Consider the following 576,716-nt stretch of genomic DNA (forward strand, 5'->3'; position numbering starts at 1 on the left):
CCTGACTGATCAGGGAAGAATATGACTGTTCCTGTGCTCAACAGACCACACAGTCTAGTGGAAGGGAAAAGGGACTTTACAACAAAGACACTAGGGTAGAGGTATAAATGCAGTTGAGTGCTGGCACAGCAATAAGTCTCTGGAGGGGTTAAGAAAAGTTTCCCAGGGGAGGTGACCTTTGAGCTAGGTTCATAACAAGAATATGATTTTGAGAGGCAAGGAGGTTTAAGGACAATTCAGTCAGGGGAGCAGGGAAGTCACAGGGTTTTGGACATATTTGCTGTCCTTTGGTACATGTTTTTCAGCTGAAAAAATTCATATCCTCAAGAAGACAGGAAAAGGAAAAATTCAATTCCATTCTGACCATCTTGTACCTATTCTGATTTTGATATCTTCTTTCTCTCAACAGTGAAACCAAGTATGCTACTTGATAAAATAACTTCTATATTTGTGTAACATTTTGTAATTAATTACATGCTTCACTACTCCTTGCAACAATCCTGTCGGTGATGCGGATAATGATTTGTGGTTATAATTTACCACCTTCATTGAGAGCTTGGGTTTTGATGTCCATGAGGCCTCAAATTCTTGTTAAGTTTGGACCAGTTACTTAACTTCTCCGAGACTCAGTTTCCTCATCTCTTTGCCTCTCACATGAATGTAACGTCACACTTTGCTTGGGTGATCGTATCTCCCTAGTGTATCCGCCACCCCATTTGACTGTTAGGAAATCCAACCTTCTGCCAATTTGGGGAACAATCGAGAAGAGAGATTAAGGGTACAGACTCTGGAGTTCAATTGCTGGGTTCAAATGTCAGTTCAGTTCCTTTATACATAGGTGAGGGCCCCTGCTCTTTGGAAGGTAACTTCTTGTCATTTTGGGACCAAGTTTTCCTCGTGTCTCTACTCCTCTTCCCTGGACTACATGACTCCAAACTTGGGAAGAGACTCCTTCCATAATTCATTGTAGCATTGGCTAAGCATTTTTATAACATTAAAAAGACCAATAAAGGCTTGGGATTAACTGAAAGGAAACTAAACTGGATGCTAGCTCCAGTTGCCATTAGAATCCACCATCCTTAGACTCCCGAGAGGTCCTCCACTGCCATCCTTCTTCTGACCCCCCAGTCCATTGCTATGTTGAAGGGGTCAACTTACTGTTCCCCAGTGGAAGGGCCCCTGTGCTGACTGTGTACACAAGATGCCAACTCACTGATGGCTGGTAGGGGAGGGGAGGTTGCTTGTTTCTTACTCTAGGATTATACCCTCTATCAGAGGTTCCCTTCCCACCCAGAAATTCACCCTTCCTAGGGTGATTAACAAAGGACATTTTTTTTAAAAGTTCAGTTTTATTGAGATATATTCACATACCATGCAGCCATCCATGGTATACAATCGACTGTTCATAGTACCTTCACATAGTTGCACATTCATCACCCCAAGCTATTTTTGAACATTTTCCTTACATCAGAAAGAGTAAGAACAACAATAAAACTAAAAGTAATACAGAACACCTAAATATTACCCCCATCCCAACCTATTTTTCATTTAGCTTTTGTCTTCATTTTTCTACTCATTCATCCATATACTGGATAAAGGGAGTGCAATCCACAAGGCTTTCACAATCACACTGTTACCTCTTGTAAGCTACATTGCTATACAATTGTCTTCAAGAGTCAAGCTACTGGGTTGGAGTTTGATACTTTCAGGTACTTACTTCTAGCTATTCCAATACCTTAAAACCTAAAAAGCGTTGTCTATATAGTGCATAAGAGTGCCCACCAGAGTGACCTTTCAACTCCATTTGGAATCTCTCAGCCACTGAAACGTTATTTTGTTTCATTTCACATCCCTCTTTTGGTCAAGAAAATGTTCTCAATCTCATGATGCTGGGTCCAGATTCATCCCCGGGAGTCATATCTTGCATTGCCAGGGAGATTTAAACCCCTGGGAGTCAGGTTCCATGTAGGGGGGAGGGCAGTGATTTCACCTGCCAAGTCGGGTTAGCTAGAGAGAGAGGCCCACATCTGAGCAACAAAGAGGCACTCAGGGAGACTCTTGGAACAGAGGACATTTTAATTCCTTTCAGGCAGGAAACCTTCACTTCTACAGAGTCCAACAAAGTCATACTGGACTCTTGGCAAGCTAAAATACAGGCTAACCTTCGAACTGATATTTTAAGTGTTCAATGTTTAGTTAGTGTGGACAAAACACACACACACACACACACACACACACAGACAACATTTCTATTAATATTATTTCTATTAATAAACACTTCTATTAATCAAAATACTAAATATGTTTTCAAATTTGAAAGGGGAAATTAATACATGGATTAAATATAAAATAACATTTTATTTGACATTATAGGCCAGAAACAATTTTTTTTCACTCAGAGTTGATGTCTGTTTTGTCAGAAGCAAGAACAATGTCCACTTCACCAGTCTTAAAAGGAATTGTACAACATGATCTTACATTTTCTATTTATTTTATTGGTGGTTAAGTATCCTTTAGAGATTGGTGATCCAATAGCCCAGTCTCTTAAATATACTATTAAATATATTCAGTAATATATCCAATAACCCTATAGTATTAAATTCACCCTCCTGGATGTGGCCCTGACCTTTGGTTTACAGAATATATCTGAAAAAAATTTGCCTGAGAGTATGTTTTTCAAAGTCTGGTATTGGTCAGAGGGGGAGACACCTAAAGAGATGACAACCCACTCCAATACAGGTGTCAGGGTTGCTGGCAAAACCATGACTCACATGGGCTTTGATGGACAGACGTTTCACTCACCTAGAGAGGAGACAGAGCAAGGTCAGCTTCATGAATGGGCGTCGGCTCCCCCATGCCAGCAGGTCACAGTCCACAGCTGATGCAGGGAGATGTTCTATGCACAGCACCCCTCTCTAGTTCATGTGCTGCCTTAGTGGGAGGACCCTGCTCCCTTTCTGCCAGGGACCGATATACCATGAGGGTGTGAGCTGGATGTCCTCAAACATGCCCACCAGAATCAGACTGTCTCCAGTGAATGCTTACACATGCCCAGGACAATAGGGCTAGGAAAGTACTGGCAGTCCCCATATGGTCTCAGAGTTTGTGTTTTATGCTGCCATCCTGGCACACCTGGTCCTGAGTACAGGATATATTTGTGGGTCCCAGAGAAAGGCAGTAGCCTGAGCTAGGACTGCACCCTAGCAGCTCTGGCTTATTCAGTTTTGAGAATGGTTCTGCTTGGGACATTAAACATCCAATCCTGACTAGTCTTCAGTAAGGACAGGAGCCTCAGCTCCTGAGACCTTCTCATGAATTGAAGACACCGTCTCCATATCTGCCTTGCACTCTGCTAGGTCTCTTGTAGGAAAGCTCCATGAGAACACACACACATACCCGTCTTTCCATAATAAGCACTAATTTTTCAGGGATGGTTTAGACTAAGTCTGTATTAGGAAAAGAGATTTTCTGCAAAGAAAAAAATTCTTCCCAACACAATTACATCCTTTTATATGAATCCTTTTGAGAAGCCTAGCCTCTCTGGAGTTCATTCCCTCCTCTCCCCTAGAGAGGGACTGCTGTCCTGAGTTTTGATCATCATTCCCTTTCCTTTCTTTACAATTTATCCTTAACAAAGCTACCCTGACACACAGCATATCACCTATCTTGAATTTCATTTAAACAGGATTGAGCTAGAGGTATTCCTCTGGGGTTTGCTTCCTTACTCAACATTGGTATTTTGTTTGATTTAAACAATACTGAAAACCCTTCTGTTTTCAGCGCATCTCTTGAGTTTTCCTTTATGATCCAACATGAAAACCTTTTTTCTTTTAATAGTTCAATTTAATGCAATAAAAACTTTGCTTGTACCTGGTTTGTCATTATTTTATGCCATGTTTTCTGTTTTACTAGCTTTTAAAAAATCTTTGAATTTGGGTTTCTTGTCTTTTTTCCACTCCTTTGGGGAAATAAATTTCTTCTATAATCTTTTTCAAAAATTATATCTTTTCATTGTAGTTACTTTTATAGTCACTACTCTATAATACACCCTTAGACCTTTATTTCAATAGACAGTATATATTACATATGATGGATAATGAAAATGATGTGCATTATCTTCCTTCCCTCCCTCTGTTTTTTCCTCTACCACCCAATTTTAATCAATTACATTAATTTGCTTAGTATTTGCCTTTGTCTATTAAATAGGAGCATACTTCTATTACTTGGTTTGCTAGCTTTAAATAATATCCTTTGGTTCTTAGTTAATGTAGATGAGAAATCAGTATTCTTTATTTTTTACTGTCTTTCCCTATTCTTATCCATATTTTTAATATTCAAACAGTATATATGTAAATATACATAAATAGAGACACCCACACACCCACATTTAATTTACCTCTGTTTCATCACCCTAATGCCTACATTTGTTTTAGTCTTAGCTGCACAGGTGAACATAGTACATTCTCACTACCACCACCAGTTCTTTTTCCATAGTTTCAACATTGGTCCTGTAGTAGATTTCCTCTAAATCTATAAGATTGCCTGAACTATTATTGTATGCTAAAGACAGTTTGCCATCTTTATATTTGAATAACAATTTAGCTGGGTATAAAATCTTTGAGTTACACTATTGTTTCCTTACAGGTTTTGTCGGGGTTGCTCTTATGATATTGAATGATACTTTGGAGAAGTCTGTATTCAACCTTATCTTTTTCATCTCATACATAACCTAATCATTTTGCCTCATTATTCAAAGGAGGTTTACATTTTCAAAAGTTATTAATATATGAGGATATGCCTTCCAATCAATAATTCTGAGTAAATTTCCTCTGACATATAGTGCATATTTTCAAATAATAGATTTAAGTAATTTTATATTGTAGAAATTTTTTCTTCAAATATATTTAAATGTTCATTCTGTTGAATTATTTTAGTTTTATGCTTCAGTTCAGGGACTCTAATGCTTATATTTTATCTCTTATGCTTGTCTTTTATAGCAGCATTTTATATTTAATTCTTTTTAATGTTTTCCTTATTTTCATTTTATTTTGTCACCTTAATAATTTCCACATTTTTTGTACCCTACTGCATTTTGGCATTTTGTGATCTGGCCAATGTTGCCTTTATTTTTGTGACTTTTCTCTGCCTTTCTCTTGAGCAATGCTAGCTGTTTTCTTATTTCCCCCTGAATTATTTCCCTGAATTACTGTATTTTTGCTTTTGTGGTTGTGCTTTACAGGGTTTTTATACTATTAAATTATTTTGGAAAATCAAGATAAATGTTTGGTCACAATTTACATGTGCTTCATGATATCACTTTTTTAAAAAAATTAACACTTATTCAGAATTTACTGTGTGTCAGGCACTATTAGAGGTGTTTTATAAATATTAGTTCATTTAATTCTCATGACAATCCCATTAAGTAGGTGTTACCTTGATCCCATTTTACAAACTGAGGCAAGTGAGGCACAAAGATGTGAATTCACATTCTCCAGAGATTTGTGACCAGGCAGTCTGCTTCCAGAATCCATTGCAATAATGACTCTGCTATACTCCTTAATGGGTGAGTATACTTTGTTATTTATTTTTTATTGTTTATTTCCTCTTTTTCTCCTGCTGGTAAGTCTTTCTCAATCCCTTTCTTTTTGTCTTTATTTACTCCTCATTCAATGAGGTGCATTTTTCTGGACCAACTATTTGCAGCCAGATATGGGGGAGGATCCAGAATTGTGTTCCAGGCTAGCTGCGAGTTTTGCATCTCAGTTCATGCAGCCACTACTTTCCCCCAGCCAATGGCTGTAGGCAGTCTGGTGAGTTTTCACAGTGCAAAGATGCTCTCGAACCCCGTTGTCACAAGACAGACTGTTTCCTGTCCGTGACTGTTGTGTGTGGAATTCTTTATTTTGATCTCCTACCTCTGTGCCTCAGAATCAAAGCAGGTCTGAGGTTGTTTCCATTGCCAGGCAAAGTACCCCGATCACCTTGTTGCAAACAAGGATCTAGATTTAACAAGCAGACTGCACCGCTCATTTCTGAAAGTTGTAATGTTGCTCTCTTTCTAGTATCTGCTGCAGCTCCACATATCCTGGCTGTTGCTACAGAATTTACTCTGGCATTTTCTCCCTGCTTCCTCCCACATGGCCCCTGCTCTTTCCTTCTCAGTCTCCACTGCTTTTGGCAGTCCTTGCACCAATTTTGGGCTCTGGGGATCTTAGCCTTCTCCTAATTTTGCTGAAAATGGAGCTTGCATTTTTGTTTTCCATTCTTCTTGTTGCTTTTGGATGTTCTCCAGCAGAGGAAGGAGGATGTGCTAACTGCGTGGACCGTGTTCAGAACACAAGTGCCCCCTTTACATTTTTATACCTCCTTTTTCTTTTCACAGTCAAAGACTCTGAAATAAGTTACTAGACCTCTGACAAGGATGGCTAATAAAATGATATAAACTTTTATATGAATGAGCTGTCATTACCTAGAGAAGGGGAGAGAGAATTAACACTGCTGGACTCATTTGATTAGGCTTACACAGCCAGACTCTATTGAAATCACTTTTTACCCTATTCTCATTAATGAATGTTACTAGTATGCTGTTTACTTCCTCTACTGGATTACAAATGAATGCAATTAAAATTCTGAACCAAAAAACCAAACTCCCTTGGCCTGATTTAATGCATACCTAAAGTGCCCATTTTCATACACTGTCATTTTTATACCTATTCAAAATATGCAATGATATAAAAGAAAAATATTGCTCAGGTTAAAGATTCTGTTGTTGTTACTGAATTATTGAAGGAAAAGTATGGTTCTCCTATGTTATTTTAATAAAATATGCAGCAAAACAGAAAGTGCTAAAACAAACTGTATACCTGGTTAATAATCAGCTAAAGAAACTTTTACTTAAAATTATTCCATTCTCAAGACATTCCAGAACATTGATTTTTTTACTATATTAATCCTAAGATTAAAAATCAAGTCCATTTTTTACCCTAAACCTTAAAACTATCCTAAGAAAAGCACAGTTCAGGGTAATGATAGTTTCAGAAACTCTCTTAAAACACTCAAATTGCAAAAAGAGAAAAAGAGAAATGTATGAACTTCATGTTCTCCTGACTATTGGACTGAAGCCTCCATTCCAATTTCCAGGTAAAAATATTACCCACTTCAGTGTCAGAACATTATTTAAAAATTTTATATTAGTTCCTTCCCATGTTTAATCCCATTTGATTTACATATGTAGGTTCTAATATTCCATTTCCCTTTTCATTAAATAGTGACTTAAGCAAGTAAAAGAATTTGTAGCAGGAAAGAGCTGATTTTAATGATGCTAAATGAAATTGATATTTAAGTTAAAATACAGCCTTCTTCATCTCTCAATCCCCATAATTCCTCTCATGCCTTAATTATGACTTGCCAGGCCTATAATTTGGCCACTTTAGTTGCTTCTCTGAAAAAAGTTTAAAAAGTGAATCATTTGTTTTTAATCCTTAGCAGTGAGATTTTTTTTTCCTCTCAATTTTCTCACCTTTTAATTTTCAATACAAATGATGAATCATTAAGTCACTGGGATTTTTTCTAAGCATGTTTGGCAGCCTCTTCAACTTTCTTGCCTATAAAAATATCTAATTTTGGAATTTTTATTACAGGAAGAAATCATTTATTGCCTGAATAAAATATGTGTTAGTGGAACAGATTTAGTGAAGAACTTCTATATGATGTAAGTTGAGAAAAGTTTATGTTGTTATATTCTGTCATTTTCTTTGCATAACATCATTTTGTCTTATTTTATCGTGGTGTTTACTGCAAATGCTCATTTAAACATATATCTAAATTTTTTTTTAAATGAAGTAAAATAATTCCCTTTATAATTAGTTTCAAAATTCCATGTTATATGATTGTCAGATAATGGTAGAACATTGTAAGTTTTGTTTTAATTTGAAAGCTTGAGTTTTGGTTTGATATGTTAGTAGGTACCCAATATTAAAGGAATCAATGAATGAGTGAGTGAATGAATGAATGACTTTTAGAACATGGGAAAAATAGGGTGACCAACTTATCTGGGTCTACCTGGGATTGCCCCACTTTTAAAACTAAAAGTCTGATATTCTGGGAAATCCCTCAGTCCCAGCCAAACCTGGATGGTTGATCACTGTAGAAAGTGTAAGTATATCTTGCATACCTTTTGACTTATTCAGAACAACTAAATAAAGTACTACTGGAACAAAGCCACCTCTATTCATTTATGGATTGTCTCTGGCTGCTTCCATACTACAAGGACTGAATTGAGTAGTTGCAACAGACTTATGGCCCACAAAGCCAAAAATATTCACCAGCTTGCCCTTTACAGAAAAAGTTTCTGTGCTTTTACATTCCAAATTGTAATTTATAAATTTACACAATTAAAAGAGCATTATTTTAGAAAATTATCTTTGACAATGTGTAATTAAACTTGATCAAAGATATGTTATGGTTCTTGGATAAAATAAAATGTTTTGACATCTTATGACCATTCATTATATACCAGATATTCTGCTAAGTTTTAGAAATAAATATAAGAATAAATTAGACATTATTTATATCCTTGGGGAAATTATTCAATTGTCAGAGAAATAAGCAGGTAATGATGGAAAAATATAAATAAAATGTAAATAAATGCAAATTTAATTAGGTTAAATATTTTAGTTTAGGTGGGAAAATGTTTTAAGATAGTGATTATTTTTAAAATTTTACCTGTAACTTTCTTTTCCATTAAAGGTTGTCCTGTATTCATGACCTCAATGTAAAGATGGAGCATAAGGTAGAAAAAAGCAGGAGTCATGGTTCCTTCTTAATTTCTTGCAAGCACATTGAGTCTTACGCCTGCCACTTCAACACTGCAATTGCTATACCATCAGAGACAGGTTTCCTTCAACATTCTCATGTGGTTTTAGATTAGTGCTAGCATGGTAGAAAAAGAGTAAGTAGGGAAAAGTTTGGATTTGAAACAAACTTGAAGAAAATGATGCCTGGGATCAGAGTTATTAAGATCTTAGAAGACTTTTTTAGTAAAAAAAGGAGAGAGAGACCAAGTTGATCCAGATTGGGGTAATAAGAAATGAGAAAATCCTTAAGTAAGGATAATAGGGGCTTATTAAAATCTTATATGACATTGTTGGAAGCCTGGGTTCAGCTATGCCTGAATTCCACTGGTGGACAATTCAGCAATGTGAACCATTAGATCCCAAGCTTCTATCACATGTGATTGATAAAATCTCAACTAATAAATAGTGCTTCTTGAAAATTTCCCCTGAAATAGCAGAGGAAAATAAATCTGTGAATTTTTTCTTGTTCTTCATAGTATCTCTATGGTGTAGTTTTTCAAAAGAAAAAAAAAAAAAACACAACAAAACCTTACATGTGGCCTGTACTGGCCTTTGTGTTCTATACACCTCATTACGTATAAATTATACAACATTTTGCAGCTGATACTCTTATCCCATCTAACAATTGAGGACCCTAATGCTCAGTGAGATTAAGTTGCTTAAGATCACAGAACTGTAGTGTAAAAGGCCAGTATTAAAATCTAGGTCAAGTTTAATGACAAATCTTAATTATTATCCTGCTTCTCCATAATACCATGGACGAGAAAGGAAATGGGGGGAGGGGGGCAGTGACAACAGAATCAAGACGGGCTAATAGATGTGTCAGGTTCATCTGAAGGAAATGGAATATAGGGTTAAGTACAAGGGTAACAATAGCAAGAAGAATAATCTCTACAATATGAGTATCTAATATACCTCAGATGCTGTGAACTAGAGAAGTAAAAAGGGAAAACTGGAAGCCCTGGAAGGATCTACTAAGCTAAGCAAGTAATATGACCTTGTGCAGGAAATTAACTTCTGCTTATATAGGGTCCTGACATTCCAGTAAACGTTGGTTGGGCCACTGAACTGACTTGATATTTTGAGCCACAGAAAACAGTTTAGTGGAATGGGTAACAGAAGAGAACTGGAGAAAGTGGGGCATGAAATAAAGGGCATCCTTTATTTATTTATTTAAATCACCCTTCTCCCTTCCCTCCCCAGCCCAGGTGGTAGCAAAGGAGCGTTAGTTCCCGAGAACCTGGCTAGGAGAACTTTTTGTTCCTTTTCACTGCTATTTCCACCATAAATTAGTCTTCTATCTTTAAATCCGTGACTCACTGACCAAAGATAAGCGATAGCAATTAGCAGGTATGTTTTAAATATAGAAATATATATATAATATATGATTTTTTTAAAATTACCTTGAAAATAAATTTATTACCTAAGGATGGTACACAGTCTTTGAAGGACTCGTCCAAGATCATTTAATATATTAATATATTAAGCACACACATATATATATATACTCTGTTGTTCATTGTTTTTTTAGAAAAAAATATAGCTTGTTAATAATCCAGAATTGATGAAGACTACATAATTCAATGTCTAGAGAACATACTTTCTATTTTCTGAAAGAGGAAGGGATGAGCAGAATAAATGTTTTGTTTACCCAATTCACAACACTGAACATTAGTATAGTGCCCGAGAGTTTAAAAAACCCTTTTACCCATTAGTTCTCCAAACAACCCTTAAGGTAGTTGGAATCATACTTCTTTTAAAGAAAAGGAAATCAAGACCCATGAAACTAAGGGACCTACATGAGGTCATATTGCCAGTACAGGCTGGAGTTGCAACTTGCAGCTAGGTTTCTGAACCAAATTCCATTCCTTTTGTATCCCATCATCACTTCACTTCCCTTGATACCATGTAAGGTTTGCATGTATTGAACTTCTAAAGAAACAAAAAAACAAGATGAAGTAAAGGATAGGAGAACTGAAAAACACAATCTATTCTAAATATTAGTTGTCTATTTCTGAAGGCAAATCCAGGGCAGATGACAATTCAGGCCCTCACTCAGGGCCGCCTTTGTCCACTGATAGGCAGTTGGGGCAGTGACACGCGGAGGCCGCCTGCTGAGAACTGGGCCTAAAAGAGACCAGGGGTGGAATACATGCAATTAACCCTTAACCCCTCCTCATTCACCCTCTTGGTGGAGCACATTCGGCTAGCTCTCTTCCCTTCTACGTGCCCATCTCCATATGCTCTCGGAGCGTAGCTGTCCTCGGGAGGGGTGGTGGGGACGGGGGCGGTAAGCATGGACATGCACATTGCCAGCTTTTTGAAACAAGTTAGGAGGTAAACTGTTTTTCTTTCTCTTTCTTTTCTGGTTGACAGTCAAGGAGATCTCTGGTTTGTGAGAGTAAACTCGGTTCCGTTTTCAGCAGCAAATGACTGGCTCTCTTAGGAAATACAAACGGACCAATACTTGGAGTCGAAGACGGCTGGAGAAGTATGGAAAATCTGAGGCAGAAAACGTGGGCCTGGCTGGTGGAAAGCGTTTCAGTGGGTCTAATGATTTTGGGAAAACCTCTGCAAGGCTGGAACATTTTGCCACACATAAGTGGTTATTTCCTTAGCCTCTTCTGGATTCACTGAGAGCTCTGTGTAGCTGACCAGAGAAGGAAGAGAACTGAAACACAGTCCCAGTTTGGGTTTGTCAGGAGAGATATTTCAATTTAGGTTTTTCGAATGTGTTCCATGTAACAAAGCCTGTATTTCTTTTTCATTTCAAATGAAATCTGCCCCATTCTGGTTCATTTAACTCTTGGAAACATAGTTGTGTACGTTCAGAAAGCCCTTTGAGCCCTTTGAGGGAGTACTGTAAAGGCTTTCACCACTGCCCCCCTTCTGTAGAAGCAGGAAATAGAGTTCTGCCAAACACAAATGAGCTCAGACTCCAAAAGGCGAAGTTTCAAAACCCAAAATGCTACAGAATTTAAAAGACAGCACACCCTGAACCAATGATATATGGGGGACTAAGAAACTATAGAAAGTCATTGCTATATATTTAAAATTTGCTATTTCAGAAATGCTAATATGGGCATAACATAGATTTTTGTTAGTGAGTTAGACTACCTTTCCCTCCTTTTGATGGTGGCTTCACAACCTCCCAGAAAGCCCACAGAGGCCTCTGTTTCTACAGATGTCTGTATTCTGTTTTGGAAGAGAAAGACTTCTCTTTGATTCCCATGTCATAGTTGGTCTAAAATAATGCTGACTGCTTGAAAAATGGCATTGGCTGTGCTGAAAGAAAATAGAAGTTGGTTCATTAAAAGCTACTGCTAGCCCTCAAAGAGTTAATGGAATCAGTTCCAGAAGAGTTAGGCAACCACTGAAATAGGATAATAAATGTGACACTCTCAGACTATCAGTAGCAAATATTTGAGCTTATCAAATAACGGAGGAAGTAGTTTAGTTACAAATAAACCAATCTCTCATAAAACAAGTTTCACACAGGGTCATTTCATTAAGCTGGAGACAGCTAGAGGCCACTCGTAGGCAGAACTCCCACTTTGTGTACACTGCGTAACAGCTCCTCATGATTAATGGACAGCCAGCAGGGAGGCTGCATCCTGCAGTTCTGCTGAGAAATGGAGCTGGGCTCCATATCAGCAGAACAGCCATAAACAGCATCTCAGGATTATGGCAAGGAAGTGACTCATCCTCTGGGAACATAGCTGGATTTGTGCTCTTTCTCCCTCACCACCCGCCTTCTTTCTCTTGCTTGCTCTCCCTTTTTTTCCCTGTAGAGCAGAGACCGTCGTGTCCTAGAAACTATAGTAGATGTCACTGCTTGGCACTTGCTGTGCAAAGAGAGGACAAGTATGTGGGCGTGAGGGGGAGGTGGAGTGATATTCTTAAAGTAACCGCGACTGTGTTAGCTAGGGGCTCGACTGAGGCTGTTTTCCTACAGTCTTTGAAATTAGTTTGGTGAAGGCATCTAATTTGGATTCAAGAAAAGGCACAAAAACTGTTTCAGGGTAGAAAAAAAAATTAGACCTCCTTGTTTCAAAGCAAAATTCTCATTGAGATTAAGAAGAGATAAAAAATACCCTGGCCCGATCAGATTAATTTAGCAAGTAAAAAAGAAAAGGATAGAAAGAGAGCTGCAGGACTCTTGGTATTCTTTTCTAAGGAAAGAGAAATGTGTATATATATTTCTGTATTGTGATTCAATAGAAAGTTTAAAGATTTGTTAAAAATAAAGCAGGTAAATTATGTAAAACATGGAAGTAGACATATAAAGCTGAAAAAAATCCAGCCATACCACCATTCAAAGGCAACCATTATGAATCCTTATTTTCTTCCTACATTTTTAAAAATAGATTGTTGAGAACTTAACTATACGTAAAATTTTGTTTCTTACTGTTTTCAGTCAGCATTTTAGCAAAGGCATAGCTATGTTATTCAGTCTTTTCTTGCACATAATATTAATGTTGCAAAATACCAATTTTGAAATTGTAATAACATAGATTTTAATTTTAATTAGCACATTCCAGTTTTTGGAATAGGTATATGCTCATGCTAAAAGTAAAATTTGACTGAATTTTTTAACATGTATTTATAAAAAAAGTATACTTAATCTGTTTCTAAAAAATCGAAGGGAAAATTCTATGCTATTATTCTCATGGTTAACTCGTTAAATTTTATATTTAAAATAAATATTCTGGCAATTGAATTTTCCACAGAACTAGGAGAGTTTCAGACCTGATCCCTAACCTTATAATGTGCTTAACCCTACTAATGCTCTTTCCCAATACACGGGCCATTATTGACTCATTACCTTTAGGTATCAAGATGAATAAAAAGTGATGGTGTGGCATTTGCATTCACCCACTTTAAAATTTTTCAACTTACAGTACCTACTCTTAGATGCATTTTGTTTATGTGATGCATCTGGAAGTACTTTTGATGACCATTATCTTTTTTGGGTTCAAGAACTGGAAACATTTTCTTCCAAATAGCCCCGGAGCTGTCATACAATCTGAACAGTGACTCCACTGTGTCTCACCAACTATGCCTTTGCCTCTCTCTTATTTAATGTGGAATAAAAGTTATGTTATGAATGTTTGCATAGAAATATGGCACTGAATTAATTTAAAATATTAAACTTGCCTTCAGGTTTCAGGCAGGTCCTTTTCTTGGTCTGAGAACAATGCACACTAAGGGTTAAAGCCCTCTGGTGACCCAGTCCTTGGGGGCGGGGGCCTGTGGAGACTTCACAGCCTGCTTGCAAAGCATTGGATTCAGCTTGTTTCCAAACAGATGTCCTTTCAATTGACTTTATTTTTGATTCCTATGATGCTCATATTAAAGGACATTAAATAGTTTTCTTTTAGAATAAACTCCAGGCTTTCCTATATATTTTTTTCTTGCCCCCAAGTAGAGATAAATTAGAAGGATTTTGTGGTTTTCAAAGCTATTTCTTTTTGCCGAATCCAAATGTTAATAGGCTTCCATTCATTTATGTACTTAGTCAGGATTTTTTGAGAAAGCAAATGCTGAAGAGTGAAGCATATTGTACTTGCAAAGTACTAAATTTTACTTTCATGTCTGTTGGAGGTTTTTTTTTTTTATGTTATAATGGTAGCTCTAAAGTATGAGGAAGTCTGTGAAAAGAACAAACAATCTGGATTATGGATTTAAAGAAATAATAAAATAATCTACCTTTTTTTCTTCAAAACATTTGCAGATACTAAAAAATGTATGTTGAGTAACCATTACATGAAGATGGAAGTAAACGAACACTTATCAGGCACATACAGTATACTTCATGTACACTTGAATATTTAATGTAATTTAATTTCAGTCTTAAAACAATCCTTTGGGGTAAGTATTGTTATCGTAATTTCACCAACTAATAAACCAACCTTGTACAGTTAGTGGTCTTTTTTTTTTTCCTGTTAGTGGTCTTGAATGCCAAGAACCTCAAATTTGATCAATTAAAAAAGGAGTTGTATTCACTTTATAACAGACAAAGATGTATCTTGAAATACATCATACAATATTGGAACATAAGATTAAAATCAGAGGGAGGAATTCCAAAACGTGTTATAAAGGCAAAATTGTCTAAAGATACAATATTGTTTCTCTTTGTTGAGATTCAAAATTGGAATTTTTCATAGTCACCAGGAACTAAAGAAATAGTCTATGGTAGAGTGAACAGAGAAACCCAAAGTGTAAGTGTGGATTGGGCTTTTAGTACCATAATCTGAGGCTCCCATCAACCCTCTTATTTCTCTTATCCCAATGAGCTAATACTTACTTTCCAGCGTCCCCAATTACTGTTTTCACTCCTTGTTTGGTCACTTGACCAAATCCTATTTCTACATGACCAAACCCTTTTTCTGTTATTGGAGCAGAGGATATGAAGAGTCCTGGAAGGGGACTGTTAGCCAGAGCTAAAAGAAGTAAAATGTGGAGGCAAAAGAATGTGGTGTGAATCGTAACAACGGCTAGTATTTATTGAAGTCTTATTCTGGGTCCAACTTTGTGCCAAGTACCTCACCTGTCATTCTCACAGCAATGTTGTGTGGTGGGTGTCCTATTATTCTTATTTCTAGTTGAAGAGACTGAAGTGCAGAGAGGTTAAAAAATCTTTCCAAAGATAACCTCTAGGAAGTGCTAGAATCATTATTTAAACTCAGATCTCTCTGACTTGGAAACTTTTGCTTCTTATGGTACCTCACTGGGATAAGAGAAATAAGAGGGTTGATGGGAGCCTCAGATTATGGTACTAAAAACCCAATCTACCCTTCTTCCTTGGGTTTCTTTGCTCATACTACCATAGATTATTTCCTTAGTTCCTGGTGATTATGAAAAATTGTAATTTTGAATCTCAACGTAGAGAAACAATATTGTATCTTTAGACAATTTTGCCTTTAGAATTTCTTTTGCAATTCCTTCCTCTGTTTTTAATCTTATGTTTCAGTATTGTATTGTATGGTCAATCCTCCTATAATTTCAGGGGTAGTGATTTTCTGGTGCTCTCATTTATCAGAATTCAGTGGCAGATTTTGGCAAATAAAAAATAAAAAGGACCCAAATGCATCATGTCTTAAGGTTAATAAGGAGACTAAAATTAATCAAGTGGTTATATATTCCTTTTTCTCTAGGTCTTGAGAATGGGCCAAGACTTTTTTCATTTTTGGTGTTATGAGAAAGCAGCACTATAGACTAGCATTTTCTCAGATCCCTTTGGTCTCTGTGTTTCTATGTTCTGTGTTGACTACCTCTTCAAGCTAGATGTTCCACAAAGCATAACTGGAAGAGTTACTTAAAGGAATAGAAGTGCCTGATGACAGTTAACATACAATTCTCCATAGAATCTTATTGCTCCTAAGGTTCCTGATGAGAGCTACCTTAAAAGTAGCAGAGGATATACTGAGAAGAGAGTCAGCTGGCTATTAGAGAATAGCATACTCTCATTGGTTTGGTTCAATTGGCCTTCTCAACTCTCAGTATATCCTGAGATGGACTGGTAGCCTTACTATGTACTCTAAATGACAAGCCACACACTCTGGGGTTTGTCAGGAGTCAGTAATAGTTCTGTGGTGCTTCATATTGGATTTGATTGTGTCATGCTTACACTTGATATAAATTATGCATCAACTACAATAGCTAATTATTGAATACCTTGTTTCTTTCTAGAATTAATATTGACTAAACAATTATGCTTCCTTCAGTTCTTGAGTTTGACAGACTCAACTTCAGTAAATGTACATGTTTTGTAACAAGAATAATATTTTGTAAATATTAAACTAATTAATTTAAATTATTCCCCTTAAAATCAAGTTTCTTTTGCATCTTTTCAAGGCTAAGCCATGATCTCCCACTTTAGGGTGAAATTAGACAGGAACCTAATCTTGCAGCAAAACAATGGCTTGAAAGACAGGCTCTGTACAGAGCTGGGTGAGGATTTGCTAAATTTCTTTGGCTTACCCTACTTCATCTAATTCCCCCATACAGCACTCCTCTCTGCAGCATGCACACACACCAGTCTTAACATTTCAACAACAATGCCAGGAAATTTCCATTATGAATTCATCCAAATTTGTAGAGACAAATATCCAGTTTTACTGCTAAGGCTTAGCCTGGAGGATGGCATTTGGAAGGAGGGAAATATGCAAAGGGAAAAAGCCTTCTTTACATCCCAGGTGATGACGGAATGGGAAGTTGAGGAAGCATGAGCCCTTAAAATTATATTTGCCCTACCTAATGTTTTGGTTTTAAATAGTATCCCATCCTAACTGTTGAAAAGGTACATTTGATAACAGTTAATAGGCAAGAGATGAGCTTACCTGCTGCCTACTTCACATGGTATTAAAATAAAAGTGCAAAGAAAGGATAAACACACATGAGAAGACATAGAAACTTATAACAATGTGTTCATCTACCATTTATAGAATTGCTTTTAAGTTCTGAGAGTTTAGATTCTCTGTGGGAGCGCTTCAGATAGGCTTTAGCAGGTAGTGACAGATTTTAGGAGTATTCTGGGGTTCACTCAAACCCCCAGCCTTCCAGAGGAAACTCATAAGATTAGAACCCCAAGGTGAATAACTGAAACAGCTTTAATTACCTAGGTAATTGCCAAAATGAATCCCAGTTCGCAACCCCAAAAGAATGTCTAAACCTGTTGACCTAGCAGTGGTGCACACAGGCTAGAATCATTAGTTCTCAATCCTGGCTTTACGTTAGAACCAACTGGCAAGCTTTGAAAGACCCCTGAGTCCAAGCCCAAACTGAGAACAATTAAATCAGAATACCCAGGGAGTGGAGCCCTGGCACTAGTATTTTTAAAAAGCTCCCCAGGTAATTATAATATGCAGTCAAGGTTGAGAATGACTTGGCTGGCTGCAAATTGCTATTATCCAACAGTGGCAAGCAATTTTCATTCATTGGCCTCATGCCTGAGCCAGCTACATTTAATTTTATTTCTTATCACCAAGGAAGATGACATTATTTTAATCACAGGAGGATATTTCATCTACAGAAGGGTATGCTATTCATTTAGTTCATATTTAGAGGAGTATGACAAGAACACAAATTGAGACCTTCTTTCTACATCAGAAAATAAACATTATTCTTAGCACACACATATGAAAGGTAGACCAAACTGGAGTTTCTTAACCTTGGCACTATTGACAAGTTGGGTCAGATAATTCTCTCTAAGTGGTGGGGTGGGGGTGGGGGGCACTATCCTATAGATTGTAAGATGTACGGCATCCCTGACCTCAACTCACTAGATGCCAGTGTGTAGATGCCTCCTCCCAGCTGAGCGACTCCAGACAATAGAACAACAACATAGTGATCCAGTCAATTGCTTAAAAGGAGAGGTAGGGAAAGGTGAAAGCAGGCAAACACTAATCCTAAGGCTTAATCCATTACAGTCAAAATCGCTGTCAAGATAAGTAAAATTTCCAGTCTAGCCATCCTTGACAGCTATTTCCTCCTGTGAATCTTTACTCTTTCATTGTGACTGTCACTAGTTTTAAGGAATGCAATTGTCTGTAACTCAAGAAAGTGAAGTGTCAAATTGGGAGTTGTTTAGAACTCCTGGCATGGTCTGGAAAGAAGACATAAGATGTGATGAAATTAACAGGAGCTTTGGGGTCTCATAATTTCACACGACTCCTCTCTCTCCCTCTCTCTTTCTTTCTCTTTCTTTTTCTCCACCTGCCCCCCCCCCCTTTTAGATGACAAGCCTGTGCATAATTAACCAGTCTTTAGTCAATTTTGTGATACTACAAAACATCCATTTAGGAGATTAAGCTCCTTTTATTGGTTAAGCTCAGTTTATGTGAAATGTACCAGAAAGGTAATAGAAAATTCAAGATAAGAATTTTATGTGAATATATTATATGTGAACATGAATAATCCCTTTTCAATACAGATTTTGGGCTAAGAAAATATGGATATTAAAATTCCAAATTGAAAATATAACTGCCTACATTGAAAATGGGCGGCTATTTAAAAAATATTCTCTAGAGTAGCTGCAATGTAATATCATAAGGAAGCATAGATGGGTTAGGGGGAACTTGAAAAGGCCAACTGGTCCAAACTTAGTTCAAGCAAGACCCAAATACAACCACAGTTGTATGATCCATGATTCTCATTGCTATTTTCAAAATTGCTCTTTAATTTAGGGGGTTTATGGGATGTTGACTAGTGGCTGAAAACTCAACCAAGTTTTGTAGACATGTGAAAGGAAGAAGCCATTAGTGTATAATTTAGTTTTGCATATCCCAAAGCTTTAAGGATTATATATATATATAAAACACAAAACTGCCTTTTTCTAGCATCCTGGAGAAATCTCCAGGGTTCTTATAAGACTCGCAACAAAAAACTGTCCCCCCTTGATGGGACAGTTTGGATTTACTTCCTGAGCCTTGTGCCAACATTTCTTCTTCCTCTCCTCTCTTCTAATGATATCAGAACACTCTCATTTCCTCTCTATGTATGCCCATCTCTTTCCAGCTCCATAAAGAAGATGAATATCTATTCAAGCTCTTGATAAGTTATGAGACCCATGGGCTGGTTTACTTGGTGCTTTATGTGTTTGGCAAAGGAGAATGGTCTAAGATTCTCTTAGGGAAAGGGGGTATATGACCTCCCTTTTTGTCCTGGCCCATAGAGACCCTGGGTTTGGGCAAGTATGTCCTTGTAAACGTGTTTTATTACTTTCTAAATCCAATATGGTGACATATTTTTCATGGTTAGACATTTTTTAGCTTATAGATATATTACTTATTGCTGTTAAAATGCATTGTGTGTTTCTTTGTAATATTAGCCTAGAACTTTACCAGAAAACCATAAAATTATTGATTACAATGAAACAATATCTAAGCAAAGAGATTAGTCTTCATATAATTTTTAATTTCTCTAAAATTAAATTCTTTCTATATGTTTACGCTTAGAAGGATGCTTGGATCTGTTTTTCATATCTTTTATTTTTCTCTTTTTTAGTGAAAAACTTCAGTGAATTAAATGAATACATCTTAAGGCAGTTTGGATTTTCCACATATAACAGTTTCCAAACCCTCAGTTAAAAGCAGTCAGTCTCATATGCGAGAAAGTAACTCCAAATGCCAAACATTCAAACCTAATTGACTAATCAGATAAACCATAGTAAGATCCTTGACGTTCCAGGAATATGTCTGGAAACTGTCTCAATTACCAAATTCCCGAATACTGAGATGTTTGGGCAGGCTTCTTCCTGGATTTCTGCTGAATCACATTTTCATTCACCATAACATGTTTACTATGTCAATCCTCACATCACAAATGTAGCCTCATGTCTAGCGTTCACCAAATTGTATCTCTGAGTTGATGGTCATTTCTACCATGAAAAAAAAAGGTTTCATTGTAATGAGCACTGGAGGACCAAAGAGCTGCTTTGAGGTGGAGGCAGAGGAGGCTGACTACGTCAGTCACTGCAGCGTGCCAGCCTCCCATGTGACATGATTCAGATGGGCCTTGGCAAAGTCTAAGTCGGGTAGATGTCAGAACTTCAATTTTGGTTGCAAATAGTGGAATTCATTATTATTAACACTGCAAATATAAAGGATTTTCTATTGTAAAATTGTGTGTTTGTCTTCTCCCTCCCTTCTTCCCTCCTTCCCTCCCTCCCACCATTCTTTCCTTCCCATCTTGAAGATGGACTTTGGAACCAAGATGCCTGATTTGAAACCCATTTACCAGCTGTTTTTAATCTGGGGCAAATGATTTAACTTCCTTGAAACTGAGTTTGTTCATCTGTAAATCAGAGACAATAACAGTATCTATCTCTCATAGGGTTGTGGTGGGGATTAGAGTTAATATATATAAAGTCCCTATAACGGTGCCTACCACCTAGGAAGTGCTCATTGAAAAGAACAAAGGAGTTCCCATGGTGTATTGGGTGCTTCTCTAGGCACTGGGAAAGCACAAGTAGCCTCTGAGATGTGGGACAGTCTCTGTGCTTAGTCAACTGAACCCTTACTTTATATTACCCAAATTCTATCACCTCTACTGAAGACTGACTAGCACTTCTGAATTTCAGCCTCAATTTTCCAGGAGAGAGAATATGATGGGTCTCCACTTGGGTTGGGTCTTCAGCACAAATCTGAGCCTCTGTGGCCATAGGGTCAAGTCCCCTTAGTACATATGTGGCTACAGGGATCCACCCTTTGTAGGGGTAGTTCTCAGGAAAGGGGAAGTGTGAGTTGAGTGGACCCCTCAAAAAGCAGCTGCTCTCTAATCTAGGAAAGACAATTTCTGATAGTATGAGTTTCTTGTCTTCGAAGCTGGTGAAGATCAGGGCTCTTTGGCCTTTAGTTAAGCCTAATCTTAAATCCGTAGGTCACCACCTTCAAGCTACATACTGAAGAGAATCACAATGGCACAGAGGACTTCTAACGAATATATCATCAAGTCATTGCTGAGGCCCTAGCTTAGCTGTTCAATACAGGGCACTGATTGGATATTATTTAAATGTGCATTGGATTAAATTAATGATTAAAATGATATATATTTCACATATATTTTAAACATAATATATAGGGATTTAAAAATGTTCACATGCTTTAATCCCTGATGCCATAAATGCTCTGAGCTAAGTTGTGGCATAGATTCCATAGCAAGAACTACATTCTGGGTTTTCTTGTCTTCCTGCTTAAAATTGTTCTTATAACTTTTCATTCATAGTAAAATAAAAGCCTACATGTCTTTATTATTTTGGGACCTATGTCTACTATCCAGTTCATTAAACTATAGTTAGGAAGCCTTTCCTCAAATAGAATGAAACTTTAGTCAAGCGACAAATAAAGAAAAATGACATTAATTTAGGTAGAAATTTAAGCTAAAATAGATGAAAGGAGTAACTTCTAAATTCTCATAAATGATCATACTTCTTTGAAGACGTTTTTTTCTTCAGACCATAATTGATACTGTCTCCTTGGAAATAATCCTAAGAGAGTAGTTGGGTTACTGGAAACCATGTGGTTTAAACTTAAATTATAGTAATATGTTGCTTCTTTCTATTAATGCCAGTCTTTCTGGTAAACAAAATTTGCATACCTTTCTATCATGCCATAGGTGGTGTTCTGGTTCGCTAATGCTGCCATTACACAAAATACCAGAAATGGACCGGCTTTTATAAAGGGGGTTTATTTGGTTACAAAATTACAGTCTTAAGGCCATAAAGTGTCCAAGGTAAGGCATCAACAATAGATACCTTCACTGGAGAAAGGCCATTGACATCCAGAAAACCTCTGTTAGCTGGGCAGGAACATGGATGGCATCTGCTTGTTCCCAGGTTGCATTTCAAATTGGTGTTCTCCAAAATGTCAGCAAGAGATTTCAACAGCCATCTTCAAAATGTCTCTCTTGGCTGTAGCAGTGAGTTCCTTCTATTTGTTAGCTCTTTTATATGGCTCCAGTGATTTAATCAAGACCTACCCCCAATGGGTGGGGTAACACCTCCATGGAAATTATCCAATAAAAGGTCTTGCCCACAGTTGATTGAGTCACATCTCCATAGAAACAATCAATAGGTTCCAACCTAATCAACACAATATGTCTGCCCCCACAAGATTGCCCCAAAGATCATGGTATTTTGGGGGACATAATATATCCAAACTGGCACAGGTAGAATCCCCTGGAGTGATGCTCCAAGTCAGAACCATGAGATGAGAAGGACCAGGAATTAAAGCCGATTTTTTATCAGACATGTAAAATAGTAATAGTGTACAGAATAGTATCACCAGCAATTCAAAAACTGGACTGTAGAAATCTGGATCTTTCTGTGTAGGTCACAAAATTTCTTAAATTGCTTATCTATGTAAAAATTGAAGGCCCCACTTTATTATGTATAAAGTAAGTTAATGAGAATAATGTATTTTTTAAAAAGCTTTGCTTTTAGGAGTATGATACATATGGTCATTTAACCCTCAGTTTAAGAATTACTTTGTAGATCAATGCCAGTTGTTCTCAAACTGTCTCCTCTCAAATCACAGGGTGTTCTGAGTTGCTCTTTTTTCAACTAGCAGAAATAGTAAAATAAAAATAGCCCCAATATTGAATTTTATTCCCATAAAATTTTCCTTGCTGCCACTTGACATTAGTAAATTTAGTATAAGCCAATTTATATTTTAATAAAATGGATCAGTATTTCATGTTCCTGTGAGAACTCTAGGCATTCTAGCCTCCTGCTACTTGAGCAAGTTAAAGACCCTCTGCAGCAACTTAGAGTAAGTCCACAAATACATCACTTGGGCACCCTGGAACCCACCATTACTAGGATGTGCTGTTCTAGGGAAAGATGCTCAATCCCTTTCCATATGAGAGTCTGGAAATATTATCTGTGTTTGGATGTTACTGTGAACTGCACCCTAAGAACTTGAAACTTGAATTATGGGCAATAAAATTGCTGTTGGATAATTAATATTCAAATCTCTAAGTATTGAATAGAGATAGCAGAATGGACTCTGATGCCAACACTCTGACTAAATGTATCCAATACCACTAAAGAATTACAAGCAGTAACTACAACAGAGTGATGGTGAGTGACAGATGTATACACAATAGATAGTTGTTGAGGCAAATGTTTCTAAGCTCAGCTGGGTAGGGGTGTTTGCCTTTTATTCCCCATCATACTTCCTACCTTGAGAACAGTCCCTGGCACATATGAGGTGCTTATTAAATATTTTTTGCAGTGAATGTCCAGAGAAGAGGAATTCTGAGCCAGTGGATCACAGTTATAATTGTAGCACTAGCTAAATAACCATTCTAGTAGAGATGGATGCATCCGGCTGGAGTCAAATATTCCTCTCTTCTTACAAATCCCATTGTTCTGAACCATGATAACCAAGCAACCTTCTGATTAAAATATACTTCCTTAGATCTGGAAAGAGGGAGCATTGCTGGCCATGCAGACATGAACAGTCCAATCCACACCAGGGCTACATTTCTCAGCACAAAGAAATACATTGACTTTTTGATTTTACTCGTTGATTTCTTGGGCTAGGTGAATGTAACTATGCCCCCAAGAGAGGCAAGCCAGCATCCAGAGCCCACAAGGGTCTGTGGGGAATTCATAAAGCTCCCACGGTGAGGTCTCAGGGAGAAAGCCAGTTTTTCTTTCACATGACAACCCAACACTACTGTTGCCCATTGCTTAGAACAGGACTAACAGGAATTCAGTTGAAGTTAACAAGCTTCCTAACCTCCTGTTAATTACAGTATGTGAGGCATTGTCCTAGAGGTCTTGGGGATAAGTGAAAATGACTTGGTACTCAAGGGATTCACAAAGAAGTAAGGGAAATCTGAATTGACTTCACTACTCAAAAGAATGTGATAGATTATACCAGAGAGAGAGAAACCATATGGGAGCACTGAGGGAGACAAACTGGTACAGGAAAGACGTGCAGACGCAGAGAACTCAATGCACGTTTCCAAGGCTCTGTCAGCAGAGGAACCTTACCAGCTGGGAAGCAGGGGAGATGACTTTCAACCAAGTTCATGGATGACTTGGGATACTCAAGTAGGAGGAAGGGAGAAAGGCATTAAGTACCCTACCATCTCTCTGACGTCTGTGTTAACTTTGCTATTAATAAAAAGCTTCCTTAATTTTTGTCTACCTGGAGGTCAATATGGTTGTAAGCAAAGAGATTTGCCCTTCTGGTCATGTTTTAGGATGGACTCAGTCTTTGTAATGTGATGTCCCTTTGGTCAAAGACCAGACTGGTTAGCAAAGAAATCATGATGTTAATTTAAGTTTATTAAATGTGAGTTCCTCTATTTTCCGGAAGTTAAATTACCCATAACTATCTGATAATGGAAGCATTATTTATGGTGAACAATCTTATTTATTAGCATATGCTTACTTCATGATGTAGTGTTGTGCATATATTCTAATTGAGTATGCATGGCTGAACCAGAAATTTGGAGTTTAAGTGCTCCTATTTTTTTACTGGCAAAGCATATGTTCAAAGTTATTGTTTTCTGTGAAGCATGTTTTATTTTATGCTAGAATTTAGATGTAATTTTTTCACTGATCTAGTACTATTTCTTTTTTTTTTTTTTTTTTGGTGTGAAAACTGGGAAATGGAGGTGATGCCTTTACAAAATGTAGTAGGGGAGCAGTGATTGGCTAAGCCTAGCCCCAATACTTGGGAGCATTCACTAATTCTTGAATTATGCTTAAGAGTTTGAAATTGAAATGGCAAGGATGATGATATATATTCATTACATAAATGTTTGGTGGCAGGACTGTCTGCCGTACATTTATTCAGAAACTAAATGGAGATAAATCCACATTTAATGTCCAAACCTCTTGGTACATTTCCTTTATGTTGCTCTGCCTGCCCCAACCACACGAACTAAATGCTGTGTAAACAAAGAAATCCTAAAATCCCTTTCTTCTGATTATTTTTCTCAATTTGTTCATCAAATGAGATTTTGCTCTTCCCATCCTCTTGACTAGTGAGTGAACTTGAAGCTTGTTCTTCCATTTCCTTACTTTGTTATCTAGTCTTGAAGCCCATTTCTCCAGTTATCATCTTGGTATCTTTGGCAATAATTCTGCTGTTTCCTTCCTATCCAATCTGGCTCTAGGAAACATCTTCTCTGTTTGCCATGCTGCAAAGAAATGACTAACAAATACACATGCTTTCAATATTTTTAAGTTATGTTAACAAGAGCTAGGCAGCTTCTTAAGCTTATCAGGTTTTGAGCCTTCCAGCTTCTGATGCAATTTAGAAAAGTCAATTTGAAAACATAAGTGGAGTTTACCCATTAATAGCCAAGTAAATTATTTCTATATTGAGAACATTGGACTTCTAAAATTGGGACCAATATTAAAATTTTTAAAAAAATTTCTTTTATTGGAGTTTTAACTGTATAAAAATAGGATTTGAAATACTGGCAATTACATTTTTAAAACCATAAATAATAAAGTACATGTCATTTTTTAGTCACTTTCTACTTTTGTCTGTTATTATGACAAAGCACAGGAAGGAACTGACAAAAAAGCTGGAATCATTATGATGATGATAATAAGGATTTAGACTCACGTAGAAACCTAAAACCTCATGAGTTATTCGTGCTTATTTGACATGCTGGCTTTGACTGAAACATTTTGACCGTGTTAAGGGATTTTTTTAAAACCCTCCATCAAAAAAAAATCAGGCAAATGTCTAAGAATGCCAAACCTCTAAGACAACCTCTTGCTTTTCTGAACTTCCCCAATACTTCATACGTAACTTTGTTATGATACTCATCACTGTATTCCTTGTGCCAACAGTCATTTGTGTCTTCTTAGTTCCCCTAAGAGCCTGTAATTCCTTGCGGGTGAGATATACCTATCTAATTCATCTAGAGTGGCCCTCATAACAAGTAAAACAGAAGTTAAGAAATGTTTATGTAAAGAATAAATTAATTAATGAGAATAACAGATCATGATATTTTCAGACCAGCATTTCAGAATTAATATTTTAAATTCCATACTGACACACACAAATTTTGGTAATATGTGAGGCTCAAAAATAGTAATGTGAATTCCTGAATAGCGGAAGGATAGCAGACGACTTCAAAGTCACAGGCAGGCCATTTGTTTTATCTGGGATCAAGCACCCGCATGGATAAAAGGCAAAGAAAGTCATACTCCCTGAAAAAAAATATGTTTTCTTAAAATAGAGGGTTGCTATCTAAAGCTGCTTTAATTCCTTGGGTTCAGACTTCTGATACCACTCTCCTTGAAGTTTAATCATCTCAAATCCCATAATAATAATTCAGGGAATGTTAAATTGCCATAGAAAACATAGAGTATGACAGAGTCATGAGCTGAACATTAAGAAGATTTGACCTGGTTATAAAACTCATTCATGGACTCACTGTAGTTAGAACCATTGGGAACCACCCAACTCTGCTTAAAGGCTTTAACGGGATATAGGGAGAGATGCTTTCACATAAAGCTGTTGTAAATTTGCAATGGACAACTTTAATACCTAAGTTACTTAAACTAAAGCAAGGCTTTCCATACATATAAGTTTGATGTTGTGTTGTGTTTGTTTGTTTGTGTTAAGAAAAGAGAGATATAAAAGGAAAATATAGAAATTTTTCTATACATGCTTTACTTGGGAAAAGAGATTTGCAATACTTGTGAATAGTGGGAATAACACTTAACCAATGAAATTCTTCCAGAGGCTCTCATTATGCTGACTTTGTCTCTCTTTTCTACTTCAGATTTGGCAGTTCTAGCAAGGATTGTGGTTTTCATGGGGGGAAAAAGTTTCTTTTTTCTTCTTAAATATACATGTAGCTATAAATCTAAAATTTTAGAATTTCAAAATGTGATTAAAATTTTGTAGGATTTTGGTTTAATTTATTTTGAAAAGCCTCATCATTCTTTTGATGGTAGCTTACAGATCCAATCCTGTTCCCATATGCTTTCTGCTATTTTAAAAGAAACAGTACACAGTTGCCTCAGAGAAGCACCATGTGTTTCCAAGGAGTGAATCTGAAAACCATCCATCTGGTCATGCTGGCATCTTTCTGAATTCTGTGTGATTAAAAGAAATGTATTCAACATTTTGCATCTCTTTAGCTAGATGAGGTAGACACTAAGGTAAAAGAGATCTTTTTTCATTTCTAGTTATTGAATACTATGTCTCTTTCTTTCAGCCTGCAACAAACACCTTACACACCCCCCACGTGGATGGTGCCTAATCGTCCATCAAGACCCAGGTCAGAGGTTGCTTCCTCAGTGAATTCCTGTGTGAAACTAGCTCAATATTTGTAGTATAATGCTATTCATACTGGTGTTTAAATACTTATTTTCTCTGATTAAATCTATTTCTTTAAAGGTCTTCTCTCCTATAATCAGTGAGCTCCTAAAGTGGAAGGCAGAGGAACTTCAATGTGATTCAACTCAATCAAATATTATTACAGTATTCCAGATACTAGTCTAGGAGTTGAGATACAGTCCTGAACAAGTGGACAAAATTATTGTCCTCAAGAGCTTACAGTCTAGCTGGGAAGGAAGAAATTGAACAAATAATTACACTTAAAGGTGAGGCCCAATGAGGAATAACTACATTTAAAAACCCATACAGACAAAAATAAAGTTGAAAGTTCAAAATCTTTTTAATATTGCTTTTATTAATACCTTTTGTCTTACATTGCATAAATATTCAGATTAATTACATAAATTGATGATATCATTGGAGGAGTGAATAATACACATTTCCTGTGAAGGTAAAGATATTCATGGAATTATGTTCCAGGCATAGTGCTAATACTAATATAATATATACTGTATATAATATAATATGAAATATATAATATGTATATATTATTTTATGGTGTGTTTGTAAGCTCTTTATAACCAAGTTGTTTTATTTTTTAAAAAAAATATTTACTTAAGCTAAATTAATCCTAAATAGTATGGTTTCTTTTTTTCAGATTGTTTGAGAAGCAAGTAAATTAGATTGAGTCATTATAGTTTCAAATATATGATATTAAGATATGTCTGTATGTCTGCAGATTTATCAAATAAGACTAACAACTTTATGCATAAAACATTAAGGGCAGGGTGACTTCCTATATTTTGACCACATCAACACACATAACCAGGCCAACTGTTAAGAAGAGCAAGTCAGTAAAAAAACCAGTCCATGAGATTTTGGGTTGAATTACTTATCACAGAAGTGGGTTCACTCATGAAATAACCTGTTTCCGGCCTAAATGGGAATCCCTTGGTCATGGCCCCTAAGGTTTTGATCCCCTTGAGGGCCAAATTCCTCAAGGGCAATTACCACACCTATTTCCTGTCACTACTGTGTCTTAGCTGGAACTCCACACCAAGGAAACTTGGTAAAGGTTGAATAAATCACCCCTAACCCTCTTGTCATGTTATTCAATTGCAATAAATTGAGTTAATACATACCCTTTTACCCATCCAGATATCCCTTGCTATCTGAACTCTCTCTTGTAATGGGAGCTTTTTTGTTATCCAAACACTGGAACTGAATGGAAGCTTTCACTTTAGATGGAGAGTACTGAAGAATATGGATTTCAGGTACTCTGTGGAGAGCTGCTGGTCGGTGCCCGCTTGGTAGAGAGAAATTGTCCACTTTTCAGCAGGGATGGAGAAAAAGGGGTGTTGTTGCAAGATTAATATGAGGGCTGTTTAAAAGATGTGTTGAGAGACAGAGAAAAGAGAGATTAGAATACCAGCTAAGAGTGCAACAGTCTCGAAAAAGTTAATTTCTTGTCAAAAGGGAATTTTTACTTTTTAAATGCCTTGTTTTAATGTTATAAATAAATTTGAAATCCAAATTATTGTTCAACAATATTGAGTATATTTGCTACTCTATCCTCTTTGGAGAAAATGCTGCTAAAAGATGCCTGATTTCTGAGTTAGTGTAATGAAGAAGGAGAAAAAAAACTTGAAAATCTTTCCCTTTATCATGTCTGGGCTGAGGGCAGACGACTCACTGTGTGAATTCAAGTTAAATCACTTAACCTTTTTCTATTATTCAACCCATCTGGGAAGCTGAATACAAGCACTTCACTATGAAACAGATGGTGCTCCAAAGCCAAATTTTCCCAGATTAAAAATGAAGAAAAAAGTGTTGTAAGCACTAAAAGAACCAAATGTGGAAAAAAGACTAAGGATTAAAAGGAAAAGAGCTACAAAGTGGATCAACCCTCTTCCTCTGTAAAAATAAATGTAATACTTAAAAAATAAGTCCTGTGAGATGATTTGGAGACAAACTAAGTAAAATGTTTCATAAGCACAATATGTGTAAAGGTGGTTATGAATAATGGTATTTAGACTAAGTAAAATTCTCTTTCTTTGGTACAGGACTATGTATTCATTTACTTATGTGTGCAAAAAAACAAGAAAAGGTTACTTTAAGGTACTTTTATGTAATCTGCTTGACAACCATGTAATTCAATACTAATAAAACCACTTTTTGAGAAAATATATGGGATCCATCAGATAATTAATCTGAAGTATAGCTCTGATGAAATTTAACACTAGTTGATAAATAAAAATTTCCAACATGTCTAGAATACTCATGTTTCCTAATCTACTCGTGGAAAAGTATATATATTGCTTGGAAGAAAGGCAAGTTATTATCTCTTGCCAACTTTGGATAATTTTAATTTTATTGTATATAAAAGTGTATTAAGTTCAAATGTATTTATATGTCAATATTTACATCTCATATTTTATGGAAGAATGTCCTGTTGCAGCTAAGCAATGATAATTTGATGTGAAAAGTAGAGTAGTAAGAATCTATACCTTATTTCCTGACTGGCTGTGATAATCCTGTGGAACTTAGTTTACTATTTAAAAGACATAGTTTGTTGATGATGCTGAATGTAAAACCCAAGAAAGTCACACTGTGGACTACCAGGCACCACATTATTTGGGTCCAGGGACAGCCTCCAAGGGAGGGCTCCACAGTGGTGGAAGCAAATGGTGTCTTGCTAACCCAATCAACCTTTCTTTGATTAATTCTCAAAATCCTATTTATAAAATAAAAGCAAACAAAGCATATACTTTCATTTTCTTGAAAGTATCACTTTTTCATTGAAGTTGATTCATACTCTTATTACTGAGAAATACAGATTAGGCATAGCTAAATGATTAAGAAGCAGTGAAAATTGAAAGGCAAACACTACCTTTTTTAAGAAAGCAGAGTTTCATACGTCTTGCATTCTAATTTCCTATTGAGAAAAGATAAAGGCATTGACTGTAATTATGTGGCTTTTAATGTCCACAGTAATGAATGCCCAGGTAAAGATGAATCTCCATTTTAAACAGCCCTTATTCAAGGTAGAAAATGATCCTTGGGAATGTTCACATAAATAAACCTAATGAGACAATTCAGTCTCTTGAGACTTGTTCTCAAGAGAGAACCAATCTGTTGATCCTGCCATTATTCTTTTCTGTTGATATTTCATATATATTTATACTTATTCCCACACATACACACACACATATTCAAGCTACAGTCCCACTATTCTTTTCCCTTAATAGTGAAAATAGTGAAAGGAGACTTGAAAATTTTAAAAAATAAAAGATGATAAACCATTGAGGTGAAGAATTAAAACTCCCAAATAAAATTGAATCTGTGATTTAGTTTAATTTGGAAGAAAAGGAGCTTGAGCCCTAGACATTGCAAATTGGCTTTTCCGTCATTATCTCTAGAGTACTTTCACATAGTCTTCCTTCTAATCTAAATACTGAATATAAACTACATAATGGTTAGTACTAAGTTTTCTCCTCTTCCTTTCCCTAAACTAATCCTGAAAGATGGCAGGGTATTTAGTTTCCATTTGTAGTAATCCCTTTTCTGGTCTTCTGGGTTAAGAATCATTTCCAATCCATCACCATAACCAGGAGCAAATCAAAGTTCATGACTAACAATGGATAAGTAGTTAGCCTCACTTAAAAAGAGTATATTTACATTTATAAATTGATGACACATAATGGAATATGCAGAGCATAAGCCTTTTATAAACACTTTCAAATTCATTTCCCTTCTCTCCAGAAATCTAGCATAAAAGCATCTTTGTTTCTGTATCTATGATTAATATTAAAAATGACTAATGCAGGCTTATGGAGCCCTTGGTATCATTTCTCTCTGATATATACAAGTCACACATATTATTTCCTTTCCTTGCTGCACAGCAAGAACTGCAACCAAAAATGGATGTAGCTCGAACACTTCACAAAACCCTAAATGGTGGCTTCAAGTTTTATGTGCTCTGTTGCGGTCGCAGTTGATTTGTCTGAGGTGGGGGGGGCGGCCGGTTGCTGAACCCTCAGCTCTCGGCATTGCTCAGAGGGTACCGGCGGCGGGGGCTCTTTCCCGGAGGCGAGGGCGAGGCGGGGGACTGGGCCCTAGTCCCCGGCGGAGGCGTGCAAGGAGGGCGGCGAGAAGGAGCAGGCGGGACACGGTTCTTTGAGGGAGGATGAAACCAAGAGAGCTTTATTAGGGGAGAACACCAGCTTATATTGGGCGCTTAGGGGGCGGGGTAGCTGTAGAGGTCAAAGGCTTGGATTGGTTCAGAGAGGGCACGGAGGTTGATAGACAAGGGGCGGGAGTAGTTCCGGTGACTGTGCATGCGCACTGGCGGTGGGGGAGTTGCTCTGGCAACGGGGAGTGTCCAGGCAAGATAAGGGGGTGGGGAAAAGGCGGTTCCCTCCGGCAAGCCTCCCCTAACAGTGGTATTTTGGGTGAGGAAATGGGGCCTGCCTCCGGCCTCACTTTCCCAGGCCTGGGGGGCAGTGGAGGGCGCTGTCGCCCGTGCCCACCACCCTCCCCAGGGGCTGATCAGGTCCCCCAGCCCAGGCCCGCCAAGTCAAAGCACGTAATCAGTGTCCCGCATTTCCCCCTTCTTTTCAAATTAAAGGAAGAAGCTTACCGGAGAGGTCCGCTAAGGGATGAGGGAAGGGGAAGGTTGGGGAGGGGAAAAAGGGTTGACGGTGGCTCAGCGAGGCTGGAGCTCGGCGTTGGTGTGGCGCCCGGGCGCTCGACAGGGGCCTTGCTGCTAGCGGGATGGGCGAAGGTGGGAGGTTTAAAGTTGAAGGTTCAGAGAAGCTGGAGCTTGAGGTTGGTATGAGGTTCAGGCAATTGAGAAGGGCCTCGCGGTCGGCGGGTTGACCGGTGGCGGTGAGGTTGCGGAGGGTTGGTTGTCATCTTGGAGTAGGGAGCGTCAGAGGTGGCGAGTCGCTGGTACTGGATTTGCACGAACGAGGAAAAAATAGCATCTGTTTGTTTCCTTACAAGTTGAGCAATTCTACGGATAATACAGGGTCCTAAAGTGAGAGCTAGAATGATCATTAGTAAGGGGCCGAGGAGAGGGAGGAGGTAAGGGAGGAGGGGGGCAAAGATGTGGGACCAATAACTGGTGGCTTCACGGTCTCTTCTACGTTGTTCTAGTCCCTCTCGGACCTTCTTTAGGCTGTCCTCGGCGAGACCTGTGGAATTGGCATATACACAGCACTCTTCTCCTAGGGCGGCGCAGAGGCCTCCTTCTTTGAGGAGGAGAAGGTCGAGACCTCGGCGGTTTTGGAGCACTACCTCAGAGAGGGAATTGACAGAATTTTTAAGATGGGAAATAGCGTCTTGTAGGTGACGAATGTCCTCGTCAACAGCCGCCCGGAGGTGAGTTAGGGCGGAGCTTTGACTGGCTAATGCAGCGATTCCGGTGCCAGCGCCTGCAAGACCTAGGAGGGAGGCAATTGTGAGGGCGGTGATGGGCTCTCGCTTTTGCAGAAGGGCGGGATCTGTAGTTCTTTCTAGGCGGAGGAAGAAGTTTTCCTCGCTGTGGTATAAGACCCTAGGAATAAGGACAATTAGGAGGTAAGTTTCATTAGTGGTATTGAGGGTTTGCACATTAAGGCAGGGGGTAAGTCCTGTAGAGGAGCACAGCTACTGTGAGGAGTTATGGGGAATAAGAAACTTGGCAGAGCTGCTGGGAGAGGAGTAGCTGGCACAAGCTGTGAGGCTGGGAGAGTTGCTTGAGCGAGGACGGATGCACTTTCCTGTAAAGGAGACTGAATGAAAGGTTAGGGGGACGGCAGAGGTATTCCAATTGCATTCCGAAGGGCTGTTCTCTGTGTTTTCTGAAAAGGAGAGGTTGGAGGCAATTGGTTCATATAGGGGGAAGGAGGTGGAGAGGCAAAGCCAACAAGAAGAGGTAAGATTGGGGCTGGAGAAATTCACCGAGGTGAAGGCTGCTTGGATAAGGCCGAGGAGGGGAGAGGAGTAACGAGAGGGGGGCAGAAACGGTTGGGGTTGTGGTGTTGGCGATGCGTTGTTTGCAGCTGAGGTGCAGCTGGTTGGAGCTGAGGTGCGGCTGGAGGGCTGTGGAAAAAGGGGGTTTACTCGGACTGGGGTCCAGGCCCAGGTGTACTGTTGTCATCTGGTGCACCAGGTTGCGAAGACGACGGCGTTCTCGTCTCGTTAGATGCGTGGTTGCTGGTGGCGGGCCGGATTGCCCTTCCTGGGATCCAGATTGGTTGTGCTGCATCATCTGGGAAAACACAAGCAAACCCACGCCCCTGGGAGAGGAGTGGGGAGGGACCCTTCCAGGCATTATTCTCTGGGTCCTTCCAGTAAACCATCGGGGCCTGGGTGGGCCTATACGAGGGCCCCCAATGTTTATGTAGGGGCGAAAGCCCTTCTTTATTGAATGTGAGTAGATTAAGGTGAATAAGGGCTGCTATAACAAGGTCCCCTGGAGTTGTCTGGGGGAGCATTGCCCTTTTTTTTTCAATTTGTGTTTTTAAGCGGCAATGGACTGCTTCCACAATGGCTTGCCCCTGTGGATTATAGGGGATGCCGAAATGATGGGTGATGTTATATAACTGAAGAAAGGCCGCAAAGGAGGCACTGCGATAGGCAGGCCCATTGTCCGTTTTTAGGTCCCAGGGGACTCCCATGAAGAGAATTCCTTGTCTTAGGGCCTTGATACAGTGTTTGGCCGTTTCCCCGGCAAGGGGGACTGCATAACACATGGCCGAGAAGGTGTTAATTATTACATGCACATATTTGAGACGTCCAAAGGACGGAACGTGAGTTACGTCCATTTGCCATCTAGAATGGGGTTTTAGGCCTCGTGGGTTGACTCCCTGAGGTTGCAGGGGGCCAAGCGGCACAAAGGGCGCACAAGTTGCACAATTGCGGACAAGATGTTTACAGGTATCTAGGGGGAGGCCACATAGATGATGTAACGAGGTAGCCGAAAAATGAAACCTGGAATGCAATAACTTGGCCTGGTTAACAGCGTCCCCCGGAGGGGCTGCCGTGTGGGTTAGCATAGCTTAGGTAGTCTGAGCTGAGACCGCTTGGTCTACTATACGATTGCCATTAGCCAAGGGCCCCGGAAGGCGTGAATGACTACGAATGTGGCTAATGAACCAAGGATCCTGTCGATGCTCCAGGATGCTTCTGAGGTTAGAAAGTGCTTTATCAATGGCCGAGTCTCCCGGGAAAAAGGTGGAAAACGCGAGGACTTGGCAGACCTGATACGTGTAGAGGCTGTCTGTGAAAATGTTTACTGGGTGGTTACAGTGGGTGTTTAGCGCGTATGACACTGCCAAGATTTCCCCCACTTGGACTGAGTGAAGGTTGACATAACTGAATAGGCGGGGTTCCAGGTGGTCCTGGGAATAAGAGAGGAAGGCGAAACGGGTCTTGGAGGCGTCAGTGAAGACGGTGGTGGCACCCGGGATGGGTGCAGAGGAGGGGAAAGGATGGAAGGGGCTGCGGAAGGGAAGCTTGGCGAGCCCCTGTAACAGTCGATGGCTAGGATAATGGCAGCTGAATTCCCCCTGAAATCCTTCTAAGAGGATTTGCATGTCCGGGTTATCACGTATAAGCAGGCGGGTTTGGCCTGCGTCCAGGGGCCAAACAATTTTTTCCGGCGGCTCTCCGAATACATGAACAGCCAGGGTGACTAGATCTGAAGCTAGGCTGATCCAGAGCCGCACTGCGGGGCAAATTTTCCTAAGCCGGCTTTTAGCAGGGTGCACTCAAAGTAGAGGGCCTGGCATGGGAGTGGCGGTAGGGGCAGCGCTGTTCTAAGGGTTGCCTTGAGGTGTAGAAGGCAGCCAGGGGTTGTTAGTCGGCGGGGTGGGAGGAGCGGCGGCAGCTGCCGGTAGCGGCTCCGAGGGGGAGCTTGTCGAAGGGGGAGGCGGAAGTGGGAGGCCCCAAGCGTCGCAAGATGGCGGCGCAGTAGGCGTGGCTAAGACACAAGATGGTGGACCAGCCCCGCCCTGTGAAAGGGCGGGGTCCAAGGCACAAGATGGCGGACTAGCTCCGCCCTGTGAAAGGGCGGGGCCTAAGGCATAAGATGGCGGACTAGCTCCGCCCTTGAAAGGGCGGGGCCTAAGGCATAAGATGGTGGACTAACTCCGCCCTGTGAAAGGGCGGGGCCTAAGGCATAAGATGGCGGACTAGCTCCGCCCTGTGAAAGGGCGGGGCCTAAGGCATAAGATGGCGGACTAGCTCCGCCCTGTGAAAGGGTGGGGTAAAGCGCATGCGGTTTCCGGCCCGGCTTAGGGCTGACGTCATCACTAGAGCACTTCCTCCCCTCAGTAGAAGAAGAAGGAGGAAGTTCGCCATTTTGGAGCAGTCTGGGGGGGCGGTTGCAAAGAGGCACACGGCGCCAAACAAAGAAACAAAAACACAAAGGACTACAGCAAGGTAATGGAGGGGAAGAGGGAGAGTGTCTGGAGGAAGAGTGTCAGGAGGAATGAGGGACATAGGAAGAGAGGACGAAAGGTAGTCGGGGGCAAAGCCGGGTTAATACAGGAAAGGAGGAGCGGCCCGGGCGCGGAGCGGCGAGGGAGAGGCGGCTCCAGACGTGGAGCGGCGAGGGAGAGGCGGCTCCGCGGGGCGGCGAGGGAGAGGCGGCCCTTACCTTGCAGGCGAGGAGAAGGGGAGTTGGAGAGGCGTCCGGGCGAGCGAGTGGCGTCACTGGACCGCTGCGTGGAGAGGACTTCCAAGTGCAGGTGCCCCACGTTGGGCGCCAGTTGCGGTCGCAGTTGATTTGTCTGAGGTGGGGGGGGCGGCCGGTTGCTGAACCCTCGGCTCTCGGCATTGCTCAGAGGGTACCGGCGGCGGGGGCTCTTTCCCGGAGGCGAGGGCGAGGCGGGGGACTGGGCCCTAGTCCCCGGCGGAGGCGTGCAAGGAGGGCGGCGAGAAGGAGCAGGCGGGACACGGTTCTTTGAGGGAGGATGAAACCAAGAGAGAGAGAGCTTTATTAGGCGAGAACACAAGCTTATATTGGGCGATTAGAGGGCGGGGTAGCTATAGAGGTCGAAGGCTTGGATTGGTTCGGAGAGGGGGCGGAGGTTGATAGACAAGGGGCGGGAGTTATTCTGGTAACTGCGCATGCTCACTAGAGGTGGGGGAGTTGCTCTGGCAACGAGGAGTGTCCGAGCAGGACAAGGGGGTGGGGAAAAGGCGGTTCCCTCCGGCAAGCCCCTCCCAACAGTAGTATTTTGGGTGAGGAAATGGGGCCTGCCTCCGGCCTCACTTTCCCAGGCCTGGGGGGCTGTGGAGGGCGCTGTCGCCCGTGCCCACCACCCTCCCCAGGGGCTGATCAGGTCCCCCAGCCCAGGCCCGCCAAGTCAAAGCACGTAATCAGTGTCCCGCACTCTGTAGTTGCATGAACCTTATAACTCTCACTAGTTGGAAAAGATTTCCATATAAGTAATGGGATTTGGAAGGAAGGTGTGAAACATATATGTTTAAGTTAGAATCCTCTAGATTAATTTTTAAGCTCAAATTTTAGTTCAGCTCCACTTTAATACAATGTCATTTAACTTATGCTATTTTAGAATAGATAACCAAACTTATGGCCAATCACGTAGGTTGAGGGTTCTAGCAAACAACAAAGAATGTACCTTTATTATTATTCAGACAACTGCTTGAAGAAAGGGAAAAGAAAGTAACAATTGTGTGTGTGTGTGTGTGTGTGTGTGTGTGTGTATGTGTGACTTTTATTTTATAGGCACTGTATGAATAGCTTTTATTTTATTATCGCATTCAATCTTCCAAATCCCCTCTATAGTAGATATTATTATACCTGTTTTACTGATGAAAAAATTAAGGTACAAGAAGTTTAAATTATTTACCCAAACTGGTCATTATAGATCCAAAGCCCATATTCTTTGCATTATATCATGTCAACACCGCCAGTTTGAGAAACATAAAATAATCACTCATTAGTATGTTAAATAATTTGAAGACAAGTATTTTGTTATTTCAATATACAGAAGTTCCTACTGTTCTGATAACTTCAGCAGTCTGTTCAATTTCACATAAGTTGTTGGGGACAGTTAGGATTTGCTAGGAGTAGTGCTCACAGATTCTGAGTTTCCACTCAAGAGCATAGAAGAAGAAATAGTAGAAGTTTCATTGACTTTTTTTTTTAATACCACTGAAATAAAATGAAACTTCTATTTTGTTGATATGTTTATATATGTACTGATAATAATTTAAATCTCCAATATTATTTTTAAGTCACTGCCGTGACTTTGCAACTTTGTACTTAAATTTATTGTCTTATTTACTGTGTATAGACTTCCTACAGCAGAACTCTTTTGGCTTTAGCTTTTTTTTTTTTTTTTTTTTTACCTTTACTTCTCTTGAAGTTTGCTTTTACCACAAAATTAATAGAACTTTGACTTATCTTGAAAATTGCATTATTATTTTCTTGTTTTGGTTATTATGGCTCTCATATGTAATAATTCTCAACATCTAGGCTAGTCAAATGAACAAATATTGAATTATACAAGATGTTAACAGTCTAATCTGAACTAGACTTCTTTGCCAGCCGACCACAGCCAAGGCCACATAAAAGGATAAGAAGCTGGCTGTTTATTTCAATTTTTGAATAAAAGCATCTCTGATGGCCCCCTTTCCTATAACAATTTAAACAATATGCAAATGATTCATGGATTAATCATGTTTTTAATCAATCTCATCTAGGGTTCCTAATTTAGACCCTGGAGATAGCATAAAACAAGAGTCTATAGACAGGCAATCTGCAAAATTTCTCAATTCTCCATTGACCCCTTGGAGTTTCATATTGCACATCCATTTAGTATTGGCTTTGGGAAGATCTGCAGTAAAGAAGCTATTACCATTTTTGTGTATGGAACTCTTCTTTGGTTTAGCATTTATTCACATTCTATGAGACTACTTGCTTTTCAGAACAGACATTGGAAAATTTTGATACAATCTTTTGCAAGTGGAAAGATACTTGCAAGCTGTAATGTTTAAAGTAGCTGAAGTACTCGTTAGTTAATTTAGTAGATCAACAAAAGGAGAAGGAATAGGATATTTACAGAATATATGATTAAAAGGGACAGAATATTTTGAAAATCCATACCCTTTTGACTTTTAGTTCATTAATCTAGTTAAACTTCTCTTTGTAGAGAAAACTAATAATAGCATTTAACTGTCTTTTCTAATAGTACTTGAATAGCTATTTTTGTTTTTGTTTTTAAATGAAGTAATACTGTGCTTTCAGACCAAGAAGACTCCCCCTGGACATTACCACTCTCTGCTCCGAGCCTGCCAAACTCTTTGGAAAAGTTTCCAAAGACTCCTTTGCATTTGGTCCTTGAGAATCAGATCATCAAGATGAATAGCAAGGTGAACCTCATTTTCTATTGCCCCCAGAAATTAGCCACAAGTCTTCCAAAAGGGAGTCTGTTACAAATAAACAAGTCTTTAAGGTTTTGATGGTCTTAAATTTCCATGATACTGTATTCATTTTCACTTGCAAATATGGAGGGCTGTGATCCAATCTCCTTTCCTTTAACCTCTCAACTAAAGCACTGTGTTCATATCTGGGAACAGGAAATTGTGTTCATTGAAGAGAGCTCATTTCTTTGTCTACATAGAGTTCCAAAAATAATATTAACAATCCATCTGTTTTTCACTACACACCTATTAGAATGACTAAAAAAAAAAAAATGTAGATGCTGGCTAGGATGTGGAGAAACTGGATCTGACATAAATTGCTGGTGGGAAAGTAAAATGGTACAGCCACTCTGGAATTTTGGCAGTTCCTTATAAAATTAAACATACATTTACCATACAACCCAATAATCACATTCCTGGGGAGTTATTCTAGAGAAATGAAAGTTTATGTTCAGGCAAAGACCTGTACACGATATTCTAGAAGTTTTAATTGTAATAGCCGAAAACTGGAAACGACCCAAGTGCTCTTCAATAGATGAAGAATAGCAAGCTATATAATCCATACCATGGCATAACTACTTAGCAATAAAAAGGAACAATTTGTTGATATCTGCAGCAACCAGAATGAATCTCAAGGTGATTATGCTGAATTCTAAAAAATCCAATATCAAAAAGTTACATGCTGTGTGATTTCATTTATATAACAGTCTCAAAATGAAAACTTATGGGAATGGAGAACAGATCAGGGGTTTCCAGGTGCTGGGGAGAAGAGGGTGTGACTATCAAAGGTAGCACAAGGCATTTCCTTTGTGGTGATGGAATAGTTCTGTCTCCCGATTATGATGGTGGTTACATAGATCTATATATGTAATAAAATTTCACAGAGCTATAAGCACACATATACAAAAAATATGAGTACATGCAAAAACTGGGGAAATTCAAGTAAGAACTGTATCTATTCAATTGTATGGTGTTTCCATTGTGGAAGCTAAGCAATGGGTACACACTCTGTAGTGTTTTTGCAACTTATTGGGGTTTTATAATTATTTCAAAATTAAAAGTTTAAAAACAAAACTTAAAATATTTCATCCATAATTAGAAGGCATGTTTCTTGAGCCATTTATGCAAATTCACCTCTGTAAAGGAAATGATCTGACCAATCTGAAGTTCTGTTCCTGCCTGAGAACTCCTGGCCATTTTGCCTTAAATGAAATTCCCTACTGTGAGACTCCAAGGTGAGACTTTCATGTTAAATGTTTTTGGTTATCAAAAACTAGGTTAGGCCTCACTGAGCACAAATGAAGATAATTTTCAACTGTAGAGTTACAAAAGAGATACTATTTAAGCATACTCCTAGAGCACTGGAATTTAACATGGAGATGAGAATTTAAATGCAGTTTCATGGACAACACTCCTTTAAACTACAAGAGAATTTACTAATGTTTTCCTTGGCATGAATGCATAAGGGAAATCAAAATAGGAGATATTCATGTAAAATGGAAAATGATCTGATCAAGTGATTACATGATTCAAAAGCAATCTGTGGAATTCTGTGAAAATTCTTGAACTTCTCAAAAATGATTTGAAGGCATAAAAATACAATGCTGATAAAAACAATGGTCAGGTCATGTCTAGGATATGTAATGAAACTCAGCAGATATCTTGAATGACCCTTAGTCACCTACATATTTACAAAGTTGACTTTGGACATAATTTCTTTATGTAGAGTTATAGATTATTGACTGAGTAGTGAAAAAACACATACATTGCTTAAAATCATTTTTTTTCATGATCCAAACCATGACTAGATCTACAGTTAGAAATGTTTCTCACTTTGTTTTGCCTTATTCATCCCCAAGTCATCCTCTGTGATCTATACAATGTCTCTGCTTTGCTTTTGGCACTTATTTCTAATAACCTGTTGGAAATCTTCACCTGAATGTCGTCAATATGTCAGTGCTGAGTTCTTTATTTGCTCTTCTAAATTTGTTTCTCTTTCTGGCATCTCAATCTTGTTTCATGGTATAACCACCTACACCCAATTCCCAAGCAGGAATACCCTTCTTTATCTAACTCTTCGTTCCATCATCAAATGGGATCAACTCTCTCACAAACATTTTCTCAGACTCAGCCTCTACTCACCACTGTAACTGTCATCACCATTTGGGCATGTCATTTCTCTTGTAATAAAACCTCCATGGGTTCCTTGTGATGCTGAATTAAGTTTCTATTGATGCCAGTAAAAATGACCACAAAATTAGTGGCTTAAAACAACACAAATTATTATCTTATAGCTCTAAAGGTCAGAAGTCCAACACAGGTCTCACTGGGCTAAAATCAATGGGTCAGCAGGACTGCATTGCTTTCTGGATAGTTTAGGGGAGAATGGTTTCCTAATCATTCCGGTTGTTGACAGAATTCCATTCCTTGCGGCTTTAGGACTAAAGTCCCCATTTTCTTGATGGTGTTGGCCAGATGTTCTCAGCATCTAGAAGCTGTCCACATTTCTTGGCTCCTGGATCCTGTCTTAGTTTGTCAGGCTGCTATGGCAAAAACCACATAATGGGTTGCCTTAAACAACAGGAACTAATTGGCTTATGGTTTTGAGGCTAAAAGAAGTCCACAATCAGGATATCAGCAAGGTTTGCTTTCTTCCCAAAGACTGTAGGTTCTGGTGATGGCTGCCAGAAATCCTTGGGGTTCCTTGGCTTGAATTTCTGGTCCCATTACATGGCAATGCCCTCTCCTTTTCTAGCTCTCTTGACTTCTGGTCCTCTTTAGAAGGCCTCCAGTAATCTAGATGAAGACCCACCCTCATTCGGTTGGGCACACCTTAACTACAAACAGCATCTTCAAGAGGTCCTACTAACAATGCGTTTGCACACATAGGAAAGCAAATGAGCATTAAGAACATGTCTAAACTGGGACACATAATTTAATTCACCAGTTTCTTCTTCCATCCTGAGATCTTTCTCATGTTGCATCTCTCCGACACTTCCATTTTTGCATCTCTCTCTAACCCAGCTGGGAAAGGGTCTCCACTTCTAAGGACTCAGGTGATTAGAGTGGACCCATCTGGACTATCTAGGATAATCTCCCCATCTCAAGGGCTTTAATCTTAATCACATCTGCCATGTCCCTTTTATCAGGTAAGGTAACATATTCACAGGTCTTAGGGATTAGGACATGGACATTTGGGGTTGGGTGCGGGGGAAGGGTCATTAGTCTGCCTTGCACAGGTGTGTTGGAGTTTTAGGGAAGCCAGTGAGCAAACTCCTTTCCTTCAAATTCAGGACCCCATAGAGAGAGAGAGAGCACAGAAGTCACACACACAGAAGTGCATAGAAATATCAACCTTATTATTCATAAAGCTGATTGAGGAATCTAACTTTAGATCCATGGAAAATGGTCTTTCAAATACTTTGCTACTGAATTAGACAGTCTTTCCCACCCTGTCACTGGCTAGTAGAGACAGAACGTGCTCCTGTGAGCTTACCTGGTAGAGAAGCAGAGAAGTGTGTTTGAGCTGCACATGCTCAGTTTCTTCCCCAAATTCATCTTCCCATGGGCTTCTCTTCCTTTCCTGGGGAGGAGTATAGAAGAAGTAGACAAGAAGGCATGGAAGTTCCTTTCCATGGAAACATAATAAAAAAAAAAACTGAAAGTGTCTCTCATTACAGTCTACATACTGAATCCACACTTCAAATACTGTATCTTTCAGAGTCATGCCCCAACGCACTTTTCAGATCTTGTCTCCTGCCACTGCCTTAGTTGAATACTTTATTCCAGCAACGCAGATCTTCTCACTGAACCTTAAGATAGCAATTCCTTGCATAAGTCTCTGCTTTCCTACTTCAATCTCCTCTACTTAGATCATCTTTCCCGTCTTTGTGGGTCAAGTATCACTCATCCTTTAAGAACAACTTCATGTGTTTCCTCTCAGGAAAGCTCTGTGATGTCACCACACTCCCTTCTCTCCAAGTCCACAGCTTTCTCATGCTGTATGTTCAATGTCTCACACACTGTTTGGATCTGGGGCACTGAGGGATCTCATAAGACGTTTTTCAGTTCATGAATAGGTATCTGTTCACATTTTTTGTCTTCGTCTTGAGGAGAGGGATTATTAACTTATTCATCTTTTTAGCCCCAGCACCATCTCCATGCCTGATATATAAAATGTTCCCTGGGTGGCTTGAAGCTGTATGTACCCCAGAAAGATGTCCTTAAATTTAATCCATTCCTGTGGGTGTGGATCCTTGTAAGTAAGACCTTTTGACGAGGCTATTTCAGTTAAGGTGTGACCCACCTCATTCAGGTTGGGTTTTAATTCTCTTACTGGGGTCCTTTATAAGCAGAATAAATACAGAGAGAGAGAGAGAGAGAGAGAGAGAGAGAGAGAGAGAGAGAGAGAGAGAGAGAAAGAGAGAGAAGGCCATGGAAGCAAGAAGCTGAAAACAATGAAACCTGGAAGAGAAGGGAGAGACCATGAGATACCTCCATGTGCATTGACATGCGGCAGAGGAGCCAAGATAGCTGGCAACCAGTCTTCAGGAAGAAAGCATTGCCTAGGTGATGCCTGGATTTGGATATCTTCTTGGCCTCAAACTAGAAGCAATAAATTCCCATTGCTTAATCTGACCCATTTCATGGTATCTGCTTTAAGACAGCCTAAGAAACTAAAATATCCCCCCAAAACTTTTCCTAAAAGAATGAGTAAATTAATGATTGAATTCATTCTATCAAAAGCTGATTGCATTATTGGAGATGTCCATGTAATTATTCTAGGAATCTTTGGTCTGTTAGTCCCTAGTCTTTAAAGGGAACTTTTGATACATAAATCCAGTGTTCTCATTGTGGCCTATGAGGTCCTAAGTAGTCCAGCCTCAGGACGCCTCTTTGACTTGATTATGAAACATACTTTCTTGGCTCTTTCCTCTGTTTTGTTTTTATTTTATAGAAGGTACAACTACATACTTAATAATATACTATGTTATGTTACATCTCATTACGTTATGTTTTGTTATGTTCTATGTTGTTACATATTGGTTTTTTTCCTTTCTGCCCAACTATACTACAAACCCCATAAAAACAGGGACTTTGTTTTATTCAATAGCTCAAAGATTGCCTGCCACATAATAGGTATTAAATGAATAAGTTTTCAATGAATAAAGTAGTGTGGAATGAGAGAACAAGTTGGACTTTGGGATCAGAGAGGACAGGGTTAAAGTTGTAGGTGTCCAATTATTTAGCTATTTGGTTTCAAGCAAATCATGTAATATCTAATAATATCCCTATCTTGCACAGCTGGTGAAATGTTGGTAATAGTGTATGTAAAATATTTAGCACATAAATATTTTTTATATATTTATGGCGGCTATAATTACACCACTTGCTTTTATATGTAAAATATTTAGCACATAAATATTTTTTATATATTTATGGCGGCTATAATTACACCACTTGCTTTTATAGTTACATGCTTTATATAAAAATTATTATTAACAGATCACTTTTCTTAGTGCTGGTTGAGTATATTTTTGTACACCTCTTAACAGGGAATGAATTGAAATACTAAGGTGCATACCCCATAGTTAGCAGCAGAGTCAAGTATCTTTAATGGAGTATCATTATGTCCACCATTTATAACTCTTTGAAAGGATTTTAAACATTCCTAAGCAAGAAATATTTCAAAGTCATTGATAAAGCTTTCCAAAGTTAGTGCTAACCATTCAACTCCAGAATGTTCTGCCAGGGTGGCAGTTATAAGACACCAATGGCCTTTGCAATGCCAGAATGTCTTTGTGTGCATATACCATAAGCTAATTCATTAAAAACAAAACAAAACACCAAAAGCACAATCTTTCCATTTCAAATTCTCTTTTGTTGCATCTGTATCTCTACTAGGTTTTACAGTACATTCAGTAGAATTTCAAGTAGATGAAGGCATCTTTGAAAAAGACACATTTATGAAGAGATCTGAGTGAAGTGAGAGAGGAAAAGAATTTCAGGTTTAGGGTTAGTTGTTATTATTAGAGAAGAGGCAAATGGATGGGTATAGGATACAGCGATGACAGTATCTACTGAAGGGCTGGATATTGGGTCAAAACAGAAAAACCCTAAGGCTTAAGTAAATGGATAGATAATAGTTTCATTGAATCAGATGTAGAAAACGAGAAGAGTTGATTTTTGAAGGACTGATACATCAAAAATGTGTTTTGCTTATAAATGATAATTTTAAAATATATGTTAAATATCCAAAAGGAAAGCAGCAAACTTTTAAATAGAAAACCAACTGCATCTTCCCCACCTGTGATGACTTCATTTTCTAAAGATAGTCAAACTTTGGCTTATGCACCTGATCCTCTGACCCCATAGGGAGAGAAATTAGGCCCCTTCTTTGAGAGCTGACTTTTAGAGACGTCTTGCTCCAGGTTGTATGAAGATGAAGGGCAAAGCCACAGCATAAGCTTGGGGAATCCTCCTTAAGAGTCAATTTCACCCAAAGTTTAAGGGAAAAACAGTATTTTTATAGAAACACAAATACAGATCTGTTATGCAGTAGAGTGAAATACTTGCATGGATTTTAAAGATGACATAAACCCAGTCTAGATTACAATACAAAGATACTGTAGGGAGACAAATTTTGCATAAATCAAAGATAAGATTTTTAAATTTTGAAATGTAGAAAGTGAAAGTTGTTGAACCTAACTTTTAATTTTGCAACTCAGAAAAAAACTAGATGAGGTATGAAAAAATTCCGTAAGCTAAAAACTAAGAACTTGTATAGCAAACTAAATCAATATTGATGCATCATTAGGATTCAGGCTTAAACCTAATTTCTTTTCACTTAGACTTTTTATGTGTACAATTTCCTGGTCAATTACTTCATTTTCTCTTTACTTTTCATATTTCTCTAATTGTAATTCAGAGATCATTTGCATTCTGTTCCTTAAGTTTTGGTAAATACCTGTTAATTAATTAGCCAACCAGTTAATTTCATAGGAGGAAATGTGAACCAGGCTTATTTTTTTTCTTTTGGTATCCTAGACAAATGAAGTTGATCATGTTTAATTGCTTAATTTTTTTTTTAAGATTTGATCATCTGCAGCCTAGAAACTAAATATATGAGGGTGGGGACTGTTTGGATTACAATCAAGTAAATTCTCTGGACAAATGTCACTGCCTGTTCTTAGTTCTGATTCTACTGTACCAGGCTTCCTGGCATCAGCTTAGGTAATCTATTATTCAGATAGATTTGCATCGCCAATTTGCTATTTAAACAGGAAAGAAATAATTATATATTTGTCCCCTTAAGAAGAAAAGCCTGAAGGACAGATATGGTCAAAGTAGCAATGCTTAAGTTATTGAGGTTGAAGTAAGTTGGGGGAGAACAATATAATTTGGTTCCAAGAGGATTAATACATGACTAAAATGACTCCACAGTAACCTTATTAGACTGTTCAATGATAATTTTTCTATTGTAAGTGCATTGCATTTTTATTCACAACTGTTAAGAAAAGAAAATAATTATAGTCTCACATTTTAACAAAAGATTTTAAGATGATAGCATAGTTTACTCAAAATAGCACTTGAGAGGTCTGTTATAATGCCATTGTCACTTTCAGAGCAGATGCCATGTCATATGCCAAATGCCAAGGCCACAGAAAAATATTTTTAGCTTGATAAAAATATGTGACATTTAAGGAAGAAATGGTGGTGTCTTGATTCATTTGCTAATTGAGTACTTCATTTTTTTATATAAAATTGCTTGAAGGTTATAGAATGTAAAAAAAGATGCAGTCCTTGCTCCCCCCATGAAATTTATATTTTTACTCAATTAAAATAAACTTTTTTATGGTTATAATACATGGAAGGAAAAAAGGGAGAGTCAGGTAGATCAAATATAGTTAGTCTCAGCAGGGAGGGACTCCAATATTGGTCTTAATGTGGTGAAAGATGATAGCCTGGGCCAGACCCTGAGGGGGGAAAAATAATGCCTTGAATATAATGGATTTGCTTTATAGAGTTTAGAAACAGGAAAAAATGTAGGATGTAGAAGAAATGTATAAAAATCTCAGAAGAGGTTAGACAGAGGTTTGGAAGGGATGAAATTCTTTTAGCAATATTTTAAAGGATAAAATTAGACATTTTCAGAGCTTAAATTTTGGACATAGACAACAAAACCAATTGTTTTAAAATTTAAAAGGTCTTGGAAAATCCATCAAATATGGACATTGAAGCCATAGGTAGTGAGGTTATATGCATTTAGTACTCAAGCAGGTAGGACTGCAATAATTGTTAAATTAAATACACTCTAATTTAAATGCTGCAAGTTGTTTCCTGTGTTCTAAAATAGAGACTTAAATTTAACTTTGGAACATATTTTCCCTTTGTTTGGAAGTGAACATTTTAGATTTCTATATAGATAGGAGAAAGAGGGAAAGGAAGAGAGAGGGAGAGAGGGGAAGAGAAAGAAAGAGAGAGAGAGAACAAGGAACTACTCAAGTTCTTAGGGAAGAGCTAGATGCAAGTAACTAAACCAAACAAAAACATTACAAACAGAATGGCTGCAGGTTCAGTGTAGCCTTGTAAATTTGGTGTGTTGTTTAGTAAATGTAAGTCTCTGCAAATCTTATTTCTGATGGAGACACATCTTTTCCTAACAGTGAATCTAGACTACTTTTGCATGCATATTGTGTCTTGCCTTTGGGTGGGATGTGGAAGTTCTCTTGCCTAAGCAGCTGCTTGCAGATGATGGGTGAAAAGAATCTGAAGTCTGTAAGAAATACATATGGCCACATGCTAGAGGAGGAAGATGGAGATTTCTGCAGCCCACCGTGGTAGAGCTAAGGATGTCCCACATATAGAGATATTTGAGACAAATAACCTGGCATTTGATGGACATACTGATACTAAACAATCATATTCTGATGTCTTCTTCTTTTTTTTTTAATCATCATTTTATTGAGATATATTCACATACCACGCAGTCATACAAAACAAATCGTACTTTCGATTGTTTACAGTACCATTACATAGTTGTACATTCATCACCTAAATCAATCCCTGACACCTTCATTAGCACATACACAAAAATAACAAGAATAATAATTAGAGTGAAAAAGAGCAATTGAAGTAAAAAAGAACACGGGGTACCTTTGTCTGTTTGTTTCCTTGCCCTATTTTTCTACTCATCCATCCATAAACTAGACAAAGTGGAGTGTGGTCCTTAAGGCTTTCCCAATCCCATTGTCACCCCTCATAAGCTACATTTTTATACAACTGTCTTCGAGATTCATGGGTTCTGGGTTGTAGTTTGATAGTTTCAGGTATCCACCACCAGCTACCCCAATTCTTTAGAACCTAAAAAGAGTTGTCTAAAGTGTGCATAAGAGTGCCCTCCAGAATGACCTCTCGGCTCCTTTTGGAATCTCTCTGCCACTGAAGCATATTTCATTTCCTTTCACATCCCCCTTTTGGTCAAGAAGGTGTTCTCCGTCCCACGATGCCGGGTCTACATTCCTCCCCGGGAGTCATATTCTACGTTGCCAGGGAGATTCACTCCCCTGGATGTCTGATCCCACGTAGGGGGGAGGGCAGTGATTTCACCTTTCAAGTTGGCTTAGCCAGAGAGAGAGGGCCACATCTGAGCAACAAAGAGGCATTCCGGAGGAGACTCTTAGGCACAAATATAGGGAGGCCTAGCCTCTCCTTTGCAGCAACCGTCTTCCCAAGGGTAAAACTTATGGTAGAGGGCTCAACCCATCAAACCACCAGTCCCCTATGTCTGTGGTCATGTTAGCAACCATGGAGGTGGGTTAGGCGAATACCCCTGCACTCTCCACAGGCTCCTCAAGGAGGCACTACATCGTTTTTTTTTCCTTGTTTTTCTTTCTTTTTTTTTTTTTTTTAACTTTCCCTTCTTTTTTAAATCAACTGTATGAAAAAAAAAGTTAAAAAGAAAACAAACATACAATAAAAGAACATTTCAAAGAGACCATAACAAGGGAGTAAGAAAAGACAACTAACCTAAGATAACTGCTTAACTTCCAACATGTTCCTACTTTACCCCAAGAAAGTTACATAATATAGCAACATTTCTGTGAACTTGTTCCTACTATATCCATCAGAATTTAACAGACCATAGTCATTTCTGGGCATCCCCAGAACGTTAAATAGCTTATCTGTTCTTCTTGGATTATTGTTCCCCCTTCCTTAATTGCTCTCTACTGCTAGTTCCCCTACATTCTACATTATAAACCATTTGTTTTACATTTTTCAAAGTTCACATTAGTGGTAGCATATAATATTTCTCTTTTTGTGCCTGGCTTATTTCGCTCAGCATTATGTCTTCAAGGTTCATCCATGTTGTCATATGTTTCACGAGATCGTTCCTTCTTACTGCCGCGTAGTATTCCATCGTGTGTATATACCACATTTTATTTATCCACTCATCTGTTGAAGGACATTTGGGTTGTTTCCATCTCTTGGCAATTGTGAATAATGCTGCTATGAACATTGGCGTGAAGATATCTGTTTGTGTCACTGCTTTCCGATCTTCCGGGTATATACCGAGAAGTGCAATCGCTGGATCGAATGGTAGCTCTATATCTAGTTTTCTAAGGAACTGCCAGACTGACTTCCAGAGTGGCTGAACCATTATACAGTCCCACCAACAATGAATAAGAGTTCCAATTTCTCCACATCCCCTCCAGCATTTGTAGTTTCCTGTTTGTTTAATGGCAGCCATTCTAACCGGTGTTAGATGGTATCTCATTATGGTCTTAATTTGCATCTCTCTAATAGCTAGTGAAGCTGAACATTTTTTCATGTGTTTCTTGGCCATTTGTATTTCCTCTTCAGAGAACTGTCTTTTCATATCTTTTGCCCATTTTATAATTGGGCTGTCTGTACTATTGTCATTGAGTTGTAGGATTTCTTTGTATATGCAAGATATCAGTCTTTTGTCAGATACATGGTTTCCAAAAATTTTTTCCCATTGAGTTGGCTGCCTCTTTACCTTTTTGAGAAATTCCTTTGAGGTGCAGAAACTTCTAAGCTTGAGGAGTTCCCATTTATCTATTTTCTCTTTTGTTGCTTGTGCTTTGGGTGTAAAGTCTAGGAAGTGGCCGCCTAATACAAGGTCTTGAAGATGTTTTCCTACATTATCTTCTAGGAGTTTTATGGTACTTTCTTTTATATTGAGATCTTTGGTCCATTTTGAGTTAATTTTTGTGTAGGGGGTGAGGTAGGGGTCCTCTTTCATTCTTTTGGATATGGATATCCAACTCTCCCAGCCCCATTTGTTGAAAAGACCATTATGACTCAGTTCAGTGACTTTGGGGGCCTTATCAAAGATCAGTCGGCCATAGATCTGAGGGTCTATCTCTGAATTCTCAATTCGATTCCATTGATCTATATGTCTATCTTTGTGCCAGTACCATGCTGTTTTGGCAACTGTGGCTTTATAATAAGCTTCAAAGTCAGGGAGTGTAAATCCTCCCACTTCATTTTTCTTTTTTAGAGTGTCTTTAGCAATTCGAGGCATCGTCCCTTTCCAAATAAATTTGATAACTAGCTTTTCCAAGTCTGCAAAGTAGGTTGTTGGAATTTTGATTGGGATTGCATTGAATCTGTAGATGAGTTTGGGTAGAATTGACATCTTAATGACATTTAGCCTTCCTATCCATGAACATGGAATATTTTTCCATCTTTTAAGGTCCCCTTCTATTTCTTTTAGTAGAGTTATGTAGTTTTCTTTGTATAGGTCTTTTACATCTTTGGTTAAGTTTATTCCTAGGTACTTGATTTTTTTAGTTGCTATTGAAAATGGTATCTTTTTCTTGAGTGTCTCTTCAGTTTGTTCATTTCTAGCATATAGAGACATTACTGACTTATGTGCATTAATCTTGTATCCCGCTACTTTGCTAAATTTGTTTATTAGCTCTAGTAGCTGTATCGTTGATTTCTCAGGGTTTTCTAGATATAAGATCATATCATCTGCAAACAATGACAGTTTTACTTCTTTTCCAATTTGGATGCCTTTTATTTCTTTGTCTTGCCGGATTGCCCTGGCTAGCACTTCCAGCACAATGTTGAATAACAGTGGTGACAGCGGGCATCCTTGTCTTGTTCCTGATCTTAGAGGGAAGGCTTTCAGTCTCTCACCATTGAGTACTATGCTGGCTGTGGGTTTTTCATATATGCTCTTTATCATGTTGAGGAAGTTTCCTTCAATTCCTACCTTTTGAAGTGTTTTTATGAAAAAGGGATGTTGGATTTTGTCAAATGCTTTTTCAGCATCTATTGAGATGATCAATTGATTTTTCCCTTTCGAGTTTTTAATGTGTTGTAATACATTGATTGTTTTTCTTATGTTGAACCATCCTTGCATGCCTGGAATGAACCCCACTTGGTCATAGTGTATGATTTTTTTAATGTGTCTTTGGATTCGATTTGCAAGTATTTTGTTGAGGATTTTTGCATCTATATTCATTAGGGAGATTGGCCGGTAGTTTTCCTTTTTTGTAGCATCTTTGCCTGGTTTTGGTATTAGATTGATGTTGGCTTCATAAAATGAGTTAGGTAGTGTTCCCTTTTCTTCAATGTTTTGAAAGAGTTTGAATAAGATTGGTGTCAGTTCTTTCTGGAAAGTTTGGTAGAATTCCCCTGTGAAGCCATCTGGCCCTGGGCATTTATTTGTGGGAAGATTTTTGATGACTGATTGGATCTCTTTGCTTGTGATGGGTTGGTTGAGGTCTTCTATTTCTTCTCTGGTCAGTCTAGGTTGTTCATATGTTTCCAGGAAATTGTCCGTTTCTTCTACGTTGTCCAGTTTGTTGCCATACAGTTGTTCATAATATCCTCTTATAATTTTTTTAATTTCTTCAGGATCTGCAGTTATGTCACCTTTTTCATTCATTATTTTGTTTCTATGGGTCTTCTCTCTTTTTGATTTTGTCAGTCTAGCTAGGGGCTTGTCAATCTTGTTGATCTTCTCAAAGAACCAACTTTTGGTGATATTTATCCCCTCTATTGTTTTTTTGTTCTCTATGTCATTTATTTCTGCTTTAATCCTTGTTATTTCTTTTCTTGTATTTGGTTTAGGATTGGTTTGCTGTTCATTTTCTAGCTTCTTCAGTTGATCCATTAGTTCTTTGATTTTGGCTCTTTCTTCCTTTTTAATATATGCGTTTAGTGCTATAAATTTCCCCCTTAGCATTGCTTTTGCTGCATCCCATAGGTTTTGGTATGTTGTGTTGTCATTTTCATTCGTCTCTATATATTTAGCAATTTCTCTTGCTATTTATTCTTTAACCCACTGATTGTTTAGGAGTGTGTTGTTTAACCTCCAGGTATTTGGGAATTTTCTAAGTCTCTGATGGTTATTGACTTCTAATTGTATTCCATTGTGGTCAGAGAATCTGCTTTGAATAATTTCAATCTTTTTAAATTTATTGAGGCTTGTTTTATGTCCCAGCATATGATCTATTCTGGAGAAAGTTCCATGAGCACTAGAAAAGTATGTGTATCCTGGTGATTTGGGATGTAATATCCTGTGTATGTCTGTTAAATCTAATTCATTTATCAGATTGTTTAGGTTTTCAATTTCCTTATTGGTCTTCTGTCTGGTTGATCTATCTATAGGAGAGAGTGATGTGTTGAAGTCTCCCACAATTATTGTGGAAACATCAATTGCTTCCTTTAGTTTTGCCAGTGTTTCTCTCATGTATTTTGTGGCACCTTGGTTGGGTGCATAGACATTTACGATTGTTATTTCTTCTTGCTGAATTGCCCCTTTTATTAGTACGTAGTGGCCTTCTTTGTCTCTCAAAACATCCCTGCATTTGAAGTCTATTTTATCTGAGATTAATATTGCTACACCTGCTTTCTTTTGGCTGTAGCTTGCATGAAATATTTTTTTCCATCCTTTCACTTTCAGTTTCTTTGTGTCCCTGTGTCTAAGATGAGTCTCTTGTATGCAACATATTGATGGTTCATTTTTTTTGATCCATTCTGCGAATCTATATCTTTTAATTGGAGAGTTTAATCCATTTACATTCAACGTTATAACCGTGAAGGCATTCCTTGAATCAGCCATCTTATCCTTTGGTTTATGTTTGCCATATTTTTCCCTCTCTCTATTAATATCCTTTATTGTACCCATACCGAATCTCTTTAGTACTGAACCTTTCTCCAAGTCTCTCTGTCCTGTCTTTGTTTCTCTGTCTGTAGGGCTCCCTTTAGTATCTCCAGTAGGGCAGGTCTCTTGTTAGCAAATTCTCTCAGCATTTGTTTGTCTGTGAAAAATTTAAGCTCTCCCTCAAATTTGAAGGAGAGCTTTGCTGGATAAAGTATTCTTGGATGGAAATTTTTCTCGCTCAGAATTTTAAATATATCGTGCCACTGCCTTCTTGCCTCCATGGTGGCTGCTGAGTAGTCACTACTTAGTCTTATGCTGTTTCCTTTGTATGTGGTGAATTGCTTTTCTCTTGCTTCTTTCAGAACTTGCTCCTTCTCTTCTGTGTTTGACAGTGTGATCAGTAAATGTCTCGGAGTGGGTTTATTTGGATTTATTCTACTTGGAGTTCACTGAGCATTTATGATTTCTGTATTTATGTTGTTTAGAAGATTTGGGAAGTTTTCCCCAACAATTTCTTTGAATACTCTTCCTAGACCTTTACCCTTTTCTTCCCCTTCTGGGACACCAATGAGTCTTATATTTGGATGTTTCATATTATCTATCATATCCCTGAGGTCCATTTTGATTTTTTCAATTTTTTTCCCCATTCTTTCTTTTATGCTTTCATTTTCCATTCTGTCATCTTCCAGGTCACTGATTCATTGTTCAACTTCCTCTAGTCTTGTACTATGAGTGTCCAGAGTCTTTTTAATTTGGTCAACAGTTTCTTTAATTTCCATAAGATCATCCATTTTTTTATTTAGTCTTGCAATGTCTTCTTTATGCTCTTCTAGAGTCTTCTTGATTTCCTTCATATCCCGTACTATGGTCTCATTGTTCATCTTTAGTTCTTTGAGTAGCTGCTCTAGGTGCTGTGTCTCTTCTGGTCTTTTGATTTGGGTGCTTGGGCTTGGGTTATCCATATCGTCTGGTTTTTTCATATGCTTTATAATTTTCTGTTGTTTTTGGCCTCGTGGCATTTGCTGAACTTGATAGGGTTCTTTTAGGGTTTGTAGACCTATTGAAGTCTTTATCTCTAATTTATCAGATCTACAGCTTCGTGGATTACACTTTCTCTAACTAACCAGCAGGTGGCTTCCACGAGCCACCTGTTCTCCACAAGCCAGTTGTCCCCTGCTTAGCCTTTTTGGTGAGTGGGGGAGTGAGTCTTGTGGGGTCCAATTGGTGTACCAAGCTTGCGTGTGTAGTTGGTGTTGCCTGCCCTGTATGTGGGGCATGTTTCTGGGCAGTCGGGGAGGGGGGGTGGCCCTAACAATCAAATCTCCCTGGTGATCCTAGATTTTTAAAGCTGCTGCAATAGTCTAATCCTTCAGTTCAGTCCTGCCACAGTTTGTCTCTGCCACTGGCCCACAAGTCCTTGGTATTGGCGTATGGCTCCTGAGACTTGCAAGTGAGCCCTTCTTCCAGGCTGTGCACCCCGGGTCCTCTGTTGAGGGATGACTGTGCTATGTCACAGGTGAGTGCCGTCCCCCCAGGGCAGTTCTGGGCTGCTGGGCTGTGTAGGGAGGCTCCCAGTCTGCTCAAATGATGGCTGAATGGGGCTTTGTTAATTCACACTGCTCCACCTTCCCAGCTCTGGGACAATCAGCTGAGGTTGCAGGGAAGGCTAATGCCCACGCCCAGTTTTGTGGTGTGTGCCTGTTGTTTGAAGCACTTCCGTCACACTGGGTGTCTGGGGCAGCTCTGGTCTATGGGGCTGGCAATGGGCAGGAGTGTTTCCTGTCCACCAGGATGGTGGCTGTGAGCAGACACCCCCTTTTCTTGGGAAGTTGTGGTGTTTAGTGAATTTTCTCAGCCACTGGATTATTGCCTTTTGTCTTAGAGCTCTCTTAGTTCTGCTCTTGACTTGACGTGCCCAAATTGAAAGTCTTTGTAGCTTTCTGTATTGGGCTTCTTAGAGTAATTGTTTTAGAAAAAGAAAAAAGGATTAAAAAAAAAAAAAAAAAAAAAAAAAAGGGCCCTCCTCAGAGATCTAATGGGTTATTGAAATGCTAATAGACAAAGCAACCAGGGCCATTAAGGAAAGGTCCACAGGGCAGAGAGATCAGCTTTTCTTCGGGATTTGCATATGCGCCTCAAGGCCTGAGCTCCGCCCTTCCCCTTTCTGTGTTCACCAGAACTCCAAAAATCCTCTGCTTTTATTTTGGAGTTTTTCGTGTTGTTTTTTTTTTTTCTATGCCTGTCTCCTCTCTGCTGGGCTGGCTGCTCTCAGATTCTCTGGTGTCTGGTCTCAGTCTATCTATGGTTGGAGTTTGGATCAGTAGAATGAGTTTCCGATAAGGGCTGCCACTGCAGTTCTCCCTTCTCCTTCCCAGAGCTAACAGCCCCTCCTCCCACAGGACTGAGCCTGGCAGGGAGGGGCGTGGGTCACCTGGCCGCAAAAACTTACAGATTTCGCTGATCTCAGCAGTTCGACATTTTCATGAGTGTTGTATGAAGTATGCCCAAAGACAGATTGCTCTGTGGTGTCCAGTCCACGCAGTTCCTGGCTTTCTACCTACTTTCCTGGAGGAGTAACTAAAACATACAGCTCACCAGTCTGCCATCTTGCCCCGCCTCTCTGATGTCTTCTTAGAGCATTAACAACCCTAGGCATGGAGCGGGGTGTGTCTCTGTGGCAGGCAGAATAATGGCTCCGCAAAGGCAGCAACATCCTCATCCACAGAACTTGTGAATATGATGAAATTCCAGATGAAATTAAAGTTGCTAGTCAGCTGACCCTAAAATAGAAAGATTCTCCTGGATTATCTGGGTGGGCTTAATGTAATCACAAGGGTCCTTCAAATGTGGAAGAGGGAGGCAGAAGAGTCAGAGACAGAGACGTGACAATGGAAGCAGTGCCAGAGTGCCAGTGGATGCTGTGGTGGCTTGGAGCTGTTATGCACCCCAGAAAAGGCCATGTTCTTTTAATCTATTCTTGTAGGTGCAGACCTATTGTGGGTAGGACCTTTTGATTAGGTTGTTTCCATGGAGATGTGACTCACCCAATTCAGGGTGGGTCTTAATCCTTTACTGAAGCTCTTTATGAGATGATAAAAGGCACACACACCACAGGAGAAAGAAAGAGCAGAGAGGGAAGCCCCTGGAGAAGCAAGAAAGGACCCACAGAAACTGAGAGAACCAGACCTGCAAGCAACAAAACCCAGAGAGAAGGACCAGCAGACACCGGCCATGTGCCTTCCCATGTGACAGATGCCGGCAGCCTTTCTTCAGAGAAGGTATTGTCCCACTGATGCCTTAATTTGGACATTTTCATGGCCTAAGAACTGTGAATTGTAACTCAATAAGTCCCCATTGAAAAGCAAACCCATTTCTGAGATATTGCATTTCGGCAGCTTTAGCAAACTGGAACAGATTCAATGTGAGAAAAACTCAACAGGCCATTGCTGGCTTTGAGGATGGAAGGGGGCCATCACCAGGGAATGCAGGCAGCCTCTGGAAGCTGGGATAGGCAAGGGAACAGATTCTCTGTTAGAGTCTCCAGTGGGAATACAGACCTGCCGACACCTTGGTTCTAGCCCAGGAGTTCCTTTTTGGATTCATGACCTCCAAAACTGTAAGAAAATAAATTTGTGCTTAAGCCACTAAGTCTGTGGTGACTTGTTACAACAGCAGGAGGAAATAAATACAGTCTCAGTTGCAGGGGATGTGCCCAAGATCAATCGTCCTGGAAAAGAGCCAATCATGGGACAGGAAGAGAGGGCTTGGGGGCAAGACTGAGACTGCAGATTTCTCCTCTCCTTGTGTGTTAGAGCTCTTGTCCTAGATTTCATAGCATGGAGACGATCGTAGCACTCTCCGTGATGGAGAATAAACCAGCCCTTGTGGCATGGTGCCAAGCCCAGAGTGAGGCAGGGATGGGGACTGACAAGAGACCTCAAGACATGGTCACAGACTTGTGAAGGTCCTCTTCTTATCTTGGAAGCTTTAAGAGAGTGTCATTAATCATGGCAGATTAGTCTTTGCTGTTCAGTGAGAAATTAAGCATGCTCTATAACGAGAAAGCACTATTTTTTGGCTCTTCCCCCAGGAAGAGAGTGGTGACAGCTGTGGCAGTCATCAGCAGAAAAGAACAAGTCTAGCAAAGCACTGATGTCACAAGAGGAGGTAGAGTATATGCAGCAGTGTAGAAGTATGACAGGGAGTATGGACAGAAGGGCACAAGGTATTCCTGGACATTTTTTTGATGTTCTAGAGAAAGAGCTGAGGTTAGTACATGACAGGCTTCCTCTGGGGATCAGCCTCAAGTTATCATAATTTGCATATTAATAGCAAACACAAGCTTTCTGACAATGAATAGAAATATGAAAGGAAAATATTAAATAGGCTTAACAGAGCTCTGAAATAAGATGGACAACATGGGCCAGAAACAGAACAAGCAGGGACAGAGAAACACATGAATAAATTAATGCCAAGCAATGCAGCCACAAAATCAACTTTCTGAAAATAATTATTAACTGTCAGGCTTATCCAGGCCCTTAGCTGACAATAACAACCCTTTAAACCCTCAAAAACAGATCCAGACATAGATGCATATATGTGATTTGATATATGGCAGACATGATGCTAATAGTCATTGGGAACTTTTAAATAAATGATGCTGGGATAATATTTTCATATATGGAAAATATATATATATTAAAACACTTTCACACCATATAGAAATTCAATTCCAAATGACTTTAACATATGTGAAAAGCTAAAATTTAAATCTTTTAGATGAAAATTTTGGGTTAGGGAAAGATTTCTTTGAACATTCACAGAAGTGCAAAGATTATGGGAAAATATTAATAATTTTCCTACTGTTTGTGATGGCTAATTTCATGCATCAACTTGGAACTTGGCTAGCTATGGTGCCTACTTGTTTAGTCAAACAAGTACTGGCCTGATTGTTACTGGGAGGGTATTTCATAGATGATGTTCTATCATTAAGTTAGTTGGTTGCCTTTACAGCGGATTCTGTCTACTATTATAAGGAGATTGCCCGCAGCAGCGAGGGGAGTCTCCTCATCCAATCAGTTGGAGATCGTAAAGCAAGTTCTGAGGTTTTCAGAAGGTCAGAAAGAAGAATTTCTGTCTCTTCTTCAGCAAGCCAGCTTCTCCTGGGAATACAATTTCACCTTCATTGGAGTTTCCAGCTTGCAGCTTGTACTACAGAGGTCATGCACACCAGATTTCAGAATCACCTTTTTCAAAGTTTCTGGCTTGTAACCTGCCCAATGGAATTTGGATTTGCCAATCCCCATGACTGTGTGTGCCAATTCCTATAATAAATCTCTTCATATTATATATATATATATATATATATACACACACTCACACACACACACACATGCACATCCTATAGGTTTTGTTTCTTTGGACAACCCTGACTAATACTCTGTTGAAATAAAAAAAAATATATTTTGAACTGTAAAAGAAACTATGAGCAAAGTGGAAAAACAATAACAGAGAAAAAAAATAGTTGCAAGCATATAAATGATGAAGGATTCATGTATTCGCTAGTTAAAGAATACATAAAAACACCTGCACATGAATGACCATAAAATGGATAATGTTTTGAATAGGTGTCATATAAATGAAAACTTGGATGCTTAAAATATGTGTAATATAATTCTCAAAGACATTAGTCAGGCCAGTGCAAATAAAAATAATGTAAAGATACTTTAAAATGTTTATAATTTACAGATACTTTAAAATCTCCCAGTCTCAAATATTGGAAAGAATATTTGGAAATGTTAATTTTCAAAAGTTGCTGCTTGAAATGGAAATTGTTACAATTACTTTGGAAAAAAATTGATAATATTTGACAAAGAATTCCCAAATTCCACTTATAGGAAAAGAATCCCTCCCAGAAATTCTCTGACAGGTGCAAAACAGACATGTATAAAAATTTTTGCAAAAAATTTTCACAAAAAATTATAAATTACCTAAAACACTGTCAGTAGAAGAATGGCTTAAATAATTTGTGCTTTATTTATACAATACAATATTATAAAAGTCAGAATGCATGAATTAAAAGTTAGTCATCATATTTTTTTTTCTAGAACTCAGGTCTCAGTGGGATATATATATATAGTATGAATCTATTTATATAAAATTTTAAAGCTTGAAAAATTGTGCATATTGTTTTTAATGATATATGTACATAGTAAAAAACAAAAACATAAATTAGAGTTCTGAATGATAGTCTACAGCAAATATTTTAAAATGTCAAGATTTGTTAGAGCTAGGCTGTCTTTGTTTGCCAGGGCTGCTATAACAAATACTACAGACAGGTTGGTTTAAACAACAGGAATTTATCGTCTCACTGTTTTGGATGCTAGAAGTCCAAAATCAAGGTTTTGGCAGGCCATGCTTCTTCCAAAATCTGTAGCCTTCTGGTGGTGGTTTGTCAGCAATCCATGACTCAATGTTTGCCACTGTCACAAGGCCATCTGTTTCCTCCCACTCCTATTTCCAAATTCCTTTATCTATGAGGACTCCAGTCATATTGGATTATGGTCCACCTTGATTCAGTTTGGCCTCATCTTAAGAGGATCTTCAAAGATTCTGTTTACAACTGGGTCCACATCCACAGGATCTGGGGTTAGGACATGAACATGTCTCCGTGGGGGACATGGTTCAATCTGTAACACTGTGTGGTGAGTTTACAAGTACTTGGATATTAATTTTTATAGTTCTTTCCTTATATTTCATAATTTAAAAATGTAACAGTGAAAGCAAAATAAAGGTGACCTTGCTTTGGTTCATAGGGTAGTAGATTTTAGATACATGAGATATGAAGATTTGAGCTATCGCCAATGCATGAGCTAGAAGAGTGATTGGAGAGAGCGTTATCTCTTAAACAGGGCAGCTCAGTGTTGGTTACTCATACTATAAAGAACACTAAGAAGCTACACACATGAAAGATCAACCAGTCATGGATTGCTGACAAACCACCACCAGAAGGCTACAGATTTTCTAGTTAAATGGGTATGGATTTTGAAAAGTTCTTGAGCAAACGCAAGCTCGTTAAAATCATAAACTGAATAAATATAATCTCCTATGAATCAGCACTGAGAGTTTGGCAAGTAAGAGTGAAATCTATTGTAGCTTCAAGCTTCAGGAGTTTTGAAGAAAAGCTTCTATTTCAGTTTCCATGTTCTAATCCATTGTAAGCAAACATTTAAAAAGCCTTTGCAAAAAGTTTTAATGCCAGAATATTAAGGGGACTAATTAAAATAAGGTTTAACTCCATATGGGCCAATATATTAAAATGTAATCATGAAATCTATCTGAGTTACTTTTTTTTTTATTTTATGCTTTCTGAAATTAACTATTTAAAAGTGTATATTTTCTTCATGCTTCAACTTTTGATTGCCTAATAGAAATAAAAATTTCTTCCAGAAATACCATCTGAATAATAATTCAAAGTTTCCAGGTAAATAAATTGTACTATTTGGTCATTCATTGATTTTAACATTTAACATGGCATTTTTACAAATTAAAGTTATTTATCAACGAAATTTTAAATTTTATTTTTTTTTTTTTTTTTTTTTTTTTTTTTTTTTTTTATAATAGTACTTCTGTCTTAATCTTATGTGAAACTTTGGGTATAGAAGAAATTTTAAATTAAATTTTGTAAGTGAAACATTTGAATGTACTGGGATGACATTTAAGTCCCATACCATCTTAGTCAACAAAATAAAGAAATGTTGGTGAACTGAATCTCTCAACTGATTGAAAGTTAATGAATTCCTGCTATCTACCTAGAATTTTTTTAATAATAAAATATTTATAACATAACTAAGAATATCAGCCAGTTAGAGTGCCATCTGTTACGTCCAATTTGTAAAGCCTGGAGAGTTATTCAATTCGTCTGCCAATCAGCTAGATGCCTGATTAATAAAAATTTTAAAAAAGTTTCCACACTTTCTGTTTGTTTAGTCATTAATGTCACACTCTCAGGCTTTTAATTCTATTGGGCATAAATTAACAACAAACTGCAGGCAGATATTATGGTAAGAACAGTCATAGAAGTTAGGGGAGAAGGAAGGGCTCAGAGGGCTGTTGAGGATGGCTCACCAAAGAACCAGGGGGAAGAACCAAAAGCTGCAAGGAAGGTTCCATGTAAGGCCACAAAGGAAGGGCCTCTGTAGGTACTGGAGGGAGAAATGTTTGTTGTGGAATGAACCTCATGCTCACAGTTTCCACCGCAAACATTGTGTAACAAAGCGGGATTATTCTTGAGTCAATATTAGAAAACCTTCATGATTCACCCTTAGAACTGAAGATAGCTGTTGGTAGCCAACACAGCTTCTATGAGGAATAATGGCCTCATCTGGCTTTACCATCTCCACCCTGTCCCTCCCAATAAACCCTTCCCTCTCTATTTAAAAGACAAAATGTTATCATTGGCAGAATTATTGATGACCAAAAGAAAAAAAAGGAGTACAACTCACAGGAAAGTCCAAACAGACCGATCGCTCATTCAGCCCAGCAGCAACACAGACTGAAAGGATTTGAAGATGGCCCAAAGGCAAGGAGAGAGAATGGAGAAGACTACTCTGCTCTCCTACTCCAAGGATCTCAAATATACAGAAAAGTACAGAATATAACAGGCACATAGATCAAACGGATATCATACTTTGCCTTTTGTAAGTCAAATTAATCTCTTTTTAAAAATACAGAATATGATTGAGCTCAAGTCCCACCCTTAATCCTTCATCCCATTAATTTCCAAGATTCTAACCCTGGTTTATACCCTAATCATATGTGAGAATTTTTAGTTTTCTCTTTATATACTTTAATTACATATTAGAATCAGTAAATGAAATAACAATGATCTGAAAAAAGAAACATAGATTTTGTTCGTTTGTTTAACTTGTCTAAAAGAATGAGGAGCAAGAGGGTAGGAATGAGTTAGAAAGAAAACTAAGTTGGAGCACTGACACTCCAATGAGCGGTTTCTAGGTGTGATTTAAAATCTGTCCATCTTAGATGCCTGATGAAATGTCTACACTTTAGATTTTAGCTCTTTACGAACTATGTTAGGGCCTCCAAATTAAGAGAGAGAGACAGAGAGAGAAAGGTATCTTTTTGTTGATGTTGTTTGTTTTTTTTCTGAGGAAGGAGATATTCAGAAAAAAACTTTTAAATGTCCAGGCTTTCAAAAGCCAAAATATTTAGATACAAGTTTGAAATTTAGTTAAGCTGTTCATTAAAATAACTGCCAACTATGGGAAACTGGAAGGTTCCCTTTCTGATATCAGTGTAAACCTTATGGCACCACAAGAAGCAATGCTAGTAAGTCCAAGTTGTTCAGAATGTTCTGAGTTTATACTACAGTATCATTCAGTCCAATTCAGGCTCAAGTCCCGGGGCCACCAGCCCACTTAACCCCAGGGAGAGAAGAATAGAGAAAAAAGGACAGAAGCCACCTTCTAGAAAAAGTATCTGCACTGCAAAGGACCAATGCCAACAGCCGTAGAGGCAGGTAGCTATGAGGCAAATCCCTCCCTATCACTACCTTATGAGAGACTTCATTTGACAATCTCATTGAAATATATTATGATGAATAAATAACTGAATAAACTGAACCAAAATATCTCCCTGTGGGACTAAAGTTAGTTAGGCACAGTACTTGGAAGTGATATGAAATTATTCATGTTCTTAGGAGGATGAAAAACATGAACAAAAATTATAAACTTGAATTAATGAACAGAGAGATTTGCATTTCACATCACAGCCTAAGATATATTTCTTAATCACTATAAAAGTTGCTATCCCAAGTGATAGAATTTGGACATGGCTTATTTAGTGCTCTTTTTTTGGGCCATGAAAATCTGTTTATAGAGATTTTCTTGAACACTTTAGCTGTTATCTATCACCTTCAGGTTTCTCAATTTATGGTCACCTAACCATCTCTACAAATTAGTTACAGTCCACATACAACTTTTTTGATGTATGCTTTAGTAACAGTGTCATGAGTCTAGAAAATTTGCAGTCTCCATGACTATTACTTCTGCCTCAAATGTGCAGCATAAAAATTCTGCCTGAGTTTCAGGCCTGCTTGCCTGCCCTACAAATTTCAGACTTGCCAGTCCCACAATTGCATGAACCAATTCCTTAAAATAAATATTATTTATTAGAAGACTTCCCCTGATAGCTAGATGTAAATTTTAACACTAAATTCTAGTTCTTCTTGCAATCCTTAAATTATGAGTAGATGGAATAAATGGAAAAAAAAAAAAAAAAAAAAAAAACAACCCAGACCTAATATCAACCCTGTTTTACTTCATCACTGATAGGCAATATAACCACTCTTACATATTGGTTCTTGCTTAATTACTGCCTGCCTTGTAGTTTTCTGTTTTTAAACGAGGATCAGAGTTACTTCCAAAATAATTTACAACACATAAATAAACAATAAGTAATGATAATATTAATGATAATATGAAATACTACATTATATTGTGGTTTTTTTTACAGACTGGTATAGAAAGCAAAAATGCAGTATGAATCTTATTATTTAAAAAGTCATTTGTAAAAGAAGACGTTCTTAAGAATGGCTAATATATTTGACGTCTCATTACTGAGCATTTATTGCATGTTGGAGATATCACACTGAGCGAGAGAGTTTTACCTCCAAGAAGCTTAAACTCTGGTAGTGAAAGCACACGTTTAGCCATCTCATTGCAATGGAATCACCTAATGGCCATCAGTTTACTTGATTTAGGAGTCTAGGGCACAGGTTGGCAAACTTTACCTGTAAAGTTTATCTGTAAAAGATCAAAGAGTAAATATTTTTGGTTTTCCGTGCCACATAGGGTATTATAACTACTCAACTCTATTATTATAACATGAAGGTAGCCATAGGCAATATGTGAACAAATGGCATGTTCCAATAAAACTTTATTTTACTGTGGCTAGATTCAAGAGATCATCCTCATGAAGTTAGGGAGCTATGCATGGGGTAGAGCATAGTGGGACTTTAAGGCCAAGTTAAGAATTTTCACAGATTTACCATGAGTGCCACATAAGCTATGGAAATGTTTTAATAGCAGAGATAATAGTCTGTTTCTTTAAAAAATCACTCTGAATGCAGTGTACAAAGGTACTTTGAGAAAATAGTACAATTGTTCATGATAATTATTTGCAGAATTTTCACTATAATAAAAAATTACTTAGCTAACTAAAGGGCCATTAAAAGTGCCTTGAAATAGATATTTCTGGACAGTATATTAGGGGCCTGACTCTGAAATATGAATCCATACTGCATTTCATTAATATAAAAAATAATGTATGCCCTAGGAGAATTTGAGTTCATCTATGGAGATTGTCACACTCTGTGATCAGTTTTCATAGGAAGTGGGTAATGTGAACTATTGTATATTGGTACAAGTATAACAGAAAAGTATTGTTTTTTAACTTAAGAAAGAGAATACATCATGCCAAATGCAAAGTGTTTTGTCTGTTGAGTATTTTGACTGCTCACATCATGCATATTTGGTAATTGAAGCTGGGGGAAGCAGAACCACTCTGGGTAAGAGAGAAAATGAATTTAGAATTCACAGGAAAGTGGGTAGAGGATGAGAATTGAGGTGGTTGACCTTAACTTAATTTGGCCTTAAAGTCCCCTTATGCTCTACCCCATGCATAGCTCCCTAACTTCATGAGGATGATCTCTTGAATCTAGCCACAGTAAAATAAAGTTTTATTGCAACATGCCATTTGTTCACATATTGCCTATGGCTACCTTCATGGTATAACAACAGAGTTGAGTAGTTGCAAGCAAGAAGGAGAAAGGCTGGAACTTGGAATAAAGAGTGAGATGTTCAAGCTAACTTTACCTGCCTCTCTGAGGGAAGAGACGCCCCAAATGACATCTGGATTCACAGACAAGAGACAGAATGAAAATGTGCTGCTGCTGCTGCTTTCCAGCCCTCACTGTCTAACCGGTTCTCGGGCTCATAGGAGGAGCAGGAGTACCCAGACTGTATGTATATACTCAGGAGATGCTTGAATTTGTGACGAAACCTCTCAGAGGCTTCGTGAGAAGGAGGAGCAGCAAAATAGTAAAATATAAACCTGTTCCCTTCCACTGAGCTAAGAAGGCAAGGAAAGGGGAATTGGAATTAACTGAGGATCTCAATGAGGGTGCCCTATTTAAAATGTTTTCCACAATAACTAAATTCAGAAGAGTCAAAAACAAGAAACCGACGATCACTTGTTTAGAATTCTTTGATGTTAGCATGCTGGAAAATTTTCTACAGATCCTAGTGTTGGATGAAGTCATTTAGAACACTCAGTCCTATCGCTCTATTGATATGGATACCTTTTTTGAGTTTAAAGCTGCTTGCCTTTCCTTTGACTCAATGAACAGAAAGGCAGGTAGGATTGAGCTGGGTGCAAGTGGACTCATATAACTCAGTTTACAGTTACAAGTAAAAGATGGAAAACATCGATTCTTCATTAACATATTTCATAATGAAGTTTTACTTCCATCCATATTAACTTGAGTTCACATATGAATCACTCCTGTATAACCAAATATACTCTACATCATAGATATATGCTTATAAATTGTTGTCTTTTTATCATCATTGATTGTGAACATCTTTAAAAAGAAATCTCAGTGAAATCACATGTAAATTTCCCATGTGAGCATAACTTGGAAAAGTCAGTGGTCACAATGGTGTATATAGCTCAAAGTGAGGTCCTGAAGAAAAGGAATATATGTCATTCATCTTTGTAAGCCCAAAAGCTAGCAAAGAATCTGACACATTACAGGTGTTCAACTGAATGATTATTATTTCATTAAATTGAAAGTTGCTTTTTTCAAATTTATCTTAATTTACTATACAAAATGGAAAGGGGAAAAAGGTTTTGTTCAAGGAACGATTACTTTAATTTTCTGTCAGTGTTGGATTTCCCCAGCTTACATGAAATATAAGAAATATAGATACAACATTCTGTGTATACTCTAAAGTGGAGGCTAATGGGGCTGGAAGAGATTTCTGTTTTTATAGCAATGGAGCAAAGATTTCTTTGGCAGAGTCCACCCTGGTTTTTCCTAGTTTTCACACTCTCCTTTCTAAGCCTAACTTCTTCGAGTATATATGTTTGTGTAGAGGTATGTCTGTGCTTATGTATTTATGCACATTAACAAAAGATGCACAAGAGCACATGTACACACACACACACAATGCTCTGTGTTTGGTGAAGGGATGGGCATCTTTTCTCTGCTTAAAGCAAATTTGTGAATTCACAACCACCTTCTACAAATGTATTATCGAGTGTCTAGTAGGAAGCCTCTGAGTCTCAGAACATTTATCTGACTCCCAAGTCTATGCTCTCAATTACCATGATCCACTGTCTTAACCCAATCAATTAAATCCAATCAGATGTAGCGAACTGAATGGAGGTTTATACACTGATATCCTTGCCAAATTTTAAGAGTAACCATATGCTTATGATGTGTGAGTTTCCCATGGGAAACAACTTCAGCCCACTCCATTGTTATAAAAGGGCAAATGACGCATTCCATCCTCGAGTCCATGAGACCCCTGGCCCTATCCTTTGCACATTGTCTGTTCCCAGGCCATCTCTAGTTTGACATCCCCTCTTAGCTCTCCACTAGAGTAGCTTAATTTTATGTGACATCTCCCATGGGGGTAGCAATGAGGCAGGTAAAAAGTGGAGCAAACAAATAATGTTACAGCATGGCATAGTCAGTAGAGGATAGAGAAACTGATTCTTCTTGAGGGACTCAGATGCCATTTCACAGAAAAGAGATATGCAGCAGAATCTTGAAATGGAGGGTTTTCCATAGGGATAAGGAAGGAAGAGAACACTCCAGGTCACAGGAACAGCGTGGCTAAAGGTCCTCCAAGACCAGCTCTTGGGATTGCCATCTCCTCAAATCAGTTAGACTTTACTTGGCTACCAGATATACGCTCAAGTGGAAAGGGGCAGCAAATAGAAGGGACCAAGGGGAACTGGGAGTCACAATTAATAAATCTTAGGTAGAACTGTGAATAGGGAATTCTATTTTCTATTTCCTCCTCATGTTCTCTTTGCTTTCCTTCTTCCAATCTTTATGCACTGTCTTTGCCCATGTGATTTCCTGTCTCCTTGTGATTTCCTGTCTTCTCAGGGTCTTTGCCACTATGAGCCAACTAAGCATGCCCTGTTCCACATTCCAGACAAATTTCTTTCCCATTCTCAGCCTCCCAAGGATCTGCTGACTTTTGGGTTGCCTGAAAAACCTTTTAGTTTGGACATTCATCTAAAGGTTATTTATTGGGCACCTGTTATTTGCAAGACACTTTACTAGGCAATGGAGAACTCTCTTACCTGATGTTCACTGAGGAGTAATGGAAAAAATTGCATGAAGATAGCTCACACTTTGTTGAAGCCAAAAGCAGCTCATGGTATATAACAGGGAGAACACTCTATTTCTTAAATCACACAACATATGTGACCACCTACTCTCGCCTACCAGGGGGACTAGCCAACTCTTTATATATGCTGTGCATAACTATCACTTTACTCCACTCGCCCAAAGGCCCGTGAAAGCAGCAAATCATTTCTGTCTTCTCTTGCTACTTTGGAAAAGCAGTCCATATCAGTGCAGGGTAAATGAGATCACACATGTGTGTTTATTAGCAATGTCAAATAAATAGTTCTAGTTGTTCTTAAACTGCATCAGTATAATTTTTGGTGACATTGCAAAAGTCACTTCATTTCCTTTGCATATTGATTTGTATCTAAGTGAACATAGTATCATAATATCTGCAGCTATCAATAGGGTAGCACACAAAATATTTTGACACGCAAGTCAAAAGGAAATCCTCAATTTTAGAGCAACTAGGAGGTGACTCTGTATCTAAGAGAAAACATTAATATTTCCCAAAGAAATGACTGATTAATCTGAATTCTGATTTTTAAAAAGGTTTACTGGTTGTGTTCTGGCACATTTGAAAATAAGTTATAGTTTTTACTATTAGACTGCTGCCAAAACACATGTAATTTAGATGTTTTAGAAAAGAAACAAGTTTTTTTTTTAACTGACGTGGAAAATAAAGCAGATCAATAACATTCCATTTTAATCAGTATCAAATTTGTTCATTGTGTATGCAATTATAATCTGGCAATTATATAAATGTAATTATAATCTGGCAAAAACAGAGAGCATCGTGTGTTTGGCCTTGAGATCAATACTTGAGAGGAGATGAGGTGAAAGTTTTTCCTAGTAATCAAACCAATACTGTGTGCTTATAATACTAGTATAGCTGCAGTCACTAAGGTGTTAATTGTTATCAAGGTTTGAATCCACATTAGTAAATAAATAAACTCCCCCCTCTGCTTATAAGGAAGCCATCCAAAGCCAGGGGGAGAGAGTCGAGTTCCTAATTTATAAGTCGGCCACTGGGGAAAATATAAAGAGCCAAGTTAATCCAGTCATTCATGCAGCTGCCATTTCCCCATGCTGATCTTTCTGGAAAGATAAATTACTCCAGGACTACTCGGAATGACTACCAGTAAGTTCTATTATATTGTCAGACCTAGGGAAAAAAATGTTTCACTGGGATTTCAGACATGAGATTGAAGAAACGGTTATGGTGAATTGGCATTCCTAATTAATTACAATGATTTATGTGGCACACTGAAAAATGCAAAGTGAAAAAATGTTCTGGTGGTAAAATAGATTCACGTTCAAGATAAATGGAATCAAAGCATAAGAACAGGCTTCATTAGTGAGTATTCTAAAGGAGCCATCTAGTCTTCATTGCTGGCAACATCCCTAACCAGTAGATAGAGATTTACCAGAATATTGTTGACCACAATAATTAAATTCTACAACAAAATTGGCAGACTGGACGTCATGCTGGTGACCACAAGACAACTAAGAAGATGCAATTGATTTTGCTTTGAATTCCCCAAAGCAAGAGTTTGCTCTGTGCTTTAAAAATTCCTCATTAAAATAACTTTTCATTCTATTTTCATTGTCCCGTTTGCTCCTGTTGCTTTCCCTTCACTTCCCCTGCTCCTCTTTCCAATTCTGACCCACTCTGGTCTCCTGGCATTGTTCTGACGTTTGCCTGGCAGAACATAAAACAAGAAATATGTTCAATTTGAGTGGTTTCCTGCAATGTTATTCTATCAAACTGGCAATTTCCGAAAGGATTTGGAACAAGCATACAATGCCTCAGACACCGGGGAGGTCCGACGGTGACTGCCAGGGCGGCCATGCTTCTAGCAAGTCCTAATATCTGAGCATATAAAAACATCCCTTTTTCTCAGGTTTATTTTTTATGCATAATTTCAAGCAGACTTCAGAGACCTTCTAAGTGACTGGAGAGCACTATATTTAGCACCTTAAAACTCAAAACCGGTTAGGGTATTTTGGTATGCCTGCTGCATAGAGACACAATTTTATTTCCAGCAGTCACATATGGTATTGAAATGTTAATCAAGATGTTTAATTTACAGCTAATGGACCAACGGCCTCACATAAGGACCAGATGCAAAATTCGTTACAATGGCCTTGGTGCATTCCCTGCATAGTCATTTCTTCCACCTACCCCCATTCCAAACTCGAATCTGACATTTCCAAGATGGTGGAGGCTTTGGAAATAATATGATTTGATTGTGGTTTGGCTTGAATTCAAATTAAAGGGTCTGAATTTGATCAAATTGGACATCTAATGCCTCAGGCAGGAACAGTGCACGCCAGTGTCAGTGGTGGCAGGATGTACTGTAGCTCCAACAGGGTTCATGATACTTCACTTCAAGTCCCTAAAACCATAACGGATTAGTGTGGCGTGTCAAATGTTCTTTCAGCTCTTGGAGGGCTGAAATCATCTGATCTAGCAACATGGACTTCCGTTGGCTAATTCATTTGCCTTCTCCTGTGTGTGTCAACAATCAAATACCTTACCCTCATGCCTTTGCAAAGACAGCGAGTGCAAGGAGTAGTTGTGGCATGTCTGTAAAGCTGCTCCATATTCTGCTGCAGTGATTGCGTTCATCCTTCCATTTCATGTCAAATTTTGGCACTCGGTTAAAAGATATTTCCAATGTGCTTGCCTGGGGTTTTGTTTGTTTTGCTTTAAAGAAAGAGAGATGAATCTATGGATTCTTGCTCAGAAGGATGTTTGAATAAACAAGTGCTTAAAGTTCTATCTTTGATAAAAACCTATCTTGTTTTATTTTCCTAGCATAGACTGTCTCATATCATGAAATTATAAAAATGGAAAGGGCTTCTGAAACGACCTTTGGGCTTCATGCAGTGTTACAACCTGGCTCTTTGGCAAAACATCCTGGCAGCAGGCAGTGTCCTAAATAATGCATTGTAAACAGTGGTAAACCCTCAGCTCTGGAAGGACTCCCATATGCCTGTCTTCTCCCAAACTTCTGAAGCTCCTCTGGCTAGTAGAGCAGAGGAAAAGATACTTACTTTCTAGACCCTGTGCTTTACGAGATCAACTCCAATCTTCCTCTTCTATATGACTCCAAGTCCATCATCCTCAGATTTAAGAGGAAGTCTCTGAACAAAGTGTGGTTTGTGGGATTAAAGCCCTAGACGTGGACTTGGTTTCTGGGGTCTTGCTTTGTGACTCTCCATGACTTAATACAGGGACAGTGACTGGATTCCTATGTCTGAAACTGAAAAATTATTGAGTAAAACATTAAGTCAAAATGCAGGAGAGAATTTCAACTGAAGTTATTTCATAAATTTTTCATGTAATAGTGACACTTTCTTTTGTCTTTGTGATAATTTTATAGCAATCATTTCATCGTATACATGTTAATCAAAAGGCAGGGGAGGGAGGGGATGATTTGATGATATTTAAGATATCTTCCAGTCTGCTGTTCCATAAGTGATTCCTCTCCCCAGCCTGATGTCTTTGGGAAAATCAAGGAAAGCAAATTTAAGATGATTAGGAGCTGAGCTTTCTCTTTGGCATGGCATGAGTTTGCTTCAAACCTGGAAATAGGCAATCTCAGAATCTGATAATGGGAAAGGAAAGTTTTGTGTATTTGATTTTTCCCAAAGGAGTGGATTTTCATGTATCAATTACCATGTAAGAATTCATCTCTATACTAGAGGATTTTGGTTGTCAAGTATACAGTTGCTAACTTTTCTGTATGTCCTAAAATCTCTTGCTTTTGAAGCATATCTCATTGCTGCTTTTAGTAACTAACCACCCAACTTCACTCAGCAGTGTTCGATTTGCCTTGGTTGCTATGAGAACCTCCATTAAGGATAAGATTATTTCCTAGTTGAAGAAAAAAGACAAAAATCAGAACTCTTTTGCTACAACATACCATTTCTTGAGCAAAGTTATATTCTGTGCTGCCTCTACCTTCCTGCATAGATTTAAAAATGAGAAGTGACTTAAAGGATGGTCTGGTTTTGGTCCAATGAGGACAGCTGATAAGCCAGACTAGAAACTACACTTTGGAGTTTAAATAACATCATAACATCTTAATGGGACATAGAGGCTCAAGGTCTGTCATTTTACTAGCCCTCTAAATTGTGTGCTGTCCCAGTTATAATAACCCTGGTTTGTGTTTTGTGCATCTTAAATTCATCCCCAAACTAATAATAATAAAAAAGCATGCTTTTATTAAAACAATATTGGAGTTGTCTTTCTTACCCTTTCATATGTTTAATTTTTTCAGAGTCTCTGAGTTTGTTTGGTTTTAGTAAAAATTGTTTTGTTTCAGTTTTCAGAATAAATACAAGAAATATTATGTGCACAATTCTGCAGTATGAAATGATTCACATTTCTAAAAAATCATTTTCAGCAAAGATTTAAAACAGAACATTTGTAACTAAGAATTTTCAGAGGAAGTATTTTTCAAATATTGGAATCATTTCATATATATACATGTATAATTATGTTTATGTATGTGTGTGTATTGTTTTCAGAGGAAAACTTGGCTCAATTCTTCTAATCAAGATCTCAAATCAATAAACTTAGGAAACTGGGATTATAATTGTGACTTTCACAAACTTGCTCTTTTATCTAAAGAAATTAAAAAAAAAATTTTTGTTTTTGAGGAGGTTTGTTTTAAAATTGAGTGCATGTAGTTCAATGATTAAAGCTTTTTATATCAGATAAAATTTCTCAACTTACCATAAAAGGCTAGCAAAAAAATGAAAGAAAGAATGAGTAATATTTGCTGACTCCTATACACTTTCCAATGTCCATGATACATTGGCAAGTGATATACATTCGGTGACCCTGACTATATTATAGATATTTTGTCAACAAAGCCCTCAATTAGATTATATTGCTTAGCAGTTTATAGTTCACAAGCATCAATTATGATTAAGCTACTAATGTTGAAAAATGATGTCTGAATAGAGCTAAAGATCATTAGTCAATGTGCAAGATGTCATTTCTTTTAAATTTTCATTATGATGAGAGCTGTTCTGTCTCAGAATTGCCATCTTACCTTCTCATTCATGTACAATATTTAGTGCTTGTGCAATCTTTGCCAATTAACCTTTGCCTTGGAATCAAATTTCAGTTGTAAGACTTCACTATGAATCTTTCTAGAAAGAAATAAAATGTGAGTGCATAGTCATACAGGAGAAAGCAGAAAAGGGATTAAGAAATGAATCCCAATGTGATTAAAAATGAAAAGCATATGTAGACATAGTAATTGTTGAATAATACAGCCTTATGGAATGCCAGGTCAGAAGGTTTAAGAATCATTTATGCCTCCTATTATTAGCCCAGCTTCATTCATTTAGGCAAAAGCATTTATCAAATACCTACTATTTGCTAAGTACAAAGCTAGACACTGTGGATACACGGATGAGTAAGTCTCAGGGACTTTACAAGTGCAGTAATAGAGCTACATAGTAGCTAAAAGAGTGACATTAAAGGCAAAAGAGAAGCAGGTGAGCACAGCATTTGAGAGTGTGGACTCTTGGTAAAAATCTCAGCACCGTCACTTATTTGCTATGCTCCCTAATAGCTCTCTGCTTCATCTGCAACCGGGGGATTATCATATCCACGCTCACCTCCCAGGGTAGTTGTGGTGAGGAAATAAGTTATATTTATAAAGTATTTAGAATAGGACACATAGTAAGCAGGATGCAAGTGCTTGTTAAACATATAAAGTCCTGTGGCTTGGGAAAATGATTGGAGAACAAACTATTTTGAGGTAGGTGGTTCATTTTCATGTTGGAGTTTCCTAGATATTCATTCCATTATTGCTGGAAACCTACACAAAAACAAGAATTCTTCCATTTAGCCCAGAAATCCCACGTGCAGTATTTCCAGATGGGGTTTCATTGATGAAAGTCAGATTGCTTTAAGTTTCATAACTATATAAATGCTCCTTCTGTGAGCAACTTAGGCCCTAATTTTAAAAATAGACACGGAAGGGAAGAAAATGTTAATGCTTATATAAATGTGTGTAGGAAATGGACTATGCCTACACTCCAGAGAACTAGCTGCTAAGGAATTACTGCAAAATCAGATCAGATCTTCTAAGGTGAGCTACTGCTGCAGGTATATAAAAAGATAACACCTCCCCACCCCCAAGAGTGGTTAATTCTCCCAACCCCCAAATGGTATCTGTGCTCATCAAAGCAATGAGACTAAATGAGAAATTCTGAGGACTGGGCAAAGACCTTCTCCAGACTCATATCTTCTTCATAATGTATCCTGGTCACAAGTGCATCTCTTGGTTCCTTAGGCTCTCTGTGGCTATTAGAGAATTTCTCTCCAGGGAAGCAGTAGTATTAGAAGAAAATGAGGATCTTTTAGAATTGAAGAGTAATACTTAATTCCCCTGCATCTAGTTTCCCAATATGATTTTCATGTTTTCATCAGAAGTTTAGAAGAAAGGAAGTCATTTAATCTTTCCTTCAGTTATATGGAAATTTGGTATTTCCATTGCTTAACACATAAAACAGTCCATCATAACCTACCCAATAAATGTCAAACATGATTGAATATCATACAAGGCCCACCCTCCAGAATGTAAACAGTCCATCCACCTCTAGACATCGCCTTCCATCACTCCTTGAAACACATAAAAACGGGCCACAAATTCTTTTACCACTGCCCGCTTAAAGCTAGAATCTATGTGCCCTCCCCTGAAACTGGACTGGTTTGTGGATCCTTCAACCAACAGAGTATGGTGGAAGTCTCACTGTGCTGGTTTCCAAGTCCAGGTCTTATGAGACTAGCAATACTTCCTCTCTCTTGGGAACTCTCATTCTAGGGGAAACTAACTGCTGTGTAAAACAAACAAACAAACAATATGCTGAGACCAGCATTCTGTGAGCTAGCCATGTGGAGAGGCCATGTGGAGAGAGTGATGCTTGGCATGTCCCCAATGTTCCAGCACCCCAGCCCAGAACCAGACTGTGAGTAAAGAACTCTTCAGATGAAACCAACCCCAGCTGCCAACTTACTGCAATTTCATGAGACTCCAGAGAGGAATGACCCAGTTGAACCCACTAATACCCAGAATTCTGATAATATATTGTTGTTTTAAGCTACTTATTTTGGGGGTAGTTTCTCACAAAGCAATAAATAACCAAAACTTTCCCCTGAACATCCCTGTGTTCTGCATCTATTCCAAATTCTTTGCAACTGTTTGTAAACAGCTTTCCTGTCTACTCCTGCCTCTGCTTAAAGACTGCCGGCTCCCAACTTCAAGTCATAGTATAATCATTACACCCTTAAAATTTTCCTTTACCAATTGTTCCTAAGTGCAAACCCAGATGGAATTAATTAATTAAACAAACACAGGTAGCACTTTATTCTAATATTTAATCCTTTTACTATTTTCATTTTACAGATGTGGAAACTGTGGCACAGAAAGGTTAAGTAATGTGGCCAAGATCAAACAGCCATATATATTCTGAATATTAAACCCTTATCAGATATATGGTTTCCAAATTCTGTACATTGTCTTTTCACTTTCTTGAGACAAACAATTCATTTAATAAATGGGCAAAGGACTTGAATAGACATTTCTCTGAAGAAGATATACTAATGGCCAATAAGCACATGAAAAGATATTCAACATGATTAGCCATTAGTGAAATAAAAATCAAAATTACAATGATGTACAACTTTACACCCACTAGGATGGCTGTTATTAAAAAAAAAGTGTCCATAAGGAAGTGGAGAAACAAGAACCATCTGGTGTTGGTGGGAAGGTAAAATGGTGCAGCCACTGTGAAAAACAGTTTGGCTATTCTTCAGAAAGTTCCGTATAAGTTTATCAAATGATGCAGTAAACTCACTTCTAGATATTACTCCAAAGAGTTGAAAACACAGATCTAAATTGAAATTTGTATACCCATATTCATAGCAGCATTAATCACCATTGCCAAAAGGTAGAAGCAACCCAAATGTCCATCAATGGATGGATGAATAAACAAAATGTGGTACATACATACAATGGAATATTATTCACCCATAAAAAGGAATGAGGTTCAGATACATGCTACAACATAGAATAACCTTGAAGACACTAAGTTGAGTGAAATAAGGCAGACAAAAAAGACAAATATTGTATGATCTCTCACTTATAAAATAACTTGAATATGCAAATTTGTAGAGAGAGAAAGTAGATTACAGGGTTCCAGTGGTGACGAATGGAGAGTTAAAGCTTAATGAGCATAGATTCCCTGTTTAGGGTGATGGAAAAATTTTGGTAACAGATGATGTTGATGATAGCACAACATTGTGAATGTAATTAACACCACTGAATTGTATTCTTGAAAGTGGTTAAAATGGGAAATATTATACTGTATATATAGTAAGTGAAAGAGCCATGATTCAAACTCAGAGAGTCTGATTCCAGATTTTGTACCCATAACCACCAAGTGTGCTTTTTCCTGGGGCAAACTCACACCCCCACCCCTTATAGAGCATCTCATGGCTGCTTGTTCCCTTCAATCAGATCTCTGCTCAAACGTAAGTTCCTTGGAGAATTATTCGCTCAACATCTAAGTCAAGTTACACTCCTCTCCCACACCCCCATCTCCGCCCTGCCAGGTCAAATTCTATTTAACTGTTTCATTTTCTGTGCAGTATGTATCATGGTGCAAATGATCTTTTATTTTTTCTTTTTTTCTGAGCAGAGATTTTGTCTTTTTATTCACCACTGTATCATTAGAATCTAGAATATTGCCTGATGCATAGTAGGGCTTTATAAATATTTCCTGAATAAAGTAATAAATGTATCTTTCTGTTTCCTGCATGCTTAGTGTGGGCACAGATGGAATCCACCCAGATTCATCATTGTCAATTCTTTGCTTCACAACCACTCACCAGTGTTACTGAGACAATGTAATATTAGTTTAACTCATATCAGTGTAACTTGGTCCCTTTTGTTTATTTATTGGTGCCTGGGAATATCTGAGTTCCTAAAAACATCCTGCAGCTAAGGAAAAGCATTGTTTCCTGATAACTTACTGCTTCCGATAACTTTCTCAGAGAAAAGGCGATCAAGTTCCATACAGACTGAACCGCGTTAAACGTTATGTTAATGCTAGTGTGATATCTCTGGGCATTGCAGGCACAGTTAAGATATAGGTTAGGAAAAAGATTCTTGGCAAGCTTTTTTTTTTTTAATTTTTCCTAAAAAATTAATCACCTTTCCCTCTCTTTTTCTACCATCGTTCCTACCTCATTCCTTTCATCAACTCCCTACACATTCACTCCTCTCCCCTTCTATTCTATCTCTCCTTTTTTTACTACCATATTTTATAAAATATTTGAGGCATGTCATCATATACCTTTGTTCTTCTCTTGCCAGTGATCTTATCTCTAAATTTCCTGCCATCTTCTCTATCCTTCCTAACATTGCCTTAGGTAAGGCCTTTATCTTACATTAACTACACTTTTAGTAACCTTATAATTCTATCTTTAGTTTCCCCCTTTTCTAATCCCACAACTCTACTGTCACCAAAGCAATGTTTCCACAGCACAGAGCTGATCTCATTACATTCTAGAACCAGGGATTTGCACTCCCGCATAGTGTTTGCTCAGTGTATAATTGCTTCATGAATAAATGATGTTTATTAGATATAAATTATGTCTTTGAATTGTTTAACAACACAAATAGTTGTTCATTTGGCTTGGAGGCTTTCTCACTGGGAACTATAAAGTATGAAGCATTTCATTTATTAACTAGTACGTACTTGAGGAAGGATTTACCCTGACCTATCTGTGTAAGAATCTTAACCCTATCTATCCAATCCGATATCTGTTTCAAACTAATGTTTTGCATAATTTATACACAGGTCTCCTATCAGAAGTGTTTGAGTGCTGTTTGTTCATTTATTTATTTGTTTTGCTCTTCCTGATCAATGGCATTGCCTCACTCTTAATTTTTGGCATCATAATCACCTTTCTACCAGGGGAAAAAAGTATACTTTGAGGACATGGTAAATATCCTACAATTTTACGTGCGCGGAATATACTGTCCCCATGAATACTTAGAGTTAGTCCCAAAATGTTTGTAGTAACCATTCATAAAATGTCTGCTGAAACTGCCTCCATGATTCAATGCAGATTGTTTCCCAGTTTGTTTCTTAACTTTTTCTTTTGAACTAATTTTAGACCTAGTACAAGAGTTGCAGATGTAGTACCAGAGTTCCCTTATATCCATCACTTCACATCTTCTAATGTTAGGATCTTACATGATTATAGTTTAATTTCCCAGAATGAGATATCAATATAAGTACAATATTATTAACTAATCTACATATCTTATTTGAATCATCAATTTCCATGAATGTCCATTTTCTGTTCCAGGATCCAACACAGACTCCCACATTGCATTTGATCATTTTTCCTAAGGCTCCTCCAGTCTACAGTAGTTCCTCCATCTTTCCTTGTCTTATGTGACCTTCACTCTTTTGAAGAATTTATTTTTATAGAATGTCTCTAGATTTGGATTTGTCTAATGTTTTCTCATGTTTGGCCAGAGCTTATGCATTTTTGGCACAATATTTTTAAAGATTACTTTGCATCCTTTTCAGAGCTTCACGTCAAGGGGTTCATGAAGCTGATATGCAGTGAGGTTTACCTTGATTGCTTGTTAATGTTGATGTCTGCCAGATTTCTGCACGATAAAGTTATTATCTTCTCCACCTTTAGATCAACCTGAAAGCCAGAGAGGTTTGGCTGAAAGGGAATGGGTTTGAGGTTGAGCTGACCTGGATGCCCGTCCCTGCTCCGTCACCTCCTGTCTGTGATAAATTAGAATACATACGTATAAATCTCACTCTAGGCCTTGGCTTCTTTAATTGTGAAATGGGGAGTCTACATATACCCTGCTCATGAGGAAAGTAAGAATCTTAGTTCACAATCTCATGTGTAGGAAAAAAATTCCCAATTCTTTTTATTTTTTCTTTAAATCTGTGTAAATCTGCAAATGCCCCAGGGTGCCACATGGCTTCCAAGCAAGGGGACAGCTGTATGTATCACTGTTTCACACCGATTGCCTCTAAAGTTCGTGCTCTCCTGGCCTAATAGTTCCCCTCAGGTCTGGGTGTCTCTGGGGAGGCAGGAAGCTTCTAGGCCCGGGAGAAGTTGTCCTCTCTGAGGGCTTTCATTTCTCTGGGGCCTGGTGTGAAGGTGGTGGGGAGAGCCCCATGTCTGGGGACCCAATAAGATTTCTAGGAAACAATTCTCTCTCTCCCTTTTTTAGCTTTCCCATCAAAGGGAAATGTTTGTCTCTCTCCTCACACTCCCAGATATGTGAAATAATCATTGGGGTTAGGCTTTCACCAAAGATTTTAGTTTCTACTCTATAAATATCCCTGAGGTAAAGAATGCAAAGGGCCTTGCTACCTTGGCTTATGTAGACAAAACCCCTACCAATTAATAGCTCTAAAAAAGATCTTGATGCAATATCCTGTTATATGACTGTGCAAGTACTTTGGCTGAGACTAGACCCTCATAATGTTGGAAAATACATACATATGTGGCTAGAAATAGGGAAAACTAATTTTAAAGTTGAAGCAGTGTTTTTGTTTTGTTTTGTTTCTATAGAGGTAGATTCTTACATTTACTTTGGGGACCAAATTTCTACTTTATTTTAGAAAAAGTATCTGCATAAGCCTTTGTTTATGTAAATGTAATGCTGCAACTTTATTCTGGAATTATTAGATTTATGACAATGAGGATCCGATATTGCTCTGCTTCATATGAAAAGTTGCCTTCCCAGTGGACAAAGCTCAATCCCCAGAGATCTAAATTTACTTCAGGAAAACACATATTGTCTAAATATGGATTTACCATACACTGACTCTGAAAGGTATTGGTGGTTTCTGGCAGCTTTGTGTTTTTATTCTCATTTAGAGGAGACTGAGAGCAGAGTCTCAGAAGACTGCAGGAGTTCACAGAGACCTGATCTTCACCATATACTCATCAGGGGGACCCAGAAACAAATTGCTGAAGTTGAGTAACACACATTATGCATAAAATGTACCAATGACAGACAACATGTTTTGAGGGGTTTAAACACCAGAAGATACTGCTAAGGATGGCTTTCCCTTAAAAGGAATAAATAGTTTTATTGTGAAACATTCCAGAAGATACCTATCTTGAGGGAAAATGTTGATTTGAGAGGCAGGTTCTGAATTGGTGTAAAGGCAGAAATGTCCTTTCCTTCCTCCGGGTTTGAGGGATAGACATGCCTCACCAGGGGACTTGGATTGGAGTAAGAGAGACACGTTCATTCGAGGCACTACCGTTAGAAGAGGTGGTGGGATAAGCTCATCCCAGCAACATGGTGGCAGGACCACGTCTAGGCAGAAGGCATCCAGCAGGGGGCGACTGTGGAAACACTTGACCTATGGACCCTGAGAACAGTATATGATGACTGGTTTAAAGATCCTTTTATTATCCTTAAGATTTTACTAAGTTATGATCAGGTCTCAGATATCCCTGTGGGGGTCTGAGTCAATAGTCTATGCACTAATTAGAGATGAGCTGGTATAGGGAAGGGCAGTGGCAGACTGAGGGAAGCCGGGCTCAAGATGGCAGGAAGGTCTTGTCACCTTCAGTGGAAAAGACGTTTGAATGAGGGTTAGTTAACAATCAATGCAGATTTGGGGAATATGCAGGCCTTCCCAAGCCAGAAATATTTGGGAATTAGAAAAAAGGAAACCTTTCAAAAAACTTCCAAGATTCATATGCATTGAGGCTCAACTACTCTGATCTGATGATTGAAGTGTGACCTCACAGACTAGTGAAATGGGGCATGATTAGGTAAGAGATAATAAGTATTAAATTTACATTTACAGAAAAACAAAGGAAAGCTTTGAAACTAAACATTAAGTTTCCTTTCCTGAGTTCCTAATAAAAAAGAAAATCTGGGGAAAATAGATGAAAGCCTTAAAATATTCACAATGGAGTGGCTTATTTATGAGCTGATGTTAAATTTGCATCTCACAGATCAAGGGTAACTTGGAAATGAATGGTCACGGAATGTGGAGATATAACTTTCCCAGGCCACTGTAAACTAGATGATTATAGCCAAGTACATGAATGATGCTTAAAATTACTTTAGAGTACTCTCATGTTAAAGGTTAAATGGTAAAATAAGAAAAACTGAGTGGTGTAGTCTTAATCTGAGAAAGGGTGTCTAAAGGGCTTCCATTTAAATTCTGCCCTCTGGCCTAAAGTAAATCAACCTCTGGCACATTTGCAGTTACAGAGAGAGGTTTTATAGGTATTCATAAAGCAAATAACAGTGGAGAAATCAGGCACTTCCTAGTGATTAAAGAATAGATGAGAAAAGCCAATGGCCCAAAGGCACATTTTTTAATTGAAGGCTTCCTAGCTGTGTCTCTGCCTTTTTTGGAACTTTCTTTTAAAATATGATATGAAGATAATAACTTTGATAAACTGAAGGCAAAATTTTGACATACCCTCCCAGTGCTAACTGCTACTATTTCTTGTGTTCATTCTCTAGAGCAAGCACTATAAGCATTTTATAGGCATTTTCTCATTTAATCCCCTAGATTGTATTGTCATCCCCATTTTACAGTAAGGACACTGTTCACAGATTAAATAAATCAGTGGAAGTCACACACAATTTGTAGATGTCAGAGCCTTGTTTGGAACCCAGGTTTTCGAACTGTAACAACACTTCACCTTTCATTTGTTCCTTCTCCTTTTCCTCTTTCTTCTCTTCTTTCACAGTTTACTCAAGATAAATTTTTTGAGCTCTAGGTCAAGGTCAAACTGACACAGTTTCAGCAGGAAGTGTTATTGTACCTCAAGGAGCCCCTGGGACGTGACTAATCTAGTTGGCAATCCATTAATTCATTAAAAACCCAACATTTAAATAGGATTTGTTTCCGTGTGGTGTTTGACACTGGGGACCCTGGGAATACAGAGAATAGAGCCCAGTTCTGTTTTAGGGTACTCTCAGCCTTGAAGAGGCAATGATAGCTAAATAAATAATTGCCTTTCTGAATTACTAGTAATTACTGGTGAGCACAAGGTATAGAAGTGGAATAAACTCTGCCTTTACAATGATTCAGAAAAATCTTCAAGGTCCTAAATATAAATAACAAGCATGAACTAATCTATAATATAAAACTCACACTTTCATGGATAAAACAATTTCTTAACAAAATTCTTCTTATGTGCTATTCATTCCGTTCACACTCTCTCCTTTAGCAACTACAGGGAATACTCAGAGAACGTATATAAAATGTCAGATGCACCTCACTATGTGGACGTGGAGATTTTTCTTTTTTTGCACTCTGCAAAAAATTAAAAACACAAAAAGCGAAAGACTATACCCATAGCCATTGTACCTGTGGCTATGGTTGCTCTCTTTCTGATACTGATATCACAGCTCCTCTAAAAGTTTTGCATCTGTGTGTCTGAGCTGCCAGTATGAAGTTAGGATTATTTGAAAGAGACCTTCCTTGTCAGAACAGGGCCCTGATTGCGAGGCCCCGATCAGCAGGAAATTGATCTCTTGCGTCTGTCACAGAAGTATGAAGCTGGGCGAGGTACAGTGTAGTGTTACGGTGCAGGTGCAGTGCTGAGGTGACGTGCTGATGGCAAATACCACGAGGGAGCCCTATTCCTTTTCACAGTCGAAGACAGAAACATTGCAGTGACAGGGAGGACAACTGGCATGCCTCACATTCCTCAGTGCTGAAAACAATAAAAGGTCGGGGAATGAGAGAAAAACCAATTCCTGCGAAGAGATGTCAGCAGTAAATTTAATGCAGGTGCAACATTCTCCAAACAAAGGACATTTTGTTTCTGCCCTCTGTGGCTCCAAGAAAACTTGCCCCTGCCTCCTCCCTGCTATGTGTTTTTCTTTTTATCAGTGTAAGGGAGATTAAAATGTTGATACCCTTCCTTGGCAAAAGTATTTTTAATGTTCTGAGTACAATTGTTGAAGAAGTTTTAACTTCCACCAAAGCTTGGCTTCACTGGGCGTAACAGAGCTTTCTCTGCCCTAAAATTCAATTAGTTTGATAAGCTTTGCATTTTCCTGATTGCATCTGTGAGAGTTTGTTTTTTTAACAGTTTGCTCTCTCTTATATCTATAATAAAGAATATAAAAATAAGAAAATAAATTTTAAAATAAATTTTATAAATTACAAAATAATATTCACTGTTGGTTAAATCAGAAAAAGACAGGTGCAAGTCATCTGCCCTACTTGTACTTTATTTATATTATTACAAGTAGAGTGATTACAGAGGAATCAAAGGGTATATCTTTTGGATTGGTCTTATTTAAGTGATTACAACTGAGTAAAGGTTGAGACTTGACCATCCTAAGGAAAAAATAAACAAACAAAATAAATAACATTCTTCCAAAAACCTTTTCTTTAGAGAGAATCCTATATGTTAGAATCAAATAACTACAAAAGTGTCAATTCCTTCCAACTGTTTTCATCATTCACTTACTCATTCAGTCTCGCATCACACGTGCTTATTGAAGACCTACTGGGTAACAGTCATTGCTCTATAACGGTTAAGAGAACGGAGACTTTACCCTTTATTATGTGATTCAGTGCTGGGTAAACAGAGGCAAGCTTCTGGTACAGAAGGGCTTTAGGAAAGAGAAATATTGAATATTAAATTGAACGGTGTCTTTTTGGTTGAGCCCCAGTCAAAAGCATGGACACTGCAGATGCAGATGGGATTGAGAAGTCATGGCAAGGAAGAAACAAGATCTCTAGTTTCTAGCAGAAGTATAAGGCATCCAAAAATTCATAGCTATATTAGATAAATTGTAAGGTAGACTAGAAGATACCCCTAAGGATGGCTTTCCCTTAAAAGGAATGAATAGTTTTATTGTAAAACATTCCAGAACACACTATCTAGAGGGAAAATGTTGATTTGGTTAAACCGTTGTAACAGAATTTCAATTACATGCAGCTGGTGACAAACCATTTGATTAAACTGTCACCACATTGTGTACAGACTATGTTAGGAAAAATGGGAAGACAATTCAAAAGGTGGAATCTGCTTCTTCTTTTCTCCTTCAGCCAAGTCCTACAAAAGACAAATGAGTTCAGACTAGAATTAAGACTGTTAGCAAGTAAAGATGGATTAGAAAAATAACTTAGTTGAGAGACACGCTTCCTGCGTATGACCTGGGAAAGGAAAGTGAGTCAAACTCTCATGGTTTGAGCCTTGGAGAGTTGGACAAGCAAAGTTCTTTTCTATCCCAAACAGATGATAGCTTGGAAGGAGTATCTTTAAATTGGTACTGTGGGCCTTTCTCAAACTCCTTCTATAAAAATTCTCTGCCAAATCAAGGATCAATAACAGAAAAAAATATCAGATTAAACCTTCATATTCCCATTCAATATTGTTTCTAATTACACCAAGCACTGACCACTATGAGTTTAGGAAAATTGGCAGCTCACGAAAGCCAGTAGATAAAAGCCTTTAAAGCATAAAACTATGTCCACACAGGATCCTAGGCTGTGGTTACTCAGGGAATTGACTGAAGAAATAGCCTGGAAGCCTCCTGAGTTTTGAGGGGCCTGTATTGTCACACACATGTGCCCACTCACACACAAACACAATCTCAGGACAGGACAACATCAGTCTGTGACTATTCAATGCCCAAAAGCAATCTTTGGACTCTGAACTGGCACCATGAGTAAATGCAACTCTGAAGATATGCCCCTATCCCAATACTCAACTAAGAAGTGATGACAGAGGATAACAGAGCTGAGAAATCTTCCAAGGGGGTACAATGAGGGCTGCCAGATTGGCCAGTGAAGAGTTTGTAGGAACACTTGTTAGCAGGATTGGATATTTGCCCTGGGCCATTGACTCCATTTTTCTAAATGGTAATATTTATTGCATAGCAGCAAATGCTATTCCTCCTCCACCATGGCATATTAGATGTTTCACAAGTGACTAACTTAGATTTCTGGTCAATAAGATGCTATATCTGGTGAAACTTGCATAGTCCTAGAGACTCAATAATTGACCTGGAAAAGGAGGGTTGAGAATTTAGGTTATCATATCCTTTTGGAGAAGATCAGTGCTTCTATATTTGACGGTGTTTCTCAAAAGGAGCAATATTGGGATTCTAGGCGGGATAATATTTGTTTTTCAGGAGAGTTCTACATGTTACAAAACAATTAACATTCCTGACTTCTAGACACTGAATGCTAGTAGCCATTGTGACAACTAGAAATGTTTCCACACATTTTACAATATCTGCTAATGCGTAGAATACTGGAATGAATTGTGCATATGGATGTTGGGGAGCCAAAGAAGTGGACTGTGGCAGATATAACTATTTGTCTATCCAATATACATTTGTCTCTTCTTTCTTACACAAGAACCACATACTTGTTTGGTGAATCAATGTGCCTAGACAAAATACTAACTTTCTCAGATTCTCCTGCACCTAGCTGAATCCTGAAAGAGCTATGCAGAATTCACTAGATGGAGCTTGCAGAACTTTAAGAAATGGGACAGACTCTGCTGGGGTAAAGCTTTTGTCCTCCCCCCCCCCACCCACCTTCATCCAGCCTGGAATTGGATGCAGTGTGGCAAGTTCCTAGGGGTTGAAGGCTATCCAGTAAGCTTGGCAGAACAGAAAAAAGAAGAGCCTGGGTCCCCTATGGAACCCTTGGCTGTTGTATCAGCCTGGTCTACCCATCTCTAGACTTCTACAAAAGCAAAATGAGCCACTTACTTGTTTAAGTAATTGTTTTCCAGTTTCTGTTACTTACAGCCAAACTCAGTTCTAACTGATACAAAGTTAGAGTAGCTATCAGTGCTCTAATTCCATAACAGTTTCATAAATTAGGCAAGGGGGGAAGAGGAGAGGAAAAGGAGAGCAATAAAGTAAGCTTCAACTGTGTACTTTTGAAAAAAGAGCCTGAATTCTATCCCCACAACAGGCTGAATTCCAGGAAGGAACTCAGGAAACCCATGATAAATGTGAAGATTCAAGTGAAGAGGGAAGCTCTTGCTGTATTTCTCTTGCACCCAAAGGAATCAGAGATTCCTTCGCCAATGCCATGTGCGTAATTTACAGAAATGTTCAATCTAAACATAACAAGGAAAAAATGGGGGCCATTAACATTATGAACTTTTACTCCAGTTCAAGATAAAAATACATCCTGTGACATGATTAGAAGACATTTCTCACCGTAGCAGGTGTACTTTGCAGTTGTCCAAATGAATTGGCTGAGACCTGCCAAATATGAATAGTTCATTGTAGGCCCGGGCACTACTGAAGCACTAAATCCTAAGAAAAACAAGTATGAATGAAATCAACTTTCTCCTTTTCCAGATGAAGAAAATATATAATTTAAAGAGGCAATTTGCCAGAGAACCACATGGAAAATATAAGGTGAGGTCAATTAGTAGCGTCACATGCCTGGTATCTCACTCTGAAAATGTCCCAGTAAGAGTTCAGTGAAACTGGGACCACATACTGAAAACCTGGTCACAACAGCTGTTCTCTGAGCCCCTTATGTAGAAAGGAAAGAAAATAAGTTTTAATTAACTTGTATTAATTGGTTTAGCCGATCTGGAAACAGAGTAAGGGCTCTGCTCTAATTTTGTTTTTTGGCTCATGTCCACTTGTCCTTGACATGAGAATAAAGGAATGAGGCAATAAAATGCCTACAAATGCCCTGGTAGAGACTTTTAAACTGTCCAAGGTTAAAGAGCGATGCTGTCTCTGAGACAAACTTAAAATTCTATTGCCAACTTGGAGAAGTTAGAAGTGCAAGTAAGTGAAGAAGGGTGTGATTAAAAACCCTGTTTCCTTAAAGCGCTGCAAAGCTGCAAAGAAAAGGCAGGCATTCTTCCCATAATAGTGAGTACTTGTTATAGAGAAAAGGAGAAGGTTTTGAAAGCATCAGGGTATAATGACCTTATTTCAGGCCACTTGGCGTAAGTTTTCGTATATAAGGTAATTGGGATTTGTAAATGAGTGTAGCTTAAGAGTTTGATGTTACTGTGCGCAAAAGTCACTTTTATTACACTTAAATCCATGTTCCATGCCTGTGCTGCATGGTTTTTATCAGTATTATTTAAAAGTCACATAATAAGTTAAAAAACATAATGCTAATATAACCCACATTGTTTTGCTTCTATCTTCCTATAAGCTGAAAGTTTGAACATAATCACAATCATCAGAAATCATTTTTTAAATGGCAACTTCCTGTACACACAGAAGACATTCTACAATGAATAGCTTGAATTTTGCTCTCTAGCAAACATGCAGTTAAAGCTGGTTATGGAAAAATACATATGGGACAACTAGCCATTGGAAAAAAATGTTAACAGATTAATTTATAAGCATATTTGTTGTAATGAGATTGTATCTCTGACTTTCGGTTTTAATCCAAGATTTTGCTGTGCCATGAGAGTGCCTGGTTTTTAATCTGTGGCTGCACATCCTTCACACACTACTGTATGGTAATGCATTTTTCCCATCGTGTGACGACTACTGAAAGGAAACAGTCTAAACGCCGGTGACTCAGGCAGTCATAGTGTGCCTTTCCCATCTGTCTTGTGTATTAGAATGAATTGTATCTTCACTTGAAAATTGTGTTTCTGGAAAAAGCTGTATTAGCTCTTTCTTTTCTGCTGAAAGGTCCACGTGGACATGATTCGGGAATTGTGACCAAATGACGGTACGAGACTTGGTTCTCCATGGGTGGTGGCATCAGGTGAGACTCAGCCCCAAGGTGGTTGCAGGTGTTGAGATCCCAAGAAGGGACCAACGCTCAGCTGGGCAGATGGACCAACTTTTCAGAGGTGAGAGGAAGGAGGAGGAGGATTAATGTTGAGGAAAAGGAGTCCCCACACCCCCATCCCTCTTCCCCTGGCTGGGTCCACTCAACCACTCATCTGAGTTCTTCTCTCTCCTCCCTGAGCCCTCAGCTGACCCAGTCACAGCCATACATACACACATAGCTTTTAAAATCTCAAAATGCCTGGTTTTGGAAAATTCTGGCATATGAAGTCATACAAACGTACTCAACAGGATGTGATTTATTAACCCTTTCCCCAAACTGTGATTGCTTCTCTCCTTCTGGCAGGGCTGGTTAATTGAGGGTTCAGAGGTCAAGGGTGAACAATTCCTTGGCCCCTCCACCAGAGTCCACAGTTCCCTGAAGCCTCAGGTGATTCCCCAGGGGCAGCACCCAGAGGTAAGGGTGGGAAGTCACTCCTCGCTGAGAGGCTCCCTGTTCTCAGATAACATCAGGTGGTCAGCGTTAGAGCCCTTTAACTCCACAACCTCTTATGGGACTCTAAAGAGTCTTATAACATCTCATTTTGATTTGGCACAACATCTCATTTTCCTCCTTTCTGAGGGAGTTAATCCTTCAGGATGTTGAGGATCTCGCCCCCAAACATATTTATGGCAATGACCCATAAAGGCAGGTTTCTAACACCAAGATGGTACTCTGTCTTTCAGGTCATTCAATCTTCTAGGAGAGCAGAAGGATAAATGCCCAAGTACTCAGCTATTCATTATGAGTCCATACCCCTGTGAGCTTGTGCAAATATCCTAAGCTATGCAATAATGATGCTGAAATGCTGTCCCTTTCTCTCTTGCCTGGGGTCTTTGGTCAGTTTCTAAGGGTAATTGCACAGGAGACTTTCCCAAAGTCCACATCTGCTATAGTAAGGTTGGAGAAGGACCAGGGACAAGCCAGCTTTGCAAGGGAGTAGAAGGGGACATGATAAAAGGTCTGAGCCCAGCCCATAGACTGAGGCTAAGAATTTGCAGTTCTAGTCATAATGTTGGGTGCTGCTGCACAGAGACTCAAGGCTCTTCTTTCATCTCTCATCGGGACAGGAAGTGGGGGAACTGCAGAACTGGACTCTAGTCCCAGAGAGGCCAAGCATATACACTCCGAATTCTCCCACCCATTCCAGGGAGGAGAATAATGCCAATCTGTGAGTGTGTCTTCCCTTGGACTCTGCATGAGAGGATGAAGGGCAGATATTTGGTTCCATTTCTTCTTAATTCCCCATGCCCAGATAAACTTGTTTCCATTCTTTGTAGAGGCCTGTCGTAAGGCCTGCTCTGTTTGGAAGGTGCCTGTTTTGGGGGACTTGTGTGGGAGTGAACCAGAAGAATGAAACAGATCCTCTGTAAAATCCTCTTCCTAGTCTGGAAGTCAAGTAGCAACCATCTTTATGCAGAAATAGAACCTTATGACAAAGACAAAAGAAACAACTTTCAAACAAATCTGCTAATGTAAGCTAGCTGATATTGAAAGCAAAACTTAAAGAAAATCCTGTTCATCATTTAGAAATTTTATTATGGTCACCTAATAACAGTTATAATTGTAGACTATTTATTATATAGTAAATATTGATAGCACTAAATAGTAACAATAATGGAACATGGGAAAAATGGTATCCAGAGATGAATGCCCTTTAATATTTATATTTCTAAATATGAAAGAATAAAAAATAAAATTAATTAAGCACTAAACTCACAAACTTAGAAAAAGGACAACTATGTAAACTAAGGCAAACAGTACAAAAATGTATGTAAGGTAAATAAACTTTTTCTTCCTATTAAGCTGAGCTCTTTCTCTCTGAAGCTCCTAACCACTGCTTTAAGAAACATTAATATAGATGATATTAACTTGAAAATTGCAGATAATCCCAGACTTGTGTATGCGTTTTCTTAGAATCATTAACAGCCTTCTTTCGAATATGTGCCCGCCTTTAAGAGAGGTTCTCAGTCATCTTGGCTATTCAATGCCAAGATACTCAATAAAATTTTATTAAATGGATGTTTGAATAAATAAATTCTAATGTCAAACATTTTAAAAATGATTTATATTCTTGAGAGGATTTGACACATAAAGCTCTTATCAATTTTAAATAGGATCTCTCATTTTTAATTTTTTAATACAGAGAAATCTCAAAATCTAAATGTTTAAAGCGTATTTATCATAGCCTCAGAACAACCCCATTGTGCTTTTCCTTATATCTAGCCTTGACTAATTCTCACATGTACTGCAATATGAATAATGTCTCCATGCAATTCATGTAAGACACACAAAATAGGTAGCATTATTTTTGTTTCAATGACAGATTTTGAGGTTAAGGTGACTCATGAACAGCTGAGCAGCCAGTCAGTAGAAGAAACCAAAATAGAATGGAAACGCCTCCCTTCCCACCCCAACGCTCAAGCCTCCAGCTCACCCTCCTTCCTGAGATGCAAGCGTGACTCGCCAGTGAGTGAACCGGCAGGGCCTTGCTCTAAGTTAGTGAGCTGCTGAGGGGCTGGCATGCTGTGGGCTCCCTGTCATCAGTGAGCACAACTCACTCTCAATATGCCTGATAAAAATGGAAGAGAAGGAAAGGTTAGAAAAGGGAGCCCTTTTAATTCAGAGATCATTTCATTTAGATGAGGAGGTATCATTTGGTTTTAAGCGAGTCATTTTCAAAAATCACCTTCCAAATCGCCTGAACTAAATTTTACATCCAGCAAATGTCACCTTAAAACACAAGCTACTTTGTGTAGTAGATGAGCACATCTTAGGCTGTTTAACTCCCTTTGAGGGGAAAAATATTTTATTAAACAGGTTTCTCTGATTCTCTACCTACATATCAGTAGTAAGTCATGCTTCCATAGCAGGCTGTATATTCAGTTTTTAAAAAAAATAATCAATAATAAAACATAGCAGGTATCAGTCTTTGACTTGCACTCAAATTATTCTTGGGAATTCTTAAGCAGCTTAACAGTATACTTGGAATACTTAAGCTTAATGGTAATTTTTTTTTTTTAAAGCAGAGGGGTATCTGGTTTATTTTATTGTTGACAATTGGCAGCTTATTATCCTGAAGATAATCGCATAGCAACACATTGACGTTACAGACTTTTGAGGTTGACAATTAATGTTAATTTTTAAATGCATTTAAAAAATATTGTCAACCTTTGTCTACAAACCAAAAGGTCTTGAATGGATAAATTAATTACATCTGTAATATGTTTGACAAAGTTAAGATGCACCTTTCCTTCCACCATCCAATTCAAATAATAATGTTCTCCAATGCAAATACTAGTTTCCGGTACGTGAAATCATTCCGTTGCCTACACCGCTATAACCGGAGGCATGCAAGTCTATTTTACTTACTGAGGCAGCTTTCATAATTCCAGTAGGCTGAGTTCTAAGAGAAAAATTTACAACTATTTTCCTCTCCATTATGTTCTTTGCCACAGTACTATAGTTTACAGCAGCACACATCACACAGACATGGGAAAAGGATCGTCATGAAAACTTTTGTGAATTCACAAAAAAATTTCTATGACTGTTCCTGCTCACTAACGTTCACATTGCTAATTAATCACCTCACGCATTATCCATCCTACCTTTTAAATTTTCTCTACTGCATTATCAGTGTCTGTTGCTATCTTTATTATCATTAATTTCACTAGTTCCTGAATTTCAACCTGTTTTATGATCCCCAAGTCCGACCATCCTACCTCCTTTTGAAGAACAAACATGAATACAAAGCAGTGAAGCCACTGGGAGTTTTTCTGATACAAGGAAAGGAGCCTGTGAATGAGAAAAACTTCCCAAACAGAATGTAAGCCAGACCTGTTAAGCTCCCACTAGGACAGTAAAGAATGGCCTGGGTCTGATAGAAGGACTTCAGCCAAAACAGAAGGTTCTTGTGGTGAGACGGCTGATACGGTCAGGCTGGAAAACCCTCTCCACACCTTCCTGTGGGCACCTGAATTCCACAGACTTGCAGATGGCAAGAGTCACTGAATACGATTCCTTAGAGCTTTCTGTGCTAGTCAGAGGCCTTGCACATGGCGTGTGGCTCAGTACGTGATGATTTCAGTTCCTTGAGCAAACTCAGATAAAAAACGTGGAAAAAAAATGCTTCTCTGCTTATCCTGGACAACATCCCATGAAAGTGAGGCAGTACAGTTAAGCAGGTTTCTAGGGAGTGTCAGTAAAACATATTACTCCAGTGGAATCCAGGAGGCAGGAGGTTTGATGGCCTCTAGCCACTTATCACTGTATATTTGATGTGCAAAGAGGAGTAGCTCTGAAAACACACATTTCCTTATATTCTTGACTAATCCAAAGGAAAAAATATATTTGGCCAAAGGCCCATTTTGATGTCCCTATAGCCACAAAGTGTTTGCCAATAATTTACATCTGTCTGGGGACTAAAAGCACAGTGTAGATCCTGGGAAATTTTAATAATGATATATATTTTTTTAATTTTTATTTTAAAATAATTTCAAACATATAGGACAGTTGCAAATACAATACAAATCCCCTACAGGAACTCCAACACCCCCACCCCCACCCCCAGATATCCGTATCTACAAATTTTACATTTTGTTACCTTTGTAGTACCTTTCTTTCTTTTTCCTTCCTTCCTTCCCTCCTTCCTTCCTTCTTTCCTTCCTTCCTTCCTTCCCTCCTTCCCCCCTTCCTTCCCTCCTTCCCCTCATCCTCTCTCCGTCCCCCCTCTCTCTTTCTTTCAACTATATCTATTATCTTTCTACCAATTTTCTATTTACCCATTTGTCATCTTCTGAACATTTGTGACCATGTTGCATATATCATACTCCTTGAACTCATGACACTTCCATGTATATTTCCTACGATCAAGGGTATTCACTTATGTCATTAACTTAACTGCAGTTAATTCAAGAAAATTAATATGGATATAAAGCTTAAATTTTATGGTTCAATTTTTCATTATGCCCCCTTTGAGCTTTTCTCCTCCATTCTTAGATTCCACTCCAGTATCATATATTGCATTGACTGTCATTAACTCTTAACTATTTTTTTAAATTAACTATAACAAAAACAATTTTTTTTAAAAAAAGATATACAATAAAAAACATTTCAAACAAACCATAACAAGGGAGTAAGAAAAGGATAACTAACCTAAAATAACTACTTTACTTCCAACATGTTCCTACTCTACCCCTAGAAAATAACCTAATATAGCAACATTTCTGTGAACTTGTTCCTATCCTACCCATCAGAAATTAACAAATCATAGTCATTCCTGGGCATTCCCAGAAAGTTAAATTTACCCATGATAGCTTATCTGTTCTTATTGGGTTATTGTTCCCCCTTCATTAATTGCTCTCTATCACTAGTTCCCCTACATTCTACACTATAAACCATTTATTTTAGGAGTGTGTTGTTTAACCTCCAGGTGTTTGTGAATTTCCTAAGTTTCTGATGGTTATTGACTTCTAATTATATTCCATTGTGGTCAGAGAACATGCTTTGAATAATTTCAATTTTTTAATTTCTTGAGGCTTGTTTTATGTCCCAGCATATGGTCTATTCTGGAGAAAGTTCCGTGACCACTAGAGAAGATTCTGTATCCTGGTGATTTGGGATGTGATGTTCTATATATGTCTGTTAAATCAAATTCGTTTATCAGATTGTTTAGGTTTTCAATTTCCTTATTGGTCTTCTGTCTGTTTGATCTATCCATAGGAGAGAGTGATGTGTTGAAGTCTCCCACAATTATTGTGGAGCCATCCATTATTTCCTTTAGTTTTGCCAGTGTTTGTCTCGTGTATTTTGTGGCATCATGATTGGGTGCATAAACATTTATGATTGTTATTTCTTCTTGTTGAACTGCCCCTTTTATTAGTATGTAGTGGCCTTCTTTGTCTCTCCTAACATCTTTGCATTTAAAGTCTATTTTATCTGAGTTTAATACTGCTACTCCTGCTTTCTTTTGGCAGTAGCTTGCATGAAATATTTTTTCCATCCTTTCACTTTCAATTTCTTTTGTGTCCCTGTGTCTAAGATGAGTCTCTTGTCTGCAACATACTGATGGTTCATATTTTTTGATCCATTCTGCCAATCTATATCTTTTAATTTGGGAGTTTAATCCATTTACATTCAACATTATTACTGTGAAGGCATTTCTTGAATCAGCCATCCTATCCTTTGGTTTATGTTTGTCAGACATATTTTTCCCCTTTCTCTCTTAATGTCCTTTATTGAACCAATATTGAATCTCTTTAGTACTGAACCTTTCCCCATATCTCACTCTCCTTTCTTTGTTTCTCTGTCGGTAGGGCTCCCTTTAGTATCTGAAGTAGGGCAGGTCTTTTATTAGCAAAATCTCTCAGGATTTGTTTGTTTGTGAAAAACTTGAGCTCTCCCACAAATTTGAAGGAGAGCTTTGCTGGATAAAGTATTCTTGGTTGGAAATTTTTCTCTCTCAGAATTTTAAATATGTTATGCCATTGCTTTCTCGCCTCCATGGTGGCCGCTGAGTAGTCACTACTTAGTCTTATGTTGTTCCCTTTGTATGTGGTGAATTTCTTTCCTCTTGCTGCTTTCAGAACTTGCTCCTTCTCTTCAGTATTTGAGAGTCTGATCAGAATATGTCTTGGAGTGGGTTTATTTGGATTTATTCTATTTGGAGTTTGCTGGGCATTTATGCTTTGTGTATTTATATTGTGTAGAAGGTTTGGGAAGTTTTCCCCAACAATTTCTTTGAATACACTTTCCAGACCTTTACCCTTCTCTTCCCCTTCTGGGACACCAATGGGTCTTATATTTGGACATTTTATTTTATCTATCATATCCCTGAGATCCATTTTGATTTTTTTCCCCAATGTTTCTTTTGTTCTTTCATTTTCCATTCTGTGTCCTCAAGGTCGCTGATTCATTGTTCAGCTTCCACTAGTCTCATACTATGAGTATCCAGAATCTTTTTAATTTGGTCAACAGTTCCTTTTATTTCCATAAGATCATCTATTTTTTTTATTTGCTCTTGCAATTTCTTCTTTATGCACTTCTAGGATCTTCTTCATGTCCTTTATATCCTGTGTCATGGTCTCATTGTTTGTCTTTAGTTCTTTGATTAATTGCTCCAAGTTCTGTGTCTCCTCTGATCTTCTGATTTGGGTGTTTGGGTTTGGGTTATCCATATTGTCTGGTTTTATCATATGCTTTAAAATTTTCTGTTGTTTTTGGCCTCTTGGCGTTTGCTTTACTTGATAGGGTTCTTTTAGGATATGTAGGACTACTCAAAGATGAATCTCTAATTTGTCAGATCTACAGCTTTGTGGCATACACTTTCTCTAACTAACCAGCAGATGTTGTCCACGAGTCACCCAAGTCACCATTCCCCTCAAGTCAGTTCTCCCCAACTTTGACTTTGTGGTAGCGTGGGGGTCTGGTTCTTGTGGGGTCCAATTGGTGCACCAAGTTTGGGTGTGTTGTTGGTGCTGTCCACCCTGAATGTGGGGCATGTGTCTGAGCAGTTAGGGAGGGAGGGCAGCTTTAATATTCAAACCTCCCTGGTGTTCCTGGAGATTTAAGGCTGTTGCAAGAGTCTAAACCTTCATTTCAGTCTCACCACAGATTGTCTCCTACACTGACCCACAAGTCCTTGGTATTGGCGTATGGTCCCTGGGATTTCTGAGTGGGTCCCTTTTCCAAGCCATGCCCTTCTAGGGCCTCTGCTGAGGGAAGCTTGTGCTACATCACAAGTACGTGCCATCCCTCAAGGGAAGTTCTGGGCTGCCGGGCTGTGCAGGTGCGTTCCCAGCCTGCTGTAAGGATGGCTGTATGGGGCATGCCAATTTCCCCCTTTTCACACAGCTCCACCTTCCCAGCTCCAGGACAATTGGCTGTGGGTGTGTGAAAGGCTATTGTCCACACCCGACACTGTGGCATGTGTGCGTGCCACTGGAAACACCCCTGTCACACTGGGTTTCTTGGCGCAGCTCTGGGCTGTGGCCCTGATGCCAGGCAGGAGTGTTCCCAGCCCACTGGGAAGATGGCTGTAAGGGCCGTGGTTTTTTTCCCCTTTTGGCTCACCTCTGCCTTCCTCGCTCCAAGACAATTAGCAGTGGGTGTGCAAAAAGGCTATCTATCTTCTGTGCCAGATATTGAGGCATTTGCACAGCCTGTTCCTGCCGTACTTCACTGTGCAGTTCTCACTGCCATATCTGCAGCCACTTTGGGGTTTTTTTTTTAAAAAAGAACTAGTCCACCTCCAAACACCAACCCTCAGTTTCCCCACTCCTCAGTGTGGCTGCTGGATATTCAGCAGCTTACTCACTTGTTTCAGAATGCAGACTCCCGATTTCACCAAGTGCATGGTCCCTGTGGATTTAGCAGACCTTGTCCAGTTGGTGCATCACTGGAACTGGTGTTCTGGCTTTTATCTAGTATTTTTCATGGAGGTATTTTTTTGCCCTGTCTCTCCTATCCGCCATCTTAGGTTCTCCAATGACGATATTTTAATGATGATTAAGGTGTGGCTTCATGAAGTCAGCTATATTTGGAGTAACTCCATTGAAGGAAATTGGCTCTTGGGGCAATTCTTTTGTTTCATATTGTGGCCTCCGCAGCTTTACCTAACCTAAAATTTTGCCAATCGAATACAGCACCAACTGGGAACTCTCACTCCTGGCCATCTAAAGTGGGGTGGGATGGGCTGGGGTCTAGATTTGGTTAATGGTTAAACAGTCAAAAGAGTAGCAATATTAGATTGATGCTGAGCTTCAGAAGGAGACGTTCTTTGGGAAGATAAAGCTGTCACTGATCAGTCTCTAGAAATTCTTACCCTGGCAACCATGATCTGCTGAGAAGATCATGGAAGAGATTCAGACTATCCAGGGAACACCCTGATTTTATATGCCAAATACTTTCTATTATTTGGCTTATAAAATTTCTATTATCTTGTCTTTCATAAGACTTGCGAAGGAATACATGACCCAAACCTGTTAAAACCTAGCATCTATAATCTTCTTATTTCATTTTTACCTTTTGCTGTTTGATTTCCTTCTTTACCAATTTCTTTTTCAAAGATGTGCCATTGCTTCACCTGTTCAGTTCAGCCTATTCCAACAAATGCTCATTTGAGCATTCATTTATGCATTCAGAAAATATTTATTGAAGACCTATTGTGGTGCGGGTCCTGTTCCTGAGGAAAGAATAATAAAAAGAAAAAAAATCAATTACCTCAAGAAGTTAGTAGTCTAGTGAGGGAATATGGTCAAAAACTCAAAAACAAATAGATAAACCAGACAATTTCTAAGAAGATAATTTCTGATAGTGATAAATGAATAAAATAAACAGGCTAATGGATTAGAAAGTAACTGGAGGCTCCTTTCCATATGATGGTCAATATAGGCTTCGTGGAAGAGAAATCACTTGAGTTAACACTTGAAAGATGAGATATCTCTAGCTTAAGGGAATCTAAGGGTAACTAATCCCAAGCAGAGTAAACACCAAGATCAAAAGTCTAGAGGAAAAGAAAAACTCGGTGCATTTGAAGAAACACAAAGACCAACATGGCTGGAACATAATAGGTGACAGGCAAAGGTCCTAGAAAAAGGCAAGAGCCCTTTTGGAGGTCAGATCTTCTCAAATGCCATAGTCCATGAGAAAGAGTGAAGATATTTTTCAAAATACAGTGAGAAGCTACTGAAGTGTTTTAATCAGGGGAGTGATATGATTCAATCTGTGGTTTTGTAAGATAGCCTTGTTTTCTGTATGGAAATAGATTACAGGATCAAGAGAGACCAGAAAAACCACTGTGGAGGTGATTGGAGTAATCGAGGATGATAGATCTATAAAAAGGATTGTGACAGGGAAAAGAAAGGAATCAAATGGATTCCACATATATTTCTTAGGTGGAACTTCAGAGCTTGCTTATAGTTTAGATATGAGGCAGGAAGGAAAGGCAGGGATAAGGATTTTAGACTGGGTACTTAGTGGGATGGTAATGTCACTTTCTCCGATGGGGAGAAATGGAGCAAACAGCTTTGCAGGGATTAGCAGGGGACAGAACCAGTAATTCAAGATGGTAAGGCAGTTACTTGGATATACAATCATGGTGTTCTGGTGCTCAGGGTTGGCACTGATGGGAGAGTTTCAGTTTGGCAAGTCATCAGCCTACCCACGGTCTTTACATCCATGCACCTGGGTACCATCCCCTATGGAGAGAGGAGGGGTAAAAGGACCAAGGGCAGAGCATGTAGAAGTCAAGTAGATAAGAAGAAATTGCCAACATCCTTTCTTGAAACACAGGAAGCTGTTTACATTGCAATAAGTGACTGCTTTGTGCCAGACATTTAAAGATAAATATACCCACCTCTGCCCTTCAGAAACTTTCTATCCAATGGTAGAAATAGAAACATAAACAGAGAATTTCACTATAAGATGTTAAGTACTTCTTTTTTGATTAGGGAATGGTCTGGCTTTAATCCTCATGAATCGTTTTAGTGTATATATTTTTTACAAAACAGTTCTGATCTTATCCCTGCCCTTCATTTATTCACAAATACTTATTAGAGTTTAATCCGGTCCAGGCACTGTTCTAATTTCAAGAAATACAATGGTGAAAAAAACAGGCATGATTATTATCCTCATGATATAGTGGGAAAAATAGATATTTAATGCATGATTGTAGAAATAATGTAAATTATTATTGAGATGAGAGAGATAAGAGATGAGTACAAAGTTTTCTATGGGCATATACCAGGGGAACCTGGCCTTGTCTAGCCTAGTCTGACTAGGAAGCAGCATTTTAAGCAAAGCTTTGAAAGACAATGAAATGAGTGAAATCATAAAATTCAGAGAATAATCAGGGGCACAGCATAGGTGAAGGCACTGAGCTGAGGAGGAATTTGACATGATAAAGGCACACATAGATGGCAGCATGATCAGGAAGCAGTGCAAAAGGGGGAGCTGGGCTGGAAAGACGCTGCTAGTCTTGGGGGCCATGCCAGTAATTGTGGTTTTCCTGAAGAGCAAGAAGAAGCTACTGAAGGAATTTAAACAGTGAAGACCTAGTCAGGTTTGTACAATAGAAACATCACTGCTGCTCTTTGGTATAGACTGCTGGAAAGTATTAAAATGGCTTGGTGATATCCTGGGCAAAGAGGTTTAAATTTCATCAAGGCTTTCAAGCCTATGGGCTCCATCTATTTTTCCAGCCCAATGTCTGTCTACTCCATAAGTCCATTACATAGGGGGATGAGATCATTGTCATTTCCCAAACATACTTCTTGTTTTTTGGGGCTACATGTATTATTCATTTTGCTTCCTTTGTTTGGAAAGATCCCTGCCCTCAGTTTTGTTATTTTTAGTTCTCATCCACTATCTTGAAAGCCATTTCTTTCATGAAGCCCTTATTGGTTCTAATTAGTAATAAAATGTTCCCCTCTTTGTGTCCAAGTCTTATTTAAGAAACTGGGACAAAAATGCCTCAAAGGCCTTCCCAGGGTTTTAGCATACCAGGAGCTGGATAAGAAAGGGCGTCTCTCTGGAGATCCTGAAACAACGTATTCAAAGGGAGGAGAGGAAATGTACCAATGATGGAAGGAAAAATAGGTCAGACTCTGAGAAGCAGTAAGGGATTCCCAGAATCCATTGGTTAGGATTAAGTTACTCTGTGAGTAACAGAAAAAAAAAAAAAAAAAAAAAAAGAAAGAAAGAAGAAAAGAAAAAAAATAACAGTATTTTAAGCAAATAGACATTTTCCCCCCTCTTTCTTATTAAAAATCCAGAAGTAAGTAGTATAGGGACCCAGGATCCTTCTATCACTTTTCTCATCCACCCCCAATTTGCAACTTCAACCAGATGGCTAAGATGGCTGAAGAAGGCTCTTCAGCTCTTGTCAGCATAGCTGAATTAGAACCAGAAGGAAGGAAGAAGAGGATGAAGAAAGGCGTGCTCTTTCCCTTTAAGAGCATGTCCATGAACTTGTAAAACCGCACTTCTGCTATCATAAAGTGCCACAGCCTAGTCATAGGGTTATACATAGCTGTAAATGGAAACTGTAAGGGAGCTAGGTGCTCAGCTAAAAATTGAGGGTTCTATTGCTAAGGAAGATGAGGAGAACATATATTTGTAGAGACAAACCCATCTCTACCACAAGATCTGTGCTGGTTTGGATGTATTATATCCCCTCAAAGGCCATGTTCTTTGATGCAATCTTGTGGGGACAGACATATTAGTGTTGATTAGGCTGGAACCTATTGATTGAGTGTTTCCATGGAGATGTGACTCAATCAACTGTGGACAAGACCTTTGATTGGATAATTTCCATGGAGGTGTTACCCCACCCATTCAGGGTGGGTCTGAGCTAAATCACTGGAGTCATTTAAAAACACTGGCACAGACTCAGATGCTGGTTGGCTTAGCTCAGAGATGCTTGGAGTTGTGAAACCCTGACATTGGCTGCAGCCAAGAGGGACATTTTGGAGACTGCTGCTGAAAGCAGACTTTTCGAGCCCAGAGTTTGCCTAGGAGAAACTAAGAGAACACTCCCAGATGCCTAGAGAGGAATGTCCTGGGAGAAAGCCATTTTGAAACCAGAACCCTGGAGCAAGCAGACAACAGCCACATGCCTTCCAAGCTAACAGAGGTTTTTCAGACATCATTGGCCATCCTTCAGTGAAGGTACCCTATTGTTAATGCCTTTGTTTGGACACTTTTATCACAAAACGGCAGCATTAGCAAACTGGAACAAGATCCAAAAGAATGTCATAAGACTATTAACAAGAAAGAATTCCAAGGATCAGGACCTGAGGACTTCAGAAACCATTTGGGAGTTGAATGACTACTTCAGGATGTTGACCATAAATGGGAAACATAAATGGAAAATACCTGGTAAGTGTTGGGTTTACAGGTGAGGATCAGGCTTGCTAGCTTTATAGGGCAAGGTTGAGTGGGACTCTGAAATACCATAGCCCTAGATAGTGCTTTCTTGGCACTTATCACTTCTTCACAGAATAATCCCCATAATTACACTGGAAGCTCACCTTTGAACCTCTGCATGCCTAACAGAATGCTTCACTCACATTAGACAACTGAGTATTGAATTGTTTAATTCAAATTTGTAGTTCTATGGGAATTTCATCTGGGGCTACATAACATTGTGGTTGCTATGACAAATACACACAATAGGTTGGCTTAATCAACAGGAATTATTGCCTCATGGTTTTGGAGACTAGAAGGCTTGCTTCCTAGGGTCAGTAGCTTTCTGGTGCTGGCTGCCAGCAGTCCTTGGGGTGCCTTGGCTTCTTCTCTGGTCCCATCACATGGTGATGCCCTCTCCTTTTCAAGTTCCTATGACTTCTGGTTCTTCTTACAAGGCCTCCAGTAATCTGGATTAAGACCCACCCTCAGTCAGATGGGCCACACCTTAACTAAAAATAACATCTTCAAGAAATCCTATTGACAATGGGTTCACACCCACAAGAATGCAGTTTAAGATTAAGAACATGTCCATATTGGGGTGCATAATTAAATCTACCACGAATCCTATATGAGTAACACAATGGACAAATCCCAGGTGAGGTTTCATTTGGAGGTAGGCAAATCCATAGGGACAGAAAGTAGATTGGTGGTTGCTTAGGGCTGGGGGTGGGTTACAGAATGGGGAGTGATTACTAATGGATACAAGGTTTCTTTTGGGGGTACTGAAAATGTTCTAAATTTGTAGTGATGTGTGCACAACTCTCTGAATATACTAAAAACTCCTGAATTGCCCACTTTAAAAGGGTGAATTATATGATATGTGAACTATATCTCATTAAAACTGATATTTAAAATATGGGAAATATCAAGGGACTTGCTCAGGGTAGTTTGTATGATGTATTTTTGTTTTATCCTTAAGAGTTCTTAAAAACCTTATATTAAAAATTTTCAATTAATTTTTTTCTTTTTTAGAAAAGTTGTAGGTTTACAAAACAATCATGCATATTAAAAAGCTTTTATAATCACATAAGAACTAGTATGGCCCAGAGTCCTGAACTCTACTAAGTTCCCCTCTAAGCTGTTTTCTCTTGAATCATGTACTGTGCTCAGTCAGGATAAATAAAAAAAATAAAAAAATAAAAAAATTAAGGGAAAGTAAGGCTTTGGGTCATTTTGCCTTCTGTGATGATTAGGGTCGTGTGTCAATTTGGCCAGTTTTTGGTGTCCAGATGTTTGGTCAAGCAAGCATAGGCCTGATTGTTACTGTGAGGACATTTTGTAGACTTAAATCATCAATAAGTTGATTGCATTTACAGTCAATTATATCTACAATCAACTGAGGAGACAGCCTTCGGCACTGAGAGACCAATCAATTGAAGGCTTTAAGAGAAGTGATGATTTCAGCAGTCAGAAGAGAGAATGTCCATGTCTACTTCAACTAGCCAACTTCTCCTGGGGAATTCATCTAAAACCTTTATTGGAGTTCCCAGCTTGCAACCTGCCCTATGGAATTTGACTTGTGCATCCCCACAGTCATGTAAGACAATTTTTATGAAATCTCACAATATTTACAGAAATACCTTGTTGGTTCTGTTTCCCTACAGAACCCTGACTAATACACCTTCAAATCCCAGGAAGATTCATTCCTGGAACTTTTCGAGCAGGATTTTAAGTTGGTGTCCTAGGGGGTGTATGGGTGACCACAGACTGGAACCCTCCTAAAATTGTATGCCAGTTTTTGTGAATGTGCGCTAAGTTGATTTATTCTGGGAGGAGTGGGTCCAAGCTTTTATCATAGACTCAGGGTAATCTATCATACACCTCCTAAATGGAAGCCTTGGAAGTATAAAATGCAAAATTTTAAAAATGTGTATCCCCATTCCTACTTTATACCCATTTTGTTTCACTGGTTGGGAACGAGTAGAGGAGAGAGTGCAAGAAGGCAAAAGAAAAAAAAAGATAAAAGAGAAAGAAAACACTAATTCCCAATTTCTGAAAGGAGGAAGCAATATTTCCTAAGGCACAATCTAAATTAGACTCAGTGGAGCAGGAAGGGCTGATAGAATATACTTGTTCTCTCTCCTCTTCCTGTCATCATTTTAGAAGAGGGTATGGTTTACACGGATAAGCATCAACTCTGATGAAGCAAATGAAAGGAATGAGAAAGCCATACTTCATCTAAACACTGCAAATCAATGCTAGCCCTGCTTGCCCTCTCACTGAAGAAGGCTGCCGCATGAATGATTCATGGTGAACCATCAACTCAGTACAGTCACTCTGCGAGAACACCAAGGGTTTGCTTACACATAATTACTCAGAACTGAGTAGGAGGAAATCCCTGTCTCGGATCATGGGAGATAATGGAATTCCAACTAAGGATGCCTTGGCAAAGTAGAAGTACTTTCCCTTGGACCTTTGAAATCTTTAATGAGTTGAATCATGTCAAGTAACAAAATAAACAAGGATGAGAAACATCAGTTGGGTTTGGTCCAAAGTCTAGCATGCTTAACATTGGTCTTCCCCCATCATTGCTTAAACATTATACAGTTTTCTGTCAGCCAAGCCTGTGGTTTTATTTAATTTTTTTTTTCTTAAATCAGATTTCAAAAGCCAGGCACTAGCTGATGGTAATTAGTAGGCATCAGATGGAGTTTATTCTTGCCGTCCTTCCCAAGCATGCATAATTTTTGTGGAGAGAAAAGAAAATCCAATTATCCCTAAATCCAGCCAGTGTGGTTCATCTGCTCTTGTGTTAAATCTTTAGAAATGGTTCTTTACAATTGAAAGGAAGACATATGGTACTTGAGAACAGCGTCTTGTAAACTTGTTTATAATATTAAGAGAAACACCCCAGTTTCATGACCATTACATTTCACTTTATGAAAATATGACACAAGAAATGTCCATCTTATGAAACATGTACATAGAGGCTTATTCATGTCATAAGGAATTTATTGGTGATTTAATTTCTATGCTCCTTTCTTACATTTTAAGGATTCCCTTAAAAACGCTTGATTTGAAACTTTCCAGGAACACTTATATACATATACTACAGATGTTATTGTATTAACATCAGATAACAGTGTTGGAGGACTCAAATACTTCAAATTAGGATTTCTACTCATAGCCTTGCACATCTTGTGTCTATGACAAAAGATTCAATAAACTAGATTATCTCTCTGTTTAAAATTACTCCTTGAAATGTTGATTAATTTTGGAAGCCTCATAGATCTCAGTTCATAAGGGTGCTTTAGTATTACAAAATTATTAAATAAAATTCTGGTAATAAAATATATTCGTTATAGTTTGGACAAACATTTTTAAAGTCATATTTATCTTTACAGAATAATTATGACATTAAATGTGGTCCACACCAAAGCTGCTTTTGTCATTTTCTGCCCAAGAAAGTTTTTGTATTGCAAGTAAGAACCGGGAAAAGAAGCTGATTGAAAAAATTCAGGTTCACATTTTTAAATGTGCCTACTTCAAATCCTCCTGATAAGAGCACTGTTCAATAACATTTTGTGTTTATAACTAATGATTATCACCCACTTTGTTTCTGAATAGACATGCTGCTGTCTTCTGATGATTCATGTCACAGATTAGCAGGTCAACTCCCAAGATGGGAAGATCCTCTTTGGCTCCAGGGAACTGTCTAATAAACGTGTACCAAGATATTGATAATTGCAGACTTTTCCAGTCATAAAAACCTTTTTTTCATGTCTGGATAAGCTTGATCATACTCCATTTCTACTAATGGACTCATAACAAACTCTTGACACTAAACAAAATTAAGTCCAAATTCTTCAGTATAGCTCTCCAGGCCCCCATTGTGGGACTTCATTGGGTTTCCCCTGCAAGTCAAAACTTACCTTCTTTTCCAGTCAAGGCAGTCTTCTGGCATTCATGCTAATTTTCCTCTAAGATGCCAGACTGCTCCCACACTTAGCACCCATTCATTTTTCAGTCCATCATTCAATGAAAAATATATTGTATAAGGTACAGCACTGGGGCATCATGGACAGAAGGGTGAATATGGTACAGTCTCCATCTTTGAGGAACTCTAAATTCAGGGTAGAACATGGACAAGTAAACAAATAAATAAAGTAAAGCAATGTAATAAGGGCATTTGAGATTTAATTAAGGGAGATATTTATTTAAGGGAATGACATAAACAGAAGAGGTAATAGTTGATTTGAGTCTTGAAGGATCTTAGGAATTTTCCGTGAGGATTTGGATTTGGTAAGTTCATTGAGGTACATTGTAGCCTTCAAAAATATTAGCTGAATGAAAGATCTAACTAAGTGCTAAGCTTAGTTATTTGTTTCTTTGTTTTTGACACTATTTTCTTCTCTAAGTCTTACAACCTGCTTATAAAGTAGGCAACACCATTAGTGCTTTACTGATAAAATGTAGGCACAAAGGAAGCTTACCCAGTAAGTAGAAGATTTGAAAACGTGTCCATTTGAAAACGCGATGGTCTTTGTTCTTTCTATCCTGCCTTCCCATCTCCCTCGCTGGTCTTTTGAATTTCCTGACTGCTCCCATCAGTGCCCTCAGAGCAGATATGCAGCAACTATTATTTATGATCAAGGGAGCACATAACTTTGATGCCAATTTTCAATGCAGTTTTTTCAGTCACTCCAATGGTCTCTACACTGGACCTTTTTCCCTCTTAAGTTTGGTGCCTTGTCATTTCCTTGTCTTTATACTTCCTGGAAAAGGACCACACTGTTCACATGAAAATAAGGACATGTAATCTTTAAGCAGCCAATATGCCCATGTTGAATCTCACCCCTGAGCCATAGTCAGAGGACTGTTAGGAGGAAGAAGAAGAAAAGACCTTTATAGGATCCTCTTAGAAGCCACTTCTCATTTAGGTGAATGCTAAAATTATTTTGCAAGTTTTATCTATAGTCCTAGCACATGAGGCCTTTTGGTTGCCTTTCAGAGGTACAGGGCCACAGCAGGAATCCTAATTTTCATGACTGTGGTAATGCATCTTCCAGAATTATTTTCTTCCAGAAGGAGATGAAAAACTTTTACTCACTCTCAAGTTTTCCCAGGACTTTATACTTAAGCATTTGCCAGACAGTCTCTAGGCAAATAGCGGGAGCGTTTGGGGAGAAGTGTTCTCTGTCAGGTTCTTGCTTCCCTTTCAAAGATATTCCTAGTCAAAGAAATCACTAGAACACTAAATTTGCCCTTTGTGCCAGAGATAAGGATGGACATTCCTGGGTGGGCTGGTGTGTTTCACATAATGTGTTCCACAAATGACTCAGGCAAGAGTAAGCTGTGTAGAATTCTGATGCAGAGGAATGGGTATTTGCAAATAGAGATTACGCCGGATCTGAAATCTGTTTAAGCATGAGTATGCTGGTGCTGGCTCAGGCTGAGTAGTGAGTCTTGTATAGTCCAAGGAAAAGTCAGGCAGTAGGAGTGGGGCCCCTGAGTGCAAATTGCCAACACAGATGGCAAAATACAGGCAGGTGAGTTAATTTTTCTGGGCCTCAGTTTCTGATCTGTAAAACAGAGAAATTAATGACTGTTTTTGCAAATTTTACAGTAGTAGTTAGAAAAGTCATATACAAAATCAAGCTGACAATTACTTATCGAATGTTTGACGAAGGAAGATAGACAGAGATACTTACAGTCTTTGCAGAAGGGGCCTGAAGGAAAAAGATATTGTTTCAACACATGTTTAGTGTCTGGTGCTAGGGATATGATAGTAAACAAATGTGGCCCTAGGCATGAGGGCTCACATGGTAATTTAGGAGAGAGACACTAAATAACTGATTGCACATTTAAATATGCAATTAAAATTGTGCACATTTAATTATACAATTAAAATAGTGATAAGTGCCACATAAAAGAATTATGGTATTAAAAGAACATATAATCTGTTCAGAGCAAGACCTCGTCTGGTCTCAAGGGAGCCTTTTCCACAGAAGTGACATTTCAGTTGAATTATTTATAGATGAAAGTTGAAGGGGAAAGTATCAATGATGTGGGAGATGCTTCTAGGAGAGGAGGTGCTATATGTAAAAACTATGAGTCAGGAAGCAAGCACATGCCACGGACAAAAATTGCAAGCAGGCCTTTAGGACAGAACAAAAAAGCATGAGGGTAAGGAGTAGTGGTAGTAGACAAGGTGAAGAGATAGGTGGGAGCCAGCTCCTGCAGGGCCTTGTAAGCCAAGGTAAAGATTGGTGATGCTTACCTGAATAAAAACAGGTTCTAGTGAGAATAATATGATCAGATTTTTTAAAAAATCATGTTGACTGCAAAGTAGAGAATGAATTACTGGGATATAAGAATGCACAGGGGGATATGAGAAAGGATATTTTGAAAACCGAGGCTCTCAGTGCCTTCCTGCAGTGTAACAGGAATCTAGGACCCCCATTCCGATGCCCTACTTAGGCCTGACCTCTTGAATAGACTCTGAAATATTTGTCCTCCTATGCCCCTGTAGCAGACTTAACTTTACTATATCCTATTCTTTCTGCATCTCTTCATAGTAGAAGAGAAAATGTGACTATTTCTTTATATGTTGATTGCTGATAAGCACATGCTAACCTTCCCAAGTAATAGTGTTGTAACTATCTTTTCTGATCATCAAATATCTACTGAGGAAATACAATCTTATTGTGGTGGCAAGTTAAAGATTATATAGATATATAGATAGAAGATAGGTGAAAGAGAGAAAAAGAAAGAGGAAGGAAGGAAGGAAGGAGAAGAAAGAAAGAAAGAAAGAAAGAAAGAAAGAAAGAAAGAAAGAGAAATAGATGGATAATAACAATTAATATGCTTTTAGCTGTAAGAAACAGAAATTCCACTTAAGAAGTCCTGAGGCTGGGTGGCTCCAGGTTGGTTAATTTGTTGGTTCATTATCATTGTAAGTGCTTGAGAACCACTGCTGCATATATACATAAATCTTGTATTGAACCATTCAATTTTTTGGAAAACTTCTTTTTTTTTTTTTTTTTCCATTCTGCTGTCCTCAGCATTTGGCAAGCTCTCTTCACGGTTATAGACTGGATACAGCACACTCTGACAATCACACTATATCTGTCCAGAACCAGAAAAAGGGATTATCTCTTCCAGGTATTTCTTAAGAGATAAGAAACTTTTCTCGAAAGCCCCCCAGTAGCCTTCTTTCATGTCTCATAATGGCCAGGATTTGGTCACATACTTCTTACTAAGCCATGCACAGGGGAATGGAATTGCTATTAATTTAAATTATTGCCTGAATTATCTTTTTTTAAATTCATTTTTATTGAGATATATTCACATACCATGCAGTCATACAAAGTGTACATTCAGTTGTTCACAGTACCATTATATAGTTGTGCATTCATCACCAAAATTAATTTTTGAACATTTTCATTACCACACACATAAAAATTATAAGAATAAAAATTAAAGTGGAAAAGAACACTGGGTTCCCTTTTTTTTTTTCCCCCCATTTTTCTACTCGTCCATCCATACACTGGACAAAGGGGAGTGTGGTCCATATGGCTTTCCCAATCACATTGTCACCCCTCATAAGCTACATTTTTATACAATCGTCTTCAAGATTCATGGGTTCTGGGTTGTAGTTTGATAGTTTCAGGTATTTACTGCTAGCTATTTCAATTCATTAGAACCTAAAAAGGGTTGTCTATATTGTGTGTAAGAGTGCCCACCAGAGTGACCTCTTGGCTCCTTTTGGAATCTCTCAGCTACTGAAACTTATTTCCTTTCATGTCCCCCTTTTGGTCAAGAAGATGTTCTCCATCCCATGATGCCAGGTCTAGATTTCTCTCCAATAGTCATATTCCACGTTGCCAGGGAGATTCACTGCCCTGGGTGTCAGATCCCACGTAGGGGGGAGGGCAGTGATTTCACCTGCCAAGTTGGCTTAGCTAGAGAGAGAGGGCCACATCTGAGCAACAAAGAAACATTCAAGAGGAGGCTCTTAGGCACAGTTATAAGCAGGCCTAGCCTCTCCTTTACAGCAACAGTCTTCCCAAGGGCAAGTCCTGTGGTAGAGGGCTCAGCCCATCCAACCACCAGTCCCCTATGTCTGTGAGCACATCAGCAACCATAGAGGTGGGGAAACCCAACACCCCTGCATTCTCCACCAGCTCCTTCCTCAAGGAGGGGTCTGCATATTTTTTCCATTTTTTTTTAATTAACTTTTTAAAAATTAACTATATCAAAAATAAAATAAAATAAAATAAAATAAAACCATACAGTAAAAAAAATTTCAAACAAACCATAACATAACAAGGGAGTAAAAAAAGACGACTAACCTAAAATAACTACTTTACTTCCAACATGTTCCTACTCTACCCCAAGAAAATAACCTAATATAGCAACATTTCTGTGAACTTGTTCCTACCATACCCATCAGAAATTAACAAACCATAGTCATTTCTGGGCATACCCAGAGCAATAAATTTACTCACAATAGCTTATCTGTTCTTACTGGGTTATCATTCCCCCCCCCCCCATTAATTGCTCCCTATTGCTAGTTCCCATACATTCTACATTATAAAACATATATTTTACATTTTTCAATGTTCACATTAGTGGTAGCATATATTTCTCTTTTTGTGCCTGGCTTATTTCGTTCAGCATTATGTCTTCAAGATTCATCCATGTTGTCATATGTTTCATGACATCATTCCTTCTTACTACAACATGGTATTCAATCGTGTGTATATACCACATTTTATTTATCCACTCATCTGTTGAAGGTCATTTGGGTTCTTTCCATCTCTTGGCAATTGTGAATAATGCTGCTATGAACATTGGCGTGCAGATATCTGTTAGTGTCACTACTTTCAGATCTTCTGGGTATATACCGAGAAGTACAGTTGCTGGATTGAAGGGTAACTCTGTATTTAGTTTTCGAAGGAAGTGCCAGACTGACTTCCAGAGTGGCTGAACCATTATACAGTCCCACCAACAATGAATAAGAGCTCCAATTTCTCTACATCCTCTCCAGCATTTGTAGTTTCCTGTTTGTTTAATGGCAGCCATTCTAATTGGTGTGAGATGGTATCTCATTGTGGTCTTAATTTGCATCTGTCTAATAGCTAGTGAAGCTGAACATTTTTTCATGTGCTTCTTGGCCATTTGTATTTCCTCTTCAGAGAACTGTCTTTTCATATCTTTTGCCCATTTTATAATTGGTTTGTTCGTACTATTGTCATTGAGTTGTAAGATTTCTTTATATATGCAAGATGTCAGTCTTTTGTCAGATACATGGTTTCCAAAATTTTTTTCCCATTGAGTTGGCTGCCTCTTTACCTTTTTGACAAATTCCTTTGAGGTACAGAAACTTCTAAGCTTGAGGAGTTCCCATTTATCTATTTTTTCTTTTGTTGCTTGCGCTTTGGGTGCAAGGTCTAGGAAGTGGCTGCCTAATACAAGGTCTTGAAGATGTTTTCCTACATTATCTTCTAGGAGTTTTATGATACTGTCTTTTATATTGAGGTCTTTGATCCACTTTGAGTTAATTTTTGTGTGGGGTGTAAGGTAGGGGCTGAATTATCTTAAACTTATCAAGAATCTCATACTGGAACTGGACTGAGAGCAGGCTTTCCTGAAACAAGGGACGTCAGTGAGTCCTTGAGTAGAATTAGAATCTGTTATTAAGGAACAAGGTAGAATGGCTGATAGATGGCTGAGGTGTCAACAGTGTCTACCTCCCATTTAAAAATTAAAGGTAAGTAACAGAACATTTGAGCCCATGAATGATATAAACAGTAACTACTCAGCATACTTTGTCTTCAGCCATGTGGCATCAACATCATCTGGGAATTTTAGGTATATAAATTCAATGACCCTGCTCAGAACCTATGGAATCAGAATGTCTAGAGGTGGGGCCCAGAAACCTGTTTTAAAAACTTCACTAGGTGATTGTGTAGTTCACTGAAGTTTGAGAAGCACTGCTCTAGAGTTAGACAACATACAGAACCATGTGGTTGATGTTGAGCAAGAAGCTGAAGATATATGGAGGGGTGTGGAGAGAGATCAGACTAATTAAAACAGAGGCCATGTGTCATGCAAATAAGGAAGTCATTTTGCAAGGAAGCCATTTATGATCATCTAAATCACATTACTTCTTTATCAGTAGATTCTATCCTGGCTGCCAGAATAAGACAAATGAAAAAAAGATAAGAAGGTATCCTGCAAAAACTATTAAGAGGAAGGCATAAAAAATAATTCACTTGGAACAGTGCCCAAGCCTAAACGAGTTTGGGTAAATTTAGAATTTTTAAAATAGCTAGTGAATTCTGGAACATTAATATGGAAATGGAGACACGGAGTTGCTGGGAAAGGCATGCTATTTTACAGATCCAGAATCATAATTGTAGGTTCTTTCTCTAGACATTCTCAGGATACTGATCAAAAAAGGAACACTTGATACAGCTGCAAAAATCCAGCAAATAAACATATATGGAGATATATATTCTAAATGGGGAATTCTTTTGTGGAACTAAATCATGGGGGAAGGGATAAAAATTCTCTTGTATTTTCTTTATTTATATGGGTACCTATGGAAGCCACATACCTGCTCCAGATGTTGCTCAAAGGAACATTTAAGCTTGGCTTATAACAGGGTTAAATATTTTAAATATGCAGAGTAGGAAGTAACGGCTCATAGTCCATGAAGATGATCCTAAGCAAATCATGTGGAAAAGAAAATCCATGGATTTCTGCTTCTTTGGCACATCCCAATAAGTGGCAGGAAATAGTGTGGATAATATTAGAATGGATTCTGCCTGGGAGCAAGGAATGGGAAGAAAGCCCCATGGTGGCCCACTGAATCTAACCACAAAGGACCTGTTTTAGAAAAGACAAAAAGGGAAAGACAAGGTTTCCAAGGGGACTGGAGAAAGAGGTGTTAATACTCATGAGGCAAAAGAGAAAAACTAGCCAGGCTGCAAGCAGTAAGAATAAAAGAGAGAAAGGTTCAGGAAATGCCAAACTTCTTACCAACGAAAAGGAACTAGCATCGTATGTGCAAGCAGAACTGCTCAGCTGACTTGAGAAGGAGGAAAGCAAAGGGAAGCCCCAAGAGAGAAGGGAGTAAGTGACCTCTGCTACCAGCCCCGAGCAGAAAGGACATCAACGGAGAGTTCCCTGAGAGCCAGCATAAATAACAAAGGGGAAGAGGAGGAGGCTTGATTTCTAAACAAGAATAGCCTTGAATCTGAGGGCAGACTGAGGAAGATATTAATGATCAGAGCATTATTAAAAGCCAAAAAAATCTATATAAGAATGGACCTTATAGACCAAAAAACTGTAGAAGAGAAAAGGAAAAACATGATAGTCCAACAGAGAAATGAATTCGGTAAATTTCTGCTTCTACAGATGTGCATAAAATAATGCTTACACTTTCATCTGTGCTAAAATTATTCTTCTTGGTACCTGCCACACCCTTCTCCAGAAATACATACTTACCTTTTCTCTACCAACCCAGAGCCCCCTGTAGGTCTACAACCCAACTCAGAACTTCTTTCATCTCCTCCAAAAGATGTCTTGGGCAGCCTCAATCTTATGTGAAATATACTATACAAACTTAGTTGCATATTTTAAAGTTTTATTTTTGTTTCTTCTTAAGCAGGGGTTCTCAAATTTTAGCATATATCAGAATCACCTGGAGGGCTTGTTAAACACTGATTGCTGGGTCCTACTTCCAGGGGTTCTGATTCAGTGGGTCTACAGAGGGCCCTGAGAATTTACATTCCGAACACGTTAGAAAGCTGTTTGGGGAACACACATTAAGAACCCTTATTATTTAAGATTTTTAAAGGTTAAACATTTGTTTAAAATCTGTTTTGTGTTTTCCACTTTTCCCCTGATATCCCTACTCTTCTGCTTGCCCCATCCACCATGCCACAGGAGTATAAATTGCTCCACAATCAAGGAATCCTGTTATTACTGGTGAAGGAAGACAGAATAACACCGGTCAGTTAACTCTCACACTGAGCACCCGGTACACTTATAACATTAGAAGACCAGAGAAGAAAGTCTACAGGTGTGATGCTTCCTTTTTGTTTACCAAAGAGAGGAATGAGAGCTTCCTGAAATGCAAGCTAGGAGAGGAGAGGTATTACACTAGGAAACAAGTAAGCAAAGAAACACAATCCATAGCTGAAGTTAGTTTGTTGATAGATTTAGAGAATATCATGCTACCCTAACAGAGTACATTGGAAGCATGATGTCCTGGAAATAAAATTGACTAATGATATAGAAGAATTGGAAGAAAGCATTCTTGTTTAAAGAAGGATGATCAATTTTATCAGAAATAGATGAAACTGAACTAACTGAAAATATGGTATGGCTAGGATATGATATTAGTGTCATTTCTCTTATGCTATGATCTGAAGTTTATCATTTGAAAGAAAAAAATAGTAGTAGTTCAAGAACTTTACATGGGAAGGTTTGTATCGCAGAGTAACAATTTCGAGAGATATACACATTATTTTGTAAAAGAAATGTATTTAATTCCAAATAAAAGATTAATATAAATTTTTGGAAAATTTGGAAAGCTTAACTAAAATGTTAAAATATTCACCCATAATCTCACTGTATAATCATACAAATATTAATATTTTATGTATTTTTCAGATTTTTTCTAAGCACTTCTTTGATATGATTTTGGTATATAATTTATACATATAATTTTATATAGTGCTTCTTTTACTAACTATTTTATCACAAGTATTTTTCATTTATTCCAGTTATCACACACCCTACATTAGCATATATAATGGCTATATACATATTCATAGAGTAGATGTCCCCATATTTACTTAAATGTTCTTTTATTGTTGAACACTTTGCTTCTTTTTCTTTTCTATTATAAGTAGTACTACAGTGAGAACTTCTGTACACAAAATTATTCTGTGTTCAAGATTGTTTTCTTTGGATAGACTCCAAGACTTAGAATTACCAGTCCCAGGCTTGGAAATTTAAGACCCTTTCTATATATTGTCAAATTGTTTTCCAAAAAGTTGTAACATTTCTCTCTCCCACTAGCAATACACTATATCCAGTACTGAGTATCCTAAAAATTTTAATCTATGCCAATATGATATATAAAAAACTGTATCTTGCTTCTGTTTTAATTTGCATTTTGTTGTTTTCTAATGAACTGAACATTTTTCATGTTCATTAACGTTATATTTTTTCCTTGTATGTATTTCTTGCTGACATTCAATTCAATTAGCTTTCAATTCAGATTTTATATTGATTAGCAAAAGACAGTAAATTTTTGAGACTCAACAAAAGAAAATGAAATCCGATAACATATAAAACATTTTAGTTGTTGTTGAACCAAGTGTTACATACAGGACAAAATCCTAGCATCAAATTTTCATCTTTGGAGCTCAGATCTCAGTACTGTGTTCAAGTAATATAATTTCAAAGTAAAACGTTTGTCACGTTAGGATAGCTATATGCAAGTCCACCAAATAGATTCTTTTCCAGGGTAAGCACAACTCCAAAAATGTGGCAGGTTTAAAGACTGTCACCCTCAAAAGGAAGAAATGTGCTCAGCATCAAAATGGTTTACGTTCTTTCTTGATGCGACCAACATACAAGTAGGAAGAGGAACTAATTATTCAATGGCAAACTTCTACAGAACTGCCCCAGCACTTCCCAAACTATTTGCTGGCCACTTGAATGAACACATCTGCCAATCCACTGCTTACTAAACATTGCCTACAAGAACACATGTTAGTTGATCTTTGCAGGTTTTTAAATCTCCTTTGCCTGGGGAAATGTGATTAAGAAGGTGTCAAAAAGGCCAACCCAGCACCTGGATATGAGCTATATCTGGAAAGGTCTTTTTTCAAGGTTCATCCTTTGTAGAAAATACTTGGTCTTAGTCAACATGGCAATTGATCTCCCTGGTTATTGACAAAGGTCATAAATCTACACTCATTATTCTTTCTCCGTCAACAGCCTTTGACACTTCTATTTGACCAGTCATAGACTAGTCATGGGGAGATACAAGGTAAGTGACTTTTCCTCAAAGTTCAGAAACTCAAGATGCCTCAGAAATGGAATTCTTCACAATTTACCACTTTTGCTATTTTTCCTCAAGAAGTATGACATGGTCAATGCTACAGTACATGTCTATATTTAGTGGTGGTGTTTTTTTTCTGTCCAAAAAGATACCACAGTGATGTCCTAGGTGATATCCTCTGATTAATTTATATTAGAAAAAAATTAAGTATCTTAGGAGAACACACTTTTTTTTGACTCCTCTATTTACTTGAGCTCATCATGACTAAATCATTTTAATTTTACCATTTCAATTTCCAAAATGAGTAACAACGTTTTAGCCAAAAGAGATATGCATACTTTATCCATGTTTTGAGGTTTAACAGGAAATATCTATTAAAACATCTAAATATAAAGATCTTATGAAATAAAATCTTTTCTTATTTCCCATCTTTTACCTCTCCTTTCAAAGAACAGTCTTAGTGTTTTCAAACAGCAGCATTTACCTAATTATTATACATTTATTATGTCTCTAATTCTTTTCAGTGCTTCATTTGAGGTTGTTAAGGAAAAACAGATTCCCCATTTCTTAATTACCTTCTGATAAAAATGTCTTTGATATAGGAAATTTAAATACAGAAATATAGAAAAGATAAAAAATGCATAATATTATCAGCAGTTAATTTGTTGTATTCGCCATCAGTTTTTTCTGTGTACATATACAATCACTTAGTATGTGGTTTTGACTATTGCTTATTTTCATTTAAGGATATATTTTTCAGTGTCATTGAATCATCATTGCAAACATTTTTTAGTGGCAAAATTGTATTTCATCATGAGGCTATCATGATTTATTTCACAGTTTAATCTTGTTGGAATATATGGGTTACTCAGAAATTTGCCTATTTTAAATCACAATGTGATGAACATACTTGTGTGTAAATCTTTGTGTATACCCCTGATTATTTCCTTAATGTAAAGTGCTGCAAAGTAAGGGGAATGTTTTCTTAAGACAACTTTTGTTACCTTAACATTTATGACTTTTTGTTCTCAGGCAGCCAGCTTTCCAGGTGTCCTAGTTCTCCTATTCCACACTCACTTCAAATCACTCTATTAGACGAAATCCATTTCTACTTCATCTAAGGAGGAGAATACACTTTTAAACAACTAATCAGGAACAACTTTAATGTCCACGCTTTTGAAATCTATTTTGTCTGCATCAATAATCCTATTATTAATTATATTTATATAAGAAATTCCTTGTATTAATTATATTGTCATTCCTTAGAAAATTGAGAGCTGTTACTCTCAATTTAAGTATCTGTGTTTGATGTGGAAGAGTTTGTATGTAGCTCCTAGCATTTCTGTCTTTTTTCCTGTATGTCAAGTAGAAGGTGGTTGAAGATGAAAAGTTAAAATATAAATTCCTGCTTTCCCTCCTCTCCTTGGCCCACCTCTTCTGTGGCTCATTTGCTCCCTGTTCCTTGTCTCCAACGAATCTTACTGGCTTTGGTTTCCAAAAGCTGAAGCCCAAGGGCTATTTTGTTCCCCAGGGACATTTGGCAGGTCTGGAGACAATTTTCCATTGTCACAACTGGGAGTGCTACTGGCATCTCATGGGTAGAAGCCAGGGATGCTGCTAAGCATCCTAAAGTGCACAGGCCAGAACCCCCGCCCCACCCCCAACAACAAATTATCTGGTCCAAAGTGTCAATAGTGCCAAGTTTGAGAAACCCAGTGCTTGAGCAACAATGAGTATTCTGTACAAAGACAAAACATGTGGAAGAAAAGTCTTAAGACAGTTGACCTCTCTCTTACCACAGTTTAGGAAATTATTGATTGAGATGGGAAGGAAGAAAGGATGGTTGAAAAAAAAACAAGTCAAACAGAAATAAGCTGTAGGATCCCAGAGAGGTGTGTATTCCCTCCACCCCCATTCCCCAGTTCACAGGTTGGTGTCTCAGGAAGAAGCAAGACTCCAGATAAGGAAGAGCTGTGTGTTTGTGTAAAGGGGTAGCCATAGAGAAATGAGGACAATTCCTATGCCTTGGCACAGAAGCACCAGCAGAAAATGTGGGTGCCCCAAGTCTGGCCTAGTAGAGAGCCTCGTCTGCAGGGAACTTGTGGATGGGAGCAGAAGGCACCTCGGAGGCTCAGAAGGACTGAGGATCAGATGAGATGATGGACAGCCCAGGAAAGGCTTGTGTACCTAGGCACCTGTCTAATGCCCCTGGAACATAGCTACAGCCCTACCCTGGAAAAGGGAGGAGCCCAAACTCACTGCTCTGCTAAGTAAAGGAGGCTGAGAACAAAATGAAGTTGAGATTTTTAAAAAAATAAATGTCTGTCTTTCACACCAGAGATTATGGTCTGAGGTACATGCATACTGCAAGTAGAACTTCTGTTCTGAATTACCCAATTAGGGTGTAAATAGATTTATACCTATCTATCTCAAATAATTCAATTAAAAGCAATCGCCTTTTCAGTTTGTCATATTGAATTTTAACAGGTATAACTAAACTTCAGCATGATATTGGTGTTTGATTTTGTGATCCTCATTCCTTCCATTACTAAAAGTGCTTTTTATGTTTCACTCTGCATTTGCATATCACACTCACTGATATAATTGAAGACAGTAGGGTGGTGGTTAAAACCCTGGTTAATTTAGTATAAACTATCTTGTAACTCATTTCAAATATTGAACTGCTGTAATCTTAGGGAGAGCTTAGTATTTAAAATATCACTATCTGTCCTGACAAGTATAGTTTTTGGGTATTTGATCTTGCTAGTCTTGACACAAAAAAGAAAGAAAGAAATGCAAGATTATGTAACACCCTATCACAGATACCTCTGTTAACTATGGCCAGTATTATCTTTCAAGGGTGTCATAGTTCTATTGATTTGAGTCCCTACCCAGAAACCTAGGAAATTTACCCAACTATTCATTAAGAATTCTGGACACTATTATCAAAGGAAAAGGACATATATTGGCAGAGGATGCACAACCATCTGCTTCTAGCCCTGGCAAAAATCCAATGTTCGTGCACAAACCCTGAGCCAGAGGAAGGCTTTGTTCCCATATGGCATCTACTACAATGTCCCCTTTGGGTGTAAGCTTCCCCCATGCATGGTTGGGGGTAGGTCTCTTCAAACGCTTCAGAAGCCGATCTGTTTGTTTTCTCCAAACCATTTGGTATCCTTATCTCTCCTTGGAGACTAGATATTAAGAAGAGAACCCAGGAATTCTCCTCCTTCCTCAGTGAAGACAAGTACTTATTAGACAATTCTTGTTATACTCGCTGATACCTTAGTTTACCAGAGTTGCTATGACAAATACCACACGATGTTTGTTGGCTTAAACAATAAGAATATATTGCCTCATGGTTCTGAGTCTGTGTGATGTCCATAATCAAGATCCTGGCAAGGCTTACTTTCTCTCCAAAGTCTGCAGCAATCCGGTGCTGGCTTGCCACAGTCCTTGGGTTCCTCATCTCACCTCTCTGCCTCCCATCACATGGCAATCTCCCTCCTTGTGTCTGGTCTTCTGGTTTCCGCTGACTTCCAACTTCTGGCTCTTCCCTGTGGCTTTCTCTGACTGACTGTATCTGAATTTCTTCTGCTTATAAAGGACTCCAGTAATACAGATCAAAGCCTGCCCTGATTCAGTTGGCCAATCTTAATTAAAAGGAACATCTTCAAAAGAGTCTATATTCATATGAGTTCACACCTATAGGAACAGTGATTAAAATTAGGAACATGCCTTTTGTTGGGGTACAAAATTCAAACTTACTACACTTGCCAAGACAACACGTTAACTTGGGGGTAACTGACACTGACACCCACCCTAGTTTCCTTCCAATAACTTTACATCAGGATTGGGTATCCTTCCCCAGGGCGTTGCAGCATAGGGTTGACTCTTCATTTACATTAATAAAGCCTCCATTTACTTCCTTCAGGCACTGGGATATATTAGACAAACTAAACAAATAAAAACACTACCCTGAGTTATAAAGACACTTCTCGGAGTCCAGAAACAACAAGTTCAATCAGAGATCAAAGCTACATAAAAGCATTTCTAATCTACAAATCAATCTCCTCTCTGCCGATTATACTTTGCCTTCCTACACAGTCTGGAATTACTGGAAGTGTGCCATCTTTTCTTCCCCTCTTGGGTTATAACAAAGTTGCTTTACTGTTTATTCTGGAACCTCCTTCCCTTCTTTGACATCTTGAAGGGAAAGAGTTTAAGGTGATTCCTGATCTGCATAGAACTTTATCTGGCATTAGCTTCAGCCCTTAACCAAAATCTTTTACTCCGTTGGGAGTCGTCATTATTTTACACAAGTGGTATCATTGGAAAAGGTCATTCAGTGAAGAAAGGAAAATTAGAAAGGAATTAAATGGACTCTCAGGAGAAATGTTAAGGCATGGAGGAGCAGACAATAAGAGCAGAGGCTTCAAATTGTCTTTATATTTTTGAAAAGTTATAGGTCAGATACTTATGTTATCCTTCTTCTGTGAAGGCAATACTGGGGGAAAAAGCCAAAATTTATCAGAAAAAAAACACTATCATGTGTAAAGATTGTTGACATGATGATATAATGAAAGGAACACAATTTTAACATAACACATGTAAGTTAGAATCCCTGATTCATCAATATTATTAGGTAGTTGATCTTGGATGAGTAATTTACTTAAAATTTCTCAAGCAAAATAGGAAATAGTAATACCAGAGCTTGTGTGGCTTAAATGAGATGAGCATATTAATGAACTTAACACAAACATTGGCATGTAGTAAAATCTCAGGTATGTTGGTTTTCAATCCCTCCTTCCTGATCTTTGGTTGACTTAAAAGATTAATGAATTTCTGAATTTTTGAACCAGAGTTTTTGCATTCATCTTTGTCTGACCATAGTTTCAGCCATGAAAAATAATTTAGATGCTTGAAAATGGGTAAAAAAAGCATCCAGTCATCTGTGACTAGCTAAGTACTATTTCTCAAACTTAAACCCCACCACAAAGGATAATACGTTTAGCACTTCTCATAGTAATGTCATCCTACAAACTACCTTGTATTGCTCACTCAGCTCCTCTCACACATGCTTGAACTCTGCTACTTGCCACAGACCCAACGCATAAAGCCTTCTTCACCTTTCTCAAATATGCATTGCTAAAACCTTTCCTCACTTCTATCTTCCACTCTACTTTCCTTTCTCACTTTTTTCCTTTTTTTTCCCTTTATCTCTTCAACTACCAAGTATCCTACTTTTTAAACCACTTTTAAAAGGAATATCTCATGTCTCATGGTTCACACCTTATATAGAAATAAAATTCTCATGGTAACTGAAAGTCATACAAGAAAAAAAATTCACACAAACTACAATTTTGTATGAAACAAACTTTTGTTCAGAATGGATTGTTATAAAACTTATACTTGACCTTTTAAACACTGTCTTCTGTTAGTTGCATCAAAATTTATTTTTATTATACCCTTCCCTAGTTCCTCAATAGGCTTGTCTCATCCTGACAGCTATAACCCATATTAGTTTCCAATATGTGAATTTTTAAAATGTGGCAACACTCTACAACATCCTTGTTATTACATTGTATTAATACATTATTGCATTGTGTTATCAAAGAGTATTTCCTGTAAGGTTGTCTCATTATATGTTTAAAGAAGCAGTCTTATAGAGATTACATAATTTGCTACAAGTGAACCTCGAATCTAAACCAGAAATAAAGCCCATGCTAATAAATAGAGTGGACAGATGACATTGAGACAGTCCCTAATTAACAGAAGATCTTGTAGAGTTAGAGTTTTTAAGCCACCCAGTGTCTTTTACTTATTGCCTCTGGGATCTTCCCATCCCCCTTTCTCATGTTTCAGAATGGCCCTTGTAAAACCGTTTGAAACAAAGCCATGAGGTGGGAAGACAGTAATCTTCATTTGATCTTTGCCACTGAGCCTGCTCCCATTGTCTGGCAGAGAACTCGTCACTGCAGGTGACTGGGAAAGGCTCAGAGGCCTGTCTTATCTTCTGCCAAAGCTGCCCTTTGCAGCCTTTACTTTGAGCTGCTTTAGTCTGGGTTACAAAAGCAATTAGCTTTTTCTACCCCCTAAGACCTTAATTTCTGTCTGTTTAGGGTAGAGGTAAGGAATACAGACTTTGGAACCAGATCACCTAGTTTAAAACAGGTTCTGAGCTTATTAGCTGGGCAATTAGCAAGTTAGTTCCTCATCATGCCTCATCTATAAAATGGAGCTAAAATAGTATCTACTTCATTCTGTTGCTTGAAACTTAAGTTACGTAAAATATATAAAGCACTAGAATGGTGACTTGCACATAGTAAACACTATATATGTGTAGTTGTTATTAATTTAATAATGTAAGATTGTGAGACTTTTGATCAACTTGTATTTTGGGATGCAGGATGCTACCAGACTGATTAGCTCACCCCTGAGTTCACCTCTGCAACATCCTTAATCTTTCCTACAATTTTCCCTAATGTTATGACCATAACCTGTGGTCTGTTTTCCAAGATATCACAGGTAATAGTTTCATCAAATGTTTTGCCACAGCATAACAAGAGTTTTCATCTTGATTGTCTTCCATTCTCTGAGTCCCCAGCACCCATGTATTACAGCTTCCGTCATGGCCAGCACCCCACTTTCATGCATCAAATTCTGTATTCCTTAGGGTATGCATTTGTCTGCTCACAGAGAGATCCTAAATTCCAGCAGCATAAACAAGAAGCATCTTCATTTCTTTTTGCATAAGAGTCTAGATTCAGGTGGTTCGTGCAGGGCATAGTGATTCTACACTCGGATCTGGGACACAGATTGCCTCCAGTTTTCCAAGTCACCATCATTAGGTTACTTCCTCATGCTTACAGTTCAAGATGAATAGCCAGTCATCACACTCACCTCCAAGCAGCAGAAAGGAGGGAGGGGAAAAGGAGGATATGTTCCAGAAGTTGAACATTCATGTTCACTTGTCAGAGGGTCATGCCTAGCAAGGGTGTTTGGGAAATGTGGTCTTTACTCCAATGGCTATGTGCCAAACCAAAAATCAGGCTTCCTGTTGTCATAGAAGAGAGTGAGGGCAGACTTATGGGGACAACCAGAAGCCTTTGCCTTCTTCACTGAAAGTAGTCGTTTCTCTAGCATAATACAGAATATCTGGTAAAAGTTGCATAACATGTGACCTATACAAGCTCTATCTCTTCACTCCCTTCTGTAAGCAAGTACAAAACCAGTGGGTGCATATGTATTCAATAAAAAATAAAATAAAACCCAATAGTTTATATCAAATGACACTTCTATCTTGGAATAGTTTATGGTTTTCCTTTAAGATATAATTGCATTTGCTAAAATTAGATGTAACTTGAATTTGTATTTCTTTTGAATAAAGAACAAAATGCTTGCTTGTTCATGTAACTTAGGATTGATATAGGCTCATTTTATTTATAGAAATAAAATACCTAGCTTAATCCATATGTGATTCCCAAAGCAGCATATATCAAAATTTTATTTTTGGAATGTTTAATAACCAAAATACCTCAGTAAAAAGGAAAACAGTTTTTCCTATTATTTTTGAAAATATAAACTGTGAAAGAGCTAAAATCTCTCATTTTTATTTTTTTTTTGTTGTTGTTGTTGTTTTTCAATACTCTTCATGAAGCAAAGGGAGAAATGAATAAGCAGAAACTAATATATGGGGTTTTTTAGTGCCTGAAAACTTTGGTCTTTTAAAAAAATTATCAATGAGCTGAAGAAGAATAAGCAACACATAAATGTTTTTTATTTGTATCTCCATCTGACCAATGTAGCTGTATCTGTGCCTAGAGTTTTTTTTGTTTTTGTTTGTTTTTTTTTTTGTTGGTTGGTTGGTTTTGTTTGGTTTTGTTTTGGGTGATGCTCAGCATTTTGTGTCCTGATAGGAATTTTAATGAACGTAAAACAAAAGCCCTGGTGCCAGGCTGAGCCCGGCAGATGAATCAGGTAGGCGTCTGTATTCCCAGCACTGATTACTGACAATTTTCTTGTGCCATTGTGGCCTGAATGTCGGTCAATCAGCTGTGTTGCCAGAGAGGCATATTTTTTAAAGATCCTGGCACTTAAAAAATATGGGTACATTTCAGGGATAGAACAAAAACAAAATTTGCAAGATCACTAAGCATGTCTGAGGACAAACATTCTGCACAGTGAGCTCCCCATTTCAGATGCAATGTGAAGCGCAAGTGGGAGCGAGTCTCAGAAAGCATCTGCTCTGGACAGAACTCTTACACACATCACTTGACAGACAGTGCCTCCCTGCAGCCATGAGGAATTAACCATTTCCTTTTGCAGTCAGTATAGTTCATAAATAGAGTAATGGCTAATTTAATTTTTCCCCCTGACCTTTAGAATATGAATGTGGGTAACAGGTATTCAGAATTTGTTGATGTAACCCATTTTACAACAGAAAGAGGAACTCCTCTAAGTCCTGACATGGAGAAAAGAGATATGTCCCATTTGGAATGGTTAACACTTATTTACGGCCTTAAGTACTTGTATTTCATCTTGTCCAGAAAGGATTCAGAGCAACTTGCTCCAAGTTTTAGTTTAACTCACAACCTTTATCCCCCATCTGAAGGCTACTTAGTTACCCGAATAAATTTCTCAAGGTCTCTATTTTGCAAAGTCTAAAACTGGGGTGGAACCTCCTCAGCCTCTGATTTAAAATTCCTTGAAAGATCTGGATTCTCCATGTCAAGTTCCTTAACATGGCGTGCAAGCCCTCTGTATCCTCACCTCTTCCTGCCACTAAAGTTTCATGCTTTGCCTGGTAGCATATGACTTGGCCAAAACCAATTTAACTAATATCTATATTGTACCTGTATCGATATCGATATTGATATCGATATCGATACAGATATATATTTAAGAAACATTTAATGGACAGAAATTAGGTCCACATGATAATGTTGTTTAAATGATGACCAAAAAGGTTTCTTGAGGCATTGGCAATTGTGCACTATTTTGTTACACTTTTTATGTTTAAGTGTTTTCATCCATTTTTAGACCCATTAGTACTTTTTAATGTATAATTCATTTTCAGTTTGTTTTGCACTGCTCTATAGCATAAACTTGGAAAAACGTAAATGTCCATCAAATGGTGGTTTGCTTAAATTAATTATAGTAGGTTATAATGTAGTGCAGCTGGCATGATCTCATTTTACAAAAAAAAAGTAAGAATATACAGAAAGCATATAAAAGCATTTAGAAAACATTCAGCAAGATATTAATAGTGCTTACCTTTGAATGGGTGGGATTATGGTGCTCTTTGTGTTTGTTTTATTGTTGTTATACTGTTTTATTTTCCTGCAGTAATAATTCATTTCTTTTTTAATAAGAACAGAGTAATAGAAGAAACTAATGATGAAAGTAACTAGCTTTTAATAAGTGAGGGCTTACTGTGTGCAGATGTCATGCTAAATTTTAGTTTAAAAATGAATTAATGTATCATCAGGGGCCCAAGCATTTCCCTGTGGAAGCCACTCCCTCCCTTCTATATGAGAAGGGTAGACATGTCCTTCTGTCTGCAGAGAGAGAGTAACCAAAACTCAAAGTGAATAAGAATATCAGTGACCCAGTGTGGTGATGGACCCCATTTTCCTGCAGTTGTGACAGACAGGACATCTCTACCATAGGGTTGCTGTATTCATTTTCTATGGCCACCATAACATATTACCAGAACCATGATGGCATAAAACAATGCAAGTATATTATTTCATGATTCTGCAGATTAGAAGCCACAGGTCTCACCGGGCTAAAGTCAGTATGTGGACAGGGCTGCATTCCTGCTGAAGATCCTAAGGAAGAAACCATTCCTTGCCTTTCTCAGCTTCCAGAGGCTGCCCACATTCCTGTAATCTTCATTCCTTCAGCTTCAGAGCCAGGTCAAGTCCTTCTCATATTGCATCACTCTTGCCTCTCTCTTCCATTTTTAAGGACCCTTATGATTTTATTGGGCCTACCCGGATAATCCAGGAAAATCTCCCTATTTTAAGGTCAGCTGATTAGCAAACTTAATTCCATCTACAACTTTAATTCCCCTTTGCCACGTAAAGTAACATGTTCACAGGTTCTGGGGATTAGAACTTGGACATCATTGGAGGGTGCTGGAGGCATTATTCTGCCTACCACAGACGACTGAGCAGAGAATACCGTAAAAGGCAAGTGATTGATAACAGAGAGGAGGGATGAGTGAGAGTCAAGATGGTACTACTGATGGTCCACCTGCAGACAGAGACCTCAGAGGGACGTCAGACAACAGGGCAGGGGGGTAGCTGCCGACAGTGGTGAAAGCAGGAGCCAGAAAAGAGGACTCCCGGGCAGTGGGCAGAATATCTGTGGTCATATAAGAGCACCTCCTGTATAACCCATCTCACCTCCCACAGGATTCCTAGGGAGAGTTAGAAAGGGGCTAATATCCCACCTCTTAGCATTTGGCTGTAAGCCAATGGATCTAAGGACACAGTGGAAATTGATCTTATCCAGATCATAAATATTGGTGAATTCTGGGCTACATTTTTGGTTCCACATATAGAACCATTTAGATTCTGCATCAGTCAAGAAGGTAGAGATGGGGAGAATCAACATGTGGAGTTCTTGAAATGAAATCAAATTTATCCTCATTGGCTGATAAAACACAGATGTCATTCTTTAATAAATATATTCAGGGTTGAATAACATATGGTTTAAAGTAGCTTCTCAGTAACTGCTTGCTAAATGAACAAAGGAATTAAGGATCTAATCCAAGGTGGCATTTGGCATAGTGGACTGATTGCTTTTGCATGGGTTTAAAAAAAAAAAAAAAAATTGTGAACTTACAGTTCTATAAAGACCAAAGTATATTTCCTCTCTTTGTTTAATATTCTCTGGGACACACATTCCTTCAAAAATTATTGTTTATTGTATAAGTTTGTTTTCTAATGTATTTATAATCACATACTGATTGACCAGTAGGTGGAAGAATTTTTTTTTTTGAAAACCAGGGTTTTTATTGAGTACTAGATCTATAAAATGAATTTGATAAAATCAGTTATACACACAAAAAATTGTAAAACAATGGTTGATTTTATGGCTTCATATAGATATGTACATTTAATGTGATTGCAGACCTTAATTAAAAGATGAACTGCAATGATATAAATGCATCTGCCATGTGATATTAAACATATAGCCATTTCTCAAAGATAATGCTCTTAATTGAACATTAAAGGATGGATTATAGATATGTGTGGAAGACATGTTTTATCATTTACTTGTGGATAACAAGAAAAGGCAATTCATCTTTCTTCAGAGGCTGAGATGTCTAATAACCTTTAGTTCCAGGCTATTGTTCTTTCTGATTCAGGTCTTTCCCCTGCATATCCCCACTGCTAAATCTTCTCCATGTGAATTGATAGAGCCCTTAGCAGAAAGAAAGTAGTGCAAATAGCTGAATACAGCTATTCTATTTTCAGACATATAAGCAGTCATTTTCTCTGAAGTATTGCACATGGATTAACATGATAGCAGCAACATCTGTAAATAAAAATTTGTAGGATTCAAATCACAGTTCAGAGAGGTACTTTTTTTAGTAACACCTTCCTTGGCTCATATGGAATATTTATTTCCTTTCAGTTCCTATCACATGCTCAGAGTTCAAGGAAAAAAACTGCTGATTGAGATTACTTTACACAAACAAAATGCAATCTGCCTACAGCTCATGATCATACAAGTTGTGTCTGACTTCAAAGAGTACTTTGCTTTACCAGTTGCCAAATTTTATAAGTAACTCCTGATAGTCAAAAACTGGACCAGTGATAAAAATCCCAAATAGGGAGGCAGCTTCTTGGGCTCATTATACAATCTTGACCAACCCACCTTTCTACAAGTATGTTAGCAATCACTTGCTTCTTTTTCTATCTCATAAAAATGTTGAGAAAAGAGATTACAAAGAAAATAGTTGCTTGTAATTACAGCAAAATGTTAAAGTCAATATTATTTGGGAAGGAGGCACAGTTACGTGTTTTCAGGAGCCTAAATTTGCCTTTCCAGCTTTGAAAGAAGCCAGTTTTTCTACATTTAAGTTTAACTGTATTGCCTTAATTTAACTAAAACCATCAAGAATGCCTAATAGCCAGCTTTCAGGAATCTGCTTTGAGAGAATTCTAATCAATGTATCAAATATTTCTATATAAAATGAATGATCCTTAGAATAATTTGTGGTCTAAAGAATTTTGAATATTGCTTTTATTAATATTTTACCTACCATTTTTATGTTAATAAAATCCATGTATTTGCTTAACAGATTCATTTGGGGCCCACTTGTGGTAGAATTTAGGAACCTAAGGATAAATATGCTACCATTCCCACCCACTGCTGTCTGTCTAAAGTGGCGGTAACCACAAGCGGTATTTAAAGAATGTCAGGGTAGGAAGAGTGACAGAGCATGCACAGTGGGTGAAATGGAGGTTAACCCAGGATGTGCACCTGGGCATAATCATCGAAGCCACAATGCAGGTAAAACAGGGCGTCACTGGCAGCAGGGCAGTGGGCTCATGGGAGAGGGTCTGAGTTGAGGTCTAGGTAGGGTGGGAGGCACAGGGGAATGAAGGAGGTGGGTCAGTGATGCTTCAGAGGCAAAATATCATCAAGAGCAGACCCAGGTTGTTTGAAATCCTATGTCTGCCCCTAACTGTGTAATCTAGGCCAAATCTCCTTCTCAGTGTCTGTTTCTTTTAAAATAGGGGCATGAATAATAATTCCTCTTAGATTTAGTGTAAGAAAAATGATGATATAATACATGCACAAGGCTTACAACAGTGCCCAACTAAGCCAGTCTTCAGAGACAATTGGCTGTCTTTTAAAAACATGGTTAATACAAGAGGAAAAGGAAGAAGAGGAGGGAGGAGTAGAGAAGAAAGGAAAGATGAGGATGGGGAAGGAGGAGGGGAAGACAGTCTAGAAAGCCTGGTGGTTGGAATCCAGGAGATATGCCTCTGAAGGGCTCAGGCTAAGCTACAGGGCTGTGGGTTCTGGGCACAGCTTCAGATTTTAGGGAAAAGTGAGCTAGGGAGGAAAGACAGTGCACCAAGCCTCAAATGGAGACTAAGAGGGAAACCAAGGACACTGAGTCCATTTAAAGCTTTAAAGTAAATCAAGCCACAAGATCCAGGGAGATCTGTGACACGGGGAACAACCAGGCTGTGGAATCCCAGGCAGAGGACAGGCATCATCACAGGGAATTCAGGAAGCAATGCAAGAATGCAGGGGTGCCTCCTTCATGCAGGAGAGGAATGTTCTGGGGGACTGTTGATGTTTAAATATTTTGTATCTTTTGTGCCCAGTTTGGTTTGAGAATCTGGGTGAGACCCACTTTATAGTGGGAGGCAATTACTGGGAAACTGGGGGAAATCACAGTCCTGGGAAAATAAGAGCAGACACTCTAAGAGCTCACAATAGAATGTGCAAAGGATGTACATGTAAGTGAAAAATATATACAGTGGCATGAGCTATTCACCAAGTGCTTTGGGTCTTAGAAGAGAGTGTGGTTAGTTCTTGCCTGGGTGGAGACAGAAAAGGCTTGGAAGAGGACAAAACTTTGGAGACAGATTTTAGAAGATAAATTCACCAGGGGACAAGCAGAGGGAAGGGCATTCTGAGCAGAGGAATAGAATGAGCAAAGGCATACAGGTGTGAACGTGGATGGCATCTGTGGAACACCTGATACTGTAGTTGGAACATGAAACGCATGTGTGTCACTCCTGGGAAGAAAAAGAAGAAAGGAGATGAGAATGGACAGGGAGTCATGGTCGTTTTGCAAAGAGTCCTTATGTTTCATATGTATTTCTTTTTTTATATATGTTAAAGTATCCACATAGTTTAATATTTTCTACATTAATACTAGAAAATTGAAATTAGCATGTATATTCACTTTAGTCTTAGTGAATATATTTTAGCAACTATGTGTTTACATATCTTTTTAATTTTGTTCAACCCATGTTCTTACATTTCTATAAAGTCTAAACACAATTATCTTTCTAACTAATCTTTGCAATAACACAGAGCTCTCTCATTAGGAAAAAAATATCAGATATCAAAAAAATATATGTATTTAGTTCAATCTTCTCATCTTGTTACTGAGACACTGCCTTGTTTTGCAGGCCTTTTTCCTCCAAAACTTTACACTGATTGTTCTGGTTTGCAAAAGCTGCCAAAATGCAAAATACCAGAAATGGATTGGCTTTTATGATGGGGGTCTATTAGTTCATAAATTTACAGTTCTAAGGCCATGCAAATGTTCAAATTAAGTCATTAAGAGGTAGATACCTTCTCTGAGGAAAAGTCTGATGGTGTCCGAAATACCTGTCAGTTGGGAAGGCACGTAGCTGGCGTCTGCTAGTCCTTTGGTCCTGGGTTGCATTGCTTGCAGCTTCTGACTCCAATGATCTCCTCTTTAAGCATCTGGGGGTCCTCTCTTGACTTCTCTGGGGCAAACTCTGGGCTTCATCTCTTAGCTTAGCTTCTCCAAATGTCTTTCCATCTTCATCTCCAAAATGTCTTTAGGTGTTTTCTAAGTGTTTCTGCTGTCTTCAAAATGTCTCTGCTTTTTATCCTCTCATAGAATATTCCAGTAAACTAATTAAGACCCACCTTAAGTAGGTGGAGTCACACCTCCTCAGAAATAATCTAATCAAAAGGGTCCCACCCACAATGGGTCTGCCCCCACAAGATTGGATTAAAAGAACATGGCTTTTCTGGGGGATATAAGAGATCCAAACCAGCACATTCCACCCTCTGGACCCCTAAAAAAACATGTTCTTTCCATATGCAAAATACATTAATTCCATCACAATATCACAAAAGCCATAAATCATTTCAGTACACTCAGTACAGACTCTTGACACTATTTGAATTCTCTTAGCCACTGAAATCTTATTTTGTTGCCTTTCTTTTCCCCCTTTTGATCAAAAAGGCATTCTCAATCTCTCAATGCCGGGGTCAGGCTCATTCCTGGAGTCTGTGTCCCACATCACCAGAGAGACTCATTCTTCTGGGGGGTCCAGTCCCACATTGGGGGAGGGTGATGAATTTATTTGTGGAGTTGGGCTTAGAGAGACAATGTCCACATTTGAGCAACAAAAGAGGTTCTCTGGAGGTGACCCCTAGTCATAACTATAGGCAGGCTTAGCCTCCCCTCTACACCCGTAAGTTTCACAAGAGTAAGCCTCAAGATCAAGGGCTTGACTTATAAAGTAGGGGGTTCCTAAGTTCACATAGCATAAGTTACATCCATGATAATCCATCCATATCTCACATTATCATCACTTAGTTGTGCAGTCCTCATCACTCTCCATTTTAAACAAATCTCATGATCCAAAACACCTCATAACTCTTTTCAGTCCTTAACTATTTGTCCCTCATATTTGTGTGGTACTAGTAAGGTATTCCTATTAATTATAGTACCTACTACACAATAGGTAGATTTTTCCCATATACCACTCTGTTGTCAACTCTCTGTACTTGTGTCATACTTTAGAAGTATATCATGCAAGCACCTATCCATATTTGTAATGCTGATCTGTGGGATACATATCTTTAAACAACCCCTTTCAATCCTATTCACCTTCAATTCAGCTCTGATACTTATAATACCATTAACAATCATCAGCCCTATCCATTCTCATGTCTTTGAATTCACCATCATTAACATATATGAATAGATTAGATTATCATACCCCCTCCACGAGCTTCTATCTGTCATGAGGTCTCCAGTATTCTACATTATAAGACATTGATTTTTTTTTTTTTTTTTTTTTTACTTTTTATTTTGAAATAAACTCAAACTTACAGGACAGTTGCAAAAATAATACAAACCCCATACACAGAATTCCAGTCTACTCCAACGCCCCTCCACCAATACCCAGACCAACCAACTTTAATATTTTGTCACTTTACCATTTCTTTCTTTCCCTCCCTCCCTCCCTATCTATCATCCATCATCTATTGCTCTGTCTTCTGAACATATGAGAGAAAGTTGCACATATTCTTGAACAAATAATATAATTCACATATACATTTCCTATGAACAAGACTATTCATTTATGTAATCACATTAAGTGCAGTTAAGAGGTTCAAGAAATTTAACATTGATGTAGAGCTTACATTCTATATTTCATTTTTTTCTTATGTCCCAATTGTGTCCTTTTGAGCCTTTCCTCCTCTATTCTTAGATCTCATCCAGGATCATCTATGGCATTTAATTGTCATTATCTATTTAGACTGTCTTTTTTTTTCAACTGTGGAAACATATATACAGCATAAATCTTTCCATTCCAACCCCTCCCAAGCATTCCATTTAGTGGGATTAATCACATTCACTATGTTGCAATGCCATCAACTACCCACCATCCATTACTAGAAGTTTCCCTTCACCCCAAACAGAAAACCTACACTCATTTCTTATTAACTCCCCATTGCCCCTTCCTCCACTTCTCATAACCCATACTCTACTTTTCATCTCTGTGATCATATTCTCTGATACTTTCTTTGTGTTTACTGTGGGGCTTAATTTTAACATCCTAAATCTATAACAATCCTGTTTCCTTGATACCAACTTAACTTCAATAGGACACATAAACTATGTTCCTATACTCCTGCATTCCCCCACCTTTATGTAGTTCTTGTCAAAAATTACATATTTTACATTGAGCCCAAAACTACTGATTTATCATTATACTTTATGTATTTTAGATCCTGTAGGAAGTAAGTAGTGGAGTTACAAATCAAAAATACAATAGTATTTGGTATTTATATTTACCAGGTTATCTTTCCTGGATATCTTTATTTCTTCATGTGGTTTCACTCAATTGTTTGGTGTCCCTTCCTTTCAGCCTGCACAAGTCCCTTCAGCATTTCTTATAGGACTGATCTACTGGTGATGAAGTCCCTCAGCTTTTGATTATTTGGGAATGTTTTCATCTCCCCTCATTTTTAACCTCCAAGTGTTTGTGAATTTTCTAAGTCTCTGATGGTTATTGACTTTTAATTGTACTCCATTGTGGTCAGAGAATGTGCTTTGAATAATTTCAAATTTTTTTTTTTTAATTTATTGAGTCTTGTTTTATGTCCCAGCAAATGGTCTATTCTGGAGAAAGTTTTGTGATCACTAGAGAAGAATGTGTATCCTGGTGATTTGGGATGTAATGTTGTATATATGTCTGTTAAATCCAATTCATTTATCAGATTGTTTAGGTTATCAATTTCCTTATTGGTCTTCTGTCTGGTTGATCTATCTACAGGAGAGAGTGATGTGTTGAAGTCTCCCACAATTATTGTTGAACCATCCATTGCTTCCTTAAGTTTTGCCAGTGTTTGTCTAATGTACTTTGTGGCACCATGGTTGGGTGCATAAACATTTATGATTGCTATTTCTTCTTGTTGAATTGCCCCTTTTATTATGAGTCCTTTTGTGTCTGACTCATTTCACTCAGCATTATGTCTTCAGGGTTCATCCATATTGCCATATGTTTCAGGACCTTGTTCCTTCTTACTACTGCATAGTATTCCATCATATGTTTATACCACATTTTATTTATTCACTCATCTGATGAAGACACTTGGATTGTTTCCATCTCTTGGCAATTGTGAACAATGCTGCTATGAACATCAGTGTACAAATGTCTGTTTGTTTCACTGTTTTCAGATCTTCTGGGTATATACCAAGAAGTGGAATTGCCAGATCATAGGGTAGTTTGATATCGAGTTTCCTAAGAAACCACCAAACTGTCTTCCACAGCAGCTGTACCATTATGCATTCCCACCAGCAATGAATAAGAGTTCCAATTTCTCTACATCCTCTCCAGCATTTATTATTTCCCGTTTGTTTAATGGCAGCCATTCTTATTGGTGTGAGATGGTATCTCATTGTGGTTTTTATTTGCATTTCCCTAATAGCTATTGAAGATGAACATTTTTTTCATGTGTTTTTTAGCCATTTGTATTTCCTCTTTGGAAAAACACCTTTTCATATCTTTTGCCTATTTTATAATTGGGCTGTTTGTACTATTGTTGTTGAGTTGTAGGATTTCTTTATATCTGCAGGATATTAGTCTCTTATCATATATATGGTTTCCAAATTTCAGTACAATATTAAGGACAAAGTCTTATCAAAATCAATTACAGGCATGGTTTGTCCTAAGGCAAAATTCCCCTCTGTCTGTGGACCTGTGAAACTAAGAACAAGTTATCTGCTTCCAATATACTAAGGAGAGACAATCAGGATTAACATGCCTATTGCCATAGGGAGAAATTGAAAGGAAGACAGGGGTCACTGGATAAAAAGAGCTCTGAAAACCTACAGAGCATATTTCATTAGATTTCAAAGACTGAGAGTCATTTATAGAAATGACATTTTATCCTCAGAGCTTGAGACAGTGCAGTTACAACCTTTCCAAAGGCTTATGCAGTGGTCTTGCTTTCTCCAAACACTGGGGTGATTGCCCCAACATATCTAAGTATTGGGGAGATCACCTTGTTCTCAGCTCCACCCTCCTGAAGCATTGGAGTGGCACTCAGATTCTCTGCCATATCTGGCACATGGTCAACCCCTTCAGAAAATTGGGGTGGTGGTCAAGCTCTCCCAAATCCCTGGGGAATGTGTTCTACCCTCCCAGAGGCCTAGAGCACCAACAATTTCTGAACAACGGAGTGGCCAAGCTTCCCTCAATTCCCCAAGCATCTGAGAACTCTTAGGTAGCAGCACTCTTAAACTCCAGGGCACTCTTAAACTCTCTGTATCCATGTGTATGGGTAGGTCTGCTCTCCTGGCCCAAGGTTTCTTGACTCCAGACCTTAGCTTCCATGGTTCTGCCTTTGAAGTCATCTTTCCTTCAATTTGTCCCTTTTCTGTCCCTGTTAATCCAGACTGGCACTTGTTCTGTTCATACAAATCTTGCAAAAAAATCTGTCAGTTTCCCATGCAGCATACAGGAATCCCAACCATCAGACAATAGGACTTTCCACAAATCCTTTCTAGATAACTCCATTTCCAATCCTGGCTTGTACTGAAATGGCTGACTGGTTCCATATTTGGTTAAATCCTCACATGGGGCACTATTTTCTGATGTCTCCCTTTCTGGAAGCCCAGAATTTTCCAGACCATTAATTTTGGGTTACTCTGCACCCAAGAGTTTGGTTCTCAGCTTATCTCTTTCCTCTCACATTTTACCATAAGCTCCAAGGAGAAGCCAGGCTGCATTTTCCACATTTAGTTTGGAAATCTCTTCAGCTAAGTATCCCAGCACATCACTTTCAAATTCTGCCTTCCATCTGACAACAGGACTCAATTTTGCCAAATTCTCTGCCACTTTAAAACAAAGATTGCCTTCCTTCCAGTTTGCAATAATGTATGCATCATTTCCGCTCAAGACCTCATCAGATGTATCTTTAGAGTCTCTATTTCTACCAACAGTCTCTTCAAAGCAGTCTAGACCTTTTCTATCAAGCTCCTCACAATTCTTCCCAAATATTCCCCTTATCCATTTAAAAAGCCATTCCAACATGTGTGATATTTGCAAACTCAGCAGCACCCCACTTCTCTGGTACCAAAATCTTTTCTGGTTTGCTAAAGCTACCAGAAATGCTAAATAACAGAAATGGACTGACTTTTACAATGGGGGTTTATTAGCTCACAAATTTACAGTTCTAAGGCAACAAAAGTATCCAAACTAAGGCATCAATGAGGATACCTTCACTGAAGAAAGGCCAATGGTGTCCAGAACACCTCTGTTAGTTGAGAAGGCACATGGCTAGCATCTGCTTGTTCTTTGCTCCTGGGTTGCATTGCTTGCAGCTTCTTACTCCAGTAGTTTTCTCTTTAAGTACTGTGGGTTCTCACTTAGGTTCTCCAGGGCAGACTCTGGGTTTCATCTCTTAGCTTAGCATCTCCAAATGTCTTTCTATCTGCATCTCCAAGCATCTCATGTGTATTTCTAAATCAGGTTTTTAAAAATAAATTGTTTGGTGTGCAATGGGTCACAATTATTATATGTATTAATTTATATATCAATTTACTATTTACAGAGTACTTCCCCATCCTATTTTACAACAGCACAGGAAGACAGGTTTTGTCATCCCTGATTTGAAAATGAGGACAAAGTCTGAAAGGATGTTAAGTTGCATGCCCAGAGTTGCTGTACTTTGGCTGAAACCAGCTGACTTGGTATTCATTCATATTCAGCAAACATGTACTGAGTTCCTACTCTACTGCAAGGCACTCTGCTAGATGCTGGAAACACAAAGATAATGCTCAAATGAATTCACAGAAAGGGAGAAAAAACTAATGTATAAACAGTGACTTGTAATACAATGAAGTAAAAACTACTAGTGGGATGTCCATGAAGATGTTACTTGGAATACGTTCAGAGGAACATAGGAAGCTACCCAGAACAGGTTGTCACCTGAATTACATCTAGAATGATGCATAGCTGTTTGGGGGGTGGCAAAGAGGAAGGCCGTGCCAGGCATGGGAACTGCACATGGAAAGCCACTGAAACAGGAGAGAGCATTACGTGAGGTCAAACTGCAAGAAGTTCATGGAGGACAGTCGTGGGTTGCAGAGGAAAGCCATAGGAGCCAGATCTAAAACGTTTTTGTATGTTGTGCTCAGGAGTTTGAATTTTCACATTGTAAGTGGATAGGATTCACTGGAGACTATTAATTGTGTGAATGATCAGATCAGATTTGTTATTCAGAAAGCACACTCTGGCAGCAGTTTGGTGGATGGAATGGAAAGTGGTTACCCTGGAGACAGGGAGACCCATTTGGAAGCTATGACAATAATCCAGGAGAGAGAAAATGAGGATAGTGGTTGGAGGAATGGGCAGAGTCAGATATTTTGGAAGTGGAACATATAGTTAGGAGACACTTTTTGGATATGAGTTCTGAACAAGAGGAAGAATCAAGGGTGACGGTCAGGCTTGTGTCTTGGACATCTGGGTGGATAGCAAACCATTAATCAAGATGTGGAATACTGAAGGAGTAGCAGGTTTAGGGGAGAATATTATGAGTGCCTAAGGGATGAGTTGAATTTGAGGTGTCTCTGGGACTTCTAGGTGGAGATATTTGTGTGGTTAATGAAATATGTTTAGAACTCAGAAGAGAGATTGTGACTAAAGAGCAAGAGTTAGGAATCTTCATCAAATAATTTGTTGTTGAAGTTTTGGGAATCTCTGAGATTAAAAATCTTGGTCTTAGTACCATTACTTCCAGCCCACTCACTTGCACCATTTCTGAAGTAAGTCCCAGCCCTAACTTTGTTCCAAAGCACAAATTAGCATAGCAACGTAATAAACAATGTCTGGGTAGTGTCCCAGACTTCTGAAAAGAAAGATGTACAGCTGCCATAAGGCCCAGAATTAATGAAAAGTCCTAGAAATAATAGTACTTTTCTCTAGTTGCTTTTGACCCTCAAACTTCTCTTTAGCAACAAGACCAAAGAGTACAGAAACTGCTGAAAAGACCTTCTGGTAAACAGAGCAGCAAAGAGTTTGTTTTAATACTTGTTCTAAACCATACATGTAGTTGTCTTTTGAAACTGCAAGTTCACATACTTGACCTGAATTCCTTTTCTTTTTCTGGAAAATCAATTTTTATTTTGATTTATAGCAAATAATTTCTTTAGATAAATATCCCATGAGAATGAGTTTCCTCTCATTAGGTTTTTACCAGTAAGATGACAAGAATTGAATGATATCTAGTACATATCTGTTGCATTTTAATTAGAAGATAGTTCTTAGAGGAAAAATATTTTTATTTGCTGGAGAAAAACATTAACAATATAAATTTAAAAACAAACAAACAAAAAAGAACATTTTCTCTCTGGTTGGGTAAAGGGGAACATAATGTTAAACCACAGCATTATTATCTTTATTGCTTGGCATTATGTCCCAGCTTCCTAATTTGTGTCCCAGTGAAAAGAGTAGGGGGCTTATCTGCCACAACATATGTTTTGTCACCAGCAGTAATATTAGACTTATCTGTAGTGTTTAAGAAAAAGGAAGGAAACTGTGGCAGGTATTTTACGTAAGTTTTCTTTGCAGTTCTTGCAATAATTCTATTCCTGGAATTCGATGAATTAATAAATTTCAGGCTACTGAACAATAATAGTAAAACTAGTAAAACAGTACCTAGAACATGATAAGTGCTCAATAAGTGTTAGATATTATTATTACTAATTAGATATATCTCCATTTTTTTTAATCTGAGAAAACCCAAAGTCAGGGAGTTCAAATATTTATGCAAAGCGATAGTCAGTAAGAGATGAGCCCAGGTTTTGAACCCAGTTTTGCCTGCCTCACAATCTTATGCTCTTTCCATTATTCTATACTGCCCCTTGGTGACAAGGAAATTTAGTCTCTATTGAAAACAATATTCTTTTACAATATATTCTCATGGAAAGAGTACTGGACTAGGTATAAAAAATTCTGACTTCTATCCTTTGACAGCTGATTCCAATTAATCCTTCACTTTGCCTGTGCATTAATTTCCTCATTTGGAAAATAAAGGTGCTATTGCCTACTCTTTTTTTGACAATTTGCTATTCAAATATTCAATATGGTATACCATATTACAGTTTCCCTGTTATAGCTTTCATATGCATTATCTCATTTGGTCCTCACAATAGAGCTAAGATGGTCTAATGAAAAGCACACTGAATCTCCCGTTTCCCCAACTTGGAGACATTACCTAAGTTAATGAAATTCCTTGAGTCTCAGTTTTCTTATTTATAAAACTAGAAGGATGAATTAAACATTCTCCCTTGATTCTTTTTATCAGTGCTATAATGTGGGGTTGTGTGGCAATTATTCCTAGGACCCAGGTCTTTGACACCCAGTAGAAATTACTTTGCACTCTATCGAGTTACACATTTATTCAGATGGGCCAAAAACACATTAATGATGCTTGATGTGAATGAGAATCTGACTCATCAGATGAGTGCTTTTGCCTTTGGGTAGCCTGATAAGCTTCAAAGCAATTAGCATCTGTAATTGTGAAGCTGAGAAATGAGTGACAATTGGTGACCTGCCAAAAGGAAACAATTGGCACCAGGCTTCATGATTTGCCATTCGTCAGCAAGCTTCACTTTAAGCCAGCAATGTCCATCCTGCCTGCACCTGAACTGCCCTCTTGAAAAAAGTGAAGTGTCATCTTTCTCTCGAATTGTCAGTCATGGCTATGATATCAGTTATCATATGCTATTCCAGAAGGCAATTGTGATCTCTGGTTTCAAGTTGTTGGCATCCCATCTGGAGAAACTGGAGTTTGATTTTAAGGAACTAGCAGTTTCTCTCATAGCTGGAATGAACATAAGGATCCTTTAGTCACCTGAAATATCACTGAGTATTGCATAAGTGTCATGCAATATTTCACCTGGGTGAAAGTCACAACTCAGGTTTCACAAAAGCAGAGCCTCAACTATCAAAGATGTCAGGATCTTGAAGACTATCTAGTTTAACCACTTATTTTACAAATGAAAAAATGTGCCATTATTTCTGTGGTCAGAGGAAGAAGCAATTGGAGCTAGAATCTTCATTAGTAATTTTGCTTTAAGGAAATCTAAAAGGCAACAGATACTTGATGAACTTCAACTATACAAGAGGCACCACGCATTTTCTAATATCCCCCCTATTAACTCCAAACTATTCTGCCTCTGCTTCATATGCAAGAATCCCAACCCTTAAAAATGCTGGAAACCAATAGAGAGGTAATAAAATGCAGCAGCCCTTCCTTTCTCTTTTGGTTCCAACCACATCTTGGTCAGGTGCCATTATCCACTGGCTCCTCTGAACCATTTGTCACACTGTCATCACTGATCTTCCCAAAGCCCCATTTCCCTTCCAAAAACAGTCCAACAGAGTAACTCAAGGCTGTCCATGTTTTTCCCATAATGTTTTTCCCTCTTCCCAACCTTGACAATTCATCTTTTTCAGTTGCACTGCATCACTATTACCATTTTGGGTTTTGGCATGGATAGTGAGAAGAACGCAAGGGCTTTTGAAGAAATTAGTGGGCTCTTTATTGGATCTGGTTTAAATAGAGAACAATACAATTATTTTAGAGATCAAAATGGTTGAATCATTGGAGTTATGTGTTGGAGGCTTCTCTCTTTGCCATGCCCATCCTCGGCCATAAAATTTCTCCATCCAGCTGCACTTAAACAAGCAGCCCTGGGCGCACACTGCTCCCACTGTGGTCCTCCTTTCACGGCTCCAACTAGATGGAAGTGTAAGAGGAAGGAGAGTGGTTATAGCTGGATCAGGGAGCCAGTCTTCCCAAATGAAGAAGAAGAAGAAAGTGGCTCCAGCATCAGTTCCTAAGAAAGACCTAAAGTTGATTAGTGTGACTAGGAAAACACGATTTTCCTGAGTGGCCTGTCAAACAAGACTCATCACTCTGTAGTCTCAATATAAATAGCCAGAACTTAAATGCCTTTTCCAGACCCAAGATGAGCTGGTGGAATTGCCCATGTCTACCTCCTTCCACCATCTTTGGGATGGAAGATTTTTTTTGTGACTTTTCTCTTTCAAGGCTTGCCTTGATGTTCTGCTCAACCTGAATTCACCTGGGTGAAAGCATGGGTTAGGAGAAGGCACTCAGAGGGTCAGTGTCCTGAGTTCATTGCCTGCCAGCAAGGGCTACAAAGGCAAAAAGGATCAGGAAAGAGTCATCTGATACCATTTAAGAGGCAGAATTTACCCCAGCCTGGGCAGAAAGAGAAAATACGAATATTCTGCTTCTCAGTGAGAGCATAAGACATTGGAACAAAAAGTCTTATTTTCTGGTTAAAGAATTAAATGACTTAATGGATTGAAGAAATGATCACAAATGGATCCTAGATCCAAATGACCACATCATAATTCACTAATTTGTATATGATAGGTAAATCACCTGTTTCATGATTGAAACTGATTCCCAAAAGTAACATTAAAGTACTGAAAATTTATACAGATTATTCTTTCTAAGGTAAGATGATGCTACCAATTCACTAACAACAGTTAGAAATGTTTTTTAGCAGTGAGAAAAGACTTGCAACATACCTAATGAGAATTCATTGAAAGTACTGACTTATATGGCTATGAAGCTGATGACACCTCACTGACTTTACTCTCATTAGTAATAATTCCCAGCCATTTTCCCTGCCACAACAATTCAAATACTGACACAGTCAAAAGAAAAACAAAGGTTTTATGAAGCCCAAAAATGATTAGTAGTTGAGGCATTCCCCCCAAATTTTTTGCCATTACTCATTTTCAAAAAAATTCACAATTGTGTAAGTGATGAAATCAGAAATTTAAAGAACACACACACTCAAATGTGTTACAAAGAAAGGAAAATGGTACAACTAATCAAATGTTTAAATTAAATATTTTCAAAAATTAATATTGGTATTTCTAGATTGCCATTTTCTGGCTAATAATAAGCAGAATGAATATGTACCATTGAAATGTAAACAGAGATGAAATTTTGTTGTAAAATTTTTACATGGGAGGAACTTCTGTTTCTGGCTATGAGGGAGTGGTTTGTATCAGACTAACCTTCTGTCATAAAAAATTGTGAAGTCTTTTTTTAAATAAATAAACTAACAAACAAAAACTTGTTTGGAGGTTATCAGAAAGCAACCAATGCAGCCCGGATTTGAGTATCTAGAGGGAAGGGAGAGACTTTGTCTCAGAACAGGAGACAAAACAGAAAACAGTGGCATAGAATCTGTAGCAGTCTCCCAACATTGTAAAGATAAAAATGTAAATTTTAATTGTGGAAATTAAAAAGTTTTTGGAATTGGATGATGTTAATGTGATATAGAAAGAGCAGTGCTTAAAGGGAAAATTTAGTCTTGAATACATGTACAAGAAGAGAAAAAAGGGGCTAAAAATCAATTATATAAGCCTTCAACTCAAAATCTGGAAAAGAGAATAAATTAAACACAAATAGGAATGAAGAAAATATTTTTTGAAAGAGTACTTAATGAAATAGAAAATAAATATTCAATAGGAAAAACAAAAAAGCCAAAAGTTAGTTCTTTGAAAATGCAATTATAATTGATAAATCCCCAGCAAAACTGATCAAGAAAAACAAGGAAGGAAAACATTAGGAACAAATTATTGATCTTAAGAATAAAAAGAGAACATCACTACAAGCATTAAAATACAGTAAGAGTTGGTTGGTATTGGGGATTGAATCACGTCCCCCACAGAAGACATGTTCAGGTCTCACCCCTGATCCTATGGGTGTGAAATGATTTGTAAATAGAACCTTTGAAGATGTCATTACTTAAGGTGTGTCCAAACTGAATGAGGGTGGGCATTCATCCAGTCTAAAGTCTTTATGAGCAAAAGAAATGGACACTGAAAGAGAAAGCCATATGAGAAACAAGAAGCTGGAAGTCAGCATAACCCAGAAGAGAAAGGAGAGGATATTGCCCCTAGAATGGCACAGTCCTTAGGGAGAATGCATTGCCTTGTTGAATCCTCAATTTGGGGCTTCTCCTATCCTCAACACTGTGAGCCCATAAATTCCTGTTGTTAAGCCAAACCATTGCATGGTATTTGTCTTAGCAGCTGGGAAACTAAGACAATTATGAAAAGTTTTATGTCAATTCATTTGATAAATAAGATGAAATGAAGCAATTCTTTGAAAAAAACACTTCTTATTCAACTGATAAAGAACCAGGAAATCTGAAGGGTGCTACTATCTGTTAAAGAGGTTGACTTCAAAATTAAAATCCTTCCCACAAAGAAAACTGTGGGCCCAGTTGCTTCAACAGAGAATTTTTCTAGATACTTTAGGAAGAAATATTTCAATCCTGCCTAGATTTCTTTAGAGCCTAGATAAATGGGAAATACTTCCTAACACACTTATGAGGACATCATAATCAGATGACACCAATATCCGATGAAGACACAAAAAAGGGAAAATTATATATTAGTTTTTCTGATGAAGAGACACACAAATCCTAAATAAAATATTAGCAAATTGAATCCAAAATGGAAAAAGGATAATAGAATCCTAAAAAGGGTTTAATCTGGGAAAGCAGAGTTGATTTATCTTTTAAAAATCAATCACTTAATTCACTACATTAACAGAATAAAGGAAAAAATTGCATATAGCCATTTCAATAAATGCAAAATAAGAAAAGAAAAGAAAAAACCAAACCATTCTATAAAATGTTACAACTATTCATGATTGCAACAAAACCCTCTTAGCAAAACAAAAATAGAAGGAAATTTCCTTGATATGATAGAGTATCCTCAAAGAAAATTTATGGCAAACATGATATTATTTGATGAAATACTAGAAAATTTTGTCCTGAGATCAAGAATGAGAGAATAGCCCCATCACCACTTCCATTCAACATTGACCTGGAAGTCCTGCTAGTACAGTAAGGCAAGGAAAAGAAATAAAATATATAAGGACTAGATAGGGGACATGAATGTGTACATAAAATCCAAAAGATAAACTATTAGAATCAGTAAGTGAATTCATCAGAGTCAGTGGATGCAAAGGCAATGTACAAAAACCAATTGTATTTCTATGAAATACCAACAAACAATTAGAAAAGGAGATTAAAAATCAATATAATGTTATTTTTAATAACATAAAAACTTCCTAGGATTCTATCTAACAAGAATTGCATGAGAGAAAAAACTATAAAACATTGCGGAAAGAAAGGAAGAGAGCTAAATCAATATAGGGCATACTGTGTTGATGAAATAGATGACTCGATATTGTATGAAAGTATTTTTTTCCCAAATTGGTCTATAAGTTCCATGTACTCCTAATCAAAATCCTAACAGGTAATTTGGGGGAATTTTGAGAAACTGATTTAAATCAATGTTGAAATGTAAAATGTCAAGAATAGCCATGATAACCTTGAAGAAGAACAAAATTGGAAGACCTATAATACCAGATACTAAGACTTACTTATAGCTATTTTAATTAAAATAGTTTATTATTGAGGACAAGATAGACAATAAATTTATTGTACAAATGTAGCCCAGAAACAAACCACACATATACAATCATTTCATTTATGACAAAGGTGTCCTCACAACACAATGGAAAGGATGCTCCTGCAGCCCCATCCCCAACAAATGGTGCTGTGTGAATTTCATACCCTTAAAGGGAGAAACAATGAACTTTCAACCCCACCTCACTGTCTCATCTCATATACCAAAATTAATTCAAGATGGAACATAGATCTCAATATGAAAGTAAAATAATGCTCTTTCTAGAAAATATGAGAATATATTTATGAGCTTAGATAAGCAAAGATTTTTTAAACAACACAAAAACATATCCATAAGAAAATGATAGATAAATTAGATTTTATTAATTTAAGAACTCTCAGATCATTGATGCTAGCTCTTTTCATGTTTTAAAAGAAGGTAGAAGTCTAGGTTTTATTTAAAATATGCAACTTTAAAAATTGACAACTATTTCAAAATTTCAAAACCAATATATGGGTAAATTAAACATGTCCAGTTAAAAAAAATCTTGTGTTATAAAGAAAATTTTAAGTATTAATTATTCAAAGACCCTCAATAGAGATTCAAGAGACAAAGACATGATTATCATTCAGTTAACCCTGTTTCAAATGATGCGTTAGTAGGCAAAGAATTAAGTCTGTTCCACAGAAAGCATTTTAAAATTGAAAAATGGTTTAAAAGGGAAAAGTTAATCAAAATGCCTGTGAACATCTGGCTTCCCTCTTTTTAGTTAGGCTTTTCTGAAATGTATTTTTGACAGCATGAACTCATTTAGATGCAATCTCAAAGTGGAACTAAGTAAGCACTGGGAGACTAGCAGGTAAAAAGTGAGTATATGAAACATGCACAGAGATTCTATCTCAGTCAGAGAACTAAAGCCACAAGAATGCATTCAGTATTTATAATGGAAGTTAGCCTTAGAGCTGTAGCGCACATTATTACCTGCAGTCAATATGCCATGTTATCAAAGCGTGTGTGTGTTGCAGGGTGGGGGATGAGCAAGGGGGTTCTATTTCTGATACAACAGAATAAGAACAATACCCTGCCCACCAAAAGCTGTGAGCACTGAACCAAGCACAAGGTCCTTCTTAGTCCAGGTCACACACCCATGAAGCCAGTCTTGTCGGCAGGCAAAATCTGCACAGCCCAGACCAAAGAGAGATTCATTAGCCTTCCAAGGGTGCCAAGCAAACATCAGGCTTTTCTTTCACACTTGCCTACAGAGAAACTTATACTGTCAGCAACCTTGCCTGTGACCACAGAAAACTACAATGTGAAGATCTAGGGTCTGGTGTGCTTTTCATATGAAGTTAAACAGAGGATACTATCCTCACACTGAGTCTTCACTGTGCTTTTACCTCTGAAAATGACAGCTTGCTGATTCAGGGCTGCGATGTTCAGAAGGCATTCCCATTTCTGTTTCCAGTCTTGTGCTCGTTAGACTGCCCAGAAAGAAAGCATTGTGTGATGATTTTTTTCATGCCCCAGTAAGCTTTCAAACTGGGCCAATCAGAAAGGACACATGTGGACATAATACCTAGCATGCTTTAATTCCATCAATTAATATGGGGGGGAGACTGACTTTTTAGAATATTTAATACAAAGAACAAAAGAATGCCATTGCATGAAAAATGTAAGAACCAGTTTCAACTGTGTGCTATTCCATCCTCCTTTATCTAGCCACTTTATCTGCATGGATTTCTTCCAGGAGATAAACCTTTCAATCAGATGGATTTTTTTTTTTTTTCATGTGTGAGTTGCAGTCAGTGTTCTGTCAGGCTGCGTATCAAAACTGCCAGTGAATTTTCCTCTCTTGATTCACTAAACTGTAAAAGGGCTTGCAGAACAAGAGAACTTAGATGTTTTATTCATTCTAGGCACTGAGAAAATGTAAAAATAATTTTTTTTCCTGTTAACCATAAAATACTCATCTTCCAATATGTTCCCCTCAAACATATGAAAAAGCCCAGGTCTTTGTTTTATTTAAGGACATAAAACATAGATTCAAAGTTAAATTTCAAGATATAGTGGGCTATCCCTCACCATATAAGAAATGCATTTCCAAAATCAATATCTACTCCTATTTAGATTTCTTGGAAGGGAAGATTGAAATTGAATATGAGAAAATATGACGTATGAGCAGTCAAAAAGGGATATTTATATCTTTTGTACTACATCCTGTGAAATAATAATGAAGCCGAGGGATTGACGATAGCCATCACTTGCTTTTTTGTGCTAGGGAACCACCGTCTCAGATCTTAGAAACCACTAAGGAAGAGAAACTGCTGCAGGCGGAAGCAGAGAAACCTATGAATAATTTAGGGGTAATGTGTTACAGGAGGAGTTTTATCAAAATGTGTACAAAGTAAAGAGTTAGTGCTACATAATATAAAATTAATACTCCTCTGGTTGGGGTTTTAGGGAGAACATAAACAGATGCATCAGCAAACTCTTTATATTTTGGATTATTCTCTCTCTTATCACTCCCCTCTCCCCATTTTTAATTTTTCCTTGAAATCCTTTCAACACTGGATTTTTGGTTTATTGTTTTCCTACACACTTTTCTTCCATGCCATTTGATAAGACTGGAATATAAAAGCCACACTCTACTGCTTAGGGACCCTCTGTCACACTGTGAGTGTCATTATTTTCCATTCCTGCACCTTTAACTGTTCCTCTTCCTTTGTGCAGATGTTCTTAGTCTCTCACCTGGAATATTTTAATGGTCTTGATTGCCCAGGCTCCAGCCTTTTCCTCCTCTGATCTGTCATGCAGATAACATCTAGGGTTCTCTTTTGGAATACACATTCAATCATGTCCTTCTCCTGGCCTGCAGGATAAAGTCTTGGCTCTGATTTTGATTTAAAGGAAGTTAGCAGAGTCCAGGGGGCCAAGAGAGAGAAGGTGAAGCTTGGCCAAGGTAATATATGTTTAATTCCCCACCTGACCCCCAGCATACCAAAGGCTAACCTCAGTGCTCATCAATAATGAAAATTAAATTTGATTGTCTTGCCTTAGAATTAGAGACCCTTGACTACGTAACTGCAGGCTCTGGAGAGAGTTCTGAATTTCTGGGCTATACCTGGCTGACCACCATCTTTGTTCCATTCAAGAGAACACACTTCCCAGGAAAAAAAAGATTTTGAGATGAGCCAAGGACACAGGTAGAGTTTTAACTGGGCAAAAACCAGGGTGGTCCTTGGGGGAAGGAGATAAAGCAGGTTGTTTGGACTAGCTCAAGGTCCAGGTATAAAGCTAAGAGGTGAAAGAAGACCAAGGATTCACCTGCAGTCCCCACAGATGAGCAGGTTCGAGATTTCATTGGGATTTGCAGTCAAAGTCCACACTAACCAATTGTACATCTGAATGAAATGCTCCGTGTGTGTATACCACTGGGAATCAAGCACATATTCTGCTTTATGAATTTGGAAATTCAGAATCCAGACAAATCTCTTTCCATCAAAGCCCATTAGCTAAGACCGTATATACCACATCAGTCCATCATAGGAATTTGAATTGTTTTTCCCTAATGACATTGAATGAATTTGGGGAGCAATAAAAAGTTACAACCCAAAAGGAGAAATCACACTACTCACAACTACGTTTCATAATGTGGTTTTTAAAAAAATTTTTGAAATCACATGTTTAATATAGTACTCACATTAAGACTGGGCAGAAGGATATTGAATCCCTGAAAGATCTTAACAAATTATGTAAACATCACTTTATTTGCAGTGCAGAGCCAAATATTTCCTATTAATGAAAGATTTCTTTACCAAATTCCCATAATAAAGCTGTTTATGGTATTTTCTAAATGAACTGAGCCGTATCAGTACTCAATGCAACACTGTCGCCTTGTAGCCTTGGGAGATTTTTCATATTCCACAAGGGATTTCATTTAAAAACTGGACTTTCAACAATTATGTCTTTCTTAATATTTTAACAACTTCACAGACCTCTTGGGGTGCAGTATTACAGTGTAGCCTCTTCAAGCTTTGCAAAAATTTATGTAAAAACTATCAGAACTATTCTCAGAACCAGATAAATCTTTCCTGGGAGAAATATGGATCATGTGATCATACAAAACACAATTTTTTCAGTATCATGTTAGTATTTCTATAAACCAATGACTTTTGTTTACTTTCTTTCAAAGGAAGAAATTTAAGATGAAAATGGAAAAAGAAAATACAACCTGTGGTCCTTGGTAGCAATATAATAGCTGACAAGCAGAGGACTTCATAACCACAGGGATACACATTTTGACATGATACTCTTTCTGACTCCATCAGAATGTGAACTCTGATTCAATACATGCACAGATACTGTTTTCCCTGGTGCTCCTTGGCGAGACTTCACAAGGAACTTGTTTTCGTCATTTCAGTCACTGAAAAATGAACAAAAAGCTAATGCAGTTGAGGCAGCAGAGCTCACAGGTGTGACAAATGGATAAAATGTTCTTTTGCTAGAATTTTTTTTTAACTTTTAAAATGTTTTTGACATCCTTGTATGAGTGCACGCTTGCACTACTGCCATGAAACCCAGCTCCAACTTGTTGCTTCTGGAGCTCCTTTAATCTTTCCCTCCCTCTTTCTGGCATCAGCATGTTTTCCATGACTGCAGTTTGAGCTTTTAAAAATGAAGGTGCTGACATCTGCCGTAGTTTCAGGGCCTCCTTGACGACTCAATATTTTAGGAAAGCAAGATTGCCAAACTCCCTTGACCACAGAAGTCACAAGATGGATTTAGGATTTAAAAGTAGTTTGAAGCTACCATGAAGGGACTTGGTCCAATCACAGTTCCCTTTCAAAGCTATTTACTAAGATCCTATTTAGGCAGCGTTTGGTATCCTAAAGATGCATAACAAAGGCTGTTGAGAACAAAATGCACAATGGCTTTATGGCTATGATTTGAATAGCTAATTCTGTTGGGTTTAAGACTCAGTAAAGGCAGATGATTCAAGAAGAATAAAGGTCCAGTCAGCACCAATATGAAAATAAAATGTAAATAACTAAAATATATGTAGAAAAAGGACAAGATGTGGGGCATATCTGGGTGTCTCCCTTCACTAGACTGAAATAACAGGTCAAGATCCTCATGTGTCCTGTGTGCAATAGGGCTCCAAACATTTCTGGAAGATATGATGAGGAGTATTCATGGAACTGATAATCACTGGGATGCCTGAGAACATGAGGACTACTGAGATTAATAACCTTGAACAGAAAGGAGAGGTGAGGTCATCTTCCCACAGATGCCCCAGCCTGCCAGGAACTCAATTTGAGTTAGGAAAAGTCAAGGTTCATGGATTCTTCCCTGGCACATGATGGCATGGCACTTTGCAAATACACCCTGATCCAGACTCTAGGAAACATGCCCCAAATGATTTTATGTAACGATTTAGAAATTGAAAGGATAAAGTAGCTTTCAGGGTAGGAGGACTCAGGAAAGAACTGTGTTCACTTCATGACAAAGCTATGGGTGAAGAGGGGTGTTGGGCCCTGAATGGAGGGACTGCGTGGGAGTAGAGCAGTGACGATGACCTCAAGGTCACTGTATCTGTGACACTCTTGTGCTTCACTAGCGGTGTGGAGCCCACTCAAGAGCTACATGAAGAAGCCTTCTCTGAGTGTGGATAAAGAGAGCCCTGGGGACAAATGTCTCTGCTCTGGGTCTAGGGGCCATTGGACAATAGGTTATTGGCAGATGGGAACTTGGGGACTGAGTGGCTTTGGAAGAGGGATCAATGTGGAGAAGGCATAAGTAACTACATCTAAGGGTGAAAGTAATCCCACTGCCTCTGGGGTCCAACTGGCACAAATAGAAATTTGCTTCACTTGAGAACCAAAATAAGGAAGTTAGGCAAAAGAGAAGTATTATGATGGGTGGAAATGTTTAACACCCTAAAACCACATAATTGAAAGTTTTAAAACATGGTTTCCTAAGAAAAATCAATAAATGCAAAAAAAAAAAAAAAAAATGTAGGTTTCCCTAGCTAGAATAACAACCCGAATTTAACCTTGGTTATAGTTTATAAATATCCAGTATTATTTTCAAAGGCTCTTTTCCATGAGGGTTTCCATTTTTTAAGTTTCATCCCATTTGACAGATTGAACAATTGGGACATTGAACAATTGGTTCTAGATGTACTTTTAGATGACTGTCTTGGCATTTCAAATCCATTACTGAACTCACCATTTTCTCCCTAGAAAATCTTCCTTTTGTATGTTCTGTATTGCAGAAGCTGTCACTACTATCAACCCGAATGGCCCAAGCCAGCAAACCAGAGGTCATTCTCAATTTCTGTTTCTTCTTCTGTCCATTTATTTATTCATTTAGTTATTCAATCCTTTCTTCACTCAACAAATATTTTTGAGTTTCACATATACGCAGGGGTAATCCTGTACCTTTGGCACCTTCTACACCAAGTCTATTTTCAAGAACTATTGATTTAGCCTTATAAACATTGCTTCAATCTATCTACATCATCCCTTCTTCTCTCCCCCTACCTTAGCTTAGACTGGGATTTCTCAACATGGGCATGACTGACATATTGGACCATGTGATTCTTTTCTGTGGGGGGCTATGTAGTGTGTATTATAGGATGTTTAGTACCATCCCTGAACTCTACCAACTGGGTGCCAGTATCACTCCCCTAGATTTGTCCCACCAACCCATTGAGAATCAATGGTTAGGCCATCATCTCACTATTGAATTACTGAAACAAATTCTTCATTAATATCTTTTCTTTCTGTCTTCCTTTCCAATTTGTCATACCCAACTTATAGGCACCTGCATTTACTTAGCCACTTCTAAGCATGTTCCCAACTCATCCTCACATCCTACTATGAGCTATGTTATTAAACTATTTTACAAATGAAGAAGCAGAGGCTCAATAGACTGATTTTCCCACAGTCACAGAATAAATAGGGGCCCAGATTTAAAGAAAGACCTGATTGAATAATTAAAAAACAAAAACAAACAAACAAACAAACAAAAAAACGGTGCTTTAAATCAATAAGCAGTACTTTCCAGAGTCCATATTCTAAAATTAAGAATGAAATATGTTCTTCTCAGTTTAAGTTCATTTGCTGGCACCGCCAGCATGGACCCTGGTAACTTCCCCACCTCCATTTCTTACTCCCATTCCCACTTCCTGCAATACACTGTTGTCCCACTGCCCTTTGTGCATTGCCTCAAGCATCAGTGCTCTTCCTGGTCAATGGGACTTTCCTCATGCTCCTCACCTGCTTGAAAGCCTTCTCTTCATTCTTTTCTTGTCTAACTCCATCTGTTCTTTAGGACTTAGTTCTGGCACTCTTTCCAATAAGCCTTCTCTGGCACCCTAAGTCTGTGTTAGGGATACCATCTCTGCCTTTCCATAGCATTCTGCACAAATTGTTACCATGGCCCTCATCACACTGTAATCACTGTTATGTGTCTTCCCTATTGGCCCCATTTATCAGGGGCTCCACCATTTAACTATTTGGGTAGTCTTGCGCAAGTCATGGAATCACTCCATGCCTCAGTTTCTCTGCCTGCAAAAAGGGGATAATAACAATAGCTGCTTCATTTGGTTATTGCAAGGATTAACAAGTTGTATTGAGTGTATAGAAGAATTCCTGTTAGGTGTGAATGCTATAGACACATTGGTTATTCTTATTTAAATTCTGAAAATCTAACACACTCCTGGCACATGCTGGAAACTCAAATTGCATTGGTTAAATGAATGAATAAATCTACTATAACTTCCACAGGAATTCTTCAGTTGAGGTTTAACTCTACTGGGGTATAATCAGCTTTAATTGTGCTACCACATAAATGAGACAGAACTAATTAGCTCAGGCAAGGGTCACCACTGAATTAGATGTGCATTTGCAGCAGATGATCTTTCCTTATGCCCCACGGTGAGTTCAGGCAGAGCCAAGAATCAAATGTTCTGCCTTGAACTGCTGCATTTGATACTCCAGATCCAAAGAAGACACTTTCTAGAACTACTGCTTCCAAGAGGAATCTACAGCAGTTCTAGATGTCCTCACTTTCAGTCTTTCTACTTCTTTCACTCTTTATCCTCCGTTTCCTGGTAGCTATTTGTCTTTCTCTTTGTAATTTTTCATTTCTTCCCTCTCCTTTCTTTGTGAGTAGACCTTTCTATAGTTCCCCTGAGAGGTTCAGAATCTCTAAGTACTGGTCAGAACAAAGTATATATTTTTTAAAATCTGATAATTATTATTCAACAACTTACTGGCCCAAACTCAAAGAAAACTGTGAGAATTTCCCATATACAAAAATATCAAGCTACTCACCAAATTACTTGGATAAAAAATTGGCTTGGGAGCACTAACTAACTCAGCCACAACAGAAAAATTTTCTGATGTTTTCTATTTATCTTCCTACAAAAATGTTCTACATTTCTTATTGAAAAACAATTGTATAATATTTTGACAGTCAGTATTGTTTTTCATCATTTATTAAAGTCCCCAGTGGAAATAGCACAGACAAGTTTTAAGGAAAGATATTGTTTAAACACAAATCGAAGTCCTTGACTCTTACATGGATCCATTTCTTCCTACAATGTTTTATTGACTTGTTTGATCCACTGGAAAAAAATTACATTGTCCTGTATTAAAAAAACTTCTTATGAAAACAGAACTGTACACTAAAGAGAAGGATTATGATTTCCTTGGAAATAATAATTCTGAATTTTCAGACTTTGGTATAATTGAATTCTTCTTAACCTGACATTAACATAGTTTGGGGCATTATACTATATAATTTCTTATTTATTAAGTATTCTTCAAAGAATTTCCATAGAAAAATTATTTATTATTTATGCAAATTCTTGCAAGCTTGAAGTTAGATAAAATACATTTTTTCCTTCATAATTAAGAATGGCCTTGGCTTGAGTTAGAGAAGTACAAAAGTATACTGGCTATAATGATTTTACAAGTAATTATTCTTTTGTCAAATAAGAGAGTGTTGGACCCTTATGGGAACTACTTAGGCCCTTTCTGAATTAAAAAGCAGCTTGAATTTAGTTAGTAGTTTAGTATCATAAAACTTATTTTTTTTCCTGCTGTCATAAACCCAAGAAGTTGAGTTAAAAGGACATTATCTATAAAATGTGTGTGTGTACATATACACACATACATATATATGCATATATATACTTACACATTTTCTTGAATTGAAAACAACTTTTATTTTGTTTCTGTGTTTATTTGTAAAGAATCCTTGACATATTCTGAGTAGTGGCTTTTGTTATTATTGTGTCCCTTTAAAGCACTAATATGATAACTACAGCTGTATACCAGCTGCTGTTTGTGATTGAGGATCAAGCCATTATGGCAGTTACTATTGTTATTAATGTTAATTTTATTCAGTAAAGAAATTAGAAGTACAAGGGGGAACTGGACCTCAATGATGAGAATATAAAAGCCTTTGTCTTTACCTAGCTTCACAAGCCTTGGGTAAACATATCTCAGGATCTGTTCATTCTTCCAACAAATATTGACTCAGCACTGCTGTGTGCTAGGCATCATACTAGGCATTGAGAATAAAAAGAATAAGACAGGCTCTTTTCCTGTCCTAACAGAACTTGCAATTTATCAGGAAAAGTAATTACACAAATAGACTGTGATATGGGCTGTCTGTTCTAGGGGGATGTGATGGTTAATTTCATGTGTCAACTTGGCTAGGTTATGGTGCCCAGTTGTTTGGTCAAGCAAGCACTTGCCTGATTGTTACCATGAGGGTATTTCAGAGATGTCATTTAAATCGTTAGTCAGCTGACTGCGACTATGGCTGATTACATCTACAATCAACAAAGGAGATTGCCTTCAGCAATAAAAGCAATCACCTCATCCAATCAGTTGGAGGCCTAAAAGCAAGAACTGAAGATTTCAGCAGTCAGAAGAATTTCTTCAGCCAGCCACTTCTTATGGGGAATTTAACGTTAACTTTCATCAGAGTTTCTAATTTACGGCTTCCTATGGAATTCAGCCTGCCAATCCCCACAGTCACATGAGCCAATTCCTATAATAAATCTCTTAATAGTTACACATATACATCCTGTCAGTTCCATTTCTCTGGAGAACCCTGGCTAATACATGGGATATCAGGGAAAGTTTCTCAGTGGACATGACTGACTTTTGAGCTGAAGTCTGAAAGATAAACAAGACTTGGATTGGTAAAGTTTGAACTGACCGAGAGAGAGAGACGGAGCCAGTAAAGGGGACAGGATATGTGAAGATCCAGACACAAGAGGCAGCATGAGGCCTTAAAGGAAATGAAAAAAGCTTGTATGTCAACAATCAGAATCATGTGGGGACAGGCTGGACATGAGGTAGGAAATAGAGAGAGAAGACAGTTTGTGAAGGACCTGGGAAGCCACGCTGAGGTTTTTTTTTTTGTGTTGTTTTGTTTTTTAATGGTCAAAAAACTTATATTTAGAATTTGCCAACTGGACTCAGTTTAGATCCCAATTTTGTTGCCAACATCCAAAGCACTATAGTCAGGAGGCAGTTGACCATATGTCCTATTCTCTCCATCAAGCCCGATCAGGATGTTGACCTTGGCCACATCAGTCATAGGGCTTCTTCACACTCTATTTGATCTGGTGCTTGTTGGCCTTGGCATCCACAATGAATACAAGTGTGTTATTTTCAATCTTCTTCATGGCTGACTCATTGGTCAGGGGGTGCTTGATGATGGCATAGTGGTCAAGTTTGTTTCTCCTGGGGGCACTCTTCTCAGGATATTTCGGCTGTCTTATGCGATGCAGCATCTTGAGCCACCGGAATGTGAGTGAAGTGCAGATCTTTTTTTTGTGACTGTGGATGCCTTTCAATGCCTTTGCTTTGAATTTGGTTTGGGGAGGGGCAGGGCCTTCCTTCTTCAGTTTTGGTGCCATCTTCATGAAAAGTGAGTTTTGACTTTTGTCCAAGTATATTGGGAAAATTTAGAAATGTTTTGAAATGGGAAATGGCAGAGAGTTGACAGTTATAGGGTTTAAAATGGAGGCAGGGATCCATGTTATGAGGTATTATTAGTGGTATAGATGAAAGATGATGATGGCATGGGTTGAGGTGGTGGCAGTAATGAGATGAACAGAACTGAAACATAATCCTTTTATTCACTAGGTATTGACCTAGTGATTTATTAAGCAATGAGAAATAGTCACCCATGGCCCCCATGGTTCTGGCTTGAGTAATAGTTCTACCATTCAGGGCATAGAAAACACTGGAGGAGATACAACATTGGGAAGACAATGAGTTCTCTTTTTGAAATGTTGAGTTTGAGGTACTTAAATGCCTCTAAGTAAAGCCACCCTTTCTCTTTCATCATGGGCACAGAAAAAGGCTACATGTCTCTGTATGCTTTGCAACTGGATGCTGCTATATGACTGAAATTTGGCCAATGAAATGTGAGAAGAAAAATGCCCACCCAAATTATGGACCTGGCCCACAAAACCTCCCACAATCTCTGTTCCATGGTCTTTGCCCACACTTTTTTCTTTTTCCAAAGATTGGAGATGGCAGAGCGTCTGTCAGCCTGAGTTACCGAATGCCTGAGGAGGAGACATTGTGCTGACGTGTTTGCCCATCCAATACTGTTACAGGAGCAATATGGCTTTACTATGATTGAGGAATTCTATATTGGGGAGTGGGGGATGAATTTGTTATAGCAATGAGGTTACCATAAATAATTCAGGAGCCTTAGAATTCAGAATGAAGATAAATAAGGAATAACAACCTGAAGGCTCAGATGAGATTTTCCAGGCAGAGTTGTATTGCTGCTGTCACCAGTTATCACAGACTTAGTGGCTTCAAACAACACCAAGATATTGTCTTACAGTTCTGCAGGTCAGAAGCTTGAAATGGGTCTTATAGTTTCAAGGTGTCAGCAAAGCTGTGTTCCTTCTGGAGGCTCTAGGGGAGAATTTGTTTCCTTGCCTTTTCAAGCTTCTAGAGGCTGCTCTCATCACTCCAATGTCTGCTTCCATCAATCTTTCACTGACTTTCCTGCCTCCCTCTTTCCCTTATGAGAGTCCTTGTGATTACATTGGGCTCACCTAGATAATTCAGGATAATATTCCCATCTCAAGAGCTTAAGTGAAGCATATCTGCAAAGTCCCTTTTGCCATGTAAGGTAATAAATTCACAGGTACCAGTGATTAGGATGTGGACATCTTTGGTGGGGTTGGGGATACTATTCTGCCTTCACAGGAAAAGCTTCTGAGACAATACCTTGAGTGGCACTGATTTAAAAGGTCTGGGTTGAGGAAGAAGAGATGACAAGATAACCATGAATCAACATATAAAGACATGGGGAAAAACCAGGAGAATGAAGTGACATGGAAAATATTGAAAGAAAGTATTTTAAGGAGGAAGGAGAAATCAGTTGTGTTTCTATCAGTGAGAGATCAAGTAAGATAAGGGCTTACAAATGTTCTTTGAACTTAGTCACAAGCAAGGCATTAGTGACCCTTTAAATACGGGTTTGAGAGAAGCAGTAAGAATGAAGGGGTGGGGTGAATCATGGTTGGGAGAGGGTTTCCTGGAGATAATTAAGACAAATTCTTTCAAGAAGATTGGCTCTCAAGGGGAAAAGAGAACTAAAGACAGAACAGGGGATGATTGGAGGTTGAAGGTAAGAGGGCTTTTTTTTGGTTTTGATTTATTCCAAAATACATATGTATATTTAAATATGCCAGTAGAGAGGGAGAGATTAAATTTAAAGAGCTAGACTAATCAGATTTAAGACCTTGAGGAAAAGGGAAAGGAAGTTTTTTCATTTTAGCGGGTGTGTGGGGTGAGTTTTATATATGAAAATTGAGAGAATTACTGTTTAATTACTTCTTTTCTCTGTGAGACAGAAGACAAGTTCAGGGACTGAAGTAAGTGGAGCAGGGTGGGGGATGGTTTGGACTATTGACAGGCATAGGTAATGTGTGAAATATGTCAAACCATGGGAGTACGTTAATGTGTTGACCAGGAAAGTTACAACAGTTTTGTCAGATTGCCATGAGTGCCCAGCCAAGATTAGAGACCTGAGTATATAATGAGCCTTTCCTGAATTCTATATGATTTTTCTCTTCAAATGTCAGCAAGCTGGATGCAAAAGCAGAGAAGATGGCAATTGGATTAACTAAGATTTATAGGTTTTTCTCTTAGCAGGTGTGATGGGAAGAGAATAGGGAAAGAGGTTTTAGAGAACTGGTTAGCAGTGGGATGAATGATGGCATGGGAAGGGAGCTAAGTGAAGATGAGAGGGACAAGGAACTCTATAAGGATGCTAAGTAAGTGAAAGAAGTGGTATATTGGGAACAATAGAGTGAGAGAGAGGGATGGTCAGGAGCACTTGTTTAAGGAGTTTAATGCTTTGAGAAGTGGCCTGACGTGGCTGTGATAAAGTCCAGGGTGTGGCCGTGGAGTGGATCCCTGAAGTGGGGGAAGGTCCTTGGAGGTGAGGCAAGCAAGGAGCCATGTGGCCTGCTTGTCAGATAGTGTCTCACCCACAATGATGTCAGGCCTGAGGGTGGAGAGCAAGACTGTAGTCCAGGTGCCAAGATCTTCCGATAAACTCGCCCCAACCGTATAATAAATAAATAGGTAGGAAGAGAAGCCACAAAATTTACCTGCCAAGGCAAAATGCATTTAGAAAATTAACTGAATAATTCAACTGAAAATTCTTCTTTTGGCTTTTAAGGGAAAGATTTGCCTGTATTAGCTTAAACATATTCACCTGACAATATATAATGTCCTGAAATTATTTTTTTCTGTCCGAATAGTTTCACAACTTGCAGGCCATCTCTGGCTCCATCTTGCCTTTGGGACTAAAGGGATAGATTAACATTGGACCTCCCACCAAGGGAAGAGCACAAGAGAATGCCAGCAACTTTATTCTCTTGTTGAATTGGTCAAAACACAAAGGGCTGTGGTGGATGGGTGAATGTGCAATGACACTAACGTACACGGCCACCAACTCTGCATTTTGCCCTCTGAACTACAAAGATGCTGCTTGCCCACACCAGCTACCTGGTCCCATGATTCAGCCCTGTCATAAAAGAGCAGTTTTTAAAACAGTTATAATACTTTGTACTGTTTACTGTACTTTGTAATACAAGATATGCTGGCGCCTTCCTTGCCCTCCAGGAGCTAACAATTATGTACTATTTTTTTACCTGCCTAGAATTGTAGATTAAGCCATTTAGTTTAAATTTCTACTCCATATGAGCAGAGTTCAAGTAAACGAGAAGTGCATTTAAGTGATAATAAACAGGAGGATTCTTAAGAAAGGGCCCATCAAAAATATCACTGTCTTTCTTCTTCCTATTCCGGAAATTAGAACGTTTCCTTACTGAGCACCTCCCATGTACCCAGAGCTGAAGAAAACACACCAAAAGGCATACACATGCTGTGTGCTCACCGAGGAAGCTTACAGTCTTGTTTGGAACATATGTTCATATCCAGAGAACATAAGAGTTTTTCAACTATCAAAATCTTCTTAAATAAACAAATGACATGTATTATAAGGATGATAGGCTCTGCTCACTCAAAAGTGGGTAAAATATGGCTCCTGTTCTTTAACAGATTGCACTTGGTGGGGGGGGATTGCGGGCAGGAATCAGTCATGTACAGAGATAAACTACACTGCCATATTCAGAGAGGATAGGAGCAGTTAGGAAAGTCTTCCCAGAGCAAGTAACCTTGGAACTGGAATTGCAGAAATTTGCTAGAGGAGAAGGTGAGAGATGGGACCTCCAGATTCTGAGCCTTCTCCAAAGCATTTTCTCTAACTAACCTCACTCTAAATGGGTCTTTTGTTCAATAATCTAATATTTGTTTAATATGTTTGGAACCAAGAAAGCAGAAACCTCAGAGATTCTATGATTCATAGATTCAATAGCAGACCCTGAAATCCAGAATAAAAAGAAAGTTTACTAGAACTCACACAAAAGGGAACAATCTGGGACTAGACAAATCAAAAAATTCTGTGGAATAAATGATGGCACAGGCTAACCAGTGTTGGGACAACATCTGTAGGGGAAGAGAATAAAAAAATATAACAAAGGCTAATTTAGCATTTTCTCTAATGGTTATGACGATGCAACTTTTTATTGTGCTTTGGGTTCTGCTGTAGGTCATCTAATGCCATAGAAATTAAATTAGGCATAACTTGGTTAAAGTGAGTTTTATTGTCCTGTTTCTTTGCACAAATATTTTGTGCTTGCTTTTGATATTTTTAAAGTTGCAACTGAGTCATTCACCTTGGGTGGAGACCCCAGGCCCACAGTGAGCAATTGTTTATTGGGAGGGACCGGAAAGGCAGAGTCATGCTCCACGGTGAAACCTCTGCTGCTTCAGAGGCTGACAACCAGGATTTTACTTTTTTCAGTCTGTAGGACAAAGTGAGAACCAGATGTACCAGAACTTAAACAAAAGATTCTCTAATGATCCAAATTTCTCAAAATGGAGAAATCCAAACCTAGCCTCTTGCAAACCAGCAATAACCTTATCGTCAAAACTGATGAGACTCAACAGATGTTGTGGATAAATGAGAGTATTTTTGAAGGGGCCAGATATTCACCTTTTGGATTCTTAGAGAATGGTACCTACTAATTTGACCAGTAATCTGTGTCAAAGGAAATGAACACTGGATCTAAGATGTTAAATTTATCTGAAGATAGTTTGAAGCTGGAACACTCTTGAACTGATTGACCAAATTTCTTCTTGGAAAAGTCAATATTGCTTTAAAAGTACCATCATTAGTATTATTATAATACACTACTTAAACAAATACCAGTCTCAGATTAGATATGTATTTTCAAGAGAAAATGCATCCATTCAACCAACCCTGGATGTCAGGAATCAGGTAGATAGAAAATGGATAGAAAAAACAGAGCTAGGACACAGCTCTCTACACAGTGACAATGGCCTTGGAGAGAGAGAAGCAAGTCAGAGCACCATTCTCTTAATTAAAAGTTAAAATGCCCCCAAGACTGGCATTAGGGAGCTATCTATCCCTCATTGTTTAGACCATTATATTTATGCTACATTATTAAAATAATAACTGATATTTCAGTACACACTGTGTGTCAAACACTGTTCTAAAAACTTCACATATATTACAGATTGGAAAACTGAGATACAAGGAGATTAAGCAATGTGTCCAAGGCCACACAGCTAGGAAATGCCAGAGTCAGGATTCTAACCCAGACTTGGATCCAGACCCCACACCCAGAGGTTATACTGTCTTCCCACACAGAAACAGACCACAGTCGGCTGGGCTGGCTCATGCTCCGTGTGGTTTTGGTCAGTTCGCGGTGCTTTTCTGAGCATCAAACCATGAATGCAACAAGTCATTTTGAATTGTTATTATCTTTTGTTTATTTTGTCTTGGTTAACTTTTCAAGTACCTTCTCATATCCTTTTGCAGAAGAAATGGTATAAAGTTTGCAACCAGCTTTCTGGGGAAGGCATTGAGGGCTCTAGAGATACTCAGTGATTCAGCACCGAGTAGACAGTCAGTAAATGCTTTAATGAATAAGTGACTGATTTAATGAACCAGTCAATTCTACTGAAGAGGTAGCTATGGATTTAATTACATCCTTATCTCACCATATGCCTATATCTTCCCTGAGTCATAACCATACCACCTTTTATAATATAATGCTATCTCAAGCTACTTCTGTTCAAACAACTTCAGTCAAGTTTATTTGCTGCATTTGCCATGTTTTTCTTCCTTCATGGCTTCACTCATGTTATTAACTCTACTTGGAATGCCCTCCTTTGCCAAAGCTGCAAGTTCAAATCCTATTCATGGTCAAGGTCATGAATTGTGCTCAAACACAATTTATCTCTACTAGAGAAAAGGAATCTATCCTGGCTCTGATTTGCTTCATCACTGTCACTCTGTCACTCTATGCTGTAGTTGTGTCTGTATGTACCTTATCTCCTGACATTAAGTTGCTTGGGAGGGAGATGACATTTCTCCTTTATTTTCTCTGTCCCTTAAGTGGTATAAAGTGGCATCCAAAAAAGTTGTGGGTTTGAGTGGTGAGAATGTATGAATAAACCCTGCCTTTCACATATAATAATATTCATCAATTTTTGATTTATAATTAATCTTTTATCAGCAGAATATCTCAGTGATTAGCTAACTATCTGGTAGGGTCTTCCAAATTGCTTTCTCACATTTTGTTTTTCCTGTGTTCATAATTGTATGTGATTTTTTGTGAATCACATACTACAATTAGGAATCACAGCTACAATGAGGAAATCAGTTTAATTTATTGTAAATAAGATCAATTGTTGCCTTATCATCTTACAAAAATTGGGATTATTGAGAAAAAGAAATATGTAAGTGTATATTAAAATTTACATTTAGTACAAGATTTGTTTTTCAAATAAAATTATGCATCCAATGCAAGAGCCTAAAATCATGTTTATGGTGATTCTTTTATCAGAAAGAAGACATAGAGTTGCATGTAGATCTTTAAATTTGTGAATTTAGTTCACATGGATGTCATATGTCAAGGAATTAGAAAAGCAACAAATTATCTTGGTAGTCAAAGAAACAATAAGAAAATAATTATGGATATGATACTTAAATGTCTTTGTCAAAATAGGTTCACATTATCCCATATTCTATTTTGCAATTACCATACTTATAATACTATATTCACATTTGAGAATGCAATTGAGTAATACATAGCATTTAATTTTTCTAACAATAGATTATTGTGGTCCTCCATATTATGATCTATTGCTTATTATTTTTAAAACTGCATTTAAAAATAGAAATGTTAATATACAATGCTTATAAATACATGACCTATAACACACAGTCCCAGAGTGGACAGCCCAACAGTTTTCAATCCTTTGAGTTGGTCTATGGTAAGTTCGTTTTAAAAAATCCTCATTTTTGGGGTCTCTGAAATTCCTGGAAACCACTTTCTGTCACCTAAAGAGCTGCATTTCTCATCCTAACCATTCTGGTTTCTCAAATCTTCTCTGTGCCACTTTTTGCCATAGAACACTATGCAACTGGTCCCATCCAACACTCCCAACACACACACATACACACACACACACACACACCCATGTGCACACACAGGTACAACATCCCCCCATGCACAAGACACGGAGCACACTGACAGCTCTGACTTCCTCCATACTGTGAATCTGCCTGCACAATTTTCTTCCTTTCTCTTCTCTGTGATGGAACGTTGGGGAATGGTGTAGAAGAAGGAAGAAGACTATGAACACAGACGTTATCAATTTTTTTTCCCGTCACATTTATCTCAACTAAAGAATAATATTAATAATTGCCCTCTGTAATACTATGTGTTAAACTTATGTCAATAGGGTCTGTGAATAGTACTCATTTTTCCTGCTGGGTGTAAGGAATAAATAATTTTTTTAAAAGTCCTCATGAACTATTTTTTAAATAAACTTTATTGTTTAGAACAGTTTTGGATTTACAGAAAAATTGTGAAGACACTACAGAGTTCCCATGTCCTAAATACCCAGTGTCCCCTGTTATTAACATCTTATATTACACTTGTTATAATTAATGAACCAATATTGAAATTATTATTAACTAAAGTCCATCCTTTACTTGGGTTTCCTTAGTTTTTACCCAATGTCCTTTTTCTCTTCCAAGATCTCATCCAGATTACCATATTGTAGTTAGCTGTTAAGTTTCCTTAGGCTTCTCTTGGCTGTGGCAATTTCTCAGACTTTCTTTTTGATGACCTTGATGGTTTTGAAGATTACTGCAGGTATTCTGTAAAATGTTCCTCATTTGGGATTTGTCTGACGTTTTTGTCTCGATTAAACTGGGGTTATGGTTTTTGGGGAGGCAGGCCACAGAAGGAAAGTGACATTTTCATTACATCATATCAAGTTCACATGCTATCAACATGACTTATGAATTGACATGATTGATATTGACCTTCATCCCTAGTTAAGGTAGTATTTGTCAGCTTTCTCCACTGCAAAGTTACTCTCTCCTTCCTCCTGCCAGCAGACGAACATTTTAGACCAGATTTTCTTAAGTACAAACCTGGATCACATTGCAGGTTTTCTTATCAGGTCTGAGAATAGTTGATACTATGAAAAAAGAAAAACAATGGCTAAAATGTTTAATAACAAGGAATTGGCAATATTTTCCCAATTAATCATGTTTGTTTTTCAAAATTTTCTGGGCATACCAGTAATTTGGTTACATCTTTTAGATCTGATGTCTGATTTGTATTTCAGAATATGTGAGTAAGCTCAAGTGATTTAATTAATATTTCCTAGCCAATTCATACCTAAAATTATTTGATTAGAAAAAAATCAAACTTCATTTGTAACAAAGCCAAGGGAATATATTTTAACATATACAGACATTCACATATAAAGTGCACATAAAGAAAAGGAGAAAGAAACCACGTAAACATTAATGGAAGATCTCTGGTCATAACAAACCAGATAAAAATTGTTTTTCCTAAAATAAGCCATTACCATAAACAGTACTTATGTCAGGAATCATCAAACTAAAATGAAATTAAATTGAAAAGATAACAGTATCACTGAACCAATATCATGAAGGTATGAAGAAACAACTCCAAAACTTTCCTCACACAATTCTATTAACATCTTTAACACGCCTTAATTTTATTTTCTTTTTTTCTTTTTAAAATCTCATCTCTGAGAAGACGTTTTAAATGATCATATTTTACAATAGATTTAAAAAGTGTTGGTGCCTTCATTCAGACTCTCAAACGTTCAAATTTTTGTCTGAATTAAAACTGAAACAAGGTTTTAGAGTCTCTCTTATTTTATTTTCTACTAAGTTTTAAGTAGTAAAATAACAACAGCAAAACTCTTATGCTGGTGTGAAACCACAGTAGGATTAAGAAGTTGCTTAGACAGGCAGGTTCCCAGAGCTCCATCCTGAAAGGTCAATAAACTTACTGGAATAAATCAGAAATATGATGCCAGTTAATTCAGATTTCCTCATTCAGTTTCTTACATAACCATAGAAATGGAAAGTACCTTGAGTGGAAATAGATTTTAAAAAGAAGTTCTTACCATCCACCCCCTATAAAGAGCATCACAAACCCTTCAGTTAACCGGCATAGAGTCATGGGAAGTTAGCAGTCTTGGGGGAATTTCTGAAAGCAAATCATGGAAATCAAGGGCATTTTACTAGGACGGATTTATTTATTTGATTACCTAAATTTAGAAGAGCTACAATGCCTCCTAAGAAGTTGTATGATATGGGAAATAACATTTAACACAAATAAGTTATGTATTTCTTATTTTGTTTCATTTGTAAGATTTGTGACCTATTAAATAAGACTCACGCACATGATATAAGATTCAATGACACCAGATGGTGGACGGGAAGAAGTCTCCATTCTCACCTGTCCTCCAATCACCCTCCCACTCCTGAAAGAGAATCAGTTTATTGCATAAACCTCAGGAAATAATCCATGCAGTTCCAATGTTACTGACAGAAATATTTTTTCCACACAAATGGTACCATGTTTATATGTTGTTCTGCAACTTGTATTTTTTCACTTACTATATCTTGGAGATCTTTCCTTACCATGAGTATGGAATTGTGCAAATTTTTAATGGCTCACATAGTCTAGCACTGTGCAGTTGAACCATAATTATTATATAAACCCCCATTGATGGACATTTTCGTTGTTTATAAACTCTGGCTATTATAACTGATGCTCCAACTAAAATCGTTGTGCATGTGCCTTGTCACATATGTTCCAGAATAACTGTGGGAAAATCCCTGTCACATGTAATTTTCATTATTTGAAAAACAGATCTCTTCAGAACTCAATTAACTATTGCATGAATATTTATAGAATATCAGTTTGAAGGGGAGAGTGAGCAGTAAGCCTACGGAGGGCCTCCACATGCTCCGAATGCAATCTGCAGATTTCAGTATTCTCTCTAGTATGGTTCCACATTTTCTAAAACACAAATCAGATCCCTGTTGAGAAAGAAAGGAATTTTTTTGAGATTCATGAATTTATTTATATGAAGATTTTATAACTATAAAAAGTAAGTCCTATTTTCTCTTTTTAAAAAATTTTTTATTCTAGTAACATTTATATAACCCCAAAAGTCCTATTGTCTTACATGTTTAAAACATGATCAATTTCTTGAAATTGAAACTCTAACAGAAATTCCAAGGCTAAAGTTTACCACACACATAGACATGAAAATGCGTAAGATCAATGACCGTACTTGATGTGCTGAGGTGTGAGAAAGCGTGACCCATTCCATCCAGCAGGTTTAGGAGGACTGAGAGACAGTGTCAGATAGCAATGGCCTCTATTTACTATTGATCAGTAGGCTTCTGTCAATAGTAAGGTAAGAAAACTTCCTGCCAAAGGGGATGAAATGCTGTTTGGGAAGAATCAACGCCTTTTTCATTGACCATGGACTCTCAGTTCATATTCTTAAAGGACCAACAAGGGAAGAGACACGTGAAACCTGAGAAGATACCCCACACCTAGAGCAAAACTTGCAAGTAAAACCCTTGGCAGTCAAATAGAATAATTTAGGAAATGATATTTGTTGTATCATGGGGATCCAAGTACTAATTCAGGGAGACCTTGGGGAAGAAAAAATTCTGTTGAGTGTTCTACATAATACCCTGGGTTTCTAAAGAAGTCCCAATTTCAGGTACTTTTATTCTTCTTAATCAAGACAGTCTCTAAAGGATATTATTAAATAAGAAATAGTTGTTAAGCTATTAAGCTTTGTGAAAAAATCTGTTTAGAAATCATGAAAAGAGCCTACCCTTATATATAATACTACTTCTGCCCCAGTTTATTCAGATAATCTCTAGTTTCTGGAAGAATTAGCAATTTTGTAGTTACGACAAGGGACATTTTCGGAGATGGAAATAATCACAGTGGTCTTTTTCACCTTCAGTGTAATCAGGCACCATTGAATATCTAGCAGCCACTGTCAGAAGCAGCTTCTGCCAGCACATTCTAAAGTATTCATGAATAACTATTTATCCTGATTTCTGAATTGTCAGAGTAAGAAAAGCACAGCTGCTTTCAATGGAAAAAAAAATAGATTGAAAAGAGAAGAGGCAAAGAGCATTCCTATTGTTTGTGAAAGCCTCTTCCTCTTTGGGCTCCCTTAGTCCACAAGTTATCAGGAAATAAAACCCTTAACCTAATATTTCTGCACATCTATTTACAGCTACTTCTGCCCTGCACATACTTGAAAATCAAGAAATCTTCTTTTCTAACTCATCAGTATAATAAAATGTTTATTGTGCAATGTGCAGGATATTGTAAGATTTTTTTTTTAGGAAATGCATAGAAACCTTAGACAACTCTTGTCACTGATAGTCACAAATATCTTTTCTTTTTTCAGTCTGGTGGTTTTAAAACCCAAGCCGCTAGATCTGCAAATATCTCAGGTGAGTTCAGTGGGCTAAATGCCATATATGGATTATCTCATTTAATTTCAAACCAACCCTATGAGACAGGTGTTTTAGTGCAGATCCTTCAAAATGCACAGCAAAGCTGACAAAATAGTATAGGAAGTATCAGTGGGCTCAAGGCTAGCAAGCACATCAAAAAAGGAGGTGAGCTGAGGTTGAAGATACAGTGAACAGTAAGGTTTTTTGCTTTTTTTTTTTTGTGGTACACCTATACAACGGAATATTATTCAGCCATAAAAAAGAATTAAATGCTGATAGATGCTACAGTGGATGAACCTTAAAGACATCATGCCAAGTGAAACAATCCAGACACAAAAGGATAACTATTGTGTAATTCCACTTATATGAAGTAACTTCAGGGGCTGGGAGAAAGGGAAAGGGGAGTTAATACATAAGGGGTTCCAGGTTTCTCTTTGGAGTAATAGAAAAGTTTTGGTAACGGCTGTGGCTGGTGATTGTAGTACAACATGGTGAATGTGATCAATCCCACTGAAATGTATGCGTAGGGATGGTTGAAATAGGAAATTTTTTAATATTGTACATATATATTTCCACAATTTAAAAAAAGAGAGAGACTATAGAGACAATGACAATTAAATGCAATACACAATCCTGGACTGGACCTAATAATGGAGGAGAAAATGCCCAGAAGGATATTACTGAGACAAGTGAAAATATTGGAATATAGACTGTATGCTTAATATCAATGTTAAATTTCTTGAACTTGACTATATTCAATGTGGTTATGTAAGTGGATGTCCTAATTTCTTCAGAAATATACTAACTCCTTAAGTGTTCAAGGAGAATGATGTATGCAACCTGCTATCAAATGTTTAGAAAACAGAAAGATAGAATGATGTAACAAATGTAGCAAAATATTTAAAGTTAGTAAAGCTGGGTATCTGGTTAGGGAGGACCCTGGAGTTCTCTGAATTGCTGTTGTAATTTTTTTGCAACATTCCTGTAAGTTTAAATTATTTCCAAATAAAAAGTTATAGAAAACTGTGAAAGAGGAAGAAGGGAATGGAGGAATATCTGCTTGTTAATGGTCAGGTCAGCCCATGTGATGTCCCACTATCCTCAGAAGAGGGGAATTAGAGAAGACAATGATTCAGGAGGGTGGAATTGTCTAAAGGCTTAGCTTGGAGCCTCCCCCCACCCCCACCCAATCCTAATGGAGGGAGACACTAAATATAATTAAGACATGTAGCATACTGAATAGTGGTAAGTGCAATGGAGAAACATTCAGCAAGGAAGGGCTTTAGGGATGATTGGGCTAGGTTGCAATTTTAAGTAGGCTGGTCAGGGAAGGTCTTGCTGAGCAGATGGCATTTGAGTAAAGAACTGGAAGAAGTGCTAGAGAGAGCCCTGCAGATCTGCAGGCAGAAGACACAGCAAGTGTAAAGATCTTGGGGTGGGAGCAAGGACAAGGAGGCCAGTGTGCTGGAACAGTGGTCTACACCAGTGTTTCTCAACTAGGTAATGTCCTCCAACCCCTCCCTGAGACATCTGGCAATGTCTGGAGACAATTTTGGTAATCACTACCTGGGAGGGATGGAGAGGGTTGTGCTACTGGTATCTAGTGGGTAGAGGCCAGGGAAGCTGCTAAACATCCTACCAATGCACAGGACAAAGAAATTATCCCCACAACAAAGAATTACCCAACCCCAAATGTTGATAATATTGCAGTTGAGGAAGTTTCAGGAGATGATGTCAGAGACAAGAGTGTGGGAATGGGGGCATGGGGGAGGGGAGAGAGATCACCAAGAGCCTTGTAAACATATGAAAGACTTTGGCTTTTACTCTCAGTCAGATGAGAAGCCAAGGGTCATTGGTTTAAGCCTAATTCCAGTGGTAACTGGCAGGATTTTGCCAGGCCACACTCAAGGAGGGAAATCCCAGGCGGTCCTTGACGTGATTCCAGGCTCTGGCTCCCTCTGGCTTCTTCAGGGTGACCACACCTCAGGGGCTCTCTCTTCCAGAGTTGAGCTCAGTCTTCTTTGAGCTCTCAGGGTTCGGCAGCCTCTGCCTTGCTGCTCTTACCAGAAGAGTTCTCAGCCTTCCCTTCCTTTCTGCTGTGAGCTCCCAGGAGGTGGTGATGCTGGCTTCTTCCCCTCTGTATTGTCCCAAAGCAGCACTAGTAGGCTCAATGAATTTAAGTGGAGCTGGTTGATAAGCATTCAGATTCCAGACTTTTTTGCTTAAACAAGTCTTGAGTTTGGTTTCAGTCACTAGCTATCAAGAATCCAGTCATTCCTAGAACTCATGCCTTGTACCGTGATATATGATGTGCCTTTTTGGGTTTGTGAGCTTCTGTCTTCTCCAATACATGGCAAACTCTTTCTGAGCAGGAGTTGTGCAATATTTCATTGCTGCTGGTCCTTTGGGTCAAGCCCCTCACTCAAAGTCTGCAGGGGGAGTGGTGGTTAGTGACATCAACAGTAAGGTTTTTAAATCTCTAAGTTCAAGAGGTTTGGGATTTCAAGATAAATTGAAGTATAGAAGACATGGCCTTGGGTCTATGAAACATGGAAGTTAAAAATAAGTTAGAACTAAGAGCCCCCTCTACACAAGTTAGGATCGGAAGGTCAACATCATCAGTAAAAGGGTGGATTTGAAAAATCCTCCTAAAAGCAAATAAAATTGCACGGTAAGAACTTGGTCATAGCTGAAAATCTGGGTAAGAAAAAAATCTCCGAGAATTTTTAACCAAAAGTGTGCTCTCATCTCACTACCTGGGAGGGATGGGGAGGGTTGTGCTACTGGTATCTAGTGGGTAGAGGCCAGGGAAGCTGCTAAAAATCCTACCTCAACTTAAAATTGTACTGAAATGTAAGGGTGCCTAGCAAAGAAAAAAGGAACTCTTTAGAGAGAGACATACACTCTTCCCTAGGCTTTAAGTAATTGTCAGTTATAGAGTCCAAAGAAAGATGAGCTCACAATCCACAATTATAAAACACCAGCTCAATCAAACCAATTTGAGAGGGTCAGCAAAAACAATCAAAAACAGAATAATGCCCTGTTTAATTAGGATATTAGATATTGGAATTAAAGTTATGGAATATTTGATAATTCCAAAATATAATGAATGTTCATAATGTTTAAAGAAATAAAATAATAAATTGAAAACTAATGAAGTAAAATAGTTACAATTAAAACCTTCAGGGATATTTTTCTTCCAGAAAAGAAAATTTTATCATTTAAATTAAAATACATTGAATAGGTTTTTAAAAAATATATCAGAAATCAATGAAGAGAGAATAAATGAACCTGAAGGTGTATCTAAAGAAATTGCATAGATTTTAGCACAGTGAGACAAAAAAAAATGGACAATATAAAATCTAAAAGAACTTGAGCCAAATGAAGGATAACATGAGACATTCTGATATATCATTAAAGTTCCAGAAGAAAAAAAGAAAAAAAAAAAATGGGGTAAGGAGAGGCAATACTTAACCCAATAATGGCTGAGAATTATCCAGAATTAATGAAAACTATAAATTTTCATGTTTTTTAATCCCAATAGAATGAAAACAAGGTAAATAAAAAGAAATCCACTGTACACACTCTGTGGTGAAATTGCAGAACATCAAACACAGAGAGCAGAGATTAAAAGCAGCCAGAAAACACAGACACACACACACACACACACACACACACACACACACACACACACACACAACTTAGAAAGAAGCAACAGTTGAATGAAAGGAGACCTAAAGAAAAATGAAAACCCAAAAAATTGAAAAATATTTTTAAAGTGATGAGAAAAAGTACCAGTCAATCTGGATTTTTCTATCCAGCAAAACTATCACTTAAGAATAAAGGTGAAGGGAGGTTCCAAGATGGAGGCATAGAGAGGAGTGGAAGCTAAGTAGTCCCCCTGGAACAACTGGAAAAAAAAACAGAAACAGCTAGTAAATAATCCAGAATAACTGCAGGGGGACAAACATGACTGTCCACTCATCATACACTAACCTGAATTAGGAGGATTGCCCAAGATCACAGCATAAAATCTGTAAGTAAGAACTGTAGATCCAAATCAGGAGACCCCTCCCCCACAGCCCGAGGTACAAAGTCTCATGGTGCCAGAGAGAAGCTTTCTCCCAGCAAGCGAATATAGCTCAGCTGAGCTCTGACTGGGTTTTTAATTAGCGAGTGTGAACTGCTCACTACGAGGTACGAATCCCCAACAAGTAGACAGAGGCTTTGGGTGACGAGTGACCTTGGAGAGCCAGAGGGTCACCTCAGACTAGCTCTGTTCCTTTTTTGACTCAGTGGAGAAAGCCTCAGCCATTTTCAGTTCCCAGTTCTGTGACCCCAACAGGGGTGTGGCACAGGCAGAGAGAGACCATTGAAATGCTAATGACCCCCCATGGCGTCTATCTTTTCTAAGAGGAAAGGGGTGGGGCCCAGCTCTACTACCTGCCTTTCATTCAGAACTTACACCAGTCAAGAATTGTAGGCTAATCTTTGCATCAGGCTGGGAGCACCCCTGCACGGCCCGGGGCTTCCCTTGAGGGACGACACGCACTAGTGACGTAGCACAGCCTTCCCTCAGCAGAGGCCCTGGAAGATCACAGCTGAGAAGGGGGGCCTGCTCAGAAAACCTAGGGATTCTACATCAATGCCGGTGGTTTGTGGGTCAGTGACAGAGAAAATCTGGGGCAAAACTGAAATGAAGGCAAAGACTGTTGCGACAGCCTTCAATCTCCGGGAACACCTGGGAAGTTTGAATATTAAAGCTGCCCTGCCTGCCTAACCACCCAGACACACACCCCACGTTCAGGGCAGACAGCTCCAACAACAAAACCAAACTGAGTTCACCAACTGAACCCCACAAAAATCATTTCCCCACACACCACAGAGACAGAGTTGGGGAGAACTGACTTGATGGGTATAGGTGACTTGCACTCGCCATGTGCTGGTTAGTTGGAGAAAGTGTACACCACCAACTTGTATTTCTGAAAAATTAGATTAGTATTTTTTTTTACAACTTGAAAGAACCCTATCAAGCAAAGCAAATGCCAAGAGGCCAAAAACAACAGAAAATCTTAATGCATATGATAAAACCAGACGATATGGAGAGCCTGATCCAAAACACCCAAATCAAAATATCAGAAGAGACACAGTACTTGGCACAATTAATCAAACAATTAAAATTGAGGAATGAAAAAATGGCACAGGATATAAAAGACATGAAGAATACCATGGAGCAGGATAAAAGGGACATAAAGAAGACCCTAGAAGAACATAAAGAAGAAATTGCAAGATTAAATAAAAAAATAGAAGATCTTATGAAAATAAAAAAAATTGTTGGCCAAATTAAAAAGACTCTGGATACTCATAATACAAGATTAGAGGAAGTTGAACAACGACTCAGTGTCCTAGAGGTCCACAGAACAGAAAATGAAAGAACAAAAGAAAGAAAGGAGAAAAAAATCGAAAAAATCAAAAAGCATCTCAGGGATATGACAGATAAAATAAAACTTCCAAATTTAAGACTTATTGGTGCCCCTGAAGGGGAAGAGAAGGGTAAAGGTCTAGAAAGAGTATTCAAAGAAATTGTTGGGGAAAACTTCCCCAACCTTCTACACAATATAAATACACAAAGCATAAATGCCCAGCGAACTCCAAATAGAATAAATCCAAATAAACCCACTCCGAGACATATTCTGATCACACTGTCAAACACGGAAGAGAAGGAGCAAGTTCTGAAAGCAGCAAGAGAAAAACAATTCACCACATACAAAGGAAACAACATAAGACTAAGTTGTGACTACTCAGTGGCCACCATGGAGGCGAGAAGGCAGCAGCATGACATATTTAAAATTCTGAGAGAGAAAAATTTCCAACCAAGAATACTTTATCCAGCAAAACTCTCCTTCAAATTTGAGGGAGAGCTTAAATTTTTCACAGACAAACAAATGCTGAGAGAGTTTCCCAATAAAAGACCTGCCCTACTTCAGACACTAAAGGGAGCCCTACCAATAGAGAAACAAAGAAAGGAGAAAGAGATATAAGAGAATTTTAACAGACATATATAGAACTTTACATCTCAAATTACCAGGACACTCATTTTTCTCTAGTGATCATGGATCTTTCTCCAGAATGGACCATAAGCTGGGACATAAAACAAGCCTCAAGAAATTAAAAAAAAGAACAATTGAACATATTCAAAGCACAATCTCTGACCACAATGTAATACAAATAGAAGTCGATAATTTTTGAATTGTAACTCCACTATTTACTTCCTACATGATATAAAATACACAAACTCTAATGACAAATCAGTGGTTTTGAACTCAATGTAAAATATGTAATTTTTGACAAGAACTATATAAAGGTGGGGGAATGGAGGAGTATAGGAACATAGTTTATGTGTCCTATTGAAATTAAGTTGGTATCAAAGAAAAACAAGATTGTTACGGATTTAAGAGTTTAATTTTAAGCCCCACAGTAAACACAAAGAAATTATCAGAGAATATGACCATAGAGATGAAAAGTAGAGTATGGGTAAGAAATGGGGGAAGGGGCAATGGGGAGTTAAGAAAAGAGTGTAGGGTTGCTGTTTGAGGTGAAGGGAAATTTCTAGTAATGGATGGTGAGAAGGTGACAGCATTACAACATTCTAAATGTGATTAATCCCACTAATGAAATGCTAGGGAGGGGATGGAATGGGAAGATTTAGGCTGTCTATATGTTTCCACAATTGAGGGAAAAAAAAAAAAAAGGACAGTCTAAATAAATGACAATTGAATGCCAAGGATGACCCTGGATAGGATCTGAGGATGGAGGACAGGAGGCTCAAAGAGACACAGTTGAGACATAAGGAAAAGGAAATATAGAATGTAAGCTTTGTATCATTGTTGATCTCTTGTACTTCTTAGCTGCGCTTAATGGGATTGCATAAAAGAATGTTCTTGTTCATGGGAATTGTATATGTGAATTATAGTGTTTGTTCAAGGATGTGTGCAGCTAGCTCTCATATGTTCAGAAGACAGAGCAATAAATGATGGGTGATAGATAGGGAGAGAGGCAGGGAGGGAGGGAGGGAAAGAAATAGCGGTGTGACAACATGTTAAAGTTAGTGGTTGGGAGTATCGGGGTAGGGGTCATGGAATGCTGGAGTTCTGCGTATGGGGTTTGTATTGTTTTTGCAAATGTTCCTATAACTTTGAATTTATTTCAAAATAAAATGTAAAAAAAAAGAATAAAGGTGAAATAAAGACAATTCAGCCCAAACACCAAGAGTATAAAGAAACTTCCTAGAAGATGTACTTTATGAAGAAAATTGTTCAAGTGCATGTTAAAGTTTTAAGGGTAACTACTAAGAAAATAGAATATATACTACTAGGAATGAATGGAAAGAAAAAAATGCAATGATAAATAAGTAGGATAACTTAAATATATCAGTAATGAGGAAAAAAATTTTAATGGTCTAAACTATTCAGCTAAAAGAGAGATTGCATTAACAACAACAACACCAGAACTAAACGATTAAAAGTAAAATTACTATTTTAAAAAAGATATGCCAGGAAAATCTCTAACGATGAGTAAAAATGGCAAGGGTATTACAAATATCAGACAAAGTAAATGTTAAGGCAAAAAACATTATTAATCACAAAGAATCAGAGAATGCAACAATTCTTAAATCAGAGGTACCTAATAAACAGCCTCTAAAAAGAAAATGAAAAAAATTAGCAAATCTACCTTCAGAGTGGGAAAATTGTAATATGCTTTTCTCAGTAACTGATCAACGGAGTCAATAAAATTTGAGACTATTGGTGGCCTATGCACTCATTATCAACCATCATCTTCTTACTGACTAATTGAATGCCAACTTTATCACAAGTGGCAAAGGACCCAGCTAAAAATTGACATTTCTCAGCCTTCTGATACCTTTGGGTGGAAATGAAATGTAAGCAGAAGTCTTCTCACTCCTGTTTTTCCTGGTTAGAACTCCAGAAGCCAATCATGGGGTGTGTTTCGGTTTGCTAAAGCTGCTGGAATGCAATACACCAGAAATGGGTTGGTTTTTTCAATGGGGATTTATTAAGTTACAAGCTACAATTCCAAGGCCACTAAAATGTCCAACTTAAGGCCTCAAAAGGTAGATACCTTCTCTGAGGAAACACCAATGGCATCCAGGGTTTCCTCTGTCACATGGGAAGGCACATGGTGATGCCTGCTGGTCTCTCTCTCCAGGGTTCTGGCTTCAAAATGGCCCCTTCTCTCCAAAAAGGCTCTGGGCATTTCTCTCTCAGCTTCCCTGAGCTTGTTCCAAGATTCCTCTGCCTTTTATCCTCTCGTAGAGGACTCCAGCAAGGGAATTAAGACCCAACTTGAATGGGCAGGGTCATATCTTCATGGAAACAACCTAATCAAAAGGTCCTCCCACAACAGGTCTGCCCCCACAAGATTGGATTAAAACAACGTAAGATTTTCTGGGGTACACAACAGATTCAAATCAGCACAGGGTGTTTTTGAGGATAGAAGATATGATCCTGGACTGGTACATAGAGAGACTAAGCCTAGATTTCTGATAATATTTTGGAGTTGCCACACTTGTCTTGGACTATCTATCTCCAGTTCCTGTGTGCATGTGGGACAGAGGCAGGGAGAGGGGGAGAGGGGGAGAGGGAAAGAGGGGGAGAGGGAGAGAGGGAGAGAAGGAGGGAGGGAGGAGGGGGAAAGAGAGAGAACTTTTTTGGGCAGGAAAGAGAAGGAAAAGACTGCTATACATAGCCAAATGAATTTCTCAGTGATACATCTTTAAAATATTTGAAAGATATACTAAGCTTATCTAGTAGATGTATGTAGAACTCTGTACCCAACAAATCAAGAATAAACATTCTTAAGCACACAATGAATGTTTATGAAAATAGACTATGTGCCAGGCCATAAAGTGAATGTCAACAATCAACTAAGAATAGATATCAGAATAAGATTAATTTAAATACAACAAAAAAAGATAACTAAAAACAGCAATGCGTTTGGAAATTAAAGAACATATTTTTCAATAATACATAGGCCCAGGGGAAAAAAAAGGAAATTCAAAGATACTTTAAGCAATGCTGAAAGTATTACACACCAAACTATTTAGCTATTGACATCATGTTGCTAAGAACATTTTTATAAATGCTCTTTGGGTTCATGTGCAATTTTTTCTAAGGTTCATACCTAAGGACTGGAATTTCTGGGACATAGGACATTTTCATGTTCAATTTTAAAGATAATGTTCAATTATTTTTTAAGCTCAATGTACCAGTTTACACTCCCATCTCCATCGTTATAATGCAGCATTATTTTTAATAGCTATTCTCCACATTTCGGCATAATAATTATTTATGATAGAGTAAGTCCCCAAATTTCATATTCTAAACACTCCTACATAAAATATTCTTATATTTCAACTTTTTTGTTCTAGTCTAGTTTTTTCTTAATATAATTTCCCAAAATTGGAACATCAGAACAACATATGCACATTTAAAATTTTGTTATGTATTGCCTTATTGCCCTTCAGAAAAATCTATGCGGGGGTCCATTTTTCTATGTGTTTGCCATACTTGCCAACATAATGTAGTATCAACTTTTTGTATCTTTGCAATCTTACATTTGAAAAATAATATCTCATTTTTGTTTGGGCATCTTTTTATTAGTTTATTGTTCATTTGCATTTTGCTTTTGGGATTTACAATTTAGATTATGAATAATTTGAATTGGCCTAAGAATATTTAGGATAATTACGTAGAAAATGCTGAAACCTGTCACTATTTTTTATAATTTACCCCTATATTTATATACACATTTAGCAGTCATTTTGAGGTCATCAATACTGTAAGTAGCTAATTTGTATTAAGCTTTTTTCATTCCATACCCTCACCTAAGGACTTCACATACCTGATTTATTCATTCATTTACCTTTTCGTTCAACAGTTATTTACTATGTTTCAGGTAGTTATTAGTTATGCAACAGTGAGTGAAACAAAGTCCCCACTCTCCTATAGCTTAGTGGGGTGACAAACAATAAGCAGCCAGTCAAACAAATAATTACGATATATGGAGTGCAGAAAAAAAAAGATTTGTGTGCTAAAATAGAGAATAACTTAGGGGGTAAAGGGAAGCATGTTTAAATAGAAGGGTCAAAGTAAACTTCACTGAGGAGGAGGTATTGATCCAGAGCCCTAAGGGATAAGAAGGAGCAAATATCTGGGGAGGGAAGGAACTCTCCTTCAGAGGGAAGAACATATGCACAGACCTCACTAAGGAATGGGAGAAACTGGAGGGAAGTCACTGAGATTGGAGTGTAACAAGTGAAGTAAAAGGGATATGCAGTCAAGAAGAAGTAGGAAGAAACCAGGCCACACATGGCCACACTGGCCAAGGAGACGAGGCTGCTTTGCTCCTTATGCTGGGAGAAGCTCAGCTGCCTGGAAATGGTCCTTGACATTCTGCCAATGATCCAAATCTTCCATGAATTTAGCACTTCTTTCTATTATTCTCTTATTATTCCACTATTCTTAAATTGTGAGATTAAATTAAATTATATTCTTCAAAAAGTATACTATTAGCATATTTTTCATAGATTTGAAATAGTTGAAAAACATGATAGATTTGAACAGCCAGAAAAAAATGTATTTAGTATCTTCTATCAGCCTCACACTCTATTAAGTGCTGAAGCGAAAACTTGAATCAAGCATTCAAAATATTCATTCAGTGCTCTTTCTATGTCATCAAGAAAAAAGATCTATTTCTGGGACCCACTTGCAACATTCCACTATTTCATTTAACATGAGATTTTCCAGTGCATTTCTTATATGACTTGGATTTACTGAAACGCTTGTAGAAATTCTCCCACTAGGTAAAACATTTACGTGCAATAGGACAGCATTGCTTGCGTCCTGCTCATCTTGATTACTCTGTCATCTTGCTGCATCTGCTGCATCTGCTTTTAGATGCTCATAGGGTTATAGTAAATCAGATCTCCCTGGGAGTGTCCCTCTGTTCCTATTTGATCCACACACAAAAACCACGAGCCTTTGGCTAAGTATTATTGTCCCCATTTTATAGAAGAGGTGCAAGTCAACCTCACTGAGCTTCAGATGTTTCAGCTATGAAATGGAAGCAATAATATTTACCCTGCCAACCTCTCATACTTACTGAGAGAGTCAAATAAGATAGTGGATGGGAGAATGCCTGAAAAACTAGGAAACATCATAAAAGGTGAGCTACTATTTTATTATCATAAAAGGAGCCACAAATAGATGTGCAAAAAATGTACGCATTATCCATATCAGATCTCATCTTTCTCTGAGCCCCAATTGTAATGGACTTGGAGGTAAGAGAAGACCTAAACCTTCCAATTCAAAGGTACTGATTGTCTTCCAGTTTAAAACATTCTCCTGTAGGTTAATTCAGCCTATTTTTGGCAAAGATTCAAAGTAAAATTGAAATTCTCCATCAGTATGATTTCACCTGAGTCAGATTCCTCCTCCCTCCCTCCCTACCCCCCTGCCCATTTCTAGATAACATGTGGGTACAAGAGGAAACTTATATATCCTTATGGCAGGGTCTCCTGGTGTTAAACCAGCCCTGTGCTTCTCTGCAGGCTCCCGCTGACCCTTGGCTGAGGTAAACTCATTTTCCCTATTTCCATGTTGGCCTCGCTCCTCGGTGCAACTGCTTCTGAAGTTCCCCAGCTGATATAATGCTAGTTGCCCATCTTAGTCCTGCCATGGTCTGGCAGTTCACACCCTGAACCTCAGCTTGACCTCAGTGAGAAGATGGGAGGAGAACAAAGGACCTGTGAATAACAAAGGAGGAGAACAAAGGAACTGTGCTGCTGCTGCTGCTTCCTCTTCTTTCTCTTTCGCTCTCTCTCAAATCTCTCTATTGTCCCTCTTGCCAGAACTATTGTGAGCTTCTTTGCATGATATTTTCTTTCTCCCTGGGTGATTACAGTAGTAAATCTGTTAATCAATAAAGGGAACCCTATCCGTAGGTATTATCCCCATTACAACCTTTTACATCTCTGCCCTTACAATGGTATAAGGCCCTCAAGAGCCAGAGATCTCCTATTGTTTGTTATAGCAACAACACATAGCCAAATGCTTTGCCTATAATTGACACTCACTGAAAGTTTGCTGGATGAATCAATGATGGAATCCTCCATCAATAGGTGAAGAAACTGAAATCCTCAGAATTGCTTTCCTCAAGTCAAACACTCAAAGTGTATGGTAATGAATTCAGCCTCCAAAAGGAGGGCTGTTTTCTATTTGTGTGTGTCCTGCAGGAGTAACTTCTGAATCTTTGGAATTTCCCATGACAGGAGTGTCTTTTACAGTGGGCCCAGGACCACACCTAATGTTTCATATATTAATAAGATGACCAGGAGAGGCCAGTCATACCCATAGAGTCATACCAGAAAGACCAACCCTGTGATTAGGGGTTTGGGGCTTTGAGCCACATCATATCAGTCAGAACTCCCAACCTCTGGGAGGGGAGGGGAGCTGGAGATTTGAGTTCAACCACACGGGCACTGATTCCACCAATCATACCTACATATAAACTAAGGACTCTCAAATCTTGGGCAAGCTTCCATGGTAGATAAGATACATGGCTGTGCTGGGACACATCCTGACTCCACGTGAAGAGGATTTGGAAGCCTGCACTTGGACCCTCCCGGATGTCACCGTATATGCTGCTTCTTTTGGCTTCTTATTTGTATCCTTTTACTATAATAAAACTACATAATTGTAAGTATAGTGCTTTCAGTGAGTTCTGTGAGTCATTCTAGGAAATTATCAAACCTGAAGGGATGGTGGGAATGCCCGAATTAGCAGCCAATTGGTCAGAAGCGCGGGTGGCCCTGGGGACCCCAGACTTGCAACCAGTGCCTGAAGGACATCTTGTAGAGGATTACCCTTCACCTGTGGAGTCTGGCCTCACTCCAGGTAATTAGACTCAGAATTGAATTGAGTTCCTGTAGAATTTGCAGTTGGTGTCAGAAGCTTTTGAAGTTTTTGCAGTCTTTATAAAAGGCTTAGCTGGGACCAAGGCAGGTGCTCTTTTCAACATAAAATGCTGCTTTTTACCTAGTCTTCCTCAAATGTCTGGCAATCAAGGGTCTAGAATAGAAGATCTAAACACTAGAAAGGGATGTAGGAAGTAATAAATCAAAAGCTCCCCACCAAAGAAGAACCAAATGTCATAAAAGACATCCAAAGGCAAGTATTTGAAATAAAAATACTGTTCTTTCTCTCTTTGCCCATGGAACATTAAATCAGCATTAATCTGTACTTCCCCAAATCTCTGAATGGGTATCTTATAAAATGCTATGCTTCTGCCATGATCACCTCTTTGTGCTATGGGGAAGTGTTACAGCAGAATCTCATATAGACATTTTTCCCCATAGATAAATATAAAATGAGGGTGATCTCCTCCTGATAATAGTATATGAAAGAGTTAACAGAAATGATCATACTTAGAGTAGGATTCTCCCACTTAACAGATTTAAAATTCATTTATCAAAAATAGTCACTGTCCTTCTCTCCTAAAAGTTCAATTACATTCAGAAATGGTATTGGAGAAATGGCTAACTGCTACACACAGAGTAGTAACAAAAAAGATTTCAAGTTGCAACACACTGACATTCAAATACAGCATTTTGATAAAAACATTGATAAAGACATTTGGGCATAGGGTTTATGAATTTGAAAGGATATTTTCTAAAGAACAATAGTAGCACTATTCTCAGGAAGCATACCGTAGAAGGAGGTGGGATTTTTAGGTCTATTTATGTTTCCGGAGGAGATTTAAGCAACCATGCTTTCATGCAGCACATGCCACAGCAGACCAAAGCATCAAGTAGAAAACTAGTGGGGCAACTTTATACCAATAATTATTGTCCTTTGGAATAATGCAACGTTCAAACAGAAGGAAGTCCCTTCCATCTCCTTAGCTTCTGCTTTCCACCTCTTCACCTCCACACTAAGTGGACACTGAGATGAGATGACATGTGGCTGCTGAGGTTTTCTGGGCTCTAATCTCCTAAAGCAGTCAAGCACATGAGCACTAAGTAGCAAGGACTCATACACAATTACATCATTCTGAAGCATTAAAATTTGTCACTAGAATTGTTTTCCTCTGCAGATAATGTAACACAGCTACAGATAGTAAGATATCGTGTATGTGCATGTGTGTCCTATGGGGGAAAAAAAAACACTTGTAAAATTCTTCTTAGAAACTAAAAATGCATCCGTGAATAGGTCTTTATGTTGGATATTTATGGGAATTTTGGTTTGTTTTCTGATTCTGTTTCAACTTTTAAGGAGCACCATTAATGTGATTAATTAGCAAGAATTTATTGACTTGAAAAATCTCGACAGCTAAACATATATGATTTTTTTTTAAATGTATTTTTTCAGGTGAAACTATAAACTGGAGGCCTAATTAAGACCTGCTGTTTCCTGAAATTTTGTGTGCACAGCCCTGGGAAGGAAAGTGGCACGGAGCTTTACTTGAAGGGGTATATGTAATCTTAAGAGAAAATCCCAGTGTTCTATTCACTTCTTTCAAACATAGTCCTCACTTAAGAATCACACTGGATTTATGTCAATGGTAGATGTGAGAGCCCATTCTGGAGAGAAACTTAGGGAAAACTCACATCAGAACAAACATCATGACTTTAAGTTGTCAACTGTGCTCTAGCCATTATTTCCAACTTTATGCTGAAACACTGTGATGGATCATGTAATTTTAGTCTTTTGACACTTTCTTAAACATTCCCTTGCCATTACTTTGCTAAGGATGAAAGTCTCTCTTTCTAATAAGAGAAAGTTAACCAGCTTGGAAAATAAATAAAAATAATAATACATGACTGTTCAATGTTGAAAAAAAAAACTGACTTCTGAAGAGGTTGCGAAAGGTCTATTTGAATTATCTGTCCAGTGCCTACTTCACCTGCTTCATCAGAAAAATCTATTTCCCTTTCCTGACATTGCCTTTTCACTAAATAGTTCCAGTGTAGTTTTAAATTTAAACTGCAAGGAAAAAAGAAATCTACGTATTTGTAAAATCTGTCAAAGTTTGATTCATTTACCACTGCATTCATATGAGTTATCCCCAAATGTCATGATCTGATGGTGATCAACTTCTGAAGTCAGAACTGCTTCAAAATAATGAGGAAAGGCTTTTTACTCATTTGAAAGATGCTTTCTTCTAATGCCTCGGGTAGGAAATATGAACTACTTACAACTTGAAAATGTAAAACGATCTCATAGTTGTCATTCAGCTAGACATTTTGAACTGATATTTTTGCAAACTTATTAAATTTTAAGGAGTGGGGGGAAGTCAGAAGGCTTTTTAAATTTTACATTTTGCAACAGCCTTATTGTTAAAATAAATGTGCCCAGTTTGCAAACCTGAACCAAGGAACAGTTACTGCCTTTAGATAATGCACTAAATGTCAGGTCACGGGAGATCACCTAGCACTTTATAGAACCAGTGCATAAATATGTCACCTGTAAGTTTGACAGAGCCAGACACCTACAGATAATACTCAACACAAAAGCTCTCTTTACACTTTATGGGTAGAGCCGAATTATGTGCCTTCCTAAATGTGGAGGCCAATAGAAGCGCCTCCTCCCCTTTATGGTGCTGTACGGTGCATTTGTCCAATAGCTCATTGCCCTAGAAAACGTCTTGGGCATTTATCATAGACATTCTCCTGCCTCTTCTATGACCTGGAGATAGAAGCGTTCATGGTTGCCTCTACTGGAGACAATCTGCCTTCTCTGGCTCCTTCTTGCTACATTCCTGCCTATTCCCAGGCCAGGCGGCTAAGCCCCTGCTTGGAAACTCAAAGCTCCAGGCCACGTAAGGGCAGAGCTACCACATCAGAGCTGCTCCTGGCACCAAGGAAAATTACTTGTCCTGAGAGGCAGACACAGCCTGGGCAGTGTCCAGACTATCAATCCCTCTCTTCTCTATTATCAAAGGCCCTATTGTAGAAACACAAATCATTCAGAAATGGCATGTACAATGTCTGATCACTTTATAGCTACTGGGCACCCCCCGGGGACGGCCCCAAACTGGACAGTCTGTGACTATTCACTGGAGCATTGCAGAAGAGAAGAATATTCCACTTGTATGCTAGCTCTTTACACCATGGCCAACACATACTTATCCTTTGAACATGCAGACTGTTGCAACCTCAATAGAGATGAGAATATTTTTATCTTTGAGTATCAAGATAGCAGAGAGAACATAGGCTTGGATTCACAAGGACCTAGCTTGGAATTTTGCCTCTAGAATTTATCAATTGTGTGACCTTGGGAAGGTTACTAAATCTCTCTGGGATTCTGTTTCCTTGTTTGCAAAATGGAAACAAGAATATCTGCCTCATAAATGCTGTGAAGAACATCACCTAGTATGTAAAAATGGCACCTAGTAGGCACTCACCAATCTTAGTCCCTTTCCTCATCTCCAGAATTTTAAATACTTGTCAAGACATTTTACAGACGCTCTCCAATTTGATCCTTACAAAAAATCCTACTGGTATGTATTTTAATCTCAGGGACCGAATTGTAGGTCTTTGGAATTCTTTTTTGTTTCCTTTTTGGAAATTCTATTGAAAAGATACACTCGCTTTCTCCAATTACCCTAGCTCTGTTCTTTGGCAAGTTTTACAAAGTACCTGAAGTAATAAAAAGGGTTAATTTTATTCCAGTGTTCCAGATGTCTTCAGCACCTTGACTTTAGTAATACACTAAGAACAGTAAGTCTTTTTAATGCAAGTGAAAGGTATGCATTGTACTTAAATCTGGAACATTTTCCCCCTGAAGAAACACTGCCGCTGAGACTGCCATCCCGCCATTTTCGTCAGGGTGAGATATGTTTTTGCTCCGGTTTACCCTTTTTCAGCACATTTTCAACCAACTGCAGTTGGTATCCAAGCAGTTAAAACTACATCAGCACTAATAGCTATGAGCTCATCTTGTATAAAGACATTTTTAGTTAAACACCACAATCTTGGGGAAAAAAAAAAAAAGTTAGTGTGCTTAACCAGGCTGTCTTGGAATAGCTCACAATATGACGCATACTACAGGAAATAGAGTGGTATGAAGCACCTACAAAATATTTTTCAAACAAGTCATTGACGCTGTAAGCCCCATGCCTCAGCTTTAGGAAGTCACTTATTAAGAATCAACACCAGCCGTGCCAAGCTAAGCTTTTGCTCTTGGTGATTTTCCAATTGAATATTCAGGGCCCTGTCTCAGTCTTGTTTTCAGGGAAGTACATGCCTGGAATGTTAGCAAGCTATTTGCTGGAAAAAATGCCCACAACAGGCCCAATGTTGATCACATTAATGCGTTTGAGTGGGTATAGAGTGCAAATGATTGAAAATGCTTCCAGATCCCCGTTGCAGGGGACAAAGCAGGCTCTGTTCTCCGATCTGATGGTCATTTTTTCTCCAGCGGAGGATGTGGCGCAGGAAGAGGGAAGAGTGCCAAGCCCTGTCTAATGGTTCCAAACAGGGCCTGGGCCTAGCTCTTTGGATGCTGATGAGTGGGAAATGAAACACAGATGGGTCAGATGGGTGAGGAGAGGGGGATTACAGGTCAGGCCAAAGAGTTGGAATAAATTAAGTGCTTATGAGGGACAGAATGGCACATTGTTTAAGTGAATGGACAGGGAAAAACCACGCCAGCATTGTTAGGTCCAGTGAGCAGGACCAGCGTCCCTCTTCCCTGGTCAACACAAGCCACAGAGATCTGCCTCACTGAGACGGCAGCGGGCGAAACTGCGGCCAATTGATGCCTGAGACGTTCTTCTACACCCCAAACAAGCCACTTTTATTTTATTACACAGGAGATGTAATTTATTGGAGGAAATGTTTGGGTTCATGTGTCAGATCACAGGGAGCCAGATTTGGGGTTCCCTAGAGATCTCCGAGGAGAAGGTGAGTAACCACAAATGAATACAGCAGGGAAATAAAGTGACAAAAGAAATGTTTCATTGTGCCTCAAGTATTGGACTAATTTCCCCCTTTTTAGCCTTTTAAACCTCTACTCACAAATCAAAAAGGAGCTCAACTTGGAAAACTCAGCAGAAGGATGCAGTGCCCAATAACAAAAAAGAAGTGAAGCCCGATATTCTTCCTTAGATTTAAATGTCTTCATAATGTAGCGAAAGACAGTGAGAATGATTTGGGAGGAATATTAGAAAATAAACAAAACAGTCAAAGAACTAAAAAATGAAGCACAGATTACCATGCTGAATCTGTCCATTTTGAGTTCCAGGTGTCTTAGCAGAGCCATGAAATCCCCAAAACGTATACAAGCCTGATAATTTAATATTAGGTAATCATAGGACAGGCTGGAAAAATTGCATTTCTTGAAGGCACAGATCAATAGAATGTTGAGGGCAGAACATGTTACATAAAGATACCGAAGTTGCAGTTGCCTACAGACTTAGAAAGTTCTAAAGCCTGGCGGGTTGTTTCTTTATTTAGTATGACAGAAATTATTCTCAGAAGATTATTCTCATTACAGCCATGTTTCCTTTTTTATGGATTTGACCTTTACAGACTATCCCACTGGCAAAGCTGGAGAGAGGTGCCATCGCCGTCAGGAGGATGGCACTAAGAGATTCTCAGTGTAACCATGCACTGCAACTCCTGAGAGCAGAGGGAGATTATTCAAAACAAACTGCCTGCAAAGTCTGGATTTATATCATTAAAAAGCCTGTGAATTTCAACGTTGCTATTTTAGTTAGTTGGTTCAGTTAATGATACTGATTACATGTACATGTCAATACTTGTTTTCCATGCTTTAAAAGGCCACTCCAAAACTAATCAGCTATATTACTTATAATTTTCCCCTAGTCTTCTCCCCTCCCAAACTTTTGTTATGCCTATGTTCTGAGTCTTGGAAAGGACTAGTTCCTAAAGCGCATTTAAAAGTACCATGACACAGGCATCAGTATTAATAGACAGAGGGAGAAAAAGTGATTGAAGAGAAATTTCTAGCTCATGCTAAGCAAAACATAAAACTTATTCATGGAAAGGAGAATAGGCCCATAAGAAACTAATATCTGGTGTCAAATATTTGATGCTTCATTTCTAATAAAATGGAACACTTTATTCAGTCTCCTTTTCTCTGGCCAATAAAAAAATATGACAGTGGGAAATGTTTCTGGAAGAATCTGAAGGCAGATGTTATTTTGATAATGCCCAAACGACTACATATCATACAATTGGAGACTATTCTTTTCAGAAATGAATATATGTACGGCTAGGGCTCCCAGGACACTGCCATTTCATCTGGTAGGCACCTCCCCTGGGATGTCTGAAGATGGGCAGTGAAGTGGGGAGGCCACCATAGAGCTCTCAATTAGACTTTCTGGAATTAGATGCTGAATGTAATCGAGAGGGAAAGAGCAGCTTAGAGGGCCCTCGCGTGCCTCTGGGGATACCTAGGCCACCTGGCTTCCTGCCAGAGGTTAGTAATAGTTGGAAAATATGCTTTCCAGGCTAGAAACAGAGACAGCCATAAAGCCTAACGCAGGACAGAAACTTCCACAACCAACACCCTTGAGGTGGAACAGTAGGGCAGTGATGGTGAGGCCACTGTCACTCAGCCAGTGCCACCCAACTGCAGCCATGCCTGGCTATGCACTCAGACACCAGGCCTGGGTGCCTGTTCTGAGGGACATGGTCCATGGGCTTACCAGGTTGGAGAAAATACTAGAAAAGCACAGATTCTCTAAATCAATGGAATGAATCCAAGATCTATACATCCCTACAATTATTCTGCAGTTAGCATGTTACAGTAAACAACAATTACGCAAAACTGTGTGGGATTTCTATTTATGCAGGTGACCTATAAAAGGAGATTTTGGAGGGGGAAGGGAAGATACACACTTGGATTCTGGATATGTCTGATTTGAGGCCCTGCAAAATTCAGGTAGAGCTGTCCCTTTGGCCTCTAAACACATGATCTGGAGAATAGGACTGAAAACTAATTCTTTTGATCCCCAGCATACTACTATTGTGCTACATTACACAACTTTCTTGAAACAAAGTACAGGTCTAGAAGCCTTTTACCTAACCTGGGCAGTCTCCTAGGAGTAAGTCGACAATCTCCAAGCCCTCATTAAATCAGTTTCATATTTCTGTCTTTAAAAGCTGATATGCAAACAGAAATGTGAGGACTTGGGGTCTCACTGCCGGAGTTTTCTTTCCCACCTTCAGAAATAAGGGAGGAAGTATTGGCTGACTATCTGGCCAGCACGTGCTTTAGGCTGTTTTCGAATTGTGGGGACAGATTTATGCTCCTCTAGCACCCTTTTCCACTTGACGCTCTTATAAACAGAGGCAGATATTCACAAGGCAGCTGACTAGGGCAGGATGTATCCTGTGGCCATGCAACACAGCAAAGCGCCTAGTACTATAAAGAGGTTGTTTCAAGACCCATGCGGCCATGACGCTCATCAGAGGCCAGTGCAGAGATATGGCTCGTCTTCAGTGTGGACCCCAACATTACTATCTTTATAAAGGTTCTTTGGGAATAAGTACAAGGCAAATGCCATCATTCAGAAGATAAAAAGTCATGCTCAGGTGGTACATAATAGAGTTTAAATTCAAACAAAGTCTTCTGCAAACCTGCAATAATATAACACACAGACCATTGAATCTCCATAGAGTCACTTTACAACACTTTGGTGTTTGCTGTGTGCTCAATTAAAATCCTACTCTGGTGGGGAAAGCCAGATTTCCAAATGGTGACTTTATTGGTTCAGTAAAATGTAAGAAATTCTGCTTATGGAAAACCTCATTACCTAAAACTAATAAATAAGAGTTTACCCTGCAGTCTGGTTCCTCTTTATATGACAGAATTAAATATCACTCTGGAACAACTCAGTTCACTTTTTTTCACTTGTTAATTGAGCTTAATAGTTTAGTAATTCCCTTTCTGTTCTAAGATTGTGAACTCTTCATTCATTCTGCCAACACTTGTATTCTGTTGCTTTTAACTTTAGAGAGCATATATTACTAAAGACGTTTAACAGAATACAGAGCAGGAGAGGGGAAGAAATGGAACCTTTTACTTAAGCTTAATGACTTAAGCTCAGCCCCACCTTTGGGGACAGGTGTCAAGTTGCACTGCGCAGTAAGAAGGATCTTTCAGCATAGCCTCAAGTACATTGTTCAGATGAGGAAAAATTTCATTATCAACTACATGTCACAGCAGATTTCCACTTCTGTTTAACATTTAAATTGCAAAAAGCCAAGATTGTGCATGTACTGGACCAAATCTTTCAATCAATTTCATCCTCTGGCACAAACTTTCCTTTGGCAGTCTATTACTGTACAAAATTTGTTTCTTTATTCTTAGGACAACACATATTATGTCAGCCTCTTTTTAAAGCAGAAATTTGTTAAAAGTAGCTTTGGCTGAATATGGATGTGTTATGACCCTCGCTATAAAGTGAAAAGCCCACAGGACAATACCCGAGTTTGTCGAGATACTTTTGCTCCTCTTCAGTTTTCCCTCTAACTCATCAATAAATGCCCCTACTGCAGCCTTGTTCTAGCCATTTAAGTCATACCACAACCACCCTAGATTCTCTACCAACGGCAATCAGCCAACCCTTAGTGCATACATCTTAAAGACTAGCATTTGGGGCTTGAGTCTGCCTAAGTTGTAGAACCTTTGAAATATAGCATGTGGTTTCATTTTATTCTACCCTCTGTCCCATTGTTTGGGCTATATTGAATGAAATTATCCATAGCAAAAGAAGTTAGGGAAAAGAGGATTTGTTTAGACAGGCAGGAACATTCAAACTAGTTCAATGTATACAGACAAAAGTAAATAATTTGGATATAAATTGGATGTTACAAAAGACGAAGCAGCAGCAGCTGCCACCTGGATGTAATTGGATAATGCCAAATTAAATAATCACTGCCTTTGTATATTTCAAGTGTTTTTACATGTATGAAAGTATGAATTACTTCAGACCTACGCTGCAAGAATGTAGAACAATGAAAATACCTAGACATTGCTAGCAGAAACCTAAATTGGTGCAACCACTTTGGAAAACCATTTGGCATTATTCACTTCAACATCTTCTATCTCCTTATCCTAAATTAATTTACTTCATATTATTTATCGCTACTTGCAGTTATTTCATTTATGTATATAATTATATGCTACCTTTTTACTATATATTTACTTATATATATTGTTTCCTCCTCTAGAATATAAGTTCCAGGATGGTGGAGGCTTTTTCTTATTTACTCTGTGTCTCTAGAACTTTGAATAATTCCTGTCAAATAATGGGCTTTTTTAGTAGGCTTTAAAGTCAGCTTTATTGGGGCATAATTTACCTACAGTATAATTAACCCTTTTTGAGGTCCTGTTCTATAAATTTTGACAAATGCATACAGTTGTGTAACCACCATAGTCGAGATGTAAAACATTCCCATCACCCCAAAAAGCTTCCTCCTGCCCTTTCTCCCCACCTCCAACTTTTAGCAACCACTGTTGCATTTCTGTACCTATAGTTTTGCCTTTCCTGAAAGGCATACAGAGGATGTAATAATACAGCATGTAGCCTTTTGTGTCTTGTGTCTGACTTCTTTCACTCAACATAAGAGTATGTCTTTCTTAAACAGGCTGTAACGCATGTTAAAATCCAATGTGATGTGGTTTCCATAAAATTAACTATAATTCATTTCCTAGGGGATGTTGCTTATCATTTGAAAAACCTCCCTCAGGAATCTGCACTTTGGAGTTGGCCACTGGCAAATTTTCTAAATTTGCACCAGAGGATTTGCTAATTAACATAAAGGATGATAGCAAGTGTTTTTCATTTGTGAGATAAGAACGTATTAAGAAAAGGCAGTTGACTAGAAAATTAATACAGGTACAAATGCCCATGGATGCAATCCAACACTAACTGAATGGTGCTTGAGTCCAGAGTTCTGACTGGGTTTGCTGATAAAGGATTTTATCCCTGACCCAACTGGAAGTTGGGTTGTTCCTGTACTGAGAACATTGCTGCGTCTATCTTAGAGTGAACCTGTCATGCAAGATGCTTACCTCTGTCTAAACAGACACAGAGAAAGAAAGTCCCCAAGCTTAAAGAAGGAGGTTGTAATGCTGATGTTGTGCCTACTTTCTAATAAATGTATATGTCACTCAATTTGGTCTGAGATTTGCTGTCTTTGTAGAAATACTACCTGGTAACAAGGTTTAGGAGAGAGAATGGGGAGTTCCTTTCTCTCTCTAATGGGACTGTCTGAAATTCACAGAAAAGAAGCTGACAACTGTGAATGGCCAGATTGATTCAAGTCAGTTCATGTCAAAATCTTCAATGAATATTTATTGAATGAATGAAGAACCAGATTTCTTGTTTTATAAAAGGGATTCACTCATTGCCCTACCACTACTCATAGGTTTTACTCTCCAGCCATTTATATCTTAATATCAAGTGGATCAATTTTAGGGCCTTTTATTGCATAATTTCCCCCAGTTGTGAATCTTCCTACTATATGATTTGGCATCTTGAATTTTACCTGACTTTATAACAGACACTTGACTTATTATCATACATTCTCCTGAAAACACAATTCAAAATGCCTACATAAAATTCCATCATGTAAACCATAAATTATTTTTCCATTTCTCTATTGTTGAACACTTGTATTATTCCTAGATAACTTATGCAGTTTGGTTCTATTAATGATTTCTTTGTCTAGTTTATGTAGATGGCTAGTGCTGGTACATAGGAAAGTTGATAAATATTATGTTTATCTTATGTCAAGTCACTTTCCTAAACTTTTCTAATAACTATAGTTTCTACTAATAATAGTTATTCAGCTGATTTCCTTTTTGTTTGAAGTGGTGTACAAATAATATATTAGGAATAATCTACAAACAATAAAAATAGTCTTTTTCTTTCCTCCCCCAAAATACAATTTTATCTGTTTCACACTCAAGCATTAGACAGTACTTCAAAAACAATGTTAAGTGATAACATTTACCATTTATGGAGCACTAATTATGTACCAGGCCCTGTCACAAATGCTGAATAAACATTAAAAATACTTTTCCATTTAATATATTATTTTATGTATAATATCACTGTTTCCTAGATATTTTGCTGATCACTTGGTTAAGATAGTGTTTTCCAAGTTTCCTCACTACAAAACTAATTTTTCCCCCTTTTCCATACACTATTCACTAAGCAAATTACTAAGTCTAGTGCACACTCAAGTTGGGAGAGGGGAATTAAGCTCTATCTCTTGGAGTGGTGAGTATCTACATATATTATTTAGAATTCTTCTGTGAGAAAGATTTGTCATTTTTCATATATTGATTTATTCAAACATTGATTTATGTCAATATGGATTCATAGTTATTTATTTTATACTTTGGGTTACAGTCCAACACTATGCTATTTATTTTACTGTTCAAGTTCCTCCAGTTTTGGCCAGCTGGCTCTTTCAGTTTTGGCCAGCTGATTGTGTTCCTTTGACATGACCCCACTGTTTGGTGTTGCTGTTGTTTAAGTGTGTTTGGTGTTGTTGTTAAGTGTGTTTTGGGGGCACTTTCTTACTCTCTGGTAAGATGTTCCAGGTTTACCTTGCTGCTCAGTCCTAGAAATAGCCATTTCTCTAAAGATCCCTGATTCCTTTCATGGGACATTAGTATTTAGAAACCCAAAGCTGGGCACCAAGTGTTGTATCTGTTTTTGCTTAAGGAGTTTTGTTTTATTTTAAGGCACGTTTTTATATTGTATGAGACCTCTGTAGAAGATAGGGGTTTGGATGGGAAATAATGGAAGATTAAGTTGGAGTCAGGACAGGTAAGAACAACTTTGTAGAAAGCCTGAAATGTAAGCTTAAGAATTTGGAATTGATTGTATATGCATGGAAATGTCATTGGAGATTTTTGGGTCAGTAAGCAGTATTTTTACAATCAGTGTTTCAGCAAGACTATCTGGAACTTGTATACGGAATTATTTTTCAGGAAACAAAGACCAAAGACAAAGAGACCAGTTACAGTGAAAGCTACTGCAAAAATCCAGATGGCATATGATAGGGAGGCCCATTAATATATCTAGATATTCTCTAGGAGATTATTTTACATATCAAGAAATTGTTAAAATGAATTTAGAATAAAAATAAACTGAGATGATGATGGGTACTGTATAGGTTGAAAATAATCAGAATATTCCTCAAAATTTCTGTGGCATCAGTGAGTCCACTGAATAAGATAAATTTAGCCATAGGGATGGGCAGATATTTGTATTGAGGGGGTGCCATCTGAAGAGAGAATTAAGATAAATATTTTTAATAGCTTCAAATGAAACAATTTTTGCTTGACTTCTTTCTAAAAGCTAATGATATTCATTCTTGCACAGTAGCCATTCCTTAGCTTTAAGCGAAAATAAAGTTTGACTTCATTTATTAAATCTTGGCTAGCTATGAGCACTGAAACGGCCATGTAAACAATCACGGTGGTAATTTAATTCAACTTTTAAAATAATTGGTAAGAGAATAAACTGACAACTTAGCAAAGCATGTTGGGAGGTGAACAAACCTTTTGACACCATATTCATTTTCTTTGATAAACTCAGTGAGGATAAATTTGTGAGGATGAAAAAGCTTTTCAAATTGGTTGATTTAACAACCTCTGTCCTAGCAGAGAAAAATCTTTTCAGTCTGATGAGGCTGAAGCAATCTAAATGGAAATATTGGTTCCCACAGATTTCTTTCAGCTTTGATGATAAAACCTTCTGTCTATTTCCTTTTGATCTGGTTTAAAAAGGACGCTGGGAGAGGCTATAGCCAGGCTCCTTCATTGACCAGCTGCTGATACAGCTGTGGCTTGTTAAGGGCACAGGGCAAGGAAAAGGGCCACATGCTTCCTGTTTTATCACCGTCTTAACATTATATTGCTGAGAAAAGTGATATCCACACAGATGCAGAAATATGGTAAGTTCTGGAGTCCAAATGGATTGTAAAAACAAGGCTCCACCTATGTATTTCAAGAAACTATTATGATGTAAGAGCTTATCAATTGAACTTTTCTTCCATCTTGGCAATTGGAAACAAAGATCTGCTTTTAGATAGTTTGCTTGTCTGAGACTGATGGGGAGAGAATTGTAATTCTCTGGAGAAACACATTTTATGGTCTCAAGTATCCAGATGGGTTTGCATCCTAGATCCTATCTCAGAGGCTTGAGGAGTACTGCAGAAGGCCTCCAGCTGATACAGGGAGTTCTTAACTGTGACTCGCACTGCTTTCCATTAAGGAAATGAGAAGCAACTCACTTTTTACAAGGTGTTAACTAAGCTTGGCTGAGCAGCCCAACTGAAAAATCAAACATGCCCAAACACTTCATGTTTATAAAAACAAACTCCATTAACATGCCGGGCTTCCCTTTTCATAAAATTGCAGATGATTTACTGCACATCTTAGTGCAGTCCAATTTTCCTGTAAAATGCATGTTCTGTATTATGTTTGGCACATTTTAGGTGATCAATGTGTAACTGCTGAATTGAAATTAGAATTGATTTGTTTTTCATGAAAATCATAATGTAAGATTTCACAGAACCTGTGACTACCCAACTGGCATAAAATAGAATATTTATACAAGCTGTAAGAACTGGTATGTACTTCTAAAAGGAAGTAAAGCTTTTTTTTTTTTAATAGCACAGTGTTCATTCTTCTAAAATCATACTTAAAAGGAAGAAGAGCAAATTCTCTAACTTGCTCTGTCAAGTTGGTCCTTATGAAAACAGTTCTCCCCAGAGTAATTTATATGTCTCCAATCCCATATATACTTGATTATTTAAATTGTTGCAAAACCCAATTGTAGGATTTTCCTAAAATTCTTAAAATATTTCCAGGATAATGCCTAATGTTTCTCTTCATTCACTTAAAAAATTAAATATGTAAAAATTACATAAAGAATATACCACAATCATCTCAGTACCCATCCACAGGAAAAAAAAAGTAATAGAATTGAAGTCCTCTGTTTACCTATCCCGTACTACATTACCTATCCTTTCTCCTCAGAGGTAACTATTTATCCCAATTTTTCCAACTCTAAACTCAGATTTGCTCATTGACCTGTGTCCTGGGAACAGGGAAGAGTTGTAATAGTTCATAGTGAAATTTTTCCCTTGTAAGTTTTGCAAACCATGGACTCTAAATAGGGTTGTGATGATTTCACGTACTCTTCAGAAAACACTGATTTTCTTAACCCTGTTGTAGAGCTATAACCTTATTAAAATGTTGGTCAAGAAAACTAACATAGTAGAGGCCTCTAAACCCACACTTCTTTCACTGCACTAGACAATTTAGTCCTGGTGTTCACAAGCAGGTCTCTGGAGTTCTCCATGCACAGTCCACTGCAGCTTTCTGCCCTTCTCTAACACTTAGCATGTGTTCTAAAGAAGAGAAAAATTTTTAGTTTAAAAATGACATCCTCAATTTCCCAGTCACTTCTCTAGAACTTTGGTCTGCTCAAAGGCACGGTGTATACACCCAGGACTGGGGCAAGATTATCCATTAATTGGGGACAAATTTCCATTTAAATTTCTTTTTATCTTAAGCAAAGAAAAGGGAATTAAATGTGACTAATTTTAATATAAAGTTTAATACACATACATGTATAGTTTATGAATATATATCCATATATTTGAGCATGAAGATGCATGCTCAAAGCCATTTTGTTGCTTTTGTCTTTTTCTTTAAACTGAAAAGTGTATTCAATCTAGAAAGTTTGGAGGTCACAGCTCTAAACAATTCATGTTTACTAACCATGTAAAAATAGCTTCAGAACATATTTGTGTGTAGACTTTAATCACATTTAGGTAATATTTATGTACTAATATACACAACAGATTAAAATAAATTTTCCTTTTGTCCATGTAGTTAAAATGGTATAGTTCCTTGAACTTTTAGTTAAGCTAAGGGAATGAAACTAAACATTGATGATTCATTACCTATGTGCTCTAAGTCTTACATTAGGCTGAAAATGGTTTTACCCTCATGGGTAAAACCGCATGGAAGGGCTAATTGTACAATTCCTCTCCAATCCTAAAAGTGTTGTTTTGGTTTTGGTTTTGGGGTTTTATTTTTTGTTCGTTTTGTTGTTGTTTGTCTTTTATGGAAGCAGAGATTAAAATATCTGGAAGAGACTTTCAGTTAAGAATGGTCGAAACTAAAATTGTAGAATAGTTATTTATTCTTTGAATATTTCTTGAGCACCTGCTATGATACACTGAAGATATAAAGGTTAATAAATATGTATTTAGTGTTTGCTTTTTTTTCAAGTGCCAGGGATTGAGGAATAAGTAATGAGCAAAGTAACAAATAGAGTGGTTCTTGTCTTCATGGAGTTTACCAGATACTGGAAAAAATAGAAAAATGAAAATAAAATGGAGAAAGTGCTTTTGGCAAGGTGTGAACAAAGCCTTGTAGACTTTGTCTCTTCCATGCCCACCTGACTCCCCCCTTCTTTCTGATTTCCCCTTTTATGGCCACCGCATGAAAAGTAGATCTTTAATCTTTTTCCCTATTTGCCCATATCTTGGGGTCACTAATTATTCTCATTCAACTGACCTTGACCTCCCATCTCAGCCTCCTCTGTATCATCTGGTCAGTTTCATTTAGGTGACAACAGATTATAATGAGTATAATTTGATTGAGTAATCCTGGACCTTCTGAAGTTCTTCCCTGGAAATACAATGCTGTAAGCCAATGGAAGTGAGATACACACAGAATGTCCTTAAAAGGGGAGGCCAGGAGCAGGAGGTGGGGGCACCAGAACAGGCTAGAAGTGGAGGATTTTTATGAAGCAGGCTTTTGAGGGAGGCATAAATCATTTCACATTGACCAGCTAACTGCACTTTGAAAGTTGAATGTAGGAAACCCCTTGAGTCTCTCTACTATTGGACATTTCGTTTCATTTGATTGATTCTTAAACTGTTCAAAGTAATAATCATCTTAAATTCATGTGTTTGGATCTCTTAGATTGGGATCCTCTTTGAGAGCCACAGAGACTTCCTTTGGATTCATTGAAGCATGCTCTCTTTCCTTACAGCACAAGTCTCTATACTACATGAGCACTTATTTATTCCAGAAACATTTATTGGATACTACCTCAAACTAGGCACGATAATAGTGATGTGGATTATACAAAGAAGTAAGCACAAAGCATGGCATGCCATTTTAACCAGGAAAATGAAGATTATGTTATCTCCCTCTTACAAACACATGAAAATGTGAGCATTTGGTACTTTAAAAAATGAATTCTAGACATTGCTTTCAGTGGCACATTATGCAGCACTAACAAATATAGAGTGTCAGGATAATATTATCATGTCTCCATTTCCACATCATCAGTCATAGGCTTATCTGTATTACACAGTCTCCATTTCAAAGCATTTGGGAGAAACTATAGTAGGCAGTGATTTAGGAAGATATGAGGATAGTTGCACATTTCCTAACAAGTCGAGTATGTATTTTGTGGGAATGATGAGGATGATGATGGTGATGATAATGATAAGGTCCCCAGCTGTCTGTTGAAGTCCCTTTCTGGGAAACAGCTGGAAATTCATTTTCTAAAGATCACATCTGGCTTGATTTGCCAGCACTCAAATCCCATTGATCTGGTTCTGTTCTAGCCCTCTGTACTCACAGTTCAAAGAGCAGGGAGGCCTGTAAAGAAATTACTGCCATATTGCTCAATCGGCCACAGTGAGCGATATATACAATTATAATTAGGAACACATTAAAGGAAGCAGCTCGGTGGAGATAAGCTGCTTGACTGCATACACTTTTTGATGAGGGCTTAGCGCCAATCTGAGAAGAAAAAGATTAAATGTTTGTTACCAGTCTTTTTGAACTTGTGGCAGAACATGTGGTAAAGAATTTTGATTCAAATTAAAAGCATCCTAGGATAAAAATAACCCTGTTCTCCCAGGCCTTTCCAAGTGAAACCACTTGGGGACTGATTTATTGCATTGCCCTTAACCTCTTTCCACCAGCCTGATTAACGTAAGCATTTCTGAATCCCATGTAAGCCCGGACAGGTATTTGTCTTGTTACACATCTGTGGAACAAATGGCAATACAAATTATACACTCAACAGATGTAAGTTTTCAAAGGCCAGGCAAATTTAATTTGACTGTGCATGTAAATGAAAAGTTCATTGAGCTCTGAGGTCAGTGATGTGGGTTGCAGGTAGAAAGGGTTGTTGCGTCAAACATCACCAAAAGCCCAGCAATTCAGAAATCCTCAAAAGGGAGCTTCCTGAGCCAGGCAGAGAAAATATAGGCTGTTGCTGCAACACGGAAGAAACAGACTTAGAGGAAGTCTGCAAAAGAAAATGACTGCTTTGGCCATCATCGTTAAGAGAGCCTTGAAACAGTAATTGGGAAGAAAAAAAGGCAAGAGAACCATATCAAATATTTTAAGCATCCACTTCAAAGGAAAGCACAGTTTGGTAGCTTCTTCTGGAAAAGGGGAATAGGAAGTTTGTTCCAGATTCAGGCTCTTACTTCCTTTGTGACCTTGGGAAACTTTCTTAACCTCTCGTAGCCTGTGTATCTTTCTGTAGATTTGGGATATTAGTGTTTATCCACTTCACAGGGGTCTAAGGACTAACATCCTCCTGAAGTGATGATGGCCTATTTAAAATGACCCTAAATAGTGTACATTTGACGAGTATGGAAAGTTTGTAGGCACATGACATTATCTGCCAAAGGAATCTGGCAAGTTTTTAGGCACATGACATTATCTGCCAAAGGAATACTTTAGTTCAAGATTTTTTTTGTTTTGATTATATCATGTGTTATTTTAATTTCTATAAACTGTGAAATTTCTAAATGCTATTTGAAGAAAAAACAGTTACAATATTTTCTCACACTCTCTCACCCAGTTTTCCCCAGGACACACACACACACACACACACACATATACACACACACACATAAACAATTTTCCCTACTTCTTTTCCCATTCCACATTTTGAGAACTTTTCCTCTACATAATTTCTCCTCTCATAAAGAGGATGTTGTCAACAGAAGTTGTCCTAAGCTTCTGAAAGCAGTAAAAACCAATATTTAAAACCACAAGTAAATATTGTAATATTTTTAGTTATCAAAGTTTGTCAAGATACACCCATTCTATTATCTAGAGTAGTATTTTCCAAGTTTCCAGGGATTTGGATAGAGGTTTTATGTAAAAAGCTCTTTGGTCATATAATTTTGGCACATATTTGGTTAAACCAAGTAATATGACTCTCTTTCAACCAATAATGTACATTGCAAAATTCTAAGAGGGGGCAAAGTAAGAAACATTTTCTAACTTTTTTATACCCCTTTACCATTGAATTCTGTCATGTCTGTTGTTCTGAAGAACACAATTTGGGAAATGCTAATCTAAAGGATTTTGCTATATTGGTTCTGCCTTTTGAAAGAAGTGAAAATGGACCCTCTTAAGGGAAATCACTTCTAGGTCATCAGGATAAAAATTTGTTCTAATGGGATATTGTGAAGTTGTCCGCATTCACGGTAATATATTTTGCAGATTCCTCTCTCTCTCTCTCTCTATGTGTGTGTGTGTGTGTGTGTGTGTGTGTGTGTGTGTGTGACAAACAGAAAGAAAGAAACGCTGAGAATGAGAAAATACTTGCCTTTAGAAAGACGATTAAGACAAATGGACAAAGTATTCCTTTTTGCTTTCACTTCCATCAGGAAGAAAATGTTGCTATGCCTTCTTGGTTTTGTTTTATTTATTTTGATTCTTTCCTATAGGAATAATAATAATAAATTTGGAGAAGCCTAGCTCTTGCTATTGTAAGTCTTTAGTAATTACTGGAGGTTCAAACAAACTGAACTCCTCCTTTGTGATAGATTTATGAATAAATATTTTATGTTTAAATGATCCTCATTGCTCCTTGTAATTCAAGTAAGTCGAGAAGCTTGCTGCTTTATAGCCATTAGCCAGGGAAAGGTGGATTCACGACTCCACAGCAATGTGAAAACAACTCACTGCCTCACTCCTGAATGTCAAAGTTAAAAGGGGGCAAGGGGCATCTTTCAGGTAAAAGTGGTATAAACAAAAATGAAAATCCATTAACAGCTTTTACAGCTGATAGCTAGGCAACCACCATGCCCTTCCTGTGAATACCTTTACATCATAATTTTCCGGGTCTGCCTTCCCCATTAAACACTGACTTTCTAGAGGTCAGAGATTGTATCTTATTCCTTTCCCTTTTCTTAGATATTCCATAGTGTCTGATCATAGTAGGCACCTTTCAAACATTTATTGAATTGAGATGACATCAAATAATTTGGATCAAGAATATCTGCAAAACTGTATTTTCTGATACTTAGACTACTGACATTGAATCTTATAATTCCAGATTTCCCTAGGTATATCTGGCCATAACATATAGCTCACTTTTTGGCTGAAAAAATCAGTTAACACAAAAGCAGAAATGTCTTTTAATAGTTATTCTGGGTCATAGAAACCTTCCTCAAAAGTATTGTTAACCTATATGATTCATTTTTTCAACCAAAATGAGGAATGTACAGATATCCTGGATAAATGTAACCATGTTAGTTAGAACCTACTGAGGAAAATTTGAATATTGATTGTTCTGTCAGAAAGTTATTCTTCAGCACTCTGTGGAGAATGTGACAACCTTGTCTTTCATGTTATTACTCAAGACTTTGATGAAAATTTTACATACATGGCTGAGGGAAGAATTCAGTAGCACAAAAATAGAGAATTTCACTTAACTAATCAACAGCTTTGGAATGTATGCTTTTTATCTGCAGAGTTATGCTTTCATTCAGCCTGCCTTTCTTTAAAATGCAAAAGGATATCCTAAGACTCTGACAAATACTTTGTTGACCAAGATATATTTTTATTTTATCATAGTTATAAATATACTGTTACCAGGACATCAGTGTTAGAAGTGACACCCACCTACCACACAACAGAGCTAACAGAGCTAAAACAGTCATGAATGGTGACATATGAATATTCTTATGAATAGAATACAAAGAACAATGTATGTCTAACAGCACCCAGCATCGAACTGCACCTCTTCATGCCTCTGTCTTCACCGACATTAATATGATTACTCTCATGATGTTCATATCCATGCAAAAGTAGCCAATAACTTAGCTTCCTCACACTATCTTGCCTTTGAGCTGTTTGTGATGTGAATCCTATTGTTACATTCTTGCGTTTTGCCTTCCTTTTCTCTGAAATGCCAGGTACTTGCCACCAAATGCCTTTAATTTATGGATATTGGATTCTGAGAGTGGCCCTTTGGGGTGTTTCATTATTTATTACAATATATACTAGAAATTCCAGGAGTTACCGTCAGACAGATTGCAGTGCCATACTATGAATTAATTGATACATTTCCCATCAGCTTTAAGAAATTAGGGGAAAAAGCACATCAGAGGATTAAATGAAAGAATCTAGTATGTATCAGAATTTAGTAGAGACAGAAGCAGTAATTTAATTGATTGGTAACAGAGGAGATTATTTAAATGTTAGTACCTATACAGTGGAAGAAAATCAACCTGGGCCCCCAGCTTGCAGCACTTAATCCATATGTACTAAAAACAAGAGTAAATAATAGATTGGTAAGAATATTGAAAAAGTTCTAGAAGACCTCATTGCAATTTTAACCAAAAAGGAAACCAAGAAATTATAAAAGTAAAGGTAAACACATTGCACCGTATAAAAGCTAAATTGACCCCCTTTCAATATGAAAAAGTTAGGGTGCTCACTGTCTAGACACCCCTGAAGATGGAGAAAGAGATTAAGTGAGAGGAAGGAGTAGCAACAAACAAGATAAGATTTAACAAAGGTCTATGAATACTGAAACTTTATAGAAATAAATAAATAGATAGATACAGATATAGATAGGTAGATGTTGGGGTGTTGGAATAGCTGGAAGGAGGTATTTTTTTTTTTTTTACAGGACATGGAGGAACTGTAACCTATAACATCCTTTGAAATTTGCTCTATAGCTATTCATTGAATTTTGCTTTGGAAGTCTTCACCTTTCTGTAAATACCCTATATTGCATAATAAGGAAGAACTGAAACTGTGGAACTGTAACCCATAACAATTTTTGAAATTACCTACATAACAGCTTGTTGAGCTGTACATCAAAAGTTAACACTTTTCTGTATGCATGTTATATTTTACAATAATGGAAACAGCTGAAATTGTGGAACTGTGACCCATGATATTCTTTGAAATTTGCTCTCTAGCTACTTGTTAAATTGTACTTTGAAAGTTATCACTGTTATGAATACATGTTAAAGTTCACAATAAAAAAATGCATTAAAATAAACTAAATTGTCCAAAGATTTCAGAGCCAATGGGCCAACATAGAATAAGAAAAAAATATTTGTAACACACAGACACACACAAATAGACAAGGAGCTAATATATAATGTGCATTACAATATAGATAGATATAGATTAGACAGGTAGATAACATAGATAGATGATAGATATTACAAATCAACAAAGAAAAGTAAAACAGCTATTGAGTTACAGGCGTAGAATATTTGTAGGCAGATCACAGAAGAGCAATCCAAATGACTAACAGTAGTATGAAAGATGCTCAATTTCACTAACAGTCAGAGATGGAGAATTTAAAGAAATGACAATTTGCCCTTATACTAACAAAAAAGAAAAAAAAAATACTTCTTGTAGATTTGGATAAAAGGAAATGGTTTGATTTGTTGTTGGTGGAAATGTGAAGCATTGCAATCTCTTATGGAAAGCAATGTGGCAAAATCTATTAAATTAAAAATACTCTTCAATCCAAAAATCCCACTTTTTCCATCCTATAGAAATGAAAACATTTGTGTTCTGCGTAAGTATTATATAATAAAATTTCATGCCATATTGGCTGATTATAATTCATGTAGAATTGTTTGAAATAGCAAAAAGAAAACTGAGTGGAAACAAATGAAGGCCTACAGAGACATGAATGTTGAATACATATGGCATTTCTTTACCATGGAATATCATCAGTCATCAGAGGTAAGAAAATAAGGCTATACCATTTGGTGTGGAAGAAGGATTTCCATACATACTAGTAAAGGAGCAAGCAAGTTACAAAAAAGTTTTATGATATAATCTTGAATTTAAAAAACCAATACTGAAAATGATCCCTATTGTGCATATGTATATACATTTATATGCAAAAGTATGTATATTAGTGTATATTTTTGTTTGCAATGACATAAACACAGTAAGACATATAAAAGATGAATAAATATATTGTTATTATGAGTTACTGGAGGCAAGAGGAATGTGAGAAGAGTGAAAGGGGACCACAAAGTAAAGCATGTTAAATAAAAAAATCAGGAAATAGGACTATATTAAAAACCTCTAGCTTATATACATATGTATGCATTTATATGAGCACATATCTGCTACATTATTATGTAAATTAATACATGTATATTTCAAGAAATTTTTAGACGAAATTAATAAAAGGGACTAAAAGATATTATGTGAACAAATCAAAATTCAATTTTTAACAAGCTGAAACTAGTAAAACTACAAATTCAATCAATTAAATAATTTCTGATGCTAATCGTACCTATAATGTCAGCTCTCAGAATTACAATGCTTCAGTTACTAATTGAGTTTTATTGTCTCATATAAAACTCATAACAATCCTGCCTCTGATTAACTGTGGATATGAACAACAAATACCAAGAATCATTGTCATTGTATAGAGCTTGCATACAATTTTGTAAATTCCATTTAAGAAATGCATATGCTTTCGGGCTGGAGTTTTAAAGACATCTATTAAGTGAAAGGGTTAAATCAGAAACTTTTATTCAAAATTCCTCTCCATTTTACAAGGCTACCTATCTAAATGATATGAAAAGCAAACTTAGAAGTGAAACACTTAGAGGCAAGAGGCTGTGCCTGAGAATTTTAGTATTCCACCCTTGAAGCTGTGGGTACTAACGTTCTTTCAAAAAGACCCAACTGAGCTGGGAATAAAGAATCACAGCCTCTAATCTCAGCTTTGCTGAGAACTTGCAATGTGACTTCAAGGAAATCACTTGACCCTTCTGAGCTTCTGATTCCCCCTAGCTAATAATCCTGGCCTTATCTCCCTTATTGTTTCAAAAATAAAATGAGATGGATGATTTATGTGAAAGCACTTTGAATAGTAAAATGTGCTATATTATTATTCAAACAAGGCATTATCCTCTCAAACCCACTTAGAAGGGGATTGTAAATGAAATACTGCATATTAATGTGATCCTTGTCTTCAGAGAACTTGGATTCTCTGGGCACTATTACAGTCTCAGCTATTTTTCAGTACAGCATAAATTATGTGCTCCAAACAAGTCTTCAATACCCTTCGGAAGCCTGAGTGCCTGCTCAGTGCCCCCAACATAGGTACCACTGAAGAGAAAGGAAGAACACTTAAGAGAACAGTGAACAGGCTTTGGCTGCCAAGTCTGAGCCTGGAGCTGCAGTTTCTCATGTGCACGGGTGTTGAGAATAAAGGAAACGTGTCTAAAAACCCAAGTCTAGGCAGGCATTTCCATACCCTCTTTTTTTTCTTTTTTTTTTTTTCTTTTTTTACCAAGTTACTATAATAGGTGCATGTTCATGCAGAAGTGTGAATATACACAAACATGACATTATAAAAAAGGATAGCTTTGCCAGGTTACACCCCAATTCACAAAATGGCATCAGTTTCACAAATCTTATTTGCTATTGTAATTGGGTCTTTTGTGCATTTTGGACTCTAGAGGCATTTATTTCCCCATGCTGTAGTATTGTAGGTATTCACACTATTTTGTTTTTTTTAACAACTGTTTATGTAGTTTGCTTCTCAGAAATAATTCTTTCCCTACTTAAAAATCGCAGAAATGGCTGAGTAGTTTGTTACTGTTGCTGTTGTCATTGATAAAACATTAGAACTCTGGAATGAGGAAAGACGTGGAAAAGTTTGGTGACAGATTTTCTCAAGCTAGGGATCCTGACTCAATCCAGGAATTCTTACTGGCTTTTTTATTAGAATCACAGAATGTTTTCATTACCTGTGAGCGTTCAGAGAAGTGAGATCTAGAACAAGAGCCTGTGTGTCTCCTTGTGCCCCTTGGATTTTTTTTCCCCTAAGTCCACAAAGGTGATAGCAGTGCTGTCTCCTGGGGACACAGTAAAAAGGCTTCCTACCAGTAGTCAAAACCTTGGGGCCCTCATTCTTCATTCACCATGGGCCCTGACAGCTTTTATCACTGCTGGGAAAGAATTTTTCTCTATTCAATGTAGCCTAGTGGTTAAAGCTCAATGGAATTGGCCTCCCAGCTTATGTGACTTGGGCCAAGTATCTTAACCTCTCTGAACCTATTTCTTCATTTGACAAATGAGTATAATAGTTTCTAACTGAACGAGCAGTGGTGAGGATTGAACGAGACAGTACATGGAGAACGCTTAGGAGAGTGCCAGGTATATAATAAGCACTCAATCAACGGCAGCTGGTAGTTGTGGTGGAACGAAAGCCACAGCAGTCATCGTTACTGCCACCGTAGGAATACAGCACTGTTACAGAGGAGTCTAAGCCCATTAAAAAAGAAAGAAAAATTCTATTCTCCGAACTTACAAGGAGGCAAACTATACATGTCAATTAGTAAGAGAGTAACTATGCAGATAGTTTTCCTGTCCGTAAATCACAAGTAAAGCTGCATAAAACTTGTACAAGGAAATCAGAAAGAGGGAGTCTCCAATCTCTTGGGTGACTCCTGATAAGCTCCACAGCAGAGCAAGAAAGGAAGCATAAATGTAAAACTCTTAGTACATTTGTAGCATTTGTAGATGTAGCTTAAGATGTTCGTGACATTACAAAACACTGTAGATCCATCCATATGTCTAGAATTATAGGTTGGATGAAATAGTCTCCCTACCCGTAGTGTGACTTGCTGAGGCACAATAGTGCCTTGAATGTTTCTGGAGTTTCCTTGAAACATCAAACTTGCTCTATATGCTTCTTGTGGGCACAGCTGGGGATGGGGGCAGCACTGATTTATAGCATTTGCCATTTCCGTGGTGCAAATATTTCCACTGTGGCCAATTTCAAGCTACCAGCTAGACTTCACTGAATATAGAACTGTGAAAAGAAGACACATAATCACCTCTCGAATTGGCTCGCCTCTTGAACTGGTCATGGCCTGGGCCATTGCACCACTGTAGAAGGGGACCTAGCACTGATGGGTGGATGTTACCAAGATCTCTAGTCACTTCCACTCCAAAATCATCTAATTCTATTACTCTCTTGAGTTTGAATTATTTCCATTCCCTTATTTTTTCCCCCACTGATCTTACTTTCTTATCCCCAAGTCGCCCCTGTTGCTCTGTTATGAATTATGGGCAACCGCATCCTTCTGACTGAAGATAATGAAAGAAGGATGTGAAGAAATCGGCAATATAGGGGAATATGAAGTACCGGATTTCTCATAATACTGTTATGAAATATGCTTATTTTACTCGAGATTCACTGTATTATGTGTCCAAAAAGCAAGTTACTGATGTTCAAGTTCAGGCCCTTACAACTGCACGTAGAGACTATTTTCAACACATATTAATATGGTATATCAAATTTCTCTCTCTCTACCCAATTCAGTGTACACACTGCTGCAGAATATATCTTCCTGAAGAAATAATGCTTGCATCACATTTTCTACTAAAAAATTCTAGTGGTTTTCCCATCCCTTCAGAAAGAAGTCCAAGCTCTTAGCCTTCAGCCTTTTGGTCACCTCCTGCCCTCCACTTGAGGCACCTTGATTTCCTTTCTCTCCTGACCTCTTCACCCAGACCTACCTGCCATCTCTTGCTGCTCATGACCCCCATCTTCCTTTATGTAGAGAATGTCCTTCACTTTGTCTTCAACTGCTAAACTCGTGCTCTTTCTTCAGTTCTCACTTCAAATTCCACTCTTGCTGTGACTATTCTAACCACTCTATGTGATTTGATCTTCCTTCTCCAGAATTTATTCAGTTGTCTTGTCCATACCTCCGAAATTATTTGTGTTATACACAGCTTGGTGTTATATTTATTTGTTCACTTAATCTCCCTAAATGGATTGTCAGCATGAAGATCACCAGGACCCCATCCTTGACTATTCTGCCAGACTTCTCCAATGGAACTTTCTATCATAATAAAATGCTCAACATCTATGCTATCCAATATGGCAGCCACTAACCATGTGTGGCTATTGAGCAGTTGAAATGTGGCCAGTGAAACTAAGGAAATGAACTTTAATTTTATTGATTTCAGATAGTTACAATTTAAATTTAAATAGTGACAAATGACTGGTAGTTATGTATTGGATGGCACAACCAGGCCTTCCGTAGCACATAGCAAGGGTCTTCCACTTTGCCACTGTTCAACAACTAATTGTCAAAGGAATCAATAAAATCCCCTTATAAGTTACCAGACAGCTCCCAAACTGCCTGCTAGCTCATTCCTATTTCTAACGATCCCTCCTTATATTGTATAGCCACTACCTATTTTGCCTTCCTAATCCACCAAAACCCTCCTGGTGTCCTTGTTGATAACAGCCACAAGTATAGTCTGCTTCAAGGAGACTCTCAGAGGTGAGTTCTGAGCATTGCAGGACTGGAACACTTGAGAGCAAATTGTTCCTGTCCACAGGCTCATCTCTGTTTCCAAGTGCTAGTGTGCCAATACCTGCATGCATGTTTTAAAGGGTATACTTGGATTTTCTATAAATTGCCCTACCACTTTGGGTCATCTCTGCCATGCTATCTAAATACAGTAAAAGTCTACATATCAGTTCCTCATAATTGTAATTGGTTAATTCCTGGAAATAATACAAATTAGTTTAATTTGCAGCAAATAAGTTCATGTATTTTGTGCATTCAGCTCACAGATGGGACAACAGTTCGTTTGCAACTTAAGGAGTCTAAAATAATGTAAACACTCTGTTTCCTCAATGTTAAAGGAAAACTTGAAAATTCTTTCTCTCAAATGACTTGAAAAAATATTCTATTTCATTGAGAAATAGCTTAGAATAGAATTTTAAGGTGGAATGGACTTTAGACATCAATGAGCCCAACCCACTCACTTTGTACTTAAACATAATCATGGTCACCTGGAATTGTTTTCAGAGGGCTATCAGTAAATCTTTGCCTACAGCAAAGAAAACTATATATAGCCTGTATATAGCTATATACATATATAGGTATATATATAAAGATAACCTATATTATAGCTTTTTTTGCAGAGTTTTCCATTAACTAACAGAATCCTAGCTTATAGAATTATTAAAATGTCCTTTATTTAAAATGAAGAAATTAAATTAGACCAGTTAACTTTATGAAAATAAAAAGTGAAATGCTATTTTCATTCTTCCCCCTCTAGTAATATTTGGAATCAAGTAATGTAATAACATCTGGTCTCATACAAGAAATTCAATGTCTATAAGAAAAGGAAACATTTACTTATTTGCCCTATGTTTCACTAAGCTTTGCAGATGTCACTTTCCATGAATAATTCACCCCAGAATCTGGCCCAACTCCTTAGTAGCTTCTGTTTCTCAGAAAACATTTAGAACTGAATCACACTGTGATCTAGTGCACGCGCACACACATGTACACGCACACAAAAGAACTTACAGTCTAATGTAATTAAATATTTTATGGTAAAACATAAGTCATGGGAGATATTTTTAAGAAGTTTGCATTATCCAGTAAATACTCTTTGTAAAATTTAAAAAACACTTCTAAACAACTAGCCATTTTTGTACTTTGTTATCCATTCCCATAAAATGTTTGACCTCCAATCACACTAAATTATGGGATGTGTTGTTACACAATGATTATATTGTTCCTCCTAAAAATTCTAAATTTCATTATCAAAATGAATACAAACTTGCCTTCAAGATAACAATTCTAAAATGTGTTCACTACAATTTTTCTAGCAGTAAATATATTTTAGATTATAAAGAGAAACATTTCTGATAGCCAGATTAATAATAAAACATGCTTAAATGAATGCAATTTTGTTACCCTTGGACTCACATGAAATTGAAACTAAGCCAAAACATTTTCTGAGGTAGAGGTCATGTAGCATTTTATTTCATAGATAAGAATAATATGTATAAAGTTAACATGTATAAAGTTAATAATATGTATAAAGTTATTCTTACTGGTGAAGAATTTATTAGATTGCTCTGCCTATAAAATGTCTCTGTCCATCCAGCTTTGTTTTCCCTACTAGCATTCTTATAAAAACCCGCTCCTACAGAAAGTACAATGGTCCCCTTCAGCTCAGCTTGCATTTATCTCAGATAACAAATGAGTGGTATCTTTTATCCTAGGATGTTAGTGTACTAGGTATATTTTTGTTGTTTTAAATATTAGGTTTAGCCTTCAGGAAATCAACTGGGTCCGAGACATACAAATATTTCCTATTTGAGAAATGCCTGCAGTGGTATAAATCACTAGACCAATGAGCCAAAGGCCATTTAGGGTTCATATGTTGACCAGAAACTCTTCTAGCCTGGGACACTCACTCTTCCAAACAACACGTTTACAGTCTTGGAACATTTCTTTACTTGTAAGCACTCAGTATGTGATCTGTCCATATTTTAAAGAAATTAGCTTTCAATATATTCAAGACAACAGATTTCAGAGTTGTTTAACATGTTACAACACTACTGAGACACTCCGAAGGGAGAAGGTTGGATCTCTGCAGACATAGTCACTGCTGAGCCTAAGATGCAAAGCCAGGCCCAGGGAATAATTCATTAAATAATTCTATAGTCCAATAAGATCCATTCTTTTCCATGTTAAAAAGAAAAAGAAAAAATTTCTAAAAGCACAAAAGACCATTTGGATATAAAGGAAAGAGAATCCTGCTGAATGAAGCCAAATGCTTTTTTCACTATAAAGAAAAAAGTTATATTCTAGCACCTCATAAAACTGAAAGAAATATCAAAGTCATTATAACTTACATAGAATAGAAAAATTAAATGTTAAAAATATGCCAAAAATATTATTGTTATTAAATCAAAACCAAAGCACCTATAAATAGTAAATATATGATGCCATCTTTTGAAAAACATATATATATGCCAAATTGGTAATAGCGATAATCTTCAGATAGTATATTGATTATATTTTAATCTACATGTACTTTGAGTTTTTCGATAAGTGGGTATTAATTTTCAAGTTTGAAATAGTTTAAATTAAAAAAAGAATAAATATTGACCAGAGATATAACAGAATATTCTGTAGTAATATCAACACCAACAATAACAAAATCATGACAGCCAACATAGTGATAACTACATTCTAGGCACTCTTCCAAGCTATTTTTTAAAAATAATTTTTCATTTAATGCTTACAGATTTCTGGGACACCCACTTAACACTTGTTGGTGTGCACATCCTGTTTTGCAGAGTTGCCGTATACATGTGTATGATCAAGCTCTCTCTTGATTTCTGCTGATGGAGGCTTTGGGGCCAGAAGAGAAAGAGAAGATTTACTTTAATCACTCAGACCTTGCCTTTGCCTCTTAGAAGTCTGGAAGTAGGCAGTAGAGGGCTACTATGACAGCTCCTGTCTTATCAGTGACTACATGCTCTCCTTCCAGCTTTGCATGCCACCATCCCTAAAGGATGCTCATAGCTTCATGCTTACAAGTTGGCTGCTATCTATTGTGTATAATGGGAAGATGAGAACTGAACTATATTTGTGGATCCATCACTTAAGTGCAGGATGCCACAAATATCTCTTCATTCCTACAAATTGAAAATTTTTTTTAGTTTTGAATGCTTTGTTTATAAATATTTTCTAAATAAAATTTGACTACCTACAACAGATATTAAATTTAGTATGTCTTTCAATCCCTTCCCCATGTTTATTGGAGTGGTTTGGGAAACTACTTTGATTTTGCTTGCTCAATTCCTTTATCTGTTTATTGAATGTAGTACCAACTACTTAATTGACATGTTTAATATAAGTTTCAGAATTGTCTGTAAAATATCTTTTGCTCATTATGAAGTTATTGAAGATATTGGCTTTTTTGCAATATGTTTGATATTTTTCAAGCATCCCTTTATATTTAGCACATTCATGAAAATATGGGGCAGGAAGAGTGGAAACAAGTCCAATTTGGTTCATTATTTAGATCTTTTAACTTATGTTGTGGCTAAGAAGGTTAAAGATATTGATGCAAATCACAGTTGAAATATCTATGATTTTTAATTGTTATATTTTATTTTTTATGCAGTGTGAACATATGTAATTTGATAATTAAAATAATATTTTAAATACAAAAAAAAAAAAAAAAAGTAGCTCCTAGAGCTGGAATATCACTGCCTCATTTCAGGCAGAGGATGAACAAAGAGGTCCACTTATTTGAGGGGAGGGAGTACTCAGAATGTTTGTAATCTGAGGATAGTAAAAGCATTATGTCAATTAGCATTATGGGTCTTGCATTTAACATGTTAATAATCTGTGAACAGATGTTAGAAAAATTACCCTCTGCTTATTCCAATTATGTTTACTTTGTCAGAAAAATAATGCTCTAGAGTCCCGTTCAATATGCACAATTGGTTGAATATTTCATATTCACACAGTCATTCCACAGTGTCAAATTTGATGAAAATGTCCCATATTTGAAGGTGAGGTTTTCAATCAAATGTGATTCATTTCTCTTGAGTTGGTTTCACTGATGAGTCATCATACCTCCCCCAGAGACCTGACAGTGATGGTAAAAAAGATTTTTTTCTCTGCTGCCTATCTGTTGAAAGGTTACTTAGCAATTCACTTCATTCATTCATCTATTGAGCAGGTACTATGCACCAGACATAGAACTTGGGATTGATGCATGAAAAGATACAGCCATAAATACCACAATATCCCTGCTCTTAAGGTCATATACCCTCAGTATTAGCAGTATACATGGGCGAGATATTGGGAGAAAGGAAGATACAGAAACAACTAAGTACAATACGGTGTGATGTGCTAATAGAGCAAAAATACAAAATACCAGTGTAAAAGGGAGGAAGAAAAAGCCTTTCTTCTGTAAAACACTTTCTCCTGAGCCTACTGAAAGTATAATATAAATACTAATGAAGATCACAACACTATAGCTCCTATGGGTGAATCAAATAAATACATACACATTAATCATAAAATTTAATAGAATTCACTTAAGTTTTCAAGTGATCCACTAATCATTGGGAGAGGAGACCTTTAAAACCTCATTAAGGTTTTAGTTACTCCTTCAGGAAAGTAGGTAGAAAGCCAGGAACTGCGTGGACTGGACACCACAGAGCAATCTGACTTTGGGCATACTTCATACAACACTCATGAAAACGTGGAACTGCTGAGATCAGCGAAATCTGTAAGTTTTTGTGGCCAGGGGACCCGCGCCCCTCCCTGCCAGGCTCAGTCCTGTGGGAGGAGGGGCTGTCAGCTCCGGGAAGGAGAAGGGAGAACTGCAGTGGCAGCCCTTATCAGAAACTCATTCTACTGATCCAAACTCCAACCATAGATAGACTGAGACCAGACACCAGAGACTCTGAGAGCAGCCAGCCCAGCAGAGAGGAGACAGGCATAGAAAAAAACAACACGAAAAACTCCAAAATAAAAGCGGAGGATTTTTGGAGTTCTGGTGAACATAGAAAGGGGAAGGGCAGAGCTCAGGCCCTGAGGCTCATATGCAAATCCTGAAGAAAAGCTGATCTCTCTGCCCTGTGGACCTTTCCTTAATGGCCCTAATTGCTTTCTCTCTTAGCATTTCAATAGCCCATTACATCTCTGAGGAGGGCCCTTTTTTTCTTTCTTTTTTTTTTTTTTAATCCTTTTTTCTTTTTGTAAAACAATTACTCTAAGAAGCCCAATACAGAAAGCTTCAAAGACTTGCAATTTGGGCAGGTCAAGACAAGAGCAGAACTAAGAGAGCTCTGAGACAAAAGGCAATAATCCAGTGGCTGAGAAAATTCACTAAACACCACAACTTCCCAAGAAAAGGGGGGTGTCCGCTCACAGCCATCATCCTGGTGGACAGGAAACACTCCTGCCCATCGCCAGCCCAATAGCCCAGAGCTGCCCCAGACAACCCAGTGTGACGGAAGTGCTTCAAATAACAGGCACACACCACAAAACTGGGAGTGGACATTAGCCTTCCCTGGAACCTCAGCTGATTGTCCCAGAGTTGGGAAGGTGGAGCAGTGTGAATTAACAAAGCCCCATTCAGCCATCATTTCAGCAGACTGGGAGCCTCCCTACACAGCCCAGCAGACCAGAACTGCCCTGGGGGGACAGCACTCACCTGTGACATAGCACAGTTATCCCTCAACAGAGGACCAGGGGTGCACAGCCTGGAAGAGGGGCCCACTTGCAAGTCTCAGGAGCCATATGCCAATACCAAGGACTTGTGGGTCAGTGGCAGAGACAAACTGTGGCAGGACTGAACTGAAGGATTAGACTATTGCAGCAGCTTCAAAACTCTAGGATCACCAGGGAGATTTGATTGTTAGAGCCACCTCCCCCTCCCTGACTGCCCAGAAACACGCCCCATATACAGGGCAGGCAACACCAACTACACACGCAAGCTTGGTACACCAATTGGACCCCACAAGACTCACTCCCCCACTCACCAAAAAGGCTAAGCAGGAGAGAACTGGCTTGTGGAGAACAGGTGGCTTGTGGATGCCACCTGCTGGTTAGTTAGAGAAAGTGTACTCCACGAAGCTGTAGATCTGATAAATTAGAGATAAGGACTTCAATTGGTCTACACATCCTAAAAGAACCCTATCAAGTTCAGCAAATGCCAAGAGGCCAAAAACAACAGAAAATTATAAAGCATATGAAAAAACCAGACGATATGGATAACACAAGCCCAAGCACCCAAATCAAAAGACCAGAAGAGACACAGCACCTAGAGCAGCTACTCAAAGAACTAAAGATGAACAATGAGACCATAGTACGGGATACAAGGATATCAAGAAGACCCTAGAAGAGCATAAAGAAGACATTGCAAGACTAAATAAAAAAATGGATGATCTTATGGAAATTAAAGAAACTGTTGACCAAATTAAAAAGATTCTGGACACTCATAGTACAAGACTAGAGGAAGTTGAACAACGAATCAGTGACCTGGAAGATGACAGAATGGAAAATGAAAGCATAAAAGAAAGAATGGGGAAAAAAGTTGAAAAAATCGAAATGGACCTCAGGGATATGATCGATGATATGAAACGTCCGAATATAAGACTCATTGGTGTTCCAGAAGGGGAAGAAAAGGGTAAAGGTCTAGGAAGAGTATTCAAAGAAATTGTTGGGGAAAACTTCCAAAATCTTCTAAACAACATAAATAAACAAATCATAAATGCTCAGCGAACTCCAAATAGAATAAATACAAATAAACCCACTCCAAGACATATTCTGATCACACTGTCAAACACAGAAGAGAAGGAGCAAGTGCTGAAAGCAGCAAGAGAAAAGCAATTCACCACATACAAAGGAAACAGCATAACACTAAGTAGTGACTACTCAGCAGCCACCATGGAGGCAAGAAGGCAGTGGCACGATATATTTAAAATTCTGAGTGAGAAAAATTTCCAGCCAAGAATACTTTATCCAGCAAAGCTCTCCTTCAAATTTGAGGGAGAGCTTAAATTTTTCACAGATAAACAAATGCTGAGAGAATTTGCTAACAAGAGACCTGCCCTACTGGAGATACTAAAGGGAGTCCTACAGACAGAGAAACAAAGAAAGGACAGAGAGACTTGGAGAAAGGTTCAGTACTAAAGAGATTCGGTATGGGTACAATAAAGGATATTAATAGAGAGAGGGGAAAAATATGACAAACATAAACCAAAGGATAAGATGGCTGATTCAAGAAATGTCTTCATGGTTATAATGTTGAATGTAAATGGATTAAACTCCCCAATTAAAAGATATAGATTCACAGAATGGATCAAAAAAAATGAACCATCAATATGTTGCATACAAGAGACTAATCTTAGACACAGGGACACAAAGAAACTGAAAGTGAAAGGATGGAAAAAAATATTTCATGCAAGCTACAGCCAAAAGAAAGCAGGTGTAGCAATATTAATCTCAGATAAAATAGACTTCAAATGCAGGGATGTTTTGAGAGACAAAGAAGGCCACTACATACTAATAAAAGAGGCAATTCAACAAGAAGAAATAACAATCGCAAATGTCTATGCACCCAATCAAGGTGACACAAAATACATGAGAGAAACACTGGCAAAACTAAAGGAAGCAATTGATGTTTCCACAATAATCGTGGGAGACTTCAACACATCACTCTCTCCTATAGATAGATCAACCAGACAGAAGACCAATAAGGAAATTGAAAACCTAAACAATCTGATAAATGAAATAGATTTAACAGACATATACAGGACATTACATCCCAAATCACCAGGATACACATACTTTTCTAGTGCTCACGGAACTTTCTCCAGAATAGATCATATGCTGGGACGTAAAACAAGCTTCAATAAATTTAAAAAGATTGAAATTATTCAAAGCACATTCTCTGACCACAATGGAATACAATTAGAAGTCAATAACCATCAGAGACTTAGAAAATTCACAAATACCTGGAGGTTAAACAACACACTCATAAACAATCAGTGGGTTAAAGAAGAAATAGCAAGAGAAATTGCTAAATATATAGAGACGAATGAAAATGAGAACACAGCATACCAAAACCTATGGGATGCAGCAAAAGCAGTGCTAAGGGGGAAATTTATAGCACTAAATGCATATATTAAAAAAGAAGAAAGAGCCAAAATCAAAGAACTAATAGATCAACTGAAGAAGCTAGAAAATGAACAGCAAACCAATCCTAAACCAAGTAGAAGAAAAGAAATAACAAGAATTAAAGCAGAAATAAATGACATAGAGAAAAAAAAAAACAATAGAGAGGATAAATATCACCAAAAGTTGGTTCTTTGAGAAGATCAGCAAGATTGACAAGCCCCTAGCTAGACTGACAAAATCAAAAAGAGAGAAGACCCATATAAACAAAATAATGAATGAAAAAGGTGACATAACCGCAGATCCTGAAGAAATTAAAAAAATTATAAGAGGATATTATGAACAACTGTATGGCAACAAACTGGATAATATAGAAGAAATGGACAATTTCCTGGAAACATATGAACAACCTAGACTGACCAGAGAAGAAATAGAAGACCTCAATCAACCCATCACAAGCAAAGAGATCCAATCAGTCATCAATAATCTTCCCACAAATAAATGCCCAGGCCAGATGGCTTCACAGGGGAATTTTACCAAACTTTCCAGAAAGAACTGACACCAATCTTACTCAAACTCTTTCAAAACATTGAAGAAAATGGAACACTACCTAACTCATTTTATGAAGCTAACATCAATCTAATACCAGAACCAGGCAAAGATGCTACCAAAAAGGAAAACTACCGGCCAATCTCCCTAATGAATATAGATGCAAAAATCCTCAACAAAATACTTGCAAATCGAATCCAAAGACACATTAAAAAAATCATACACCATGACCAAGTAGAATTCATTCCAGGCATGCAAGGATGTTTCAACATAAGAAAATCAATCAATGTATTACAACACATTAACAAGTCAAAAGGGAAAAATCAAATGATCATCTCAATAGATGCTGAAAAAGCATTTGACAAAATCCAACATCCCTTTTTGATAAAAACACTTCAAAAGGTAGGAATTGAAGGAAACTTCCTCAACATGATGAAGAGCATATATGAAAAACCCACAGCCAGCATAGTACTCAATGGTGAGAGACTGAAAGCCTTCCCTCTAAGATCAGGAACAAGACAAGGATGCCCGCTGTCACCACTGTTATTCAACATTGTGCTGGAAGTGCTAGCCAAGGCAATCCAGCAAGACAAAGAAATAAAAGGCATCCAAATTGGAAAAGAAGAAGTGAAACTGTCATTGTTTGCAGATGATATGATCTTATATGTAGAAAACCCTGAGAAATCGACGATACAGCTACTAGAGCTAATAAACAAATTTAGCAAAGTAGCGGGATACAAGATTAATGCACATAAGTCAGTAATGTTTCTATATGCTAGAAATGAACAAACTGAAGAGACACTCAAGAAAAAGATACCATTTTCAATAGCAACTAAAAAAATCAAGTACCTAGGAATAAACTTAACCAAAGATGTAAAAGACCTATACAAAGAAAACTACATAACTCTACTAAAAGAAATAGAAGGGGACCTTAAAAGATGGAAAAATATTCCATGTTCATGGATAGGAAGATTAAATGTCATTAAGATGTCAATTCTACCCAAACTCATCTACAGATTCAATGCAATCCCAATCAAAATTCCAACAACCTACTTTGCAGACTTGGAAAAACTAGTTATCAAATTTATTTGGAAAGGGAAGATGCCTCGAATTGCTAAAGACACTCTAAAAAAGAAAAATGAAGTGGGAGGACTTACCCTCCCTGACTTTGAAGCTTATTATAAAGCCACAGTTGCCAAAACAGCATGGTACTGGCACAAAGGTAGACAGATAAATCAATGGAATCGAATTGAGAATTCGGAGATAGACCCTCAGATCTATGGCTGCCTGATCTTTGATAAGGCCCCCAAAGTCACTGAACTGAGTCATAATGGTCTTTTCAACAAATGGGGCTGGGAGAGTTGGATATCCATATCCAAAAGAATGAAAGAGGACCCCTACCTCACCCCCTACACAAAAATTAACTCAAAATGGATGAAAGATCGCAATATAATAGAAAGTACCATAAAACTCCTAGAAGATAATGTAGGAAAACATCTTCAAGACCTTGTATTAGGTGGCCACTTCCTAGACTTTACACCCAAAGCACAAGCAACAAAAGAAAAAATAGATAAATGGGAACTCCTCAAGCTTAGAAGTTTCTGCACCTCAAAGGAATTTCTCAAAAAGGTAAAGAGGCAGCCAACTCAATGGGAAAAAATTTTTGGAAACCATGTATCTGACAAAAGACTGATATCTTGCATATACAAAGAAATCCTACAACTCAATGACAATAGTACAGACAGCCCAATTAGAAAATGGGCAAAAGATATGAAGAGACTGTTCTCTGAAGAGGAAATACAAATGGCCAAGAAACACATGAAAAAATGTTCAGCTTCACTAGCTATTAGAGAGATGCAAATTAAGACCACAATGAGATACCATCTAACACCGGTTAGAATGGCTGCCATTAAACAAACAGGAAACTACAAATGCTGGAGGGTATGTGGAGAAATTGGAACTCTTATTCATTGTTGGTGGGAATGTATAATGGTTCAGCCACTCTGGAAGTCAGTCTGGCAGTTCCTTAGAAAACTAGATATAGAGTTACCATTCGATCCAGCGATAGCACTTCTCAGTATATACCCGGAAGATCGGAAAGCAGTGACACGAACAGATATCTACAAGCCAATGTTCATAGCAGCATTATTCACAATTGCCAAGAGATGGAAACAACCCAAATGTCCTTCAACAGATGAGTGGATAAATAAAATGTGCTATATACACACGATGGAATACTACGCGGCAGTAAGAAGGAACGATCTCGTGAAACATATGACAACATGGATGAACCTTGAAGACATAATGCTGAACGAAATAAGCCAGGCACAAAAAGAGAAATATTATATGCTACCACTAATGTGAACTTTGAAAAATGTAAAACAAATGGTTTATAATGTAGAATGTAGGGGAACTAGCAATAGAGAGCAATTAAAGAAGGGGGAACAATAATCCAAGAAGAACAGATAAGCTATTTAACGTTCTGGGGATGCCCAGGAATGACTATGGTCTGTTAATTTCTGATGGATATAGTAGGAAGAAGTTCACAGAAATGTTGCTATATTATGTAACTTTCTTGGGGTAAAGCAGGAACATGCTGGAAGTTAAGCAGTTATCTTAGTTTAGTTGTCTTTTTCTTACTCCCTTGTTATGGTCTCTTTGAAATGTTCTTTTATTGTATGTTTGTTTTCTTTTTAACTTTTTTTTTCATACAGTTGATTTAAAAAAGAAGGGAAAGATAAAAAAAAAAGAAAAACAAGGAAAAAAGATGTAGTGCCCCCTTGAGGAGCCTGTGGAGAATGCAGGGGTATTCGCCTACCCCACCTCCATGGTTGCTAACATGACCACAGACATAGGGGACTGGTGGTTTGATGGGTTGAGCCCTCTACCATAGGTTTTACCCTTGGGAAGACGGTTGCTGCAAAGGAGAGGCTAGGCCTCCCTATGGTTGTGCCTAAGAGCCTCTTCCCGAATGCCTCTTTGTTGCTCAGATGTGGCCCTGTCTCTCTGGCTAAGCCAACTTGAAAGGTGAAATCACTGCCCTCCCCCCTACGTGGGATCAGACACCCAAGGGAGTGAATCTCCCTGGCAACGTGGAATATGACTCCCGGGGAGGAATGTAGACCCGGCATCGTGGGACGGAGAACATCTTCTTGACCAAAAGGGGGATGTGAAAGGAAATGAAATAAGCTTCAGTGGCAGAGAGATTCCAAAAGGACCTGAGAGGTCACTCTGGTGGACACTCTTACGCACACTTTAGACAACCCTTTTTAGGTTCTAAAGAATTGGGGTAGCTGGTGCTGGATACCTTAAACTATCAAACTACAACCCAGAACCCATGAATCTCGAAGACAGTTGTACAAAAATGTAGCTTATGAGGGGTGACAATGGGATTGGGAAAGCCATAAGGACCACACTCCACTTTGTCTAGTTTATGGATGGATGAGTAGAAAAATAGGGGAAGGAAACAAACAGACAAAGGTACCCAGTGTTCTTTTTTACTTCAATTGCTCTTTTTCACTCTAATTATTATTCTTGTTATTTTTGTGTGTGTGCTAATGAAGGTGTCAGGGATTGATTTAGGTGATGAATCTACAACTATGTAATGGTACTGTGAACAATCGAAAGTACGATTTGTTTTGTATGACTGCGTGGTATGTGAATATATCTCAATAAAATGAAGATAAAAAAAAAAAAAAACCTCATTAATACAATTCTACCAGCAGATATAATGGGAATAGCCAAGATATTAAACCAATGTATTTCCACACTAGATAAGCCTTTCCTCTATGCTTTCCACAATGAATTAAACCATCATCAAAAGACTCTCTCAAGCTTCTGAAAAGTCTATGAGAGGGAATTGTAGGAATAGAGGGAGTAGTATTCATAGGACAAAAGTCATTTTTACATTTATACTCATACTTGGCACTTAAACGCTGGTCCCTTTAGTTCTGAAACAGGGCAATCCTCACTTGGCTGACAACTTGGACAGATCATAGAAGGACACAGAAGCTCCTCAGTCTTTAGATCTGATGGCAATAAAGCTTCTTGTTGCTCCTATACCTTGCCCTACAAAAGTTAATAACCAATGCACTGTCACTATAAGGCTTCTGTAATTCTCCCTAAAGTATGTTTGTTCAAACACTAATGCTGTAAGATGTTTATTACAAGGGGACTCTGAGACAGTCTTGTGCTAGTTAATGTTTACCAAGCCTGGCCACCCCAGATTATAGAGTTTTTCCCCTAGTTAGACAGCTAAGTCATGAAATTTATTGAACTAGACATAGACTAGGAAAGCTTTCAGGCAGGCAGAAGGTAGAATGGGATGCTACCTCTTTAAACCTGATTGAGTGCAAAAAGAAGCAAGGAGGTAGTAGGCAATGGGACAAATCCAGAAACATTTAAGTATCTGATCCCCACCACCCTTAACATCTTGAGAAATCTAAGAACGCTGGAGCTAGTGACCTACTGTCTCTGGCTTAACTAGAGGGAGGCTACGAGCCTGCAGGAGACACTCTACATTTATCTCTTGGTCAGAGACAATGTGCCACCAGCCCCAGGAGAGATGTCTGGTGATAAATATCCTGAAGTATAAGTTCCAGCTTTCTACTATCTGTGTGGGGCATGCCTGGGTCTTGTAAACTCCAAGGAGGGCACACAAAAGTGTGGAGAGGGCTGGCAGAAGTGTGGTTTGGAAGCAAGAGCAGCAGAGCATGGAGACTAAAGACTGCAGACAAATGGCTGGGCCCACAACTGTCAGGTGTGAATGTCAGGATGATCTCTTTAAAGGCCACATAGAGCCAGCTCCATGTCAGTGGGCCCCAGCAGACTAGTACAGACCAATTTACTGATCACCGAACTCAAGAACAGTACACAGAACGAGGATCTGCATTCAAACAAGCCCACTTTTCTACCGCCACAAGATTTCATGAGCCCCTCCTCCCCTCAACCTGACCACCAGTCATATGATAGCACCTTTAGAAGAGCACAGAAGGAGTTAGGACATCTGAAAGTCTGAACATTTACCCTAAAGAGACTGAATCATCCAAATAAATTTTCTAAACCGGAAGAGACAGAACAGCAGTTAATTAGCAAGATTAAAGCACCTCACCCCACGACCCTATGCACTAACAAGCAGAGTTAACAAGCTCAGGAGAAAAATTAAATCATTATCCAAAGATTCTCCCAAGCTTCTGAAAAGCCTATGAGAGGGTATTACAGGGAGCAGTATTCAAGGGGTAAATGTCATTTATCCTATTACACTAATACCTGGCACTCAAAAGCTGGTCCCCTTGGTTCTGAAGCAAAGTGATCCTCACTCCATTGACAACTTGGACAGATAATGAAAGAACACAGGAGCTCCTAAGTCAGTCGATCTGATATCAGTGTAGGTCTTATTTTAATCAGCTCTTTGCTGCTCCTATGCATGCTTCTCCCTGCAAAGTAGGTAGCCAGTGATGAGGACTATACATAAATACCTCTCCCTAGCTCAGTTTCCCCCTTGTTATTACTCCTAGACTTAGAATCCCCCAATTATTACAAGGTGGATAATAAGAAAAAGTACAATCCTTTCAAACACTAGGTAGGCTGTTTTGGCAGAGTGGAAAGAATCTGAGCTAGGAGACAGAAGACTTCAGCTGCTGATTCTATTTTGTCACCAACTTTCCAAGTTTCTACACAATGTGTATTATTCAGCAGAAAAAAATGTCAAATAAGTTTGGAAATACTAGGTTAAACAAAATTAAGCAGACTTTTTAACTGCAGAACTACCTCTAATAAAATTAGTGTGCTGAATGAAATTCCAAAAGAGCTAAGTATACAGTTTTCCAAATGTATTTTAGTGGTGTGCTGGATCTGGCTCACACCAGCTCACAAGAGAGTGTGTACATCTCTTTCCAACTTAGAATTCAGTGATATCACCATGGTAGTTTGAAATCAACCATGTGAGAGTACTTACACCATGGAAATTGTCAAACACTACAAACAGGGCTGCTTTTTTACTTTTCCCCTGGAATGTCAATACTTAAACATTTACCAGCATACCACTGTCTAAGGATTCCCTTGTTGATAAAACTTTTGCAGCACTACTGTTTTAGTATTCTATTGCTGCTCTAACAAATTATCACATTCTTGGTGGCTTAAAACAACACAAATTTATTATCTTGCAGTTCTATAGAAGTATATCACAGGTCTCACTGGGCTAAAATCAAGATGTCACCATTCTTTTTTGGAGGTCCTATAGAAGAATCTGTTTCCTTGATTTTTCCAGCTTCTAGAGCTACCCACATTCCTTGGCTCGTGGCCCCTCCTTCCATCTTCAAAGCCAACAACAGCAGGTTGAGTCTTATCACAGTGTATTCACTCCTACCTTCTCTTCTGCCCTCCTCTGCTCCTTTTAAGGACCCTTAGGAGTACATTGTGCCCACCTGGAAAATCCAGGATAATTCCCCTATTTCAAGATCAGGTGATTAGCAACTTTAACTCCACTGGAAACTCTAACTATCCTTTGCCATATAAGGTAACATATTTAAGGATTTGGGGGTTCGGACATGGACATCTTTAAGAGAGCCATTATTCTGCCTAGCACAATTAGTGTTCCAGGGACATATTTTGGGAAATGTTGCAAGAGCCCTTTAATGGAAAGTGCATTGGGCTACTGACTTTCTGATTTATCTTGTGTAAATTATTTGCCCTTTTAGAGTCTTGATGAATCGCTCTATGAAATGAGAATAATGATGCTTTCTTTACTTTGAGAAGCTGTTTGGTTTGATCAATTAAGATAATAGAAGTGACAATCCTTAAACAAGAGATGAGGTTGTCTACATATATATTATCATTAATAATCATTAACATAGCACAAGCTCTTGTTTAAGGTCAAAATAATCCCCATAGTTCATAAGTCAGTCATTTGCTAACTGCTTGTTCTCAAAATGTGGGGATGGCTCTGGCCCATTTCCTGAAGGAGAGCATGAGTGAATAAAGGATGAAGGTGCATGTTCAGGTGTGGATCCCCAAGTCACTCTAAATCTTCCCTGGAGCCTGGATCTAGATTAAACTTCCAAGAGTCCTTTGCATTCGTGAAAAACCTGTAAAAATTCAAGGTCTTCCAGGTCGTTTAGAACTGGATCTGTGCAAACTCCCCTTAGGTGTCCACGCTTTCCTTTCTCTCCCACCTCAGCTTTATCTACCGCAATCTTAAGCCATAATACAGACAAGTAAGCTGACTTGGGATAATGAATGGGAAAGGTTTTAATAACTGCTCCCTTTTAGATATAACCTGAACTCATATCCTTTCCAGAGGGAGTCATAGGACCAGATACTCTTAATCTTAAGTTTGATTGCTGAGTTGGTCTTTCTGCATCTCAAATAAATGACTCCATTACTTATTGAAATGTAATTTTTACTTTTTGCTGTCTGTATATTTGTTACTTTATCTTCTTTTTCCTGTATGTGCTGAGGTTATATAACTTAGAATTGGAATTCTAATTCAGCAATTTGTGGATCTTTTCTTTACCCAATCATTCCTGCCATTCTTATTAAATATATTCTTATTAAATATATTGTTTTCTATACTATCCACCACCCTTGACAAAGAGTAGATGCCAAGCTGGAAAAGAGATTATTAAGGGATGGATTTTTAAATGAATAATAGATTTTACATGGACAATAAATCTTAATAAACTCTATGTTGATTTGACTGTGCTGAATTTCAAAGTGTTTTACTCTGCCTTATAAGGAAAAACGAGGTGTCTCTGGATGTTTTTGGCAAAGACAAGTAGCTGTGAGTTGTCAGTTATCAGCATCTGATAAACCTGACACTACTCCAGGTTGGTTATATAATCCACCAACCCCTGGTCTCGGAGATGGTTCCGCCTTTGGAATTGATGCCATGTTATGCTGGCATCAACAAAACCTGCCAAGCAAGAGCGTGATCTGAGCAGAACTAAGATTTGTAGAGCAGGATCACTTTCTGTTTTGTTTTGACTTGATGTGACGATTTTGAGTGTCATATTTCGAGCCTTAAGTGTTGGGGCTTTTCTGATAACCCTGTCAGGACCCAACTAACCTGTCCTTTCTGGGCTTTTTTCCAAGGACCCAGCAGGGGATTGGTGGTAGCAGAAGCATCTTGGCAAAAAAAGTCTTAGACCAGCCTTGGCCAGCTAATGGAGTTCCTGTGGACTAGACCTGCCCATGAACCACGATGACATGTGAGTTTTCATAAGCTTGCATCAGAAATGTCCAACATTCATGTGCAGCGGGAGAAGCAAGACATGAAACCTAAAACTGTTTCCACAGGAAATGAGAGAAGAAAATGTTAAAAATGAGAATGTGTTAAATAGGGAGTGGGAGAAATAGTTATGAACTCTGGATAGGGCCTTTTTATTTCAGATGCTTCCTTCTAGAGGAAAAAAATAACATCCACTGAGACTTTTCTACTTTTTCTAACAAATTTGGCTTAGGATCTCATCTCATTCAACAAGGATTGGTGTACCTAATAATGCTCTATTGCATAACTAGCATAATATGACTTCTCAATAAAAGCAGCTGTGCAGGCTTCTAAATGAATAGCTTTTTTTTTTTTTTTAATAGGAAGGCTTCAGCTTTAAAAGCAGATTTAAGACTATTCAACTATTAAGACTATTCAAGATAAGAGCAGGTCTGAGGAGCTCAGAAAACAGAGAAGCTTAAGAAAGAAAGGACTGGTCATGAGGTTCAAAGGACTAGGTCCACTCAAGATAATTCAGTTCCATTAAAATTGTACCTGGTGCATTCTGGATTCAAGCATTGTTCTAGACTTTGCAGAAGACACCAACGCTAATGAAGCATAGGCCTTGCTTTGATGAAATTTATAATCTTGGTATCTAGAAGAGGGCAAGGATTGGTGAGAGGGAAGAAATACTTCCAGGCAGTTAAAATTAGACCCAAAGGCTCAATTTGGCTAAAAAAGCACATGTCTCTTCAAGTGAACTTAAAATTATCTCAACCTCTCTGGAACCTGGAGACACCTCTGGATCACCTTCTGTGGTGGTTAACTTCATGTGTCAACTTGGTGAGGTTATGGTGTCCAGATGTTTGGTCAAGAAAGCACTAGCCTGTTTATTACTGTGAGGGTATTCTGTGAATGTAAATTATAAGTCAGTTGATGGCATCTATGACTGATTACATCTACAATCAACAGAGGAGGTTGCCTTCAGCCATGAGAGGAGTCTCCTCATCCAGTCAGTTGCAATCCATAAATGAAGAACTGAGGATTTCAGCAGTCAGAAAGAATTTCTACCTCTACTTTAGCTAGCTAGCTTCTCCTGGGGAATTCACTGTCACCTTCATCGGAGTTCCTAACTTGTGGCCTGCCCTACAGAATTTAGACTTGACAATCTCCACAGTTGCAAGAGCCAATAACAACACTCTTAATATTTGCATATATATCCAGTTGGTTCTTTTTCTCTAGAGAACCCTGACTGATACACTTTCCTCCTGTGCATTCTGTACCTTTTCACCATGGTGTCTGATTCTTACTCTTAAGGTTTGCCTTCATCTCTGACTGTTCCTTGTTAACATTGCCTGGCCCCAATCATCCATGCAATTCTATGTTAGCTGCCTGTTAAGAAAAGCTGTATCAAAAAAAAGAGAAAGGCTGTACCTAGTTATATGTTTACATGCTCTATGTAGTTTTATGTTTCTGCAAGGGCCATAAAGTTTTGAATTGTTTCATCTCTTTATCTATCTCTCATATAAGAGGATAAATTCACTTAAGGATAGGAACTATATTCCCCTTTCTTGGAAGTTCCCACACCTCCTCAGAAAGCATTTAGAGATTTAGGGATTCGTAAACCTCTTATTCTAACTTGAATCAACATTTGTCACAGAATTAGAAGACTGAGTCCTTTTCCATCCTCTGTATCTTAATTTACTCTGTTCTCAAGCAGGGACAACAATTCTGTGAGAGAATCTCTGGGAAGCCTTCAAGGAACACAGTCAGCCTCACTTAGCAAATTGGGGGTATAGTCTGAGGAAATAGAACCAACCAAGTCAAATCCTCTCCAAAATCTCAATGACCGTGGAAGGAAATAATCCCAAAAGGGTTTTAAGAAGACGTTAGTCCCAGAATAGATTAGCTGATATGAGTTAGTAAGGGCAAATATGACACATATAATCAGTCAGCACTCAGCAAAAGCTAGCCCTTCAGTGAAGCCTTCACCACACATACAGTTAGAAGAACTTCATGCACACAGAAATAGAGACCTCAAGAAATGAAGGAATAACCAAGCTGAGTCTTGTCCACAATACTTGCTTATAGCTGTTTCAGAAGAAAGCCATTCCTTGTCTGGCTATTTTAAAGCATGGCCAGAACTCTTTAACATTCCTACCATGAAGAGATGAGGTCTATTTTTCTTTCCTTGAATCTGGGTGGCCTTGTGACAGTGTTAACAAATAGTGCATAGCAGAAGTGATAACTCTGTGATTTCCAAGGCTTTGTCACAAAAGGCCATGTGGCTTCCAGGGTCTTTGCTGGAAAGCACATTGGTGAGATCCAAACTGCCATGTCAAAAGTTCAGCTACCTAAAGGCCCCCATGCTGTGAATAAGCTCAAGCCACATGGACAGACCATGTGTAAGAGTCCTGGGGGATAGAACCATCTGAGCCCAGCCCTTGTGTCATCCCAGCCTATGTGCCAGGCATGAGAGTAAAGAAGCCTCCAGATAATTCTGGCTTCTAGCAGTTTGATTCACCCCCAGTTATTCACATCCTCCTAGCTGAGGCCTAAGACGTGGTGAAGAAGAAACAAGCCATCTCTGCTATGCCCTGTCTGAATTCCTCACCAATGAAATTCATCAGCATAAGAAAAATTTTTTTCCATTCTTCCTTTCTATTTCTTTTTTGGGGGCAGGTTAAAATAGGGGATCCTCATGGTGGATTGAATTATGTACCCCAACAAACACATGTTCTTAATTTTAATTCACATCCCTGTGACTGTGAACCCATTATAAATAGGGCTTCTTAAAGATGTTATTTTTAGTTAGGTTTTGCCCATCTGAATCACGGTGTATCTTAACCTCTATTACTGAAGGCCTTATAAAAAAAAGAAACCAGAAGCCAGAATCAGAGAAGGCCACAGGGAGAAGCAGGAAGACAGCAAAACCCAGAAGAGCAGAGCTACAAGCCAAGGAACCCCAAGATTTGCCAGCAGCCAGCACCAGAATGTATAGACTCCAGGAGAAAGCAAGCCTTGCTGATACCTTGATTTGGGGCTGCTTCTAGCCTCAAAACTGTGAGCCAAAAATTTCTTGTTGTCTAAGCCAACCCATTATGTGATATTTGTCAAAGAAGCCTGTGGCAAACTAAGACAGTAAGTAAGATTATTGTCATTTCATAAACTATCAAGTTTCTCCCATTTTCATGATTCAGTGGCAAATATTAAATTATCTGTATCATCAAAAGGAGGAGCATCTAGTTTATGGTTTCTGAATAGGAAGGAAGTCTATGCATTTTGCTAAGCCACAAAAAATGTTTGTCTCTGCTCGGCAAGTATATACTACTTGTTTCTTCTTTAGCACAAAAGGAGTACACAGAGAAGCTCTATTTTTGGAAAACTGAGGAAGAGCTAAGCATCGTCACTTCCAGCTGGTATGGTCTGAAGCAAGATGAAGTGATAACTCAAGCTGGATTGGCCATATTCAAGAGATCAGATGTTACATTTCCTTCCCTCGAACAAATAAAGAAGGGAAACAAGCAGAAAGGTATTTATTACTGGTTTGAAAAAAACATTTAAGCTGCACTATTATATTAGCAAGGAGTGATGCCACTTAGGGAAAAAGTTCTTTTTTACCTGAAGATACCTGGGCTAGAGATTCTCAGAATATTCATAATTTTCAAAAATGGAAAGAACCATATTTAGAATAGGAATAGAGGAAAGACTAAAATAGGAAGAAGGCACAGCAAGTTTTATTAAGAAAAGATATCCAACTAAATCAGGTTAACTATTCTGTGAATGTGTCCAAAGTGCATTATATTTATTACCAGATGTGCATTGTCTCATTGAATTTCACTGAATAAACACTGAGCTTCTGTTTATGTAGCATAAGTGTGTCAAGCAAAACAAAACAAAACACTCCTTCCAGGTGGTAGTATTAGGGTTCTCCAGAAAAACAGAACTGACGATATATATCTGTAAATGCGCATACATTTATATATAACTATGTGTATGTATATGCAAATATGTATATATGTACATTTTATGAGATTTATTATAGGAATTGGCTCATGCAACTGTGGTGATTGGCAATTCCAAATTCTGTCATGCAGAAGAAGCTGCAAATTGGAAACTATGATGAAGGTGACAATGAACTCCCCAGGAGAAGCAGGCTGGCTAAAGTAGTGGTAGAAGTTCTTTCTCGCTGCTGAAATCCTCAGTTCTCCTTTACAGTCTCCAACTGATTAGATGAGGAGATTTTTCTCATGGCTGAAGGCAATCTCATCTTGATTGTAGATGTAATTAGCCATAGATGCCACCAACTGACTTATGATTTACATCCATAAGATACCCTCACAATAACAATCAGACCAGTGGTTGCTTGAACAAACAACTGGACACCATTACCTAGTCAAGTTGACAAGTGAAATTAACCATCACACAGGCTGCAGGCCAAAATGCAAACATGTCTCAATATGAATAAAGATGATTTTTATTACTGAAGTTAATTAATATTTTCACTAAATAGCAATGACTTCATTATTTTTCTATTTGTATTAACTGCATTTCAGACACCTGAATTTCTCACACTTGGGATCCCCAGTCTTTTGAATTTGGCATGATCAAACCAATTAGTCAGAGGACTTTAAGAATCCATTTAAGATCACCTTAGCATTAATATATTTGGAATTATTGACTGTGGGCACAATTTGTTAAGCTTTAGTTGCGCTAGAGACAAAGTCTAGTTATTCATGTGGATTTGGCTTCTACTCAGACCCAATTCTGGGATTCCAACTAAATGTCTTTGTTAGAGAAAATAATTTTAAATCTGATGCAAATATTTAATAAAGAAAAAAATGTTGGATACTTCACCAATTTTTCCAGCAAAAAAGAGAGCATACATAGAGAAAGATTATACTCAGGAGCTAATGAAGCTACAGATCCCTTAAGATGTCTAGATTGCTCTAGGGTCTCACTCTGAGATGGGCCCCAGACCTTCCCAAAACCTAGAAGAGCTGACATAAATCCCTCTCAGCAATAAGGAAGACAGTTGGAGAAGTATGGACAAATGTGTCAAAACTGTCACTGTTCCTGGAAAAATTTTAAAAATGCTGAGCAATGTGATGAAAAACAGAACACTTATTACCAAGAAGAACCATTCTTCATCTCTCCTTCGCATTTTGCTCTGTGGTAGACAAAATCAAAGAGTTGTAAAGTGAAACATCTTCAGGAATTTACTTGGAATCCAGCAAGTTAGCCAACATGTTCCCTATAAATGCTGGAGAGAGCAGCAGAAGATGGCCACAGATTCCATCTTTCTGATTCTAAGTATATTGCCAATTTGCCTAGGTATCATCTCCTCTGGGAAACATCTCTTAGAAATTTAAAGTTCCTGGCATTGTAAAGCCAGCCTAGTGAGTAAAGTGTGACTGTGCTCCTGACAACTCTATCCAACAAATATTTAGTTTTTCCATGAAATTTTGTGCTGGCCATCAGCCAGACTACCCTCTTCCGGTAATGGAACATGCTTGCCCTGATGAATCACAGATACTGTGCAATTAACCATAGCTGTCCTAAGGAACCAATTCCCTACAAACTAATTGGTGAGCCAAAATTCAAATAGCACTGGGTGAGGGTGAAAGAATACAATGCAAAATTTTTCAATAATACTGCTATAGAGCAAATTGAGTTGCAAAATATTAATTCTTCTGTTTAAATGCTGTTATTAAATACTTATTTTTCCTTCCACTTTTATTTTCAGTTCAAAATTTGTTTGAAATCAACATATAGGGCTAACTACTATCAATTTGCCTTGTTCCTAAATTCACACAATCTTAAAAATGGTGCTCATTGTTATTAAGGAATATATTTGTAATTATGCTCTTGAAATTTTAATCTCCTAAATCAGTACTTTTACAGTTGTTTTCTTATAGTCATTTGAATGATCATTGATCTATCAAACTATTTCAGTTCCAGTACGGTGCACCTGGCAATGAAAATGAAATGTGGCTTCATTCACAGAGCCTGAATTATTTTGTTGGGCTATTTGCCCTGGTTTCAGAAATACCATGCTCAGTATATTTAAATTATTCCCTTTTCTCTCAAGAGGATAAAACCTTGATTGAAATTACTTCCTCCTTTTTATAATCAGTTACAAAAGAGAAATAGATGAATTAAGCACTAGGATCAAATTAATGCTGAACGTAGCAGGTCATAATCACTTCTCAAATTCAGTAGTGTTAGTCATAGGAAAAGAGACAAGAATGCACACAGAGAAGAATCAGCTAAGGACACATAATAGGATAACTGGACCATGATTTAATTGCTTAAGGGCCACCTAGGAACCTTGATTTAAAACATTAACCTCTTGATGTAACAAATCTACAGTACTTCTTCATTCCTCTCCCCACTAAGTTCCCACAGGCTTTGGGGGCCTTGTGGTTGCCTTGGTCACTGAAGGTTTTCTCCTTTTACTCAAATTTCCTCCTCCCCCAACTCCTCAGCCTCCTGCTTTAGAAACAGGACCTTTTGCTCAGCAGACCAGTTCCTATTTTTTCCCTCTTTTCTCTTGCCTCCAGCAGCACAGAGTTTATGAGCCCAGTGTCACACAAGGATGCTCAGGAGAGCTACCTGAAATGCAGACAAGGAGTCAAAGGCCACTGGCTTAGAATTTTTCTGGGGAACCTGGTTAGGAAATGGTGGCCACATATTACAAATATCTGACTAGTATTTGCTTCCTTCCTCAAATGTCCTGAAGGTTTACTTCTTAGTCCTCCTGTCAAAAATAGGAGGAAGAGAGGCTAGTGTAATGGGCATGTCAGGAACTTAGATTCCCTGCAGAGGCCAGCTCCTTTGGGAAACTTTATTCTCACTCTCTTTCTACTGCCTTTTCTGTCTATTTTCTGTGTGTGTGTGTGTGTGTGTGTGTGTGTGTGTGTGTGTGTGTGTGTGTTTCTTTTCCTGGCCTCCTCCACTAAATTGAAAATTTCTGAAGAGCTACAACTGGGTCTCCCATTCCTCTTATAACCACACTGGAGCCAAATTTTCTGTGATTCTAATTCTCCAGGAAAGTATTACACCATCCACCCCTCCCCTTCCAACTCATAACCAAACACCTTGTCCTCACTGTCCCCGAGGCTGAAATTAACTCGTAGAGCTTTATTTTGTTAGGCCAGTAATTCTCCAGTAGGAGGAAGATGACACACTCCCTTTTTTTTTTTTTTTTTTTTTTTTTTTTAACCACAGAGAATTCCTTTTCCCTGGTGGATGAATCAGAATATTTTGGGGGAGGATAATGATTTAAACTGACCAAGAGGCTCTTATTCCCTTCCCTTTTCCTGCCATTTACATCACTCTCTTCCACTATAAACACACCAATGCTATGTTGAGAATTACTCCTTTAAACTAGGCTGTGATTAGCAAGAAAAGGTTAACTCACTGTTAATGGATTTTGCTTCTTTCCTTCTTATTAAACCTCTTGCACTTTCCTGAATAGAAGATTCATGTTTGAAAATGCAAATGTGATTAATGATTCTGCTTCATGTTCATACCCTTTAGGCTCCTCTGCTGTTGAGCCTCTACATGCTCCCTGCCATATAAATTTACTACCCTTTCTGTTCAGGTATGTACTCTCACCTCTTGGTGTTTCAAGCATGAGACCCTTCTGCCTGGATTGCACAGCCTGGAATTGCCCTTCACGGTTAATATCCTCTCACACTTCAAGATTCAACTCGAGAGCACCTTTCTCCAGGAAAATTTTTTGAAACCTTGAAGGCAGAGCTAAATGCCCATCTAAGGTTCACCCATATCACCCCTTGCAAATCTCTCATAGCATTTGTTTTCACACTGTATTGTAATCACTGTTTTTCTTGCCCATATTCTCCACTAAATTATTAGTTTTTTTTGAGTATAGGGGCTCTGTGGTGTTTAATTGTGTATCCCCAGTACTTAGTACTGGGCTCACAGGAGTGGATGTTCACTAAATGTCAGCTTATTGAATAAAGTGCATGTCTTTAACTGAATGCATGCTTTCATTAAATAAAATGGAAATAAATTAGACTTTTACAGTTTGAAGGTGACTTGGCTATCATCAGATACATCTCAAACTAATTATATATATTTAATATATATATATATTTACATCATTACCAACTAATGCAAAGCAAATGTTCAGAAGATTTTTTTTTTTTTTTTTTAACAGCAAGATGTTACAAAGGGAATATTCTAAAATCAAAGGTGTCCTTTGTGGGTTAGGCTGAGAGGGAATGACACCACAGCCCCTGGAGGTGTTTCAACAGACATCACTTGGAGATGTCCATGCCACAGCCTACATATGGTAAGGGAAGATTACCAATGATTTGGGTAGTATGAAGAATCTGGAAATAATCATGCACACAGAGGCAAGTAGCAAATTCTACATACATCTATTACACATTTCACATTTATTTCAAAAAATGTTTTCAGATGGAATGCTTATATATCAAAGCAACCAGTATCAAGTTAAATCTCTGCCAGTAATAGATTTTAATAGTTGCCCCTAATACATCTGGATGATCATCTGCATTAATTACAAAGATGATAGGTAAAAACCCAGGAGAACTGGCTACACGACATGTGAAATGAGGCAGTCACCACCAACCCTTCAGTGATTTGCAGACACCCACCCCCATCAACCTTCCCATAGTTCCCCACACTAACCTCTGTGGGAAGAATTTATTATACTGGAATGTCTGTTCTAATTTCTTTTCCATCTTCCTCTACTCTCCTACACCATGAAAGCTGAGTCTGCCTGTTGCTCACCGCTGCACCCCAGCCCCTAGGTTAGTCCTGGCCACCACAGCAGCTTTATGATTTCCCTGGGCTTTAGGCACTTCTGCCTTTGTGGACCCTTTCCTCCATAAAAAATTAAAATTATACTTTATGACTGTGTTGGTATAAAGATGAATAGATTAATATTATATTTTAAAATTTTTCTTGGACCTAAAAATTCATTTTTTTTTCTTATGATTGTAAAGAAATTAAAAAATTTTGGGGGTCCCTCAAAGTATGGTTGACCCTAGTGCCTAATGGAAATAAGCCGGCCCTGCTGGGCTCAGGAAAAGCAATCAGTAACTGTTTGATGAATGGATGGATGAGGGGTAGGGGAGGAAAGAGAAAGAAAATTACCAGCCTGTACTAAAATATATAAGAAACCCATACACATACAATCAATCTAATCCCTGCCCCATACCCAACACACATACATTCCAGTTATCACTGATGTCATTAGATACAAGGAAGTAGGACCTCTGCCACATTTCAGAGCCCCCTACCCTTTGAAGTGCCTTCCTCAATATTTTCTTGTTTGAAGTCCAATTCTTGTTCCATTAGAACCATTGGGATGGGGTGCCCCAAGCACTGACCAGAACCCACAGTGTTGGGAAGGAGGCCAGTTTCCAGTTCCTCCCCTTTGAGGCACTCTTCAACCCTCTAATACCCCCTCAGTGCCCACCCCAACATCCCTCCAACCCTGCTACCCCCACCGTGCCCCCACCCTATCCACCCACCCCTGGCGTCCCAGCCCAAGTAGGATTGACCAGAAGCTGCTGGAATAGCTCAAGGACTTGCACATTACAGTGTTCCTGAGGCTCTGTGGCTGCAAAAAGTTCCCAGGAGGGTGAACTGTCGGGGGAATAGATCATACTGATTGACCCATGCAGTAGTTCTTTCAGGGGACTGTGGGAGAGTGCATTCCCAGAATAGCTTAGTGCTACTGGTGCGCTGATTTGGATAGACTTGAGCAGGCCAGCAAATGACAAGTTCAGGTTTAAGCCAACCCCTGGGATTGAGCATATGTGTGGGCCTTATGGATGTGTTGACTGGTGTAATCTTTGGTCTACAGCACCCGAGGGTGGTGGTCACACAGGCATCTGTTTCCTGTGCACCGCCTTCCCATCACCCCATGTGAGCACCCAGGAAGTTCACCTCCCCTCGCTTTGCAACCCCAAGTCCCATGACAGGCAGTCCTCCCTGGGAGCTGCACCTAACTCCTCTGAGGACTGTGTTGCTCCTCAATGCCAAGGGGCCCTTCCCTTGTTCATGTGGTGACTGGTGATGGTGCGTTGATCCTAAGCCATGATGGATGAGAAACAGACATTCCTTAAAGGAATCCCTTTTCCATTCTACCCAGGACCCCTTGCATTTCCTCCTGGCAGGTGATACATGTGGAAGGCAGGGTTGCTCAACATTTAAAGAGATCATGATCTAGGAATGTGGTGATTATGTCCTAGAATTTCAAGAGAAGTCATGGTTGGAAGATGTATCTAGTCTATGTTTAAGCTATAAAATTCCATACAGTAAATTAGACACTACCAGAAGACAAACTGTATACATTTTCCTATGTACTCTGAATATGACTTGCATGTGAGGTTCATCATCAGTGAAGCCCTTTGAGGGACTCATTGGAAGCCAGAATTTGTACGCAGTGGGATGGGCAGGGGGATATGTGGTACAGTGTGGTGAGTGATGATGTAACCCATATCAAAAAACAATACCTTTAGAATAAATGGTATTGGAGACTATCAGAAGGTCAATATGTTAATAAAAATAGTTTCAGAAGAGCCATGGCATTGTGAGTTATAGCAGAATTGCTGCCTTATTCTCATGGTAGGACTTATGACATCTGACGATAAAGAATATGAAGAGATGGTGCCTAGGTCTGGACAGAAAATGATGCTACTTGAACACTGCAAAGAACCTTCACACAAACTGATTGAACAATAAACAAATATGTAAATATCTCTTCTCTACTGATTATGCCATATCATCATCCATAAAGCACTATACCTTATGTGTTAATTTGAAGCTGTCATGTACCCCAGAAAAGGCCACATTCTTTTAATCCATTCCTGTGGGGGAAGACCTATTGTAGGTGGGAACTTTTGATTGGTTATTTCAATTGAGATGTGACCCACCCCATTCAAGGTGTGTCTTAATCCTTTTACTGAAGCCTTTTAAGAGAGATGAAATTAAGAGAAGCCCCAGAGAAGCTGAGAGACAAGGACACACCCACAGAGGCTCAGGGAGGAAGCCACTGAAGCCAGAAGCAGAAAGCAACAAAAATTGGGAGCAAAGGACCAGCAGACATCACCATGTACCTTCCCATGTGACAGAGGTGTGCCAGATGCCAGCAGCCCATCTTCAGATAAGGTAACCTCTTATTGATACCATTTTCATGGCCTTAGAACTGTAAATTTGTAAGCTAACAAATCCCCATTGTAGAAGCCAATATTTCTGCTATATTGCATTCCAGAAGTTTTAACAAACTGAAACACCTTACATGAGCTCATGAATTTTATATACACACAGACCCTTAAAAAATAAAATATTTGCCCAGGCTGAGCACCCTCTAGGAGCATCCTTGATTGAGGATAAACAGTTGAGCATGTCTTTCCCTCTTTCTTTATAATATATTCCTGCAAGGGTGCCTTTGATGCAATTTTTACCTTGATATCATACAAATTTCAGAGTGGGCCAGGTAATTAACACATCAGAGGTGAATCCCACAATCACACACACACTACTAGAGACAGTCTGTGTCAACCTTCATGCCTTTGCAGTTTACCATTTTATGGAAATTGAGAGAACTATCCAAAAATAATAGCAGCACTTTGAAGAAGTGTGGTGAAATGCAAGTTCTACTGGAACGGTCTAAAATTTGTACCCTCACAGTAAAGAAAAACATGTTCTTTTTCATTTGAAGAAATTCAGACATCCCCTCAGTTGCATTATTTTCAAAGAATCTTTTGCGGGATGGGCCTCTTTGATATCTTACTGTTAAATGAAGCAAGCAGAAAAATAGGAGGTAGAGAATTTTCAAATAAATAAGCAATCACCATGTTCTTCATAAGTGCTTACATAAAACCCTGATAAAATGCAACCATTTCTGATGCTTTCATCCCATTATTTCATTCTTAGTTAAAAGAGCATTAGACCTGAAACTATCAAACTACAACCCAGAACCCTTGAATCTCGAAGACAATTGTATAAAAATGTAGCTTATGAGGGGTGACAATGGGATTGGGAAAGCCAAAAGGACCACACTCCCCTTTGTCTAGTTATGGAGGGATGAGTAGAAAAATATGGGAAGGAAACAAACAAACAAACAAACAGACAAAGGTACCCAGTGTTCTTTCTTACTTTAATTGCTCTTTTTCACTTTAATTATTATTCTTGTTATTTGTGTGTGTGTGCTAATGAAGGTGTCAGGGATTGATTTAGGTGACGAATGTACAATTATGTAATGGTACTGTGAACAATTGAATGTACGATTTGTTTTGTATGACTGCATGGTATGTGAATATATCTCAATAAAATGAAGATTTAAAAAAAAAAGAGCATTAGAGAGGTGTGGCAAGATGGCAGCATAGAGAGGTGTGTAATTTAGTTAGTCCTCTAGAGTAACTAGTAAATAGCCAGGAACAACTAGTAAATAGTCTGGAACAATTGCTGGGGGACAACTGTGACTGTCCACACATCGTACACCAGGCTGGAGTGGATGGAATGGCTGAGATTGCAGCATAAAAGCTGTAAGTAAAAACTGCAGAACCACACTGGGAGCCCCCTCTCCCCATGGCAGGCTGAGCTGCAAAACCTTGCTGTGGGAGAAAGCAGCAGCTCCTGTTGAGAGCAAGCAAATATAGCTCAACCTAACTCCAACTGGGGTTTTAATTAATAAATGTGGACTGCTAAATACAAACTACAAACACAGACAGACCCCTAACAAGCAGCAAAGTACCCTGAGGTCACTCCCAGTGGAGAGGAGGTGAGGCTGATGGAAAAAAAATACAGAGACTGTTGGAGACAGCTGGCTTAGAATACTGGAAAAAGCCTGTATCCCAAGAAAAGGAGCACAGAAGACCAGGCACCATCTCTGGCTGACAGGCAAAAGTGGGGGAATGGGGACTGGCTCTGAAAAGGGGCTTTCTTTCCCCTTTTTTTCTCTCTCAATCTGGGTGGCTCAGTAGAGAAAGCCTCAGGCATTTTTAGATCTCAGCACTCAGACCCAGGCAGGGGTGGAGACAAAGGAGTAATTCAAGTGCATAAGATAACTCCATAGGGGTGTATCTTCCCTAAGAGGAGGGAGGTGGGGCCAAGCTCAAGTGCCTGCCCTCCTTTCATAACTCAGGCCCTAGGGCCTGGGGGAAAAGAATCAAACCAGAAACAACTTAAGCTGAGAATTAAAGGGGCCACACCTCTTTACACCAGTGAGGAGCGACAGACTGACAGGCACCACCTGCTGGGCAGGTTAGGAAAAGCACAGCAGCTAGAGACCTCACAGGAAAGTCTGTCAATCTTCTAAGACACAACCTCAGGGAAACCTGATACTGAATATAGCCCCCTTCTGAGACCCGAGCCCATTCCGATCTGGGAAAATCTGATTGGGGAAATCAAGGAAACTGGATGCCTATACAACAGAAAGCTACATATCACACTAGGAAAAAATGAAGATATGGCCCAGTCAAAAGAACAAACTTACACTTCAACTGTCATACAGAATTGGGCAAATACAAGGAAGAACTCAAAAGTTTGAAAAAACAACTGGCAGAACCTATGGAAATGAAAAGCACAACACAAGAGATGAAAAAACACAATGGAGATTTACAACAGCAGATTTCAAGAGACAGGAATTGGGGAACAAGATACCTGAAATTCTACACACAAGAGAACAGATAGGGAAAAGAAAGGAAAAATATGAGCAACATCTCAGAGAACTCAATGATAACATGAAGTGCATGAATGTATGTGTCATGGGTGCCCCAGAAGGAAAAGAGAAGGGAAAAGGGGCAGAAGCAATAATGGAGGAAACAATCCTGAAAATTTCCCATCTCTTATGAAAGACTTAAAATTTACATATCCAAGAAGTGCAGCATACCCCAAAGAGAATAGATCCGAATAGACCTATGCCAAGGCACTTAATAATCAGATTATCAAATGTCAAAGACAAAGAGAGAATTGTGAAAGCAGCAAAAGAAATGTGGTCCGTCACATACAAGTGAAGCTTGATAAGACCATGTGCGGATTTCTCAAGAGAAACCCTGGAGGCAAGAAAGCAGTGGTGTGATATATTTAAGATATTGAAAGAGAAAAACTGCCAACCAAGAATCCTATATCCGGCAAAACTGTCCTTCAAATATGAGGGGGAGTTTAAAATATTCTATGACAAACAGACAATGACAGAGTTTATGAACAAGGTACCTGCTCTACAGGAAATACTAAAGAGAACACTACAGACAGATAGGAAAAGACAGGAGTGAGAGGTTTGGAGCACAATTTTGGGTGATGGTAGAACAATAATGTAAGTACACTGAACAAAGATGACTGTGAGTATGGTTGAAAGAGGAAGGTTAGGGAAATGTGGGACACCAGAAGGAAAGAGGAAGACAGAGACTAGGACTGTCTAACTTAGTGAAACCTAGAGTGGTCAACAATTGTTATAAAATGTACAAATATGTTTTTACATGAGAGAGAACAAAGAATGTCAACCTTGCAAGCTGTTAAAAAGGGGTAGTATTGGGGAAAAATACATTGTATTGTTTCCTTTAATGTAACCAAGGCAATATATCAAAGATAAATGCCTATAAGAAGGTGACATAATAAGGGAGGGATATGGGATTCATGGCATTGGTGATCTTGTCTGACTCTTTTATTACACTTTATTTTAATTTTATCTTTTCTTTTGTTGCTTTTTAGCTGTCATTTTTTCTCTTTCTTCTCTTCTTCTTTGTCTCTCTGCCTTTTTTGACTCTTCCTCTTTGTTTGTGAAAGAAATGGAAATGTCCTTATATAGATAGTGGTGGTGGTGGTGAATGCATAATTACGTATTTATACAGGGAACTATTATTTACTTAGGATGGAATGTAAGGTGCATGAACAAAACCATCTTAAAAAAATGGGTTGATGGATGAACCTTGAGGACATTATATTGAGTGCAATAAGTCAGACACAAAAAGACAAGTATTGTGTGATATCATTGATATTAAGTAATTATTATATTTAAACTCATACACATGAAATATTTCAGGATATAGAATGAGGCTAAAGAATGGGGCGCAGTTGCTTATAATGAGCAGAATGTTTATCTAGGTTGAACTTAAGCATTTGGAAATAGACAGAGATGATGGTGGCACATTATTAACAGTGTTGAAAAGTGTGTGAATGCAGTGGAAAGGGGAAGCTTAGAATCACGTATTTCACCAGAAGGAAAGTTGGAGATTAAAAGATAGGAATGTATAAAACAGTGAATCTTGTGGTGAACAATGTCTGTGATTAACTGTACAAATATTAGAAATCTCTTTCATGAGCTAGAAAAAATGTATGACACTATAATGAGAAGTTAATAATAGAGGGATATATAAGGAAAAAAATGTACCTATGGCAAACTATGTACTACAGTAAGTAATATTTTAACATTCTTTCATCAATAGTAACAAATGTACTACACCAAAACTATGAGTCAATAATGGAGGGGGTGGTTAGGAGTATGGGAGGATTTGAGTTTTCTTTTTTATTTTTATTTCTTTTCTGGAGTAATGAAAATGTTCTAAAATTGAAAAAAAAAATTTAATTGTGGTGATGAATGGTACCATGAACAACTGATTATACCCTTTGGATGATTGCATGGTGTGTGAAAAATCTCAATAAAATTGAATTTTAAAAAAAAACGTTAGATCAACCAAGACAATATCAGGAACACAGCTTTTGAAAATGAGGTTCGCCCCTGCTGAGAAGAGTCAGAACAAATAAAGAAAATATATATTGATGTTTATTAAATTCCATTTGATGATTTTAGGTAAGACAAACAATGCAATAAGGAATAGTAAGGGGGAAATGAGCCCTTAGTTAATAAGCAAATTCCAGAAGCACCTGAAAATGTCTTCAGAACAGTGCAGATCTGCTGTGATGTTTGACAGGTATTTAGCCAGATGAGAGAGTACATGCTGTCTCACATTTCTGATCATAAACCCAGTTGATTATTCCAAATAAAATGTATATTAATTTTCATCCTTGAGATTCCACTAGATTTAACTACCCTTAAAATATAGAGAAAGGAAAGCTAAGTCATTTTTCCATCACTTGTGAATAATTAGGATCGATAAAATCAAATACCCACCAAGAATGATATCTGAACTGCAAATAGTGTATCAGGTTAAGTACTTATTTAAATAAGAGAAAGGATGTGAAGAAATGAGAAGCTGGACTTGTTTCTAATATTGGGTTTAAATAGAGAATCACAGGTTTCTGCAAGAATGAAATGGGTGGAGTATTTGGATGAGAAAGCAAGAGTGTGGAAATAATGGGCAAAATCTTCATACCAATTTACCAAAGAAACAGATAAGGGTAAAAAATACTTTAGGGATTATCCAGTGAAACTGTCTGTGGTAGGCAAAATAATTCCTTACCCCACCCTTCAAAGATAGCAAAGATCTAATGAATATGTAACTTTACATGGCAAAAAGGGCTTTACAAATATGATTATGGTAAGAATCTTGAGATGGGAAGATTATTCTGGATCATCCAGGTGGGCCCAATGTGATCACAGGGTCCTCATAAGAGGGAGGCAGGAGTGCCAGGGTAGGAGAGAGATGTCAAGTTGCTATGCTCCTGGCTTTGAAGATGGAGGGTGGGGGGAGCTATAAGCTAAAGAATGTAGATAGCCTCTGAACACTAAAAAGGGCAAGGGAACAGATTCTCCCCAAGAGCCTCCAAAAGGAATGACACTTTGATTTTGACCTAGTTCACACATCTTAAGCCTTTGTCCTGCAGGGATTTCTTACAGCGGTAGTAAGAAACGAATATACTATCACTCTTGCTATCTAGAGAGTAAAGTAACTTACCCAAGACAACATAGGTGGTAAATTATAGAATAGAGACTACACCTAGGAATTTGAAGGGCCAATTCATATATACCTTTTCCTTCCAGGTTTTGATCTAATGGGCAAATAGAAAGAACATTTGTTTAAGGATCAAAACCAGTCAAGTTAGACTAGAGAGCAAATCTTGAGTTTGAGGCACAAGTAGGCTCCCCAGTCCTTCTCCCCTGAACTGATCATAGCCAAAGCAGCTGAATAATTATAGGTGCATTCCCTGTGTCCATCCTCTTTACAGGATGGAGCTTCTCCAGGGAGGCTCAGGAGGGAGGAGAATGCCTGCTGCCCCTGCAGGCAGGAGCTCCCAAGAGTGCAAATGAGTTATAGGTCATGCCTGATCAGTGATATTCAACATATTAAACCCACCCAAATGGGAAACATGGATGTCTCCACCATGGAGAAAACATGAGACAGAAGTAGCTTCTTCCCAAGTGCCTCACTGAGAAGGCAGGATGTTGGAGTTGTTGCTCTTTTAATGGCCATAGGACTTGGCAAGAAGAACAATGGTGCCCTCCTCAATCTGACTCCAATCCAGTTTGGTCTTCACTAGGTCGCCTGCCCCTCTCACAGCTCAGCTCATAAGAGAAATCTGTATGCAGTAAAAAAATCTCAGGATGAAGATATATTTGTGTTTTTTTTTGTTTTTTCTTTACTTTTTTTCTTCTCTCTACTTTTTTTTTTTTACAGAAGGGATATTTGTAGTAAACTATAAACCACTGCTTTAAAATGATTAATGAAGAATTGGAGATGACATGATGAAAATAAACATAAATGCAAGAATGGATCTACTAAAATATGAATGTGTTTTTACTCCACAGAAATTTCCTGTCTCCCCACTACACTATTAGCTGCTACTTCCAAATGGCAGTGATTTTATCTTTACCTCACCAGCACTTAGCACAGTGCCTGGCCAATAGTGAGCCTGCTGATAATAATGGAGGGAGCTAATGATGTAATTGGGCCTATTAGTATTTTTAACTATATTAACTTATTTAATTCTTGCTAAAACCCTAAAAGTAAAGATTAGTATGATCACCCTTACTTTACAAATTAGGAAACTGAAGCCCAGATGGATTTAGGAACATGATGAAGGCAATGTTACAGAGCTGGGATTCCAGGGCAGGAATCTGGTCTCAAAAGTTTGAGCTGTTAACTGCCATGTGCTAGTTCTTTGTATTTTAGGCATATTTAACTCAGGATCTACAAAAAAACTAGATCCTGAGTTAAAAGAAAAGTACTGAGTGACTACTCACAGGTAGGATGAAAATCACAAAGAGAATTGAAAAATTCTCTATTCAGTCTTCCTCGTTTTCTTTCAAAGAAACCTGTTATAACAACACAGTTTTATATTTGGGAAATAAATTCCTCAACTAACATGTGCTTCAAGATAAAATTTCAGAAGTTACTTTATACATGCAATTTTAAAAACATTCAGTTTAAAATGTCAGTAGGTTTCTGTTTTTTTGTTTTTCTAAATCTTTACATCCATATGATTTCAAAGGATTTCCCCACATAGGCAAATTCTAGGTATATGCAAACCTCTGCCATATGAGCGAGCAACTAGAAATTTATGTTTAATTGCAAGATCAGGCATCTAATAAATGAGCCAAATACCTCATCTTAATCAGTCTGGGCTATGAGAGCAGGTTTCTTTCCTCTGTGATTCTTATTAAGGAAATTGTCTATCTTAATTTTTCATCCTTTTTTTCATTCTATGGAAAACATTGCCCTTCTTCTGGGCTATAGAAAAATTATTTTAACATGAAATTCATAGGTTCATCCCACGGATGGAGTATTGTTGCCCAACCTTATGTCAGTGATACCATCTGCCCATGTGGACGTGCACGATTAAAAGGCAGCCCTATCCAAATCATCATGGTATTTGCTATAATGATGCCACTGAGGACATGTTTTATCCATGAAATTACCACCACTTTTAGAACCCTGAACAAAATTCTTTCTGAGTCTACAATTAAGAACATTTCTGCTTCTCTCAAACTGTTTATTTGTTTATCTCTTATATACTGCCTGGACCGTATTTCCTTTTTAAAGGGAAGAAAAGCCTTAAGTCAGAAAAGTGAGGCTGTGAGGTCAGAACTTCACTTAATTAACCAGTAGGGAGGAAAGGAAATGAGGGGGGCTCTTTCTTTTCATCTTTAAAATAAAAATAGACAGCTTTGTCACATAGAACACTTTACCTAAGAAAAATGACATGTCATTATATAGCATGAACCCCCCAAAATAACCCAGCCACACTTCCCAAAGTAAGATGGCTAATGGAAGTACAGCAACTCCTTCATGGATCCATTATATAAATTTTCTTCAAAAACCAAAAGAGGATATAGACTCTTTGGAGTTGGAATGTTCTAGTCTCCATGAAGCCAGCACTCAATAGCAAGAAAATCACACAAAGCTGGCCAGAGTGAATGGATTCTGAATGATTGCCGTTTTCCTTAAAGAGCTGGGATGATGAAGTTTAATAAACTCAGAACACAAACTTAAGTCTATTCCAGAGAAACTATATCAATCTCTTTGATGATTGGGAACACCAAGATTCAAACCCATCTAAGAAGGTAAGGCCAGAAGGGTCCTACCTTGGAAAATAAACAAACAAGGTTTGAACTAAAGTCATTAAATAAGAGAATTCACAGATCTTGATTCAAGCTAGTTTTCTTTACTTCTGGTTCCAGTTTATTTGTGAGGCAAGGAGAGAGTGACCATCTAAGTGCTCGTATTCAGTAAGTCAAGCATTCAAAAAGAAATAGGAAGACTTCCAGGGAAGATGGCAGAGTAGGGAGCTCCAGGACTCAGTTCTTATACCCAAACAACTATTAAACAGGAAGGAACTGTCTGAAACAACTATTTCGAAAGCCAAAAGGGCAGAAGAACACTGCACAGAATCCAGGGAAGACAGGGAGGAAGAGAATGACAAAGTATGATCAAGTACAATAAAGAACTGTTAACTGCTCTCTCCATGTGGTAGCTACTAGCACCTATCCCCCACCCTTACAGCAGACCACCGTGGGGTCCAGTCCCTGGCTAGCTTTGACAGAAAGGGACATAACAATCCTCTATCCCAGGAACTGGGGTAGGCATGGCCAGTCACTAATCATGGCTTTTGATTAGCAAATGCAGATCATTGGGTCGCAGGTCCAAGGGAAGCTATTGTTTCAACCCTTCCTGGACAGGGGCAGAGGCAGTTGATATTTAAAGACACCACTTCCTCAGGACTGCAGAGGACAGTTAGCTGAAGAGCTGCATTTGCTGGGCAGGCCAGGAACACTCAGCTCTGGGGAGCCATCAGAGATTTTGGTGCCCTTCCTGATCTTCTCCCCAGGGCAATTTGGAGCCAGCCTGTGCCTGTGCCCCCTTCTTGGGTGCCTTATGCTGCTTTAGCTGGGAAAAGCCTATTTGGAAAAGTCCTCTCAGGGGTGATCTTCCTCACAGAATTTGTGTGTCCACCCACCCCCACCCCCCCCCCACCCCCCCCCCACCCCCACCCCCCCCCACCCCCCCCACCCCCGGCGAAATCAGCATGAGATAACAAAAGGAATGTAAAAAGCTACAGAGGCAGACAGTCTGGGAAAACTGCCTGCTGGCTTATAATACCTGGGAGAGGGAGGTCTGTCTCCTGGGAAGCAGTGGAGATACCCAAACTCCTGTAAACACGGGAACTCTAAAACAAATAACAAGCAAAAACCCAGGGTAAGACAGAGGCCCAGAAAGACAAGGAAAAGCATGCACACTGTATTTGCTTTGGGCAGAACTTCCTAATAGAAGGACTGAAGCTCAAGAAAATATCTGTCTTATCACCAGCTAATTACAAAACCCAGATACAGACATCCCAGGAAGTAAACACTAGAATTAACATTTTAAAATATTAAAATGTACAGTGTGCAACAAAAGAATACAAGGCAAACAAAGAAACAGAAAATGATGGCCCATCCAAGGAAGAGGATAAAAATACAGAAAACATCAACAAGGAAGATGAGACTGTGGACATACAGAACAAAGCCTTTAAAAAATTGATGTAAAAAATGCTCAAGGAGATGAAGGAGAGCACAGAAAAAGAACTGAAGGATATCAGGAAAACATTGAATGAACAATATGAAATAAAGACCTGCAATAAAGGTAACCATTTGGGTAATTATAAATGCTAGCATTACTGTTTGGTATGTAACTCAACTTCTTACTTCCTACAGGTGATAAAAAACAAATGCATAAAAAGTAATGATAAATCTATGTTTTTGGACATGGAATGTACAAAGATACAAGTGATAACAAGTACAAAAAAAAAGAAAGGGAGAGAGACATATAGGAAAAGTATATACATGCTATTGAAGTTAAGTTGGTATCAAGTTAATTTGATTATTATATATTTAGGCTGTTAAATTTTAACCCCATGGTAACCACAAGGAAAATAGATGAAAAATATAATCAGATAGAAGTGAGAAGGCACTCAATACAGTACAACACACACATACACACACACACACACAAAAACAAATAAATATAAAAGTAGGCTTAATGGAAGTGAAGAACAAAAAAGGTATAAGACTTACAAAGACTAAATAGAAAAATGGCAGAAGAAAAGTTCCTGCATTATCAGTAGTGACTTTAAATTTAAGCGGATTAAACTCTCCAGTCAAAAGGCAGAGATTGGCAGAACGGATAAAAAAGCATGACCCAACTACATGCTGTCTTCAAGAGACTCCCTTATAGTCAAAGGTGTAAGTAGGTTGAGGGTTAAAGGGTGGAAATAAACATACCATGCCAGTATCTACCAAAAGAGAGCTGGTTGTAGCTATATTTATATTGGATAAATATAAAAGTAGGCTTAATGCAAAGATGCTCATTATATACTGATAAAAGGGACAATTCAACAGGAAGATATAACAATTATAAATATATATGCACCTAACATCAGAGCTCCAAAATATATGAAGCAAATGCTGAGATTTAAAGGAAGAATTTGGTGGTTCTATATTAGTAGTAGGAGACTTTAACATGCTACTTTAAGTGATGGATAGAACATCTAGTCAGAAGACCAATAGGAAGTAAAGGGCTTGAATGACACACCAAACCAACTAGAACTAATAGACGTATATAGAACCACTGCACCCAATGAAAATAGAATACAAATTCTTCTCAAGTATACAATGATCATTCTCCAGAATATACCACATGTTGGGTCACAAAACAAGTCTCAATAAATTAAAGAATATTGAAATCATACAATGCATCTTCTCTGACCACAACAGAATGAGCTAGAAATGAGTAACAGAGAAAGAAATAGAAAATTCACAAATATGTGGAAATTAAATGACATAATCTTAAACTACCAATGGGTTAAAGAGGAAATCAGAATTGAAATTAGGAAATATCTTGATGTGAATGAAAAGGAAAATACAACATAACAAAACTTATGGGATGCAGTAAAAGCAGTTTTGAGAGGGAAATTTATAGCTATAAACATATTTAAAAAGAAGAAAAACTTCAAGTCAGAGGCTTACTTTCAAAACTGGAAGAACTAGAAAAAGAAGAGCAAACTAAACCCAAAGTGAGCTGAAGAAAGAAAAGGCATCAGAGCAGAGATAAATGGAATAGAAAAAAAAAAAAAAGACAGAGTCAACAAAACCAAAAGTTGGTCCTTTGAAAAGATCAATAAAATTGACAAGCCTTTAGGTAGACTGACAAAGAAAAAAAGAGAGAGGATAAATAACAAAAATTAGAAATGAAAAGAGGGACATTATTACCAACCCTGCTGAAATAAAAAGGACTATAAAGGGATACTATGAATAACCTTATGCCAATAAATTACATAACCTAGATGAAATGGACAAATTCTTAGAAACACATAACTTACACTGACTCAAAAAGAAATAAGAGATCTCAACAAACTTATTATTAGTAAGGAGATTGACTCTATAATCAAAAATATTCCTACAAAGAAAAGCCCAGGAGCAGATGGCTTTACAGGGAAATTCTACCAAACATTCCAAGAAGACTTAACTCCAATTCTGCTCAAACTCTTCCAAAAAATTGAAGAGAAGAGGACATTCCCTAACTCATTCTATGAGGCCATTATCACCCTCATACCAAAGCTGGATAAAGATACCACAAGAAAAGAAAACTACAGACAAATATTTCTTATGAATATATGCAAAAATCTTCAACAAAATACTAGACAAAAGAAGTATACATCAGGATCAAGTGGGATTTATCCCTTATATGCAAGGTTGATTTACAGAAGAAAATAAATTAATGTAATATAAACATTAATGGAATGAAGGAAAAAAGCACATGATCATCTCAATTGATGCAGGAAATGCATTTGACAAAATACAGCACATTTTCTTGATAAAAACACTTAGAATGCAAGGAATAGAAGGAAACTTCCTCTATTAGGACATACATGAAAAGTCCACAGATAACATCTGACTAAATGGTAAAAGACTGAAAGCTTTCCCTCTAAGATCAGGAAGAAGACAGGGATGCCCACTGTTATTCAACATTGTAATGGAAGTTCTTGCCAGAGTGATTAGATAAGAAAAAGAAAGAAAATTCATCCAAATTGGAAAGGAAGAAGTAAAACTTTCCCTATATGCAGATGATATGATCCCAATGTATAGAAATTCCTGAAAAATCCACAGCAAAGCTCTTAGAGCTAATAATTGAATTCAGCAAAGTGGTGGGGTACAAGCTCAATATCCCCAAAACATCAGTAGTGTTTCTATACACAAGCAATGAACAATCAGAAGAAGAAATCAAGAGAAAAATTCCACTCACAATAGCAACTAAAAGAATTCAATATCTAAAAATAAATCTAACCAAGGATATAAAGGACTTGTAGACAGAAAACTACAAAACATTGCTAAAAGAAATCAAAGAAGACCTAAGTAAATGGATAGATATTCTGTGTTCAAGACCACTCAATTGGGAAAGAATAATCTGTTCAACAAATGGTGCCAGGAAAACTGGATTTCCATTCACAAAAAAAGAGGAGGACCACTACCTCACACCATATTTAAAAATCAACTCAAAATGGATCAAAGACCTTAAGATAAGAGCTAGAACTATCAAACTCTAGAAGAAAACATAGGGAAGCATCTTCAGGATCTTCTGTTAGGCAATGGTTTCTTAGATTTTACACCCAATGCACAAACATTAAAAGAAAAAATAGATAAATGGGGCCTCATCAAAAATAAAAAAAAATTGTGCCTCAAAGGACTTTATCATGAAAGTAAAATGACCTACACAATGGGAGAAAATATTTGGAAACCACATGTCCAGAATATATAAAGAAATCTTTCAACTTAACAAAAAGATAACCTAATTTAAAAATGAGAAAAGATTTGAAAAGACATCTCTCCGAAGAAGATATATAAATCGCCAGAAAGCACATGAAAAGATGTTCAACATCATTAGCCATTAAGGCAATGCTAATCAAAACTACAATGAGATACTATTTCATACCCATTAGAACAGCTACTATTAAAAAAAAAAAAAAACAGAAAACTACAAGTATTGGAGAGGATGTGGAGAAATAGGAACACACATTCATTGCTGGTGGCAACATCAAATGGTGCAGCTGCTATGGAAGACAGTCTGGTTGTTCCTCAGAAGCTTAGTATAGAACTACCATATGAACTGGCAATCCCACTGCTAGATATATACCCCAAAGAATTGAAAACAGGGACTCAGACAGATATTTTCACACTGATGTTCATAGCAGCATTACTCACAATAGTCAAATGATGGAAGCAACCTGTCCCAGTTTGCTAATGCTGCCATTATGCAAAATACCAGAAATGGATTGGCTTTTATAAAGGTGATTTATTCGGTTACAAATTTACAGTCCTTAAGGCCATAAAAGTGTCCAAACTAAGACATCAACAAGAGGATACCTGAAGAATGGCCGATGGTGTCTGGAACAACTCAGTCAGCTGGGAAGGCATGTGCCTGGCATCTGCTGGTCCTTTGCTCCTGGGTTGTGTTTCAAAATGGCATTCTCCAAAATGTCTCTGGATTTCTCCAAAATGTCTCTGGGTTTGTCCAAACAACCTTCTTTCTGCATGTCTAAGCATCAGCAAGCATCTCTTGGGGCATTTTGTTCTCTTTGCTCTCTGTGTGAGTTCTCTTTAAAGGACTCCAGCGATTAACTAAGACCCACGCTGAATGGGTGGGGCCCAAACCTCCATGGAAATAATTCATTCAGAGGTTCCATCCTAATCAAAAACTAATCAGTCTGCCCCCACAAAACTGCATTAAAGACTATGGCTTTTTGGGGGACATAATATATCCAAACCAGCACACAACCTAAGTTGTCCATCAATATAGTATAGTTGTAAAAATGTGCTGTCTTCTATTGTAACAAACGATCCCCACTAAATGCAGGGTGCTGGTGGTAGTGGGGTGTGTAGGAATCCTGTATTTTATACATGATTGTTTTGTAAACCCTCAACTTCTCTAATAAAAAAAGAAAAAAGGAAACAAAAAGGGGGTTCACGAGAAAGTCCACAGAAAAATTTCTATGAAAAGACAAGCCGTTATCTCTTGCCCCCATACAACCTTAGCTGCAGAAAGTAATATGTGGAAGAGAATAATAGTAATAGTTAAATTTTTGAATACTTACTTATTGCTAGGCAATATTATCATTAGTTTACAAACACATTTAATCTTCATAGATAGTGCTATTATCACTCGTTGGTAGATGAAGGAATTAAGGCACAGAGAGTGAAGTACCAGGTCCAAGGCTCTCTTGAGGCCCTATCAAAGACTGTGCTAAGGAGCTAAAATGTTATTCTTCCAAAATATGAGGTATTTATTTCCCATTAAATATGGAGACCTCAGGCCTTCTAAAAATTTCTCTTTAAAAATTCAGTGAATCCAGCAGTAAATCACAAACACCATTAACTGAGAATAGCAGAAAAACAAAGACCATCCCCGCTCTCTAGGAGCCCAATAATGGGGGGTAAAGTGAGAAGATTCAGAAGAGAAGGCGCTTAGAAGCAGTGCCTCATCCTCCACCTTTCCTCTTGCTGCTGTTTTTGAAAATCATCAGCCTCATTTGAAGCATGTTTCAGAATCCTTCATTTTAAAACAAGAAAAACTACAAATGAACAAGCCCTGCGTTCCTATGTGGTGTTCCCCATAGGATCACACTAGGCACAAAACAAGGCTGGACTTTCTTGTGAAACAAGGTCCTCGCTTCCAAGTTCCTGCAGTCTTAAAATGCAGAATAAAACATAAACCTATCAACTACTCCATGGATCAAAGAAAAAAAAAATCAATATCCTGTTTTCCTGACCCACAGAACTACTAATTGCCTTTAAGTGGGCAATATATTTCAGTGAAGTAAGATGAGCTAATTACCTTCCTTCCCTTTCAGAAGCCTATGATAATACAAGAATGGGAAGGGGGAAGGGGCCTCTCCTTTTATTGGTTTGGATAGAGTATAAGATACATATTCCCTTGCTTATTACAAGAAATGAGGAAGGCAACCACTGAAAAACAAAGACATAAAAAAAAAATTTTTTAATGGGAAAAGACCCAGGAACTCTGGAAATAACAGAATTGAAAATTGTCAGAAAACATGTCCACGGATCCCTGCCAGACTTTGTCTTCCCCAGTCAATAAAGCTAACTCTAAAAGAGTGTTTGTTCTGTGCCAGGCACCACTGTAAACATTTAACATGTATCATCTCATTTAAGCAACTGAATTAGGTGAGTAGATTAATGTCTCCTGCTGCAGGTGAGGAAACAGAAGCATGGAGACTGTAAGTAGCTGATACAAGGTCAGGTATCTTTTAATAGATGCAATCAGTATTTAAATATTCATGGTTTGAGGTCAGAGCTCAAACACTGACCCCCTTGTAAGCAACTGTCTGGTGATCTGCTTTGGTTCTCTGCTTAAGTCTCATGTCTTTTAATGAATATTGATGGCAAGCAGTCCAGGTAGACCTTTACAGGTAATACTGAATACGCAGAGCTTGCGCATGCTCCCTCTGAGTAGGTGTGAAGGGAATTAAGCTGGAGAATCGACCGGAAATCCTACCAGATGGTATGATGTTGTTCCAACAACATTGACAGATCCCTTGTGTATAGAGAGACAGGAGTGGGAGGACAGTGAGGGTGCATGTGTGTGCGAGATGATAGAAGGAAAAATGATGGGAAAGGGAAAAAGGTAGTACTGATGCTTTTATAGTAGCTTCTAGAAGGTTATGAGCCATATTTCAGAGGTATCCTATTATATGCATTGTTTGTGATTCTTACAGTATAATAAAATTATGAGATGAAAGGCACTCTCACATCTGATTGGTGACGTTAAAACTAAAGTTACAGCAAGTTAGGCAATTTTTAAAAATTATTCAGCTGTTTAAATCTCAGAGTCAAGAAGAGAAATAAGGTTTCCTAATTTAGAATTTATTGCTCTTTCCATAACCCTGTGCTGCAATGTCTAACAAACAATATTTTTTGTTCAATGAGTTTTGATCATCAGCATCTAAACTTAAATTTAAATGAGCGATAGGCAACAATTGTTTCTCCTCTACCCGTGTGAAGTTGCTAATTACCTGCTGTCAGTGAAAACAACCCTTGCAGGCAGCTGAAGAAATGGATTGGAAATAGGGTTTGAAGGCACATAAAAACACAGGTGTTGCTTTGTTCAATTAAAGTCTAACAAGAAACTTAGTGGGCTAAAAAGGTGGGAGGTGGAAAAAGGAAAAGGAAAAAAAAAATGATGTCATCCTCTTCTGGAACTGCGTGAGAAGGGAATAAAAGCAAGAGAATAGCTTAAAGCACTTCCTAATAGGGAATTTAGAAAGCTTGAGATTTGCAGGACAAAATTTTGTTCACAAAACAGATCACATTTCAGAAAAATAATTCATGAAAGGGTTTTCCCTCCTCTTAAAGAGGTGAATAAGTCATGGTGATTAAATTAAAGGAAAGATTGGACTGAGACAGGCAGCAAATTATAAAGTGATGTTGAAGTGCTTGTTTTGTTTTTATTTTGAAGGGGTAGGGGTAAGTTCTATTTAATTCGTTAAAGGCTGATATTCTTATGCAGTGTGCTGTCAGGCACTTTATCAGCACTAGAAATCTTTTTTTTTTAATTTGTTTTTAATAATGATTATTTACTTTTCAGAAGTCTTATAAGTAACAACCAATGTTCCAAAATTGAATTATATCATGTACCTTGACTTGAAAACTGTCTGATTCTTCTCTTATTCCAGAAATTCAGTTTAAAACAGAAAAACAGCAATATTTATTGTGATTGCCTGTTTTGCATGCCACATGACAAGGAATTCACAGACTTGTGAAGAACGTATTAAAAAGACATGGAGAGAAGCCTTACTTAAAATTCAGGAAGTCCTTTGTCCCCCTTCCCATCTCCATCATCTTTAAATCCGGGTACATTTGTAGTAGGAATTTGTTCTGTGAAACCCTGCGGCAACATTTCTCTTCATTTCCATGACAACAGCTCCCTATCAACTTCTGAAGGAACTTGTCTGTATTGTAAACAAACCTCTCTTGGCAATCGGCCTGTTTTCTTTCTCTATCTCATCTTCCATCAGCTCAAAGGCTTTGCTTCAAAAAGAAATAGGTTGCAGGTGTGTACTTTTTCTTTCCTCACCCCACCCTCTTTGTTTCTGAAAGAGGTCGATCTTGGAGATTAAAATTCCCTCAACTAGTGACTTGAACAATCTCACAGAGCAAGACCGAGTACCTGTGCGTACCTGTGAACCAATACTTGGAGCGAATCAACATATAGCATGTTTGGTTCCAAACCAGTGGTCCAGTCAGAAAACAGATTAAACTTCCCAAGTTCCCTGGGATGGGAGAGCAGACTAACACATTTTATGAAGTAAATTCTAACTACAGAAAAATCCAAAAACTCTTTAGTGCCAGTCAAAAGCAAATCAGAAACATTTTTTTTCCAGATCTTTCATTAATGACTTAAGTTCCCATTATAGAAATAATTTAGTGGCAGAAACAGAACCTTGCTGAAAATCCAGGTGAGAAAGTATGCTTTTATTTATCCATGAAACAAAAAATGTTGCTCTTACATGTGTTAACCTGGGTTTGGATGACCTCAAACTGGTGTACAATTTTCAACCTCAGGGCATGGAATGTAGGTCTGTTATGTGTCCAATATGATAAATATGGTATGTTTATAGGTTGATTTACCTGTACTGTAAGTCTGTCTCAAGTCAATGTCCCAGCTATTAGACCAAATGACTACTAGAGCAAACTCAATTGCCTGGCATTATTCCAGATATCAAAAAAGTCAAGGAAAACGGGGGAAAATGACAAATTTCTCTCAACAAAACACTAAATTTAAAGAGAGATAACTGGAAGGAGAGCGTTTGGCTAGAGTTGTAGAGGGTTTGAATCAGGCTCTTAGGTCTCCATCAAAGGTGTTGTTTTATTTGCTTGTTTTGTTTTAAATTTTCCTTAGAGTTCATGAGGAGGGATCACCTCACTGATAATATCAGAATAAATGTCTATGATATCCCTAGAAAACTCCAGGTTTGGGAAGCCCAAGGGGCTTTTGAACAATACAGACACAAATAATAATAAAACTGGTTTTTGAATAATACAAACCACAACAAAAAGTTATGTTGAGTTTCCAGTGTTATTTTTTTGTTGCTACTCTTAAAATATTATCTATGAATAAGAATAGAATGCTTTTCATTTTAAAATAATTTCATGTATAATATTCTATCATACAATCTATCTACATAATTACATAAATTTATATTCACACTATAAGGTTTCAGAGATGCTACTTTACTGTGGGAAAAATCACATTATCCAGGGCATACAATCTGTCTCTGATACATAAGAACTATGTCCTTAAACAAGTTACTTAGACTCTCTAAATCCACTTTATGTGCAAGTTTCTTGTGCACAAAATGAGAACAGTACTTGCTTCTCAGCACATGATTAAAGTCTCCACTATTATTTTTTAAAAGCAAATTATAAGTGGAATAATTATCTGCAAAGATATTGTACTCTAAGCAGCATTACAAATAATCTCCAGCAAAGGAAATTGGTTGACTTAATATATATATCATTCCATTCCTGACCACCACTTATTCTCCCACAGTTCCCTAGAGCAGTTTGCTGTAAGAACACAAATGCTGCTACTTTGAACCCACATTGGCTTTGTCATTACACCAAATGAGGTAGAGAATTGAGTCCAAATTCTAAATGAAATTTAGGTTTTGATATATTTAAGGTGGTCCAGTCAGAAAACAGATTAAACTTCTCAAGGAAATAGGAGATGGGGATGGAGTTAAATTATGTCAAGGTGAAAAGAATCAGGATCATTTTGGTGGACCAGGAGGTCCACCATTTGAAAATCATTTTTAAATTTGCTCCAGTAATTCTAAAGAAGGGATCTTCCCACAACCACGAGAGAACTGATAATGACCTGGTCAGCTCTTAGCAAATGGGTAGAAAGATGACTTGTCTCTGGAAAGCTCCACCTCCCTCATCAGCTGATCTTTCCTCCTCTTAGGTGCCCTGCTTACCTGCCAATAATTCCCAACAGTCACCTGTCCTGCCTGCTTCTCACCTGATTTTCTACCAATGCCGGCTAAACTTACAGCTGATTTAGGCATTGAGAGAAAGTGTCTTACGTAAGTTATCTCCCTGGTTTTTAAAGCTAGCCTGAAAACCCTATAAGATGCCTATATCTACACTCTTTGGGCACTTTCTCACATGTATTCATGTATTCATTCATCAAAAAAAAAATTGTATTACCAGACACTGAGTTAAATTCTGAGAATGTCATGGGGAACAAGGGCATAATCTCTGTCCTCATTAGTTTCCTGGGTAGTGGAAGATATGGATTTTAATCAAATAATCACACAAATGAATTTTAATGGAAGAATTTGAATTCCAAAATGCATTTAGCATTTGGAAACAATTTCAAGGAAGACCTCCTAAAGGAAGTGAGGCTCAAGCTAAAATTTGAAGAAGATACAGTAATTAACCAGAGCAATGGTCACATATAAGGTATTTATTGTCTATTTCTGCTTACTAGGATTTAAGCCCCACCAAAACAGACTATGATGTCTCATTTGCCACATTATCCTTAGAATCCAAAACTGTGCCTGGCACAAAATCAATATTCAACAAATATTTATTAAATGCATGAACTGAAATGAGTTGAACTAAATGGAGAGGAATAGACAGAGCATTTCAGACAGGCTTGTGCACAGGCCTTTAGGTGGAAGAATCATGGAAAATAAGAGATTGAAAACGGCAGCAAAACTCAGAAAACTGACTGTGGATTTGGGGAGATGTACTGTTAAAGAAGTGTTTTAAATTCCTCCACTCTGAGGGCAGTGGGAGAAAGTCCACTTCCTTCTCCCCTTTCCTCACTTATTTTTTACTGAGCCTTGGAGATTCCAGGGCTACCTGGACTGTAATGGCTTTCAAAGAAATGACCTGTGGGTGAACTGACCACCGTCCTCTCTCTGTAACCTACTACATCACCTATGAAAAGTGTGAACAGTTATTGTTCTCATATCAAAGTGAAAGCTGGTCTAGTACACCCATGGGGCAACTAGCAGGGGCTAAGGAGAAAAATCTCTCCTCTTCCATTTCTCTCTTTCTCTCCCCCCAACCCCAGTCCCTCATTCCCCTGGTGACCAGGCAGGGAATGCTTTACTCTGAAAAATCTTTGGTGCACATGAGTAAAATATAAGAGGAGAGATGAAAACAGAGCATACACTGGCTTTGAGTTTCGCCAGTCAATATTCACTGAGTACCCCATGTATGCGAAGCTCTCCCCTGGTCCCCAACTTTGGGGAGGCCTTCTCCATTCTAACAGACATCCACTTAATTGGGGAAATAGAAACAATATCCTCACAAGACGTTACAAACATTAGCAAGATCTGAACTCTTGGCAAAATGAATTCCACGTGACAACGTATGTAAGTTCAGAGTACCTGAGTTAAATCAGGAGAAGTTTCCTGAAGGAATGAGATTTTTTAGTTTGATTTTGAAATGGAGGAGGGATCTGGATTATGAGAGAGGAATACAGAGAGGGAATTCCTGTAGGGAAATATTTTTCTTTGCATGATGTAAACGTCTTCAAAACCTAGGATCATTTTGAGAAAAACCAATTACCTCTGAAGCAAAATGCTGTTACAGCCACCATAGATCAGTGGAAAGTACAGTCAACAAGTACAGCCCAAAAGAATGTTTTCCTTTATTCCTTTTCAAGGTCAAATGAGAATTCTTTCTCTGGTATCCCAAAGAAACATGAACACGTTCATCTAAAAGACAGGCAATGGGTTCAATAATAAAAGGCCACATTAAAAAAACCACATAGCAGCACATTTCTTCATATATGAAAATCTCTGACCTAAACCAGAAATTATTAATTTCAATATTATCCTTTATGTCATCTTTCCTCTGCTATATGAAACAATTCAGTATCGTGGCATATTATTAACTGTTTCTTTTAGCACATGAACCGTAAAATTTTTAAACATATTCCATAAAACTAAAATGTAAAGTTCCGTGTTAGGCATTTCCTACCTAACTTAGCCTGACTGTAAGTTTGTGCTGCAAGTATTTTCACCTCTTTTTGGAGCAACACCTGCTGGTGTCCCTTTCACTGGCTCAGATAGTATTTCATTGCTAAGAGGCCTTTGAAAAGGCCACAGATAACAAACACTCTTTGGTCCTTCCCATTTCAATAGAATAACCTGAAACTTCTTATCATGAGGGCCCAGGCAGATCATGATATTGGGGAGGGGTTGGGGGTTCCCAGGTCCTAGTTCCATGTATAATTTGATTTCTTTTAAACAAAGAATGTGTTAAATTAAACCCAAATTCCTGCCAAAAACAATTTCTTAAGGAGCACCAATGACCTGCCCTAGGTCCTGCCATTTTCCTCATTTCAAAACTTGGCACTCTGTTTAATCACATCTTTTGTCTATAAATGTGTGACATGTACAGAAGAGGACTGGCTAGACATCAAGGCATCGCGGGCCTTGAAGGGTGGGAAACTGCAGTGAAGTTATATAAATCGCACATCTGCAGATCTCCTGACGAAGAGCCTCTTTAAACAGTCCCTGAACAAGTTCACTAGTCCACTAATCAATTCCGTATTTGGGCATGAGGGAGCACCCACCTGTGGTCAAAGAGGAAATGAAATGAGCTGCCTGCACACACCTGGATTAATTTAGACATTTGCAAAAGAACTTTTAGGAGAAAGTCATTTGGCAAGCTAAAGGAGCTTTGATTTTCAGATGTAAATAAGTTAAAAATAAGCATGTGGGTGTGTGTCTCTTACCAGTCGTGATTTGCATGAACTAGTGCTAAGAAAACTATCTGCATTAGGAACTGTGACTTGAGATGCACATGGTGCCCTGTGCACTGAAATCCCTTATTCTTTGTTGCATTAGTGTGATTGAATGAATGAATGAATGAACAGATGAATATCCTTGCACTTTCTATTCTGAGCTTAGGAATTCGACAGCCCTGTTCTGAGATTGGCTCGGATAAATGAACACACAGAGGCCTAACCCATAGTCCTCTCCTTGCTGAGTACACATGTAATCTGTCATGGTCTATTATATTTTTGGCAGAGTCAGTGCCTCTCTGACTGGCCTGTGGCAAGTCAATTAACTTCTCTTTACTTCTATTTCCATTTATGTATGATGGAAATGAAACTACAAACTGATGAACATCTTCCTTAGAGCTAGTGTGAAGTGAAGGCAGGTACCATCAGACAGAACAATGTAAAACAATAAAATCAGGTAATAATATTTACAGTTCTACTGCATGTTTTTGCCAAGTGTGTGAAAAGAGTGGTGTGGTGAATGTCATCTATCTACATGTTTCAAAAGGACAATTGCACCATGATAGTTTTTCAAAATCCTTATTGTGAATTTACAAAGAACAAGAATGGACGTCAATGATGTGTATGGTCATATCCTGATAAAGTTACAGTGATCTGAGTCTGAACCCTGAAATCAGGGCAAACTTTGTGACTTGAAACTGCAGAATATTTCCAGAAAGGCAAAAAATTATCTACCTGTATTATTGAAAAAGGGAACTCACTGACAGATGTGTTGGGAAAATTATTAATGAGCAACTTTAATTATGGGCTATATTCTATTTACACATCTGCTCTGAAAGAAACGTTATTTTTAAAGTGAGCTCTGTTGTCACAAGTACATTTGAATTTCACAAATCTTGTGCTTCAATGAATCAATTAGTCAGCAAGAATTTAGTGAACTCTACTATGCATAGTATGTGCCTGGCACTATCAACAAAAGAAACTGAAAGATCAGGATTTCTTCTTCATTATTGTATTATCTACAAAGTTGGGTATAAATGGTAATACTTTGAATTAAGCAAACAAACATAGCATAACCCTGAACTTATATAACTCTGGGCAAAACACTTCGGCACATTTTACCCTTGGAGCCACTCTGGGAGGCAGGCACAGGATTCTTTATTGCCCTACTGTAGATGCGGCAACCGAGGATTCCAAAGCTTAAAGAACACTCAGAAAGTAGTAAGGTAGGACTTGATACCCAATCACAGATTTCTAGACTGGTACTCCTTTCAGGACAAGTAAACTAGGAGTCAGATGACCTGAGTACTAATTGTTATTGTACCACTAGCCTGCTAGGTGGTATTAAGCAAGTTCCTCAACCTCTTTGATTTCATTTTTCTCCTCTCTCAAATGAGATGGCTGGGACCCATCTCCTCAAATGTGGTCTTTTGGTAGCCTGCATTCTCTGCTGGCAAATGCAGGAATTGCACATGCGGTTAGCTAAGTAGCCTTCGCTGTCATTTCTTAACCCAGGGGCACTTTTTACCTTCATAGAACTCAGTTCTCAGTTCTTAGAGGCAGTCACCTACTTTCTTGAATGCTCACTATGCAAAGGATGTGTCTGCAAAGCCATCCTCAATGAACATAGAGTAAAAAATCATTTCCTCAAATCCCTCAGCCTACAACATATGAACTAAGGTCCATACTGGTTCTATCTGTAGATAGTATTCTCTCTTGTCTGCCCTATCCCTCACTGTATATAGCTCTTCAGTCATTGAAAAGTGCTTTTTCCATCTCTTGTCTCATTCGACATCGCTAGAATAAAATACAGACCTTACCAGGCACCAGACAGAGGCTCAGTCTAAGCCACACAATCTCTCCCTAAACTAACAAGGCCCTGCACCCACTCCTATTGTTAGCCTACAAGGGTGCAGCAGAGATAAGACAGGGTGGGAACCTGAGCCAGTGACAGCCAATCAGAAGGGCTTTTGTCTGTGAATCTGACCAGGGGTGATTCATCAGCAACCAATCCCAGAGGCTTTCAATGAGAGAACAAGAAGTCCTCTATTGCCCCAAAGGCTGTGCTGGGTTTATTCCCTTGTGCAAGTTTAACTGTCAAGAGCTTTGTCGGATTTCCCACAAAACAAAGCTCAAGGGAGAAGAATCAAAAAGACAAGCTAAGTGTATTGCTTCTATGTCTCCACAAGTTACAGAAAGATTAGAGACAAGTGTTTGTATAATCCAGGATAACCTGTCCCTAAAAAAAAATACCTCAATAACCTCATTTATTTAAAATGTCAACAAAATAATTGTAAAAAATAAAATAAAATCATTGAGAGAATGATCTCAGCATTCCAATCACAGATAAAGCTTCATTTGCTTGTCACTTCTTTTGGACACTCTCTGCTTCCTACTAAACCAGGGCCATTCACTTGGCCATTCCAAAGAATTTTTAAAAATATAAAATCAAGCAAGTCCTTCTCCCCCCCCCCTTTTTTTATTTTATTGCCATGAAATATGGTGGTATTATACACTTATAAATTTTAGACTCCCCAAACACCCCATCCATAATTTGTACCAGGAACTACAAAGTGTGAAGAAAACCACAGTCAAATGATACGAGTAGTGAAATATATTCCACAGAGTGACAGACAGTGGGGCCAAGACTTCTCCTCCCAGGAAAAGGTCTCTTACTACCTGTGCTCTGACAGAGACTTCCAAGGTTAGAAGAAGTAATATAAAATAAGGGAAACAAAGAAACAGAACAAAACCAAAACCAATGCCAACAACAAAATAACAGTCCTTTACAATAAGCTAACTTAACTATATTCAGGGTCTGACTACTTTCTCTAGATGTCCCCCTTTTAATTATTTAATTATTTTTACCCTTAGAGACAAAGTGTTAGAGCCAAAGAGCCTTGGATAGATGATTAGGAGATTTAAGTTCTAGGTGCAGCTCCAAGCTCAGACATTGCTTCTATATGTCCTCAGACCAGTCAGTTTTCATTTATTGAATCACTCATCATTCAATGATTACTTATTAAATGTGTAATATTTTCCAAGTGATGTGCTAGGTGCTTAAACTGGGTAATTGGGTGGTGCATTTTTTTTTTTAACCTTAAATAAAACACAGTTCTCAGAGACGGTAACTCATATTTCTTGAATGCTCGCTCTGAAAGCCTGCCATGTTCAAGACTTCTTTCGAAGAAAGTGATCCAGGCAGTTCCATACATAAGGATTTCAGTGACTGGTACTCTATGACCCTACTACCATGGTCAAATCTCTTTGGATCAGGAATTGACAACTGACACAAACATGGCCATCCATTGGCCTTGCAGCAGCTTATAAGATGACTGAAATGATCAAAATTCTTCTCTATATTGGATAATAACCAATGGATCCTTTCTCTTGGAGAGCTTAAATGTTTACTATACAAAGAGGGAGCAGGCAGTAAAGTGGAGAAGAAGCCAAGAGAAGCAAGAGCTTAATGGCCAAATGCAAAACCCATGAGGCAATAGAAGCCATGCTTAAGTATAAACTGTGAGCAGAGTGAAGACAGGGGAGTGAATAGCAAAAGTAGGAACTTTGGTGAAGAATAACAAAAACTGGCTAACAAAGGGACTGGATTCATTAATTCAGTCAATACATGTTTGTTGGGTATCTTCTTTGTGCAAGCAAAACAAAATCTAATGAAAGAGCCATATATTAATCAAGTAATCACACAAATCATGTTAAGTGCTTGGTAGTGCTTGTAACTCACAGGAAGTTGCAAGAGGAAATGGGGGAGAAAGGGAAACCTGACTCAAGCTGGGGTTGGGGCTCAGCGAAGACTTCCTGGGGTGGTGACATTGGAAGGGAGATCTAAAAAAAAAAAAAAAAAAAAAAAAATTGCATAAGAATGTGGCATGTAGCGGGCAAAAGTTAATTGGGAAGAATCTTGATATTATGGAGACATTGGAAGAATAAGGGGCAGAGGAAAGCAAGATGAATCTGGAAAGTTGGATAGACTTACAAAGCCCTTTTAATGCTTTGGGTCTTCATCCAAAGGGCAGTAGGAATTTATCGAAGGATTCTAATAGGGAGAAACAGGCTGAGATGTACATTTTACAGTGACAACTGTGACTTTCAGGTAGGAATGATGAAAAAGGCCTATAGTAGAGAGACTAGTTTGAAAGCTTCTGCTGGTGTCCCAGGGGAAATGGTGACAGCTTGGGCCAGGGGAGTGGATGGGATCCTAAACATACAGGACCTCAGGATACGGAAACATCTTATTCCTCCATATCCATAGTAGGCAGCACAGTTCTGGCACCCAATATATACTCAGTAAATGGTTATTGAATGAATGGAGATAAATTCTAAGGAATCAATGGTCAGTAATAATTTAATGAATTTCCTCTCCCAGAGTAAATCCACCCAAACAAGGACATGTCTAATGATGGAGTTTCAGGAACTGTGTTTCTCTCTTAAAGGAGAAATTTTGGGACACGGGGAGCTTTTAGCGCTCTATTATCACCATATTACATATTCCTCTACCCAAGAGGCAATGATGGACAGTGGTTCAGGCCGCAGGTTCTAAAGTGCAACTGCCCAAGTTCGTCAAACAGATCCCCCAATTACTCACTGTTACAATAGGCAAGCTGTTTAAATTTGTCTCCATTTCTTCATTTGTACAATGGTAATATTAAAAGTATCAATACCTGCCTCACAGGGTTACTGTGAGGATTAAACAAGATGATGTATGCTAACCATTTGTCACAAGACTTAACACATAGGAAACATTTGATACACATCACTATTATTCTCACCTAGACTGTGAGCTTCTAAAAGAAAAGTACTTTAGTATTACAAGACAGGACCTGTGGTGTATTAAGTGCTCAATAAATTTATGCTGTTGAATTTGCATTGCCACCCAGCCTGTTCACCTTAAATTTGAGGATTTCATTTTCAGCTTCTTTAAAAAAGAGCCACTTTTTTTTTTTTTTTTCACCCAGGTCTCTTAACAATTCTTTATATCCTGAAAGAGAACATTCTTCTCACCCTGTAATTATCAGCCTTTCCATCACCTTTCTCTCTTCCCGTTCCAAACAAAATTATTCAGTCTGCTTACCTTTTCCCTCACAAATCCTGCCATTTCAAAGTTAATTGCTTCTACTTCCATTACACACCTGCCTTGCTTTATATTGTCTATTAACTTTGCTTCCTCGTAAGTAGATTGTGTCATTCCACTTGTCCCCTTTCCCTTCTTATTAGTGAACTTTCTAGCCTTGGCATCAGTTGAGAGCTATCCTTCAACCCAAGCTTCTTAAAATTCTTTGCTGATTAGGTGATTGCTTTTGGCATCCTCCTTGCCAATTCACCTTTGTTTGGTGACTCTTGTCTCTGGAAACTTCCCTTGTCTTCCAGAGTGCAGGTGGGAATTATTCTTCCAAACAATTTTTTTTAACTGCTCTTTCTTTTGAACTGATTTTATTTTCTCTTCCCTTTGAATATCTGGTAATATGCATCTTCCAGCTAGACCTGCACACTGCCCAGAAAAAAAGCATGAAAAAGTAGAGAAAAGCCATACCTCCAGGCACTCTTCCAAAAGGAATCAAATCAAAGCCCACCCATCTCCATTCCTCTGGGTACCTCTGAACATTGGCTGGTTTCCTTCAGGAAGATTATTTCTGCCTTTTCCAATTTTTTTTTTTTTTTTTTGCTCCACTGGCATTCTTTGCCTTCCATATCTAAATACTATATTGGTTGATTATTCTTTACATTGATTGTATCCTTAACATTGATTCCATCTACTTTTTCTGGCCCTAGTTTCATGGCTAATTTAAATTATTCATCTTCCTACCTACTCCCCACACTCTTTTGTTTTCCTTTACACAATCTTTGGGTATTCATCTTCCTACCTACTCCCCACACTCTTTTGTTTTCCTTTACACAATCTTTGGGTATTGGTTTGTTTGAAGGGTGTTTTTATGCAGAAGCTCTCTTTTGTTTTGTTTTGTTGTTAACTCTTACACTTCTCCAGGTATGCAACTGTGGAGGGTTGCATTTCCAGTACTCTGTGTTTTGTTTGACTAAATTTCTGCCTTTGATCCTAAGTGATCATTTGTATCCAATCATGTTCAACTTTGTCTCCCTGATTCACAACTGATCCAGTAGAAAAGAAGAGCTACTTGATTGATAATCAGAGTCTTAGGGTGAGGGGAACCCAAGATGTGACCTGGAGCCCAACATCTGTGTCTTCCTGACTGCATTTAGACACTTGGAGTGATGTTCAGTTTATTGCTCTATGAGGTGACACATTCTGCTCTTGGACAGTGCCATGTCCTGAAAAGTACTTCTTAATCATAAGCTAAAATCCACCTCCATGTAGTTTCAATACATGTATACTACTTTTGATTTCTGAGATTCCATTCAATAAAATGAAACTCCATTTTCCATTAAGTATTTTTAGCTATTTGAAGATAGGAGCCCTAAACCCTTCACTACTACATATTTCCAGGCTGATTATCCCAAATTCTTTCAATCTTTAACTAAGTGTATTGGCCTCTATCTCCCTTACATGCTCTACATGCTCCTATAGAGTTCTTACATATCAATATCCCCTCTCATCCAAATGGCCTGGAAACAAGTACAGTGTCCCCCAAGGGTATCATCAGCTCAGAGCATGGTGCATGCAAGGATGACCATTTTTGTCATGGACACTATAATTATATCAATTAGCTAAAATTGCACTAATTTTTAGACAGCCTTACTTTATAGTGACTCATAATATTTGTTGGTTTTTCTTAATTACTCCTAAATCAGGTATACTCTATCCTAGAATTCTGCAGTTAATTTTTGTAGGCTAAATGTAAACTTTGTACTGGGACTTATTAAAATGCATTTTGTAAGACTCAGGCCATCTTTTCACCTTGTCAAGTTATTTTTAAATCTCAGCTCTAGTATTCAACTTACAGCCTCACTGTAAATTTGGTTACCACTTCTCCTATATCATAATACAAATCCTTAGCAGAAAAATGTTGACAGAGTTGGGGCCAGAAAAACAAACTGAGAGCTCCACTTGAAATTGGTATTGATGAAACAACCAACACTTTTTAGGTCCATCACTGTCCAGGAGCTATAACTCTCCATAACACACAATACTTCCCATGTTTCTTCAGATATAATGAAAAGGTAGTTTCCATATCACGATAATGATACAGCCAAAATGTATTGTGAGTCTATTATATTTTTCTCAGAGGTTTGCATGCATTAGCTCATTTAATCTTTGTAATAACTCTGTTCCCATTTAGATGTAAAATAACTGGGACACAAAGCAATTAAGACACTTGGTCAGACAGAGCTAAGTGGTGGCATGGGGATTTGGATTTAACTCTTAAAGACTCCAGAACTTGAACTCCTAACCCCTCCCGACATTCCCTCACCGAGATTTTGTTAGATGACTTACAGAAATACAAATATTTATAAATCTCCTGATTAACCAATTTGGTGACTTCCAAAAGAAGAAATGCAGCTAATTTAATGTGGATTATAAATGAACTAAGCTGGCTCTTAATGATCACAACTTCCCCGTCTAAGTCCTCACAAATCTTCAGTAAATCAGAGCTGGCACTTGCCGGGAGTAGATACCAAGTTTGCATCTCCATGGCCTCGGGATGCACAGTTGTTCCATTTTATAGGACTAGCATATATTCCACATGACATGTGCAGCCCATGGTGTCTTATATCTACAAGTTCCTTGGCTACCCTTAGAAATAATAGATAAAGTTCAATGTGTTGTCTATTTTTTAATTAGTCTACCTTTCTTGAGCCTCTCTTCTCTCTTAACCTTGACAGCTGTGACCCTCAGCTGAGAATCTCCCAGATTTAAAGAAAACAATCGAGAACAAAGAGAAGTTCAGTGTTTCTAGTTTCTCACTTTCTTTAGAAAACATTATATCTTCTCCCCCTGGTGGGTTTTTCTCTATTGTGTTCTGGGGATTATAGTGGAGAATGACAGTATAGCAGAATATGCACCTCCCTGCTGGAAATACAGTTCAAGAAAAGACTTTATCAAGGCATGCAGCATGCCAGGGTGTTTCGGGGACAGAATGTAGTTCTATAGGGTCCCTCTGTGCACAATCACTGTAGGAGAAAACAATGTTGTATGCAGCCCAGTTACTCTGACACAGTTCACGCCAAACCGTTTGACCAGAAAAGAAGTGGCCAAGGCAATCAGAACAAATCAGCAGTGAAACAGAGCCCCAGGGAGTCAGGCAGACTGAGGGCTCACAGTCACTGGCAGAGGAAAGAATGGGAGTTAAAGAATGAACGAAATATGAGAAGATAAAGAATGGAGAAACGGGAAGAAGAAATGGGGAGAAAGAGATCCCTGTAGGCTGGGGTAATTAGCATGGGTCATGGGTATCTTTTAACAGTCAGCTAGCTTACCTTTCCAGCATCAACTTCCAGCATGTCCCTCCCATGACCCCAGTGCACACCCACACCAAACTGTTGCCCCTAGCTGAGCATCCTGAGCAGCACAGCATGACATCATGGCCTTTGTTCTCTATTAAAGAAGATAAGGCATGTAGCGTACTTGGTGCCATGCCTATAACATAGTGTTGTGTGACCTTTATTATTTTTTTTCCTCTCTCTCTCTGTGGTTCAGTGACACTCAACAGAAGAAAAGAAATCATTTAGATTTTAGATAGACCGGCTCTCAGGGCCTTGCAGAAAATGGCTGGGATGTGAAAAACCAAGATCGAACTTGGAATGAACTTGAGTACATAAACCAAACTAAATCAGACTGCCTGGCTGAAGCTCCTCAATATTTATCTCATGTTTAGTATCTCTACCCCCAAAAATGTGCCTATATGAGCCATTGCTATAAACACAATTAAGTTCTTTTTAAAGCCCACATATTTGAACCACAATGTAGTGTTCATTGTAGATGCAGGGACCCCTTCTATTGCCACATCTATCTCCAACACATTTCCAAAGAAAATTCACAAAGAGGTATTAGATTTTTAAAGCTAACTCTTTTGGAAAAGAACTAGGTAGGGGAATTCAGCAATACAAGTTGTACAGTGGGTTTGCCGTCTTGAATGTTGTCAGTCATCTGGGAGAATGTGTAGCTCACAATTTAGAGGAAAGTATTGAGAAGAGGGTTACTCACATATTGCTACTAAAGCAACAGAAGTCGTTTTTGTCTCTGGATATTTCAGGACAATTTGAACCCAAAAGATAAAAAGAGGGGGAATGTTTTCCCTGGCTGCCTCTCTCGTGGCTTTCTGCATCCTGGCCTGGTGGACAGAATCACGCCACAATCTTTTTGAGATGGAGAACATGGGAATAGCCCTTTTTCAGATTGTGCTTGCAATCTATAAATTCCAGCCAAGCCAGATTTCATTCTCTCTCCAAAACCGTTGCTGGGCACTAACATCAAAAGAATTGTGCTCTGTAGACTTTTAAAGAAATCAATTACAAACCTCTTTTAACAGCTAAACAAGTGCGACTGCAAGAAATATTTTGTGCAGAACTTACATAAAGACCCACAGTTGTTTCACATGGTGTCTACAGGTCAGCCTTCTTTATGCGCAAAGGTAGAATATGATGAATGAAATGCAAGTTTTCACAATACCCAGCATTTTTCTCATGCTGCCTCTGTGAAGGATTGTGAATGCTAAAGACCAGCTATGGGGACCAGCAGCCAAAACAGAATTCAGGGCCATTCTCACTGACAACATTGTGGAGTTACTGAGGGAACAGCAAGATGAAGCTTTCAGCTTTTTTGGGTGTCTAGGAGAAAATATTTAGAAGTAGATTGTGCTTGGGGAAAGTTTTGCTAGCTTGAAAATCAAGAAAGAGTCATGGTGCAATTAAGCTGAAGGAAAGAAATTGCATCCGAGATTCCTAAAGGGTGAAGCCAAAATTTCAAATCCACTTGTCAAAGAGGGAAACTGCTTTAGAAATGAGGGTCTGTGAGGAATTGTGTTATGTACAGGATTGTCCCATATTCTTTAATTCATCAAGTTCCTACCAACTACAGGTGCCTGGAAAATTTGGCCAAACAAATAAAAGTTATTGGCTATAGCAGGCAGGATTCCACATATAGGAATTCCAGGTTATGTGTAATATTAGACCATATTAGTAGATAAGTAAGGCAGTCCCTAGATCCACTGTAGGAAACTTGCCCTTGTCTAAAGAGTGAGTGGGAAAGATAACACCCCTTGCATGGGAGCAAAGGACTCATGCCTTCTCAGTCCTCTCCACATGGTAAGGCACTCATATACAGAGAAATTATAATAGCCAAATTTCCCCTGAGGTCCCCATCCAGAAAAACTAGGGAGTGTCTCATACCAAATGTGTCTAAAGTTGACTCATCAACTTTCCCACCAATCCTGTTCCTTTTCTTGGGCCTTCTATCTTGGTAAAGAAATCCACTCCACTTATCCACATCAGAGACCTCTTTCTCCCTTACTCATCACATCCAGTTCTCAACAAGTCCTACTCATTCTAATTCCTGAATATCCCTTGGACTCTCTATACTTTTCCTTATCATTGCCACTACCCAGTTTAAATCAAGATCTTCTTTACCCAAAGCTGAAGAAATGGTGTTTTAGCTGGACTCTCTGCCTTTTCTCGTGACCATTCCCCACCAGCACCCCTAATTCATGTTTCCTTCCTATAGCCTCTGTGATTCTGAGAGGGTTTGACCATGAGAAAAGAATCCCTTACTGCCTGTAGTGTAGGCAGGGGTGGGAGGACCTCAAAAGCCAAAACCAGCTATTGACTCTCAACATTGCTAAATCATAATTCCAATCAAAATAAGTCATGGCATCTCACCCAGGTCCAAGACCCAAGTCTATTCTCACACTCAGAGCAGCTCAAATGAAAGAAAAACTAGGTAGCTGTGGGAAATGTCCCTCTATTACCAACACACAGTTTGTTTTAGTTTCCTGTGCTGCTCAAACAAGTACATGAAGTGGGTGAAGTTAAACAATGGGTCAAGTTAAACAATGGGAATTTGAGGCCTGGAAAATATCCAAATCAAGGCATCATCAACGCGATGTTTTTTTCCCTGAAGACTGGCACTCTGGGGCCGACTGCTGGTGATCCTTGGTCCTTAGCTCTCTGTCACATGGCAATGCACATGGCAGCCTCCCCTGGCCTCTCCATTCTCTTTCAGATTCCATTGAATTTCAGCTTCTTACTTCCTGTGGTTCCCTGAATTTCACTCTGCTTAGAAAGGACTCCAGTAATAACATTAAGATCCATCCTGATTGAAATGGTCACACCTTAAAAGAAGTAAACCTCATCAAAAGATCCTACTTACAATAGGTTCATGCTCACAGGAATGGGTTAAATTTAAGAGCATGTTTTTCTGGGAAACATACAGCTTCAAATCACCACACATTTTTACTGTGAAACATGTTCCTGCCCTTTACCCAGCCAAAAAGGTAATCCTTAAAATTGTGGCATCTTTTGGATACTGCTTCTGAAATCACACCAAGACATGAGGTCCCAGAATTCAACTGGTCATGTGTCCATAGGACAGACTAGAGGTTCCTTGGGTCTTGTTAAAGTTTTGATCTCCTTTGTTCTTACAGTGGATATAGTGAGATTTGGGCCAATCCTATAGAACTTCCCCCATTTCTCAGTGTATGGATGCAATGGATATCCTCAATAACTCTCAGAATCTCCACATTGGGCCATTGGCCCTTGAGGTAATGGCCCAGTGAAATTAATTGATTCAACTTCTCCCTACCCAAAGAATACACCTCGTAACACCACATCCTTGGAGAATTAAGAGATCAGTGCAATTAAAAAGCCTCAATGGGCAAGCATCACATTTTCATTGAATTCCCCAGTTTGGCCAATGAAAAAGGCTGTAACTTGGCTCAGAGGGGAAGCTGTGTTACATGCAGACACTAGGTAGAAGGAGATTGCTGTGGAATGGAAGTCTTTTTAAAGGAGTTCCTGGAAGATTGTGGAGGATAAGAATAACCTTAAGTGGGCATTTTATTCTCCACTTTGCCTTGAAGAACAGGTCCAAGGGCAGGAGCTCCTTTGGTTCCTGGAAGTGGCTATTGATCTGGTCTTGTGGTCAAGAACTTGAAGAGGATTATTGAGGGTTGGTGATAAGATGTGAATTGACATCTCAGAATTGGCCTAGGCCTGAAAATATGGCTTATCATGGAAATGCTCTCCAGAACACAGCCCTGGAAGAAAGTGTGGCTAGAGGAGGCTAGCCAGATATTAAAGGTCTGACCATTTTTGCCCTCCAAGATGACCATTCTGTGGTCATTTTTCCACTTTCTCAATGTGGACAGGATAGTCCATTTTGTGAATATCAGATATCCTTCCTCAAGCATTTCAGTAGTTTCTCAATGATATTATGAAGAAAGCCATGGTGGGTTGAGACACTTGTATATCACGTCACCAAAGCTGACTTGGTTGCTTCTACAGTCATGTTCCTGATTTGACATGAGCAAAATGACTTAGCTACCATGCTGGATTTTGAGAAAACCAGCCAGAAACTAGCCAGAGGCAGGGCCATTTGCATGAACCCCCAAATTGAAGTGTGCAGCAATCTGTCCTGTTGAAAGAGAGACTTATTCTGATATTTTTTCCTTGCCTTACATTCTTCTGTCAGCGTCATTATCCATGTAGTTACTAACCACCCTGGAGTAGTGTGACATAGTCCTTACCAACAAGATGGAAGCAGAAATCTGTTGGGATTTGGGGTCTAGTTTTTGCTCTCCAGATACCATCCTCTTCCTCTCTCCTACAGCCTCCTTGTTAGCTGGAATGAAGACATGATGCCTGGAAGGCAGCAGATATCTCATTAACTATGAGGCAACATTCTTGAAGATGAAGGCCTAAATCTTGACAGTGCTGGACAAGAAACATAGAAACATTTCCCAAAGTCTTTAAGTTCTAGACCATCTACCACCAGACTCCTGCTGTATGAGCCAAGTAAAACCCCTTTGCATTTAAGCCACTGTTGCTTGCAGCCAAATGCATTCTAAGCAGCTTGACTGTTCAGAGGATTTGCCTTTGAAAATGTTAGAATGGTACCAGTTAAGAGACAGCCCTATGAAACTGGGTACTATTTTGTGAGACTTATTGTCTACTCTGGACCAAAGATGATACCTGCTGCTCTTTATCCCCTAGGTAGAATGCATGGGTCTGTGAACCACCAGTCAAGTTGAGAGCATCACCTCTGACTATTTTACTAAATGACTCATTCTCAATATCATTGCCACCTTTGTTTTTCACTCTGAACTCTGCTGCTCTAGAGATATTATTAATCCAGTGAGAAATTCTTTCACCAAGGAAAATTAATAACTTCAGTAAATTGAAAACTGAAACCAACACTTGGTCATTTCTAGTTGCTCATGCCTCTAGGAAAACAGACCTAAACCCCAGCAGACTGCCTGGTGAATCTGTTTGTACTGCAGGGCCTAATGATAAAGGGAAACAGAAGACCACTGGCACCCAAGCAGGGAGGATCACCAAGGGCTCAGACCCATGAAGAATTGAGACCTAGAGATAAGGAGCTTTGACCAACTGAGGTGTGGGCAAAAGGCAAAGGGAACCTGGAATCAATGATGGAAGAGAGAAGTCATATGAAAGATTATAGTTGGAGACAGAAATGAGAACTAAAGCCTCTGAATTTCTTTTTTTCCATGTTATGTGGTTGCAAGGCATTTTTTTCTTTTTACTTTTTCTCTTTACTCCTCCTTTACTCTTACAGTGGAGGTATATAGAGAATATCAGTGTATATACAGAATAGCAGTGGCTACATTTAACTGTTCTTCTGCAGTTTGAAAAATACAGACTCATAATAGAAATAAATGAAGAATGAAATACTACCTTTGCCTAAGAGAGCATCTGATCAAGTTAGAGAGATTAAACCAACACAAGAATAAAGAACAAAACAGTAGAAATACACTAGAGTACAGCAAGGACTCTGGTGAAATCATTGCTCCCAGAAAGAAGAGCTTACGGAGGGGTCTAGAAGGGACTGTAGGCAGATGCAACAACCTGAACTTGATGGGGGGATCATATTTGCATGGCAAGAATGAAGCAGAAGAGCAAAAGTTGGGGGAAGTTGCCAGAAGACGGTATATACAGGAGAGAGTGAGGAGAGAAGCAACAGGGGTTGTGTGTGAGAACCCAACTTTGGGTTGGTACTTTTCCACCTGGAGACAGACTAAATTCTAAGAATCTTTTCTTAGAATATTCCTATCCTTTCTCTGTCCAAGAAGCATGTGTGCAAAGTCATCAAGTTGTCTGAAACATCCTTTTAATATACTTTAAAACACATTCTTTTCTTTTCTGCATTTTAATACCTCATAATCTATTTTAAAGTCCTCTAGATTCCTGAAGAAAATCTCTTGCACTCTCAGCTGCTAATACTCTCTCATGGGGAGGAGGTTTTATTCAAACTTGATAAAAATGCAAAAGAGCAAACAATAATGCGTGTCCTTGTATCCAAAGTTCTTAAAGCATTTTGAAAATATTAATTATATCTCAAAATAGCTATTATACGATTGTACCATTGTTTCTTTCTTTAACCAATGAGAATAAAGCATAGGAAGATGTAACTATTGACTCAAGCAGGTGAAGTCCCAAGATCCAGACCAAAAACCACTCCATTGCTCTATAAACCAGGGCAGATAAAGAAAAAGCTAAGGATATAGATCTGGTATATAAAAAGAGGCAGATACTAAGATTCTTTTCTCCCTTTTAGAACATAAAAGATCCATTTAATATTCAGCATTTCTTCATCTATGAAATAGGTATAATACCTTCAGCATGAAGACAAGAAGAAGTGATGACTGGGGGACATGTGTACATCATTTAGACATCTTGAGGGAAGGCAGAAAAAAGAATCTTTCCTATTTTCCCAAACGATTTTTATTTTGCTGACAAGCACTTTTACAAACAAGACAAATTTTGGCAAGATATATTTTTCCCCAATGAAAAGGAAATAAGCTGCCTAGAAATACAAATTGTCTCTTTTACTATGACTTCTATCTATAATTTAAAAGCAGCTCACACCCTCTAATTTCCAGGAGTAATGATAGGAGTATTAAAGCCCCAACTCCTCTATGAAAAGGCTTTCTTTGCATCCATAATTCCCAAGCATTTTAATCTGTGTTTGTTTACAGAGCTGTCTAGAATTTTCAGAACAGAGTTTCACAGTTGGCAATAGGCAGCAGGGTAGATGCACTTTAACCTAAAGCAGCATTTCTTCCCAGCAATGACAGTGTTAAATTATGAGTAAATGCAGTCGTTTTTAAAATAAAGAACTCTGCAAAAGTGACCAGTTAACAAAGGGCATTCAAATCCCTTCATGCCTTGGCTAATTCACCTGCCCCCTTTTTTGACCTAAAATAAGCCATCTAATCCAAAACATGAGACTTTTTTCCCCTGGGCTGATGAAGCTACAATTTGTCACTCAGGTCGTTTAGTGCCACCTATTCCCATAAGTCACTCTAATGTAGTGCAAAGTCATGGTTATGACATTTAGGGTTTCTGGGTAACCAATTTTAATGAGGAATAATTTCTCCTGTTCAGCTAATACCTGTTGGTGTAGAAAGGTAATCCAAATGTCATTGCTCCATCTCTTTATTGTGGAAAAAGAATAATGGGCAACATCTGCTTTGAATATGTTCCTGGGGAAAAGGGCTTGAGGTCTCTCCTCTAATCACAGAATGATCTGTGAGAGCTGAGAGAGTATTCAGAGGCCCACATCCCTTCAATACGCACCTTGTCGCTAGAAAAAGCCAGGAAGCTCTGGGAATAAAAGATTGCCCCATCATACCGGCATACATGCATACCTACTTCTGCTCAGAAAGGAGAAAACCATCCAGAGTAGGAAACAGCACACAATAAATTTGTTTATTGCCGCTCTTTAATTAACAGTGTCTATAAGAGGAGCTTTTATGGATGTGTTTTGTTCCTTTCAGCCTTAGCTTTGTTAACAGAGCTGGTGGGAAGCCCTGCAGGACACTCATAAATGGACAAATTTACAATCTAGCCTCTGTAAAGTGCCCCAAGCAACATCTCATCCAAGTTGCCTTTGTGCTCTGCTCACCAGGGGGTCTGGGGTCAGCTGACAACGTCCTCACAGCACACGCACATCAGCCTGCCTCCAACCGGCATCAGCCTTTTTCCATTTATCAGAAGGCTGAAGGCTTGTTTTGATTTCTTGGCTTCCTGTTTTGCTGAGATGTCTGGTTATTTATTTTTTTTCTCTTTGTGGAAGCATATGCCCAGACTTTTCTAGATTCAGAAACAGAAAAATAAACTTTTTTAGAAAATGAAGGAACACAATGTGATCCCCTCTGGGCTCTTAACATCTGCTTTTTCCTGTTGTGTTTTTAATTTGGCCATTCCCCTGTACAAATTTGCAGTGGACCAATGTTTAAAGTAAATAAATAAAAACCAGGCCTTCTCTTAAATGCTAAGTTGCCTACTGTAATATTCAATTCTTTTTAGGAAAAAAAAATATATATGCAAGGAGTAGAAAGCCAAACTTTCTTATGTCTGTATAAAAGCAGGAAAGCAATCCATTGTTTAAGCTGATAAAGAATTATCAAGAACAAAATTTGAGAAGAGCTTTGTTTTCTCTTCTTTACTTTGGGTCCATCATTCATTGAAGGCCTAATTTAGTTAGGATTATCTAGGTTAGATTGACATAAAAAGAAAAAAAAAAATCTAAATCTCAATGGCTTGAAGCAGTAAGTCTACTTATTTATTTGTTTATTTATTTTCCTTTCATCACAGTTTGTTGTGGTTCCAGTGATTTTCCTGGGTGGCTCCCAAGATACTGAGATAACTTTCTTATCCCTGTACTTTTAAGGAAGTCCCTACAAAACCCAGCATAGGATGTTGGTTTAGGGAACAGTTCTCACTGCCACTGGGTCCATACTGAATCTTGGGGAGGGGTAGTTAAACAAAAAACTTTCTTTTTAAAGCCATCAATAGAAAATCTTTTGTAAACACTAAATTTCAAAAGTAAATGGGGGTGGGGGATGTGTGGAAGAGGGGTTACTAATAGTCTCATAAAAATTCTGTACATTCATATGCAAGTGAATTTATCATGTGATCTTTTATTTGTACATGGACCACTGCAAAACACTGACCACTTTATATTTTTCTTTGGATTCTGTGGTTTTCATGATTTTTTTGTTTCCTAGCAGGCTGTTTTCCTCTAATTGGTATATTCTTTTTATATGTATATATACAGAAGATATAAACATATATATAAAATGTATATGCATATAAAGTATATATAACAGAGGAAAACATAGCATTTATCTATCACAGTTTCCTAAAGTTTCTCTTAACTTTTATTTCTATGTTTACATGTTTCTGATTAACAACAACAAAAAATCATATTATTCTCACAGATCCTTAAATCCCATGGCCACTTCACATAAGTTATGCAAAAGTTTCTTCTGAAAAAACAAGTATCTGATAAAGTAAAAATGAGCAGCATGGGAAACAATGAGAGTATGAAGCCCCATCCTGAACTGGGTTGTACATCACTTGAGTGACCCATGGAGAATACTAATACCTGGTTTCAGAGATATTTTTTGGATTTTGAAGTTCTGTGCTTTGTTGTTCTGAAAAGGGTCTGCAGACAAACACAGTGACCTGTATCTTTACCATAGTCTGGGTAGTCTGCCGGCTCCCACAAATTAATCCACAGATGTTTCTGGGTTTTTGTTTGTTTGTTTATCTTGTGCTTCCCCCTCATGGATGGCAACATGCTATAATGAAAAGAGCATGAGCACTGGAGTAAAGCAGGATAGAGTTCAAAACTCTATTCCACCACTGAGATATAAGCCAGCTAGTCAACCGCTCAGATTCCTTTGCCACCTACAAAATCAGAGGACCTATTGTGATTTCAAAGGCAGATTTGTGGACCTTATAATCCCTACCTGAAATCTTATCATTTTACTTGGAAGACATCCTTGTATACTTCCTGGAGCACAAGCCCAGGTATTTCTGCACTATCAGAGACAATGCTATCTCCACACCAATGTGAAGAATGTATTTTCAGAAACTTAGAGATCCTGTTCACATCAAAGTCCATCACATGGTGTTGGACAAAGTGTGGTAAAATATGGTTTGAGAGGCCCTTGGAACAATAAAGATGTCCAGTGGCTTTTAAGATATGCCAGAAACTGGCATGTTTCACCTTGTGGTTATATTCCCTGAGCTAGCAGCCAGCTTTCTTGGGATGAAGAAGATGTTTCACTGATCCCAGGGAGAGTTGAAATGAGTCCATCTATCCAGATCCTAACCTATTCCAACCTATCTGGTCCTACATTATCAATATTGACACCTCTACACCTATGTGGGACCATCCTGAAAGAAGACCCCAATGTGAGGGTGGCCTCTACTCCTAAACCTACATCTTCAAAAAGTTTCCTGAATGAGGTTAGTTACCACATCACAGAATGAAAATCCAAGATGTTATGGATACATGAAAGAACACTAAGTAAATGCAAGATCAAGCATTCTGCAGTTTATAGGACAGCTGAGGCTGAGATAAACATGAAAGCTCCGTTCAAACCAGAGCAGATGTGTCTTATTCTTTAGCTATTATAACATCCCCATACTATTGAGTCAGACTCACTACTATTGCCACCAGAGGCAATGGGTCACCAGCAAGATTTAATAGAAGAATTTACAATTGTCTAGCCTCAGTGAATGCTACCCAGAGAAAATAGGTGAGGACAGCAGGCAAGTGGTGAGACTCCTAAGCCAAAGGTGCCAGAGGGATTAAATGGTACAGAAGATTCAAGTGACTGGGTTATTTTAATGCCTTTACCTCATGAGACACTAATAAAAACCCTATTCATACCCTATAGAGACTGAAATTGCAACCTCTTTAATCAGGTATTCAGATGACCAAAGTTGCCCAATATCCTGAGGGTACCATCTTTTATTTTAATTCAATTTTATTGAGATATGTTCACACACCCTACAATCATCCACAATGCACAATCAATTGCCCACAACACCACCAAACAGCCATGCATTCATCACCAAAATCAATCCCGAACTCTCATCACTCCAAAAACAAAAACAAAAACAAATAAAAACAAGAATAAAAATACAAGTAAAGAAGAAGACCCAAAACATCCTATCCCCTCATCCTCCCTATTATTCATTTAGTTTTTGTTCCCTTTTTTCTATTCATCTGTCCATACACTGGACAAAGGGAGAGCACAAGGCCTTCACAATCACACAATCACACTGTGCAAGGTACACAGCTATACAATTGTCCTCAAAAACCAAGGCCACCAGGCTGCAGTCCAAGAGCCTCAGGCACTCCCCTCCAGCTACTCCAACACATCAAAGACCAAAAAGAGACATCTATATAACGAATAAGAGCAACCTCCAGAATAATCTCCTGACTCCACCCAAAAAAGAACCTTTCCTAGTTTCCCAAATGATTTTTCTTTTGCTGACAAGCACTTATAAGCAAGACAAATTTTGGTCAGATATATTTTTCCCCAATGAAATCTCTCAGCCACTGAAACCCCACCTTGTTTCATTTTTTCCTCCCCCTCCTGCCAAGAAGACTCCCTCAATCCCTCCATGCTGGGTCCAGGTTCACCCCCAGAAGTCATGTTCCATGCTGCCAGGGAGATTTATACACCTGGAAGTCATGTTCCACGCTGGGGGGGTGGGGGGTGGGGCAGAAGAGTTTGCCTGCTGAATTGCCCCAGAAAGAGAGGCCACATCCAAGCAACAAAGAGGTTCTCTGGGGGCGACTGCCAGGAATGACCATAGGCAGGTTTAGCCTCTCCTTTGCAGCAACAGGCCCCACAAGGACAAGCCCAAGATGGAGGGCTTGACCTTCCAAACTTGTAGTCCCCAGTGCTTGTGAGAATATCAGTAATTCCCCAGGAGGAGATGTTCAACATTTCTGCATTTTCCCCCAGTCCCCCAGAGGGGCTCCACAAACACATGTTTATTCTCTGCCCAAATTACCCTGGGATATATCAGGGCCTCACACCAACCTGCACAACCAACTAGATCTCACTCCCTGTTCAAAGCCCTATGCAATCCTGGTGCTTGAGCAAACTGACCATGCAAGTTAAATTATCTGGTGTACTACAGAAAATATGGATTTTGCACCAAACAAACATATCATCCCTTGGTCTCACACAAAATTTGAAGTTTTAAAACACAGTCAGCATCGTCCTTTTACCTCTAGCCTGACTGCCCCAGTCCCAACCAGATCTGCTTCATTCATATCTCTAATGGAATTCTGAACTCTTATTCAGTCTCTCCAACAGTTGCTGCATGGCATAATACTGATACTCACAGCTGCCAAACTCTAGCTCTGAGTCCCAGAGGCAACACAGACACCCAAAGCTCCAGGGACAAACCAGGTCACACACAAAGAGCCCACCATTTCAGAATTTAGAGACAAACATCACAACTCAGGAATAATTGTGACTGCTGCAAGAGCCCACATTCTAGAGAACTTTACAATAAGCCTTCCCCTGACAACCCATGCCCCAAGACTCAACACTCAGAGCTTGCACACCATAGTTAGTCTGTATTAGTGAGGTGCTACAATGTCTGTCCCTTTGTCTCTGGCTTACCTCACCCAAAATGTTGTCCTCAAGATCCATCCACTCAGCTGCATGCCCCACAACCCCACAGCCCCTTGCAGCCACTCCATATTCCACTGTATGATACACCACAGTTCTACTCATCAGTTGATGCACCCTCAGGCCACCTTCATCAATTGCAAATCATGAATACTGCTGTCACAAACACCAGCGCACAAATGTCTTTTCATACCCCCGCTCTCAGTTCTTTCAAGTGTACACCCAATAATGAGGTTGCAGGACCCTATGGCAACCCTACACCTAGCCTCCGTGGAACCACCACACTGCCCCCAAAATAGGCTGCATCATCATATCTCCCCACTAGCAATGAATAGGTACATCCCTCCTTCCGCATCTTCTCCAGCACCTGCATCCCTCTGTTTATTTTTACCCCTGCAATTTTGTAGAGATATATTCACACACCATACAATCATCCACAGTGTACAATCAATTGTTCACAGTATCATCATATAGTTGTGCATTCATCACTGAGGGTACCATCTTGATGAGTTTTATTTTGCAGTTCTTTCCTACACACACAAACTGCCAATACCGTTACAGAATTGGCCTCTACTCCCTTCTCCCTTCCCTTTCACTTTTCTCTACAAATTACCAAGATAAAGGGTGAGATTTTCCATCACTGTGATAAAGATTGGTAATATTACATTATAATTTATTGGGGAAGAATCCTAAAGATGGCAATTTCAAAAGGATAACTTTCATCAAATACAGGGGAATAGAGCCTTCTCTTCACATAGATAGTGTTAACAAGGGCCAGAGCCATTCACAAAGAAGAAGGCCTTTATTTATCTCTTCTTCCCTTCTGAATATTCTTCCATGTTGCCTTAAACTAGAAAAACTTATCTCTTTCTATTTGTTCCCTCTCCTCTATCACATGGTGACAAGCCTGCTGAGCAGGCTCCTTCCTCAGTTTGAGAAAGATCTGGGCCTGGCATAATAGACTAGTCCTGTTCAAGGCTTTAGGGGAAACATGCTCTCTATTTCTTTCACTATATTTCCTCTGAATCTATGGAATGTGCTTTAGAGTGACCTTTTTTTGTATTGAATTGGTAAGATTTGAGATTCAGATTTGGCTTTGAACTGGAAGTACATGCAGGAGGCTTGTTCTGAAGGAAAGCTATCTGAAACAATCTCAAGTAGTTTTTCATGGGGTACGTGTGGCTCTCTAGAGTTTTGAATAAAAGTTATGGCAAAAGCCACAGCAAATAATAAATGTTAATTTGCCTTGCTTTGCTAGTCATTGATGTGTGTGTGTGTGTGTGTGTGTGTGTGTGTGTGTGTGTGTATGTAACATTGATTATGAGAGAGCAGAATTCATGTTTCCTGGCCAAAAATATCATACTAATTTCATTATCATCCTTGATAATTAAAATCCTCATACCCTGTACTTGACCTTATCTTTACAAGCCACCACTACTCTATCAAATGTATTTTCTGTCTCCACAGATCACCCAACTACCTGATACTCAAGATGGTACACGAGGTTATATCACAGTTTTGAAATTGCTGTTAAAGTCTTTTACCAGACCCATAGGTCCAAAGCCCATTGGCCACCAACCAATGGCTAGATGGAATTCGTCAACACTATCTTAGAGGAAAGGTGCCTCTACCACTATCCAACCCACAGAAAAGACAAGGTGGCACTCAACTTGGGTCTTAGGGCAGATTTCCCAAGAAAGATACTCTGAGTTGGAGATGTGTGCAATAGAAATACTCTTGGGATACTCTTGGGAAGCACACTTAAAATGAGTAAGGGAAGATGTGTGCAATAGAAATACTCTGGGGATACTCTTGGGAAGCACACTTAAAATGAGTAAGGGAAGCAGGATTAGGCAGAAGGAAAAATTGAACCGTTGTGCAGTTGCAACAGCTAGCTGAGACTACAGAGAAATCTAGAGATGGTGTGGCCTTTCAGAGCAGTCATGAGTCAATGCAAGGGGGTGGGACATTTGCATCCTGGCATTATCAGTCATTGAATTCTGCTGACCACAGGTGACAACACTGGCACCACTGTCACCATTGGCAGCTCACTGCACTCAGGGAAATTCTCAGTATGGTGCTCAATTATGAGCTATTAGCAGCTAACACTCTGGCAGCTGAGGGAATGAGTGCCTCAGTCCTGAAGGAGGTCTCCATGCAATGCATCAAAGCATCCACTACAGTAACCCTACCCCTTGCTCAGATCCATTTGCTTTATATAGTATGTTTACCCCTTTTGGGAACAGCTCCTCCGGGATTCTGGTTGACACCTTTTCCTAGGGAATCTTTACAAAGGTCCATTAGTGAAACAAAGTGTGGGCTTGTTACTACAACTAGTTTTGAAGCTGCAACTGAAACACATTTTCTCCCTCCTCTACTCCCTATTCTAGATTCTCCTCACCCCCAGCTACCATCTTTGCTGCTCTAAATGACTTACCTGTTGGGGTGACTCAGACCTTAATCCTGTGATGTCCAAACCCCTTACCATCATGCCCTTTTTAAGCCACAGGTGCTTCATTTGTCCATGACTAACAAAACTGGGAAGAGGGGTACTAGGAGACATCTGAGAGAAGCACCAGGGTGTCAAAAATATTCTTCTCTGCCAAAGTCATTCTGCCTTCTTGATGGGTCGAGTGCCTTTTCTAAGGTGATAACATCCGGTGTGTGTTAACATGCAATATAAAGATCTTTACACCTTGTGTCCACTACTGTAAATCCATACACATTTTCTCCAGACCTCCTTTCTGTGATCTTCTAATATTTATTCTTCCAGTCCCCAAACTATCAGCCAAACCACTCATCACTCCCCATGATTCATATATAGTCTCAGTTCACTTCTTTTTCCACACAAAGTAGATGACCCGGTGCACCACTCAAATCTCTGAAAATTGGGCGGATTTTCTACCACCTGAATGGGAAATAGTATAGCAGTCATCTATTTTCAGCTTGCGTTCACATACCAAGCCAACCCATCTTTGAGGTAAACTCAGCCTTTTCCTCCTTTTGTCTGATAGTCGTAAGAGAGCCCCTCATGACAACACAAGTATGAAGGTGTGAACTGGGAGAGTTACTGGTGAAATAGCAGGGAAAACAAGGATATGGGCCAACTGCTCATTAACTTAAATTATGCCCTCAAACCCTGCTTATGTCCCATCTTGAATGACAACTTCCATCTTGGAATGCATGGCTGTTGGGTCAACCCCACCTTATGACTTGGTCATTTTGAAAGGACCCAGGTTCTGAAGGGCAGTTCTGTCCACAAGGCCACTTTTATAACCCATGGTCAGGGGTCTGACTCTACCAGAGACTTATAGCAGAGCAAGAGTTGCTTTTGGATTGCAAATAGCTCTCCACTGCAGAGAGCGTAGGCTTACTGAAAAGCATAGAAATCTACACTTCCATTTTCCTAATGGGGCTTGACATGAACACACGGCATCTTTTCCCATCCCAGACACCTCTAGCGCCATTCAGTCCACAAGGTCATATGGAATCAAGCAGAAAGACAGTTAGAACTGAAGTCTGGACCTGCTGTAAAGCTCTTTCCTGCTCTGGGCCCCACTCAAAGCTGAGTAGTTATAGTATGTGCAATATGCTGCTTCCAGAACCTCAAATAGCCTACCAGGTATTATTCTTCCTTCTTGGTAGGGGACAGGTATCAGATAGCTTTTCTTTGGAAGGCATTTCCCAATAAGTCCCAGATCACTGTATTGATGGATGAATCCATGAATTTTCATTAACGTTATCTCTGACTCTCTGGAAAGCATGTGTCTTACCAAAAACTCTAAAATACTTGTTATTTATTTGCTCCTCTCATCCAGTTAATAAGATGTCATCAATATATTGGACCCATGTGATCTGTGGAATGCCTAGATGGTCCAGATTCCCTCAGGCTATAGTAAGATAGAGGGCAGAAGAGCTAACATAGCTTCCAGAAAGACTGTAAAATATATATTGCTGTCTATACCATGTGAATGAGAACTGCTTCTAATCCTCCCTTCTGGGAAAAGAATGTAATTCACCAGATCAATATCTACATACCATGTGTCTGAGGCTATGTTGATAAGCTCCAGCAGAAATACCACACCTGACATAGATGCTGCAAGTGGAATTACTACTTGGTTGAGTTTGTGGTAGTCCACTGTCATCTAGCAGAATCCATCTGTTCTTTACATAGGCCAGAGTAGTGAACTTTTAATAGAGACATGATAGGACTCATCAGCTGTGCATTCATTAGTCTTTTAAAGGCAGTTCTAATATCTGTAATTTTCCCCAGGATGTGATATTTTTGACAACTAACTTGGCTGGTGGAGATAGGGCACTTTCAGAGTTCTCCTTTTGGCCTTCCTCAGTTTGGTCACTCTGACCAGAGTGCAAGGGACCAATGTAAGTTTCTGCTAAATTCCAAATATATCCCATATCCATACACTCTCTCTACATTCAAGGACTGGAGAAATGACTTCTGGGTTTCTTCAAGGACACAGTAGACCCATAGAGAAAAAAATCTGGGCAGGATTCCATTTATTAGCTGGTGCCACACATCTTTACTCTATTAGGAGAGGTGACACAAGGGCATCTGAGTTGGAATCAACACAGACTCAGAACCTTTATCCAACAGTCCTCAAAACATCTGAGTATTCCTAACTCTCCAGTATATGGTTACTCAAGTATATGACCATAGGTCTTTTTCAGAGAAGGACTGAAGTAAATTTACCATATACAATTGCCATGATGTTGCAAGGTCCTTCTTCATTGGTATCTAGCGTCTCCTTCAATCAATGGTTCTGAGTATGAGAACTAGCTCAGATCTGGGAAGTAAGGAATCTTGACTTTATTATGAGCAATTACTCTGTCTTTTGGTCATCCATACTTTGATTTTTGTTTTTGTATGAATCAAGTAATACCCTTGGATGTCCATCTGTCTTGCCCCTAGAAGAGCACAGTGTTATTTTAACCATTTCCATAACTCTCTGCACCTGGCTGCCACTCTGACCTTGACACTCATTTTGAAAATTGTTCTTGCCTTGCTTCTGAACACTATGCACAGACACCTAAATTTTACTATTTTGGAATCATTTTATTCACACTGGTCTCAGAGAGCCCAGTTCTGCAATAGCATAACCTACCACCTTGGATTAGAGATGATAGTCACCAGTGAGCTTTTCAACAATTCTGGTGTCTTTCACCACAGTGTCCTCTGAGTCCTCCCATGAAGCATAGCTGGTCAGTGGGCTTTCTGTCCTTATATAGTATATTCACTCTTGCATGCCTATCTCTCTACCACTGTTTGCCATGGCAGTTCTGGCTTTCTACCTGACTTACTGTGTGCCATTGCATTTTCAAGGATACTAAGAGCCATATTAGTGATGTATTGGACCAGTCGCAGAAACTTTATTAGGGTGTTTAACCTGTATGATGGGCAAGTGCTCCCACATTGACATACTCTCCTTTATCTATCTTTATGTTCTCTCCTCCTTGATCCAGGTCCCTCAGGATCCATACCCATGTATACTGTCTTATACCTCATGCTTTTTGACATTAGCATAGAGTCTCTTTCCTATTTTAGCAGGATCAACTCTTCCCTATTTATTTGTCTGGTGCCTGGAAGGGTGGCCAGGTGGTAAACCCTATGGGATTTGGATGTTTTCTTGATGGGCAGAAGCCCTTGCATTTCATTCAAGCAAGAGCAGAGCGGGGTGGGATGTTAGCCTTTAACAGGAAGAAGTGGGCCAGTTCCTCAGGTCCAGAAGGTTCAGTGCAATTATGTTATTCAAGATTTTTCTGAGTGTATTAACCCAGATTTCCCCATCTCATGTACCAGGATTTCCTTTTTGCCCAGTTGGAGCACTGACTGTTTGGCATAGCAGACTTGTTGTGAGAATTCAACTTCTCTAGGGCTCTTCTATGCTTCAAATTAAGCCCTGGGCTTGATAGGTAGCTTTTTTTTTTTTTTTTTTTTTACCTCGAGCTACAAAAAATGACAGTTTCTTTTTTAGCTTCTAAGAAGCTTTTTGGCTTTCACATTTCACCTTAAATAGGTGATTTATCACCACCCTCAGCCTTTCATTGTCTTTCCTCAATGCATCAGTAGCAACCAGCAAGAGCCATCTGATTCCATAATCTTTATAATTGCTTCTTTCTCCAAATCTCTCAAATCCCTGAGATATAACACTCACCAGTGCATTCCTTTCCTCTTACATCCCATCCAATTCATGGACAGGGAAAGTTTGCAAAATCACACTACTCTAACGTGTCAGAGTATACTGGTGTTCAATATACCAGCAGTGATGTGGTCCTCATTGCCAGCCAGTCAGCCATTAATCCAGCTCCAAAATCCCATTTTAGAGTTTGCTTCCTCAAATCATTTCAAGTCCTGGTTCCCTGGGAAATAGACATTGGATCAGAGATTTCACACAGAAGGTTCAGTGGGGTGAGCCCATGGGAACAACACCTTAAGAAAATAAGGGAAGTAAGATTGGGTAGACTGGAGTTGAACTGGAAATCAGTTTCAGCAGAAGCCTCAGCCAATGTTACCTTATGGGAAGCTCTGGAGCTAGAAAAGCTATTCAGAATTGTATTGAAAAGTGACATGGTGGTAGGGTTTTTGCACCCCCACTTTAATCCAATTTAAGCTGTTGAATTTGAAATATCCATAGGGAAGGGACATAAACTTGGGCAAGTTGGCACCCTTTGGCTAAGGGCAGTTACTGGGACAGACTCAGCTATGAACAGTAGCCAATTCACCTGGCAGCTAAGACAATCAGTGCCTTGGTACTGAATGGGTTTATGGTAATGTACTACAGAATCAACTCTACTGTTCCTACATAATTTGTCTGCAACTCATGTTTTTCCTCCAGTCAGAGATTATTCAAGGGGACCCTTGGACAACCCTTCAAAGAAGTTGTTTTGATAGGAGTCTGCAAGGCTATCCACACATTCAGCAATTTGCTAGAAGAGTTCATGGAATTCAGTTGTACTTATGTCTAAAGCTTATTAAGTGAAAGGATATATGACATGATCATCAAGAGAAAAACACACAGGCAGAATCTAGAGAGATCCATGCACAGTCTTCTGATGTTCTCTCCCTCCTGTGAGAGAGCATACCAAGTGTTCTCCTTTCTCCAGCAGTGAAAAATGCTGTAACATGTATGTGATGTCTCTGACCAGATCAACCCATTACCAAGGCTTTTATTGGAAGCTGTTTTCATAGGCATGCTTTGCCTAGTAACTACCAAAATTCTGGACACACAGAAGTAAAGCAAGTATGCAGCATAAATGACATTATTTGAACAGACATTCTAGGTGCAGTGAAACATCCTTATCAGTTAGGGAAAAGCTCAAGTGCAAAGTTCCCACATGCCAGCCAAGGGCCAACCTTGCAAGCAGGCCCTTCTAAGGCAACAGCCTTTATTTTCTGCACAGGAGGCCAAAAGCTTCTTGGCCACTTACTATGTGACAGTGTTTCATTTTTGTGTGAACACTTGGCAAACTTTCATTGGAAAAACATGGTACAACAAGGCTTAGATTTTTTTCTATTGCATTGAGAAAATTAACATAATTGTTTCAATTGGAGGGGATAAACACATAAGAAATTCTATGATCTTTATGTCTTGCATTGTGAAATGGAAAGTTTTTCATGCTTGCTAGTTTTTAAAATCTTATTTAGAGACTAGCAATATCCAACTCTCAAGTATAGTCAAAAGAAAGGGAAAAAAAAAAAAAACATGCTAAGTCAATTATTATGTATATAAAAGAGATAGGCCAGTTGCCTCAAAGTAGAAAAGCTTTGACTAGACCAAATGCATGGAGCCTGATTTTATGTGAACATATTTCTGTCTTTTCCTCTAAATGTTGTGGGAAAGGAAGGAATTCTCCAATACATTTCAATGTAAATGTGTCAATTCCAGGTAATTCAGTCTCTTCTGGTATAAAACAGTTTCTTTCAGTATAACTCAAATTCTTTAATATAATTCAAAGTTCAAATTTCCTTTTATAACATTTCTGCTTCCCTAGCTTCTCCACCTTCTCAAGATGGCATATGAATATGTTTGTGTAAGACCAAGTTCTCTTTTGGTGTGGTATGGCTGGTGAGGCTTCACCCCTGTCCCTTCAATGCTGGAGCCACTGGAGTATAGACTTCCTGCTTGGTTATTCCAAATGGTATAATTACACCATGCTGAAGTCTGTAGTTCCTATAATAGGCTAACGTAGTTGAGTGTCATGGGCAATATGTCTTCTTTGTCCTGGCCCCAGGCCAAATATAATCTTGACTGTTTTCCATGAACTATTCTGGAGTGTTTCCAAGGTCTACAAGGATGCCTTAACCAAATCTAACTATGCCTCCATGTTGATCTAGTGGAGTGAGAAGAGTTACTTGTTTCAATCAAAGAAAGAGCTATTTTGGATCCATGATTAATCACAATTATTTAGCACAGTATTTAAGCCAATATTGTTTTTAACACATGATATTGAGCAAAGGAGATAAAGAAGAAGAATCAAATCATGCAGAAAGGCAAAGAGAGATTTTTACTTAAAATTCTCTACATTCAAGCCACTTTCCCTGGGACAGTTTAATTCTAAATGCCACCTAGTTATTTTCTAAGGCAGCAAATGACGGAACCCTGATTGAAGGAGAAAAAGAGATCAATCTACATTAATACATCCCCTCCCTCCCTCCTTTTCTTCTGCCCATCTTCCTCCTGTGAGTCTATCTTTGCAGGAAGCTACCAGAAGACAAGGGCATTTGTGGCTAAAAGGCCCTTTTGTGGTCTGCAATAAACATTCTTAACATCCTTTACATTTTTAGAAACATCAGACTCAAGGGGAAGATCAAGGAAAAAGCTGCCCTTCTGTCATATGGGGTAAATAATTATGGACAATGCTAACATAAAAGAAACTTTCCATGTAGTTTTTTACCTCACTTTTTGGGGGAGAAGTCAATTCCAGTCTGATAACCAGTGCACAGACCATTTGCAATGGGCAGAAGTCATTCAGAGATGGAAAAAAGGTGGACCAAGAATCTCTGCAATTTAAAATGATCTCAAGTAAATAGGTAAGCTTTGGGGGAATAGCTGAAGGTTTTTAAAGTTCTGCCAGTTAATATTTTAGAAAACTCAGGGACGCTATGTGAGACACTTCTAAGTCAGATACTGTCAAGTCATTCTCAAGACTCTCTTGAGCTTCTTTAAAAACATCATCAAATTATCATTTGTAAAACCTAAGTAGGTCACAAGGCTTAAAACAATAGAGCAAGAGAATGGTCTTGAGTCCTATACAATCTGTTCTCTGAGAAGTGGAAAATGATAGAAATATTTTGGCCTCAGAAAGTCTCTAACCTAAGCTCCATAAATAAAATCTTAGTATCAGATTTATAGGAACAGACAACTGCTATTGGTGAGTTGGTGGTGCCCCGGATCCCAAGAAGGTCACAGAAAAATGTCCTGAGGGCAGACTTAGAGCACCCTCATAGCCTCGGGGAATAGGCACTCAGCAGGTCCCTCTCTTCCTGTGATCTAAAGTCCAAATATGGGAGATTATTCTGGTAGGCTCATGCATAAACTCCCAAATCCTAGAGCCTGGCTACTAATCCAGGAAGTGGTCTTCCATCACCCCAGCTAAACTGGGCTTTCAGCCCAAATGTGTGAGATACTACCAATATCTGGAGAGCCAAACGCATATTCTGCAATGCCTTTGCAGACTACGTACACACTGTGCTGACCCAGGCCATTGGAGAGATTGAATGGAGTGGACAGAGAAGCAGATCTCTTTTGGAACTGGGGAGGGGAGTTCCCAGGTGCTGGAGGATGAGACGAGAGTAGTAAAGGGGAACACTTGTATTTCCTTAAATCAAGACTGATAGGACAGCTGAGAGGGGTACAGACTGTTAGCTCTACAACCTGAGCAGCCCCTCCCCCAGATCTAACTTCTCTGCACCATAGTTCCCTTATCTGCAAAATGGGGATAATAATAGAACATCCATCACACAGTTGTTTTTAGAATTAAACAACACATTGTACCTAAAGTGCACATTATAGGGCATGACAGTAAATGCTCAATAATTTTAATTACCATAATGATTCAGTTATGTGGGGAGGTTTTTTTTTTTAGGGTTTTGTTATGGATTGGATTATGTTGCTCAAAAAGACACATTCAAGTCCAAACTCCCAGTCTTGTGAATGTGATCTTATTTGATGATAAGATCTTTGAAGATGTTATTAGTTAAAAGGAGGCCAGACTAGATTAGGGTGGACTTTAATTCAGTGCGACTGGGATCCTTATAAAGAGAGGGTATTTGGACACAGCTCCAGAGACGGAGAGAGACGGCCATGTGATGAAGGCAGAAATTGAGTTATGCCACCACAAGCCAAGGAAGTCCTTGGATTCACTGCTGCCTACCAGAAACCAGGAGAGGGCATGGAATGGATTCTCCTTTATAGTGGGAAGCATGGCACTGCCGACACCTTGATTTCAGACTTCTAGCTCCAGAATGAAGACAGTAAGTTTCTTTTGTTTAAGCCAACTAGTCTGTGGTACTTCATTAGAGCAACCCTGGCAAACTAAGACAGGCCTCCAGTCCTTTCTGCTCAAAACCCTCCCTCCTGAAGCACATTCTTTTTTTTTTTAAATAGTTTTAATGTACCAGGCATGGAACATCCCAGCAAGGCAGAAGGCCAGTGGCCCTTCATACCTGGCAGAGATCTCCTTCTATGCCTTTCTGTCTCAACCATCCTCTCAAGGCTTTTGGCCTGAAACTCCCAGTTCAAAGTTGAAGACAAGAGTAAAAGAGAAAATTTCCCCCTTTTCAGACTCATGAAGATGGCTGGCTACTAAGGCAAAGCATGTTTGTTGATTACAAAGAGGACAAAGAACATGTTTGTCTAATTAGGAAAAATACATGTTCTCTTGGAGGGGTGGCAAATGAAAATGGGTGGCAGGGGGGAAAGTGGGTTAATGAGATAAGGAGTTTCACAGCTATCAGTCCAAAGAGAAAACGCTGCAGTTATGAAATTGCATCAGCATTCCTGCACTGAGGCGGTGACTTCCAGAACTCACTCATTTGATTTTTGTTCTCCAATCCCCAGACTGTCTGCTCCCTAGACTCTACATTGGGGGCTCTTCTGATCTTAACCTTGGAGGAAAACATCCTTAAGAGCTCTGGGCAACTCTGAGCCCAAGGTATTAAACTGCCGTGTTGCATTTGGGCCTTAATTCTTGACACTGGGTCCCACAAAGTTCCATGATTAGTATCACTGACCTGAGACTGAACCCTTAATTGACCCCGTTTGAGTATTGTTTTTCTTGTATAGAGAAATTATTAACTACAATGGGAAGGGAAAATGAGAAGATGGGTGGGCAAGGAATTTAATTGTCTACAACACCTTAGATACTTCACATATTTTATTTAATCTTCATAGAAACACCAAAGTGATATTGTTTTCTGCATTTTATGTACAAGAAACAGAGGCTCAATACAGTTGAAGCCAGGCTTCTGATTCAGAATTCCAAATATAATCCTGTACTTTTCATGACACCAATTTGCCTCCCTCTTATATTACCACAGTTCTCATTTTCCTTCTTGCATTTTTACAACCTTTTCCTCCCTTTTTATAAAGTGAGGAGATTGGAGTAAATTACCTCAAAGTTATTTCCCAGCTTGGTAATTTATTAAAAGGAAAGGCCTTCCTGCAGTGCTGAGGACAAGGATAACCACTTCCTTTCAACGTTTGGAAACACCCTGCCCCCTCGCTCTGGCAGGAGACAAAGCTGGGATCCATGGGGAGCAGGCTGTGGGCTGAGACACCAGGCAAGTGTGAATTCTGATCCCGGTGCTGACAGTGACTTCCTCCTAATCCTCAGAGTCACTTTGTTTCTCAGTTTCCATCGATACGACAAGGTTGATAGGAGGCATCAATTTCCCAGGAGGGGTGTTCACGTCTGCTCAGCATTTGTAAGAAGCTAAAACCTCATTTCTGAGGGCTTGCCCCGGATTTACAGAGAGTACCCAAAGAAACAAAAATCATGAGTGCTGTAAGGCAAATTGTTGAAAACAGCATTAAAAAAAAATAATAGTAACATGTATTCCCCAAAGCCTGCTCTATTATCTGGAATATAAAACTCATTTTGAAAAGCAATTGTTCATTTGTTGTTCAGACATTGATGAAACTTATGTAGCTCAAGTTTGGTTATTTTAATTTCTAAGTCATCAACCTATGAGAAAGCACACAGTAATAGGTGTTCTTGAATAATACTAGACATTTTAGAGTTCCACAACCATAAAAAATGCAGTGTAATCTAGTTTCTTTCTTTTTTTCCTTTTCAAGAAAGTTATCTTTATGAACAGAATGAGATTTTAAGTTGGAACACTGGAAAATCTTTCACATCCTAATTTAACTGATCAGAATTTCTTATTCTGGAAGAAATAGAATCTTTCAGTGTTGGCAAAGGAGCTCAGAGTTTGAAAGGGTGCAAATAGCCGAACACAGCAGGAAACCTCCAGTTCCTGTATACATCTGTGTGGTTAAACAATTTGCCAGGTAAGCTTCATGTTTCCATGCCTTTTTGTAGATGATTTGTTTTCACTTATATATACGTATCTAGAGTCATGTATTGATATCAAATATACTCCCAGATTTTACAGCTTTAAGTACAAAAAGATTTTCTTAAACTTCTGTGATGGGGGTGCATGGAGAGCAGAGAGCAAAGAGAGTGAGCCAGGCAGATGTGCACCTGTATCTGTATTTCCTCCATCCACACCAATGCGAAGAGCAATTTTCTGACATTGCTCTCTGTACCTTCAGACATTGATCATTTCCATACTCGTCCTAAGAACAGTGAAAGTACTTTTCTTTTGTGTCGGTCTTCCATAAGACTTTTTTTTTTTTTTCATTCCTTAACTGCATTACTAACTGCCTTTCTCAGCCTGTGATAAATCAAGGGACTTCTTTTTCCAATTCTGGACTCCATTATGACATCATAGTAGCCATATAAACCACAGAATTAAGCAAACAAAAGAATTTTTCATTTTCTCTTTCATTCAATAAAGCTCCATTTTCTGTCACCCTTCAACCTTTTGACCTGTGTCCTAATGGCACTGGTCACCCAAGGGCAGAAGTTCAGCCTTAGGTTAAGTCTCTGTGTGTTTATGTTAAGGAGGGGCCTGTCTGCTCTCACTTCCTGTTGTCCCCGCCCGCACAATGCAATTGCTCTTCTGAGATTATGCCTGCCAGTTAGCTCCTTCGCCTGGAAGATTGGTTAAAAAAAGAAAGCTGTTTCCCCCTTCTCCTTCCCCCCAGTCACCCAACCCTTTTTGTCTTTGCTGCAGCTGAGCTGACATTAGCCCAGCCTTACCTTGGGAAAGTTGGGAGAATATGTGCTGTAATATGGACAATTTCCCAGCCTGGATTCCCTAACACCTGTTAATCTAATATGAAATCTGAAAGTTGCATGAAAATGCATTTTTGGTTATTGTTTTGAAATGTTTGTAGCTAATGGAAAAACCACATATTAAATAATTGAAGCATCACAGAAAGGCAGACTATACAGAGGAAAGTTTGCATTTAAATAAGAAAGTCACAGAGTTTCCCCTCCATATGATCTCTTTTCTCTTTTATATGTCTATCCTTCATACCTCAACTACTTCTGCCCTACTCCTTCTATCTTGCAAGCCTACAACTTTGTTTCAAGGAGATAAACACTCTAATTGCCACTATTATTTGTGCAAAACAAGGGACTGGTTACAGGAAGTGCTACTGCAAGCGTTTGTTTATGTATTCATTCATTCATCCAACCTACCCAACTACTTATTCAACCATTCATCTCTCCTTCTTCCAAGCAGAGGGGGCTGCATGAGAAAAGGTCCAAGCTTCAGAGAGTTGACAAATGTGGGTACTATAAGTAGTTCCGTATGGTTGCAGCAAAAAGTGGGACAAAGAGTGGGTGAAAACAGGGCTGGAGAGGGACGTAGTATTCATTGACAACACACAATCAAGAACTGTGGTATAGACCTTATGGTTTGTGCATCTCCCCTAGGCCTTCTCTGAGTTACACAAGCCATGTGGGCAGTCATTGTATTCACTGCAGAGACATGTCCTGCAGAGGCCCCGATTCTCTCACTTCCAACCCCTGAAAGATACCACAGAAAGGACCTTTAATTTGGGAATGCTCCAGAAATACTGATTTATTCCCTTGCTGGTTCTCTCTTTCCTCCCCCCATCACCTAGCGATGGCATGTCATTACCCACTTGACCTCTGCTCAGCTATGTGGACAGATGTGTTCTCTGCAATGCTTCCTTCCTTCTTTTCTATTTTTTTTTTTTTTTTTTTTTGGCCAGGATTCCAAGTTATTTGCGTTCCACTGTTGTTGAAGCTTTTGTTTTGCTTCTCCCATATGGTGTGACAGATCACTACAACAGATCATTATGGATGGGCCCCCATGTGGGAAGACTGCCCTACAGAGGCAGATTAATGATCATCCTGGAGTAGTGCCACATTCTGTTTTCCGGGGGCCAAACCCCGATGCTACTGTGGAAGATATAAAAAAACCCATACTCCATTGTGCAACATTATACATCCCCATGCCAGCTGGTGATCAAATTATGAGACGAAACAAGAGGATTTACAATCCTTGAAATTGTATCTGAGCCCGTGCTGTCACAAAGGCACTCCTTACCATATGGCCCATCCTGTTTGCAGGGTTCCAAGAAACCCATGAGAGCATTGCATCACTTGATTCCCAAGGGTTAGTTTCATCTTGCCCGTTTACTATCTATTACAGCAAAAGATAAGATGCAATGGAATGCTATCATTCCTTTATTATTTTTTATCTGAATCTATATCCTCTTCAAATGTAACAGGGTGTCTCTCTTAAAAATATATAATTCTTCTTCCCAGCATGGCTTAGCATTTCTTCTAGTAAATCTTTCTTCATACACCTGTTCCTGGTTCTTTATGTGAACCGTCAGACTTTCCTTGCCCAGGATTACTGTCATTGTCCTTCTAGTTTACTGTAAGCATTTCTAGAATTTTCATGGTGATGGAATGTTCTTCCCAACTTTAACTCAAGGATCTTTGCCAAAATAAAAATTATGGGGCATAGTTCTCTATTTATGGTTTTGCCTCAATGTCAACAGGAAAGTAAACTTCTCCTTCTCCCCAAAAGTTCTTCTCTACCTGTTTATAGGATTTAGGAGCCAAAAATGGCTCATTCAAAGTGTAAATGGTAGATCTCAGGTATTTAGAGGATGCTGTAGAAAAATCAGTAAGTTAAATTTTAGATATAAACAGTCATCATGCATCCTCAAAAAGAGATATTGAAAAGGAAGACAAAGGCTAGTCTAGAGAAGAGTAAACAACTTTAACTGGATTTCAAGGGTAAGTATTGCTCAAAGGTAAAGCTGTTCAGAGATTAAATACTTCTAGTAAGCAAAGAGATTTAAAGGGGCAAGGATAAATATGGGAAACTCAAGGTCAAAGTCATGGGCAATGGCCTGAACAATTCATAAGAATGAAAGTAGAAAAGGAAAGTGAAAAGATGGCTTTTAATGTAACTTAAATATTGGCTGATATCATTAATTATTTGAAAACTAAGTTTCTCACAAAAAGGACCTTATTATAGTACCAAAAGAACATATGGAGAAAAAAGAAAAGAAGTTTATTTTTTTCAGAAATCCAGAGAGGGGCTTCAGCCAGGATAGACAGGTGGAAATAGAATTTACTTGTTGTACCTCACTGACCATACCCCAATGCCCATGTCTTAATGGAGAAGAAGATATACATCATAGATATATATCACGATTAAAAGCACATAATAAAGGCAGACTCTCTGGGTTCAAATCCTTGTTCTGCCATTTATTATTTGGGTAAGTTGGGCAAGCTATTTAACCTCTCCATGCCTTGGTTTCCTCACATATAAAACGTCAGTCCTAATAAGAATAGTAACCAAAAAACAATTGTCGGAACCAAGGGCACATAGTATGCACCTACTGTAAGCACTACATAAGAATTTATCATTGTTGTTGTTATTAATATTGGGCAGAACCAAGAAGAAAACATTACTATTTGACCATTGTAAAGCCAGCTGGTTTAGAAAAAGTGATAGAACTCTGACAACTTTAAGTGCATTGGGGAAAAAAAAGCAAAAGGCGAATGGAAGAATGGGGATGCCTTAAAAACAATTTCTGCATACTTCAAAAATTTTCCTATGGCTGGATCCAACCATACCTTTTATCCCCACATTCTTAGCACCTCAACTCCCTGTAACAAAGGCTATAAATACAACTCACAGTACACATTCAAGGTCATGCTGCTGCTACCCTTCCAGAAATAACCTAGGATAGTTTTCTGTTTGTAATCAATTTTTTTATAAACTAGATTAAGCCCTAGTCTCTACTCCAGTTTTGACTCAACTCAGTAGAGTGATTCAATTATGTGCCTGCTATGGCTTTTCCTTTGCAAGAAGGGCAAAGATGAATATGATATAGACACAAATGACCCTAACACTACAGACAAAAAGAAAATAAAGAAAGATTATATTTGGTTTGAAAACTCAGGATAGACTTCATGGAGCAGATGGTGCTTCAATTAGGACTGAAAATGTAGGTAATATTTATAAAATAACATCTACTATAAAATGTTCTTTAGGATTTCAAAAGTATTAAAAATTAATTGTGGAAAAATACAGAAAAGCACAGAGAAGGAAATGAATTCCTCCATAATCTCACTAAGAGACAAAGTTTTGATAAGTAGACATGGGCAGAAAGATTAACGTGAAGGCAACATCTCCAGCAAAGGCAGAGAGAAGGAAACATGAGGTAAATTCAAGAAACATATGGGCCAGAACACAAGTACAGCTAAAAAATGGAACAGAGAAAATGAAGAAGAGTTCGGGCTGGCATGATGAATGTCAAGGTGAGAACACCACATGGAAGACAAAGAAGGGTTTGAGGTCTTACAGAGAAGAACATTTGATTGGAGCAGTACTTTAGGAAGAGGAACCTGGTAATGTTCTATAAGGAGAATTGAGGTGGAAAGACAAGTCTGCTAAAGCTTTTACAATAGTCCAAGTGGGCTCATGAGAATAGAAATTGAAATTTTAGTAAATTCGTAATTGAAAAATACAGAAAGATACATGTATGACTCTGGAGAGATACGATAACACTCTATAAACCTGAAGCAAAGTTAATCCTCTGACCATCACACAAACATGTTTTCAAACTCATATATGAGCAAGAAAGACACTGGCACTTAGATGGCTATAAAGAAGTTTCTTCAATAAAGTAATCTTATAAGTTAGGATAGGCTAGGGTATGCTGCCGTAACAAACAACCTCCCAATCTCAGTGTCTTAGAACAAAATTTGCTTCCATCAAAGGCTGGCTGGGGCCTCTGCTCCAGGTCTCCTTACACAGGTACCCAGGCTGACAGAGGCTCCATCTCACATATACTTCCACGCTCACTGTAGCTGGTAGGATGGAGGGGAAGACTGTGGTGAATCATGCACTGTCTCCTTGAGAATCCCTCCCATTTCATTGGCTAAAGTGAGTCCACCCAGCCATTCATAACTTCAGATGAGGTGATGGGAAAGTAAAATCCTCCCATGTTACTGGAAAAAAGGAAGAACCAGAATATTTTTGAACAACCCAAATGAAAGATTTTCTACAGCATTTTTACTTACCACAAAATTCTAAGTTCAGTTTTATGTTTTTCTGGCCAAAGGAATTTTTTTAAATATTTGGAGTTAAAAGGACAATAAGTATAAGAGAAGAAACAGCCTTCAGCATCAGGTTTAAGGTATAAAACAAAAAGTAGACAAATAATACATAAAAAGTAATCATTTAAAAATGTCAAAAAAATAAAAAATAATAAGAAAAGGTCCACTTATGAACCCAGCCTGCTAAAGAAATTGAAAAAGTGGTTCATAAAATTTATAAATATTTCCATCAAAGATTGTTAAAATAAAAATGAAGTTTTCATACTTAAAGAGAGAAACCAGATTTTTTAATTGCTCTCCCTTACAAAATACTTCAAGAGTACAAACTAGGGTGCTAGATAAAGGTACATTGACAGGTTTCAAATTGTAGAAGCAAAAGGTTTAGGAGTCAGGAGACCTGTTTACCAACTAGGTAACCTTGCTTATATCACTTAACTTCTCTAACCCTCAATTTTCTCATTCTATTCAATTTTTGAAACATGTATGGAAATATACACATACATCAAGTGAAACACTATACAGAATTCATACGTGAATAAGGTGCAGTACCTGTATAATTAGAAAGTCAGATAAGGAGACCTGTTCTGCATGTCCCAATTCTACCATGCCATGATACTATAATCAGGATCCAGTCAACTGGATTCCCTATCCAGTTAATGCAAGTCAGCCAAAAATATCCAAGTGTTGCTTCAGGTAGTCTGTGGACTATTGAACTAAGAAAAATTTTCTTAAGACCCACTACCACTAGCCTGACAATCTTTTTACTTTTCCAGGGGAAGAAACAGGTGAAGAAAACTTGATAAAGAGTGATTGACTTCCTATATTGCCTAAGAAAGTAATTGCATATGAGAATTTAAAAAATGAAATTGCAATATATTGCAATAATCAAGAGGTACATTAGCCTCTCTAATATTAATCTTGTCATTTATATGAATAGATACTTAAGGGTTGATTCACTAATTCTTTTTCAGTTTGTGTGTTTTCAAGTGATTAGTGATTTTTTAAAAGATATCTTTCTCCTTTTCTTTCAGGAATCCCTGGCAAGTTGACATACATATGGTGAACATATGGCTTCCTAATTGATTTAATTCAAAAGAGGACCCAGGGGAAAGCTCTGAGCACTATCTGTTTGAGAGCTTTGGGGAATGTTTATTTCAGAATGAAGGGTATAAGTGAGATACCATCCAAGCACTGCAAATGTAGCTGGTGAGGCAGTACCTACACATGGTGAGAAGTATCAAAGGTATAAATCATTAGGATAATTTTAATTCAAAATCTCTGGATTGGCAGAACAATATAAAAATACTTTCTGAAAATAAGCAGAAGGAGAAAATCATAATGCTTATTTCAAGAGATTAATTAGCTTGCACTGAATATCCCCCACTTGTAAAACTGACACTTCCCAGGTGAAACTGCCTTGCCTAATGAACCAGCATCACCCATTTAGAAATCAGTTTGCTACATTCCAGAATGAGCTTATGTTTGCCTAATGTATCCTCCACGTGATAGAGATAATTCTGCAGCTAAACTCCTACAGAAAAGATGGGGCAATCGACTGCATTCCTTCCCTATAGACAGCTGTAAATAAAGCCATGTGTCCTTTGTCTTGTTTGCTAAATGACTCCTGGATGATGGTAATTCAGCAGCAAGAAAACCAAAATCAAATTGAGTTCACTCTCTTTATTATCTTCCCTGGTTTGGCTCTAGCAATAAAGTTAAAATACTTGTCATTATCTGATGAACTTATTGATTTGAAACATATCTTTATCATTAATATTGGAACACAGGACTGAATTATAAAAATGTAACATCTGGTCATGTCCCCATCAATGTCTTTGTGTCAGTAGTGCTCTACTTTTGCCTAAAGCCCAAATTGTTGTGAGACAAAAATAAAGGACATACCAGATATATCAGTCCTTCTGAGTCCAGCATGGGAAATGTGAATAAGGCATGGTGCAAAAACTGATTAAGATGCAAAAGTCCCTGCAGTAATTTTTAAACACCCAGGTCATCCTTACTTTTCCTTTTTATTCCCCACCAGCAGTAAACTGGTACTTGAGCCTCTGTAGTTACCACAGTTAATTGCATAATTTGAACACAAATTATACACTTAAAATTTCTGCATGGTCATGGCCAAAATAAGTTAATAACAGGATTATTGTAGACTCATAATAGAGGTCTCTTCTGGACACCTTGGGCATCACCCTTCTTTGCAAATAGAAGCAGAATTGGAATCCATCATTTTTTAAAGTCTTTTCACAAAATTCCCTCCAAATCCTTTCCAGTCTTTTCCCATGAACATATCTTTAGCCAACAGACAAGGTAATGATCCATTGCAGAATTTTCAGGACAGGGAAGTTTCATATATTCTTTTTCATGGACCATATCAGCACATTCAGACTTGTCAAACCATGTGTTCTGACTTGAGGTTTGAAAGTATGATCACAGGACACATGTGCAACAACTGACAGCATATGTTGACCAGGATGCCATCTCTACCTATGGCTGTGGTATTGCACAGTATTTTGAAGGGAGCAGAAACTCACAGTCCAGCGGAGTAAAACTGATCAGACTACTGGGAATTCATACCATAGAAACTAGTGATTCTGTTTAAAATACTCCCTTCACTAAGGAAAGACAATTCAGGCAAATATTTGCAGAGTGAACAATTTACGTTCTCCCTTTCCCATAAATGTCTCCACCTTTCATCAAACATCCACTTGTCACCTGCACAAATTGCAGGTGTTGAAGCCAGCTCTGTGACCCTGAAGATCATCTTTGTCATTTCCAGGTGACCTATGCATCCAAAAATGTGCCCTACATCTACAAGCTGTTGAGCTTCTGAAATTTTCTCTAGTGAACACAAAGCATATGACATGCAGCTGGCTCACATATCACCCCTGGTGTCAGAAAACTGCACTCTGAAGTGTTCTGGTTTTCCTCTCAGAAGACACGTGTCATGCTGGTCATGCAGTGAGGAAAGCAGGGAGCTGGGATATCAATGACTGGGTCCTGCATCTGACCTGGACACCAGGATGTATGGGTGTAGGCAAGTTCCATTGTCTCTAAGCCTCTGTTTCCCTACTTGCAAGGTGAGGGGATTTGATTACATGAGATTTAAGATCCTTACCCAGTTCAAACTCCTGTGATTATATGATTTTACAATCAGATAGGATAACGGTAAATTGCTTCAATTTGCCCTAAGTGGTATTTGGAATTCCATGGATTATTAGATACCTCAGAGAATACTGCTTTGCAGAAAATTACTTTTGGTAATTTTTTAATTAGAAAATTGAACACACACCCGACCTCCCCTCTACTGAATCAATGATACTGCAAAAGATTAACCGAGGCTATTAAAAATTATTTTAATGTCTACTTAGGCAACAAATGATTCACGAATTGAGAAGTGCCAAACAAAAAGTGGTCAAGAGCTCTGCCAAAGGAAGAGAAAGGGAAAGGTTGAATAGGGCAAATGCAGAAGTGGGTGACGAATTTTTTCTGATTGGCTATCTAAGCTGCATTGACTTATTAGGCTGTTTCTAGAGGAAAGCCCCTTGGTAATGTATCTATTTCTGATTGGCTGGCATTAAAGCTCCACTACCTACTACAGCAGGCATTTACAGAAGGACTGCCTCACCCAAATTTGAATCATGTTACTTGGGTTTGTTGATTAGAGATTGGCCAAGGCCAGTACCCCCAGTCTAATGGCCTCCTGCAATTTATTTTAACAAATTCCCCCCTTTTGGTCATCCTTTCAGCACTAAGAGATTGACCAAAACTTGGCTTTAGTGCCACTCTATGTCACTGTTGTTTTATTCATATTTGTTCTCATTGTAAAAGTCTCAGGAGACAATGTCAGTTTCATTAGTGGTATCCAACCTTTGTCTTCCTCCTTGTTTCTGTTGCTCAAGTCACAATATGCCCATCGATGGGTTAGTGGCTATGAAAAAAACATTTAAGACTCTAAAGAGAATACAATGCACCAGGGAGACTACTATGATAACTACAGGGAGGATAATTCCAACAAACTGAAGGTGACTCCTCAACCAATGTCGCCAACTTCCAAACGAATTGTTGCCAAACAGATCAAAGAAGCTGGAGATAGGGACTTTTTTGTAGCCAGGAGACCCATTCAGTAATTTTGTGTAATTGAGTTTCTACAGTATCTGAAGTGTTTATATAGACTACTCCCACCCCACCCCAAAGTTGATCCAGGAAATACTCTGAGGTTCTCCTGTTGTCCAACACTGCTTGAGCAAGAAAGTCAAGAGATTTGGGGGGTGGGGAGGGTAGGCAATGTGGTGGTTTGAAGCTTATGTACCCCAGAAAAACATGTTCTTAAATTTAATCTATTCTTCTGGGTATAACCCATTGTAAGTAGGAACTTTTGTTGAGGCTTATAAGTGGAATAAAATTCAGACAGAGAGAGAGAAAGCCACAGAAATAAGAAGCTGAAATCAACAAAACTCAGAAGAGAAGGGAGAGACCATTAGACACTGCCAGGTGCCTTGACATGCGGCAGAGGAGCCAAAGATCACTGGCAGCTGGTCCTCAGGAAGAAAGCATCACCTTTATGAAGCCTTGATTTGGACATTTTCCTGATCTCAAAATCATAAATGGATTAATTCCCATTGTATAAGCTGAACTATTTCATGATGTTTGCTGGAGCAGCCTGGGAAACTAAAACAGGCAGCAATGGCTTCAGTGGTTTCATCAGCAAGTACATCTGGGGTTGCAGACTGATTTCTAGTCATAGCCTTGTTAACATTAAATAGCAGCCAAGGGAGAGAAAACCTGCCAAAGGAAGCAAATCCTAAATCATGGTGCCCCTGGAAAAGTTCATCTTACTCTATTACAAAAATTTTAAGTAGTCTAGTACTCAGTTTCTGTTTATTATATGGGATAAAGGAACAGTGAGGAGAGCAAGTATACATTGTTCAGTCATTTGCCAACTAGTAAGGCAATTCAGTGCCCAGGCAAATGGGGTATTTGTTTTCTCTGAGCCTCCACAAATAAAAACAGCCTGGTGGAGCACATGTAATTCCAGCCAGGGTAGCGTTGTTTATAGATAGGTGCTGTTCTGGTTTGCTAATGCTGCCATTTTGCAAAACACCAGAAATGGATTGGCTATTATAAAGGGGGTTTATTTGGTTACAAAGTTACAGTCTTAAAGCCATAAAGTGTCCAAGGTAAGGCATCAACAATAGGGTACCTTCACTGGAGAAAGGCCATCGGCATCAGGAAAATCTCTGTTAGCTGGGAAGGCACATGGCTGGTGTCTGCCTGCCCCCAGGCTGCATTTCAAAATGGCGTTCTCCAAAATGTCAGCATCAACTTTCAAAGGCCATCTTCAAAATGTATCTCTCAGCAGCAGCAGCAAGCTCCTTCTGTCTGAGTTCTTATATAGGACTCCAGTGATTAAATCAAAAGTAATGATGAATGGGCGAGGCCACATTTCCATGGAAACATTCAATCAAAAGGTCACACCCTAATCAAAGGTGTCATTCACAGTTGGATGGGTCACATCTCCATTGAAACACTCAATCAAAAGGTTCCAACCTAATCAACACTAATACATCTGCCCCAACAAGACTGCATCAAAGAATATGGCATTTTGGGGGACATAATACATCCAAACCAGCCAAGAGGTTTTCCTACAATTTATTTTTAAGTTGCCTTTTTCTTGATTTGGCACTTGCCTAATTATTGCAACATTTTAACTGTTTTCTGGAGGTCTGAGAAAGATGGTTTATCCAGGTTTGGCTTCTTATTAAAAAATTCTGTGGAGGTTGCAGAACTTCAATCCTCAAACCCTTTTTATAACCACAGGACTTTAGCAGAGAAAAGAATGAATAATCAGAGGTTTTCTGAGAATAATTGCTATGGATTTCAGAAAACCTACAGTTAGAGAACACAGGATCTAGGTGGATAGCCCTTGCTGGGAATATTACCATTCTATCTTAGCAGCTGGGCCTGTGGCATTGAAAGTACAAATAAAGAGTTGCCCAATGTTTATTCGCCTTTTAAATTTTTCATGCGATTGGGGATGGGGGCCTGTAATTGGACATGAGCTGTTAAGAAAATCTGTTGTTCAAGGATGCAAGCGGGCTGTTACAGAAAGTTCTCCTAGGTCTGTTAAAAAATCTGTATAATTTTCTAGACTAGTTATATCTAAAGTAAGGTTCCAGGGCCAAGAGAGGTCAAAATAGGGTAAATGTCATCTTGAGTCTAGTATTCATACCCAAGAGGCAATTATTTTTTCAGTTTGATTTAAAGAAACTGAAGCATAATTAGTAATGGGTACACCAAGGGGTCTGTGAGGTAATGGATGGACTAAGGTTTGTTATGACAGATCCAACATTCAGTTAGATCTGCTGCTGTGGTTATTGCTTTTGAAATCCTAATAATTATATTATCTTCCCAAGCATAGGTACAGAATAGGAAAAAAAGCAAGAACGAGAGAATCTTAAGAGGGAAGTTAATCATAGTGATAAAAAGGGTGCTTGATTCATGATCTTAGGAAAGCTGTCTACTTTGTGGAGTCATCTGCTTCTGGGGAACAGAGTTTCCTGGTCAGTTTTACTTTAAGATCACTGGTAGATTTACAATTCCAGGAATCTGAAGGAGCCCTCTTAAGTTGAGAGATAAGAACCTTAATTCAAGACCTTGATATTTGTCTGTGGTGTGAGTGGTGACTAATATTTGGTAGGTCCTTTCCAGCAGAGCTCAAAGGTAGTCTTTCATTGGTGTCAGTTCCAGAATACCCAGTCTCCAGGTTCTGAGGCATGTGAGAAGACCCTGTCAAGTTAGTGGATCATGGTAGGCTTCTTTTGCCTGATGGAAATATTACCTTTGGCATAATGTATTAGGCCTTTCTGTATTTAGTCATATGAGAGTTTGTCAGAGCTGGTGATGTATGAGGCTCTACCACCTAGGACATTGGCCTCCCAGTAACTATTTCATAGGTATGAGCTTATGTTTCCCAGCAGAGGTTGACTATATAGCCATTAAAGCTAGAGGAAGAACTTTAGGTCAGGGCAATTATTTGGCCCGCGATCACTCACTATTTTCTAAGGGATACCCCACAATGGAACACCTTTTCTAATAGTTTCTTTATCACTGTGATTGCATCTGCCTTCCTACAAGGAAAGGCTTCAATCCATCCCAAAAAACAGGCATACTATAACAAGTTCAAATTGGTTGCCCATAGAAGGGCCAGTTGAATGAATTCCATATGTAAATGTTCAAGTGGGCCAGCAGCTGGGAGAAATGCACCACCTGAGACATTAATGGTTTTTCCTGGATTGTGAGTTTGGCAGATGACATTGATTATAAACTATTCTGGCAACCTTCAAGCAATCTCCTCACCAATATTTTTTTATTATTTGAATCATCTTAGCAATGCCATGGTGGGTGGTGGAATGTAGGGCTTTTAGCAGAGGTAATTTTAAGGACTCAGGAAGGCCCAGGCAGCTTTCTGGGCCCTCCATGAGGTCTCTTGTTATATTAAATTTGCATCTTTCTAGTTCCCATTTTTGTTGTTTCAATCACTGTCTGTCAAACAAATAGTCATAAGTTATTTGTCCTGGATCAATTTTATGGAGTTCATTCAAGTTGCACACTCTAACTTGTTCAGCAAGTTGCTTAGTAGCTGATTTCACATGGAAAGCAGCTAATGCATTTCCTTGATACTCAGGTTCAGTTCTAAGGGTATGAGTCTCAATTTTTATGATAGCAATTTGTGAGGGCAACAGATCAGTGGACAAGAGATCATAAATCTTTGTGATCATTTTTGATAGACGTTTCACCAGAGGTTAGAAATCCTCTCTGTTTTTAGAGCATACCAAAGTTATAGACCACTCCAAATACATATCTACTATCATATAAGTATTCAAAATTTTGTTATTGGAAATCTGACATGCTCAGGTCAAAGTATATAACTTTGCTGGCTGAGCAGAATTAAATTGGGGAAGGCTCTCTTTTTCACTTAATTCATATTGAGTTTGTTATAGCATATCCTGCCTGATAATTTCCTTGGGAGTCTTTTGCAAATGATCCATCAACATAAAGCACTAACTCAGGGTTTTTGAGCAGAGTGTCCCTTAGGACAACTCAAGAAGCTGAAACCCAAGAAACTGCATCAACACAGTTGTGGTCTTCTCTATTGTCAGGTAGAGGGAGCAAGGTAGCCTAGTTTAGAAGGTTGCAGCATCTAGGAAGATATGAAGGAAACAGGAGTAGAATCTAACAGGATGTTAGTCTATTGGCAGAAAAATGCTGAGTTTGTTCAGCCATAAACAAGTTTTCTATAGATTGGGGAACCTGCAGAGATAGGTATTGACCAACACTAACTCCAAAGAGGTTTCTACCAATTTAGCCGCAGCCACCATTGTCTTTGAACAGTTTGGATAGGCTCTAGCCATAGAGTCTAGTTGTAGATTAAAAGAAGCAATTGGTTTGTTCCTCCCTCCATGATCTTGCATTAGGACTCCTAATGTCTGGCTATCATGTTCATGAACAACTAAAGTAAGTGGTTTGGCATAATTTGTAAGCCTTAATGCTGGGGGATGCTGCAGGGCCAACTGAAGTTGAAGAAAAGCCTGTTCATGGTTGTCCTCCTAAGGTAGAGTTTCTGGAATAGAATTGTTAGTAAGTTCATAAAGGGAAGATGCCATGAGGGAAAACTGCAACTCAGGAGGGACAGTATCCAGCAAGTCCAAGAAAACTTCTTTTGGTGGTCCATCTAGGAAAGTATTGGATAACTTTTATTCAATGTGAGGAGGGAGAAATGCCTTCCCCAATTAGATCATGTCCTAAATAATGTAGTTTTCTTTTGAGAACTAGAATTATTCCCTAGAGACCTTATGTCTTTTGTAGACCAATTGTTGCAAGAGATAAGTAGAGTTGGCTGTGAATCCTCTTTAGTGAGGGAGCAAAGTAGCAGATAATTTATATATTGAATTAAGATTGAAATTGTAGGAAACTTCAGGGTTGTCAAGTCTTGAAGTAAGTCTTGGGAAAAATAAGAAGGAGCCCCAGTGAACCCCTGTAACATCACCGTCCAAAGTACACTGCTGATTTTTCCATGTAAAGACCAACAAACACTGGCTGTCCTTATTAACTGGAATACTGAAAAAGGCTGAGCAAAAATCTATTATTGTGGACAATCTTGACTCTGAAAGCACATTTGATAGCAAAGTGTGAGGGTTTAGAACAGAAAAGCTTGATATTACAATCATATTAACCTCCTGTTAAGTCTTGCATGAACCTCTAAACTTGTCCCTCTGGCTTCATAATCAGAAAGATAGGGTAATACAGGGGCTTGTGCAAGTAATCACAAGGCCTTGTTTAATCAAGTCTTCAATTATTGGAGAAAGCCCCTGAGCAACTTCTGGTTTCAAAGGATCTTGGGACAATTTTGGCAATAGTTTTGAGGAGTCTATTTGAACTTTTGTAGCTTCAACACTTTTAATTTTTCCTATGTTGGCTGAGGAGGAGGCCCACCAGTAACTGGGCACTTCAGAGAGGTATGGGTTTGGGGAGCAATCAATTTTTGCTTGTAAGGCACAAAGGAACTCAGGTTCCAGAGGGTCTGGAAATTCTACGGTTTGCTCTCCTCGAGAGGAGAATTTGATATAGCTCTGTAGCTTAGAAAGTAAATCTTATCCCAAGAGGTTTATTGAAGCTGTGTCACATAAAAGGAAAGCATGTTTTCCTGTAATGGGCCCAAAAGTCATCTTTACAGGCTCAGATAGAGGAACCTTCTGGATTTGGTTGGAAACCTCCCCACTGAGACATTTTTGTTACTCCAAGGGATTTTTTGTTTTATGAGAGTGGAATTCAAAGTAGAAAGGGTCGCTCTGGTATCTACTAACACAGTACAGAGTTCTCCATTAATCTTAATGTTGGTCTCCCCTTGCTGGTTTAGGGGTATTATGGGAAGCAGTTTACCAGAGGATCCCTTGGAGACCCCTTGTATTGGTTTTGATCCTGGGCAGCAAATTTTTGAGGGCTTCCTCTAATAGGATAATGGGGCGTGTCATACGGCCCACATGGGTTTCAATGGAGGTTTAAAAGTGGACAATCTCTCTTCCAATGTCCAGGCTGATTGCAATGCAATTTCTAGATACTGGATTTTTTTCTGATTTGGCACCCTGAATCCAGATCGATAAGATGGCACTAGGGGTAGTCTTGGTTCCTGCACTACTTCAACAGCAGAGATATTGATTTATTCACCTTTCAAGTTTTTTCTTGTTCCAAGTCTCTTTCAAAATGTTCTGCTCAGTTTACCAATTCAGTCAAGGGGGCAGATTTCCAACCTAATTTTTGTTTTTGATTATATTACTTACTTCAGGGCAAAGCCCATTGACAAATAAGGCAGTTAAAATGTCTTCTAATCTGGGATTCAATAATGATAGTCCAGAGCGTATTACAAATATTATTTCTAATCTGACTTTATAATCAGTAACTGATTCATCTTTCTTTTGTTTACAGGTCTGGATAATGGACCAGTCTGTCTTTTGGGGAAAAACTTTAGGTATACCCTGTAAGAGATTGTTGGCTATTCCATGAGCTCTTTTCAATCCATCCTCTGAAGACTACCTAGATGGACTTTTAAGATCCTGTTCAAGATCTGTCTTGCTTCAGTCTTCCATTTACAGGATTCTCCTGGCTCCAAGAACATGTATATAAATCAGGGAGCCCAGAGTCATATGCCCCAATTAGTATTTTAAATTTCTCAGTACATTTCTGTGGATATCCCCTGGGTTTAGGATGTTCTTTAATTATGCTTCTGAGTTCCATCTTCGACCATGGGTTAAGGGTGACAGTGGTTGGAACACCAGGATTGAGAAGGGTCTAACTTTAGGGAGCATCTGTCTAATTTGTCCAGCATTCTGTTCTTCCTCATCTTCCAAGTAAAAGGGTAAATGAGAAAGACAGTAGATTCAGAGTAATTAGGCAAAGGGGGATAAAAAGAAGGGACTGAAGGCACAGTCAGAGTAAAGTCAGTTTTTCTACAGTCCTTGTTGGGTTTTGCTTGTTTGTTTTTTACTTTTCGTTTCTTAAGTTTTTCATTGGTTTTTTGTAAGGAGTCTTTCCAGGAGGCTGTTTTGGAATTGCTAATTTTTTCGATGCCTCCATAAGCCAATTAAAAAATGTGTTCCATTGCTTTTGGGGTGTTCAGGATCCTGTCTTTTTCTAGGTCTCCTCTCAAATGAATAACCTTGCCTAAACTAAAACATCGCCATCATAATTCAGACTTCACCTAACAAAACTCAAATTCCCCATCATGGCCACAGTAGCTCCAAAGCTATCTTTAGTATAAAACACCTATTTTTTCTGAGAAAGCACATGATCCTGGTCCATACTTCTTAACACATAATTCCAGAGGGTAGAGAGCTGTCAGACTCCTTAGACCAGGAAGAACCCATTTTAAATTGGGTTTTTGTGCACCCAGCACTTGCTTTCTTTCCCTTCCAAAGGATCCCCTCCAAAGGGTGGGTGTCTTGCCTGAGGGCTGCTCTGGACCCAGTCCAGTTCTAATATGCGCAAATAAAATCCCTAGAGGAATTGACTCACGTCGCTGCATGCAGTGAGAAAGCAGTGAGTTTACAATCGCTCCGTGGGTAGCTTTGCCTGGTTATTCCTTACTCTTGGGGCCACTGAAGGTCTCCTTCAGATCCCGCTTCTGACGCTAAATTCCATGAAAGATAAATGGAGGCAATTTTCAAATTCAATTAAAAGTTCATTTCGGCAACAAATGATTCACAAATTGGGCAGTACCAAACAAAAGTGGTAAAGAGCTGTATTGAGGGAGCAGAAAGGGAAAGCTTACTTGTCTTATATAAGACAAACATGGAAGCAAGTGAGGAAAATTTTCTGATTGCATATATATAATCTACATTGCCTTATTAGGCTGCTTCTGACAGAAAGCCCCTTCCTAAAGTGTCTATTTCTGATGGGCTGCCATTAAAGCTCCATCTCCTGCTGTAGACCTTTACAGAAAGACTGCCTCTCCCAAGTTTGGATCCTGTTACTTGGGTTTGTCAGTCAGGGATTGGCCCAGGCTAGTCATCCCAGTCTAATGGCTTCTTTATTTTATCTTAGCAATACATTATAATCTATTTCATAATCTATTTCATGCCTTTTTACCTGGACAAGCCTTCTACTGGACAGTGCACACAGCCTTTACATCCAAACAGGCTCATTAATTTTGCAAATTTGGTTCAGCAGATCTTTAATAGATGCAAGCTGGTGCAAGAGATTGGAAGAACTTATTTTATTGTAAGGAAGATTTGGAGAGAGATAGAAAATGGCTGTTTTGTCTGCTTGAAGCCAAGTCTGAGGGAACTTTTGCCCAGAGTGAGTGGGATTCATTATCCAACCAGGACAAGTGACAAAAATGTAGAAAAACAGTTCTGGAAGCCTCAAAGAGAATTTCCTGGAACCTCTCAGAATCACCTCAAATCAAGGTGATTTACTGCCTCAGCTAAAAAAAAAAAAAGCTCCTTTAGAGTCAATCTGACCCTGCCTGACAAGCAGCTCTGGTTTAAAACCCACCACCCCAACGGAAAGGGGCCATCTACTGAAGCCATCATGGGCAGACGTACCATGACATTCCTGAATTATAGGAAAAATAACAATATAAGAACTAATATTTGCATGGCAAATTCCACATAACAAAGCAATGTAACCTTCACAATTCATACTTCACCTGATAAAACAAAAAAAATTTTACACAGAGCAGGTGTTTCGTTTTGTTTTGCTTTGCTTTGTCTCTTTTGAAATTTTTCTTAGCACCGGAAATATTAAGGTCACACAACAGACTATAAAATCCAATTTTATACCAAATCAGAGCCTGACATGCTGGAAGCTTTTAAAATGTTTTCAAACTTCACTAACTATAAGGAGTTATACAACCTGCACCTGTAAATCCAGAGCATGAAATGGAAACAGGCAGCCATCCATCTGCATTCCATTCAGAGCTGTAAAACTGTTCTGGGACATGCAGTGGAGAAGCTTAGTCACGTTTCAGAGTAGAAAATACTTTTTAACATGAGAAAACGTAGATGGCCAACAGATGAGAATAGCCATGCTTGACTCCTCAAAAGCAGATATTATTTGGTGGTGGGGGGGCTTTTTAATATACCATAGCTGTAATGATATTTACCTTCATTAGGACCTGTAGTCTCCCACCAGGCTTTTCACCCAGTTCAATAGACTCTCCTGGTTAACCAAGTCGCCCTACTTAGAATGGACTCTTTAGGCAACTCCTCCTTACTCTAGCATCCTTCCCTGCAAAGCCGCTCCCAAGTTTCCTTCTTGTCAACCACCAACCCAAGAGGGATGCCACAGTCTGCCTTTCCTCTCTCCACGGTGTCGCCACATCTCAGTTGGCTTGGGAAAGTCCTGGTTTAGCTTTCTGTCCTGGAATAATTATTCATGCCACTGCCTTTCACTCTCAAAAGTGCCCTGTTTTGGAGGATAATGCGTGTGGTGCTCTTCTATTTTGCCTTCTTCCCTTCCTCCTTCTGTAATATCTACTTCTGCAACAGTAAAATTCTACCTCTATATGAATGGCTACCAAATTACTCCTTCAGCCTTGCTCTCCCTTCCAAGCTTCATACAGAACTTCCCATTTCATGCTACATATGTCTATTTGGGAGTTCTGGATCCTTCCACTCAACAAATAATAAATCAAGTCATCTACCTCTCTTTCACATACAGATCCATTACTCTTCTTGGCATTATTATTTCTGTTAAAGACAGGAAATAAAGCTCAATAACTTAAAGATATCTTTTCATGGGAATCATACATCATTTCCCATAAGTTCTTCTATGTCAAGATGTTTCAAATGCTCCTTTTATTTTCCTCTCCACTAAAAGCATCTTCAGCCCTTATTTCCTTTCTCCCAGACTATTACAAACATTTGCTTACAGCTACTCAAAATTTGGTAGCAATGACAAAGGAACAGTAAATTAATTAAAAATCCTTAGTCTGGTTTTCAAGGCCTTGCATACTATGGCCTCAATTTGACTTGTAGATCTTTTTCAATTCTAACAGTCCATGATTTTATGATTCTCTATATTCTTCCTTATTTCTTAGTAGTAATCAACCTTGCATTCTAAGCCTCAGATGAACTAATCTGCTTCTAAGATAGGATGTATTCTGAGAATGATCTGTAATTCCTTACCCTTGCGCCTTGCCTGTGCAGTTTCTTTTTTATTTTATCTAAATTTTAAAAAATTTTATTTTTACAAGCAAACAGTCCCTTTTCCCCTCTCCCCCTATTATCCTGATAACCTCTAATCTGCTTTCTATATCTGCAAATTTGTTACTTCTAGTCATTTCTTATAAGTAATATCATACAATTTTTGTCCTTAAGTGCCTTACTTATTTCAGTGAGCATAGTGTTTGCAAAGTCCTTCCACGCTGTAGCATGTCTCAAACTTCATTCTTTCTTATAACCAAATAATATTCCATTGCATGTATGTACCACATTTTGTTTATCCATTCATTTATTGCTGGACACTTAGGTTGTTTCCAGCTTTTGGCTATTGTGAATATACTGCTATAAATAATAATGTATAAGTATGTATTTGAGAACCTGTTTTTACTCTCTTTGGGTATATATCTAGAAGTGAAATTGCTGGGTCATATGGTAATTCTATATTTAATTTTTTGAAAAACTGCCATACTGCTTTCCACAATGGCTGCATCATTTTACATTTCCACCAACAATGCACTAGACTTCCAGTTTCTCTGCAACTTCTCCAAACTTGTTATTTTCTGTTTGTTTGTTTTTTAAATAGCCATCCTTGTGGGTGTGAGGTGTTACCTCATTGCGGTTTTGATTTACATTTCTCTAGTATCTAATGCTGGTGAGCATCTTTCCATATGTTTTAATGACCATTTGTATATCTTCTTTGGGAAAATGTCTGTTCAAATCTTTGCCCATATTTAAATTGGATTGTTTGTATTTTTGTTGTTGCATTGTAAAATTTCTTTGTATGTCTAAACATTAAACCCTTATCTAATATATGGTTTGAAACTATTTTCTTCTGTTCTGAAGTTTGTCTTTTCATTTTCTTGATAATTTCCTCAAATGCCCCCAAATTTTTAATTTTGATGAAATTAAATTTATCTATTATATCTTTTGTTGCTTGTGCTTTTGACGTCATAACTAAAAATCCATTGCCAAATCCCAGGTCATGAAGATTTGGCCCTATGTTATCTTCTGAGAGCTTTATAGTTTTAGCTTTTATGTTTAGGTCCTTAATCCATTGTAAGTCATTTATGAGACACCATGATGTAGGAGTCTAATTTCATCATTCCATATGTGGGTATCCAGTTTTCACAACACTATTTGATAAAGAAACTATTCTTTCCCCTCTGCATGTACTTAGCATCTTGTCAAAAATAAATTGGCCTGTACAAATATAACAATGGTCTTACATGAACTAGAACAAAAGTACATCACTATTATAGGTGTTAATCATAGAGTGGCATATGGGGAAAGCAACAACTAATGCAAACTATGGACTGTAATTAACAGTAACATTGTTATTGTTATATTCTTGCATCAATTTTAACAAGGGTACTATATCAATGCTAAGACTCAATAATAGTTGAGATATAAGGGGTATGGAATTTCCTTTTTTTCTTTCTTTCTTTTTGGAGCAATAAGAATATTCTCATATTGATTGTGGTGAAGAATGCACAACTCTTTGATAACACCAAGAGCCTTTCATTGTACACTTCGGATGAATTGTATGGTGTGTGACTAAAACCAGTGTATGGTGTGTGACTATATCTCAATAATTTGCATTAAAAAACAAAAATTAAATTAAATTAAAGTTCACATAATAAAAAAATTAAAAATAAATAAGCTGGGCTTTCAATTCTGTTCCACTGATTTGTCTCTCTTTGTGCCAGTGCCAAACTGCTTTGATTACTGTTGCTTTGCTGTAGAATTTGAAATTGGGAAGTGTGAGTCCTCCAACCCTGTTCTTCTTTTTCAAGAGGGTTTTAGCTATTTGGGGCTCCTTGTATTTCCACATGAATTGGAGGGTTGTTTTATCCATTTCTGAAAAATAAAAAAAAATGAAAAGACTGCTGGAATGTTGATAGGGATTGTATTGAATTTGTATATTGCTTTCAGTAATATTGACATTTTAACAATATTAAGTCTTACAATCCATGAATCTGGGCTGTCTGCCATTTATTTAAATCTTCTTTAAACTCTTTAATCAGTATTTTGTAGTTTTTAGTATAGAGGCCTTTTTATCCTTGGTTAAATTTATTCCTAGTTTATTATTTTAGATGCTATTGTAAATTGAACTGTTTTCTTAATTTCCTTTCCAGATTGTTCATTGCTAGTTTATAGGGACACAGTTTTTTTGTATATGTTGGTCTTGTACCCTGCCACTTTGCCAAACCCATTTATTAGCTTTAATAGTTTTCTTATGGATTCCTTTAGATTTTTGATATATAAGATTATGTCGTATGCAAATAGGGATAGTTTTACTTCTTCCTTTCCAGTTAGCATACATTTTCTTTTTATTTCTTGCCTAAGTTCTCTGACCCATGTCATTCCTTCAGCCTAAAATATCCTCTTCTCCATTTCTACTGTTGAATAATTTTACTGTAAGTTAGATGGAGAAGTCATTGAAGGGTTATACAGGAAAAATGACATGATTTAACTTAACACTATGGCTGTGGCTGAAAATAAACCACAGGAAACAATGGGCAGAAAAAGGAAGACCAGTTAGGAAGCTATTGCAACAACATGTTGATAACCCACAGATTTTCTTCAAATCCAAGATGTGTCACACACCTAGGGCAAACCCACTCTCTTTTGTTTCTCTCTGCTCTCTTTGACCGTTCTTTTCTTCTTCTCCTACCTGCTCTTTCTTTTTTTTAAATTCAGTTTTATTGAGATATATTCACATACCATACAATCATCCATGGTGCACAATCAACTGTTGACAGTACCATCCCATAGTTGTGCATTCATTACCCCAAATCCATTCCTGAACATGTTCCTTACACCAGAAAGAATAACAATCAGAATAAAAAATAAAAATAAAAAACGTACACCCAAATCATGCCCCCCATCCCACCCTATTTTTCATTTAGGTTTTGTCCCCATTTTTTCACTCATCCATCCATACACTGGATAAAGGGAGTGCAATCCACAGGGTTTTCACAATCACACTGTCACCCCTTATAAGCTACATTGTTATACAATCATCTTCAAGAATCAAGGCTACTGGGTTTGGTAGTTTCAGGTATTTACTCTTAGCTATTCCAATATACTAAAACCTAAAAAATGTTATCTATATAGTGCGTAAGAATGTCCACCAGAGTGACCTCTTGACTCCATTTGCAATCTCTCAACCACTGAAGCTTTATTTTGTTTCATTTCTCATCCCCCTTTTGGTTAAGAAGATGTTCTCAATCCCAAGATGCTGGGTCCAGATTCATCCCTGGGAGTCATATCCTGTGTTGCTAGGGAGATTTACACCCCTGGGAGTCAGTTCCCACGTAGAGGGGAGGGCAGTGAGTTCACCTGTCAAGTTGGCTTAGTTAGAGAGAGAAAGAGAGGGCCACATCTGAGCAACGAAGAGGCACTCAGGAGGAGATTCCTAGGCACAACTACAAGCAGGTTCAGTCTCTCCCTGCAGCAACAAGCTTCATAGGGGCCAGCCCAAAGACAGAGGGCGCAACACATCAAACTGTAAGTCCCTAATGTTTGTGAGAACATCAGCAACAATTCAGGTGAGGAAGTCCAACACCTCTGCATTCTCCCCCAGCTCTTCAGGGGGGCCCCAAATATATATTTTTATTCTCCACCCAAATTACTTTAGGATGTGTTGCTATTTCATTCTAATCTACACAGACCTACCACACCTCACCTCCTATTCAAAGTTCCATGTAATTGTAGTGTTTGAACAAACTGACTGTAGAAGTTATATTGTTTAGAAAATATAGATCCTACACCAAATAAACATCTCTTCCCTTGGTCTCACATGGCAGTTGAAGTTTGAACACAGTCAGTTTCAGCCTTTACCCTTTGGCCCGATTTGCTCTAGTCTTAACCAGATCTAATTAAAGTCTGGGCTCTATTTCAGCCTTTTTTTTTTTTTTTTTACAGTTTCTGTATGCTTTAATACTGATATTCATATCTGCCGAGTCTAGCTCTGAGTTTCAGGTGTAGCACAGATACCCAATGTTCCATCCTACCTGCTCTTTTTATAGGGAGGGCCCTGACACACATCTGCATGACCTGTTTCTAATGTATTTCTCTAGCTACTTGACCTGGGGTGAATACCTTAATAGCTATTTGGTTTTTAAAGGAGCCAGAAACTTCAGAATATTTTAAAAATATATACCCAGATTATCAAATATTAGATTAAGCCTAACTTATTTGTATTATCTGATGTAATTTCACACATTTTACAGAGATGGATAGGAAGAAAATTTAAGTTCAATATGTTGCCTGAGTTCTAATCACATACCAACTAATTGTACTACCCTATGAATATTTCAGTGAAAATATATAACTTTAAGACAATACACAAGAATATTGTCAAATAATTTAAATACTTCTTTTTAAAGACTGGTAATGAAGGTATTGGTTTAATTAGAATATAGAAACAATAAAACTTAGAAGTAGATTCAGGGGGGTATGGTACTGGGAACTCTACAATTCAATGGACAATAAATAACTTTTATTAAAACAGTATCTTAAATAATTCAATCAATAATAATATATGGGATATGCTTATATCCCATCTAATTTTATAGCCTTCTTTTACATCCTTCCATTCTTAAATATTCCACATAATACCATCATAGTTTGGTTCCTAAGCCAGACTCTCAGATAATCTTACATATTTATATGAAGCTTTACAAGTTGAAGGTTATTTTTGAAAATTAATGTGATAGCATAAAAAATGTCTAAACATTAAGGCATAAACAAATGACTTTCATGAGAGTGAATGTGTGTATCACCTTTGAGGACTCTAAGTGAACATTCTTATGTGCATAAATAAGAACTTACACTATAAGGAGATTTTTGAAACCTAAGGGTACGAGAGTATCATAAGTCAGAAAATCATTCCAGGATGTCAACAAGTCCAGAGTCTGGTGCATGCCAATAGCAACCCTTATGTCCCATAAATATAGTAAATAGATGTGTGAATTCAGACTCACAGGCACACACCGGTACCCTGGACTGTCGTGGATATAGGCACCCCTTTATGTCTGCGCTGACGCTGGCTTTTGCAGCTGCTGTTTTCTCAGTGTTGTCTCTGGGGCAGTTTCCTGTTGCCATAGCTGATGGCCTGCCCACGCCTGCCTGGGCCTTTCAAGTGTCAACACTCCCGAGCCTGCTGCAGTGGTCAAATGCTTGTTAATGAGATATAGCAGCTGGGTAGGGGGGAACCACTGAGACGGATAAAGGAATGCCGCTGGTGCAGGAAGCGATGCCTTTTGAATCTTTTCAGCAGGGTGAAAGCTTTCAAATCAAAGAGAGTATGTTGTATTCATTAATAAACCCAAGTTCCCATGCAGTCACATTAAAGCCAGCAGTTTAACTTTGCATCAGACAGGTGAATTTCCCCCAGATTTTGGCCTGAAAGACAATGAATAAGAAAACAAGGCTTTAGCTTGGGACAAAGCAGCACTTCCTCATCTGTGGGTCTGACCAGACTGTTAAACCAAGCAAGGGCTGCTTCTTTCTTTTTCAATTTATCCTTTTGTCCATTATTTGTGTGTGTGTGTGCACACGCACGTGTGCATGTTTCAAAGCGCATAGCAACCACTCCTGCTTCCTTCTCTTCAGTCTTTCAGCATGATGATTTCTTTTCTTTTTTTCTTTTAAAAACTGACTTTCAAAAGCAGAATTAACAACTTAACAACTACTTGTGAAGAAAAAAATACATGGCATGGCTGTCAGCCCATATGGCCTCTGTTTCAGATGGAATATAGCTACCCACCAGCACCCAGCCCCCCAACCTATAGCTGAGATGGTTTCTCCAGGAGGCTGTGGAAGTTGGCAGCATTATGAGACAGCTCCAACAGCTGGAAGAAGCCAGAATTTTAAAAATAATAATAAAAAAGACATTGAAAGCATCTATCTGGCAGAAGTCCTGAAGATAGTATTGAGGATAGTATTATTATTTTTAAGCGCATTTGTTAGAAAGTGGGACTCTCAGAAAATTAAAAAAGCCAGAGTAAATAGCATCATAGATAGATTACCTACGTTAGGGTTGTTTTACAGCATTCAAAATGAAAGACATAATTTTAGAAGTAGGGATAGGTAACTTGACCAACTGAGATATAAAGATATTCTTGCATCTCAGCTGTCTTTTTTAAACAATCTTATGACTTAACTAATAATTCACCAAGACTATCTAAACACTACAAAGCAAAGGCAGCATCTACTTATTATCCTGATGACATTTTTACTGCAAAGAAGACTAAGTTATCTAAGGAAACACAGAACCAGAATAGGACAGCTGTATTCTTCAAGGTACTACAGTTTTTAAAATATCCATAAATTGATTTATTTTAGGAATCAATTCTCATAAGCCTTTAGCCTAATGGAAAAAGAAATAGAAATGTCATTTATTGGATGCTTATAATGTGTCAGTCACCAAGATATATATATATATATATATATATATATATACACACACACACACACACACACACGTCCACAAACATAGAAAAAGTATGTGATAATTTTATGAAAGCTAGTGTACTAATCAGGACCCTTAGTTATGGAGCATTTGTATCAACAACCCAAGGCCACAATGTGATAGTTAAATTTAAAAATAAGAACACTCTTTGCTCTGCCTGCGCTTTTGGTTTTGCCATAGTGCGTCCCCTGGCTGGGCTGATTTCCACCATATCACTCTGACTATCAGGTGAGGTCAGATAAAACATAAACAACCTATTTCTATTCCAGAATATTCAGTGCGGTATGTGAGTTTATGTGCTGTATGTGTATGTGTGTTGGGTGGGGAGGGACAGAGGTGGGGCATTTGTTACTAAACAAGCTAGAAATCCTAAAGAAAAATGCCACAGTGAGCTTCCATTAAGCCTGTGTTTCTATTAGATATAACCTGGAAGTGTCTGTGGGTGTGTTATATTTATCTTCCACAATTTAAAACACACCCAGGGATATGTATCTGTATGCACTCCAGGATGGGATTACGACGGATGGAGAACTGAAAAGGAGAAAGAGTCAGGTCTGGAAAAGGTCACTGATTAAATTCTACAGAGGATCTCCCTGCCCCTCCTTTGGTGCCCCCTCTCCCCTCCATGCCTGACTTATAGTGGGAATCTAGGGGAAATCTGCTCAGAAAAAGCCTGCCTAAATAGAATAATTCATAACTACTTAAAAGACATTGCCAAGTGGTTGGTTTCTGAGCACCTCATCTTCTGCCTTCACTCTAAACCCTGACCACCTCCAAGGGGCTGCCATGGAAAGGGCCTTGCCTTTCCAGCCAGGGAGGGGGCAACCAATAAACAGCCTGGCTCAACTGGAGCTGCTGTCCCTGCCCTGGCACAGTGGGAGTTGGCCTGTCTCAAGAGCATCCAGCCCAACCCCATAAGATGGTCAAACTGTGTATCCACCAGCTGCTACACTCCTCTTCCCACCGATGAGTGGAACACAGAAGCACATCTCCGAACTGTGGAGCAGCTCAGTCTTGTACTTGTTTGCCTGATTCCTCTGCCTTTGAATTCACTGAACCTTTGTGGTTTCTTAGACAGGCACAACCTGAAACAGTGCAAAGCAAAACAAAAACCTTGTTCTCCAGAGCACATGTGAGCTTAATGTAAGTTTGGCATTTGATATATTACTATGTTTTGTTCTTTTCTTTTCTGCCTCCCCTCAAACCCCTGCTGCCACTTTACAACCATATTCTTTCATTTCTTTTGCACTTTTTTTTTGCTAAGAGAAGTTTTGACTTAAAACTGAAAAAATTCTAAGTGACAAGTAAGTAGCCCCTTCTCAAATAAAACCTGCAATAACATGCCTGGATTACATTAAGGAATGCTGGAGGGGATCCCAAAAACCAGTGTTTGAACAGTCAACCTGACAGCATCCTAGGACACCACTGAAAAGGCTCCTGTTACCTAACTGACTTAGAGCTAATCAGTGTAATCCGCGTGACAATACCTCATCTGACTCCAGGAACCTGCTGCCCTGCCCAGCAGGAGGAACACACTGCCTCCACCACAGCTATCTGACATAAGCTTCCTTTACCTCTGGCTCTGCTTTTGAACAACGTGAACCAAGAAGTCTCATAGAGATTTATTAAGGTAAGTTTAACACGGAGCCAAAAAAAAAAAAAAAAAAAAAAAAAAAAAAAACAGAGAAAACCACAGAAAGAGATCAATAGTTAATGTCCAAATCCCAGGAAACAGAATAACAGGGACAGTAAATTTCTTGGCAGGAACATGAGATTGGTCTAGAAAGAAGTTTGGGGGAAATGTTTGAACCAGTCTCAACAGAATGAAAAATGTTTCTAAATGATCCCTTTGACTAGTTTTCTCTTGAACAATTTAAGTCCAAGTGAAGGGGGAGTGGAGGGGTGGTTAAATTTCTTAAGGGTAACTTAAACTGGCCTGTGGTTATGTAGTCCATTTCTGAGACTTTGGCTCAAGACTCTTTAAAATATAAGAATGCAAAAATAGACTGTCCTTGGCACTGGATCTGCCACCTCCTGATTCTGGGTCAAATCAGTAGGCAGCACAATACCTGTCTGAGCACTATACTGGCAACTGTCTCCTTTTTCAAATCTCCTTTCCACCCAGCAAAAATATCTCCCAGTGTCTGCAGTTGACGTTTCTATAAAAGAACACTCCTGAGGTGGAGCTGAAATTGTTTCAGCCAAAAAAAAAAAAAAAAAAACAGGTACATACACTTACACATTGGCTGTGCTTCATTTCAGGCCCTGCTGCACATGAGAAGGAGGGCTGGTAACACAGAATGCCACTTTCATACATTCATGTGTATTTATATCCTGAGGACACAGCTTGAGAAAATAAAGTGTTCTAGGGAATGAGAGGGAGAGAGAGTAGTTGAGAATTAGAGGCATATTCTATGGTTTCTGCATAATTTTGAGTGAGTTTTCAAGTTTTCATATTGACTGAACAAGCAGATGGAATATAATCTTCAATGGCTTGATTAGCAAGATGGCCTGGTTGACTATCAGGTTAGATTACCATTTCTTATCTGTTGTTCAAAGCTCTACTTCAAAGGACTATTATCAACTCTTCAAGTGGACAGCAAAGCCTCCCAATGCCTTAGAGCACTCAAGAGTGAGGAAAATCTGAAAGCATTCTTTCTTGGGGTAAAGGTAGGTTTGTTGCATAATGAAGAAAAGAGAAAATGGCTGCTATTCACAGTTCTAGAGTACTGATGAGTGAACAAGAACAGAGTAAGTGCCTGGGAAATTTAAGAACTTGATTAGAAATCTGAATACCTGAATTTTGGATGAAACTGAGTTTAATTATAAACTGGAAAAAGCTAGATGTATCACAGGTAAACCATTAAATTTGTTCCAGTAATTGTCTTAATAATTCATTCATTCAAAGAATATTTATCGAGCAACTACTAAGCACTGTTAAGGTGTTGGTAAAGCAACAAAGAACAAAATAGATGAGAATCCTGCCAAGCACAGAGTTTATAGCTAAAGATTATTACTGTTTTGCTGTATAATCAATATAACCATTCAGAGACTGCAGATGGGGCCTCATCAATCTTTCTGACCATTTTTCTCTAACAATTTACATTTAATGTATAATGCTGAGGACTTATGATTAATCTAATCTATAGAGAAAAGAGACCTCATATGTGATTTAGTACCTATTAATGACAGCTTAATTTGATGGTGCTTGTGTTTTGTGTGCATGTATATATATGGGTGGGAGGAAGGAAGCGTTTTGAGGTGTGGAATTCAGAATGTATCACAAAGAATGGAGTTATTTTGGGGAAGAGTCTTCCTGGATGCACTTTTATTTTTCCCTCCAAATTCACAGGGCTTCTTGACAGGGAAAAATATTATCTTCTGGACTCCCCTGGGATTCCCCTTAAGGGTCAACTGGTCACAATTCACTAAACTCAAGGCATAAGAGAATAGCAGCAACTATATTCGCTGAGTATGGGGAAAGTATAACAATGACCAAGTCCAAGGACGTGAGAGAGAACTGTATATTGCAAAGGAAAGAATGAATCTGGCATGTAACTGTTTGTTAAGCACAATTCTGCTAAATAGTTTTTGGTGAATAGAAATAGACTAAGTATTTACCTATAATGATAAAGCTTGAATTCAAAGAGTAGGAAGGCAATATCCTTTAAAAACACAAACTGTAACTGTTTACATTTTATATGAACTTTGTAGCAATAATAAAATAATGATTGGGACAAATCCTTATCTTTAAGGATAAAGATTAAAGAGTTTTATATAGTACACTGTATCTTCAAGTCCAAGAACAATAAGGAAGTTCTCTGTAGAAAATGCCCATCTGTTTGAAGGACTTTCATTCATTTTTTCACCTTTGCCTTACATTGGACTCTTCCCCCTGCTGTGTCCTCACAGTTATCTGATATTTTATTTTTCAACACATCCTCTCCAGTAATATAGACGTTTGTAGCTGATTTGATTGTGCAAACTATTTACTTTTGTAGACCAAGCTCTATGTCCTTCTCCTCCATACAGCCCACTCAAAAGAAACAAAACAAAACAAGCAAAACACTACCAGATCCATCAGAGGCTAATCCCAAAAGAAGCCTATCCTTTGATTTCATCTTCGGTAAGTCTCAATATAGATGATTTTCAGTTTTTCACACTGTATTTCAATTTCAGCTGTTTTATTTCAAAATCAAAATTTAAGAATATTACCAGGGTTATAACATCAAAAGGCTATATTTGATTTAAAATTCATTAACAGACAATATAGATGCATCACTTCCAAACTACTTTTTAGCCACCTGTTTTGATTCAGTGAGTCTTGCTGTTTTAAAACTTTTATTACAAAAGTAATGCCACCTTTTTCTTCTTCAGATTGGGTCAAAGCAGTAAAGGGAAAATTGACACTTTCTTCATACAATAGAAATAACCAAACTAAATAATGCAGATTAAAAAAATTTTATTTGGAAATCATTATAAACTTGTTTGTGTTGAGTTGTCAGAAGTCTATTTTAAAAGTCCCTAGCCTTCTATTCTGTATAATATTTTAGAGGGTTTATAGAAGTCTAATGGAGAGAGTAGCATCATTGTAATTTATGCTGAGAATGAGGAAGCACAAAAACTGGATCCATTTGATTGAAATGTGTGCTGATGCAATCCACTCTCTCCCCAGTGGATTGAGCCACAAGTAATATAAACCATGAAGATGACTGATGTGATAAGATTAGTCATGCCAAAGTGTAATTTAGCAACTAACCATAGACACCCAACTAAAATCCATATTGCCTAAGTTCTCCCAGATCCTAATAGTTCTTGGATGGCATTATTGAATGCAGGTGGCCCTTTTTAGGAAAATAGATTAATCAAACTTCCAAAATAAAAATAAATTGCTGTGAGATAATTTGAAATATAATTGGATTTTCCCTGTGGGTTACCCATAAAGTATACAAGTACTTGAGGCAATGCAAGCATTGTTTGGTTTGCAAATACTTGAATTCTACTAAACATTTCTGTGGCACATTCATTGTGTAAAGCAGATGGTACATACGTAAAATCCCTCTTCTAGTACAATTCAACAACTTTTAATGTTAAGCAGAGACGTACTAATTGAAAAATAATCTAGTTTCAAAACCTATTTCACACAGAGTAATGGAGAACAAAGGATAACCAATCTATCAACAGCAGTAACAAATCTTAAAGACTCTGAACTCAACCATCATCACACTGCAAACTTCTCAAATATAGAATGTTCAAGCCCCTACACCATTTTTTGATCTATGTAATGTTGACTATAGTATATGAATCATTCAACAGTCAACAATTCAAGTTTGACCTTTCACTTTCTTATCTAGAGAAAATTTCATTTTCAAGTATCAAGAATATTTAAAGCATTCAAAGTATTTTAAGAGAAACTTTGGCACTTGTCACCCAAGTTCAACAGCTAACAGTTGCTGCCATCTATAGGCCCAATCTCAAGAGAAAGGGCTGGAACTTGAATAGAAGGCTTCCAAGTTTCAAATGCACAGTTCAACTAAGCAATTTTACTCCATAGAAAAATACTGTTGGTGCCTACAGACTGTTGATGCAGTTCCCTGAAAAAAAAAAAAAAAAAAATGGATTTAGGAGTGACAAATTTCATTGGTTTAATGAACCATAATCTCTTTAAGCCACCTCATGAGGGACAGGAACTTTAAAGCAGCAGCCTCTCCATTCAAAAAACGACTGTATGAAAACAAAATGAATCAAGTTAGCTAGAACTTCAGTCACATTTAATTGTGGTTGCCATGGCTGTATGATCAACATAAAAATAAGTGACAAGCAGTTATTTTCTCTTGTGCCTATTAGTATGTATCACATGTCAAAGTCTAATTTCTTTGGATAGACTCTCTCCCTTTTGGAGATTTTTTGAACTCTTCCTTGTATCAAATAAAGTAAAAAGAGAAGATAAAAAATTGGCCATGAAACAACTCAAAGTCAAATATCAGCCTTAGTACTTTTTTGCAGTAAAATGGAAATAATAATTGCTTCCTTAAAATTTTACTGTAAAAAGTAGACGGCATTGTGAATGTATAGATAGATACATCAATATATGCATGTACATATATATGCATACTTAATGAATATATATTCAATGAATAGCATACACTGGGTATAAATTGTTAGCCCTGTTACACCCACTAATTTTATGATCATCCACAAGCCATTTCATAATTGGACCTTTGCTTCTTTATTTGAAAAACGAAGCACTTGGACTAAATAATTTCTAGATTCCTCCTAAGTTGAATAGTCCAGCATAAGGCATTTGAGTTTGGCATACTCTTTATCCACATAGTTGGTCCCATTTCTGTATCCGGGCTGCCCTTATGCTGGATAGATGGCTGAGGTTCAAGGCCCTTCAGCCATGTGTTTCCTCCATTTTCCAAGACACTCAGACTGGAAGAGGAAGCAAGGCTTCATGGCTGATATCTATATCACTGTTCCTAAAATAGAACTGTCCAATTGAACTGATCTGTGACTTTGAACAAGTTGCTCATTTTCTCATATTCCTCAAATTTTAAATAGAAATAATAATACTTTAAAAGTTAAAAGATTAAAAATGATGAGGTATATAAATGGTCTACAATGTAGGTGTCTAACCCAAAGCAGGTGCTCAAACATTAATCTTTAATCTTACCTGCGCTGTCAACTGAACTTGAGTAATTTTTGGATTGTAATTTCACCTATTTGTTTTTTCTTCCAGTAGTCACCTGGTGTATGTGTACACACAATTTTCCAAAAGATATATATTGTATGCACAGTTTTCCAAAAGATGTGTATAAACACACACACACATACACCAATATGTAACCTCTTTTATGAAGCTATATACATTACAGCAATTTCTTATATTTAACAAAATATTTTGTTGAAAAGAAATCAAAATCATCCCAACCAATCCAGGCTATATAGTTGCCATACCCAGGTGAATTCTTAGGCTTACTCTTCAAAGCTTTGTGGATTTCACCTCTTAGAAAAACACTTCTAAATCTAAATGCTTATTCAAATCCTACCTAATGCATATGTGTTTTCTGGGCTTCCAAAAGTCTAATATACAATGAAGATAAATATTTCTAAAATGTCTTTTATTTTTTCTATTTCCAACTTCTGATAAATGCTCAAGCAAAAGTCTGAGCTTACTCCTTTACTTCCACCATCTACTCTCTTCTCCATCTCCACCTTCTATTACATCCCAGTTTCTGCATTGTTGTTACTGTAGAGTTCATTCAAAATCTTCCTAATGTATTCCAAAATCTTTTAAATATATTTCTGCAGTGTTTTTGAACTAGTAAGGCTTGAAGCTAGTAAAAACAAAATCAATAACCATACTTATAATATATACTAATTAAAGGAGGCAAAACTTTTACCAAGAACACCCTTACTTTCTTCATTCTTTTTTTATTCCAGAATCTTTTAATTTCTATCCTCCTTCCTTTTCCCCCACTCCAAAATCTAAAACAGAATCTTCCAAGAAGCCCATGAAAAGAGAAAAATAATGAAAACAAATGTTAGCTAAACTTTTTTGCAAACCTTGGAAAATGAACTGTTCTGGTTCACTTCAAGTTTTTTGGCAAAGATCCAGCATCACATAGGAACCAAGATCACATATCCACAGTGAAGAATGAGACTATATAAATAGGATAAACTGAAGTGGAGAGCTGAACAACTATCTACCTAATTAAAGAGGAAGTTTCCTTTGGTAATCAGGTAAAATCAGAACTTTTCTTCATTTATTGCTCAGGAAATTGTGACTACCATAACTCCATTATCTAAGATAATAAAGTAATATAGCAAAGTTTCAAACTGACCAATGTTGAATAACTAATAAAACTTGAAAAATCTTAACTTTAGCATAAATTATAAATAAAGGAAAAGAAAAAATAATAGGAAATAAGAAAGTTTAGCCATATATTTATTGATCTAGCTCTTTATTCACAAATAACACCAAGTATCACCAGATATTTAAGAACTACCAGTTGAATAAAAGAGATAAATCAGAGAAGAGGACATTCACTGAACTTCCAGTTAGAGTTTTGGTGGACATGGTTGGCTGGCTCCACCCCTATACATGGCTCCTCCCGATCAATCAACTCTAAGATTGGTCTAAGGTGGCCATGTGATATATAACCAACAGTCACTGGGTAAAACTTTCAGAAAGATTTTTTTAAATCTCCACATGAGGATTTAATGAAACCTGGAACCAGCCAGCCATTTCAGTACAAGCCAGGATTGGAGTTGGAGTTATCCAGAAAGGATTTGTGGAAAGCCCTATTGTCTGACAGTTTTGACCCCTATACGCTGCATGCCAAGTCAAAAAATTTTCTGCTATATCTGTATGGATGGGAACCACTGCCGGTCTGGACTAGAGGGGACAGAGAAGGGACAAACTGAAAGAAGGTTGACTTCAAGGGCAGAACCATGGAAGCTAAGGTCTGAAGCCAAGAAATCTTGGGCAAAGAGAACAGAGCAACCCATGCATGTGGAAAGGGTGAGTTTGCCCCAGAGGCAGAGGGTGGGCCTTCCACCTGGATGCTCAAAAAGAGTGCTGCCACCCCAGGTCCCAGAGAGGGTGGAGCACATTCCCCAGGGATTAGGGAGAGCCTGGCCACCACCCCACTGTTCAGAGAGGGGAGAGCCTTTGACCCAGAGAGGCAGAGTCTGGGTGGCACCCCAATGCTTGAGGAGGGTGGGGCCGAGAAGGTAGTCTCCCTATTGCATGGATATGTTGGAGCACTCACCCCAGCATTTGGAGAGAAAAGGGTTGCCACAAAGGCACTTGGAAAGGGATGGACTCCTGCTCTCTGAAGATCTAAGGATAAAACATCATTCTATAAATGACACTCAGACTTTGAAATTTAATGGAGTTTGCCCTGCAGGTTTTAGGAACTATTTTGGTCCTGTGAACCCTGTTTTCTTTTCTGTTTCTCCTTATGGCAATGGGAATGTTTATCCTGTAAATGTCCCTCCTTTGTATATTGGAAGCAGATAATTTGTTCTGTGTTTCACAGGCCCACAGCTAGAGGGGAATTTTGTCTTAGGAAAGACCATGCCTGTAACTGATTTTGATAAGATCTTGTACTTACCTATTGTTGCTGAAATGATTTAAGTTTTTGTGATACTGTGATGGGGTGAATGTATTTTGTATTTGGAAAGAATATGTCTTTTTGAGGTCCAGAGGGTGGAATGTGCCAGTTTGTATATATTATGTATCCCAGAAAAAGCCATATTCTTTAATGCAGTCTTGTGGGGGCAGATTTATTAATCCATCTGAATAGGGTGTGACCTTTTGATTGAGTGTTTTCATGGAGATGTGACTCAATCAACTGTGGGCTAGACCTTTGATTGAATTATCTCCAAGGAGATGTGGACCCCTCCCATTCAGGATGGGTCTTAATTAGATCACTGGAGTCCTGTAAGAGAGGGACATTTTGGAGAGCAGCTGAAGGAGACATTTTGGAAATGGCTGTTGAAAACAGACTTTTGCTGATGCTTTGGAGAAGCTAGCCCAGATTTTACTCTGGAGAAGCTAAGAGAGGACACAACACTCCAAGAGCAACATTTTGAAGAATGCATAGGAGCTGAGAGAGGAGCTGGAACACAACCCAGATGACCAGATGCCAGCCACGTGCCTTGTCAGCTAATAGAGGTTTTCCAGATGCCATTGGCTTTCCTTTGGTGAAGGTATACTCATATTAATGCCTTAACTTGGAAATTTTCATGGCCTTCTGTGCCGGTTTTAATGTGTTGTGTCCCCCAAATGCCATTATCTTTGTGGTCTTGTGGGACAGACGTTTTGGTGCTGGTTAGATTTTCTTGGAATGTGCCCCACCCAGCTGTGGGTGGTGACTTTGGTGGGATACTCCCATGGAGGCGTGACCCCACCCATTCAGGGTGGGCCTTGATCAGTGGAGCCATATAAAACATGCTGACTCAAAGAGACTGAAGAGAGTGCAGCTGGGAGTGATGTTTTGAAGAGAAGCAAGCTTGCTAGAAAGGAATGTCCTGGGAGAAAGCCGTTTTGAGGCCAGAGCTTTGGAGCAGACGCCAGCTGCCTTCCTAGCTAACAGAGGTTTTCCGGACACCACTGGCGGTCCTCTGGTGAAGGTACCCGATTGCTGAGGTGTTACCTTGGATGCTTTGTGGCCTTAAGACTGTAACTGTGTAGTGAAATATACCCCCGTTTTATAAAAGCCTGTCCATCTCTGGTGTTTTGCATTCTGCAGCATTAGCAAACTAAAACACCTTCAGACTGTAAATTTGAAACCAAATAAACCCCCTTTATAAAAGCCAATCATTTCTGGTGTTTTGTGTAACGGTAGCATTAGCAAACCAGAACAGATATAGATATTTTTAGATACAGAAAAAAGAGATTAAATTCAGTCTTTTGCATTTTGCCTCTTCTTCTTTACTGGAACTTGAAAATATTCCAAAAAGTGTAGTGGCTCTTTTGCAACTGTGAAAGGATAATCATGAGGAAAGAGGGCTCCAGGCTAAAGATAGATAGCAGAGCTAAAAAAAAAAAAAAAAAAAGGAAAAAAGCCTATTTACTGGACTAAATCCAGTCTGCCTAGCCCAATACTTCTTTCTGTAAAAGACAAATAAACCCCTTTGTGTTTAAGCTATTACAGTTGGATTTTATATTACACATAGTTGAACATATCTATAACTGAAAATATCCTCAAAGGGGTTTAAGAAAATAGTTCATACATAAAACAAGAACAGTTTACTATGAAAAAGGAACAACAAGGAAACTTAAAAGAATTCTTGTGAATTCAACATAAGATTGGTGAATAAAAAATAGAAGGACTAAAGGATAAAGTAAAATCAATTTCTGGTTACAAAACAAAAAACATAGGAAGAAAATCCAAGAGAAAAGTTCAGAGAAATGGTAGATAAATCCAGGAGGCATGAAATCTGGTCCAGCTGAGATCTCCAGAGAGAAAAGAGGAAACACATGGGGGCATATAATCAAAGAAATTGAGAGAACATTTTTTGCTCTGAGTTGAAGAAAAACATGAGTGTCAAACTGAATATTACCACCAAATATCAAACAAAAGGAATAGAAAAAATATCTGTGCCTTGGCAAATTATACAGAAATTTGGAGTTCTAAGTATACTGAATAGATCTAATAAGCTTCCAGGAAGGAAATATAAGGATTGTGCCTACAAAGAAATTATCATTGGACTTTTTATAATCAAGAGAGGATGCTATTAGAAAATTTAGCAATGTATTTTAAATTCTGTAGGCAAAGTATTTGCATTGTAAAGTTCTATATTCAGTCAAACTATCATTTGAATATGAGGGTGTAATAAAAAGTAGTACTCCATTTTAGATGTAGACCACTAACCACTTCCAATCTTCACCTCTCTCTCTTTCTCCCTTGCCCATCTCTACACAAGCAGTTAAGAAGGCCCACGCATTCCCTTCCTTGAAACTTGCAGGAAGTTCAAACTCTTACCTGGGTCTTACCTCCTAACCACAAGCAAAGTCCTTTGTCCCTCTCCTCACTCAAGCCATTTTCAACTGGCTTGGGTGCCTACACCCCTGTCTCCAGAGAGCCTCATTATGTAATAATTTTTTCACATCCTCTTGGTGAATGCATGGCATCATTAGTCTCAACATTTGAACCAATTTTGGGTGTAGGATTGATCCTGCCCAGTGTGGGACAACCACAAGACAGAAGGCAAAAGAAATATGTTCCAAAAATATAGACCTCGAAAACCTCATTTCCCATTCAACCTTGCTGGAAAAAAAACTCTGAAGATATTCTCCAGAAAAATGTAAAAGAATTCACAAGAAAGCATCCATCTAGGAAAACAAATGTAATTCAAGACACAGAGGACTTAATCCAGAACTGCAGTGAAAAAATTCTGGGAGTTCTATGGCTTGTCCAGAAATGAGTCAGATCTACTTAGAACAGAGAGCCAGAACTCTAAGAAAACAGAATTTCTAGAAGAACTTCAAGACAAAGAGCATGATGAAGTTAAACTTCTTAGTAGCATGATGAAACATGCTTCTTATGCCAAGAAGAATAAAGAGAGAATTAAAAACAGGGGAAAATATCTAAATAAGGAAGTTATAAATTATCATCCACACATGAAGCAAACTAAAAACAGAAATGATTTTGGACAATTGATGGCCTGAAATTAAAAAAGAAGAATCCATCCTATGGTGATATTTGTTTATTGATGTAGAGTTATATTTCTTTCTCTGGTGTGTCAATCATACTATATATTATTATGTGTAATAAAAATACCCATAATTATTATAACAATTTCATTACTTTTAAATTTTTACAATCAATTTGTAGACAAGCCACAGAAAGCTTACTTATAATTTCAGATTAGAATATAATTGCTAAATATCTTAACAACAAGAAATAATGACTTATCTAACAGACACCTGAGATTTAAGTGGGGAGAATGAGAGGAGGGAAGGGTAAAAGCACTAATATTCTTATCTAAGAGTGGGAAATAAAAAAATGTGGTACACATTTGAAGGATCAAGAAAGAGAGGCTTAAATATGTTATTTAAAGTCAAGACTAAACAAATAAAAGAACTAAAAATAATGTAATCAATAAAACCTGGGAAAAGGAGATAAGAAAGGAGAAAAAGGAAAGAATACTTTAAATTCATTATTTTTTATAGCAGGACATTATCAAAACTGTTTAAAATTATAGATCAAGAAATAAAGGTATATTATTTGGAGTTCTAATAGTCACCACCAGTAACAATAAAAATGGGAAGAGTTAAAAATGATTGCCTTTACTAAAAGGGACTGGAAAGAGAGAACTTGTTGGAAATACAAACATTTATTTTATTTTCTTCTATAAAATTTGCATTTTATAGATACCTTTATATATTTTTAATCCCAGATCATCCATTTCTCTGTGACATATGTGACCTATGTGGTGTTTTGTAAATTACTTAACTTCTCTCTTCTTCGATCATCTCATCTGCCTAACAGGGGTAATAACTGTACCTATCTCATTGATTTTTGAGAATTAAATTAGTTTACATATGTACAAGATACAAAGCAGAGTATTTAAGTGTGTTCTGGTACTAATTTGAAATAAAAAGAAACTGAATAAAGACAAATGTGCCCTAAGAGACCTGTTACTGAGAGGTTTTCCCTGGATAAAAATGAACAACTCTATTTGAGTCATAGCTCAACAGTAGCCAACAGTAAACTTATACCATAACTGAAAGAGCACCACAGCACCATAGTCTCATTATCCATGTTGTTTTCCAGGTCTAACTTCTTTAGTTTGTCAGAGACCTATATGATTCCTTTCACATTAGCATTTAGAATGACGGACAGCTATCTAACCAAAGCATCAGGAAAAGGGTAATATTTTGTAACAGTTTTGTAAATACAGTGAGTAATTGGCTCCCTTCTCATTTACTATAGACATCAAACATTGTTGAGACCAGCTCCCTAACAGAGCCATAGCTAAGGCACTAGTAATGTCAACAATCAGAGAGTCACAGTAACGTAAGTCAGTTCTTGGGAAGCCATCACAATTATTGGCCAACTTTCTGGCTTCCTTTACATCTCCATAGGACATAATAGAGGTAATTCAACAGAATACCAAAGGAAATATATAACTTCATTTTTTCCCCTTTCAAAGTTCAGTTGGAGGCAAAGTAAGAGCCTGGTCATTACCTGAATCTGTGACTCATATGTTTCAAATACTGAATACCAAATTTTAGCTAAATTTCCCTGTTTAAATGACCCTGATTTTCAATAGAGGTGACCAAAGATGAACGGTCTGTGTGACTTACAATTCAGTTATTAAATGCAACCCCCATTGCCTGGCTCTGGATGTATGCTATGGTAGATTTTAGTACTCCAATCATCAGATTGGTTTTGGGGACAGGTGGCAGTTCCTTGGGACAAGGCTGCCCTAGAAGGACTGGAATGGTTTACAGGTCTCTAAAGAAACAGAGTAACAGAGGGAGACTTTATTGCCTTAAAATCATATATTAGAAAATAAGGGAGCCTTTAAGTTAATGATGTAAGCATCTATATCAAAAAACAAGAAAACAAAAAGCAACTTTAAACTCAGAAATTAAAAAATGGAATAAAGAAGCATAAGATCACAAATTAATAAAATAGAAAACAAATATATAGTAAAGTCCACAAGTCCAAAGTTGGTTCTTTGAAAATACCAATAAAGTTGATTATTTAAAAAACTAGCAAGAGGAGGATCTAAGATGGCAGCATAGAGAGGAGTGGAAGCTAGTTACTCCCCCTGGAACAACTAATAAACAACCAGGAACAACTAGTAAATAATCCAGAGTAACTGTGGGGGGACAAACGTGACCGTCCACTCATCATACACCAACCTGAATTGGGAGGAATGCCTGAGATCGCAGCATAAAATCTATAAGTAAAAACTGTGGATCCAAATTGGGAGACCCCACCCCCACAGCCCAAGCTACAAAGCCTCCTGGTGCTAGAGAGAAACTCTCTCCCAGCAAGCGAATATAGCTCAGCTGAGCTCCAACTGGGGTTTTAATTAACAAGCATGGACTGTTTGCTATGAGCTATGAATCCCGAACAAGCAGACAGAGGCTTTGGGTGATGACTGACCTTGGAGAGCTGGAGGGTGGATGCAGAGTGGCCCTGAAGGGGGCTTTCTGTCCCTGTTTCAGCTCAATGTAGAAAGCCTCAGCCATTTTCAGTTCCCAGTGCCCTGAATGAGACAAGGGTGGAGATAGCTCAGGCAGGGTCTATTCAAATGCTAATGACCTCTCCCTAGGGACTTATCTTGTCTAAGAGGAAGGGGGTGGGGCCCAGCTCTACTACCTGTCTTCCATTTAGAACCAGACCCCAGAGCCTGCAGGAAAACAGCCACAGGCCACACCTCCTTACACCAGTCTGGAACAGGCTAACAGGTGCCACCTGTTGGGCAGAAAAGCACAGTGACCCGAGGCCTCACAGGGTGTACCAATTTTCTAAGACATAGCCTCAGGGAAAGTGGATACTGAATAGTTCTTCCTTCTGGGACCTGAGCCTGTTCTGGTCTGGGAAAACCTCATTAGGGTAACCAAGGAAACCATGCCTAGACAACAGAAAATTACAACCTACACTAAGAAAAACAAAGCTATGGCCCAGTCAAAGGAACAAACTTACACTTCAACTGAGATACAGGAATTGAAACAACTAATAATTAGTCAATTCAAAAAGTTTAGGGAAGATATAGCAAAAGAGATGAACCATATAATGAAAACACTGGGTGTACATAAGGTAGAAATTGAAAGTTTGAAAAACCAACTGGCAGAATCTATGGAAATGAAAGGCAAAACACAAGAGCTGAAAGACACAATGGAAACATACAACAGCAGATCTCAAGAGGCAGAAGAAAACACTCAGGAACTGGAGAACACAGCACCTGAAATCCTGCACACAAAAGAACAGATGGAGAAAAGAACGGAAAAATACAAACAACATCTCCGGAACTTAAGGACAAAATGAAAAGCAAGAAAGTATGTGTTATTGGTGTCCCAGAAGGAGAAAAGAAGGGAAAAGGGGCAGAAGCAATAATAGAGAAAATAATCAATGAAAATTTCCTATCTCTTATGAAAGATAAAATTACATATCCAAGAAGCACAGCATACCCCAAACAGAATCGATCTGAATAGGCCTATGTCAAGACACTTAATAATCAGATTATCAAATGTCAAAGATAAAGAGAGAATCCTGAAAGCAGCAAGAGAAAAGTGACCCATCACATACAAAGGAAGCTTGATAAGACTATGTGTGGATTTATCAATAGAAACCATGGAGGCAAGAAGGAAGTGGTGTGATATATTTAAGATACTGAAAGAGAAAAACCACCAATCACAAATCCTATATCCGGCAAAACTGTCCTTCAAATATGAGGGAGAGCTTAAAATATTCTCTGACAGACAATGACAGAGTTTGTGAACAAGATACCTACTCTACAGGACACACTAAAGGAAGCACTGCAGGCAGAAAGGAAAAGACAGGAGTAAGAGGTTTGGAAAACAATTTTGGGAGGTAGTAGCACAGCAATGTAAGTACACTGAACAAAGATGACTGTGAGTATGGTTGAAAGAGGAAGGCTGGGACCATGTGGGACACCAGAACAAAAGATGAAGGATAAAGACTGGAACTGTGTAACTCAGGGAAACCTAAGGTGTCCAATGATTGTAATAAAAGGTACAAATATGTCTTTACATGAGGTAGAACGAATGAATGTCAATACGGCAAGGTGTTAAAAATACAGTGGGATTGGGGATAAAATACAATCAATGCAAACTAGAGACTATAATTTACGGAAACATTGTATTATGCTTCCTTTAATATAACAAAGGCAATATACCAAAACTAAATGCATATGGGGGGTGGGGAATAGGGGAAGGGCATGATACTCCTGGCATTTGGTGATGCTGGCTGACTATTCTACTTTAAGTGCTCTTTTGTTTTGCTGCTTTCTAGCTGTCAAGTTTTCTTTTCCTTCATTTTATTGAGATATATTCACATACCATGCAGTCATACAAAACAAAGCGTACATTCAATTGTTTACAGTACCATTATATAGTTGTGCATTCATCACCAAAATTAATTTTTGACATTTTCATTACCACACACACAAAAATAATAAGAATAAAAATTAAAGTGAAAAAGAGCAGTTAAAGTAAAAAAGAACTTTAACTGTTTAAGTTTTTTGTTTTTTGTTTTTGTTTTTGTTTTGTTTTTCCTTCCCCCATTTTTCTACTCATTCATCCATAAACTAGACAAAGGGGAGTGTGGTCCATATGGCTTTCCCAATCACACTGTCACCCCTCATAAACTACATTTTTATACAATCATCTTCAAGATTCACAGGTTCTGGGTTGTAGTTTGATAGTTTCAGGTATTTACTGCTAGCTATTCCAATTCTTTAGAACCTAAAAAGGGTTGTCTATATTGTGCATAAGAGTGCCCACCAGAGTGACCTCTCAGCTCCTTTCGGAATCTCTCAGCCACTGAAGCTTATGTCATTTCCTTTCACATCACCCTTTTTGGTCAGGAAGATGTTCTCCATCCCATAAAGCTGGGTCTAGATTCCTCCCCGGGAGTCATATTCCATGTTGCCAGGGAGATTCACTCCCCTGAGTGTCAGATCCCACATAGGGGGGAGGGCAGTGATTTCCCCTGCCAAGTTGTCTTAGCTAGAGAGACAGGGCCACATCTGAGCAACAAAGAGGCATTTGGGAGGAGGCTCTTAGGCACAATTATAGGATGGCCTAGTCTATACTTTGCAGCAACAGTCTTCCCAAGGGCAAGGCCTGTGGTAGAGGGCTCAGCCCATCAAACCACCAGTCCCCTATGTCTGTGAGCACACCAGCAACCATCAGAGTTGGGAAGCCCAATACCCCTGCATTCTCTACCAGCTCCTCAAGCGGCCTCTGCATATTTTCTTCACTGTTTTTTTAAATGAACTTTTTTTTAATCAACTATATAAAAAAAATTTTTTTTAAATACAATAAAAAAAAACATTTCAAACAAACCATAACAAGAGAGTAAGAAAAAGATAAGTAACCTGAGATAACTACTTTACTTTCAATATGTTCCTTTCCAAATAAATTTGATTACTAGCTTTTCCAAGTCTGCAAAGTAGGTTGTTGGAATTTTGATTGGGATTGCATTGAATCTGTAGAAGAGTTTGGGTGGAATTCACATTTCAATGACATTTAGCCTTCCTATCCAGGAACATGGAATATTTTTCCATCTTTTAAGGTCCCCTTCTATTTCTTTTAGTAGAGTTATGTAGTTTTCTTTTACATCTTTGGTTAAGTTTATTCCTAGGTACTTGATTTTTTTAGCTGCTATTGAAAATGGTATCTTTTTCTTGAGTGTCTCTTCAATTTGTTCATTTCTAGCATATGGAAACATTACTGACTTACATGCATTAATCTTGTATCCCGCTACTTTGCTAAATTTGTTTATTAGCTCTAGTAGCTGTATCATCAATTTCTCAGGGTTTTCCAGATATAAGATCATATCATCTGAAAACAATGACAGTTTTACTTCTTCCTTTCCAATTTGGATGCCTTTTATTTCTTTGTCTTGCTGGACTGCCATGGCTAACACTTCCAGCACAATGTTGAATAACAGTGGTGACAGCGGGCATCCTTGTCTTGTTCCTGATCTCAGAGAGAAGTCTTTCAGTCTCTCACCATTGAGTACTATGCTGGCTGTGGGTTTTTCATATATGCTCTTTATCATATTGAGGAAGTTTCCTTCAATTCCCACCTTTTGAAGTGTTTTTATCAAAAAGGGATGTTGGATTTTGTCAAATGCTTTTTCAGCATCTATTGAGATGATCATTTGATTTTTCTCTTTTAATTTGTTAATGTGCTGTAATACATTGATTTTCTTATGTTGAACCATCCTTGCATGCCTGGAATGAACCCCACTTGGTCATGGTGTATGATTTTTTTAATGTGTCTTTGGATTCGATTTACAAGTATTTTGTTGAGAATTTTTGCATCTATATTCATTAGGGAGAGAGGCCTGTAGTTTTCCTTTTTTATAGCATCTTTTCCTGGTTTTGGTATTAGATTGATGTTAGCTTCATAAAATTAGGCAGTGTTACATTTTCTTCGATATTTTGAAAGAGTTTAAGTAAGATTGGTGTCAGTTCTTTTTGGAAAGTTTGGTAGAATTCCCCTGTGAAGCCATCGGGCCCTGGGCATTTATTTGTGGGAAGCTTTCTGATGACTGATTGGATCTCTTTGCTTGTGATTGGTGGGTTGAGGTCTTCTAATTCTTCTCTGGTCAGTCTAGGTTGTTCATATGTTTCCAGGAAATTATCCATTTCCTCTACATTATCCAGTTTGTTGCCACACAGTTGTTCATAGTATTCTCTTATAATTTTTTAATTTCTTTGGGACCTGCAGTAATGTCACCTTTCTCATTCATTATTTTGTTTATATGGGTCTTCTCTCTTTTTGATTTTGTCAGTCTAGCTAGGGGCTTGTCAATCTTGTTGATCTTCTCAAAGAACCAACTTTTGGTGTTATTTATCCTCTCTATTGTTTTTTTGTTCTCTATGTCATTTATTTCTGCTTTAATCCTTGTTATTTCTTTTCTTCTACTTGGTTTAGGATTAGTTTGCTGTTCATTTGCTAGCTTCTTCAGTTGATCCATTAGTTCTTTGATTTTGGCTCTTTCTTCCTTTTTAATATATGCGTTTAGTGGTATAAATTTCCCCCTGAGTACCACTTTTGCTACATCCCCTAGGTTTTGGTATGTTGTGTTCTCATTTTCATTTTTCTCTATGTATTTAGCAATTTCTTTTGCTATTTCTTCTTTAACCCACTGATTGTTTAGGAGCGTGTTGTTTAACCTCCAGGTATTTGTGAATTTTCTAAGTCTCTGATGGTTATTGACTTCTAACTGTATTCCACTGTGGTCAGAGAATGCGTTTTGAATAATTTCAATTTTTTTAAATTTATTGAGGCTTGTTTTATATCCCAGCATGTGATCTATTCTAGAGAAAGTTCTGTGAGCACTAGAGAAGAATGTGTACCCTGGTGATTTGAGATGTAATGTTATACATATGTCTGTTAAATCCAATTCATTTATCAGATTGTTCAAGTTTTCAGTTTCCTTATTGGTCTTCTGTCTGGTTGATCTATCTATAGGAGAGAGTAATGTGTTCAAGTCTCCCACAATTACTGTGGAAACATCAAGTGCTTTTGCCAGTGTTTGTCTCATGTATTTTGTGGTGCCTTGATTGGGTGCATAAACATTTATGATTGTTATTTCTTCTTGTTGAATTGCCCCTTTTATTAGTATTTAGTGACCTTCTTTGTCTCTCATAACATCCTTGCATTTAAAGTCTATTTTATCTGAGATTAATATTGCTACTCCTGCTTTCCTTTGGCTGTAGCTTGCATGAAATATTTTTTTTCAATCCTTTCACTTTCAATTTCTTTGTGTCCCAGTGTCTAAGATGAGTCTCTTGTATGCAACATATTGATGGTTCATTTTCTTTATCCATTCTGCCAATGTATATCTTTTGATTGGGGACTTTAATCCATTTACATTCAACATTATTACTGTGAAGGCATTTCTTGAATCAGCCATCTTACCCTTTGGTTTATGTTTGTCAGATATATATTTTTCCCTCTCTCTCTTAATGTCCTTTAATGTACCCATACTGAATCTCTTTAGTACTGAACCTTTCTCCATATCTCTCTCTCCTTTCTTTGTTTCTCTGTTGGTAGGGCTCCCTTTAGTATCTCAAGTAGGGGAGGTCTCTTGTTAGCAAAATCTCTCAGCATTTGTTTGTCTGTGAAAAATTTAAGCTCTCCCTCAAATTTGAAGGAGAGTTTTGCTGGATAAAGTATTCTTGGTTGGAAATTTTTCTCTCTCAGAATTTTAAATATGTCATTCCACTGCCTTCTCGCCTCCATGGTGGCCGCTGAGTAGTCACTACTTAGTCTTATGTTGTTTCCTTTGTATGTGGTGAATCACTTTTCTCTTGCTGCTTTCAGAACTTGCTCCTTCTCTTCAGTATTTGACAGTCTGATCAGAATATGTCTTGGAGTGGGTTTGTTTGGATTTATTCTATTTGGAGTTTGCTGGGCATTTATGCTTTGTGTATTTATATTGGGTAGAAGGTTTGGGAAGTTTTCCCCAACAATTTCTTTGAATACACTTTCTAGACTTTTACCCTTCTCTTCCCCTTCTGGGACACCAATTGAGTCTTAAATTTGGATGTTTTATTTTATCTATCATATCCCTGAGATCCATTTCGATTTTTTTAATTTTTTTCTCCCATTCTTTCTTTTGTTCTTTCATTTTCCATTCTGTGGTCCTCAAGGATGCTGAGTCATTGTTCAACTTCCTCTAATCTTGTATTATGAGTATCCAGAGTCTTTTTAATTTGGCCAACAATTTCTTTTATTTCCATAAGATCTTCTATTTTTTTATTTATTCTTGCAATTTCTTCTTTATGCTCTTCTAGGGTCTTCTTTATGTCCTTTATTTCCTGTGCCATGTTCTTCTTCATGTCCTTTATATCCTGTGCCATGCTCTCATTCTTTGGCTGCAGTCCTTTGATTAATTGCGCCAAGTACTGTGTCTCCTCTGATCATTTGATTTGGGTGTTTGGGATTGGGTTCTCCATATCATCTGGTTTTAGCAAATGCTTTAAGATTTTCTGTTGTTTTTGGCCTCTTGACATTTGCTTTGCTTGATAGCTGTGATCTTCCAGGACCTCTGCTGAGGGAAGGCTGTGCTACATCACAAGTGCATGCCTTCCCTCAAGGGAAGCCCCGGGCCACCAGGCTGTGCAGGGGTGTTCCCAGCCTGATGCAAAAATGGCTGAATCAGGCGTCTCAACCCCCCCCCCCCCTTTTCACACAGCTCTGCCTTCCCAGCTCTGGGACAACTAGCTGTGGTTGCACCCAAGGCCACTGTCAACGGCCAATATTGTGGCATGTGTGGGATGCTGTGGGATACACTCCCTGCCAGACTGGGCTTCCTGGTGCAGCTCTTGAGCTGTGGGTACAGCCCTGGGCAGGAGTGTTGTCAGCACGCCAGGAAGCCGGCTGCAAGGGGTGCGGTTTATTTCTCCTTTTGGCTCTCCCCTCTGTCCCTCTGGCCCCGGGACAATCAGCAGCAGGTGTGGGGAGGGCTATCCTCCATGCCAGACACCGAGGCATTGGCTACAGCCCTCTCCTGCAGTGCTTCACTGCATGGTTTTCACTGCCGTATCTGCAGCTGCTCCCGGGTTTTGTTTTTTTTCAAAAAGAACTAGTCCGTCTTCAAATGCCAACCCACAGTTTCCCCACACCACAGCATGGCCACAGGACTTTTAGCTGGCTTACCCACTCGTTTCAGAATGCAGATTCCCGGTTTCACCAAGTGCACGGCCCCTGTGGATTTAGCAGACCTTGCCTGGATGGTGCACCACTGGAAGTGGTATTCTGGGTCACTTTATGGTTTTTATCTAGTATTTTTCACGGAGGTGTTTTTTTGCTCTGTCTTACCTAGCCGCTATCTTAGGTCTATCCAATTTATTCTTTATTCTAGGAGTGGGTAGTTATTATTATTAATCTCTATTTCACGTCCAATATTTGAACAGAGCTAGAATGCACTTCCAGATTCAACTGTTTCTCTAGATTCACATCTCTACCACTTTCAATCATTCTTTTTAAGGCACAGTTTTGAGATATCCTGCTCTTTGCCTTTAACTGGTTCCTTAATGCCCAATTCTCCATGGGCTGTCTGGCACACTGAACTGCCCCATTCATGAAACAGTGGTTCTTCCAAATCCACCAAGGGAAAAATAGTTTTAGGAGGAGAATTACAACAAAGTGGAAAATTATATTGAACTCATGATCAGCTAAAAATAGCACTTATTTTTCTATCTTTTTTCTTTTTTTAATATGTCAATGCTAAAACATCCTCTCTATTCTTTACATAAGCTCTTTCTGGATCCATCATCAAGATTCTACATATGTACTAGCAACAAAGATTTAGCCAATCATTCTAGGCAATCAGAGTCAATACCTTTGTGTAAAATTTCTTCATAAAAAAGATAATCTGGATTTTCAATACTGGAAAAGAATCTGAAAGTGGATTCCAGCAAGGCCCTCTTTTCTTCAGTCACAATTGGAAATCCAAGGAGAATGCTTGGACTGTCTGAAAGGAATCTTGTGATGGTTAGGTTCATGTGTCAACTTGGCCAGGTGATGGTGCCCAGCTGTCTAGTCAAGCAAGCATTGGCCTAACCACTGCTGCAAGGACATTTGCGGCTGATTAATAAACCAACAGGCTGATTTATTAAATCATCAGTCAATTGGCTGCAGCTGTGACTGATGACTCAACGAAGGGCGTGTCTTCCACAATGAGAGAATGCAGTTGGCTGGATTTAATCCAATCAATCAATTGAAGACTTTTAAGCGAGACAGATAGAGGACCTTCACTTCTTCTTTGGCTGCCCAGTGAAATGTTTCCTGAGGAGTTCATCGAAGTTGCCTGTTCGTTTCCTGAGTTCATCAAAAACATCTGTCGAAGATCCCAGTTCATTTCCTGAGGAGTTCATCGAAGTTGCCAGTTCATTTCCTGAGGAGTTCATTGAACATCTTCATTGGAGTTGCCAGTTTACTGACTGCCCTACGGAATTTGGACTCATGCATACCCACAGTTGCATGAGTCACTTTTATAAATCTTATATTCATAGATATCTCTCATTGATTGTTTCCCTAACTAATACAATCTCTCAGCCTTCCTTACTTTTGAAATAATTGCAAAATTCTTCAAGAAGCCTAAAGGAAATGCTAATGACTCTGGTGACCAACTTTACACTCTTGTCTGTCCCTATGCTATGGCCATCACCACTTGTTAGAGGCTTGCAGTTATTTTTTTCCTATTACTTTGAGGAGACTTTTCCAAAGCTAAATCTCCTAACAGTACACTTGTCAGACACCCAGCTTGCTTATCTATAATATCCTTTCTTAGCACTTAGTAAAGGCACAGTACAGAGATGGAAAAAATCCCATTTACCCAATCCAGGATTAAAAATCATGGTTGCAAAAAAATGGTTTGCTCTATTCACATCTAAGAAGCATTCTGCGTAGGACTTTCTTAAACATGAAGCACAAAAGGGAGCCTAGAAACTATTAAGTATGCATGCTAAAAAGAAAAACTACTGTCATTCCACAATGTCTTTTATAATAAACTGATATTGCCAGTCACAGAAGGGTACATAAACATCTTGTAGGACCTTTGTTTTTAGCAAACTGAAATGCAAGCTAAAACTCTGATACTTTGGACACTAAATTTTTGCAACAGAGGTTTTATTCAAATAATAGGTCAGCACAGAGTCCCTTTGATTTTAGAGTCTAGAGCACAGAATTTACTTTTATCAAACCACAAAATCATATGGTTTTTAAAGTAATTCTTCCATAGAATATGTTCAATTAGAGACTATTTATTGAACTCTGTGTTTTTTCTAATCTTCCAGCAATTTTTTCTGAGACTGAACTCCTAATTTAGAGGTGTAAAAATAAATAGTAAAAAAAAAAAAATGAAAAGAGCTGGAGACACTTCTGCAATCACTCATTTATGTTGTCCCTGAGCCTACTCACCTGTGACAATACTAATGAATGCCATGTTTTCCTGGAAGTTATTATTTATTTGCTCATCTGTATTCTCAATGAGTTACAGTTCTTTTCAAATCAGGGACTTTGTCTTGTTCATTGTATATAAACAGGACCTAGCACAAGTACCTGGCACATAGCACTCAATAAATAGCTAAAGAATAAATGAGCACCCTACAAACAAAAGGCTTAACTGTGCAGATGCTGGAATCAGGCATCTTGGCCTCAAATCTCATCTCTTAAGCAAGTTAGTTAAATTCTCCAAGCCTCACTTGCCTCATCTGAACATCAGAGGCAAAATAATATCCTACCATCGGGTTGTAGTGAGGGTTAAAGAAGATAACATCTGAAAAATGCCCAGCATATTTTAAGTAGTCAATAAGTGCTAGTTACTATTAAACAACTTACTGGACAGGTTTATCTTGACTTCTACTTCTTTCCTATTCTTGAAATGCTGAATGCTTAAAAGATGTTAAACAAGTGTTTAATGAATAAGTGAACAGAGTGAAGCAAGATGAAATAATGAAGTCAACATGAAGAGGATTTGCAGTAAGAAGAACTGATTTTGAATTCTAGTTCCAAAATTTTAGCAGGATTTTTAATCATTCTAATTGTTTCTTTCCTCATAAAAGGGAACTCCTAATATATACTCCACAGAGAGTTAAATGGGGAAATTTTCTAAAATGAAACACATAAATAAAAATTATCATTGTTATTATTATTACCCAATATGAAAACAATCCATTTAAGTAGTAATCAGACAAACAAATTTGGATAATGGGTAGAAAGACATAATGAAACATGAACTATTTCACATTTTCATCTTTCAGCTAGGTGTGTTGTTGTCCCATAAGTACAGATAGGAAGAGTAAAAGAAAAAGAGAAAAAAATATGACAATGTAGACAAAAGATTTGTTTATCCAAATAAACTTAAGCTACTGCAAGGAAACAAAGTCTGTAATAACTAATTTTCTTTAACATAAATTCTTTAATCCATCACAACGTCACTATTTTCAAAAAGAAGAACAGTTTCTGATCTCCTTTGAAATATTTTACTAGATTCTGAGCTAGGGAAACAGGAAGCACAGCTACTGATTTTTTAGCTTTGGAAAAACCTCTTCATTATCACTATACATTTATTATTTCTTCTATCTCCTAAATCACGTTGTTGAATAAACCTAAAATCATATATCAGTTAAAAATAATTAAGTGTAAAATACAAGTAAAATAACATCAGAATATAAAACTAATAATTCAACAAACATTTTGTAGCACCAGGGAAAGAACATGAATTTGTTTTAGATTCCTGCCAAAGATAATCATTTCAAGGTTTGTCACTAGCTTCGACTCCAAAGCTGACAACATTTTGTAAAGTAAATTTTGTATTTATTTAAAGTATCGGACATGATTATACATTACCTTGGAAATTCTTCAGAGTTCATGAGTTTTTTTCAGCGCCTGTGCAGCTTAAACATATTATTGGATGTCATTAAAAGTGTGATGGATGGGCTTCTAAATGAGGTGCAGCCAGCCACGGTGGGCAGCCGTTAACCTGAACTAGACCCCAAAGTGGCTCACCTGTCTTGATTTCAAGAATTCTGCATGGAAAAGAATCCAAAGTAAAACTGGTCTTTTATCTAAAGGGACAATAAATTTGTAAATGAACTTAAAGTTGTAAAAAGAATTGAAAAACTTCAGAGAGACACATTATTCTTGTTATAAAAGCTAATTTATATCTTAGAATTTATCTGTGAACCTTACTGCTCCTTGATGGTTTCATAAAATGATGTGCACAGAAATGCATTCTGTAATGGGGTGTTCTATCTGAGACTGTTCTCCCCAATTTTTTTTTACCCCCTTATAAAACCTTATTCAGGGAAATGCTGAAAAAGCACTCTTTCAAAGGGCATGTAGTCTTTTCTGTTTCTGTAGAGGTAGAGCCCTGAATTCTGCTTTGGAGAAAACAGCTCCTTCCTTCCTTCCTTCCTTCCTTCCTTCCTTCCTTCCTTCCTTCCTTCCTTCCTTTCTTCCTTCTTTCCCTCCGTTTCTCCCTCCCTCCTTCCCTGCCTTCCTTCAATCCTTTCTTCCATTTTTTTATAAGAAATGGAGCTTTGAATTAGTTGATGTGAAAGTCAGGTTCCCTAATAGAATCACGAGATGTTAGTCAAGAAGAATATAATATCTTATGAAGAGAAAAGTTTACTTGTGGCTGGAGATGTATCTCTGAAGATGGGGATTACTTTGGTAAAATGCCTTCTTATCTTGTAGAAGTACAGATAAGGGAGACATGATCGAAAGTCTTCTCCTTGTGGAGAAGGTGTGTTGGCCCCAAACAGTCTAATGCAGGAGGGAGAAGCTGACTTCTATCACGGTGAAGTCAGCCAGGAACTCAGCAAAGAGACACACCCAGGAAAACCCGTGAAGGGATCTGGGCCTAAGGACTCTGAAAGCAGTCCTATCTAGTATCCAGTGTTGAGTTTGTCATACAAATTCCCTTCTCTGGTTCTCTAAGTCTTTAGTAAAGTGGCAGGCTTATGAACCGTGGTGAGGGTATTCAAGGGCAAGCTTGGGCAATTCTTGGAGAGAAATAACACTAGGGGATGGAAGCAATCTATGGGCAGTTGGACTTGAAAGGGCCGAAAAACGCCTTCCGGAAGAACAGGGGTGCTTGAAGTTGTCTGTGGACACAAGGGATATCCAGGATGGATTTGAGAGGAATGGAAGCATTCCTAAATATTCCCAGAGACCTTTGATGAAGAGAAACTAGAAAAATAAGATTTTATCATTAAGTATAGTAGGGGGTGTCCTACCTGTTACACTTTGCCTATAAAAGCATGAACGACCTTGTTTAGTTGTCACAGCCTGATGAAGCCTGGGCTTCATATGGGTTATATTCCCAGATTTGAACATCCCAGCATTGTTTGGGAGGGCTTTCTCAAAGTATGGAGTGTGTTTGCCTAACAGTCTTTCTTTTACCCTCTAGGAATGGCAATACTTACCAACATGGAATCATTTTGAGCATGGAAGAAAGATTCCTTTTTAACTGCCTTCCCAAATTAATTCCTTTTCTTGGGCTGATTTTTGAGATTTTAGCCTTATAGTGCTAGTAGTCCATTATTCTAAGCATGACTTCCTCCAATTATTCCAACCATGGAAACCACTAAAAAATGATTATATATGTGTGGCATGCTAGGGTAAATACAGGAAACTGATTATGCTGGAGATGATTGGCCCAGTCTACCTCAGGTCCAACCCAGCTACTCTGGGATTGAGGGGATCCCAATCTTTGTCAACAGGTGGGGAGCTCTTGGCCTGCAGTATACTATACAATACAGTAGCCCTAACCTCCTGTGGCTATTGAAGCACTTGAAATGCAGTCAGTCCAAATTGAAAAGTGCTGTAAGTGTAAACTACATACTAGATTTCTAAGACTTACTAAGGAAAAAAGAATTAAAATATCTCATTAATAATTTTATATAGATTATATGATGAAATGATAAGATTTTGGATAGACCAGATTAAATAAAATACATTATTAAAATATAGTTCCTTTTTTTTTTTTTTTTACTTTTTTAATGTGGCTAAAAGAAAATTTTAAATTACATGTGTAGCTTGTATTATAATTTTTTGAACTATACTCCTCTGGACTAAAGTATTATTCCCTACTGAAATGCAAGTACCTCTGCTCTGAGTATAGGAGTCTACTTTACTCTTCAAGAACAATCTTTCCACCTATGACAAGTTTTGTAACTTGCTGCCTCCATTTTTCCCTCACCTTCACTTCTTTCTCTTCCTCCTAAATCACTCCAATCTTAAAATAAAGTTTTCCCTTGATCTTGTGCCTCCTAACCATTGCCTCTTTCTACTTTCCCATTCAACTCATTAGTTGTGTGTCTCTACCTTCTGCTCACTCACTGAAGTCAGTTTTCTGGAAATGGCTCTCTCTTTGTTCTTCCTGACCATTTGCTTTGCTTGACACTCTCTCCTTGTTTGTCTTCTTTCTTCTCATCTCCTTCCACATTTTCAGCCCATCATGATTCTCTTAAATGTTCTGAGCATCTCTCTTGGCTCCTGTACTCATGCGACACAAGAGTCCAGACTGCAGGACTTGCCCATCATTTGCCCATCCTGCTTTTGACTCTCCCAGTGATAGACTTACACCCTTATTTTCCTCTCCTGTCCTCAGCTCACACTTGGTATGTGTGAAACATTCTCATTTTCTCATTTGGATATCATCTAGAAAATTATTCTCTTTTTTCCATTCTTGAAATAGCCTCTCAGACTGCTTCAGGATTCAAACATCCAATTATCTGCCCTTCCCACCATCTTTCAACATCTGGAAACTTCCCCTCCAGTGATTCTGCCACCCACCCAACCTCACGGAAAGACCTCAGACAATTCCTTTTTCAATCTCCTTCCCTGAGTTCTCCTTCAGTCTGCCCCTTAAATATTGATGTTTTTCAACTCTTGTTCTTAGACTGTAACCTCTCTCTCCAAACAACTTCACCCACTTCTGTGATTTAATCACTGTTTATAGGATGGTCACCCCATACATAAACTTTAATGCATACCCATCCCCTAATAACCAATCCACGTATCCAGCTGCCTACTAGACTATGTCACATGGATGTATCAACACCTCAAAGGTAGTTTCTCCAAAACTGAACTCCTGTTTTCACTGCCACTTCAACTTTTCTTTCCAGTTCCTCAATCACCACATTTAACCAATCATCAGGTAGTTCTTACAGCATACACACACTCATACACTTTGTCTACAGTTCTTCCCTATCACCCTCACTCCCCTTTCAGCTGGCTGACTGAGGTGCCAACTGAGATGCCAGGTCCTTGGGAAACACTTCCTCAGCTGAGTTCTGCCACAGCCCCCCACCACATGTACATTAGAGCAGATCAAATTCCCCTTTATCAATACATGCTTTTCCTTAATAGGACTTAGCACAACTGCAATGAAATAATTTCTTATGTGATTCTTTGTTTGGACTTTATGTTCCATGAGGACAAGAACTATGTTTGCCTTGTTCTTTCAAAGAATCTCTCACAATAACATTTCCTCAGAAATACTTTACTACCAAGGATATAAAAGACTTGAACACTGAAAACTACCAAATACCGCTGACAGGATAATGCCTGACACATACTAGGCCACAGTGATTTCCAAAGTTTGGTTGAATGGGTTCTGAGAGGAAGGCTAGAGTGGGTAAGGGCACTGACATGCTGGTGGATGGGGTGGAGGGGCATCTTCTGGGGAAGAATGGGCAGATTGAAAGTTGGCTGGGGTAGGTAAGGCTAATTTTGCTTCAAGTTTTTAAGGGCCACAACTGTAGTCATTGCCTGAGGTTTCATTCTGAATTCAGTCAGCTGCTAGTTAAAGCAGAAAAGGAGGGAGGGGACTATGGTTAAAGGGTGGCTATCTTTCAAAGTGCCATGAAGGTACTTGCTGTGTATCCCTTAGTTTGAAGAAGAAAATGACAATTCAAATTACAACTTGTGTTTGAAAAAAATTTCTGTTAAAATGTTCAGTTAGCTAGCTTTGACAATGATTTACTCCCTAAGGAAGATTATAATTCACAAATCAAATATGATAATAATGAGTAACTTTAAAAATGAATAAACAGGATTCTTTGATGTAGGCCAAAGCTGGTTAGGCTGTACAAAACAAAATCCCTTAATAGTTAAAGAAAAACTCAAATTAACTGATGCATCAGGAATCAATTTAGTTTAAAAACAACCTTTTATTGTACCTTCCTTCATTTTCTAAGAAACAGAAAGTGAATCTTAGGCCCTGGTCTTCATTCAAGATAAGGAACAGTTGTAACAACTAACATTTGTACAGCCTCAATTCTAAATCTAGCCTCCAAGGAAAGCCCATGAATGGCATCTATGAAATTCCTGAAGCTATTTGAAAATATTAGCCTTAAATGAATTTTCATCCCTAGGTAGAATTTTCATAAATTTTTATCACATTCTCAAAGGAATCTATTGTCCCCAAAAGTGTTAAAATCCCTGTCCTATTTCCACAGAAGAGGCCATTGCCACTACATTGGAGGTTCTCTTTGCTCATCATCTGTAAAAATGAAGGAGCCAATTCTGTTGGAGGGCCAAGCTCTTCCCAGTGGGTGAGACTCCTTTGTCTCAGAAACAGGAAGACATCCAACCCTCTCTCTCTCTCATGGCTGTTAGCCACGTGCAACAAAGAGAGTTAGAGTGTCGTATGTGCAACAAAGAGAGTTAGAGTGTCGTCTTCACATCCACCTCCGTTGCAAAGCATATTCAAGTCACAACCCTGGGTCTACCTTCCACAGGGTTGGGGAGATAAGACAAGACCCTTCATGCTGCTGACTGGAAAGTGGCCTCAGGGTCTGGTTGGTAGACCCCCAACTCTCTCCACAGTTGGGCTCCAAGGATGAGTTTTGAGGGTAACTGTTAGAAGGCAATCTTATTTGGCCTCAGGACCAAGCCATCTATATTCTTTCATGCAACTTTACTGAGGAGCCACACTTTGAGAATAATTGGAACTCCATTAGCACCACTTATCCCCATTTGGCTCCCAGTGTTTTCACTTTACTCGTTAGAACTCAGAGGTGGAAGAGTGAGTACCTGGAAATCCAGTCCTCCAAGAACAACTTCTAGAACAGCCTTTGCAATTTACAAAGTATTTTAAAATCCACTAGCTCCTTTACTCTTTGCAATAACCCTGAAATTTAAAGTATTATTTTATTATTTCACATCTGAAGAATGTTCAAGTGTAGAGAGCTGCTAAATTGTAGGGCTGAGATTCACATGCAGATTACATGACTCTGAATTCTTTGCTCAACAAATATAGATCCAAGGGGCCTTCCTCTGAGAATGGCATGTGTACCTTTGGTTCATTCAGATATCAGGCTCTGAAGAGAACCTGACATCCTTCCAAAACAGCTTTTAAAGTGGCTGCCCTTTAGGAAGTTCCTCTTCCCCTAACACTGAGATACACAGCATCGCCTTCCTTCTATCCATTCCCATCACTTCGATTACCATTAGTTAATGGACAGTGTCCAGTCTGGATATATGTCCCCCACAAAGGCATGATCTTTTTTTTTTTATTCATTTTATTGAGATATATTCATATACCATGCAGTCATACAAAACAAAGCATACATTCAGTTGTTCACAGTACCACCACATAGTTGTGCATTCATCACCAAAATCAATCCCTGACACCTTCATTACCACACACACAAAAATAACAAGAATAAAAATTAAAGTGAAAAAGAGCAATTAAAGTAAACAAGAACACTGGGTACCTTTTTTTGTTTGTTTGTTTGTTTGTTTGTTTGTTTGTTTCCTTCTTTCCCCCATTATTCTACTCATCCATCCATAAACTAGACAAATGGGAGTATGGTCCATATAGCTTTTCCAATCCCATTGTCACCCCTCATATACTACATTTTTATGCCATCGTCTACAAGATTCATGGGTTCTGGGTTGTAGTTTGATAGTTACAGGTATTTACTGCTAGCTACTTCAATTCACTAGAACTTAAAAAGGGTTGTCTATATTGTGCATAAGAGTGCCCACCAGAGTGACCTCTCGGCTCCTTTTGGAATCTCTCTGCCACTGAAGCTTATTTCATTTCCTTTCACATTCCCCTTTTGGTCAAGAAGATGTTCTCCATCCCATGATGCCGGGTCTAGATTCCTACTCAGGAGTCATATTCCATGTTGCCAGGGAGAAGGCCATGATCTTTTAATCCAACTTTGTGGGATATTTGGATTAGGTTGTTTCCATGGAGATGTGACTCACCCAACTGTAGGTGATAATTTTGAGCAGATTATTTCCAGCGAGGTGTGCCTGCTCCCTGACCCCCCATTCAGCCATTCAGTGTAGGTCTTGATTACTGGAGTCCTTTAAAAAGAACCATCACAGGCCCAGATGGCTGAGCTGAGAGAGACATTTTGGAGACAGCATTAAAAGCAGAGTTTTTGCTAGCCCAGAGTTTGCCTGGGAGAAACTAAGAGAATACCCCCAGACACTTAGAGAGAAACGTCCTGGGAGAAAGCTGTTTTGAAACCAGGATCCCGGAGCAGACGCCAGCCACATGCCTTCCCAGATGAGAGAGGTTTTCCGAAGGCCATCAGCTATTCCTCAGTGAAGATACCCTATTGTTGATGCCTTAGTTGGGATACTTTTATGGCCTTAGAACTGTAACTTTGTAACCAAATAAACCCCCTTTATAAAAGCCAATCCATTTCTGGTATTTTGCATAATAGCAGCATTAGCAAACTGGAACAGATGGTAAATGGATATTTAAATCAGAAAATTATATGGATTGGACAGAGAAAGAAGGGGTAAATAGAGGACTGATGCCTTAATTCCCCCATGTAAGCACCAGAGAAAGAAACTAAATCAACTGATTTCTCACCAATGAAATAATATTCAATGATTAACATCTCTTCTTTGGGTATGAGAAGCAGGACATATATTCTAAGGGTCTCTGAGGGTAACTGGGAGATCAGGCCACCCTTTAATATTCTTTTTTGTTATGTACGCATTTGCCTAAATTCCCACTTGGTTCTTTTGACATTCAGCATCCTCACATCTTGTCAGTTATCGCCACTCAGGCCACTTCATCCAGGGTTCCCTCTGCTTCTCTCCTATCATGTCCTAACTAGATGTTCTCTCCTTACCTCCCTTCTCCTATTGGGCTCTGAGTGACCAGGCCTTTTAATTGGGATCTCTAACAGCAATGCACATTGCTTCTTGAAAGGAGATTACATGGAGAAACAAGAGGAACTAGACTTCCATCTAGGCTAATTGGGACATGAAGCAAGGGCTTAATTTGTGATTAAGAGCATGGCTTTGGAGACAGATACATGGGTGTTCAAATATTTAAATCCTACCCCTGCCACACATATATTTTGAATATATCTCTTAAGTCGACTAAGCCTCAGTTCCCTCATTTGTCAGCATGAGGATAATAAGGCCTACATCCTCTAGTTGCTATCAGATTAAACAAAATAGTATAGGTGAACTGCTTCCACAATATCTGATAAGAGGTGTTAAGTAAAGGAAAATATAATTATTATTATTAGTCTGTGATGATTCACCTGATTTCCCTAGTCAGAAGTAAACTTTCCTAAATCTTACAGCTTTTTGCTTATGTAACACTTACGCCATCTATTTCAGTTATTGGTGTACATGCATCATCTTACCATTACTGAAACTTCTTGAATTAAGATCTTGCATTTATACATCTTTCACTTTCTTTAACATTCTGCAGTAACTTGCATAAAGTAAATGCCCCATAATATTTGTAGAAAAATAAAAGGAATTTACATTTAATACCATGCCCTCACTGTAAGACTAGTGTCATTACTTAGCTATGGTGGATGCCCTTCACATTCAAAGTTGATGCTTCTGTAATGATCTGTCTGTATGTTCTGCATAATCTGTACAGCCTCCAATTTGATGGCCTCCAAACTTCTTTGTAGTGTTTTGGGTCAAATGAAGCACATCTGCAGAACCCTGGTCAGCCTCAGCAGTTTGTGAGGAGAACATAGCTGAAGGGCATGGATCACACAACAATCTTCCTTATCAGTGTTTGGTTCAAAGGAATCAACTGAGAGAAAGGCAACAAAGAGATGGTTGTTTCTGGATTAGGAGACCAATGGTCTGGAGAAGACCTTATTCTACAACATTTTATAACATTATGAATAGTTTTATTCAATGCTTAATTTTCAAAAGAAGAAGGAGGAGCAGGAGAAAGAGAAGGAGAAAAAAAAAACTACTCCTGGTTACAGATCCGCCAAGGAGCACATTTTGAGTAAGAGGCCCTTCTTTTGCAACAAAACACAGTTAAACTCTCCATCTGTGAAGGTGCACAAACCGAGCTGCTTCTATGAGGTTCGGTATGAATACAGTTTTTCCAAAATGTACTTTTGATCAGATTGTCCATGGTGCCGTAAGGTATTAAATTTTAAAATAAAATTTCATTAGAGTAGACATTGATGAAAAAGAAAGTGCTTTTATGAGAGGACTAATCCAAGGGAGTCATATTCTATCCAAGCAGAAAAAAAAAAAATGATTTTTTTAAATTTAGCTGCTAACGAATCTGCCTTATTATTATTATTATTTTCTTTTTTAAAGTGCCAAATGACCCCTGCAAATGGTCTTCCTGGTGGTTCTGAATGAATCAGTTGCTAGTAATGCCCTTTAACATTCCCAACTGAAGAGTCCACAGGATAATCTGTCTTGATTAAAAACCAGTTATGGTACATGTCTTCATATTGTAGAAAACTTGAAGAATGTGCCTTGTGTGCTGAGAAAATCCTATGTTTTGTAAATAACCTCCCCAAAGTCTGATCTGAAAGTGCTCTCTTCCTGATTTCATCAATAAGGTTACTATGTGACTTTAAAAAATTCCACAGCTCTAGGAAAATGTCTGTTTCCTTTTATGCCCAGATTTAGCAGGTTTTTCAAAGCCCTTATTAAGAAAAGTTGTGGCTGGGAAAATGGATAAGTAGCTACAACTATTCCAGGAAGCTATAAATATTCTGGTTTAAGATATTTATGAAATTATCCTCTCTTTTATTGTCTCCAAGGGCCCACCTACAACCAGAAGTGAAGTGGATGGTCCTAAATGATCATAGGTAGGTTTAAAAAAACAAACACAAAATTAGTTTCACACCTACTTAGACAGCTTAGAATTTTAATGTGTGAAGTATGCCAGGACTCTGCAGTGAAATAAAGCTTTGCATTCAAACTCATGTCAGCCAATCAGAAAACAGTACAGAGTGCTGCCCATTTCATAATTAGGTAGCTTTACTCCAAGTTCTAGATTTTACTTATTAATGAATAAAGCATTACTTGACCCAGTTTTGCCATTTATTCATAAGAACCTTGTTTTCAAAAAGTGTTAAAATAGCATGAGGGCACTGATTTATGCCCACCAAATCCAGGAAATTCAAAGTTAATCCCCAGAACTATTTGTGTCTAGTTTTGCAGCAAACATTCTATATAAAACTGCTCTGTTTGAGGGGAACACAGAAGGAAATATGGCAGGCTTTCCTGCAAGCTTGAATTTTTCAGCTTCAAAACTCTTGGTTGTATTCTGATAACCCTCTCCACATATATTCTGTTATATTGCTGTTTCTGCCATAGCCTTATTTCAGTCTTGCTATTGTCTATCCTTGGTTATACCCTTTTTATGTCTATGGGCCTTTGGCAGATAGAAAGGAACAACTGGCAGTGTTGAGTGACCCAGAGCCCCATAGGGGTGAGAATTCTTGGACTGCTGGAGGTGATAACAGTTACAAATGTTTCCCTTCTTCCTCTCTTCCCCAAATTCCTCTCCCTTGAATTATTTTTAGATATACCAGATGTTGACAAAAGGTTCTTAGTGAAAATAAAACACCACCAAATTGGAATATTATTCAGGAGATCAGAATTTCTGCTTCCCTCACTAGAATGCCTTCCTGGCCTTCTCTGCCTGTCAACCCTCTACTCATTTTACAAATACCATTCCCATACTCCACCTCTTCTGGTAGTTCATCCTTGCTCTTGGGTCCCAGTTTCCCAAGTGTGGCATTAAAGGGGGAGATTCAGGTCTTGAAGTGTCACCTGCTTCTGAGATGCTATCTTTTTGAAACCTCACAAGTACACAGTGTTTTTCCAGCCTTCAACTGCAGGAATATTCTTCTGTCCCATTCGTTTACTGACTGCTTCTAGTGCAACTCCCAGTTTTGCCACATCCTAGCTGTGAGACTTTGAGCAAATCACTTAATCTCTAAACCTCAGTTTCCTTATCCATAAAATATGGATCCTAATAGTATGTGGTATACATCATAGCATTGATTCAAAGACTACATGAGAGAACTCACATAAAGGGCTTACCACAGTGGCCAACAATTAGTAAGTACTCAATAAATAGTAGCTAGAGTGACTTCTAGCAATTTTTTCATGTTTAAGTTTCCTGTCATCCCAAACATGATAATAAGCTACTTAAGGTTGAGAATGCACACACATTGCTTTGTATGCGCCCTCTTGCTTACTATGATGTCTTAAAACTGATAGGAAGTCAAGAGTGTTTTGTTGATTGCTTTATTGTTACAGCTTTATGTCTGAGTTGCAGTCATTCTGTACCTAGTTTTCTATCTTTGAAAGCATGACTCATACATACTCAACTCTTAAAACCATATGAAGATAATGACCCATGACAATATTCTAAATTGCTCACAATTCCAGTGCTATGTGACTAATTTTAGAAGAACATTCTGGAGAAAGAGTAGCTTGCCAGTGGGCCCTGTGGTGGGGCACTCCACAAAGGCTGAGCTGAACCAACTTGAAGTCAACCTGCTTGGGAGCCATTGTGTTCCTCTGTTATAATGAACATGCCAGTGGGTATAATGTATTGGTTTCTTTTGTTTGTTTATTTTTGTTCGTTTGCAAGAGAGGGAAGGAGGTAGGATGGAGGGAGAATGGGAAGAGAAAAGACATATAATGGAAGAAAGAAGGAAAGGTGGGAGGAAAAAAGCAGAAAGGGAAGGATGGAGGAAAGGAAAATGGCAGAGAAGCTGAACTGAAAGGGATAGGGTGAAAAGGAAGGACTTGTGAGGAAGGAAAAGGGAAAAAAGGGAGAAGACACTGTTGTGGCTCCAAAGCTGTAGAGAAAAGTGTCATCTACAAGTCTAAAAGAGCAGCCGGCCTACCTGGACTTAAAAATGTTAAAGGGAGGCACCAGACTAATTTCAAAGAGGGCTTCACTCTGAAGATGAAATTTGGCTAATTATTTGGATTATTATTCTTATATTATGGAGATTTCTACTGTGGAAGAGAAGATGATGAGTTCTCAGACTTGGCAAAGTACACTGCATCACTATTTCTAGTTCCATTTATTTGCAGGGGCCTCTTCACATTTCTAGAGAGAATGTGTGTGCAACAGAAATGTTTTTTAAAGATTTTTTTCCTACCAGGTGCTTTTTTTCCCCTCCATACTTCAGACTCTAAAATTCCATGTTCTACAAAGGGAAAAAGAGACAAGATTGAAGTGGCTTCTCAACTGGTTGTATGTACTTTCTGAGGAGCCCAGCATTATTTCACAGGGAGTTTTTGACAATCTACACCAACTTTTTCTGGGTTGCTGAAGAGTTTGCTTTTAGGTTGACTTAAGAATACAGTTCTCTTAACCAACCATGGTCCTACTGGGGAAATCATTCAGACACCAAGCTTGAAACCCAAAAAGTGACATGAATGGCCTTCTGTGAATCTGAGGTAAAGGGTGGTGTTGTTAGGAATTACCAGACTTCCAGGCAGATCTGAGTATGTAGACATTGATTAACACACCAAAGTCCAATTCCACCTACATTTTGGGAAAACATGCTACTTTGCCTCCACATAAGTGACTCTCTCTGTGGGCTACCAGGATTTTTGGTGAAGATTACATCTATTGCGTAGGGAAGATATTAGCAAAGATTCTGATAAGACATAATTTTTCAGGTAAGAACTATTATGACAGGGATTTGGGGGTTTTAACTGCAAATGTAATCAGCAAGCCTAGTGGCAGCTGCTTCTCTGACAGGCTTTCAGATTTACTGGAATGCCTTCGCTCCCACAAGGGAAGAAATCATTTCCTGTGAATTCCAAGTGTTGCAGGTTATTGAAATGTAGCCATTTCCTCCTCTTGCTGAGCACCTCCCCTGCTATCTCTGCAAGGGCCGCATTCCTCCGCTGTGTAGCTATGGACATCCCTGGTCCGTTTCCATGGAAGCTCATAGCAGGGGACTCTTGTGCCTGGGTACTGGGCCAAGAACTTTTTACGCTTAGAAAACATACTGGCCTCTAGAATTTCAATGCTATTTGAAAACAGATACTTCAGTTTTCAAGGAGTTTTCCTGTAAAACGTGCAGCTATGTTATGATTTCAGTCATGCCCTATCACAAGATGGAAAAGCAGAAATCTACAAGGGTTAGAAACAGTGGAATTTATATAAACCTCCTGATATGTGTTTGCATTACATGACTATGGAAAGCTTTGACATTTTGAAATGGAGGCTATTTCAGACGTGATGACATGGAGTCAGAATGCCTTAAGTTTAAATCACAGCTGTACCACTACTTGCTGTGTGAACTTGGGTAAGTTTCTTGACTTCTCTGAGTTTCAATTTCCTCATTTGTACAGTGGAGATTCAAAAAAAAAAACAAAAAACAAAATAAACAACTCCCAGGGTTGTTATGAGAATTAAGTGATATAATATATATATAAGAGGTCCAGCATACGGGAAGCAGTCAATAAATACTAGTCTCCCATGAGGAAAGGTCAAGGTTGAAGGACTTAATTCATCCTTCCTAACTTGTTCAATGACCTGTTAAGCTAAATCACCTCACTACCAAGGGGCCCTCTTTCTCCAAAGACTTAAGGAAGTTAAATCTCAAGTCACGTTAGTTAGGTGGCTAAAGAATGTAATCTTTCCCCCATGACAGGAGTATTCTGATACACATATGTAAACTTAGGAAAGATCAAGTTTATTTCAATTTAAAAAAAAAGTTTTTATCTGCCATTGTCCCTGTCCTGTCTTTGCTCCTTGAGCCCTTCAATCCCCCCCAACAGGTTACTGGCTGTTTAGTTCCCCCTCAGAATTCTGCCCTGACTCTTCTTCAAGCCCTGCTTGTCTTTCAAAGTCTAGATCAAGATGGTTATAGCACACCTTTGATTAATGAGACCCTCCTTGTCCACTCTTCCCTTGGAAATGCATAGAATTTATGGTCTGTAAGAAACAAATTATACTTAATTGTATTTTATCTTATTGTCATGGGCTCATGTACTAACCATATCTCCAATTAAATAAGTTCTTTAAGCACAAAGACCATTTCCTCCATTATTCCCCCCAAATTCCCCAGCATTAAGCACAGAGTAGATACCCAATAAATACTTCTTTTTTTGAAGTGATAATATTGAGAATTCATTGATGTAATTTCATCACAACCACCTAAAACAGAGTTTTAATCCTGGCAAAATTTTGTCTGGTGCCTGTCTTTCTCAGCTCTGCCCTTGGCCTATAGTTAGCATCTATTACCATCCCAGCCTCACTAACAATGGAGCCCAGGCATGCTTCCTTTTCTCCAGCACTGAATTGATGCTTCAGTTCAGCCCTCTCGGGAAGAATTATATGGCAGCTAAGCACTTCAGCATGTGGTTTTAATCATAAAAAGTAGAAAGAGCCAAAGCATAACATTTGATTAAGGTCTCATACAGATGTTTTGGAGCTGAGTTTGAAATCACATAATGTGTCTGTAGAATTCATAGAAGTGAGAAGCATAAGTAGTCTAACCCAGGACACAGACTAAGTGTGGGAGGGGGACACATTAATATTGAAGGAAAGTGAACAATTATGCAGCATATGCAGGGAAGGGCAGGAGCTAAAAAACAAATGAAAATTATCTAAAATTTCATTACCCAGAAATAGTGACAGTGAGTACTTGGTATAAATGCTTCCAGTTTTGTTTCTATATTTTCCTTTCTGCAAAAATTGGCATCACAATATATACCATGTAGTACAAAAAGCTTATTTCAATTAAAAATTTATCATGATTATTTTTATAATATTATGAATTCTTCTACAATATTACTTTTACTACTTTTAATTGCTTTATAGTATTCCATTGCGTGTATAAATAATTTATGCTTCCCATTTTATGCTATTATAAGCAATTTTGTGATGTATATAAATTTATAGCTAAACATTTTGTGCATCCATTATTATTTCCTAGGAGAAATTCTTAGAAGCACAATTTCTGGCACCATCAATTGTAGCTTTCCTAACTCTATGTCCTTCTTCCAGCTACTGCATCATTTCTTAACTTTCTCCTGCTAGGTATCTTCCATTTAACCCTACAGATCCACTCCTGCCCTATTGCATCTAAACTGAGGAGACTGATCTGCAGGGACTTTATTAGTCAGCTCCCTGACCCTCTTGCTGTTGCTTGAGCAAGAGATTGGAGGAATGGAGAGAGGAGAGTGAAGTTGGGCTAATGTCTCCTGGACTTCCTTCTCCTTGAACTAGTTGCTCCATCTACTGAGCATCCAATTCCTGTGAGTGGTCCTCTCTTTGAAGCTCTCTCTCCCTTTCTCTGTCCAGGTTCTAGTAATAGCATTCTTCTACCCTTCTGATCATGTCATGCCTAGGGAAGTAACAGAGCCCACTTTAGGGAGCCCCAGGGCAGTACACTATCCCTTGTGGCTACCCTATACCCTATCCAAACTTTCGTGAGAGTCCATTTATTAAAATCTACTCAAATTACCTAATTTGAGTGTGCCATCCATTTGCTGCCATGCCCCTGGCCCTGGCTTAGCCATCATCCCCTTTTCAGCAGAATTCCTTATGTGAGTTGTCATTACTCACTGTCGATATTTTCTTCCTTTCCTGTCTTGAAAAACTCCAATCACACTTCTGTCCCACCACTATAATAAGATAGCACCATGCCCCACAATGCAAAATCCAAAGAAAAGGTTTCAGTCATCTTTCTTGGCCTATTAGTAGCATGTGGTCCCAGTAGATTAGTCCTTCCTTCTTGAAACACTTTGGTCACTTCACTTCAGGGACATCCTTTTCATCTCTCTAACCTCCTTTGCTGATGCTTCCTCACCTTTCAAAGCTGTATGTGTGCCTCAGTCTTTGGACCTTATTTACACTTACTCTTGGTGATTTCCTTTAGTTCCATGGGTTTAACTACTGCCATTCTCTAATGCCAACTCCTCAAATGTATATATCTAGCATTGATCACCACTTCACGTATTATACATGCATTTTCTATGTCCATATAGCCTATTTCTTAACAATAGGATTAAGCTTATTAAGGTATGTTTGTTCTCTTCTGTATCCCCAGCACTTAGAACTGTTCCTGAATTATTAAAAATATATGTGCATTTTTTTCTTCTTAAATTTTTATTATGGAATTTTAAAAACATACAAATTACTGAAAATAGTTTATGCATCCTCATTTATCCTTTAATGAATTTGGATAGTTACTAATATATGGCCAATCATGTTTCATCTTTCCCACTCAACTTCCCCACATATATGCCCTACTAGAAAGTTTTAAAGCAAATCCCAGATACCATGTAATTTCATATGTAAATTATATGAGTATCCTTAGTTGTCCTCCAAAAATTTATTCAATTTATACTCACAAAAAGTAGTGTTCAAAATGCCCATTTCCCCATTCCTCACTCATAGTAGTAGATATGGCCACATAAAAATAATCTTTGCCAATTTTATTGGTGAATAATTTTCTCAAGTTGGTCATTTGTGAATTAAAAAGCACAATGAATACTTTTAAAAGAGAGTTCTTCAGGTCTGTGATAGTGTCTTCTTCTTTATTTCTGTGACCCCCTTACAATTTCAAGACATTAGTAAACAAAAATTTATTAAAATATATTTTCTTTCCTTCTCTATTTTAAAGTTTGTCTCATATCAGTATGTACAATGACTTTCATAGTTATAAGAGCAGAGCCTTATCATAATAATCTCAGCACTATAAAAAGGAACATTACAATCAACAATTTTTTAAAATAAAAACTTCTTCTTTGGTTTTAACAGGATAAGCAGAGGCCTGGAGTGAATAGAGAAACTGCTGAGGAAAACAAGTTGCCTATCTCTAGCAGGTATCTTTTAAAATTGAGGACCTCTCAGTAGATGACCTTTTTAAAAAAAAATCTTTCTAGAGACTGTGCTTAATCTTTGAAGCCATCTTCCAATTCTGGAAGTAGAAAGCCAGTCCAAGGTGCCTCTGGGCCTCCTTCTGCTGTGGGAGTGGAGACAGATTGCATCCTGGCAGTGCTGGGGCTTGTCTGCACTGGGAGGTTCAGGTTGGCGGTTCTGGCAGTTACACAGAACAGCTCTGTAACTCTCTGTGGAGAAGGCCTTCTGTTCTCATAAGTGTTAGCATATTAAGCTTCTAGCCACAAGGAAGAGGATAGGGAGGGGTTTGGAAAAGAAAATGTGAAGACAAATGGGGATATTTAAAAAACAGAAAAGAAAATCCAGTGCTCAGAACAGCATTCTTTAACTTAGACTAGCTATAAATTTTCTCTCTTGTTGATTTCCTGCCTTGGAAAGAGACCATTAAATGAAAAAAAAAAAAAAAGAAAAAAAGAAAAAGAAAAGAAAAAAAAAAACAGGCTGGGAGCTCAAATTTTTTTTTTTTTTTAATGGCAAATCTGGTACCATTCATATCTGTGAAATGTGAAAGGAAGATTTTCAAATCTCATTTTGTCATTTTACCAAAAAGTTTGGACAACCTATTTAAAAGACACAAAAATAAATTTAAAATCTGGATGGAGGTTGAGGAGCACTTTTTTTTTTGCCTTCCCCCCCTGCTTACTTTAGCAGAGGAGTTTGAAGCTTCTTGGTCCCTGGCCACATTTAACCCCATCTTCCCTGCCAAGAATCTGATGGCTGAGTTTCCAGTTAGATTGGGAGGGGGACAAATCTTTATTGTAATTTGCTTCAGACTCCACCCAACTAGATTTCTGGATGGGAAACTCATTCCTTCTCCTCACTGAGGGGCATAATGACAGGTTAACAACTTCTGTACTCCATGTGGATGGCTGTGAGGTAGACCATGGATGTGGCCCCACTTATCAGTGTACAAATTTAATTGGAGGTGAGGGTTGAAAGTGAAGGCCTCCACAGAATGAGGCCTTCTCATGCTGGCACTTTCTGCTGCTCCCTGGGAGGGCTCCTGATGTTTCCAACCAGTCTCTCCATTCATCTTTGGCTCCTGCCTTCCACAGTTATGAGGGGCAGACCGAAGCAAAATGGACTTTTAATGAGTGCTCCAGAGGCTCTCCAGAACCCCGTAGGAGTAACTGTCATCCAAAGTTCACAAACCAGCCTTCTAGAGTGCCTGGCCAGAGCTCTTAGGAACATAAATCTGAATAATAAATAACATACTCTGACCATCCTCTCAGCACACTTAGACTTAGGCAGGAAGGCTATAGCTTTACAAACTCTACCTCAGGCAGGAGAGCCATTTCAGTTACAGCACAATGCATTGGGCCTATTTTTGCATGGATGTGTCCTAGAAGGAAAAAAGAAAGAGGAGAGAAGAGAGGTAGGGAGGACAGGACAGAACAGGAGGGGGCATGAGAGGGGAGAGGGAAAGCAAGGAATCTACTGCTTTTATTACATCTGTTTTCTTTGTGTCATTCCAGAAAATGAAGATGCCAGCTAATGTGCAATAGGGGCTTGTCATCTAATCACCTTAATAGAAGTAGGAAGATTTCAATAGCACGTCAACTTTCATAGCAGTTGTGTTCCTAGAAATCTGTTTCCCTCCTTAATTTACATAAATCACATTTAAAATATTTTGAAGAATTTCTCCGTTTTAAGGATCCATGTCAGGAATTCATTTAAAAAGTGAAAACTCTTTTGAAATAGGAACAATCACCTACAGTATTTTGTTTTATCAGTGTGATGTCCCTTTCACAAGTTAAGTAAGAAACAGAATAAAACGTGTTATATTTAAGAAATATATTCAAGGTTTCTGGGTAAGATGGTGGAGTAGGGATTTTTGAGACTCAGTTCATCCCCCAGGGTCAAGAACTATCTGACCCTGAACTATCTGAAACAACTATCTGACCCTGAACTATCTGAAACAACTGTTCAGGGACTCCAGAGACCAAAAGATCACTGTGCACCATCCAAGGAAGAGCAAGGAAGACTGATAACCCATGCTGAAGAGCTGTGAGTAGAACTTCCCATGCTGTGAAGGTTGATGCCCATCCCCATTCTCATGGTAGACCACCCTGGGATCCTATCCCTGACTGGACATAAAAATCCTCTTCCCCAAGAACAGGGGATACATGGCTGAGCACCCATCCCAAAGCAAGAAGAAGGAAGGAAATAATAAAGATTAGAGCAGAAATAAATGAAAATGAGAATTAAAAAGCAATAGAGAGGATCAACAAAACCAAAAGCTGGTTCTTTGAAATGATTGATAAAATTGACAAACCCTTAGCTAGACTGACAAAGAAAAAAAAAATAGAGAGAAGATGAAAATAAATAAAATTAAAAATGAAACAGGAGCATTACTACTGATTCCACAGAAATAAAAAGGATCATAAGAAGATACTATGAATAAATGTATGAAAACAAATTAGATGACTTAGATGAAATGGACAAATTCCTAGAAACACAGGAACAATCTACACTGACTCTAGAAGAAACAGACTATCTCAACAGACCAATTATAAGTAAAGAGATTGAATCACTCATCAAACACCTCCCAACAAAGAAAAGCCCAGGACCAGATGGCTTCCCAGGTGAATTCTACCAATCATTCCAAGAAGAATTAATGCCAATCATGTTCAAGCTCTTCCAAAAAATTGAAGAGACTGGAATAATACCTAACCCATTCTATGAAGCCAACATCACCCTAATAGCAAAGCCAGATAAACATACTACAAGAAAAGAAAATTATAGACCAATTTCCTTATGAAAATAGATGCAAAAACCCTCAGGAAAATACATAAAGCAAATCCAACAGAACATTAAAATAATTATACAGCATGACCAAGTGAGTTGTATCCCAGATATGCAAGGGTGGTTCAACACAAGAAAATCAGTTAATGTAATACTCCATATTAACAAATCAAAAGAGAAATAAATCACATGATCCTCTTAATTGATACAGAAAAGGCATTTTACAAAATCCAGCATCTTTTCTTGATAAAAACACTTCAAAAGATAGCAATAGAAGGAAACTTCCTCAACATGATAAGGGCATATATTAAAAAACTACAGCTAACATCGTACTCAATGGTGAAAGACTGAAAGCTTTCCCTCTAACATCGGAAACACAATAAGGGTGACCACTATCAACACTGTTATTCAACATTGTACTGGATATTCTAGCCAGAGCAGTTAGACAAGAAAAAGAAATAAAAGGCATCCAGATTGGAAAGGAAGAAGTAAAACTTTCACTATTCACAGATGATGTGATCCTATATATATATAAAGTCCTGAAAAATCTACAACAAAGCTTCTAGAGCTAATAAATGAATTCAGCAAAGTGGTAGGATACAAGATCAACATGCAAAAATCTGTAATGTTTCTATACACTAGTAGTGAGCAATCTAGGAATAAATTTAACCAAGGATGTAAATGACCTGAACACAGCAAACTACAAAATATTGCTAAAAGAAATCGAAGACCTAAATAAATGGAAGGACATTCCATGTTCATGGATTGGAAGACTAAATATCATTAAGATGTCAGTTCTACTGAAATTGATGTACAGATTCAATGCAATCCCAATTAAAATTCCAACAACCTACTTTTCAGAAATGGAAAAGCCAATCATCAAATTTATTTGGAAGGGTAAAGACTCTGAAGAGTCAAAAACATCTTGAAAATGAAGAATGAAGTTGGAGGACTCACACTTCCTGACTTTAAAGCATATTACAAAGCTACAGTGGTCAAACAGCATGGTATGGGCAAAAGATAGACATATTGACCAATGGAATTGAATTCAGAGTTTACAAATAGACCCTCACATCTATAGTCAATTGATTTTGACAAGGCTGCCAAGTTCAGTCAACTGGAACAGAACCATCTCTTCAACAAGTGGTGTTGGGAGAACTGGTTCTCCATATCCAAAAGAATGAAAGAGGATCCCTATTTCACACCTTATACAAAAATTAACTCAAAATGGATCAAAGACCTAAATATAAAAGCCAGAACCATAAAACTCCTAGAAGAAAATGTAGTGAAGCATCTTCAATATCTTGTGGTAGGCAATGTTTTGTTATACTTTATACCCAGAGCACAAGCAATGAAAGGAAAAATAGATAAGTGGGACCTACTTAGAATTGAATACTTTTGTGCTTCAAAGGAAAACACAAGCGAAAAGGCAAGCAAGTGAAAAGGCAGCCTACTCAATGGGAGAAAATATTTGGAAACTACATATCCAGTAAGTGTTTAATATCCAGAATATATAAAGAAATCCCACAACTCAACAATAAAAAGAAAAAGAACCCAATAAAATAGGCAAAAGACTTGAATAAACATTGTTCCAAAGAGGAAATATAAATGGCCAAAATGCACATGAAAAGATGTTCAACATCACTAGCTACTAGGGAAATGCAAATCAAAACCACAATGATATATTATTTCACACCTATTGGAATGGCCGCTATTAAAAAAGCAGAAAACTACAAATGTTGGAGAGGTTGTGGAGAAATAGGGACACTCATTTACTGCTGGTGGGAATGTAAAGTGGTGCAGCCACTGTGGAAGACAGTTTGGTGATTCCTCAGGAAACTAGGTATAGAATTTCCATATTTTCTGGCATATACTGCATATACTGCTACTTGGCATATACCTAGAAGAACTGAAAGCAGGGACACAGACATTTGCACACCAATGTTCATAGTGGCATTATTCACAATTGCCAAAAGATGGAATCAACCGAAGTGTCCATCAACTGATGAATTTATCCAACAAAATGTGATATATACATACAATGGAATATTATTCAGCTGCAAGAAGGAATGAATTCCTGTTGCATGTGACAACATGGATGAAACTTGAGGAAATTATGCTGAGTGAAATAAGCCAGACACAAAAGGACAAATATATTGTATGATACTAGTAACATGATCTAATTATAATAAGTAAACTAATAGAGTTAAAATCTAAAATATAGGTTACCAGGAGATAGAATGAAGGTAGAGAATAGGGAGATGATGCTTAATTTGTGCAGAATTTTTAATTAGGTTGATTGTAGATGTTTGGACATGGATAGAGGTGATGGTATCACACTATTGTGAGTGTAACTAACAGCACTGAATTACATGTGTGATTGTGGTAGAAAGGGAAATTTAGGGTCATGTATGTCACCAGAAGGAAAACTAGAGGATAAAACATGGGACTGTATAACATAGCCAACTTTGCTGTGGTATAAATATAATAATGTTCTTTCATGAACTAGAACAAATGTACATTACTATTTCAAGGTGTTAACAATAGGGTGGTATATGGGAAAAATACACCTAATGTAAACTATGGACTATAGTTAACAGTAATATTTTAATATTCTTTCATTAGTTGTAACAGACACTACACCAATGCTAAGTGTTAATAAAATAAGGGGGCAAATAGGGTATGAAGTTTTTCTTTTTGGAGTAGTGAAAATGTTCTAAAATTGATTGTGGTGATGACATATTGTGAGCCACGGATTGTACACTTTGGATGGATTGTATGGTGTATGAATATATCTCAATAAAACTGCTTTTTTAAAAAAAGTGCTGTATTTAAATAAAACCTGTCTCCAAAGTTAAAATACGTAGTTTTTTTAATTCTTTAAAATAGCCTAATGAGGAAGTAAAATAATGAATCTGACTCTGCTCAAAAACCCAAATAATAAAAGGTGTTATCATGACTAGAACTTCATTGCCCTGGTTATTAGAGGTTATTGCCATTAACAGAAAGGAAATTGTTGAGCAACCCCCATTTAATACATTATTTGGCAATAAACTTCTTTAATCATGAAGTCCCTATTTTAAAAGGAAATAAAAATACTTTTGCAAAGAACAAATATTTGAATATAAAGCATGGTGTGAGGACCCTGATCTGTCCCTCAATCTATCCTTTAATCTCTTTTCCCCCTCTTTATGTCAATCTCTCCCCCATCCCACAGCCATAAACCAGTTCCCCCTCTAAAGCTCTCTCCACGTTCCTCTCTATTAAAATGAATGACTTAAGATTAGCTAATGACACCTGAGAAAATCTTAGTGTTTCAGACTTCCAGAATATTACCCTAAAACAGCAATGGAAAAACAAAACAAAGCAAAAACTTTTTTTCTCACTGTATTGGTTTAAGATTTTGCCTCCTGTAAAGGAAACTTCAGACATGAATAAACAGAATAAAATTATATATATATAATTATATATATATATAATTTTTTAACCATTAAGCCATTCTTCCATGGCATCTTGATATTAACATGAGAGGCAGAATTAGCCCAAGCTAACCCCTCAGGTAGCTGTTGGAGTCCCATGTTCTGTCCAATGTTTTCTTTCTGGCTTGTTCTTCCCTAAGTGCCAGTCTGCACTCTCCAACTTTCAATCTTGTCACCTCCAATGCAGCTTCTTTCCTCCTACCTCTCATACACACGTATTGCTGCACAACAAAGTACCATAAACTAGATGACATAAAACAGTAGAAATTTGCTGTCTCACTTTAGGCTAGAAGTCTGAAATCAAGGTACAGCAGAGCCTTGCTCCCCCTGAAACCTGTGGGAGGAATCTATTCCATGCCTTGACTTGTGGCAGCATTAACTCCAATCTCTACCTCCTCCATCCTTGCGTGGTCTTGTCTCCTGTGTCTTTCTGTGTGTATGCCAAATTTTTGCCTTCTTATAAAGAACACCAGTCTTCTTAGACTAGGGCCCACTCTAATCTAGTTTGACCTCATCTTAATTAATCACATCCTCAAAGATCCTATTTCCAAAAAGGTCACATTTAGGGGACAGTGGTTAGGACTTGACCAAGTCTTGGGGACACAATTAACCTACAACTCATGTTATTATATGTGACATATTTGATTTTGTTTCTAAGGCTATTTTTAGTATTATTAAATTTTATCTCATAAGCAAGGTTGACAATAATTTTCATAACTGAAAAACAAGACTCATACAAATGTAGAATGAACCTGTGTCTAAAATTTATTCAATTCATTAATTAATAAGAGAACTAGTAGATGATATAGTTATTTCAAAATGACATTTTGAGGAACAGACCATTTATAGATATTTTGAAGAAACAAAAAAGGAACAATAGAATAAGATTGTTAGTTTAAGTATAAAACTGGTTAATGTCCTACAAGGCAATAAACCATCGCTTATCTTTTCTACCAGACAAAAATAATTTGCATCTCTACTGAAAAAAAGAACAAACATGAAGCTACATAGCATGGGCACTAATCAACAGTAAATAATAAAGTCAAACAATGGCACACTGTCCTACAAAATTAAATAATTTTACGGCAAGCCTGAAGAATGATATTAAAAGATAATACAGCCATCCTCTGGGCTTTGTTTGCAGATTCTGGGTAATTTTTCTTAACAGTAAGAATAAGTTCCTATCGCTCTGTATTATTCAATTCCCAGATTATAAAATTTCTGACAATATTTAAGAAGCATCATTAGAACACATGTTTTTCATTAATTGAGGTATCAGTACACCATATATACTTTTTAACAGAAAAGAAGACGGAAACACGTTCATCTGAAAATATTTGCCTTAGCACATGTCTGTTATGCCCAGCAATGGGACTCACCAGACAGGAGTCCTCGGGGAAGATCACCAAGACAGAAAGCTGAGTAATCAGGAACCAGGCCTGATATGGATCACAGCAAACTAAAGGTTGGGAAACTGGTTTAAAAATCAGAATCAAGGAACATGCAGGGTAGGGAAGCCAAAAAGAAAAGCCTGAGGCTAGGAATAAAGCAGATGTCAATAGCCAAGAACTTAGTGAGCCAACAGGCCTCAAAGGTCAGGATAGATGGAGGAGTCAGATACACAGAGCCAAAGTCACTCAGATTGACTGGATGGAGGGCAGGCAGCACAGCGAGAAACATGAGAGCAGTCCAGAGAGCCTTGACCTCAGACTGTACTTGACACCCCTCATCTACCGACACTAGGAAGGTTGCACAATGCCAGGGCAGAGGCTCTATCCAGGGGTCAAGGGTTGCCCAGCTGAGTGGGCTTTCCTGCCTGCTCCACTGCTTAGAAACTAGGGATGGATTTCGACAGCAGAAAACATGAGAGATAGAAGAGCAATATTCCCACCTTCCTAGAGTCTGAGTCCTTTGGCATATCATCCTCCCAAACTAAATTTCCTGTAAAAGAGAAAACTCAAATGGCTGTATGCCTCCAGAAACTGATTTTTTGCTTATTGGTCATCTACAAGTTTTTATTTATTTGCTATTTGATCTTATTGACTTATGTCCCTGATGTCAGTGAAATACATAAAGAAAAATACTAAGTCTCTTTTGCATAGATGTTTTGAAAATTAATCAGTGTAGGAAGTACCATGAGGAAAAGATGTCTTTTGGAGTAACTATCCAAAACACGACCATTTTTCTCTGAGAATTTCATTCTCCTCTCCACATATGTGTCGGCCCTTGCTGTAAAGTTTATACTTATATAGTCCCATCACTTTGGCAAAGCTGGTTGAATTAGGGATAGCACCTGACACAAACTGGGCCAGTCAACATTTCTCTTGAGAATTTGGAATTGAGATTCATGGATGCTAGTCAAACATCTCTGTTAGTTGCTCAAATCGAGGATATGCAAAGTCACTGTTGGAGAATCATCTTCTACCATTCTGTTGTCTAATATGGTAGCCACTAGCTATAAGTAATTATTTTAATTTAAGTTAAAATTAATTAAAATTAGAAATTCAGTTCCTTAAGTGCCCCAGACACCTTTGAAGTGCTCACTAGCCATAGGTGGCTAGTGACTAACATATTGAAAGATGGTAAAAGATGAGAACTTTTCCGTCTCTCCAGAAATTTATATTGGACAGCACTGATCTAGCATGAGCCGGGAGAAGCAGAAAAGCCAGTGTGCAGAGAGAGGGGAGGAAGTTGACATGAGGAGAGAAATAGAACCAAGAGATAAAGAAAAGGTGAGCAATTAGGTGCCTCTATTTTCTAGATCCTTGTTCCAGGCTCTGGTAAGACTCAACCTCTTGCCTTTAAGCTCCATGGTATATATGTTATCTGTATAATACAGTCTCCTTTCCCACGTAAACTAGTTTGTTTAGAATTTTTTACTTGCAACCCAAAAATGTTTGATTAAGACCCTTTAAATCATTTTACCTTCCCCTATCTTCTTTCTCAAACACACTGTGGTCCTGAACTACTTGGATATAGTTACTGATATTTTCCCCTCCATTTTCTGTACAATTGAAGGGTAACACAGCTACAATATATGTTTTGTTTTGTTTTGTTTTGTTTTACATTTTTCTGTGGTGAAATTTTCAAAAATTAACTGAGGATGAGTCATTAAACTTTAATTTTAAATTTCTAAATAATACAGTGTAGGCTAATTTATACCACCTGTGGGTAAAGCCTGCGTGGATTAAAGTAGGTCTTAGGTATAGAATTGGTTGGGGGGTGACTTGTGTATTTTCTCTATCCAGAATGGCATTTTTAAAGTGCCTTTCATACAGAAAGGCAGGATGGGTCAAGATGGACCCTAAACCTCAAGCTTATAACTTACAAATTATCTCAGGAAAGAGCACAGAGAACAGAATTTGTGTTACTTAAGAGCTGTCACAGAAAGACTTTATTTTCACTTAATGTCTTTTGCTAAAACTTTTGGGAGAGAAAGCAGTGGCCTTGTGTCTGCTGACATAACCTTAGGACTACCAGGCTTGCAAAGCAAGAGCAATCTTGGCCTCAGGCTTGCAGAACACCTTTGATCTTCACCAGCCACTGTAGCTGCCTGAGACGATCTCAAAGACTAAATCATGCCCGCGGCTGTACTAGCTCCACTACCTGCCCTGTGCAATGATCCGTTACAGGCAAGGGGCTGTTGAGAAAAGTGATTAAGGCCATGCATGGTAGGGAGAGGATTTTATATCAGAAAAAGAAGTGATTTTGCCATCTGAAACTCTACCTGCTGTCTAAGGGAGGTGGATTGTCTCTGTTTTGTGTTGATGGATTTGTAAATTTAGGAGTAAGATCCAGAAATGGAAAAGGGAAAGAATTAAAATTAAGGAGAATTTGAGCAGAAAAGAGGAAATCACAAGGCTAGACTCTGTGAGAGGAAAAGTCCAGAGAGAGAAAACAAACAAATAAAATGAAGGGATAAGTGGACCAGAAAACACTTTAGGGAACAGAAATGTCTCTTACAAATGTAAAAGCCATTTGCAGGGAAGCTCGGTGTAAATATTCTTTTAATTTGTCCCCTATAAAATTTTAGTAATACCTGCCCTCCCAAATAGCAAAGGCCTATCTTGTTACAGGAAATGTACTAGCCTGGCACATTCATCAGAGGTGGACCAAAGACAAATCTCTCAGTATCGGGTACTCTAGGTAATTCTACTTTATAGTCGATGTTCGACTTGATGGTGATCTCAGAGTCAGCCCATGAAACTACTAAAGTCTAATAGAAATTTTTATTTCAGCCATCTCATCTCAAGATCAGCCTTGTTATTTTTGTCCAAACAAGGTGATATGTTACTCAGACCAAATGTGAAGCAATGAGGAAGGAACAATAATTATGAAAACAATAATCACAACCACCACAATAAAAATCACTTGAATTCACTGTTTATTCTGTACTTGGTACTGTGCAGATCTAACTATCTATTTAATCCTATCCAATTTTCACAGTGACCCTAGCTGGTACTACCCCCATTTTATAGATGTTACAGAAGCCAGTTAAGTAACATGCCTAAGCTTAAATCCTAAGTGATAGAAACTGAATTTGTACCCATGTATACTAATTATGGCTGCAGTAAGATAAAGATGGCAATTCAAGTTGGTTAATTTGGAAATTTTAATAAATATGCGCAGAAGGGTAACTACATAATACTATGGGGCTAGTTCCTTGGAGCCATTACCATCCCTGGCCCAAAGGGACAACAAAGGCAGTTATCAGCAAAGCTTTCAGGAGCTGTACCTTTGGTCAGGGACAGCCATCCCATATGACCTGCAGAGAAGAAGCTGGCAGATCAGTACTCTGACCACACACCCTTCCCTCTTTCCACTGGGGACTCCCATTGATATAATTCAGTAGCAAGTCAATGCTTTTTTGTGAGCAGATTCTTTGGGGTTATCAAATTTCACAGCTGGGTTAATGGGTACAGCACAAAGATTGAGAATTCAGAACCTCAGAAACTAAGAGATCCACGGATTACAAGGACATGAAAATCTTAGGAAAGCCTAGGACTTCCCCAGGCTCTGGAATTAGGAGTTTAAGACAATTATATCTAGAGGTTAAGAGATGGGGAGGCTCCATTTGATGTCTGGTTTGCATAGAGGTAAAGAGTTTACTTAGATTTGAAGTTATAGCCTCTGTTAGCTGAACTTGTCATTGTTTTCAAATGTGTGTGTGTGTGTGTGTGTGTGTGGTCAGTTCTGTTATATTGCCTGTCTTAAAAATGCAGATGTGTTGCAATGCAATTGATATGTTAGGGAACAATTTAAGCATAACACAAATTTTGCATATGCTTGTGCACAATTTTGTCCAAGAGAAGAACTAGGTAAATGAGAAAACTGCAGTCAAATGAATGGATATGAACACACAAAACATACATACACACATACCCCAAATACTTACCAGTTATCTGATTTCTTCATGTATATTATGAGTCATACCTGTCCTCATCTAATATTACTACTGTCCATACCATTGTGCAATTTTGCATAGCACAGTGATTCTTAGGAAAGCATATGTCACATTATGGCAGAACTGAGTCTACATGACTCTGATGGGTCAATGCCTTATCAGCAGTTGGGCTTCATTCCACAAAGGTCTGCCCAGCTTTTTCTCCAATAGTCTCAGAAATATGAGGTAGTCAACTGTTTTTATTTATTTATTTATTTATTTATTTATTTATTTATTTATTTATTTATTTTGCTATTCTCAGAGGCTCTCCTACTCTTCATTGCCTGTGTTTCAGCCCCTTCTTCTACCCAAGTATCTCCTGATGCCTTGTCTCTTCACATGTTCAGTAGGAACTCATGGGAGAGGCTGTCAAAACAAACAAACAAAAAAGGTCTCATTCTCCTAACCAGAGGAGTGATGAGAGGGAACTTGGGTTTAAATCTCTTCTGCATGATCTATGCCAGAGATTACTAATTGCAAACCATGGACTAGTGGTGATCCATCAAGAAGATTCTATAGTCCTTAAAAAAATAATAAGAATAAAAATAATATGATTATTTTTTCATAAAGTGAGACATTGAGTTTCAAGGCTTGGTCTTTATTCTGATAATTTTTATGTGAAATGGTCATTATTTTTGGCTTTATTTTTTCTTAACACCCTTCCTTATCAAAATGAAAATCTTTTTAGACTGTAACTTCCAAATAAATAATTTTTCCTTTACTGCATTGTGAAATCCCCAAATCTGGGAATCAGTTGTCCAGATAAACAATTCTAGTTTGCCAGCCTCTGAGTGTCTATGCTAGCCCTTTACTATTTACAGATGACTTCTCAAGAGAGCAGTCTCCATACCTGCCCCTGAAAAGGCCACCCAGACCCCTTAGTCTACTATGAAAATACTCAGAGGGAGGCAGGGCAAGATGGCAGACTGGTGAGCTGTATGTTTTAGTTACTCCTCCAGGAAAGTAGGTAGAAAGCCAGGAACTGCATGGACTGGACACCACAGAGCAATCTGATTTTGGGCATACTTCATACAGCACTCATGAAAATGTGGAACTGCTGAGATCAGCGAAATCTGTAAAGTTTTTGCGGCCAGGGGACCTGCGCCCCTCCCTGCCAGGCTCAGTCCCATGGGAGGAGGGGCTGTTAGCTCCGAGAAGGAGAAGGGAGAACTGCAGTGGCAGCCCTTATCGGAAACTCATTCTACTGATCCAAACTCCAACCATAGATAGACTGAGACCAGACACCAGAGAATCTGAGAGCAGCCAGCCCACCAGAGAGGAGACAGACATAGAAAAAAACAGCACGAAAAACTCCAAAATAGAAGCGGAGGATTTTTGGAGTTCTGGTGAAAATAGAAAGGGGAAGGGCAGAGCTCAGGCCCTCAGGTTCATATGCAAATCCCGAAGAAAAGCTGATCTCTCTGCCTTGTGGACCTTTCCTTAATGACCCTAATTGCTTTCTCTCTTAGCATTTCAATAACCCATTAGATCTGTGAGGAGGGCCCTTTTTTTTTTTTAATACTTTTTTCTTTTTCTAAAACAATTACTCCAAGAAGTCCAATACAGAAAGCTTCAAAGACTTGCAATTTGGGCAGGTCAAGACAAGAGCAGAACTAAGAGAGCTCTGAGACAAAAGGCAATAATCCAGTGGCTGAGAAATTTTACTAAACACCACAACTTCCCAAGAAAAGGGGGGTGTCCGCTCACAGCCACCATCCTGGTGGACAGGAAACACTCCTGCCCATCGCCAGCCCCATAGCCCAGAGCTGCCCCAGACAACCCAGTGTGACGGAAGTGCTTCAAATAACACGCACACTCCACAAAACTGGGCGTGCACATTAGCCTTCCCTGCAACCTCAGCTGATTGTCCCAGAATTGGGAAGGTGGAGCAGTGTGAATTAACAAAGCCCCATTCAGCCATCATTTCAGCAGACTGGGAGCCTCCCTACACAGCCCAGCAGCCCAGAACCGCCCTGGGGGGACGGCACTCCCTGTCACATAGCACACTCATCCCTCAACAGAGGACCAGGGGGTGCACGGCCTGGAAGAGGGGCCCACTTGCAAGTCTCAGGAGCCATACGCCAATACCAAGGACTTGTGGGTCAGTGGCAGAGACAAACTGTGGCAGGACTGAACTGAAGGATTAGACTATTGCAGCAGCTTTAAAACTCCAGGATCACCAGGGAGATTTGATTGTTAGGGCCACCCCCCCTCCCTGACTGCCCAGAAACACGCCCCATATACAGGGCGGGCAACACCAACTACACACGCAAGCTTGGTACAAAAATTGGAACCCACAAGACTAACTCCCCCACTCACCACAAAGGCAAAGCAGGGGAGAACTGGCTTGTGGAGAATAGGTGGCTCGTGGACGCCACCTGCTGGTTAGTTAGAGAAAGTGTACTCCATGAAGCTGTAGATTTGATAAACTAGAGATAAGGACTTCAATTGGTCTACACATCCTAAAAGAACCCTATCAAGTTCAGCAAATGCCAAGAGGCCAAAAACAACAGAAAATTATAAAGCATATGAAAAAAACAGACGATATGGATAACCAAAGCCCAAGCACCCAAATCAAAAGACCAGAAGAGACACAGCACCTAGAGCAGCTACTCAAAGAACTAAAGATGAACAATGAGACCATAGTACAGGATACAAAGGATATCAAGAAGACCCTAGAAGAGCATAAAGAAGACATTGCAAGACTAAATAAAAAAATAGATGATCTTATGGAAATTAAAGAAACTGTTGACCAAATTAAAAAGATTCTGGACACTCATAGTACAAGACTAGAGGAAGTTGAACAACGAATCAGTGACCTCGAAGATGACAGAATGGAAAATGAAAGCATAAAAGAAAGAATGGGGAAAAAAATTGAAAAAATCGAAACGCACCTCAGGGATATGATAGATAATATAAAACGTCCTAATATAAGACTCATTGGTGTTCCAGAAGGGGAAGAAAAGGGTAAAGGTCTAGGAAGAGTAGTCAAAGAAATTGTTGGGGAAAACTTCCCAAATCTTCTAAACAACATAAATACACAAACCATAAATGCTCAGCGAACTCCAAATAGAATAAATCCAAATAAACCCACTCCGAGACATATTCTGATCACACTGTCAAACACAGAAGAGAAGGAGCAAGTGCTGAAAGCAGCAAGAGAAAAGCAATTCACCACATACAAAGGAAACAGCATAACACTAAGTAGTGACTACTCAGCAGCCACCATGGAGGCAAGAAGGCAGTGGCACGATATATTTAAAATTCTGAGTGAGAAATATTTCCAACCAAGAATACTTTATCCTGGAAAGCTCTCCTTCAAATTTCAGGGAGAGCTTAAATTTTTCACAGACAAACAAATGCTGAGAGAATTTGCTAACAAGAGACCTGCCCTACTGGAGATACTAAAGGGAGCCCTACAGACAGAGAAACAAAGAAAGGACAGAGAGACTTGGAGAAAGGTTCAGTACTAAAGAGATTCGGTATGGGTACAATAAAGGATATTAATAGAGAGAGGGGAAAAATATATATGACAAACATAAACCAAAGGATATGATGGCCGAACCAAGAAATGCGTTCACGGTTATAACGTTGAATGTAAATGGATTAAACTCCCCAATTAAAAGATATAGATTCGCAGAATGGATCAAAAAAAATGAACCATCAATATGTTGCATACAAGAGACTCATCTTAGACACAGGGACACAAAGAAATTGAAAGTGAAAGGATGGAAAAAAATATTTCATGCAAGCTACAGCCAAAACAAAGCAGGTGTAGCAATATTAATCTCAGATAAAATAGACTTTAAATGCAGGGATGTTTTGAGAGACAAAAAAGGCCACTACATACTAATAAAAGGGGCAATTCAACAAAAAGAAATAACAATCGTAAATGTCTATGCACCCAATCAAGGTGCCACAAAATACATGAGAGAAACACTGGCAAAACTAAAGGAAGCAATTGATGTTTCCACAATAATTGTGGGAGACTTCAACACATCACTCTCTCCTATAGATAGATCAGCCACACAGAGGACCAATAAGGAAATTGAAAACCTAAACAATCTGATAAATGAATTAGATTTAACAGACATATATAGAACATTACATCCCAAATCACCAGGATACACATACTTTTCTAGTGCTCATGGAACTTTCTCCAGAATAGATCATATGCTGGGACATAAAACAAGCCTCAGTAAATTTAAAAAGATTGAAATTATTCAAAGCACATTCTCTGACCACAATGGAATACAATTAGAAGTCAATAACCATCAGAGACTTAGAAAATTCACAAATACCTGGAGGTTAAACAACACACTCCTAAACAATCAGTGGGTTAAAGAAGAAATAGCAAGAGAAATTGCTAAATATATAGAGACGAATGAAAATGAGAACACAACATACCAAAACCTATGGGATGCAGCAAAAGCAGTGCTGAGGGGGAAATTTATAGCACTAAACACATATATTAGAAAGGAAGAAAGAGCCAAAATCAAAGAACTAATGGATCAACTGAAGAAGCTAGAAAATGAACAGCAAACCAATCCTAAACCAAGTAGAAGAAAAGAAGTAACAAGGATTAAAGCAGAAATAAATGACACAGAGAACAAAAAAACAATAGAGAGGATAAATATCACCAAAAGTTGGTTCTTTGAGAAGATCAACAAGATTGACAAGCCCCTAGCTAGACTGACAAAATCAAAAAGAGAGAAGACCCATATAAACAAAATAATGAATGAAAAAGGTGACATAACTGCAGATCCTGAAGAAATTAAAAAAATTATAAGAGGATACTATGAGCAACTGTATGGCAACAAACTGGATAATGTAGAGGAAATGGACAATTTCCTGGAAACATATGAACAACCTAGACTGACCAGAGAAGAAATAGAAGACCTCAATCAACCCATCACAAGCAAAGAGATCCAATCAGTCATCAAAAATCTTTCCACAAATAAATGCCCAGGGCCAGATGGCTTCACAGGGGAATTCTACCGAACTTTCCAGAAAGAACTGACACCACCTTACTCAAACTCTTTCAAAACATTGAAGAAAATGGAATACTACCTAACTCATTTTATGAAGCTAACATCAATCTAATACCCAAACCAGGCAAAGATGTTACAAAAAAGGAAAACTACCGGCCAATCTCCCTAATGAATATAGATGCAAAGATTCTCAACAAAAAACTTGCAAATCGAATCCAAAGACACATTAAAAAAATCATACACCATGACCAAGTGGGGTTCATTCCAGGCATGCAAGGATGGTTCAACATAAGAAAATCAATCAATGTATTACAACACATTAACAAGTCAAAAGGGAAAAATCAATTGATCATCTCAATAGATGCTGAAAAAGCATTTGACAAAATCCAACATCCCTTTTTGATAAAAACACTTCAAAAGGTAGGAATTGAAGGAAACTTCCTCAATATGATAAAGAGCATATATGAAAAACCCACAGCCAGCATAGTACTCAATGGTGAAAGACTGAAAGCCTTCCCTCTAAGATCAGGAACAAGGCAAGGATGCCCGCTGTCACCACTGTTATTCAACATTGTGCTGGAAGTGCTAGCCAGGGCAATCCGGCAAGACAAAGAAATAAAAGGCATCCAAATTGGAAAAGAAGAGTAAAACTGTCATTGTTTGCAGACGATATGATCTTATATCTGGAAAACCCTGAGAAATCGACGATACAGCTACTAGAGCTAATAAACAAATTTAGCAAAGTAGCGGGATACAAGATTAATGCACATAAGTCAGTAATGTCTCTATATGCTAGAAATGAACAAACTGAAGAGACACTCAAGAAAAAGATACCATTTTCAATAGCAACTAAAAAAATCAAGTACCTAGGAATAAACTTAACCAAAGATGTAAAAGACCTATACAAAGAAAACTACATAACTCTACTAAAAGAAATAGAAGTGGACCTTAAAAGATGGAAAAATATTCCATGTTCATGGATAGGAAGGCTAAATGTCATTGAGATGTCAATTCTACCCAAACTCATCTACAGATTCAATGCAATCCCAATCAAAATTCCAACAACCTACTTTGCAGACTTGGAAAAGCTAGTTATCAAATTTATTTGGAAAGGGAAGATGCCTCGAATTGCTAAAGACACTCTAAAAAAGAAAAACGAAGTGGGAGGACTTACACTCCCTGACTTTGAAGCTTATTATAAAGCCACAGTTGCCAAAACAGCATGGTACTGGCACAAAGATAGACATATAGATCAATGGAATCGAATTGAGAATTCGGAGATAGACCCTCAGATCTATGGCCGACTGATCTTTGATAAGGCCCCCAAAGTCACTGAACTGAGTCATAATGGTCTTTTCAACAAATGGGGCTGGGAGAGTTGGATATCCATATCCAAAAGAATGAAAGAGGACCCCTACCTCACACCCTACACAAAAATTAACTCAAAATGGACCAAAGATCTCAATATAAAAGAAAGTACCATAAAACTCCTAGAAGATAATGTAGGAAAACATCTTCAAGACCTTGTGTTAGGCGGCCACTTCCTAGACTTTACACCCAAAGCACAAGCAACAAAAGAGAAAATAGATAAATGGGAACTCCTCAAGCTTAGAAGTTTCTGTACCTCAAAAGAATTTCTCAAAAAGGTAAAGAGGCAGCCAACTCAATGGGAAAAAATTTTGGGAAACCATGTATCTGACAAAAGACTGATATCTTGCATATATAAAGAAATCCTACAACTCAATGACAATAGTACAGACAGCCCGATTATAAAATGGGCAAAAGATATGAAAAGACAGTTTTCTGAAGAGGAAATACAAATGGCCAAGAAACACATGAAAAAATGTTCAGCTTCACTAGCTATTAGAGAGATGCAAATTAAGACCACAATGAGATACCATCTAACACCGATTAGAATGGCTGCCATTAAACAAACAGGAAACTACAAATGCTGGAGGGGATGTGGAGAAATTGGAACTCTTATTCATTGTTGGTGGGACTATATAATGGTTCAGCCACTCTGGATGTCAGTCTGGCAGTTCCTTAGAAAACTAGATATAGAGTTACCATTCGATCCAGCGATTGCACTTCTCGGTATATACCCAGAAGGTCGGAAAGCAGTGACACGAACAGATATCTGCACGCCAATGTTCATAGCAGCATTATTCACAATTGCCAAGAGATGGAAACAACCCAAATGTCCTTCAACAGATGAGTGGATAAATAAAATGTGGTATATACACACGATGGAATACTACATGGCAGTAAGAAGGAACGACCTCGTGAAACATATGACAACATGGATGAACCTTGAAGACATAATGCTGAGCGAAATAAGCCAGGCACAGAAAGAGAAATATTATATGCTACCACTAATGTGAACTTTGAAAAATGTAAAACAAATGGTTTATAATGTACAATGTAGGGGAACTAGCAATAGAGAGCAATTAAGGAAGGGGGAACAGTAATCCAAGAAGAACAGATATGCTATTTAACGTTCTGGGGATGCCCAGGAATGATTATGGTCTGTTAATTTCTGATGGATATAGTAGGAACTATATATCCTATATATCACAGAAATGTTGCTATATTATGTAACTTTCTTGGGGTAAAGCAGGAACAGGTTGGAAGTAAAGCAGTTATGTTAGGTTAGTTGTCTTTTTCTTACTCCCTTCTTATGGTCTCTTTGAAATGTTCTTTTATTGTATGTTTTTCTTTTTTGTTTTTTTGTTTTTTTGTTTTTCTTTAATTTTTTTTTACATACAGTTGATTTAAAAGGGAAGAAAAGGTTAAAAAAAAGAGGAAGAGAAAAAAAGGAAAAAAATAGTGCCCTCTTGAGGAGCCTGTGGAGAATGCAGGGTTTTTGGCCTACCCTACCTCAATGGTTGCTAACATGACCACAGACATGGGGAACTGGTGGTTTGATGGGTTGAGCCCTCTACTGTAGGTTTTACCCGTGGGAAGACGGTTGCTGCAAAGGAGAGGCTAGGCCTCCCTATGGTTGTGCCTGAGAGCCTCCTCCCGGGTGCCTCTTTGTTGCTCAGGTGTGGCCCTCTCTCTCTAGCTAACCCAACTTGAAAGGTGAAATCACTGCCCTGCCCCCCTACGTGGGATCAGACACCCAGGGGAGTGAATCTCCCTGGCTACGTGGAATATGACTCCCGGGAAGGAATGTAGACCTGGCATCGTGGGACGGAGAACATCTTCTTGACCAAAAGGGGGATGTGAAAGGAAATGAAATAAACTTCAGTAGCAGAGAGATTCCAAGGGGAGCCGAGTGGTCACTCTGGTGGGCACTCTTACGCACAATTTAGACAACCCTTTTTAGGTTCTAAAGAATTGGGGTAGCTGGTGGTGGATGCCTGAAACTATCAAACTACAACCCAGAACCCATGAATCTCGAAGACAATTGTATAAGAGTGTGGCTTATGAGGGGTGACAATGGGATTGGGAAAATCGTAAGGACCGCACTCCCCTTTGTCTAGTTTATGGATGGATGAGTAGAAAAATAGGGGAAGGAAACAAACAAACAAACAGACAAAGGTACCCAGTGTTCTTTTTTACTTCAATTGCTCTTTTTTACTTTAATTATTATTCTTGTGATTTTTGTGTGTGTGCTAATGAAGGTGTCAGGGATTGATTTAGGTGATGAATGTACAGCTACGTGGTGGTACTGTGAAAATCGAATGTACGATTTGTTTTGTATGACTGCATGGTGTGTGAATATATCTCAATAAAATGAAGATTAAAAAAAAATACTCAGAATAAAAGTTTTAATATGTCTAAGAATTTAATTTCACACATTACATCACTTTCCACATTCAAATAGTATACAGCCAACTTTCAATTACAGACACAAAGAAAGGCGATCAGTTGTGCATGATATTTAAAACTAGTGTCCAGCTCCATGTCCTGCTGTACTGACTGAGGTGGTGGAGGTACGATGCAATCCTGGGAGGAAAATCAGTCCCGGTACCAAAGAGGGGAAGCCAAGAGAAAGGAGATTTGGTAGGAGTGGCAGTGGTCTCAGAAGGTACAATGTGGCTATTTCATTTTATACAGAAAGGACTACTCCAACTAAACTTGAAAGAAGAAATAAGACAACCTGAATTAAATGTAATAAAACATTTTTTTTTAAGAATTTGTTGTCCAGCTTTAATTAATCACCATTTTCACTGTGTCTAGCTCTATGCCAGACACCTCAGGAGATGAGATATATACACACATACATACACATATATATATAATAAATATACATTTATACATAATATAGACATAAAACAAGGTTGCTGTCCTCAAGGAATTTACAGTAGATGTAATTTATTAAACAAAACAAAAATAAATAAACTGTATTCTTACATTATTTAATGTTCTAATGTACTAGTTAAACTATGCAATAGAGACTACAGTAACTTAAATTAAATAAAAAAAAAAAGAATAATGTTGCAATGATTAATTTCAGGGACTTCGTGAAGGAGAAGATAATTAGGTGGTTCCTTGAGAGATTGGAAGTGACACAAGCAGGCATAACTAAAGATGGCACCTGAGCAGAAGCAGCAAAGAAGCCAGCCTCTCTGGAGTGGAAGAGTCAGGATCAGGGACAGAAGGAAATGAGGTTGGATAGGGAAATCTAAATCAGTTTATCGAAAGATATTGAAGTAAAGGGAAAAGTGAAAAGTCTCTGTGCTGGTTTGGATGTATTATGTCCCCCAAAACACCATTATCTTTGATGCAGTCTTATGTGGGCAGGAAACATATTGGTGTTGTTTGGTTTGGAGACTTTTGATTGATGTTTCCATGGAGAAGTGATCACTCAGCTGAGGGAGAGATCTTTCATTGGATAATTTCCAGGGAGGTGTGGCTCTGCCCATTCAGCATGGGTCTTGATTAGTTTACTGGAGCACTATATAAGGTCAGACAGAAGGAGCAAGCTTGCTACAGCCAAGAGGGACACTTTGAAGAATGCACAGGAGCTGAGAGAGGAACTGCCGTTTACAGAGACATTTTGGAGACAGCCTTTGAAAGCAGACTTTTGCTCCAGAGAAGCTAAAAGAGGACAAATGCCCCAAGAGCAACTGAGAGTGACATTCTGGAGAGAAGCTGAAGCCTAGAGAGGAACATCATGGGAGAAAGCCATTTTGAAACCAGAACTTGGAGCAGATGCCAGCCACGTGCCTTCCCAGCTAACAGAGGTTTTCTGGATGCCATTGGCCATCCTCCAGTGAAGGTACCCTTTGTTGTTGGACACTTTATGGCCTTAAGACTGTAGCTGTGTAACCAAATAAACCTCCCTTTATAAAGGCCAATGCATTTCTGGTGTTTTGCATTCTGGCAGCATTAGCAAACTAGAACAGTCTCCTTCTCCTCTTTTATTAAGTCCTTTTAGCATGTTTCCCTATTCCTAATTCCATTCTCTCTTCTCCCTAACCCCCTTTCCTTACTCCTTACTTAAAAAGAAGTAAAATGTACCAGATTCTTAAGTTCTGTGAGCTCTCATTCAATGCCCATGGATGAAATCTTACCTCTACAAAGTGTGTCAGCTCAAATAAAGCAGATGCGTTCTGGAGGGACTACACAGCTGCCAGGATCTTAGAGGCTCTTCAGCCAAATGAACATTATAAGATTTATATTGGTTTAGCAATTCCTGGATTCCTATTATCTTTAATCTGATGAGCCAAAATTGGGTTTCAGGAAGAGAATTTAGGTCATATGAAGGAATGATCATTATAAAAGTTATTTTGACTGTCTATTTTGGGAGATTATATTCCTTGCAACATTCCTTCAATAAATTACAAGGCTACTAATACCTACCTTCAGTCTTACCTGTGAACTTTGATGAGACTTTCTGAGCATTTTAAAGCCTGAATAATCTAGAGGGATAATGATTTATGAACATCTAGTCTTATTTACTACTTTGCTGTCACTTTCATGATTATTTTTGGTTTCACAGGCTTCAATGTCTAGGATAATGATTCAATAATTTCCCCCCTTCCCTCTGGTACATTTGGAGTTCAATGTGAGTGCACACCATCCCCCCTCCTCCTTTAAAGGAATAACAAGAATGTTCATGTCTTGTTTTAACAAGTGGATGATCTGCCCTAACTTCAGAGTCAGGACTTCACACTGTAAAAAAGGAGACCATTATGTTTAACTTTTTGCCCTGTGAGAAAAGCAGAATATGTCAAGCCTCTGCTTAAGTTTTTTCTTTTATCCTAACAAGTCCCTCTCATGAGCTAATTTCTTTCATAGACTATATAAGCCCCTTAAAGAGCAGTGCTGTTCCCTGAAAAACACACTGGCATGCAGTTAATCATTAATTTTGCATGGTCCACATCTGCTGTCTGCTGTACTGTATACTGTTGAGAGACTTCCTCACATTAGCAAAAATGCTGCTTTGTTAGGGTCATTGCTGGATCCTTATCTAAATTATTATCAGCAGTCCAGACAGTGTCTTATAACCTCTCTTTAACAAGTCCAAGTTAGAGAATTCATAAAGCTAAACCTACATGAATACAGTAGTACTTTTTATGGCAAAACAACAGCTGCAGGAACAGACACTGCCACACACCCTGGCTGAGTATGTGCAGATACTAAAAACAGGTGCACTCCACGGCTGAAATTGTTATGTTGTGTCTTTAAAAAAAAAATGCATGACGTTCATTTCTTCCTCAGATCAAGCTTTATATAAAGTATATGTTGGAAGAGCATAAAGGAATTCAGAAACATGGTCAGTTGAAATATCAAGGCTTTAAAAAAGCAATAAAGGTAGAATTTAACATTGCAATAGAGAGATTACATCTACTTTATTGCTGGTGAGTATATTACCTTATGAAAATCTACAGAGCCAGCCTTCTGCATCATAAAAATTACTTTTAAATGGCAAGCAAATTAAATTATATCATCTTCTCTCTTTGGAACTTGGTCTGGGGTTCCAATTTTATACCACTTGAGGAAGAGCTGAAATTAGGCTCTGTGTGGGTGGAGGAAACACAGGTTTGAACATGATCCCGTTCAAATAATCTCTTCCAGCCTCCCTCTAGGGTGGTACATGAGGACTGGAAAGAGTGAGCTAGTGCCTCCGAGCTCCCACTGTATGGGCATCATCTTCTGTGGCCGTCCTGCCAGGAAGGCTCAAAAGGGAGCGGTCCAGTAAATGTCAACGTTGTGTAGCTATTTCAACTTTTAAGTAACTTGCAAAAGTTTACTCGAAAATTAACACTGCACTCATACAGAAGGGGGAAAGGAACATGTGTTGTTTCCAGACATAATTGAGATTGAACTCTAACCAATTCAGAAACAAGCGTTACTTTCCGCAGCCCTAGAGAACCCAGCTTCCCTCTGCCAGAAAGGAAGTATTGCAATCTCCATGAACACAAGGTGCTCTGTATGCAGCACGCCGAAAGAAGCAGCCCTGTCATTCAGGCTGGCCATTCATCTTTGTGTGTCGTTGTGGCCAAGGGAGAGTGAGAAGGCATGTACTCCCCCTCAAACATGAGTGGGGCTTCTGGGGTCTACATAGTCTCCAACACCAGCTGTGTTAGAGGCATGGCTGACAGAGGGAAGAGCCAGAAGACGGCTCAGAATCTCTATGTAGTCATCAATAATGCTGGCCTATCCCCAAGCTCTGAGCATTTACTTGCCTTAGACAGCCCACCTTTCCCCAGGATCACAGCAAGGTCAACAGCCGCCTATTGAGGAAACCAGCAACAACCCTCAAGGATATTATTCAGACCCACCAGAACTACTGACATTTGTACTGACATTTGAAAGCTCTCCTTGGAGGCCTGCCTCAGACAAAAACAGCCAACATTTGGAGACTGAAAATACCCAACTTATGTAAATGTTGAATAAAAATAATAATGCTGCTACTTTTTATTATAGAAGTTTTACATTTGGTCTCTTGAAAATAAAATCCTGAGGAAGATGTGAGGGACGATACTGCTGATTCATGGGCACGTGCACCACCCCAGTTTCTGTTTTCAGCTGAGAACCAGGTCTTTGATCTAGGTTAAAATAAATGTAGCAGTCTCAAAAAAAAAAAAAAAAAAAAAAAGCTTGTTAAGCATAAGGGCAAGATTTTTAAGCTATAACGTTTTTAATGTCATAGCCTTTTTGTTAAGGAAGGTAGTTAAAGTTTCAAACAAGGGATTAAAGTATTTGGGTTATTTTAATACATAAGTCTCCCTCTCCCTCAATTCCTTAGGCAAGAAAAAGAACTGAAATTTCACTACTGAATGAAATTGCCAAAAAGATAATTAATGCACATTCAGATGTCCCCAATGCTGATAAAGCATTTACAAACATAGATAGAACTAGGTAGTGGCAGAAGTATGTTTCTCTGCCAGAACAGAGGCAGCAAGAGGCCCGGATTGGGACTGGCAAATGAGGCATTAAATCTTCCTCATTTTAGCTGGGGGAGAGGAGTTGTCAGAGGCAAGTCAGCTTTCAGAAGGATGAGAGATCAAAGGGTCCGTAGCATAGTAATGAAGGGCATGAAAGCATGGGTTTTTCCCTCAGACAGATCTGCATTCAATCCCAGTTCTGCCACTGGAAACCCCTAGCACATTGCCCACACTCTCTAGATCTTATTTCATTTTAAACTGTGTATCTGTGAGCTTGTATTTATTAAATGAAACAGCAGATACCTGAAAGGTATTATTTGTTGTTGAGTATAAACAAGAGCCTCAGATTCACAAGGGTGAAGCAAGGATGAACAAATTCATGCTCAGAAATAGGTCAAGAAACTAAGAACCAAGAAGTAAACTGTAGTGACAAAAAACAAGGCCAAAGTTACTATAAGCCAGAAAAGTATTCAATTCAAAATTCAGGAGATCAAGAAAAGAAAAGGAAAATGAAATCAGACAGGAGGCCAGAATGTCACAGTGAACAAACCTATGCATCAACTCCATCACATCAGGGCAGAAAGTGATTTGAGGTGGAGATTGAATTGGACATATGAAGCTTCCTTATGCAGTAAGACAAAAAAGAGCAAAGTAGTCTAGCTAATGGGCAAAGAGCAGGGGCAGGATGTTGCACAATAAATTGGTCATTAAGCAACTTAGGTGAATAAGAAAGCAACATCAGAAAATAGAAAATGAGGATACAAAGATGAATGAACGACCATAGGTACATGCAATGACTTTAATGATACGTGTCATTGAAAGGAATATCTGCCTGTGCAATACACATGCTGAGAAGAGCCCTAGAAGAGAAAATTTGGAAACCTTTGATTGTATAGAAAATATTTTAAAAATTTGCAATTTAGATATATTCTGCAATATAGTAAAGATAAATATCAACTCAGTCGCTCACTCTCTAAGCAATGTCATCCAGACTCCTGGCTTTGTATTAGTTTCTTATTGCTGCTGAACAAATTTACTGGCTTGAATCAACACAAATTTATTCTCTTACAGTTCTCTAGGTTAGAAGCCTCACTGGACTGAAATCAAGATGTTTGCAGGGCTGTGTTCCTTCTGGAGGCTCTAGGGGAGAATCTGTTTCCTTGCCTTTCCAGCTTCTAGATGCTGCCTGCATTCTTGGCCCATGGTCCCTTCCCCCATCTTCAAAGTCAGCAGCACAGCATGTTTTTGACACTGGCACTCATGCCTCCCCCCTTTAAGGAGTCATGTGATTAGACTGGATCCACTGAAATAGTCAAGGGTAATCCCTCCATTTCAAGATGCTTAACTTAATCAGATCTGCAAAATCCCTTTTGCTGTGTAATGTAGCATATTTTCAGGTTTCTGAGATCAGGACTTGAACATCTTTGAAGGTCCATTATTCTACCTACCACAGCTTTAAATACTGTATGTTCTGACAACTCTCAAATTCATATCTTAAGCTTGGACGTCACCCTGAACTCCAGAATCTGTCATCCAATACCACATTTCTATCTTAAATTCAGCATATCCAAAGCCAAATTGTTGAGTTCTACTGAACCCCCACCTCCAGAAAATCCTGTTCTTTCTGCAACTTTCTACTTCTCAACCCATAGCAAGTACATTATTTCTCTTGCTCGGGTCAAAAATCTTGAAGCCATTCTTGACTCTGGTTTTTATCTCACATTCTACAACCAATGGACATGCTTGCGATCTCTGCATGTTCTTCTAAATGTCCTTTTACACAAATGTTCATAGTAGCTTTATTTTTAATAGCCCCAGACTGGACATACCTCAAATGTCTCAACAGGTGAATGGATAAACAAATTTTGGTATATCAGTACAATGGAATACTCATCAATAAAAAGGAATAATTTATACAGGCACATAATGGCAAGGCTGAATCTCAAATAATTGTACTAAGTGAAAGGAGCCAGGCATGAAAAAGTATAAGTGGTGTTCATTTATAAAATATTTAGAAAATTCAAACTAATATATAGGACAGAATGCAGTGGTTGCCTACACAAGGAAGTTGGGGCAGTAGATAGATGCAAGAAGGAAGGACTACAAAGGGACATAAGGAAACTCAATATATCTGTTAAAAACATACCATTACCATTATTAAGAAAACGTCTTGTTTTTTTTTAAAGTATGAGGCTACCTTCTGGCACATGGGAAAGTACTTTTAAAAGTGATTAGAAATTGGAGTAACTATTGACATTTTTCTAAGAATGAAGCACCATTAAAATGACTAAAATTGTCATGACTTAAAATTTGTTAGTTTGCTGTTCCTTTTCTTTTATCTCAAGGAAAAGAGGACAGACTGAAATATAACAACATTAAACTCGTTTGAGTAGGAAAACTATTCTTTGGAAATGATAGTTCTTTATGAAATTTTTACGAAATAAATTATACACTTCCTTTTCCTGCAAGTGGCAGAAAAGACAATCTGAAAAAAAGACAGAAATTACAAATCTCCCATTATAAGACACCAAGAAGTTCTGGCTAAAATACCACTAGCATCCTTTAAGATGCAAGGCAAGCTTGGAAGTAAATAAGGGGAAGCTTTTACATATCAAAAATAAGAGGACTGAAACTCAATGTGTTAACCTTTGAAGTTCCTCTAAAATTCCATCATCATGGGACAACATCTCTTATGGGTTGAGGATTTGAAATTATAATAATTATGTGATCTCAGAATCCCAGGGATTTTCAAAAATAAATATTTGTGATGAATTCACAATCCAGAATTACAGAGTACACGAAGAAACAATCCATGTGAACAAGAGATAGCAAACAGTAGTATTCTTGGGTCATCCACCCTCATGAAATCCAAATAATAGAACTTTGTGATATAAACTATAAAATGAATATACTGAAGTTGATTAAAGATATAATAGAAGGAATAAAACCCATTAAGAAGAACAATATATTAAGAAAAAGCAGAAGGAAAGAAAAGGAAATTTCAAAAAGAATTAAATGATACTTCTAGAAATAAAGTATCATATGCATACTTATTGAAATTTAAAACCAATGAATATGTCAAGTGTACATTTAACAAAGCTGAAGAGAAAAGTATTGAAATGGAAGATACAGCAGAAGAAATTATGGGAAGTATGAGAGAGAAAGAGACAGAAAGGTAGAATGAGAAAGTCCAACATATTCCAAATGACATTTCCAGAAAAAGAGATTAGAGATAGTGTCAAAGAAGCAATACCTGAATAGATAAAAACAGAATTTTCTATAAGTTATGAAAGACATAGTTATAAGATTCCAAAAATATGTTTAATCTCAAGCAGGATAAATATAAATAAATCTACCCCAGACACACTGCAGTGAAATTGCTCACCACAAGAGACAAGGAGACTTAAAAGCAATCAGAGAGAAAAAGATTATCAACACAGATAAGACAATTAGAAGCAAGAAGACAAAGAACAGCAGAATGGCCTCAAAATGCTATTGCAAAATAAATCACAATATAATAAAATTTGATGATGCTGCATATAGCTGGTATCTTTAATGAGACAGATTAGTTGAATAAACATTTCAGGTAAGTGCAACTTATCTTTAAATACAACAAAGTTTTAAATTTTGGCTAAATTATATATGTATAAATATATATTACATATAAATTCCTGACTCAATATCCAAAGGAAAAATATAACTTTTTCTTGAAAACACAAGAAGTGTGCCTGTGCCATAACTGCAATTTACAAAACATGAGTAAACCAATTACATAAGCTAACTATTTTCCCCAATTCCCAAAGATATGTCAGTAAGGATGTGTAAAAAGAAATTAATTCATAGCAGTGCTGAGAAAGGGAGGAGATCCCATCAGAATACCGTAGACATGACAAATTATCAGACAGAGAAAACATAGGGGAATCTTATTTCCAGTTAGTCAGAGGGGAAGAAGTCAAAGTCCAGAATACTGAGTCCAGGAAAAGACAAAGCAGATGTGGACATATTTCTTCCTTCAGAGGTAGCAGATTTAGAAATTAGGAATGGAAGGCAGTACAGTAATCAAAGTATTAATAAAAGGGCTGTATAAGACATCTGGGCCAAATCCCAACTTTCTTCTATACATACAGAAACATGGCAGCAGGAGTCTTGGCACCAGAACAAAACAGAGATCAACTTACTAAAGAAATTAAATTATCTTCTTGGGGAGTGCTACTATGGAATCATCCTGCAGGTATAAAATTCTCCTCATGTTGACATTTGGGGTGGGGGTGGGGGCTCTACATTGTTGACTTCTCACCACCCATGCTCATAATGTAAAGCTTCTGTCCCACGTCCACATACGCAGAGTTCATCGTTGGTCCTCTGGCACGGTGAAAGGCTATAATGGAAACAGCAATGTATAATGGTGGAGTAAGTCCACGCCAGCTACCCATCACAGACATTCAAGTACTTCATGTGTAAATACAAATAAACTACGAAGAATCACCAGATATTTCAGTCAGTTAAATATCATTAATAAGCAAGATCAAGATAGACATGCAGAACAATTAAGTATGGAGGAAGCACAGATAATTCAAATACCACAAGGGAATTCATAAAATGTATTATTGGTATCCCCAGAAAAATCACCAAACAAGATGAATGAAAATGACCCACAGGTAAAATCAGAACACTAAAAATAGCAAGAGCCTAAAACATGTAAGAGAGAAAGGACACCCACAAAGGAATGAGAATTAAACAGGTACCAAACAGCCCATCAGCAACGATGACTATACTGGAATGTAGTGGAACAATACCAAAAAATTTTTCAGGAAATAAGATTTAAACCTATAATTCTATACCTAGACAAACTATCAGTAAAGACAAGCTCATATATGCAGGTACTTAGAACATTTACCCATCACACAGCCTTTCTGGAAAAAAAAAAATCCTACTTGACTAGGAATCCAAAAAAGCAGAGCACATGAAATTTAAAATACAGTGGGTTTAACCCAAGTATAATGACAAATTCAAGGATGACAGCCTCTAATTAGACCTAGAAAACAATCTTATCAAATTGAACAGCAGTCAATTAATGCTGAGAAGCATGTCGTCAGGAAGAAAGTCAATTCATTTAAATAATTAATATGAAGAGAAGATGAATTATCATCGTATTAAGGTAACTGTGTTTCTTTTCTTAATAAGGAAGATGAAAAAGAAAATCAAAGAGTCCAAAGAGAAGGAAAAGAGAAGCTAACAAGTAAATCATGGTCCATATATAAAGCAAACAACTGTGAAATGATTTTGAGCAACTGATGAAGTATAAGAAAAAAGATCCCATTTAACATCGACTCTAAACAGTCTACCTGGAATGGCACATTATATGATAGACACTATGTTAAATTCTTGAAGTCCATATTAGTATCCTTTTCTTAAACTTTGGTAGAACTTGATGAATAATTTGATTTCTTTTTTTGTAATTTAGTAATTAACAATAGCAAAAGCTTATTATTTTTCAATTTTAAATAGAAACCTGTAGTCAAGGCACAGAAACCTAAATAATATTTACAGAGCAGAATATGAAATTCATAAACTTTAGCAATGTATATATAAAGATACAGCTGAAAGATACAAGGGTCTAAGAATGGCAGGATACAATATAAAAATGAGAAAGAATAAATGGTCTGAAGCTGATAGATCAAGAAGCAAAATCTTAAGGGATTATGATGTTGTCATAAGGGAATATAATAAAATAAATTAAATTAATAGCATAGCAAAAATATGGTGAAGGTAGGAGAAAGGTAGGAGAAACTATAATCAGCTAAATTCTTACTGTTTATAAAGGGAATTAATAAAATATTGTGTAAAGTTGACAAATCAAGAAATTGGGCCTATGTGAGCAGATCATTAAAGATATTAAGATAATCTCTAGAACTTCTGAAGCCAGAATTATTATCAGTGGTTATCTCTGTAGAGGGTTGGAATTTTTTGTTTTATATATTTCTGTACTGTTTTATTTCTCTATTCAATGCATGTATTGCCTTTCCAATTAAGTATATATCAAAATAAAATTGGTAATAAACTGTATACTTCAAGGGGGGATTAGAAATTACCCTCGATCTAATATTTCTAAAATTTCATTTACAACCAAATGTTGAAATGCTTGATATATTAATGACAGAAAAATTTGAGAAGGAATTATAGCACATATTTCTTTTAAGATGAAATAATTCAAGACAATTATAATTAATCAGATGAAAAATGTAAGGTATTACTTTAATTTTAAAAACCACATAATAAGAATAAATTTATATTCTGCCTCCTTCATTTACTGGCTGTATGCTCATAAGTGAGTTATTTACCTCTGAACCTCAATTTTCTCAAAACTCCAAAAAATAACTCTAATCACGTCTTTCAGAGTTGTTGGTTGTTGGGATGATTAAATGAGATAAATTACATAGCCCTTGTTAGATACTCAAAACTGCTAGATTATTAATTCCAATGTTTACATAATAAATACCTGGCTGTATATGTACTCTCAGAATGCAGAGATCACAGATTTCTTTTTTTTTTTTTTTTTTTTTAACAAAGACTTCAGTCCTCACTCTTGCTTTGAAACCTTGTAATTGTGTATCTTAGGGCATGTAGCTTAGCCTTTCCAAATCTAAAATCCTACGTTTGAACATTGGGAGTAGTAATTTATCTCAAAGCTATCTTCAGAGTATATTAAGGTTTTGGGGCTGCTTTTACCTAAGTAGGATGATCCCAGAGAAGTGAAATTGTAACAGGAATTTCTTTTATCTTTTACATTGCTGTCTGTAGTGGATATCTGTCACAGATAATAGATGAATTTGAACTCCTTTATAGGTTTGGGGAATGCCCCACTTCTTGAGTCTTGGCAGAGATCCAAGACCATCTCCCTCTAAAGGAGAAAATATTCTTATTTCCCAGTCTTCCTTGCACTTAGGGTGAGTCATGTGACCTTGACTTCACCATTCAGAGTGCCAGACCTTGATTTGGTAGCTGGGACACAAGAGAGAAGGATCTGGGGAGTTCACATTCTCTCTCCCTGTTAGTGGCTACAATGACAATAACTACAAGCTCAAATTCCTGATGTAGATGTAGCAGCAGTGCAGACTGACAGATGTGGTGCTCAGAGTGCATAAGAGCAGTCATTTACTAACAACCAGTTTTGCCTCTTTATTTTGGATGTTGTACCTGGAAACTTTGTCTTGAGCCAGATTCTACAGCCCTTCTAATGACTCTGAGCATCCTAATATCCTTAATAAACGTCTCATTGCTTGCACCGTGTAGTGTGATTTCTTAACGTTATTGATATCTCTCCTAGCAATTCTTGCTCCTGCCCAACCCCAAATTTATGCCAATAAAAACTGAAGATGTTGAAAAGAAATTAGATAAGTTTTTAAAAAAACAGTATAGTTCTATATAACAAGAATTTGCAATTTTGATGACAGAATTGTTCTTAGTGTCAACATGAATCAAGGGGGATGGGAGAGGTACAGAAAGACCAATTCAGGCAAATGTCTCAAAAATGTTTTTAAAAGAGGGCTCCAAAAATTGGATCCAGATAGATGGATCCTACCAAAGTTCAAGAAAAGAATACTAATATGAACCTCTAGAATTTAACATAGTGTCTATCATAAAATGTAGTCCTTGTATTATGAACATTTAGGAAAGAAAATAATATTCACCAAGAGCCAGCATGAATTCACAATAAACCATGCTAAATGGACCTCATTTTATTTTTATTTTTATTATTGTACCTAAATAAATTAAGCTGGTAGACTATGAGAATACAATAGTTACAGTGTAGATGTATTTCAACAAGACATTGGATGAGGTTCTTTCTGGTGTGCCTATTATCAAGATAGAGGAATATGGCTTGTATGATGGTACACATAGGACACCTGCAACTGGCTAAAAGATAATTCCTCAGAGGATGAATTGATGGACTCATAGCAACTAAAATGAAATCTCTGGAGGCTTACTACTAACTAGGCTTTTATCCGTAGCTTGTCCTATTGAAGAGATTTATCGATAATGTAAGAAGAGCCATTGAAGGCCTGCTGATAAAATTTCCGAATTACACAAAGCAAGGAGCTAAAGTCAATATAGCAGTTTGCTGTTTTATCTCCAGATTCTAGCACAATCCTTGGCACATAATAGTTGCTCAATAAATTTTTGTTGCATGAATGAATAAAAGAAAGGGTGAATCACACCTGAAAGACACACTATTTATCTTTTCAAACAAAAGTAATTCATGTGCCCTCTTAAACAATGAATGTTATGATCCATTAGTGAAACCAACCATGGTCATGGAGATGTGAATGTGGGGATATTGTGCCATGCATCTATCACATCTAGACTTGATGCCTCTTTATCCCTTTCAACTTAAGACACTATGATTCTACATGAATATCTTCTGATATGTGAGTAGTTATATTAGATGTTCCTCCTGTAGAGATGACTGGATTTTCTCTTTTTAATATCTCCTTCACCTTCTATCCATCTAATTAGGAGAGTTGAAATCATCTCAGTGTGGACACTAGGCATAGACTTGCTGGATTCCATTCCAGAACTGTTAGGCCAAGGATTATGAAGATAACAAGTTAATGTGTGTCAGACTCAATACAATATTATACTTTAGTAAGTGAGGCTCATACAATCCATATGCAATAAAATAATTCTAGATAGCTCTGGAAGCCCCAAGGTCGACTTCAATAATACATTATACCAAACCTCATGGTTTGAAAAATATAAATATCACAGCAGACCATAAATTCTCCCTACCACCTTGCAACCTGTGTCAGCTTGACAGCACAACTACTACTGTGCTGGGCTGTATGTTACTTTGATATGTTGTCATACCTATGCAGCCCTCGTTGCTTATGAACTGTTCCATCTCTGTGGCATCCAACTATGGGTTAAGCAAGTAGCTTGCCCCTATTGGTTATACTAACAGAGTTCAGAGCTATAATTTTATAATAGTCTTTTCAAAGCCTCATCACTATATGTGGACTAATACATTTGCCATGTCATAAGTTAATTCTATGAATTAATATATGTAAAGTGCTTAGAATAGTGTTTGGCACATAGTCACTATGCTGGCTTGGAGCTATGTACCCCAGGAAAACATGTTCTTAATCTTAACCCATTCCTGTGGGTGTGAACCCTTTGTAACTAAGACCTTCTAATGAGGTTATCTTAATTAAGATGTGGCACAATCCTACTTCTGGAGGCTTTATAGGAAGGCCACAGAGAGAGAAACCATGGGGAATAGCCAGCATTGCAATGTGCATTGCCATGTGGTAGAAAAGTCAGGAACCCCGAGATTGCCAGTCAGCCAAAAGATACCAACCCCTGGAGAAAGCCTTCTAGCCTCTGAAACCATGAGCCTGTAAAACCCTGCTGCTAAGCCAACCCGTATTTATCAGTTAGGAAATATTAACTAGTATATCATTATCACCATCATGATTATCATCATCATCATCAGACCTAGCTAAAAAAGACTGAGCTTTAAACTCAGATATGTACATGACTTCAAAAGACCACAATAAATGTAGTAGCTGCAACAGGTGCAGTTCTATGACTACAGAATCATTAACTTGAAGGACAGATGGTATTACTAAAGGAATCATTATATGGCAGAGGGACAATAAGAGAGCCCCAGAAACAAAAACTTCAAAGAAACACACATATATTATAGAGACTCACATAGCCCCTTACACCTAGTGGATGTTTAAGAAATACTTGTTGATTGATAAATGAGTCCATGTTAGTTGAGTAGTTTAGAGTGCATAGAGAATGAAAAAGACTGTTGAGAAAGGAAGGAGAGGCACAGTGTATGTATGAGGCAGACTGTGGGGAGATTGTCTTGACTGGAGTAGATTGCAAGCATTGGGAAATAGAGAAAACAGATGGGATAGAGAAAATCAATGGCTCAAACTTACGTATAATTGTGAACACCAAGCCAATGAATTTGAACTTGAACCTTGATTATTAACGGAAGGGAATGGCATAATGAGAGTGATGTTTTAGGAAGATTTTATCAGGCAATGGAGTACCTTGGTAATGGAGTACTTGTTAAGACCTTAGCAAGAAGCAAGGTCATGAGGATGTTATTGAAGTAATTCTCTAGTGTGATAAGGGTATTGACGTGCTGAAATAAAGTCCAAACATAAAAATCCTTATTACACCAAGTTTAAATGAGTGATAACTTCCATTATTTTATTAATTTCATTCATTTTAAAATCTCTCTTCTATGAATTATCAATCCAAGTGCTTATAACTTGAATAGGATATGCTTTGATCTGATGGGATGCTGAAGAGATCATAAATAAACTAGACATTTGGATGGAGTTGTCAATCACACTTCTTAGAGCAGAAAAGTGTTAGAGTTGAAGGAATCTTCGAAGTCATCTATTCCAACTCTAATATGTGGCATATAGGGAAAATAGTTCATCTTGATAACTTCAGAAACTCATGAGTAAAAGGAATGCTTTTTGTTGCTGTTTTTATTTACAATCAGAAACTATTTTTTTCAATAATCACAAGTGAAACTTAATTTTGGTGTTCCATCTAATTTTTACATCTCTCATCCTGTCATAAGTTTCTTGATTCTATTATATAGCAAGTGCATTTTAAATATAAAGTTTTACTTCTCAGTTAAGACATTAAAAAAAAGTCCACCTGATATTCACATGTAAATTCTTTGGCTATTTCTGTGACTGGAGTCACAGTGTCAGCTTTTTGTATCTGAAAACATGAAAGACTCCACATATATGAGAAACTAACCCATTGAATAAGTAGCCAGTTTTGATCAAAGAAAAATGTGTTGTTAAGAGAATCTAGAAATGAAAACTGGCAAGCACAGAAAGCTTATTTATTTATGTGTGTGTGTGTGTTTTGTGCAGCTTGTGGTGTAGATTACTTAAATTAGAATAGGAAATTTCCTTTTTACATGTGTTTGCTATAATTAACAACACAGCAGGGATGTTAAATGATGCATTTATTTATTGTATGTTAATATTACATAAGTGTCAGCTATGAGCATTGTTTCAAGTTTTAAATAGTTTTATATCATGCCAATAAAAAATAGTTTCAAATTTTCCATTCCATTTAGGTGCTTCTAAAGATGGCTTTCTTTGCGTACCAGCTGTGCATGTTTTTCCTAGAATTCAAATTCACACACTCTGTTGTATTTTCCCTTCACTCCTGGACACCGTACTCTTCTGGTTTCCTTCAAACTCACTGATCACTACTTCTCAGTCTACATTTTGGCCCTCAGTCATCAACCTTATCTCTTTACATTGGCATGTCCCGGAGTCCATCTCACAGCCTTCCCTTCTATTTTCTATCTACCCTTATTCCTTTGACAATTCCTCCAAATCATGGCTTTAAATATCACCTATACCCTGGTGACCCCTGAATGTCATCCCTAGCATAGACCTCTCTGAACTCAGACTCAGAGAGTCAGTACTCCTTAGATGTCTAATAGGCATTTCAAATTCAACATGTCCAAAGGTCAATTCCTGATATTCTCCCTAAATACTACTGATGTCACAGTCTTTCTCATGTCAGTTGATGGTGCTTCTACTTCTTCCATTGCTCACACCACGGGTCAGCAAACTTTATCTCTAAAGGTACTGATGGTAAGTATTTTAGGCTTTATGGGCCACATATGGTTTCTGAGGCATATTCTTCTCCTTTGTTGTTGTTGTTAACCCTTTAAAAATGAAAAACCATTCTAGCTCCAGAGCCATATAAAAGCAGACCATGAGCCAGATTTGACCTGTGAGCCACAGTTTGTTAATCCCTGACTTAGGCCGAAAACATTGGATTCATCACTAGCTTTTCAACTTATTTCACAACCCACATCCAATCCATCAGCAGAATATCTTCAAAATCCTGCTACTTCTCACCAACTCCTCTTCTAACATTTGATCTGAGCCACCATCCTCTTACCTGGGTTGTTGCAGAAGCCTTCTATTGGGACTTCTTGCTTTCACACTGCCCCTTTTAAATCAGTTTTCAAAAGAGCAGCTAGAGTGATTATGTTAAAACCCAGTACCAAATTATACACCTCCACTGCCTCTTAATGGTGCCTCTTATCACTCAGACTAAAAGCTCAAGTTCATGCAATGTCCTACATTCAGACATCAGCTATTTATTCCTGGAAAGGGCCTGAGAGTAAATATTTTAGGCTTTGCAGGCCATACAGTCTCTGTTACACCTACTCAACTCTGCTGTTGATTGTAGAATGATAGCAGCCACACACAATAAATAAACAAATGGTCAAGGCTGTGTTCCAATATAAATTTACCTACAAAAACAGGTAGTGACCAGATCTGGCCTGTAAGCAATAGTTTGCTGACTCCTGCCTTATGCGATCTGGTCGCCCACTGACTCTACAACCATATTCCTTGCTACGCGGCATTCCAGGTCATTGGTATCATTATTCCTCAGACAAGTTAGACATGACAATGGCTCAGGGCCTTTGCATTTGCCATTCCCCCTGCCTAGAATATTCTCTCCCATAAGTCCAAAGGGTTTACTTCCCCTCTTCCTCAAGTATTTACTCAGAGGTCAACTCTTCAGTGGCTAACATGATAAAAGTGGACACATCCCTCAATATTCCTTATCCTCTTTCTTGCTTTTTTTTCCTCCATAGCACTATGTATTCCACATCCATACTGTATATTGTACTCAGTTATTTTGTTTGCTTTCTAAAATAAGTTTCTAGGTGGTCAGAGACTTTTGCCTCTTTTATTCACTGTTACATCCTCTGCGCCTGGTATATTGTAAGCATTCAATAAATACTTGTTGAATGGCTTAACAATTCTGGTGAGGTTATTCATTTCAACACATGTTAGTGTTTTATCAATTGTTCAGGAGGACTAGTTCAAGGAAAACATGGAGAGATCAGGTCCACTGGCAGCACTGAAAGTCAGGTAGAATAACAACTTGGTTTAAGAGCTTATACTTAGCCATCAGATAAGGGTGCAAACTCCAGCTCTACCACCCTCCAGCCATATGATGCAGAGCAGGTTACTTAATCTCTCTATGCCTGAGATTTTTCTTCTGTAAAAAGTGATAGCATTTGGATTACTGAAAGTGTTGAATGTGATATGCACATAAAGTGCTTAGCCCAATATGTGGCACATAATAAGTCTCAGTGACTTGTAACCATCATCATTACCATCATCACCAGTGTCATCATTACCACATGATGTATATAGTGAGGAAATGGATAGGTTAATCCTTTGGGCTTCTTTGTCCTTGTATATACACCTGAGCTACTCAGCCCAAATTCATCTAAGGCACTGAACTTTTTTTAATTTACATTTTAAAACTAAATAGGAGGGTCCTGCCCCACCCCCCATGCAGGCAGCTATCCCCACATCTAGGCACCCAGACTTCGGCACCCTCTCTCATGGCAGAGGTGGCAGTGCTGAGGTAAAACATGCCAGCACCAAGTCTCAGGGTTTCTGTAACAGACCTAATGAATCTCTTGATGAAGCGGACAGTACACTAGCTGCTCAGCAGTATAGTCAACAGAACATAAGAGCACACTTCTCCAACAATGGCAAAATTCTTGCAGGCCAAGATGAAGGTGTATGGAAGTATGAACATTTAAGGCAGTTCTGCCTTGAGCTAAATGAGCTTGCTGTCAAACTTCAGAGTAAGTGCATTCCAGATAAATGCACTCATTTGAAAACAACTGAACAATGGTTTTTATTCTGTGCAGCTCATAAAATTCCAAAAGAATGTCCTGCCATAAATGACACTAGGCTCACACTTGATGGTGCTGCATGTCTTCTGAATAGCAATAATATTTTCCCGGCAGAGTTAGCATAAAGGAATCATCTGTAGCAAAAGTAGGATCAGTATACCATAGGATTTATAAGATATTTTCACATGTTTATTTTCATCTCTGGAAGATATTTGATGAATATGAAAATGAAACATTTTTGTGTCATGAGTTTACTAAATTTGTGATGAAATATAATTTAACATCAAAGCACAACCTGGTTACACCAATTTTAGAAGAGGAAGTACAGAAATCAGTATCTGGAGAAAGTGAAACATGAAGAGAATCAGAGAAAACTGTACTGAACCCATAATTAACATTAATTATGTACTGTATATACATATCATTTTAGACATACCAATCATGAATCCATATTATAGCTTTTTTGGTTTAGTATAGGTTTTTGTATGCTGTGCATAGTCTTTTAAAATGGGAAATTCTTTTTAAGTTATTCATGTGCTGTATATTCACATGTGTGGTACTCACAGTTTCTAAATAAGAGTAGTATTATCTATTTATAATGCCTGTTAAGAATTCATAGTTTGGTAAAATTGCTGCTAAACAATCATTGGATTACAATCCTCATCAAATAACCCCATTTAGATGATAGATGATAGATAGACAGACAGACAGACAGATAGATAGATAGGAGGGTAATGGAGTGCTGTTATACATCTTGAGTGTGGTGATGGTTACATGATTCTATGCATTTTTCAAAACTCACAAACTATATAGTGTAAAGGATGACTTTTGCTGTATACAAGTTATGACTTATTTAAAAATAATAAGTGGGAGTTTTATTGCAGATGTGTGGAACTAATCATAGTTGTCAGAATTAGTTGTTTCCCCTCCAAAGAGGAGCAAAAACCACAAAGGAAAATCTAATGACATCAGAGGTAGGGATTTTCCCCCTCAGTGCATAAAAGACACAAAATGGCTATGCTTGCCTGCTTCCAGGTCAAAACCATTATTTCAATACAATAACACGAAGTGAAAAAAAAATATGTGCTGGCATTGAAAAGCCACGACTGACTCGCTTAAGGTGCTGAGGGAAGATTGGCAATTACAATCTTTTAACCAAATATAGCCAAATATATGAAATAGTCTTATTAGATTACATGTATAATTTTATAGTTCCCAATGCTTTAGAAAACAGTAAATTAATTTAAAATAGTTCTTAAATGTAATACCACTTAGAAATTTATTTTCATGCTTATAAACTGAAATAGCATGCAAAATTTTACTTTTTTTGATGAATTAACTATTAATCCATAGTTAAAAGAAAACTTCTAGACTTTAATAATATTGTCAGGTCTGATAAAATTTACACAAACATGTATCAATGAGGAGAATAGAAAATACCGCTTTATATATATTTATAGTTCAGATGGCTCAGTTTCCTCACACATAAAAACAGCTTGGTTTCCATTGTGATAATATACAATTTAGTCAACAGAGAGGTGGGAAAACCAAAACTTTATTTTGAGAGAAAATTATATTTCAAGGTAAACTTCCATTTACGTTCCATCATTATTAATTTTTTCCTAAATTTTTGGCAATGCTGAGTGGCTGCCATATCAAGAAGCACAAATAAAAACAACAGAAAGTTATTTGCTTACAGCTAATAACCAAACTTTTGTAGAAAATTTCTCATTATGTACCTTAAAAGAAAAGAAAATCAACAATTGGTATTTTTTAATTCCTGTTTAAGGGCTCAAGCCAAGATTACTCAGAGATTTAGCTAGACACACTAAACAAATACACCAGAAACAGAGACCATTTGAATTGAATTTGAACAGCTGTCTATGGTGTCTAGACCATAAATGATACTGTCTTTAAAAAACAAAATGTTAGAAGGTTAAATATTTCCAGGGTCTAAGACAGAAGCACAAAGTGAACTCATTTCTTTATAAGCTGTTGGAGTTCCCCAGATATTTCTAAACACCTGCTTCAAGGAAATATCTCCTATGTTTAAATGGTGAAAAGATTCAAATCAAGGAACAAGGTCACTGTGACATGGGCTTGAATTCCTAAACTAATATGTGTAGAGGGCAATTGGTAAGACTAGATTTTTTTTTTCCTGAAGTAATCCAAATGCAATTTAATGAAAAGCAGATGGCAAATTGAAGGGGGACAGTGTTACAACAATGGAAGATTGCAGTTCAGTTTTAGTTGTGAAAATTATTTGTAAATACCAGATCAAGTGCATTTTTATATTTCAAACCACGGAGATGGTTTGAAAGACCATGTATGCATACGACCCTGCTCCTTCAGATGAAAAAATCCATCCTAGATACTGATGGGCTTCACTGCCAGTGGCATTAAGGGCTTTAAAGTGAGCTGGAGTGTGCTGTGGAGTGGTGACGGTTTGAAATGATTTAAAAGCAGACATGTCAGATTAATAGAAAAGTAGAAGTAAGGCTGTCAGAGCCCTTTGGAATCTTCTATGAAGCTAATTACTACAGTTACTAATAGTTGAGCATTGTGCATATTTCTGGTCTCCACCAATTACAAGGGACAAGGTGAGTTTGGACTATGTTCAAAGCAGAGCAATGCAGATAATTAAAGGGTTGGGAAACAAGGCCTATGGGAAAAGGTAAAAGGAATTGGAACCACCTTATTTAGTTCCTTCAGGGCAAGGATTTTGCCTCCAGTGTATTTTGCATCCCCTCAGGGGAGTGATAAAATTCTCCAGATGAAGTGAGTTATTGGTAAAAGCCTATTGGTTGGCCTAGGCAAGAAAGCGTGAAGGATGGCGTGGTCACAGTCTTCAGATATGTGAATGGTTATTATCAAAAAAATTTTTATAAAGGTAACCAGCTGTCTCTTCCTCCACCCAGTTTGTAGAAATAATAGAAGGCAAAAACAAGCAGGAAAGGTCAGAGTCCATTTACAGAATGACCAACTCAATCCGTTTGCCCAGGAATTTGCCAGGCTTAGCACTGAATGTCCCGCATCCTGGGAAAACACTGTGTCCCAGGAGAACCAGGATGTTTGGTCATTCTACCTTGTATATTTTAATAGTAAAAGAGATTCTTATCTGATCTGGGGAAGTTAAATGAATCCTACCTGAATGCAGGGGACAAAAACTAAAAGTGTCCTCTCATACGGCCATATGATTCTACCTGTTTTGTTACTACCGTAATTATTATGAGGGGTGATTGATAATGACGGTGATAAAAATAGTAATGATTTTATTTTCTCCCTATTAAAGTGGGTTTGTGCTGACATTAGCTCACCAAAATCCCATTAAATCTGTGTTTTAACCCCGGGCAGAAGAGCTAAGCAAGATTAGCTTATTTCCTTATGTCCTCAAAACATAAGGAAATAAGTGTGAACCACAAAAACAAAGTATGAGGATTACTAGTAGATACACAACAAATGAATCTATGCTCTGCCATGCTTGAGTAGGGTCACACTAACTAACAGATGGCCTAGTAGTTAACAGCAGGGGCTTGGATCATGCAGGATGGGTATGTGCATTTGTTCTGCTACTCACTGATGAATGAATGTCCTGGCACAAGTTACAACACCCCCTAGGCATCAGTTTCCGCATCTATAAGATGGAGATAATGCCATTACCTGTTTATAATAAGAATTTTATATGACTGCTTCTTGGGTGACCCTAACTGTAAGGTGATGGCATAATTCAAGAGCAGGTCTATAAATGGAGAACATAATTGGCTCCAGGAATTGAGGTCTCTGATTGTAATAGCTAATATTTTTCATACTTTCTATGTGTCAGAAACTTTCTCAGCACTTATCATGAATTATATATTAAATTATTAGCAACTTTATTGGGATTATTATTCTTATCCTCATTTTATAGATAATGGAATTGAGGCACAGTATTTTGCTCAAGTTCACATAGGTAGACAGCAGGAGAGCTCATATTTAAACTCTGGCAGGGTAACCCCCAGAGCCTATACTCATAACCATGACACTATACTTCCTCTGATAGTCTGATTTAATTTCAGGATGGACTGAAGAGGGGTGTGTTGACTGTATACACTTCAGGAAAGCATACATGAATATAATTTCTCTCAATAAAACTTTCTATAAGTCTGAGTGACAGTGATGTCAAGGTTAAATTCTCTGACAAGTACCTAAAATATTATATTTTGTTGATTAAAAGAATGAAATATTCAGATCTGCAACACAATTTGAAATGATAAATACATAGTAGATCCAACCCAGTTGTCATCTAGTCCAAAATTCATTTCTATTAGTACCATATGCTGTATATTATATGTGCTGAATAACTGTATTAATTTCTAATATAGCATTTGCTTGAATATTCCAGGTTGCCAGCTCACTACTTCATGCAGCAAGCTACTTGTGATGATAGATTAGCTTTAGGAGTTAAAAAGATTTTTCTGATACAGACCAGATTGACTTTAAAGTGACAGAGTAGCACTTTATATTAGACTAAACTTTCCCCAGATAATAATCATGAACTCTAACAAAATATAAATATAAAAAGCACTATTTGAAGGCACTAGAGAGTGATCAAAAAACAGGCAAAAAGTGATGGGAGGATTGGAATATAAAAAAGGAAACTACACAGGGTAAAATTTACATTTAAATGGGCACATCTAAATTCACTCTGGACCATTTGACAGGGAGTCTAGAACTGAAGCAGAAAACCATAACCTCACAGCTTCAGGAGTTCAACATTTGAGGCTGCTATAGAGGATGGAAAGGGGGGAGAAAATCTCGGAAAGGAGGGAACCAGAAAGCAGGAACCCCAAACTCTGCATGGCTTCATTGGTGAATTCTATCAAACATTTGAGAAAGAAATAATATTAATCTTAACCAAATCCCTTCAAAAGATAGAAGAGAAGACAGCACTTTATAACTTGTTTTATTGGGGCCAGCCTGAAGTCCGATATCAAAACCTCAAAAAAAGATTACAAGAAAAGAAAAATTACAGACCATGAGCAAAGAACCAGTATCGTTAACAAAATATTAGCAAATGAAATCCATGAATATATAATTTAGATAATACATTATGTCCAAGTGGGGTTCATCCCAGTGATACAAGGTTGGTTTTATTTATCAACAAACTAGAAAAAGATATCTTCTGCAATATATACAGAAAAAGCATTTGACAAAATTCAAAACCTATTTTTGATAAAAACTCCCAGCACTCCAGAAATAGACAAGAATTTTCTAAACATGGTAAATGCCCTTTACAAAAACATTATAGCTACCATCATAGTTAGCAGTGAAATGTTGAATGTTTTCCTGCTAAGATTGGGGAAAAGGAATAGATATCTGCTTCCACCACTTCTTAACCCTTAAAGATCATAGTCAATGTAATAAAGCAAAAAGAAAAGAAAAAGAAGAAAGGAAAGAAAGAGAAAGAGAGAGAAAGGGAAGGAAGGAAGCAAGGAAGGAAGGAAGGAAAAAGAAAACCGATATTTAGTGACAGTAATTTTCTATCTAGAAAAAGCCTAAGAAATCTACAAAGTATCTACCAGAACTCATAAATTTAGCAAGTTCACAGGATACAAAGTGAATTGAAGAAATCAACTATGGTTATCTGTAGTAAAAGAAAACCTGGAAAATATAAATTTAAAAGCTATTCTAGTTGTAAGAGCATTTTTTAAAAACATAAAATATTTAGGACTAAATTTAATAAAAACTGTTCAAGAACTCTAAACTGAAAAACTGCAAAACATTGCTGAGAGAAATTAGAGAAGAACTAAATAAAATATGGAAAAATAAACCATGTTCTTGGATTGGAAAACTCAATATTGTTAAGATGGTCAATTTTCCTCATATTGATCTCACCATCACTCAAATAAAAATTAGGGAAGTTTTTTTTAAATCTATTTCTTTATCTTTATTAAAGCCAGAGTTTCACAGCTATAACTCTTTCCCTCTTTTCCCTTTATTCACAATTTGAAGTTTTTTTTAAAATAGAAATTTACAAGCTAATTAAAAATTTAAGTGAGAACGCAAAGGACCTAGAATAACAAAAGCAATATTCAGAAAGAAGAACAAAGCTAAAGGACTTACACTACCTGACTTCAAGACTCAATATAAAGCTACAATAATAGAGTACTTTGGGCATAAGGATGGATAAGTAGATCAATGGAGCAGATTATAGAGTTCAGAAATAGATTCTTAATGATATGGTCAATTTATTTTCAACAAAGATATCAAGGTATTTCAATGGGGAAAGGCTATCTAAGGGAAAACAGAGATGAATCTTCACCAACACCTCATAACAAACACAGAAATTTAGATGGATCATAAGCCTAAAGACAAACACTAAAGGTAGAAATATTCTAAAATAAAATATTTGAGTCTTCATGACTTTGGCACAGGCCAAAAGGAATCAATAAAAATAAAGGAAAATATTGGTACTTGTGGTGGATTAAGTTTTGTATGACAGTTTGGACATGTTCTTGGTCTTGGTCCACAATCTGGTGGGTGTGGACCCATTGTAATAAGATCTCTTCAAGATGTTATTGCAGTTAAGGTGTGGCCCATCTGAATCAGACTGGGCTTAATCCAGATTACTGGAGTCCTTTATTATCAGAGTGAAAGTCAGATGAAGAGAGAAGCCACAGGGTGAAGCCAGAAGCTGGAAGTCCAGTTCTTCAGACTGCCACCAAATTGGTACAGAAATACAAACACCCTAGTACAAGCATAAGGGTTACTCTGCTCCTTCCAGAAATTGGACAAGTGACCTGCACTGGGAGCATGGACTGGCTCCAAGTTGTGAATGGGTTGAGGAAAGGGTCAGCAATAAAACTTTCCTAACATTTTGAAGTTGTTTTTTCTTTATTTGGCACTTGCTCAGTTACTAAAATCTTTTAACTGTTTTCCAAAGCTCTGAGAAAGATGGTTCTGCCTGTTTAGCTCATTGTTTTAAACTTCTGTTTGGGAACAGAGCCCTGGAGCATCTCAGTCCATCATCTAAATGTCTAGTGTGCAAAAAAATTATGAGGCATGCAAAGAAACAGGAAATGATGGGCATAGCTAAGGAGCAAGAAAAAGCATTGGGAACCATCTAGGAGGAAAACCAGACTTTGAACATACAAAAGACTTTTTAAAAATTGTCTTTAAAATGCTCAAAGAGCTAAAGGAAAAAGTGGACAAAGAACTAAAGGAAATCAGGAAAATGACAAATGAAAAAAGCAAAATTTCAATAAAGAGAAAGAATTCATAAAATGTAACCAAACAGAAATAGTGGAGCTGAAGACCACTGTAACTGAAATTTAAAATTCCCTAAAAGGGGTCAACAGTAGATTGGAGCTGACAGAAGAAAGTATAAGAGAAGAATCTGAAGATACGATAATTGAGATTATTCTGTCTGAGGAACAGAAAGGAAAAAAAAATGAAGAAAAGTGAACAGAATCTAAGAGACCCATGGAACAGCATCAAGTGTACAAATATATACATTATAGGAGTCTCAGAAAAAGGAAGACAGAAAGGGGCGGAAAGAATATTTGCAGAAATAATGGCTAAAAACTTTCTAAAATTAATGAAAGACATGAAAATACACATCCAATAAGCTCAATGAACTCAAACAGGATAAATTCAAAGATACCCACACTGAGACCATTATAACCAAATGTCAAAGACAAAGAGGGAATCCTGAAAGCTGCCAGATAGAAACAACATGACATGTACAAGTGAGCCTCAAAAATATTAAGTGCCAATTTCTCATCAGAAACTGTAGAGGTAAGGAGGTAATGGGATGACATATTTAAGGTGCTGAAAGAAAAAAAAATGCCAACTAAGAATTCTACATCTGGCAAAACTGTCTTTCAAAAATTATGGAGATGGCAATAAGCCTAGACCCAGCATTGTGGGATAGAGAAAGCCTTCTTGACCAAAAGGGGGAAGAGAAATGAAACAAAATAAAGTTTCAGTGGCTGAGAGATTTCAAATGGAGTTAAGAGGTCATTCTGGAGATTATTCTTATGCACTATATAGATATCCCTTTTTAGTCTTCAGTGTATTCAAATATTAGAATAAATAAATACCTGAAATAATTAAACTGCAATCCAGTAGCCTTGATTCTTGAAGACAATTGTATAACTACGTAACTTACATGGTGTGACCATGTGATTGTGAAAACCTTGTGACTGACACTCCTTTAACCAGTGTATGGACAGATGAGAAAAAAAGGGACAAAAAGTAAATGAATAATAGGAGGGGATGGGGGGTATGGGATGTTTTGTGTGTTCTTTTTTACTTTTATTTTTATTTTATTATTTATTTATTTATTTATTTATTTTGAGTAATTAATGTGTTCAAGGGCTGAATGTGGTGATGAATGCACAATTATGATGATACTGTGAACAACAGATTGTACACTGTGGATGATTGTATGATATGTGTATATATCTCAATAAAATTGTGGGGGGGGGGGGCAGAAAAGAGTATTAAGTTGAAAAGACAATTAGCATTCAGGGAGTAGAAATTTCTTAAATTAAGTGTTCTGCCTAAACTGGAAACCAGCCAAGCTGCTCTCAAAAAATATCAATTTAAACTACTGTTTTCTATAATAGTGGAAAGCAGAATTTTGTCAAATAGATTTTGATGATTCCAGAAGCCTAATCTATTACTCATAATTGAGCCCATGTAGGCATAATAGTTCCAATTGTACATTAGATTTAAGTTGTCTATTTTTTTCTAGTTCTTTTGTTTTTCCTCCTTTTTAATCTCTTCAAACACTCAGAGTTAAAGAATAGACTCTATACCTTTGGTAATATACTCAGTGACATTTTCACAAAACAATACTTTGAGAAGGTTAATAATAAATGTACTGTATTGTTTTGTTAAAAATAAATAAATTGATTAATTAAATAAACACCCACCCACCCCCCCAAAAATTAGAGACAGATTAAGACATCCCCAGATGAACAAAAGCTGAGGGATTTCATCACCACTTGACTGGCTCTACAAGAAATGCTAAAGGAGTTCTTCAGGTTGAAAGAAAAACATAATAGTAGATTGAAGGTTAATGAAGAAATTTAAATCTCTGGTTTAGGTTACTATATGGCTAAATATAAATGTCAGCACATTTTATTTTTGGTTTGTAGCCCCACCTTTTATTTCTTACAAGGTCTAAGGTGATAATAATAAATTTATAGTTTTGGACACACAATGTATAAAGACACAATTTACGACAATAATAACATAAAAGGAGGGGTGGGGCATAAGAGAATAGTTTGTGTATGCTATTAAAGTTAAGTTGGTATCAAGTCAATTAGATTGTTATAGAGCTAGGATGTTAAATATAAGTTCCATGGCACCCACAAAGAAAATACCTGAAAAATATGCTCAGGAGAAAATGAGAAGGTATTTTAAAGGGTTCATTACAAATAATCAACTAAAAACAAAAGGTGATAAGGGAAGAATTGAGGGAAAAAAGATATGTCTTAGAAAAAATAAAGAGCAAAATGGCGTAAGTCCTGCATTTTCTGTTATTACATTTAGAAATGTAAATGTGTTAAACTCTCCAGTCAAGGGGCAGATATCTGGCAGAATGGATAAAAAAGCATAATCCAACTATATGCTGTTTGCAAGATAGTCACCTTAAATTCAAAGACACAAGTAGGTTGAAAGTGAAAAGATGAAAAAGAATCCTCTATGCAAATAGTAAAGAGAGAGCTGAGTTGGCTATGGTAATATCAGACAAAATATACTTTAGGTCAAAAACTGTTAAAAGGGACAAAGAAGGACAGTACATTTTGATAAAAGGGTCAATTCATCAAGAAGACATAACAATTATAAACATTTATGAATCTAACAATGGAACCCTAAATATGAAGCAAACCTTGACATATTTGAATGGAGAAACAGACAATTCTATATTAATAGTAGGAGACTTCACCATGCTACTTTCAATAATGGATAGAATATATAAAGAGAAGAAAACTTGAGCAATACTACAAACAACTGGACCTAACAGACATACAGAGTGCTTCATCCAAAAACAGTATACTTTCTACTCAGGTGCAACAAAACTGACTCAAGAAGAAAGAAACAGAAGATCTCAACAGACCAATAACTACTAAAGGTATTTAATCAGTAATCAAAAACCTCCCAATAAAGAAAAGTCCAGGGCCAATGGCTTCACTGGTGAATTCTGTCAAGCATTCAAAGAAAAAATAACACTAATCTTTCTCAACCTTTTCCAAAACAACAAAGAAGAGAGGACACTTTGTAACTCATTATATGATACCAGTATTTCCCTGATACCAAAGCCAAATAAAGACATGTCAAGAAAGGAAAATTACAGACCAATATCACTTATGACTATAGATGCAAAAATCCTCAACAAAATACTAGTAAACCAAATCCAATAGCATATTCAAAGGAGTACACACTATGATTAGGTAGGATTTACCCCAGGAATACAAAGGTAGTTCAACATAGGAATATAAATCAATGTAATACACCACAGTAATAGAATGAAAGAAAAGAAAACAAAACACATGATCATTGTGATTGATGCAGAAAAGACATTTGGCAAAATCCAGGACACTTTCTTGATAAAAAAAAAAAAAAACAAAAAAAAAACTCAGAAAGCTAGGACTAGAAGGAATCTTCCTCAACTTGATAAAAGGCATATATGAAAATCCCACAGTTAACATCATATCAATGATGAAAGACTGAAATTTTTCCCTCTACTACCAGGAAACAGACAATGATGCCATTTTCATTACAGCTGTTCAACATTGTACTGGAAGTTCTAACCAGAGAAATTAGGCAAGAAAAATAGATAAAATCCATTGAAATTGGAAAGGGTATAGTAAAACTATCTTTATTTGCAGATGAAATGATTCTATATGAAGAAAATCCACAAAGCTATCAGAACTAATAAATTCAGCAATGTGGTGGGGTACAAGATCAACACTCAAAAATCAATGGTGTTTCCATACATTAGCAATGAACAATCTTAAAAAGAAATCAAGGCAGCAAGAAGGAATGAAGTTGTGAGGTATGCAACTAGGTGAATGGACCTTGAGGAAACTATGTTGAGTGAAATAAGCCAGATAAGAAAAGAAATACATTATAATGCCTCACTAATATGGACTCACTGTAATGCACAAACTCTGAGAATTAAATCTGAGAGCATAGGTTATCAGGGGAAGGATTATTGTAAAGGTTCCTAGATTGTAAGCTCTCACAGCAGTCACATCTATTCATGGGTTGTAGTGGTTACTTCTCACTTCTGAGATCCTGAGCTCTTTGTGTATAACCTGGTTGGTCCACAGAACTTTGGGTATTTGTTTGGCAGATATGAATGTCAGCATTACCTCATACAGCAACTGTTAAAGAAGCTGAAAAAGAGATCAGAATTCAATTAGAGATGGGAACAAAATGGACTTGGTTAGGACTAAGGTAAATCAGACTAAAGGATAAAGGATGATATTGACTATGTTTTGAAACTTCAAATTCTATGTGAGACCAAAGGAAGAGATGTTTATTTGGTGCAAAATCTATATTTTCTCTAGTGTACCAGATAATTTAACTTGTATGGTCAGTTTATTCAAACAGCATTATTACATGGAACCTTGAATAGGGAGTGAGATCTGGTTTGTTTGTACAGGTTAGTGTGATGCCCCAATACATCCCAGAGTAATTTGGACACAGAATAAAAAGTATTTGCAAAGTCCCCTTGAGGGACTGGGGGAAAATATGGAAATATTGATCTTCCTCACCTGGAGAATTCCTGATATTCTCACAAGCATTGGGGACTACCAGTTTAGTAGGCTGAGCCCTTGATCTTGGGGCTTGCCCTTATGAAGCTTGTTACTGCAAAGGAGAGGTTAAGCCTCCTTATAACTGTGCCTAAGAATCATTCCCAGAGAAACTCCTTTGTTGATAAGATGTGGCCTCTCTCTCTAAGCCAACTCGGCAGGTGGACTTGCTGCCTCCCCCCACCCATGTAAGACATGACTCCTTGGGGTGTAAATTTCCCTGGAAATGTGGGATGTGACTTCTGGAGATGAGCCTGGAACAGGCATCGTAGGATTGAAAAAGACTTCTGGACAAAAATGGGGAACGGAAATTAAACAAAATAAAGTTTCAGTGGCTAGGAGATTTCAAATGTAGTTTAGAGGTCATTCTGGAGGTTATTTTTATGCATTGTTAGATATCCCTTTTAGATTTTAGTATATTAGAATAGATAGAAGAAAATAACTGAAACTGTTGAACCACAATCCAGTATCCTTGATTCTTGAAGATGATTCTGCCAGTTTGAATGCATTATGTCCCCCAAATGCCATTATCTTTGACGTAATCTTGTGTAGGCAGACCTATCAGTGTTTATTAGATTGGAATTCTTTGAGTGTTTCCATGGAGATGTGCCCCACCCAACTGTAGGTGATAACTCTGATGAGATAATTCCATGGAGGTGTGGCCCTGCTCATTCAGCATGGGCCTTGATCACTGGAGCAGTATATAAGCTCAGACAGAAGGACCCAGCTTGCCACAGCCAAGTGGGACACTTCGAAGAAAGCACAGGAGCTGCAGATGAGAGACATTTTGAAGATGGCCTTTGAAAGCCAACTCTTGCTCCAGAAAAGCTGAGAGGACAAATACCCCAAGTGCAACTAAGAGTGACATTTTTGGAGAAATGCAGCCTAGCAAGGAATGTCCTGGGAGAAAGCCACTTTGAAACCGGAACTTGGAGCAAATGCCAGCCACGTGCCTTCCCAGCTAACCGAGGTATTCCAGAGCCATTAGCCATCTTCCAGTGAAGGTACCTGAGTTTTGATGCATTACTTGGACATTTTATGGCCTTAAGACTATAACTGTGTAACCAAATAAACCCCCTTTATAAAGGCCAGTCCATTTCTTATGTTTTGCATTCTGGCAACATTAGCAAACTAGAACAATGATTATATAACTATATAGCTTATATGGTGTGACTGTGTGATTGCGAAAATCTTATGGCTCACACTTCCTTTATTCAGTGTATGGATAGATGAGTAGAATAATGGGGACAAAAAGTAAATGGATAATGGGGGGGGAGGGGTATGTGATATGTGATGGTTTGGTTCAAAAGTCAACTTGCCCAAGTGATGGTACTCAGGTGTCTGGTCAAGCAAGTACTGGCCTAACTGTTACTGCAAGGACATTTATGTCTGGTTAATAAACCAGAAGGCTGGTTTATTAAAGCATCAGTCAACTGAGTGCAGCAGTGCCTGATTACATCAATGAAGGGCATGTCTTCCACAATGAGAGAATGCAATCAGCTGGATTTAATCCAATCAGTTGAAAGCTTTTAAGTGAGACAGATAGAGGACCTTCACTTCTTTTTTGGCTGACCAGTGAGGCATTTCCTGAGGAGTTCATCAAAGTTGCCAGTTTGTTGCCTGAGGAATTCACTGAACATCTTCATTGGAGTTGCCAGTCTCCTCCCTGCCCTACAGAATTTGGACTCATGCATACATACAGTTGTGTGAGACACTTTTATAAATCTTATAGATATCTCTTTCTGATTCTGTTTCCCTAGAGAATGCTAACTAATACAACTTGGTAACAGGAGTGGTTCTTGAGAAACAGAATCTTAAGATGGGCCTTTACAATTTGTTTTCTACTCTGATTAGATTCAAGGGCACTGATGACTCCATTTCCAATAATTAAGATGGCATTGACTGTCCATGGCATGAATTAGCAATGGAGATACATAAAATATCACCATTTGATTCTCCTAATCATACTTTTGTATGAAGCAAGGCTCTGGGTGACAGTGTTTTTGACACCTTAACAGAGTTTTGCAGAGTCAAGAGGTATAATGATATCGGCTGGTTTCTCTTTGATATGCTGGATAAAGTCATGAGAGAAAGGGATGAGCTAAAGGCTTCAAATTTAAAACTTAAACACTGTATGACAGACAAAAGGTTTCTATGTGTGCCTTGAAAGAAAATCTTATTTCCTATGACTGCAGACTGAGATTTCTGAAAACCAGATGCAGGCTCTCATTGTGCGAGTAGCAGATTTACAATGTAAACTAAAATCTCAACCTTGCAGGGTATCTGCTGTTAAAGTAAAGGCATTGATTGGAAAAGATTGGGATCCAGAAACTTGGGGTGGGGACGTATGTATTGATAATAATGGCAGTGAGGACATTGGAATCCTGGATTCTGCCGAGTCTTTGTTAGATATACCTGTAGTGGTCTGTCCTGAGGAAACAGCCCCCCACCACCTCCAGTCTGCCCTGCCCTGAGGAAACAGCTTCCCCACCTCCAGTCTGCCCTAAGGAGCCTGCCATCCAACCTCCACCTAAAGAGATTAACACTTCAGTGCCTGCAAATCCTGTAATCACCTCCCTTGAGGAAGCAGCCCTCACTCCTCTGTCTGGAGAGATTAATCCTGTTTTAAGAGAAGAAAATGCAACAAAATGTCCTGAGGTAAAAGGCTTGAAGGATACTTCTAATACTTCTAATGATACACCCCCACCACCAGTCTTTGCTTCAAGACCTAGAACTAGACTAAAGTCCCAACAGGCCCAGATGGGTGAGATACAAAGTGTGACCCATGGGTAAGTATGCTATAGTCCAAAAGAACTGCATGAGCTTTCCAACTTATACAGGCAGAAATCAGGACAGTATGTGTGGGAATTGGTATTAAGGGTGTGGGATAATGGTGGAAGGAATATAAAGTTGGATCAGGCTGAATTTACTGATATGGGCCCACTAAGCAGAGATTCTGCATTCAGTGTTGTAGCTTGAGGGGTTAGAAAGAGTATTAACTGTTTGGGTGGTTGGGTGAAACATGGATCAAAAGGTGGCCAGCATTACCTGAGGTTGAAATGCCAGAACTGCCCTGGTATAATGTAGAGGAAAGGATTCAAAGGCTTAGAGAGATTGGAATGTTAGAGTGGATTTATCATGGAAGACCTGCTCACACACCCCTGGAATGTCCAGGGGACACACCTTTTACCAGGACTGTGAGGAATAAATTTGTGAAACCAGCTCCATCATTCCTGAAGAGCTCTGTAGTCGCCCTTCTCTGTAGGTCAGATATTGCTGTGGGAAGTGCTGTCACTGAGCTGGAATCCTTAAACACAATGGGGATAATTGGATCCGGAGTCAGCAGAAGCTATGTGGCAGCAGTTAATCTTCAAAGACAAGGTGGGTGTGGCTACCATAACATAAAACAGGCTCAAGGCAGGAGTCAAAATAATCTGATTGAAGAGACTTATGGTGTTGGCCAGTAGATCATGGAGTACCTAGCAATAAAACTGATGGGCAGTCTACCAAATTCTTGTTTGAGCTGTATAAGCAGAAGAATTCTAGGTCAAGTGAACAAAAGTCTAACTTGAACTAAAAAAACAGAGAGTCATGGCACCTAAATCAATTCCCAGACTTGAGACAGTTTACAGATCCAGAGCCCCTTCAATGAGAGGAAGTCCAGGTACCCTTGAGGAAGGATCCTGTTACACTGCCAAAAATTTATACATTAATCTTCCTCCTAGCCTTCCCCAGGGGGAACCTATGGCCTTTTACCAGGGTAACCATGCACTGGGGGAAAGGAAATGATCTAATATTTTGGAGGTTATTAGACATGTTCAGAAGTGATATTAATTCCAGGGGACTGAAAATGTCACTCTGGTCCACCAGTCAGAGTTGGGGCTTATGGAGGTCAGGTGATTGATAGAGTTTTAGCTCAGGTCCATCTCACAGAGGGTCAAGTGGGTCCACAGACCCATTCTGTGGTTATTTCCCCAGTTCCAGAATGCATAATTGGAATAGACATACTCAGCAACTGGCAGAATCTTCACACTGGTTCCCTGACTCATGGATTGAGGGCTATTATGGTGGGAAAGGCCAAGCGGAAGCTATTAGAACTGCCCCTGCCTGGAAAAATAGTAAACCAGAAGCAATATCAGATTCCTGAAGAGATTGCAGAGATTAATGCCTCTCTTAAGGACTCAAAGGATGCAGGGGTGGTTATTCCCACCACATCCCCATTCAGCTCTCCTGTTTGGCCTATGCAAAAAACAGATGGGTCTTGGAGGATGAGAGTAGATTATTGTAAGCTTAACCAGGTGGTGACTCCAATTGCAACTGCTGTTCCAGATGTGGTATCATTGCTTGAGCAAATCAACACATCCCCTGGTGCCTGGTATGCAGCTACTGAGCTGGCAAATGCTTTTATCTCGGTAGCTGTTAGTAAGGACCACCAGAAACAGTTTGCATTCAACTGGCAGTTTACATTCACTGTGCTACCTCAGGGGTATATCAACTCTCCAGCTCTGTGTCATAATATTGTCCACAGGGATCTTGGTCATTTCTCCCTCCCACAAGACATCACACTGGTCCATTATATTGATGATATTATGTTGACTGGACCTAGTGATCAAGAAGCAGCAACTATCCTAGATTTGTTGGTAAGATATTTGAGTGGCAGAGAATGGGAGATAGATCCAACAAAAATACAGGGGCCTTCCACTTCAGTAAAATTTCTAGGTGTCCAGTGGTGTGGGGCATATTGAGATATCCCTTCTATGGTGAAGGATGAGCTGTTGCATTTGGCCCCTCCTATGACCAAAAAAGAGGCACAATGCTTAGTTGGCCTCTTTGGATTTTGGAGACAACATATTCCTCATTTGGGTGTGCTACTCCGGCCCATTTACCAAGTGACCAGAAAAGCTTCTAGTTTTGAGTGGGGACCGGAACAAGGTGAGGCTCTGTGACAGGTCCAGGCTGCTGTGCAACCTGCTCTGCCACTTGGACCATATGATCCAGCTGATCCAGTGGTGCTGGAAGTGCCAGTGGTGAGTAGAAATGCTATTTGGAGACTTTGGCAGGCTCCTATAGGAGAATCATAACACAGGTCCTTAGGATTTTGGAGTAAAGTTTTACCATCCTCTGCAGACAACTACTCTCCATTTGAGAAACAGTTATTGGCCTGCTACTGGGCCTTAGTAGAGTCAGAACACTTAACCATGGGCCACCAAGTTACCATGAGACCTGAGTTACCTATCATGAGCTGGGTGATGTCCGACCCACCAAGCCATAAAGTTGGGCATGCAAAGCAGCACCTCATCATAAAATGGAAATGGTATATATGAGATAGAGCTCAAGTGGGTCCTGAAGGCACAAGTAAATTACACGAGGAAGTGGCCCAAATGCTCATGGCCCCCATTCCTGCCACCTTACCTTCTTTCCCAGCCTACAGCTATGGCATCTTGGGGAATTCCTTCCAATCAGTTGACTGAGGAAGAGAAAACTGGGGCCTGGTTTACAGATGGTTCTGCACAATGTGCAGGCACCATGCTGAAAGTGGACAGCTGCAGCACAGCAGCCCCTTTCTGGGATGTCCCTGAAGAATTGGTGAGGGGAAATCCTCCCAATGGGCAGAACTTTGAGTGGTGCACCTAGTTGTTCATTTTGCTTGGAAGGAGAACTGGCCTGAGGTGTGTTTGTATACTGATCCATGGGCTGTTGCTAATGGTTTGGCTGGATTGTCAGGGACTTGGAAGGAACATGATTGGAAGATTGGTGACAAGTCTGGGGAAGAGGTATGTGGATAGACCTTCCTGAGTGGGCAAAAAACATGAAGAGGTTTGTGTCCCATGTGAATGCTCACCAGAGGGTGACTTCAGCAGAAGATTTTAATAACCAAGTGGATAAAATGACCCACTTGGTGGATACCAATCAGCCTCTTTCCCCATCCACTCCTGTCATTACCCATGGGTTCATGAACAAAATGGTCATGGTGGTAGGGTTGGAGGTTATGCATGGGCTCAGCAACATAGACTTCCACTCATCAAGGCTGACCTGTCCACAGCCACTCTGAGTGCCCAATCTGCCAGCAGCAGGGACCCACATTCAGTCCTCAGTATGGCATTGTTCCCTGAGGTGATCAGCCTGCTACCTGGTGGCAGGTTGATTACATTGGACCACTTCCATCATGGAAGGGGCAGTGATTTGTTCTTACTGGAATAGACACATACTCTGGATATGGGTTTGCCTTCCCTGCATAAAATGCTTCTGCCAAAACTACCATCTGCGGACTTACAGAATGCCTTATCCACCATCACGGTATTCCACACAGCATTGCTTCTGACCAAGGAACCCACTTCACAGCCAATGAAGTGAGGGAATGGGCACATGCTCATAGAATTCTCTGGTCTTACCATGTTCCCCATCATCCAAAGGCAGCTGGGTTGATAGAATGGTGGAATGGCCTATTGAAGACTCAACTACAGCACCAGCTAGGCGGCAATACCTTGCAGGGCTGGGGCAGTGTTCTCTGGGAAGCTGTGTATGCTTGAATCAGCATCCACTCTATGGTGCTGTTTCTCCCATAGCCAGGATTCACAGCTCCAGGAATCAAGGGGTGGAAATAGGAGTGGCACCACTCACTATCACTCCTAGTGATCCAATAGGAAAATTTTTGCTTCCTGTCCCTGCAAGCTTAAGCTCTGCTGGTCTATAAGTCTTTGTTCCAAAAGGAGGAGTACTTTCACCAGGAAACACAAAAATAATTCCACTGAACTAGAAGTTAAAACTGCCACCTGGCCACTTTGGGCTTCTTATGCCTCTGAATCAACAGGCAAGGAAGGGAATTACTGTACTGGCTGGGGTGATTGATCCTTACTACCAAGGGGAAATAGCACTGCAACTACACAATGGAGGAAAATAAGAGTTTTCCTGGAATACAGGAGATCCCCTAGGGCATCTCTTAGTATTACCATGCCCTGTGATTAAAGTCAATGGAAAACTGCAACAACCCAATCCAGACAGGACTAACAATGGCCCAGAAACTTCAGGAATGAAGGTTCGGGTCACCCTACCAGGCAAAGAATGACGGCCAGCTGAAGTGCTTGCTGAGGGTAAAGGGAACATGGAATGCATAGTGGAAGAAGGTAGTGATAAATATGAATATGGCCACATGACCAGTTACAGAAATAAGGACTATGATAGCATGAATATTTCCTCCTTGTTTTGTTAAGAATGTGTTTGTATTTGTGTGTTAAGCTAATATCTTTGCTTTTTTCTCTGTCTTATTCCCTTATCATATGACATAAGCTGTATTGTTCATTTTTCAGTATTTAAGTTAAAGGAAATCAATTTTAAGAGTTAATGTCACCCAAGGACTTGCACCCTATTCTGGAAAGATTTATTGCATTTCTGGTTGTATGCAGGACAGTGGAATATTGTTAGGCAAAAGGTATGTCTGCTATTGTTCTCTACTTAGAGATGAAGTATGGTTTAAGGTGATGTGTATAACTGCCAAGTTGACAAGGGGTGGACTCTGATGGTTAGGTTCATTTGTCAACTTGGCCAGGTGTTGGTACCCAGGTCTCTGGTCAAGCAAGTACTGGCCTAACCGTTACTGCAAGGACATTTGTGGCTGGTTAATAATCAAGACGGCTGGTTTATTAAATCATAAGTCAACTGGCTGCAGCTGTGACTGACTGTATCAGTGAAGGGGGTGTCTTCCTCAATGAGAGAATGCAATCAGCTGGATTTAATCCAATCAGTTGAAGACTTTAAGCAAGACAGATACAGGACCATCACTTCTCCTTCGGCTGACCAGCAAAGCATTTCTTTAGGAGTTCATCAAAGTTGCCAGTTCGTTGCCTGAGGAGTTCATTCAACACATTCATCGGCGTTTCCAGTTTGCTGCCTAAGGAATTCATTGTACATCTTCACTGGGGTTGCCTGTCTGCTGCCTGCCCTATGGAATTTGGACTCATGCATACCCACAGTTGTGTAAGACACTTTTATAAATCTTATATTTATAGGTATCTCTTGTTGATTCTGTTTCCTTAGAGAACTCTAACTAATACAGGATGTTTTGGGTGTTCTTTTTACTTTTATTTTTATTCTTATTTTTATTTTTTGCCAACATTAAAAATGTTTAAAAATTGATTGCAGTGATGAATGCACAACTCAATGATGGTACTGTGAACAACTGTTTGTACACTTTGGATGATTATAGGGTATGTGAATATATGTCAGTAAAATTGGAATAACAAAAAAATATAAAAATAAATTGATCATAAAAAAGGAAATCAAGAAAACAATTCTATTTACAAAGGCAACTAATAGAATCAAATATCTAGAAATAAACCCAACCAAGGATGTAAAGGACTTGTCCTTGGAAACCTGCAAATCATTGCTGAAAGAAATTAAAGAAAACCTAAATAAATGGAAAGACATGTTAGGCTTATGGACTGGATGACTTTATAGGGTTAGGATGTCAATACTACCCAAAGTTATTTAGATTCAATGCCATCCCAATCAAAATTCCAACAGCCTTCTTTGCAGAAATGGAAAGACATCCTCAAATTCATATGGAAGGACAAAGGACCCTCATGGTCAAAAAAACATCTTGAAAAAGAAGATAAAAGTTGAAGAACTTAAACTTTCCATTTTGAAAAATTGTTGCAAAGTTACAATAATCAAACAGGATGGTAAGGACACAAGAACGATGGAATAGAATTCAGAGTTCAAAATTAAACCCATATATCTATGGTCAGCTGATTTTGGGGAAGAATGCCAAGCCCACTCAATGGGGAAAGAATAGACTCTTGAACAAATGGTCCTGGGAAACTGGATATCCATATGCATGAGAATGAAAGTAGACTTTTCTCCTTTCTATTGCAGTTTATCCCTTCTCCTCAAAGTAGGTATTCGTGTCATTAACAGTTTATAACTACTGCAATCAATGTGGCTATAAACAGTACACATATGCAAGATTTTTTAAAATGCTTTATAGGAGCTGCACTCCTAGACTATGAGTTAACACATACTCAGTTTTACAAGACAATACCCGATTGTTTTCCAAAGTGGTTGCACCAATTTACGCTTCTTTCAGAGAGATTTTGTCAAGAGATCCCAATGTTTTAGTGTTTGCCAATCAAGCAGATGTAAAATGTTACTTCTTTGTTATTTTAATTTTGCATTTCATATATCAATGAGGCTAGGCATATATTCATAATGGTCTTTCATGTTTCTTCTCACAGGAAAATTTTATCTGTGTCTTTTGCCCATGTTTTCCATTGGGTTGTTTGTGTTTATTTTACTTCTATAGGTCATTCTTTATCTTTTCTGGACCCAAATCCTTTTTTGGCTTTGTACATTGAAAATATATTTTTCCCAGATTTTGATGTGTCTTGTGATTTTTTAATATCCTTCAATGAACAGATGTTCTTAATTTAAGCAGAAGTGAATTACTGATCTTTTCTTTTATGGGTTTTCCTTTCTGCATCTTGTTTTAGAAATATTTCCCTATCGTGAAGTCATAAAAGTATTCTCCTTTATTTCCTTCTAAAATACTTCATACTTTTGTCTTTTACATTAATGCAGTTAAAACATCTGGAATAAAGTTTTTGGTATAATGTGAAATATGGATTTGATTTCATTTTTTTTTCCATATGGGTAACCAATTATCCCAGCACAATTTATTGAAAAGTAAATCTGTTGGGGATTGAATCATGTCCCCCTCTAAAGGCATGTTCAGTTCCCTGATCCTGTGGGTGTTAACTCATTTGTAAACAGGACCTTTGAAGATGTTATTAGTTAAGGTGTGCCCAAATTGAATGAGGATGGGCCTTAATCCAATAAGACTGAAGTCCTTATAAGGAAAAGAAATTGGCCATGGAGCAAGACTTGGGAAACAGCCAGAAGCCAGAACTCAGTGGAAACCAGAGGAGAAAGAAGACATTGCATGTGCATTACCATGTGACGGAAAAGCCAAGAAACCTTAAAGATTGCCGCCAGTCAGAAGATACTGACCCAGGAGGAAGCAAGCTTTCTAGTCAATTCTGTGAGCCAATAAATTCCTGTTGTTAAACCAAACTACGGTATGGTGTTTGCTTTAGCAGCTAGGAAACTAAAACATCATCTTTCTCCATTGGTCTACAATTCTTCACTTATTATATACCAAATTTCCAGATATGAATAGATCTGGATTACTTTCTGATGTCTCAATCTCTTCCATTGATCTATTTATCTATCCCTGAACTCATATTACATTTTAATTGCTACAGCTTTATAACAATTCTCGATATCTTTAAGGTAAATCTTCTTACCTTGTTCTTCAAGTGAGTCTTAGTTATTCTTGGTCTTTTGCTCTTTCATGTATATTTCAGAATAATTTGTCTAGTTCTATAATAAATCCTTTTGGTTTTTGAAATTTTGTTGATTCTACAGATTAATTTAGGGGGAACTAACTTTTTTTAAAATTACACCTTCTGTTAGTGGAGCTTAGAAATGCAGTTAATTCTTATGCACTGGTTTTATACATAGTAAAAGCTAGATTTTGCTATTTATTACATAAAGTATGGGTTAAGATGTGGCAACACAGAGACCCAACAATGGAAAGGTTTTCACAAGAAGGAACACAGTTTGTCTCTCGTGTAAGTTAGGCAACTCTATTCTAAGAAATTATCTAGGCAGGACTGTTCATTACAGTGGACAAATGTAGCTGTTTTGGACCTTACACTAGGATTTGAACATCTAATATGTGTATTGACCATTTGGTTATGCCATTTATGAAGTGCCTATTCAAGTCTCTTGCCTATTTTCTACTAGATTTTCTAATCTGATTAATAATAATATTACACCTATTCTGTACATGACTAATTTGTCAAGTATAACAAAAATCTTCTCCCACTCTGGGAGCTTGATGTTTTTACTCTCCTAATGTTGGCTTTTGGTAGACAGAAAATTTTTATTTGAATGTATTCTAATTCATCAATCTCTCCCTCTCTGGTTAGTAAATATTTTTATTCTGTTTATGAACTAACTCCTTATCCAAGGTCATGAAGATATTCTCCCACTTTAGCATCTAGAATTTGTATGGTTCTACATACTATATTTAAATTCACAGTACATCCAGGGCTACTAGTTATAAATGCCATAAAGTGGGTGTCAAGTTATGTTTTTTTTCTTTTTCATATGGACAGCACCGTTTATTAAAAAGTCTATTCTTTCTTATTTCTCTGAAATGGCACCCTTTCCATAAAGCAAGTTATCCACATATGTTTGGGTCTATTTCTAAATTATCTTACCTATTCCATTCTTCTATTTGTTTATATCTTTGCTAATGTCACACTGTCTTAATTATTGGAGTCTCAGTAATGTAAATCTTGTAACTTTGTTCTTCTTTGAGATTGTCTTCCTTATTTCTGGCTTTTTAAATTTCCCAATAAATTTGAAAGAGTTTGCTAAAATCTACCAAAAGTCAAAAAAAAAAAAAAAAAAAAAGTGAAACCGCTGTTACATTGATAAGAATTACATTTATTCTAAATTAATTTGAGGAGAATTAACATCTTTCCTCAATCTTTCTAAACAAACTGGTCAATTCTAATAACTTTTCAATACATTCTTTTTGATTTTCTATGCACAAAATCATGTTATCCCAAATATGAAAGTTTATTTTCTTGCTCTCCAATCCTAATAACTTTTATTTATTTTTTTTCTATGGGTATTGTCCTGACTGGGTGCTCCACTGTAATTTGATTAGAAATGCTGTTAGCTGACATCTTTGTCTCATTCCTGATCTCAAAGGAAAAGCATCCAACATTTTACCAGTAAGTATTCTGTTTACTATAAGTTTTTAAATATATATACAGGTATAACCTTTATCAGATTAAGGAATTTCTTTCTATCTCTAATGTGCTAACAATTTTTTTAATTACAAATAGATGCTGAATTTTATTAAATGCACTTTTTACATTTGATGAATGAGTGTGTTTTCTCCTTTGTTTTCCTAATTTTGTGAATTATATTGATTGATTTTCAAATGTAAAATCAATCTTACACTCATGGAATAAACCGAGTTTGGTCAAGGTTTACTGTCCACTTAAAATACTGCTGGATTCTATTTGTTAAAATATTTTAAGGTCTTCCTAAGAAATCAATAACCCCTGTATAACCATGAGAAAAACATAAGACAAACCAAACTAGAAGGATATTCTATAAAATACCTGGGTAGTACTCCTCAAAATTATCAACATCAGCAAAAACAAGAAAGGTCTGAGAAACCATGGTATGGAGGAGTCTAAGGAAGTGTGGTGACTAAATATAATATGGCATTTTGTTTGGGATCCTAGAACAGAAAAGGACAATTGATAATACTAAGGAAATCTGACTAAACAATGGACTTTATTTAATAAAAATGTGTGCCAGTTTGGATATATTATGTCCCCCTGAAAAGCCATGTTATTAATGCAATCTTGTGGGGGAAGAATTATTAGTCTATAGATTAGGGTAGAACCTTTGATTGGGTTATTTCTATGGAGGTATAGACCCCACCCATTCAGGGTGGATATTGATTAGTTCAATGGACTACTTAAAAGAGATCAAGATCCAACACAGATGCTTGCTGATGTTTAGAGATGATTGGAGTTGCAGACAAAAGGACACTTGGAGATGCTAAGCTAAGAGATGAAGCCCAGAGTTTGCCCCGGAGAAGCTAAGAGAGGACCCCCCAGACACTTACAGAGAAATGTCCTGAGAGAAAGAAGCAAGGACACACAGGAGCTAAGAGAGAGGAGCTAAGAGAAACCCAGAGAGATTTTGGAGAAAGCCATTTTGAAATGCAACCCAGGAGCAAAGGAACAGCAGATGCCAGCCACCTGCCTTCCCAAAGCTGACAGAGGAGTTCCAGACGTCATCAGCTGTTCTTCAGTGAAGGTATCCTCTTATTGATGCCTTAGTTTGGACACTTTTATGGCCATAGGACTAAATATGCAACCAAATAAACCCCCTTTATAAAGGCCAATCCATTTCTGGTAATTTGCATAATGACAGCTCTAGCAAGCCAGAACACAGTGTATCAAAATTTGATTCTTTAATCATGACAAATGTACTACAGTAATATATGATGTTAACAATAAAGGAAACTGGATGTTGAGTATATAGGATCTCTTTGTACTAACTTCAGCTTTTCTATAAATCTATCAATATTCTAAAATAACAAGTTAATTAAAAAGATATTTTGTAGGATTTTCCATCTTATGATCTATGCCAGTTTGAAACTGTTATGGACCCCAGAAGAGCCATGATCTTTTAATCCAATCTTGGACAGAACCTTTTGATTGAGGGTTTCCATTGAGATGTGACTCACCCAACTATGTATGAGACATTTTAATTAGATCATTTCCATGGAGCTGTGGATGCCACCCATTCAGGGTGGGTCTTAATTAGATCACTGGAGTCCTGTAAGAGAGCTCTCATGCACAGAAGGAACTCAGAGAAGCTGAGAGATACATTCTGGAGAGAAGCTAAGTTTTGTAATCCAGAGTTTTCCCCAGGAGAACCTAAGAGCTAACACAAACCCAGACACTTGGAGACACTGGGAGATGTGGACAGAAGGATATTTGTAGATGCTAAGCTAAGAAATGAAAACCAGAGTTTGCCCCAGAAAAGCTAAGAAAGGACCCCTAGATACCTACAGAGAAATCTCCCAGGAGAATCTAGCAGAGAGCTGAGAGAAGCTAAGAAGTCCAGAGACATTTTGGAGAAAGCCTATTTGAAACCAGAACCCAGGAGCAAAGGACCAGCAGATACCAGCCATGTTCTTTCCCAGCTGACAGAGGTGTTCTGGACACCATTGGCCTTTCTTCAGCAAACGCATCCTCTTGTTTGCACACTTCAATGGCCTTAGGACTGTAAATTTTTTGTAACTTAAAAAATCCCCTTATAAAACCCAATCCGAGGCGGGGCAAGATGGCAGACTGGTGAGCTGTAAGTTTTAGTTACTCCTCCAGGAAAGTAGGTAAAAAGCCAGGAACTGCGTGGACTGGACACCACAGAGCAATCTAACTTCGGGCATACTTCATACAACACTCATGAAAATGTCGAACTGCTGAGATCAGCGAAATCTGTAAGTTTTTGCGGCCAGGGGACCCGCGCCCCTCCCTGCCAGGCTCAGTCCCGTGGGAGGAGGGGCTGCCAGCTCCGGAAAGGAGAAGGGAGAACTGCAGTGGTAGCCCTTCTCGGAAACTCATTCTACTGATTCAAACTCCAACCATAGATAGACTGAGACCAGACACCAGAGAATCTGAGACCTGCCAGCCCAGCAGAGAGGAGACAGGCATAGAAAAAAAAAAAATAACAAGAAAAACTCCAAAATAAAAGCAGAGGATTTTTGGAGTTCTGGTGAACACAGAAAGGGGAAGGGCGGAGCTCAGGCCTTGAGGCGCATATGCAAATCCTGAAGAAAAGCTGATCTCTCTGCCCTTTGGACCTTTCCTTAATGCCCCTGGTTGCTTTGTCTATTAGCATTTCAATAACCCATTAGATCTCTGAGGAGGGCCCGTTTTTTCTTTTTTTTTTTTTTAATCCTTTTTTCTTTTTCTAAAACAATTACTCTAAGAAGCCCAATACAGAAAGCTTCAAAGAATTGCAATTTGGGCACGTCAAGTCAAGAGCAGAACTAAGAGAGCTCTGAGACAAAAGGCAATAATCCAGTGGCAGAGAAAATTCACAAAACACCACAACTTCCCAAGAAAAGGGGGGTGTCCGCTCACAGCCACCATCCTGGTGGACAGGAAACACTCCTGCCCATCGCCAGCCCCATAGCCCAGAGCTGCCCCAGACAACCCAGTGTGACGGAAGTGCTTCAAATAACAGGCACACACCACAAAACTGGGCATGGACATTAGCCTTCCCTGCAACCTCAGCTGATTGTCCCAGAGCTGGGAAGGTGGAGCAGTGTGAATTAACAAAGCCCCATTCAGCCATCATTTGAGCAGACTGGGAGCCTCCCTACACAGCCCAGCAGCCCAGAACTGCCCTGGGGGGACGGCACTCACCTGTGACATAGCACAGTCATCCCTCAACAGAGGACCCGGGGTGCACAGCCTGGAAGAGGGGCTCACTTGCAAGTCTCAGGAGCCATACGCCAATACCAAGGACTTGTGGGCCAGTGGCAGAGACAAACTGTGGCAGGACTGAACTGAAGGATTAGACTATTGCAGCAGCTTTAAAACTCTAGGATCACCAGGGAGATTTGATTGTTAGGGCCACCCCCCCTCCCCGACTGCCCAGAAACACGCCCCACATACAGGGCAGGCAACACCAACTACACACGCAAGCTTGGTACACCAATTGGACCCCACAAGACTCACTCCCCCACTCACCATAAAGGCTAAGCAGGGGACAACTGGCTTGTGGAGAACAGGTGGCTCGTGGACCCCACCTGCTGGTTAGTTAGAGAAAGTGTACTCCACGAAGCTGTAGATCTGATAAATTAGAGATAAGGACTTCAATAGGTCTACAAACCCTAAAAGAACCCTATCAAGTACAGCAAATGCCACGAGGCCAAAAACAACAGAAAATTATAAAGCATATGAAAAAACCAGACGATATGGATAACCCAAGCCCAAGCACCCAAATCAAAAGACCAAAAGAGACACAGGACCTAGAGCAGCTACTCAAAGAACTAAAGATGAACAATGAGACCATAGTACGGGATATGAAGGAAATCAAGAAGACTCTAGAAGAGCATAAAGAAGACATTGCAAGACTAAATAAAAAATGGATGATCTTATGGAAATTAAAGAAACTGTTGACCAAATTAAAAAGATTCTGGACACTCATAGTACAAGACTAGAGGAAGTTGAACAACGAATCAGTGACCTGGAAGATGACAGAATGGAAAATGAAAGCATAAAAGAAAGAATGGGGAAAAAAAATTGAAAAAATCGAAATGGACCTCAGGGATATGATAGATAATATGAAACGTCCAAATATAAAACTCATTGGTATCCCAGAAGGGGAAGAAAAGGGTAAAGGTCTAGTAAGAGTATTCAAAGAAATTGTTGGGGAAAACTTCCCAAATCTTCAAAACAACATAAATACACAAATCATAAATGCTCAGCGAACTCCAAATAGAATAAATCCAAATAAACCCACTCCGAGACATATACTGATCACACTGTCAAACACAGAAGAGAAGGAGCAAGTTCTGAAAGCAGCAAGAGAAAAGCAATTCACCACATACAAAGGAAACAGCGTAAGACTAAGTAGTGACTACTCAGCAGCCACCATGGAGGCAAGAAGGCAGTGGCACGATATATTTAAAATTCTGAGTGAGAAAAATTTCCACCCAAGAATACTTTATCCAGCAAAGCTCTCCTTCAAATTTCAGGGAGAGCTTAAATTTTTCACAGACAAACAAATGCTGAGAGAATTTGCTAACAAGAGACCTGCCCTACTGGAGATACTAAAGGGAGCCCTACAGACAGAGAAACAAAGACAGGACAGAGAGACTTGGAGAAAGGTTCAGAACTAAAGAGATTCAGTATGGGTACAATAAAGGATATTAATAGAGAGAGGGAAAAATATGGCAAACATAAACCAAAGGATAAGATGGCCAATTCAAGAAATGCCTTCACGGTTTTAACGTAGAATGTAAATGGATTAAACTCCCCAATTAAAAGATATAGATTCGCAGAATGGATCAAAAAAAATGAACCATCAATATGTTGCATACAAGAGACTCATCTTAGACACAGGGACACAAAGAAACTGAAAGTGAAAGGATGGAAAAAAATATTTCATGCAAGCCACAGCCAAAAGAAAGCAGGTGTAGCAATATTAATCTCAGATAAAATAGACTTCAAATGCAGGGATGTTTTGAGAGACAAAGAAGGCCACTACATACTAATAAAAGGGACAATTCAGCAAGAAATAACAATCGTAAATGTCTATGCACCCAATCAAGGTGCCACAAAATACATGAGAGAAACACTGGCAAAACTAAAGGAAGCAATTGATGTTTCCACAATAATTGTGGGAGACTTCAACACATCACTCTCTCCTACAGAGTGATCAACCAGACAGAAGACCAATAAGGAAACTGAAAACCTAAACAATCTGATAAATGAATTAGATTTAACAGACATATACAGGACATTACATCCCAAATCACCAGGATACACATACTTTTCTAGTGCTCACGGAACTTTCTCCAGAACAGATCATATGCTGGGACATAAAACAAGCCTCAATAAATTTAAAAAGATTGAAATTATTCAAAGCACATTCTCTGACCACAATGGAATACAATTAGAAGTCAATAACCATCAGAGACTTAGAAAATTCACAAATACCTGGAGGTTAAACAACACACTCCTAAACAATCAGTGGGCTAAAGAAGAAATAGCAAGAGAAATTGCTAAATATATAGAGACGAATGAAAATGAGAACACAACATACCAAAACCTATGGGATGCAGCAAAAGCAGTGCTAAGGGGGAAATTTATAGCACTAAACGCATATATTAAAAAGGAAGAAAGAGCCAAAATCAAAGAACTAATGGATCAACTGAAGAAGCTAGAAAATGAACAGCAAACCAATCCTAAACCAAGTAGAAGAAAAGAAATAACAAGGATGAAAGCAGAAATAAATGACATAGAGAACAAAAAAAAACAATAGAGGGGATGAATATCACCAAAAGTTGGTTCTTTGAGAAGATCAACAAGATTGACAAGCCCCTAGCTAGACTGACAAAATCAAAAAGAGAGAAGACCCATATAAACAAAATAATGAATGAAAAAGGTGACATAACTGCAGATCCTGAAGAAATTAAAAAAATTATAAGAGGATATTATGAACAACTGTATGGCAACAAACTGGATAATGTAGAAGAAATGGACAATTTCCTGGAAACATATGAACAACCTAGACTGACCAGAGAAGAAATAGAAGACCTCAACCAACCCATCACAAGCAAAGAGATCCAATCAGTCATCAAAAATCTTCCCACAAATAAATGCCCACGGCCAGATGGCTTCACAGGGGAATTCTACCAAACTTTCCAGAAAGAACTGACACCAATCTTACTCAAACTCTTTCAAAACATTGAAAAAAATGGAACACTACCTAACTCATTTTATGAAGCTAACATCAATCTAATACCAAAACCAGGCAAAGATGCTACAAAAAAGGAAAACTACCGGCCAATCTCCCTAATGAATATAGATGTAAAAATCCTCAACAAAATACTTGCAAATCGAATCCAAAGACACATTAAAAAAATCATACACCATGACCAAGTGGGGTTCATTCCAGGCATGCAAGGATGGTTCAACATAAGAAAAACAATCAATGTATTACAACACATTAACAAGTCAAAAGGGAAAAATCAATTGATCATCTCAATAGATGCTGAAAAAGCATTTGACAAAATCCAACATCCCTTTTTGATAAAAACACTTCAAAAGGTAGGAATTGAAGGAAACTTCCTCAACATGATAAAGAGCATATATGAAAAACCCACAGCCAGCATAGTACTCAATGGTGAGAGACTGAAAGCCTTCCCTCTAAGATCAGGAACAAGACAAGGATGCCCGCTGTCACCACTGTTATTCAACATTGTGCTGGAAGTGCTAGCCAGGGCAATCCGGCAAGACAAAGAAATAAAAGGCATCCAAATTGGAAAAGAAGAAGTAAAACTGTCATTGTTTGCAGATGATATGATCTTATATCTAGAAAACCCTGAGAAATCAACGATACACCTACTAGAGCTAATAAACAAATTTAGCAAAATAGCGGGATACAACATTAATGCACATAAGTCAGTAATGTTTCTATATGCTAGAAATGAACAAACTGAAGAGACACTCAAGAAAAAGATACCATTTTCAATAGCAACTAAAAAAATCAAGTACCTAGGAATAAACTTAACCAAAGATGTAAAAGACCTATACAAAGAAAACTACATAACTCTACTAAAAGAAATAGAAGGGGACCTTAAAAGATGGAAAAATATTCCATGTTCATGGATAGGAAGGCTAAATGTCATTAAGATGTCAATTCTACCCAAACTCATCTACAGATTCAATGCAATCCCAATCAAAATTCCAACAACCTACTTTGCAGACTTGGAAAAGCTAGTTATCAAATTTATTTGGAAAGGGAAGATGCCTCGAATTGCTAAAGACACTCTAAAAAAGAAAAACGAAGTGGGAGGACTTACACTCCCTGACTTTGAAGCTTATTATAAAGCCACAGTTGCCAAAACAGCATGGTACTGGCACAAAGATAGACATATAGATCAATGGAATCGAATTGAGAATTCAGAGATAGACCCTCAGATCTATGGCCGACTGATCTTTGATAAGGCCCCCAAAGTCACTGAACTGAGTCATAATGGTCTTTTCAACAAATGGGGCTGGGAGAGTTGGATATCCATATCCAAAAGATTGAAAGAGGACCCCTACCTCACCCCCTACACAAACATTAACTCAAAATGGACCAAAGATCTCAATATAAAAGAAAGTACCATAAAACTCCTAGAAGATAATGTAGGAAAACATCTTCAAGACCTTGTATTAGGCGGCCACTTCCTAGACTTTACACCCAAAGCACAAGCAACAAAAGAGAAAATAGATAAATGGGAACTCCTCAAGCTTAGAAGTTTCTGCACCTCAAAGGAATTTCTCAAAAAGGTAAAGAGGCAGCCAACTCAATGGGAAAAAATTTTTGGAAACCATGTATCTGACAAAAGACTGATATCTTGCATATACAAAGAAATCCTACAACTCAGTGACAATAGTACAGTCGGCCCAATTATAAAATGGGCAAAAGATATGAAAAGACAGTTCTCTGAAGAGGAAATACAAATGGCCAAGAAACACATGAAAAAATGTTCGGCTTCACTAGCTATTAGAGAGATGCAAATTAAGACCACAATGAGATACCATCTAACACCGGTTAGAATGGCTGCCATTAAACAAACAGGAAACTACAAATGCTGGAGGGGATGTGGAGAAATTGGAACTCTTATTCATTGTTGGTGGGACTGTATAATGGTTCAGCCACTCTGGAAGTCAGTCTGGCAGTTCCTTAGAAAACTAGATATAGAGCTACCATTCGATCCAGCGATTGCACTTCTCGGTATATACCCGGAAGATCGGAAAGCAGTGACACGAACAGATATCTGCACGCCAATGTTCATAGCAGCATTATTCACAATTGCCAAGAGATGGAAACAACCCAAATGTCCTTCAACAGATGAGTGGATAAATAAAATGTGGTATATACACACGATGGAATACTACGCGGCAGTAAGAAGGAACGATCTGGTGAAACATATGACAACATGGATGAACCTTGAAGACATAATGCTGAGCGAAATAAGCCAGGCACAAAAAGAGAAATATTGTATGCTACCACTAATGTGAACTTTGAAAAATGTAAAACAAATGGTTTATAATGTAGAATGTAGGGGAACTAGCAGTAGAGAGCAATTAAGGAAGGAGGAACAATAATCCAAGAAGAACAGATAAGCTAACGTTCTGGGGATGCCCAGAAATGACTATGGTCTGTTAATTTCTGATGGATATAGTAGGAACAAGTTCACAGAAATGTTGCTATATTATGTAACTTTCTTGGCGTAAAGTAGGAACATGTTGGAAGTTAAGCAGTTATCTTAGGTTAGTTGTCTTTTTCTTACCCCCTTGTTATGGTCTCTTTGAAATGTTCTTGTATTGTATGTTTGTTTTCTTTTTAACTTTTTTTTTCATACAGTTGATTTAAAAAAGAAGGGAAAGTTAAAAAAAAAAAAAGAAAAAAGAAAAACAAGGAAAAAAAAAAAAGATGTAGTGTCCCCTTGAGGAGCCTGTGGAGAATGCAGGGGTATTCGCCTACCCCACCTCCATGGTAGCTAACATGACCACAGACATAGGGGACTGGTGGTTTGATGGGTTGAGCCCTCTACCATAAGTTTTACCCTTCGGAAGACGGTTGCTGCAAAGGAGAGGCTAGGCCTCCCTATATTTGTGCCTAAGAGTCTCCTCCTGAATGCCTCTTTGTTGCTCAGATGTGGCCCTCTCTCTCTGGCTAAGCCAACTTGAAAGGTGAAATCACTGCCCTCCCCACTACGTGGGATCAGACACCCAGGGGAGTGAATCTCCCTGGCAACGTGGAATATGACTCCCGGGGAGGAATGTAGACCCGGCATCGTGGGACGGAGAAAATCTTCTTGACCAAAAGGGGGATGTGAAAGGAAATGAAATAAGCTTCAGTGGCAGAGAGATTCCTAAACGATCCGAGAGATCACTCTGGTGGGCACTCTTACACACACTTTAGACAACCCTTTTTAGGTTCTAAAGAATTGGGGTAGCTGGTGGTGGATACCTGAAACTATCAAACTACAACCCAGAACCCATGAATCTCGAAGACAGTTGTATAAAAATGTAGCTTATGAGGGGTGACAATGGGATTGGGAAAGCCATAAGGACCAAACTCCACTTTGTCTAGTTTATGGATGGATGTGTAGAAAAGTAGGGGAAGGAAACAAACAGACAAAGGTACCCAGTGTTCTTTTTTACTTCAATTGCTCTTTTTCACTCTAATTATTATTCTTGTTATTTTTGTGTGTGTGCTAATGAATGTGTCAGGGATTGATTTAGGTGATGAATGTACAACTATGTAATGGTACTGTAAACAATCGAAAGTACAATTTGTTTTGTATGACTGCGTGGTATGTGAATATATCTCAATAAAATGATGATAAAAAAAAAAAAAAAACCAATCCATTTCTGGTAGTTTGCATAATGGCAGCTCTAGCAAGCAAGAACACTAGTCAAACTATAATTTTCTCACTACAATTATGGACTCAACATGAAACTAATTATGTGTCCATGTCATAGTTCCTTTAGGAATAAATTCTTTGGCATTGCCCTTTTTGTTTCTTTCATGAAGCCAGATAGTGCACTAGCAGGTATTTCTTTTAGTCATATCTAAAACCATAATAACAATTCTGACTAGGATAATTTCTGTAACTGTTTATTAAGTAGACGAAACCAAATACAAAGTTTATCCTTCTTGTGTATCCACTGCAATGAGATAAAAATGAGAATTGGAAAACATCTGCTAGAATTTATAGGAAACCAAAACAAAAAACAAAAAAAAAACCTCTAGAAATTAACTAAATTGGTCATTAACTTGGGAAAATATCACTGATATATTTAGAAAAACGAAATGCAGAGTTGCTATCCAGCTCTCATGAGAAACTAATGTTTGCCAAGTCAAGTATAAATGCATGTGGTAATAATCAATGGCTATGGCTTTTCTAGATTACTATTAAATACCCATTCTAAAATGAACGCATTTATTTCAGTGGTTTACTTCTTAATTTAAAACTTCAATTTGATATGTTTAACCCTTATGGAGTTTTAGATACTTTAAATAAAGAAAAATGCTAGAAGAATGTGAAATGAGTAGAGGAAAAAGAGAAGGTGAGAAAAAAAAAGAGGAAGAGTAAAAGGTGAAAGAGGAATAAAGAATAAAAAGAAGCAAGAATTGGATAAAAGGATTAAGGGTAGAGAAGTAGTGTAGGCATAGGAGAAAGTTTGAAATTGAGAAGTTGAAAGGCAATAGACACAGTAAAATTGTTTTGAGAAGGTAAATTAGTAACCTGAATGTAAATAACTACCAAATCTATTTCTAAAAATTAGACTTCTCATCTGAGCTCCAAATTGATTGATATAATTACTTTCTGAACTCTTCCATTAAATTACACAGAGATATCTCAAAAGCAACAGTTCTATCTCAATTTGCCAGAGCTTCTATGATTAATACCACACAGTGTGTTGGTATAATCAACAAGAATGTATTGGCTCATGGTTTTAGAGGTCAGAAGTCCCAGATTAGAAGCCAGCAAGGCCATGCTTTTTCTCAGAGTCTGTACTGCTCTAGGGATGGTTATAATTATAAAGGTTTATGTTTCCTAATTAATACAGAAGTAGAGACTTGAAGTGACAGACTATACCAACAAACACCCAAAATATATGACATTGGCTTAGCAATTGGAAACCAAGCAGTAAAGAAAACAGCTTTCATTGGCTGTGAAATATCATGAAAACAATATTATGTTAATGATAAAAAACTTACTAAAACTGTTCCCTATGATAATTTAGGAGGCAGAACACATAACAACAAAATCTCAAAATCTAGGGGTAGTAGCTAGAAAGAATCAGAATGTTGGGTGTTGCTTGCTATTGGCAAGGTATGACAAGAAAGAGATGAGTTTTAAAAAGAATTGGCTTGAGAGAACCTAAGATGGTGGCTAGGAGAGACAGGGCAAAAAAACACCTCCATGAAAAATACTAGATAAAAGCCAGAAAGTGCCCCGGAACACCAGTTCCAGCAATGCACCAGCTGGATAAGTTCTGCTAAATCCACAGGGACCGTGCATGTGGTGAAACTGGGAGTCTGCATTCTGAAACAAGTGAGTAAGGTGCTGAATATCCAGCAGCCATGCTGTGGTGTCGGGAAACTGAGGGTTGGCATTTGGAGGTAGACTAGTTCTTTTTTAAAAAACCCAAAAGCAACTGCAGATACGGCACCGAGAACCACACAGTGAAGTGTGGCAGGAATGGGCTGTGTGAAAGCCTCAATATCTGGTATGGAAGATAGCCTTTCATGTACCCACTGCTAATTGTCTCAGAGTGAGGAAGGCAGAGGTTAGCCAAAAGGGGAAAAAAACCACACCCCTTGCAGCCATCATCCCAGCAGGCTGGGAATGCTCCTGCCCGGTGCCAGAGCCACAGCCCAGAGCTGAGCCAAAAAACCCAGTGTGACTGGAAGTGTTTCCAGCAACACACACACGCCACAATATCAGGTGTGGACAATAGCTTTTTGTGCACCCACAGCTAATTGTCCCGGAGCTGGAAAGGCAGAGCTGTGGGGAAAGGGGGAAATTAACACGCCCCATACAGCCATCATTACAGCAGGATGGGAATGCACCTACATGGCCCAGTGGCCCAGAACTTCCCTTGAAGGACAGCGTGCACTTGTGAGGTAGCACAACCTCCCCTCAGCAGAGGCCCTAGAAGGGCACAGCTTGGAAGACAGACCCACTCAGAAATCCCAGGGACCATATGCCAATATCAAAGACTCGTGGCTCAGCAGCAGAGACAATCTGTGGTGAGACTGAAATGAAGGTTTAGACTCTTGCAACAGCCTTAAATCTCCAGAAACACCTGGGACGTTTGATTATTAAAGCTGCCCTGCCTCCCTAACTGTTCAGACACATGCCCCACATTCAGGGTGGACAGCACCAACAACACACCCAGACCTGGTGCACAAATTGGACCCCACAAGAATCAGACCCCCACACACCACAAAGACAAAATTGGGGAGAACTGACTTGAGGCGAATAGGTGACTCGCAGATGCTATCTGCTGGTTAGTTAGAGAAAGTGTACGCCATCAAGCTGTAGATCTGACAAATTAGAGATTCATCTTTGAATAATCCTACATATCCTAAAAGAACTCTATCAAGTAAAGCAAATGCCAAGAGGCCAAAAACAACAGAAAATTTTAAAGCATATGATAAAACCAGACGATATGGATAACCCAAACCCAAACACCCAATCAAAAGATCAGAGGAGACAGTACTTGGAGCAATTAATCAAAGAACTAAAGACAAGCAACAAGAGCATGGCACAGGATATAAAAGACATGAAGAAGACACTAGAAGAGCATAAAGAAGAAATTGCAAGAGTAAATAAAAAAATAGATCTTATAGAAATAAAAGAAACTGTTGACCAAACTAAAAAGATTCTGGGTACTCATAGTACAAGACTAGTGGAAGCTGAACAACGAATCAGCAACCTTAAGGACCAGAGAACGAAAAACGAAAGAACAAAAGAAAGAATAGGGAAAAAATCAAAAAAATTGAAATGGATCTCAGGGATATGATAGATAAAATAAAACATCCAAATATAAGACTCATTGGTGTCCCAGAAGGGGAAGAGAAGGGTAAAGGTCTAGAAAGAGTATTCAAACCTTCTACCCAATATAAATACATAAAGCATAAATGCCCAGCAAACTCCAAATAAAATAAATCCAAATAAACCCACTCCAAGACATATTCTGATCATACTCTCAAATACTGAAGAGAAGGAGCAAGTTCTGAAAGCAGTAAGAGAAAAGCAATTCACCACATACAAAGGAAACAACATAAGACTAAGTAGAGACTACTCAGTGGCCACCATGGAGGCAAGAGGGCAGTGGCATGACATATTTAAAATTCTGAGAGAGAAAAATTTCCAACCAAGAATACTTTATCCAGCAAAGCTCTGCTTCAAATTTGAGGGAGAGCTTAAATTTTTCACAAACAAATGCTTAGAGATTTTGCTAATAGAAGTCCTGCCCTGCTTCAGATACTAAAGGTATTGCTACTGACAGAGAAACAAAGAAAGGAGAGAGAGAGACAGAGAAAGGTTCAGTAGTAAAGAGATTCAATATTGGTTCAATAAAGGACATTAAGAGAGAGACGGGAAAAATATATCTGACAAACATAAACCAAAGGATAGGATGGCTGATTTGAGAAATGCCTTCACAGTAATAACACAGAAAGGATCAAAAAATAGAAACCATCAATATGTGGCATACAAGAGATTCATCTTAGATACAGGGACACAAAGAAATTGAAAGTGAAAGGATGGAAAAAATATTTCATGCAAGCTACAGCCAAAAGAAAGCAGGAGTAGCAATATTAATCTCGGATAAAACAGACTTTAAATGCAAGGATGTTATGAGAGACAAAGAAGGCCACTACATACTAACAAAAGGGGCAATTCAACAAGAAGAAATAACAATCATAAATATTTATGCACCCAATCACGGTGCCACAAAATACATGAGACAAACACTGGCAACACTGTAGGAGGCAATGGATGTTTCCACAATAATTGTGGGAGACTTCATCACTCTCTCCTATATACAGATCAACCAGACAGAAGACCAATAAGGAAATTAAAAACCTAAACAATCTGATAAATGAACTGGATTTAACAGACATATATAGAACATTACATCCCAAATCACCAGGATACACATTCTTCTCTAGTGATCGTGGAACTTTCTCCAGAATAGACCATATGCTGGGACATAAAACAAGCCTCAATAAATTTAAAAAAATTGAAATTATTCAAAGCACAAATTTCTGACCACAATGGAATACAATTAGAAGTCAATAGCCAACAGACACTTAGAAAATTCACGAACACCTGGAGGTTAAACAACACACTCCTAAAATAAATGGTTTATAATGTAGAATGTATGGGAACTAGCGATACAGAGCAATTAATGAAGGGAGAATGATAATCCAGTAAGAACAGATAAGCTATCGTGGGTAAATTTAATGTTCTGGGAATGCCCGGGAATGACTATGGTTTGTTAATTTCTGATGGGTATGGTAGGAATAAGTTCATAGAAATGTTGCTATATTAGGTTATTTTCTTGGGGTAGAGTAGGAACATTTAGAAGTAAAGTAGTTATTTTAGGTTAGTTGTCTTTTTCTTACTCCCTTGTTATGGTGTGTTTGAAATTTTTTTTTATTGTACATCTTTTTTAAAACAAAATTTTTTTTTATATAATTTTAAAAAAAGTTAATTAAGAGTTAATGACAATCAATGCAATATATGAGTGGATCTAAGAATGGAGGAGAAAAGCTCAAAGGGGGCATAAGGAAAAATGGGAATATAGAACTTAAGCTTTATATCCATACTAATCTTCTTGAATTAACTGCAGTTAAGTTAATGACATAAGTGAATATCCTTGCTTGTAGGAAATGTACATGGAAGTTTATGAGTCCAAGGAGTCTGATATATGCATACTGCTCTCAAATGTTCAGAAGATGATAAATGGATAGATAATTGATAGAAAGATAATAGATATAGTTGAAAGTAAGGGGGGGGGAGGGAGGAAGGAAGGAAGGAAGGAAGGAAGGAAGGAAGGAGAAAGAAAGATACTGCAAAGGTAGCAAAATATAAAATTGGCAGATACAGTTATCTGGTGGTGGGAGGGTGTCGGAGTTCTCTGTATGGGGTTTGTATTGTATTTTCAACTGTCCTATATGTTTGAAATTATTTCAAAATAAAAATTAAAAGAAAAAAATTGGCTTGTTTACAAGCAGAAATGAAAGAAAGGAGAGCACAGTGGTTGGAAAAGCCCTGCTGCTACTAGACCCCCAAAAGTAAGAACTATTATTTAAAAAAGTATCAAGCAAAAATTCCTAATAAAACTCAGTTAAACAAAGTAACTCAACATTTGTATTTTCAGCAATCTTCATTCTTTATCTCCTGTACACCTAAAGAAACACCTTTGTAATTAGGTGTGGCTATGTGGATCAGTTCTGGCCAACAGAATGTGTAAAATTTCCATCCCTGGACTCTAAAATTGTGAGGGGACTTGCAATCCTCCACATTCTCTCTCTTGCTTTGTAAGCCAGCTTGATGCAGAGGATTCAGAGTACTCTGAGAGTCTATGGGATTGTGAAGCCACTAAATGGAAGCCGTTTGGTTCCCTGAATCACTATATAGAGCAGAGACACCTCTACCCACCACTCTCAATATGTATTGGACTGTGACATGAGAAAAAAATAAAACTTTATTGGGTTAAGCTATTGAGATTTTTGGATTGCTGTTACAGCAGTTGGTCTACACTAACGAAATATCTCCCAAGCTGGATGCTGAAAGTTATTCTTAGTTTTCCACTCTCTCTCACCTCTGACATATAATCATTTTTACGATATGCCTGTTTTGGCACCTAGATATTCTTTAAATCCTTCTCCTCTTCACTAGCCCTATTCACTAGCCCTATTGCCACTGCCTTAGTTCAGGTCCTTGTAATTTGTACCAGAATTATTAAAAAAGACCCCTAATTGGTTGTCTTATGTTCCAGTTGACTGCCTGAACTCCTGATTCATCTTTGACAGTACCTCCAGACAACTCTACCAACTTAAAATTGCAACTCTACCAACTTAAAATTTTTCAATGTTTTCCCAAAACTTTCAGAGAAATTCCAAACTCCTTAATACGCATTATAAGGACTTTCATGATTTTACCACTGCTTACCTCTCTAGCCTCTTTTCCCCTTATCATACCACACGTCCTCAGAACTTCTTCCACACTCAAATATCTGCTAGGTTTTCCAGTTATGAATCTCCCTAAGTAACCATGGCTAGCCTGATTGCCTGCTTAAGGGGTAAGGAAAGAACAGGTTCTCATTCTCAAAAAATTGCTCTGGCTCTCTCATGCTTAATTTATCCACTGATACCCTCTTCCTCATCTCTCACACCTCACTCTTCATCCATTATCCCAACTTCTTTCCCTTGTTTACTGCTGAACCCTTGGTCCATTTTCCATTAATGTCTTAATTTCACATACATATTTAGAATATTGCCTAATCCTATTTCCCCTAACTCTAGTCTGACTCCACCTGACCTCATCCCTCAATTCTATATTCGTACTGATGACTTCTGGGTAACACCCTCCCCTGTACCAGCGTCCGCTCTTTCTGCTCATCTCCAGGACAATCAAGTCTCTGGCATTGCTCCTGCTTTTCCCACAGTGGAAACCTTGTTCATGTGCCCTTCCTTCCTGGAAATGAGAAAAATATATGCACATGTGTTTCTTCAAACTTCCATTCCTGGTCCATACTCTTTATTCCATTTAGAATATCTATGCCTACTATTTTGCCTAGAAATTCTTCCTAATCTTTAAATCCTTGTTCCAGTCTTGCCTCCTCTTGATCCTCAAAACAGAGTGTTGCCTTCTCTTCTCCATAATCCCATACTACATTTCAAAAAATTTCAAATACTCCTAGTTTATCACTGATCTCACTGTATTTCAACATTTTGTTTACTGTTTACTTACTCTACAGAGTAAGATCTTTGAGGACAAAATATTTTCTTCTTCATTTTTATATCCCTGATTCCTACCATAAGGCAGAAATGTTTCTTGAATGCATAAATTCATAAAATCACTGATATCCAAAATGTAGTTGATGGAGAAATAAAATGGTGGGATTCAGAGTGGCAGCATGGAGTCATTGAATCCACCTTAAGTGAGGTCAAAAGATCTGACTCTGTAACTAATTCCAGGAGCAATGAGCAAAGCATCTTAAACTCCTAAGATAATGGACCCATTAGTTCATCCCTAAGGATCTTTCCAACTCCAAATTCTAGGGATTGCCAGACATATTCTTCCCATACCAAAAGTAGGGAAGAGGGAGTGGGGACACATGCAACAATTGATTATGAAGTACACCAGATCCTGCACAGAATTTTTTTGGAGTTTATGTTTTCTAAATAGAACCAGTTTCCTGTCTCACACGTTAATAGTAGCAATACTTTGTTGATCAGTATGAGTAACTACCATATTCTCCCTCTAGTAAAATAAAAACTTCTTGGTTGCCTTCCCTAAACTCTGTCTTTTCATTAGCATGCCATTTTAAAATTTTGTCTGTCTGATCACCGTCCAGCTTCCAAATTAGCAAGAACTTCTGAAAAGGTTTTGCCATTTCATTCATAGTTACCCCTGAATATGTAAACAGAAGTACACTGGTTTTAGAAATAATTATTTCATAGTCAGAAGTTAGCCACTTTGTGAGAAATACTTTATTCATAGGGAGAAAATGCCAGTGGTGTTGGCCTGGTTTTGTCTGATTTAGTTAAGGGTCCAAATTTGTCATAACTGATACTTGCCCAAGCTCAGGCTCAAAGGGTAAGGAACATATGCACATTATCAAGTCATTATTGCAATCAGTTCTACGTGTGTGCTGGACAACATGTCTATCTACTCTAAGCCTGAGAACAAAATCTCATGCTGGGAAAATGGCAAAAGCTAGACTGTGGTAAGATTAAAATTCAACTGACTATGCAAGCAGATTTAGAAAGCTTGGGGAAAAAAATAGCCTGGTGAGCTTGTTTGATTTTATGGTCCTTTCACATATTTAGAAATTTAATATACACACTTATATAAATATATCAGTTTTTCAGAAAGACCTGACATCTTACAAGCCTAATAGAAATGTTGTTTTTATAAAGTTCATGGTGACCATTAATATAGAGATGTGTCTTGAAGTTCCCTTTCTCCCTGAGAAAAAAATTTCATCTTTTTCTCTTTTTATTTTAGGAAGATTTTAAAAATCAAAACGATGTCAGAAATATGTAGAATGGGGATTTTGAATAGGCTTTTTCTTTCTTTACCACAGGGTCTTAATTATTGGGGGATCCTAGATCCTGTTTCTTCTTCTACCAATAGGGATTTGCAGAAATTACACAAACCAGATTGTGGGAACAGAAACCAAAGTGTGAGTTTTCCATGAACTTTTTTCCGTTACGCCACTATAGAAATTTCTACTCCTTTTGGCCACATTCTCCCAAATATATATTATCTGTGGCTTAAGACTTAAGTCCACTATTTCTCTGAAAATCAAGGAAAGCCAAACATCCCACAAAATTCATTATTCTTTCAGTTAAGCAAATATCCAGTATCTGAGCGCCTAAGAATATTCAGCAACTAATGTGATAATTTATTTGGATATTTTGGTGACCCAATATTCCTTCCTTTAAATTTGGTATGTTAGCAAATCTAATGAATACATATGTAAATTGTGATGTCTCTAAAAACTATATCCTAGTCTCTATTCTTCCATTGACTCTGCAAATTCCTGAAAATAACTTTTTCCAACACATAATTACGCTGCATTCAAGGAGAAAAAAAAATTGAATGCCTAATAACAATAGAATAAATTCCTAACATCTAGTTGGCAGTCACACCCTCACAACCACAAAATTCTTGAGAACTTTTCTCAAGAACTTAAAGATGGACACAAATTATTTGCTATTCCTACCACTGAGGGTTACCGTAGAATTCCCTCTCCTTGAGTCTGGGCTGGCCTTAGTGGATTGATTGATGAGTAGAAGGCAGCAGACGGGTTGTTCTGGGATGTCAGAAACCAGGTCATAAAAAGCTTTGCAGCTCTACCCAGGCCTCTTAGAACATTCTATCTAGGAGCCCTGAGCTGCCATGTATGAAGTCTGACTACCTTGAGACTACCTTGTTTTGAGGAACGCAAGATATATGAAGAGGTCCTATAGGATGAGACACTGCAGGGAGAGAGACAGAAGCCAAGGAGCATGAAAGATATATGCTAGCCATCTTACAAGTGGATTCTCTACCCCTAAATGCCTCAGCTGATGCTACAAGTGGACCAGAGACAAACTGCCCAGGTGAGGCTTTCTCAAATTCTGAGACCAGAAAATCATGTGTAAAATGAAGTGGTAATTTTAAGTCATTAAACTTTGAGATGGTTTGAAATGCAGCAACAGATAAAACAGGGCAGCATTTGGTACCTGAAGTATGATGCTAGAATAGCAGAAACCTGAAATATGTGGCACTGGATTTCAGACTGAATAGTGAGCAAAAACTGAAGCATTTCTTCATTGGGCTTCATTGGACTTGATGGGAAGTGAGGAAATTGTTATGGAAAACTAGAGAAAAAGGCAACCTATATTTTACAGTGACAGAAAGGCTGGCACCATTGTGTTCCCCGGTAATTTGCAAAATCTCTTTTTGGATTTGACTAAAGAGATTTCTAGGCAGAATACTGAAAGAGGCATCTTATTTTTATGGCTGGGTATGCTAAAGTACATATAGAGAGAAATGAACTAAAAAATAACTTTACCTTTCAGGCAGAATTGAGAGGAAATAAAAAGAGCTGGAACTTGATGGATTTGAAAATAAAATTGCTTTTTAGCCCTTGTTTTTCCCTCAGCAAAAGACTCTCAAAATAAGGAGTGGCCTTCAGATAAATACCAAATCCAGAACACTATCAGTAAAGCATTGCCTAGGTGATCTCAGGGCTAGAACTATAAGATTCTCTTGAGACTTCAGAATGGTTTAAGGGTGGATATAGTGGGGCTTCTAAAACTTAAAAAAATATAGTGGTGTACATAGTGGGGCTTCTAAAAATTTATAAGTATCCCTCTCAGACTCTCTCTCCTTGACAAAAAGGTCTCTAAAAACCTTAAGTAAATTGTCTCCAAGTTTTCTAGCTCTCGAGTCCTTGATTTTAAAAAGGGCTTATTTGGAAAGAAATGTGTGTGGCTTTGGACAAATGGAGTAGATTATAATTTGATACACATGAATTCACAAAGTTTTAGAATGAATTATATTAGCTTGAACTGAAAGTGACAGCAAAATTACAAAATGAAAAGACTTTGAACTCTTGAATTTCTTTGGGTAGAAAACTACCCAACAGCAAACATGGACCGTTTCTTAGGAGAAAGGAAGGATGAGTTCAGAGGGCAGAGTAAAAGCCACAGAAAATCATTCTCAGGAAACAGGACTGGGCCCTAGTCAAGAAACTGCCAACAACACGTGCCCAGTTCAGTGCTAAAATTCTTAAGTACCAATTACTGCTCATGCAATCTCTGATTTCTGATTTCCCTTTTCAACTGGAGTGCCTATTGAGGCTATCCTGTGTTGCTGGGTTTTTTAAACCATTTTATGTTGGGTGTCAGGAGAGGTGGTTGCATATAACCTATCTCTTTAGTTCACAGGTCTGTGGATGGGAAGGAATTGTATTCATAGAACTTTACCTGAGGAACTTTATCCACATCTGGACCTGATTTAGATGATCAGATAATAGGATTCAAGCCAATGCCAATAAAGATTAAGGTTTGGGGGCACTGGGCTATGTCAATGTATTGTGCATTTGGGAGTAATGTAAATAATTTGTGGCTAACAGATAGACTATAGTAGATTAAAGCTGGCCACAAATTCTTTGCTACATTTCTCATTGACTCTTACTGGCTTTAGTGACTTGTTTGACCTATAGAATATGGTATAAATGACATCCTGGGACTTCTGAGGCTGGAGTATAAGAGGACTTACAGCTTCTGTCTGGGTCTATTGACCATTCAATTCTCTGGGAGCTCTAAACTATCATCTTAAATATTTGACCATCCTGAGAATACCTTGCTGTGAGAACCATTAAGTTCCCTGTAGGCATCCTGGAGAGTGAGACACCATGTGGAAAGAGAAAAAGAAGGATCAAGGAGCACAAAGGCATCAGATCTATGAATAAAAGTCCCATTTTGGAAGTGGATATTCCAACCTGAGATGCTCTGGATCACCATGGAAAGCCATTCCCAAATTTCTGATCTACATTTTGAGAAGAAGGAGTGGGGGGTGGGGGAGGGGAGGGGAGGGGGGAGAAAGGGAGGGGAGGGAGGGAGGAGGGAAGGGAAGGGAAGGGAAGGGAGGGGAGGGGAGGGGAGGGAGAAGGAAGAAAGAAAGGGCTATTTTTAAGCTATCAAGTTTTGATGATTACACACCAATAAGTAACCAGAATATTTTCATTGCTTGTTTTCTCACCATATTCTCTCCCAAGTTGCAATCTTTGTATTTTTCATTCTTCCCCATGAGTTTAAGCCTTTAGGCTACGTGTGATATAAAGACATGTGCTTCTAGAACTACCCTAATTGTAAAACTCATTTTATAAATAGTTTCTCCTTTTACATTAGATAATTGTTTATAGAACATTTTACCACAAACATGAGTGTTCCTAGTTATTTTATTCTTTCAAAATATGTTGCCAAAAGTGAACTTGTAATTCCACACAATGCTCTAGTTTTTAACAACAGCATATGTTGCATGTTATCCATTAGTTGGAAAAAGCCACCTTGTTCCTATCCTTTTTGATAAAAGCAGATAAAATTTCAGTAGACGATCTGTATTAGTTAGGGTTCTCCTTGGAAACAGAATCAATGAGAGATGTCTCTTATTATCAAATTGTAAAAGTGACTCATGCAACTGCGGGAGTGCACGAGTCCAAATTCTGCAGAGCCGTCAACAAGCTGTCAACTCCAAGGAAGACGTCCGACGAACTCCTCGGGAAACAAACCGACAACTTTGATGAACTCCTCAGGAAACGAACTGGCAACTTTGACGAACTCCTCAGGAAACGAACCGGCAACTTTGACGAACTCCTCAGGAAACGAACTGGCAACTTCGACGAGCTCCCCAGGAAAAGCTTCACTGAGCAGCTGAAGAAGAAGTGAAGGTTTCTCTAACCGTCCGGCTTATAAGCCTCCAACTGATCACCCGGACCAAATCCAGCCAATTGCATTCTCTCACTGTGGAAGCACGCCCCTTGATGAGTCATCAGTCAGCTGCAGTCAATTGACTGATGATCCGACAAACCAGCCCGTTGGTTTATTAACCAGCCTCAAATAGCCTCACAGCAATCATCAGGCCAGTGCCCGCTTGACCAGACAGCTAGGCCACCTAGCCAAGTTGACACATGAACCCAACCATCACACTATCTAATTGTACTGGGCAAGATAATTTTTCATTTGGTTGTAAAAACTACAAGTTTTCTCTACTCTCTGAGTGTTGCAATTGAAATTTAGCAGCAAATGTTTCAAGATAGACAGACTCCTAGCATTATTTATAAAGAATAGACTCAGCTGTGTTTAAGGCATCCCAACTTCTTTCTACAAGGACAGATTAAAATCTGCCTATCTAATTAGAGGAACATTTCTGTTATGGGTTGGATTCTGTCCCCCCAAAAGACATGTTCAAGTCCTATCCTCTGGTCCTGTGAGTGTGACCTTATTTGGAAACAGGGTCTTTGAAGATGTTATTAGGTAAGGAGAGACCAAACTGGATAAGGGTTGGCCCTAATCCAATATGACTGGTGTCCTTATAAGACGGGAAGAGAGAGAGGGAGAGAGGAATGGGAAGAGAACGCCACGTGATGACTGAAGCAAAGATTAAAGCCCTAGTAACCCACCAGAAGGGTGCGAGAAACCGACCAGAGGCGAGGAAGGGGTGAGGAAGAATTCCCCCTACAGTTTTCAGACTTCTAGCCTACACTGAGACCATAAATTTCTGTTCTTTTAAGCCACCCAGTTAGTGGTACTTTGTTACAGCAGCCCTACAAGCTAAGACACCTTCTAATCAAATTTGTTTTCTATCTTAATTAGCACACCTTGCTCCCTTTTTTGGAATTCCATTTGGCTTTTTAGTGATTCATTGAAAAATCACTCCACACAAGAAATACTGACTGAAAGATCAGGGACCATAGCCAGGTTTTTCTTCACAATGTTAACCAGTCCAGATTCTGATGGCAAACTGCATTTCCAAAAATGGTCATAATAGTATTTCTGGTCCCACATGCTCTTCCAGAAACTTTCCACAAACACATCAAAAGATGGTTCTATTTCTTCTCTCCCTTGGAACTGGGTGGGCATCTGACACCCTTGGCACCCAGCCTCCACATTGTGAGGAAGCCCAAGCCACATGAGGAGGCCTTGGTGGATTTTCCAGCCTAGACCTCCAGCTAAGGTCTCCTCTGACAACCAGCTTCAATTTCCAGATATGTAAATGGGCCAGCCTTCATACTTTGAGTCACATCAGATGCAGGATGAAGCAGTGATAAGTCATGCTTGCTAAACTCTAAAAGTAGAACAAGGTAAGGTAGATCAGAGATGGTGGAAACAGTGGGTTGCATTTAAAACAGGGCAGGTAGGACTGGGATCTTTGAAAATCTTGCATTAAAGTAAAATTTGAAGGAAGGAGACATCTTACCATGCCAGAAGTGTTCTCAGCAAATGTTAGGAGAGTGCAGTGAATGAAGGACAAACCATAGGGGATTGTAAGTAAAATAAATGTTATCATTAGTTTAAGCTGCTGAGTTATGAGATTACCTGTAATGCTGCCATTGTAATTATAACAAACTTTGGTACCTAGAAGTGGGGTACAGCTATAAATAAAAAAATCTAAAACATTTGAGAGGAGTTTTGTGTATAGGCAATGGATAAAAGCTTGAGGGACGTTGAAGAAAGGTTTAGTGAAAGTCTGATGGTCTTCTTGGAGGCTGTTGTTGAGAGCTTAAAGGAAAGCAAGGAAAATGTTAGTGGAATCTAAGACTTTGACACATAGTGGTGAAAAGTTCGGCAACCCTGTTGTCTGCAATAATGTGAAAAATAGAAATTGCACCTAATGACATAGGTGGTCTAGATAAGGAGATTTCCAGGAAGAGTGTCATGGTGTTGCTTAGCTTCTTCTAGGTGCCTGGTATAGAGGAATAGATTTTATGAACTACAATTAAATATAAAGCATTCAGAATGGGCTGTATTTGGAAAAAATAAAAAAATAAATTAAAAAACCAGTTTCTCATTACCAGCTTCTCCAAGATTCTCAGATTAAGAGCCTCAAAGCAAAGATAAAAGATAAGACTATAATATCTAAGAAAAATCTAAGGCAGTGCCTCAGAAAACCATCTATTCAGAGAAAAGACTCCTGAAGGATTACAAAGATGTGTCTCACGAATCCTCTCAGTTAAAAAACAGGGCCTTCCAAAATCTTTAATGTGTTGCCCCTCCACTGCCTCACTGAAAGCCCAATGCAAAAACAAACATTATCTTAGCAAGATTTCTGGGTATGGCTTTAACCTCATTGACACTTGGGACAGATAGTCCTGATAATGGATTTTGTAGAATGCTTAGCAGTATCCCTGTGCAGTAACAACTCCCAAGTTGTGACAACCAAAAATGTCTCCATACATTGAAAATTACCTCCTGGAGGTAAACTCATGCCTCGTTGAGAAACACTCATCTAATGGAGTGGACTACAAATTGATTCATAACAAACCCACACATTTTAAAAAGAATTATACCATTTTGAATAGAAAGGAACAGAGAAGTGAAAAACGAAAAGTGGCCACAAGACCCTTGATCATTTACAGGCAGAAATCAGACTAAATAATTACTTAAATAAAGGGATGGGTGACATTTTATGGAAAAGGAAGGATAATTTAATGGAACTAAATGTCCAGAGGGCAGAGCCAAGAATCATGATGATTCATTCCCAGGTAGGAGGACTGAGAATTAATCCAGGAATTAACAACATATATACAGCTGAATTTCTAAATTTCAATGGACCATGACATTGAATGCTTCCCATTTATCCCTTTCTGAATGGGAATGTATACACAGCAGTTATCCTATGCTTGTCCTGCCATTGCATGTTGATTAGGTTGGGGCTGGTGATTTGTCTTTTAATTCACAGATCTTCTGGCCAAAGGAAAGTGGACTTAAGGAGCTGTACCAGATGATCCATACCCACAGAGAGGCATCAGCCCCTTCACCTCAAGCCTGAGTCCGATGCTGAAATAGATGAGATTTTAGAGATCTTTGAAGAAGGCTGAGTGTATTTTGCCTGTAGAAGGGATTTAAATTGTTACAGTTAGAGGGCTGACTGTAGAAACTATATTTTCTGAAAATGGCCATAGCAAGATTTTTAATCACACATGCTCTTTCAGAAATTGCCACTTTCCCATCAAGAGGGAAGAGGTCTCTTTCTTTTCCCCTTGAAACTGGGAAGGCTTTTGTGATTTGTGACTGCCTGAATGAACAGAATGAGACAGAAGTGAACCTTGTGTGACTTTTGAAGTTGTCATAAAAGAACTGTGGCTTCCATCTCTCTCCTTCTCTGCTTATCCTTGGAACACAGTCACCATGCTGTAAGGAAGCCCAGGCCACATAGAAAGGCTCATGCATAGATGTTCGGTAATAAGCCCAATTAGTTTCTCAGCCAACAGCAATCATGAACCATCAGGCATGTGAGGAAGCAGGTCTTCAGATAATTCTAGGCCCCAGACTTCAAGATGCCTCAGCTGATGCCAAATAAAAAAGAGATAAACTATCTCCATCAAGTTTCGCCCAAATTTCAGATTTGTGAACAAAATTGTCATTGTTTCTGATGATTAAATTTGGGGAAATAACTGACTTTGCAGCCTATCAAGAAAACAGTTTTTCTTCCTTCCATATCAGAAACACAAATATCCCTGTTTCAAACTATGTATATGTGAGCTATTGAAGAAAACTTAAAATTTTCTGTTAGGATCACCTATCCCAGACAATCCCCCAATCTTTGAGACAACTGAAAAGAATATTGCTATTTTTGAGAACACAAGATGCTTTACGTTTATTATTAAATGTAACAGGGTTTCTGGCCAGTTGCAGGTGAGTCCCAGAAGGCCACAGTATAATGTTGGTTCACTTCACTCCCCATTACACATACCACAATTCCTTAAATCCTATCCACAATTGCAAATTTAATCATTTGATTCACTCACAGAGAGTTATTCAGTGCTTAGGGTATGCTAAGTACTGTTCTACTTGCTGAGCACAAATGACTGTGGTGGTTTGAAGCTGTATTTACCCCAGAAAAATATGTTCTTAAATCTAATTCATTCCTGTGGGGGTGAGCCCATGGGAAGTAAGACCTTTTGATGAAATTACTTCAGATAAAGTATAACCCACCCCATTCAGGATGGGACTTAATCCTATTACTAGAGTCCTTTATAAACAGAACGGATAAAGATAGAGAGAGAAAGAAAGCCACAGGAACAAAAGCTGAAAGCAACAAAACCTGGAAGAGAAAGGAGAGATCAGCAGACACTACCGTGTGTCTCCTCGCCATGTGGCAGAGGAGCCAAGGATCACTGGCAGCTGGTCTTCAGGAAGAAAGCATTGCCTTGACAATGCTTTGATTTGGACATTTTCCTGGACTCTAACCATAAGCAAATAATTCCCATTGTTTAAGCCCAACTCATTTCCTGGTATTTGCTAGAGCAGCCTGGGAAACTAAAATGATAAATAATAAACCAGAAACAAATCCCCTGCCCTACTAGAGCTTACATTCTAGTCAGGAGGGACAAAGTAAACAGGTAAATGATATAATATGTTAGAGGTGATAATGCTGTGAAGAAAATCAACCAAGAAAGAGTATAGGAGTGCAGGAGTAATGTTAAATATAGGAAGTGACATGTCAATGAAGGCATGAAAGAGGTAAGGGAGTGAGTCATATTGATGTCTAGGGGATATCATTCCAGGGCAAAGATGAGAAGGAATAAGTGTTTCTGGTGTTTTCTGGCATATGAAGTAGATTGAGAGATAGTTGGATAATCTTAGGGTAAGGGTCTCTCATAGAGGTTAGACACAACATTTTGGAGAGAAGAGCCAAGGCACTGATTCCAGGCACAAGTAAGCTTATATTTGAACCTACTTGAACCTATACTGTCTCAGCCCCCTGGAGGAGTTCTAGGTACTCTGGGCAGCTGACACCTCTGTGATAAAACAAAGTCCCCAATCTAAGCATCTCTATGAGAAACTTTCCCATCCAGGGAACTGGGTGATAAAACAGAAATAACTAGGATTCCTAGTATTGCTAAGAATCTAAGTAATTCTGCTGCGTAACATCTTCTTTCCTTCTCTGCATATCCCCTTTTTTAACTTCAGCTCACACTTAACCTCAAGCATAATAAATACAATTTTTTAAATGTTTTTTTTTTTCTATTTTGAAATAATTTCAAACTTACAGAAAAGTTGCAAAAAGAGTGCAAGTAATCTTTTTCCTAAACCATTTGAGAGTAAATTGTTACCGGATGCCTCATCACCCCCAAATACATTAGCGTTTATATCCTACAGAGAGGGACATTCTCTTAGATAACCTCAATATAGCCATTATAATAATGAAAATAACACTGATAAGTAACATCCAATTCTCAGACCCCACTTAAGTTTCACCAATTAGTAAACACAATTTCTGAAGGAAACGTATGTTTTTCAGTATTGAGTGCCTACTATTCTTTTCCAGGCACTGTTTTTGGCAACATTCTGAGCATTTGTAATACATCAGTGAACAAAACAGATGAGGATTCATGCCCTCATGGAGCTTGCAATCCAGAGGAGTGGAGGTAGAGGAACAGATTATTAAAACAAACGAAATAAGTAAATTGCACAGTACATTAGAATTATATAGATAAATGCCAAGGGGAAAAGTGGAAGAGAATAAAGGAGATCAAGGGTGGTGTGGCAAGTTAATTGCAATTTAAATGAGGACAGTCAGGTAATCTCTAGTGAGAAGGAGGCACTAAAGCAAGACTTGAAGGAAATGAGGCATTTCACTATGCCTGGAGTGTTCTAAGCAAGTGTTCTGCAGTAGAGTACAATGTGTGTGGGGGGTGATCCGGAGGAGATGAGGTCAGAGTAGTAAACACCTTCTCGGTCTTTACAGGGACTTTGCTTCTATTCAGAGTAAAATTGGGAGCCACTGCAAAATTTTCAGCCAGGGAGTGACATGAGTTGACAGCCAGGATCACTAGCTTCAAAGCTGAGAAATAGACTAGGGGTGGAGGTGGGAGGGGAGAAGGTAGATGCAGGGAACTGGCCAGAGGTGATCAAGATGAGAGAGCCAGGTGACTGGTCAAGAGTAATAACAGTGGATTGGTGAAAAGTAATGAAATTCTGAATATATTTTGAAGAATACAAGAAGGAAAAAGTCACTTTCTCTTTTGTCACAAGAAAGGGATAAGCACTGAGAGTTGGAGACCTTTAAGGTGGTGGCAAAGAGCAATGCAGAGAACCCAAGGAGGGTCAATGGTTGTCTACATTGCTGCAAGGAGCAGTAACAGAAAAACCAGACCCATTCAGCTTTTGACATTCTTTATTGTGAGCACCTGTTGCTGAAATTAATTACATAATTTGGGAGATTAGGCATGATGCTCTTTGTTATATTAAAGCTATTGATTTAGGTTCCCAATGGCAAAACCTCAAACATCTATTGGAGTGATGTCATCAACATGGCAACATAAACAGCTACTGAAAACCTCTCCCCAGATATTCAATGAAAAAGAAGGACAATTGTGAATTATTCAGAACTCTGGAAGAAGACAAAGACTGGAGAAAGACCCTACAAATGCCAAATTGAAGAATGAGAAAAATATCAGGTAGGAAACTTCTGTCCTGGATCAGCCAGTCCTCTACCCTTGCCCTCACTCAGTCTCACACAGCATGGGAAGGGCACTATACTGGTTTGTATATATCATGTCCCCCAGAAAAAAACATTCTTTAATGCAATCTTGTGGGGGCAGAGTTACTAATCTTTTTGATTAAGATATGACTTCTTAATTGAATGTTTCCATGGAGATTTAACCCTGCCCATTTAGGGTAGGTCTTGATTGGTTACTGGAGTCCTTTAAAACGAGCTCACACAGAGAGCAGAGAGATGAAAATGCCCCAGGATATGCTAAGCCAAGACCCAGATGCTTGCTGACACTTGGAGATACCTGAAGATGCAGACAGAAGGATGTTTGGAGATGCTAAGTGAAGACAATAGCTAAGAGACATTTTGGAGAAAGCCATTTTGAAACACAACCCAGGAGCAAAGGACCAGCAGACACCAGCCACATGCCTTCCCAGCTGACAGAGGTGTTCTGGATGCCATCAGCCATTCTTCAGTGAAGATATCATCTTGTTGATGCTTTAGTTTGGACACTTTTACGGCCTTGGAACTGTAAATTTGTAACTTAATGAATCTCCTTTATAAAAGCCAATCCATTTCTTACATTTGCATTAGCAAACCAAAACAGGGACAGAAACAGCAGCCAGGACCCCTCCCACTGAGGACATGGACTACAAAATCTCTCACAGCAGTGAAACACATCTCCATGGTATGATGACCTAGGGGAAAGGGTAGGACATTTTAAGGGCCAAATAAGTGAGGGGGAAAGAATCAGAGAAAACATGAATAGAGACTGCATTTCCAGCCCTGCATCCAAAAGCCCTCCCCCTCACCCCTGAGGGAAACAGCAGTGGGGTCCTGATCCTTGCCTGGGGGTGGCTGAGAACTGGAACACCTCGGGGAGTCCTCTGCCACAAATAAAGTGGTGGACACAGCCCCACACTGAGCCAGACTTTGGCCAGAAAAGTGAGGGCACAAGAACCCCACAGTTTCAGCCCTGTCCAGTCAGATGCAGCGTGGGCTGAGGCAAACAGCTTCTGAGGACAATAAAGTCACCAAGCAGAGCCATCAGCTGGGCAGACTGGAAAGTGCAAGGGAATTGAAGGGCTTTTCAGAGACTCTCCAGATCCTATCGGAGGCCCATTGGAGCTGTTCTACACCACATAAATGGGAACCTGGCTTTGTTTCGGCTGCCCAACTGTTAAAGCAGGGCCCTGAAATAAAACCAAGTCTTTCTGGCCAGTGAAAAACAGCACCATTGGGAGCCAGAAGACCTGCTTTATCACATATAAAGACTTTGCTGCAGTGCCTAGTGCCTACCCCCCATCTCTGAGGGAGGCCACTGTAGGCTCCTGGTTGTTGAGAAAGACTGGGTGGGGTGGGGACAGAGCCAATCTGACAATTGGCTGGTGAGAGAGATGAGAAGATAGAGAAAAAAGCCATCAACAAGAAAACCCTAGGCAAAAGGGAGAAAACGACCTCCAGAATACACTAATCAAGAAAACAAAATGCCTAGACACCAGCAAAAAATCACAACTCATACCAGGAAACACAGAGATATGGCAAAGTCATAGGAACAAACTAGCACCTCAGCTGAGGAACACATGTTGAAATAACTAACTAAAGATTTCTAAGAATTTTTCCTGTGTACAAGGGTTTTTATCACAACATTATTTGTAATAGCAAAAAGTTGACAACTACCACCAATATAGGGAAACAGTTAAATTATGACCAAGCCACACAATGGAATAAAGGAATGGAGACACTCTATGTGTAATACCATGGAATGATCCCCAAGATGCATGGTTAAGTGGGGGTGGGGAGCTCATGGTGTATCAGTATTTGTTCTTAAAAAGGAGAAAGTGATGGAGAAGAATGTTTGTATGTCTTTATCTCTATTACATACACAAATATATATGTGCATGTGTGTGTATATGTGTATACAGACATACATGAATATCATACATATCTCCTTGCATATGGCTAGAATATCTCTGGGAGGGTACACAGGAACCTGGAGGCGTTGGTAGCCTCTGGGAAGAGAAGGGTTGGAGGGATAATTACTGTATGCCATGTGCTGGTTTGTATATATTATGTCCCCAGAAACAAAACATATTAGTTAATGCAATATTGTAGGGGCAGATGTATTAGTGGGATTAGGTTGGAACCTATTGTTTCAGTATTTCCATGGAGGTGTGGCCATGCCCACTCAACATGGGCCTTGATTAGTTTACTAGAGGCTTATATAAGCTCAGACATAAGAAGTTCACTGCAGTAGCTGAGACAACATTTGAAGATGGCCATTGGAAGCTGATGCAGACATTTTGGAGAACACCATTTTGAAACACAACCTGGGAGCAAGCAGATGCCAGCCATGTGTCTTCCCAGCTAACAGAGGTTTTCCAGACATCATTGGCCATCGTCCAGTGAAGGCAACTGATTTTTGATGTGTTACCTTGGACACTTTATGGCCTTAAGACTGTAACTGTGTAACCAAATATACCCGTTTTTATAAAAGCCAATCCATTTCTGGTGTTTTGCATTCCAGCAGCATTGGCAAACCTGAATAGCCTTTTCTACCTTTTAAATTTTGTACCATGTATATGTATTGCCTCTTCAAAAAGAATAGCTTTTAAATTAAAAAAAAAAGAAAATATATTCAAGCAAATCATCTAAATCAAATCAACAAGCTAAGGAAATGTGGCAAAAGAGATGAAGGATATAAAGAAGACACAGGGTGTACATACAGAAGAACTCAAGAGCTAGAAAAAACAAATGGCAGAACTTACGGGAATGAAAGGCATAATAGAAGACATGAAAAACACAATGAAGACATACAACAGTAGATTTGAAGAGGCAGAAGAAAGGATTAGTGAACTAGAAGTCAGGGCATCTGAAATCCTACACACAAAAGAAAAGATAGGGAAAAGAATGGAAAAATATGAACAGAGTCTCAGGAAACTGAATAACAATATGAAGCACAAGAATATACATGTTATGGGTGTCCAAGAAGGAGAAGAGAAGGGAAAAGAGGAAGAAAGAATGATGGAGGAAATAATCACTGAAAATTTCCCACTCTTATGAAAGACATAAAATTACAGGTCTAAGAAGCACAGTGTATGCCAAACAGAATAGATACAAATAGACCTACTTCAAGACATTTACTAATCAGATTATCAAATGTCAAAGACAAAGAGAGAATTCTGAAAGCATCAAGAGGAAAGCAATCCATCACATACAAGGGAAGTTCAATAAGACTAAGTGCAGATTTCTCAGCAGAAACCATGGAGGTGAGAAAGCAGTGGTATGATGTATTTAAGATACTGAAAAGAAAAACTGCCAACCAAGAATTCTATGTCCAGGAAAACTATCCTTCCTTCAAAAATGAGGGAGAGTTTAAAATATTTACAAATAGACACTGAGAGAGTTCATGAACAAGAGACTTGCTCTTCAAGGAAAACTAAAGAGAGAGCTACAGGCAGATAGGAAGAAGGGAGAGAGAGATTTGGAGAAGAATGTAGGTGTAAGATTATCAGTAAGGGCAACTAATAGGGAAAAAGAGAGAGAGAAAATAAGATATGACATATAAAATCCAAAAGAAAAAATGATTGAAAAAGTACTGGCTTTAGAGTAATAACATTAAATTTTAATGGATTAAACTCCCCAATCACAAGGCATAGGTTGGCAGAATGGATTTAAGAAACAGGATCCATCCATATGCTGTCTAGAGGAGACTCACTTATGACCCAAGGACAAAAACAAGTTGAAAGTGAACAGTTGGAAAAAGATATTTCACTCAAACAACCACCGGAAAAGAGCAGGGGTAGCTATACTAACATCAGAAAAATTAGACTTCAAACATAAAACAATTAAAAGGACAAAGAAGGACACTATATATTAATAAAAGGGACAATCTGCCAACAAGACATAACAACCATAAATATATATGCACTCAGCCAGAGATCCCTAAAATACATGAGGTAAACATTGATAACACTGAAGGGAGAAGTAGAAACTTCTACAGTAATAGTTGGAAACTTCAATACACCACTCTCATAAATGGACAGAACATTTAGACAGGGGAACAATAAGGAAACAGATTTTGAATAATATGATAAATGAACAAGACAGACATTTACAGAACATTGAACCCAAAAACAGCAGGACATACATTTTTTTCAGGTGTTCATGGATCATTCTCCAGGGTAGACCACATGTTGGGTCCAAAATAGGTCTCAATAAAATTGAAAATATTGAAATTATACAAAAAAATTCTCAGATATTAATGGAATGAAGTTGGAAATCAATAACAGAAATGCAACTGGAAAACCCACAAATATATGGAGGCTAAACAACACACTCTTAAACAATGAGTGAGCCAAGGAAATTACAAGAGAAATCAGTAAATATGTTGAGGCAAATGAAAATGAGAACACAACATACCAAAACTTATTGGATGAAGCAAAGGCAGTGCTGAGAGGGAAATGTATTGCCCTAAATGCCTATATTAAAAAAGTAAAAAGAGCAAAATTTGAGGTCCTAACTGCTTACCTGGAGAAACTAGAGAAAGAACAGCAAACTAACTAAAGGAAACAGAAGGAAAGAAATAATAAATATTGGAGCAGAAATAAATGAAATTTGAGAAAATGAAACCAAAGAGAGAATCAACAAAATGAGAAGTTGGTTCTTTGAGAAAATCAATAAAACTGATGGACCTTTAGCTAGACTAACAAAGGAAAAATGAGAGAGGATGCAAATAAATAAAATCAGAAATGGGAAGGGGCATAACAACTGATCCTGCAGAGATAAAGGAGATAATGAGAGGATACTATGAACAACATATGCTAACAAACTAGACAACTCAGACAAAATGGACAACTTCCTAGAAAAATATGAACAACCAACATTTACTTGAGAATAAATAGAATATCAACAAACCAATCACAAGTAAAGAGATTGAATAAGTCAGCAAAAAAACTCCCCCCAAAAAAGAAAAGTTCAGGACCAGACAGCTTCACATGTGAATTATACCAAATGTTAAAGACAGAATTAGAAAAAATCCTGCTCAAACTCTTCAAAAAATTGAAGAGGAGGTAAAGCTACCTAACTCACTCTATGAACCCAACATCACCCTAATACTAAAGCCAGAGAAAGATATTACAAGAAAAGAAAATTACATACCGATGTCTTTAATGAATATGAACACAAAAATCCTCAACAAAATACTTACAAATTGAATCCAGCAGCACATTAAAATAATTATACACCATGACCAAGTGGTTTTTTTCCAGGTATGCAAGGGTGATTCAACACAAGAAAATCCATTAAAGTAATACACCACATCAATAAGTTAAAGAGGAAAAAAACACATGATCCTCTTGATTGATGCAGAAAAGGCATTTGACAAAATTCAGCATCATTTCTTGATGAAAACACTTCAAAGGATAGGAATAGAAGGAAACTTTCTTGACATTATAAAGGGAATATATGAAAAACCTACAGCTAACATCATACTCAATGGGGAAAGACAGAAAGCTTTCCCTCTAAGATCAGGAACAAGAGAAAGATGCCCACTGTCACCATTGTTATTCAACATTGTGCTGGAAGTTCTAGCTAGAGAAATTAGCCAAGAAAAAGAAATAAAAGGCATCCAAACTGGAAAGGAAGAAGTAAAACTTTCACTTTGCAGATGACATGCTCCTATATGTGGAAAATCCAAAAAAAAATCTACAGTAAAGCTACTAGAGCCAATAAACAAGTACAGCAATGTAGCAGGATACAAGATCAAAATGCAAAAAATCTGTAACACCAGTAATGAGCAATCTGAGGAGGAAATCAAGAAAAAATTCCATTTACAATAGCAATCAAAAGAATCAAACAGTTAGAAATGAATTTAACCAAGGACATAAGAGACCTATACACAGAAATTGCTAAAAGAAATCAAGGAAGACCTAAATAAATGGAAGAACATACTGTGTTCATGGATTTATAGAATGTATGTCAATTCTTCCCAAATTGACTTACAGATTCAATGCAATACCAGTTAAAATCCCAACAAATTAATTTTCAGAAGTAGAAAAACCAAGCCAAACCATAAGCAAACTTATTTGGAAGGGCAGAGTGCCCAAAACACCTAAAAAAAAAAACCTTGAGGAAGAAAAATGAAGTGAGAGTTCTCACACTACCTGAGTTTAAAGCATATTACAAAGCTACAGTGGTCAAAACAGCATGGTACTGGCATAAAGATAGATGTACTGACCAATGGAATTCAATTGAGTGTTCAGAAGTGGACCCTCTCATCTACAGACAATTGATCTTTGATAAGGTGATAAAGTAGACTCAACTGGGACAAAGCAGCCTCTTCAACAAATGGTATTTGGAGAACTGGATATCCATATCCAAAAGAATGAAAGAAGACTCCTATCTCACACTTTACACAAAAATTAACTCAAAATGGGTCAAAGACCTAAACATTAGAGCTAAGACTATAAAAACTTTAGAAGAAAATATAGGGAAATATCTTAAAGATCTAGTGATGGGAGGTGGTTTCCTAGGCCTCACACCCAAAGCATGAGCAATGAAAGAAGAAATAGATAAATTGTATATCCTCAAAATTGAATACTCTTGTGTACCAAAGGACTTTGTCAAGAAAGTAAGAAGGCAACCTCCTCAATAGGAGTCAAATTTGGAAACCATATATCAGATAAGGGTTTAATATCCATAATATATAAAGAGATCCTAAAACTCAACAATAAAAAGAAAAACAACCCAACTTAAAATGGGCAAAAGGCATGGACAGACACTTGTCCAAAGAGGAAATACAAATGGCCCCAAAATATGAAAAGATGCTCAACTTCACTAGCTATTACAAAAGTAGAAATCAAAACCACAATGGGATATCACCTCCTACCTACTGGAATGGCCATTATAAAACAAACAAATGAACAAAAACAAACAAACAAACAAAAAAAAAAAACAGAAAACTACAAGTGCTGGAGAGAAAATGGAGAAATTCATGGTTGGTGGGAATATAGAATGGTGCAACCACTCTGGAAGGCAGTTTGGCTGTTCCTCAGGAAGCTAAAGATAGAATTGCCATATGATTCCAGCAATCCCATTACTAGGCATATACTTCGAGGAACTGAAAGCAATGATACAAACAGACATTTGCACACCAATGTTTATAGCAGCATTATTCATGATTGCTAAGAGATGGAAACAGCCCAAATGTCCATCAATGGACAAATGGACAAACAAACAGGTATATACATATGATGGAATATTATACAGCTGTAAAACAGGATAAAATCATGGTGCATGTAACAATGTGGATGAACCTTGAGGACATTATGTTGAGTGAAATAAGCCAGAAACAAAAGGACAATGCATGGTCTCAATAATATGAGCTAAGTATAATGAGCAAAGTCTGAGAGCTAGAGTTGATAACACAGGTTATCAGGAGATAGAAAGATGGTAGAGGTTGGGCATTTGAGGCTGAAGGAGTACAGAATGTTCAACAGGATTTACTCTAAAGATCCAGAAATAGATAGCACAATACTATCTGATGGTAGCATAATACTGTAAGTGTAATGAACAAAGCTGAGTGTGTGGTTGAAAGAGGAAGGCTAGGGGCATGCTTGACACCAGAAGATAAGATAGAGGATAAAAACTGTGACTGAATAATGTAGCAAAACCTATAGTGGACAATTATGGTGATTAAATGTACAAATAAAAGACAGTTTTTACTTGAGGGAGAACAATTGAATGCCAACATTGCAAGGGGGTTAAAAATGAGATGGTATATGGAAATGTACAATTAATGCAAACTATAGTTTATGGTTAACAGTAACATTGTAGTGTTCTTTCATTAATTGTTACATAGGCAATATACAAAAGCTAAATGTCAATAAGAGGGTGATATAAGAGAGGGGTATAGGATTATTGTTGTTTCTCATTTTTTTTTTCTTTTTTTCTTCTCTTCTCCTCTTCTTTCTTTGTAGAAGAAATAGAAACGTTCTCACATAGATTGTCGTGGTACGCCTAAGTATGTGATTATACCAGGAACCACTGATTGCACACTTAGGATGGATTTTATGTTGTGTGAGTAAAACAGTTTAAAAAATAAACAGTGTTGGAAGAAAATCTATTGTGTTCATTTTAGTTCTTTTTTTTTATTTTCCACTTTCACTTTAACCAAGGCAACTGAAGTATAGAGAAAAAGAAAATTAAAGTCCAGAATAAAGTGTGTAACAAAAATAAAAACCAAGAGGAGTTACATCATCAACATGGTGATGTAAGACATCCCCTGGAAAAGTCCTCCCTCAAAAAAAAGGACAAATTCCACTTTCTTGAAACTCTGGAGAATGACAGAGACTGGAGAAGGACTCCACAAACATCAAATTGAAGGAGAAAAAAATGCCAAAATCAGTTTAATCCCAGACCTGCCATTCTGGACCCCTCTCACTCATTCAGATCTGCAAAGCTTAGGGGTTATACACAGATAACATAGCCCAGTTCCCTCCTCCATAGATGCAAACTATAGAGCCACTCACAGCAGCATCTCAGAACCTCATGCAATCCAGGCACAGGGACAAGTCTGCAGAGACCAAGGGTGGAACACAACAGCTGAGCAGTGCGACATACAAAAGTACCCCTAGGAGAAAAAGAACTTCAGCAGAACTGTTGGCAAGTGTGCACACAGTCAGTACAGACTCCATTTGCTGGATGACCTAAACACAAAATGGAACTTTCTGTGTTGAACCCATCTGGCTACCCAGGGTGGGATACCCTAAAGAGGAAAATGCTGGAGGCAGAAAAGTCTCAAGGGCAAAAAGGGGGGGTGGGGACAGAACTCTTGTAAATTGGGACAGGTCCCAGAACTGAAAAGTGTAATGAAAAGGGAAAACTTTCCATGAGGAAAGAGAATTTAAACAAATCACAGGATCTAGAAAGAAAATTATACACAAAAACAAATGGAACAGATTAAGATTCCCAGAGAAGGAAAAGGGGAATGAAAGCTTTCTATCAGATGTGAGATAACTGCACACAAAAGGGCAATCTTAAAAACTGTAGCACATATCCATGAAAAGAATCACACGCAGAAAGGCTGAGAAAATTTGAACGATTAAACACAGGCAACTCTAAAGGTCAAGAATAAGTTGGACCAAACATAAAAGAAGAGCCTTAACGCAAAGCCAATCAACAATAAAACCCTAGGAAAGAGGGAGAAAATGACCTTCAGAGTTAACACATTAAAGTAATCAGATGCACAGACATTAGCAAAAAAATTACAGACCATACTAAGAAACAGGAAGATATGGCTCACTCAAGAGAATGAATTACACCTTCAGTGGAGATACAGAATTTGGAACAACTCATCAAAAATGTTCAAACAAATTTCCTAAAGCAATTCAAGGAGATGAAGGAAAATATGAATATAGAGATAATGGCTATTAAGAAGGCAATGTGTTAGGGGTATTGGCCTGCCCTACCTCGATGGTTGCTAACATGCCCACAGACATAGGGGATTGGTGGTTTGATGGACTGAGCCCTCTACCACGGAATCTGCCCTTGGGAAGACTGTTGCTGCAAAGGAGAGGCTAGGCCTGCCTATAATTGTGCCTAAGAGCCTCCTCCCGAATGCCTCTTTGTTGCTCAGATGTGGCCCTCTCTCTCTAAGCCAACTTGAAAGGTGAAATCACTGCCCTCCCCCCTACATGGGATCAGACACCCAGGGTAGTGAATCTCCCTGGCAATGTGGAGTATGACTCCCGGGGAGGAATGTAGACCTGGCATTGTGGGATGGAGAACATCTTCTGGACCAAAAGGGGGATGTGAAAGGAAATGAAATAAGCTTCAGTGGCAGAGAGATTCCAAAAGGAGCCGAGAGGTCACTCTGGTGGGCACTCTTACGCACACTTTAGACAACCCTTTTTATTTTCTAATGAATTGGGGTAGCTGGTGGTGGATACCTGAAACTATCAAACTACAACCCAGAACCCATGAATCTCAAAGACAATTGTATAAAAATGTAGCTTATGAGGGGTGACAATGGGATTGGGAAAGCCATAAGGACCACACTCCACTTTGTCTAGTTTATGGATGGATGAGTAGAAAAGTAGGGGAAGGAAACAAACAGACAAAGGTACCCAGTGTTCTTTTTTACTTCAATTGCTCTTTTTCACTCTAATTATTATTCTTGTTATTCTTGTGTGTGTGCTAAGGAAGGTGTCAGGGATTGATTTAGGTGATGAATGTACAACTATGTAATGGTACTGTGAACAATCGAAAGTGCGATTTGTTTTGTATGACCGCGTGGTATGTGAATATATCTCAATAAAATGATTAAAAAAAAAATGTGGCTTATGAGGGGGAACAGTGGGATTGGGGGGGGGGGCATAGGGATCACACTCCCGTTTGTCTAGTTCGTGGATGGATGAGTGGAAAGGTGGGGGAAGGAAACAAACAAACAAACAAACAGACAGACAGACAAGGGCGCCCAGTGTTCTTTTTTACTTTAGTTGCTCCTTTTCACTTTAATTATTATTCTGGTTATTTTTGTGCGTGTGGTAATGAGGGTGTCAGGGATTGATTTTGGTAATGAATGTACAACTACGTAATGGTACTGTGAACAATCAAATGTACAATTTGTTTTGTAAGACTGTGTGGTATGTGAATATATCTCAATAAAATGAATAATTTAAAAAAATACTATGGAGCAGTAAAAAAGAAGAGTGTAGACTGTTGATAGTAGCAACTTGGAACTATCTCTGAGACATGTTATTAGATTAAATCACAAAATAAAAAAATTAAAAAATTAAAAAAAATCAGGAGGCTAAAAAAAAAAAGGCAATGTGTGAACATAAGGAAGAATTTGAAAGTTTAAAAGAAAACACAACAGAAATTATGGGGATGAAAGGAACAAAAATGGAGATTAAAATGCACTAGAGGCATACAACAGTATATATGAACAGGCAGAAGAAAAGAATCAGTGAGCTAGAAGACAGGACAATTGGAATCACATAGGCAAAAGAACAGATAGAGAAAAGAATAGAAAAAATGAGCAGAGTCTTAGGGATTTAAGTGACAGCATGAACCACATAAACATATATACCATGGGTGTCCCAGAAGGAGAAGGGAAAAGAGGCAGAAAGAATATTTGAGGAAATATGGCCAAAAACTTCCCAACTCTTATGAAAGACATAAATATACGTGTCCAAGAAGCCTAAGACATTACAAACAGAATAAACTCTAATAGACCTACCCCAAGACACACAATAATCAGAATGTCAAGTGCCAAAGATAAAGAGAGAAATCTGAAGGCAGCAAGAGAAAAGTGATTGTCACATCCAAGGGATCCTCAATAAGACTAAGTGCTGATTTCTCATCAGAAATCATGAAGGCAAGAAAGTAGTGGAATGATATATTTAAGGTATTGAAAGAGAAAAACTGACAGCCCAAAATCTTTATCAGCAAAATTGCCCTTCAAAAATGAGGGACAGTTTAAAACATTCACAAATAAACAAAAACTGAGAGAGTCTGTCAACAAAAGACATTCCCTACAAGACTTGCAAAAGGGAGTTCTTCAGGGTGAAAGGAAAAGACAGGAGAGAGTGGGCCCAAAGCAGGCAGAAGGAAAGAAATAAAGATTAGAACAGAAATAAATGAAATTGAGAATTTAAAAAAAAGAGATTAACAAAACCAGAAGTTGTTCTTTGCAAAGATCAATAAAATTGGCAAACAAAGCTTTAGCTAGTCTGACAAAAAGAGAGAGAAGACACAAATAAATCAAATCAGAAATGAGAGGGGGTACATTATTACTGATCCTACAGAAATAAAATAGATCATAAGATGATACTATGAACAACTGTATACCAACAAATTAGATTACCTAGATGAAATGGACAAATTCATAGAAAACCAGGAACAACTTACAATGACTCCAGAAGAAACAGAAGATCTCAACAGACCAATTACAAGATATTAAATCAGTCATCAAAAACCTCCAAACAAAGAAAAGCCCAGGATCAGATGACTTCCCAGGTCAATTCTACCAAACCTTCCAAGAGGAATTAATACCAATCATGTGCAAACTCTTCCAAAAAATTGAAGAGGCAACAATACCTAACTCAGTCTATGAGGCCAATATCAACATAGTCACATAAAGACACTACAGGAGAAGAAATTAAGACCAATTTCTTTTGTGAATATAGAAGTAAAATTCCTCAAAAAAAAAAAAAAATCAGCAAATTGAATCCAACAGCACATTAAAAGAATTATACACCATAATCAAGTGGGATTTGTCCCAGGTATGCAAGGGTGGTTCAACATATTACAAAGCTTCCAAGTCCACTCAACTGTGGCAGAACCATCTCCTCAACAAATGGTGCTAGGAGAACTGGATATTTATATGTTAAAAAATGGAGGATCCCTATCTCACACCATAATCAAAAATTAACTCAAAATGGATCAAAGACTTACATGTAAGAACCAGGGCTATACAACTCCTAGAAGAAAACATGGGGAAGCATCTTCAGCACTTTCTGTTACAGTGGTTTTTGACTTTACACCAAAAACACAAGCAACAAAAGAAAAAATAAATGGGACCTTACCAAAATTTAAAATTTTTGTACATCAAAGAACTTTATCATAAAAGTGGAAAAACAATCCACTGAAAGGGAGAAAATGTTTGGAAACCATATACACAATAAGTGTTTAATATCCAGAATATAAAAAGAAATCCAACAAGTCAACAATAAAAAGACAAACAACCCAATTAAAAATGGGCAAAAGAGATGAACAGATATTTCTCTAAAGAAGATACACAAATGGTTTAAAAGCACAGGAAAAAATGTTCTTATCACTAGCTATCAGGGAAACACAAATTAAAACGAGATATCATTTCACACACATTAGAATAGCTACTATTTAAAAAAAAAAAAAAAGAAAATTACTAGTGTTGGAGAGCATGTCGAGGAATAGGAACACTCATTCATTGCTGTGAGAATGTAAAATGGTGCAGTGGCTGTTGAAGAGAGTTTGGCAGTTCCTCAGAAAGCTAAGTATAGAATTACCATATGATAGAGCAATCACGCTGCTAGGTATATACCCAAAAGAAATGAATGTAGGGATTTGAACAGATATTTGCACACTGATATCTATAGTGGCATTATTCACAATTGTCAAAAGATGGAGGCAACCCAAGTGTCCATCAACTGATGAATAAATAAAATGTGTTATATACATGCAATAGAATATTATTCAGCTGTATAAAAGAGTGAAGTTCTGATACATGTGACATGGATGAACCCTGAAGACATTATGTTGAGTGAGCTGAGCCAGACACAAAAGAACAAATATTGTATAAACTCAATTATTTGAAATAATTAGAATAAGAAAACTCACAGAGTTAAAATCTAGAATATAGGTTACCAGGGGCTGAGTTGGGGGGTAGGATAGAGGAGTTAATGCTTAAATTATACAGAATTTCTATTTGGGTAGATTTAAAGTTTTGGAAATAGATGGTGGTGATGGTAGTACAACATTATGAATGTAATTAACAGCAGTGAATTATGTATATGATTGTGGTTAAAAGGGGAAATTTTAGGTCATATATATGCTACTAGAATAAAAATTGAAAGAAAAAACATAGGACTGCATAACACATTGAACCCAACCCCATTGCAAATGATGGGTTATAGTTAATAGTAAAATTATAAAAATTATAAAAATTATAAAATAGTAAAATTATAAAAATTATAAAAATGTACCACACTAATGCAAGGTATTAATAATAGTGTGGGTATATGGGGAAAAAAAATAATAACTCTAATGCAAACTATGGACTATACTTAATAGTATCTTTATAATACTTTTCCATCAATTTTAACAAAGGTACCACACTAATGCAAAGTATTAATGTTTGGTGGGGGGTAACATGGGACCTCTATTTTATGTATGATTTTTCTGTAAACCTACAATTTCTCTAATTAAAGAAGTATTAAAAAATAAAAAAGAATACACATCCTCCCCATTAAGAGTGCTCTTTTTCTGTCTGGCTCCGTACTTTGGTTTTCTTTTTTAAGTTTTAAGTGATTCAGCAGCATCATTGGCTTAAGTTTATAAATACACTGGGATCTCTCCTCAGATATATTTGTCAGGTACTTATTTGGGGGGAAAACTTGTCATTTAATATCTGCCTTAATAAGGTGAGGTTGTAAGCTTCAGGAAGTAATGTGGTCATGCACATTAACACAAAAATCTCTGAGGCAATATCTTCCCTATGACACAGTTTTCCACAGGCTTGCCCTTCATCCAACCACAGGGGTAGAGTCAAGACCTCGTTTCCCCAAGCATTTACTATTTATTAAAGACGAGAAAAAATGGGGAGCTGGCAAAGGGGATAGAAATCATGTTTAACTTTCTGTGATTCCTTTTCTCTTACCCAAGGAAAAGAGTCAACTGGCACATTTCTCCTAAATCTTCAGAAACTGTCAGAGACTAGAATTTTGTTCCAAAAAGTCTCTTTTGATGGATGAAGTTTTCAAGAATATCATTAAAATGTTGATAAATTTCAGTTCAATGTAAAGGATTATACATAAAGGGGGGGGGTGGCTAAGTGGCTTTATTTACATCTTCAGAATTAACATTCCCCAAGCAGAAAACTTGTTCTCTGTTTTTTTCCTTACTCCATATCCTCACTCATGCAGTCCTGCATTAACTTTTTTAAAACAATGTCTCTAGGACTCCTTTTCCTTTTTAACCCTCTACCCCAACATTGTTGCTCCCTGTCTTTACTCTCGAATCACAGCAGTACTTACAGATCTTGGACTCTCGGCTTCCATTCTTTCCCCTTATCCTAGGTAGCCAAAATAATCGGCCGAAAACAACACTTTCACTGGGTCACCCCCCGTGTTCCAAAATCTTCCATAGTTCCCCAGTGCCTACAGAATTAAGACCAAAAGTTTTACAGAGCTGACCCCTGCTGGCCACCCACTGACCAGCTGTGCTGGATTCCAGACATGACTGGCTGCTGAGAATAACAATTTTTAATTAAAGACGGAACACTATTGTATGCTCTAAAGAGAGAAGGTGGTTAATTAATAATATGAAAGCCATTATTTTCACAGCTATGGAAAAGGGTGCAAGAGAGGAATAACCTGCATTCCAAGAAGACCCTAGTCTTCCAGCAGGTAACTTTTAATAGCAATTACTGCTACTTCTCCATTGTTTCCATCTTGAGTGCTACACCAACAATGGAATTTTCCCTACAAAGGATGAATAAGCATTCCCTGATATACAATCTAACTGGAACCCTGACCTTATTTCCTAAAGGCAAAATGCTGTAAATTAAGATTTCATTATTGGAATGGGACATAACAAAATATATCAAAATTAATCAGAAAATAGACTTTAAAAATCAAAGAAAATTTGCTTTTGCAAACATTAAGAATGTAAAACCAAATAGTTAATGTTGTTTATTTAATGCTCCTTTGGGGAAATTTTTTTTCTTTTTGTGGTCTAGACAAGCTAAAGCATCTAAAATGTAAGTGTAAATGGTTTTAGCATGGAACTATTTCAGTCTCATTTTCAACAGCAGTCTTAATACATGTAATTACCAACTACTCCAACAATAAAAAAATATAACCCCATATCACTAATGCAGAATTAGCAAAGGAAATGGCTTTTTAAATGCTTGCAACATTGATCCCTCAAGCCTATCTATATAAGGCATAAAAAGTTTGAAGTTGGATAGCTGAAAGGAGTTGGAGATTAGAGAGAGAATTTCTTTAGAGACAATTGTAGCTTTGCTGAGTTCACATCGATCCCCATTATAAGAGTGGAGTGGGAGTGTGGTGTTTTCTCCTAACTTTGAGCCTATTATAAAGACTTTGAGAAGGCCATTCAGGGAGCTTGAAATTTGTACCTTGAAGTTTGAGGGACAGAGTGATCTGGCATGTCTGATTCATACCTGTTCCAGTTTGCTAATGCTGCCATTTTGCAAAATACCAGAAATGGATTGGTTTTTATAAAGGGGGTTTATTTGGTTACAAATTTACAGTCTGAAGGCCACGAAAATGTCCAAATTAAGGCATTAACACAAGTATACCTTCAGTGAAGGAAGGCCAATGGCATCTGGAAAACTTCTGTATCTGGGAAGGCATGTGGCTGGCATCTGCTGATCTTGGGTTGTGTTCCAGTTCCTCTCTCAGCTCCTGTGCATCCTTCAAAATGTCTCTAGGCTTAGCTTCTTGGGGCAAACTCTGGGCTAGTATCTCCAAGCGTCAGCAAAAGTCTGCTTTCAATGGCCATCTCCAAAATATCTCTCTAAGATGCAGCTGCTGAGGACCTTCTGTTTGTGACCTTTTATAGGGCTCCAGTAAACTAATCAAGACCCACACTGAATGGGTGGGGTCACACTCCTGGAAATAATCTAATCAAAGGGTATTACCCACTATTGGGTGGGTCACATCTCCATGGAAACAACCTAATCCAAAGATTACAACCTAATCAGCACTAATACATCTGCCCCCACAAGACTGCATCAAAGAACATGGCATTTTGGAGGACATAGTACATCCAAACTAGCACAGTATCTGAGTTTTCTAAGGAAAAAAAAGGTTGGTTGAGGCAACAGAGTATGCACTGTAGTTAAAAAAAATAACATTCCTATGGCCAGAGTCTCATATGTACATTGCTCATACACTAACTGTGGGCCATGAGCAAGCAAGTGGCAGAGAAGTCATCTTAGATCCTATGCAAGAGAACCTCCTGGAGGGGCAAAGAAACATCAACAGTAAGATGCTGGAGGAACAGTTGGAAAATTCAAGAAATAAGGACTGAATCCTAGATGGTCAAGCCACAAAAGATGCCTTTACCCACATCAAGGAAACTACCTTTAAGATCCAACATGATGGCAGGGGATGTAGAGGGAGTCTTCAAAGAACCCAAGCACTCATGGTTAAAGTAAACTTTCTGCCCCTTCTACCTCTCCTTCCACCCCTCAGTTAACTCTAGAGAATTCACCCAGTGAACAGGGTGAAAAGTAGAGGCACTAGGCATGTGTGGCAGTCCAAGGCCAGTTTCCCTCCTAAGTGGGAATGAAACCCCAAACACATAACAAGACTTCTTTCAGCGGGACAAAGTTTGAGAAAGTAACAATCTCACTGAAGTGAGAAGAATGTAATCATGGATATAAAATGGCACTGATTGTATCTTAGACTTAAACATTAATATTAGTAAAACATCAGGTCTTAAGCCCCTTTAATGATTACACTAGAGGCCCAATGTCCTCATACTATATGGAATGCTTGTGTTCTAAAACCATACACATATTGCCCCTTGCACTCCTGTCCCTTTGCAGAGTGCTGCCCCTCCAGAACAGCTACCACCAGAGACTGTCCTGTTTGTAAGTCCCAATAAATCTATGTCTGCTTCTGTGCCTGGCATGTTTTTCGGTCTCACAGTAGCACCAACCCATGATTTGCACAAACTCAGTCTGGGCCCAAACAATTGGCAAGGCAGCCAGGAGACCAAGACACTGCCGGCAGCAGTGGGCATGGGTCTGGGGAGGGAGACTCAGTGAAGGGAGACTCAGTGAAGTAATCCTCACTGGCCTGCATCATCCATGTGGGAAGGGGTAGCTGCCCTTCTGGATAGAAGGGGAGAATAGGGACACCATAAAAACTATGGCAGGGTTGGTAACTGTTTTGCAACAGATAGCAGGACAATTAAATCATAGCAGAAGGAAAGGAGAGGCCTCAGAGGCAGAACAGGTGACAAAAACACAACCCCCTGTCTAGAGGAGGAATTAAAATTAGAAAGGGACACATGCCTCACTCAAGTGGACATGAAAGATGCCTTAAGCAAGTGCTTGCATCATGTGGATGATCAGTTAGAAACTTTAGCTTGTAGATTTGCTTGAGCTCATGGTCAAAAATTACACCAAGTTTGAGTCCGAAGAATACTAATAATCTGAGGTGGGATCCAAAAGCTAGGGACCCATTGATTCTTCATCTGAGGATGAAGATGAGGAAAAGGAAGAAGTATGGGAAGTGGAGGAAGAGGAGCCATCCCTGCTGGTACACCCAGTGAGTGCTACAACAAAAATTAAAAACATTGCAGGAGCAACCTAACTGGGTGGACCCTCAGAATTTACAACCTCCTGAGCAGAAACTCTACATTACCTTGAGAGATTATATGACTGCTGAATTAGGTAATCTCAGGCAGCATTATAGGCAGAAAGCCAGAGAGTCATTAACCTATTGGCTTTTACAATTATGGGAGAAAGGAACCAAGGGGGTAACATTTCCACTGAGATGGAAATGAGTAAGCTAGCATCTATTATGAAGCAACCGTCTCTACACTAGTACCTCCATGCTGCCCTAAATTGTGAAGAAATGGTATCTATGTTAGCCTGGATAGTAGCTGCATGCAAGGCTGCCTGGCCCAATAAGGGAAATATACCACACACTACTCCCCATTGGCAATCTATGGAAGAACTGCAAGATGTTTTGCAGGGTCTTGGAATGAAACATGCAATATATTCTGAGAATTTTTCAGGCCCCAACAATGAAACTTTTACAGCAGAAATGAAAGACACCATCCTGCACATCTCTCCTAAACATTTTTATTGATCCATCATGTCCATCTTGATTTCTCTAGTGGCACAACCTGTTTCAAGAGTTGTTTAAGCCATAGCAGATCTCAAGGAATCAGAGTGGCCCTGGGAAAGAGGAGTGAGGCCAGCAGGAAAGACTTCTGGAAAACGTGACAGCCCTAATCAGATCTCATGTAAGCAAATGTGGGCTGATCTAATTGCCAGGGGATAGAACTAGAAACCACAGATAAACAACCAAAGGCTATTTTAGTTAAATTATGGAGCAAATTACCCAAATACAAAAGATTTACTAAACCAAATCCCTGAACAGCTGAAGGGGAAGACCAACTAACAAATCCCCTTCTGCTCTGGTTTGCTAATGTTGCTATTTTACAAAACACCAGAAATGGATTGGTTTTTATAAAGGGTTTTATTTGGTTACAAAGTTACAGTCTTAAAGCCATAAAGTGTCCAAGGTAAGGCATCAACAATAGGGTACCTTCACTGGAGAAAGGCCATTGGCATGCAGAAAACCTCTTATCTGAGAAGGCACATGGCTGGCATCTGCTGATCCCAGGTTGTGTTCCAGCTCCACTCTAAGCTCCTGTGCATTCTTCAGCATCCCTCTTGGCTGCAGCACCTCCTTCTGTCTATGAACGCTTTTATAGGACTCCAGGGATTCAATTGAGACCCACCCTGAATGGGTGGAGTAACACCTCCATGGAAATTATCCCATCAAAGGTCTCGCCCAGTTGATAGAGTCACATCTCCATGGAAACACTCAATCAAAGATTCCAACTTAATCAACACTAATACATCTGCCCCCACAAATTACATCAATGATAATGGCATTTTGGGGGACACAATACATCCAAACTGGCACAAGCACTAAGTACCCCTTGTCCTCAGCTCTGCATCTAAGCTGCCATTTTAACAGAGTAGGAAAAAGTTCCATTAAGCACCTTGTCACACCAGCAAAGGCTATCCAGCCCACAGAGAACACCTGCAGCAGGGGGTAAATCACTTCCTCCTGGGGCAGTCCATACCATTTATTTATACTTGGTTAGGAAGTCAATCATCAAACTGAATAACAAGCCATATCCCTGTAGCTTCCACATACTAGTCTTATAGCTGCTCCTTAAATTCCCTCAAAACATAATGAAAGTTTAATCCTTCTTTTCCAAAAGTTTTTCAAATATTCTTAGATGGTTATTTTGTGTCCCCTAAGTCCTCCCTTAGCTGATCATCTCCATTTTCTTCAACTAATCATTATATGACATGACTGCAAGTGCCTTCGCCTTTGCTTCGGTTTTTCTGGCAACACATCACAGAGAGCTGACTGTTGCCTGAATCTCTCAGCCTTTTCAAACCAGCTGAACTATGCTTGTCTTCTCCTCCTCCTCTTAAGAAATTGAATTTGAATTCACCCCTAGCACCTATTATTTATCCCTCTTAAATTTCATCTTGTCAGAGCCAGCTTTGCTCTCCAGCTTGGGGGATTTGGCATTTTTTTGTTGGGGTGTAATTTACATAAAGTAGACAAATATTAATTGTTCAGTTCAATGATTGTTCTAGTTTCCTAATGCTGCCGGGATGCAAAACACCTGAGGTGGACTGGCTTTTATAAAGGGGGTTTACTTGGTTACACAGTTACAATCTTAAGGCCATGAAGTGTCCAAGGTAACACATCAGCAATCGGGTACCTTCATTGGAGGACGGCCAATGGCGTCTGGAAAACCTCTCTTAGCTGGGAAGGCACATGGCCGGCGTCTGCTCCAAAGTTCTTGTTTCAAAATGGCTTTCTCCCTGGACGTTCCTCTCTGGGCTGAAGTTCCTCAAAAATGTCACTCTTAATTGCACTTGGGGTATTTGTCCTCTCTCAGCTTCTCCAGAGCAAAGTCTGCTTTCAATGGCCGTCCTCACACTGTCTCTCATCTGCAGCTCCTGTGCTTTCTTCCAAGTGTCCCTCTTGGCTGTAGCTCCTCTTCAAAACATCATTCACAGCTGCACCAAGTTCCTTTGGTTTGTCAGCTCATTTATACGGCTCCACTGATCAAGGCCTACCCTGAATGGGTGGGGCCACGCCTCCATGGAAATATCTCATCAGAGTTATCACCTACAGTTGGGTGGGGTACATTTCCATGCAAATCTAATCAACACCAAAACATCCGTCCCACAAGACTGCATCAAAGAATATGGCTTTTTCTGGGGGACATAATACATTCAAGCCAGCACAATGATACATATTTATATTCCTACACTCCCATGTTATCACCACACAGATCAAAATACAGAACATTTCCAGCATCTCCATTGGTGTTTAAATATACTTATTTCCCTCCTGACTAATGATGTTGAGCACTTTTTCATAACCTTTTATTCATTACCATAAGTGCTTGTTTAAGTTTTTTCCCATTATTATCAAGCCATCAGTCTTTCTTTTATTGAATCAATTGTGAAGTCCCTTTTTATCTTGATTCAGTCAATATGAAAGTATTTGCTATCTTCCCATTTAGTGAACATGTAACTTTTGAAGGTATACCTCTTTCTAGAATCCAAAACTTTTGTACTTTAATTTTGAATATGGTGGATGGCATATAATTTTAATTTATATTGAATAAATAAATATGGACTGTTGTAGCCAAATTAGTTACCTGGCTAAAAATTATTGAGCAATGCTTATACGTAAGTTATATGAGAAAAATTCTAAAGCAAATAGAAGGCCCCCTTTCTATAGTCAAGAGTTTTACAGTCTATCTAAAAAATAGTCCATAATTGCTGAAAAGATTGAGGAGTATTTACAAATCACACATGAATATATGCAGATCAATCTGGTGCAAACTGTTTACACTCTTGCTAAACGGACCACAAGCCTGAAAATAATCACAATAATAATCATCATTTATTGTTAGTTATGTGTCAGGCAGTATGCAAAGTACTTTACAGGCAATTTCATTAAAGATTAATATCAATTGTCTGAGATAAGCCTTATCATTCTCCCTCATTTCACTGACGCAACTATTCAGACTCAGATAAGTAGGTTACGTTGACCAAGATCACACAGAGTGACAGGGCAGGACTCCAGGCCTGATCTCTGAATCCAGAGTTACCAATCATCCACATCAGCCTGGTGTTAATCCAGGCACCCTGCTCACATTCTAAAACATGAAACATAGAGGTTTTTTTGCTAATCTATGATTTATTTCTTTTCCACATATAAAATTAGCCCAAATGGGAAAGATGTCTCTTTGCCCATTCCTTGTTTTACAAGGAATGAAATCATAAATGGGCTTGGAAGTTCATTAACATTATTAAAGACCTTGAATAGTTTTCATCCTGTACCCATATTTAAAAGACATTTCAATATATCTCAACTTGAAGTTAGATTATGAAAGACGTGCAATGAATTCAAGATTTAGAAGTCCATAAAAAGTTATTTTTCATTGTTTTTGATAGCACATTTTTTCCTGCATATGTCTGAACATGCAAGAACAAAATCTGCTTGATTTATCTGTGCTTTAAGAAACTTCCCCCTGGGTCTGCAAATGTAAACTTCAGGGATGGAACACTGCCACCTTAAGCCCTCAGTTAACCATAGAATGGATCTTGTCTTAATAGCCTTGTGATATAGCTTAAAATGAGTTATAACAGATTCAGAATCCCTGTACACCAACCATAAGAAACCTCAATCACAATAAGGGTCATGAGGTGCCCACATGTCCGATGCACAGGCCACAGGGAGCCCCTTGCCCTAGAGAGTGGTATAATATTTACCAAGTGTCTAATGAATTTAGTGCAGGGAGATAGGTGGGATACATTGAGATGGGGATAGTGGGTACTAAAGAGAGCTAACACTGTAAAAGCCATAGTATTTGCATTTAATTAAAAATCACTAGGCATGCAAAGCAAGAAAAAATAACAATAACCAGGAGAAAAATCAATTCATATAAAGGGACTTGAGCATCATTTGCAACAGTTTGCTTTTTTAATTCCCTGAAGGGGAGATTCTGGGCCTTCAGGGGAGAGGAAAGAAGGATTTTAATGAGAAAAACATGAAAGATGCAAGAAAATACAACACATACAAGGCCGATGTAGAAATCTAGAAATGATATAATAATGTCCTGCTCAAGATATATTGCTCTTGAATAAGAAAGATATGAGAGCTATTTTAAATGTATATACCAGGGAGCCTACATAATTGGTTAAATATAGCAACCCATGAAAAAAAAGAATTTAAAAGTTTCATTGTTTTTAAATCGATATAACTTGGAAAAGAGTGTTATTAACCAATCAAAAAAAAAAAAGGAGATGATAGGATCAACTTTGGATATATTGAGAGTAAGTCATTGTGAGATGTTCAGAAGTTGATAGGCTACATGGGATTAGAAAAGGATGGAAAGAGAAAAGTAGATGGTGGCAGCAACTGTGCCACCTGCTCTTATTACTTTCTGTGGATCAGAAACCCCAAAGCATGTGGCTTTGTTGCTATCCTATAAGTTATTGCATCATTCAAATAAAACCCCAACAGGAAACACTCTTCAACAGCACAAATAAGTGGGAAAACTAGACACGTTTTTGCATAACCTGTGATTTAGCAGGGTTTCCAGGAAAGGTAGAGTTTTCTGACCTGCATCCCTTGCCACAGCCTCTGGAGCCTTGCAGTGATCTGCTTGCTGTTCCTCTACTCTGGGCCCTGGTGAGCACTTCCTGCTCACCTGATGCCGTCATGCAGCTTTGTCTTGGCACCAGTGAGTGGGTTCTTTGTAGACTAACTCCAGACAAGCTCCATCCTGTCTGGGCCTTGCAGCTCACTTCCTCCTAAACTGTGTAATACTAATTATTTCCAGTAAGTTGATTACCCTCCCAGGTGTGTACCTCATGTTCTAACCTAGTGAACCACACCTCACAGCTCTGCTAGGGGAGGACCAAATCAGTGAATTGGCATTGACTCTCTCAACCTCTGTTTGACCAGTTAAATTAAACTAGTATCCAACTTCAGTTGATAAGTAAATCCAAAAGATTCATTGGTAGCCTTTTTCCCTAAATGTCAGCACCTAATCTACTTTAGTCAGTTGTGCTAAGTTTAGCCTGTATATAGTAATAAAAAGAGCTATAATCCCTAAAGCTCAGTTCCCCCTTCACAATACTTCCTATGGAGGATACTTGTATTGTCCCTCAGCAGTTATCAGTCTAACATTGAAAGACTGTAGACTATTTTTATTATTATTAGCTTCCTCAGTAATCCTAAGTATTTTGGTTTATGCATATCTAAAACTATTATTCTTAGAAGGGAGCTGCCAGCTCCACCACCCTGCCAAAAGTGTCTATGGCACAAAAAAAGGTTAAAAAGCCCTGTTAGACAAATTGTCTCATTGCAGAATTATATTCTTGGGTTTATTAATATATTGGAAATATTAATTGAGTACTTAAAAAGGCACAGGGTGGCTTGTGGGAGGAGTGGAGAATATCAAGATGGGAAAGGCATTGTCCTGAGGCAGTTCACAATCTACTTTGGGAGAACAAGCTCATGTAGCCCACATAAAGGTTGGACAGCCATTCACTCTCCACTGTATCCATTTTCTTCATAATACTCATAATATTTGGCATTATCTCATGTGTTTGCACTTAACCTGGCTATTATTTATTATCTGTCTCTCCACCAGAATGTGTGTCTTATTCACTGCTACATCTCCAGACCTAGAATAGTACTTGGCTCAGAGAAGTAACTCAGTACATATGTGATTGGTGTATAAATGAATAAATGAACAGAAAGACTAGAACAACTTCAAAACCAATTTAGATATTGGTTACGGATTTTGCATGCAGCACCACACACGTGCACGCACACACACATGCAAAACTTCTCACTTATCATTTCTAGAGATTCATTTATCCCTCTCTCCAAACGCCCACACTGAGAGAAGCCACTAAAATCTCTCCCACAATCTCTCATCTAGGGGACTCCTTCACCCCCACACTGTGGTTCGCTGTTTACTTCCTCCTTTGTCCTCCCAGAACCAGTTCACAACCTGCCTTCACCCAGCCCGCTCTCCACCAGTGAACTTCCTCCCCAGCCAGTCCCTGGAAATGTCATTCTTCTCCCACACTAACTGCTTTTCTAAAGCAGCAGCAGCAGCCCTCAGAATTTCTGGTGAACAAAATTCTCCATCTGGTTACATACTTGAAAGGCGAAATTAATGGCCCAACATCAATAAGCACAATATGACTTCAAAGGAGGGAAGGATCAGTGGGCCCTGTAATGGTCTAAAAAACTTCACGGCAGGCGTGTGATCTGAGCTGGTGCTAGAAGAATTAGGTTGCAAGGAGTTCGCCCTGTCCCCTGTTCTGGGACAGGGCCCCAAGCTTTACAGATCACCATTTGTCACACTCACTGGCCTACATGCAAACTGCTCAAGAAGGAAATTGGAGTTTCTCTTTAAACAGGCCCAGAAGGATCCTCAGTACTGTGGGTCCATTCACTGCTTTAGTTCAAATAAAATTGAACACTAAATTCTCCAAGTAAACTCCATCACCTCTCAAACACTTATCCATTTAGCAAATCATGGCATATACTCTGACTTATGAAATCTTTAGAAGGTGCTAAAGGGCCTGGAGGAGGGTATTCAATTGCAAATTCCTCAGTGCCTCTCTGCTTTGGGACTGTATAAAGACAGGAATACTATTATTGGGCATTTGCATCGGACTTTCCATAGAAGGTACCCAGAAACTCTTCACACATATTATCTTAGTATAATTCTTAACTGAATTCTGTACTTTAAAAATGCTTCAGAAGGGCCTTGCATTCCTCTGACATTTCCTCAAATTCTGGTCCCAAAGTACCTACCCATATTATCCTGTGGCACCTGAATTTACCGCCATTAGAGTCACTCTTTTCATTAAAGTTGTGCATTTCCAACAGGCCAAGTTTCAAAAAATAATGCATTTGCTGGGATGTGTAACACAGCACAAACTGATAGAGAACTTTGTCAGATCCAGGTTGGTCTCTTAGAAAGTAGACAGGAAGGCCTTAAAGAAGTAAAAAGGAAATGAAAAAATTTAGATTGTGGGCTAGAGAGCAGGAAAAAAAAAAAAACACAAAAGTTCCAGACCATAAGAAGGGGAGGATGTGGGACTACTGGGCAGCACAATAGCTGAACAAAGTCTGTGGAAGCCTTGGGATGAAGGACCAAAGAGAAAGAGGTGGAACCCCAAGCCAAGTTCAGCTCCTGGGATACGTGTGTAGATGGCACCAGCCTGGCTGCCGAGAGCAGCACACAAGAAGTCATAGAGCAGGAAGTTGCCGTAGAACTCATCTTTCTTAGAGATGATCTTAGAACATGTGTAATTAGAATTTTAGCTCCAAAAGAAGACTGAGAAAAAAATCAACTCTGATTCTTCTATCATCTCATCAAAGCTCTGCTATATATACAGTAGAGCATACAGCAGATTCTGAAATTATTTCCAGGGATAATTCATATAAGCATGCTGTTTCCTCTATTTCGATTCCCTCTTACTTTCTGCAGGAAGCAGGTTATTTTCTCTTCTCTCACCTCCCAACAACTCAAACCTGCTTCTGCCTCTTCAATGGACTCAGCTTGGTCTGTCTCTCCACCTCCAGCACCAGCACGGTATCCCGTGGCTCCTTCCTCTCTCTGCTTGCCCCAAGAACAGTGCAGCTGGTTCATTAATGCCTCCCTCTACCAGCAACTGAGCTGACAGCACTGAAATTCATCATTCTTCCAAATGTTTGTGTCTCAAAATTAATTTTTAATTCCTAAAATCTATCTTACACATGTAGTATGTGTTTCTCTCGATTGAGTAAGGTGAGGTAGGCATATTCTCTTCAGAGATGTGCTATTTAGAGTGGTTGTTTTTTCCCAACCAAATTACTCTCATTTATACTTATTTACTCTAAGTAAAAGAAATACACAGAATCCTATCTATTCCACTCTACCACCTAAACCCTAACGCTCAGCCTCTTCCTTTAAAAATAAAATATCAACCTTGGCTTTTCTCTTCAGTCTTCTCTTTAGTTCTCTGCATTTAAAATTTTCATGAAGAGATTAAAACAAACAAACAACAACAGCAACAAAAAAAAACTTTATCTTTCCAGACCTGAATATTTTCAATCAATTCACCTCAAACAAGGAACCCAGAATAATGAAATGTGGTTTTGGCTGCCTTTCAAAAGAAATACTTCCCTGTTCCTCTCACTGCCAGCTCCTCAAGCCAAGCACTGATCCCAGGGGATCCATGAAGTTTCTAAATCTCAATTACTTACTTTAGAGCTTAAGGGACAGAATCTTTCTAAATTACCCAGTACTATTGCTTTTTACCCTTTTGGCTAAGATCAAGTGTAAATTACCTAGTACTAACTGATAAATTGAAGTAAAGTGCCATCACATTTTCTTTAGAATCCTTCTCTGAAATTGGAGTTACTGCCTTTTCCTTATTGCCTTCATATGTTTTTGCCTTTGATACAAAGATAAATAAAATAATATAACAATAATATAACTTATGCAAAACATTTTTAAATGCTTTCCTTTTTTCCCCACAATAAATTGCCTTGTCTTATGAAATTATAGTTTGTTCCTAAAACTAAAGATTCTTTCCTTAAAAATCCATCAATTTAAAGATGCCATGCTGTGGAGTGTAAGGAGCAGTCAACTAAGAATCAAAAAACCTTGGTCCTAGTCCAGAATCTGCCCTTACTTGGGCAATTCTTTAATACCACTGGACCCCAATTTCCTCATTAGTAAAATTAGCAAGGCAAGTCATATGATTGCCACACACTCTGCAAATTTCATTATTCATCCACCAACCACTTATTGAAAACTTAGTATATTCCAGGCCCTGGGTACATAAAATGGAATAATATGTGGGTCAAGCCCTTCAGAAGCCCACATATAGTAGATGAGATTGACATATAAACAAGTATCCACAGAGGAAGGGGAAACTGAGAGATACATATAAGGGAAATACTAGCTTTTCTTGGGAGAGTGAGTGGTACAGGCTTCTCAAAAGAGCAACAGTTGGGGGGAACTTATGGGGTAAGTAGTAAGGGCAGGATGAGGGGCTAAGGATGGGAGAATTCTAAACATAGACAAGAGAACATGCAATGAGAGAACACTTGGTTAGTGCCCTGGAGATTCCAGAAGCACAGACACATGAAAAGGAATAACATGTTTGGAACCTGGGGAGAAGTTTGGATTGGCTGGAACTCGGCACATGGTGAGGAATAGCAGGAGATAAGCCAGAGAGAAATGCTGGGGCAACATTGTGTAGGGGTCCCACACTGTGCATGAGGATTTAGACTTCACCCAGGGCAATGGGAAGCAGCTGAGGTTTTGAAGCAGGGGATCACCTTGGCAGCACAATGAGAATGGACAGCAGGGGCAAGTCTGGCAGTGACAAGATCAGATGGAATGCTCTTGCAAGAGTCTAAGCAAGAGAGAAGGAGGATCCCAAAATAAGGGAGTGGCAGAGGGGATGGAGAGGAGGGACAGTAGAGTAGGGGTATTCCTGCAGATTAAATGAATGACCTTGCTGACCAGTAAATATGGGTAGTGAGAGAGATGAAGGAAATGGGAGACTAATTGAATTATGATCTCACTGGTGTGGGGCATGAAGGAGGAGGAGCAGTTGTGAGAGGCAAGATACAATGTTCAGTTGAGGACATGTAGTGTATTATGTGTTTGGGGCACACATGGATAGAAATATGGGTCATGACTTGGAGGTTAATATAAATAGCACTAGGTGCATAGAAATAGTAGTTAAACTCATGAAGCTAGGAAAGTGAATGTTTTCCAAAGAAAATATATAGAGAAGGAAAAAGGGTCAAGGATGGAACCAAACAGAACAAAGATTGGCTCTTAAACTGTTTTAGTTACAGACCATTTGAGAACCTGATTATATCTATGGATGATCTCCCCAGAAAAATGTTCATACAAACAAGTTTTGGCATGTAATTGAAAGGGATTCATTGACTCCGTAGTCCAAGAATCCCAAGTCAATGGGGAGGAGGGGGACACAAATAAGCAATTTCAATTTATCCATGTTGCTATTATAATCTTTCCAAGAATACTGAGTCAGCAAATGAGACCCTCAGGATCTTTTTGTTTCATTGCGATTTTTGTTCTTTCCTGCCAGAAGAAAGCCACTATGTTTCCAAGCATGGAGAGAAAGTTTCAAATTCCATAGCTATCTAGACACATCTGTCTGGGACACTAGATGATCTGATGGGCCACCTATTTCAAGTAATTTAAAAAAAAAAAAATCCAGCATGAAAGAAGTATAGGCATTGTCCCTTGGAGGGGTCCATAATGACAGACAGGCTATCTGCCCCCAGTCTGAAGAAGCCAGGGCCTGAGCCCTAACTATCTCCAACGATCAAAGAATAATTCTACTTGTGCTTCTTCTTGTGCTTCCCTTCTCTTGAATGACATCATTTCTAGTCCAAGTCCTTTTTTCCTTATATAACTTAGCCTTGACCTTCTAGTTTGAGGAAGAAATCTCATCTCTTCCCACTTCTGAGCCCCGCAGTGTTTTCTTGTTTTTCCCTTTCATCTCCCTGAGCTCTTGGTCACAGTGTCTCTAAAGTTCACTACTCCTGAAAGAAGGAACCCCACTCTCCACAGGACTCAGCAGTGTCTAGATTACTGGGAAGAGCCCAGACAGAAATTTGTTTTTTCTTACCTAAATTATGGGCCATATGACAGTTTTAAATGTACTCTGAATTAAGCTATTCTTTTCTAAACATAAGCTGAGAGTGCAGAGAGCTCTTATCTTTATCGTCCTACTTTAAACCCTAAGCTTTTCCACCTCAAAGGGGCAGACAACTTGGAAATTTGTCTTGCTATTTTCTTTCCAGGCTCCATCTTCATTTTTCATTTTCATCTGGCCAACTAAGGCTGGAAACCACTACCCCTTCCTCAACACTCCACCTGTACACATATACAATAAAGGGCACCAATTTTAAACACTTAGTTTAATGTCTGAGTGGAGAGATGAATCCCCACTTTCAGATCATACATTCATTGGTAAGTTCTCCTGGATCCACCTAGAACTCTATACCATTTTTCTCAATCCAACAAACCCTCAACTATTGATATTTTTCTCCAAGGATTTTTGGAAATAGTCTTATGATGTGGCATTAGACAGGAAGGGTCTCTCTGGGGATTTTTAATAGTCGTACTGGGAAAGAATTACTTCCATTTGTAACTCCAGGTCTCTTTCTTGGATTACAAGAGAAAGCAGCCTTCAGTCCCATGAGTTTTCTGCAGCTGAGAAGTAAAAATACCACAGTCACTAACTCAACCAATCAACCAATATTTCTCAAGTCCCCAATATTCTGGAGCCCCCATTATTAAGTTCAGCACTGTGCAGGGCATGTAAGAAAGTTACTATTACGGGAAAAAGGAAACGAAGTTAACACATCTCTCTAAGCTCAGTTTTTTAATCTATAAAATAGATATTACCAACCTCATATTGTTCTGAAAGGACTGAATGATGCAGTGCAGGTGAAGCCCAAGCCAAAGGTGATCTCCCTGTTATATAATACTCCATACTTTCCCTTTGTAACACCTACCTACAATATAATTATATTGCTATTTGTGCAATTGTTTAACCTCTGTAGATAATATGTGACCTAGCCAAAGAAAGCAATAAAATATCCTACTCAATGAAAAGATCCATATTTCTCAAAGGCAACTAAAGACTCCCTTTTGAAACTCAATTGCAGTTTCTGTGGAGATGTTGACAATGATGTTAAGCACAACATTACATGGTTTATTCTTTATGATCACCAATGGCAACAGCTTCCCAGAAGTCCCAGGTCTCATGAACATCTGCCTTGTTTTTATTTTATGGATGTTCATGGAGAATTGGGAAAAGTATAAACAAAATGTGGTATATCTATAACATGGAATACCATTCAGTAATAAAAATAAACAAACTACCTACACATGCTACACGTGAACAGATCTCAAAAATATTATGCTACATCAAATATACATCAAAAAAAGATGCAAAAGATTACATATTATAAGATTCCATTTATATGAAATGTCCAGAAAAGATAAATTTATAGAGATAGAAAGCAGATTATTCTTTGCCTAGAACTGGGGATGGGAGTGGGGATTTATTACAAACACACATAAGGGAACTTTTTGAGGTGATGGAAATGTTATAAAACTGGATTGTGGTGATGGTTGTACAAGTCTATAAATTTACTAAAATTCATTGAACTGTATAATTACCGTGGGTGCAAATGAAGATACATAATTCAAAAGTCAATTAAATTGTTAAAAAAAAAAAAAAAAAAAAAGATGTCTCTGGAAACAAACCAGCACCCCAGGATTTAGAAATGAAGAATCAACATTTAAATGCATTGTTTTTAAGATATTTGAAATGTACATTCATCAAAAATCCTTCTGAACCAAAACTGATGAAATATCAAGTTATGGACAATCAGACTGGTTCTTGTCGAGGAATCTTATTACATTAACACAGTGGTCTATAGTTGTGGTAATTATAAAGGAGACCAAGCCTAACAACTATCTTCCATTAACTACTCTGGAAATCATTAGAGTGATTTTTCCATGGTCAGGAGGGAATGTATGACTGTGTGATATTGATACTCTCAACAAGATATTCACTGAGGATCACTCTATTGTACTACTATCCCTTGGATGATTGGAGTGGTTTGGCTCAGCATAAACAATTTATTGTCCTTTGTAAGTATTTGCTTAAGTAGAACCATCATCATTATGCCATTAGATTGAATTAAAAACTTAAGCTTGTTTTGCTGGCTTATAGGGCATTTTTATTTGGCTTTCTTAGGAATTAACCACAGCCCATTGGTGAAAACAGTAGAGACCTGTATGAACGTCTGGCAAAGCAAGTTGAGGAGCTTCTTAACAAAGTTTCCTACACTTCTGTTCTGACTTTCCCAAATCCATTGATAAGAATATCTGTAAAAAAAAAACTCATTGAAAAGGAAAAATGTCTGAAGTTATTTCCCTAGGAATCCCTCTGGACTCTCCCCATCTCTCCACCACCACCGTGCCACACCACACCACCAGGTGCACGTGACAACATACAAAGACCATATTATTTTTTAAAAGAAAAACAAGATTAAATTCTGTTGTTCTGTAAGGACACAGGAAAGATCTGGAAGCTCCTTTTAAACTTTAAATATGCCTGTAATCTCTCTACCACTACTGCCAAGATTCTGATGAGTGTGGTGGGGAGGAATGTTAAAATATACTGGCAGTGGAAAATGCTGTCTTTGAAAGATTCTGACACATCCCTCAGGTGGAAGGGGGCACATATATGGATTAAAGGGGAGGGTGAAGGGTAGCATGTGTCCTTTAAGAAATCTACCCAGATTAGCTTGCCTAAAGGGGTTAGATCCTCCACCTTAAAATTCCCATAACACCTTGAAATTCTATTTTAGTATTTATCACAATGTACTGTTGCCTTTCTCTTTCACTTGATTAAAATCTTCAAAGGTACAACTGCATCTTACACATTGTTCTAAACATACTGACTTACATATAACGTGGTGTTCAGTAGCTATCTATCGGAAGAGTGTATCTAATAAAACTGAAGAAAGGCTATTATAGAATGTTTTTATAAATAAAAGTAATTGTTCAGCGAAACAATTACATTGCAACAATTACATTGGCTAACAACACATCCAGGGAAAGAATGTTCTCATTTGAAGATTGTTCAACAGATTTTATACTCAACATCCATGTGTTTATTTTTATAAGCCAGTCGCTTATGTTAATATGCAGCATACTTCATGCCATTAGCACCAAAAAGAGTCATGTTATCACTAGGAGGTTCTCTAATTAATGTCATGTCATAGAAGCCTTCAGGCATGCCTTAGCAATACTTATGCAAAATTTCTCCCTGGCCATTATAATATCAAGTCTATAGGACTTGCTGTATGTGGTGTTTTTAATTCTTTGTACTCTTTTACCTACAGTTGTTGCCACTTGCTTGCAAACCAGTCAACCTGTTATGGTGATGTCAATGTTTGAAGTTATATAATAGTTTTTATTTAAAGGTTAAAGGTGTCTTACCAATATTATAAAACATTTCGATCTGACAAAACACTTTATAAGTAGATGCCACGTGCTTTTGGAAAAAGTCTAAAAAACCCAATATTGATGTGAGCCTTGTGAGACTCCTACTCTGTGTAACTCTTTTAACTTAACCTCATGATTTTCACAGGAGAGCTGAACTCTGATGACCAAAGGGTCACATATAAGAGAGGAAAAGGAAAGGAAATGGACCCAGAACAGTTCCTAATACTTATATGGAACTACTTTTTATAAAATTTGAAATACACTGAAAAAAAGAAAGCATATTGATTAGATAAGTTATTGTTAGCTATTCTATCACTGTTAAACTATAGGAAAGCTAGACTTAATGTCACCTGACATAGATCTCCCAACAACTCACAGCACGGGAAATGGCTGCATTCCAGAACCTGCCATTTGGTGACACCTCCTTGAAAAACAGAGATAAGGAACAAGAGAAATTATTGTGAACTTTCTTTATCCTGGATAGTTAGGGGGATGTTTACTTCCACTCACCTTAATGACTACATATCAGAAGTTCCTCAATATCTGACCTAAAGTAGACAGACTTCTTAAGGGGTTTTGTTTTTTGTTTTTTGTTTTTTGTTTTTCCACTTCATTTCAGTTTTTCATGAAGACTCCATTCAGTCTGAAGCCTAGAAGGATACGAATGGTACTTAAGTCACAAGGGAGCTCAAGCACCCAGGTAGGGAGAACGCATGACTCCTTGTTCAGACAAACTCTGCCGAAGTGACCCACAGTGGCAGCAGGAGAGAAAATGATGTCACTTAGAAAGTAATGACTTGGCTAAAATAAAACTAACTTTGGTAAAGTACGAGAAAGGAACTTAAAAGAATGCTCAAAAAACTGTTGTAGAGAAACTCAACAACTAACTCTACTTACTTGTTAGGTGTCTGAGGAGAAAAACAGTGGGAAAATCCACATTTGAGAGTCTCTTTAAACCTTCTAAAATAAAATGATGTGTGTTCATTGGCTATAAAGTGTTTTTATTAAATGACTTTATTTCTTTAAATCTATATTTCAAGGTGTATGTAATTTATATGCTTCTTTTCCTAAATGTAGTTTCAAAAGAATTATTTGACATCAAAGAAGTGTAAGAAATTTTTTACCAGAACTTTTTTTCTTAGGACTTAGTATGTCATTAGTGTTTTCTCTAATATAGATGAACCCAAAATTTATTCTAGAATCAGAACAAATCACTTAAGTTGAATTCTGCTCACAAACAACTATTTCACCATTCTTTCATATAATCTATTATTTTCATTCTCTTAAATAGCTATGATGTTGTAAATTGCTAGGCTTCCCCTTAGCCAACATGCTATTACTTTAGAATAACCTCTTCATGGCTTATCCTAAAATTCACCATTGCTGCTTGATGAAGGTACACGGGGTCTATTTAGACAGACCTGGAGTAGAACCTAGATTTTTGTCACCTACTCATGGGAAAAGCTGCTTACCTCATCTGCAAGAAGTGGGTAATAAGTGCCCCCCAAAGATCACTGTGACGATTAAATGAAGTAACATATTTAGAATATCTGGCATAGAATAGATCATAATAAATATCACTTCGCTTCTATCTTCTGCTAATGTTGGAAATGACACATTCTAATATATCTAATTTTTTATCAGAGAAGTTATAGGTGTACAGAAAAATGATGCAAAAAATACTGAGTTCCCATATACTACCACCCCCACCCACCCACACACACACAGAAAGTTTTCCCTATTATCAACACTTTGCATTGGTGTGGTACCTTTGTTACAGCTGATGAAACACAATTATCATACTACTAACTACAGTTCATAGTTTACATTAGAGTTCACTGTTTGTGCTGTACAGACCTGTTTTTTTCCAGTTTTTATTCAGATAACATATATACAACCTAAAATTTCCCACTTTTAGCCAATTTCAAATATATAATTCAGTGATGTTAATTACACTCACAATGTTGTGCTACTGTCATCACCATCCATTACCAAAATATTTCCATCATTCTAAACAGTAACCCTGTGCCAATTAAGCATTAACTCTCCACTCCCTATACCCACTCCATCCCCCTGGTAACCTGTATTCTAGTTTCTGACTCTATGAATTTACTTATTCTAATTATTTCATATCAGTGACATCATACAATATTTGTCCTTTTGTGTCTAGCTTATTTCAGGTTGAGTCTTCAAGGTTCACGCATGTTGTAGCATGTATCAGAATTTCTTTCCTTTTTATAGCTGAATAAAATTCCATTGTATGTATATCCCACATTTTGTTTAATCACTCGTTTATGGACACTTGGGTTGCTTCCATCTTTTGGCAATTGTGAATAATGCCACTATGAACATCAGTGTGCAAATATATGTTCAAATTCCTGCTTTCAGTTCTTCTGGGTATATACCTAGATGTGGGATTGCTGGGCTATATGGTAATTCTGTACTAAACTTTCTGAGGCTCAACCAACTGTCTTCCACAGTGGCTGCACCATTTTACATTCCCACCAGCAATGAATGAGTATTCCTATTTCTCCACATCTTCTCCAACACTTGTAATTTTCTGGTTTTTGTTAATAGCAGCCATTCTAATGGGTGTGGTTTTGCTTTGCTTTTCACTAATTGCTAATGATGTTGAGTATGTTTTCCTGTGCTTATTGGCCATTTACATATCTTCTTTGGAAAAATGTTTATTCAAGTATTTTGCCCATCTGTTAATGGGGTTGCTTGTCTTTTGTTGTTGGGTTGTAGGATTTTTTTTATATATATTTTTATATTAAACCCTTATTGGATATGTGATTTCCAAATATTTTCTCCCTTTGAGTGAGTTGTCTTTTTATTTTCATGATGAAACCCTTAGATGCACTAAAGTCTTTATTTTGATGAAGTCCCATTTATCTATTTTTTCTTTAGTTGCTCATGCTTTAAGTGTAAAGTCTAAGTAACTATTGCCTAACACAAGGTCCTGAAGATGCTTCCCTACATTTTCTTCTAGGGGTTTTATAGGTTGGGCTCTCTTACTTAGGTCTTTGATCCATTTTGAGTTAATTTTTGTATACAGTGTGATGTAGAGGTTTACCTTCATTCTTTTGCATGTGAATATCCAGTTTTCCCAGCTCCATTGTTAAAGAGACTGTTCTTTTCCCCATTGAGTGTGCTTGGCACCGTTATCAAGAATCGATTGGCCATTGATGTGAAGGTTTATTTCTGAACTCAAATTTGATTCCTTTGGTCTATGTATCTGTCCTCATGCCACTACCATGCTGTTTTGACCACTATCACTTTGTAATAAGTTTTAAGATTAGGAAGTGGGAGCCCTCCAACTTCATTCTTTTTTAAGATGGTTTTGGCTATTTGGGGTCCCTTACCCTTCCATATAAATTTGATTATTGTTTTTCCCATTTCTTCAAAGATGGCTGTTGAAATTTTCATTGGGATTGCATTGACTCTGTAAATTGCTTTGGGTAGAATTGATGTCTTAACAATATTCAGTCTTCCAATCACACAGAATGTCCTTCTATTTATTTACTTATTTGATTTCTTTTAGCAATGTTCTGTAATTTTCTGTGTAGAAGTCCCTTATATCCTTTGTTAAATTTATTCCTAGATATTTGATTCTTTTAGTTGCTATTGTAAATGGAATTATTTAATTGACTTCCTCTTCAGATTGTTCATTACTAGTGTATAAAAACATTACTGCATGTTGATCTCGTACCTCACCACTTTGCTGAATTTGTTTACTAGCTCTAGTAGATTTGTTGTAGACTTTCAGGATTTTCTATATGTATAGGAACATGTCATCTGCAAACAGGGAAAATTTTACTTCTTCTTTTCCATTTTGGATGTCGTTTATTTCTTTTGCTTGCCTAATTTGCTCTGGCTGGAACTTGCAGTACAATGTTGAGTAACAGTTGTGACACTGAGCATCCTTGTCTTGTTTCAGATCTTATAGCGCAAGTTTTCAATTTTTCACCATTGAGTATCATGTTACCTGTGGATTTTTCACAAATGCCCTTTATTAAGTTGAAGAAGTTTCCTTCTATTCGTAGTTACAGAGGGGTTTTTATCAAAAAAAGGGGCTGGCTTTTATCAATTGCTTTCTCTGCTTCAATTGAGATGATCATGTGATTTTTCCCTTCATTCTATTAATATGGTGTACTACATTAACTGATTTTCTTATGTTGAACAACTCTCACATCCCTGGGATTAATCCCATTTGATCATAGTATATAATCATTTTAATGCGCTCTTGGATTCAGTTTGCTAGTAGTTCATTGAGGATTTTTGCATCTATATTCATATATGTATTGGTCTGGAAGAGTTTGAGCAAGATTGATGTTAATTCTTAAAATGTTTGGTAAAATTCACCAGTGAAGCCATTTGGTACTACCTAATGGGTTTTTATGGGACTAAGATTTTACTGAAAACTACTAAAAACAGTAGACTAAGAGAAGAAACCTGTCTTCAAGGAGCTTACACTTCTTGTTAGTAAGGATTGGGTGAGGTAAGTAAGGGATTTTCCTCTCACATCCTCCGCTTTGTTCCATCCTCTTTACATCCTTGATGGGAAAAGGGATATTCATAATAATTCATAGAAGTGGTACTTAAAAGAATGTCAATATTAGCAAGAGAGGCTTTTGATTTACAATTATCTACTCACCAGAATCTGAAATTAAAAACAAAAACAAACAAACAAACAAAAAAACACATACTGCTTAGGAAGACAGCTAGGGTCCACCACACAGAACCAGAAGGGGGTCTTTCTCTACCTTTACATGAAAACAAGCAACATTCTGGCACCCTCCAAGATACTGGCATGGAAGAATTGGAATATGGCTCCTTCATCGTAGACTCTGCGCTTCCCATGATAGATCCTAGGCATTCTTAACAGTAAAGTTACTTCCAGCCATTTCAAGAACATCAAGAACATAAAAAAGGAAAGGCAGAGCAGAAGAGAAAGAAAATGGTAGATATTACTCACAGACCACAGCCAACAGATTGGTTTGTGGAATTCCCTGTGGGGACTTCAGGAATAGTTGAGTACAGAGGGATCTTTCAAGAAGTGCTTCAGTTCTGCAATGCAAGCAGTGCTGAAACAGGTCACATGTGTAATATTACTATCTAGAGCTACCTGACAAGCACTCTTCCAAGTGCTTTACACACATTCACTTACATAATCTGCACAACCACCTTGGGGGATAGATGGAATTATTATCCCCATCACATATATCAAGGAACTGAAACTCAAAAGGTTAAGCGTCTTGACCAAAGGCACATAGCTAGCAAGTTGTAGAGATTTTATATGCAGACAATGAGGGCTGCAGTATCAACCACTGTGCTATATAACCTCTTGGCTGAAGATTAGGACTAAGCTTGGGACTAAGGATTAGGTGTATATGCAGTACATTCCCAATTTTGTAAAATCATATATAAATCAAAGGTAAAAAAATACAGCCAAATGTTTACAACATTACCTCTGAGAGGGGTCTTATAGATGGATTTGATTGTTCTTTATATCTTTTAGTGGATATTATCCAACATTCCTGTAGACAGGAATAGTTGATATTGGATGCCATTTTAAAACTTGTAAAACAATTACATTTTACTTCATCTTACACAGTTCCTTTCATTGCAGCATCCTACAATAATCCTCCACTCTTGATTTTATAATTTTCATGATGGAGGAAAGCTTAATTCCAAAAGTGTTTAATAGGTAAGGGAGTTGAGACAAAGAAAGTAAAGATATAAATTATTTACTCAACAATTAATAATGCCCTGAATGATAAATATTTGGGACGTGACCACTAGTGTTTGTCGAAATTTATCAGATTTTTAAATTAAGTATCTAAAAAGAAAACACATGAAATGTAAAATAAATAGCTATAACACCACAAAGAAACCTAATGCAGAGTTCAAAATAAAACTCAGGTTTCATGAGTGCTAACCTAATGATTCTGAGGGATTCCCATTTTACCATAGATTGCAGCATCAAGTGATGCATGGAGGCCTTATATTTTCACCATGATATTCCTAGTTTTTGGTGGGCTATAAATGCAGGTTCTTGAAGAAAAGACTCTCTTCTAGATTTTTCTATGAAGGCAAACTGTGAAGTAGGGTAAATTTCAGTATCATGCCACCTACCACTTAGAGCAGTGCTGTACAACAGAACTTTCTATTTCTGCACTGTCCAATATGGTAGCCACATGTCACTATTGAGCACTTTAAATGTGGCCAGTGTGCCTGACAAACTGGACTTTTAAATTTATTCTATTGTAATTAATTTAAATTTAAATAGCCACATGTGACCAAAGAGAAGCTACCATAATGGACAGTATTTCAGATGCCATATTAGATCTAGAAGCTTTCCATATACTATCAGTTTTAGGCCTCTCTATTCATTTCAGATTCATATATAAATATTTATAATATCAATTATACCATGTTAATAGTTTCTAATAATTGATGTTCTCTCTCCTCTCCCCACCCCCCATTTTTTAAGCCAAAGTAGTCTAGTCCTTAACACATATGCATGGGTAAGCTTCTCCAAAACCGTCCTTTGCAAAAACTCAGTTTATTTGAGTATCAGAAAAAAGATTATCTGTTCAAGGGACACTCACTTACGTTCTAATGTCATAGGAAGATGGGGCTTCACCTTAGTCAGGTATGAACCAGTACCTAATTTTTTTTAAATAATGGCTTTACTGAGCTATTGTTCACTTACCGTAAAATTTCCCCTCTTGAAGTATACAATTCAGTGGTTTTTAGTGTATTCACAGAGTTGTATAAATATCATTATCTAATATGAAAATATTTCCGTCACCCCAAAAGGAAATCCCCTATCCATTAGAATTCACTACCATTTCCTCCTTACTCCCCTAGTCCCTGGCAATCACTGATCAATTTTCTGCCTTCACACCTGTAGTGGTTTGAATGGTGGCATCCCAAAAGATTTCTCTACCTCAAACCCATGAATATGATCCCATTTGGAATATCTATGCAGATATAATTAAATTAAGGATCTTGAGATGAGAGCATCCAAGATTATCTGGGTGGGACCTATATCCAGTGAGAAGTGTCCTTATAAAAGGTTGAAGAGGAGAAGACACAGAGAGAAGAAAAGGCCATGAAGATGGAGGCAGTGGGGAAAACTAGCATATGTTTAAGCATCTGGGATTTTAAGAGTCTGGGATTCGAGGGAAAGTACAGATAGGATCAGAGTGTCTCACAGCTTCAATTTAGTAAGCTATCTGAATGGTGTTATTCCCACCCCACCCCAGATTCTGTCTGGTAAAGTCCCATTTCTCAGCATCTAAAATGCTGCTTGGCTTATAGAACCCCTGCAATGTCACTGTTGAATGAAGGAAGGAATAAGTGTATTCCTCTTGGAAATGTATACAGGCTTGTCCCTCCTATAGAGCTACCATGCTAGCACATTCTTTAACTTCCTTTAAAAATTGTCTTTTAAATAGCATCATGGTCCCTGAAAGACTATGTACAATGTAAAGCATTATATGTCAATTTGCAGTGTTTTTTTCTAGATAACTGAATCTAGTGAATTCTTTTAATTCTCTCTGGTGAACACTATATAACTCAGAGAGATCTCATTTAAGTCGGCAGAAATAAGGACCTTTATCTTTCCCCCCACAAAACATTAAAATGGGTACCTTCACTTACAACTTTCATTAGTTCTGTCATTAGGGTTCTTTAGGCACATTTTTCCTAGTTTACTCAGAAAACAGCATATGCAAAGGATTTCAGAGCCCCTGTGCTATTCTGTAACTCAGAGAAGGCGGAGGGCAAGGAAGAGAGCAGTGAGAGAGTGAGGTGCAAGACTCCACACAAACTTTGCTTTCAGCTCACGTCAGAAAATGGAGATAAAAAGCCAAACTGCAGACACACTGTACTCAGCAGGAGTCAAACGCCACTTTTAAGACTGGCAGTTCCAAAAGGCACCAACAGGAATCCTTTTGGTAATTACCAGCTCGGAAATGTCGTCCCACCGACTGTGACGGACATAAACCAGCGGCGCTTCGTTGAAGGCGACCGGAAGCAGGTCGGCGGGGCGGGAGAGGCACGCAGCCCGCCAGCCGCACCCCGCACGCCCACTTCCGCACCCACGGAACTCTCCCGTTTAACACTTCCCAAACACTGGAGCAATTAATCACACTGTATAAATGGGTCTAAAACGTCTGAAATTGCCTGTTGAAGATTAAGTGAATCTATCATATTTCTGGCCTGATGCCGATGCCAGTGGGGAGAGCGGCATTGTATTGCGGAAAGGTTCTCAGGCTGGTCATTCCAATTCTGACTTGAATTTGGAGAATCTTCTGGTCAGAAATCATTGTTCTTAAGTGGGAGACAGAGAAAGGACGTAGATATTTGCCTTCATATATTCCGAGTTGTAGAATTAAAGATATACGGCTGCATCCAACACAGGTGTCCCTGTAGCCTAAACAGCCATTCAAACAGCATTTTTATTTTATTCTGCCTTTTTTTTTTTTTTTAATAAAACAGCTACTCTGCACCGACACTCACCCTTCAAGGAAGTCGGTCTCTGTCAGGGATCCCAGGGGCTCCCGCGACACCGAGCCACCTCCCGCCCAGGAGAAGGGGCAGGGCCAGGCCTTGCCGCCCGCAGCCTGCGCAGGCCTCAGCTCTGGGGAACACCGGCTGCCTCGCTGCCTCTCAAAGTCACACTGCCTTGTGCCGGTGAACTGCTCTGCCTCCCTCTGCAAAACCAGCTGCTGCCCTGAGGCTGTGTGGTGCAATTCACTCCCAGATGCCTGAGGCTCAAGGCTTCCTTCCGGTGCCTTGGTTCCCGGCGGTGCGCTGAGGGGCGGTGGGCTATTGTCTGGCACTTATCAACGATCTCAGAAGCCTGAATGAGGAGGTCAGTCCTGGGCAAACCCAACATTTCCTTTTAACCTTTGATAAAAATTTTATGGAGAAAGCCCTCTGGGCCCTTCAAAGCCGAAAACCGAAAAACAAGCCCTCTTAAGTTTCCTCTTTGTCTTTTGAAATTTGTAATCCCCACCAAGGCAGTTGACCCAGATAGCCAATCAAGCCCCTAGTTCATTACCTTTGACCCAATACAAAATAAAGCCCACCTATCCTAAACCAATAAGATGGACAAACCCTGGTCCATTCAGTAGGAGTCAAGGTAATTAATTTCCTTTCTATGTCTATAAAAATCCTTTGCCATCCCTAAAACCCCTAAACTACTTCCATTTTGGTTTTCTTTGCTGCAGCACAAAACTTTTGTGCCCCGAATAAAATGTTGTAGTCTGTAATCTCCACTTGGATTTGTCTTTCACACCTTATATAGCCAGACCCAGGCCTCCAGGGAAGCCCCTGGAGGTTGTCATTTCTCCTGTTTTTAACCCTACCAGAGTGTCTAGTTTATCTGCCTGGATATTCCTTTAAAAGTGTCATGGCAGCATAATTTGAAGGTGAGTTAACTTCTTTTAATTTTAAACTATTCTTTTATCTAACATTGACTCCTGCCAAAAACGCTATTGTTATTAAAAAGCTTTGTTTACATAAATAGCTTTTTAATAATATGGCAACTTCTAGATAACACCTAAGGAATATATTAACTATCCTTTAAATAGAATGAAAGATCTAAATGTTCTTACATCTGAAGAAAGCCCAAATACATTGAGAAGGGGAAAAAAAAGCAAATGCAGAATGTGCTGTACAAGTTAATTTCCAGAAAAACAGTAATATGTACATAGGAAAAATTGGGAAGAATGTGCACTAAATTGTTCACAGCAGCTGTTTCTAGGAGGAAAAATTATTGGAAACTTTAGCCTCTTGCATTTCATGTTTCTGCAATGTCTGAATGTTTTGTATCAGGTCTTGGTAGTTGAAAAAAATTAAATTAAAAATATTTACCAGCCAAAGCCAATTATAGTTATAATTTGAAAACAGAGAAAACCTAAACTCCCTAGGACTTCACTACTCAAAATGTAGTTGCCAGAGCAGCACCTGTGAGGCAGTTAAGTAGGGAAGGAGGGAGGAGGAAGTGACCCTAAGACCCATAAATAGCAAGGCACAGCACAACAGGAAGTTCCTTTTGGCACCCACACACCTAATCTTGACTCCGGTTGGTGCCAGAAAAGAACCAGTGAAAAGTGCAGCTCCTGTATCCCTCATTAGCATAACCAAAGGGGAAAGGGCCCCTCCAAGTCCTTGTAATGCAGGAACCCCAACCCGGGTGGGTGCTTCTCCCATTTGGGGAATGCCCATACTCACCCACTTCCAGTGTGACACATTAAACTTTTCTTTGCTGCACACACTGACTAGTCCTTGAATTCTTTCCTGTGACTCAGTCAAGGACCCTCACAGCATGAGCCCCTGGTTGAGGTCTCAATCTCTCCAGGAGCTCCTGGGGGCTCACTGACATCACCTGGGTGCCTGTTGGGAATGCAGAATCTTAGCTTAGGTCCTCCCCTATGCCTAAGAAGTACTGACTGCCCGTGTTAGCTATTACCGCTCATGTAACCTATGAATTCCTTTTTTAAATAAAAAATAAATAAAAATGGATTCTTTAAAACTTAGGAAAATATCTTCAGTCATTTTATTTTATAACTTGAACTAAAAAATAAAAAGGTTTTTGTAACAACAGATTTTCAACCATTCAATAGCAATGGATTAAGCTGCTGTGGTATGCCAGTCACTGTACTATATAGATGAAGATAGAAAACAAATAATACTGAGTCCCTGCCCTCAAGATACACACAGTCAAGTAAAAGACCAGTGTATGCAAAATTGCTATAAATACAATGTAAAAAGTGATAAATGGCCACAACTAATTAAACATTTATTGGTTGTCCCATTTGACTAAATGAAGAATATCCTATAGTCTTTGCATACCTTGATGAATTTTATCACTCAGAAGTAGAGGAAGGGTTTTGGAGCAACAAACTTTGGATCTAATTGTGTCCATTCTAAGGAAGAATAAAGTGGTGGTATAAAAATAAAAAGGCGTTGGGATAGGAAAGTAGACGTATTTTAGGCTTATGATATAAATTGGAAAAAAAAAAAAAAGGGAAAAATGGGGGCAGGCAGATTTTAAACAAGTCCCATTGGTCTGAGACTCCAAAATGAATACAATTTAAGTGGAGTGGAATGTCCTGGAAATGTGTCATTTGGCCTATACATCTGTCCTGTCCAAACTGGAACAGGACAGAAGGGGTGAAACACAAGTAAAGAAATTTGTATGTTTTAAAGGGAGTTCTCTGTTGAGCTCAACTGTTAAAAGGTTATTTACAAACAATGAAAGTATAGGCACATGACCAGGGTTTTTATGATACCACCCCACCACCACCACCAATATACTTATATTTGATTTTTGACCTATGTGAGGATGGAAATGAGATTTGCAATTGTGTTCATAAATCCAATTTGTGAAAGCTTAGACATGAGTTCAAGTTGTAAAACTCTTTTGAGAGAGGTTGCTTTGGAGCTCCCTTGGGAGCTAGAGACATGCACACTGCTGATAAGAGAAAATGCTATACTAAGCTGGCCACTTTCTGAAGAAGGAAAATAAAAGGTTGGGTGAAAAAAAAAATGGTACTTTGAAACACCATTACATGCATGACATTGGTGGAGAGCCCTGGCATCTGGGGAAAGAGAAGATGCACCGACCATTTAAGAATCAATCCTAAACTCTGCCCACACCTCTGGAACATTTCAATAAAGGCTTTGGAGACAAGACTGACAGCTTCATGTCAGACTCAGATAGAAGGAGTGTCTCAACCTCTGATATGCAAGATGGAAGTAAAGTATAACAAAAGCAGAAATAATAGCAAATCTAAACAAAAGTGAATAGGACAGGGATATTTGTACAATAGGAGAGATCCACCAAAGTCATTCTCCTTTGAACCCAGTAACATCTTAATAAACCTCACCTATGGCCTAACACTTGAGTCTGAAGAAATGTCTTGGCAGAATCCTCCATCCAAGATTCTAGTTCTTATTATTAGTTGTCATTTCTAAAAAGCATTATCATAGCTTATTAGTTGATCTTCATAATACCTAAATAAAAATACATGGAGATTGTGTTTAAAACATGGTCCCAAAACACAGCTTTTCTTTTTGCCTAAGAAGATGGAAAGAGCTTCTAGCTTAACTGATAAAAGATGCTGCATCATTACAATTAATATAATATATGCCTATTTCACTTGAATTTAACTTTAAACTTAAAAGCCTTCAAATTAGTTTTTTAAACCAGTGTTGTCTGACTAAAACTATTGAATTGAATGCCCTTTTTTTTATATTTCACTTCTTTCAAGTAAAGATTTGAAGTGACACAGCAAAAACATGCATAATAGAATTAACAGAATAGAAATTTAAAGTAAAAGTAGAACCCTAGAAAAATGAAATAGCAAATATGACCACTCTACACCTTAGACCTTTCAATATTGCTGTAAATGAGTTGCAAGCATTACCCTGGTCTTCCTAGTAGAGTATAACTTCTTCATTATCATGAAAAAAATTAAACCTCTACTTACAAAATCATGGGAAAAGAAAAAGCACTTATTGTTTGCTTGCTTGCTTTGCTAATATTATAGGCAGGACTGAGTCAACTTTAATCTCTTCCTTCTTTGAAATGGTCCAGCACTTATTGTGCTACTCCAGTTGTATTCTGTGGACCAGCTGCAGGGTCATCATCTGGGAAGTTTTGAGAAATGCAGACTCTCAGGCCCCACCCCAGACCTGGGAATTAAAAGCTACATTTTAACAAGATCCTCAGATGATTCTCCAGCACATTAAAGCCTGAGAAGCAACAGAGCACACACTGTTTTGTTTCTATGCAAATGTTTTTGTATGTGTATATCTAGTTGTATTACTTCCCTGGGGCTGCATAGCAAAGTACCACAAATGGGTAGCTTAAAACAACAAGGATTCATTCTCTCACAGTTCTGGAGGTTAGAAGTCCAAATTCAAGGTATCCATAGGATGGTGCTTTCTCTCAAGACTATAGGGAACAAGTCCTTTCTTGCCTCTTCCCACTGTTGGCAGTGGCCAGCAATCCTTGGAGTTCCGTGGCTTCTAGCTGCGTAAGGCACATCTCTGTCTCCATCTTCATATGGCATTCTCTCTCGGTGTGTCTCTGTCTCCGTATCTCTTCTTTCCTTCTCATGGGGACACCAGTCCTATTGGATTAAGGGCCCATCCCACAGCAATATGACCTCATCTTAACTAATTACATCTGCAACAAATCTGTTTTCAAATAAGTTCACGTTCTGAGGTAATGGTGTTTGGACTTCAACATAACTTTTTGAAGGACACAATTGGACCCACAGCACTAATCTTCCAAGAAAACTATCATTTGCTTAAAGGCAAAAATTACCTTATTCCCTTCTTTTTTCCACAACACGGTGCACCGTGGAAAGACATTGTAAAGGTTGAAAAAAAGCGTGAATAAATTATTCAAAAATGAATGAGTAATCATAAAAGGGAAAAAGTAGACCCAGAGGTCCAAAATCAATTCATACATTTCAAATTATAATATGGATTTTACATTTTAATAACTTGTTATTATTTTAAATAATAATAATGAATAACATTTTTTATCACTTATTTGTAACAGGTACTAAAAAGTACTTTATATTTTCTTCTACACAACTGTATGAGATAGTATTACCCCCATTTTATAAAAGAGGAAATAGAGACAGATAAAATAAATTGTCCAAGTCACCTGCTTGAAAGTGGTAGAGTGATAATTTAAACTCCGTCTATCTGATTATGTAATAAATATTATTAGCCACAGTTGTCTAATGAGAGTTTCTGGTACCTGAATCTCTGAATGATATAAATTCCAGGACCATGCACTGACACTAGGAGCTTGGAAATTGCACAGTGGTTCAGGTGATTGAATCTGATCAAAGCTGATAGCTGAATGTAACTCACATTTTTCAACAGTTTTAGCATGCTCCTATTTTTGTGACTGTAAAATCACAGACTTGCTTCTACAAATTTGAAAACTATATTAGCATCAGTGGAGACGTGAAATGGGGAAATGAAATAGATAGTAGGAAATAGCAGGAAAGCTAATATATTACAAAAGTCCTAACTGTACATATTTAATAAATATTCATCCCTGGAAATGTTTCTACATATAAACTTTCTCCTTCCCTAGGCAATAATTGTCAAGTATAATTAAGCCACCTCTACAGTTGGAGAAACTAAGGCTCCACTAGGACAATACAAATCATGGGTCTTTTGAGATGGCATGCGGACACATTGTTAAGATGTCCATGTTAATCATGACTCCCTACATTTTCTCTCTCCTGTTGGTGGAAAGCATAAAGAAAGCAGATATCAGATGTATGAATTTACATGGGTGTGAATACATGAAAAGTCCTGAAACTTTGTTCATCATGATATCCCAGGCACAATATATGCTTTGCTATTATAGGTACTCAAAACTTCTGTTGGAACTTTACAATTAGACATATGTGATTTTGACTACCAGTCTTACTAGTTCTATGACTTTATTCAGTTTATAACCCATCTATGCCTCAGTTTCCTCCCTGTAAAATGGACATAATGATGCTAACAAACATCATTAAGTTATGAGGGCCAAGTGACATAATGTGTGTGAATTGCTTAGCACAGCCCATAGCACAGCATAAGTGCCTAAGAAATGTAACTAGAGATAACAACTATCCAGTGAAGTCACATTCAGCCTCTGATTTTCTCCATGACATCTCAGCCTAGCTAATGATTTTCTGATGTATAGACCAGAAAGAACCATGTGCTGACAGCCTTTTAGAGGTGTAGCTAAGACTATGACCAGACCCTTGACTGTGTCTGGTCATCCTTATTCACAATCCACAAGAAGAGGTCATTCTTAAATTAAGATATTGAGTTGTCTGGGTATCTTTCTCTGCTAGTAATGCCTCTCTGTCTTACACACCCACAGCCTCTTACACACACACCCTGGTTGCCGAAACAATAAGGAAGACCCTATGTAGAGCTGTGACCACAAAGGTCAAAGTACCCCAAAATCAGATTTCCTGAGACTTGGGGCTAAATGAGCTATTTACACTCCTTTACCCAGGCCTGAAGAGGGAGGGTCAGGTAGAGAAATTACCTAAGAACTGAAGCTACAGTTGCATGCTTTTCTTCTTCTTGCAAGAAGAAAAGAAGAAGAAATGGAGCCATTGGGTCACCAAAGAAAAATTAAGCCCTATAGGATGGTGTACCAGTTTGTATATATTATGTCCCCCAGAAAAAGCCTTATTCTTTGATGCAATCTTGTGGGGCAGCCATATTAGTGGGGATTAAGTTGGAATGTTTGGATTAGGTTGTTTCCATGGAAATGCGCCCCACCCAACTGTGGGTGATAACTCTGATTGGATAATTTCCATGGAGGTGTGGTCCTGCCCACTCAGCATGGGCCTTGATTAGTTTACTGGAACACTATATAAGTTCAGATGGAGGAGTGAGCTTGCTACAGCCAAGAGGGACACTTTGAAGAACACACAGGAGCTGAGAGAGTAGCTGCAGCTGAGAGACAGTTTGAAGATGGCCGTTGAAAGCAGACTCTTGCTCTGGTGAAGCCAAGAGAGGAAAAACACCCCAAGAGCAACTAAGAGTGATATTTTTGAGGAACTGCAGCCTAGAGAGAAACGTCCTGGGAGAAAGCCATTTTGAAACCAGAACTACAGAGCAGACGCCAGCCACACGCCTTCCCAGCTAAACAGAGGTTTTCTGGACGCCATTGGCCATCCTCCAGTGAAGGTACCTGATTGTTGATGTGTTACCTTGGACACTTTTTGGCCTTGAGACTGTAACTGTGTAACCAAATAAACCCCCTGTATAAAAGCCAATCCATTTCTGGTGTTTTGCATTCCGGCAGCATTAGCAAACTAGAACAGATGGTGTGTATCTGAGACCATTCTGATCTCTCTGTAGCCATTATTAAAACCTTGGAAAGAGGCAGTAGTGTGCAGTGGTTAGCAGGGTTTGTGAATGGGCCTGTGCAATGGTTAGCTGGGCAATCCAGCTTGTGGCATATTTTTACACGGCCCACAAACTAAGACTGGATTTTGCATTTTTTAAAGTGTTGTTAAAAAAAAGAAGAAGAACATGAGACAAAGGTCAAATGTGCTCCAAAGAGCCAAAAATATTTATTATGTAGCACTTTACAGATACATTTGCGACCCCTAGTTAAGAGCATAGACTCTGGTGCTACATTGCTTGAGGTCAAGTCACATCAGGACATCATACCAGTTAATGACCTCGGGCAAGTCATCTGACCATCTTTACAATGAGATAACATTGACCTATGCCTGGAACAAAAAAGTCCCAATTAAGTATTTGCTTTCATCATTTATGTTGAAGCAAAGGAAGGGAGATAAATGAAAATGGTTTAAAAATGATTCTCTCATTCATCTTCCATTCTTTTTCATCATTATATTCCCAGCACCAGGCACAGTATTTAGCACAGAGTAGATACTCAATAGGTATTTACTGAATTAATTGGTATTAGACTCTGACTTCGGAATATACTTTAATTTTATTTTTTCAATAAATTCACATTCCAAATTAAAAATATACCTGTTGGATACACAGATGAATGAAAATTGGTGAAAATAAAAGGTTTTCCTAATACATGTTATCTCTCAATAAATTAATTGCATAAAAAAGAGATTGAGAGGAACCTGTAGATTAAAACGGATTTAACAAACATATCAAACAACACAATGTGTAAACCTTATTTGTTTTTGATTCAAACTGTAGAAAAATGTTATTTATGAAATAACTAGAAATCAGAATGGATATTTGCTGACATATAAAAGAATTACTCTCAATTTTTAGGTATGATAATGTATTGTGTTTATGTTAAAATAAAGAATCCTAATTGCTTAAAGATACAAATTGAAATATTTATTAAGGAAAAGACATGATGTCTGGAATTTGCTTCAAAATAATATGATTATAAATAAGTATATGAATAAATTAATAAATTGGGGAGGAGAGACAAGTCTCCCATTCAGAAGAATTCCGAATAATTTATGTAAATACTCTATGCTCAAGGAGATTGATCATAAATCACTACTCCTTAGGTGTGGTGGGCATAGTGACTTTCTTCCAAAGTGTACAGTATGGAAAGATAATAAAAGAATAACTTTACAGTGTGGAAACCTGAGAAACAGCTATTTCAGATAAGTGATTAAAACAAACATCAACAGTCATAAATCATGTTGCTAGTATGTACCCTTGCTATGTGATGGAAATCGTACCTTTCCCCTGTGGTCTTTCTTCCAGTAACCCACAATCCATAAGTGATTTCTTATCATGAGAAAAACATCAGACAAATTCCAGTAGTGGAGAACTCTACAAAAATACTTAACCAGTACTCCTCAAAATGTCAGGTCATTAAAAACAAGGAAAGTCTGAGAAACTACCACTGCTAAGAGAAGCCTAAAGAGACATAACAACAAAATACAATGTGGTATCCTGGAACAGAAAAAGGACAGTAGTTTCAAACTAAGAAAATCAAAATAAAAATGGGCTTTAGTTAATAATATTGTATTAATATTGGTTCATTATTTGTAATGAATGTATCATACTAATGTAAGTTGTTAATAATAAAATACATTGGGTGCCAGGTATACTAGAAGTTGCTGTATTACCTTCTCAACTTTTCTGTAACTCTCAAACTGTTCTAAAAAAATAATAAGAGAGAATTGATAAGAGAAGGGAAAATTGATGAGAGAATATATGAAACAAGATTTGGCCCAGAATTAATAATTATTGGAGCTTGATGATGTCAGTTACATTGTTCTACTTCTAAATATGTTTGAAATTTTCCATTGAAAAAGTTGAAAAAATGAATAACTTTCAATAAGTAAATAAGGTTAGGAAATACTGAACTATAGTCAATTTTCCCCCAGTTCTACTTAGACATTAGTAAAATTACCAACTAATTAGGAAATTTTAGAAGTAAGAAATCTGATTTTGACATACCAATTCAATATAAAGCACCATTTGTTTATTAGACAAAATGCTCTCATGAGAAATTTACAACAACCACAGACAGCAGACAACTGTGATCTCTATTGCAAATAGATTTGAAGGGATGTATAAATTTACAGAAGATATGCATCTACTTCTAAATTTATAGAAGTTTTGTGAATTAAATTGTCTCATATTAATAATCCTGAATAGATCTACTATCTAACTTTTAGATTACTGCTTCATATTACTTTGCTAACTCCATCCACTAGGCTTTAGATCAAGGCTGTGATAATGAGCTGGTGAGTGTCTATGATTCAATAATCATCACAATATCCCAACTGGTAATATTTCACATGATTTGTTCCATAATGGATATATATGTAATTATTGTTTAAAAACATGCATGTATATTTTATCTGATATTTTGAAATATTTAAACAAGAAGTAAATCACATAATAATGGTACTTCGTCCGTTAAGAGTCTTTGAAAACAATCATGAAACAAGGAAAAAAATTCACTCAAACATAATTCATTTTTGAAGACATTTTCCTTTCAGATGATTAGTCAAACCAACTAATTAAATGCAATAAAATGATAATAAATATAACAGTACCATACAAAAAATGGTAGAACTATATATATTTATACTAAAGTGCAACAATAAGAGCTGAAATCTAAACTCACAGAACTGGTGAGTGTGCCAGATAAATAAATACAAGTCTGAAAGAAGTTAAAGCCTATGTTCTTTGCATTAAATCAGCTACCTCTCTTCTGAAGTATTCTCTCCAAGGACCCAAACTGAAAATTCTAAATTGCTCCATTTCTCTAAAGTCAGACCCCTCTCTTCTCCAGGATATAAACGAGTGGGTTGAAAATTAGCACTCTGACAATTATGCCATCAAGTTAGAAGAATGTATATAGCTGTTCCAGTTTGTTAAAGCTGCTGGAATGCAAAATACCAGAAATGGATTGGCTTTGAGAAAGGGGATTTATTAGGTTACAAATTTACAATTCTAAGGCCATAAAAGTATCCAACCTAAGGCATTAAGAGAATACCTTCACTGAAGAAAGGCTGATGGTGTCCAGAACACCTCTGTCAGCTGGGAAGGCATGTGGCTGGTATCTGCTGGTCTTTTGCTCCAGGTTGTTGCATTGCTTTCAGCTTCTGATTCCAGAGGCTTTCTCTTTGAGCATCTGTGGTTCTCACTTAGCTTCTCTGGGGCAAACCCTGGGCTTCATCTCTTCGCTTAGTGTCTCCAAACATCTTTCTGTCAGCATCTTCAAGTGTCCGGGTCTGTGGCAGCTATGGGCTCTTTCTCTCTCTCTGTCTCTCCCTGAGCTCTCTTAAGTATGTCAGTAAACTAATTAAGCCCCACCTTGAATACTGGGATCACATCTCCATGGAAATAATCTAATCAAAAGGTCCCACCCATAATTGGGTGGGTCACATCTCCATGGAAACAACTTAATCAAAAGACCCCACCCACAACTGGTTGGCCCCCACAAGAGTACGTTAAAAGAATATGGTCTTTTATGGGGTACAAAACAGATTCAAACCAGCACAATAGCCTATATTTTATTCCTGTTTTCCCTCAAGTACCCTGTGCAACTCATTTTTCTTTATATTTATCAGGATATTACAATAATTTATATTGTTATATTACTTGATCCACAGCCATTTTCACCTTTCTGTGTGTGTGTATTTGGCATAGTTATGGGGCTTATGGTATTAATTGAGCTCCCTGCTTACAACACAAGGGATTTTTTTCTATTAATATTAAGTGTGATACACTGATAGTGCACAAAATAAACATTTGAAAGCAAGGTTGCCCTACTGCAGAAATCTCCTGGAATAAAAATCATACAAGAATCACAAAATCTGTTCTTGTTTAATGCAAAGGAGAGAAGAGTTATTTTTTTTAATTCAGTTTTATTGAGATATATTCACATACCCTACAATCATCCACAGTGTACAATTGTTCACAGTACCATCATATAGTTGTGCATTCATCACCCCAATCTATTTTTTGAACATTTTCCTTGTACCAGAAAAAAGTGAAAATAAGAATAAAAATACAAGTAAAGAACACCCAAAACATTCCATCCCCCATCCCTCTATTATTCATTTAATTTTTGTTCACATTTTTCTATTCATCTGTCCATACACTGATCAGAGGGAGTATGAGCTACAGGTTTTCACAATCATACAATCATACCATACAAGCTATATAGTTAAACAATCTTCTTCAAGAGTCTAGGTTACTGGGTTACAGTTCAACAGTTTCAGGTGTTTCCTTCTAGCTATTTCAATACACTAAAAACTAAAAAGGAATATCTATGTAGTTCATAAGAATAACCTCCAGAATGATCTCTTGATCTCATCTGAAATCTCTCAGCCACTGAAATTTTATTTTGTTTCATTTCTCTTCCCCTATTGGTCAAGAGCCCTTTCTCAATCCCAGGATGCTGGGTCCAGTCTCATCCCTGGGAGTCATGTCCCACATTGCCAGGGAAATTTGCACCCCTGGGAGTCATGTCCCATCTAGGGGGGAGGCGGGCAGTGAGCTTACCTGCTGAGTGGGCTTAGAGAGAGAGGCCAAATCTGAGCAACAAAAGAGATGAGAGAAGACTTTTGAACAAGAAAACATGCTCTAAATTCACTCAATCATTTAGAACTTCACCTCCTTCTTTCATGCATTCATTTAGTCATTCATTTATCCACAAATATTTATGAAGCATATATATGAGGCATATATGAGGCATGATAACACTCTGAGAGTGGCTAAAAGAATAATTTACAAGGGTAATGCCTGGCTCCAGTTTACAAAGTTCACTTGGGTAGATGACATACAGCCCCAGAAAAGTTACAGGAAACACTGATAACACTTTCAGCCAAATACTTTGTTCCTCCTACTTTCTAGTGGGATGAAAATACCTTCTCACCTGCTCACTGAAGCACTTGATGAAAGAATGAATGAGATGATGCCTATAAATCCTAGAATTTTTCTGAACTAAGATTACCATACACAGATTTTAGACAGGTTACACTTTAAGAAGCTGAATTATCTCTGTGGGTCACCAAGAAGATGCTTTCTTTTGCTCTGAAATCAGTGTAGCTTCTAAGTGAAAAGACTAACATCTTGCCAGGGGCCCCGATAGCATATGGAGTTCTCAGGAATGCTGAATTCTAATGCTTTTGCTACTCTTCAGCAAGTTTTTGAAACTCTGCCTGCTTTATCTTTACCTGGAAAGGAAATAACTAAGGTTTTTCACAGAACATACATCAGCAGAGAGAATACCTGTAATGCCCTTTACAAAAACAACTGTTAGGACTATTTAGAGCAAGCCAGCAACAAATGAACTTGTCCCCACTTGCTGAGAAACCCTGGAGTTGTTCTGGTGAGCCACCCTTCCTCACACAGTAGACAAGCCTCCTGGCCTGGCTCATGATGAGTCTTGTCGTAATTCAGCTAGAGCACCCAGTAAATACCCACCTGCCTATTACTCATTAACAGAGAGAGACAGAATGTCAGCTGTTTCCGTGACTTGGAGAAACATAGACTTTTACCAACTTCTGGCTTACTCTCAAAGTAATATTAGAAACAATAAGCCAGACAAAGATTAAAAAGGACAGGAAGATGCAATGCCAAAATAAATAAATAAATAAATCATTGTCTGATGGCTGCATAGATTGCAGCCTTCTACTTGCTTTGCAGGTTTTCATAATTCAATTTTGGCTTTTTGGTCATCTTCTTAGAAGATGGAGAAAAATGAAAGTTCCCAAACTTTGAGTAAAAGTTTATCTTTTAGTTAAGTTTATTCTGCTAATACTAATGGGTATTATGATCTCTGGTGCTTATTAACCTCCAGTTCTGATATTTAGATTCTATAACTTGTGCTGACCCCTGTTTGGGCAGTAAATACTCACAGGTCTTAATAAGCTTAGGTATGATGTGATTAGAGAGCTTCCAATTTGAATTTTCAACAGAATTGATTTCTGTGTTCAATTTTAATCCCACAAAGTGCTTCCTATGTCAACTAAAACATTAGCAAATGTAACAAATGAACCCCAAAATTCAATGACTTAACCCAATTTCTCATTCATCTAACAGTCCAGAGCTGGTGGTCCAGAAGGACAGACATCTTTCCTCCACATGAGGAGTTCAGGACCAGGCTCCTTCCATTCTATGGCTGTGCTATCCCTGAGAACTTTGTCCTCTTCTGCATTCAGCAGTGGTAGGGGAAAAGAGGTGTGAAGAAGGCACACCATTGATCAGATGTATTAGCCTAGAAGTGACACCTATTACACATGAGCCCTATCTGGAGACAAGAGGACTTGGACGTGTATTTGTGATGGGGTAGCACTTCCCACACACTCTATACCTTGGAAGGGGAGCACAAATTCTACAGGACAGTGAACCACTTTTGCCACAAGTGCAAACTTATATGGATGAAACACACAGAAAAGTATTCCCAAATGCCTCCCCAAATCACTGGGCAATACCTGAAATTTTACAAAGTCTAATTTATGTAGCTCAAGACTATCATAGCCTGAGATAAAGCAAAAATTCCTCTGTTTGGCTATTTACATTGAGAATGAGTTGCTGCTCCTTCCTTTAGAGTAGAAATTGATAGAGTGAAAGAGGCATGAATGGATAAGGAGAGGAAGGACTAAGAGGAAGTCTATGGAATCTCTTCCTTTGAGGCTTTCTAGAACCTATAGCCAAAGCCCACAGGACCCCATGGACATTCTCATCCCCAACGAAACTATAAGACAAATTCTGACTCTGATCATGGAAAACTAAAGATTCCTAACTCAGTAGCTCTGGAAACCCAGGGGCAATCATGCCCTGTGACCAGTTCAAGACTGGTACTTTTTCCAGGACAACTACTTGGCCTTTTGTTGTTGGCTCCTGTGACAAAGTACCTGCCTTGAAACATTTCCTATAACTGTTTTCCTGCCTCAATATCTGAATAATGCCTTAGCTTGGCATGGCAGTTTCACTTCCAGGAGTCTCATACAATCTTTGCAATTCAGTGAGTAGAGTAGGCATTATTATTCCCTTTGTAAAAATAAAGTAACAGAATCATGGGATGATTAAATACTTGCTCAAGTTATTGCAGCTATATAAGTGTCAGAGACAAGATCTGAAGTCAGACCTCTCACTCCCCAATCTAATATTCTTTCCACTATGAACTACTGTCCTACTGGATAGCCTTCTTCATCTAGACCAGGGCCTAAGATCGTGTTTCCTGACACAGTCTTCTCGGTGCCTAGGGTTCTGTTCCTTTGATTGCTTCATCCACGGATAATTATGGATCATTACTATGTGCCAAGCACTTAGTTTTGTAGGCGGCAAAATAAACATGCTCTTTCTTCTTAGAGAGAAAATATATGAGTAATTCCCCAGATTATAAGTACTACAAAGGAAACAGCACAATATAAGAAATTCATGTGGCAGACATGGGGAAATGGAGAGGGGAAACCTATTTGGGCAGGACTGGCAGGAAAGCATCCCTGAGGAGTTGACATGTAAACCAAGAACTGAAAAGTGATAAGTCAGCAAAGAGAAGACGTGGTATTAGGGGTGGGGGTGGGCAGTGTCTGAGGCAAGAAGGAGCTTGGCAGGTACAAGGAATGGAAAGGAGGCCAATGTGCCTGGAGTATGATGTGGGAGAAGGCAGCTGGGAGAGGACCTAAGATGAGTTTGAAGAAGTTGGCAGGTGCAGTCATGGAGGGCTGTAAGGCTGTGAAGGAGTATGGATTTTATCTGATTTGCAGTTGGGATTCACTGATGGGATTTTAGCAGAGAAATGATATAATCTTATTTATTAAAAGATTATTCTCCCTGCACTACGGAGAACAGAGAGGAAGAGAAAATGGATGAAGGCAGGGAGATTTGGCCCAGGGAAAAGATGATGGTGTCTTGGATATGGTAGTGGCAGACCAATGGAGGGAAGTAGACAGAAATCAAGTACATTTTGGGGGTAGAATGATAGGACTTGCTGATGGACTAGCTTCGAGGAGCAAGAGAAACGTAGGAACTAAATTAGTCTTTCAGCCTTCTGGCTTTTGCAACAGGCCTCTAAAGGTAGAGCCTCTTTCACCCACCCTGGTGATAAAACACGAGTAAGCATTTGAATTGGGGAGGGACAGGATTTAACCCATTTTATAGTGATCATGTTTCTCAATTCTAGTTGCATTTTTCATATTTTAGTGTTTCTAAAATCAAGATGTGTCTTACAAGTGGTATCAAAGGAAAACCCCAGAGAAGTAAACTGGGACATCATCATCACTGGCTGTAAGTGAACTTAGCCCTGGGAAGAAGGCATCTGTTCATCAGATTGTCAGCTCAACTAGGTTATTTGCACTACTTGCATAATACATGGTGAATCTTAACATGTTTGTATAGAGATTACACTATAAAGCAACCCTGAAACAATAAGTTATTGTGTGTGCAGAAGAACAAGAAATTAAATAAATAAGTAAAGCTGGAGGACACAAATTTATCATAAATGAAGCTCATATTTATCTCTGGAAAACTGACTGTTTTGCCGTAAAGCAATGAGCTAGAGCTTTCCAGGTTCTGAAAAGTAAAGATAGCCACAAGAAGATAAGGCTGGTAATGGAATGGGGGTGGTCAGGTACAGCACTGATATAAGAACCAACCTGGACAAACCATGCTGACTTGTACCTGGAGCTAGGGCTGGAGACGTTACCCCAGAGGGGACCAGCAGGGCCTCAGGTGAAGAGGGTCCTGCTTGCAGCAGCACACCTGGCAGGAAGAGCAGGTGTTCTCACGTCCCAGTTCCTCCAGGAGGATGTGCACGGGACCGCTGTCAGGGTAGGAGACAACTGCTGTGGGATTTATCCAGATAATCCTTCTCAATAAGAAAAAGATAAGCATCTTTATCTTCTATTCTATTCTTCTATTTCAAAAGTATTGAGGAAGCCCGGAAATGGAATACCATCTATTAAATATGAATCTGAGCTGTGCTGGGGGCAGATGGAGAGGGGAAGATAATTCAGCAAAGCAACCAAATTTTTAATAAAAACAGACCCCCTAAAAAATGTCGTCTTTTCCATCAATGATACTTAATCATCACCTATGAGCTACCTTTTGAGGGTAATCAAGCAAGAGCCCTTATCAAACAAAAATAGCTAATGGAATTTGACTTAATATTGGAATATTGACGGTCTCACGCACTGACCTTGGGCACATCCTATGGTTCTTAATTATAGCAGCATGGAATCATAGGTGTGCTTCTGTAAAAGAAAAATAATGACAAAGCCCCAAATCCAGCAAATAAAAATGGAATTGATATCACAACATTAAGGAAAAGTCGGAACGAGCATTGACTATCCAGATAACAGAAGGGATAGAAGAGGGATCCCACTGAAGGATCTATTCCACCTTAATATTGTATTTTATTCCAAGACAACATGAATTAAACATAATTTCTTTATTATATTTTCCTGAAATATAAATACTTGAAGGGACCCAGCAATCAGTCTGGGTTGACCTGACATGTACCAATAGTATATTTATTGCTGCCTATTCCAAGCAAGGCACTGCAAATATCATTCATGGGCTCCTTAAATATCAAATTCCATCTCTTTTACAACCACTATGTTACCTCATTAAGTGGTTTTTATTAAATCTTAGAACTACTCCACACCATGGATATTATTATTCCCATTTTATTGGTATGAATACTGAGGTTTAGAAAGGCTCTGAGACTAAAACAAAGTCACCCAACTAATAAGCGTCAGAGCCATTTTCAGAGTTTTGTCTTTCTCTTCAAAGCCATGTTCTTCCTACTCATTGTTTTCATGTGGCAAGCTTTCTCAGGAGAGAAATTCATCAATGGGAACTTTTTTTCCTCCGATATACCAAAGCATGTACAAAATGGATGTTGCACTTACAAGTATTTACTTCAGGGAGCTAACTACCTATTTCATCTTTCAACTCATTTTTGGGAACTGCCTTCAGAGCCTGTTTACAAGTTCCAGAAGATAATCAGTCTCAAGCTTATAATCACCCCCTCATAACAGCAGTAAGCAGCTGCCTTCTTAGTGAGGGGGATGAAAAATGCCTCCATGTCCCCCTAGATAACTCTTTCTATTACTGGGTGAAGCCTGAAATCTCCCCAGTAGGAGCTTAATCCTTTTAATTTAAAAGTTTGATCCCTGTGTTAAAATAGAAAAAACCTGCATGAAGAGAAGCAAGGATCTATAATCAAAGTACCAATCTAGATCCTTCTAACTGCAATTTATATTAATTCTCTCTTATCCAACTGTAGAATGCTCACTTATTCACGTTTCTCACTTTGGCTTCTCAATTTGAAAAAGAAAATCATGTGAGAGTATTAATATATGCTTTTTTACTTAATGTCTCACTTGTCCAGGGTAATTTGTATTTTAACAGTTTGTCATCTGGAAATATACTTTGGTAAAATTTTCAAGCCAATCACAGAAAATATTTTTGCAGACATGTCTTCCCATTTTGATAGCCACCCATTTTCAGTCTCCTGAATGCCACTTCTTCAGATTAGCATATGTTTTAGAAAATCAATCAAGTTTCATATTGATGTTGGCCAAAAATTCCTAGGAAATTTCAGTCTGTAACAATTTTTCCTACAAGAAGAAAAATTGAAGTAACTGAATTTTTCATTTAGCATGAGTAGATCTCTTTCAAAAGGTAATTATAGAAATAGTTGATTTGCTATTCCTTTTAGCATCTATGCAAAAGTATTCATTTTACTAGCTATAACCAAAACATGAAAAATCATATTTCCAAATCACTGAATAGAATGAATTTTAGAAATTAGAATATGGATGTTTTTATCCCTTTACATGACCAAAAAGAAAGTCATATGCCTACCTTTCAATTTAGTGCCTAGATATTTGTTTATTCCTAGATACTGGTTAAATACCTGCTTCATTTTGCCCTGCACAGAAATGCTTGCAAATATGAAACAGTAGAAGAAACACAGCCTCAGCTATATGTCCTCATACATCAAAATGGACCATATCACATTCCCGTTTCATTGTTTCTACAAGTTCTGCCATTATATAACACTTACTATTTATGAAAGATACTTGATGGACATACTTTTCATCAATGAGAGCAATTCAGATCACATATTTGCTCACTGTTTCTAGGTTTCAAGGCAAGTAACAGTGAAAACTGGTTATTTATTCTCACACTCAGCCAATAGTAGTCAGTATATGAAGTAAAAGGAAAAAACAAATCACCCTACTTATATTTAATTTTGATTTGTCTCTACTCAATGGATCTATATAAATATCTTGGTGTTAAAAAAAATGGAGTAAAAAGGAACAGAGCAAAGGAAGAGGAAGTAAGAAGGGGGAGAAGAAAAATAAAATAGGCATTCTAGAGCAGTTTGCATCTGCTTACAGTGAAGCAGAAAAATTAAAGGTAGGCCATCTTTGCTTTCCCTCTCTCAAATACATGTTTAAATAATTTGCAAAATGGGGGGATGGTAGGTGGGGCAAAGAGTTTTTGCTTTCTTCATACATTCTCCACCCTTGCTCTAATACCTTCAGTGAGTTTTTTGGTTCATCAAATCCCTTCCTCAGATTCTATTTAACTGACATTAACATTTGTCCACTGGAAATAAGACCGATATCATCAACTTACTTAACTAGGGCTATGAAACTTGAGACAGCTGCGGGAAAATGTTGGCTCAATGAATAGTACTATATTTCTGTTTCTCTTTTCTGGGCCAGAATGTCAGAGAGATAAATCTCTGAATTCACAAGAGTTACTTTTCCTGCCCTGGTTGCACATTGCATGGCAGATGGCCGAGTGAAGACTGATGTTCTTTAGTAGCTTAAGTGTGGGATGGAGCAGAAGCCAAGTTATTATCTTCACTGTTTTTTCTTGATCAGAGAAACAGCTGTGAAACTCATGACCCCATTCTTAAATAGTGTAGTGTCTTAACAAAAAAAAAAAAAAAGAAAATCCTGGGTCATTTTAAGTAACAAACCAGAGAGACTGCATTCTATGTATAAGCCGCAAAGAGCATTTTATAAGAGCATTTATAAGACCTCGATGAAGGTGATCAGGGTGGAGAATGCAAGAAGAAAGCAAAAGCTCTTTGCGCCTCCCTCGCACCGCAGTTTGCAAATTATTTTTTGAAAAAGTACCAGATAGAATTTTTCTTTCTTTAAAAAAATATATTGTATAATAGATCAAACATACAAAGTAGTATATAAAATATATACTACCATCACATCCAATCTGAGAAAGAGAACATTATCAACATTATTAGAGAATACTTGGATGTCCCTTCCGAATCATCTCTCCCTTCCTTGGGGGGGGGGGGGGCAGGTAGGGGAGGTGGGAGGCATTCACCATCCCAAATTTATTAACTATTCCTTTCTTTATGTAGTATTATTTTGTATGTGTATATCTGTGAACAATTTACAGTTTAGTTTTGCCAATTTTTTGAGCTTTATATAAATAGAATCGCGTGGTATGCATTCTTAAATGATTTGCTTCTTCACTCAGCAGTTTTACAATTTATCCGTATTGTTTCTTGTAGCTTTCATTCATTTACTTATACCACTCTACAGTATTGAATTATATAAATATACCAAAATTTAATTATTCATCCTATAGTTGGTGAACATTTGGATTTCTTTCTTCTGGTTCTTGATAACTCACAACAATGCTACTATGAGCATTCTTGGACATGTCTCATGATGTTCCTGTGCAAGAATTTTTCCACAAGTTATATCTTAGGAGTGGAATAGCTGGTCAAATTCTAAACACATTTTCCACCTATACTGGATAAGGCTCAACTATTTCCCAAAGAGGCTCCACAAAATCACAATCTCACCTGCAGTGGATGAGGCGCCCATTGCTCCACATCCTTTCGAACACTTGATAGTTTAATTTTTGCTAATCTCATGAGTGTTAACAGCATTTCATTAGAGTTTTAATTTTCATATTACTGATTAATAATGAAATCATACATCTTTTCACATGTTTATGAGCTACTCATGCATCCTGTTCTATGGAGTGCCTATTCATGTCTTTTACCTACTTTACTATGTAGTCAATCTGTGTTTCATTTCTTGATTAGTAGATTTTCATCAATTTACAAAACCAATCCTTTGTTAGTTGCATGTGTTTGTAATATTTCCTCTTAAGTTTTGGTTCCTCTTCTCTTTTTCTTATGGTATAATAATTTATTAATTTTAATGTAGTAATTCATCAATTATTCTATATATGATTTAAATTTTTAGTATCTGGTTTAAGAAATTCTTTCCTGCCCAAGGGCAAAATCTTATTCTTCAATATTGCCTTCTAAAATTTTATAGCTTTGCTTTTCACATTAAAGTCCTTAATCTACTGGTATTAATTTCTGTATATGCTATGAAGCCGAAATCTCAGTTCATATTTTTTTCAATCTGATAGTAATAAGTTGCATTTTCCCACTAATCTGAATAACCACTCTGTCACAAATTGTTTCTATACACATAGGGTTCAGTGTCTGGGGTACCAGTTTCATTCATCTATTTTCTATCCTGTCCCAATACCGTATTGTATTAATTGCATGATTTTATAAAAAATATTGATATCTAGTGGAGGAAGCCGCCTCATCTTCTCCCACTTGTGGATTGTATTAGCTAGTCTTGGCCCTCTGTTCCTCAATAGCAGTTTTAAAATTTACTTGTCAAATTTCGTGAAAAATTCTATTAGAATTTTGATTAGCATTGCATTTAATCTCAGGATCAGTTTGAGGAAAATTGATATCTTTGAAATACTGAGTCTTACTATAGTAAGAACATGTGTAAATCACATTAATTTAGTTCTTCTTTCATGTCTTTCAATCAAATTACAATTTTCTTCATAAAGGGACTGCACATATTTATTATATTTTACCCTTAGGTACTTAAATATTTTTTATGCAGTTATAAATGTTTTTTAAAGAAATATTTTCTAACTGCTTTTTGCTGGGATCTGGAAAAGTCTATAGTTATTTGTTTTGTTTTTAACATTTTATTTTGAAATAATTTTAGACTTACAGAAAAGTTACAAAATATTACCAAAAATGGATGTAAACCCTTCAGCCAGCTTCCCCTAATGGTAACAACTTACATAGTCAGAGTTATAGTTATCAAAACCAGGATGTTAAAACTAGCACAATGTTGTTAGCAAAACTACAAACCTTATTAAAATTTCATCAGCTTTCCCACTGCCCCTTTTATGTTCCTGGTTCCAATCCAGAATCTCAAATTTAATTGCTGTATGTACTTAGTCTCCTCTAATCTCTGACAGTTCCCCAGTCTTTCCTTGTCTTTCATAGTTTTGACACATTTGATGAGCCCTGCTCACATTTTTGTAGAATGTATCTCAATTTGGGCCTTTCTGATGTTTTCTCATGATTAGATTGAGATTTTGCAATTTTGTCAAGAATACTACAGAAACGATGTTATGCCCCTCTTATTGCTTCATGTTTGGAGGCTCCCAGTGGCAATATGTTAATCGTGATCAATTGATTAGATGGTAACTGTCAGATATCTCCACTATAATGTTACTGTTTTTCCCTTTGTGATTGATAAATATCTCAGAAGAGATACTTTGAGACTATGTTAATATGCTATTTCTCTGCAAACATTTACCACTGATTTTAGCTTCCATCAGTAGATCTTGCCTGCAACAATTATTACTGAAGTGTTTGCCTAATATGGTCCTTAAACTTCCATCATTCCTTCTGTATTTATTAATTTAAATTATTCCATAAAGAAAGGTTGTCCCTCTCTCTTTTATTCACTCAATTATTTATTTATATCAGCATGGACTCATAGATAACAATTTTATTTTATGAGTTATAATCCAATAGTATAATTATGTATTTTTCTCATGAAATATTTCCAGTTTTGCTAGTAGGTGCTTCTTCAGATTGACTCCTATGTCCTTTTGGTGTGTCCCAATTGATGTTTGTGTTTTAGCACTTATTTTCTGATACCAAAAAATACCCCAGGTCTATCTTGTATATTTCCTGCACCAATCCCGTAATCAACCATTTCTCCAGTGATCCATGGTTCTCTTTATTGGACAATGGGATTTTGAAAGCAAGTTCTGGTGCTAGGTGTGCTTATTGCTACTGGAGTTCCATTGTTCCTAGACCCTCTCAGCACACAGAGCTAGGAAATATATGTATGTATACTCACTGCATACTAAGTTTTTAATATATTTCAATATTTATTTATTTAACTGTATCAATTTATTTGTATATTTATTAAATATCTTCAATTCATACTGGTATCTCAGATTCCAAATCAATACCACAAGATTCATTCTAGCCTTCCCCTTTTCCTTATTTTTAATTTCTTTCTTTGACAGTGAAAAACCTGACTGTCATTACCTATAATATATTCACTTATTTCTTCCATCCTGGTATTCTTATAAAGTAGTTACAAAATTGTTAACACAAACTCCTGTGAGAAACAGATTTACTAACTAAAGTACAGTTGTTATGTACAGTTTTTTCTTTAGCCTTGCAGTATCCAGTCCAAATATACTTCTCCAAAATTAGATTAATTCTTATCCATCTCCTTCAGTGAGCTTTTTTAAAATTCATTTTTATTGAGATATATTCACATATCATGCAGTCATACAAAGTGTACATTCAGTTGTTCACAGTACCATTATATATTTGTGCATTCATCACTAAAATTAATTTTTGAACATTTTCATTACCACACACACAAAAATAATAAGAATAAAAATTAAAGTGAAAAAGGACAATTAAAGAAAAAGGAACACTGGGTGCCTTTGTTTGTTTGTTTGTTTCCTTCCCCCATTTTTCTACTCATCTATCCATAAACTAGACAAAGGGGAGTGTGGTCCATATTGGCTTTCCCAATCACATTGTCACCCTTCATAAGCTACCTTTTTATACAATCGTCTTCAAGATTCATGGGTTCTGGGTTGTAGTTTGATAGTTTCAGGTATTTACTGCTAGCTATTTCAATTCATGAGAACCTAAAAAGGGATATCTATATTGTGTATAAGAGTGCCCACCAGAGTGACCTCTCAGCTCATTTTGGAAACTCTCAGCCACGAAGTTTATTTCATTTCCTTAAACATCCCCCTTTTGGTCTCCATCCCATGATGCTGGGTCTAGATTCCTCCTCGGGAGTCATATTCCACGTTGCCAGGGAGATTCACTCCTCTGTGTGTTAGATCCCACATAGTGAGGAGGGCAGTGATTTCACCTGCCAAGTTGGCTTAGCTAGAGACAGAGGGCCACATCTCCTTCAGTAAGCTTTGATTATTTATTTGTAATATACTTAAGTTTATCTGTTACTGTTATATTCATTTTGGATTCTCTCTACATCATGGATGGTTTTAATTAATTCTTTATTTTTTGAGTATATAAAACATTACTATGTTTCTTAGAGTAGAAGCTATAGAAAAGGTAAACTCAGAGAGATGCTCCCTCCTCATTCCTTCTACCCCAAGCCCATTCCTCCCTTCTTTCCACCCATTTTTCCATCCACCTAATTTAGGGAACAAATCTCCAAGCTTTCAGATTCATCCTTCCTACATATTTTTGCACAAATGAGCTGATGCACATATATTTTCTTATATTCCTTTATTCTTATATGATTCTTATCATACTATAGAAACTCTCATGTACTTTGCTTTTTTCACTGAACAGTGTATCCTAGAAATCGTTGCAAATCAGTTCATAGAAATCTTCCTCACTCTATTTTACAACTGTATAGTAATCTATTATATGAATGTACCATCTTCTATGTATGGGCATTTATGTTGCTTCCAAAATTTTGCAATTACAAACAATGCCTCATGAGTAACCTTATGTATTTTCATATTATTATTATTATTTTAATGCAATAGCATTGACTTTTATTCATTCATGTTAAATCACCTGAGATGACATCTGTTGCATTTAAATGCGCATTAATGTAAATAGCTGAACAAATGTATTTCAATGGATACTCAATATTCTACATAGTAAGTCACTTCAACACAGCCTCATGACAACTTCCACACCAAAACAGTACTTTATTTTGTGAACTTTGACCCATTATTACTCCCATGTTACAGTTGTATATCTGTCAAGTATACAATGGGGGTTGCACCTGGAAAATAAACTCCATATCCATGTTTCAAAACTGCTGGGTTCTAAGTCCATCTCTGAACTCTAGGTCTGCCAGTATCATGTGCAGCATGCTAAAGCTACACTATCTGATTAGCTTATTAATTCTGCATAAATCAAGATTGTTTTTCATATGGATTAATCCAGGCAGCTAACTCATTGGTTTATGCAACTTCATTGAAGAAAAATGAATCAATTACTAGCAGAGCTTTTATTTGATCATGCATCCATTGGCAACTTGCATAATGCATTCAGTGCTATACTAAACAGTGTATTGGAAGATAGATTAACTAATAGCTACAAGTTTCCTAACAATTTAAATGAAAATTACAAAATGTTTGAGATCCTGTTTTGAAATACAAAGGGTGCTTGACTTCCAATTTCCATTCTCTGTAGAACAGGAACAGGTTATTCCTTTATTGACACAAATAAAATACATCACATTTTCTGTTCTGCTGATGCTATAAATTCAGCACCAATTCTCCAGCCACATCAGTTGTGAGTATAAAGTATATCATGTAACCTCAAATTTCTAACAGTGGAAGGCTTAAACGTGAATGGGTGCTGCTATAGAGTAATGCTGCTTCCTCTGATGTGACACGTGACACAGAACGTCCATCTCCCTCCCCCTCATATGACTTCTTTAGCATGTTAGAGCAGTGAGGAATGGTTTTAGTCTCACAACCAAGTTAGAGGGAAGACATTGGCCGCATAATATATGTGCTCCATTTTTTAAAATATTCTGAATCTTGGGCAACTGTCCTTTTTCAACTACTATACTGTTTCTAAAGTTATTGTCCAAACTGGAGGAACTTAAGTCTTCTCATACGAGCATGTGAAACAATGGAGGGAGGTAAACATAAAATAAAATTTTAAAAGATAAGGCCTGATAGGGGAGCAGCCAGATAAGAAAACCAAAAAAGGAAGAGTGATTTAAAGTTTATTTTGGTTATAATGCAGGTTGTTATGACTTGAAGGTAGCATCACATGGCACATCTCTGAGTCCATTCCTTAGATATTCTGTCATACTTATCTTTGTCTGTTTTATAGATCAGTGCAATCTCTGGCACTAGGAGGTCATCTGGGTGCAGATCACATAGCAGTGAACAAATAGATAAAAGAAGTTCAGAAATACTTAAAGCAAGAGACCACTGTGATCTTAGAATATAGAGACAAATGCTGCCATTACTGTTGATATTTGGATGATAAATCCTTGTAAACACAACCTTAGGTGGTTTGAAGGGGTAGTCTATAGGAAAATGAATTGTCAAAAAGAACACATGGCACTGATACAAGGTGTCATTAGGTCCCATAATTGTGACTTGCTAGTGAAATATATCCCCAACTGGACCTGCAGAACCCTGTGCTGTGGCCGTCACTGGCCAACTTACTAAATTCCTTATTAATCCACTTCAGTGCCATAGTCTGGGCTTTCAGTCTGGCGCGACATTATCTTGGTGTGCACTCAAAGGTCAGGCCCAAACTCTTGATTACCAGGACTGGAGGGGAAGGATTGGATCTTCCTCTCACAGCACTTCTGCCGGACACAAGTGCAGAAGGACTAGGGCCACCATCCCGCGCACCTGGTGCCTCCCCTCCCCTACCCTACAGGGCTCACCCGCACCTGTTTAATTTTAAAATACTTTTTCTATTAGGTTTTTGATCCCTTGTTCCTCAATTTTAAGAGTTCTCTGTAGCAGAGGTTGTGAATTTTCTTCCAGTCTGTCAGTTGTGTCAGTTGTTTCTTTTTACTTTGTTTATGGTGCTGTTGTTTTTGTTTTTTGTTTTGTTTTGTTTTGGTGCCTCTGTGTTTTTGAGTCATAGTTAGACTTTCCTTACACTAAGGTTAAAGAAGAATTTTCACCCATGTTTTATTCTACTGTTTGCAATATTTTAGTTTTTTTGGACTTAGATCTTAATTTTTTTAGAGTTTATTCTTGTGTATGGTGTGAAGTTTAGATTTAAATTTATCTTCTCCCAAATTGCTTCCCATTTATCCCAGCACTATTTATTTAAAAGTCCATAGAAGATTGTAGGAAGAAGGCAGAGTAGGAATCTCCAGAAATCAGTCCCACCACCAAAACAATTGTTGAACTCGGGGGTGGGGGGGTGTCACAACTGTCTGAATCAACTATTTTGAAACTCCAGAGTCTAGGGCAACACTGTGCAGCATCCAGGGAGGAGCAGGAGAAAGACGCTGGTAAATTCTGGTAAATACTGGTGAGTTCCACCCTTCCTGCAGAGCTGCAATCCCCTGACCCCCAGCCTCATGGTGGCAATAGTGGGGACTGCAGCTCAGGCTCCTGGCACAGCTTGCTGGTGCCAGAGTGAGACATAAAGACCTAGTCCTCCAAACTCTGGGGCTGTGTCGTCTGACCGCTGATCAATGCTTTAGATTAGCCACTTGAGATAACTGAGGGCCAACTCTGAGGGTGGCTATTGTTCCAAACTCCCTCAAGCAAAGGCAGAGGAACCTTAAAGACAGTAACCATCCTCAAAACTACAGAAAACAGTTTAAGGGCTGCATTAACTGGAAAAGTGCTGAATCAAGAAAACACAGCTTCAAAAGCCACAGAAGAAGCTCCTGGTACCACTGCTGGCCCCTTCCCCAGCCCCATCACAACACAGGGTAGAGGAAAACAATGAATGAACAATATATAAGATTTCAATATTTTTAAATTTTTTGAGACTTGTGTTATAACCTAACGTGGTCTATCTTAGAAAAGAATATGTATACTGTAGCTTCAAGTGAAATATTTTATAAATGTTTGTTAGTCTTTTCTATCTAACAGTTCACAATTCTTCCAGCTTCTGCCCATTAACCAATTCTAAAGCTATTTCCACATTTTTGGTACTTGCAATAACAGCATCCTCTCCTCATACCAAAATCTGTTTAGTTTCCTAGGCTGTTTAAAGTAATACCATGAAATGGTTCAACTTAAACAATGGGAATTTATATACTTACAGTTAAGAAAGAGTCCAGGAAACTGTCCAAATCAATGCATCATCAAGGCAATATTTTCTTCCCAAAGACCAGCTGCTGATGATCCTTGGCTCCTCTGTCACATGGCAAGACACACGTCTTCTGGTCTCTCCTTTCTCTCCTGGATTTCATTGATTTCAGCTTCTTGCTCCTATGGCTGGTGCTCTCTCTCTCTCTCTCTCTCTCTCTCTCTCTCTCCCTCCCCACCCCCCACCTTCATTCCATTTATAAAGGACTCCAGTAATAGGACTGAGGAATCCTGAATAAAGTGGGCCAAACCTTAACTGAAATAACTTCATCAAAAGATCCTACTTACAATGGGTTTACACCCACAGGAATGGATTAGATTTTTTTTAAATGTCTTTCTGGGGTGCATACAGTTTCAAACTACCACAAGAAGGGTATACTCCCTAACATAGTCTACAACACTAACATCACCCTAATACCAAAGCCAGATAAAAATACCACAACAAAAAGAAAATTGAGACCAATATTCCTTATGAATGTAGATGCAAAATTCTCAACAAAATACTAGCAAACCAAATCCAACAGCACATTAAAAGAATTATACACCATGATCAAGTGGGATTTATCCCAGACATCCAAATTGGAAGGAAGAGAAACTTTTCCTATTTGCCAATGACATGATCCTATATACAGAAAATCCTGAAAAATCCACAACAAAGTTACTAGAGATAATAAACAAATGCAGCAAAGTGGAAAATCAAAATCAACATGCAAAAATCAGTAGTGTTTCTATACACTAGTAATGAACAATCTGGAGAAGAAATTAAAGAAAAAAATCAATTTATAATAGCAACTAGAGAATCAAGTATCTAAAAATAAATCTAACCAGGGCTGTAAAAGACTTGCATACAAAAACCTACACCTACCATCGTGGGATGGAGAACATCTTCTTGACCAAAAGGGGGATGTGAAATGAAATGAAATAAGTTTCAGTAGCTGAGAGATTCCAAAAGGAGCCGAGAGGTCACTCTGGTGGGTACTTTTATGCACAATATAGATAACCCTTTTTAGGTTCTAATGAATTGGAATAGCTAGCAGTAAATACCTGAAACTATCAAATTTGCAACCCAGGACCCTTGAATCTTGAAGATGATTGTATAACAATGTACCTTGTGAGGGGTAACAATGTGATCGGGAAAGCCATGTGGATCACACTCCACTTTGTCTACTTTATGGATGGATGAGTAAAAAAATGGGGGCAAAAAAAAAAAAAAAAAAAGGCACCCAGTGTTCTTTTTTCTTTAATTGTTCTTTTTCACTTTAATTTTTATTCTTATTATTTTTGTGTGTGTGGTAATGAAAATGTTCGAAAATTAATTTTGGTGATGGATGCACAACTATATGGTGGTACTGTGAACAATTGATTGTATATTTTGTATGACTGCATGGTATGTGAATATATCTCAACAAAATTGAATTATTAAAAAAAAAAAGAAAGTCACCTTTCAAACACACAATTAAAAAAAAAAAAAAAGCCCTACAAAACATTGCGAAAGGAAATCAAAGAATCAAAGAAGACCTAAATAAATGAAAGTACAGTCCATATCCATGGGTTGGAAGAGTAAATAATGGGTAGATGTCAGTTATACCCAAAGTGATTTACAGATTCAATACAGTTCCAACCAAAATTCCAACAGCCTCCTTTGCAGAAATGGAAAAACCAATCATCAAGTTTATATGGAGGGGTAAGTGGTCCCAAATAGCCAAAGCCATCTTGGAAAAGAAGAACAAAGTTTAGAGGACCCTCACTTCCCAATCTTAAAACTTATCACAAAGCCACAGTAATCAAAACAGCATGGTATTTTCCTTTTACCCAAAAGTTGTTGAGTAGAAGGCTTCTTTGATGGCAGTGTCACTCTGTTTGCCTTTTTTTTTTTTTTTTTTTTTGGTCATTCCTAGTTTTGATTGCATTGTTATCAGAGTGATATTTGTAATATTTCTATTTTATGTTTTACTACTTTTTTTGTGATCTAATATTTAATCAACTTTTGTAAATGTTCTGTGGGCCCTTGAGAAGCATGTGTATTCTCTATTATTAGGGTGTAGAGTTCAATATATATTCATAAGATCTTCTCTACTGATTATGTTGTTTAGATCTTTTATCTCCTTATTCTTTGGTCCACTTGATCTATCTTAGACTGAGTGTGATATATTATAGTCTCGTGTGTTTCAGGCTTGAATTCAACTTTATCAATATCAAATTTGCTACCCCTACTCTCTTTTTGTTTCAATTTGCCTTGTATCTTTGTCCATCACTTTATTTTTAGCCTTGTCTTTGTTTTAGACATGTCTCTCATGTATAGCACATAGCTTAGTCTTGTTTTGAGGGCAAAGTATAAATCTTTTCCTTTCAGCTGGTGAGTTGAGCCTTTTTGCTTCTATGGATATGACTGATAAGTTTTGTCTCGATTCTCAAAATATTTTTCAATTATGCATATTTTGTGATATTTGTTATTTTTCTCTAGGGATTATCTATGCTCTTTAATATTTTTTTATTTTTTAGTATTTAAGAAGGTTTTAACTTTTTCCTAATGGTGACCTTTGTACATATACTTTGTTTAATGGCCTTAATCCTCTGTTTTCTAATTTAACTTTTTACTATCTGATTTATCAAGGTTTTTCTTTGGTATCCTTTAATTTCTACCTGCTGTCCATAGAACAATGAGCTTGTGCTATTTTCTTCTTTTCTTTTCCCTTCTCCATGTTTTTAGTTACATTATTTCAACTTTGTCACAGTATATAACATTGGTAAATTCATTTCCAACTTCATTCCACTTTTATTTTAGTCTCAGATTCACATTTATATATTTTCAAATGCTCACCATCAGTCTTTTGGCTGAAGTGTTCCCCATCATCACTCTTTTTGGATGAAGTTCATCCTCTAGTAGATTCCTCAAGAAGGGGTAGCAAATGCAGAATTCCCTAAGTTCTTGTATGTTAAAAATTGCTTTTTTTATGGCCTTAGTATTTGACTGACTCCTTGGCTGGATTTAAAATCCTTGACTTTCACTTTCTTCCACTGATTATTTTAAGTGCATTCTATTGTTGCCTTGCTTTGTACGTTGGTTTTGCAAAGTCTGGTGCCAGTATAATACTTTCACCTTCAAAAGTTATTTGAGCATTTTACTTGGAGGCCTTGAGTTTATCTTACTATTTGAGATCTAATACTGTATTGATGTTATTTTGGGTTTTTTATATGGACAATCACATCCCCTGAAATAAATGACAATTTGTTGCTTCTTTTCCAATTGTCTCCCTTCTTTTCTGCCTCTCTTTCTTTCTCTCTTTCTGTCTGTCAGCCTGTCTTACTGCACAAGTTAGAACTGCTTTCTTGATTATAGCCCAGTCCACTCCTGCTCCCTGTGAATAATTCTCTGTAACTCTTGGTTCCACCCTCTGGGCTCTTGGTTCTGCCCTCTGAGTCATCCTTCTTCCTCCATTAGAAACAGCTCATGGCTGCAGCTGAGTAGTTTTCTAAGCTCGTTCCTATTGGTAACTCCAAAGTCCTCTTTTAATTTTGTGCTGTCTCTGTCTCTTTCATTCCAAGCAGTATAAATAGATATTTAAATTACCAATATACAATATTAAGACAGATGGTACAGTCAATAAAAAGTATACTAGACACTTATGTCAAGAGGTAATTAAGAAAATAAGCAGTTTAGGCTCTGATGCTAGACAGACTTTGTTCAAACATACAATCTGCCTTTTACTCACTTTGCAAACATCAGCTCATACAAGTTCTCCTTGTTTTAGTTTTAGCATATTAAAATGGAGATAATAATCTCATGAGGATTTAAATGAGTAAACATTTAAAATACTTTCATTTTGGTTATTTCCAAATAGCTATTATTTCTTTCACATGTCATCTATGTTCAGCATGGACATATATTAAAGGAAAAGATCAATGGAAATAATTGAGCAAAGAAAAAAGAACTACACGCTAATCAGCCATCTTGACCAACATTTATAAGTTAATTAATTAATCAAATTTCTTGCAAATTTCATTTTGTTTTATTTGGTTATTTTTTTTTTTCAGTAAAAGCAACATTACTAAATGAAAAAGTATTGAACAGAAGGTAAAGAGAACTTGACATTTCACATTGGCTCCTCCTCTGCCAATAGCCACTTGATATGAATAAGTTGCAATAATCATGAACCTTAGTTTCAATATCGACAGAACAGGAATTTTATCCCTATCCTTCCTTTCCCCATGTTATCATCACCATAAAATGAGACAATGAGGTTGGCAAAAAAAAAACAGAACCGTCGCTGAGTACCCACTGCGTGCCAGATACTTACTACACATGATCCTATTTAGACCTCTCAAAAACTCTGCAGGAAAAGTATGATTTTGAGCAACTTACACATAATAAAACTGAGACTTAGAAAGTTTTAGTAATTTTTCCAGGACACTCCTTAAATGGTAGAGCTGGATTTCAACTTAGATGTGCCTCCAGCCCACACATTTGCTCTTGACATTGCACTTGGAAAACCGTCATCCTCTTGGCATTATCATGGCCTTGATGAAGTGACTAGGTTAAGTGAGGCAGACTGAGATTTGGAAGCAGCAGGGCTCACTGAGGTAGGGGTGGGGAGTGAGCAGGGAGCAAAGTCAACACTGGAAGGTTAGTCATGGAAGGAGCTAGAGCCTCGGTGGGCAGCAGAAGGGCATAATGCCATCAGACAGACAAATATAGGAACTCTACATGCAGGGAGTAAAGTTCTTTGGATCCATAAGGAACCCAGAGGTGACAAGGCTTGAAGCCAAGGCAAGCAAGTTTGCCTTAACATAGGGAAACCAACAGCAGGTAGTAGGACCTCTGCCTTGGTTAGAGTTCATGGACAGGAGGGATTTTAACCTGTTTAATTCACTGCTGCATTCCCTATGCCTGATATATTGTAGGTGCTCAGTAAGTAGTTGTTGAATAAATGTGCAGCCCTTAGAAGAGAACAACAAGGTTCTAGAAAGTCACTGAGAAGTAGTTCAGTTATCAGAACTGAAAGATCAGTTCCACCTAATCAGCAGAAATGACTTATTGCTGAGTCAGGAAACCCTATCCTAGAGTTACCCCCTACCAAAAGTCAGAAATGGGTCTTGGAATTCAACTGAGGTTGAACCTGGAGGTGGGAGTCAGATGACCTGGTTGCAGAAGAGAAAGAAAAAAATCAAGCCCACTCCTTTCCTCAAGTTTACCTCACATGGCTTCGTGAAAGTCTCCAGTGTCCTAACCTGATTCTAGCTGCTTGCTTTGTTGCTTTCCACCTGCAGCTTCTCTCCTGGATCAGTAAGAACTGAGCATCCTGCTACATTGAAATCATCTTTTCTTTAAGTATCAAGATCCTAGTTTTCATTCAAGGTTCACTTTGGAGAAAAGGTCTTAGCTAGTCCCAGCTGGTCCCCAGAATTCAGTCTGGGCTCCCATTGACTCTAGTTTCTGGTAGCCCTTGTACTGACACAAAACCCAATTCATAACTTGATTTCCTTTTGAAACAGAGGATTGCCATCACTGAGAAAGAAATATCTAGGATGAACCATGATCTCTCCTTGGCAAATGAGAATTTACATATTGACTCCTCACTGGATTAGACCTGAGCCTGTTCCTTAATCTGTGAATTTATGGGAAAGGACTTTGCCTCACATGATCCTAGCCTCAGTTCTCACTTTCTCTCCTCCATGCTCTCCATGTCGGTGATCTGTCTCTCCTCACTCCAACCCCAGGGTTTGGCAGGATTGCCAGATTTTTCATGGCCAAAGCTAATTCTTTATGACACACAGGTGATACATCTCTATCCTGACAAACGTTCCCAAATATGATTTACGGAAGGTTGTTTTCCTTCAAAATCTCTGACTTAGGTTAAGGTATGGTCCTATAATCAGTTAGAATGCTTTGAAATTTGGTTTTGCAGATTATTCACAATCTGGCCTAGTCATTAATAATAGCAAAATAAAGATCTCCGTGACCTTTAATATATCTATCTCTAAATACTGATAATTATGTATCAGCCTAGGTGGACAAATGAGCAGGTTAACAGTGTTCTGAAAGGAAATAACATTTAACCAGCAGTTGTTCACACTCACTCTATGGGCAATAGGAAAAGAGGAGCCAGGATTATTACAGAGAATGAGAAAGAAACTACCAAAATTTTATATTTATGTCTCTATTATTATAATCTAAGCTTAATTCATCAAAATATACATTGGTCATACTTCTATGTATCAAACACAAAATAATTGTAAGAGAAAAAGAAAACATTATCTATCTTCATGCAAATGCTCCTAAATTATTGTCCAAAGCTTAAATATCAAATTAATCATAGCACTTCCTCATATTAACTCAGAATGTGTCAAAGCAAAAAACAATATAATAAGCAATTGTATTCTCAAAAAAGTAGATAAAGAGAAACCAAATAAGTTGTCTTTGAAGGCAACATAATATGCAGATGTCATCATTAAGAATTGTACTTTGAATTCTATTTAATTCTTTGAAGGCAACATAATATGCAGATGTCATCATTCAGAATTGTACTTTGAATTCTATTTAATGTAGGAAAAAAGAAAAAAAATTGTTTTTCTCCTAATAATATTTTTTCATGGAGGACACTGACACATTTTTGCCCTTGAAAAATTAATCAGTGTAGGAATACAAATGCTAATAAAAACCTTTTGGCCTCTTTTCAGTTCCTAACACATACTCTGGAGTTCACACTATGGTTATCAGAAGAAATCTATAGAAAATAAAGCTGAACAGAACTGCAGATCATCAAGTGGCTTAACCTTGTCAAGCAAGGATGAAACCGGAACTGCCGTGTGACATTGACTGACAGAAATGAAAACCGTTGAAGAAAACACTGAAGAAAAGGCAGTAAAAAAGTTAGAGGTCTGTAGTCAACAACAGCCAAGATCAGAGAAAACTGGTGAACACAATTCGTGTTTCAGCAAACTAGTAAGTTCCAGCAACCTTTTTTAACCTTTCCACAGCCTGTTTACACAATCGTGATTACGGGCAAAGAGGGTCATGTGGACAGATAACATTTTCTAATTGTACAAATTACATTTCTGACATCTTGTATCAGAGTTATTACAGTTTAAAAGTTGCACAATAGAAATGGAAGTTCTCAAATTAGAGGAAAAAAAGATATGGGGACTACAGTAAGACTTCTTTTAGTCTTTGTTTTAATTCTATGTTTAATTGTACCTCAGACCTACATTCATGAAAAAACTGTAGCCTCAACTCACACACATTCCGGCTGAATGGGAAGACTGAGTAACATGAAAAGACTAGCCACAAAAATGTATTGTCTTTCTGCTAAAATATTAAAGTATGTTAAAGAAAGGCAGAGTCTCCAAACCGTACATTCTTTGCCCAGAAATGTTTCTTGTTTTTGTGCTTTTTGTTGCTGATGTTATTTATTTTAGTGAAAGCTTCATTTGTATCCTTCAGAAACATTTTGTTAAGCCAACTAACTCATGCTCAATACCTGTTGGTTGGTCTTGTCTGTACATGAGTTCATGATACTGAGAAGAGCAGGTAGCTTCTTTTCATGAAAGAAAACAAACATATCACAAGTTACCATTATATCCTGAGATTAATGGAGAATAAATAGGTAGATTAGAAATTCTCATTTTGAATGTAAGAGCTCACACAGGAAAGGAGAGAAATATATGATTGGAAAATGTGTAGACATTCAAAGACCAAATGTAACAGGATCAAAGCATGGATAAGCAATTTTTAAAGACAAATGGCTACAAAACAGGTATTCCTATTACACTACATCACTGAGACGATTGGTGGGATGACAGTTTCCTGTGTGAGACCTAGAAAAATAACAGCCAGAGCTGGTCAGTTAGAGAGGGGACAGCTATAGCATTTGTGCTAATAGCCCCCAACCAAAACATTCAAGTTAGCTTAAAAATTACTCCAATTTTAATTTATCTCATTCAATTAAACTTCAGATAATTGAATTTTCAAATGAAAGGATTGTTAAAAATAACTACTATTAAGATATAAATTGAATGACTAAATTTAGAGTCAAGAAACCATTTTCTAACTGAAAGAAATGTGGTCTTAGAATGTCCAGAGCAGAAATCTTGCATTATCTTCATTTGCTCAAGCAGATGAGGACTCTACAATTTTTATTTCAGTATAAGTGTCTCATCAACACTGACATATGTGCATGCAAACCAGAAATACCCAAATCCCATTAAAGGAAGGGAACTCACATTTATTAACAACTTTTCTGTGTTAAGCACCACCTTAATCACCTTTATATGTTTTTGCCTTTAATCCTTGCAACAACTCTGCAAGGCAGGCAATATTAGCTCCATTTTGCAGATGAAGAAACTGGGATCAGAGAAATTATGCAACTTGCCCAAAGTCACACAGCTAGTAAATGCCAAAGCAGGGATAATACTCAGTTCTGTCTGAATTTTTAACCCATGCTGCCTCCTTTAATATAATCTTAAATTTTATAAACTCTTCCTCCCAATATTACTGTATTAGATGGTTCTGTTTCACGTGTCTTTATTAATTGTAGCTATACCTATTTTTTCAAATACTTTGAAAAGTTAGAGCCAGTAGAACCATGAGAATCTAATAACTAATTGTGTGCTAAAGAAGAGATACGAGATTAAACTACATATGTGATACTTTCTAGGCAGCCTCCTGATTCTAAGTCATTAATTATTCTAATATGTTGTTTGAGATTTTCTTTTGCATGTAGCAGAATCACAAAATAAATAATGTTGTATGAAGGGATGTGTCAATCATCTCATTTTGCTAAGATATTCTACATTTAATGACTAATAAGATTTGCTGAATAAATGAGTGATTGAATGAATGCATGAATATAAATAAATGAGAATATAAATAAATGACAAAATGGCATACAACACATTAAGAGGTTTCAGGGTCCACCTCCTGTTTCTTGGAACTTGCCTGTTAAAAGCTAAACGTGCCTTCCCCAGCTAAAATCTTAATGATAATGAATCTTTGTGTACCTTAACCCACCATAGCATTTCAGCCTAAGCAGATGGCCTCCTATTATTTGAATTGTCCCCAATTTATTATTTCCCCCAATTAATCTGCAGATACTTATGCTACTAGCACCTTTATTTCCCAAGTTCTCAACCTTTTAGTCCTCGAAATCTACTTGTAAGTCCTACTAACACTAGAAAAAGCAAACTCTTCTTAACCTAGGGTTGGGTGGGTGGGGCATCAAATGCTCTGTGGGATTTTTTTAAGCTATACAACTTTACTTTCCCCTCCCCTCATCCTTCCATCCCTCTGATGTTTTGATATGTGCCTATCAGACACCTGCCAAAATCTTGGGGAAGAGGCATAGCCTACAAACTTCGAAAACTGATAGCCAACCCTGAGCAGTGTTTGTCAGAATCTGGGGTAAGGGACCCAATGCAGAGGGTTTGAAAAGCCACACAAGTTACTCTTGATATCTTCACCAATGATTCTCTGGCTCTTAGATTTCACTGATCAGTGAATGTAAAAAAAATATTCACTTCATTAAAAACAAAGTAGTTCAGAAGTTAAGACATTTCTTTACATTTCTTTAAATGTAAGAAATTTAACTTGGTAAAAAACAAACAAAAAAAAAAAACAAAACAAAACCCTCACTTCTTTGTTATGGACAAATGAAAGCTCTCTCAAAGACATCACACAGGAACCTTTTCTCCCAGCTGGACTACCATGCATAACGAGCACCTCACCGGTTACAAACCATACTCCCTTCTTTCCTGCCACAGGGTCTTTAGCATCGCCAGAGAGAAAAGACAGGAATCATTATGTCCACTTCAGGGGTAAGAAAACTCACGTTCTGGGTACCTTCAGAAATGGCAGAGTCAAAAATGAAACCCTGGACTTTTGCACAGAACCCACCAAGTTCTGTGAGTTCTGCATCCTTCTTCTATACCAGTGTTCAACTCAAAGCATGGCTCAAAACATGGCCTCTGGTTCATTGCAAGTCTGCAATAAGAGGAGTATAGAAACTGACAATAAGTGTGTAAAAACTTTTATAATAATTTACAAAGCAAATTTTGCCTGTTAAATCTAAAAAAAAAAAAATCAAGGCTTTTATTTGTATGTCTTCAGGTTTTTTTAATTTCATTTTCTCATAATAATTTTACTGCATTCTAAAAAGTATCTGTCCACAAGAATTTGAAAATTAAAGAAAAGGAAATTGGTCCCTCATCACAGAGAGTTTGAAGCACTGTTGGACTCTATAACACGTCTCAAAAGCAAATCAACCCCTAGGCTACAGGGTATAGGCAAAAAATAAGTACATATTAGGAATTCTATATATTATCTTGAAATACTTTAGAAGTGCTAGTTAAGGAACCAAATGTTCACAAAATATGAGAATTGTCTAACCAGCTAACAAAAGCAGAATACAGCACACAAGGAGGTAAAGACTATGCTTTAAGATAGCAGAAGAGTAGAATTCTAAAATCAAGGTTGAATGTTACCATCAAAGAGACAGGGTGAGTTTGACAAATCATAGCTCCTCCTTCATGGCACAGAGACCAGGCACTAATCACAACTCATGCAGTGACCCCAGAGCTGACCTCTCCTTAGGTCACTGAACCTCTCCCCAGGAGAGAACATCCAGTATCTTCCCAGCCACCTTGGGCCACCCCACAGGTCAGGAACGGCAAAAGGCGTTTCCATGGCATCCAAGCCAAAATAACCATGTAATCGGCTTGGTACAAGTCCACAGCATTTTGCTTAGATAATAACTGAATACAAGTTAAATACAATTTACAGCATTAGAATAAGAGTATTCTTAGAGGTAATAAATTATGTTCTGTGCGTTTTGTCTATTGTAAATTGGTCCTTTAAAGTCATGAGGTTTATAATGGAACTGCCATAAACATTTTTGTAAGTGTGAATTGTTTCATATTCAGTTTTTTTTCCCATTGCTTTAATTTTCAGGTAATTATATTCCTTTGTTCCACCCCAAAGTAGCACTTTATTTTCCTTGGTATTTATACATCCAAATAATTGCAGATGGTTATCAAGGCCTATCTTTGCTGTTTCTATGCCAAGATGAACCTATTTAATTTTTTTAAACTGTCCTCCTAAGTCAGTCCCTTCAGCCCCTCAATCATCTTTCTGACTTCTTGTCTGAACTTTTTCCAAGAAAGTGTCTGCATCTTTCCTGGTCTCAGGCTCCCAGAACAAGTGTGGTTTTCAAGTGCCATTTCATGAGAATCACTTCCCTACCCTGGGGTAAATCTCTTGAATTCTTCACATCCCTTTGGTCTTTTCCCCCCTTACTATATCCAGGGTGGGTCTAAGGTATTTCACTGCCCAAGGCAAAAATGAGACTCCTTCTTTTCTTTTATGCAAGGTAATTGGATTCATTTCAAAAGGGGTCACATTCTCTCTCTTCCACTCAACCCCCTCTCATTTACTTCTGAGTTACTACACTGCTAACTTATCTGACTATAGGAGAGTATCAAAAAATACAAAGTCTTGTAGTGTTTGGAAAGGTTATAAGCTCTGGGAGACAGAAGTGTGGAATCTGGCAATTCACCAAATTCTAACACCCTCAGTGTCCTCATCTTTAAAGGGGGCAATATTAACAAAAATAGGAAAATGTATATAAAAGTAAGAAAAGTATACAAAATTATTTATAACCTCTAAGGAATTAAAGTAAATTTTTTGTTACAATAATTCAGGGTTTATTAGAAAAAAATAGGAAAACAAAATGACTTAGCAAAGGGTAACATGGAAGAAATGCTACTGGCAATCTGAAATTCTTTCTCCTTCAAGTCTTCAAATCACTTAGCAAACTTCATGAACAATCTGTTGTTTAAATGTGTACTGAGTCAGCACTTGTCCCATCAGGGAAGAATAATTAGCCCAGTTCTCAGAGTTTGTTTACATCTCTTCCATGATTCCTAAACAGCAGCTTTTGTGTACCTATGAAACCTCATGTTTCCAAAAATCACATTACAAAAGCTACTCTTTTGGTCAGAGTCTAAAGGGAAAAGAACTTAGAGTACATAGAGTATCAGATTCACCAAAAAAAAAAAAAGTTTTTTTTTCTGCCAGATATTTTTAAATAGATGTGTTTGTTATAGCTAGCTTGAAAAAGACAATTTTACTGAACATATTCAATGTTGAACACTCCCAGCTTTTGTTTAAGAGTAAATGCATTAATTTTCCACGTTTTCTGACATTCTTCTCCACCTGTAACACACCTTTATTGTTAGGATTATCAGCCTACTTCCAAGTCTCTTTTACAACCTTCCACAAGAGGAAACCTACACCAACTTCAGCAAGGCGAGACTGGTCCTTCTCTCCACTCCTACTGACCAGAGATGTACTGGATGCTGGCCAGATCCCCACCTCCAGGACTGAAGCACTCATTTCCCAGTTGCCGGGACTGTTGGTGCCCATAGCTTTCAGCTGAATCCATATCTAGGAACTGCCCTACATTGAAGAGATCCCTCTCACCCAATGTTCACTGCAGGGAGCAGCCTGCATCTAATACTGGTCAATACTGGGCTTTAAATGCCTCAGGGTTGAAGGAAGCCTTTACACAAGGGTGTTGTAGTTCAACTTCTGCCACAACCCAACTCTGCTTCCTTATCCACCCTCCCAACCCCAAAAATGTTGAACTTGAACTCTCTCCAGTCTGATTCTACTTTCCAAGGAAGCCAGCATGGTCTAAAGCAAACTCTGAAGTGAGCTTTTACATCAGGATCAACAGCTGGTCTTCTAGGCATGAGGACCTCCTCACTGAGGTAGGGGAAACACTGAGAGTCCCTGATGCAACGTAGCAAAGCAATTGCTGAAACTTTCACACCAGTGGTGTCCTGGGACTGTACACCAATGGAAGGGAATGCACTGGTGGATGCATTGTGTCAGGAATTTTGATGGATGTTGTTGAGATCAACTGACAGTTTGGGGAAAGACAATAAATAGGTGAGCATGATTAATCACCAGTTGAAGTATAAGTGTTCAAGACTCCTTAGGTATCATATAAAGATACTCTGATCTCCTACAACCAGAGGACAAGGGAAAGGAAAAAAAAAAAAAAAAAAGACAATTAAAGATCATGTTCAGGACTTAAGGGTAGAAAAGCTCCAGGGGTGGTTGAGTTGTCAACCTTGACAGATTTGTACTCCAAAGTCAAGGACACTTTAGTGAGAGCCTACCATATGAGATGGGATATTGGGACTGATAGAGGCAATTATCTTGAATCCCCAGATTTTCCTGAGCCCTCTGATGCTGCAGAAGTAGCCCCAATCTTCCTGGTTAAAAGCTAGTGATCCTTTGTTCCTAGAAATGATGAGCAATTTATGTCTTACAAAATCACACACACACACACACACACACACACACACACACACACCTCAGTATCTTCCAATTCCTAGCCACCAGACCAAGAACTAAAGTAAAGTCAATATACAAGCAGGCTCAAGAAGTTCTGGGTCTGCTAAGAAAGGAAAGGGATTATCCACCAATATTGCTGCAGGACCAAGCTGAGATGCACCAGGAGAAACTCAGAGACCATTAGACTGGGTTCGGAGACTACTGGATCAATGGAGGCAGAACATAGAGTTGGACAAGAAAGATTTTAGGTTATAGCAGCACGCTTCTGTCATAAAGGATTTAATACACTGGCAAGGATCCCTATTTCTTTTGTCTGCCTAGTGTCACTTTTACCATTCTTTTTTTTAATTCAATTTTATTGAGATATATTCACATACCATACAATCATCCAAAGTGTTCAATTGTTTAAAGTACTATTACATAGTTGTGCATTCATCACCACAATTAATTTTTGAACATTTTCATTAAAGAAAAAAAAATAAGAATAAGAATAAAAACTAAGGTAAAAAAGAAGACCCAAAACATCCCACAGCCCCCATCCCTCCTTATTTTTCATTTACTTTTTGTCCCCATTTTTCTACTCTTCTGTCCATATGCTGGATAAAGGGAGTGTGAGCTACAAGGTTTTCACAACCACATGGTCAAACAGTGTAAGCTATATAGTTATACAATCATCTTCAAGAATCAAGGCTACTGGGTTGCAGTTCAACCATTTCAGGTATTTCCTTCTAGCTATACCAATACACTAAAACCTAAAAAGGGAAATCTATATAAGGCATAAGAATAACCTCCAGAATGACCTCTTGACTCCACTTGAAATTTCTCAGCCCCTGAAACTTTACTGTGTTTCATTTCTCTTCCCCCTTTTGGTCAAGAAGACTTTCTCAAACTCTCAATGCTGGGTCCAGTTTCATCCCTGGGAGTCATGCCCCTTGTTACCAGGGAGATTTACACCCCTGGGAGTCATGTCCCATGTAGGGGAGAGGGCAGTGAGTTTACCTGCACAGTTGGCTTAGAGAGAGAGGCCACATCTAAGCAAAAAATAGGTTCTCTTGGGGTGACTCCTAGGCACAATTTTCAGTAGGTTTAGCAAGCTTCATAAGGGCAAGACCCAAGATCATGGGCTTGGCCTTCTAAGCAGATAGTCCCTAATGCTTGTGAGAATATTGGTAATTCCCCAGGTGAGGAAGTTTAATATTCCCACAGTTTTCCCCAGTCCCTCAAAGGGGCTTCGCAAGTACCTTTTATTCTCTGCCCAAATTACTCTGGGATGTGTTGGAGCTTCACACTAAACTGTGCAAGTCAACCAGATCTCACTCCATATTCAAAGTTACATGTAATTATGGTGTTTGAGTAGACTGACCATACAAGTTCAATTATATAATGTGCTACAGAAAATACAGATTTTGCACCAAACAAACATCTCTTCCTTTGGTCTCTTACAGAAGTTGAAGTTTTAAGACACAGTTCCCAATATAATCACAGAGTTATGCATTCTTCACTACAATCTATATGAGGACATTTGCATTTCTCCCACAAACAAAGAGGAAGAGGAGAAAAAAGAAAAAAGAAAAAAAAAAAAGAATTCTGACTAAAAAAAAAGGAAAAAATAAAATAAAATAAAAAGTTCAGACAACACCACCAATGCCAAGAGCCCATACCTCTCCCTTATATCTTCCTCTTATAGATATTTAGCTTTGGTATGTTGCCTTTGTTACAATTAATGGAGGCATATTACAATGTTACTGTTGTAAACTATAGACTCTGGTTTGCATTGATTGTATTTTTCCCCAATACCATCACATTTTCAACACTTTGCAAAGTGGACATTCATTTGTTCTCCCTCATGTAAAAACATTCTTATATTTGTACACTTAATCACTATCATTGACCACTCTAGGTTTCACTAAGTTATATGTCCCAGTCTTTATCTTTTGTCTTTCCTTCTGGTGTCATACCTACCCCTAACCTTCCTCTGTCCACCATTCTCAGTCATCTTTGTTCAGTGCACTTACAATATTGTGCTACCATCACACAGTATTGGTGCTATCCATTTCTGGATCTATACAATCAATCCTCTTGAACCTCCTATACTTCTTCAGCATCAAATGCCTGATCTCTACCCTCTTTCTATCTCCTGATGTCTTCATTTCTACACTCTTCTCCAAACCTCTCTCTCCTTTCTCCTCCTATCTGTCTGTAGCCCTCCCTTTAGTGTTTCTTGTAGAGGAGGTCTCCTGTTCATGAACTCTCTCAGTGTCTATCTGTAAATATTTTAAAATCTCTCTCATTTTTGAAGGACAGCTTTGCTGGATATAGAATTCTTGGTTGGAAGTTTTTCTCTTTCAGTATCTTAATATATCATACCACTGCCTTCTCACTTCCATGACTTCTGCTGTGAGATTTGCACTTAGTCTTATTGAGCTTCCCTTCTATGTGATGGATTTCTCTGGCTGCTTTCAGAGTTCTCTGTCTTTGACATTTGCAAATATGACTAGTAATTGTCTTGGAGTAGGTCTACTTGGATCAATTCTGTCTGGGGTATGCTGTGCTTCTTGGACCTGTGATTTTTTGTCTTTAATAAGAGTTGGGAAATTTTTAGTGATTATGTCCTCCATTATTGTTTCTGCCCCCTTTCCCTTCTCTTGTCCTTTTGGGACACCCATGACATGTATATTCATGTGCTTCAAGTTGTCGTTCAGTTCCCTGAGACCCTGATCATATTATTCCATTTTTTCCCCTATCTGTTCTTTTTTGTGTAGGATTTCAGATGTCCTAACTTCAAGTTCACCGATCCTTTCTTCTGCCTCTCCAAATCTGTTGTTGTATATCTCTACTGTGTTTTTCATCTCTTCTATTGTGCCTTTCATTCCCATAAGTTATACCATTTGCTTTTTCAAGTTTACAAATTCTTATGGTCACCCAGTGTCTTCTTTATATCCTTCATCTCTTTGGTCACATTTTCCTTCAACTTGTTGATTTAGAAGATTTGTTTGAACATCTTTAATTAGTTTTTTCAACTCCTGAATCTCAGTTGAGGTGTTAGTTTGTTCCTTTGACAGGACCATATCTTCATGTTTCCTGGTTGGCTCATGATTTTTTGCTGTTGAGGCATCTGATTTTCTTGATTAGTTTATTCAGGAGGTTTTTTTCTCTCTTTTCCAGGGTTTTCTTGTTAGTTGTCTTTGATCTCTATCTTTTCTTTGTTTCTGATGCTGACCAGTTGTCAGATTGAGAAACAGATTGTCTGCCCCCCAGTCTTTCCCTCAAAGTCAAGTGCCCACTGTGGCCTGCCACAGGGATGGGAGGTGGGCTCTGAGCATCCCAGCAAGTTCACTGTGTGTGGTAATGCAAATATGCTGGTTCCCAGTGGTGCTCTGCTTTCCACCAGCCAGCAAGACTTGGGTTTGTTTTAGAGCACTGCTTTAAGGGTTGGGTCTTCTCTTCCGTATTTCTCAGCCAAAACACGGCCAAGTTTCTGTATAGGGCATGAAGACCAGCTCCTATGGTCTTAATAAAGGGTTTGGAGCATGTTTTTAAAAGTTTTTCAATTCTCTTGCACCTTCCAGAATGTCCAGTAGATGGTGCTGTTTGGTAACTTAAATGACCTCAGAAGCTGCTTTGCCTCTGCACACAGGCTGTGTCTACACAGGTGAGCCAAAACTGTAGGATTCCTATGCCCTCACTTTGCCAGCCAAAATCTGGCTTGATGTAGGGCTCCACCTGTGGCAAAGTTCTCCCTCAGCTGACCCAGTACTCCAGCCATTCCCAGGCAAGGGAACGGCCACCAGCTGCTGCTTTCCTCAAGGGTGGGGGAAGGGCTTTCAGACCCAGGGCTAGAAACACAGACTCTGTCCATGTTTTCTCAGTCTCTTTGTCCCTCACTGATCTGGGCCTTGAAATGTCCTCCCCTATCCTTGGGTCTTCAAATTTTGGGAGTATGTTTCACTGCTGTGAGAGATTTTGTAATCTGTGTCTGTGGTGAGAGGCATCCCATCTGCTGATTCTGTGCCTTTCCCACATGAGACTGAATGAGGGAGAGGGGAGAGGACTGACTTAGTCCAGGATGGAAGATTCCTACCTGATACTCTTCTCTTTCTTCAATTTATCATTTGCAGGGTCCTTCTACAGTCAATATCCTCCTCCAGAGTTTCAAACAATTCAGAATTGTCCTTTTTCTCATTGAATCTCTGGAGAGAAGTTTTCAGTAGCTGTTTACCTTGCCATGTTGGTGATGTCACCCTCCACAGTTTTCACTTCCACTATTCTTCTTGTAACGACTCATCTCTTCTTTTGAGGAACTGCTACACACACACACACACACACACACACACACACACAATGTGGCTCCAACCACAGTAGCTCATCCCCTCAGGCACAGAGGCAGGCATGTGACCCAGCTCTGACCCATCTCCTTGGACATTGTGCTGGAGTGAGGCAAGCACATGATCCAAGCCAGAACAATAAGAGACCTTCTCTGGGTTATTCTATATGGACCCTTGGAAGAGAGGAACTTTCTCTTTCTTCCGGGGTCATTAACTTAAAGCAGCCTGTGGCCCTGATGCTACTGCCCCCCCTCCAGCTCTCACTGCATGAAAGCAGCTTATCTGCAATAGGGAGAATGTGGCCAACCAGGAGAGAGAAGCAGAACAGGGAGAGCAGAGAGGCAGACCTAACACTGTTTTAGTCTGAGGCTAGATGTACTCCTAGTCTATCAGGCAAATCCATTGAGAATTTTTTGAATAAACACAAATGAAACTTTAAAAAATACTTCCAAAACAAAGTTTTCACTTTCAAAACAAAGTGTTCCATGTCAAAACTCACTTTAAACGTATTAAATTATTCCAGTTTTTTAAATGAGCATCTGTTATGTGCTAAGTACTATTTTAAAGGCTGAATTGACACAAGCAAACACCTTACTCTTTTAATAATATAATAGCATTTTATAATGCTATTTAAAATTAGTACTTACCTCACAAAAAGGTAAATAAGCACTTAAAATTTTATTAACATAATATTAGCAATTTAAGGTGATTAAACCCAACTTTCTTTTATTGTACTTCTATTCTTGGTTATTGGGGTAATTTCTACTCTTACGTTTTGATGTGAAAATAGATGACCAAAACAACAACAACAACAACAATGGCCTAGATGTGGGATCAGCACTTTAAAAGTCAGCTGACTGATAAACATAGTGTATCAAAGAGGTCAAGAACAGCATGAGGGAGAACAGAGATGCAAAATGGCAGAGTAGAGTGTTTTAGAAGTGATTCCCTCCACTAGAAAACTGAATGAGCTGGAAAAAACTGTTGGAATTAATTAAGAGGTAACCCTGGAATCATAATGGACATCTAGAACAACTACAGGAGGTTCAGAGGAAGTGAGAGGTTGCTGAGAGTTCAGCTTTTATTCCAGGGGGTGGGGATCACCCCGGTGTAAGTAGTCCTGAACTGAGAGATTTCCAGGAAGATGGCGGAGTAGGGAGCTCCAGGACTCACTCCTCTTCAAAAACAGCTAGAGGACAGGCAGGAACGGTCTGAAACAACTGTTCTGGGGCTCTGGAGGCTGGGGAAGCCCTGTACAGCATGCAGGGAAGAGTGGGAAGAAGAGGCTGAGAAACTGCGGTGAAGAACTGTGAGTGACTCTGGGCAGCTGCCACTCTTGAGGCAACTGGCTGCTGTGGACAGAGAAGGACGTGGAAATTCTCTCCCCTAAGAAGGGGTAGTGGGGGCACACCTGAGCACTGATTGCGGCTTTCGATCAGCGAATTCAGATCACTGTATCTCTGCTCAGCCCACCCCAGACAGGGATGGCTGGGGCCAGTGTTTCAACCCTGCCCCCAACAGGGACAGAGGCAGTGGAGATTTAAAGACACAGTGCCTCCTTCTTTCATCAGTTGTAACAAAGGTAACATACTAATGCAAAGTGTCAACAATAGGGGGTATATGGGAATGCTGTATTTTTTACATGACATTTTTGTGAATCTACAATTTCTCTAATTAAAAAAATACAGAACAGTAATTTAAAAAAATTATGCTAAGTGAAAGAAACCAGACAAGAAGGACTACATATATGATTCCATTTGTACAAAATGTAAATATAAATAAGTCTATAGCAACAAGATTAGATGAGTTGCTATCTGGGGAGGGATAGAGGGATTGAGAGGTGACTGCTAAGGGGGGTGGGGTTTGTCACAGGCCAAGGGGGCTTTGCCAGTCAAAAGACCAAAGAAGACGCCAAGCATTCTCTGAAACATGAACTTTATTTGGGGCTTACTCACAGGTAGGCAGAAATCATATGGCTTTTTTCCTCACCGGGCAGGTACAGCTTTCGCAGGGAAGTTGGCCACAAGATTGAAAGACAGACAACAGCAAGCCAGTTATAAGGGTTTAAGACAAAGACATTCCTAAGGGTTGGAGAGCATCCTGTGATATGGGGGTGGTGCAGGAAAGAATTATAGGATAGGGCTTTGTAAATAACCACAAGAGTGATAACACTTGGGGGCCAGGAAGCAGGTAGGCTAGATTAACATTCTCACTCTTTCATGAAACCAAGAGTTTCTCACCTCCTGCTTACTTCCCGTTTAAAATTACAATTTACCCTTTTTCTCTTCACTGGCTTACAAAGATAATAGATTAAACATTAGCTGCCTAGGTCACACAGATTGCTGTGCACCAAGGTCTGCAGGCCTGTTTCGTTCAGGCCAGGAGCTGCCACAGGGTTCTTCTTTTTGGAGTAATGAAAATGTTCTAAAATTGTGGTGATGAGTGCACAACTCTCTGGCTATATTAAAATCCATTGATTATACACTTTAGATGGATTGTATGGTATGTGAATAAAACTCAATAAAACTGCTTTATTTTTAAAAAAGAACACATGCTGTACATTTTTACCCACTAAAAAGTGAGATCACTTTGACTCTTGATAAAGGAAGAAGAAAAATATGAATCTTATTGCTTACTGCCATCTAAGCTGACTGACACACCATCTACAAGGTAGATTAGCAAGCAGTAGAGGTGCCCAATTATAAATTTAGATGGTCAATACTGCTCTTAAAAAGCAGGCAGCCCCAAACTGGACACTTCCAAGACGTACTCTAGCCTGAACAGAATTTAGGATGAAAATCACTGCCCTAAGTGCGAATCCTGTATAGTGGAACTTTAAGAATGAAGAATTAAATAATTGAGGTGCAAATTCTTCTAGGATAACCCAAAACCATGACATGAACTTTCCCCAAGGCAAATAATGAAGCTGGTAGCCTTGAGCAAATCCGACCAGACCTGTATGTTTCCCAAATCTAGTTATGTATCAAAATCACCAGCTGACCCTTTTAAAAATGCAGCTATCTAGGTACTAGTGAGGCAGATTCTGAATCAGTGTGTCTGGGATAAGGCCTAAAAATCTGTATTCTTAAAATTCCCAAGATGATAGTGATAGAAAAACAGATTTGAGATTCACTGATCTAGAAAACAGCCCCATACTCCTATCCGAATAAATCCTATGTTTTTCTCTACCAGTCATCAAGCATTCAGAACTCTCCTGAAGTATTAAATTTTTTTTTTAATTTTCTGCTAATGTTCAGCTAATGTAGAAGAAATAGCTAACTTGTGTCATGAAGATATACTTAAGAAACATGTGACATTAATTTCAAATCCCAGGATTGGGAATTCATGAAGATCTCAGAACATAACTCTCCTGAATGTCAAAGGGTCTACAGTATCTTATAAATTTTGTTTAAGATTGTCATGGCAGCCACATTGTATTTAAAATCACAGATTTTTAGAACTCAAATAGAGTTTGGTGCTCACCCAGTCTAACTCTCTCATTTTACAGAAGAGGAAACAGAGCATCGATGTCAACACATTAATGGATTTCATTCAGATGGCAACTGAACTCTGAAACATATATTTTAATGTAAAATTTGCTCATTCTGCTTTAGTGATTTCAGTAATCTCCCAAATCACTGAAGCCCTCTGAAAACACTGAAACTGATCCCTGGATTCCATTGTGCCACTGGGTCAGTAAATAAGTAGCTGATTCCACCTGTATTAGCCTCTTGTTTGGCAACCATGACTACTTTCTATTTGTTAAAAGGGTCAGTTGACATGATCATCTTATAAAAACTACCATTTGAAAAACAAGGAAGGATTATAGAAACCAACTTGAAAAATCTTGACAGATGATTGTGTCCTGGTCCAAATATGGAGCACATGCTAAAACATGGTGGATTATCACGTAGATTTGTGACTCAGGTTCACTAAGTTTGATTAGTGAATCTAAGCCAAACAGGTAACTTCTAATCATGACAAACATAATGCTCAAAAAGAAGACTAGTTACTCGTTTTCAATAGAATTCTACTGCAAGTACGTGGAATATGACTCCCAGGGAGGAATGTAGACCTGGCATCGTGGGACGGAGAACATCTTCTTGACCAAAAGGGGGATGTGAAAGGAAATGAAATAAGCTTCAGTGGCAGAGAGGTTCCAAAAGGAGCCGAGAGGTCGCTCTGGTGGGCACTCTTATGCACACTTTAGACAACCCTTTTTAGGTTCTAAAGAATTGGGGTAGCTGGTGGTGGATACCTGAAACTATCAAACTACAACCCAGAACCCATGAATCTCAAAGACAATTGTATAAAAATGTAGCTTATGAGGGGTGACAATGGGATTGGGAAAGCCATAAGGACCATACTCCACTTTGTCTAGTTTATGGATGGATGAGTAGAAAAATAGGGAAGGAAACAAACAGACAAAGGTACCCAGTGTTCTTTTTTCTTCAATTGCTCTTTTTCACTTTAATTATTATTCTTGTTATTTTTGGATGTGCGCTAATGAAGGTATCAGGGATTGATTTAGGTGATGAATGTACAACTATGTAATGGTACTGTGAACAATCGAATGTATGATTTGTTTTGTATGACTGCGTGGTATGTGAATATATCTCAATAAAATGAAGATAAAAAAAGAATTCTACTGCAAGTAAAATTGATATAACATTCTTTGTAGACATGCACACATTAATTCATTTGTATACAGTGTTTATAACATCAAGAATAAATTCACCATAAAAATAATAGTTTTTAAATGTTATATTTAAAATGTTTAATTGAGGACATTTAATTTGTGTCCTGCCTAACTGAAGACATTTGTGGCCCTCAGTGGCTCATAGTTTCTCACTATTTTATATAGCAACACCCCAAAGAAGCCTGTCAAGTTTGGACTAAATCTATACAAGGCAAGCTTCAGTATGAAATATATGCCAAATCACTTCGGATATTTTTAGGGTAGAAATGAAGCTGGTCAGAGACAAAATGCCCACAAGTAATTTTCTACTCCAAGTTTTCAAGACTGTAGTTTGGTTATAAAACCTGCAACTCCTTTTTAGGTAACACATATCATTGGTCAACTGTGCTTCAGACTACAGGAAAAATATTCCTGGTCAAATACCTGGACTTTTCATTTGTAATGGAGGAAAGGGTAGAACCAGTTCTGAGAGGATCAGAGTTTGAAGGGTGATTCTTTCTTTCACTCGTTAATTCAACAATCCTATATTAAGCACATCATGTGCCAAGCATGTGCCAGTCACTGAGAAATGTTAAAAAATGCAAACTGGAAACTTGGAACTGGAACTTTCCATTGATAAGCTTTAAGCTAATAGGTTATATAGTGTAGCCTTGTATGTTTCAGTTCACCAACTGGAAAAAGAAAATGTGTCAGTTCATCGGTCTGAAAATTGACTTAGAAGAAGAAAATAAAAAAAGTTTCTCAGTTAATCAACCATACTATAGAAATCACTGAACTGCTCTCCAGGACTTAAAAGGAAAACAAATTGCATCTGAGTCTAAAACAGCAAAATCAACAAGCAAGAGTCTATCCTATGTCTGAAGGAGATAGAAAATCTTTTAGGCCAACACAGTTCCAGAGACTGTTTGGTTATATGGTCAGCTCTTACCTTTCAGGTAGTGGCTTGCCCTTTGAGGATTTTTAGGCTGTGACTAAACTGCCTTGATTAAGCCTTAGGATCTGGTCTGGGGATACCAAACAGAAAGATTTCCCTGAGCATCACCTAATTTCAACAAGAGCAGCTTTTTCCAGGTTTTTCAATTACTAGCAGTTTTTCTAAATATTAAATTACATATAATACTAGCTAATTTTAAACAAAAATAATAGGTTAGGATTAAGAAGATTGAAAAAAATTGTGACATAATAAATGTGTTTCTGTCCTATTACTTATTTAGTAATTTCATTTTACCACATCTGATATTTCAATAGATAATCATCTTTTTCTGTCATCAAATTTAGTGGTTATTAATTCATGAATCATATCAGAAGTAATAAATACTGCATTCAGGAAGAACAATGCCACATGATATGATAGGAAATTTTACCAACAAAATAATGGTTTGGAAAACACAGATCTCAACATCACATTAAAGGGAAATTTTTCTAAGCAAATATTTACAGCACATGTGCTAATATTTCCAGTGCAGAACTTCCTTTCAACTCTTTCTACTCAGTCAACTTTCTCATTCCAATGAATCTAGCCTCTCCTAGGCGCTATAATTTTTCTGAAAGCACCTAGTTTTCAAAAAGCTCAAAGTCACCAGCCTTCATTTCTGAAAAAAGGCCAAGACAAAGAAGAGCTCAAGCTAATACTTTGAATATTTTTCCTATTTATAAATGAGAAATATTTAAAAAGAGATAGTGATATATGGAAAAAACCTTGCGCTATACTGCACAGTACAGAAAAAAATACTAAGGACATTCATAATTCAATATTGAGTTACCTTAAAATTTTTATTTAAGCCCTCATCTTTCTGGGAAAACAAGAAGCTTGAAGGGACTCATAGTAAAAGACATAGCAACAATAAGATTAAGAAATGGAATTATAAAATAAAAACTAAGAGTTGAAGAAAAAGCAAGTATGCCACTGTGAGCATAAACGTAACGGAGAGTAAAATTTATCTGTGATCTTGCAGAGAGGCAGGACTAATACAGGCAACACAATCACCTATGTTGGTCCTTTGAATATAAGTGTGGAAGTATATCAATTTCTTGACTAAAATAATTATTAATATCATTTAGGATTTTATATATGTACATGTTGTGGCTCAATAGCTAATGTTCTTGACAACAGGTTTCCAACAAATGCAGACATCATTTTTCAACATCTCTTTTTGTTTAAACCCTATTTTCCAGAGAACACATCTGGTAACTAAAAATAGGGTCATGATAACAGTACTCTTGAATCCCATCCCACTGAGAAAAATCAACCCATTTCTGTAAGAAAGGGTTAAGTTTAGCTTTCACATAAAGGAAACATGGAATAGGGAAAATGGAGACTTCGTGGCAGAACTGGCCTAAACTCGCCCCGTGGTAAAGGAAGGAGAGAGAGAGAGCTTTGATGTAAGCCTAGAATCAGCGCCAGCTCCTTATATGGAAAAAATAACCAGGGTTACTGAAATGTAAAAGGCTGTGGGGTATAATCAAAGGTGGGAAATCTCTGTGAGAAATTTAAACTAGTTAACTCTCTGATAGGCTGTACAATTTAAAATCCCAAAGGCGGACTAGTTAGCTCTCTCGGATAGGCTGTACCCTCTGGAGTATCCAGCCAATGGAGAAACAGGGGAGGGACTTGTGTGTTAGGCTCAGGATAAATAGTGGGTTTTTTTTGTTTTGTTTTGTTTTTTGTTCTGTGCACCTGCCATGTTTCTGGCTGTGCGTCCATTCTTGCAAGATTGTGAATAAATTCTTTCCTTCTCCACAATCGGGTGAGCATTTATTCCTTTTTGCTTGTTTCTCACTATTTCAAACTCCTTGGGGAAAAAAAGTCCCCAAAAAGGTCTTCTTGGTTGCAGTTTAGCATTCACCATTTTCTTCCTTCCCTCCTTCTTTAATGATGGCTCTTATTACTACGAGGTTAAAAAAGAGATCATCACTAATGGCCAACAAAGACACAAATATTACTGCTGAGATTCATCAGTATCCAACTTAAGGTTGCCTCATATTGTAACTATTGATGCCTTTGCTGAGCCCAGCATCTCCCATTCTCCCATTTCTGCAGAATTATTGATACTCAGAGGTGCTAAAAGCTTGGTTCTCTTTGTCTTATGGAGATTTTACTGAAAGAGTTTATTTTTTTATAGAGGCTGTTATTGCAATTCCCTTACCCTAAATATGTGGAGCAAGATTCTAAATACAAAATCATCAACTCGTTCTAACTCTGGACCATTTTCTTTCAACCAGATGAGAGCATCTTGACTTCCCTGCAGGTAGTTCCATCTCAGGAGGCTTCTGAGACAGTCATGGAGGTAGATTCCCCCAACAGACCTCCCCACTTATCATTCAGACCTACACAGACACATCTGAACCCCTGACCTCTCCTCCTGTACATCTCCACTTGGATTGGAGATATCGTCTCCAGCATAAGGACTCCCATCTCCACTCCAAACTAACTCTTCTCCTGACCTTCCTCATTGCAGCATATGGCACCTGCATCCACCCAGTCGATCAAGCTAAAGTCATCCATAATTCCTCTTTTTCCATTGGATCCCCTAAATCCAATCCCCAGCAAGTCATAATAGCATTATGCTCAAAATAGGTCTTAAATCTGACCATTTCATATTCATACTTCAAGAGCATCCTAAGTGGTTCCCTGCTTCCACTCTTGTCCCCATAAGTGATCTTTTTAAAAGTGACAATATTCCTCTCTACATTATTATGAGAGAGAAATCCAAACTCATGGCAGACTATAAACCTCTAGATGATTTGGTCCTATCCACCTGTATTAGTTATCTATTGCTGTGTAATAAATTACTCCAAAATGCAGTGGCTTGCAATAACATTTATTACCTCACTGTTTCTGTAGGTAATAAATTCAAATGCAGCTTAGTTGAGCCCTCTACTTCAGCAGCTCTTACTAGCTGCATTCAAGGTGTTGGAAGGGGCTGTAGTTATCTCCATGCTCGACTGATGAGGATCTGCTTCCAAACTCATTCCCATGGCTGGTGGCAGGATTCAGTTCTCCACGGGCTGTTGGTCTGATGGCCACAGTTCTTCATTGTTTCACCCTTGCCACATGGGTCTCTTCATAGGGCAGCTCAGAAATGGCAACTTGTTTCACTAGAGTGAACCAAGAAGAAGAAAAAAAGAGAGAAAGTAAGGAATTGCAGTTTTCTACCACCTGTCTCAGAATTAACCTTCCTCTGTATTCTATTTTGCTGCATTCTTTGCTGGAAGTGAATTTTTAAGTCTGGCCACCAAAAAGGGAGGGTTTTACACCAGGGCATGAAGACCAGGAGGTAGGGATCATTGGGAGCCATGCCCAACACTGCCCATCTACCACCTCTTAGACCTCATCTTCAACTCCTCTCACCTTTGTTCTCCAGGCTCCAGACATGCTGGCTCTCATCCTGTCCTTTGAGCACTCTACACTTGTTTTTAGCTTAGGGCCTGAACTATTCCTTGCCTGGAAAGCTATTTCCAAGATCATCAAGTGGCTGATTTCCTCTCATGGGTCCATGTCTCTGCTCAGATATCACAGCCTTTCCTTGAACACAAAAGCTAAAGTTGTGATCATCCCCCAGCTCCTGTCTACCCCTGTTCTGTTTTAGTTTGGACCTGGGACCAAGTGACTGCTCCAGCCAGACTCAACCCCAAGACCAAAGAATATGTCAGGCAAAGAGTTACCCATGAGTTTTAATTAGGAACTTAACAGGAGGATTCTTCCCAGTGGCCGCCAGTTGGGAAATGGAAATCAATGATCCTTGCAAACAAGAGGAAGAGAAGTGCCTCATATAGTCCAGCAGAGCCTCACAAGATTTGGTTACACAGAAGCCTCAGCTGAGTCTACTGGAAGTTGATTACCAACAGTGATTAGGCCCAATGACCTTCAAAGTCTGTGCTCTAGTCAAGGGCACTCCTGTGTGCTCAAGGCTCCACCTCTTCCCTCAGGGAATGGGGGCTCCCACCCTTTGGCTGCCACAGTGACCAAAACACAAATAATTCTTTCTTTCTGATTCTTCCTGAGGGACCACAAAACCAAACAAATAGAAAGAAAACACAAACAGCTCCAGCGCAAGATGGCTCCATGGGAACCTCTACCCAGTCTGTCTGAGGAAACGCCAAGGGACTTGTGTCCGCAGCGTCTTACAGCTCCCCAAGGTCAAAGAGACAGCAGAGGCTGAGCCCCCGATGGGTGCGAGGACCACGGTTTATCGGCCAGGCAGCTGTGCAGGGGTACCCCCACCCTTCTGGATTACTGCCGACCTCAGTGGTAGCGCCATCAGAGGCCACAGGTGGCATCCTCGGCCTCCATGGTTTCATCTTTCACCTGCTTGCCTCCATCCTGCTCTCCCACTCTTAATTCTCAAAGCAGGAAGGAGGTGGAAGACCTCTCTTCACACGGGGTCTCTTTGGACGTCTCCTCACCTACATCCTGCTCTGGACCTTCCTCTTTAGCATGGTGCCCGGCTACTGAAATGGGAGCTGGGGATGAGACCCTAAGCCTCAGAGAGATTAAATGCCTCTGCCCGAGGAGTCACAGCTAGGAAGAGGCAGAACTGAGATTCATATGCTGGTCTCTTAATTACACTCGCTCTATTGTAGTGCTATCTTCTCACAACTAGCTGTCTCTTCCATAATAAAAAAATAAATTAAAGCTCATTTTTCTAGAATATTTCTAGCAAAGATTAAACATAGACTGTTGGGACATTTAAGCTGAACTTTGGGTTTTGTTAGAATGTAAATGCCTTTATATGCCAATCCATGATCCCTTCTTTTCATTCAGCATGAATGAATAAAACACATTCATTTAATCAGGAAATAAATATCATTGCATTAGAGCTAACAATAGTGAAAAAGTTGCTTGTGGAATTTATAGTCTTAGCTGGGAAAACCGCATTACCTCATTTCACAAATACTTAAATTATGATAACTGCTATGAACAGAGTTCATAGAAGCCCCAACGTATGGAGGTCAAGCAAAGCTTCCTTGAGGAAAAAACATTTCATCCAAGACATGAAGGTTAAATTAGAAGCAAGTAGTGTAAGAAAAGAGTTACTTGCAGGAAGGGGATGTATTAAGTTTGTTTGGTGAGAAGGATTTTGGTATCTTGAGAGTAAAAGGAGGATACGAGAAGAGATTGTGAGGTAGACCTGGACCAGCTCACGGAAGGCCATAATGTTGCCGGCTCACTGATAGAGGCCGGGCTCCTACCAGAGAGGAGTCTTACTCCAGGTTCAGGGTCCCACCAAGAAGGAATTCACAGACGGGGCAGGCCAGAGGTCAAGTGATACCAAGGCTTTATTTGAGATGTTACTGAGGGAACCATCAGGCTGGAGTCTCAGAGCAAAGAGACTGCTCCTTAGCTCAAGCAGAATTATAGCTCAGGCAGTGTAAACATACAACTCAGGATAGCGCACAACAAAGCATATCAGGTACAGTAGACTCAAGAAAGAAACTCAAGCAAGAATCGCCCCAGTGAGGTCAGTCTTGGTCTTTTATTGGTCAGAGGGAGAGGGCTTAGACACTTGGTGTTTTAGGATTGGCTGATTTTTATGCAAATAAGGGACTGTACTGTGGTCAAATGGGGGACCAGCTAAGAGTGACTTGTCATTGGTTCAACTGAAGGCCATTTTGGTTGGTGCTTGCATTCTTGGCTATCTTGATTGGTCCAGTGAGGGTGGTTCAGGATTGGCTCATTTCCAATCCTAGTCCTGTGCCCCCCTTTCTGCCAGCCCAAGGTTCCCTATTCTAGGCTGCCTGAATAGTGGAAGTGTGGACTTCATTCTAAGAGCAGAGGGGAAGCCTTTGGAAGTGTTAGGAGTGATGTGATCAGATTTGGATTTTTTAAAAAGAATCAATTTTAGATCAGAAGAGGACCTGAAAGCCTGAATCCAAGCCTCCTTTTACAGAGAGTAGGTGGCCTGTGGCCCATCATCCAATGCAATGATATTTATTTCTAAAAGCAGAAATGGATCTGGAACCCAGGCCTCCTGAATTCCACTTTTGATTCTGGACTACCTTTGCACATGAGGCCAAGGAGCTAAGGCCACAGCTTTGCCTCCCTCTCCTAAAGGTCTTCTCCAAACCCTGTCTCTGCCCATCACTGAGGATCCTCACATTTATGGTTTGCACATAAACACTCATTCCAGCCTCCCACAGTCCTCTCTCAGCATCTTCTCTGAGTGGGAAGGGAGGGTTTATTCCTGATACAGAGTAAGGAAGAAGTAGAGAGGGGTGAACCATGAGGGAGGAGAGACAAGGATGGGGGATAAGTGAGTTGACTTACTCAGCCAGTTCCCTCTTGTTGGGCACTAAGTTTGTTTGAAATGTTCATTATAAAAAACATTGCAATCAAGGTCTTCACATCATATTATTTTTGAGGGAATTGAATAAGCCCCTAGGGCAAAGGGTAAAAACTTGATACCAAATGCTGTCCAGAGTTTAATCAGATTATACTTATTGAATGAAAAGTACCAGTTGAAAGAAAGAAAGAAAGAACAAAAGAAAGAAAGAAAGAAAGATAGAGAAAGAAAGAAAGAAAGAAAGAAAGAAAGAAAGAAAGAAAGAAAGAAAGAAAGAAAGAAAGAAAGAAAGAAAGAAGGAAAGAAAGAAAACATAAACAACAGAGAGAACTGGCCAGGTAAACGGGAAGATAGAATGAGTTCCCCAAAGTTGTAAAACATCAGATAAATTAAAAGCATCCAGTGTTCCCCTTCTACCTGATCATGAAACTAATGTTGACTTCTGATGCAACTTTGGACCTGATTGGACCCTGTGCAGCTATACAGAAAGAAATAAGAATGTAGTGAACACATTTCAGGATGTTGTTTCCTAACAAAATAACTGCAAAGAAAAAAGATTACTTTTTTAACCTTTAATTTTCCATTTGTTCCTAAAGAACAATTAAACATGTAAAAAAATTGCAAAAGGCTGATTGTTGGAGTAGAGGTGTTGGTATATGTGCTGCAAACTAGGAATAATTTCAATGGAAACAAGTACATCTCTGGGAAACAGGCACTAGATACTTAAAGCAGAGAGGAATCAAGAAAGTTTGGTTAGCTATGAGAGGAAGTTCTTTACTTAATGGCAAGTCAGAGCATGCAGAGAAATAAAAACTATTTCATAAGATTTGTATAACAACTCCTAGCAAACTGAAAGAAGTATTTGACCATGATCTATGTACTTCCCAAAACAGTGACTGTGTGATTACAGTACACACCCAATATTGATAAGGATGTTTTTATTACCCAGGTACTCAATTTCAAAAAGGTTCACATTTCACTTGCAGAATTAAAGACAAGACTTAAACAAAATAATTTTTTGTTTTGGTTGTCCTTTTTGAATGTTGGCATGAGAGTGAGGCTGGTTATGAAATGTCAATATGCTGCTTGCCCTGAGTGATAACTGAACTGGATGGCCTCACTGTGGTTACTGGCCTACAACAAAGTCCACAACAAGGTGTATTAATCCTTGAAAGATATGGAGCCACGGGATATCCTCCAGGACTTGCAAAACTCTGCTGTGAAACAGCAAGGACTGTTTTAAGTGGTATGTGCAGTTTTTGTTTCCCAACCAAGTCTCTTAGGACAAAATGCAGACTTGTCATTGCTATGAATTGTCTACCCACTCAAACTTTCAGGACAAAGCACTCAAGAGACTTTATGAGAGCAAATTTACTTTTTTTCCATTATAATTTCAGTCACAGAATTGGTAGGTGAACTCAAGGGAACATTTTGACCAAACATAAAGACAAAAACAAAAATCAGGAAAATCTGAATTATATTTTTTCCTATGTCCTAAAGGCAAATTCCTCTGACAAAGTGAATCAAACATTCCTAAATTTAAAAACGAAAACTAGGTGGGGGGTGGGAAGGAAAGGTATACCATACCCTTTGAAAGAAAGACAAAATATCATTAAGAGTTCCTTAAGTTAGTTTATAAATTTAACTTAATTTTAATAATAATACAAATGGGACTTTTAATTCAATAAACTAAATGAAAAATAAAATTAAAATGTAAAAGAAAACAGTAAAAATACCTACAAAATTTGACACAATAATGGAGGTCAGGAGGTCTAGCCCTGCTAGATATTAAAACAATTATTATGCACAGTATGATACCATTATTACAAACAGTATGAACAAGCAGATAGACCAATAGAACAGAACAGAAATTCAGAAATAAGTGTGAAGACATTTAATAATTGGTAAAAGTGACAATGGAGAAAAGGTAGATTATTCAAGAAAAGGTATTGGCACAACTAGCCATGAGGGCAGGGGGTGAGGTTGGGAAGGAACTTACACTAAAAGAAATTTCATGGAACAATGTTTTACTGTGAAAATTAAACATTAAGAACATTAAAAAAAATATTGAAAAAACTTTTAAAATAATCATTGGGCAGGAAAGATCTTTCCAATATTGATGCAAAATCTAGAAGTCATAAAGTAAGACTTTAAATTTGATGACATAATAAAACATTTCTACATGGCAAAAAAAAAAGCATAAAGTCAAAATGCCAAAAACAAACTGAGAATAATGTTTGTGATGCATAAAAAAGTCTAATTTCTCTAATACAGAGAGCTTTAAGAAATTGTTAAGAAAAGACAAGTAAAAAAAAAAGGATAGAAAGAGAAAAGTCACAGAAGAGTAAATACAAATGTTTCTTAAAAATTTGAAAAGATCATCATTCAAAGAATAATTTTTAAATATTAATTAAAATTAATTAATAATTTCAGTTTCCCAGGCTGCTTAAGCAAATACCATGAAATGGATCAAATTAAACACTGGGAATTTATTAGCTTATGGTTTTGAAGTCAAAAGAAAATCCAAATTAAGACATCGTCAAAGTGATGCTTTCTTCCAGAAGACTGGCTGCCGGTGATCCTTGGCTCCTCTGCCACATGGCAAGGCTGGTGGTGGCATCTCCTGGTCTGTCCCCTCTCCCAGGTTCTGTTTCAGCTTCTTGCTTCTGTAGTTCGCTCTCTCTCCCCCCTCCTCTCTCTTTCTCCCTCTCTCTCTCTCTCTTCTCTCCATTATAAAGGATCCCAGTAAGAGGATTAATGCCCATCCTGAATGAGGTGGGTCACCTTATCAAAAGGTGCTACTTACAATAGGTTTACACCTACCAGAGTGGATTAGATTCAAGAACATGTTTTTCTGGGGTACATACAGCTTCAAACCACCATATATACTTACATACCACTTTTCATCTACCCAATTAGCAAAGATTGAGAAGTTTGATAATGTGCTGTGATGGCAAGTGTACAGTGAACCAGGCATCGACATTGCTGCTGGTGGGAGTGTAAATGGTCCAACCTCTATGGAGAACAATTGACAGTATCTATCAACATTTTAAATGCACCTACCTCTGACCCAGACATTCCACCTCTAGGTATTTATCCTATGGAAACACTTGCACATATGCAAAGGTGAAACAGAACCTGGGAGAGAAGGGAGAGACCAGGAGATGCTACTGCCAGCCTTGCCATGTGGCAGAGGAGCCAAGGATCACCGGCAACCAGTCTTCTGGAAGAAAGCATTTATGTAAAGGTCATCAGGTATCAAAATACCATTTATGTAAAGTTTATCAGCAAAGGTTTGGAAATTGCCATCAACATGCCATTAGGTAAAATGAACAAGTCATTAAAGCCATGGCAGACAGTCTTGATTGCCTATTCAATAATATTCTTCTATTTTGCTAACAGGCGCCATTTTGCTAGGCCCCCACTCTCAACCCTCTCCTCTGCCCAGAAGATAAATCTTGAAGAGATTAAATCAATCATAGTCATTCCATTCACCTTATGAGTGATTGTTGGAATACAATAAAATATCCAGACCATTTATTGCCTGTGGGGAAGAAACTGAGTGGTGGGGATGTAGGCGCAGAAGGGAGATTTACTTTTCACAAAATACTCTTTTGAACTTTTTGAATTTCATACCATGGGCATTTAGATATGAAATAAAAAGACATTAAATTTCTAAATAATATCATCACATTTTTAATCAAACTGAGGCATACAAATTTTTCTTAAGTTTTAAAGGCAGAGGTAGAAATAAAACTTAAGTCCAAAGTGCCCTAACTATGGTTAGGGTATCTATAGTTTTTGGGTATGTGGGTCCCTGTTATTTGTTTTAATATCATCTCTCCCCCAGTGAAAGAGCAGGATAACCATCTAATGACTATAAAATCAGGCACACATGGGTACGATTTCTGTCTCCACCACCTCTTACCAACTGTATGACTTTAGGCAGGTAACTTATCTGAACCTCAGTTTATTAATTATCAAACAGGATAATAGTGAAACATCAGGGTTATGAGAATTTAATTAGTTTATATAAGGTAATGTAGACAAGCCCTTAGCCCGGTGCTGAGCTCTAATGAGACCCTAGTAGATGCTGGTTGTTGTAATCTGCTCATTTAATTAAGTAGATTTAAATTAATTTTGGTTCAGTATTGAGGAATTTTGCAGGATCCCTTGAAATAATCAAAAAGAAATACTGTTAGGAATCATAAAACTAAAATTGAGATAACTCCTGTTGAATTGCAGAAAAAGGGTATTCTAGGCAGTGCTTTTCACACTTTAACACACATAGAAATCACCCAGGGATTCTGTTTCTGTAGGTGGGGAGTCCTTTTTAATAAGCTTCTAGGAGAAGCCGCTGCTGGTGTGCAGGCCGCGCTTTGAGCAACAAGGATTATGATGTTTTTCAACCTTATCTGAAGCAAGGAATCAGCTGGGCTTCACCTTCAAAGATTCTGATTTACTTATTCTGGGCTGTAGCCTGGGCTTGGGCATTTTTAGAGTTCCCCAAGGAGATTCTAATGTGCAGCCAAGGTTGAAAGCTGCTGGTGTGGACTCTTCATTTAATCATCTCCTCAAAACGGAGTCTCGGTTGTCAACGTAAGAGGTTTTGAGGGCTTATCATTTCCCCCATAGATTATAAATTTAATCAAAACGAGAAAGATTATTTTTTTATTTTTTAACCTCTGATTTCTGTCTTCCCCTTTCTCTTCTTAAGGTGCCTGGTGCCTAGTAGAATCTCAGGCATCACCACTGATTAACGGGCTGTTTAAACTGCAATCTGACACGGCAGCTGAAGCCTCCCGTGTAAGGGTGCTCCTCCGCAGGCCGTAAAGCTGCTTATCGAGCACCTCCATCGGGGCGGCCGTCTCCCACACAGCTGTTGCTCCTCCTACGGGCAGAGATTCAGAAACTGCTTCCGCTCCTGGCGACAGTAGTATTCTTCCCTCTTGTTGTTCTTTTCCTCCCATTTGTTTTCAGCTTTTAATGGATTAAGTAACGGTGCACATAAAACAGTGCCCAGAGCAGTTGACTATTTCATTTTGTTTTCTTTTGTTTTGTTTTGTTTTCTGACAGAAAGGAATGTGATGTAGTAGAAGCGCAGAGCATGGGATTTGAGGCCAGGACGTGGGGTCAAATCCTGACCTGCCACTTACCATTGGGCGTCTCTTAGTGTCATAGCTTTGCCTCAATTTCCTAATCCATAAAGTGGGTGATGATAACACAAGGTTGTTAGGATAACGAGATCAAGTGTGTGAAAAGCACTTTAAAATGTAAAGCAGTTTTCAAGTATTATTATAATTAAGAAAGGAATAAAGGAAAACATTATATAACTAATTAAATACAGTAATCACTTAGCATTGCCCATTTAGGAGAGTAATAATTTCCCTTGAGTTTTTTCTTTCTTGTTTTCCTCATTTTTCAGATCCTTCCTCCTTGTTTAAAGGTTATCTTGTTTACCTTCATTCCCAACATTATTACAAGGACTAAGATTTGTCATCTAAACTTGAAATATTCCTTTTCCCACTGAATTCTTCCAAAAGAAGACATGATAGAAAAGGCAAAATGAAGGAAACCGATAGTTTCTGCTCATTCGCTCATTTTTCCAGTGTGTGTCGAGATGCTGTGTGAATGTCTGTGATTGAAGAGCTGTAATGTCCAGCACAGACATTGGTGGAGTTTAAATCTAGCAGGGAAATGTGGTAAATGATATGAGGGGATGATAGAATTAGCAGGGGGTCCACATAGTTAAGGGCTGGAAAAGCCCACTGGGAGAACATGAACCTTCAGGAATTAGCCAGCCCGAGCGAGGCTGGGCAAGGGTGGTGCCCAGGCAGAGAGAAAGGGAAGGTCTGGGTGAGAGAGAGCACGGTTGGTTAGAAGAATTGAAAGTTCATTGTGCCTGGACAGTATGAGAGGGAAAGTGGTGAGAGCGGATACTGGAAAGTAAACACTAGCCAGAAGCCCTGGAAAGCCTGTCTGGGGATTTGGATTTTATCCTAAAGGCACTGGGAAGTCATTAAAAAGATTTGACACAGGAAGAGTGACCTAATCAGAATTCTAGGATTTTTGTTTTGTTTGTTTCTGTTCTGTTTGTCTGGTTGCAGTGGGGAGCTCACATTTGAGGGGAGAAGGAACACGTCAACGAGAACAGATGCAATAGTTTAGAGGTGAGAAAATGGTGACCTGGTCTTGTGTTACAACAAATGGGGTTGGAGAGACACAGAAGTGAGCAAATCTTGTAAACACAAATCTGATCCCGTCACACATGATAGCATCATGCTCAAAACTCTTCAAACTTTCCCCATTGGTTTTAGGATAAAATATCAAAATTCGTCACAAGGCTTAAAGGTCCTTTGCGTTCTGGCTCCCATCCTTCACTTTCACCCTGGCCCTCCCTATTCCTCGTATGTGCCAAACTCTTTGAACCATCACCCAAACCTGCCTAGAAACTTGGTACAGATCTTCACTCTGTGGTTCATTGCTATATTCCAAGAGCAATAAACGACTGAATTGAGTGATTTAAGAGATATTGGGGAGGTAAAGTCAATAGGGTTTAGAGGGGAGAATGATAAGGGGACATCAAGGATGACACAAAGGTTTCCAGCTTAAGTAACTGGGTGGTTGGGGAAACAGAGAAGATGAGATCAATTTGGCTTACGTTGAGTTTGAAGATGTTGCAGGTTATCCTAGAGTAGATGCTAAATTGGCAATAGGATGTAAGTACTTAACATATGCCAGATTCTGTGCTAGGCACTTTCACATGTGTTATCTCATGTAATTAAAGCCAACATAGACAGAAACAATTAACTATATGCCCTAATTTTAAACTAGGCTTTACACTAATTACTTTAATCCAGACTATGAATAGCCTCACACCTATTCATCTAGTAAAATGAGCAATTGAGCCTGGAGTTAAAAACCCTCTCAAGATTTGAATCATTTATTCCCTACGGCACAATGATGGGAAGACAAACCGAATAAGTCTCCCTGCATGGTGAATAACTTCATTCCCACAGAACAGTTTTAGCCTGCCCTGCCCTAGTCTTTTTCATGAGGAATCATAAGCCCAAGAGGGGTAGAGAGGAAACTATCCTATCATCCCTACCACCAACAGCACTCATCACTCCACATTACATTTTAAACAACTTCTGTAGGCACTCTCCCTTCCTGCTTCCAGCAAGATATTGAAAGCCAAAGTTCCTGGTAACCTATGAAGTATTTCTTTTACCCAGTTAATATATTTTATGCATCTTTGTTATACGTCTAGGTGCAACATTATGCATTTAGAAATGCATTTTCACTGCATCCTTCAAACCTTCAGACTCTAAGCCCTTCAGCACAAGCTCTTTGCTCCATAATATTTTAGAACAGTGTTTCTCAAAATCAGCTCTGTAGCCAAGCACCTTGGAAACACCAGGGCTGCTTGTTTAAAACACAGGACTTGGCCCTTAACTCTGAATGACTAAGTCAGCATTTTTCAGATGAGGCCCAGGAATCTGCATGTTCAAAAAGCTGCCCAGGTGACATTTATATACACTGAGGTGTGAGAATTTGGATTTTTTAAAAACGCAGGTAATTCTCATTGCACATCCTGCTATATCTAAGATGAGATATGAAATACCTCCTCAGAGAACACTAATGTACCAGTAGAATAAATACTGCAGTAACTACATAAAGATTTGAATCACCAACTAAAAACAAAACAAGAGACAGTATGAGCACTCTAAATTGGGCTTCACGGAAGAAGTTTTAAAAAGATTTTACCCACCTATCGCTGCCACTAGAGCTGTTGCTGAAGAACTTGATTACAAATATTTTACATGGAACCACTAAATAGCAGATAAGTATTCACTGATTAAAAAGAAATAAGTGAATTGGAGGTTTAAAAAAGCAAAGGGGATGCTTTACTAGTAAGGTATTTTATTGGAAGTAGGGAAACTTCACATTACAAAGTAATTCCAAGGTTATAAGTTTTTTGTTTTTATATTTTGTTTTTGTTTTGTCCATTTGTTTGCCTTTGGTTAAGTATTTTTCAAAGAAGTTCCCTAAAAGGAATGGCAGGATTGTTTCATGGAATTAAACTCGCATTTATTGCCCACCAACCTTTGTTTGTATACATTATATATACATATATATACATGTATATAAAATAAATATATTTAATTCTCAACCCAAACAGGTATATTGCAGTGTTGTTAAAACTTTTTTGTGCTCCAAGACAAAGAAATACTATTAATTGGAAGATGCTGAAGTATTATATGAGACTAGATCTCAGCTTCAGTTTATAACCCATATTTTTTTAAATTTGAAAAAGAGAAGAAAAAATCATTTCAGTGAATATTTTTCATTCACAAAGCTGCAGTCTTTTTTTTTTTTTTTTAATTTGGATACCAAAAGGTTAATTGTTAAGAACTTTTCTTTGGCAAAATGAATAAAAAATTCTATTATCCATTAATTAAACGTAGGTAAGAAGTAACTGACAGTGAACAGAAGAGAGATACATATTATGCATGCAAGGAAAATTAAAACTTGGGATGTTAAGGGGGGGCTGTGCTTTGATGTACAAAAGAACCATTGTTAACGGGACAAAACCTCCCTAGTATGGAACAGAGATAAAAAGGAAGGAGTTCCTAGCAGATCAAGGTCAACTGAGATATATGAATAACATAAATGCTATTAATCTAGTACTGCATGAATCACAGGAGTTCAGCAGGGTATGGTTCTGTGGCAGAGTTCATGGCAGGAGTGTTTTATGTCACTTTGTATTAGATAATGAGCATATTCATCAAGGATTCCTAAATACCATCCAAAGTGGCATAGAAGAGCTTTAAGGAGCTTGAGAGAACAAATCAAAGAACTAGATCTGAGGCTCAGAAAGGTAATAGGGATGTTCAAGCGGTGCACTGAGCTAAGATATTTGCAGGCATCCATACAATCTCACTCGGCAGGAAATAGCGTGAGAAAGGATTTCTTAGTCGGATGGCTAGCAGCTTATTATGTCTAATGTCACCTCCCTCATTATGTCCTAGTTTAATAGTTTCAAAAGATGCAAAGAGTAATATATTAAAACACTCTATGCTGGAAAACATAAGTGGAATTCTTTTCCACTTATGACTGAATCAAAATATAAAATTAGCCATTTCTTCTTACTTCAGGGAAACAGTATAAAATCACTGTGTAAGTATGATTCTCCTTTAGATTCAAATCTAAATGTTGGGGACCCCTTTGATCCAATTGTTATTAAAATATGTGTGTGTATAGGTTTATATTCCAGATCCACACCTTTCAAAAGCACAATTATGAAGAATTGAAAACAGGGAAAATCACAGGGAAAGGAGAAGAAAAGCAAGGAGAACTGAGAAGAAAACAGAGGACTGGCAATAGTAGACTAAGGCAGCAGAAGAAAAGAAGAAAAGAAAGCAAAGAAAAAAGGAGAAGAGAGAAAGTGAAAGTAAGGAAATAACAGAAATATTGGTTTTTTAAAAAGTACACTATAAAGTAAACCTCTTTAGGTGAAAAGACTGCATTTCCCTCAGTTCAGTGAGTCACAGACTCATAAATTCACTGAAAAATCATAAAAAGCAAGCACCCTAGAAAACTGTTGGCCCATCATTGATGTCTTAATTTGAATGCAACTGGCAACATACACTAGTTCCTATCACTTAGGCCCCATTTCAACTTTATTTATTCATTTATTAATGAATAGTCATTAAGTGTCTTGAATAGGCATTGAGGTACTGCAGCGAATAAGACAGAAATGATTCATGCCTTCATAAAGCTTGTTGTTTTAAGATTATTTTGGTGTTTGTAATAGGTTGAACAGTGTCCCTGAAAAAGTTATGACCACCAAAAACCTCAGAAAGTGACCTTATTTTGGGTCTTTGCAGAAGTCATTAGTTAAGAGTATCAAATGAGATCATCCTGGATTAGGGTGGGCCCTAAATCCAACGACTAGTGTTTTTATAAGAAGAGGGGAGGACAAAGAGAGCCACGATGAGAACAAGGTGATGTGGAGTTGGAGACAGTGATTGGGGTAATGTGTCTACTAGCTAAGAACACCAAGACCACCTTTAGACACTAGGAGAGAGCCTGGAACAGTTTCTCCTACAGAGTCTCCAGAAGGAACCAGTCCTACTAACACATTGATTTAAGACTTCTGGCCCACTGAACTGTGAGAAAATAAATTTCTGTTGTTTTAAGCCACGAAGTTTGTGGTAATTTGTAATGAAAGCCCTAGGAAACTAATATAATGGTGAACAGAGTTCATGCAAAACTCAGCCCCCAGACTAAAGTCTTCCTTATCACATGGTGCCCTGAGCATGTGAGTGACTTGAGAAAACAAGGACATAGATGTAGCCCTGTCTTTAACAAAATCTTCCATAAAGGGCCTGAAGAATGAGGATGGGGGCACTAACATATGCATAGAATGTTAGACTGGACGTTGAGATAATCTAGAGTTATCCAGCTCATTTTTTTCTTATTTTTCTTTTATTTAAGCAGCTGTAGTTTTCTAGAAAAGTCATGCAGAAAGTACAGAGTTCTGATATTACCCCTCCCCCCCTGCCATGCCATGCACACAGTTTTCCCTATCATTACCATCTGTATTATAGGGATCTGGCTGGCAATCAGAAATGGGCTTCTCTGCAAGTTGTTGTTCTGTTGAGGAAGCCTTGTGTAATGGATTGAAGGAACCCGGTTGACCCAGAGACTCACTTCTTGACCCTTTAGTGATTACTCACATGAAGCTTGAACCTCTCAAAACTCCTGGAGTCTTTGAATTGCTGCATATATTTGATTTTTAAATAGTAAAGCTGAATTGGGTGTGAGGATGGGAAATGAAGGGTGCACTCAGTGGTGGAGTGAAGAAGAGGAGACAAAGTTTACCACCAGAGGGGTTTCCGGTGAGTTGCAGTAGGGTGTCAAGCCCAGACACAAAGTGTGGAAAGCAAGTAAATGAATTCCCATATGGATCTAATTAATATTCCTTTATTTTTATTCATCAGAGTTCAGGGGACAAAGTGGCAAAGGGGGCTTTCGGAGTTTCAATTCCCCCTCCAATCTTTCTCTGCCCCATACCCTTATTAAGTTACAAATTAAAGAATTGATAAAATTAAGACAAGCCTCTCATTTCTTAATTCAGTTTGCTTTCTTTGATCTTTTCTCTCACTTCTCCTTCCCCAGCGCCCTCCATGGACACAGACTCTTCCCTTAAGGTGCCTTAAAAGCTATGTGCACACCCTACTTCCCTGCTAGCATGGGGTCTGTCCCTGAGGCAACAGCTCCTGGGACCTAGAGAAGCATAAAGGAAACTGAGGTGGAACCCAGCTTTCTCCACTGGCAGCATTAAGCAGTCTTGAAAGGAGGGGAAAACTCCAACCCTGACAGGTGCACACATGCACTTCATTGGAACAGACGGATGAAAGGCTCTGTTGGTCACGTTTATGCTATGTGTGTCTTGCCAGGCTACAAACAAAGAAAAGGATTTTTACCCTCTCCATCCCCTCCCATAATTACCTTTAGTGGTGAAGCAGTTAATGTGGTACGCCTCCTCTTGGCTGGGAGTTTTCATTTCTTATTGGCACCGTTTTATCCCTGGAGACAATAGCAGATTGTTTCTGGTGTGCGCAGAAGGATCTTGTTCTGGCAGGCAGGCTTCCAGTCAACAAGCTTAACATCCTCTGCAAAGAACGTGCATGTGCCTTGTTTGAACCTGACTTTCAAGTGTCTGTTTATAAAGACAATCATTCTAATCACAACCTGCAACGGCATTAGGAACTTTCACAAAACTGAAATGAAAAACGCTCTTAAGAGACTGAGGGAGAAGCCCGGGCAAAGGAGGAAGCCCGAAAGGGTAGTGGAGGGGGAGGCTGCTACCAAAATCCTTGGATCCAAAAGCTCCTGACCTCAGACTCTCTTCGTATTACCTGATTAGAAAAAAGCCCTTCTTTTCCTCATACCTCTGACCTGGTTAACAGCCTTAAAACATCTATATTGGGAAATCTTAGCCACAGCAATCACCCCATATTATGAGCTTTCCTGGCAGGAAGTGAAGGAACTTAAAGCAATGCAGATCTCCCTACTGGGGCCTGAGGTTCTACCCCAAAGGCAGCAACGACCGCCTTAAGCCATAGTTCCTCCCCGACCAGATGCCAACTCTGTTGTCCCCAAGAGCCAGGGGAAAAGCCTCACGTGGATGTCCTCAACCAGAGGCTCTCGGGGGACAAGAAATGTGAACTAAGAGAAACCATTAAGAAGACATTTGTATAGTTACAGTAAGCATGAAGCATTTGATCTACCATGTCTCAAAAACTTACATGAAGTAGAGAGATTTTATAGACAAGGAAAAAACTTATCAAGGTAAAACAAGGTCACACAGTAAATGATAAAGCTGGTTACTGACATCAGGTTTCCAGGAGAAAACTAACATGCAGAAGTATTTCAAATAATTTATGTAGAAACTCTGCCCTCAAAGAGATGGAGCCAAGCTCCCCACTCCCTAAGTGTGGGCTGCGCACAGCAACTTCCTTCCAAAGAGTACAGTCTGGAAAGGGATGAAAGAAGGTTTCTTCACAGTGGAGAAACCTGACAAACACCATCTCAGTCAGGTGATCAAGGTCAACATCAACAGTCATAAATTATGTTGATAGTATGTATCCTTGATATGAAATAAGGAAAGTGGCACTTCACCTCTGTGATCCTCCTCCCCAAAACCCATTAGTCCAGCCTGATCAGGAGAAAAACATCAGAAAGAGCCCAATTGACGGACATTCTACAAAATGCCCGACCATTACTCCTCAAAACTGTCAAGGTCTTTAAAAACAAGGAACATCTGTGAAACTGTCACAGCCAAGAGGAGCCTAAGGCAATGTGACAATTAAATGCAATGTGATATTCTAGATGGGGCCCCGGAACAGATAAAAGGGCATTAGGTGAAAACTAAGGAAATCTGAATAAACTCTGGATTTCAATTAATAATGATGTTGGTGCTTTAATGCTTTAATAAAATATATCAGTTTTAGTGTTTTAAATTATAATGAATGTACCATGCTAGTGTAAGATATTAATAATAGAGGAAACCATGCTGGATGTATGAGAACTTTCTGTAGTATCATAATTTTTCTTTAAATCTAAAATTATTCTAAAATTAAAAGTATACCTTAATAAAAGAAAATCAGTTTTACTAATCCTAACCTCAAATCTTTCCCTAACAGCACACAGTTCTGCCTCTTGTAAAGGAAGCATTTTCTGGGAAGGTCTGTAATTTGGTTAATGCCTACTTCCCCCACCAGACTCTAAACTCTAAGAGGACAAGAACCAAGCCTATTTTTGCTGAGCATTAGATCCCTAGCACCTTGCATGGTTCTTGGCACACATTAGGAACTCAATAAATATTTGCTTGATGAGTGAAACTAGGCCTGGGTGTGTTTAGAACTGGCTGTGTAAATACATTAAATTCAAAAATTCAATCCTAGGTTAGAAAGGATGCTGAAATGTTTAAAATATCAAAATAAGAAAATTGGCTCCCAGAGCCAGTTCCAACAGATAAAGTGTTAACTCAGATGGTGAGGCTCAAAATGGATTTTTAAGAATAAAGCACACACTAGAGCAAGGTTAGAAACATGAGTTAGAAACCACATGACCAAAAAAAAAAAAAAAAAAAAAAAGAGGAATAGAAGATTCAATGAAATGTCCTGACTTCAAGATACAAACAGTGCAATATCAGGAATGTCCTCATAGAAATACAACTTTCATTTACAGGGTCACAAGTTATTCTTTCACTCTCCCTGCCTCCTTTATTCACAATATTGTACACAGTTTGACATTCCATAAAGAAAGAATACAAAAGATTAAAATATTTAAAGAATAGACAATAGCCCTATGAGGAAAAGTTTAAAAGTTGAGACAGTTTACCCAGAAAAAGACTAATAAGTGACTCAAGTAAAGTTAATATATAACAAGTTGTTGTAAGAAGGTAAGTGACCACTTCTGTGCCTTAAGGAAGACCAGGCAGGAGGAAATGAGCTTAAACTGCAATAAGCCTTTATTATCAGAAACTTTGTCGTTTATGCAAGGAATCACCTTTAAAATAGAATGGCCAACTGCTGGTCTATATGTCCTACGAGAGAAGCAGCATGGCCCTCACGACTCTTGATTACACCCTTATCAATCTACAATTACATCATTCGACCTTGTCTTGACTCTACACATAAACAAAATGATGGCCACAATGACCAAACAAACCACAACCTTTGTGAGAACAGGAACCGTTACTGATTTATTTACCTCTCTCCTCAGTACCTAGCTTTAGTGCCTGGCAGTCAGTGCTCAATGGATATTTGTTTAACAAACAGATAAGTAAATCAATCTTGAATCATGGGAAAGATGGCCAAATACATCTGCACTTTCAGACAGGAGAACGTGAAGTGGAGGCACAGGAACAAAAGAATGTTGTTGTCATTGATTTCTGTTCAGTCATCTAAAAGATTGACCTATTCAGTCATCTATTCTGTTCAATCATCTAAACTCATCTTAAACAGACACTCTAAAGAAAAGCCTAGGAGAAAGCATTAACACAGTGCCTGACACACAACAGGCCCTGTGGCAGATTAGAATGACCACACTTATGTATTATTCCATGCCACCTGCTCTTCTTACAAAGTGATATTATCACACTTGCATTGGGGTCTATGTTCCCATCCTTTGAACCTGGAGAGAACTTGTAACTGTTCCAAGCAATAGAATGTAGCAAAACGGATGCTGCATGACTCCCGAGGCTAGGCCATACAAGGCAATATGGCTTCTGCCTGTCTCTCTTTCTCAAGACACTTACCCTTGGAGCCAAGACACCATGTTAGGAGGAAGCTCTTGCCCCATGGAGAGCCATAAGTGGATGACATCAATATCAAATTCTAGACGTCTGATTGAAGGTGCCTTCAGATGATTCCAGTCCCCAGCCTTCCAGACTTCCCACAGAGGCCCCAGACATTGTAAGCAGAGATAAGCTGTCTCTCCTATGTTCTGCCTGGATTCCTGACCCACAGAAATTGTAAAAGATAATATATGACAATTATGGTTTTAAACCACTAAGTTGGGGTAATTTGTTACACAGCAATAGGTAATACAGATACTTACTAAATGTTAGCTTAATTGGCTTGAATACTCCCAGATCAGCTAGAAAATTTGTATGCCTATTCCTATGTGTCTGGAACAGAATTAGGCACGAGGAACAGACATGGCCACTCCTTTCTACTAGCTTCCTGTCAAGAGAAGTAGACACAAAGTAAAAAGTTATTTAAGAATAATATGATCTATTTTATTTATTGTACCAGTGGATCCCTCCTAACTTGAATCACGCACTGGGGGCTGGTGACTTCCTGTAGACATCTATTTATTTGAATTGATTGGCATGTGGGCTCCTGTTGTTTCTTATAAGGATAGGATGAGAAATGTGGCTAAAGAAAGAGACAGAGGTTTTGTTTTTGGTGGGTCGAAGTTCCTGAGGAGAGGGGGAGAGATATAGAATGAGGGAGGGCACTCTATCACCCACCCCAGGTCTTAGTCTAAACATCTTTGAGTGAGGAGTAGATTGAGAAGTGGAGAGAGTGAAGTTTCTGAAACATCTTTTGGGGCTCTCAGCACAGGTGGAACTGTTTCAGGGGCCCAGGAAGTAAAGACATATTCTGCAAGGTGGCTTTGTTGTCCTAAGGGATCGGGACAGCCATTGGCAGAGGAGGGAGATATCAGGGACAGGGAGCCAGAGCAGGACGGGGTCCAAGTTGACCTGAGAACATGGGACTCACCATCACCTGGGAGACTCCTAAGTGACTCAGGGAAGCTAGAGGCAAGACGAGATCCTACCAGAGGTGCTCAGGGCTGGTGAGATGCCAGCATTATGGTAAATATGACTGGACTGGTTCTCATAGTCTGGTTGTGATAGAGGCAGGGGTGGCGTGCTGGATTGAATTATGTCCCCCAGTTTAGACATGTTCTTAACCTTGAACCGCAATCCTGTGGGTGTGGACCTATGATAAATAGGATCTCTTAATGATGTTATTTTAGTTAAGGTATGGCCCAACTGAATGAGATGGGTCTTAATCTGGATTACTAGCATCCTTTATAAGCAGTAGAAATTCACACATAAAAATGAGATAAAGACACAGGAAGGAGCAGGAAGTCAGAAGTCAACAGGAAGAGAAAGGAGAGGACATTGCCACGTGAAGGGAAAGCCAAGGAACCCAAGCATTGCTGGCCAACTGGAACACAACTGACCCTAGGAGGAAGCAAGCCTTCCAGCCTCTGAAACCATGAGCCAATAAATTCCTGTTGTTAAGCCAACCCATTGTCTAATACTTGTCATTGCAGCTAGAAACTAAGATTGGCAGGGGGTGGGGTGCTGGGACCCAGAGAAGGGGTGCTCAGTCCATCAGCCAGGCAAAGACAGAGTGGCAGGGGAGAGACACAAGCAAAGCCCGAGATGTGAAATGGCGGGCTTGGGAGTGGGGGCCAGTAAAAATTGCTCTATCATAAGATACAAGGATGGGAGGGACAGGAGATGAAGTCCAAAAGTTAAGCAGGGACTTGGCTTGATTCTCCCAATACTTGTCCTCAGACAGACTCCTGTTCTATCCTCCAGGAATACAGTGCAGAAGAAAATAGATCTTTTGCAATCAAAGCCTTTTCCCTTTGAGATTCAAGTTCTTTTCTTCTTTCTCTTTTTCCTCCTTTATTGAACCCCCACAACACAGAACTTACTGTCAATTATTTTAAAGGGAAGACCCATTATTTCCTTCACTGAAAATCATTTTCTTCACTCATTATTTTCTTCACTCAGTCATAAGTGTGACTGAGGCCACTGGATTACCTTGTGTGGGTGTAAACATTTATTCTCTCTGGTGGCTCCCAGGTTTCCTTTACTTGTGGCCTGCAGGCCCTGTAGACCCTCAGGGTTCTGTCCTGATAATTCACTCAGTCGCAGGCCTACAGGACTCTCTCTCCATCCCTAGGTTTCTTAAAGAACTGGGCCCTTGTCTTCTGTGGGCCTCAGATCTGGCGTGTTGGCCTGGGATGAATAGACTGCTTTCCCAACCTTCTGATTCCCAGCTCGGCCAGAGTCCTCTGATCTGCCACAGGCATCGGCAGCCACCAGCCCCCTTTGTTCTGGTCACACAGCCCTCCTTCCACCTGACAACCTGAATCTGCACATCCAAACTCAGTCATACCCTCGATTCCCCACCCTCAGGTTTGGAGGCACATTGGGTTAGGAAATACTTGAACTTATTTATATAACGGGTTCACATGCATGTGTGATCAAATGACTCTTTCCATTGTCCATGTGGAAGGTGAAGACCACGAGGAATTCATAAAAGGGGACCAGTCTCTCTGGCACTGTGAGCAGCATCTAACCTGAAGGATAGGATGCAGGTTGGGAACACCTTCAGCTCCTTCCTATAGCAAAGCAACATTTTATTAGCCTTTGTCTCCAAATGTGTGATCCATTCCAAGCTTCAACTTTCTCATGGCTATTTCACGTTGTTCCATATCTTTTAAAAGCCTTAGGGAGATGTTTGTAATCTCAAGAGCAATGAATTCCATGAATGCATTTACTCATATGCAAATTTGCTGCATGATGCCGATGGAGTGGGGTGGGGGTATGAGACTTCAGTAAATCATTGCAGAAATCCACAAATTTTGAATACTCCTTAAATGCTGAAAAAAAAGTGTGGAATTTTAAGTTTCTCGTGACTGGAATACTTTCAGTCATGATTAAATAATGAGCCACAAAGCAGCAAGATTCAGGCTTACTATTCTTATCAGTTTGTCCTTGATTAAATATGTACAGTACTTATATTTGTAGAGTAAATAAAATGTGCTACTTTTAGAGCAAAGCATCTATTGATCATAATCAGGGGGAAATCCTCAAAATGTTACTGCAAAATGCTATCAGTACATGGGGGCCACAGTGAGCCTTCTCCAAAAATTAGAAATCTTTTGTCCTGCAAAAATTAAACTTTGAAATCAATAGGTAATGGTTCAGAGCAGGTGTAAGCAAAGTCACCTTAAAGAAAAAGAAGTATTTGTAGCACAAGATGTGACCGTAACAAGAGAATACTTAGTTAATGTATCAAAAGATCAAGTATTATTCAAAAGGGGGTTGGTCAGTCATGGTTTAAAATTATAGCAGTGTTGGCAAATGAGACAAGAACTTTGGCCAATGGCCTTCCTTTAGAGTGTATTTGTACGTTTAGAAGGCCATGTCTCATAAGGGAGAAAGGCAGGGTATCCACTGACATTTTTTTAAACAAGTAACAATAGTTGCCACTTATTTTCAGTTTACTATGTGCCAAGCACTGAGCTAAATGTTTATCTACATCATATTATTTAATATTGATAATCCTGCCACTAGTTTACAGAGAAGGAAACTGAACGTTTTAAACTTGAGTTTAAATTTACCGCCTAAACATTTTAAACTTGAGTACAGACAGTATGTGGTGACGCTAAAGTTGAAACCCAGGTCTACCTGATTCCAAAGTACTTACTTTTTTTTTTTTTTTTATTAAATTCAGTTTTATTGAAATACATTCACACACCATACAATCATCCATGATATACAATCCACTGTCCACAGTATGATAACATAGTTATGCATTCATCACCACAATCTCTCTCTGAACATTTTCCTTACATCAGAAAGAACCAGAACAAGAATGAAAAATAAAAGTGAAAAAAGAACACCCAAATCATCCCCCCATCCCACCCCATTTGTCCTTTAGTTTTTATCCCCATTCCTCCACTCATCCATACACTAGCTAAAGGGGGTGTGATCCACAAGGTCTTCACAATCACACTGTCACCCCTTGTAATCTACATTATTATATAATTGTCTTCAGGAGTCCAGCAAAGTACTTACTTTTAACCATTATTAGGTAGACATGGGTTTCAATTTTAACATCACCACTTACCATCATTACTCACAGACACTATAACCTGACCAAGTTGACACATGTACTGATTGCCATCACTTAAAAAAAGGACCATTATATTTCCTAAAATGAAGGTCATTAGTGACCTTGACTGGAGCAGTTCAGAGTTCAACATATATGGATTCTAATTCATCTGCCTACAGAGAGGAACCACACATGAATGTGTTTTCAAGTATTATGTTTACAGCATTTGTCACTTCTCATTGAATTAACACATTTGGAGTCTGTCCTTATAGATTAGTTTTACAAGTTCAACTAATTTGAAGCCGTCATTGAAAACTGAAATTACTATTGACGTCTGGCAAAATTAGGTCTTTAAGTCTATAAGGCTAGGTCAGACTCTCGACTGATAAATTCGGTAAATTCTCCAAGATAGTAACTTTTGACCCTAAGAGGTCTCTTGGAAGATAGCATATGAACCTTTCCAAAAATACACAGCCCAAAATCTTGATATGACTGAGCATGAAACCTCAGCTTTTTTTTTCCCTTTTTTTTCCTATATTGGCCATCCAAAAGACATATAAAATTCTTGAATAAACGGAGAGAGATACAATATTCCTCTATGGGAAGCAAAATATTTGAAACATGCCAATTGTCCTTAAATCAATTTATGGATTTAAAGCTAATTTAATCAAAACATAAAAGAATTTATTTAATCAAGAAAGTTATCACATAGCTCTTCTGTAAAAAATAAGAAGGACCTATAAAAAATTTTTGGAAATCAGAGACTAGCTAAGGAGTCAGTCTCCAGGTCAAATCCTATATGTGATGGCTCAGCCCTGACCACAGGCAATTAAAGGCTTTGCCTGGCAGGCCTCATAGGCGGAAGCTCCCTCCCCACGCACACTTGGTGCACAGCCCATGCATTGCTGGGTTCTTCTCCTCCATGACAAACATTTAATCTCTCAGCAAACCCTCCAAACAATATCATGAGGTAGGTACTTTTATCATCTCAAGTCCAGAAAGGTGAAGTCATTTGCCCAACATCACACAGCAAAACACCTAAGCAGGATTTGATCTAATGTTTATCTGATACCAGAGCGCAGGATCTTAAATTGTGGCCTTATTGCATGCTGAGCACTGACCTCATTTTCCTCTGCCTCACTGCAGGCCTCCTCTCCCCTGGCCCTCAGGGCATACTCACATGCATATCTGCATTCCTGCCCTTGGGCCCACCATCTGGAGGCCTCCTTACTGGGCAGCTGAAGCATTTCCCAGGAGGGGAGAGCAGGGAAGGGAGCCTTGGTTGAGGCACTTGACTGACTGTGCTTTTTCCACTCACAGCCAACCTTCCCCACTCTCCTTCTCCTTGGCCCTCTGGGTCCATAAAAGGCAGGAGCGTTCTGTTCAGAGCTCCTCAGCAGTAAGACGATTATCCCCACCTGTGCTGAATGTCATCTGGCTCTTGCCTGGTGCCCTTAGTAAGGAAAATGGAACCCTGGATCTTTTTTTTTTTTTTTTTTTTTTGCTCTTGTCTGCACTGTCAAGGTAAGGGAATAAGGGAATAAAGATAAAGGCCCAATTGTTACTGCTGTTACCTTCTGTATGGCACATTGTCCTAACTGATCCTTTTGACACCTGGAAGCTCAGGCACTAGCACTAATAGTCATTGAAATCTATTATAAGGCTATAATAATTAAAACAGTATGGCACTAGTGTAAAAGCTAAAAGTAAGTCAATTAAGCAAATCAACAATCTGAGAAGTATCTTTGCTCACTAAATTGCATTGGGACAATTGTTTACCAGAAGCGGGAAAAATCAATTTACATCCTCACTCAAACTATACACCAAAATACATTCAATTTGGATTAAAGAATTGAATAAATATCAAACTCTAAAAATATTGAAAAAAAAAATAAAGAGCAAATATCTTCCAAATCTCTGAAGGTAGGGAGACTTTTTATTCTTAAAAGCAATGGAAGAAATTCCAAGGAAAGGGCAATAGACTTGACTACATAATAATTTCTAACTTTCTATATGAAAACAATTGGAGCAAATAATTCAGAATATATGCAGCGAGCATTTAAAAGATTTATATCTGCTGATATTTAAGTAACTCATATAAATAAATTATTTTCAAAATACTAATTGTCAGTACATAAATGGCAAAGGGATTTAGTCAAGGTCCAAAATAAGAAATAGCAAATGTATGGGGAAATACTGAAACCCATTAGTAATCAAATAAATCTAAAGCCAAATAATGTGCAGCCAAATTAGCATAGACTTTAAAGAGTTATAATTCTCAATACTGGTGAGGAGTGGGTGAAACCAAAGTCAAATTAACATAATTTTATTATCTGACTCAAATTGAAGCAGTCACTCAGATCATAGAGTGTGCTTGGGAGTGAGGGGAGAGAAAACAGTTCCTTCCACCACCCCCATTCACCTCCCCCAGTGAAATTTTCCCTACCCTTGACCTTGCTTTCTGGATCCATTCATCTCCATAGACTCTGAAAGGGATTACCTGATGCCAGTCAGGAGCAAACTGACAAACACAGCATTTGAGATGTGTGTGAGAAGCATACACATTTATTATTTTTAAATTGTAGTTTTGAATCTCTGCCTACTCTGAATTTTGGTGCCCTGGAGAAAGCACTGGTCTCTCTAATCTAGTTATGACACTGTTATATTCACAGACTCTTCTTCCAGCATTCTCAGTCTTTAGTCTCATTATACCTCACAGGAGCTCCATAAATGTATGTTGAGTGACTGACTGAATGATTGAATGGATGATACCTACCTTATGACCTGCTTCACCTTTCCATTTTCTCCCAATCCACCCTTTCCTAGCTTTCTCTTTCCCTACACAGCTTGAACTGTCTAGTTTATCACTTGAATTGCTTTCCCAGAGCTTGCCTCAATTCCCCTACCTCTCCAAACTTTGCTCAAACCCTGGTAGCAAAACACCATTCTGTCAACTTGTATGGTCAGTTCATTCAAACACCATAATTACATGGAACCTTGAATAGGGAGTGAGAGCTGGTTGGTTGGTACTGGTTAGCATGAAATCCCAATACATCCCAGAGTAATTTGGGCAGAGAATAAAAAGTGTTTGCAGGGTCCCCTTGAGGGCCTGGGGAAAAATGTATAAACATTAAACTTCCCCACCTGGGGAATCCCTGATATTCTCACAAACATTGGGGACTACCATGGTAGTAGGCCAAGTCCTCGATCTTGGGGCTTACCCTTATGAAACTTGCTACAGCAAAGGAGAGACTAAGCCTACTTATAATAGTGCCTAAGAGTCACTTCCAGAGAACCTCTTTTGTTGCTCAGATGTGGCCCATCTCTCTCTAACGCCACTCAGCAGGTAAACTCACTGCCCTCCCCCACTATGTGGGACTTGACTCCAGGGGTGTAAATCTCAGTGGCAATGTGGGACATGACTTCTGGGGATGAGCCTGTACCTGGCATTGTGGGATTGAGAAAGCCTTCCTGACCAAAAGGGCAAAGAGAAATTAAACAACATGAAGTTCCAGTGGCTGAGAGATTTCAAATGGAGTTGAGAGGTCATTCTGGAGGGTATTCTCATGCATTATATAGATATCCCCTTTTAGTTTTAGTGTACTAGAATAACTAGAAGGAATTACCTGAAACTGTTGAACTGTAATCCAGTATCCTTGATTCTTGAAAACGACTGAATAACTATTTGCCAGTTTGGATATACTATGTCTCCCAGAAAAAGCCATGTTCTTTAATGCAGTCTTGTGGGGGAAGACATACGAGTGTTGATTAGGTTAGAATCTTTGGATTAGGTTGTTTCCATGGAGATGTGATCCACCCAGCTGTGAGTAATTCCTTTGATTGGATTACTTCCATGGAGGTGTGGCCCCACCCATTCAGCATGGATCTTGATTGGTTATTGGATTATTTTAAAAAGAGCCACACAGGCCCAGATGCTTGCTGCAGCTGAGAGACACATTTTGAAGACGGCTGTTAGCTGACACTGACATTTTGGAGATTGCCATTTTGAAACGCAACCTGGGAGCAAGAAGATGCCAGCCACGTGCCTTCCCAGCTAACAGAGGTTTTCGGATGCCATCAGCCATCCTTCAGTGAGGGTACCCTGTTGTTGATGTCTTACCTTGGACACTTTATGGCCTTAAGACTGTAACTTTGTAACCAAATAAACCCCCTTTATAAAAGCCGATTCATTTCTGGTGTTTTGCAGAATGGCAGCATTTGCAAATCAGAACAATTATGTAGCTTATACAGTGTGACTATGTGATTGTGAAAATCCTGTGGCTCTCACTCCCTTTATCCAGTGTATGGACAAATGAATAGAAAAAGGGTGATAAAAAGTAAATGAATAATGGGGGGGAAAGGAGTATGAGATGTTTGGGGTGTTCTTTTTTACTTTTATTTTTATTTTTATTCTTATACTTATTTTTTGGAGTAATAAAAATGTTCAAAAAATTGATTGTGGTGATGAATGCACAACTGTGTGATGATACTATGAACCACTGATTGTACACTTTGGATGATTGTATGGTATGTGAAGATATCTCAATAAAATTGTATTAAAAAAAAACACCATTCTGAGATCCATGCTGCCATCTCTGTAATTGGCATCAGCTGGGACCACAGCACTGCCCATCAATTTTTCCACTGTTCTAGAGCTCCATTACCCACCCCTTCAGAGGCTACTCCAAAATCTTCAATACACTCCTCAATACTTCTTCTCTCAATACCTCATTTCACCTCTCATATCAAGATTTCCCAACATCCACCATTCATACAACACCTTCATGGTTTTTGCCAGAGTCATTAATCCTGAGACTGTCATTTACTTAATATTGTCAAAGAAAAGTGCCAGAAAGCTGTCAAAGTGTCAGGAAAGAAAGAAGCCAGTAGCAGCCAGAGGGTCTCAACTCTGACCAGCACAGAGACGGCTAGATTTTTTAAAGGTCACAAGGGAATGGAAATGAGGAACTGGAAAATTACTGAGTGATTCTAGAGGAGGTTTGGAAGGGAAAAGAGGAACTGTAAAATTGTTAAGAGGGGTCTACTAGAGGTCAGGGGGTCTAGCAATGGACTTACAGAGGGGGTGATGTGGTGGTGAAATCTTTCTGAAGATAGCATGTTCTGTGGTTTAGACACTATTGCCTCATCTTAGGTAGGAGGGGGTCCACTCAGGGACATGGCCTACCATTAGAGAAGTCCACAATAATGTTTGGACAAGTCCCTAGTGTGTAGTATGGACAAGTAGCATGGTCAAGCAGAGTCTGTTACAAGGATTCACAATATTTTTCTTGAAATCATTTATTACTACTCAAAGAAAACTGGGATAGCTATATTTATTTCAGAAAATGCAGTTTTCAGAAAAAAGGGAAATTACCAGAGATAAAGAGCGGCACTGCTTAAAAAAAAGTAATTGGACAGCTGGGTTAAGGCGTTTCTTACAATGTGTGAAGCTCTGGACCACTGATCTTAGATGGGTCACTCCAGGGGACAGAGCAGGGAACTGAAAAATCAAACCCATGCAGGAGGATGTGCTATGCAGTAAGTCCTTTCCAAGCCCCTTTCTTTATTTTCTTTAACAGTATTTTATAGAACTAGCAGGAATAAGTCATAAAAGAGCACCTGGAATGTTAATTTCACTTTCAAGCTGCCCTAACATTCTCTCTCCCTAAAGTTGTTATAAAATGCTTGTAAGAACAGTTTCACTAAAAAACAGGGACCCTTGTCCCCAGGTGGAATAGGGCTGGCTGAACAACCTCAATCTGGCTAACACAGACAAAAATCATGGAAAGATTCTAGAGTAGCTCATGAAATCCAAAGACCTGAAAATCAATCTCTCGAGATTCCGGTCAGGGCACCTCTGGGAACCTCACCAGCTGGGTTTACAGCTCTTCCTTCTCCCACACATTGTGCCTCAGCTACCAACAACTCCTAGTCTCTGTATCTTAAGTGCTGAATTTCTAGAAGAGGGAATCTGGCCCAGCCTGTGTCTGTTGTCCACCTTAGGATCAGTTAGCTATGACCAGGGGACGGTAGCTGCATGACAACTGAAACAGCACCTCAGTGGTCAAGGGGGACAGTTGTTCTCAAAGGAAGATACTGACTCAGCTTAACAGGGACCCAGTATTCGGGACACACATTTTCCCACTAAGGGAGAAAAAGCACAGTTCAACTTATTGGCTTCTCTGAATCAAGGTCCTCATTTATTTTTATATTACTATATTTTTCTCCACAAAGGAAGCTACTGTAACAGTAGTTTATTTCACAAGGCCTCTGTTGAAACTAGAGTGGGATCCCCTTCCAAATTTATTAAACCTTGATGGAATCAATCTATAAAGTGAAAACCTTCCCCAAAAGGTTGATATTTAAACTTTTATATGTGAGTATTTTAAGATGTTTCACTTTATTTGAAAATGTAAGGCTCTGATATAAATTCTTGGTTAGGTTCTCATGCCAAATCCTATGTAGAGAATTTGAATTTCATAGGCTGCAAATTCAGGTGTGTAAAAAATATTTATTTTTCTATAACAAAACTTAATTTCTTTCTTGAGCCCTCCTTCCATTGATGACATAAAATGAATTCTAGTCAAGCAGTATTTCCTCAGCCATGGAAAGCTTTTTCCTACCCTACTTCCCTTCTCTGAGAGTGCATCTAAAATTCAGACATTTAGAGTGGGGTGGGAAGGCCCTGTTACCATCCATCCATATTGGCACTTCCTGCTGGTCCTTATTCTCACTGGTCCTCAGTGCGGGGCAATGCTTTAGTTTCCTCATTGCTAAAGCAAATACTATACATTGGGTTGGCTTAAACAATGGTAATTTGTTGGCTTACAGTTTTGAGGCTAGAAATCCAAATTAAGGCTTCATCAAGGTGATGCTTTCTTCCTAAAGACTGATTCTAGGGCTGGCTGGTGGTGATTCTTTGGCCTTGGCTCCTCTGCCACATGGCAATGCACATGGCGGCCTCTCTTGGCCTTTCCCTTCTCTTCCGGGTTCTGCTGACTTTCAGTTTCTGGCTGCTCCATCTGGCTTTGTGTCTGACTTTCAATCTTTTTATAAAGGACTCCAGTGATCTAGATTAAAGCCCACCCTGATTCATTTGGGCCACACCTTAACTGAAATAACATTTGAAGCAATATTCTTTACAATGGGTCCACATCCACAGGAATAGATTAAGTTTAAGAACATGTTTTCCTGGGGTATATAGCTCCAAACCACCACGAACATCTATCCATCCTAACATCTATCAATGGGCATTTTCCCATTTTGTTTATGGTCTAAATTCCTCAACAGCTACTCTGTGTCATCCTTGTCCCAACCTTGGGGATCTGCTGGTACATCAGCCCTTTCTGCCTATTTTGGTGCCCATTTAGGTACAGGGTGAGGTTTTGATGCTCTCTCTTGCCACCCTGTCTAGACACCAAGACCCACAGCAAGATGTGAGAGAAATCTGCAACCTTGCCCTCTCCCAGGTCTCACCCAGGAAACAAAGCAGAGTGACAGCCTGTTCCTGTATCCTCAGACCTATGTGCAGTCCTTCCTTTGCTCCTATCAGCCTCTAGTGTGGCTCTCCTCTTCTACTCTCTTCCTCCCCCAGCCTGTGGTAACTACATCTAGACTAGGTAGGTGGGCTACCTGGGTCTGTCCAATAATCTTGCTCTCCCCTTGTGTGTGGCATAGTCTCATGCCTCATTTCTTCAGAGTTCTGATTTATCAACACTAAAAACCCAAGTTCTTATAACTCAAAAACTTTTTCTCTTCACTACTACTGCTGCCATGAATCTCAAATGTGCAGTTGAGAACTTGAAACTGAACTTTGGCCTCTTCCCTCTCTTGGCACTTCTGTTCTGATGGTCATACGTTAAGAACTGCTGGCAGGACCTTCTCTGCTGCTGACTAGGAAACACGTGGTAGGGGCCACAGAAAAGGCCAAGGAAAGAAGCATAGATTAATATTTCAGGCTATCTCATCGCACTAAAAAAGAGTTTGCAATATTCTTTGATATTATTTGATTAAAAAATAAGTATCACATTAAAATTATAAGACATTTCCTTTACTATAAATAAGTGAAATAGAACAATTATTAATGATGCATCAATGAACAGAAAACCTATTCATGAAAACTTTGATCTATCTTTATTTGGGGAATTTACTTTGATGTATTTTGAGGGTCCTTATATAAAGATAATGAAGTCAATTAAAACATGCCTTAAATAGATCTCCAGTGGAACCCAAAGGCCCTATTTGACCTGGCCTATTGGCCTTGCCTCTTGGACACAGATCAGAGCTGCAAGCAGAACCCTGGGCATCAACCACAGCCTCGTCTCAGTCTGTTGCAGGGGCAGCTGTAGTTTGAACTCTTTCTTTCACAGGGAGCTGAAAATTCTGATCTGTGTTGGACTAACCCCACACCAGCTGCATGCAGCATTTCAATGAGATTTAATCCTGTCCCTCTACAACATTTCTGTACCTACCTGATTACTTTTCTCCTATTTTGGTTTCCAGAACCACATGACCAAAGTCAGCTCAGCATATCAGTCCTCCCTTAGATAAAAATTTGTTGGGAAAGAATAACACTAATAACACTAATCTCTGCTTGTAGCTTGTAGAATTTGGAGGTTTGTCTCACTTTCAATTCATTCTGAATGTCAATGAATCCCGCTGCCTCCCTTCCTTGTTGGTCATCTCCTTACATTCTGTCTGCTGAAATTAAAGTGGGACCCCCTTTCCAATGTATTAAATCTTGATGGGACCAATCTATAAAGCAAAAAATCTTCCCCCAAATGTTGATGTTTAGACTGTCAAGTGAGTTTTTTTTTTTTTTTTTCCCAAGACATGTATTAGTTTTCTAGGGCTCCTATAGCAAATTACCACAAGCAGGGTGGTTTAAAACAGCAGAAATTTATTCTCTCTCAGTTCTGGAGACTAGAAGTTCAAAATCAAGGTGTTGGTAGGACCATGTTTCCTCTGAAGGCTTGAGGGGAGAATCCTTCCTTGCCTATTCCTAGCTTCTGGTGGTTGCCAGCAATCCTTGCTGTTCCTTGGTTTTCCTTGGCTTGATTGAAGCTTGCGTCACTCAAATTTCTGCCTTCCAAGTCACATGGCCATCTTCCCTGTGTGTCTCGTCTGTGTTTCTCCTTTATTTGGGGAATTTACTTTGATGTATTTTGAGGGTCCTTATGTAAAGATAATGAAGTCAATTAAAACATGTCTTCAATAGATCTCCAGTAACCCAAAGGCCCTATTTGACCTGACCTATTGGTCTTGCCTCTTGGACACAGAGGCAAGTCCCAATCCTTTACAAAGACACCAGTCATTGGATGTAGGGCCCACCCTAATCCAGTGTGACCTCATCTTAACTTGATTACATCTGCAAAGACCCTATTTCCAAATAAGATCACATTCACAAGGAGTGGGTGTTAGGACTTGAATATGTCTTATAGGGAGGCACAATTCAACCCATATTAAGACATAGCACAGGAGACAACACTGAAAAATTAGTCTACTGTGAAACCTATAAAGCCCCTTGACCTCACCAAAGAGCCATGTTTAGAATCTTCTTCCTTTCGGCAACTGTTGAAACTGCTGAAATCATATTCCATCCAGTTCATAGGCCATGTTTTACTACCGCTGGACAATGACTGTATTCATTATTTTATTGTTTTGTATAAGGCGTCATGAATGCTGTTATAACATATTTTTTCTTCTGCCAAACTTTTTTCTATGTGATAAATTCCCATGAATGAGATAAGTAAAACTATTACAACTGATAATTGTGACAAGTATATAAAAATAAAATTTAGGATAAAACATGCTAAAAAAAAGAGAGAGAGAGAGAATGAAATTTGCCTGAAAATCAACCATAACTGTATGTAGTCAAGACCAGGAAGGAATATGCCAAAATGAAAATTGTGTTAGAAATAATGGGGTTATGAGTGATTTTCTTTTCCAAAAACTTATAAATGTCAAATTTTGCTGGATTTTTTTAAAAGACCATAATTCTTCTAATTATAGGAGTACATGTGTTTCTCATTGAAAAAATATTTATTCTTAATCTTTAAAGTGTATACAGAAAAAGAATGGCTTTTCTTCAGAACAAAATGAAATAACCAATATATTTTTATTGTTTGCGTTATTTGCTAGAGGTTTCAATATTTGAAAAGTATCTAAAGAGCAACAATAACAATAAAAAGAATTCCAGAGTACTCTGTTTCAGTTGTACTTTCTCATAAATATGCACTTTTGGGGGCCTTGTAATAATGGTCGATCTACTAATTAAACATAATTGAATAATAATTCTTTTCTTGTTTAGTCTTCGTTCATTCAGATTTGAATTTAATCTACATCTTGTATGCATATTCCAGAGGAAAGACAAAATTGATAATAAGAAGGAAATAACATGAGGGTAAAGTGGCTTGGAGTTGTGGGGAAAAGTGAATAAAATATTTCCTCCATTTATACAACTGTCTTGAAAGGTTGCCAATATCCATTAACGCATTGTAGTTGCTTACTTCAAATCAAAATATAACAACCCTCAACGCTTTTTTCCTTTTTGTTTTCAAAAGAATCATTATATGTCACTTTATCACTACTTCAACAATTTGGCAGGCTCTAGCACTTAGCAAGAAGTTTCTGCTCTGTGCCTAAAAACTTCCATATAGGCTAAAGCGACATTGTAAAAAAAATAATCAATATGCCTTGATTCATTTTACTCTGAATCACAGTACAAAAATGCTGTGGAGTGCTGCTTTTAACACTGATTTGCTTTTGCCGATGAGTTTACTCTGTGTATGTGTGTGTGTGTGCGTGTGCGTGTGTGTGTGTGTGTGTGTGTTTCCTGCTTTGGAAGTTTTCTGCAGGGGCAAATATAGAAAAGGGAGGTTAGAAAAAAAAAGTCATAGAAGATTAGAGTTCCCTATCCACTTGTACTTGCCAATCTGCAAGAGAGTTTTGCAAATAGGTCACTCATTAAAAGTTCACATGGCTAAATTCAGGAAGGCTGACCTCAAGGAGAACAACAGTGAATGTTTTATGGGACATTCTGGGTGGGCATAACCATCGGGCAGAATCCAAAGCTTACATAAACCATTACCTTTCAGATATCCATCTAACCACTCAATGAGCTTTCAGTTATTCTTTACCCTTAAGTAAACACATCTAATCATTTGTTTTTCTTTTTCTCAGGAATCAAAAGAGGTAAAACTTGGTTACGCAATTGAACAAGTCATTCATTCCTCATACCCCTTTTACAGAATGTTAAAGAATGCCAGAACTGGGAGAAGTGGGTAATGTAAAATAAAGTATTTAAGGAATTAGCAGTCTTTTTTCTTTGCTTGAAAATGTCATCTTTTCTATTTTTAAAAATTTTCAAAATTCAGTCAAAAATCTGTGGAACAATCAGCAACAATACACACCAGAGGAAAATTTTAAAGTTTTAAAAATCATTTTTAAGTTTCACTGTCATGAAAAGCTAATAGATCATCTATTTACTTAAACATAAAATACATCTCCAGTGAATGTTAAAGAGTTCTCATACCTCCAAATATCTGAACTCCTTTATTTTCCAGATATTTCTAGAACAATTGTCAAGTAAAGAGATCCCATTATATATCTGAAAGATTTTGTCTCATAATGAAAGACCACTACTTTGTGGTTCTCCTGATAATTTTGTTCCATTCATTGCATTCTTCTTCTAAGATCTCGTGAGATTTTTCTTTATTGTGTTCAGTGCAGCATCAAGCTCAGGGATTAATAATGATAAGGCTCTCCCTGTTTCTCTAACAGCATTCTTGGAATGCTCATTGTATATATAATTCCTAGGGTTTTAGTTATACTTAGCAGGATGAGTGGTGAAAAGAACCTCTGCTCCATCTTCCTGGATGTGTAAAGCCTCCATTGAAATCTTTTATCCACAGTTCCTTTAACTGGATCAAAATCTGAAGAAACTGTACCATTATGAGAGGACCACAATTTACTCTCAAACTCCATTTAACTTCAAACCCAAATGTCTGCTT

The 576,716-nt window shown here is 38.2% G+C and overlaps 1 protein-coding gene, 1 long non-coding RNA gene and 2 pseudogenes across 2 annotated transcripts; 1 reads left to right on the plus strand and 3 right to left on the minus strand.

Annotated features, from left to right (window-relative positions):
- Positions 1–153,223: 153,223 nt before the first annotated feature.
- LOC119506854 (60S ribosomal protein L23a-like) lies at positions 153,224–153,529 on the minus strand. Its single transcript, XM_037799915.1, has one exon. The coding sequence runs from the start codon at positions 153,527–153,529 to the stop codon at positions 153,224–153,226; it is 306 nt and encodes a 101-aa protein (XP_037655843.1).
- Positions 153,530–394,254: 240,725 nt separating this feature from the next.
- On the plus strand, positions 394,255–394,964 carry LOC119506855 (annotated as a pseudogene).
- Positions 394,965–514,069: 119,105 nt separating this feature from the next.
- On the minus strand, positions 514,070–514,508 carry LOC119507262 (annotated as a pseudogene).
- A 27,778-nt stretch (positions 514,509–542,286) lies between these two features.
- LOC119507329 lies at positions 542,287–557,743 on the minus strand. The gene is made up of 3 exons (XR_005211205.1): positions 557,686–557,743; positions 557,276–557,439; positions 542,287–542,573 (listed from the first exon to the last, which is right to left on the minus strand). It is a non-coding gene; the product is annotated as an uncharacterized LOC119507329 (long non-coding RNA).
- Between the last annotated feature and the right edge of the window lie 18,973 nt (positions 557,744–576,716).

This window comes from Choloepus didactylus, chromosome 12, assembly GCF_015220235.1.
Source record: "Choloepus didactylus isolate mChoDid1 chromosome 12, mChoDid1.pri, whole genome shotgun sequence".
NCBI lineage: Eukaryota > Metazoa > Chordata > Mammalia > Pilosa > Megalonychidae > Choloepus > Choloepus didactylus.

Excerpts from the sequence above, each read along its gene's own strand:
- LOC119506854 (XM_037799915.1), bottom strand. The coding sequence starts at position 153,529 with ATGGCACCAAAACTGAAGAAGGAAGGCCCTGCCCCTCCCCAAACCAAA.